This window comes from Sturnira hondurensis, unplaced genomic scaffold (genome assembly GCF_014824575.4).
Source record: "Sturnira hondurensis isolate 20B ecotype Veracruz unplaced genomic scaffold, ASM1482457v3 Scaffold0020184, whole genome shotgun sequence".
Taxonomy (NCBI): Eukaryota; Metazoa; Chordata; class Mammalia; order Chiroptera; family Phyllostomidae; genus Sturnira; species Sturnira hondurensis.
The window spans coordinates 3,144,909-3,721,624 of record NW_028092815.1 but is presented as its reverse complement, the minus strand read 5'-3'; the positions used below and the strand labels follow the sequence as shown (position 1 = coordinate 3,721,624).

The following is a 576,716-nucleotide window of genomic DNA, read 5'->3' as shown; positions in this document are numbered from 1 at the left end:
ATAATACAGATATGCAGCAACTTGTGGCTTCTCTGCTATAGTAAAGTGAAATTTGTCTCTCTGTCTCTATTGTTGAGATGCCCCCTCTTTGAGACCCACTCTGGTCTTTTTGCAGTTCCCAGTTGTTTGTGTCTCTTGTAGGTAAAAGAAAATAAATGAAGAAACAAACAAACAATAAAGAAAAAGGCAGGAGAAGGGAGGAAAAAGCAATAAGTTTGGGAAGAAAGGAAGAAGGACTAAAATAGGAAAAAAGAAAGGAGAGGAACAAAATATCGAAAGATAAAGCAATAATAAAATTAAAAAATATATAACATTAGTAAAAAACTCAAAAAAAAAAAACCAAACAAAAAACCCCCCACCTTCCCTTGTTGGTTTCGTACTGTCCAAACTGGTTTTTCTGGTTGTAGCAGGACCTCTCTGTGGGCTTGGGTGCAGCTGCCTGTGCCCACGCTCGCACTCCAACCAGGGTACCAGACTTGGGTGTGGGTGCCTGTGTACCCGCAAGGCTGCCTGGGTCCCATGGGATCTGGCTCGGTTCTTCACCGTCCTGTGGCAGGACTTAAATGCTTCTGCCCCTCCTCTGGATTGCTGCCAGGCTGGGTGGGAAGCTAGCCAAGCTGCAGAAGAACACCTCAGTCCACTTTCCAAAAAAAATTTCTCCAGAAAGCCTGCCTCTCAGCCTAGCCCAATCCCCAGCCAGACCAGTGATGACAATGTGCCTCTCAATTCTCCTGTCCTGGTGACCACAGAGTCCACAGTTGAATACGGCCCTTTGTCCTTGTTACCCTCTCTGTAAACTCAAGCAGACAGGTCTCTGCCTGGTGTTGCCCAGCCTTGCTTAGACGGGGAGGGAGGGAGCTGATGACCTGTGTTGGTCACCTACCAATGCCGCTGGGTGCCCAAGCTCCTGTGGCAGACACCTCTGGCTCTGGTCCAAGACCGATGCCTCTGGACCCCAACCACGGCAGCAGAACCAGGGCCACCTGGCTCTGCCGCCACCGCTCCTGTCTCCACTCAAGTTTCTGAGAAACTGACCTGCCCCTGTCCGATCCCTCAGCATCTGTCACGATCTCTGGTCTCCCAATTTCATAAATGCTGGGGGACTTTTAGTTGATTGCGTTGTTCCTCAGTAGATCTGCCAGGATTTTCTCTCATGTGCACAGGAGCTGGAATCCACTCCATCCTATTCCGTCTCCATATTCCCGGCCTCTCCTCTGAGTCATTCTTAATAATTCAAGAAGACCTAATGCTACCCTTAGAGAAAAAATTCTACCCTTAGAGAAAACTGTCCCCTCTATCAGTTTCAAATCCCAAACAGCTGGGGTAGTATAAAGAGTGTCATCTTAATGTTATATCCTGGGTTTTTTTAAATGAGAAGACAGACCCTTTTGTATGTACCATCCATTGCTAAAATGATTATGCATTGCTTCCATATAGAATATGATACCCTCTCCATCATCTTCCTACCTTTTCATCCTGTTCAGTTTTATTGCTTCTTCAGTTTTTCTTGTTATTTGAGATTGAGAAGGAAAACAGTGAAAGGGTGAAAAAAGAGGCAGCTTCTTTAGTCCTTGCTTAACATTTTACCCAATTTGACTTAATCGAGTTTAACCCCTTCTTGGTGATCTTTGACCAGTGTCCTTCATGCAGCATTTCTCTCTTTTAGGCAGAAGCCCTGAGTTTTAAATCCAGCTTTGCTATTTTCTTACTGAGTGGTTTACCTCTATGATATGGTACGATGGATCCTGCCCAGACTAACTGTGAGATCAAATAAGGAACAGTGGATGTGGAAGTATAATGCTCATAGAAAAGAAAATGCTGCTTTTAGAAATGAGCAAAGTTCTTCTGTACTTTGGTACTGTTTACAGGCCTTTACTTGTGTGGGTGAATGCCAATACCCTCTTTCTTACATGGGTGTACCCAACATGGCAGGCCTCCACTACACCACAGGTTTGCAGAAGAAAAATGTTGAAAACTCTAGCTACCTACCCAAACCAGTGTGTGCTAAAGGCCCTTGGTCTCTACACTGGAATTTCAATCAATCACATGCCTCTGCAGCTTGCCATCCACCCCACCCAGTCTTCCAGCCTAGAGGATAACCATTACTAAGTTAATTGTATGTGAAGTATATAGAAAATACCTGATGCCATCATGGACCAAAATTGTTTGAAGGAGAATATCCTACCTTCATGATAAAGTTTACTTGACTCTGAACTCCAAAAGGCCAAGCCTGAATTTGCTTTCTATTTTGTCTCCAGTGCCTGACACATAATGGTCACCAAATGCTTCTTGAAGAACTAATTGCCATGGAGTAAATGAAAACTATGAAGTAAATGGAAATTGAGACATGTGGTAGGAATGGATAAGGTTTTCACATTAGAAATGAGAGCAGGGGGTGCTGTGGCACGGTGTATGCAAGGGAACTTCACCCAAACCACCCAGCTGGCCCTGGGCAGGTCCTGGGGGAAAAAAGATGGACCTCCTCTTCAAGTGCTAATGTCATTTCCTAAAATATTGGCTCTGCTTGGGCCATTTTCACACATGGACCAGTGCTGGATAAATGGAAATAAAGATTAAGAGACTTCCAGCCAAGGTGGAGGCATAGGTGAACACACTTTACCTCCATGAACAACTATAGCAAAAGTTACAACTAAACTACAAAATAAAAATTACCCGGATTCATCAGAAAATTGAGCTGTATGGAAGTCCAACAACCAAGGATTTAAAGAAGCTACATTCATGTAGACAGGTACCTTTTCTACAATAGGCCACACTACCACAACAGGGAGTCAAAGCAGGTCTACCCAATACACAGAAACACAGGGAGGCTGTCAAATTGAGGGGACAAAGAAATATGGCCCAAATGAAAGAATAGAACAAAACCCAGCAAAAGAACTAAGCGAAATGGAGATAAGCAAACTATCAATGCAGAGTTCAAAACACTTAGTTATTAGGATGCTCAAAGAGATCATTGGGTACTGCAACAGCATAAAAAAGACTCAGGCAGAAATGAAGGTTGCATTAAAAGAAATGAAGAAAAATCCACAGGGAACCAACAGTGGAGGGGATGAAGCTGAGATTCAAATCAACAATTTGCAACATAGGGGAAAAAACGCATTCAATCAGAACAGAAAGATGAAAAAAGAATAAAAGAAAAATCAGAATAGAACAAGAGGCCTCCGGGGCATCTCCAAAAAACCAACATCTGAATCATAGGGATACCAAAGGGAGAAGAGGAAGAGCAGGAAATTGAAAACTTATTTTAAAAAATAATGACTTCCAGCCAAGATGGAGGCATAGGTGGAAATGCCGTGCTTCCTCACACAACCAAAATTAAGGACAACAAAGATTTACAAACAAAAACACAACCAGAACATACAGAAAACTAAACTATATGGAAGTCTGACAACCATTCAACCAGACCGGTAAGAGGGACGGAGTTGGCGGCCAGTGGAGAGGGATTGTGGCAGGAAAAGGTGGCAGCTACCAGACCTGGGAGTGCAGGCAGCATGGGACTAGCAGAACTCGGGTGTGGGAGGAAATGAGCAGAGTGCGCAAGGCAGTTGGCTGACCATGGTCACACATTTGTGTGCTAATAAACTAGGCAAAAACGGGCAATGAAACAGACCGCACAACCCAGGGCTCCAGAGATGAAAAATAAAGCCAAAAGTACAGATTGAAAAGGTGCTGGGAGAGACTCCCAGCCTCACAGGAGAGTTTGTTGGAGAGATCCAAAGGGTTCTAGAGTATACACAAGCCCACCTATCCAGGAACCAGCACCAGAAGGGCCCAATTTGCTTGTGGGAAGTGACAGAGGGGACTGGAATTTGAGAGAGAGCAGAAGGAGAGCTATTGTTCCCTCTCTGACCCCCACCCCCACATACAGTGTCACAACCAACAAACTGGGTTGACCCACCCTGGTGAACATCTAAGGCTCTGTCCCTCATACATAACAGGTGCGACAAGACAATAAAAATGGCCCAAATGGAAGAGCAGATCAAGGCTCCACAGCAAATACAACTAAGCAACAAAGAGATAGCCAACCTATCAGATGCACAGTTCAAAATACTGATGATCAGGATGCTCACAGAATTGGTTGATTTTGGTTACAAATTACATGAAAAAAATGAAAGCTATGCTAAGTGAAATGAAGGAAAATGCACAGGGAACCAACAGTGATGGAAGAAAGAAAACTGGGACTCAGATCAATGGAGTGGACCAGAAGGAAGTAAGAAACAACCAAACAGAAAAGATTAAAGAAACAAGAATTCAAAAAAATGAGGAGAGGCTTAGGAGCCTCCAGGCATCATTACATGTTCCCACATCTGAATTACAGGGGTACCAGAAGGGGAAGAGGAAGAGCGACAAGTGGAAAACTTATTTGAACAAATAATAAAGGAGAACTTCCCCAATCTGGCAAAGGAAATAGACCTCCAAGAAGTCCAGGAAGCTCAGAGAGTCCCAAAGAAGTTGGACCCAAGGAGGAATACACCAAGGCACATCATAATTACATTGCCCAAGATTAAAATGAAGGAGAGAATTCTAGAAGCAGCAAGAGATAAGGGGACAGTCACCTACAAACGAGTTCCCATCAAACTGTTAGCTGAATTTTCAAAAGATACCTTCCAGGCAAGAAGGGGCTGGAAGGAAGTATTCCAAGTCATGAAAGGCAAGGACTTACATCCAAGATTGCTCTATCCAGCAAAGCTTTCATTTAGAATGGAAGGGCAGTTAAAGTGCTTCTCAGATAAGGTCACGTTCAAGGAGTTCATCATCACCAAGCCTTTATTTTAGGAAATGTTAAAGGGACTTATCTAAGAAAAAGAAGATAAAAAATATGAACAGTGAAAGGACAGCAAACTCACAGTTATTAACAACCACACCTAAAACAAAAGCAAACTAGGCGGACACCTAAAAACAGGACTGGAGCCACAGAAATGGACATCACATGGAAGGTTAGCAACAGGGGAGTGGGAGGAGGGTGGGGAGAAGGTACAGAGAACAAGTAGCATAGACAGTGGGGAGAAAATAGACAGGGGGAAGGGCAAGAGTAGTGTGAGAAATGTAGAAGCTAAAGAACTTATGACACATGGACATGAACTAAAGGTGAGGAATGTGGGTGGGAGGAGCTGTGCAGGGTGGAGGGGAATGAATAGGGGTAAATGGGACAACTGTAATGGCATAATCAATAAAATATATTTAAAAAATAATGAAAGAAAACTTTCCTAATTTGGTTAAGGAAATAGACATACAAGTCCAGGAAACACCAAGAGTCCCAAACAAGTTGGACCCAAACAGAACCACACCAAGACACATCATAATTAAAATACCAAAGGTTAAAGATAAAGAGAGAATCTTAAAAGCAGAAGGAGAAAACCAGGGAGTTACCTACAAAGGAGTTCCCATAAAAATGTCAACTGATTTTCAAAAGACACTTCGTAGGCTAGAAGGGACTGGCAAGAAGTATTCAAAGTGATGAAAAGTAAGGATCTACAACCTAGATTAATCTATCTATCATTTAGAATTGAAGGTCAGATAAACTGCTTCCCAGACAAGGTAAAACTAAAGGAGTTCATCATCACCAAGCCATTATTATATGAAATGTTATAGGGAACTGTATAAGAAAAAGAAGATCAAAACTCTGAACATTAAAATGGCAACACAAGCACAACTATCAACAACCTAAAAAAAACCCAAACTAAGCATACAAGCAGAAAGGAAACAGAGTCATAGATAAGGAGATCATTTGGATGGTTATCAGCTGGGAAGGGGAAGAGGGAGAACAGGGGAAAAGGTGCAGGGAATAAGGTAGAACATAGACAGAGAGATGTTAAGAAGAGTATAAGAAATGGAGTAGCCAAAGAACTTACATGCATGACCCATGGACATAAACTAAGGGAGGGGATTGCTAGTGGGAATGGGGGTACTGGGAAGAAGGGGACAAAGGGAGAGAAATTGGGACAACTGTAGTAGCAAAATCAATAAAATATATTTTAAACAAAGGAAATGAGAGCAGTGCTGCACAATGAGAGGCACATTGCATTCTGATCAAGGATGATCCAAATTTTCATTTTAATTTCAGTGTAAGCAGTGTGCTGTATGCCTAGACTAATAAATAGAGGTAAGGGATGTTGGGGGAAGGAGATGTGTTATAATATAATCATCAAGTGGAGGTTGGGCTTTTCAACATTAGACATAATCTTTGCAGCCAGTTTGGCTTAGCAATATGCTTTTATGAGACTAGGAAGGTATGTACACTGAAACCCACATGAATGTACATTTGCTTTGGTCACATATTAGGCAAAACCACTGCTTACTTTACTGTTTAAGGCATGAGTAAAAATCAAAGTAAAATCAGAGAACAGTTCTCTTTCTAATTTCAGTTCTGCTTCTAAACAGGTTCTGTTAGACACTATTCTTCAAAAAAAGAACCATTTAACCCTGAAACAGTTGGTATGAAAGACACAGAAAATCATTTTTATTTAATATACAGTCCAAATATAGCATTCTGGTGGGACTGCTGCATTTTCATACTGTGTGGCAACAAGGATATTTAATCAGCCTGTTTCCTTCAACCTTAAATCCCTCAAATGTGAACTCCAACTTCAGCTTATGTTTATAAAGGCTTCAAGCTTGGGTGGGACAGTGGTTTTATAGTGCCAATTAGGTCATTTCATCTGGGTCTTTGGATCAACAGAAAAAGCAAATTTGATTTCCCAGTATTTCAGACTCCTGTAACCTTTCCTCCATGTTGGCTCATTCAACATTTATACTGAGCACCTATTATATCAAGCATTGTGCTGTGAATATGAGATTTTTTTAAGTTCATACTTTCAATATGAACTTGAGATGAACCTCCAAAGAAACCTTTGGAAAAGAGACAGTAGGTAAATTTAAGAGCAAGTATTCTGCTTCACGGATATACCTGAGACAGATACAAAAAAGGGAAAAGCTAAAAATAAATCCAAGAGAACAAGTTCATAGTCTGTTAGTAAAATCAGACATGAAACAAATAAGTAATCATAAGCTCTAACAAGCTAAAGAGAAGTCTAGAGAAGGATGTAATTAAGTCTGTTAGAAAGGGAACAGATAGTAGCAGATTAGGAGAAAGTTTTAGTAGAAGGGGATTCCTAAACTGAGCTTGTATATCTGTGTGTATATGCAGGATGTTGAGGGTTCCAGGCAGAATTTAATGTGTTAAAAGCACAAAAGCATAAAATTAGAAGACCAGAAAACCATAAGCAGTTAGATATTGATAAAATATGAGATGGGCAGTAGTGAAAAATGGGAGAATTAAGCAAGGAGTTTATATGTTGTGCTAAGGAGTTTGGACTTATTTTTACCTTATGGGCCACATGGACCACGAAAGCATTTTAAGCTAGGGTGTAAAGGTTTAAGCTAGGGTGTAAAGTAGTGAAGGTTGTTCTAGATCCATCACTCTGGCAGTCATTTGTGGATATGTTGGAGGAAGCCAGTCTAAATGCAGGGAGATGAGTTAGAAGACTGTGGCAGTAATGGTGACATGATGATGTCATGTGCCACTAAACAAAGTGAAGATAACCACACCTGGCTCGTGTGCCTCACTTGGCCCTAGTACATCCCTTATGAACATATGATGAACCTAAAAAGGGATATTTGGGAAAGACATGGTAGGCAAATTAGAGAGCAAGTATTCTTCAATGATACTGAGGTAAAACAAAGAGTGAAGAAGCTAAAAATAAATTCCTTCTGGTAGGCTACAACCACCAGAGCTCGGATCTACTACACTTAACAATATGGCACAAGCACACTGAACCCTGTCTAGCACAGTACATCAGCTGGCTGCAAGGGATGCTTCAGGTGAGAGGTTCTAGGGAAGGGAGCTCCATTTCCCAATCTTTCTGCTTTCTCATTCAAGGCAGCAGCTTCAGAAATAGTTCAATTGGGCCATCTTCATTCCCCTCTGATATATCCTTGCTGTGGAATGCAAAAGTAACCTGGACTGACTTCCCCATCTAATCCCCAACCCTAGGTAAGCTTGGAAAGTTAGTTTGCCTGGAATTAAATTTTGATTGGCAAGCCACACTGCTATTCAGGAATAGAGAAAGTGAAGAGCAAACAGTGAGTACTCAAAAAACTCAGCATCTAGCAATAGAAGGAAGAGACAGGAAAGTGGGTGGTGGGTAGCCAGGGTGAGCCAAAAGGTAGGATTCTCTGACTTGTAGACAGCTCCTTGCTTCTAGGGGTAAAGACCTTAAGAAAGGGAAAGTCAGGATTATCCTTGCAGGAAGAGGGGGATCCTCATTAGGCCACAGCCAAGGCTACCTCTAGACCCATCGGCAATTTCTCTGACCTTGCAAGAAGCTCCTTCCCATTTCCCTAGTTAAGAGGATGAGCTTACCAGGCAAAAGAACAAGATGAAGCATTTCACTTAGAATTTTTCTTTCCAAACACTTAAGCCTCTGTGGTCTTGCTGATCTTGCATCCTTCTAGTAAAAACGGCCTGGGACCCATGCTTGGCATTTCAGAGTTTGCAGTAACTTTAGAGATTGTCCAGTCTGCTTCCCTCAACTCTAGAGATATGAAAACTGAAGCTGAGGAGCATGAAGCAGCTTGCCCAGGACACAGGGTTGCCCCTCACTCCTCCAGGGTACTTTCTGCTTGGCACAGGGTGCCATGTGCCCATTTTGCAAATGAGGCCTCGTGTGTGGGTTTAGAGCTAGAATTAGAAATTAGTTCCCTATAGTTTATATATAGAACACACCCCCATAGGGTGGGGGTGTGTAGGCCTTGAAGATAGAAGGGCTCTGTGATCAGTTCCCTTGTCTCTCTAAGGCAGAGACCCTGTGGTTTGGAAAAGAGGAACTAATGTTTGAGGAGGTCAGATGTCCTTAGGCTTCTTTCATCAGGATCCCACATCCCCCCAGCCTCCTCCTGAGGGCAGCTGTGGAGCTATCCACGACGTGTCAGAAAGCCTGGTTGCCCTCCTGGTCCTGTCACTCACTACCTTGTTAACTCAGAGGCCTGGGCTCCAGGGCTAGTACCTTCACCTCTCCTAGACTTAGGATCCTTATTCTTAACATGAGGACTACAGCTCCTCCCAAGATGATTGTATTCATAAAATAGTGCTTTGGAACTACTAAATGCAAGACGCTTTTCTTTAGCTTCCTGGAACAATTTGCTCTTTTTTTCTTCGACCATGAATCCTCCTGGGTCTCCATTTTCACAAGTCTAACAGGGCACGCTAAGCCTCGGCGCCGTTCCCCAAGACCCCACCAGATGGCGCCCTTTACACATCGAAGCTGGCTGGGCTTTAACGCCTCGGGTTAAGGGCAGGGGGCTGCCTGCCCCTCTGTGCCGGGCTGTGCCAGGTGCAGGCTACGCCCAGCTCCGTCTGAGATCTATATACCGCAGCGCTCGCACCTCGTCCCTCGGCTCTCCGGTTGCGCGTGGTCTTCGCACCTCTGCCTAGCGCCGCGTCCCCAGCCCAGCGCCTGTCGCTCCGTTCAGCCCCTCTGGACAGCATCAAATGCGCCGTCAGCCGCTGGGACCCGCCGCTGGCCCACTCCTCTTGCTCTAGCGCAAGGCACGGAGTGGATGGTGACTGCCTGTGGGAAAGCGGCCGAGACCGGAAAGAATTACCCCTCCCCCATTGGCCAGTTTGCAGGGGCCGCCGCAGTTCCCACGCCGACCGCAGAGAGGCGCCTCTCGCCTGGGCTGCGCTCCTGCCGAGCTGCCCTCTCCAGGCTCTCGGGGCCCTACACAGGCTCTACCATCAGCTGCGGGCAGATCAGGCCAGAGCCGCCGCAGCTGCTGCGGAAGAAGAAAAAGCAAGCAGCACCTGGCCGCTGACTGGGCAGTCGGGCCCCAGACCAGCCAGAAGTGCGGAGCCACCCTGGTAAGTACAGGGCCGGCCGCGGCGCCCCCGGCCGCACTTCGGCGTACCCCGCGCCTTTGCGTCCCAAATGTGTTGGGCTTCCTGCATGTGTTCCCTCTTTCGTCCGTATCTCCTACTTTGAAGTCTCTGTCGCTCCCTACCCGTGGGCCACTACCCCGCAACCTGCCCCTGACGTTCGGCCCCGCTCTCCCGCCTCCTGCCAGCCTGTCCCTGCCCTCCGATCCCTGCTTCTTCCCACTGGGCTCATCTCTGTGGCCCTGCTCCCGTAGTTTCTCCAGCCCCCATCACCGGCTGCCCCTCTGCATCCTTTCCCTGGGCTCGAGATGCGGAGCCCAGGGAAAGGATGCAGAGGGGCAGAGGGTGATGGGCCTCCCGCTTCCCCTGTCCAACTCCCAGCCTGCTTCTGCCCTCTGCAGGGATGACGGCCACTTCTCACACCCGCGCGTCTCCCCCACACCTCTTCCATCACCCTCTGCTTCTCTGATCTCCTGCTTCTGAGGCTATGGCCTCCTATGCAGCTCAGCCCTGGGTTCCAGGAAGCCCGCTCCCCCTTTTCTCCCTGACATCTACCTCTACTGCCCCTTGCTCCTGCATTGGACTCTGGTCACCCCCCCCCCCCCCGCCATTACTAGCTTGCACACTGGTCTCTTGGGGGACCCAGAGCCCTATCCGAAATGACTTTCTTTCCCTGGACTGTTGGAGCTCCCATCCAGCCCACCCCAGTTCATCTGAGTGGGAAACGAGGAACAAACTCTAGAGACCTTCCTGTGGGCAAGCGATAGGGGAAGAGGCTGGGGAGGAGAGGGACAGGTGCACTGATGGACATGTTCTTCTGTGAGGACTGGCAGAGCAGTGAGCTGCCCAGACCTGGCAATGGGTGGAGGGCCAGCTTGCTACTCCTGGCACGGAAGTTTCATGGCCCTGAATGCACCTGTGTCTTTCCCTAGTTCCCTAGAGCTGAAGAAAGTGAGAAGGGAGGAGTTGGATCCCGCAGAGGGTTTCCCCAGGGCCTTTGGGATAGGGCAGGAGGTGCAGGACCCTGTGGCCTGCTGGTCAGTATGTAGGAGGGAATGTGTAGAACTTCACCCCCTTTGGACCATTTGCTGCCCAGCTCTTGGCATCTCTGTATTGCCATCTTCCTCCTGGTTCTGTTGTCTGGTGATGCCATGTGGTAGCATCTCCCTGCCTCCCTCCAGTGGCTCTTCTGGGCATGTCTCCCAAAGGCCTCCGTTGTCTGGAAAGAGAGGGAGAGCTCTGGGCTACTAACCCTTTGCCAAATGATGGGCATCTCAGGACTGGCCAAGAGCACTGATCCCTGTTAGGAACAAAGAGAACTACCTTCCCTTAAGTTCCCTGTGTCACCAGGGCAACTGTGATACTTCCAGGAGCACCTGCAAACCATTGCCATCTATTTGGGAGAGAGCCTGGCTGGGTTGGCAGTGGTCATTTGAGAGAGAAATCTGGTTCCACTTTACTTCCCTAGTGTCTGTGCTCATGGGATGGAAGCAAGGGGCCTGGAGAGGTCAGCTGTGTCCTGTGCCCCCCAGAAGGAATCCCCTGGAACACCACTGGGAATCATGAGGCTGGTTATATTTGCTGAAGCTGCAGCTCATGTCTCATTATTAATCAGGTTTATTATTTCCTCATTGATTGGATGTGTTCATCAAGGTTGTGACCCTTTTGGGAGTCAATTTAATAAGCATGCAGTGTCTGTGTTTGTTTAATTTTCCATATTTTGTTCATTTCTTGTGAAGTGAGCCTTCTGTGGGGGTTGTAGCTCAGGCTTGGTCACCGATTTCTTCCTGCCTCACCAGCTCTGTACCCCAGTCTTCCTCTGGACCTGCTACCTGAGACCAGAGGCAAAGCTGGCCCCAGAGCTCTGGGGAGTGCATGGTGGGGAAGAGGCAGTGGTTAGTGGAGAGGGGTTGAGAGGAGATTCTGGTTGTTTTTTGTGTTTTCCCTATTCACTCCTTCAAAGGCATCTTGATCATTGAATGACATTTTCCCCAGCACTCTTCCCGGAGACTGGGCCAACATTTTGGTCTACTTTCCAGTTAGTTTTTCACTGAGGATGGGGAGGGAATTTTCACACAATGGGAAAGAAGTAGAGACTCCAGGGAGAAGGTCCCAGCTTCTGGGACGCAGGGGCTCTTGGAGAGCAGGCCTCAGTTGCCCCTGATGTTGGTCTCAGCCCCCCACAATGGAAAGAAGAAGACAGGATGACCTGTCTTGGGTATGGTAGAAACTGCTGGGAAGACAAGAGGAACAGTAAGGAAGAAATGGAGGAAGCCCCTGTTGTGTGGCTGGTAGGATGGGTAGTGGTGGTGACCACGTGCGGAAACCAAGCATCTATTATTTCTAATCCCGCTGTGTCCTAATGACATAGTACTGATACCTGTTATATATATTGAGTTCCAGTTTTCCAAATGCTTTTTAGGAAAATTACTTTATTTGATCTCTACTAGGGCCTTACCAGTATTTGATCAGTACTACTACTCAGTAAGGAGGTGTTATAAATTCCCAAGAAACGGACTTGTCCGAGTCTCTGCAGCTACACCCAAGCTTCTGGATTCTCAGCCCAGTGCTGTTTTTGCTGCTACTTGTTGCTTTTAAAGCTTTTCAGGTTTTCCTCTCCCAATCCTGTGCTTCAGTTCCTTTCCATGCTTTCCAGTGTCAGCTCATCACTTCCTTCTCCTTATGGGGCCTCCCGGGCCTGGGGTCTAGCTAATTCTTGATTCTGCATTCTCTTAGCCCTTAGACTGGATGCCCCAGCACCCAGGATCTCTTGCCACCTCAACTCCAGGCCAGCTATTTCTCTTGACTCGCTCCTGCAAAAGAGTTCCAGGTTCTTCGAAGCATTAGGCCTGGCCCCTAGGAGCCTTGAGCATCTTCTTTCCTTGCCTCCCCCACTCCACTTTCCTATCCTTATCACTTCAGCCTTCTTAGCTCTTTTGAGAAGAAGAGCTTTCCCACGTTTCCTTTCCACTACCAGTAAGGACTTGAGCCGTCCACCCCTGGGTTATGGTAATACCATCTCTTCCCTGGGCAGCCTGAGGCTACATCTGCCTTCCTACAGAGGAAGGTGCTTATGACCTGTGACCCAATCTCAAGGGCCCTTAGCAATCCCCTGGGATATGGGATAAAATTTCCACTTAGAGCTTGAAGTTTAAAGCCATTTACAAGCTGGCCACAGCTTTATGCTTCTGGATCAGACCCTCTGCTCACCTTCACCTCACCACTTTACACCCTCTCCAAGACTCTTTTCTTTCCTCCCTCTGGGAACACCCTCGCCCCGACCCCTGTCTATCCTTAGGTTCCAGCAGGAAGTATTTGCTAAGTGTTGGGGAAACCTAGGTTTCTATCCCTGTGTCATTCCCTGAGTGACTTGCATCAAATTGCTTGACTTGCCTGCAAACGAAAAGACCATGGTTTGATTCCTTGTCAGGGCACATGCCTGGGTTGCAGGCCAATTCTCAGCAGGGGCCAGTTCCCAGCAGGGGATGCACCAGAAGCAACCATACATTGATATTTCTCTCCCTCTCTCCTTCCCTTTCCTTCTAAAGATAAATAAATAAAATTGAAAAAAATGGCTTAACCTCACTTGCCTCATCTGTAAAATGGGGATAATCTCACCTGTTTGAAAGGGTTGTTTCAGCAAGAATGTGAATGGAGAGGAATGTGATGTGTCAGTCTGAAGGGCGCCCAACAGGTGGCCACTTAGCACCCCTGGGCACTCCTCCCACACTGCCTCCTTATGGCACTGTTTTAGCTCCCTGCTTCTGCCTGCTATTGATAATTGTCTACCCCTGTTTGTCTCCTCACCCAGAAGGCAAATCCCTTGAGGAGCAAAGCCTTTGCCTGGTGCCTTTTCACTCCTGGACTCCTAACTGAGCAAGTGCTGTCCTTCCACATCCCATAAACTGGCCCCTGCTTATAGTGAAAACATAAGGAATAGTTGTTAATTGAGTATAACATTTGGTTACATAAAATAGGGTATGCCTTACATGCAAATCCAATGTAAAAAAAATCTTATACCACAGTGCCAGCTAAGGTAAATTACGGGAAGGAGGAAGGGAATCAATTTAATATTGCATTGTCTGAGCACTCTGCTTATTTCATTTAATCATCTCAGCGTCCTTATGAGTTAGATGTGAGCATCACCTTTTTTACAAATGAGGAAAGAGGGTTCATAGGGAGCCCTGCAGTACGACACCCAGTGCTACTTCACAGACCAGGGGGCACGCCAGAACCCAAGTTTCTTCCCCTATTCTTGGGTCCAAAAAGGTAAGGAGAGGCTTTTTAAAAAAGATTCTTCACAGGTTTTTTAAACTACAGAATCCAGTAAATGTAAATGTGTCATTTACTTACAGCCCAGTGGGGATTGCTTAGTTAAAAGTACCTTTGTAGGACAGGGCTTTTCCTTCTGCAGCTTTAGGATTTGAGTGGAGAGCACAGAAGGACACACCACAGAATCAGAACATGAGGCATGTGCGAATGTGCACTGGTCACCAGCAAAGGTGGGGCTGGAACTCAGTGACGGGAGGAAGGACTTTATGGGTGAGGAGGTGCTGCATAGGCAGAGTGGGGGCATGGAATGTCTGAGGACTGGGTGAGCCAAGGAAAGAAAGGGTCTAGTCTTCCATGGGCAGCAGAAATAACTCTATTCAGGAGGACCTTGAAAGCCAAAGAGAAGAGGTTCAAGCTGACACATCTGGTTTGGGGAGACATTGAGGATCCTTAGGCAGAGGTATGAAGTGCCAAGAGCAGTTGAGGACCTGGGGTAGGGGATAAAAGCAGAAGGGTACCGCACTGAGTAACATTTCCAAAGAAGAGCAGAACGCGCTGACAGATTGGGAACAGCAGATGAGGAAGCAGGAAGTGTCAGAGAGAACTTTGAGATTTCTAGCTCTGGAGACTAGAGAGAATGTGATGCTACTTTCAGAAATAGAGAAGCCAGAAGGAGAAGCATTTCTGAGGGAATGCTGTTAAGTCTCTCCCCAGACATGCTATGAGGAAGGCGACTGGAGCATTTGGGGATGGGGCAAAGTGGCTGGTGGAGTTCCTGGACAGCACCTAAGCAGTCTTGTGCAAGGGCATGCACCTCAGGCTAGGTGATGCAAAGGGGTCTAGTTCTAAGCATTTCTAATGACTGGATTTTACCTCTATAGCCACTGTGAGCCCTCTCTGCCCTCCCCTCATTGCACTGAGACCCCTGTGCCCAGCACTCACTGCTCTTGAAAGTACTCATATGTGTCTGTCACCTCTGGGGACCTAGAATGGAGCTTACTTCCAGGAGGGTCAGAAGTCCACATCTGTTTTGCTTTGCTTACAGTCAGTCATATCCCAAATGCCTTGCACAAAGTAGGTGTTAAATAAATATTTGTCTTAATTTAGGTGGCCTCAACTTGTGTTTTACAAAGGTTTGTAACTGATATAAACTCATAGAACTTGGATGTGAGGAGAGGAGAGGAAGGCTATTTGGGACTTCAGCCTCCAGAATTGGGGTGTCCCTGGGTGCTTCAGTCACTTTTTTGATTGCTATGACTCTTTTCTTTAAATATTTTATTTATTTATTTTTAGAGAGAGGGGAAGGGAGGGAGAAAGAGAGAGAGAGAAACATCCATGTGTGGTTGCCTCTCACACGCCCCCTAATAGGGACCTGGCCTGCAACCCAGGCATGTGCCCTGACTGGGAATCCAACCAGTGACCCTTTGATTCACAGGCAAGCACTCAGTCTACTGAGCCACACCAGGTTCTTCCCTCTTCTATGTCTACCCACTAGGTGCTAGCTTTTGTATCCAACTGTTCCTCATGGGTACTGGGGTGGAGGTCGGAGAATGAGTTCAGAAGCTGATCAGTTGGTCTCACTTTGTCCCTCAATCCTGTGTCTGAGGCTGGCCTGCCATTCACTGTGGGGGGCCTTGGGCAGGTCTCTGACCCCCTGTGAGCCCCTACCCCTCACCTAGAAGTCAGCCTTCATGGCCTTTTCTTCTCAGGCTTTTCTCAGGGAGAATTTGCTCAGAGGGAGCAGAGAAAATCAGATGGTGGTGATTGTTGCTCTTGGGGGTGTTCTGGGGTGTTTTGGTCACGGAGAGGCTGATATGGAAGCTGGGGTATGCAGAGAGTCTTGGGTGCTTCTCTGAGGGGAGGGATATGATATGGACCAGTGAAAAAGAGCTGGCTGGGATGCAGGAAGTCTGGCGTACTTATTGCTGTCTCACTTTCCTTTCAACATGGGCAAACAACAAACTGTACCTTTAAGAGTCCCCAGTTCAGTGAAGGGACAGGGGAGTCATAGTGGTGGCCTTGCACAATGGCTGTGGAGTAAACACGTGTTTAGAATTGGAGTTTAAGGGCCAGATTTAAAGAGGAGGATGTGATACAATGAGAAATCAATAGCCCAGAGGAGGTTAAGAAGTATGAGAGACTGGCTACAAGGCACACTTAATAAAACAGGAAAGCTTAAGAACTGTGGAGGATGGAGACACATCTGGGAATGCTGGGCCAGCTGGAGTGGTTTTTGCTCTCCAGCCTGGCAAGGGTTCCCAATAGAAAGACTGAGTTCAAGGAATAAAGTGCTGCTGTCACATTTTGGGGGCAGCTATTTGTTTCTTTCTACCTTTGTCAGTTGCCTGAGTAGGGCACTCCATCCTTCCCTAGAGGCTATGTGGTGCAGTTGTTGGCTGCTCCTGGGTCAGATTGCTCAGGGTTCCAATCTCAGGTCTTCCAGTGACTGTGGCTTTGGGTGAGGAGCTTGGTGAGCACATACCTGCCTCTGTAAATCTCAGCAGGTACCTTATTTTAGGACATCCTCAATAACACTGAGGTACTATTATCAAAACCATTTACAGCTTTAGAAGCTGAAATTCAGAGATAATTAATTACCCCAAAGCTTCATAGCTAGTAAGGAGCAGAGTTGGAATTTGTACCCAGAGGGTCTCTTTTAAAATACTGTTGGTAAAAATTTCTGTTGTGTGCATGTGCATGCACATGTGAGCACACAGGCACATACATATGAAATGTGCACTGATCCTCTCCTAATTCCTTGACTTCCCCACTGGCTATCTCACTGCTTCAATTCCTCATCTCCTAGGCAAGGAAGGGGGAGTGGACCCTTGATACACTCTGTTGCTTCCTTTTTCTTGGCCTGATTTCTTCGACCTCTAAGGGAGAGGTCACTGGCGATACTGGGGAATTGATTAAAGATCACTCCTAACAGAGCTACTGCAGTGGACCCTGAATCCTTTGCAAACTTTGCAATCCTTTGCAAACTTTTTCCAACATGGAGGCCATCTGGGGGAAAGTGAAATGAGGCATTGACGAAACCCCCCTATGAGCCCCAAAGATTGAACATTGGTGGAACTCAGGTGAGGTTACAGTAGTCCCACCCCCAGACAAGCCAGGATACATCTCATCACCATCACCCCTATGGCTCTGGAGCCTAGCTGGCTGGCATGACTGTCCAGGTTATCAGGAGGGTGGTCTAACTGGAGTTTGAGTTCTCTGTAGTATGATGGGGCATCTCTGGAAGAAAGCTGATGGAGCATTGCTGTTACAATCATGGTTATTATTGAGCTTTGCTGTGTTCCCTGTCATGATAAGATCATGACAGAAAAATGTCCCCAGCAAGGTTGATGACTGAATATGAGTTTCAGCATTTCTCTTTTTGGAGGCAGCAAGTCTTTTTGAAAAGTAGAGAAGACTCAAGTGAGTTTAGGGAGGACCAGAACTTTATGGTGTCCTTTTCTGGGGAGAAGTGGTATAGCTTCTCACTAGCCCTCATTCACCCCAGCCGCCATCAGTATTATCTGCCCTTATGCGGAGCTGCCAATGCCACTTCCTGGAGGGTATCACACATTCAAAGACTTAATAGTGTTCTTGGTGGTTTTTGCTCCTCCTCTGAGAATCTCACAAAGTTGACAGGTAGGGTAGGTAGGAATTGTTCCAGACTCTCAGGATTTTAGTAACTGTCTGAAAACAATAGAGTTATTTGATTAGGAGTTTAGATAAGGATCCAGAACTCGTGCTGCTTCCCAGAGTTCTGTCCATACACCCAGCACCCTCTGGAGGCCATCAGTGTCCTGCACAAATGGTGGAGACAGTGATCCTTGGTATACCTGCTCTTTCCAAGGTTGAGAATATTATACATATTAAAGCATTATTTGTCCAGCAATGGTAAGGCCTATTTAATTGCTAGGAAAATTGAAATCGTGGGAGGTTAAATGAATCATAGAATCTTATTCCTGGAAGGAACTTGAGATTAATTTATTCACCATCTCACCTGCTGCCCTCCTCTCAGCCACAGAAAGAATCTCCACTGGCTAGTAATCCAGCTCAGCTGCTGCCTCTTCTTCCTCCCCCAACCCCTACTCTTTCTACCCATTTTCTGAAGGCTAATATTATTGAGCACTTACTATGTTGTAAATTTTTTTTAATGTAAGTAAGGACCATTGTTGTCTCATTTTCCAAATGAGTAAACTGAGGCCCTGAGAGTTTCTGTAGCTTGCCCAAGGTAACTTACTAGTAAGTGATATAAATTTTGCCACCTGGACCATGCTCTTGACCACTCATAAGGCAGGCGACCAACCCACTCCAGGCAGCTGTAAACTAAGGAGTAAGTGGGAGTATTCAGCATACTGCCTGGCATTTGGAAGGCACTTAGGGAATGCTAGGAATTTTCTTCTAAAAAGTAGCAGAAGGCTTTACCTTACATCAAGTCAAATGTACTTCTCCTGGGTCCCTGCTTTATATCCCCCCTTGGAACCCCATAAGGCATTTATACCTTTCCTTACATTCTAGCCTTTGGGATATAAAGATACCTCATGAAGAAGAAGGAAATCCAGGATTGTCTCCTTCAAGATTCTTTTTCCCAAATGGAGTCCTCTAGTCCAGAAGATGATGGTCTGGGAGATTCAGAAGAATGTCCAAGGCTAGGGCTTGTGTTATGGGCATGTTGTTGCCTGATCCTTGGCCATATAGCTGTGTTGAGAATTTCATACATCCATTTAATAGATAACTCCCAGGGATCTAAGATGGCTACAGAGTAAGTGGAAGCTACACTCACTTCCTCCTGATGCTGAACCAGATTTACAATTATATTATAGAGCAATCAATGTAAATAACCACCTGAAGGCTAGCTGAATAGAAGTATTATAACCAAGCTTACAGAAGAATCCACAAAGATACTGGTAGGAAGGATGGAAATGTGGAAAGGGCTGGCCCCCACACCCATGTGTAGTGGTTGAGAATCTAGAGGGTTATCTTGGCTGCAAAAGTGTCCCCTCTAAGGAGCATGCGGTCTCAACCTTATGCTCATATCCCTACCCAGAGCAACAAAGCCAGGAAGAAAAGGCCATCTGACTGTGAAAATAAGCAGGGATACTGATTGCCTGGAAGAGAAGGGAGTCTTCTAGAGACCCAGGTGCTCTCTTAAAGGGTCAGTCCACAGGAACTTGCTTTCAGAGGGAAGGCAACTCAGGGCATATGATCTTTTCATAAAGAAAAGATCTGGGTGGTATGGCCTTGAGGAGAGATCTGTAAGGTCAGCCACTGAAGTCCCTATGCTGAGTCCCTATCCCACACTGACCTCAGATGCCATCTTTCCAGGGTGGAGCACTCCTGTTCTTACAGCACCCACCTGGGGAGTACACTCACCTGGACCTCCAACTAATGGCAATACCACCACCAAGCTCAAGTCTTGCAGAAAGGTCTGCTGGCTGCACCTAACAGGGACCTTTGGGGTGCTCTTTTTCTGGAGAAGCTCTTGATGGGAACTTAGACAGTCATTGGGCTGTGTAGCTTTGGAATGGGGAACAGAATTTCCCTACTTGTGTGCACAGCCAGTGCCTACTTTCTCCCCAACCTGATGATTCTCTTGGCCTGTTCTTCTGACTCCTGGTGGCCCTATCCTGTTGAGCTTAGTCCCCCAGGAAGATTGTAGTGCTGCTCAGAGCTGGGACCTTTGGAGCACATCTCCCTGGGAGCTCTTGTCTGGGACTCAGGTGGGTGTTGGGTTGAGCAGCTCTGGTATGGAGAGGGGCATTCTCACTCCCTTTGTAACTTCAGCTGGCACACTCCCCCATTCTCATGGGAGACTCATTTAACCTGTCTTCCTACTCCTGGGGGCTCTGCCCTGCTAATCTTGCTCATGTAGTGGAGCTGGTTGGCTGCATCTAACCTGAACCTGTGGTGCATTCCTCCTGGGGAAGCTAGGACTTGAAACCCTAGCAGAGACTGAGTATGGCTCTTGAGTAGGGTCCCTTTGCCCCCATTGGATGCCTGACTGCACTGGCCCCAAGCAGGAGACCCATTAGCCCTATCCCCTAGACCCTGGTTGCCCTGCCCTATCAAGCTCATACTCTGTGGAAGAGTCTATGGGGTGCAGCCAACCTGGGCCACTATATAGTCTTTCTTCAGAAGGCTCTGGAGGAAGACTAGGCCACCTCAAGGGGTGGCAGAGTAGCTGACAAGTGGAGGTGGACTTCAGGGTGCTTTGGACTTTTTGCTGAACTCCCTCCCAGCTCAAAGTTGGAGGAAGCTGACCCTTGTACACAGGTTGTTCCCTCCCCTGCACACCCAGGCCTGGTAGAGGCAGCTACAAACAGGAATTGTGTGGTAGCTCCAAATAGATAGCCCAAGGCTGGTTACAGACAGTGTCTTACATCAACCTGCATAGGAAACCTGCCCAAGGTGACCCAGAATCAACACAACCAGCAGTGGGGTACACACCATACCAGAACTCAACCCAAGTAGCCACACAAATAGCACATCCAAAGTGGGGAAATCTCAGCAGGCCACAGATGCTGCTGGAAACAACTCCACCTCAGGGGCAACCCCTGTATAGCAGCTCATACACTGTGATCAAGGGCTGTCCTTATAGTCAGCCAGCCTGAGGGTTAATACCACTTACAAATGACCCAACAGCACTAAAGACCCAACTATAGCAGGAGGCTGCACATAAACCACACAAGAGAAATTTCTGGAGCAGCCAGCTCAGATAATCTGGAAGACTGTGCAATTCAGCCCCACAAAACACCTGTATTATAACAAGCCCACCACCATAACAAGTTCAGGAGTCATAGCAGATCCACCTAATACACAGAGACAAACACAAAAAGACAGATAAAGTGGGGATACAAAGAAACATGCCCCAAGTGAAAGGGCAAGAGAAATCCCAAGAAGAGGAATTAAATGAAATAGAAGCAACCAAACTACCAGATAGAGTTCAAGACAATGGTTATAAGAATGCTCAAAGGACCTTAACAGAAGAGTGGATGAGCTCAGTGAGAACTTAAAGAGATGGTAAACATAATGAAGGACATAGAAACCATAAAAAAGAACCAGTAAGAAATGAAGAATGCAATATCTGAAATGAAGTAGATGCTAGAAGGAGTCAACAGCAGATTAGATGAAGGAGAGGACTGAATCAGCAACTTAGAGGACAAGATAACAGAAAACACCCAAGCAGAGCAACAGAAAGAAAAAAAAAGGAATTTAAAAAAATGAGGCCAATCTAAGGGATCTGTGGGACAACATTAAGCATAACAATATCTGCATCACAGGGGTACCAGAATGAAAAAAGAGAGAGAGCAAGAGATTGAGAAACTGTTTGAAGAAATAGTGACTGAAAAGTTTCCTAACCTGGAGAAATAAAATAAAAAAAACACAAAACACATAAGTACAGGAAGCACAGATAATCCCAAATAAGATGAATTCAAAGAGTCCCACACAAAGACACATCATAATTAAACTGCTAAATATTAAAGACAAAGAGAAAAAATTTTAAAGATTTTATTTATTTATTTTTAGAGAGAGGGGATTTATTTATTTATAGAGAGGGGGAGAGAAGGAGAGGGAGAGAAACATCAGTGTGTGGTTGCCTTCTGTGCACCCCCATTGGGGACCTGACCAGCAACCCAGGCATGCACCCTGACTGGGAATTGAACTGGTGACCCTTTGGTTCACAGACCAGCACTCAGTCCACTGAGCCACACCAGCCAGGGCAGAAAGAGAAAATTTTAAGAGCAGCAAGAGAGAGAGAGTTACTTAGAAGGCAGCTCCCATAAGGCTGTCCACTGGTTTCTCAACAGAAACATTTCAGGTCAGAAGGAATTGGCATGAAATATTCAAAGTGATGTAAAGCAATGACCTACAGTCAACAATACTTTACCCAGCAAGGCTATCATTTAAAAATGAAGGTTAAATAAAGAGCTTCCCAGACAAAAAACAACAAAAAGAATGTATTACAACCAAACCAGTACAAAATAATGTTAAAGAGTTGTCTTTAAGAAGCAGAAAAAGACTTCTGGCCAAGATGGAGGCATAGGTGGAAACACTGTGCCTCCTCACACAACCAAGTTTAAAAACAACAAAGTTTTAGAAAGAAAAACGGAAACAAACCCAGAAAATTGAACTATATGGAAGTCCAACAACAATGAACCCTTCAGCCTGACTGATAAACCAGGCAAAGGAGTGAGCAGTGAGATGGAGCAAGCAGTGAGGCAGAACATGCAGGCCCCAGCAGTGGGAAGCAGCAGAGGGGACCACCATTGCCTCTCTTTGCCCCACATACAGTGTCACAACCCAGCAACTGAGTTGCCCTGCCCTGGTGAACACCTAGGGCTCTGTCCCTCATACATAATAGGTACAAATAGACCAAAATATCATGGCTCAAGGAGAACTCAAAGCCCCAGAGCCAAAAACTCTAAGCGACCAAGAAATAGCCAACCTATCAGATGCACAGTTCAAAATACTGGTGATCAGGATGCTCACAGAACTGGTTGATTTTAGTCAAAAAATTAGAGGAACAAATGAAGGCTAAACTAATTGAAATGAAGAGAAATGCACAGGAAACCAATAGTGATGGAAAGGAAACTGGAACTCAGATCAAGGGAGTGGACCAGAAGGAAGAAAGAAACAACCAAACAGAAAAGAAGGAAGAAACAAGAATTCAAAAAAATGAGGAGAGGCTTAGGAACCTCCAGGACATCTTTAAACATTCCAACATCCGGATTATAGGGGTACCAGAAGGGGGAAAGAAACAGCCACGAGTGGAACACTTATTTGAACAAATAATAAAGGATAACTTCCCCAGTCTGGCAAAGGAAATAGACTTCCAGTAAATCCAGGAAGCTCAGAGAGTCCCAAAGAAGCTGGACCCAAGAAGGAACACTCCAAGGCACATCATAATTACATTTGCCAAGATTAAAATGAAGGAGAGAATCCTAGAAGCACCAAGAGATAAGGGGGCAGTCACCTACAAAGGAGTGCCCATCAGACTGTCAGCTGATTTCTCAAAAGAGACCTTACAGGCAAGGAGGGGCTGGAAAGAAGTATTCCAAGTTATGAAAGGCAAAGACCTACAACCAAGATTGTTCTATCCAGCAAAGCTTTCATTTAGAATGGAAAGGCAGATAAAGTGTTTCTCAGATAAGGTCAAATTCAAGGATTCATCATCACCAAGCCCTTATTATATGAAGGGACTTATCTAAGAAAAAGAAGATAAAAAATACAAACAGTGAAAGGACAGCAAACTCACAGTTATTAACAACCACACCTAAAATAAAAGCAAACTAAGAGGACAGCTAGATCAGAAGCAGAACCATAGAAATGAAGATCACATGGAGGGTTAGCAACAGGGGAGTGGGAGGAGGAGAAGGGGGGAGAAGGTACAGAGAATAAGTAGCATAGATGGTAGGTAGAAAATAAATAGGGGGGAGGGCAAGAATAGTAGGGGAAATATAGAATTTAAAGAACTTGAGACACGCGGACATAAACTAAAGGGGGGATGGTGGGGAAGGAGGTTTACAGGGTGGAGGGGAATGAAGGGGGGGGGAATAGGACAACTGTAATGGCATAATCAATAAAACATTTAAAAAAGAAGCAGGAAAAAATAGAGCAAGAGAGGAATGTAGTTATAAAGAATAAAGAATAAAATGGCAACAAATATGTACCTATCGATAATCAGTTTAAATGTAAATGGACTACATTTTTCAATTAAATGACAGAGTAGCTGCATGAAAAAGAAACCAAGACCCATGTATATGCTGAGACTCATCTCAGAACAAAAAGTATAGATAAAAAGTGAATGGATATAAAAAGATATTCTTTGTAAATGAAAATGAAAAAAAGCTGGGGTAGCAGTACTTAGACAAAATAAACTTGCAAACAAAGGCCATAGTAAGAGACAAAGAAGGACATGTAGGAGCACCTAAATATATGAAGCAAATCTTGATGGATATAAAGGGAGATGTTCACAGTAATACAGTCATAGGAGGGGATTTTAGCATTCCATTGACATAATACATAGATCTCTCAGAGAGGAAATCAACCAGGAAATAGCAGCCTTAAACAAAACACTTAATTGATATAAACAAAACAAATTAATTGATGTTTACAGATCATTTCACTCCAAAACAGCAGTATATACATTCTCTCCAGGTGCACATGGACCATTTTTCTAGAATAGATCACATGTTAGAACACAAACAAGTTTCAATAAATGTAAGAAGATTGAAATCATATGAAACATCTTTTCTGACCACAATAGTATGAAACTAGAAATGAATTACATGGAAAAAACCCTGAAAAACACACAATCACATGGAAGCCAAATAACATGTACTAAATAGTGAATTGGGTCAACAATAAGATCAAGGAAGAAATCAAAAGTTACCTTGAGACATGAAAATAAATGTGCAACAAACCAAAATCTCTGGGACACAGTGAAAGCAGTTTTAAGAGGGAAATTCATAGTGATACAGGCCTACCTCAAGGAGCAAGAAATATCTCAAATAAATAATGTAACTTTACACCTAAAAGAAGTAGAAAAAGAACAGCAAAGACCCTCATAAATAGAAGAAAGGAAATAAAGATCAGAGCAGAAACAAATGACATGGAAACAAACAAACAAAAAAGATTAATGAAACCAAGAGATGGTTCTTTGAAAAGATGAAGGGCCAGACTCATTAAGAAAGGAGGACCCAAATAAATCAGAAACTAAAGAGAAGTAACATCTGACACCACAGAAATGCAAAGGATTGTACACATTTCTTGGTACCTGTCATATGACAGGCACCTCCATCATGCGGCATGGGGTGGGCTCACCCCAGAACTGGGGCCTTATAAAATGTGCATGCAGCTCTGGCTTGTGTAGCTCTGGATTGAGTGTTGGCCTACGAACCAAAGGGTTGCAGGCCAGGTCCCCAATAGGGGTACATGAGAGGCAACCGCACATCGATGTTTCTCTCCCCTTTCTCCCTCCCTTCCCCTCTCTAAAAAAAAAATAAATAAAATCTTTTAAAAGTTGCATGCAGATATCTTTTGAATCTGTCAGATTCTAGATTAGGCCCTGGTGTCAGGACACTTAAGATGGGGACTGACTTGCTTTCTTGAGCTGTGTGAGGCTAGGTGATGTAGATACCCTGTCAGAGGACGACAAAGTTTGTGACTCAAATCTAAAAGTGAAGAGTGAGCAGGTGGAAAAATCTCATCAGTTTATCTGAGATAAAATAGCACTATTTTACTCTCCCTCAAAAAGTAAGAGTCCTTCCAGAATCCTAAGTAAATAGGCTGGAACATGAGATCTGCCAGATACTGGTACAACTTGGAAGTACAGGAGCAGTTGGACTATGTGAGAGTAGTGGCAAGTGGGTTCAGAAAGTACATTTCAGTGTGAGTCTGATCTAGCTGCTGCTGTTGGAGTCTCTGTCTTTTACTCGGCTCTTTAGGGAGGGCAGTTAGCAGAGGTGGACATAGCTTCACCTTGGGCTTCAGTAGCTGGAGTGGAGCCAATTATTGTCCTATATTACTGGGTCAATAATGCTATTGCTCCTGGTTTTTCTCAAGTGTCCATCCTTATATGTTGTCACAAATCCTCACAGCAAGCCTACATTGCAGGGGTTATTAGTTCAATTTGATCCAGGAGAGAAAGGATGCTCTGAGAGCCTGAGTAATTTGCACAAAATCTGACAACTGAATCGTTGAATTGCCCTCTCCTTGTATGCAATTGCCATTGCTTTTCCAAGGAGCCAGTTGTTATCTCTGGTCCAGCCTCCAGCACCCAGTTCAGAAGGAATTTAGGCAACTCACCTCAGGGGGAATGAAGGTGGATGGGAGTGAGGCAAAGCAGTCAGCCCACACTTGGATGCTTCAGAGATGTGAACAGAGGTCATTGTCTGTCTCTCCCACAAGGCAGGAGCTCCAGTGGCACAGGACCTGTGTCTCTTTCTCAGAGCTGTAGTCCCCAAACCAGGACAGCACTGGAAAACAGTGGGTGCTCAGTAAATATTTGTTGAATGAATGGTGTAATTTGTGATCCCCTTGTTTGCAGAGGCCTGGGTCCTGGAGCTGTAGGCTAGCAATGAGGCTTGGCTCTGGAAATGAACTCAAGGATATGTGCATTTAAAATGTCAGTTGTGTGGATTTGAAAACACATTTTGCTGATGGACTGTGGGGTTAGCATTATCCATGATAAAGCTGAACTAGTACACAGGTTAACTAGACCTTGGCTCTAAGCACTTCACCTACTCCCCTAACCCAGCTGAGGGTGCCATTGAGGTGGACTGGACAGGGATGTCTGGTGAGAGCAGAGGTGGTGTATGGGGAGGAGCCCTGACTTATAGATTGGGGTGGGGTCCCTGCCACTCTAGTGAATCAGGAGGAGGCTCTGGAAGCAGAGGCCTGGGCCCCAGGGGTGTTCCTGTGGACACCTAGTATGGTCTGGGGACTATGAAACCAAAAATGCATTTACTGCCACATAAAGTTAGTTATATGGGAGAACAGTAAGCAGGGTGGGGTATGGAGGCTATGGGGACAGAGGACCCAGGAGAAGGCTGCCTTTGTGTAAGAACTATGAAGATGGACCCAGGACCCAGGGATGAGCCCTTTATGACCTTTTACCTCTGGTTCTTGGGGCAGGGTCAGGAGCTATGAATGGATGCAGAGTCCCAGTGACTCCAGCCACTGGGTGCTGGCAGTGGTCAGCAGTATCAGCTAGGTTCCTCCTATGCCCATTCTTGCTGGTTGGCAATGGTGCCTGCAGCTGAATTGAGACAGGTCTGGGGCCAAGCGTGGGCTACCCGGGACACAGGTAGGCACAGGGCACAATAAATTTGTCAGGTCAGATTTAGTCCAAGTATCTTTTATAAATGAAAAAACTGATACTTAGAGAGGCCAGTAGCTTGCCCACGGTCACATGACATGCAGAGTCGGGATTCAAAAAGGGATCCCTGGCCCTGGACCATTCTTGTTTAAAGCCTCTTATTAGACTGACTCACAAGAAAAGGAGACTCTTCTTAAAACAGGAGAACTAGTGCCCTGCTCCACTGTTCCCACCTGGCTGCACCCTGATTCAGAGGTTCCCCTGCCTTCCCCAGGATTTAGCCAGCCCCAGCTGTGCTAGGCAGGAGGTGGAATGGGTTACAGAAGCATGTCCTGCTTTCTGGGGGTTGTGATTCTGAGGCTTGTGAAGAAGAGATGGGAAGACATGTTGTACAAACCTATCGCAGGCAGTAAGCCAGCACCTATCAGCCACATGCCCAGGTGAGCTGTGTGTTAAGACCCAGTGTCTAGGCTGAAATGACTGGGATCCTGGTGGAGAGGGGGCTGGGTGGAGGCCCCAGGGCAAATGATATTGTGCTTATTAAAAACCCTCCAAGGCAGATGATTTCCAGGTGAGAGAGATACAAGCATGGTACTCTTTGAGGGTGACTTCTCTATCGAGTCCCCCTGGGTGCCATGGACAAAAGTGAATAATGACCGAGACAGCTGCTGTGATCTGCTTATGGGAGGAGGAGTGGGCTGTGGCCAGTTTCTCAGGGGAGACAAAGGCCAGCAGCAGCCAGTTTCTCCAAGGAGAAAAAGGCCCCGTCTTCCTCCATAGCCTTTTATTGGGTTGTAATACACAGGGATACAGGGCGACAAGGATCAAACAGTAGATAACATTTCAAAGATATCTGAGGGCTTCAGAGACTGAGTCAGTGTCTTGTCAGGAAGAGAGTTGTAGAAACTTTGGGAGACATACTCACTTCCTCTTGGATCCTTATCATATGAATGAAAGCACTCTTAGCAGAGCAGATTTCACAGTCTATCAGGAAGTCTTTGTGATGCCAGATTTTTCCCCAGGACACACTCTAACAAGGCAAGGAGCTGCACCTCTGGGGATTAGATCCAGGAAGCACTTCTCTCAGAGAACATGGGGACTCGGGCTTTGATAAAGCTGGGGGCCAGAGTCCATTGCTCTTTGTTGTAGCCACCCCCCACCCAGTCCTTCCATGAAGGCCTCCCAAGTGATGGAGTCTGGCTTCAGTTGCCCCCCACTGTGAGGGGTCTTACCTGTCATTGACTTCCCACCAAGCTTTGGGGGCAGGGAGAGGAACTGAGGCAGTGTTTGCTACCAGAGACAGGCTTTGTCTCCTGTGGCTGGCACTCCAAAGGTCATCCCTTGCCCTTAGCCACAAGGGGTACAGATACAATTCCTAAAACCAGGCAGAGTGATCTACAACTGTACTCCTCCAAGCAGTGAGAGCAGGAGGGAGCTGATCTGCATGATAAGAGTTCCCTCACTATCCCTCATTTGCACCTTCAGAGAAAGCATGGTATTCACCAGGACAGCCCAGGAGCACAGATGACATCTTCCAGGGGTGAGCTGGGGGCTGGGAGGAAGTTGGGAAGCCAGGTGCTTTTGTTGCCTTTATTATTTGGCTCAGCAAGTTGGCCTAACTTAGACTAAACATCCCTGATGCATGGCCTAGTCTAGTGGAGAGGGATAGCATTGTGTTTGCATTTATATGCAACTGGCAAAGCAGACAAAGCCTTACCGTGTTCAAGGTTTCCAGTCAGATGGGGGAAATCAGCATTCAGGGTGCTAGAGGGCAAATAGGTTCTTTACCCTTAAGTGTGCTGACTCACTTCTTCTGGGAGGGTTGCCCTGATCAACCCCTTCAGCTCTTCAGCTCTCGATGGTTACATCCCAACCATCAGCAAGGACTTACGCACTTGCTTAGTTCTTAACTCAATAGACTGAGCACATTAACATGTCCTGGTTGCTTATGACTGCTTTTGTCTTAAGTCTGTCTCCATTATGTTGGTTCTGTCTCCCCTATTTGACTGGAGGCTGGCTGAGGGTAGGGTCTCTGAGGACCCCTCTTCTGAACCTCTTTTAAGGATTCTATCCATTTAGCAGGCACACATCTGCAGTGCTGATTCCAATTCCTTAGTGTAACTGGCATGTCTGCCTGAGGATCTTTGTACATGCTATTCACCCTTTTGGAATGCTGCCTCCACCTGCTTTCTTTCTCTTGCTTCACTCCTGCTTATCCATTCCCCTTTCAGGAAGCTCTTTCTTACTTCTTCCCCCAACCTTGATGAGTCCCCTCTTGTGTGCTCCTGCATCCTTTTGCACTTCTTCACTTGGAACACTGCCCACACTGCCTATGCACTGCTTATTAGTCTCCCTCGGTGGGCACTGAGCTCCTGGAGGCCAGGGACTAGATGGGGCTATCACATCCACTAGGGTGCCACAGAGTAACACAGAGTCCAGCACACAGGAGGGTCTTCTGAATGTTTGTTGAAAGCAGCGATGCCATTGAGCACCAAAGAGATTAACAAGGTTTAGGAGGTCCTTCCTTGAGAGCCCAGCTGTGCCCATCTATATTGTGGGAGGCTTTCCCATGGCCATGACTCCTTCTAGTTGAGTCTGAACCCCAAACAGCTCCTAGAGTCTGGGGTCTAGAGGCCATCCTAGGCCAGTGACCACCACTCTTTTGTTCGGCACTGAGTTCCCGACAGCTGTGTAGACAATATGCCTGGATGTTCAGATGTGTAAGCCCTTTGTAGGGTATGGGAGAAGCCAGGAAAAGTGCTGCCCAACATTCAGTCCTTTCATGAAACCAGGTGGAGGTGACTTTGGGTATCCTACAACTCTAGTACAGAGAAGTTTCCCTCCCACCCCTCCCCTAACATCTCCACTATGTGCAAATTTGCTTTTATACGCTTTCGCATCCAACCTCTCATTTAATTCCACCAGAAATCATGGGAAGTGGGTGTCATTGACCCATTTTTCATATGAGGAAATGGAAGGTCGGGGTGGTTACCTCAGTGTGCACCATGGGATCCAATTCTTGTTTTTCTAGCATTAAAGCCTCTTCCAGGTAGCTCAGTGTCCTGCTTAGGAATCTGGGAGCCCCAAGTGTGAGTCCTTAGAGTGCCCCCCCTATCCTGCTTGCTACCCAACAGTCTGTGACCTTGGAAGGGCCTGTGTCCAGACCACAAAGTGCAGACAAGGGGGAGTTTGGCTTTTACAATTGACCTTGTTGTCATAGGACATGCAGAGCTAATTCCAGTGCAAACAGTGTATTAGTATTTATTACTCATGTTCCATTGCTTATAATATTTGAGTTTTAAGAATAATGGTGAGCAAATGAGTTGGTCAATGGCCTGTGGAGAGAGGATGCAGAGAAGGATATTTCATGGAGAGGAGGGACATGGAGGCCAAGCTATTGAAGATTCCTCCTAGAGAAGCAGGGCTTCTTGTTGTGGACAGCTCTCCACTTCTAGTCCCGTTTGGGAGATTGTTAATACACATTAAAATTTGTTAGAAAGCACATTTACCAATAGTAGTCACATTTCCAGACTGAGGAGGTGGCTGTTGGCTGGGTGAGTAGTTCCCACATATCTATTTTAGGCATCTGTGTTTAAAATCGTAGTTTGGAAAGCTACTTCCTGCAGGGTCTCATTCTGTGATTCAGTTGATGCTTCCATCTCTGACATCTGAGTATGGAGAAGGCTGGGTTCTGTCGAGCAAAGCAGGGATGTGAGAAGGTTCTAAGAACAACCAAGGGACATACTAAGGCTCCATTGAGCTGGGGAATGTAGGAGATGAGGTAGGGTCCTAGGTGTTGAGGGCACTTGGATCGAGTTAGCATTTTAGGATGGGGAGAGCTTTGCTTCTTAGACCCTTCTCTTGTAGATAGCAGTGTTTAGCTATCTAATAGCAGACAGCTAAAACATGTTGGTCCTGCTTGTATCTCGGAAGCATCATGGGCTGGAAAAACATAATTTTAAAAAAATAATACCTGCTACTGTGTGACTTTGAGCAAATCATTTTATCTCTTTGTGAACTAGTTTTCTCATCTATAAAATAGGAGGGATGACAGCTGTCCTGGACAACTCTACACAGGGTCAAGAGGGAATATAGAGCTGTGGGAGCAGAAGGGCCTGGCAGCCCTGGAGACAGCACTTCTGCTTTCTACTTGGAGCACTTGGTTTGCTTGAAGCTGGGCATTTTTAGAGGGTGTTTGTGATTGGTGTGTGTAGGTAACAGCTGTAGCATCTTTAAGACTTTGAAGACCCATCAGAAATGGTGGAACGAGAGGAATGGCATTCCCTCCCTGCCCTCCCCCTGCCGGTGCCCTCCCTGCTGCCAGCATTCATCATGTGTTCTGCAGCATAGCCCAAGCCAGTGCTTTGCCCACATGCTCTGCAGCTCTCACCCAGCTCTGAGCTGGGCACCAGTATTATCCTGTCATACTGGGGCAGGAAATAGGCCTGAAGTGGAATGGGGCCTGTTCAGATGTGTAGCTAGAACTGAGCTCTGCTCGGCTCCTTTAGCACTCTGTTGCCTTGAGATTCTGGCCAAAGGATGTCACACCAAGACTTGGGTCAGTGACCTTGGGGTGTCCCCAAGGAATGGGTACTGTTCCTTTCTCTCCCTTTTACTCTGAAATGGAGATTACCTGCCCTATCCGTGGATGCTCCAGGCATGAAGAAGGACTTACTCACGTAAGGACCTTAGCAGGCAGTATTTTAAAGTGTCATGGGCAGTGGGGAGCAAGAAATCCAAAAGCAGAGCTAGAGCCGGTGGCCTCTGAGACCATGGACTGCCACGAGGCTGGTCTCCTGATTCTGATTGTGCCCTTGCTTGCTTCTGTTTCATTCCAGAATTGACTGGCCATCCAGTCAATGAACATCCTTTCCCCTCCCCAGGTCCAGGTCTGTGCCCCTGCCCAGGCCCACCCTTTACCCCAGTGTGTTTTGCTCTGGGGTCTCAGTCCCATGGGGTTAGCAGGAAATGTCTGAATACTGGGAGGCATTGAAGTGGGGTTCTCTCAGAGGGAGGAAGGGTATTTTTAGATGTTTTGTATAAGTTAGTAATGATGTAACTGTTAATTGAATGTCCATGGCTTGCCTGTCTGGGATTTGATTTAATCTGTCCTTCCCTTCTCAGTTTGCTTAAAGAGTTTGCTTGTTTCATCATCATTTTTATTTCTCTAATGTTGACTCCTTCCCTACACCCTTCCCCACAAACTTAGTTTCATTTCATTGGCTTTACAATGAACATCTTTTGTTTTCTGGCCTTCCAGTGGCCTCCCTGTAGCCACATCTCCCAAGTGGATTCCTATGACTCATTCCTCAGATGAAGTTTTTGGAAGTGTCTGGAGACCTAGCACAGAGCCAGCCTGGTGCATTTCTTCTGGGGATTTAAATGCTTTGAAATGTTCTTTGGAAGGGCACAGAAAGGGCAGGTGCTTTGAGACTTACTGGATGACCCTTAGTTTTCGTTTATTCATTCATTCAGTGAATATTTCTGGACACTGTATGCCAGGCCCTGTCTTCAGATGGAGAAGTGAACAGATGATACAGTGCACCATGATATGCCAAGATGGAGGCCAAGGCAGGGGCCCGGGGGACCCAGAGAGGACTTGAACTGGATGTGGGAAGCAGGACAAGATTCCTGGAGGAGGCATAATATGTGCAGTACAGCTTGAGCTTCATTTCAAAGGACAAGTTGGAGTTTGCCTGGCAGAGAAAAGAGCAAAGGCATCCTCCGCACAGGGAGCAGCGTGTGATGTCTGGCGGGGCTTGGAGGGAGAGGTAGCTTAGAATGAGGCTAAGGGCAAATCATGACAATAATGATGTTATACTGAGTGCTCACTAAGCTTCTGGTGTTAAGGGCTTTCCTTGGATTTTCTAGTTTAGTCCTTATAACAACCCTACACACGAGGCATCTCCTTTAATTGCTGAGGTGGCAGAGACCAAATCCCTCATGCCCTTGCTGGAGGACCAGAGACATGGCCTCCAGTGTCTGACTGAGAAGGACTGTGTCCTTTGGTGCCATGCTGTCTCACAGCTGTTGTCTGGCCCAAGGATGTTAGACCATAGGTTGAGTCTGGGACACCTTAGGGTGTCCCTGCAGAGCCAGATTATGGAAGGTCTTGTGTGTACAATAAAAAGTTTTAACTTTGTTCTGAAAGCTACAGAGAGTCACTGAGAAGTTTTAAATGGGGGAATAGCACGATCAGACTTGATGTTAGAAATACTCTAGCTGTAGTATAGAGGCTGGATAGGACTTGATCCAGACTGGAGTCAGGGAGAACAGCTACTGAGGGTGGCAGTGATCCTGAGAGGAGGGCAGGGGGTGCCCAGTGCAGAGTCACTGGGGCACAGACAGGAGCAGGGACACCAGAGGCACAGAGAGAGCACAGTCTGTAAGACACCTAGAGGTTGATTGGGTGTGGGGAAGTGGTGCTGGGCAAAAGGTTAGGTGCCTACATGAATCTTAGATTTTTTTTAACCACAAAGCTTACAAAATTTATTTTTGTAAAGTGCATGGATAAAGTCTGATTAAAGTCTCATTGAAAGTGAAATTATTATCTGATAATAGTTCTCAAATCAATAAAAATATCTTCATATATCATGTAGGGGCCTCACACTCACATCCCCTAAAATGAGAAGGGAATTTCTTCCAGTTGTAACATGTGATTCTGCTTCCTGACAAAAGACTCAGAATTGGCATGATCTTACATTGAAGATTATGAATTTATAGATGATTGACTAACTGGCATTATTTCTGAGCATGTTGTCCAAAACACAGAAAATGCATATGAAAACCAACCAGATGTGAATTGAAAAAAATCATTCCAATACTTCATATCCTCTAAATGTAACTGCAAGGTTTATGGCTACAGAATTGCTAATAGAAGTTACTCCATCTAAGAGAAAATCTTTTTGGTTTCCAGTTTTATTGAGATATAATTGATATATATCACTGTATGCATTTAAAGTGTACAGCACACTTTAAACTCCTGGTTTCACTTACATATAATTTTTTTATTTTAATTTTTATTTAATTCTTGTTCAAGTACAGTTCTCTGTCTTATATTCCCAGCCCTGCCCGCCCCCCACCCAGTGCTCCCCACCTACCTCCCATTTCCACCCCCCACCTTAGTTATTGTCCATGTGTCCTTTATACTTGTTCATGTGAGTCCCTCCCCTTTTCCCCTATGATTCTCTCCCCTCTCCCCTCTGGACCCTGTCAGCCTGTTCCGTATTTGAGTGTCATTGATCATATTTTGCTTGCTTGTTTGTTTTATTGTTTAAATTCCTCTTAATGGTGATATCATATGGTATTTGTCTTTCACTGCCTGGCTTATTTCGCTCAGCATAATGCTTTCCAGTTCCATCCATGATGTTGCAAAGGGTAGTAGTTCTTTCTTCCTTTCTGCAGCATAGAATTCTATTGTGTACCATAGCTTTTTGATCCAGTCATTTACTGATGGGCATGTAGGTTGCTTCCAACTCTTGGCTATCGTAAATTGTGCTGCTGTGAACATTGGGGTGCATAGGTTCTTTTGCATTGGTGTTTCAAGGTTCTTAGGATATACTCCTAATAGTGGAATTGCTGGGTCAAAATGCACGTTCATTTCTAGTTTTCTTAGAAAATTCCATACTGTTTTCCATAGTGGTTGTACCAGTCTGCAATCCCACCAACAGTGAACTAGGGTCCCCTTTTCCCCACAACCTCTCCAGCACTTGTTGTTTGTTTCTTTGTTTATGATAGCCATACTGACTGGTGTAAAGTGGTATCTCATTGTGGTTTTAATTTGCATCTCTGATAGCTAGTGATATTGAGCATCTTTTCATGTGTCTCTGGATCCTCTGTATGTCCTCCTTTGGAGAAGTGTCTGTTCAAGTCCTTTGCCCATTTTTTAATTGTGTTGCTCATCTTCTTTGAGTGGAGTTGAGTGAGTTCTTGGTATATTTTGGAGATTAAACCTTTGTCTGAGGTATCATTGGCAAATATGCTTTCCCAAACTGTTGCTTCTCTTTGTATCTTGATACTATTTTCCTCAGCCATGCAGAAGCTTTTAATTTTGATGAGATCCCATTTGTTTATTCTTTCCTTTATGTCCCTTACTCTAGGGGACATATCAGTAAAAATCTTGGTGCGTGGAATATCTGAGATTTTCCTGCCAATGCTCTCCTCTAGGGCTTTAATGGTTTCGTAGCTTATATTTAAGTCTTTTATCCACCTTGAATTTATTTTGGTGTATGGTGTAAGTTGGTGCTCGAGTTTCATTTTTTTGCATGTAGCTGTCCAGTTCTCCCAACACCATTTGTTGAAGAGGCTATCTTTACTCCATTTTATGTTACTGCTCCCTTTGTTGAATATTAATTGACTGTAGAGATTTGGGTTTATTTCTGGGTTCTCTATTCTGTTCCATTGGTCTATGTGCCTCTTTTTATGCCAGTACCAGGCTGTTTTGATTACAGTGTCCTTCTAATACAGTTTGTTATCAGGTATTGTGATCCCTCCTACTTTGTTCTTCTTTCTTAACATTGCAGCTGCTATTTGGGGTCTTTTATGGTTCCATATAAATTTTTGAAGTGTTTGTTCTATGTCTGTGAAATATGTCATTGGTACTTTAATAGGTATTGCATTAAATCTGTAAATTGCTTTGGGTAGTATGGACATTTTGATGATGTTAATTCTTCCAATCCATGCACACGGTATATGTTTCCATATGTTTGTGCCTTCCTTGATTTCTTTCTTCAGTGTTGTGTAGTTTTCTGCATACAGGTCTTTCACCTCCTTGGTTAGGTTTATTCCCAGATATTTTATTTTTGTTTTTGCTATATCGAATGGGATTTTTTTCTTGATTTCTGCTTCTGCTGTTTCATTGTTGCTATACAAAAATGCCTCTGATTTCTGGATATTGACTTTGTATCCCAGTGTTTTGCCAAATTCATTTATTAGTTTGAGCTGTTATTTGGTAGAGGCTATAGGATTTTCCATGTACACTATCATGTCATCTGCAAACAATGCCAATTTTGTTTTCTCCTTTCTGATTTGGATGCCTTTTATTTCCTTTTCTTGTCTGATCACTGTGGCTAGAACGTCTAATACTATATTGAATAGAAGTGGTGAAAGTGGGCAACCTTGTCTTGTTCCTGATCTTAGTGGAAAAGATTTTAGTTTTTGCCCATTGAGTATGATGTTGGCTGTAGGTCTTTCATATATGGCCTTTATTATATTGAGGAATGCTCCCTCTATTCCCACTTTGCTTAGTGTTTTTTATCGTAAATGGGTGTTGTACCTTATCAGAAGCTTTTTCTGCATATATTGATATGACCATGTGTTTTTTGTCTTTGCTTTTGTTTATGTGATATATTACATTTACTGATTTGCAAATATTGAACCATCCTTGCATCCCTGGCATGAATCCCACTTGGTCGTGGTTGTATGATCTTTTTGATCTATTGTTGGATGCGATTTGCCAATATTTTGTTGAGGATTTTAGCATCTATGTTCATCAGTGATATTGGCCTGAGGTTTTCATTCTTCATTATGTCTCTATCTGACTTTGGAATTAGGATGATGCTGGCTTCATAAAAAGAGTTGGGGAGTTTTCCCTCCTTTTGGATCTTTTGGAATACTCTGTGAAGACTAGGGGTTAGCTCTTCCTTAAAAGCTTTGTAGAATTCTCCTGTGAAATCATCTGGTCCAGGGCTTTAGTGTGATGGGAGTTTTTTTATTACTGCTTCAATTTCATCTGCTGTTATTTGCCTGTTCAGGTTTACTCCTTCTTTTTCATTTAGATTTGGAAGTTTATATTTTTCTAGAAATTCATCCATTTCACCTAGGTTTTCCAATTTCTTGGCATACAGTTCTGCATAGTAATTTCTTACAGTCCTTTCCATTTCTGTGGTATCAGTTGTAATCTCTCCTCTTTCATTTCTGATTGTGTTTATTTGGGTCCTCTCTCTTTTTTTCTTGATGAGCCTACTTAAAGGTTTGTCTATTTTGTTTATCTTTTCAAAAAACCAACTCCTGGATACATTGATCCTTAGAATTGTGCTTTTAGTCTCTATGTCATTTAATTCTGCCCTGATCTTGGTTATTTCCTTCCTTCCACTTGCCCTGGGCTGTCTTTGTTGTTGTTCTTCGAGTTCTTGCAGGCATCAGGTTAGGTTGTTTGTTTGAAATGTTTCTATGTTCTTTAGGTAAGCCTGTATTGCTATGAACTTCCCTCTCAGGACTGCCTTCACTGTGTCCCAAAGGTTTTGGGTTGTTGTAAGTTCATTTTCACTTATTTCCAGAAACTTTTTTATTTCTTCCCTACTTTCATTCTTGACTCATTCATTGTTTAAGAGCATACCATTCAGTCTCCATGCTATTGGATGTTTTGGGTTTTTTTTCCTATGGGGTTAGTTTCCAATTTCAGTCCCTTTGATCAGAGAAAATGCTTGGTATGATTTCTATTTTCCTGAATTTGTTGAGACTCGTTTTGTGTCCTGTCATGTGGTCTATCTTTGAAAATATTCCATGTGCATTTCAAAAGAATGTATATTTAGCTTCTTTTGGATGGAGGGCTCTATGTATATCAATTAGGTCCATTTCATCTAGGGTGTCGTTTAATGTTGCAATATCTTTGTTGATATTTTGTTTGGAAGATCTGTCCATTTTTGACAGTGGGGTGTTAAAATACCCTAGTATAATTGTGTTGCTGTCAATATATTTCTTGAAGTCTTCTCGGATTTTTCTTATATATTTGGGTGCTCCTATGTTGGGTGCGTATATATTTACAATGTTAATGTCTTCTTGGTGGATTCTTCCCTTGAGTATTATGAAATGACCTTCTGGGTCTCTGTTTATGGCCCTTTTTTTGAAGTCTATTTTGTGTGATATGAGAATTGCTACCCTGGCTTTTTTTTCTTGTCCATTTGCTTGGAAAATTTGTTTCCATTCTTTCACTTTTAGTCTGTGATGGTCTTTTGACCTGAGGTGGTTCTCTTGTAGGCAGCATATGTGTGGGTCATGCTTTCTTATCCATTCAACTATTCTATGTCTTTTAATTGGTGCATTTAATCCATTTACATTTAAGGTTATTATTGAAAGGTACTTATTCATTGCCATTTATGTACCTGTGTTCCTCTCCTTCTCTCTCTTTTCCTTCCTTTCCTTAAAGCAGCCCTTTTATTAATTCTTGTAGAGCTGGTTTGGTGGAGGCATATTCTTTTAGACTTCTTTTGTCTTGGAAGCTCTTTATTTGGCCTTCTATCTTGATTGAGAGCCTTGCTGGGTAAAGTTGCCTTGGTTGTAGGCCTCTGGTTCTCATTACTTGGAATATTTCTTGCCATACTCTTCTTCCTTGGAATATTTCCAGTGAGAAGTCAGTAGCCAACCTTATTGGGACCCCCTTGTATGTTACTTCTTTTTTCTCCCTTGCCGCCTTTAGGATTCTCTCTTTGTCTTTGAGTTTTGCCATTTTAATGATGATGTGTCTTGCAGTAGGCCTCTTTGGGTTCCACCTGATTGGGACTCTCTGTGATTCCTGGATTCGTGTGACTTTATCTCTCATCAAATTAGGAAAATTTTCCATCATTACTCTTTCAAGTAGGTTTTCTATCCTTTGTTCTTACTCTTCTCCTTCTGGTATTCCTATTATTCAGATATTATTACGTTTCATATTGTCTTGCATTTCTCCTAAACTCTCCTCATTTTTTCTGATTCTCTTTTCCATTACTTGGCTTGTCTGGGAGATTCTTTCTACCCTGTCTTTGATCTCGCTTATGTGGTCTTCCGCCTCATCGATCCTACTCTTTATACCTTCCACTGTGTTCTTCAGTTCAGAAATTGTTTTCTTCTTTTCCTCTTGGCCTTTGCTGATGGTTTCTATTTCCTTTTTCATGTTGGTATATTTTGCGGAGAGTTCATTGTAGCTCCCCTGTAGTTTCTGGTAGCTCGTTGTAAGCTCTTTGAATTTCCTGATAACCAGTACTTTGAATTCAATATCTGATAGTTGACTTGCCTCTATTTCATCTAACATTCTTTCTGAGACTTCCTCCTTTTCTTTCACTTGGGGATTGTTTCTTTGTCTTCCCATTGTTTGTGTTGCTCTTCTTTTTGGCTCCAGCGTCTTAAATTGATCTGTTCTGGTGTCCTGGGTTTATGGTGTGAACTTCTGTGGTAGGATGCCTGTGAAATTCAGTAGTGCAGTCTCCTGCAGGTATCTTGGTGTGCTCCACTCCCACCTACTCCTCTTGTTGGTTTCCAGTTGGTCAAACCTTTTCTTTTGGTCTCACTAGCTGCAGCAGCCTGAGGGGCTATTAGTGTGGCCTTTCTCTCGTCTCGATGAACTCAACTGGTCTGGCCAGTGCCCTCTCAAGATCCAGACTGGAGCTGCTCTCCCGCACCCCACTGAGAGCAGTTTTTCCCCCGGCTTTTCAGCCCTGGGCTGGGGTGAGGGCGCGCGCTCCCAGCGAGGCGTTCCTGTTCTCATAGGCTTGGGTGCGGACCTTTCCCAGTGCTGTGGCTGAACACACAGGACAACTCACAATTCTTCCAAGCCGGCAACCACAGCCTGACTCCAGGTGCTTCCCAGTCTGCGCCGGCTAGGTAGGGAGGGAGCTGATGACTGGCTCTCTTCCAGGGGCCTTGCCAGCAGTCCGAGACTCCAGGGTCTGTGGTAGACCTGCCTCTGACCCCTTGCTACAGGGAACCCTCGGGCGACTCTCAGTTCCCCAAGCCGGCAGCCACAGCCTGACTCTACGGGTTATCAGAGCTCTCTGGTTTACTTCCCAATGCTCACTCCTCTCTCTGCCACTACAGGCAAACTGATCTCTCCTGGTGTTTTCCAATCTGCACCCTGCTGGATAGGGAGGGTGCCGGTGACCAGTTCTCTCCCAGGGTGGTTGTTGCCCGCCCTCAGCTCTCAGAGACCGTGGCAGCCCGGTATAACATCATGTATGTTATATCCCTAAGTACGTATTCATCTTACAACTAGAAGTGTGTGCCTTTTGATCACCTTCCTTCGTTTCCTCCTTCTTCCTCCACATCTCATAACCACAAGTTTGAGTCTTCTTTTCTGTTGTTTAAAGTCCACATATAAGTGAGATTATGTACTATTTGTCTTTGTCTGTTTGCCTTATTTTAGTTAGCATAATGTCTTCCAAGCCCACCCAGGTCATTGCAAATGGCAGGATTTCCTTGTTTTTTACGTCTGAATAGTATTTGTATGTGCATGTGTATGCCACAACTTCTTTATCCATTCTCCATTGGTGGACACCTAGGTTGTTGCCATGATTGTTTTACTGTTGTAAATAATGCTGCTTTGAACATTCAGCTGTCTTTTCAGAATGGTATATTTGTTTCCATCAAATATAATCACAGAAGGGGACTTGCTGGATCATATGTTTGAGGATCCTGTATATTTTTTCATAGTGGTTGTACCAGTTCACAGTCCTACCAACAGAGTACAGGATTCCCTTTCTCCACATTCTTGCCAGAGAACAAGACTGATTGAATCTAGGCTGATGCAGACTCGTGACTTCTGTGGCTTGGGAGGTAGTCTAGTGGCTGCAGACTCAGACAGATGCATTTGGGATTCCAGCCCCATTATTTTAACTCCATGGATCCTTGTCAGGTTGCTTAACCTCTTCAAGCCTCAGTTTTCTCATTTATGCGAGTCAGGTAATAATAACACTCACCTTGTAGATCTGTAAAGATCAGATGAAACAATCTGTGTAAAGTGTTGGGCATGCGCCTCTGTGCATAAACATTGTTCAGTCAATGTCAGATGTGACTATATATGTGTGTCAGGCCCTGCTGTACCCTCGAGTAGTCTTTCACATCTGCTTTACCTCCTCAAATTAAAGGGATGGTCTTGACTCATCACCACCACTGCTAGAGGTAGGGGTGAGGCAGCTGAGGAGCCATGCATTTTCTCTGAAGCCCTGGCCAAGTTCAGTGGGTAGTTAAAGGAACACCGCCATGTCATTCTTGTCAGCACTTTCTAGTGGCAACTGAGAAGTTCTCAGGGTCCAATGGCAAAACATCCCCACCCCTTCCTCTACTGCTGTGCCCCCTCCCCTTTCTCTGCTCTGTTCTTCCCCCTAGCACTAACTATCTTTTTACATGCTGTATGTTTTACTTATTTTTTGTTTCTTGTCTGTATTCCCTTACTATAATGTGAACTCCATGACAACAGGGGTTTTTGTATTTTGTTCATTGCTGTATCCCCAGCATCTAGAACAGTGGCTGGTCTACAGCAGGCACTCAATAAATGGTTATTGAATGAAAAATATGTGAAAGCCCCAAATAACCTACAGACTGTTCTTGCTGGGTTTTTTTGTCAGCTGCCTGGGTCTTCACTATTTATGAAGCCTGACCCAGCAAGCTTTGATCTAGTGTATTACAAAAGAGATTGCTGTGGGACCCAAAGGGGAGGGGAAAAACCACTCTAACTGGGGTGGCCCTAGAACATGAGTCACTGAAAAGTCAGCATGGAACTGGGCTTTGAAGGATGAACAGGTGTTTTCTGCCTGGGCAAGGAGAGAAAGGGTATTTTACGCAGGGCCAATAGCATGTTTAGAGGCACTGTGATGTGGAAGTGCATGGACTGTGCAGGGAATACTGAGCAGTATCCAGATGTAAAGAACATTATGTGCACCAGTGGGTTGCAGGAAATGAAGTAGAAATCTTGCTGCTACCTAAGAGCAGTCAGCTGTGGCAGAGATCCTGAACTCTGGGGCCAGCCTGCTTTGCTCCATTTCTGGCTCTATTGCTTATAGTTGTGTGTTTCTGTTTGCTGTAAACTGGGGATGATAGTGACTACATCATAGGATTGTAGTGAGGATTAAATGAGTGTAATATATGAAGCACTTAGTATCTAAGCATAGTGAGTGATATAAACAACACATTTACTATTATTACAGCAGAAACTCAGTATATGTTGAATTTTTTGATACACATATCCATGCACATTTGCTCACATTTGAATCACCATGCATATTTATACCTTGTTCACACATAATGAACAGTTGTGAAGATACAGCAGTGATGCTATAACCTCCCTGCAATTAGTGGGCATAACTTTTAATTTTCAGTAGTGGACATGAATACACATGCAGTATTAGCAAGCTTAATTGGCTTTTCCTCATCTCGGGCCTACATTTATACCCCGGTATGCCAAAGCTAGTGATCATTTGGAGACTAGAAAAAACAAAGATGACCGTAAATTCATTCTTAGGGGTGAGAAATTGTGGAAAAGGTAAGAGGTGCCAGAAATCTGAAGACAGGCAGATGTTTTTACAAATAAGAGAAAAGGAGATTAAAAACATTATAAAGCAATGAGTGTTACAACATTTTCCTCCAACATTTTGAAAGAATGCATGAAGCAGATGGTTTTATAGCTCTGGGGAAACAGTTCATGAACAAGCTAAGAAACACTCACCTCCTTTACTTTTTTCCCCAAAAGCGTACCACATCTGAGTATCTTAGACATGGGTTTCTTCATTTCAGCTATCCTGATAAGAACAGATACTACACTTGATCTTAGCCAAAAGGCCGAGAAGTAATCAGCCATCCTTAAAGTAAGCCTTGAGAGATAAGATGAGAAGCTGTTACCAGCCTCAAGTGCAGACACAGAGCACTAATTAAGGGTCAGGTGGATCCAGAGAGCTGTCACACTTGACTATTTATTTATTCAGTTGCTTATTTGTGTGACAAATATTAACTGTCTTCCCTGAGGTCTCTAGAACCAAGACATCCTCCTCGGACCCATCCTGAGTGGCATTTATCAATGACTTAGATAAAGGGAGAGAACACAGATTTTCAAATTAAACACTTGATACCAGGCTGGGAAGGTTGGGAGCTACTGCACTGGATGACATAACTGGCATAGAGTGTAATCAGTAGAACAATAGGCCCAAACAACAAGATGGAATTAGCAATAAGTAAATGAAAAGTCTTTCATCTAGATTTTTAAAAAATCAATTCCATAAACACAGGATGCAGAGGCCTGACTTGTCCTCATTCAGGTCAGAGGACTGGAGGTGGGATGACTGCAGTCTCTGTGTGGCCTAGATGCAAACTGAGGAAGGGACAACATATGCAGTAGATTGGCATGTTCCCACACTGCACCCCAGCAGAGCGTGCTCAGGGAGCACACCAGGCCCAGTGCTGGATGCCTCATGCTGACAAATGTTGATAAAAACCAGTGCATCCAGGAGTGGGCTGACAAAATGGCAGGCAGCTGCAGGAAGATGGGAGGAAAGACTCAGAATGACTGCTTCCTACCTCTGAGGGTCTGCAGTGTAGCTGCAGGACAGAAAGACAAACTTGTTAGTGTCAATGTCTCTCCCTCTTTTCCCTGTGCCAGTGGATGTGCAGAACCCCTTCTTTTCTCTTCCATAGTCCCATCACCTTTCCCAGGTGACAGTTTCTTTAGAAAAGAGAAAATGAAAAGCAAAAGGAAATGTGGGTTGTGGTGTCAAGGGATGCTCCTGGCTGAAGATGTCTAAATTCTCTGCAGGGCCATAGCCACATAGCAAGCTTCCAGATAAAGAGTCACTGTCCTTAGTAGGGATGCCAAGTGCTCTTTGCTGGGCAGGAGGAGAAGGCAGATTAGTGTGCACAGATGAGATCTCTGGGATTTCAATAGAGCAGCTTCTATGCTGCCTGGGGGAGTCTGACCTGGAGCCCACAGTGCGGGGAGCGAAGGTGACATGCCTCCTGGAAGCTCTGCCAAAGCCCTAGTAGGAGCTAATGTTCCTTCTCTGGTCTCTAGACACTTCGTGCCCACCTTTATTAGTGTACTTCTCATAGCATACTTCTCACAGCATGCATTATGAGTGGATGTGTGCAAGCAATTTCCTCATCACACTGTGGGGCTGCCCTCTCCTATTTAGTCTCAGTTTTGGACCCATGCCATGCACAAAGTCGATGTTTAATAATGAATGAGTGAATCTGTTGCAGTATAAATGTGTGTTCTTCTGTTTACAGGTTGAAACACATACTCTGAATGCGTTTTCCTTGTTAAGAAGATGGACCGAGGGTGGAGGGCAGGGATACAGATTTATGTATGTCATATAGCAAGGAAAACCACAGAGCAACTTGATGATTTATGGCCAAGGCCAATATTTAAATAAAATCCTTGTGTTATTTATTTAGCCTTAATAAACAAAAGTATGTTTCAATGTTACACCTATAGACTTTCATATACCACAGGATTCTAATGGAGGCAAAAGTCTTTCTTCAGAGATATGAAGAAGCTTGGGTATCCAACATCACTCCCCATCTCTGAAATGCCTTCCATCCTCCCAGGCATGTGCCTGTCTCCAGGATGGGTCTGCTTTCCCAGACAGGTTGGGCACCAGGCCAGTGGAGAGGGGCCTGTCACTGGTGATGGCATTTCCTCCTGGGAAGAAAGAATGGAGCCCAGTAATTAATTACAGGCTTGTCAGGGAAGTAGAAAATGGCTGGTGAGAACACTCCACCTTAGGCCCCACCCCCACCCATATCTATTAGGCTGATGTCTGTCCGATTTCCTCCCCATGAGGTCTGTATCATAAAAAGCCCACTTTTGTGCACAAGCACATCCAGCATTCCTTGGGGCTTTATATTCCAAGATGTCTCTTTTCTTTCTTCCTAAATTAGAATCAATTGGCATGTTAGTAATGAAATTGTGTGTATTGAATTAGCTGTTGCTGTTGGCTTCCTCGCTGCTCAGGTGCCTCAGGCCCCTTCCCCTCCTGAGGGGCCCATTGTGCTGCTGGTCTGAGGTCTTTAAACTGACAGCCCTCCTGGTCCACCCCCTAGCTCACCCCATACAAGGAGAATATCAGCAAACAAAAAAGGGTTGAATTTCTTTATTGGCAAGTCAGTGCAGTCCATTGGCAAATTACAGTATAGGATGACTCTGCTGGTGCAAGGCCTGGGCCCAGGGCTCTGACTGTACCCCAGGGTGACCTGGGATCCTCCCAAAGTAGGTGTCAGAAAGGAGGCCAGCGTCGTCACTGTACCTGTGACCAGCTTAGAGGTTTCTACTCTCCTCACTCTTCGGGCTTGGGAATCCTGTGCAAGGGAAGGACAGCAGAGCTGACTGCCTGCTCCACAAGCTATTTGTATATCCTCCAGGCCAGAGCCTCTGCCAGAACAAGTGGGAAGCACTCAGCTCAGGCTCTAGCTTGGGTAGGGCTCCCTAGGGCGGGGCTCCCTAGGGTAGGAAGTAGCACAGGAAACGTTCTGCCTAGGGCAAGGTGCCCTCAAAGAGACCACCTTGCTTTGGGAGGAGAGTACAGACCCTTTGCTGGTGGCTTCTGGAAGTCTGTGTGGCTTCTGGAGGCTTGTGGGACAGTGCTGGGCCTGTGTCCCTGCTCTCTTAAAGGGGTTCTGGGTAAGCCGTCTAGCAAATCATAGGGCCAGACCCCTGTAGGTGAGCTGAGGACATTTTAACTGTCAATGGTAGTAATCCCTTACATTTGTATTTACTTAATAACAAGACACCAAAGGAAGTAGTTTTGCAAACACAATTTCATTTGCTTTTAATAGCACAATGGGCATTATTACTATTTGCCCCTCTGTGCCAGTGGACTCCAGGACTAGTACTCTTGCCAGGATATGCAGCCACCCCATGCAGCCATCTGCTCTGAGGAAAGCTGGCCAAGGACTTAATTGGAAGTATTTTAGGTTCAGGAAATCTCATTTGCTCTGGAGCTAAATTTAAGTTTCCATCAGCAAAGTTATTATCATCACCAACATGTTTAAAGTATTTAAATATTTAAAGCCATGTCAGCTTCCCCAGCTGAACAGAGTCACCAAACACATAACCAAACACCTCCATTGTGGGGCCAGATGGTGGGTTTTTGCACAAGGAGATTGGGCTGGGAGGTTGTACTACAGCTCTTTTAGGGAAAGGAGGCAGCCAGTTAGAGGGAATCAGCAGCTGGAACCTGCTTGACTCTGAAAGGCCTTCTCATGGTCGCCTTCTGAAGGCCATTCTGAAATGATTGAGCTACTGTGGGTCTGGGGCTGTGACTTTGCCACAGGTGAAAAAACTGTTTGGTGGCAGAAAGTGAGGGGTGGGATAGATGTGAACAGGAATGGCGTGTCTACTGGGCTGGGCTAGCCTGTTCACTTGTGTGAATGATAACTAGAAGGCGCTCACAAGGTGACACCAGGCTTATTGAAGGCTCTTCCCCACCTCCTGTAAGAGTTTGCCATAGGTCTCACCAGCCTGGGCAGGCAGGTGAGAGAGAGCAGGGAGAACAAGAGCAAATAAAATTGAGAAAGTGTGCCTCCGTGCATCAGGGCCAGACCGTCTGAACCACAGAGTGCAAGGTCTGAGCAAAGGGGTAATAAGATCATTTTACCAGCTTTCTTCTTGAGGACACTTACCTGGGGCTTCTGAGTTTCTAACCAGGGGTTCTTAAATACTTAGGGGCATTGATGGGGTTCAGGGGTGGAAGCCTGCAGAGTTGTATGCAAAATTGTGAATCTGTGTGTTTTGAGGTACAAGGTTGATAGCATTCCAGGGTGATAATTGTCAAAGGCTGTGGCCTCAAAAATACGAAGAACCTCTTACTATACTGCTATGTAAGGCCCTGTCCAACCTTCCCAGGCCCATCTGCCCGATGTATTTTATTGCCTTCCCCTTCAGCCTGGGGTTCAGGCCTAGGATGTAGGTGCAGCTTCCTCAATGTGCTGTGGTAGTTCAGGTTGCAGGACCTTTGTCTGTGCTGCTCTCTCTGCCTTTGCCTCCTTACCTACCTCCCTGACAGACTCCTATGCATCCTCTCAGACCCAGTTCAAGCCCTTGCTGATGACTCCCCTCTGGGCAGAGCCAGTTGCCCTTCTTGGAGCCGGTATCAAACCTTGAACAGGCTTCCTGGAGCATCTGTCACTCACTGTGTTGAAACAATTTATTTTTTTTGTCTATTTCATCCAGAAGAGCAGGTACATCTTGAGGACAGGAGCATCCTATTTACTTCTGGATAAGCCTTTTTGTAAACCTTCAGTAAAATGCGTTTAATTGACCTAAACAAGTCCTTTTACCCATAAAGAAAGCAAGAAAGTACTGCTTGTCTTAAATTTGGAAATTGGAAAAATTGTAGCACTGCTGTTATTACAAAGCCATGTCCCTCCCTCTGCTGGTGATGTTTCCTTGGTTTTGTAACAGAGTAAGTTTGGGTTTTCAGCGGATATTATATGGGTCAGTGGGTCATCAGAACTCTGGGCCTAAAGTAGGGGAGAGAAGTCAGGGCTGAAAATGAAGGGTTGGAAATTATCACCAGAGGTGTCATCATGGAAGAATATTTGTGCTGTTCACCAAGGGACTATAAAGAAAACTGAAGAACTGTGGGCAGGGAGGGGAGGGAATTCGAGGCTTGCTGAGTGCAGCCCAGGTTTGCAGCATGGTGCCAGGTATGTTCAATGTTCACAGTACCCCTGTGCCAGACGGTTCCTGTTTTCTCTAATTTGGGATGGGAAATCTGAGGCAGAGAGTTTGTACAGTTGGTTCCAGGGCACACAGCTTGTTGGTGGTCAGGTCAGAACTTGGGTCCTGTGGCCCAGTTGTGAGGTCAGAACTTGGTTGTGTTGGGGGAGGCATCTCAAAGACAGAGGTGTGAGCAACCCAGAGAAAGTCTGGGCCTGGTGTGGTAAGGTAGCAGGACTGGCACCTCTCGTTCACTGTGGGGTTCTAGGTCTTCATCCACAGTGGAGAGGGAACAGCCAGAGTCATTGCTGAAAAGGGACTGTGAGCATTTTTGTGTGTTCTGTACTCATATCAGAAATGGAACTCTGCTCACTCAAAACCACTCTGTCTAGTGTTTAGAATGTTCTTAGGCTGAAACAATATTAATTTAATTGAAGGTTATTTTTAGGATAACTTTTTACTATAAAATGGTTGTGTATGCTCATTGAAGGGCGTTTAAAATAGACGTATGTCAGATGGGAATCTTTCATAATATATAACTTGTATTTCTGTGAAGAAGCACTGTTCTAAGGGCTTTCAGACACTCCAATTATTAATCCTTTTTATATGTGAGGAAAGAAATTCAGAGAAGTTAACTCACTTGGAGAAGTTCACACAGCCAGGAAATGATGAAATTGTAATATGCAGTTTGACTTCAGGTCCCAGGCTCTTAACCTCCCTGCTTCTTGTCTGAAATAGCAATAGTGGTGAATTTTAAAAGAGAGGAGTTGAATCTGTTTACTGGGTTTTACCTACTCAGGACTCCAGAAATCTGGATTATAATTTTTAGGTAGAGAATACAAGTTTCAGGAATGTTTAGGTGACAACCCCTATAGTTTCTTACCTTGAGCTTTATGAACACAGGAAGAATTATTGAGGACCAGTGAGCCATACTCTGTGATGAGAATGTTATTCAGTGACATTTCCTGTATGTTTAAGGAGACAAGCAAAAGATGGGACAGCCTTCTTCCCTCCTCAGGCAGGGGAGTGGCTCTGGGCTGACTGCTACACTCTGCTGTGGGATCTGCTCTGTGGGCTGGTGTTCCATGGTGTATCTGGGTGCCCTTGGATTATCTCCTCAGGAGCCCTGTGGCCAGGGATCAAGAGTCCTTGGCCTTTGTAGTTTTATCAAAGTATTAACCTTGAGGCACAGCAGTTGTATGTTTCTAGTGGGGTTACTTGGGTTGCATGATCCCCAGGAGAACCAATATTTGGAGGAGACAGAGGTTTTAGCAGGGAAGAACCCTCACTGAAAACCACCACTCATAACATTAGCTCTGCCGCTGCTGTTTAATTGGTTCACCCCCAGTCAGTGTGGGTTTGCTTGTACATTTTCATGTCTGAACCTCAGGAAACATGCGCTGAAACTAAATCTGGTTGAGATAAATGATCAGGGGTATTTTCCAAGGAAAGAGTGGGGATAGGAAAAGAGTGATCCATATGAAAACAGACCAATTTGGAATGATTCTCTTTGAAAGTCAAAGGATTTCTTGATGTCCTGTGCCTGCCTGTTTCTTGTACCTACCATTTCAAAAATAGCCTGATTCCTGTCCCCTAGAGATGCACTCAGAGGAAGGGACTGCAGTGTGAATTGAAGCTCAGCACCTTGAGGGGGCTTGGCACAACATGTCCTCATGGGTGTCCTGCCACATGGGGTAGGTACAGAGGACAATTAGTGTCCATGGCACATACACGTATGGGGAGGGGCTTGGACTGGCTGCCTGCCTCAGCTTTACTATTAACCTTGAGTGCTTTACTGTGTCACTTAACCTTTCTGAATCCAAGATAAGCAACCACCTCCACCTCCCAAAGTCTTCTTAAATCAGGAGAGATATCTTGGCCATGGGGCTCTCCCCTGAAGAGCGAGGCCTCCTTGCTCCCCACCCCAGCCTGGAGCATCTGTGCTGCAAAGAGGAGTCCCAATGACACCTGGCTTTGCAAATAAATCAGCAGGGACGCTGTACAGGTGAGTTGGATGGCTGCTGTAGTACCAGTCATCCTCTTTTAAAGGCTTGAGACTGCTCACAAGATCTTAGGATCTTCTTGCCCTAAGATCCAGCAAAGGGGCAGGCAGCTTGAAAAGTACCTGAAGCTTACGGAGAGGAACTGAATTGTCTGGCTTTAGGACAAGGGCTGGAGGGGCAGCTTTCTCCAGTAGAAACATGCTAGCAAGTACCATTGTTCTTTTGCTGAGCCCTAATCCTACCCAGTCTGCAGGTGCAGGTGAGTACCAAATATGAGTCTCAGTCAACCTGGCTAACATAACTCACTACACCTTGGTGTTTCCCAGAGACCCACCCCACCTAACTTGCACATGTGCCAGAACCTCTTTCAGCAGCTGTTCCCGCTAAGCTGCTAGTTTTGGCCTAGGCTGCAAACATCTCTAAAATCTTTTAAAGACCCACAGACTACAAACAAACAGTGGCTGGATTCGCATTGCCTTGCACAACTCACTAATGGCAGCTGGCCTGGGTTCTCAGCATAACCTGTCCCAAGTACCATTAAGCTCAGCACAGGCAGCTAACAACCACACATAACTTTGTAGCTCCTACAAGGTGGTCCCTGGCTGGGCACAGGCTACAACTGACTTGGGCCTGAATTGGAGCCCCTCCCAAGAAGCCCCAGAATGAACGCACCTGGTGGCCAGCTCAGAGCCACACTAAAGCACCCAATTAGCTCCATAACTGTCACACCCACAGATTGAACTCTGTGACATTGCTCTTACTAATGTTTTTTTCAATGTGTTTCTTTGAGCAAGGAAAACAGACAAAAAGCTTCATCAAAGTTTGTGCACAGCGAGGAAAACCATTAACACAATATAAAGGAATAGTCTAGGGAATGGGAGGTGAAATTTTCAATGATACATCCTATAGAGGATTAAAATACAAAATATATAAAGATCTTGTACAACTTAACACCAAAAACAACGAAAAACAAACAATCCCATTAAAAATTGGGCAGAGGACCTGAACAGGCATTTCTCAAGAGAACAGTCACATGGCCAATAGACTTCAGAAAAGGTGCTCAGTCTCACTAATTATCAAAGAAATGCATATAAAACCACAATGAACTCTTACCTCACACCTGTCAGAATGGCTGTCCATAGTAAGTCAATGAATAACAGTTGTTGGCAAGAATGTGTAGAAATGGGAAACACGGTGCTCTGTGAGTGGGATTGTACATTGGTTCAGCAACTAAAAAAACAGTACGGAATTTGCTCAAAAAACTGAAAATAGAACTATTCAGTACCATATGACCCAATAATCCCACTTCTGGGTACTTACCTGAAGAAATTTAAAACACTAATTTGAAAAGACATATGCACCCCTATGTTCATTGCAGCATTATTTATAATAGCCAAAATATGGAAGAAACCTAAGTGTCCATCAATAGAGGATTAGATAAAGAATGTGTGGTAAATATATACAGTGGAATATTTTTTGGCTATAAAAAATGAAATCTTACCATTTGTGACATCATGGATGGACATAGATGGTATGCTAAGTAAAATAAGTCAAAGACAAATACTGTTATGAATTTCACTTAGATGGGAATCTAGAAAACAAGAGAAACAAGAAACAGCCTCATAGATAAAGAGAACAGGCTGATGGTTGCCAGCTGGGAGGGTGGTTGGTGTGGTGGGTGAAAAATGTGAAGGGATTAGAAAGTATAGTTTGGCAGTGACAAAATAGTCCTGGGATATAGATTACACAGGACATAGAATCTAGTTAACAATATTGTAATGACTATGTGTGGTGCCAGGTGGGTACTAGTCTTATCAGGGGGAGCACTTCATAAATTATGAAGTGTCCAACCACTATGCTGTACACCAGAAACTGATATGATTTTGAATGTCAGCAACAATTGAAAAGCAAACAAACTAGAGGTGCCCTGATATAGGACTAGTGAAAATAGTGGTAGATAGTGTGAGTTTTTGAGCCCAGAATATCATATTATTCATTATCAGAGACAATTTATGCTCTAAAAGAGCTGTGGATAGTCAGCAGTAGCAACATTATCAGGAATAGCAACAGTAGCAACATAGTCAGCAGTAGCAACAAAGAGCTGTGGATAGTCAGCAGTAGCTTTCCATTACCAGGAAAGCCTTGGTGATTCTCACAGCATGTGCTGCGATTTCTTTTGGTGTCAGGGTGGTGGGTCAGGTGCTGGTGTTGGATGACAGCCTCTCAACTTTGTGCTGCTGCATGAGCTCCTGTCCCTACTAGGTTTTGTTTGTCTCTAAGTTCCTCTTCCCACTCCTCAAAGTGGTGTGTAGCATAGTATCAAGGGGGAGGTCTTCACTATCAAGAGGACACTTACTTTTTCCTCTGTTGTGCTCCATAGGTTTATATGACAGTAACTCATTTCCTCTGCTTCATTAATTGTAAACAACAGTCACGTTCCACCCCATGTCAGTTTAGCTCAATGTTGCGGCCTCTGATTCTTCTTCATTAGCCACCCTCTTTTCCCCTCCATCTTGCCACCCTTCCCTAGGTCTCCGCCCTCCTGGGACATTCATTTCCTGGTATGAGCTGACATCCCCCTTGAGCTGACTCCATCCAGGCCACCTCCTGCCACAGAAGGAGCCAGCCTCCCACTGCTGCTGGAGTTGGTCTGATTGGGGCTTAAGTTATCCTGATTCTTCTGGAGCTGCTTGATGGCAGAATTCAGGGTCTTGGGCCAGACTGCTTTTCTCTGTGGCTCTATCAGTGGTTTCTGGGCCTTGTATTATGACCGCAGAGACTTTAGGGACTGGAAGGAGCCCTTAGAGGCCATTTCCATTCCTGGCCTCTCCCAGCGGCAAGCATCTTTTGAGCACCAGAGAGGGAACCCTCAGGGAGAGGAGCAGGGAGCCCAGTGCTCTCTCATTCAGCATGGTGTCCCTTCCATCTGCTCATAGTCTTCTGGCTGCAGCATCTAGTTCTGCCCATCGGGGGGAAAGAAAGCAATACATCTGTTGTTGGAATTGCCCACCTCTGGCACTGTGTTTCTGCCATTGCCAGCCTCTTCCCCGAACCGCCTGTTTGCAGTTCCTCAGACTCTTTGCTGGCGGGGTGACAGGGGTACCAAGTTAGGACATCCAAATTAATTTTGCAAGTAAAATTTCATCAGTCAATTTATCAAGGGCTTCACTAAATCAAGCATTACACCTCATGTGTGCCCTGAGTCATTTATCATGTAAGTCAGCTCCTAAAATGCCAGCCAGGCTTAGACCAAAAAAGAGAAGTATTCCTGGTCCCCAGATTTTCCTTGTGAGAGGATTCTCTCTGCTCGTTTGCTTATGATAATGTCAAGAAGTCATCATTGGTGGTACTCAAAGTCAGGGTGAGATGGATCTGCAACCAAATCTCTGCTTTGAGATACTTGCTCTGCAAGTCAGTTCCAGTTACTCAACTACTCTGAGCCTCAGTTTTTTATGTGTAAAATGGAAATGATATTTTTATTACAGGGCTGTTATGAGGTTAAATAAGAATAGTCTACATGAAGTATCTGTATTATAATAAATGCTCTATAAATGTTAGTTCCTTTCCCATGTGTGAAGTAAGTGAAAAACCTTATGTGTGTTTTTGATTTACAACAAAAATGAAAAAATTAACAAGATTGTATACAAGTAACAGTTAAATGTGTCTAGCTGATGGGGGGTGGGATGTGCTCAAGGGATGTTTCAGTGGGCTGTTTTCATCTTCCAGACGTGGTATGGGGTTCATAGGTTGGTCCCTCCTTTGTGTCTTACTTTCTTGCTCTGGCCCCTGTTTGTGAGTGTTTGGTTTGGTGTCCTCTTACTTTTCTGCTGGTTACTCTTGCTATTACCTTTCCAGGGAGCAGCTGACTGGAGCCATTTACGATGTGGCAAAGGGAGATGGAGGAACCTTCTCTGTTATCACCTGACAACTAGAGAAATCTGGGAGTGGTGACTCCAGGAGACAACAGAGGCCCTCTTAGGCTGGGTGGGTCTTGGGCCAGATGGATATGAAACCAATTCTGCTCTAAGCATAGCCTCCAGGGATCTGGAGAATTGAGGCTCTGGGTTCCCCAGGGCTGCCATGTGAAGGTGGTGCAGACTCTGGAGCTCGCCCTGCCTGCTGCTGTGTGTGGATGCGGCATGTGGGCACCAGCCCCAACCATGGTCACCTTCGACAGGAGACTTTTGTGCTGGGCAGAGAGGCCAGGCATAGTCTTCTTGTCTAACAGGAGCTCCCTGTCTGACCGACTGACTGTCATGCTTAATAGTGATTTTAGTTACAGAACTGGCTCCTTGGGCACCAAAACTTTAAAAATGCATACATATTTTGGCTATGTTCATTAAATATTTCCAAGCAAATGGACATAAGAAAAGTATGACTAATGTGCATGCTTGCCAAAACCGTATACTCGGAACACAATTTAATCATGTTTATTACTCAGGGTTATTGTTATAAATGCGCTGATGAATGGGTCCTCCAGAAGCTAGCAGGATGTCTGTTTCCCTTCCATACCAAGTGGTCTAAGACTGGTGAATCCCTGGGTTCTTTATTCATTTTTTATGATTTTCTTCTCTCTTCCACTTTATCTATTGCCTCTTCTTTGCCAGCCTACCTTCCTCCCTGTTATGCATTTAGTATGAATAAACTCAGCAGTAGGCTTAGAATAGGGCCTGAGAGGATCTCTCTTGTTCATCCTAAGGAATTTTATTTTCTTTATCTCAGTGGAGTTGAGCCACTAGCTAGGTGCTCTTACTGTTCTGCCTGGTGTTGGTACCACATTTTTTGCACATATGTGTAGGTTTCCGAATAGACTTTCAGATTGTAGTGGATAAGGGACCTGGCTTCACACCTGCTATGGTCTTCCCAGAGTAGGGCTCCATGTATAGCAAAGACCCTACACATATGTACACATTGAATTTGTTCATGGACCTACCTATGAGATGTGGAATTAAATTGAGTATAGCATTAGAAAGAAAGAGAATATTTCCATCATGCAAACAAGAGAGAGAGTTTGGTAGTGGGTAAAAGGTAGTGAAACTGTGTTTCTAATTTCAGTTCCTCCATTTAGAAGTAGGGTGATCTTACTCTGTGCCTCAGTTTCCTGGTCTCAAAAACAGAATGATTATAGTGGCTACCTCATAGGGTTGTGAGGAATAAATGAGATCCTGGATTTTAAAATTGCTTAGCACAGTGCCTGGCATATAATGTGTTCAGTGATGCTAATAACAATGAAATAGTAATATAAAAAACTTCAGATGTTTGATTTGGTGCAGAAACAATGGGGATGGTTTGAGCTTTGTTGGGGTTTTTCTGGGGTTGGCCCTGGTCCTTTCTGCCAAGCGTTTCAGCTCCCTCTACCCCCCTTCCCTGCTTCTGAAGGGTCTGTATTTGGCCTCAGCTCTAGAAGGATATTAATGTAGAAGTGTTAAGTTGGAGATTTCCATGCTTTTGATAACAGACATTTGGAAAATTAAATATTTCTGTCAAATGTGCCATAAATCTTAGCTATTTAGAAGATGAGAAATTAAAATTGCAAACAAGCTAGGTAGGAAGCAAGCTGTACGGCCCCTGGTGTGTGGTCTCAGGTGAGGGTGGGTGGACCAAAGGGCTCCCAGTGGCCACAGCTTTGGAGTGAGAGTAGGAGCAGGCCCTGGGCTAAAGGCTGACAGGAGAGGGTTAGTTTCTGCAGGCCATCGTCTCAGCAGACTTTGAAGTTCTGAAGGATTTGGTGGAGGCATCTCTCCTTGTGTTCTAGATCTGCATCAGGGCCACCCCTGCTGGGCTTCATGCCCTCTTCTCTCTTCTTTCCCTCCTGCCAGCCTACTAGCTAGGCCTTTCTTCTCTCCCTCTGCGTCAGAGGGAGCATGTGGTGCTGTTGACAACAGCAGTCCTGTTAGGTCCTTCTGCCACTGGAGAGCCACATGGGGGAGGCGGAGCCTATTCTGGGCCTCCCCAGAGTATCTTGTAGGTATCCCCTGCCCCAACAGAGGCAAAAACTGTGAGTCTCTGTAATGCAGGAGGTTAAGCCCAGGGATGGCAACTATTCGTTCGGAGAAGCTGAACAAATGACAAGGAGGACTGGATGGAGCAAACACAGTCATTATTACATGATAGGGAGCACCAACAGCGACAGATCAGCGAAGCAGGACCTCTCCTCCCTTAGTCTGAGACTTGTTTTAAGGGGTTATAGATGAAGGGGGCATGTGTTCTGCTTCAGTGTGTATGTGCAGAAAGAAAAAAAGTCAAGAGGCAGTCACAGGACAGGAAGTCACCCCCAGTAGGAGATAAGGAGGGGATTAGAATCCATTTCCAAAGCAATGCACATTTTTCTGGCCAGGGGCCCTGTGGCCAGCCTTCCTTTACGGGGTTTGAAAGAACCAGGGCTAGCACAACCCCACAGTCTCATATATAGAAAGTGTCTCCCAGACTACACAGAGGGCAGCACATGTGTCCCCAGCAAAGAGGAGATTTGGGTAAGGTCTTTTTATATACATACGATTCTGTCTTCCATCCCCACAATCCCTTGTCTTCTCCCCTAAGCACCAAGATGACCCAGAGTGACATAGTCACCCTCAGCTTCATCTGTGTTTCTGTTTCTTGCCTTCTCATCAATTCCTGAATCAGGATTTGACTCTTAGCTATTACACTATACACATTTGATGATGGCCTGGGTGAATCCGTCACTCGTTCTTTGTGACCTACTTGGAAACGGCTACCAACAAAACAAAGTTTATCTGTGGAGAACAGCCAGGGGTGGTGAAGAGACTCAGAAGTATGTCTTATTCATCCTTTCATGCATGTGTTTACTCAGCAATTATTAGTAAGTATTTAGAATGTGTCACATGTGCTGGAAACAGAAAATACAAATAATAAAGAGAAGAATTCATTTCAGATAGTGTTGGGCATTGTGCTAATCCTTTAAACATATTAATTAATTTGACCCTAACAGCCTTAAGATATAATTATTATCCATTTAAATAAGGTAACTATGATTCAGAGAAATTAAGTGATCTTGCCATATGGGAGAGCTGAGAATCAAACCCACGTCTGACTTTTAAATCACTTTTTTTTAAACATTTTATTTATTTATCTTTAGAGGGGAAGGGAAGGAGAGAGGGAGAGAAACATCAGTGCATGGTTGCCCCTCATGCGTCCCCCACGGGAACCGGGAACTGGCCTGCAACCCAAGCATGCGCCCTGACCGGGAATTGAACCGCGATTGCGTGGTTCGAAGGCCTGCACTCAATCCACCGAGCCACACCAGCCAGGGCTGAAATCACTTTTAATCACTAGCCAATAAAGCCTTATTGATAAATCAGCAGGCCTTGCCCCTAGAAGCTCACAGTCTGGTAAGAGAGCAGATGAGTGTATCTGAGGGGTGAACTCCCCTGAGGATGACTGGCAAGGAGCCACAGAATTCTTCTAGTTCACAGGTGGCAAACACAAGGTCCGCAAGCAGAATCCAGCCCTCTACCTTATTTAGTCTGGCCCAGCACCTTGTTTCTACCTGGGGGCAACGCTGAACTCTTGCTTAACTGTTAAGGAGTAGTTACATGTAAACAGTCCTAAAATTACATTTGGCCCTTTGAAGACGACTTCGAGGCTGATGTGGGCCCTGGTGAAAATAAGTTTGACACCCCTGTTCTAGGAGGTGATAACCTGGACTGCATCAAGAAGGATGACAGCCAGGGGTAGAAAGGGGTTTAGGGTATTGTGAAGCTGGGAAAGAGCTTCAAAGAAGCAAGAAGGACTTGTGTTTGGGTAACAGCACGTAGGCTGGAGCCAATGTGCAAGAGGAGAGGTAGCAGAGGTCAGATCATGAGGGACCTTGTCCATCTGGCTAAAGGCTGCATGGATCCACTGCAGAGATTTATACAAAAGGGAACAAGATGGATCTTCTGGGTGGCTAGATAGGATACAGAAAAACCACAAACCTGCTGGAGACATAAATGTGAAATGTGTGGCTTAAGCTAAGTTCTGGAAATGGACAAATTTGAGAAATTCTTTAATCAACAGAACTCAGTGATGATGAGACCTGGTGGTGTCATGTGTGGAGGAGGGGGGAGCAAGGCCTGGGGGATCAGAATAGTCAGTCAGTCCCCAAATATGTGTGGTCCATTTGTTTAGTGGCAGTGGGGCCCTCACCGTGGACACTGGCCCTGTTGTGGCCTTATGTGGATGAAGTAAATGCATTATGACTAATGGGCTGTAGGATGCATGAGACTATTGAGCTGTCAGTGAAACAGACAGGGACTCAGTTGGTCCAGGTTCCAGGAACTGGGCTGGGGAAGTGTGTTTCCCCACCTCATCCTTTCTTCATGCAGAACCCCTTTTTTTGTCAATTACAAGGAAGTAGACTCTCTGTCTTAGACATATGGACAGTCAGTAGCTAGTACTGGCCTCTCTTTTCCTGTATGCTCTAGGAATTGCTCCAGCAAGCACTGTCTTTGGACTTTGCTTCTAGGTTACTAGCATGTGGCCATTTGGAAGGCAACTGGCCTCAGCCTAGCTTCAGAAGAGCTGCAGAATGCTGGAGGTGGGAGGGTACTTCTAGGCTCCCCAGACCCCAGCTTCTCTGGAGAGCAGTTTCTGGGATCTGGATGAAATTTGTGGCCAAGTTGAGGCTTGTGAAAGGAGATGAGACAATTCCTGTATTTTTAGATTGTGAGGGGGAAAGTAGGGTGGTCAGGCAGCCTTACTTCCTGGAGTGAAATGTGAACTTTTGAAAACTGATGTTCACAGTGAGAACAGGCATCCTTCTCCCTGCCTGGCCCCCTAAAGATTCCCCAGCCAGATGATGAACAAGCGTGGGCCTTTTGGAATCAGGCTACTTTGGTCACATTGCAGGACTTCCTACAAGGGCAGGTCTTTGTTTATGGCTCTTTTGGATCTTTCCCCACTTCCTTCTCTCCCACCCCCTCCCCATTTCTGTCTTTCTGCTCAGGAGGGGCAGAGGGAAGGGCAGGGAAGGGCTGCTGGGTGGGCTGGGCAGAGGCCACTAGGGAGTCCTAACAGTTCACCTTGTAATCCCAGTTACTCTGTTGGGAAACCTTTGCAAGCGCATCTGTTACATACATTAGGGCACAGGCAGTGGTCCTGAGGCAGTTGTGGGAGGACAGACTGTGGAACCACGTCATCTGCCAGCAGGCATTGGCATTCAGGCTGTCATCAAGCAGGGCTTCACCGGCCAAGTTGCCACCAGCTGCTGACTTCATTAATGCTCATCTCATGGAGAGGGCAGTCAGGAACCCTAAGAAGCAGAGATATATCAACAACCTCCCTGGAAACTGGCTTTTCAATGAGCTACTGCATCCCCTCCCTCTTTATTTAGCAAGAGGGAGCTAGATAAGTTGTTACAAGTTCAGGGAAAGCCATAAAACATGGCTTTGTATTAGTGTGGCAAATTCTATTAAACCAGGAGAAAGGATAACTGAAACATGACAGCCATGTGAGTGGTGCCTCCTGAATTAACAATGACCCAATCTTGTTCTGAACCATCCCTGCACTGGCCAACAGAATATAAAGCATTTAACAGATCCCGTATTGTGAGAGGTACGACAGAGAACAGCTGAGTGAGGAGGGCCAGATAAGGGAAGAGGCCTCCAACTCAGGCCTCTGCTCACTTGCTAATGAAATCCAAACAGAAATACAGAGTTTGCCTTCAGGTTTTGTCTCATTAATTACTCCTGACCTCCTGGCTTTCTTCTTCATCTCTGTCTTTCTACTTATAATTCAGGGGCAGTATCTGGCCACAGGGGAAATTTTAACTTCTAGCCCATTAGTTAGTAGGGAATGGACAAAGTCATCTTTTCCTTAAGGGAGTAAAATACAGAAACAGAAATGGAGGAGAAAATGCTAAGTCTAGTAGCCCTTCTGAGCTAGGAGGATGACTTTGGTACTTAAGCCCAAAAGGGGTAATATCATGTTTACTAGGCATTAGTTATGTGCTACAGCTGTCCTTATTTTAATGCTAGAGATCTGAGTGAGGCTCAGAGAGGTTAAATCGTATATCCAAGCTGTAGAAAATGGCAGCCTGCATTTCTAATTTGGTCTTTCAGACTCGAAAGCCTTTGCTTTGACTCTTACCCTGGGCCTCATATATTTTTTTCAACAAATGAAAAGCAAAAAAAATCTTCATTTTGAGAGGCCATTTTTGTGAGAAATTGTAGCTCTTCAGCTGTAAGGGATTTCAAGAGATCTTCTAAGTGAAATATTATTTACTCTGCTTTTCAGAGGAAGTGACTGGGGCCCAGAGATATTAAGGGACATCATTCATCCAGGAAGTGACTGAGTAAGAACAGACCTCACATTCCTTCCTATGGGGTAAGGTCTCAGAAGTCAGATAAATCCACACTGTGTGAATATAGGGTCTATTTAAGATGTCTGTGGGTTTAGTTGGGCTAACCTGGGGTGTGGTCTGGGCCCTCCAGAGTTGGAATAAAGCAGGTGCTTAGTATATACATCACATACTATGCCAACAATATGCAAACCCTTTTTTGACTTTAGGTTTTGATTTTTAAAAAGACTTTAATTTTTAAGAGTAATTTTATTGAGAGGAAGGTACAGAGATTTTCCATATACCCCTTGCTCCCACACAGTATTAGCCTCCCCTATTATCAACATCACTCACCGAAACAGTGATACATTGTAAGTCTATACTTTACCTGAGGGATAACTCTTGATGTTGTGCATTCAGTGGGTTTGGGCAAATGTATAATGACATATCTTCATCACTGTAATATAATATAGATTATTCTCACTGCCTTAAAAATCCTATGTGCTCTGCCTACTCATCCACTCTCTCTCCCTGTGCCTGGAAACCAGCAATCTTTTTATTGTTTCCATAGTTTTTTTCTTTTTAGATGTCAGTGTCCTGTATGGGAAATAGTCTAGTTAATTGCGTTCATAACTAGTGGATCAGTCACTAGGTTGGGGTCAACCAGGAGGGAGTTTCTAGGGGTGTTACATAGGTTTTTGTCCTTGTTCTTACCCACGTCAGTATGTTTGATGTGTTGTGTATTGGAATTAAGGCTCAGAAAGCTCTCAGCAGAATGGGAGAGGGACTGAGACAGGAATTTTGTTAGAGTTAGCGGAGCTAAGGGTGTATAATGGACTCAGTGACACACGATTTACAGCCTTGAGTGCTAGGAAAGGCTGTAAGAAAGTTCTGTAAGAAAGGCTGCAGAAAACCCTGGCTGGTGTAGCTCAATGGATTGAGTGTGGGCCTTTGAACCACACGATCACCGTTCGATTCCCAGTCAGAGCACATGCCTGGGTTGCAGGCCAGTTCCCAGGAGGGGACTCACGAGAGGCAACTATACAATGATATTTCTCTCTTTCTCTCCTTCCCTTCCCCTCTAAAGATAAATAAAATTAATCTATTTTTAAAAACCACCTTTAAAAAAAAGAAAAAAAGAAATGCTACAGAGAGTGACCAGCACTTCTTGAACTGGGGAAGAGGATGATAAAATAATGGTCTCCATGACTCAGAGCTGTTCCTGCAGAGATGGGAAGCCCACATGCCTTTCCAAGACACCTGTGCCTGGCTCTAGCTAGCAAATGGAGATTTGATGACAATAGGAGGTTTGTCTTGCGTGATCAGCATGTGACACTGATGGGCTTTTCAAAATTCATCTGTCCAGTCACCTGACCCAAGGCAAGTATGGACCAAAAACATTCCATAAAGTCAGTGTAGGCACATAAAATCAACAAACGCTTTACAACCTTTTTAGGGCATGCAATCAAATTTTGCTCTCTTCCTTACCATAAAGTTATTCCTCCTGGTATCCAGCTTAACTTATTTATTTTTAAATTAATTTATACTTTTCATCCACAGTTTACATGAAATACCATTTTGTACCAGTTTTAGGTATACCACAAAATTCCTGGAAAACCTTGCACTTTACAGAGTGTTCCCCCTATTGCTCTAGGCATCCACCTGGCCCCCACACCCCATTATCTCTACATTCTTGACTATGGTCCCTGTGTTGCATTCTGCATCTCTATGGCTGTTCTGCAATGACTAGTATGTACTGCTCAATCCCTTCACCTTTTTCACCCAGTCCCCTGATTCCCTCCCTTATGACAGATGTCAGTCTGTTCTCTGTATCTATGAGTCTGTCTCTATTTTGCCTGTTAGTTCAGTTTGTTCATTAGATTCCACATATAAGTGAAATCATATAGCATTTGTCTTTCCCTAACTGGCTTATTTCACGTAGCATAATAATCTCCAAGTCCATCTGTGCTATCACTAAAAGTAGAATTTTTATTTATACATTTTTTTACAACTGAGCAGTATTGTATTGTGTAAATGTACCACAATGTTTTTATCCACTAATTTACTGATGGCCATTCGGGTTGCTTCCAAATCTTGGCTGTTGTAAATAACACTGCAATAAACATAGGGCTGTGCATGTGTGTGAATGTGTGTGTGTGTGTGTGTGTGTGTGTGTTTTGAATTAGTGTATTAGTGTTTTGGGTTTCTTCAGATATATTCCCAGAAGTGGAATCCCTAGGTCATAAGGTGGTTCCATTCTTAATTTTTTGAGCAACATCTATACTGTTTTCTACAGTGGCTGCACCAGTCTGCATTCCCACCAACAGTGCACTAAGGTTCCTCTTTCTCCACAACCTCTCCAACATTTGTTTGCTGGTTTATTGATAATAGACATTCTGAAAAGTGTGAGATAGTATCTCATTGTGGTTTAAGTTGCATTTCTCTGATATTAGTGATAGTGACCATCTTTTTTGTTTGTTTTCTTTTACTGTTTTTTTTTCACTTTCAAATTTTTGTTCAAGTACAGTTGTCTTCATTTTTCCCTGACCACTAGCCACTACACCACCCATCCCCACCTCCCACCCTCCATCCTGCCCTCCTTTGGATTTGTCCATATGTCCTTTATACATGTTCCTTGATGACCCTTCACCTTCCTTCTCCCATTATTCCTCTCATCCCTCCCCTGTGGTTACTGTCAGTTTGTTCTTTATTTCAATGTCTCTGGTTGTATTTTGCTTGCTTGCTTGTTTTGTTAAGTTCCACTTATACGTGAGATCATTTGGTATTTGTCTTTCACTGCCTGGCTTATTTCACTTAGCATAATGCTCTCCAGATCCACCTATGCTGTGACAAAGGGTAGGAGCTCCTTCCTTCTTTCTGTTGCATGGTATTCCATTGTGTAAATCACTGTTTTTGATCCACTCATTTCCTGATGGGCACTTAGGCTGCTTCCAACACTTGGTCATTGTAAATTGGGCTGCTATGAACATTGGGGTACATAAATGCTTTTTGATTGGTGTTTTAGGATTGTTAGGGTGTAATCCCAGCAGTGGAATTGCAGGGTCAAAAGGCAGTCCACTTTTAGTTTTTTTGAGGAAATTCCATGCTGTTTTCTGCAGTGGCTGCACTAGTTGCATTCCCACCAACAGTGCACTAGGGTTCCCTTTTCTCTGAATCCTCACAAGCACTTGTTTGTTGATTTATTAATGATGGCCATTCTGACTGGTGTGAGGTGGTATCTCATTGTGGTTTTAATTTGCATCTCTCTGATGGTTAGTGACACTGAGCATTTTTTCATATGTCTGTGGGATATTTGAAAAAATGTCCTCATATATCTGTGGGGGGCATCCTTCCTGTGAGGGGAAGGACCTTACAGAATCCAGGTCATTCAGCTGTCACCAGGAACTTGCAGGCTCGATGTCCAAAGACTGGCATTATTGGACAGTTGGCATCCTCATCATATTCTGGAGGTAAAGATATGGCAAGACAGTTGGAAGGCACAATTAAATCATGACCACTAAATGACAAAGGCAGGGACTTAGGCAAAGAACGGCTTATCTGGAGGAAGGTGTATAAGGCATGCTACACCTATTCAAAGCCCTTGTGGCCCACTATACTTAGCTTAGGCTGAGGGGAATATTTTAGGATTTCCCCCCTTTCAGATTTCTGGGCCCTTTCTGTCTAAGCCATTAGGACAGAAAAGGGAAAATCAGTTCAAAGTGAAGCCCACAGACTCCCCCAACCTTTCACCAAACCAACCACTTAGTTCAGCCAAACCCTTAAGTCTCAAGGGGCAATGATGAAGATGGGCTGCTTAAATGAGGTCTATATTGCAAGCAATCACTCAGGTAATGAGGTCATAGGTATATGCCCTATGAAAACAGAAGGAAGAACACACATGTCAATTCACACAATTCCCAAGCCAGTCTCTGTGCCTGTGAGACTATCTTTTGGGAAGACACCCAGTTATAAGGCCTTTGCTGTAATGACATCTAATAGTGGCAATTGGATAGGTCCTTCATGCCTGTAAATTGAACATCTTTGGTGATATTACAAACCCAGCTTCAACTTCCAAATGAAAACAAACTTTCAAGTCCGTTAGCCGCGCCATTCTGACATCCAGTACTGAGCATTGTGATTTTCCTTGAACCACAATTTTTTCTCCCTGATATCACCTTCATTGTCATCGAAGGGACTACATTGAGTCCAGCTTTTAATTTTGCCTATTTGTTTGCATAAACTCACCAAGAGCAGCCTGGATCATCTATGATCTTTAAGTCTGCTTTGCTGGAATTCACCTTTAGATTGACTTTTCAGTTCGCCCCTTGGGGCACAGAAGCAGAGCCACACATCTGCCATCTGGCTTCGCCTGTACCACTTGTTTCACTGAAATCCTTGAGCCTCCATTGTGCCTATAGTTTCCTTTTTAGCCATCTTCCAGGAAAGCAACCTTCGTTCCTTCCCTGGAAAGACTGCCACGAACTGAATAACCAACCAAAGTACCAGGTTTTTCTTGTGGGCTTCTGCTAGTTTCGCAAGTCAATCCCAGTTCCTCAGGGCTTTCTGGTAATGACCAGAACCCAGACACGCCTCCTTCAGGCATGACATTCCAATCAAAGTCTTGGTTAACAAAACCACTATTAACGATTGGATTTACACAAAGAAACCTCATGTCATCACTCATTCCTTCAGCATGCCAAATTCTAGAGGGATCAGGTAGGGAGAAAAACACAAAGCTTGAAGGAAAATCCTTTTTCCTTCTACTTAAACTCAGTATCTGACAGCTAAAAGTCCCTAGCACTATAGGCATCTTCCACTAAAAGTCCCTGGGTTTTCAGGGGCGTCCTGCAGCTTTCTGAGGCTTAGACCTTTCAAATACCCTATAAATCAGATGGTCACCCTTGGACCCCAGTTCATGATCTTCAGAACCAGAGCCATCCTATCAGAACCAGTTGCACAGAGAACCTGACTGGTGCAGCATTCACAGAACGGTAACACACAGCCCATAATCTGAAGAGAACACTCAGCCCACCACCTTGCCCAGTTCCAAGATGGTGGAACTCAGGTGACTCATCATCCAAGATGGCTATGCGCATGCATGACCCATCTTCCATGGCGGCGCACACACATGGCTTGGTGTCCAATCCCCAAAATACATGTAGGCTTGGCTTACAGAGACTAGAGGTTCTGGGTATGCAACTGATGTACACGTTTATGGCCTCTTCCCAGATCTGCTGTTTCTCATCTGGGGAACAGCAGGTGGTCAGAATTATGTAAAAATCCCTCTATGACATACTAAAGACTAAAGTAAGAATCTGGAAATTACTAGTGAAACAGGAAGGGTCCTCTGAAAAACTCCCTAGCCTGTCTTTACATTGTTGTAAATGAGTTACAGAGAAGGGCACTTGGACCCTTTTAGCACCTTTAGGGCCTGCTACCTCCCTCAAGGGTAGGAGTGTAGGAGTGGTAGGGAGATAAGAAGTGCCACTCCTAGTATGTCCTGCAGGAATGAGCTTTTCCTCAGCTTGTAGCTTTAGGTTGTCCATAGCATAAGGTGGTCGAGAGGTCACTTCCTCTAAGGTAGGGGCAGAGACTCCAGAACTCTGGGGTTCCCTTCATCTTTCTTGAGAGACAGGTAGGGAACTAAGGAGGGTATCTTCTAATTGATCAGGACTTGGGCCTGTAGGTTTTGTCAGGGTGAGGCTGGAGCAAAACAAGGGATCTTGGCACAGAGCCATAAATGCCCGCACATAAGGAATTTCAGACCATTTGCCTTCCCTCCGGCAGAATAGATCTAACTGTAGATATTATAGATCTAACTGCAGGTGTTATAATTCCTGCTCCCATTCTCAGGCCATATCTCTCTGTCCCCTAATTTATATTTGGACCAAACCGTGTTACAAAAGAAAAGTCATCTCTTCCTTTTTAAAACTTTTTGGGTCAAATTTATCTCAACTGCTAAGAATGCAATCCATTGGAAGGGATGGAAGGTGTGGTTCCCATCTCAACTGCGGTGATCCTAAAGAGAAGAAAAAAAAACAAACCCAGATACTCCTTTGCAATCTAGAGGCATCCCTCTTTGCTTGCCTCAGGAGGTTTCCTAGTGGACCACAGGGCATCCCCTCGGATCCCACTGACATCTCTGGTGAAAGAGATCCTAGTGAGAAAGATACTCTCTTGCAATCTAGAGGGGTCCCTCTTTTCTTACCTCAGGAGGTTTCCTAGTGGGATTCCTCTGGAATCCCACCAACCTACCAGACATCTCTGGTGAAAGAAATCCTAGTGAGCATCGGCTGACAGAAATCTAAGACTTGAGAGGATCACCACAGTCTAAGTCTGCTTCTTTCTCTGTTTAATTCAGAGGTTTTGAGTTCTCTGGACACCATTTTCAGGAATCAGGGTCCTATACTGAGTGTCTAGGCTGCAAAGAACTGTTGGGAAGGAACCAGTCAGCATTCTTGAGCAATTGCCTGTAATCCTGACAACCCCAAAGTCACTGCTCTACCCTTGTGTCCTGAGTACATTTCCATTTCTGTATTCTCCATCTATGGAGACCCTCATTTTCCTGTAAGTTTTCAGGTCTGGGGCATAGGAAGTGTCTTACTAGAAAAATAGTTTCTGGCCCTGTAAACCATCAAGAGGGGCTCCAAGATGATCTTACTATAAAACAACTCTTTTCCAAATCTCAAAGAAAGCCCTCCAGTATTCTATCTAATTTTCCATAGCTTTAAGAAATTATACCTGAGTCTGAAATTTCCCCAGAAAAAAAAAACTTCAAGAGGTGCTAAAGCACCACTCTTCGTACTGGAGGCAAATCTCATAGAGGAATGATGGACTGAGAAGGGAAATTAAAATACCCTTATAGGGGCAAGTAAACCACCTTAGAATTCCAAATTCAATTAATTAGGTAAGAGTGGCTCCACGTGGCCATTCTAGTAACAAATGACCACCTGGCGCCTGTTAAATGGTTTGGACGATGTTGCTGCTTACAATGATAGTACATACATCCTGAAGATGTGAGTGGCTCATTCCTACAATTGTACTTAGCGATGGGACCATTAATGACCTGAGGTAGATATTCTTTGTAAAAAGACAACAGTAACCCTTTGTACACAAAAGGCAAGTGGGGTATGAATGCAGGTATAAAGGCCAAAAGTCAGTCGGGGAGGACAAGCATAAAAGACTCTGTGAGCCTAATGAGGAGACTGCAAAATGAAGTCATATCGCAGGAGAGGTGTTGACTGATATCTGGTATGGAAGGTCCAACAGGTCCATAGCAGTTGACCTTCCATCAGGGAACATTAGACTCACTGAAATGGAATAGATAGCAACAGAAAGGGACATCTCAGGTGTCAGAGCAGCAAAGGGGGCTTACCACTCTGGCATCTTCTCCTGGCTGGCTCACCAAAACCATGGCCTTGTTATATAGTTTGATGTCAAATATTGGGATCCTTCCTACTTTGTTCTTCTTTCTCAAAATTGTAATGGCTATCCGGAGTCATTTCTGGTTCTATAGAAATTTTTGAAATGTTTGTTCTACATCTGTGAAATATGTCATTGGTATTTTAATAGAGATTTTGTTGAATCTATAAATTGCTTTGGGTAGTATGGACATTTTGATGTTGTTAATTCCTCCAATCCATGAATGAACATGGTGTTTGCTTCCATTTATTTGTGTCTTAGTTAATTTTTTTCTTTAGTATTGTGTAGTTTTGGGAGTATAGGCCTTTGACCTCATTGGTTAGGTTTATTCCTAGGTGATTTATTTTTGTTGTTGTATAGCAAATGGGATTTTTTCCTGATTTCTGTTTCTGATATTTTATTTCTGATATTTTACAAAAATGCATTTGATCTGTAAATATTGACTTTGTATCCCACTGTTTTGCCAAATTCACTATTCACTTGTGCAGTTTTCTGGTGGAATCTATAGGGTGTTTTATGTACGCTATCATGTCATCTGCAAATAGTGACAGTTTTACTTCCTCCTTTACAATTTGGATGCCTTTCATTTCTTTTTCTTGTCTGATTTCTGTGGCTAGGACTTCCAGTACTATGTTGAATAGGAGTAGTGACAGAGGGTATTCTTGTCTTGTTCTTTATCTTTGTGGGAAAGATAAAATGGTCGATTTTATTCTGGTCTATTGGCCATCTGTATGTCCTCTCTAAAGAATGGTCATATCTTCTGTCTGCTTTTTAATCAGGTTGTTTGCTTTTCTGGTATTAAGTTCTCTGAGTTATTTATAAATTTTAGATAGTAACCTCTTATCAGATGTATCATTGGTGAATATCTTCTCCCATTCAGTAAGTTGTCTTTTAATTCTGTTTATGATTTCCTTTGCTGTGCAAAAACTTTTTAGTTTGATATAGTCCCATTTGTTTATGCTTTTTTCCCCATACCCAAGGAGATATATCATAAAAATATTGCTACAAGTAATGTCTGAGATTTTACTGCCTATATTTTCTTCTAGGACTTTTCATGGTTTCCAATCTTACATTTAAGTCTTCAATCCATTTTTAATTTTTGCCTGTGTATGGTGTAAGAAGGTGATCTAGTTTTATTTTTTGCATGTATCTTTTCACTTTTCCCAGCACCATGTATTGAATAGATTGTCTTTACCCTATTGTATATTCTTTTCTCGTTTGCCAAAGGTTAGAGGTGTGAATTTATTTCTGGGCTCTCTATTTTGTTCCACTCATCTATATGTCTGTTTTTTTTAAAGATTTTATTTATTTATCTTCAGAGGAGAAGGAAAGGAGAGAGGGAGAGAAATATCAGTGTGTGGTTGCTTCTTGTGCATTCCCTGCTGGGAACTGGCCTGCAACCCAGGCATGTACCCTGACTGGGAATCAAACTGCAATCCTCTGGTTCTCAGGCCCGCGCTCAATCCACTGAGCTATACCATCCAGGGCTATATGTCTGTTTTTTATGCCAGAAGTGTTCTGTTTTGATTAATGTGGTCTGTTTGACATTAGGTAGCATGATTCTTCAACTTTGTTCTTTTTTCTTAAAGAAGATTACGTTTGCTTTTGGGGGTCTTTGTGGTTCCAGGTAAATTTTTAGATTTTTTACTTTAGCTCTGTGAAATACTCCCTTAGTATTTGATAGGAATTGCATTGAATCTAGATTGCCTTGGGTAGAGTATAGACATATTAATGATATTAATTCTTCCTATGCTTTCTATCCATGAACACAGTATATGCTTCCATTTATTTGTATTTCTTTCATTTTCTTTCTTCAGTATCATATAATTGTTCGAGTACAGGTCTTTTACCTCCTTGGTTAAATTTGTTCCTTGGATCTTTGTTTTTCTTGATACAACTGTAAATGGGGTTGTTTTCTTAGTTTCTCTTTCTGATAGTTCATTATTGGTATATAAAATGCCATTGATTTCTGAATATTAATTTTATATCTTGTTACTTTACTGAATTCATTGATCAATTCTAGTAGTTTTTTGTGGAGTCTTTCTGGTTTTCTATATACAGTAGTATGTCGTCTGTAAATAATGACAGTTTTACTTTTCCTTTCCAATTTAGATGCCTTTTATTTCTTGTCTGATGTCTATGCTTAGGACTTTCTTAAGGGAAATGCTTTTAGTTTTTCCTCATTGAATAAATGTATCCTATGGGTTTGTCATATATGGCCTTTATTATATTAAGGTGTGATCCTTCTATTCTCACGTTGCTGAGAGTTTTTATAATAAATGGGTGCTGGATTTTGTTAAATGCTTCTTCTGCATCTGTTAATATGATATATGATTTTTATCCCTCATTTTGATTATGTGACTTATCACATTGATTTGTGGATGTTGTACCAACCTTGCATAACAGGAATAAATCACACTTGGTCATGTTGTATGATCTTTTTAATGTATTGCTGGATTAAGTTTGCTAATATTTTGTTAAGGATTTTTTGCATTTACATTCATCAAGGAAATTGGCACACAATGTTTTTGGTATTGTCTTTATTTGGTTTGGAATTAGAATAATGCTGGCCTTGTAAAATAAGCTTGGGAGTCTTGCCTCCTCGAATTTCTTGAAGTAGTTTAAGAGGGACACGTGGTAATTCTTTTTTGAATTTTAGGTGAAATTCACTAGGAAAGCCATCTGGTCCAGCATTTTTGTTTACTGGGAATTTTTTGATTACTACTTTGATTTCATTACTTGTAATTATTCTGTTCAGATTTTCTGTTTCTTCTTGATAGATTGTATGTTTCTAAGAATTATCCAATTCTTCCAGATTGTTCAATTTGTTGGTATATAGTTGTTCTTAGTATTTTCTTATAATCCTTTGTATGTCTGTGGAATGAGTCGTTACTTTTCTTTCATTTATACTTTTATTTATCTGGGACCTCTGTTTTTTTTCATGAGTCTGCTTAATCTTATTTATCTTTTCGAAGAACCATTTCTTGATTTCATCAATCTTTTGTATTGGTTTTTAGATTCTTTTCCATTCATTTACTATCTGATTTTTATTATTTTCCTCCTATTTAGTTTGGGACTTGTTTATTATTCTTTTTCTTGTTTCTTTTTTTTTCAAAAATATATTATTTATTTTTTAGGGAGAGGGGAAGGGAGGGAAAAAGCAAAGGAGAGAAACCTGTGTGTGGTTGCCTCTTGCATGGCCCCTACTGAGGACATGGCTCACAACCCAGGCATGTACCCTGACTAGGAATCGAACTGGTGACCCTTTGGTTTGCAGGCTGGCACTCAATCCACTGAGCCCCTCCAGCCAGGGCTAGTTCCTTTAGATGTAAGGTTAGTGTGTTTATTTGAGATTTTTCTTGTTTCTTGACATAGGCTTAGGTTGCTATGAGTTTCCCTCTTAATGCTGCTTTTGCTGTGGCCCATAGATTTTGTGTTCTTGTATTTTAATTTTCATTTGTCTCAAGGTATGTTGATTTGGTTTTTTTTTTGGATATTGTTGTTGACTCATTTATTGTTTAGAAACATATTATTTAGTCTTCATGTGTTTTTCAGTTTTTTCTAGTATTTGATTTCTAGTTTCATACTATTGTGGTCAGAGGAGATGCTTGATATGATTTCAGTCTTCTTGAATTTATTGACTTGCTTTATGTTCTAACATGTGGTCCATCTTAGACAATGTCCCCTGTGCACTTGGGAAAAAAATGTACATTCTGCTGCTTTGGAGTAAAGTGCTCTGAAAATATCAATTAATTACATCTGGTCTAGAATGCCACTTAAGGCTATCCTTGTTGATTTACTATCTGGAAGTTCTATCCATTTGTGTTTCAGTGGGTTATTAAAATCTCCTACTATGACTGTATTCCTGTTGATCTCTCTCTTTATGTCAATTGAGATTTGCTTTACATATTTAGGTGCTTCTGTGCTGGGTGCATAAGTGTTTACAAGAGTTATAGCCTCTTGTTGGATCAATCCCTTTAGTGTTATATAGTATCCTTTTTGTCTCTTTTTACTGACTTTGTTTTGAAGTCTATTTTGTCTGATATAAGAATTGCTAACCCAGCTTTTCTTTTTCATTTGTATGAAATATCTCTTTCCATCCCTTTACTTTTAGTCTGTGTGTCTTTATTGTGAGGAGGGTCTTTTGTAGATAGCACATACAATAAATGTGTCTTATCCATTAAGCTACCCTGTGTCTTTTGATTGGAGTATTTAACCTCTTTACGTTTAAAGTAATTATTGGTATGTATGTATATATTACCATATTAGTCTTTGTGCTATGTTTTTCTTCTTTTTCTTCTTCTTTCTTCTTTTTTCTTTTTTCTTCTCCTTCTCCTTCAATAAGACCCTTTAACTCTGTTTTTTTGTTTATTTGTTTTTGGGTGTTTTATTTTTTTGTAATTCTGGTTTGATGGTAGTGAGCTCCTTTAGTTTTGTTTCTGTTTTTATTTGTTTTTGTGTCTGCAAAGCTCTTTGTTTATTCTTTAAGTTTAAATGATATGCTTGCTGAGTAGAGTATTTTTGGTTGTAGGTCCTTGCTGTTCATCACTTTGAATGTTTTGTGATAGTCCCTCTGGCCTGAAGTGTTTCTGTTGAGAAATCAGCTGACAGTTTTATGGGAGCTCCATTGCAGGTAACTAATTGTCTTTCTATTTTTGTTCTTGAGATTCCCTTTTTGTCTTTAACTTTTGCCAGTTTAATTATAATGTGTCTTGGTGTGGGCCTCTTTGGGTTCATCTAGATTTGGACTCTCTCTGTTTCCTGGACAAGCATGTCTTTCTTTCACTAGGTCAGGAAAGTTTGCAGCTATTATTTCTTCAAACAGGTTCTTGTCCCTTCCTCACTCTCTTCTCTTTCTGGTACCCCTATGATACGGATGTTTGTATGCTTGATTTCCCAGAGGTCCCTCAAACTTTTCTGCTTTTTAAAAAATTATTTTTCTTCTTTGTTGCTCTACTTAGGTGCTTTCGGTTATCCTGTACTCTAAATCACTGATTTGGTCCTTCACTTCATCAGCCTGTTGTTGACCTTTCAGTGTATTCTTCATTTCTCACATGTTCTTTTTTATGATGGCTATGTCTTTTTTAATGCTTACTATCTTTTTGTTTAGGTTCTCATGGAGATCATCCACTCTTCTATTAAGGTCCTTTGAGCATTCTTATAACCATTGTCTTAAACTCTGTATCTGGTAGTTTGGTTGCTTCTATTTAATTTAATTCCTCTTCTTGGAATTTCTCTTGTCCTTTCATTTGGGGCATGTTTCTTTGTATCCCCACTTTGTCTGTCTTTTTGTGTTTGTCTCTGTGTATTAGGTAGGTCTGCTATGACTCCTGAACTTGTTATGGTGGTAGTATATTACAGGTGTCTTGTGGGGCTCAATTGCACAGTCTTCCAGATTTTCTCAACTGGGTGCTCCAGAAATTTCTCTTGTGTGGTTTATGTGCAGCCTCCTGCTATAGTTGGGTCTTTAGTGCTGTTGGGTCATTTGTGAGTGGCATTAACCCCCAGGCTGGCTGACTATAAGGACAGCCCTTGATCACAGTGTATGAGCTGCTGTGCAGAGGCTGCCCCCATGCCCACCATGGCCGTGTTTTCCTCAGGAGGGTCTGGTGCCTGCTGGGATCCTTCCTTGGGTGTGCCATTTGTGTCAACCTAAACTCTTACTGCTGCTGTTGTCTCCTCTTCTCAGTGGAGACAGAAGTGTACACTACTTTTTTTCCAGCCACTCTCTTAGATTTGAAGGCTGGTATTTAAGTCTCCCCTCTCCTTTTGCTCTCTCTAGTTCTACCTACCAAAGGCCCAGCTAGACCCTCTAAGGGGTTTTACTCTCCCACTCAGGAGTAATTAACACATTCCTTTTTCTTGGATGGAGAGGGAATGAGCAACGCACTTCTGTTTTATACACATATAATCCAACCCTATGCTACAGCCTCAGTTTGCAAAGTGGAAAACAAAACAGAACTATTTCCCAGGTACTTTTATCTTATTGTCTCTATAATGTACTCGAAAGTATTTTCTAAGTGACTCATCTACATTTTACTAAGAACACAGCTTTTGTCTTTCAAATGAAAGGAGCCAAGGAGCATTGGTGATCAGTCTTATTTTATGAAGGGGAAGTTGCACAGGTGTGTGGGCCATTTATTACAGTCTATGCCTCGGGTGTCTGCAGCTCCAGGAGGGGCAGCTGGCACTGCTGCATGTTAAATAGTAGAGCCACCAGGTTGCACCCCAAGGCTAACATGGGAAAGGGCTACCTTTGTTGGAGGTTTTTTATTTCACTGCACTGGTTTCTTGCCACTCACAGATCTCTTTATAGTCAGCTAAGTTTTAAAACTATTATTACTAATAATAGTTCACATTTGTAAGGGACTTTCTGTCTCACAGTGCTACATCCTGTCCATTATCTGACTTGGTTCTGATGACCACCCTGGAATTGGAACAGATACTATCATTCCTATTTTACAGAGGAAAAAAATGCAGGCTTTGAGTTGTTTACTACTTTGTTCATGATGATGAAGTGGCTCCCATCTCTTGTCCTCCCATTTCTGTAGGTGGAGGTCCACTTGTGAATGTCAGGGATTTTCTGTTGAATTCTAATTGGAGGCAGAGGTACTACTCCTTCAGTGTTAGAACTGCAGTGTCAGACACTGGGGGAAGAGGAAAGTCATTAGCCAGCAAACAGGAGTTACCAGGACTCCATTGTGGTAACAGAGAAACTCTGGGTCCTACTCTTGTGAATACAGATTGGGAGGAAGCTGGTCATAGGCAATGGTGCTGTCTCTGAACAGGTAGGCAGAAGCTAGGAAGGATGAACTGGGAACCCTGGAGAGGGTCTAATTCTATCCACAAAGGTCAGGTTCCTTGTTCCTTTCCCCATTTGTATTTCTAGGCTGTTAGAAATGTATTATTTAATCATTCCAGTCTCATTAGTTGTGCTTCTGGGGATTAAAGCAAAGGATTCCTGTGTGGTTGCTCCTGAGACCACCCTGTTGGTGTCAGCAATAATGAGTGACAGCCCTCCCCCACCCCTACTTCCCCAGGTCAAGATGAAGCCTGGAAGACAGTGGTCAGGGAAGAAAGAGCCTACCAGCTTGGCCCACTAAGAAGCCTCCCTCCACTTCGAGCCCTGGAGGGTCAGGTTTGAGGATTTTTTAAGTATATAAGAATATCCTTGACACTATTGAACTGTACTTAAAAATGGTTAGGGTGGTAAATTTTGTGCTTTGTGTTTTTTAACACAAAAATAACTGATTGCAATAATTTCTTAGAGCTTATAACTCACATAGTACAGGGGTGGCCAACAGTAGGTTTACAATTGTGAGTATGTGAAATACAGAGTTTATTCTTATATTGGTATTTGTTAATTATTGTATTATTATTTATGTTACAACTGTAAACCTACTTTTGCCCACCTTTTAGTAAAAGACCTGACAATAGGCAGCATTTCTCTCACCGAACCCTCTTTAACCCTCCCCCAAGCCTCCCTGCTTAGAAGCAGTGACTTTCAACTTTTTGGTTATTTCTTCATACATCTACATATATTCATAGTTCTAAATAATGTATATATATTGTTATATTTTAATGCATAGATTATGTTACCTATTGGCCTGTTTATGGTAATGAGGATTTCTGTAACACTGACATCTGAATTTTACCACCTATATAGTATACTTGAATTTGCTTAAATCAGTATTCAGAATTCCAGTTATGTCTATTTGAATATTATTCATAACTGACTATTATGGTTATATTTGTTTATTTTTTAAAGTTAATAACTGCCTTGCTTAATTATTTTTTGCTTTAATTTTCTTTGTATTTACCAATAACTTCTTAGATTAATTTTTCTCGAAGTCAGTCTCATTAGCCAATTGAGTGGTGCTGACACATTTCCTGGATTCTTTCCCTCTTTATGCTGTCGTTCCAAGTGGAGGGCGTGCTCCTAGGTCTGTAGCGTGACTGTCATCCTGAACTTCATTCTCTGGTGTCCAGGATTCCTTCTGCCTTCCTTTGATTTACATTTCCTGTTTCTAGGATCTTACATCTTCTTCTTTTTGGTTTGGTCCATTGCTTCAATGGAGTACATTGTCCAGGAGTTTTTTTAGGTTCAAAAGAGGTGTGGTGGCCAAGGGTGTGGTCTGAGGTGTGGCCTGGCACAGCATGGGCTGAGACCTTCTGCACCTCTGCACAGCAGTTTCCACTCCCCTAGGTAGGATTTATTGTTTTCTGAAGGCCATGTGGTCTTTTTCTCATTCTTTCATCTTGCTGGAGGATTCAGATTTTTAGGAAGGCTGGTTGGTGGTAGGGCCCTTGCACATTCACGCTAATAAGTAGCAGAGATGTAACTTGAGCCCAGGTCCATGGCTCAAATTCAGTGGTTCACTTTTCCCTCTAAACTACCATCCCTACTCCTATTGTGATCAGGACCAGCATTCCCTAGTCCTAGCCATTGAATCTCTGTCTGGCCTCACTCACATAGCTCACCTCTTCTCCTCTTTTTCCCTAGCCAGCCCTATTGATGGTATCTGCCTCTCTAATACACTGCATCTTTGTCTGGCCATGTGCAAGGCATGGTCTCCCAGGAGGAAACCCCAGGGTCTGTGAGGTGACCAGGATATTTTACCCTTTTGCTTGGGGATGGGGAATGCGGTTTACCAGGATCAAGGGCATCACTGCCTCCTCCCTTTGCCTATCAGATAGCCCTGCTCATTTATGTCCCTGTGAATTGGCAGAAGTCATGGAAGAATGACCTCTATAGCAGGCCTGACAGCCTTTGCCTAGAAAAATTCAGACCTGAATAATGCAGGCAAGAAGTAGTCCATCAGGGAGAAAGTAAGGCTTCTCTGAGGTCCCTTGTAATTTGTGTTGAGATGGCCAACAGAAGGGGAGAGCCTGTCTCTTCTGGGAGGACTTGCCTGGCTTGCTTCAGGGAGGTTGCCTCCTTCTTACCAGTTTCTTTCTCTCCCTCCCCCTTTTCAATCCCTTTCTAAAGCATTGTCTTTCTTTGGAAGTTTTCCAGGCACAGTGGAAGCAAGATGCAATTCATGCCAGAAGTTATGCATAAATAAAATCTGTAGATAATTCCCAAGTCCTCCTTTAGCCATTAGTTTCCATCTTTCTTACCCATAAGACCTTTCCCCGAGTTGCTAAGGGGAAAAGCACTGATTGATTTGTGTCTTTTCCCTTTTTATTTCCTCTGCTCCCTTTCTCTGCTTATGATTGAGCTGTATGTTAGCAGTGAAATGACCAAGTAAGACTATTAAGTATTCTGCAAGAAGATGGAAAAACAAGAAGCCTAAGTAATCTATAAATTAGATAATCAAGCCCAATGTCATTTATGGTGACTATATACTATTTACTCATTCATTCATTCATTCATTCACTCAGTGGTATTTTATTAACCAAATAAAATTTTTGGTTCTGATGTTATAAAATTATATAACATCTCTCATTTGAAGTATTTGAGATATATTTAAAGCAAAGTTTGGGGGATGAAGAATAATTTTGCTCCCACATTCTTTTTTTTACATTTAAAAAAATTTATTGATGAGAGAGAGAGAAACATCAATTTGTTGTTCCACTCATTATGTATTCATTGGTTCATTCCTGTATGTGCCCTGACTAGGGATCAGACCCACAGCCTTGGTGTATCAGACACTCTAACCAACTGAGCTACCGGGCCAGGGCCTTCTCACCTTCTCAGAGCTTCTAGGTGGGGTAATCAAATTTAACAGAGACAAACAAGAGAAAATGTCCAAACTTCATTATATGAATGCACATTCTGGGGTGCTATAAGTGTAGAGAGCCAAAAAGGCATTGGGCAATTGAGGTGTGTATGCCATTCTGGAGCTAAGGAGAAGTCGGGGTTGTGGTTTGGTACTTTAAAGTACAGGAAGATGATTCACGTGGATCATATGTTTAGTAAATAAATGTCTGTTAGGCCATCTTTAACCATGGAACACAGAGAGGATTTTGATCAAATAGGCCTTGCTCACTTCCTCTCTACCACACTAGTGTATTAAACTATAATTATCAGTAATGACATTTCCCTTTATGTAGCAGCTTTTCTACCTAAATTTCTTGTAAGCAGTTGGAGAGAGGGGTCAAAAATTTTTTTATTAAGTGTGTTTCATTGATTATGTTATTACAGTTGTCCCATTTTTTCTCTCCTTTATCATCCTCTTCTCTAAACCCCCTTCTCCTCCAGCATTCCTTTCCCCATACTTAGTTTATGTCCATGGGCCATACATATAAGTTCTTTGTTTTCTACATGGGCCATACATATAAGTTCTTTGTTCCCATACTATTCTTAACATCCATCTGTCTATTTTGTACCTACCAATTATGCTTCTTATTTCCTGTACTTTTTCCCCATTCTCTCCCTTTCCACTGATAACCCTCCATGTATCTTCATATCTATGATTCTATTCTGTTTCTGTTCTAGTTGTTTGCTTAGTTCATTTTTGGTTTTGTTTTTTTATGATCAGTTGTTGGTAGCTGTGAGTTTGTTGTCATTTTACTGTTCATAGTTTTGGTCTTCTTTTTCTTAGATAAGTCCCTTTAACATTGCATATATTAAAGGGTTAGTGATGATGAACTCCTTTAACTTGACCTTATTTGGGAAGCACCTTATCTGCCCTTCCATTCTAAATGATGGCTTTGCTGGATAGAGCAATCTTGGATGTAGGTCCTTGCCTTTCATGACTTTGAATACTTCTTTCCAGCCCCTTCTTGCCCATATGGTTTGTTTTTGAGAAATCAGCCAATAATCTATGGGAACTCTTTTGTAGGTAACCATATCCTTTTTTTCTTGCTGTTTTTAAGATTCTCTCCTTATCTTTAATCTTGGGTAATGTAATTATGATGTGTTTTGGTGTGTTCCTCCTTGGGTCCAACTTCTTTGGGACTCTCTGAGCTTCCTGGACTTCCTGGAAGTGTATTTTCTTTGCCAGTTTTGGGAAGTTTTTCTTCATTATTTGTTCAAATAAGTTTTCAATGTCTTGCTCTTCCTCTTCTCCTTCTGGCACTTCTATGATTCAGATGTTGGAACATTTAAAGTTGTCCCAGAGGTTTCCAAGCCTCTCCTCATTTTTTTTGAATTCTTGTTTCTCCGTTCTGTTCCAGTTGAATGTTTATTTCTTTCTTCTGTTCCAAATCGTTGACTTCAGTCCCAGTTTCCTTCCCTTTGGAGAGGAAACTGTTGGTTTCCTGTATATTTTTCTTTATTTCACTTTGCATAGCCTTCACTTCTTTCTCCATTTCATGATCATACTCAATTATTTCTGTGAGCATCCTGATTATCATTGTTTCAAATTCTGCATATGATAGGTTGGCTATTTTCATTGCTTTGTTCTTTTTCTGGAGTTTTGATCTCTTTTTTCAGTTGAGCCGTATTTTTTTTGTCTCTGTGCACCTGTTACACTTTAAGGGGCGAAGCCTTAGGTGTTCACCAGGGTGGGACAACCCACTTAGATACATTGTAGTGCTGTGTGTGGGGGAGGGGTATGAGAGGGAACAGTGCTGTTTGCTTGACTCTCATCCCTTGAATGTGCTTCTCAGTCAGACTAATGGTTTCCAAGAGCTGAGATATGATAAAAAAAAAAAGGCCTTAGTGATTTGCTGCTGAAAAGTTGAGTAGAAAACAGGGAGTCACTGAATTATTTCAGGCCTGCTGCCCTGGCAACCTCCGCCCATACCACCCCACAGCTGCTGAGTACCCTGGTCCTTGGCTCAGCTTTCTTAGCATTAGCTTTCTTTGGGTTCTTTGAGATGAACTCAAATTGTGTCTCCCTGAGTGGGAGGAGGAGGTGCACTGGAGTGGCCAGAGGAGTTGGATGAAGCCAGACTTGGAGTCTGCAGTCTCTGCTCCTAACCACCACAAATAGTGTGTGCATGGGTCTGAGTCAGAAGTCAGAGAGCCACAGAGGTCCAGTGGTTGGGGCTCAGGACCCTCTACCAACCGTTCCTCTCTGGAGGTGGCCTAGACTAGCACATATGACTGTACTCTTCCTCTGACTTCTTCGCACCTTAGAGGACTAGACAGAAGGTGGCTGAGGTACAATGGATGGCAAGGCCTTGAGGCTCCTGCTGACTTGTCTCCACTCACTCATGGCTTGGATGCTGCTATCTTGGGAGGGGCCTACAGCCGTGAGAACACCTCTGACAATTCCTTTTACCTTAAAAACTAACACTGGTGCCTCCAGCATAAAATATGCAATATGAGATATAGTGCTTTATGTGTCTTCTGTCCAACCTTATCATAAGCTTCTTAAGAACAAGTCATGCACCCCTTCCCAATTCCAGTCATTCCTTAGCATGTGCCAGGTGTGTGGTAGGGCTCCATTAAAGGCAGGTTGAATTGAGCAATGATCTATGCTAAATGGGCATGGAACAGTGCTGAGAGCAGGCCTCCAGGAAGACCTCTATCATTATGGGCCTTCTCCCAAAGATGAAATGATGGAGGGATGATAGTATTAATAATAGTAGCAAAAGCAGACTTAAATAATACGTACTATGCACCAGGGCCTGTTGCAACAGCTTACATAGATTATCTTATTTAATTCTGACAACAACCCCATGAGGCAGGTGTTATTATTACTCCCATTTTACAGATGAGGAAACAGTTCCACCTGGCTTACTCTTATGCCTTCTCCAGGTCTCAATTTGAATGTCTCTTCCTTTGGGAAGGCTGTAACATCCTTACCTCCCTATCACTGCATTTCTCTCTCTTCCTGGCTGTTTGTTCACTTGTTTCTCTTCCTGAGGACTGTGAGCTCTGTTAGGACAAGGGCTGTGCCTCTGTTGCTCATGTATAACCCCTGATGCCTAGCATGCAAGTGTGATGGAATAGATGTTCAGTCCATGTTTTTGAATGAATGAATGAATTACGAGTATCACTTTTTCTTCACTGAAGCACTCCGTCAATCTGCAGGGATGGAAGCTTTTTGTTCTATGTCTCCCCACAGTGTCCGCTGAGCAGAGATTTGTGCCACAACCCCAAATCTCAGTTTAACACATGTTTTTTTGAGCACTTATTATGTGCCTGAGTCTATACTGAATGACTGGGAAGGGGTTTGTGACCCTAGGAGTTTCCAACATTTGCAAATAAATCCCTTCACTTGAATTTCTCTTCAGGCTTTGTAGCTTCTGCTTTGCCCTCTGTGAGTCCTAGGAATGTGTGCATGGCACCATATAAGCAGCCCTTTTAGTTTCAGAGGATCCTGCTGACCCCACCAACCCTAGGAAGATACTTCAGTTGAGATACTTCAATTATGAACCTTAATGCTAAGACCAGACCTTTGCGCCCTCCATTTCAGGACATGAGCATTTTTTAACCTTTTGCAACATCATGGATGGAACTGGAAAGCATTATGCTGAGTGAAATAAGCCAGGCTTTGAAGGACAAATACCATATGATCTCACCTTTAACAGGAAGCTAAACAACAAAACAAACAAGCAAGCAAAATATAACCAAAGACACTGAAATAGAGAACAGGCCGACGGTGACCAGAGGGGAGAGGGGAGGGAATTTCAGGGGAAATAGGGGAGGGATTTAGAGGAACATATATAAAGGATACATGGACAACAGCTGAGAAGGGTGGAAATGGTAGGGGGGCAGCACAGGAGTGGGATGGGATGGGAGTAATAGACAGAAAACTGTACTTGAAAAATAATTAAATAAAAAAATTGGGGAAAAAATAAAATTCTGAAGAGTACAAGTTTTCTGCCCAGATTGTGGTAGGCAGACGGCACTTCAGTGCTAATATCTTTCCATTTATCATCCTCTGCCTCTCTTTCTGTCTCCCTGACCAACCACTGCCTTTTACGTGGTTTTATTTTCTCAGTTTATTCAATGGATCCTTGAATCCATTTGAAACTTGTCTGCTCCATTTCCCTCTGGCATGTGGGTCCTTAAACCATCTTCCAAGTTCTCCTTCTCACATCACCTTGAAAATTTTTTGCCAAAAATGCGGTTTTTTCTCAATAGGGTGTGCTTCGGAGGGTGTGTGTGTGTTTTGGGGCATCTTCCGTACACATTGACCAACACACAAGCACATACAAGACTCCTGTTCTTGCCTCATTGTTTATCAGTATCCCTCCAGAAATCATAAGCCACTCTGACCTCCTGCTGGCACCCCTACAGATATTGGCAGAACCAGATGTGGGCACCCAGCACCCTCCTCTTCACCTGGTGCTTATGAACCAAGCAGCAGAAAGCTAATTAAGAGGGGCTCTGAGGAGTGCCTCAGACATGGTCCAGATGACATCCTCCTGTAGCTGAAATGTATAGCCCCTTTTATTTTCTTGGTGGCGACCATAGGAAAACATAGTATGAATGGCCATAATTTACTGGGCTCCTGGGTAAATTTGTATTTCATTTTGATTATTGAGTGTGTTGTCCAATTGTGGCAGTAAAAAAGAATAGTCCATCTTCCCAATTAGATCCTGGTGCTGGCTAATTGTTGATTCCAGTGGTGGTGGGGGGATGAGTTTGGGATTAACAATTAATAACTTCTATTATTTCAGGGAGTTTGTTGAATTAATTAGAGGAACAGGAGGATTCCTCACTATTGACACCCTAAGGATCACAATAATAGCCCTGACTGTTGTGGCTCAGTGGGTTGGCCATAGTCCCACAAACTGGAAGGTCACCAGTTCTATTCCCAGTCAGGGCACATGACTGGGTTACTAGCTAGGTCCCTGGTTGGGGGTGTGAGAGAAGCAATTGATTGGTGTCTCTCTCACATCAATGTTCCTCTGTATCTTTCTCCTTTCCTTCTCCTTTTTCTAAAAATAAATAATTTTTAAAAAGAATCACAATAATAACTTTAAAATACATTATAATAGTAAAGTTGGTAATACCTTTGTCTTCTTTGCAATAAAGGTGGACTTCAGGAGAACTGGAGACCCCCTTTGTGCTCCCCTCCTAAGGGAGGGTGGGAGTGTAGAGAGGCAGGTACTCTCGATCAGGTAAAAGTTTTGACTGACCAGGGGTACTAGAGAAAGTAGGGAGGGTTACAAACCCATGCCTAGCTTTCTCATGACCTGGGAAGGTGAAAACCAAGAGTTCCAAGAGATGAGAGAGAGTAAAGAAAGGAAGGAAAGGATTCAGCCAAGAATGTGCAGGGTTTAATTCAATGTCAGTGAAGAAGAACCTGCATAGGGCTCTGATGATCATGGACAGTCACACTGGCCAGGGATAAGTAGCAGTGCCTCTGAAGAGGCATACCCTAGTGGTGGCAAGGCCAAGGTCATGCAAGAAGCTCTTGGAGCTAGGTGGGTCCCTGTGATCCTTGATTCCCAAGCTTCCGCTGTGACCACCAGCCTGTGCTGGGCCAGAGACAAGGCTGGCTATTGTTTGGTTTCAGGTAACCTCTGGCCTTCTGCTCAAGATTTCAACTTAGTTCCTGTAGGACATCCAGACTGACTATCCTGGGTTATGAGCTGGGAGGAATCTGCTCCCTCTTTCCCAAAGCTTGCCCTCTCCACTTTGTCATCTTTCCTCTCTCCCCAAGAGTCACCAGAAGCATTTCCACTCTGAATATAAAGTAGAAGTATTATATTTTAGCTTCAGCAGGGGAGATGATAATGCCAGGATAGGAGATACTGTTTATCTAGGTAGGTAATATTTGAATAATCTTTAAGGCCTTTGGCATCTTTCTTTTAAAAGAAGACTCCTACCCTAGCCTCAACTACATGTATGGAAAAATTGGGTAGGGTACAGCTCTGTCCTGAATTCTGCATCTTGTGGAGTTTGAGCTAGGCGGTTTCTGTAGCCTAAAGACATAAGCAAACACTGGGGATAGAGAAGGGCTGGGTGGGTTTCTGGTGGGTAGGCTGTGGTCTGAGAGGAGAGTGGGAAGGAATGGGGTCCTCTGGGAAACACACAGCAGAATGATGGTGATTTCTCAGCTTGTAAGGAATTTTTTACTTCATGTTCTGAACACAGTTTCCCAATGAAAGGTGGATGGGAGCCCATTCTGGACACCATCTCTTGGGTGTTCATCTTTCCTTATGCCTCACCAATATTTTACCCTGCTTTTCCAGGGCTAGCTGTCCAATAGGGCACAAAGGTGTAGGGAGTTCCTTGGAAGGCAGATCATTAAGATTTAATGGGACATTTCCTAATAGACAGGGGGATTGTAAACTACAACTAATTTAGAACTGGCTATCACAGAGTCATTTTGCCTTTCAGCTAGGAAAGGCTAGACATGAAATTATGCCAGCTCCTGCCCTTCTCTCTCCAGCCCTCCCCAGCCACACCACTGGGGTGCAGCTGAGCTAGCCCAGAGTATCTGCTGGAGCCCCTTCCCACTGGAATCCAGCTAGGGCCAATGGGTTGGTATTTAGCAAGGCTGCAAGTGTCATGAGAAGTGGTGGTGTCTGTGCAGTCTCTAGGCAGCCACAAAACCCTATGCAGTGCACAGACTCCATGGCTCTGGCCCTGGGGACCACAGCTGTAGCCCAGACATGCTTTTGATGTCCTTAACCCCCTGCAGTGGGCCTTCCAGGGTCTTGATCTTGCAAGCTCATATCCTTTTGGCAGAGTGAGTTGAACAGTTGAAAGAAGTGAGTTGGAATGATATCAGTGTGTGAATAAGTATATCCCGGTGTATGCATGCATATACATGAGACAAAGAAATGGAGACAGAGACAGAAAAAGGGTAAGAGATGGCTCAGAGAGGGAGATAGGGACAGGGAGGAGAGAAACATGACTAGGGGGCAGAGAAATGGAAGGGCACCAGCTGGGACGTTTGGTTGAAGTTACATCAGCTGTATCTACATCCACAGGACACAGGACATGAGAGCATGGAGGGGCAGAGAAAGTACAGCTCAGGGGAGTCCAGATGTTACAACAGCAGCAAGATCCTTGGGGCTTTTTGATATGCTTCTTCACTCTTGGGATGAGAACAAGCTTAATTAATGCTCCCCAAGAATTTGGAGAGAGGGTTGGGTCTAGGCATTTGATGGAACCAGTTCCAGCTGTGGACTCCAGGAGGCTCTGCCACTTACACAGCAGGCATGATTTCTCTGAGGTCACATAAAAATGTGAGAATGCTGCCAGGGTGAGTGTTAATGAGACAACATGGCTAGAGCTTCTAGTGCATACTAGGCATCCAGCAAGCTGATGTTAGCCACCTTCCCTCCTTTCTGCAAAAGAGATGCCTAGTGCCTGCATGGCTGTCAGTAATCAGGCTGTTAATTCTGAGAACCACTCAGCAGTTGCCTTTCAGCCCTGGAAGCAGGCAGAGTCGAGGTTTGGACCAAGCCATCCAGTGGGTTCTGGTACTGCCCTGCAGTGTGTTCCTTACTTTCTTGTGTGGTTCCCCTCAGCTTGACCCATCTTCACAGATACTCAGAGTGGGAGGTGAAGAGGGTCGTTAATGCCAACAGCTCCTCGGGTGGCTGGGTTTGAGCTCTGGCTCTGCCACTGACTGTCTGTTGGAAGTTCCAGATTAAGTACCACATCTGGGCAGGGGTGAGGGTGGGAGATCCTGCAGGCGGTGCTGTGCTTTTCCCATGTCCGAGTGATCCCCCATCCCATTATGAGTGCATACCAAGGCTCAGAGGCAGGCTCTTTCATAAAGATAACAGTCCAAGCAGCATTTATTGAGCACCCACTATGTGCCATGACCTGCTCTGCCACTGAGGGTTCAGAAGGGAATATGGCCAGCATGATGTGGGGTGCAAATTAATGAGGTGGGATGAACTGAGGGAGCACCTTTCTGAAAAGGTGGCATTTATGCTTAGAACAAGAAGGTAAGTGAAGGATCCAGCCACACAGCGGTCAGGGCATAGCCTTCCAAGGGAAGGGAATGAGGTGGAATGAACTCCTCCAGGTTTGACATGTAGGGTGTCCTGAAGAGTCCAGACTATTTGGATTGGCCTTGTAGGCCTGGAAGGAATTTGGATTTTTTTCTAAAATGAGATGAGAAGACACTGGAAGAGTTTTAAGCAAGGACATGATGTAATCTGATTTATATTTGAAAAGAAAGTAATTCTGACTTCCCTTTAAGAATAAATTATGAAGAAATAAAAGTTAAGAAGTGACAAGTAGCAGTAATCTGATGAGAGCTGACAGAAGTTGGGACAAAAAGTGGCCCTGGCAACAACATGGGCCTGGTGGGAAAATTCCAGATCCGGGTGCTTTCATTTTTTTTACACTAAAGTACACTTTACATACAGTAAAGTACACCCTTTTTAGTGTAAAGTTCTATGTGTTTTAACAAGTGCATATGGTTGTGTGACTAACACTACAGTCAAGATATAGAACAAATTCATCACCCTCCAAAACCTCCTGTGTTTTACCTATAACCCCTGCCAAACAGTGATTTGTTTTGTCCAAATAAAGTCATATAAATGGAATGATACAGTATGTAACTTATGGGGTCTTCAGATAATGCATTTATTTTCACTTAGCTTAATGCTTTGTGAGTCATCCCTGTTGCTGCATATATCAGAAGATCACTTCTTTTTACTGATGGGTGAAATGCTCTGAAGATTTCAATTAAATCCATTTGATCTAGTGTGTCATTTAAGGCTTCTATCTCCTTGTTGATTTTCTGTCTGCAGGATCTATCCATTGAAGTCATAATAGGAAGAATTCAAACGATACCTTGAAACAAATGAAAATGAGGACACAACAGTCCAAAATCTTTGGGACAAGGGACAGCAGTCCTAGAGGGGAAATTCATAACATTACAGGCCTATCTCAAAAAAAAACAAACAAGAAAAAGCTCATATAAATAATCTAAATTTACACGTAGAGGAACTTAAAAAATAACAACAAACAAAGCATGAAGTGAGTAGAAAAAAGGAAATAATAAAGATCAGAATAGAAATAAATGAAATAAAGTAAAAAATATGCTGATTCTTTGAAAATATAAACAAGATTGATAAGATTCTTCATGAGTCTTTAACCAGACTCATCAAGAAAAAAAGAGAGAGGACTCAAATTAACAAAATCAGAAATGAGAGAGGAGAAATAACAACTGACACCGAAGCAATACAAAGGGTTGTAAAAAAATTTTGTGAACAACTCTATGCCAAAAAATTGGACAACCTAGACCTAGAAACATACAATCTTCCAAAACTAAATCAAGAAGAATCAGACAATCTGAATAAGGGAATTACACCTAGTCAAATTGAAGCAGTAATCAGAAACTCCTAATAAACAAAAGTGCTGCACCAGGTGGCTTCACAGGTGAATTTTACCAAACATTTTGGGGAACACTAACATCTCTCCTCAAACTACTTCAAAATATTCAAGAGGAGGGAAAACTCCCAAACTCATTTTACAAGGTCAGCATTATCCTAATTCCAAAAGCAGATAAAGACACTGCAAAAAAAAAAGAAAATTATAGGCCAATATCTCTAATGAACATAGATGTTAAAGTCCACAACAAAATGTTAGCAAACTGAATACAGCAGTACATCAAAGAGATCATACATCATGATCAAGTGGGATTCATTCTGGTAATGCAAGGTTGGTACATTTGCAAATCAATAAATGTGGTTCACCACATAAACAAAATAGAGGATAAAAACCATGTGATCATATCAATAGATGTAGAAAAAGCATTTGATAAAATCCAGCATTCGTTTATGATAAAAACTCTCAGCAAAGTGGGAATAGAGGTAACATATCTAGTAAAGGCCATATATGACAAACCCGCTGGCAGGCTCATACTGAATGGGCAAAAACTACCAGCATTCCCCTTAAGATTGGGAACAGACAAGGATGTCTACTTTCACCTTTCTTCTTCAAGTTAGTGCTGGACATCCTAACCATAGCAACCAGAGAAGAAGAAGAAATAAAATGAATCCAAATTGGAGAGGAAGGAGTAAAACCATCTTTATTTGAGATAAATGAAACTGCACATAGAGAACCCCAAAGATTCTACCAAGCAACTATTAGAACTGATAAATGAATTAGGTGAAGTAGCAGGATACAAAATTAATATAGAGAGGTAAGTTGCATTTTTAAATGTTAGTAATGAACTACCAGAAAGGGAAATTAAAACAGTGCCATTCACAGTTGTTTCAAAAAGAATAAAACACCTAGAAATAACTGTAACTAAAGATGTAAAAGATATGTACTTGGAAACTTGTAAGGCACAGAAGAAAGAAATTGAAGAAGGTGAAATCAAGTTGACCCACATACCATATTCATGGAGAGGAAGAATTAATATCATAAAAATGCCCATACTACCCAAAGCAATCTATAGATTTGACACAATTCTTATCAAGATTCCAATGTCATATTTCACAGAACTAGAACAAATATTTCAAAAATTTATATGAAACTACAAAAAGCCCTGCATAGCAACAGCAATCCCGAGAAAGAAGAACAAAGTTGGAGGAATCACACTACCTAATATCAAACTATACTATAAGGTCTTAGTAATCAAAACAGCGTGGTACTGGCATAAAAACAGACACATAGATCCATGGAACAGAATAGAGAGCCTAGAAATAAACCCTCACCTTTATAGTCAATTGATATTCAACAGAGGAGGCAAGCGCACACAATGGGCTAAAGATAATTTATTTGGTAGATGGTATTGAGAAAATTGGACAGATACATACAGAAAAATGAAACTAGACCACCTTCTACCACACACAAGAATACATTCAAAATAGATTAAAGACCTAAATATTAGTCCTGAAACCATAAAAATCCTGGAAGAAAATATAGACAGTAAGATCTCACACATTGCTCATAGTAATATTTTATCTGATTTATCTGCCCAGGCAAGGGAAACAAAAGAAAAACTAAATAAAAGGGATTTCATTCAACTAAAAAGTTTTTGCATAGCAAAGGAAATTGTCAACAAAATAAAAAGACAACACATATAATGGGGGAACATATTCATCTGAATATGTTCATATTCACCAATACATCTGAAAACGGGTTAATATCCAAAATTTATAAAGCACTTAACAAAACTCAACACCAAAAAAACAAACAATCCAATTAAAAAATGGGCAAAGGACCTGAATAGACACTTCTCCAAAGAGGACATACAGATGGCCAGTACACATATGAAAAGATGCTCAGTGTCACTAATCATCAGAGAAATGCAAATTAAAACTACAATGAGATACCATCTCAGACTTGTCAGAATGGCTATCATCAATAAATCAGCAGTCAAGAGCTGGAGAGGATGTGGGGAAAAGGGAACCCTAGTGCACTGTTGGTGGGAATGCAGACTGGTGCAACTACTAAGGAAAGCAGTCTGGAGATACCTGAGAAAAGTAAAAATGGGCCTGCCTTTTGACCCAGCCATCCCACTTCTGGGAATATATCCAAAGAAGCCCAAAACAGTGATTCAAAAGAACATAAGCACCTCTGACCTTTGCAAAGTTATTTACAATTGCCAAGATATAGAAGCAGCCTGAGTGTCCATCAGTAGATGAGTGGATAAAACAACTATGGTGGGTATACACAATGGAATACTACTCAGCCATAGAAAAGAATAAAATTTTGCCCTTTATGAAAAAATGGATGGACCTGCAGAACATTTAGTTAGTGAAATAAGCCAGTCAGAGTAAGGCAAATACCATGTGATTTCCCTTATACGTGGAATCTAATGAACAAACTGAACAAGCAAAATAGAGACAGACTCGTAGATAGAGAGCAGGATGCCACCTATTGCAGTGGGGAGGTTACATGGGAGAGGGATGGAATAGAAGAGAAAAGGTCTCATGGACATGGACAACAGGATGGTGATTTCAGGGAGGAGGTGGGTAATAATAGGGTTAAATGGCAGTGAAAAAATACAATAAAAAAGCCATGCATAAGTCCACTCTATTCTCATTTAGAGAATGATTCCAGAAGATATCTTCTTTGTGAATCCTATCATGATGGTTCACATTTTGTGGTTGTATTTTTTTATTGCAGAAAATATACATAATAAATTTTAGTATCTTAGCTATATTTAAGTGTATGGTATAGTTGCATTAATATATTCCTACTGTTGTTCAACCAATCTCTAAAACTTGTTTCACCTTTCAAATCTGAAAATCTGTACCTATTAAATAACAACTCCCCATCCCCTCCTTCCTCAGCCCCTGTTGGCCACCATTTTACTTTCCATTTCTATGAATTTGACTACTCATTGAGTGGAGTGAAATGGTATTTGCCATTTTTGTGACTGCTTTCTTTCACTTAGTATAATGTCCTCAAGTTCATCCACATGGCAGCGTGAATTGGAATTTCTTTCCTTTTTAAGGATGAATAATATTTCATTGTATGCATATGTGACATTTTACTTATCTAACCATCATCCATCAATAGATCTTTGGGTTGCTTCCATTTCTTGGTTGTTCTGAATAATGCTGCTATAAATAGGATGTAAATGCATCTCTTTGAGACCCTGATTTCAATTATTTTAGATTCTTTTCATTCTTTTGATAGTGCCTTTTATAGAGTAGAAGTTAATAATTTTGATAAAGTCTAATTTGTCAATTTTTTATTGATTATGCTTTTGATACTGCAGCTAAGTACTTGTTGCCTAATCCAAGGTCACAAATAGTTTATTTTACATTTTCCTCCAGAAGTTTTATAAATTTAGATATTATAGTTTGGTCTGTGATTCATTTTGAGTTATTTTTGTGGTGAGAGGTAAGAGTTAACATTCAGTTTTTGCTAAATGGATATCCAGTTGTTTCAGCACCAGTTGTTGAAAAGACAATCCTTCCTCCACTGAATTATTTTTGTATTGTTTATGTATTTGAGATAGGATTAACAAAAATGGTTTGAGGATATGGATCATGTGGAAGAAAGAGGAATTAAGGGTCACTGGGAATTTTGCTCAAGCAACTGGTTGGATTAGGGTGCCATTTTCTCCTTCCTTCCTTCCTTCCTTCCTTCCTTCCTTCCTTCCTTCCTTCTTTCCTTCCTTCCTTCCTTCCTTCCTTCCTTAAGGGAGAGAGAAAGGGGGACAGACAGACATCTCTATGAGAGGGTAACATTGATTGGTTGCCTTCTCTGTCATATGGTATGTACCCTAGAACCCACAACCTACTTATGTGTCCTGACCAGGAATTAAACCCATGACCTTTTGGTCTACAGGATACCACTCCAACCAAGTCACACTGGCCAGGGCTCAGAGTGCCATTTTCTAAGAGAGGAGAACTCTCTTAGGAGGACTTTTGAGGAGAACAATTTTGGAAGATGGGGGTTTAGAGTTATGTTTTAGAGAAACCCATGTGGCATAGGAGCATTTGGAAAGGATGCAGCTGGATATGAGTCTGGAGTTTAGGGCAGAAGTGAGGGCTGAAGATATACCCATTGCAAGGCATTGGCATACAGAGTCAGGCAAGTAAGCTGACACTTAGACTGCAGTGATAGAGGGCTCTGAGGCAGGAATGCAGGAGAAGCAGGGAAGGACTTATAAAAGGTCACATAAGTGGAGCTAAAAGGGTGAGTAGAAGTTTGTTAAGAGAGGATCTGGGGAATGGTGTTTAGGGAAAGGATCAGAATGCACAAAGGCTTAGTTAGGAGTGTGGTGTGTAGGGTATTCAGGGAACTGCAGAGAGTTTGGAGCAGTTTGAGAAAGGAGGATGGGAGGTGAGTTTGGAAGAACACAAGGTCAGTTCAGGAAGGGACTTTATTTAGAAAGAGGAATTTGGACTTTCTCATATAGACACTGAAAAATGTTCTGTAAGGCAGTGACTATTCCTTCTTCTCTCAGATGTTGTTTTAGGTAAATGATGTGGCCACAGTGAGAATTTGAGGCCATGAGATGGGAAGCGAGAAAGTCAGTAAGGAGGTGCTTGTTACTTGTGAGATGCTGAGTGCCTCAAAGTGGCACTGGTAGGAGGGACGGAAAATAAGGGGTGATAGTGAATCACTTAGGATGAGTACCCTCCTCTGTTAGTTACCCACTCTGACCCATTAGTAAGGCTGCCCTTTCTCTGACTTGTAGGGTGTGTTTGTCCCCAGGGATCCTCTGATTTCATCAAACCCCACAATTTAGATGAATTTCTGTGCACTCTGGCTTCCCCTAAACCTGATGTGCAATTGAGATCAAAACACCTGCTACTTCCTTATCTGCCTCAGGAAACACTGGAGGCAAGCATGGCAATGAGGGGCACCCAGATACCAGCTGTCCATGGACTGGTGTTGGGCTTGAACCTTCATCCATTGGCTTAATCAGACCCTGTCTGTCTGGTAAGGATACAGATGTGATTCTTCTTTTTCACTCTGTCTGAAACTGCTTTGTAATAACAGTAGGAGTTTAGAGAGGCATTCTTATTGATTAGACAATAAAAGCAATTTGTCTTTACAAAACTGAAAATGTAGAGGTGCCTATTTGTCCTGTATATATTACACATGCTTATTTATTAGAGGCAAGAGTCTCTGCTTGTAATTAAGCTGATATTTATGATGGGCTATTTTATCATGCCAGGTTGAGATGATATAATGGAAACTGGAGTAAAGAGAAGCCTAATGTAACAACACTGACAATCAGGGGTGGGAGGCCCCCTGGGAAGGCAGTGTGGGCTTGATATGAGTGATTGGAGGGAATCGTGGAGCCATTTTGATATGGAAAAAGGATTCCTATAACACTAGGTGAAGAAAAGAGCGTCACCTCCTATGTCACCTGGGAGGTTACTTAAAGTCATTAACACCTGAAATAGGGATAATGATATGTAATGAGATGACACATGTGAGTGAATGGCCTAGCACAGTATCAGGATATGTAGTTATTATTATCTTGATATCTCCAGAATGGGATTCCATATGGGAGTGGGTGTTGTTAAGGTGCTTGCACCAGTAACTTGCATAGTGAGCAAGTCAGAAACCTTCGGGATTGCTTTTCAGACCCAGCCCACTTATCCTAGAACCTGTTTGTGAGGCTATCCTGGCTGTGGCTCAGATGACACAGGTATGCCTGTGTTATAGCAATTTGGGCTTGCTGGATTCCCAGTTACTGCTCAGGTCTCCTGCTTCATAAACCTTAAGGGGCAGGAAGCAAGCTCCAGGAGGCTGGTGAGCTGCCTTTGAAATGCAGTAGGAGGAGCATGACCTTGTTAGACAAGGATGGCACCTCTGGAGCAACTAGCTGCATTTTAAAGGATTTTTATAATTCCAAACTGATACAGCGTAATTTTCCAGCACTGCAGGACTCAATGTGAAAACCACTGTCAGTCATTTGGCTTCTGGGATTTGCCAAACTGTATTCATGAATTCATTTTATTGCTATGGCTGGTGAGCTGAGTGAAGCACACAGACTATGGGTGTGCAGATGCAGAACAGCGAGCGGCTGTAGGTGAGCAAGGCAGAGATGTCCAGAGTATCCGTCTCTGCCAGTGAATGGCTGCTTTCAGGGACACCTGGAATCCAGAGGGAGGTGCAGTAACCTAGGTGGGCCTCTGCATGCTCTGGACCTCTGCTTTCTTAGTGCCCAGATTCAGGGTGTGTTGGGGCAGAAGCTTTTTTGAATATGGTGTTCTTAGTGTAGGTGTGTTAGGGTTGGGGGATGACACTGCCAGTCATCTCCCTTTTTACTACCTGGATAAATAAATACATATCATGTACAAGCAGAGAGGGGATTAGGGAATTAGGTCATCCAGGGTCTCACTGGGTAGGGGAGGCAACAGGTATAATACTTCTTTACTGGCTAATTCTTGAGCAGGTTTTCAGAGAGCAGGGAGTTACTGTGATCTAGAGTTGTCAGGGAAGCTTCATTGCAGGGGTGGGGTTTGCAGGAGGACTCTGTCTGGTGTGGCAGCCAGAGAAGAGTCCCAGTAGGTCAGCAGTGTAATCTAGGGCTAACTTTAGAATAGTGAATGGACAAGTTTGATGTCAGGCACAGGGTATCAGACAGAGTTCTCAACATTTTGGGCCAGATAATTCTTTGCTGTGGGGCTGTTCTGGCATTGTAGGATATTTAACAGCATTCTTGGTCTCTCCCCACTAGACATCAGTAGCAGTCGCCTCCAACCTTCATGGTGTGACCACCAAACATGTCTTTAGACTTATCAAGCACCTCCCAGGCAGCAAAGTCACCCCCAAATTAGAACTACTGGTATAGGGGATACTAAGAAATAAGTACAAAAAGGTTGGCTGGGCCAAGGTGGGAAGGACCTTGGGTTTAAGGTTAAAAAAATTCAGACTAAAACCCAACAACTAAAAAATCAAATAACCTGATTTAAAAAAAAATGGGCAAAAGACACTAATAGACATTTGTCCAAAGAATGGAGCCACCTTCTCTACCAAGGGTCATAAAAGTTGATGCAGTATGGGTCCCAGCTGCCAGGTAACATAAAGGCATCAAGCAGGCCAAGCTGAAGACAGTAGTTGTTTAAGAAGCTTGTGTGGAGCCCAAGAATGACCCCTACCTAGTTACCCCATTTCAGTGTGGCTCGAAAACTTTTCCAGATAACTTGTCACCTAGAGACCTTGTGAAAAGACCTGGGTCTCACCCCCAGAGTTTCTGATTCAGTCAAGGTTCAAGAATTTGCATTTTAACAAGTTCCTAGGTAATACTGATGTTACTGGTCTGGGACACTTTGAGAACCACTGCTATATGTAATTTTAACTCATTGGCAGGGCCAAAGAAAAAGTTTACAGGGTATAAGTGTGCAGGGCCTGGCCTCTTATCCTGCCTTGTCCCCAATCTAAGTAAAAGAGCTTTGTAGGGAGGGCTTCACAGATTAGAGACGCTTGCTTTTGGCCCAGAATGGTTTCAGGAATCCCTATTGGCTCTATCTCCAGAACCTCCCCAGTGCTGGTTGCCTGTGTCTCGTCCTCCTAGTCGAGCCTCTTGAATTAGATGCCACAGAAGGACAGGCTCAGAATGTTTAAAAAATGAACAAAGGCATCGAACCTATGAACTTAACTGTTTGCTTTAGGAGCATTCCCTGAAGTTTGCACTCCTTGCTCGTAAGGGCCATTCAGAACAAAACATGAATTACCTTGGGACTCTCACTGTCCTGTCCCTCTGTCCACAGTAACAGCCATTTTCAGCAGCATAAGCACATTTTGTTTCTTTGAATATATATTTCAAAGATATTATTAGCCAAAAAGGCTGGACAGATATGCACATAGCCTTTCTTGGGTGACTGGCATTTTCACATGTAAGGGCTTTTCTCCTTTACTCCTGGAAGTCCAGAGCAGAAAGGGGCCTCAAAAGTCATTTTACCCAAATTCCTGAGGCCAGAGGGGGAGGTAAGGGGCTCAGGATTACAAGGCCAAAGAGAAGAGTTAGCGCTGAGACTCTTGTCTTGCTAACTGATGTAGACTGTGGATGCAAGGACATACCTATTGTGAAGGTCAAGCTCTGGGTCTGGAGGTCTCAATGCCTTTTTCATCCACACAGAATTAATTCCTACTGTATTTTTCCTTTTTTCCTTTAGTATTTCACCCCCAGCCCAGTCTGATTCCTGTCAGTTGACCCCCACAGGGTCCTAACCCCAACCCAGTTTCTGAGTTCATCTTGCCTGGGCAGAACATTTCCCCATTGCCTCAGACTTTGTCTTTCCCAGAGAAATAGGATGAAATTGTGCAGGCTTACTCTGAAGGAGCTGTGTGTGTCAGTTTGCTGGACTGGGTCTGGGCCCCAAACAAACCCTTGTGGGGAATTCCCTGCACCTTGGTTTCCTGATTGGTCCCATGCTCTACTCAGCATTACCTCCCTTGAGGCTGGGTGGGAGATTGCCTTGCTGAAAATCAGTTCAAGTCAATGGACTTTAAGATTTTTATCCTGTTTCTCTAGTAGACTCCCTTTCTACTTCCCAAGGTTCCTATTTCTTATCTTCTCTCACTTCCTATCTCCCATCTCACCACCCACACCCTCACAAAGCTCAGCATTTCACCACAGACTTCACAAAGGAGACAAGGACTTGGAAGACATCAGGCTGGGACTTCCTCATATTTCTGCCCCCCAGTCCACAGGCTAATCTGCAGTGGCCCCCAGACGCCCCCTCCTGAGCCTCTAAGGGCCTGGATCCTAGCCTCTCACCTTCTCAAGAACCTCCCCCTGGGGTCATTCCCAGCAGTATACGGTCCCTCTTTTTTATCTGTTGTCCTTTAAAAACCAGCTTGAAATGACACCTCCTTTTTTAGCTCCTGCTCCATTTCTGCTCACTTTCCTGGCCAAATGACTTAGAAGAGCTGTCTGCATACATTGCCCCCACTTCTTCACCTTCCTGTCACTCTCCTGCCCTCTTCAATCACCCTCACCATGCCATCCCACAACTGTGTAGTTCACTAGTAGCTTCTCCAGTGTCTAGTCCTACGGGGTGTTCTCATCTTGGCTTCTTAGCAGCTTTGGAGGATAGGGTTATCCTCCTTAGTGACAGTTTCTCTGGCTTTGGAAACTGCACTCTTCTGGTTTCCCCCCTCAGATCAGTTATTCTTTGTGCCCCTTTCTGTTTATTCCTCCTATACTCTTGTCTACACATTGGATGTCCCAAGTCTTGGGGCTAGACCTTTTTCTGTGTATGCACTCTTGCTAGGTGAGCTTACCTGTTACCAAGCTTTAAAATCCATCATCTATATAATGATGACTTTCAAGTTGCTTCAGCTCTGGTGTTGCAATTCTGTGTACTTGAATTTTCATTTGAATGTCATACAACTACCTCCAAACCCTTGATCCTCTTTCCAAATCAGTTTCTCCTTAAAGCTCTCCACATCTCATGAAATGGCATCCTTGTCCACCACTTTGCAAGACTAATGCTGTGGGAGTTATCCCTGATTTCTCCTTTCGGTCACCTTCCACATCCCTTACTCCTCAAGTCTTGCCAGTTTATCTCCAACATGTGTCTCAAATGTATGCCCTCTTCATCTGCCCTGCCCTGCCTCCCCCCAATCCAGGCCACCATCCTCTTTCCTGACCTAGGACAATAGCCTCCTAGTTGGTCTTATATTTCCATGTTTGATCCCCATTCTTCACACAGCACAGCATTTTAATAAATAAATTGTTTCATGTTACCCCTTGTCTTAAAACCCTTCAGAAGTTCTTCATTATCTGTAGAATAAAACCCTCAATCCATAGTATGTCTTATAAACAAGGGTCTGTATGATCTGGCCCAGTTGTATAATTTTCTAGCCACATCTTGCACCTTCTTCTTGATCAGCTGCCCTCCTGGCAACCATTTCCTCTGATCTTCCACTCTAACAGAGCCCTGATTATGTTCAGATGGGGGGATTTTTTTAATGAAAGAGGTGATGACACTTTCAGGGAAGGTGAGTCCTTTGAGTCCACAGGAGGTAACTATGGTTAATCTGGACTAATCATGGCGATGCCAGGACACTGTTGCCAGTGCCTGGAATGAAGGTGATGTGTGATTGTTTCTGCCCCATGGGACTTAGGAGAAAATGTGTATTGGCAGCTCTAGGAAAGATGCATTGCCCTCCTGACAGAGTTATGCCTCGCACCACACTCCTGCTTTTCAAATGTTGGTGGGTGAGGACATGGTGCCTGGACACTGTGAGGGGATACAGTGCCACACACTGAGGGTGACAAATGGGAGGAGCAGGCCCTTGAAGACATTGGCTGAGGGGCAGAATCCACCCTATAAATGTGACAACCTCCTCTTCAGTGGGATAACAAGTATCTTTATGGTTCCCATCACTTTGAGGAAGGTTTGCTATTGCTTGGAGCCAAATCCACTCTGTGTGAGGCCTTTTCTCTCACACTCTGTGCATTCTGCTCTTGCTGGTCTTTCAGCCTTTGCATATGCCAAGCTCTTCCCTGCCCCAGGAGCTTACATATATTGTTCTCTCTAGAGCTTCTCTATTTCCCACACCAATGTTTGTTTATCCCTGAGTTTCAGATAGCACTTACATTTTCTTACATATTTCTAATTATTTTCAGTTTCATTCATGTCTTCTAGCACATTTTGAAATTATTTCTTGTGTTTGCCTTTTTCTTCCCCTCTGGACTGGAGGCTCTATCAGGGCAGAAACTGTATGTCTTGTTTACCACCTCAGCCCAATCACCTTCTATAGCACATCACAGAGAGAAGGTGTTCACATCCTGTTTGCTGACTCATCTGATCCCTGCTTATCTTCCCACCTTCATCCTCTGCTACTCAGTGACATCTCACACTTTATTATCTAGCCATACTGACCTATTGTATTGTAGTTTCTAGAATGTTCCTCAGTTTCTCTCTCTGGACCTTTGCATATGCAGCTCAGTCTGTCTAGAACATCTCTCTTCACCCAGACACACCCTACTCTTGCATAGGTGTAGCTGAGATGCTACACCTTCCTGGAGCTCCCTCCCCAGACTACATACTCTCTGGACCCTGTTTTCACCCACCAAAGCACTTACCAGACTGTACTGTAGGTCTGTAATTGTTTTACTTTCCTAGACTCTGAGCTTTTTCAGGATATGCCTTTTTTAACCACTATTTTATCACTGTATCCTTAACACCCAGCTCATAGTAGGTACTCAAAGAACTGTGGTTGAATCACTTCCTTTGACTACTGTTTTTGAGTGCCCATCTTATGTCAAACATTGTGCTAAATGGTCAGGATAAAAGATGAATAAGAAATTGTCTGGGACTTCTGGCCAAGATGGAGGCATAGGTAGACACACTGTGCCTCCTCCCACACCAAAATAAGGACAACAACAATTTAGAAACAAAATAACAATCAGAATTGACAGAAAATTGAACTGTATGGAAGTCGGACAACCAAGGAGTTGAAATAGAAACATTCATCCAGAATAGTAGGTGGGGTGGAGTCAGGCAGCTGAGCAGAGAGGGGTCTCAGCACAAGAAGTGGTGGTACTGGGCGCACAAGGCACCCCAGACGCACAAGACAACAGCAGGTGGACCCTGGGTGTGTAGGCGGTGGCTGGAAGACCCCAGGCTCGGGGTGGCAATGGGCAGACCCAGCAAGACGGCAATTGTGAAGTTAGGCACTGCATGAAAGGTAGCTAGCTGACCAGGCCGTCCCACATTTGTGAGCAGATAAACCAGGCGAAACTGGGGAGAGAGATAGACCACACAACCCAGGGTCTCAGTGCCGGGAAATAAAGCCTTAAAACACTGATTGAAAACACCTGTGGGAGTTGATGAGCAGGGAGAGTCTCCCAGCCTCACAGGACAGTTCACTGGAGAGACCCACAGGGTCCTAGAATGTACAGAAACCCACTTATCCAGGAACAAGAACCAGAAGGGACCAGATTGCTTAGGGGAAGTGGCAGAAGGGACTGAAATATGACAGAGAGTGGAGCAAGTAACATTGTTCCCTCTTGGACCCTGCCCCCACACAACAGCATCACAACTAAGCAACTGGGTTGCCCCATCCTGGTGAACACCTAAGGCTCTACCCCTCATACATAACACAAGTGATAAGACAAAAAAAAATGGCCCAAAGGAAATAACAGATCAAGGCCCCACAGCAAATACAACTAAGCTACAAAGAGATAGCCAAACTATCAGATGAACAGTTCGAAGCACTGGTGATCAGGATGCTCACAGAATTGGTTGAATATGGTCACAAATTAGATGAAAAAATGAAGCCTATGCTAAGTAAAATGAAGGAAAATGCACAGGGAACCAATAGTGATGGGAAAAAAAACTGGGAGTCAGATCAATGGAGTGAACCAGAGGAACAAAGAAACATTCAACCAGAACAGAATGAAGAAACAAGAATTCAAAAAAATGAGGAGGGGCTTAGGAACCTCCAGGACATCTTTAAACATTCCAACATCCGAACTATAGGGGTACCAGAAGGGGAAGAGGAAGAGCAAGAAGTGGAAAATTATTTGAACAAATAATAAAGGAAAACTTCCCCAATCTGGCAAAGGAAATAGACTTCCAAGAAGTCCAGGAAGCTCAGAGAGTCCCAAAGAAGTTGGGAACACACCAAGGAGGAACACCCAAGGAGGAACACACCAAGGCACATCATAATTACATTACCCAAGATTAAAATGAAGGAGAGAATCCTAGAAGCAGTAAGAGATAGGGAGACAGTTATCTACAAAGTATTTTCTATCAGACTGTCAGCTGATTTCTCAAAAGAGACCTAATAGGCAAGAAGGGACTGGAAAGAGGTATTTCAAGTCATGAAAGGTGAGGACCTACATCCAAGATTGCTTTATCCAGCAAAGCTTTCATTTAGAATGGAAGGGCAGATAAAGTGCTTCTCAGATAAGGTCAAGTTCAAGGAGTTCATCATCACTAAGCCCTTATTTTAGGAAATGTTAAAGGGACTTATCTAAGAAAAAGAAGATTAAAAAACACGTATAGCAAAATGACAGCAAACTCGTAATTATTAATAGCCACCCCTAAAACAAAAAAAAAACAGACAAACTAAGCAAACAATAGAACAGGAACATAACCACAGAAATGGGTATCACATGGAGGGATAGCAACAGGGGAGTTGGAAGAGGAGAGAGAGGGAAAAGGTACAGAGAATAAGTAGCATAGATGGTAGGTAGAAAATAGACAGGAGGAAGGCAAGAATTGTATGGGATATGTAGAAGCTAAAGAACTTATGACACGTGGACATGAACTAAAGGGGGGGAATGTGGGTGGGAGAGGATGTGCAGGGTGGAGGGGAATGAAGGTGGGGAATGGGACAATTGTAATAGCATAATCAATAAAATATATTTTAAAATATGGACAGTAAAATGATAACAAACTCACAACTATGAACAAATGAGCCTAAAGGAAAAGAAAAACAATGAAAACAAAAACTAAGCAAACAACTAGAACAGAAACAGAATCAGAAAAATGGACATCACATGGAGGGACATCACATGGTAGGGAGGGGGAAGGGAGGAATAGGAAAAAGTACAGGGAAGAAGAAGCATGATTAGTAGGCATAAAATAGACGGGGAGAGGTAAAAAATGGTATAGGAAACAGAGAAGTCAAAGAACTTATGTGTACAACCCATGGACATGAACTAAATGGGGGTGAATGCTGGAGGGTTGTGGGGTGCAGGGTGAAGAGGGGACAAAAGGGGAAATTGGGAAAACTAATAGCATAATCAATAAAAATATTTTAAAAAAATAAAATAAAATTGGCTGTCCATTAAGATTTTTTAAAAAAGAAAGAAAACATACACACACAAAAACAAAGCAACTGGGAATTCAGGGTAAAACTAACTCAAAAAGGGAGCAAATATGAAGCTGGGCCATATGGTAAAAGGGCCTGCTGCAGGAGTGATTGAAAAATCCAGGGCAAGTTTTCCTATTGTTTCCTGAACAATGGGGCTAAAGTGTTGCCATTCTTTAAGTGAGCAATCTCAGGTTTGGCATGCCCCCCATCTTATGGGCACCTGGAACATTGAAATGGACTCAGTTTCTAGGCCCCTTGATTCTGGCCTTTGATTTTGCCTGGGTTCCTCTCACCAGCTGAGTCATCAGCCAGGTCCCCTGGGTTGTCTTATGCCTGCTTTCATCCTCCTTGCTCCTTCAGCAGCTCCCTAATTTGTAGCTTACTCCACTTAAGGGAGCCCCTGGAGGCCAGCCTCATGCAGATAGGCCCCTCCTTTTTTTTTGTTTACCTTTGACAAGACTTGGATCCCCACTCTGGCTTCTCTTTAATGATGAGGATATGAAAACATCCTTTTGCCATTCTCAACTGATAAAAACAGTTTTTGCTGCCTGGGATGACTCAGTTGGATAAGTAGAACTTGGTTATCACCCTGCAGTCTCCTCCCAGGCCCTGCAGTACAATTCAGGTACTACTAGGCCCCTTCTGGGAGTGGGTAGGTACCTACAGAGGAAGGAGCTGGCTTTAGTATCTTATAGATATTTTTTTTCGGAAGCCAGCCTCATCATAGTCTTTAGGAGGTGAGCACTGATAGCCCATTTGCAGATGAGAAAGCAAAGGCCCAGAGAAGGAGCATGCTTCAGTCTTGCAGAAGGAGGCTCAAACATAGAACTGTCTGAACCCAAAGCCCATGATCGATGCCCTTGATTAGATGTGAAGGTGCCTGCCATACCTGACTTTTCTGACTTTTCATGTTATTAATACTAAAAATGTGTCCATTGCATTCAGTGTTAGCTATGGCAATAAAGGCCCAAAGCAGAAGAGATGGAGGAAGCCTGAGGAATGATTGTTCTGATGGGGTATCTTCAGAGCTGAGATCATAAATGGGTGGACAGCCTCCTGCTCGCAGATATGCTTTGTGTGTCCAGAAATGCTTTTCCTTTGAAATGACTTCGAATGCCTTTGGTCAGGGCATATGTTTTTCAGTAAGGGCACAGGCCTACCTCTCACCATTGCCACATGTCTGCCCAGGTCACATATTTTACTGGCTTGATTGGCTCAAGAGAGTTATTCTGCATATCTCTTCCCCATTCTGTGTTCACTAACACCAGGTTGGTAGCTTACCATTGGCATACTCACATCATAGATATCAGAAAACACTGCCAATCATAGCTTTGTATTTGTTTATTTAGTTAGTTGTTTACTGGCTTACTTGCATACCATTGCTCCTACAGATTTGCTTTTCACCCTTACTCTAAAAGTCTTTTCAATTTGTTCTAGGTATATTCACCCAAGTTGGTTAGTTTAATTTAATATATTTACTTTTCACAATAGTCCTGCACAGGGTATATCACTGACCCCATTTTGAGAACAAAGAAATGTTTATGAGAGGTAGGGCCAGAGCTGGGATTCAAAGACAGGTCCTTTGCCTTCAAGTTCAGTGCTCTTTGAAGGTTTCACTTCTTGGTTCTCAGTGGGGATAGTTTTGCCTCCCCTGGGACATTCATCAATGTCTGGTGACATTTTTGGTTGTCACAAGGTGAGGTACCAGGGATGCTGCTACACATCCCATAGTGTACAGAACAGCCCCACAACAAAAGATTATCCAGCCACAAATGTGAGTAGTGCCAAGGTGAGGACCCCTTGTTATCAAACAGCAGGCCTGGCCTGAGCAGGTCTGCCTGCAGCCAGCTGTGGTGTGTGGGTTCTTGACTTTGTGTAGGAAAGAACTGTCTGAACCCAACATGAGTCCAGGTGACTATGATACATTTATTAAAGCTGGGGATGGTAAAACAAGGAAGGGCTCAGCATAGAAGAAGCAACAGCAGGGGAGCCTAGGTGAGACTGCTTTGGCTCTCTGTAGAGTCAGAGGAAAGGGGGCTTTGGGGACAGGTTCAGGGTCCAGAACAAGTTGCTGCTGCCCATTGCTCTCCTGGTTGTGAATCTTATGGGGTCTCCTTAAAGTTTAAGGAAAAAAGAGAGGGAAGAAGGGGAAAGGAATGGATCGGCCTGCTTCCCAGAGGAAGAGTGCACACTGGATCCTCTTTCTTGAGGCTTTTATCTTTGCCTTGCAGAAGGGAATATTTGGAGCAGTCTCAGGGGAGGGTCTCAGCAGACTATGCATCAGTTCTCCAGGTACACCCTTTCAGGGTCATGGTCTCCACTGATTGGTTGGTGACAGGGCAGGGCATCATCAATCATTGCAGCTGCTCCTGGGGTCGCCCACCTGGTTTTGCCACTTTTTTGGGCCTGAAGTTGAAACACAACTGAGGCCTACATGTTGTCTCTAGGGAAGGATCTCTGCATCTGGGTGTAAATTGCTCAGCCAGTGTGTTGAGCTATCGGCCTCAGTTTCCCTATTCAACTTGCCAAGAAATTCTCCTAACTTCTCACTATCCCATCTCGTCCTGGCACTCCCTTGAATAATATCCTTCTTTCTCTTTCTCAGGAATAGATGAAGTAAATAAAGGTAACCTTTATTTTAGTCAGAAAGGAGTAGCATTATTTAGGAAGAGCTGACTGTCCTATCAGGGCAGGTTTCAGAATGGGGCTGGGTTAAGCCCTGGCTGGGCTGTGCCCAGACATGGGGGTCAAATCAGCCAGGAGAGGCTCATAGTTATTACCAAGCAGAGGGATCTATGACCTCAAGACAGATGAGGACATGGGAGGGTTTCACAAGAAAAAAAAGTGTGTGAGGGGTGTGGGGGTTGTGCTAATAAGCAGAATTAACTCTGATCTCAGGAAGGGGGCCAGCTAGAGTCTGACAGTTGTTAAGTCTGAGCTAAAGAAAATGTAATTAAAATGCAGATGAGAGGTTTAGCAGGCTGCATTGGTGTTTCCCAAATCTACCTCATCGTCAGAATGGTCAGGAAGCTTTAATGAAGAAAAAACTGTGTATGGTCAGAACCCAACCTAGACTTCATTAAAGTGGCCAGGAGTAGGACCTACAATTCTAAGTTAAAAAAAAACCTCCTTAAGTGATTTTGATGACAGGGCAAGTTTGGGCACTGCTGGAATAGATCAGCCTGTTATTTATTTGTCAATGAGGGCTGTTAAATATCCAAATGAGTATTTGAGGGAGGTTAGGAATAAGCATTCATTCATGCATCCAGTATTGAAGGCTTGCCACATTCAAGGCACTGCTCAGCCTTACTTCAGGAGAGTGGGTAGCCCTGTTGTCCACGTCCACGAGCACACAGAATAGAATTAGGTACTGGCAACAAAATCTCTCTGAGCCTCATTTCCCTCATCAGCTAAATAGGACGGATACTACTTAGGATACAAGGGCTTTGTGAAGGTTATGTAAAAGAGTAACGTGAGCCCTTGCTGGTGTGGCTCAGTGGACTGAGTGTGCACCTACAAACCAAAGGGTCTCCAGTTCAATTCCTGGTCAGGGCACATGCCTGGGTTGCTGGCCATGTCAGGTTCCCAGTAGGGGATACACGAGAGGCAACCACACACTGATGTTTCTCTTCCTCTCGTTCTCCCTCCCTTCCCCTCTGTCTAAAATAAATAAATAAAATCTTTAAAAACAAAAGAGCAACCTGAACCATCAGCAACTTCCTAGCTTAGCCCTTTGGACCACAGTGGGTTCTCCAGAGCTGTCTGCTCTCCATGTTTTGATATGAGAGTTTCTGTTTTTTCAATTCAAGTTCCATGTGTATTGAGGGTCTACTTTCTGTCAGGGATGAGCAAGACCTGGTCTTGACCCTTAGAAAGTTTCCACTGTGGTACAGATGCTGATGAGTAAAACCCCTGACCCTATAGTGCCACACTGCACAGAGAAGCACATGAACCATTTTCTCTGGGTCTGGAATGAGAGGCCACAAGAACCAGGGAAAGCTGCTGAGAGGGAATTCCAGTGGAAGTTGCTGTATTTTTTTTTACAATGGACACAGTCCTTTAGGAGGGCAACACAGAGAAGGCCTGTAGGGCAGAATGTGTGAGGGTAGGAGTCTTGAAAGAGGGTATGTCTGGGGGATCTCTGTAGTTTGCCTTCTGGATTCTCTAAGCTTCTGGTTATTAGACTCTTTTTCTCTCTTTCCTACTTTCCTCTTGGGGAATGGCACACATCAGGTGCAGACACTTGAAAAAGTTTATCTATTTTGTCACTTGGTTTATCAGTCAAACCTTCAGTGACCAGTTTCTAGTCTTATAAAATATTAAATACATCCATATATTGAATATTACATTTTCATATCTTTTCATGCCTCATTTGCCACTGAAGTCAATGATAGACTCACATTTTTCATGGCATGGGGCCCAGATTGGTCCACGTAAGTGTTTTATTATATGTCCTCTCTCCCAATCCCACCCTTCCAATACAGACATGTTGGGGTTTGACTGCCCACTGTCACTCATAGGCAAATTCCAGTGGCAAAGGTTTGGTGAGAAAAGGAAAGGTGACTTTTATTCAAAACTTGCACAATCTGAGAGGATGGCAGTCACCCGCTTCCGAGCCTATCCCCTCCAGGGCATCCAAAGGAAAACCCAACCACCCTCCTGCCAGAGAAGTTCAAGACTACATCCAGAGTTTTTTCTCCTCTATTCAAAATGTCATCCTTTAGGAATTACAGGTGGCCACTGCATGATCATCCAACTCATTTTTTCCCTACCACTGTCAAGCCTCAGGCTCCCTTCTTTTTAGTGCTGCTATGGACCACGTGGCTTCCAGGACTAGCCAATCTTGCATATCCTCCAGCCAGCACATCCATACAGTGGGTCCCAGAGGAAGAGAGCACATTTCTCCCTTCTCTCCATTTAAATCTCCTGACCCAAACTTCTACATGCTCTGGAAGGGTCCAGCTCTCCCAACTAATTCCATCCTTTTCCCAGGCTAGACTAACAAGTCAGCACCTTCTCTGCTGCCATGTTGGCCTGTGATACACAGAGGACTTGTGGAAGCATCCTCTGGTTTCATCCTCAGTCAGGGACTGGAAGCAGGTAGGAAGGCTTTTCCCTGTCAATCATTCTTACTAACTTTGTGAGCAAATGCTTAATATAATGACTTCCTTGGTTACACTAACTTGGATACTAGGGCAAAGTGATGTTCCTCCTGCCTGAGGAGGGGGGCTTCCTTCCCTCAGCCCCACCTCTGTGCTCCAGCTGGCCAAGCCACCGATATCAGACCCACATTCCTTAGTGTCTCACTTGAGTAGCCACAGTGATAGCCCATTAGGCATGAACTATCACAGGCCCAGGACAGGAAGGCCACATGCATAATCCCCAAGGAAGAGTTATTTACATAGCATTGTAACATTTGGGGAAGGGCCAGGGCTCTGCCAGACAGCTCCAGGTTCCACAGCAGAAAGTAGCCAAACCAGTGGCAGAACCTGAGGGAGAGGCTATGAGTGGCATTCATTCATTCCAACCATTCCAGCTCTCATGTTTTCAAATGATACTTACTGAGCACCTGAGTGTCAGTTACTGAGTGAGGCCCTATATGTATTTTAAGATGACAATCTATTGCCTCTTTCTTCAAAGAGAAAGTTATATATTCCATTTTGGGCACTAGAGTGCCACAGGTGTCAAAGAAAGCAGGTCATAGGAACTGTGAGTATTGAGAGAAAGGGCACAGTTTTCCCCAAGAGGGCACATGATCCTTGAATTCAGTGTTTGGATGAGAGTAAGTTGGATGCAGAAGGTTGAGGGAGGACAAGGACATCCCGGAGTGTGCTTTGGAAGGGTGAAGCAGGCTGTTCTGGAACTCGGAACTACTCAGTATGGCTGGGGTTTTAGGATTTAGAGTGGAGCATGGTGGGACTCAAGTGTGGACAGGAGATGAGTGGATATTACAGAGTGCCTTTGAAGCCATGAGGATAAAGAGTTGGTCTGCATCCTGTAGACAGATGGTGGGAGTGCACCAAAGGTTTTTAAGCAAAGTAATGTCATGATCAAATGTATAATTGGGGGTGGCTTGGAGAGGACAAGACCAGGGGGCTGGCTATATAGTCCAGGTAAGAAATGTTGAAGGCTGGACTCCAGGTGGAAGAGTACACAGCTTCAAGGAATCATTTGCGAAGTGGGCTTGACAGTGATTACTGATCCAGGATGGTGGGCATTTAGGTTGGGTTCCCTCAAAGGTAGAACCTGAGAACAGGATTTATGTAGAGGCTAATCACAAGAAGCACAAACTTTTACAAGATAGGGAAGGAGGATGATGCAGGGTGCTTGAAGAGCAGGTTCCTGGTTAGAAACATGCCACTCAATTCTGCTGGGGACTTGTGAAGAACACACATCTGAGGTGTCCCACCCAAAGGGCCAGGAAGCTAGGATACTCATCACCCAGTTCACACTCTCATTAGCTAACAGTTGTGTCCATGTTTAAGTCCCCAAGACTGTGGTTTGCAGGAGGAAGCCCTCAGGGCATCAAAGGTGCTTATGGTATGGGGGTAGTGCTTGCCAAGGGCATATAGGCAAGGCACTACTGGCATCTGCACTGTTGGTAAGGCAGAGGGGGAGTTGAGGATTATTCCCAGGACAACTGATCAAGTAGTGATACTATTCAGAAAGATAATTTTGGAGGAGTGGCCATCTGGGGACAGAGATGGAGGTGGCTAATTCAGTTTGTACATGTTGAGTTTGTGGTGCCTGAACAGTGGCCACATGGAAACATCTAGTAAGTGGTTGGCTGATGGGATCTGCAATTCCAGAGAAGGATTTAGGTTCAAGACACAGCTTTGGGCTTCATTTGGGTAGAGAATTAGCCAAAGTCACAGACTCAGATTAAGTCACTTAATAGTCACATATGGGGTAAGAAGAGATGATGATGGAGGAAAGAGCTGGGAAACACAAAAATTCGTGGGGCAAGCTGTGCAAGGAAGCGCACAAGTCAACTGAGGAGCAACCGGAGAGGTTGAAGGACAAACAAAAGCAAATGATACCACAGAAACCCAGGGAGGTGATTTAGAGGAAGGAAGTGGTTGAAAATGGCAGATGCTGGTGAGGAAAGGGTCCAGTAGGGTGAGAAAGGAAAAGTTGTCCTTTGAGTCATAGGGCTTTGGGCAGGGGACCATTTTCAGGTGAGTGGTAGGAACAGAAACCAGAAAGCAGAGACAGCTATAAGAGGTTTATGAGAAGGAAGTACTGAGGTCAAAGAGACATTTTAAGAGATTATTCTGGAACTGGTATGCAAGAAAGCAGAAAGGAGAGGCAGTGAGAAAGTTGCTGCAGGCATCCTGGATCCTGGGCTAGCATGTAGCGGGGGGCTTGCTTAGAAAAGGAGAGATATATGGGTGGCAGCATGCAAGCCTAGATCGTGCTCAAAGTCACTAGGCTAAAGGGGCACATTTGCAGTGGCTGCCAGGGCCAGCCATGCCTGTTGTACTCTGCCAGGAGTCTGCAGACTCTGCCTTACCATGAATGTATATGCATGCACATGTGTGGCTAAATGCTGTGTTGTCATTCACACACATGATCTTTGCCCTCCGCCTATTAAGATGGTAATGTTGGGCATGCTCCTAATACCTCTGATGCTTTTCCTCATTGTGGAGGAGTGATAATACCCACCTCACCCTCCTCCTACATTGTGTGCTCAAACAGCTGATCACTTAAAAGCACTGTGTAGGTTGTGATGACCTGTGTGGATTTTCTAACTATGGTCAGAACAACTGACAAGGCCTGTGTCTTTGGGGAGCCCAGACAGTGGGCCAGAAAACTGGCCCTGTTTTCTCTTGCCTCGCTTCTCTGTTAGTGGACTTTGAGACTCCCAGTCTCACCCTTGTGGAAGTGCCAACGTGTGCTGACCTTGGATGCTTCCGCCTCAAGGTGGACAGGTCTACTAGATGTCAGCCTTCGCAAAAAAGTGACCTGTCAGCAAGAACTTTTTTCTCTGTTCTCTTCAATTCAGGGCTGGTCTACAATCCATTGACAGAAAGATTATTGAATCTGATTTGCTAAAATACAATTATAAATTGATTCTGTAGCCATCAATGTCTATAACAAATTCCAAGTGAAGTTTGGATAGCATCCTTGAGGGGTAAGGACATCTTAATTATGTACCATATTTAGTTTGGCTAAACTCTGGGAGCCTGGAGCAGAGGTCCAGCTCCTGAGTGCTCCCCCACCCCTCACTCTCCCTATCAGAGATGTCATATTTCCTTGCCCAAACTCTCCACCTCAGGGACCTGGGTGCCAGGCAGGTGGGGCTGAAATTGAAGACAACTTTAGGCTTGCATCTCTTAAAGAAGTTCTCCTCCTTTCTAACAAATCCCTCGTCCCTCTCTGCTTCTTCCTTCTCCCCTTCTTTGTGTCTTTACTGACCTGCTTCTTCTACCTTTCCCTTCCATCACCTTTTCTTCTTCTGTATGCAGCCTTCATATCCCTTCTTTCTTCTGTTCTCTCCACTAACCTGCTGTGTGTGTGTGATCTTTGGCATGTCACACTTGCTGTCCCTGAGCCATGGTTATCTCATTTACAAAATGAGGCAGTTAGCCTTTTGACACAGAAATTCCCCTGCTGGCAATATATCCTAAGAATCCTGAAACACCCATTCAAAAGAATATATGCACCCTTATTCACAGCAGCTTTTACAATAGTCAAGATTTGGAACAGTCTAGGTGCCCATCAGTAGATGAGTAGATTAAAGAAAACTGGCACATTTATGCAATGAAATATAATGCATCAGTAAAAAATAAGGAACTCTTACCTTTTGCAACAGCATGGGTTGAACTGTAGACTAGTATACTAAGTGAAATAAGCCAGTTGGTAAATGACAAATAAAACATGGTCTCACTTACAAAAGTGGAATCTAATGAATAAAATAAACTAATGAGCAAAATAGAGTCAGAGGCATGGAAACATGGAAGGGACCAATAGCTGTAAAAGGGGTGGAGGAGGTGGGGACTAGCTGAAAGAATGTGAAGGGATTAGACAAAGAACATATGTGAAGGACCCATGGTCATAGTGATGTGGGAATGATGATGAGATTGGGGACAGGCAGGGTGGAGGTGGGCAAAGGGGGAAAAATTGGGACAACTCTAATAGCATAATTTGCAATTAAATATTTAATTTAAAAAGAAAAAAAAACAGACAAAATGAGGCAGTTAGGCTAACTGGTCTCTATAATCCATTGTTGCCAATATGACTCTCCCTGCTTGTCCTTCTCACTTCTCTACCACTTGCCTTCTCCTTCCTCTGTTTTTTTCATCCCTCTTACATCTTGGCCTCAACTACATGTTCTATGGCCAGCTTGCTTTTGGCCAGGCAGCAGCGCTGAAGGCTGGGAGCAGGCATTGCCTCTCTCCACAGTGCAGGTGGAGACCCAGAATACCTTTTATGAGCCCTGAGATGGTGTTAGTGAGAAGCTGACTCGCTCCCCTCTCCCAGAACAAGGCAAGTTGTTGAAGAAAACATGAATGTTAATGATGCATTTAGCATTTGGAAGTTAGGAGTGTGGTTAATATGTTCTAAATTGTATATTAACATCTTCACAGTGGCATAATGAAGGCAAAATATACACTCAGGGGTGAGATTGCTTATTCTTGTGTGCAGCACTCCTAGTTCCTGGCCCCTTAAGCCTTAGAAGACATGGTATTGTGCCCTGGCCAGGTAGCTCAGTTGGAGTATTGTCCTGTATACCTAAAGATTGAGAGTTTGATTCCCAGTCAGGGCACATAACTAGGTTGTTCATTTCATTCCCAGTTGGGGTGCATACAGGAGACACTGATCAATGTTTCTCTCTCTCCCTCCCTCTCTCTCTCTCTATCTCTCTCTTTGCCAACCCCCCCTCCAGCCCCATCAAATCAATAACTATATGCTTGGTAAAGATAACAAAAAAAAAAGAATGAAAACATGGTTGCTATGTATGTGGCAGAAGGGGATGGTTAGAAGGACAATTTTCTGGCCTCAGGATCTTGATAGTGAGCTCTTTCACCTGTCTCAGGGCTGGCCCAGGCAGTGGGGAGCAGAGGGCAGGGAGCAAGACAGGACAGGGACTTTGAGTCAGTAGGGGCCAGTTCATGGAGGATACTGTCCATCAGGAGCAGCATGCTCAGAAGACAACACAGCATATTCTTTATGGCTCGTGGAGCTCATGCTAAGCTTTCAAAGGAGCAACAGCATAGGCAAAAGTAAAGTGAAGAAAAGACCCTGGAGTAGGAAACCACTGTGGCTTTTGAGCTTTTGGAGCTCTAGGGAATGTCTCCTCTTCCCCACTCCCTGCTCTGGGGTACTCTCCTTTCCTGGACGGGGGATCCTTGCCAAGACACAGCCTGGCCTGAGAAAAACATGTAGGCAGGGGCGTCTAATTACATATTGATGGTCAGTCAGGACTTTTAGACTAGAACTAGACTCACACAATGTCAGAGCAAGAAAACTTGGAAAACTATCTAGTCTAAGTCTTGCAGTTTCTGCCTGAAAGTGAGGGGGAAAGGCTCTGCTTTAGGCTTACAGTTCAAAACATACCCAGGAGAGGGCTGAGGAACTGAGACTGCGGGAAGGTGTGCCCCTTGACTGGGTCACTTCTATGGCTCTGTGGATCTGGGAATAGCTCAGTGGTCCAAGGGGCTAAGAACTCACCACCGTAGTTCCAAAGTGTGGAATAGTGAGTAGAACTGGAAAAGGTTTAAATCTGAGCTCTGCCTCTTACTGGCTGTGTGAGCACAATTTAATCTTCTTCAGTCTTGGTGTCTCCATTTATCAAACAGGAATAATAAAATTTAATGAAAGACCTACAGCCAACATCATACTCAATGGGCAAAAACTAAAATCTTTTCCACTAAGATCAGGAACAAGACAAGGTTGTCCACTTTCACCACTTCTATTCAATATAGAAGTTTTAGCCACAGCAATCAGACAAGAAAAGGAAATAAGAGGTATCCAAATCGGAAAGGAGGAAACAAAACTCACATTGTTCACAGGTGACATGATAGTGTACATGGAAAAGCCTATAGCCCCTACAAAGAAACTGCTCAAACTAATAAATGAATTTGGCAAAACAGCGGGATACAAAGTCAATATACAGAAATCAAAGGCATTTTTGTATAGCAACAATGAAACAGCAGAAGCAGAAATCAAGAAAAAAATCCCATTCGATATAGCAAAAACAAAAATAAAATATCTGGGAATAAACCTAACCAAGGAGGTGAAAGACCTGTATGCAGAAAACTACACAACACTGAAGAAAGAAATCAAGGAAGGCACAAACATATGGAAACATATACCGTGTGCATGGATTGGAAGAAGTAACATCATCAAAATGTCCATACTACCCAAAGCAATTTACAGATTCAATGCAATACCTGTTAAAGTACCAATGGCATATTTCACAGACATAGAACAAACACTTCAAAAATTTATATGGAACCATAAAAGACCCCAAATAGCAGCCACAATTTTGAGAAAGAAGAACGAAGTAGGAGGGATCACAATACCTGATATCAAGCTGTATTACAAGGCCACTGTAATCAAAACAGCCTGGTACTGGCATAAAAACAGACACAAAAACCAATAGAATAGAACAGAGAGCCCAGAAATAAATGCAAATCTCTACAGTCAATTAGTATTCAACAAAAGGGGCAGTAACATAAAATGGAGTAAAGATAGCCTTTTCAACAAATGGTGTTGGGAGAACTGGACAGCTACATGGAAAAAAATGAAACTCGAGCACCAACTTACACCATACACCAAAATAAATTCAAGGTCGATAAAAGAGTTAAATGTAAGCCATGAAACCATTAAAGCCCTAGAGGAGAGCAGTGGCTGGAAAATCTCAGGTATTCCACACAGCAATATTTTTACTGATACGTCCCCTAGAGCAAGGGACATAAAGTAAAGAATAAACAAATGGGATCTCATCAAAATTAAAAGATTCTGCATGGCTAAGGAAAACAGTATCAAGATAAAAAGAGAAGCAACTGTTTGGGAAAACATATTTGCCAATGATACCTCAGACAAAGGTTTAATCTCCAAAATATACAAAGAACTCACATGACTCCACTCTAAGAAGACAAACAACCCAATTAAAAAATGGGCAAAGAACTTGAACAGACACTTCTCCATGGAGGACATACAGAGGATCCAGAGACACATGAAAAGATGCTCAATATCACTAGCTATCAGAGAGATGCAAATTAAAACCACAGTGAGATACCACTTTACACCAGTCAGAATGGCCATCATAAAGTAAGCAACAAACAACAATTGCTGGAGAGGTTTTGGAGAAAACGGGACCCTAGTTCACTCTTGGTGGGATTGCAGACTAGTACAACCACTATGGAAAACAGTATGGAATTTTCTCAGAAAACTAAAAATGAACATGCCTTTTGACCCAGCAATTTCACTGCTGGGATTATATCCTAAGAACCCTGAAACACCAATCCAAAAGAACCTATGCACCGCGATGTTCATAGCAGCACAATTTACAATAGCCAAGAGTTGGAAGCAACCTAGGTGCCTGTCAGTAAATGAATGGATCAAAAAGCTATGGTACATTTACACAATGGAATTCTATGCTACAGAAAGAGAGAAGGAGCTCCTACCCTTTGCAAGATCATGGATGGAACTGGAAAGCATTATGCTGAGCGACATAAGCCAGGTGGTGAAGGACAAATACCATATGATCTCACCTTTAACAGGAATCTAAACAAAAAAACAAACACGGACGCAAAATATGACCAAAGACACTGAAATGGAGAACAGGCTGACAGGGACCAGAGGGAAGAGGGAAGAGAATCACAGGTGAAAAGGGGAAGGACTCACATGAACAAGTATAAAGGACACATGGACAATAAGTAAGGTGGGGGGTAGAAATGGGAGAGAGGTGGGGAGCACCGGGGTGGTGCAGGGTTGGGAATATAAAACAGAAAAATGTACTTGAACAAGAATTAAATTAAATAAATAAATAAGTAAACAAACAAATAAATAAATAAAATTTAAAGAAATTGAAGTAATAAAAAAAAATCCAAACAAAAACCTCTCCCTACAAATAAAAGCCCTGGTCCAGATAGCTTCACAGGTGAAATTTACAAAACAGTCAAAGAAGAGGTAACACCTATCTTTCTTAAACTATTTTTTTAATTCAAGAAGGGGAAACTACCATGTCTATTTTGTGAGGCCAGCATTATGCTAATCCCAAAACCAGATAAAGACACTACAAAGAAAGAAAATTATAGGCCAGTATCTGTAATGAACATAGATGCTAAAATCCTCAACAAAATATTGGCAAACTAGATCCAGCAATACATTAAATTAAAGATCATACACCATGATCAAGTGGAATTTATTTTATAGATGCAAAGTTGTAGTATCTGCAAATCAATAAATATGATGCACCATGTAAACAATATGATAAAATCCACATTATCATGTTAATAGATGCATAAAAAGCACTTGATAAAATTCAACACCCATTTGTTGTAAAAATTCTCAGTAAAGTGAAAATAGAGTGAACATGTCTCAACGTAATAAAGGCCATGTAAGATAAACCCATTGCCAACATCATACTCGATGGGCCAAAACTAAAATCATTTTCTTCAAGATCAGGAACAAGACTGGCATGTCTCCTTTCACCACTGGTATTCAACATATTACTTGAAGTCCTGGCCATAGCAATCAGACAAGAGGAAGATAAAAAGGCATTAAAATTGGAAAGGAGGAAGTAAAACTCTTATTATTCACACATGCCATGATATGGTAAATAGAAAACCCTAAATTCTCCAACAGAAAGCTCGTAGAGCTAATAAATGTATTTGGCAAAGTAGCAGATTACAAACTTTACACTCAGAAATTGGTGGCATTCTATATGACAGTAATGAACTATGAGAAAGAGAAACTAAGAAAAAAATGTCATTTGCTATTGCAACAACAAAACAATAAGGCACATAGGAATAAATTTAAGCAAGGAGGACAAAACCTTTACTTGGAAAAGTATAGAAATTTAAATAAAGAAACTGAGAAACTGAGGGAGGTATAAGTCAGGGAATATGCTATGTTTGTGGTTTGGAAGAATTTATGTCATTAAAATGTCCATACTACCCAAAGCAATCTATAGATTCAACATAATTCTTATTATAATATCAATGGAATATTTCATAGATCTAGAACAAATATTCCAAAAATTTTTATGAAACGAAAAGACCCCTAATATCTTGAGAAAGAAGAACACAGTTGGAGGGATCTATATTATACTATACTATACTATACTGTACTGTACTGTACTGTACTATACTATACTATACTAAGGCCATTGTAATAAAAACATCCTGGTATTGGCATAAGAATAGGCATTAGATCAGTGAAACAGAACAGAGACCCCAGAAATAAACCCACACCTATAGTGTCAGTTAATATTTGACAGAGAGTCAAGAGCATACGATGGTGTAAAGGCAGTCTCTTCAGTCAGTGGTGTTAGGAAAATTGGACAAGTACATGCCAAAAAGATGAAACTAGACCATCAACTTAAACCATACACAAGAATAAACTCAAATAGAATAAATGTAAGGCTCAAAGCCATAAAAATCCTAAAAGAATACATAAGCAGTAACATCTCAGACATCTCTAATAGCAATATTTTTGCCAATATATCTTCCAGGGCAAGTGAAATAAAGGAAGAAAAAAACAAAACAAATGGGGTACATTAAACTGAAAAGCTTCTGCATAGCAAAAAAAAAAAAAAAACCCACAACAAAACCCATCAACAAAATGAAAAGTTAAACCACTGTATTGGAGAACATGTTCATCAGTGATACATCTATGTGATAAGGGGCTAATTTCCAAAATATATAAAGAACTTACAGAACTCAACACCAGGAAGACAAAAAATCCAATAAAAAATTAGCAAAGGCCCGGCTGGTGTAGCTCAATGGGTTAAGAGCAGGCCTGCAAACAAAAGGGTCAGTGGTTTGATTCCCAGTCAGGGCACAAAGGCTGGGTTGCAGGCCAGGTCTCCGGTGGGGGCCATGCAAGAGGCAACTACCCATTGATGTTTCTCTCCCCGTTTCTCCCTCCCTTCCCTTCTTTCTAAAAATAAAATAAATAAACTCCTTTAAAAAAGAGAATTAAAAAAATGGTCAAAGGTCTGGAATAGATACTTCCCCAAAGAGGACATACAGATGGCCAATAGACATATGAAAACATGCTTAATGTCACTAATTATCAGAGAAATGCAAATTAAAACCAGAATGATAGTAACAAGAGGGGAGGTGGTTGGGGATAATGGGAGGAAAAGGGAGAAGGGTTTTCAAGAACATGTATAAAGGACACATGGACAAAACCAAAGGGAGGTAGGATCAAGGGGGGAAAGTGGGGATGGCTGGGGTTGTGGGAAGTGGTGGGGGGAAATGGAGACAACTGTACTTGAACAACAATAAAAAATGTGAAAAGTTTAAATAACATCAAACATTAGAAACAACAATAAAACAGAATGAGATATTTCATACCCATTGGAATGGCTATCATCAATAAATCAACAAATAAGAAGTGTTGGTGAGCATATGGAGAAAAGGGAGCCCTAGTGCACTGATGGTGGGAATACAGACTGCTGCAGCCACTTTGGAAAACTATGGAGTTTCCTCAAAAATAGAAAATTGAAAATAGAACTGCCTTAAAAGAGCTGTGATCCCTTCCACTGAGAATGTACTATCTTCCAAGGAACCACAGTCATGTGGATGCAGGTAGATTTTTGACACTGGGACAAGTTATTCCACCATTTTTACCTGCATGTTCTGAGACAGTTGGATACATTAGTCCTTTCAGGAGAACCCACCTTATGTACTTAACCTTTTGTGGCTCAGGTGCACCAAGACAAAAAAAAAAATTGGCCCAAACGAAATAACAGATCAAAGCTCCAGAAAAAATACAACTAAGTGGTGAAGAGATATCCAACCTATCAGATGCACAGTTCAAGACACTGGTAATCAGGATGCTCACAGAATTGGTTGAATATGGTCACAAATTAGATGAAAAAATGAAGGCCATGCTGAGTGAAATAAAGAAAAAATGTACATGGAACCAACAGTGATGGGAAGGAAACCAGGACTCCAACCAATGGAGTGGACCAGAGGGAAGAAAAAAACATTCATCCAGAACAGAATGAAGAAACAAGAATGCAAAAAAATGAGGAGAGGCTTAGGAACCTCCAGGACATCTTTAAACGTTCCAACATCTGAGTCATGGGGTGTGAGAGGAGAACAACAGCAGGAAATTGAAAGCTTATTTGAAAAAATAATGAAAAAGAATTTTCCCAGTCTGGCAAAGGAAATAGACTTCCAGGAAGTCCAGGAAGCTCAGAGAGTCCCAAAGAAGTTGGACCCAAGGAGGAACACACCAAGGCACATCATAATTACATTACCCAAAATTAAAATAAAGATATGGAGAGTATCTTAAGAGTAGCAAGAGAAAAGGAGACAGTTACATACAAAGGAGTGCCATAAGACTGTCAGCTAATTTCTCAAAAGAGACCTTGCAGGCAAGAAGGGGCTGGAAAGAAGTATTCACATTCATGAAAGGCAAAGATCTACATCCAAGATGACTCTATCCAGCAAAGCTATCATTTAGAATGGAAGGACAGATAAAGTGCTTCCCAGATAAGGTCAACTTAAAATAGTTCATCAGCATCAAGCCCTTATTAAATGAAATGATAAAGGGATTTATCTAAGAAAAAGAAGGTAAAAACTATGAGCTTTAAAATGACAACAAACTCACAGTTATTAACAACCACACCTAAAACAAAAGCAAGAACAGACTAAGCAAACAACTGTTACAGGAAAAGAACCACAGAAATGGAGATCACATGGAGGGTTATCAGCATAGGAGTGGAAGCGACAGAGGGGGAAAAGGTACAGAGAATAAGTAGCATAAACGGTAGGCAGAAAATAGACAGGGGGAGGTTAAGAATAGTATAGGAAATGTAGAAGCCAAAAAACTTATATATATGACCCATGGACATAAACTAAAGGGGGTGGAGTAGGAATGTGAGTGGGAGAGGGTATACAGGGCAGAGGAGTACACACGGGGCGGGGGGGGGGGGAATGGGACAACTGTAATAGCATAAGCAATAAAATATATTATGAAAAAATATAACTGCCTTTTTCCCAGTGATCATACTACTTGGAATACATCTTAAGAATCCTGAAACATCAATCTGAAAGAATATATGCACCCCTATATTCATGGCAGCATTATTTACAATAGCTAAAGCCTGGAAACAGCCCAAATGTCCCTCAGTAGACAAGTGGATAAAAAAGCTGTGGTACATTTACAAAATGGAATATTACACAGCTATAAAAATAAGGAACTCTTACCTTTTCAACAGCATGGGTGGACCTGTGGAGTATTATTCTAAGTGAAATAATCTAGTCAGAAAATGACAAATACCATATAATCTCATTTATATGTGGAATCTAATGAACAAAATAAACTGTCAAACAAAAGAGAAACAGAGGCAGGGACACATGGAACAGACTGACGGCTATCAAAGGGGAGGGAGAAAGGGAGACCTGGATGAAAGACGGTGAAGTGATTAACCAAAGAACATATATGCATAACTCATAGGTGCAGATAGCAAGCAGTGTGGTGGTGGCCAGAGGGAAGGGAGGGAGCAAGGGATTGATAGGGGCCGGCAAAGGAAGAGGAGGAATTGGGACACCTGTAATAGTGTAAACAATAAAAATAAAAAACATAATATTGTATGTGTCCATGAGCCTGGGCATGTGTGTATAATACCAAGTATAGTTTCTGACACAAAGCAAGGTAGGCACTCAAAAAATGATGGTGTATTATAATTCCTGATGCTCCTATCATCACTTGCTTTCAAGGTCACAGCCTGCACACCTCCCTCCTACTTGTCTTTAAGGATTAACCTCCTCTGGGCTTACTGCATCACTCACTGCCCACCACCCCAGTTTGCATTCCATACTCTTCTGTGTACTGTGCAAGCACTTACCCGCACAAACACTTGCCTGTCTCTACTACTGGTGGAGTTTGCTCATTTCTCTCGGCTTCCCCTGACTGTAAGCTCAGTAAGGGCAGAGACTATGCTCTTTCTCTTTGGTATCCTTAGCACCAGACTTTGGTAAATTTTCATGGAATGAATGAGTGGTCTAGCTTTAGGCCTAGTAAGCTCAGCATAAGAGAAAGCCAATAAGTGTAAACACACCTGCTGCTCATTTTCCAATATTAAACATAAGTTCTTTTTTGTTGTGCAAGGAACACAGTGCTTTTGGAGTTACAGCATCCACTCCTAGTGATGGGGAGTCTGTGACCCCGCTTACTTCCTTAATTGGCCTTTATGGAGCTAATTGCAACTGAAGTCCTGCTGTTTTCGTGGAGCTTTTCTCCTGCTGATTTCAATCTTCTCTGAACTATTTCCAGAATTTTTGGCTCATTCTTCTGACATGTTTGTCACTTTACCTTGGTCTGTAGCCACTTGATTACTAATGCATTTTCTCCAGACCCTTTGGGGACACACCCCATGTCTATGCCTATTGTACACCGCATGACTGTGAACTGCCAGGATATCCACCTATGGCAGGCTTCACTACTAGTAGGGTGTAGATGGTATTTCATTGAATGAGTGAATGAACAAATTATTTCTTTGTTTCTATGTGCAGGAGTCTATTAATCTGTTGCCTCATTGTTTTGTCTGGTATTGATTTTTACTCATCCAGGGTTCTAAGCTCCTAGAAAGCATGGACATTATTACTTTTGTTTCCTCACTGTACTGAACAATAATGTTTAATGGGTAATTACACTGATTGTCTTAAATTCTCTATCCTATTAAGATTTTTGAAACAAAAAACAACCTCCAAAACCCCTTTCTTAGTTTTATTTAGGGGTGACAACATTTGAAAGAACTGACTGAGTCTGAGTCCCAAATGATGAACTAGGGCATGTGGCATTTGATAGGACTTGTGGAAATCCCAAGAGTTTATCTGATTATTTCTTGTCAGATACTGATTACTTTAATGAAGGCAAAAGATCTCAGGTAAAGGGAATTATTAGACTCAAAGTTGTAAATATAGCCCTCATTAACAACTTGGCTAATTGAGATGTCTGTGGTGGATGGAAACTGGCTATAGGTCTTACTCTGTGACATCTGTGAAGGAGGGAATCTCTGCTTGCTCTGAGCCATCTGAGGCCTTGCCAGTGCTGTGAACTCTGCCATATGTGGAGTCCTGAGCTAGGGACTCTTGTAGGCAGGTGGTGGGGAATACGTGGCTGTTGACAGTTTAGTGTTGGGGGAGGACCAAAGGGATTATGGGCAGGTAATATAAACCTGAGTGTTTGTGCAACATAAGGCATTCCAAACTCATGACCACCTAGTAATTAGACTTCTGTGTGTGAGTGGTGGGAAGCTGGGTAAAACAGTCATCCAGGGCTGCAAGGGTTGGTCTCTTCCTGTAATCTTGGAGTGTGAAAATAGTGAGGATAATAGGTACCATCTGTATATAGTTGTGATTAGCAGAGCTCAGGTTCTGGAGTTGGAGAGGCCCAAATTTATAGCCCAGCTCAGTCAGTTACTCACTGACTGGTGATGGGTAAGATACTTATAACCTTTGTTTCTTCATCTCTTGCATGGGGCATCATAATAACTATTTCTCTGTGTTTTGTACAAGGATACATGGCTCTCCAGCCCAAGACTAGAAATAGGGTCTTGTTAATTCTTGTTCTAAGCTTTCTACATATGAGGTCTCTCTGGAAAAAGTCCAGCCATTGTTAATATAATGAGAATGGTTTGTGCAACATTTATGTAACCTGGCAGCCAAGGAGAATGAACTGGAAATGTGCATACCTGAATGCTGACTTCACTGTACTAGTCAGTGGGGGTGGTGGATGCAGTTGAGTGGGCATGTGTACTGAGTGGCTGTCACATTCACTGTGGCTGAGAGATGAGAGCAACAAATCTGCATCATGCTTTGCGTTAGTCTTGAACATCCCTCTGTGGAAACTATTCAGATGATTGAGAAAGCCACAGCTATGGGCAACTGGTGATTGCCAGCTTCATCACCACAATGCACCTGCTCTTGCATAACATCTAGTGAAGAGTTATTTTGTCAAAACATCACATCACCCAGGTGACTCAGTCCCCCTACAACCCAGATTTGGTGCCCTGTGACTTGGGGCTTTTTTCAAAACTGAAATCACCTTTGAAGGGGAAGAGATTTCAGACCATCAATGAGATTCAGGAAAATATGATGGGACAGTTGATGACAACGGGGAGAACTGTGTGAAGTCCCAAGGTGCCTACTTTGAAGGGGACTAAGGCATTGTTGCCCTCTGTACAGTGTTTCTTGTATCTGGTATATTCTTCAATAAATGTCTCTTATTCATATTACATGGCTGGATACCTTCTGGACAATCCTCATACTACAGCTAAGGGAAAGGGGACTGTGTTTGCTTAATCAGCTCTTGTTGGTAAGAGCCTTGGAGGTACAAAGCTCTTGATAAGAGTTAATCCCCTTAATCTGTGTCCAGCTCTGTGTGAGTACAGTACACAAGGCAAACAGCATTGGGGAAATTGACCAGTAGCAGCCCAGAGAGATAGAGAGAATGTATGTGTGCATACCTTTGCATATGTATCTGTACACATACATTGTTTATGCTCCCTTCAAGGGTGTTGCAGAAACGATGGGCAGGGATTAATGTATCAGATGGGATTTGGAGAAGATTCCCTCCAAGTCTTTCCATCCCAGAAATTCTGCGATTCTATCTTTGTTTGAAAAGTGACCCCAGGTTCTGGGGCACAGAAGCTCCTGAGTTCTGTGTGTTTGTGTGGCCCAAGGGAAAGATTTAAGAGCCTGATTGATGCTGGGTGAGCTTGCTGCATGCTGCCCTGCTCATTGTGTCAGGATGCCTTTAGCATTTAAAATTGGTCAAATGAATCCTTCTGGCAAATTTGGCAGCTCCTTTGTAGCCTAGAATTGGGGAATCTCAGATACACTCTGTTCTTTTTTGGCTCAATGGCATACACTGTTTTCTTTCAGTTTTGGTCTTACACTGTCAGTTGGCTTACCCTCTCTTCCTCCACTTCCTTCTCTGTGTGAGTGGGCTCTGCCTACAGTCCTGCTGGCTTTCTCCCTTTCTTCCTTCTTTCCTCCCTCCCTCCCTCCCTCCCTCCCTCCCTCCCTCCCTCCCTCCCTCCTTCCTTCCTTCCTTCCTTCCTTCCTTCCTTCCTTCCTTCCTTCCTTCCTTCCTTCCTTCCTTCCTTCCTTTCTTCTCTCTTTGTGGTGCTGAGGACAGGCCCTTATTGCAGTGCCTCACCTACACCCTGTTAGGCTAGGCTTCCCTGGAAGCAGACCTGAGATGAAGATGCAATGGCAAGGAGTCACTTGGGAGATGATGTCAGGAAACAATTGCTTGCCTGAGAAGTGAAGCAGGGAAGGGGAAGAAGATTAAAGCAGATGGTCTTCATGGGAAACCAGGTCTAGGCCCAATGGGGGCCATAGGATAGAGTGCAGAGCATCTGAGGCCAAGGTATCCCTTTGACCTCTGACTGGAGATTGTGGCCCTGGGGCCTGCCCATGAATGTGGTCTACATGGGCTCCATGGAGCCTATGTAACACCAGAAAGTTCTAAAGTGAGCCACAGTGCTGAGGCTGGAAGCCCTTGTTGGAGAATGTGAGGGGAGGTGGGCAGGGCCCCTCAGCTCTTCCTGGTCACTCTGAATGGACCTAGACCCCAACTGTGCTTGACCACTAGGGTAAGGGTGTCTCACATGACCATGACCCGCCCACATGTAGATGCCAGCTACAGCTACCTGCGAAGTTTAGGAGCATTTCGCCAAAGTGACTAGCAGTGATCTGATTAATTAAAACTGTAAACAAGCAAACATTCCTTGAGGGTCTCCTGTGTTCCAGGCACCAGACTAAGTGCTCTTCCTATGTATCTCATCTTAATCTTCTTGGTAACCCACAGAATAGGTATTATTATTTTTAAAATTATATATATATTTAAAATTTAAGCAACTAATTATGCATTTATATGAGAAAAAAATATTTTCACTCCAAGCCTGGAAGTCCAGATGTTCAATATATTTAAGTCAACTGTGTTGAGGTTCTAATTAAGACATTAATCTTTAAAAGCAGTTGTTCTGTGTCTCCTTACAATAATCTAACTATAAATATTAAACCAGTCTTAAACCACGAGTTGAGTAGTTAAATTTTGTTAAATATCTTTAAAAGTTTGACTCATGGCAAAATATTGAGATAATATGTATGGAGAGCTCCTTTAAACAATCAAAACAGACCACTCTGTTAATAACATTGTAATCTTTGAATTAGCAGCTATGACTCAAAGGTTGTAAAGTTTTGAAGGGAATTACATACAAAAATTAAAGACTGCCTGTGGAGATGACCTGTATTAATGTCCCTGCTTCTCATGCCATGGCTTCTGTTGACATTAAAGTAGTTTAGGGGGAATTTGGAATGTAAGCACACTTATTACCACACTCTTACATAGGCAGGAAAATCAAGAGAATGATAGCAGGAAAAAAGTACAGCTTCTGATCCCAGTGCTGATCCAGGTCTGTATACTAGTTTCTAAAATAATGTAAGAGTAATACCCTAAGAACAGTCAGCAAGCATCTCTATGTAGACGAGGGAAATGGCCAGTGATACATAATATAAGGAGCCTGAACTGAAGCCATTCAGTGGAGAATTTAGCACAATGCATGTATAGGGCTCACATATCAGTGTTCCAGGTATGAAAAGGAGAGGGCAGGGGAGAGGGAGGGAGGGAAGAGGAGAGTTGAATTTCAATGTCATTGAGTTCACAGTGGTAGTTCTAATGAATTTACCAATCAAACTGATATTAAATTCTGGTATTAATAAATTCAATGTGGACTTTTTAACAGGTATTTTTCAGACCAGAGCACTTAACTTATAACCAATTCATAGATGAAAGGAAGCATGGGCTTAATATTTAGCATATTCTCCAACGTCCTATATATATCAGGAACAGACAAAGTTTGTGGCCAGTTTCTGGCCAAACATTTCATTGTATCAATCTTATCTAATTTCTTAGACTTTTGCATTCAAGACCTACTCTTTTTCTCACTTATTCTTTTTTAATTTTATATTTACCATTGATATACAATGTTACATTGTATTCATGTTATTGTATAGTGATTAGACATTTATATAACTTATAAAGTAATCACCTGGTAAGTCTATTACCCATCTGACACCACACATACTTACTACAATATTATTGACTATATTCCCCATGCTGTACTTTACCATCCCCATGACTGACTTTATTACTGGCAATTTATTCCTCTGAACCCCTTTCACCTTTTTTATCCTTCTCCCCAACCACCTTTCCATCTGGCAAGCATCAATTTGTTCTCTGTATCTATGAGTCTGTTTCTGTTTTGTTTGTTCATTTATTTTGGTCTTTAGATCCCAAATACAAGTGAAATCAGATGGTATTTTTTTCTTTGTCTGACTTATTTCTCTTAGCATAGTACCCTTTAGGTCCACCCATGTTGTCACATTGGTAAAATTTAATTCTTTTTTATGGCTGAGTAATATTCCATTGTTTATGTGTACCACATCTTATTTATCCATTCATCTATCAATGGACACTTAGGTTGCCTCCATATCTTGGATATTGTAAATAATATTGCAGTGAACACAGGTGTGCATATGTCTTTTCAAATTATGTTTTGGATTTCTTCAGATAAATGCTCAGAAGTGGAATTGCTGGTAATTTCTAGAGGAACTTCCATACTGTTTTACATAGTGGCTGCACCAATTTATAATTCCACTAACAGTGCAACAGGGTTTCCTTTTCTCCACATTTGCACTTAAAATTGTTGTTGGTGATTTACTGATGATGGCATTCTGACAGGTGTGAGGTGATATTGTGGTTTTAGTTTGCATTTCCCTGGTAATTAGTGACTTTGTGTATGTGCTCTTTGAAGAAATGCCTATTCAGGTCCTCTGCCCATTTTTTAATTATATTGTTTGTATTTTTAGTGTTAAGTTATATGAGTTTCTTATATATTTTGAATATTAACCTCTTATCAGATGTGTCATTGATGGATATCTTTTTTCATTCAGTTGATTGCCTTTTCATTTTCTTGATTGTTTCCTTTGCTATACAAAACTATTTAATTCAATATAGTCCCATTTGCTTATTTTTTCATTTCCCTTGCTCAAGGTAATATATTAGAAAAATATTCCTAAGAAAAATGTCAGAAATTTTACTGTCTGTTTTCAGGTCTTACATTTAAGTCTTTAATTCACTTTGAGTTTATTTTTGTATATGATATAAAAAAGTGATCCGCATTCATGTTTTTCAATGTGTCTTGTACAGTTATCCCAACACCATTTTATTGAATAGATGGTCTCTACCCCATTGTATAGTCTTTCTTTCTTTGTCATAAGGTAATTGGTTATATAGATGTAGGTTTATTTCTGGGTTTTCTATTCTGTTCTATTGATCTACATGTCTGTTTTAATGTCAGTGCCATGCTGTTTTTATCACTATGGCCTTGTAGTATAGTTTGATATCAGGTTAGCTGATGCCTCCAACTTTGTTCTTCTTTTTCAAGAAAGATTATTGGGGCTTTTTGAGGTGGTTTTTGGTTCCATATTAATTTTAGGATGATTTGTTCTAGTTCCTTGAAAAATGTCATTGATGTTTTTATAGGGTTGATTGCATTGGGTAGTATGGACATTTTAATGACGTTAATTCTTTCTATATATGAGCATAGTATATGCTTCAATTTACTTGTATATTGTTCAGTTTCTTTCTTCAATATCTTATAGTTTACTTGGTACAGTTTTTTTATCTTTTTGGTTAAATTTATTCCTAGGTTTTTTTTTATACGATTGTAAATGAGGTCATTTTCTAAATTTCTGTTTCTGATAGTTTGATATTGTATATAAAAATGCAGCTAATTTCTGAATGCTAATTTTTTAGCCTGCTACTTTACCGATTTATTTATAAGTACTAATAGTTTTTGGGTGGGTTCTTTAGGATTCTCTATATGTAACATGTCATCTGCAAATAATGATAGTTTTACTTCTTGCTTTCCACTTCAGTTGGCTTTTATTTCTTTTTCTCATCAAATTGCTATGACCAGGACTATGTAAAATAAGAGGGGTGAAATTGAACATCTTTGTCTTGTTCCCAATCTTAAGGAAAAAGCTTTTAGCTATTCACCATTTAGTATGATGTTAGCTGTGGGTTTGTCATACATGGTCTTTATAATGTTGAGTTATGTTCACTCTATCCCCACTTTGCTCAGAGTTTTTATCATAAATCTATGTTGTATTTTGTCAAACCCTATTTCTGCATTTGTTAGTTTGATCATGTGGTTTTTATTGCTTATTTTGTTTATTGATGTATCATACTAATTGGTATACATGTATTAAAAGAGCCTTGCATCTTTATACTAGCAAATCCCACTTCATCATGGTATATGATCTTTATAATGTATTGCTGAATTTCATTTGCTAATATTTTGTTGAGAATTTCTGCATGTATGTTCATCAAGGATATTGGTCAATAATTTTTTTTAAATAGTGTCTATGTTTGTTTTCAGTATCAGGGTAATGCCGATCCCATAAAGTGAGTTTGGTTGCATTTCCTCCTCTTTAATTTTTTGGAATAGTTTGAGAAGGATAGGTTTTAATTCTTCTGAATGTTAGGTAAAATTCACCAGTGAAACCTTGTGGCTCAAAGCTTTTGTTTGTTGGGAGTTTTTTGATTATTGATTATTGATTTTGATTAGCAAGTATTGGTTTGTTCAGATTTTCCATTTCTGACTGAGTAAAACTTGGAAGATTATTTTTTCAAAGAATTTATTCATTACATCTAGGTTTCCCATATTTTTGGTGTACAATTGTTCACAGTATGTTCTTATATTTCTTTGTATTTCTGCGGTATCAGTTATCACTTGTATTCTTTCATTTCTGATTTTATTTATATGCCATCTTTTCCTTTTTTCTTAATTAGTTTGGCTAAAGGTTTATCAATGTTGCTTATATTTACAAAGATCCAGCTTTTGGTTATGTGGATCTTTTCTATTGCTTTTTAACACTTTACTTAATGTATTGTGTCTCTGGATCTTTATTATTTCCTTCCTTCTGATCACTTTGGGCTTTGTTTTTGTTCTTTTTCTAGTTTTTTTAGGTATAAGTTTAGACTGTTCATTTGAGAGTTTGTTGGTTTTTGAGGTAGGCCTGTATTGCTATAAATTTTCTTTTTCAGAACTGCTTTGTCTGTGTCCCATAAATTTGGGATCATTGTCTTTACATTTTTATTTTACTCAAGGTATTTTTTTAATATTTTTTACTTATTATCTTTAGAGGGGAAGGGAAGGAGAGAAGGAGAGAAATGTCAATGTATGGTTGCCTCTCATGAGTCCCCTTGCTGGGAACTGGCCTGCAACTCGGGCCTGTGCCCTGACTGGGAATCAAACTGCGATTATGTGGTTCGCAGGCCCGCGCTCAATCCACTGAGCTACACCAGCCAGGGCTTCAAGGTATTTTTTAATTTCTTCCTTGATCTCATTGTTATTCCGGTCATTGCTTAGTAACATGTTACTTAGTCTACACGTTTGTGTGTTTTTCAGTTCTTGTAATAGATTTCTAGTTGTATATTGTTACGATTGGAGAAGATGCTTGATATGATTTTATTTTTCTTAAAGTTATTGAAACTGTCTTGGAAAATGTTCCATGAGCCCTTGAGGGAAAAAGATATATATATTCTGTTGCTTTGGAGAGATATTTCCTAAAAGAATCAATTAGGCCTATTAATTCTAATGTGTCATTTAAGTCTACTGTTGTCTTGTTGATTTCCTGGTGGATGATCTATCTATTGGTATCATTACTGTTGATCTCTCCTTTTATGTCCACCAATTTTTGCTTTGTATATTTAGTTGCTCTTACATTGGGTATGTAGATGTTTATAAGAGTTATGTCTTCTTGGGTTGATCCCTTTATCATTATGAACTGCCCTTCTTGGTCTTTTGTTACAGCCCTTGTTTTAAAGTCTATTTTGGCTGATACAAGTATTGCATCTCTAGCTTTTTGTTTGTTTCCATTTGCATGAAATATCTTTTTTCCATCCCTCTACTTTTAGGTTACTCTGTGGTTTTTTGTTGTTTTCTTTTTAATCTAGGGGGTCTCTTGTAGGCAGTATATGTATGGGTCTTTGTTTTCCTTTTTTAAGTCCACTCAGCCACCCTATGCATTTTGATTGGAGCATTTATTCCATTTTGTTATTGATATGTACCTTATATCAATATGTTATTGATCGTTGTTACCTTCTTATTCATTGCTTTCTAATTGTTTTTGTAGTTCTTTGTTTCTTAATATTCTGTCTTTATTTTTTATAAATCTCTTTTATAGTTATTGTATGTTTCCTATATACCACACTATGGTTAAGACAGTTTTAATATGCTGATCTCATAAGTCTAATAAATTCTAAAATAACTATAACTTTTATTCACCTCTTCTATGTTTATATTTTGTCATTGTTTTCTTCTTTTGGTGTGTGTTTATATATATCTATTAATTTACTGTGTAATTACACCTGATCTTTATACTTTTGCCTTTTATTGTTTGTACTAGCTTTATTGTTTATTGATTCAATGCTTTCATTATCTTTGCCTTTTTCAGTCAAATTTTTTTCTTTCCTATGATTTCTTTCTTATATTTCCAACTATTTTTTTTTTTTTGCTTTAAAAAGTCCATTTAATATTTTGCAGTATTGGTTTGGTGGTGATAAACTTCTTTTGCTGTTTCTTGTCTGGGAAGCTTTTTTGCCACTTTTTTGACTTTATTTGTAGCTTTGCTGGGTAGAGTAATCTTGGTTATAGATACTTGCTTTTCATCACTTTGAATATTTTGTTCCAGTTCCTTTTGGCCAGCAAAAATTTTGTTGTGAAATCAGCTGAACATCTTTTTTTTTAAATCCTCACCCAAGGACATGCTTACTGATTTTAGAGAAGGGGGAGGAGAAGGGAGTGGAGAGAGAGAGAGAAACATGGGTGAGAGAGAGAAACATGGCTGTGAGAGAGAAACATCGATCAGTTGCCTCTAGCACATGCCCCAACTGGGATCAAACCCACAACTCAGGTGTGTGCCCTGACTGGTAATCAAAGCTGTGAGCCTTCAGTTTACAGGACGATGTTCCAATCAACTGAATCACACCAGCCAGGGCTCAGCTGACCATTTTATGGGAACTTCCTTGTAAGTCATTAACTGCTTGTCTCTTGCTACTTTTATGATTCTCTCTTTGTCTTTAAACTTTAGCATTTTAATTATGATGTGTTGGTGTGGGCCTCTTTGGATTCATCTTATTTGGGACTTTCTGTGCTTCCTGGACTTGTATGCCCATTTTATTTGCCAGGTTAGGGAGGTTTCAGTCATTATTTCTTCAAATAGGTTTTCAGGGCCTAACTCCACTCCTTCTGGTAACCATATGATGCAAATGTTCTCATGCTTGTTGTTGTCCCAGAGGTCCCTTAAAGTATCCTCACTTTTTATTTTTATTTTTTTTTGCTATTCTGATTCAGAGTTTTTTTGCTATCGCTGATCATATCGCTGATTCAGTCTTCAGTGTCATCTAATTTGCTCTTGATTCCATCTAATGTAGTCTTTATTTCAGTTAATGTATTTTTCATTTGTTTTTTTTAATGGTTTCTGTCTCTTTACATACTTCTCACTGAGTGCATCTATTTTCCCCCTAAGTTCATTGAGCATTGTTCATTGAACCAGTATTTTTTAACTGTGTATCTGGTAGATTGCTTACCTCCATTTCATTTATTCTTTTCCTAGGGTTTTTTTCCTGTTCTTTCATTTGGACATATTTCTTAGTTTCCTCATTTTGGCTCTCTCCCCGTTTTTGTTTCTATGTATTAGGTAGATCTGCTGCATCTCCTGGTCTTGATGAATGGACTTAATATAGTACATGTCCTGTGTGGCCCAGTGGTGCATTTTCTTGGTCACCTGTGCAGCAGGCTTTAGGGATGTCCCTGCGTGTGTCCTCTTGTACTTGAGTCTAGGTTGCTGTTGGAATGTTAGTGGGTGGGATTGACCTTGAAGCTGCCTGCCTGTGAGAATGGCTATGACTACAGTGAATGAGCTATTATGTGGGATTGTACCTCCCCCCTCCCCCAGAGTGGGGTTTACTTTAGTGGAGCTCTGATGCTCTCTGAGCCCAACCTTTGGTTGTGTCATTTTGGAGCTGCTTGTGTTGTTGAGTAGTATTTTCAGAAGCCAGCCATTGGATGTGTTGTTTCTGGGGCCTTTTGGGAGGGGCTCTGGTACAGGCCACTATCAGCTTCTGTGCTCAGCCCAGGGCACATGGTAGGAACTACAAAGTGATCTATGATTGGTTGCTGCTGTGCTGGGTGTAGAGGCATCTGGGAGGGGCTGTGTTGAGAACCATAGCCAGCTTCTGCTAGCTCTAGATTTGGAACCTTTGGTGGTCACAACAGTATGAGCCAAGTACAGCCACTGCAAGTGCTGGGTTTGATGCCACTTAACAAGTGCTACAGGGCACATCAAAGTCAATCATTGCTTGTTTGGAGTTTCTGAACCTTGGTAGATTTTAGGAAAGTCCAGTGTGAACAAAGGTGGGCAATTTGTGTGGGAAAGCCACAGAAAGAGGTTTGAACTGGGCATGCATGTTGGGTGGGGAGGGGTTGCAGGCAATCACCAGAGCAGGGTGAAGGGTGTCAGCCAGGTTAGTTGAGGGTTCATAGTTGGCACCCACCAGTGCCTACACATTGGGTCAGGTGATGGCTTAACAAATGAACAATGGCACTTGCCAGCAGTTCCCTTCAGGAGAGCTGCCCTGACCTCTGTCCCTCCAGCCCTCTCCCTAAAATTAGACAATTCAAGTTCTCCCCTGTTCCTGGTGCTTTTTGAGCTTCCCCTGCTCTGGAACTCTGAGCAAGTTACTTTGTGAGTCAGTCCGTGTGTGGGCCCTTTAAGACCTATAAGATCTCATTCTCTAGCAAACCATTATGTTTCTCAGCCACAAACCCTGCCAGTTTTCACAACTAGATGTAATGAGAACTTCTCTTCCAGGCACTGGTGTTCCAGACTGGGAAATTTGGGGTGGGGCTGGGACACCTCGCTGCTCGGAGGGAATCACCACAGCTGAGATATTCCCTAATGATTCTTAACCACCACACCATGGGTGTGGGGCTAGCCCTTTCCATCTCTCTGACCTTCCTACCAGTCTGGACATGGCTTCTTTGTAGTCTTAATTATAAGAGTTCTGTTCAGCTATCTTCAGGTGGTTCTCAATGACAGTTGTATAATTTAATTGTACTTTTGATATGGTCATGAGAGGTGAGCACAGTATCTACCTACTCTGCCATCTTAACCAAGATTTGGTATTGTTATTCTTTTCACTTGAGGCAACTAAAGTGAAGAGTGCTTAACTGATTGCCCCAATTCACACAGCTCTTAAGAGATTGATTCGGAGGTCTAACATGGCCCTTCTTCACTCACTGTACCGGTTCTCCTCCCACATCTTATGATCTGGGAGCTTGGTTATGCCCACTGGTATTTCACAAAGTGCTGAACAGGTTGGGTGGGCTACTTCTGTAGGCCTTTTGTGTATAAAGACATCCCAGTGAGATTAGATCCACCTTAGTCTGGTGACTGCTTCCCTTGATTGTGGACTGGTCAGCACCTGGGACCAGATGGGTGGGAGCTGCCTTTAAATCAGGCTCTGAAGAAAGGCCCAGCCTCTGGCCCTTGGATGGATTCATCTCTGCCTGACAGGGCCTGGCCACCATCTGGACCTGGCTCTCTCCTCCATTTCAGGAAGCCCTACCATGTTTTCTTGTCACTCTCTTTGTCCCAGGGAGGCCCTGGAGACCACTCAGTAACACATCTGACCTTTTGGGCCTGGCTGGCACTCTCCCTGCCCTAAGTACTGATACAGTGACTTTGCCCTCAGGCTTTGTTATCATAGCTCATGGTCAGGGGACCCCTAAGTCATCTTTAGCTGGGGGCTCAGTTTTCACTTAAATCTTAACAGCAGAAGAACCCTAGAGTAAGAGTCAAGAGATCTTGATTTAAGTGCCACTAGTTTCTTATGTGTCTTTGTGCTTCACTTTTCTGGGCCTCAGTTTCCTCGTGTCCTATGTGATGTAATCTAGTATTCCTTCTCGTCCTGAAGTTCCAGGAGTCAGGGAAATTACGAGTGTGGTTGACTTACAGAGACAGCAGAAGATTAACAGCTGATTTCAGATTTTGGTCTTCCTTGGGTCCTGCTCTCAGGCATCTAACAGTTCAAGCACCCAGGATCCTTAGGACAGTCCTAGAAATCTTGTACCCTGCCTGCCCTGGGAGCTTGAAAAAAAATGCTGGCCTTTGATCTTCTTAGGGAGGTGAGGAACAAAGGGAAGAATGAAGAGTTCTATGCATTATGAGGTAGGGGAGAGGGCTGTGGACACAGCCAGGTTTGAGTGGTCAGCCCCAGGAGCAGAGGCATGGGTGGACTACACCAGGCCAGGATGGGCTGCAGCTACTAGGCTTTTGGTTTAATCATCTCCACACTAAAGGATCTCAGGGACAACTTAATTAGGACTTAGTCATAAAGGTAACAGTGGAGAACATGGTTTTCCTAACTGGCTGTAATAGACAAGATCCTTGAGGAACCACCATTAGCTTTCTCACCAGACAGAAGCTGGTTACTTGAATCCAGAGGATCTGACTCTAAGCTGTTCAGTTCCTGGCAGGGGGTTCGGGGGGAGGGTGACTGGAGGTTAGCTCTTCAGTGCCTTAGCCAAGGGCTCAGGGCTCAGCTAGTGTGTCTGAGCCTCTTCACTGGCCTCTCAGCATGCCCTCTTCCCAGCCCTCCTTGGCCAGAGTATTTATTTTCCTAAAGAAGAAGGCAATATGCACTGAGCACCTACTATGTGCCATGCACTGTGCTAGGCTCTAAGAAATCTGGAGGTAAGTCAGGAGCCTTTCATTCAGGGAGCTTTGTTCCTTTGGGCAGAGACTGGACAAATGCAGCAATGTTCCTGGCATCTGTGGGAGATGAATACAGAAAAGGAGAAAGTACCAAGGACTGGGATTCAGTTGCTAATTTCCCAGAGGAGGATTTAGATATCCCAGAGGAGGGAGAAGTGACGAGGAAGGTGGATTTTTCTCTTAGGAAACTGCACAGGCAAAGGTGTGATGGCAGGATTGTGTCTCTGCCCAGCATGGGTGAGCTGAGGGCAGTAAGGCTAGGTCTGTAAAAGATACCTGGGAACATAAAGCAGCTTCAGCCTGTGTGCTGGAAGGAAGGCAGGCCTTGGCAGGGCCATAGACAGAGTAGAGACAGACATCCATGGGGAATGTCTCCCAAGGGTGGCTGGAAAACTGAAGGCCAGCGTGGGAGGCCAAGTGGAGGCCTTGAGGGAGCAAGCAGACTGCAGACATGGGATTGGGCTGCTCAGATTTTACCAGATACCCCTCTATGTCAGGCAGTGAACAAGTCATCTTTTCAGGGAGCAGCTTACTATTTGATATGGTGACCCATGCACATGGTTCCAGTACTTGCACAGCCTCAGGCACCTTTCACTGGGTTTTGCCCTGGAATTTTTAAGGGCTGCTCTCAGCCACTGCTGCATTGCTGAGAAAGAGTTTCAGGAGTGATAGTGGATGAGGATGGCTGAATCATAAAGGACATTGGTTCTCAGTGAGCACCTCCTGTGAGCCCCCTGAGTGTTAGCAAAATGTTATATATCTGTAATGATATGTGTTTTTCTGTGGAATAGTTTAGAACTTCAGTCAGATTCTCAGAATGGTCTTTAACCCCCAAAAGGTTAAAGTTTAGAACCACCATAAGCTCTGTGAAAATTGGGCTCTGTGTGCCTTGCTGTGTTCCCAAGGCATGGCCCAGCTCCTGACACCCACTGGGTGCTTATCTAAGCCAATGCAAACTGCTGTAACAAAAGATCGCAAACTGAGTGATCATTATCAGAAATTTACACAGCCAGTAAGTGAAAAACTCTAATTCCAACCTGTGTCAGCCTGACTCCAAACCCTGTATATCCTTAGTCATTATTTCAGGAGTAGGGGGCTCAACACTCAGAACAAGGGCTCACCTCACCCTTCTCTGTTTCTGCAGTGGCTGAGGTCTCTTTAGCTGAGATGGCCAGAAGCAGTCTACACAGGTTGCCCAGCCCAAGCCCCTGTCAGCTGGGGAAGTCAGGGGAGATGCTGGGGTGTGTGCGGTGAGGCTGGAGGATTACCGGGTGGTCCTAAGAATAGGCTCCCCGGGTTAAGCCTTTCTCTCAGTATGTTTTCTTTCGTCTCATCAGTGGGCTGCTTGGAGGCCTACTATTCCTCCTGCTAGACAGAATCAGGTATTATACTTGGAGCTGTCAGGGAGAATTATTGAAATCATTTGAACAGGTAATCTTAGGATAGCGTGAGGTTGTTTAGAGCAAGGAGAGCTCACTGTGCAGAAACCCTGATCTGGGTAATCAATGATTGCTGCATCTAAGGGGTTTCCTGTGGGGTGGACACAAAGAAGACTTCCAAGGGCTCTGGTGGTGGGACAAAGGCCTGGGCTGGCAGGAAACCAGGAGGAGTGGTAGCCACAATGTCCCAGGGGCAAATGAGAGGTTATGGGGAGTTGGGTTAGCGTGACTTTGCCTCCAACTGGGTGTGGAAAGAGTGAGTTCTAGTTCCATCTAGGTCATTTACTAACTCTGACCTTGGCCAAGTCATTGTTCTTCTTCGGGCCTCAGCTTCCTCCTCTCTGTAGATGAGGGGCTTGACGGCATAACTTTGGTCAATTCTGACACACTGCACTTCTGCCGTCCCCACAGACTTGTCAGCTGGAGCAGCAGGACAAAGGGCCTCTGTAAGAGTGAACATAAAGATGGGGTAGAGCTTGGGCTTGTCTTTATCTGTATGAATATTATCATTGTTATTATTATTATTATTATTATTAACCATAACAGCAAATATACAACAACTAACATTCCTTGGGTATGTAGCACCTGTTAGGCTCTGTGGCAAGTGCATCATTTAATTTATTTCTTTCAACAAATCCATTTTACAGACAAGGACAAAAGTCTTAAAGAGGGTAAATGACTTGTCCTAAGCCACATAGCTTATGAGGGCAGAAGTGAATTTCTTGTCAGGGTGGTTTGATTTTAAAGTCTGTGCCCTCAAACACCAAACCACACATTCGGAGTTACCCACAGACAGATGAATATCAAACTGAAATCCTCTGTGATACGTGCTCTGACAGTTTCGTTATGTTTGGCTTGCTTGCTTTATGGGTTTAATACTGCATTAGTTTTCTGTGGCTGCCATAACAAATGACTACAAAGTGTGTACCCTAACAGCAGAAGTTTGTTCTCCCACAGTTCTGGAGGCCAGAGATCTGAGATCAAGGTGCTGATAGAGCTGCACTCCTTCTGAAGTCCTAGGATAGGAGAGAGTCTGTTCCATGCCTCTTTTAGCTGCTGGTGACTTCAGGTTGGCTTTTGGCCCCATTACTCTAGTCGCATCTGTGGCTGCATTGCACCCCATCCCCTGTGTGTGTTCTTTTCTGTGTGCCTGTTTCATAAGAATATGTGTGATTACATTCAGGGCCCAGCTGATAATCCTGGATAAATTCTCCTCTCAAGATCTTTAACTTATCCCTGCCATTTTCCATATAAGGAAATATTTGCAGGTTCTGAGTATTAGACATGAACCTGTGTTTTGGACCTCCTTTTAACCCACTATAATTATGGACTTACGGGTTTTTTACATTTCACTGTATTTTCATCAGTTATTCTCACTATTCTTTTTGAAGCAAAAATTGTCCCATTGTCTGCCAGTGGGAGTCTCTTCAAGTCATCCTCTTGCTCATTAGGCATGACTCCAGCAGTCTGCCAGCCACTCCTCACTCATGGGCACAAACTGTCAGAGGCTGACTTTGTGTGTTCCCTGCCTCCAGCCTAAAGTTTCTCAAAGTTGCCCCAATTTCTCTCATTAGTAAATAGTATTTCTCACTGATATTATCCATTCTGTTTTATTTCATTTAAAAATATGACTGAGCCCTGGTTGGGTGGCTCAGTCAGTTGAGCATTTCCCGTGCACTAAATAGTTGCTAGTTCAATTCCCAGTTGGGGTGCGGGCAGGAGGGAACTGATCGATGTTTCTCTCTCTTTCTGTTTCTCTAAAAATCAGTGACCATATCCTCCAGTGAAGAAAAATAAATAAATCAAGTTTAAAAAATGACTGATTGCTATCCACTTACTGGATTTCAGGGTCTTAACGATTTTGACCCACAGTTTGAAAACCACTATGCTGGGCTATTCTATTTCTTCTTACCTTGACCACAAATTTAGGAACTTCTCCCTCATCTGAATGTGAAGTACCCCAAAGGCCCCGGCCAAAACACCATGCAGCTCTCTTTTGGCTCCAGAACAGATTGTGCCTACAAAGGGCTACACTTCCCAGCCCCGACCCTACTCTGGCACCTTGTTTCCCTTTTAGATTTCAGCTCTCCCCTCTCCCTCCCTTGTTCTCCATTCCTCTTCCCTCCCCTCCTTACCCCTTCTGATCTGCCCCACTACATCACTGTAGGGCCTCTACTTTGCCATTCTAAGAGGCTAATGTGAAAATTGTCCACAGATGGCACAGACAATATGGAAAAGAGCCTCTCTCTTCATTAGAGAAACACAAGGCAGCGTTTTAAAATGATATATATTGTTACCACAATAATTATGCCAAAATTCAAATAAATAGCCTCTTGATATGCTCTTGCCAAGGGCTCCTGAGGCCCCCTTGGGGTTCTCCTGGGGTAACACCAAGGAGAGCCCAAGAACTGTCTGCCTGGTCCTTTCTGCAGCCTTCAATGGAACTCTGTGGTACAGAAATCTTTGGGCAGTGTGTTTGCCTCCAGTGTAGCCTCTCATCTGTAACCAGGTGCAAAGACTGGGCTATAGGCCAGGTCCCAGCAAACTTTGTATTTGGTGGCTGCCTTATCCCCATCAGCCTCTTTCTTATCCCACACCCAGGCTCTGAGCTCTAAATAGCCCACAGGGGTCCCTGGAGGGCTATCCTGCCCACCTGTCTGGGTTGAGCACCTAAACTTCCAGCATGCATGTTTTTTTTCAGCACTCTCTCTGGAGGCACACAGGAAGGAAAACAAATAGGCTGAAGTCCTTCACAAGACACCATTTAAGGCTGAGAGAAACTTGACCTCATACACTCCCCAGAGGGTTGTATTTTTATAATGGCTTGGGAATTGCTTTCAGCCCAGTCCTTTCTCCAATCTGTTAGCCTGGACCCTTGTTTCTTCCTTCACGGAGAGCTTCTACCTCACCTCCTACCCTCTGCACCTGTTCCCACATGTTGTCCTAGAAAGAAACCCCAAAAGCCACACCAGAATAAAGACTTCATGTATCTGGTTATCTGAGGGGGAGGATAGTGGTAGGGATTAGAAAAGATGAAATGCACCCACATTGAAATTAAAGACTAATTAAGCTGCATTTTAAACAAATATTTAAAAATAGATTATAATTTCATAGTATGGTCAGCCAAGGCAGCTGGGAGAAGGGGGACCCAGAGGGAGGGCAATAGAGAAGAGACTGGCGAAGGAGCAGCTGCCAGTGAAGGAGACACAGGAAGAGAGCAGAGGGAGGGAGGAAGAGAGGAACAGGGAAGCTGAGGGAAAAAGGGCACCAGTGGACAGAAGCAGTGGGTAAATTATCATCAACAAACTGCTTCATTTTAGATTAGTAGCTCCATGTTATTGCACATGATCCCTGACATTGGAAATGCTGACTTGTTAGCGCTTCAGCTGCTCTTTCTCTTGAGATGTTTCTGTCTCCCCTTTCAACAGGAGCAGCTTCATCTTTCAGTAAAAGAAGCATTTTGGTCTGGGTTTTGTGGGCTAAAAAGGTTCTATCTGGCTCTGTGTTCCTGTCTTCCTCCTAGCTCCAAATAGAGTGCCAGAGATAGGGTAGAAACAGTGATTTGGTGGGCGGGTGGGTGAGTGAATCAGCATCTTCAGATTGAAGCAACATGTTGGAAGACCACTTTGCCAGCAGGTGAAGACAGCAGCATATGGGTATGTGGGGAGGCCTTGGTGATGGCCACCCCCTTCCACCCCTGTCCCTGACAGACAGGGACTTCCCCCATCCCTTTTCTGCTTCAATTCTATCTCTGATTAAGGGCCCTGGCACAATATTTGAAGAAATGTACAAAGCCAAGTTTACCTGCTATGATATAATTGCATTAAGGAGGATAAAATTAAAGGCTTTTCATGGCCGGTATCCCCAGGATTATTTGATTATTTAATCATTTCAAAGTGCCCTTCCCCTCCCCCCCGAAAAAGGAAGCTGCTTTAGGAAGGAATTCATTTGGGGAAATTACATATGGGCATCTCCTTGAGTTGTTCCAGCTGCTAATGACCTAGAGAGCCACTGGCAGCCCAGGTAGGGGGCTTTGGCTTTCTGCCCCTCCCCTTTGTGCTGGTGACAGATGAGCAAGACTCTTCCACCAGGGCAACAGAGACCAAGGAGTGGAAAATGAGTTTAAGTTACTCCAATTAGATGCCGAAAACACCTGGGGTCATTTTACCTTCTTTAATTTACTTGGTACAGACACTTTTTTTGGAAGGTAGCTAATGAATTCCCTGCCTTTGGAAGAGAGAGTGGCACCTCTTCTGTGAGGGGGAAACAAGCTGTGCTCTCTCAAGGTCATGCAGGACGGTGGTTTTAGGACCCTGGGTCTTATGCCCTCACCATCCTCCCACTGCAAGACCAACACTGACTCCAGGTGGCACCACTTCTCAAGCTTGCCTTAGTCCAGGCTTTCCCTAGGGAGCAGTGGCAGTGGGCCCTAGAGACCTGCAGGGTTCACTCACCCCATCCCTCTGTCTGAACCCCCAATGGGATCAAATCTCAAGGACTTCGAGGCTGCTGTCTCTTTGTTGTTCTGGACTCACATAGTCTATAAACTCTCCTGCTGCACTTTCAGCTGATTCCTACTTGTTTAGGGCACATCAGAAGGATGGTAAAATCAGGACTCTGTAAGACAGAACAGACAAAAGTGTTTTTTTATGGTCTGTTCTGAAGAAGCACTGCCTGAAGTGATTGACAGCCAACCCCAGTGGTGGTAAATAGTGATGGTCAGCCACCAGTTCTTGATGTGCCAACTGACACTTGGACGTTTGTTCAAGGGTCTCTCCTACTGCACATTGGTTGGAGGCACCTGGGAGAAAGGCACTAACTAGAGGCCCAGTCTGGACCTGCCCTTGCTAATCCTGGAGATCCTGGGCTGGCCTTGGGGGTACATCTAGGGTTATGTGGTTCATTGCTCATCTATGTTTGCAGTTCATTTTATTTACTACTGAATCCCCAGGGGTAGAACATAGTAGGTATTTCACCAATATACACTAATATTGTTTGATGAATGAACATTATGGAGCTTAGGTTAGCCTAGTTTTTTATCCATAAGAAATTACAACACCCGGACTTCCGGCCAAGATGGAGGCATAGGTAGACACACTGTGCCTCCTCGAACAACCAAAAGGAGGACAACAACTATTTTAAAACAAAGAACAACCAGAACTAAAAGAAAATTGAACTGTATGAAAGTCTAACAACCAAGGAATTAAAGAAGAAACATTCATTCAGACCTGTAGGAGGGGTGGAGATGGGCAGCGGGCAGCTGTGTGAAGGAGGTGGCCCTGAGCGGGGCCTTGGAGGATAGGGGGAGTTTGGAGAGGTAAGGATAGTGAAGGAAAGCACGTGGTGAGAACAAAACTGGTGCAGAGCACTGTCTAATGATCAGAGTATATATCCTCTCTGTACCACTGAATAAATCACCTTCTTATCTGAGCTTCAGTTTCTTCATTTGAAAAATGGGAACAATATCAGTATCTACCTCATAGGGTTGTTTTGAGGATAAAATAAAATAAAAATGACATAGGGCCAAGTAGCTCCAGTCCATACACATTCAAACAATAGTTGCCATCATCATTCCTCCTCCTCCTCCTGCCAGGACTGCCCTCTGCTATCCTGGTATTCATTCTCTGTTCTTCCCACTTTCTCCCTGTCTCCCTGAATCTCCTTCTGGGCTGCTTACACACTTGGTTATATACTCAGGCCTCTGGGCAATGCCCTCATCAGAAGAAGGGGAGGCCAGAGGGCCTAAAGCAGGTTCGAATTAGACCCAACTCCCTTCCTGCTCAGTTCTGATTGTTCTCCAGGCAGGAGGTTTCCCTGCCAGGCTACTGTTGTATGTATTGACAGCTGCTGCCACCCTTTCATTCCAGTGTTGCCCCCATGCTGGGCAAGTGGGAAGCTGGTCTTTTGCTAAGAGAGGGGATGCCATGCCTCAGAGGCAGCCTCTCCCCACCCCTGCAGAGTCTGACATTTTGTTTGCACCAGGCCAGAGGCCCCTGTGCTAATGGGACCTGTCCTGACTATCCTAATGTAAACCTAGTATCACTGAGCCTACAGCTGGGACTGGCAAAATTTTGGTGCAGAGTGCACAGCCCAGAGATGAAAGGCACCTGGCATTTGTGCTGGTGGAAGGGCCACTATAGGTCCAGAGCAGGGAGGGCCCCTTCCCAGCTAGGGTCTAGGACGCCCGCTGAGCTCATTTTGTTAGTGAAGTGGCTGGAAGGGTTTCATCTTTCCCTGCCCAACTGCAGGCTGCAGAAACCTTTATCTTCACTGCCCTTCACAGGGGCCCTCGCCATCTCTTACCTGTCAGTCTCTGAGGTGAGCAGAGGCCCTGCAGCCCAGGTGCAGGAACCAAACTCCTTATGAGTGGAGAAGCCTGGCCTCCAGTGGTCTGCTCTTTAGCTTAGGCAAAAGACTATCTGAGCACTTCGTGGTATCATTCTGAGAGTGTTTCTAAAACAAATTGAAACATGCTTAAGGAACAGTGAATCAAAATCTCTTTGGGTTACACATGCTCCTGGCAGCCTTCTGGGAAGAGGTAGCAGCCCAGGTTTTGCAGCAGCACTTCTGCTGATGGTTCTGAGCAAGCAGCCCTCTCCAGCCTCCCTTGCTCTGCCAGGAAGAGTGACATCCAGGGAGAAGCCATCTCCTGATGCTCCTTCCGAGAGTGTGAGGCAGGGTTCTGAGGAGCTGGGACCTTGCCTTAGGAGCTTTAGGTAAGGGCAACACTCTTGGGAGAGAGGTCATGTTTTGATCAATGAGTCTATTTCATTTTGAGCAAAAGTAAGCTAATGATTTAGTTTTTCCTACTTTAAATTACTCCAGCTCCTTTTGGGCAACACCATTGGACACCGAGGAGGCAGTGTAGCATAGTGGGAAGTGCGCTGGCCAGGGTGCTGGACTGCTGCTTTGGGATCTCACTCAATGTCCTCCTCTTGAGGGGGTGGGGGGAGAACGCCTTCATCTGTAAAGTGGGAAAGTGTGCCCAGCTGACCTCCAGGTTCTTGGAGAAGCCCTCTGGCCAAGCAGGTAGGCACATGTGTATGCGCTGCAGCACCAGATAGTCCTGCATCTGAGTTCCAGCTTGGTCATTTATAACTGGGTAAGCTCTCCCAGCCTTGGTTCTTGTGTGTGCAATGGGAAGAATCCCAGCCTCCGACTCTGAGGGCTTTTGTGAGAATTAACAGAGATGCACATAAAGCACAGTATCCATCTTACTGACAGCACTCAGACATGTCAGCTATCAAGTTTGTTTTCATTGTTATTGTCACTACTATCATCATTCCTTCACATTTTGACATTGTTGGCTGTGCAGCTAGCTGGTTGGGGGTTCCAGAACACTGTTCAAACTTTAGTCTGCTCATGAGAACCTTTTCATAAGGCAGGTTCTTGGCCAGCCTGAGTTTCTGCATTTCTCACAAGTTTCCTGATGAGGCCCTGCCACTGTTTACTGTCCCTGGGCCACACTCTGAGCAGCCAGGCTGCCTGAAACAACACTTCAGGCATCAGTGCACTGCCTGGGTGGATGTGTCACCCAGGGCCACACCTCTAAGCCAGGTGACAGCCTCTCAAGGAGAGAGTGATGAGCCTAGTAAGTAGCAGCCCATCATCAGAGAAGGGGGCGCAGATGCCTCTGGGGAAGAGAGGTCTTCCTGGCTGATGTCATGAGAGTTTGAAGGTGATTCTTTCCCTGAACTTTTTATTTTCTAATAATTTATGGTTGACCCTTGTGATTGCCTCATGAGTCTTGGGCTTGTCTCTTCAATTATGCTGAAAGCTCTTTGAGGACAGGCATCTGGTCTCTTATTCCTCTTTACCCTAGATCTCCTGGGATTGAGCTGGGCTTGAGGGAGGCACATGGGACACATCTGCCTGGAGCTTTGACCTTGGAGCTTGGTGTGCTGTGAAGAGGAGGATGTGGCTTTGGGATCAGGTGGAACTGACTGCAGCCCTGCACAATCGTTTCCTGCTGTGCAGCCAGCTGAGTTGTGCTCCTCCACCTCTCCAATCTTCCTCATCTGGAGAAATAGGAATGGCAGAGTCCACCTCAGAGACTGATCAGGATCACCTGTGAACAAGTACACGAAGAACAACAGATCTCATAGTGCTGCATCAGCACCCCATTGCTCCCTTTTCCTCTTCCTCATCTTTGTCTTCATTCTTCATTCATATCTCTAACTACAGCACATCCTCTTGGAATCCTTGGGGCCACTTAGAAATCTGTACTCTCCACCCTGGGCCTCATTGCACCAGCCAGTTCTACCCCCAGGTTAGCTGCAGGCTGTGAAAAATAAAGGTTTAAGATGGGTCCCTCTTTTTCATAGTCCTCCCCTCTTTCTTCTCTCTACCTTATTTATCTTGCTGAAAACGTTCCATGTTCAGGAAGAGCACTCAAGCCACACTGCCCAGTGCATACTGGGGCTGGGGTAGAGGAGCACCAGCTGAATTCATTTTGTGGTTCCAAGAGCTGGGGGCACTGCCTCAGGCAGCCCCCAGAGGCTCTGCATGTTCATGGAACCTGGGCACATTCCTTCTGTGTGCTGATGATAGGGGGACTGGAATGCACTTATCTGCCAGGCATTGCCGCTGAGAAACACCTGAATCTGGGCCAGGGGGGTGTTGATGCTAATGCCCTATTAATTGCTCATGTCTGTGACCCTCTTGGAATTCATTCACTCTAACCCATAACCTGTGAGGTAGGCAGCCATACCAGCATCCTCATTTTACAGGTGAGGAGACTTAGAAGTAACCAGGCTCACCCAGAGACAGTCAGATGGTGGCAAGTGATCATCTGGTGCTAATTCAGTACCCTTGTCCCTGGGTGACAGTTGCCCACATAGCCACCAGCACAATGGCAAGGATTGGATTCAACCAAGGAATAAACTGTTCAGTGACAATAACTTCAGTCTTCTTGACCTGAAGCTTCCTTTAAGACGAAATGCCATCAGCAAAGTAATTACATTATCAACATATTTAAAATGCTTAAATATTCAAAGGTGGGCCAAGCTTTTACAGCTCTCTAAATTAGAGAGGCAGTTAGTCTGGGGCCAGCCCTTATAGGAACCCGTCTTTCTCCATATGGAGCAGAGATAACTGGGATAATGAGGATAATGAGGGCTAATGAGGGATAATGAGGGCTCCCTGCAGACAGCAGGTTCTTGTTCCAGAATGGCCCCAGGTCCTTTCTGTACACATGAGTGTGTGTGTGTGCTTGTGTGTCTATCTTAACATTCTTTGGTGTAGAAGTTTTCAGCACATTACTCTGTCTGAAGTTAGACTGCTGTACATTATCATTGATGATGTTCAATTGGAAACCTGAGAAGTTTTTTACTTTAATTATTTATTAAAGATAAATTCTAATCATTAAAACTGTGCTAATTTAACTTTTTCAAGGAAAGAAGGAAATGAAAATCATACTTTCCCTAGGTAGAAGTGTTAGAAGGCCCATGGGGTAGGGGTGCTCGGAGAGGACATGTGAGGCTCTCTCTCTTTTCACTGCTGGCATTGTGGCATTGGTGGGGTGGGGGCAAGCACAGGTAGGAAGAAAGCATGACTGGGTTCAGAGATTTCTTTTTGAGAGAAGAGCTCCATTTACAGAACTTCTCCCCATGGGATGTGCAAAAAGACCATTGCAAACCTCTTTGCTTCTGCAGCCTAGCATCTCTGTAGGTGTCAGTGAGGGACAGTATTGCAGTTAGCTGTGCAGATCTTGGAGGCCATCAAATGTAGGTTCAAATCCTGGTGCTTCCACTTGCAAGCTGTGCAATATCAGAATGGCAGCTGCATCTTTCTGAGCCCCATCGCTAAAAAGGGGCTCTTTAGAATTGCCTTTCCATATGTGTGCAGACTGAGAGGGATAATGTGTGTATAACGTTTGGCTTGATGTATTGTAAGATACCTAATAAATGGCAAGAGGCGGCAGACTCTGGTGCCCTGTGTTTAATGGTATTCTCACACTGAGTGGTTAGATTATTAGTCATCAAACATGACAGTACTGAAACCCTAACATGTGCCAGGACCATGCCTGAGCTGCCACAGCTCATAGAGGGTAGAGCTGAGATTCAAACCAAAGCCCCTGTCTTTTCACCATTTGCTGTTGCCTTCCAGGTTGAAGCAGAGGTAGCCTAGAGAAGCCTATACCTCTAACAGATTCCCCTACCCCCTATGGGGTTGTACTCTGGCCACTTGGGAAAGAGCCCTCCTGGACAGAAGACTCTCCTAGCCTGACAGCCTGCCCTCCCCCAGAGGCACTTCAGAAAGTCTGTTCTCCTGGGGACCCACTTAGGGCTGAATCTGCCAGACAGCAGTCCTGTTGCTATCTGGAAAACTCATTGATCTGAAGAGAGCTGGTTTAGAAGCTGAAGTGAGAGGGAGGCAGTAGAGGTAGGGTACAGTGGGAGGTTCACCTCTGGGAGCTCTCAAACCCTCAAAAGCAGGAGGGACGATTAAACCCTCCTTCTTGCTAGAATCCTGTCCAGCTCATGTTGCATCCACCACCCGCGAGAACAAATGTCGGAGACTTTCAGGGTTTATGATCTTACTTTATTGGCCAAGTTTAACCTGTGCAGGGGCAAACTCTCAAGATGTCCGAGGACCTAATACCCACAAGGGCTGCAAACGAGAGTCGCATCTAGCGCTTATAGCTGAGTCCTTATATAGGGGTGAGCAAGCAAGCGTTACATAGAAGCAGACGTGGCAGTTAGCTGTTTGCTTACAGAGCCTGCGTGGGGGAACAGGGTGGGGTCTGAATGGAAAATTATAAAATAAGTCCTTATATAGATTATAATCGACCTAGTTTGCCCAAGGGAGAACATTTGCACTATGCCGGATGGTTGCTCAACTCCATCCTGTTCTCAGTGTTCTTTTCTAGTTCCCCTTGGCCTCAGCACACTACTAGTTCTCAATTTCCTTGTTCCCAACACTCACAGACATGAAAAACGTGTGGCCTCCTCCTGCTGGAGCAGGAGGCTGCACTGAGCTCCATTCCACCTCTTACTGCCCAAGGAAGTGAGATGGGAATGTGCTTGTCCCCTGCCCCACCCTCCGCCCATGTGCAGTTGAGCTCAGCTTTGACAGCCAGGGAGTGCAGCCCAGGAGAAACTGGACTGGTGAAACTGTTACTGAACAAAGGTCCAAGGTGGGGGGGCCATACTTGGCCCACCCAGGGATGCCAAAAACTGCTTCAGAAAACAGGGCCCCCTCCCAAAGACGATATACTAATATCTATTGGGCTCTTCTGTCTGCCGCCAATTAGAAAGACATCTCTCAATGCCAGAGATTTGTGAAAAGGAGAACAAAATGTTTATTTAATGCTATTCAGGCCTAATGCCTTCCTTAAAATATCAAAGTCCTTTAGGGTATACACCACCCCCCCCCCACCCTCACACACACACACAGTGCTCCCTTCTCCCACTGTCCCAACTCCAGGTACCGTAAATCAGGAAAAGAGCACACGTCCGCTTTTCAGGTCACTGGCACTGTGAGCTGTGTCACCTGTCCAGGCAGGATCTCCAATTAATCCAAAGTCATGTGGCACCGTCCACTGGCAAGAGTTCTTTGTACCAAGTTCCAGTCAAAGTCTCTCCTGCTTTCCAGGCCACTTGGCCAAAGAGAGCACCCCGAAGCTGTGTGGGCCTCTTCTACCAAAGCTGCAGGGGTCCGCACTCCACCAAAAGCGCGTGTCTTTCTTCTTCACCTGGCTGCAGGGATCTCCATTCTGGCAAAGCTGTGTGGTCTTCCCTTTCACCTGGGCAGGAGGGGATCTTACCTCTGTTGAAACTGCGTGGCTCTCTCTAATGGCTACAGGGGTCTACAACTTTCCAAAACAACCTGGCTCTCCCCCTCACCTGGCCAAGAGGGGATCCTCACTCTGCTAAAGCCACATGGCTCTCTCTCCCTAAGGACTGCCGCGCGTCTGAGTTTAAATCCCCACACCCATCTTCCTTTGCAGCCCCATTTCTGACTCCTCCCACAATCAGTTACACCTGCCAGTATTTCTGTATTATTATAAGGTTACTGGGCTGCCATCATTAGTCTGGGCAGGTATGGCCCATGGCGTGGAGCCAATCAACTTCAAGCTCTCACGCAGGTGCTGTAACTTGGGGGACCTGCCCCAAGAGCATGGCCACAGCTATTTAACATATCTATGGAACCGGTTAAAGGTTATAGATATGTTAAATGACCATTCCAGAGGTTAGCTGTGAAACTGTCACTATGCAAAACAACTCTCAATGGCCCTGCTCCATTTGTCCCTCCCCCCTGGGAGGGTGGTGAGGACATCTTAATATTTCCTGGACACCCTGAGCTCTGGACCCCACTCCAAATTCTTTTCTGGGGCCCCCCTCCTGGCTGCGCCCTGTTACAAAATCAGAGTATCTCGAGCAGCCAAGGGCGTCGTTTCCTGTCCCATTGTCCTTTTTCAGCACTGAGGAGATGGGAAGGCAGCAGTGGTGGCCAGGTGTGTCCAGGAATTCCTGGGGAGGCCTCATGTCATGGTCTCTACAGTGTATCTGGTTCCTGCTCTGTCTGCTGTGACTTTCTCAGAGATAAGCTGTATGTGTGGTTACAGACCTTTCAATTCCCCACCTGCTCAGAAGGAGGAAATATTTGGATTATTATTAGAAATATCGTGGAACTAACTGAAGGACACTAGATCAGCAATACAAACTGAGGCCCAGATCAAATTTCTGCTTGTTCTTTGCTTGTATGAAGTTGCAGAGTCCCTGGTAAGCCTTGTACAGGTATGCCCACATCGTGGCCAGCTGCCCTCTACTGGAACATTGTTACCTTTCTATTGCTCACTATCTGCATCCCTGGGGGCTGACACTAAGACCCACCACTCTGCTCTGACACAGACCTGCCCTGAGAATCATGGTTCACAGGTTAGATGCCCAAATGGTGTGCTCCCTGCCATGGCCCAGGAGTCCAGCTGCACTGCCACCATTATGTATTTTTTTAGGAGGAAGCAAGGAGCTCCACATTGTCACATAGCCTCCAAATCAGGCAATGGTATGGGGTTTAAGGAAGAGTGTGAGGGTAGCACACCTGCCCCACCACTATCTTTCCTTGCTCCTGCTGGTAGTATGTACTCTTTTGAGTTACAGCAATTCTGCTTTACTGGGAAGGAAATCCCCCAGGGAGGGATAATACTGCTGAACTGTTCACAATCATGAACAGTTTAGTATGAATTAGAGAACCCAATGATGCTTTCCTGTGTGACTGCAGAGTGAGAGGGCTGTGAGGAAGACTGGAAAGGGTGTAAGACTGGTCACTGGGCAATAATGAAAAAAGAGGGAAGGCGGGGAGACAAGGGCATCGCAGAAAAGCGGGACAGCTGCTTTGCCAGGTTACCTCTTCTTTGTCTTAAAACCATTATTTAATTTAAACTTTTTCATGGGAGTCTATCAAATGTACAAAAAAATTGAAGAATTATATGTGTAGAGCTTTGAATTTTAACAAAGTGGGCACACTTTTATATCCAGCACCCATATTGAGAAGCTGTCCTACTCAGACTCCCAGCTGATCACTCTGATCCCCAGAGTGTCCCCTGCCCTGATTCCCAGTGCCATACAGAGTAAGCTTTGCCTCTCCTGTGCTTTAGGAGCATGCTACCATACAGTATGTCTCTCTTGTATCTGGCTGTCTTTTGTTCAGTATTCTCTTTGTGGGATTTATCCCTGTTACAATTTGTTTATTTTCATTGCTGTGTTCCATTGTATGAATACCACAATGTATTGATTCTATGATTGGTGGGCATTTCATTGTCTGATTTTGACTTTCACAAATATCAATGCCTTGAATAATCTTGGACATGCTTCTCTTACTTCTCTGTCATGTCTCCAGTTAGCTGGCATTCTCCTGGGAACCTCCCTCTGGGAGCTGGCCTTTGTAGCACTCCATAGTACTCCATGAGGGTAGGAATGTTTAAAAGTGATTTTTTTTGTTCCTGGGCCAGTGTCTGGCAATGCAGAGATGCTCAAAAGTATTGGTTGAGTGAATAGATGGACAGATTTTACCTACATCACAGTTTTGCCTGGAGCTGGTCTTGATATTTAAGAAGAGCAGTTTACAAAGACCATGTTGGGGAGTTCTGGAAACCAGCTAGGATTCTTCCCCAGGGAGAGTGTCTAATTCTCTAGGTTCTGGGCTCCCTCTGGGTCTTGGGTATCCCTGAGATTGGGATTGGGGACCAGAATTATGGGCAGAGGTGTCTGGCTAGGCAGGAGCAGCCTTTTCTGGGAGTTTCACAAAGTACCCCAGAGACCAAGCTGATGCAGAAGGAGCATCAGCTGCTTGTGTACCCTTGTGTCTCTGAGGACACTGATGCCCTGAACCTTCCTGGACATAGACATTTGGTGGCCAGCTGGGCAGGAGGAGCTGTGAAGACTAGAAGAGAAAGAACAGACACCTGAGCAGATAATGTTCTTCTTTCCAGAGGTGAGGTATGGAGGAGAGACAGACAGGCACAGAGCCCTTGCTATGAGGGTAAGCGAGTGTCTTCATATCTGGGCTGTATTGTTTTCACTGGTAAGTGACAAAGTAAAAGCAGGAAAATGAGCTTATTAAGATGCAGTGTGGGGGTGCCCTGGGTTTTCCCCCCTTGATGCTTGGCAGATCCTTCCCAGGAGAGGGATTAGGTTTCCAGCTCTAGCTGAGCAGTGTGGGGTGAGCAGATGATTCTTTATTCATACACTTTTTGCTGAGCTGCATGACAAATGTGTTGCAAATCACCATGCTTTAGAGAGAGCTTGATATATAACACAGGACTGCTTCAGCTATTATAATGTGGGTTGGTCAAATTTCACTTACATCAAAACCATTTGGGATGCAGTTGCTAAGTTTCCAAAATAAATGTTACTTCTTAAAGAAATGTCTCACCCAAAATAATTATTTCTTAGAGTTATCTGAGGCTAAGATAATTTAATGTAATCATATGGCTCAGCCCAGTTTTATTCCTCGTGAAGTGAGCCAAGTGCTTAAAGCCCACAGAGGAAAATGGTCCTTCTTTCTCCTGGGCCCCTTTAGCCCACAGAACTGTCCCTTCCCCACCCCCAATTATTTTATCCTCTCGATGGTACCTAAATCCCATTTTATGCCTGAATTTATGTTAATTAAACAATTTTACAACACTTACTAAGTGACAAGCACCCTTCTAAGCTCTTTGACAAATACCAACTCATTTAGAAGACACTTATTTTTAACCCCATTTTCCAAATAAGCTTGTTGGTAGTGGAGCTGGAATTTGTCAGGAAAATGCATGCTTTTTCTCACTACCTCAATTGTATCTTCTAAAGTGGCATGATAAGCAGGGATCCACCTTGTTCAGGAATTAGAAGCAACTTTCTCTGCTTGTCTTAACATCATCAATATGCAGTGAACAGAGGAAGGTCAGGCCTTGGGAAAGGAATTGCAGTCTGTGAAGAACACCTGTCCAAGGATGGGCTGAATCAGGAGCACCATGGACAGAGGTGAAAGGTAAACATGGAGCTCACCTTCCACAACCATCTGAGCTTTGGATGGAAGAATTACAAGGGTCTGCTCTTTATTCTCCTCATCTTGATAGACATATACGCCACAGGTGCCCTTTGCATCTCTGAGCGTACTCTCCCTTTCTCCTGCTTTTTCCTTTCTGTCTTTTCTTCCATGGCCTCCTTATCCTCATCTCCCCTCTGGTGGTCTTTGTGTCAGTCAAGGCACCAACGTCTATACTGTTCTTCAGTCTAGAACACTGGAAGTCATCCTTATTTTCTCTCTTGTCAACCCTATCTTCCAAGAAGGTCTCAAATGTGAGCATACTTCTCCCTTCACTTTGCCTGCATTACCTTTGGACTTGGATTAATTCATGTTTTCTCAAGGCTCCCAAAACCTCCTGAGATTCCTGTACCTGCCAAGAAGTGACCTTCTTCGTATACCTGGTAATATTGCTAGAAACCCTGTAAGCAAGGTACTGGGCTGATCTTTCCAAGGAGGCTTTTTATTAGCTTCCAAAGTCAATCTAGTTTCTTAAATCTGTCTGGTGATATTTGAGTCTATGTATGTTTTTCTCAAGCATGACATTCTAGTCAAAGCCTTGGAAATACAACCAGTTTCCAATAGTGTCCTGTTACAAGGAGAATTGATTTTTACTGAACTAATGTAAACATTGCTATGAAAAGTAATAGTACTCACTAAGGGTTTCCAAATTCTGAAAGGTTCATGTCGGGAGAAAAATACAAATGTTTCTTTCAGTACTGCTTAAAAAGCTGTAATTTGCCAAATTGCTCTAAGTCACAGGTAGTTTAAGAGAAACACATTTCCATATGTCTGGCAAACAAAAGATTTTTTTTAAATCAAGTATTTCAAACAAGAAGTCATAAAAGTTATAATCATCTTTTTTGAAGTATTTTTTATTGATTGTACTATTACAGTTTTTCCAATTTTCCCCCTTTTCCTCCTCTACCCTTCCCCCCGCAACCCTCCAGTATCACCAGCCTTAGTTCATGTCCACGGGTTGCACATATAAGTTCTTTGAGTTCTCTGTTTCCTATACCTTTTTTATCTGTACTCTTCTATTGTATGCCTACCAACTATGCTTCCTCTTCCCTGTACCTTCCCCCCCCCCGTTCTTCCCTCTCCCTCCCCACTGAAGACCTCTATGTAATGTCCATTTCTCTGATTCTGTTCCTGTTCTACTTGTTTGCTTACTGTTTGTTTTCATTGCTTTTCTTTATTTTTTAGGTTTATTTGCTGATAGTTGTCAGTTTGTTATCATTTTACTGTTCATATTTTTGATCTTCCTTTTCTTAGATAAGTTCCTTTAACATTTCATGTAATAATAGCTTGGTGATGGTGAACTCTTTTAACTGGACCTTATCTGGGAAGCACTTTATCTGCCCTTCCATTCTAAATGATAGCTTTGCTGGATAGAACAATCTTCCTCTGATATATATAGATGTAGGTCCTTGTCTTTCATGACTTGGAATACTTCTTTCCAGCCCCTTCTTGCCTGTAAGGTTTCTTTTGAGAAATCAGCTGATAGCCTTATGGGAACTCCTTTGTAGATAACTTTTTCCTTTCCTCTTGCTGCTTTTAGGATTCTCTCCTTATCTTTAATCTTGGGTAACTTAATGATGATGTGCTTTGGTGTGTTTCTTTGTGGGTCCAAATTCTTTGGGACTCTCTGAGCTTCCTGAACTTCCTAGAAGTCTATTTCCTTCACCAGATTGGGGAAGTTTTCCTTCATTACTTGTTCAAATAGGTTTTCAATTTCTTGCTGTTGTTCTTCTCCTTCTGTCACACCTATAAATTTGGTTATTGAAATGTTTCAGGTGGTCCCAGAGATTCATAAATCTCTCTTCACTTTTTAAAATTCTTGTTTCTTCATTCTGTTCTGGTTGTATGTTTATCTTCCCCTTTTGTTCCAAATTGTTGCTTTGAGTCCTGGTTTCCTTCCTGTCACTGTTGGTTTCCTGAATGTTTTGCTTTATTTCATTTTGGATATGTTTATTTTTCTTTTTCTTTCTTTTCTTTTCTTTTCTTTTTTTTTTTTTTTGACCAAGCTCAGTCAGTTCTGTGAGCATTTTGATTACCAGGGCTTTAAATTCCCCATCAGATAGCTTGGCTATCTTGTCATCGCTTAGGTCCCTTTCTGAAATTTTGCTCATTTGGGCCATATTGCTTTATCTCGGCACTTCTGTTAAGTTGTAAGGGGTGGGGCCTTAGGTATTCACCAGGGCAGGACAACCTTCCTTGCTGTGTTGAGGCACTGCCTGTAGGGGAGGGGCCAGAGAGGGAACAATGCAGCTTACCTGGTCCTCTCTAGAGTACTTTCCAATGAACTCTTGTGTGAGACTGGGAGTTTCTTCTACCTTGGCAACCACTGTAGTCCACAGTGAGCTCTGAGTTTCAGTTCCGTCTTCAGCTGGCCACACCCGTGCAGTTGGCCACCTCACCAGGAGTTCTTACCAGTCTGGTGGTTCTGGTTAACTTTTTCTTTCATTCCTTGGTTGGCAAAATTCCATTCAGTTTGATTTTCTGGCACTTCTGTTTGTTTATTGATTTTAGATTGGTTGTTATCCTTCTTTTTGGTTGTGCAAGGAAGTGAAGGGTTACTACCTATGCCTCCATCTTGGCCAAACCTCCCCTACAATCATCTTAATCAGTTCATTTAGTTTTAAATAATTAATTCTTATTGATCTTGATCTTTTGTTAGGAGTTTTATGAAGAGGTTAGCTCTTTTTAAAACTAATTTTACAAATTTTTACCCAGTTCAGTAGTATAATCTGAAAGTTTATCAGAAATGTATATTTCAGAGCACTGAATTTCAACCTTTTTCAGCTCATGGCACATATAAACTAATTACTAAAATTCTGCAGTATACCAAATATATTTTTTGCTGATCTGTAAAAAACATAGGTATAACTTTGATTCCTTCAAACTGGAAGGCTGATGATGTATGGGCTGTTGTCAGTTTTTTATTTGACAATGAAAGGGAAAAGAGGTCAGTGCCCTTAACTAAATAGTCAGGTATTACAAGTTTTAAAAATTCCTGTGGCGCCCCAGTGGAAAATTGCTGTTTTAGAACAAATGTCAGAGTTCTCTCCATGAATCTCTGTGAAGAAACATGCAAAGCATCAGAGGAAGACAATGACTCTTTTTTTGGAATACTTATACTAATGATATTCACTCATACAGAATACTCTAGAAGTTCATAATCACTTGTTTGACAATGCTTCTCATGCAATTCAACACACCAAGTAAGTCTGATTAGTTTAATATCTAACTTTTATGAAGAGAGAGCAACTTTTTCTGAGATGTTCTAGGGTCCCTCTGAAAAAAAACCCTCAATTTTATTTGCAGGCTAAGAAAAAGGCTATTTAAAATTTGAATCTTGGGGACTTCCGCCAAGATGGAGGCATAGGTGGAAACACTGTCCTTCTCCCACAACCAAGTTTGAATACAACAAAGGTTTGGAAAACAAAGACGCAGCCAAAAGACAGAAAATTGAATTATACAGAAGTCCGACAACCACTAACCGTTCAACGGGACAGTAAGAGGGGCGGAGCCAGCAGCGGAGCAGGGTTGGGCAGGAAAGATCCCCAGACCTAGGCGCGCAAATTCCCCGAACCCAGTCAGGGTGTGGGGCAGACTGACCGAGGTCGCACATTTGCGCACAGTGAGACGGACCACGTAGGCCCCAGGGGGCGAGGGCTGAGGGCGGTGTCACACTCACATGCAATGGGACGAAACGTGTGGGCCCGATGACGGTGGCAGCTGTGGCACGGGTGGGGGCCGCGGCAGCAGGCGGTAGATGGGACGCCATTGTTCCTCCTTGACCCCGCCCCCACATACAACATCACAACCCAGTGACTTAGTTGCCCTGCACTAGTGAACACCTTAGGGCTCTGATCCTGCTATGGAACAGGCACGAACAGCCCAAAAGATGGCACAAGAAGAACTCAAAGTCCCAGAGCCCATAACTCTCAGCGACTGAGAAATTGCCAGCCTCTCAGAAGCACAATTCAAGACACTGTTTATCAGGATGGTCACAGAACTGGTTGATTATAGTCACAAATTAGAGGAACATATGAAGGCTAAACTAATTGAAATGAGGGGAGATGTCCAGGAAACCAATAGTGATGGAAAGGAAACTGGGACTCAAATCAATGGAATGGACCAGAAGGAAGAACAAAACATTCCACCAGAAAGGAATGAAGAAATGAGAATTCAAAAAATGAGGAGAGGCTTAGGAACCTCCAGGACATCTTTAAATGTTCCAACATCCGGATTATAGGGGTACCAGAAGGGGGAAAGAAACAGCCACGAGTGGAACACTTATTTGAACAAATAACAAAGGAGAACTTCCCCAGTCTGGCAAAGGAAATAGACTTCCAGGAAATCCAGGAAGCTCAGAGAATCCCAAAGAAGTTGGACCGAAGAAGGAACACACCCAAGGCACATCATAACTACATTAGCCAAGACTAAAATGAAGGAGAGAATCCTAGAAGCAGCAAGAGATAAGGGGACAGTCACCTACAAAGGAGTGCCCATCAGACTGTCAGCAGATTTCTCAAAAGAGACCTTACAGGCAAGAAGGGGCTGGAAAGAAGTATTCCAAGTCATGAAATCCAAAGACCTACAGCCAAGATTGCTTTATCCAGCAAAACTTTCATTTAGAATGGAAGGACAGATAAAGTGCTTCTCAGATAAGGTCAAGTTCAAGGAGTTCATCATCACCAAGCCCTTATTATATGAAATGCTAAAGGGACTTATCTAAGAAAAAGAAGATGAAAAATATTAACAGTGAAAGGACAGCAAACTCACAGTTATGAACAACCACACCTAAAACAAAAGCAAACCAAGAGGACAGCTAGATGAGGAGTGGAACCATAGAAATGAAGAACACATGAAGGGTTAGCAACAGGGGAGTGGGAGGAGGAGAAGGGGGGAGAAGGCACAGAAAATAACATAGAGGGTAGGTAGAAAATAGATAGGGGGGAGGGTGAGAATAGTGGGGGAAATATAGAATCTAAAGAACTTGAGACACGTGGTTATAAACTAAGGTGGGGAGAATGGTGGGGGAGGGAGTGTGCAGATGGAGGGGAATGAAGGGGGGAATAGAACAACTGTAATGGTATAATCAATAAAATTAAAAAATAAATAAAAAATAAAAAATAAAATAAAATTTGAACCTTCGGTGCTTGCTTCAGCAGCACATATACTAAAATTGGAATGATACAGAGAAGATTAGCATGGCCCCCGCACAAGGATGACATGCAAATTTGTGAAGCGTTCCATATTTTTGCACCAACTTACACCATACACCAAAATAAATTCAAGGTGGATAAAAGACTTAAATATAAGCCGGGAAACCATTAAAGCCCTAAAGGAGAGCATTCACAGGAAAATCTCAGATATTCCACGCAGCAAGATTTTTACTGATATGTCCCCTAGAGCAAGGGACATAAAGGAAAGGATAAACAAATGGGATCTCATCAAACTTAAAGGCTTCTGCATGGCCAAGGAAAACAGTATCAAAATAAAAAGAGAAGCAACTGTTTTTGAAAACATATTTGCCAATGACACCTCAGACAAAGGTTTAATCTCCAAAATATACAAAGAACTCACACGACTCCACTCAAAGAAGACGAGCAACCCAATTAAAAAATGGAAAAAGGACTTGAACAGACACTTTGCCATGAAGGACATACAGAGGATACAGAGACACATGAAAAGATACTCGATATCACTAGCTATCAGAGAGATGCAAATTAAAACCACAATGAGATACCACTTAACACCAGTCAGAATGGCTACCATAAACAAAGAAACAAACAACAAGTGTTGGAGAGGTTGTGGAGAAAAGGGGACTCTAGTTCACTGTTGGTGGGATTGCAGACTGCTACAACCACTATGGAAAACAGTATGGAATTTTCTAAGAAAACTAAAAATGAATGTGCCTTTTGACCCAGCAATTCCACTGTTAGGAGTATATCCTAAGAACCCTGAAGCACCAAACCAAAAGAACCTATGCACCCCAATGTTCACAGCAGCACAATTTACAATAGCCAAGAGTTGGAAGCAACCTGGATGCCCATCGGTCAATGACTGGATCAAAAAGCTATGGTACATTTACAGAATGGAATTCTATGCTGCAGAAAGGAAGAAGGAGCTCCTACCTTTTGCAACATCATGGATCGAACTGGAAAGCATTATGCTGAGTGAAATAAGCCAGGTGGTGAAAGACATATACCATATATTATCACCTTTAACAGGAATCTAAACAACAAAACAAACAAGCAAGCAAAATATAACCAAAGACACTGAAATACAGAACGTGCTGACAGGGTCCAGAGGGGAGAGGGGAGAGAATCACAGGGGAAAAGGGGAAGGACCTACATGAACAAGTATAAAGGACACATGGACAATAAGTAAGGTGGGGGGCGGAGATGGGAGGGAGGTGGGGAGCACTGGGGGGCAGGGCTGGGACTACAAGACATAAAACTGTACTTGAACAAGAATTAAATAAAAATTTAAAAAATAAAATAAAAAAAAGAAATACAATTTGAATCTTGAGGGTGTGGAGAGGGGACAGCAAGTGCCGCCCAGCTGCTGCCCGCAACTCTGTGAAGAAGTCTGATGCATACCTGAGCCAGGGAGGGAAAGGAGGGCATGTGGAGGCCCCACTGAGGTCAGGCAGCAGCACCGGAAGGTCAGTCCTGGCATCAGTTTCAAATTTGAATCTCTTATGTACAGACTGTAACCTAATTTCTAAGATTTTGATATGAGGTAGATCAAAAGGACTGTACTTTCAGTGTAACAAAGAAGGGGATTCCAAGATGACTGCAGAGTCATGGAAGCTACATCTGCTTGCTCCAAGCCCCAGAATGGACATGCAGCTAAACTGCAGAGCAATCAACTTGAAAAGCCAGCTGAAGTGTAGCTTATCTAGGAATCTGTAAGCAGGAGCACAGAGGAAGACAGGAGGAGACACAGAGAGAGTGAGCCTCTTGCATAGATCTGTGACTGGGAAGCCAGAGCGGTATTGTGGCAGCAGAGCTCCTTCTCACTGAGAGTGTGGGGTGTGAGCCCCACTCAGGGGTCCCCAATCCAGAGCAACAAAAGATGGGAAGGGGAGCTTGTGTAGCATTGGTCAGTATGAAGCAGGGGGGAATTCCATCCTACCTGGGAGATTCCAAGCACATCATCTCAGGGAAGGAGCCAGCCCATTGTTCCAATACCAGCCTGGGAAGTTTACCCTGATCTGTGACTGCTGGAGGGGCCTAGGAGGGGCCTGCTCCATATACCCAGCAGTGAATATGAAGGGCCCTCTGTTCTCCAGCAGGCTGGAGTTGGGTGGTGAGGCTTGAGGAGAGGACTATTCTTGCCCACATCAAGAGCATGGGCACTGGCCCTTCCCCCACTACTGAGATGCTATGTCTGTCCCAAGGCAAAGGGATACAGAGGAGCTGGGCTGGAAATCTGGCCCTGCTCTGCTTGGTTAGACAGTGTAAGGGAGTGGGACCTTTTGCCCACTCTGAGACTGGATGGAGCTGGGAGTTTTGGTCCTGCCCTGCTATCTCTGTTTTTGCTTTTTTCTTGTTTTGTCCCATCTCCTCCTGTGTGGGTGGGTGGTGCAGTAAGACTTGCAGAGCTAGGTTTTTGCAACTGCGTCTCCCAGGCAGGCTTCTACTAGGGAGTCATGGGGGACACTGAGCTCTGTGGGTACAATACAGGGAAGCAGAACTGAGCTCCCCAGAGAGTTCAACCCACACAGCTACTGGAAAGACAAAAAGTGCCTTCCCCTGCCTCCTACAGAGAGGGTACCCCCTACTCACTTTGAGTCACCCCTGCCAGGTCCTGGTTACACCCCTTGAGTGCATTTCTGTGAGGGAAGAAACAACAACTCAGAGCAGCACATTCAAAGGGCAAAACCCAAGGGAGACCCAACTTCTGGGCTCCTGAGACCTTGTCTACTGGTCTGCTAGAAACTCCACCTTGAGAAACTTGCTGAGTGCTGGGTAGGAACAGCGTCTGACATTGGCTTGCAATAGAGAACCTCTTGGGAGGCTCTAGATCTGCATAACAACTGGTGAGCTTCAGACAACATTGGGGCAGGGTTCAAGGAACTCCACAGTCTGCATATCCAGAGACTGAAGGCACCAGGCACAACACACTGCTGAGCAAGCGACACATTTTTCTTTTTTATCTTTATTTTCTCTTTTCTACTTCATTTTGTTCTGTTTTCTCTCTCTTTTTTTTTTTTTGCTTTCATATCTCTTATTCTGGTTCCTATTCTTCTTCTGTTTTTCTCTTTTTTATTTTTTCTTCCCATTTTCTTTCCTATTTTAGTTCATTGTTAATTTTTCTCCTTTTAAAATATATTTTATTCTTACTATAATATTTTTCTCACTTTTCTCTTTCTTCTTTCCTTTTGTATTCTCTTTTCTGTCTTTTCTTTTTTAGTTCTGTTTTTCTTGTCTTTTAAAAAAATTTTAAATTATTTTTTTGTTTGACTGTGGTGGTTTTTTGCCTCTTTTTTTTCTATTTTTTTATTGATTTTTTTGAGTGTTTTTGTTGTTGTTGAATTCTTTTCAGTTTTTTCTTTTTCTTGGTTTGTCCTATTTTGTTCTGTCAGCATCTGTACAACAATTTACATAATGTAGTCATATTGAGCCTCATAGTGAACCACCCTGAGAGCCAAGCTAAACTATGAAAGGGACAACAGCAATCAACAACCATTTATAACAGGAGGGCCACATAACTCACACAAGGGTCATTTCCTGGAGTACCCAGCTCAGGTAGTCAGGGAGACTGCACCCCTGGGTTCCATTGGACACATATTACAGAAGGCCACCACATCAAATCTGGGAGTCATAATAGTTCTATTTAGTACATAGAAACAAACAAAGAGACAGCCAAAATGGAGAAACAACAAAACAGGACTCAAATGAAAGAGCATGAGGAATCTCGAGAAAAAGAGGTAAATGAAACAGAGGCAAGCAATTTATCAGACATAGATTTCAAAATAATGGTTATAGGGTACTCAACAATGTGAAAAATGACATAGAAATCATAAAAAAGAATCTTCCAGAAATAAAGAAAAACATGCCTGAGATAATAACTGGAAGAAATAATCAGTAGGTTGGATGAAGCAAAGGATCAAATCAGCAAATTAGAAGATATGGTAGAAAAAAATCAATCAGAGCACAAAAGGAAAAAACATTTTAAATCAAGAGGATACTTTAGGGATCTTTGGGACAACATGAAACATAACAATATCTGCATCATAGGGGTACCAGAAGAAGAGAGCAATAGATAGAGAACCTGTTTGAAAAAATAATGACAGAAAACTTTCCTACCCTGGTGAAGAAAAAAGTCACACAATTTTAGGAAGCACAGAGAGTCCTAATAAAGATGAACCCAAAGAAACCAACACCAAGACACATAGTAATTAAAACGGCAAAAGGGTAAAGACAAGGAGAATCTTAAAGGCAGCAAGAGACTGTTAGTGACCTAAAAGGGAGCCCTGATAAGGCTGTCAGCTGACTTCTCAACAGAAACACTTCAGGCCAGAAAGGAGTGGCAAGAAATAGTCAAGGTAAAAATAAATATGAAAATTAAATGAAAAATAAAGAAATGCAACCAAGAATATACTACCTAGCAAGGGCAGCATTTAAAATTGGAAATGAAATAGGTTTACAGAACAACAACAACAAAAAGGCTAAAGGACTTCATTACCACCAAACCAACATTGCAAGAGAGATGTTAAAGGACCTGCTTAAGGGAAAAGATGAAATAGAGAAAGAGGGGAACATAGGCATAAAGGAATGAAATAGCAATTAATAAGTACTTATCTATAATAACCTTAAATGTAAGTGGATTAAATGTTCCAATCAAAAGACATAGGGTAGCTGAAGAGATAAGAAAAATAACCTTTATATATGCTGTCTACAAGACACCACCTCAGAACAAAAGGTTTACATAGGCTAAAAGTGAAGGCATGGAGGAAAATATGCCATGCAAATGGAATTAAAAATTAAAAAAGCTAAGGTAGCAATACTTATATCTGATAAAATAGACTTCAAAACAAAGGCCATAAGAAGAGACAAAGAGGGTTACTACATACTACTAAAGACATAGCTCCAACAAGAGGCTGTAACCCTTATAAATGTATATGCACCCAATTAGGAGCAACTGCATATATAAAGAAAATATTGGTTCACTTTAAGGAAGAGGTCAACAGCAATATAGTCATAGTAGGGGATTTTAGAACCCCACTCTCATCAGTGGATGTATTTTCCAGACAAAAAGTCAACAAGGAAACAGCAACCTTAAATAACAAGCAACACTTGATCAAATGGATTTAATTGATATTTGCAGATCATTTCATCCCAAAGCAGAATATACATTCTTAAGTGCATATGGAACATTCTCAAAAGTAGATCACATGTTAGGATTCAAAATAAAGCTTAACAAATTCAAGAAGATTGGAACCATAACAAGCATTTTCTTTAATCACATGGCATGACACTAGAAATCAACTTCATTAAACACTCAAAATCATTCAAACACATGGAGGCTAAATAGCATGCTATTAAATAATGAATAGGTTATCAAATGAGATCAAAGAAGATATCAAAAATTAGCTGGAAATATGAAAATGAACATACAACAACCAAAAATCTATGGGACACAGCAAAAGCAATCCTGAGAGGAAGTTCATAGCATTACAGGCCTACTTCAACAAAATAGAAAAATCTCAGATAAACAATCTAACACTGCACCTTAAAGAGCTAGAAAAACCAATAACAAACAAAGTCCAGAGTAAGTAGAAGAAAAGAAATAATCAAGGTCAGAGTGGAAATAAATGACATACAGACTAAAAAAAAAAAAATTCAAAAGGGCAATGCAACCAGGAGCTCATTCTTTGAGAGATAAAGAAGATTGAGGAATCTTTAACTAGATTCATATGGGAAAGAAGTGATGACCCAAATTAAAATAAGAATCAGAAATTGAAGAGAAGTCACAACTGATATCACAAAAATACAAAGGCTTGTAAGAAAATATGACCAGTTATATGCCAAGATATTAAACAACCTGGGCAAAATAGATAAATTTCTAGGAACATAAAATCTTCTAAAATTGAATCAGAAAAATTCAGAAAACCTGAATAGACCGAAAACAACTTACGAAATTGAAGTAGTATTAAAAAAAAACCTCAGAAAACAGAAGTCCTATACTCATGGCTTCACAGGAGAATTTTACCAATCATTCAACAAAGAATTAACATCAATCCTTCCTCAAACTATTCCAAAAAATTCAAGAGGAGGGAAGACTTCTAAGGTCTTTTTATAAGGGCAGTATTATCCTAATTCCAAAACCAGATAAAGACACAACAAAAAAGAAAATTAGAGGTCAATATATTCCTGATGAACACAGATTCTAAAATCCTAAACAAAACAGTAGCAAACCAGATCCAGCAATAGAGTAAAATGATCATACACCATGATCAAGTGGAATTTATCCTAGGGATACATGTTTGGTGTAATACTTATACATCAATAAATGGGATACATCACATAAACAAAATAAAAGATTTAAAAAATCACATGATTATTATATAATAAATGCAGAAGAAGCATTCAATAAAATTTAGCACCCATTTATGATAAAAATTCTCAGCAAAGAGGGGAAAAAAGTGATTGTACCTCAACATAATAATGGCCAGGTATGAAAAACCTAGAGCTACCATTGCCCTCAATGAACAAAAACTAAAAGGGTTTCCCTTAGATCAGGAACAAGACAGGTATGGCTGCTTCTACCACTCTTATTCAACATAGTACTGAAGTCCTAGACACAGCAATCAGAAGAGAAGTGGAAATAAATGGCATCCAAAAAGAAATGAAGGCAGTAAAACTGTTATTATTGACGGAAGACACGATTTTATACATAGGAAATCCCAAAGAATCCACTAATAAAACCACCAGACCTAATAAATAACTTCAGCTAAGTAGCAGGATTCAAAATCAATATCCAGAAATTGATGGCATTTCTATATACCAGTTATGGACTATCATAAAGAGAAACTAGGAAAACAATTTCATTTACTGTTACAACAACAACAAAATAAAGTATCTAGGAATAAATTTAACCAAGGAAGTAAAAGACTTGTAGTCAGAAAACTATAGGCCACTGAAGAAAGAAACTGAGGAAGGTACAAATAAGTAGAAGCATATACTATGTTCACAGATTGGGAGAATTAACATCATGCAAATGTTCATACAAACCAGAGCAATCTATAGATTCAGTGCAATTCCTATAAAAATATCAATGTCATATTTCCAGATCTAGAACAAACACTTCAAAAATTTACATGGAATTACAAAGGACCCTAAATAGCCTCAGCAATCTTGAGAAAGAAAAACAAAGTTGGAGGTATCATAATAACTGAGATTAAAGTGTGCTGTAAGGCCATTGTAATTATGCCAGCTTGCTACTGGCATAACAGCAGGCATATAGGATCAATGGAACAGGGCAGAAAGCCCAGAAATAGACCCATGTTTTTATGGTCAATATTTGACAAAGAGGGAAGAACATACAATGGAGGAATGACAGTCTCTTCAATCAAATTTTTCAGGGAGCCCTGGCTGGTTTAGCTCAGCGGATTGAGCTAGTGCCTGCGAACCACACGATCTCGGTTCGATTCCCAGTCAGGGCACATGCCTGGGTTGCGGGCCAGTTCCCAGCGGGGGACTCATGAGAGGCAACCATACGTTGATATTTCTCTCCTTCCCTTCCTTTCTAAAGATAAATAAATAATATCTTTCTTAAAAGGTGCCAGCCATTAAAAAAATCAGGGAAACTCAACTGGTACATGCAAAAAAAAAAAGATGAAACTAGGTCACCAACTTGCACCGTTCACAAGAATAAACTCAAATCGGGTAAAAGACTTAAATGTAAGTTGCAAAACAATTAAAGTCCTAGAAGAAAACTTAGGCAGTAAAATCTCAGACATTTCATGTAACAATATTTTTGCTGATATATCTCCCAAGGCAAGGGAAGAAAATGAAAAAATAAACAAATGGGACATCAAATTTAAAAGCTTCTGCACAGCTAAAGAAACCATTATCAAAGTGAAAGCAAAGACACATTGGGAGAATGTATTTGCCAATGATATATATGACAGGGGTTTAATTTAGAACATATATGAAGAACTTACGCAGCTCAACACCAGGGACACAAACAATCCAATTTAAAAATAGGCAAAGGCCCTGAATAGACACCTCTCTAAAGAGAACATACAGGTGACCCATAGACATATGAAAAAAATGCTCAACATCACTAATCATTATAGAGATGGATATTGAAACCACAATGAGGTATCACCTCACACTGCCAGATTTGCCATCATTAATAAATCAACAAACAAGTGCTAAAGAGGTTGTGGATAAAAGGGAACCCTAGTACACTGCTGGTGGGAATGAAAACTGGTACAGCCATTGCTGAAAACAGTATGGAGTTTCCTCAAAAAATTGTAAGTGGAACTGCATTTTGACCCAGTGATTCCACTTTTGAGAATATACCCTAAGAATCCTGAAGCACTAATTCAAAAGAATATATGCACCCTCTATTTATTACAGTGTTATTTACAATAGCCAAGAGAGGGGAAAGGGGAGAGAATTTCAGGAGAAAAGGGGAAGGATTCACAAGAACAAGTATAAAGGACACATGGGCAAAAACTAAGGGGGGTGAAAATGGGAGGGAGGTGGGGAGCACTGGGGAGGGTGGGCTGGGATGGGAGTAAAAGACAGAAAACTGTACTTGAACAATAATTAAATAAAAAATAATAAAACAAAAGTTTCAGGATACCAAAAGATTTTGGGAAATGATTTTTCAGTGTATATATTATAACTGTTGGTGCAAAATCAGCACTGATGTTATTAGATCTGTGGGGTCAGACTTGACCTTCATTCAGCAACCTCCATACTTCAGTTCTTGCTGGGAAAGAATTTGGAGACAAGGTTCAAACCACAACAGAAAGTTTACAAAGTCACCAAGTAGAAGTGAGCAGTATGAGAAATGGTCTCTGAAGACAAGTTACAGAGGCAAAAGAAGGGTCCTTGGAACTTAGGGTTTCCTAAGTTCCAGCTGTCTGTCCAGCTGCCTACCACATAACTCATATAATTATTGTTAAAGTTTACCCCAAACCTTTTTACTTACTTACATCCTTTGATTAGTTCTTAATAATTAAGTTTGTGTTATCTCTGAAAACTCTGAGACACTGAAGTCAATTATAGTCTAACCTGCTTTTCCTGATGACAAATTTTGTAACAGAGATAACATGAACTTATTTTCATAAACCCAGGTAAAATGAAAATATTATATATGGATAACTTTAAAGACATGTCTGTTTTAATTAAATAAAAAACACTTAGTCTTAATACCAAACATTTTCTCAAAACCAAAAAAAATTTGACTTAGTTTGTTATATTTCTTAATTCATATAAGCACTTAATTCCTTTAAGCTGCTTAAATAAAGCTTCTTATAAATTATTTTTTTATTTAGTAATGCCATCTGTAGGTAGAAAATGCCATTTCGTACATATAAAATGCACAGATAAACACAAAGAGACTACAGAAATAAACTCAAACAGAATTACTAATATTTGTAGAGAAGACACAAGATTTTTTTGATTTCCAGGATTTGGTAAATGCATTTTAAGGAAAAATTTGCATTTTAAGGGATGATTCTTAGGTCTTAGAGAAAATGAAAGTAGAAAATCTACATCATAAAGACACAGAGAAAGTATCAAAGTTATGTTTTTTTTTATCTGTTCCTTTTATCTTCTGGGCGAAACCTCTAGTTTCTATTCTATACTCGGTGGGCTCAGGCAGTCTGACTGATTCCCATTTAGCAAGTCTAATTACTATTGTTTGAAGGGTGTTTTTGCAGGCCTTGTTTTACAACATGAGGTAGGGGTAATATTTCCCAACTAGAGAAAGTTTCTATTCCCTTAATATGATCAAGTAAAAGAAAGAATCACTTTATATGATACATGTTTAAATATACCAATTAGCTTATTAATCTTTACCTTAATTTCATCAACCTTTTGAATATACCTATTTCTAGCCTTCATTGGAATTTAATCAATAAGCTTTTGTATTACAGTACTGGTAGGAGAAATGTTTCACAGCCAAACATAATATCCATTCCCATTAAACATTCAGGTAGAGGCCCTGGCTGGCATGGCTCGGTAAGTCCATCATAGTCCCATAAACTGAAAGGTCACTGGTTCCATTCCTAGTCATGGTACATGCCTGGGTTGTGGGCCAGTTTGTGGACCAGGTTGTCCCCGATTGGGGTATGGGGGAGAGGTAACCAATACATGTTTCTCTCCCTCCCTTCCTTCCTTCTCCTCTCTCAAAAATAAATAAATCAGATCTTTTAATTACATTTAGGTAAAGGAGAGACAACTTTTTTTTACACAATACCTGCTTAAACATTCCATATTTTATGTTATTAACCATTACGTTTTTGCATTCTCTCAATCTAATTGTAGCCCCAGTCTAGGCTTCACTAGTTGATTTTTGTATCACAGTGTATTCCCAGGAGTGGGGGATATTTGTGTGTGGGCTGGGGGGTGTTGATCCTGTATCAAGGAGTAGTAACTTGATTAACCAGCCTAAGTGCTGCCTCAAACTATTGTTGGTTCAATTTCTCATTGTAATCTCTGTGTTCCAACTTTTTATTTTTCCAAACTCAGGTAAGTAGAACAGACTTGTCTGTAGCCCTTTAATGTTGGGGCACTAGCAGGGGGTCTCTGGTGGCCTGCCCATCCTTCGGTGGTGCTGTATTGAAACATGTGTTTTAACCCCATCAGTGCTTTTATCTTAGTTCTTAATAACCATGTAAAGATTTTGACCCTGTTCTGACAAGTCCTGTGACTCTTTGTTTCCTTATTCATTTTCTCCTATCAGTATTTTCTTTATTCACCTTATTTCTCAATAACCTTTAAAAAATTCCCACCTTGCTGGGAAGAGACCTGTGATGCTCTCTTCAGCCTCTCACTATTCTCTTCATTCTCTCATTAATTAATCTAATGTTTTCATTATCATCTGTAAGATCCATGAGGGGAAGCTGAGACAGCAAATTCAACAAAGCTTCCCAAATTGTTTGTTAGGTTAGTGGTTGTATTTCTTGGTATCCATATTTTTAAAAGCTTTCCTTATATAGGCACTAATAAAACAACTATTTACAATAAGAATTCTCTATTAATTTTCAAATTTAGCTTTTTTCAATTCAAAAGATTCTTTGGCTAGTGATATATAATATATAGTAGTATATATATAATATATATACTACATGTTTATATTATATACTGTATGTTTATATATATATATAAATATTTTTGATGCTAGTGATGGTAGGCTCTATTAATCTCAATAACAACTCAAACTAATAAACCTTTCTATAGTCTAGTTACAGACATAGGGGCACCCCTAAGAGAGTACAAAGGGTACAGCCCTCACAAGATCCAGAAGTTCATTTCCAGAGTTAACTTAAGAAACATGAGGGCTTTGTGTTTAAATAGCTTTTTCCAAACACAAGGAATGATATATTTTTTTCTCCTGTGACCAGAAAAAGGTTTTAGATTCTCTAAGCTTGGATCCACAGCCTTTTGGCTGCCCCTCAGATGCAAATCCAGCCTCCAGGTGGTGGACATAATTACCACCTCTGGGAGGGATGGGATCAACAGAACAGGAAAACTTAATCTGTACAGAGTCATGGTTGTCCAAGAAACTAGTTTCTACTGTTAATCTCAATTTAGAAAGAGAAAAATAAAGATTCTCACCACTTCTGTTCAATTGGATCCCTCAGACAGAGATCTGGGAGGTGCTGATATGGTAAGAACTCTTACCTTACTTACTAGCCTGGGCCAGCTACCCCAGGATCTGTATATTTTCAGCAATTCCAAAGCAAACAGCATCTAATCAGTCAAGCCTCCCATCTGGCTCACCAAAACTGAGGGGGGAAGGGGGGAATTTTCTTCCTGTTTTTCTAACTTCTTTTGGTTGGACTAATAATCAAATTAAAATGCAGCAGATTAATAGGAGAATATGACCGAATTTATGATGTGCATACATATACATTCTGTAAGAATATGGGACCTGAGAACATAATAGGCAGTTGAGGTTTTTGTGTCATTCTGGAGCTAAGAAGGGGAGATGTGGTTTGAGACTTCAAAAGGCAGGAAAGCACTTAACCTAGAGATGGAAAAGCTCGTGTTTGGCTGATAAATGCTTGCTGGATGGTTTTGAACAATGGGACTCAGAGCACCTTGCCCAAATTGGCCTTGCTAGGTTCCTCCTTGTGTATCACACCTGGTTCACATTAAACTACAGATATCTATGATAATGTTACAGAACAGACCCAAGGTGGGTGTTTGATATACTATTACTGAAAGGACCCCCCACTAGGTTCACTATGCCCTCTACCAGAGGAAAGACATCTCTCAATGCCAGATTTGTGGAAAAAGGAAATATTTAAAAGTTATATAGACTAAAAGTCCTTTAGAATACCCACAGACACACACAGTCCTTCCTTCTCTCTCTGCCTAGTCCAGGGTACTGTATCTCAGGAAAAGAAGCAGAAGTCTGTGATTCAGGCCCCCAGCACCATCAGCTGTGTTGCTGCCATGATCTCCTTAATCCAAAGCCATGTGGCACCTTCTCATGTCCCACCAGCAAGAGTCCTTCTACCCCTTTTCTTCCAGACAAAGTCTCTCCTGCTTCCTAAGCCACGTGGGTAAAGGGAGCACCCCACTGCCGCAGGGTCCCCACTCTGCCAAAGCCAAATGGTTCTCTCTTCTACTGCCACAGCCACGTAGCCCTCTCTTGAATGGCTGCCGTGCCTTGGTTTAGATCCGGGCACCAATCTTCCTCTGCAGCCCCATTTCCGACTCCTCCCACAATCGGTTACACCTGCCAGCATTCCAGTATTCTTTCAGCTTTTCTGGGCTGTCATAGTGAGTTTGGGTAGGTGTGGCCCCATGGCATGGAGCCAATCATCTCCAAGCTCTCAATGCAGGCACTGTTACCAGGGGAGTTGCCTCTCAGTTACATCATGGGTTGAAGTCACTCCCATCCCCCTGGCTCAAAGTATGGCTACAGCTATTTAACATATCTATGAAACCAGTTAAAGGTTATAGATATGTTAATTGACCATGCCAGAGGTTAGCTGCAAAGCTGTTGCACAACACAGCTCCCAATGGCCCTGTTCCATTTGTCCCATCCCCTAGCTTAGCCTTGTGGGGGTGGAGGGGTCAGGACATCCTGTATATTTTTCTAATATTTTCTGGACACCTTGAGTTCTGGACTCCATTACAAATCCCTATTTGGGCCACTCTTCTTGGCTGCACCCCGTTACAATAATAGTTCCCTTCTTAGTGCTGCTGGTGGAAATTGTTTTTCATGAGATTGCAAGGAAAGCATTCCAGGGACCCACGTGTGGGATTTTGTGGTGTATTAGGGTTTGTTTTGGGTGAAAATAGAAGGCTGCCCTAGGTTCCCAATGTCTCATCTTTGTCTGTCTAGTTTTGTCTTTATGCAGAACAAAGGCCAGTGCCCAGAGATCATGTGCTGTATTAAAGCTCAGTCCTTTGGAACAGTGGGGTCTGTTGCAGGCCCTGGGAAACTGCTATACTTGCATGGCTGCTGTGGAAAGAAAATGTTAGCAGATGGGGCAAGTACATGTTACCAGGTGAGAGAGACAGCTTTTTATTTAGGCTGATTATATTATCTCAGGGTTGGGAAGGACCAGGCACCTCTTCAAAATAACTAATAAGCTTCTAAAGCTCTTGCAGGCTTGTGCTAGACCTGCCCTTCAATGATCCATTTCCTCTATCTTCTGGTGTTCTGTGTCCCTTATCCAATTCAACCCTTTCCCAAGTCTAGACAGATAGACCTATTGTCTCCATATTAGTTTCTATTGTGCTTGTGCTTTCCTCCCTTTTTATCGTTCTATCTCTTTCTTCAGTGATCTGTGGGGACCAACTGGGGTGGTCCCCTGGAGAGTGTACGTGTTGCATTCACCAACCGCAAGAACAAATGTCGGAGACTTTCAGGGTTCCAAAGATGTTACTTTATTGGCCAAGTTTAACCTGCGCAGGGGCGAACTCTCCAAAGTGTCCGGAGACACGGTGCCCGCAAGGGCTGCAAATGAGAGTCGCGCCAAATGCTTACAGGCTTAGGGTTTTAAGGAGGTGCACAAGCAAGCTGGATACAGAAGCAGATGTGGCGGTTAGCGGTTGGCTCAGGGGCACAATAGGGTTACTGATTATTGGTGAGTTAACTCGTGCACTGGCTTGTGCTCCTTTACTTGATTGGTCAGTTGAGCTCGTGCACAGGGGTAAAATTTCCCTCCCTAGTAACTGTCCAGATGGCTATCTGCCTGACTAACCTTGTTGCTCTTACACCACATCCTGGAACACACCCCACTCTTCGGGTGTGTCCCAGAGCCTCTTTGCATTAGTTAGTACAACACCTTTTGCTTCCTTACAGCTATGTTCTGGCTAGTTCCCCTTTGCCCTCAACATACGAAGCTATAACTTCCTGGTAAAGCCGCAGGCTCAGTACCTGATTCAGTTCCCCAGCCAATTAGGCCCAACAGTGTTTGATTCCCTTTGCTTTCTTTATTAATATCTAGCTACCTGTGCTAACATTTCCCCCCTGAAGAACCTTGGGCCTTGTAATCTTTTAAGAGTCAGTGTATGAAGATACCACCTTCTGTAGCTCCTTCCTGTCAAGGGCTCTAGTCCTGCCTATTTCCAGGCCTAGGGATTCTCTCTATCTGCCAAAGGAAGAAGGGAGTCAAAAGGGAAGGGGAGGCTTCATGCAGGGAGAGGGGTTTTGCAAAGTCCAGGTAAGTCACGTACTATCTTTGGGAGGTGGCATGCATGAGGACTAGAAGGTTGCACTGTCCAGAGGGTGGCACTGCTGGACAAGGTGGCATTCTTGTTGTATTCTTCCGGTGACAAATTTGACAAGATGGTTAGAAAGACATAATCCAAAAAAGAGGAGAATTTGACAAGATGGTTAGAAAGGCATAATCCAAAAAAAAGGAGAATTTTAGCTACTGCAGGTCTGGTGAGAGGTGAGAATAAAATGGTAGAAGAAAGGATTCACTTCACAGTGTCCCAGATTAAGTTGGGTGAGGGGCTTCCCTCGAGGAAGGTGTGTGTCACAACGGTCTAAAGCCCTCTCGTTTATCATACTTAACCTAAATTAGGCTAAGGGGAGTGTTGTAAGATTTTCCCCTTGAAGAACTTAAGGCCTTTTCTGTCTGAACCATTTGGGCAGATAAGGGAAAGCAGTTTCAAGCAAAGCCAACAAACTACACCATACTTCACCAACTCAACCATCTAGTCTGGACAAGTAAATACATCCAAACTGTTGAGTCTCATTTCAGGAGGTGAAGATGCAGATGGGCTTCTAAAGTGAGGCCTATACTGTATAAACAAGAAACCAAGTAAATAAAGTCACAGGCATATACTCTATGACAACAGAAGAAAAAAAGCACAAAGTTTAATGAACACAGCAAATAATAAATCAGTCTCTGAGTCTTCAAGGCTGTCAGTTGAGACTTCGAAATGCAAGACTTCCGCTGCAGTGAAAGCAAGCAGTGATAATTTGACATATCCTTTGCAGTCTTAACATCTCTGATGGTTACTTAACTACTCTGAACATTAGGTGGTTAAGTCAATTCTGTATGGCAGACACAGACATAGCCTTAGAAAAGAGTTTTTGTTCTCAGTGATTTCAACTCAAAGGAAGGGAAAAATTAAACATTAATATGAAGGGTTGAAAAAAGAATAATTCAGGAACCAGTTAGTTTACATGTGAAAAACAAAACATTGAAGACAACTAATTGCACTAGAGTCGAATATTCATAATTGGGCACCATGATTTCTATTGAACACAATATTTTCCTCCCCAAAATCACCCTTGTTTTTTATTAAAGAGGCTGTATTAAGTCCAGTTGTTATTTGGCCTGATTATTTGCATAAACACAAGAATAGCAATTGATCATATAGCTTTTTAAAATCTGCTTTGCTAGAATTTAATAAGAAATCTTCAGATTGAGCTTTAATTAGCCCCCCAGGGCAAAGAAGTGAAGCCACACATTTGCCATCAAGCTTTGGATGCAATACCTATCTATAGGTTTGGGTAAATTCCTCAAGTTTTAAGGTCCCAAAAAATGTCTTAAGCTTCCCTTTTTGCCATTTCTTAAGAATGTAACACTCATTCCTTACCTGGAAAGACTGACATGAACCATATGATCAAACAAGGTACTAGGCTGTTTCTCCAATGGGCTTTTATCAGCTTTAAAAGTCAATCTTAGTTCCTTAAAGCTTTCTGGTGACATCCTGAGTGCAGGAATGTCTTCCTCAGACATGACATTCTAGTCAAAGTTTTGGCTAATAAAATCACAAGTTGAACAGCTACTTATTGGACTTATGCAAACTAACGTATTGCCATGACTCACCTATTAAGAATTGCCAAATTCTGGAGGAATTAGGTAAGGAGAAAAATATAAAGCAAAAGGAAAATTCTTGTCCCTTTTAACAGTGTGAAAAAGACCAAACTCTAACTCTATATTAGACAGCTAAAAGGTAGGCAATTAGCATTATTTACATTGTCAAACATCTCATAACTTCTAGAAACACAGGCCCTTCCATTGGCAAACACATGTACACTTTTATGAGTTATTATAAAGCAAAACTTACTGATCTAGAAAAGGAACAGCTGAAATAAGTTGATTTGTTGGGATGGCTAAGATTTTTCTCTTTTGATAAGATTTATTTCTCAGAAATTTGCATCTTAAAAGATGGCCCAGGAAAAGGTTTTTGGAGACCAGATATTTGCATTTCAAAGGTACTGAGTTTGGTTTCATAAAGACAATCATCTGTAAGCCTTTCTCCTTGAGCGATCCAGAGTTAAATGTCTGCCAGTTTGTGACTATGTACTCCAAATGGGTCTCTGGTGCACTGTGAATGGACACAGTGTTGCCTGTTGTCTTCAGGGAGACTTTCTTCCTTACAAAAGAGGGAGAAATTGAATAATTGAAGACAGCATGAGTGTCCTCAGTGCTCTTACCCCCACATCCCATAACCCAAATCCAGGATGGTGTGTGACCCATGGCCCATGACTCATGCCTCCCCTGATAAGAGTGGAGACTTTTGCAAAGATTTCCAGGTGTGGAGCATTACCAGCACTCACACTAGTGGTCAGTCATTGCTAGGTTTACTTAACTCCATATGGGCAATTTTGATGGCTGTTGGCCTTAACTAGCCTTATTAAAGGTTCCTATCTTTGTGTCTGTCTGTAGAAGGGATTGTCTAGTGCCCCCACTGTCTTGGGTGAAAACACTTGTCCTGTAACTCTGGCCCTTAACAGGTGACTAGTAACCTGTTGAAGATATAAATCCTTTCAGATTTCCAACAGCCCTAGTTCTTCAAGAGGCCTACTAAGTTTAGGGCAGCCTCTCTTGGGGAGGGAGAGAGCATCCCTGTTAAGCAGTCCTGAGAATTAGCTGGGCTGGCCAGAGAAGTCCTGTCCACCTTCTCTAGGGAGATCATGAATTGCTGGGTGTTAGAAAATCACGAGAAATAGAAACGGGAGGAACCCGTTTCTATTTGATCTGAGTGCCTTTATTTGGTGTTGTGCCTAGAGGCAGGCTGAGTCGGAGGGGAGCTTCAGCACTAGGGGAAGGAAGGAAGAAAAAGCATGGGATCTGTGGCAGGATAGGGGAGGGGTTGTTCTTCTGGATGGATACCTCAGGGACCCAGGATGTGAGCCAGGACAATGGGTTGGGTAAAAGGAGGGCTGTTCCCAGGTACAGGAGGGTCAGTCTGACCACTGGCTGTTGTGGCTGGCGCCAGGTGTTTGCGCGGTGGGAGAGTGTTCCAATTAAGCTGCGGACTACAAAGCTAGTTGGGACAACTGAGTCATGGGCAGTCCAGTGGGTTGGAAAACTGGTCTGACTGAGTCATGAGCAATATTGGGGTTGGGGATCTGGCCTGACCCTTTCCTCCCAGACTTTTAACTATTTTTGTAAGGCTGGGGGTAAATGGGTGAAGATCTGTCTTCTGGACCTGCTTCCAGCTGGGAAGTGTGGTAGAGCCATTGCTAAGCCGTCTCCACCAGCTGTGCTCATGCTTGCCCTTGCTCTGCTCAATAATATTGTAGGACGAGTACTGCCCTGATTTTTTTTTTTGTGTGTGTGAATTGCTCCAGCCTGGAAGATATAAACTTTTCAAACAGGTTAAAGATACATATTCCAAGCATAAGGAGTAGAAGTGTTGAGAAGAGGGGTCCCAGGAAGGGCAGTCGCCAGGTCATGGTGGGGAGCCAGGAACTAGGATTTATGAAGGGACTTGGATTTTTGATTTTAGATGCAGACTCCAATATACCCAGAATGTTTTGTTGGACCTGGCCTGATTTGTTAACATAGAAACTACACTCTTCTTTGAGATACAGACATGTCCCCACCTTTGATGCTGTGAGGAGGTCTAGGGCTCTTCAATTTTGAAAGGCTACTCCAGGTACAGGAGTCAGCTGCTCCTGGAGTGCAGCCAGGGTTTTCCCACCTTGGTCAGTGCCTACGCTGTTTCTAGAGATAATTGGTAATGCATATGTAGAGAGGTGCCACGCATCATGGCCCCAGCCATGGAGAGATCTCCTAGCAATGCTATTATGGGGATCACTGGGCCACCACTATAGAATAAGTATCCCTGTCTCTTAAGGGGAAAGGAGAGTGCGGCATTTTCCCATGCAATTTATATGGTGGGAAAATGTATGCCAGGGAGCAGATCCCTGTCCATTTTGGAGGTAGGGACCAATAGGCCCATGATCCACAAATCCAGTATACCCCTGAAGAGTGGTAGATTTCTGCAGAAACTTTGTACTCTGTAAGCAGGATGGGCTGGGTCGCTTTTGGTGTATCTTGCAACTGTCATGTGAGAAGCTTATAGAAGAGTAAGTAAAGTTTGCTGAAGTTGGGCAGGGTAAAGGAATTTTTCTGCCTGATTGGATATTAGATTAGAAATAGCATGAGGAGAATATACAGTTACTGGTTGAGAGTAGGTCAGCTTTTGTGCCTTGAGGGTGAGTGTGGCTGTTGTGGCTAATGCTCTGAGGCAAGTAGGCCACCCTTGGGCTGTGGGGTCTAGTTTGGATAAATAGGCTATGATCTTCAGGTTTGGGCCTGACTTCTGTCTGAAGAGACCCAGAGCAATGCCCTGTCTTTCATCTGTGTATAGGATGAAGGGTTTATTGAGGTTGGCGGGGGATGGACCATAGCAGGGGCTTTGGTGAAAGCCTCTTTTAGCTTCTGAAAGGTTCATTCAATGGACTTTCCAGGTGGTAGTGATTCCTGTAAGGGTCCTTTTTGCCCCATATAATAGCTTGGCCGGAATGCTGAAGCTTGGAACCTAGTTTCTAAGTATCTTGCCAGGTCCAGAAAGGAGAGGAGGTCTCATTTAGTAATAGGGATTGGCATTGAGGCTGTTAGTGTCTGGTTTCATTCCTTTCTCAGTGGGTGTTAAGGTGAAACTTAGGTGGGTGACTGAGGTTTCAGTATTCCATCTCCCTGAGTTAACAAAGGTGGGGCGGGGAGAAGTGGGCTAGGGGTGTATCTGTTAGAGAAGGAAAATACCCTGCAAGTTTTGAGGAGAAGGAATGAGTATTTGGGCCTTAAGCCTGGGGAGAATGCCTCTTCCAAGGATTGGTGTAGGGCAGTGAGGGAGGGCCAGGAATGAGTGGGTAAATAAGTAGTCCTCTAGTGAACAGGGAAGAAGATGTATAGCTAATGGTTGTGAGACTATTCCATTGACTCCTACTATTTAGGCTGAGGAATTGATTGTTAGCCCGGAGTATTCAGGGAGAGCAAAGTAAGTAGCCCCAGGTCGATGAGAAAAGAGATTGGCTTACCTGCTGCTGATAGAGTTACCTGAGGTTCTGTTCTACTGATTATGTAGGGGCCATGTGCTGCTCCCTGGCACTGTCAGTTTTCTCCCACTAATCCTAGGAGGTCTGGGAGTTCAAAACCAGGGGTCCATTCTGAGTGGGTAACCCATATGCCCTTACCTGGAGTGGCCTGGGGGCAGTCATACTTCCAGTGGCCCTCTAGTTTTCACAGAGGGCATGGCCCCAGAGGGGCTTGGGTGTTTGGGCATTGTTTGGCCCAATGCCCAGGTTTCCCACACTTAAAACAGGTCCCTGGAAGGGTCTTTTCCTTTTGTATGGGGAGATCTCAGGTCTCTTTTAATGCTGAGGCAGGTAGCTGCTTGGCCTGGTTATAGAACTTGGCCTTAGCTTCCTCCCTCTGCCTTTCCTGCTGGGTCTTCTCCTGGTCTCTGTTGTTGAAAACTTTAAAGGTTAGATTAACTGGCTCATTCTGGCTAGTCTGAGGACCTGCCTCTAATTTCTGGAGCTTTTGGCATATGTCTGGAACTGATTGGGAGATAAAATGCATATGAAGGAGTAGAATGCTCTCTGGGAAGTCTGGGTTCAGATTAGTAAAATGTTGGAGGGCTTTCTGCAGTCTAGCAAGAAAGGTGGCAGGATTCTTGCCTGCTCTTTGGGAGATTTCCTTTAGTTTATCAGAGTTGACTGCTGTATGTGCAGCAGCCTGCAGTCCCACCAGGAGGCAAGTTATCATGTGATTGCGGGACTACTGACACAATTTCCCATCCCAGTAGTCCTAGTTAGGGTCTGCACAGGGAACAGTGGTAGCTCCTACTGGGCCATATGCAGGGTCTTGCCTGTTTAAAGTGTCAGTGTGAGTCTGGGCCACCAACCAAACACATTCTTTCTCTTTGGGGAAAAGACAGGTAGAGAGTATGACATAGAGGTCTCACCAAGTGAGATCATAGGGGACAGTCAGGTACTGAAATTCTTTGAGGAAAAATGGGTAGAGTTAGAGGAAAAGTATCTTAGGCATTGTTCAATTTGGGAGAGATGGGAAAGGGAGAAGGGGACGTAGACTCGGATGGGCCCTTCTGGTTCTGCCACCTCCCAAAGGGGCAGAACAGGATGAGGCCTGCTGGACTGGTCCTGTGAAGGGAGGGAGGTGGAGTCAGGAGAGGTGTATGGTTCATAGTCTGTGCCCCTAGCTCTGGCCTGGCTGGATGGGGAAAGAGGGGATCCATAGGGAAGGAGGGAATAGAGTCCTCAGAGAGATCAAAAGATGTTTCTTTTGGGGCACTGGGAATAGGTAGGTGCTGCTGGGGAAGGGAAGAGGGAGGAGAAGGATTTGGTAGGTGGAACAGATCTGGCATAGGGAGGGGTGCCTGTGCAACTCAACAGAGGCATGGACACTTGGGACCTCACTCCACTTGCCAAGATGCTGACAGAAATTGTCAAGGTCTGTGGGGATCTGAGGGTTGAGTGTCCCATCCTCTGGCCAGATGGACCCACAATCCAGCTTATTTTGCAGCCAAGGCAGTGTTACAGAAGAAAATAAGTCTCTTGGGTTTTAAGTCCATTTCTAAGCCCATGTCTTTTAGACTTCTGAGCACACACTCCAAGGGGGTGTTGCAAGGAGTCAGCAATTGGCCCACACCTATTATGAGGAATAAGATTGAGAGGGGGAAAGGAGGAAGCCCAGTCTCTCTACCTTAGGACAAACAAGGACACATTCTACCCTTGCGTGTTTTAGGGTCATGACAGAAAAAGGGAGGAGAGGATAGATGGGTCCCACCTTCCCTCTCACTCCCAAGGGTCCAGGACCCAGCAGGCAGCTACTCTCACCCAGTGCTGGGATTATCAAGACGTTGTCCAGGACAACAGCAGAACAGAGAAGAAAAGTGCCAAGATGAGGGAGAGGGATAATACTCATTACCCTAGCTGAGTTCGCTGGTATGGATGCGTCCCCAGTCACCGTCCTCCCAGGTTTCAGCACCAGAATGTTAGAAATATGCGAGAAATAGAGGCGGGAGGAACTGGGTGATCTGATCCAAGTGCCTTTATTTGATGCTGCACTGAGAGGCAGGCAGAGTTGGGGTGACTTCAGCACTTGGCCAGCATCCATTTGTGGAGGGAATCTCCCATAGACTTGATGCTCCATTGAATGCAGAATATGAAATATTTGAGGAGATGTGGCCCAAAAGTGATAAAAAAAAAAGGCTACTATAGGTCCTAGGATGAAAGTTAGCCAGGAAAACCAAAACCAGATATTGGTCTTAAAGTTCCAAAAAGAGAGAGGCGGAGTAGTAGGTAAATTTTGTAGGACTGACACTGCATCATTAGCTCTCAATAATTCCAAGTCAAAAGATGAAAGAAAAGAATTGAAACATTAGCTTGGAAGGAAACTAGGAAAATTAGAATTCATTCAGTTTGTGGATGACAATTGGACATTGTGATTTTCACTGAAACACAGTTTCTCTCCCTAAAATCACCCTCATTTTATCAAAGAGACAACATTGAGTCCAGTTTCAATTTGATCTGATTATTTACATGAAAACAACAAAAACAATAATTCATCATATAGGCTCTTTCAAAGCTACTTTGTTGGAATTTCATAAGGAAACTTCAGATTGAGCTTCAGTCAGTCCTTCAGGGCACAGATGCCAAGCCACACAGTTGTAATGTGGCTTTGCTTGAAATACTTATAGGTTTGGGTGGATTCCTCAAGTTCTTGAAATACCCAATATGTCTTTAGGTTCCTTTCTTGCCATTTTTCAGGAAAGCAACCTTTGTTCCTTACCTGGAAAGACTACCATGAACCATATGACAAAGCAAGGCACCAGGCCATTTCTATAAAGCACTCTTATTGGCTTCAAAAGTCTGTCTTAATTTCTTAAGGCTTTCCAATGACATCTAGAATCCAGGCATGACTTTCTGATCATGACATTCCAGACAAAGACTCAGTTAATAAAACCACAATTGGAAACTGGTTCTATTATAAAGAGGACAGATTTATGCAAATAAACATTATCATGAAAATAGTACTCAGAGTTGCTGAATTCTAGAGGGGTTAGGTAGGGAGAAAAATATAAATGCTTCAATTTTGCTAATTAGGTTATAATTTATCAAACTGATTTAGGGGAAAAATAAGTTTCCTTACATCTAGAAAACAAAAATATTTAAAATAACAATAGTTTGAACAAAGTCACAAGAATAATAATTATTTTCAGTTCATTTAGTCCCATACAACCAGTTTTGTTTGTCTTGATGATTTGCCAGTATTTCCTGAATACAGTTATTCCTTAGGGTTCTGTAAATCTTCATTTACTTCAAAGATATGACCTACTTAGATAACAGCAATTCAGAGTAAGTCAGAATACTTTTCATGAACCTATCCAAAGATACATTTGCAAATGCATTAGAGTAAAACAGTAACTGTTTATAAATTACCAAGTTTAAAATGACATGGTTATAGATTTGATTATTATGTAATTAATAAAGAATTTTGCTTTTCTGTAAGATAACATTCTAAAATAACAATTTCTTGTTATGTAATTACTCTGAAAGGACATAAAAGAATAATATAAAGCCCATATTTTTAGATTTAACACACAATCTCAGTATAAAGACCAAGTAGTATGCAAGGTGTTAAAATGCTGCACAAGACTTAGGAGCATGCACTGAGCAGTGGAAACAATTCATAAATTCCCAGTGTGTGGGTACAAACACCTAGAGTACTACTGCTTAATGTCCCCACAGGAACTATTGTTACCCAACAGAGGTCCAAGGAGGGTGGGCAATACTTGGCCAACCAAGGGATGCCAAAAACTGCTATAGAACAACAGGAGTCCCTCCCAAGGACAGTATATAATACCTACTGGGCTCATCTGTCCACAGCCAATGGGAAAGACATTTCTCAATGCCAGAGATATGTGAAAAGGAAATGAAATGTTTATTTAATGCTATGCAGGTCTAATACCTCCATTAAACTATCAGAGTCCTTTAGGGTATACACCTACACACACACACACACACACAGCACTCGCTTCTCCCACTGTCCTGACTCCGGGTACCGTAAATCAGGAAAAGAACGCACATTTGTTTTTCCAGGCCACTGGTATCGTCAGTTGTGTTGACCGACCAGGCAGGATCTCCAGTTAATCCAAAGTCATGCAGCACCTTCCACTGGCAAGAGTTCTTTGTACCAAGTTTTCCAGTCAAAGTCTCTCCTGCTTTCCAGGCCATGTGGCCAAAGGAAGCACCCCAAAGCCGTGTGGGCCTCTTCTACCAAAGCTGCAGGTGTCCACACTCCACCAAAAGCGGGTGTCTTTCTTCTTCACCTGGCTGCAGGATCTCCATTCTGGCAAAGCTGCGTGGTTTTCCCTTTCACCTGGGAAAGAGGGGGTCTGCACTCTGCTAAAGCTGCATGGCTCTCTCCCAATGGCTGCCATGTCTGGGTTTAAATCCCCACGCCAATCTTCCTCTGTACCCCTATTTTCAATTCCTCCCATGATCAGTTATACCTGCCAGTATTTCTGTATTATTACAAATTTACTGGGCTGCCATTGTTAGTCTGGGCAGGTATGGCCCCATGTCCTTGAGCCAGTCTTCTCCAAGCTCCCACATAGGCACTGTAACTTGGGGGACCTGCCCCCAGTTACATCTTGGGGGGAAGTGACTTCATCCCCCTAGCTCCAAGCTTGGCCACAGCCATTTAACATATCCAAGTGACCTGCCAAAGGCTATAGGTATGTTAAATGACCATGGCATGGATTAGCTGCAAGGCTGTGGCTGTAAAAAACAGCCCTGCATGTTCCTGCTCCATGTGTCCCTTCCCCCAACTCACATCTATGGGAGGAAGGGGTGAGGACATCTTATATGTCTCTCCAATGTTCCTGTATACTTTGAGTTCTGGACACCATTCCAAATCTTTTTATGCCCGCCCCCCCACAGGCTGCACTCTGTATCACTATCACTTGTGGCTTTTCTGGTGTCTGAGAGAGGATACCTGCTACCTCTGAGAGTTTACTATTTGAATTTGGCTTTGAATTTTTGCATGTTTATTCCTAAGACAGTTTGAAATTTCTAGAATATTTATTTTGATAAATAAATATATATATATATATTTCTATGCCATATATACATAGATATACATACATGGGTACCTATGTATATATATGGCATAGTTATTATTATTCTATTTGGCAAACTTTCCCAGGTAATTTTGAGCATATTAAATAGGCCTAATTATTTCAAAAACTTTTCTTTTTTACGTTGACAGAATAAATCTTTGAGGTATTCCAGGCCCATTGGTACAACCCAAAGCCGTTTCTCAGTTAAAAGGTATCTTATAGTTTAAACTTTGAGGAGTTGTCAAACAAGCTTAACTAAAAGATTATAACATAACCTTGTTGTGAAATAAACATTTTTTTTGGTAATAAACATTACTCAAACTTAAAACCAGTTTTAATATCAAATATTTTGTCCAGAATATAGGATCCTGTTTCATTTTTATAAGTACTTAATATCTTTAGGCTACCCGGAGGCAGATGTGCCACACAAACACACATTACATAAAGACCATCCACATGAAGGCTGAACACATAAAGGTCATATATATAATTTGAAGTACTAATTTTTGTACAGAAAGCATGATTTTTCTCATTTGCTTTTAATAATTTTTAAGAAGACTGAAAAAGGTCCTAAAGATCAAGGAAAAAGATCTGTTGAGACTCTCAATCAAAGTTTCAAGGACAGTGAAGGAATGGTGGAAATAAAAAAATTCTTGGCTATAAGGAATCAAGCAGCCTGGTCAGGGCTGCTTTGGCCCTCGAAAGGTCAGAAACCTCGTGACAGAAAATAAATACTTCAGGTAGAGGAGCAAGAGTTATAGTCCACACCAGCAGAGAAATACGAAGAGATGGATATGTTTACACCGTGTCCAAGCGTGACCTCACCAATAGCAAGAGCACTAGCTAGATGCCCTGGAATGGATTTAACTCACCCAGACAGGAGACTTGATAGAAGGCCCAATTGAGGGAGCCACACTGGCAAAGATAGAGAAGTCATGTTTGAGAAAGAGAGAGAGAGAGTGGCGGTTTGAACCGTGGATGTGTTTACTCCATCCCCTGAGGGTGGTCTTCCTTAGTGATGACCAGAGCACCCAACAAACAACAAAGGGGGAAGGAATGGGTCCCTTTGAACATCAGAGGTGATCAGTTCTTGACTCAATGGGCACTATGTCCAAGGTGTCACCTGGGCAGAGTTGTGTAGGGTGACTCTATGTCCAGAGGGCAGCCTTACCTTCTATTACAAAAACTATACAATTTCTTTTCAACTTAAGTTGGACTTTTAACTCTTAGAAAACCCAGTTTCCAACAATGACCAAAAGGTAAGCAACTGGCATTCCTTAGAGTGGCTTTTATGAACATATTTCATGACCTTTAGAACATAGATTCCTCTATTGAAAAACATACTCTCACTTTCAAGGAAAACATCTCCAATAAAACACAAGACATTTACCCACAGCTTGAAGTCCACTCTATAGCCTCTTTGTAATAAAAAGCCAAAAGTAAGTCTAACAGTCAACGTTTCAGTATTTCATGTTATTTCAAAAATACCTAGACAGTCAATAACTTTATCAGAATTTACTAATTTAGAAAGGGATAGTTGAAATAAATTGATTTGCTCAGAGATAGCCAAGATTTTCTCTCTTTTGATAAGAATTATCTCCCCCAAATTTGTATTTTAAAAGATGGCCTAAACAAGAGTTCTTGAAGAAGACCAAGTATTTGGATTTCAAAAATGTAGGTAAAGAAAATCAAGCTTCTCATAGAAGGACTTTGGTTTTATAAGGCCAATTATTTATGTCTTTTAAGATAAATAGAGGGAGTTTTGGAAAGGCAAAAGGATTTGGTGAGATTTCATGTTCTGGAACCACAAGTAAAGATTTTATTCACAAAATAAAGACAGTTATTTTTAATATCTCAAAGTTGGGTAGCCGCTCAAATGTTTGTAAAGGACTAACAAATTCAGTTACCCATTTTTGAATTTTTTTTCCATCTGGGTACATTTTTCCAGTTTACCAACAGGATATAGCTTAGGGTCATCTGTGAGAGCCTTAACAGCCTAGAAATATGGAACCTCTGTCTACTTTCCATGGGAATTGTAAAATAGGTCCAGTTGCAAGAGAGCATCAAAATTAATGGTGTTGTTGGCTGGCCAAACCTCCCTATTGCCCATTTTATATTGGGACCAGGCCATGTTACAAAAGCTAGCCTTTTTCTTGAGGGACTCAGGGTCAAATTTCCTCCAATTAGCAAATATGTACCCCAAAAGGGGACTCTCGAGACACTACAGACTGTTTCTCCATCTACGAAGAGATGGCTATGTAGCAAGCTGAGAGTTAGATGCATCCCTGTAAGTCTGTGGGCTGTTTTGGGCCATCCTGAGTTGAGTGGGGACCCTGTTAAGCAGTTAAGCTGAGGATCTCATAGAAGTTAATAACGAAGAAAAGATGGTTAGCAAACATTCAGGCAGTGTCAAGATTAGTTTCCCCTTGGGAGTTTCATTTAAAATTAATATTTTACCATTTGGTCCAGTATCTGGTTTATTTAGTTTTAATCACATTCTGAAAAAAAGATATTTGGGCATGACTGGTTTCAAGAAATTCTCACCTTACTAGGTGAATTGGGGTAGATTTGATTGGTAAAAAATATATGTTGCCCCATAACATTTTCTAGTTGGAAAGAAACAGGATCTGCTTTCAAAGCAAACATTGGGTAATTATCTTTACTATTCCTATAGGGGCTTACTCTGAGGGAGGGTGACAGTTGCCAGAGGTAAAAGGGGGATTAAGTGAGTAAAGTGAAGGAATTAAGAATCACCTCCCCCCCCTACATTGGAGAGACACGCATCCTGCTGCTTGTTAATTACCAAAATAAATGACAGTTACTTGTAGCAGAACAGACTGTGGAGGAGATGCATGGCAGAGCTATAAATAAAGCTGTGAGAGAAAAGAGGGGGGGGGAAAAAGAGGGAAACCAATTTGAATGAAAGGGCATAGTTAAAAGAAAGAGGCCTGGAATCCCCACCGAAGGTTAAAATCTTGTCTCCTTTTAAGAACTAACCCTAAGTAGGGGATTGATATGGTGATGTTACCGAACAAAGGTCCGAGGGGGGGGGGGGCAATACTTGGCCCACCGAGGGATGTCAAAAACTGCTACAGAAAACAGGGGCCCCTCCCAAGGACGATACGCTAATATCTATAGGGCTTTTCTGTCCGCCGCCAATTGGAAACACATCTCTCAATGCCAGAGATTTGTGAAAAGGAAAACAAAATGTTTATTTAATGCTATTCAGGCCTAACGCCTTCCTTAAAATATTAAAGTCTTTAAGGGTATACACCTACACACACACACACAGCGCTCCCTTCTCCCACTGTCCCAACTCCAGGTACCGTAAATCAGGAAAAGAGCACACGTCCGTTTTCAGGTCGCTGGCACGTGAGCTGTGTCGCCTGTCCAGGCAGGATCTCCAATTAATCCAAAGTCATGTGGCACCTTCCACTGGCAAGAGTTCTTTGTACCAAGTTCCAGTCAAAGTCTCTCCTGGTTTCCAGGCCACTCAGCCAAAGGGAGCACGCCAAAGCTGCGTGGGCCTCTTCTACCAAAGCCGCACTCCACCAAAGGCGCATCTTTCTTCTTCACCTAGCCGCAGGGATCTCCATTCTGGCAAAGCTGTGTGGTTTTCCCTTTCACCTGGCCAAGAGGGGGTCTGCACTCTGCTGAAACCGCATGGCTCTCCCTCCTAATGGCTACAGGGGTCTACATCTTTCCAAAACAGCATGGCTCTCCCCCTCACCTGGCCAAGAGGGGGGTCCTCACTCTGCTAAAGCCACATACCTCTCTAGCAGGCACTCTGTCTCAGAGAAGCAGCCCCCAAGCCCATCCTGGGTAGCTACTCACTTCTCCCTCCCCCAAAACTTGGCCACAGCTCTTTAACATATCTATGAAACCAGTTAAAGGTTATAGATATGTTAAATGACCATTCCAGAGGTTAGCTGCAAAACTGTTGCTATGCAAAACAGCATAGCAATGGCCCAGCAATGGCCCTGCTCCATTCGTCCCTTCCCCCAACTGACACCTTGGGGGGGGGGGTGAGGATATCTTAATATTTCCTCCAATATTCCTGTACACTTTGAGTTCTGGACACCATTCCAAATCTTTTCTGGGCCCCCCTTGGCTGCACCCTGTATCAGTGACAGTAAAGGTTGAGTTGGAGGGTAGTATTACAATTAAGAGATTTATTTTTAGGCCAAACCTCCTGGTTACTCAGTTTGCACTTGGGCTTGAGGACATTAAGTCTCAGAGCCTTCAGTTTAAAAGTGAAGGCTATTTCAGGGACAAGAACAAATGGAGGGTTGAGAAGATTTGAGAAGGGTATCCCCATCTCAAATGATCTAGAAATCTGCCACCAGAGTCCAGCCTGAAGGCAGACCAATCACGAAGTTCTGCCTCAGAGCCAGGCATCCCTGAGCCCAAGAGCAGATTAAATCCAGCAGGGAAATGTTGGAATCGTCCCTCATGACCAAAACCCTGGGAAAACGCTAGACCTGGCACCGGGATTTACAACAATGAGACAGGTAGTTAGGCTATCACTTTTGACAAAGCAAACATCTTTACTGTGAGATTCAGGAACACTTATTGATCACCAGCCAGTCTTATTGATCACTGGCCATGTAGGGGGATGAGGAGGAGGCTGTTTGCAGAGTTCAAAGAGGTGGGAAAGGATTAGAATCCTCTCTCCAAACTTTTCAGAGAAAGCAGAGTTAAAGGGTAAGCCTGAATCCAGCTTCCACTGCCCACTGCTCCTATGGTCACAAGTCTCAGGAGGCAGAGGAGTGAGAAATATAGAATGTCCCCATACAGGCCACCAAAATGTTAGGGTGGTTGATGATGCAGGCTGTGAAAAATTCACAAAGAGAAGAAAGGCAGAGAGCAAAGTTTTATTCACTTTCCAAGAGGGGAAAGGGGCATGGTGTGGAGAGATACACCAGCAGCAAAATGTAGGGGTGTTGAGTTTTTATTGGATTATAAAAGAGGTGGGAGGTATAAAATTGTGTGGCCTCTGGGCTGTTAGGGGCATTGCAACACAGGAAGTTTTTCATTTGTTTTGCATAAGCTGCAATTTGCTCCAGTGTTATCTTTTGTCTGCAGCTCTGGGGGTCAGTTAGTCAGGTTTTGCTCTTGCTTCCCAGTAATTTACAATCCTGGAAACATAAGCTCAGAAGAGTAAAATGGTAGTCATGTTTAACAAGGTCATAGGCCTGCTCAGCAAGTGGTGCCATGGTAGCAAATGGTGGTGACTTTGCCTTTCAATCAGATTTATTTTAGGTGGAAATAGAAGGCTGCTCCCTGGTTCCCAATGTCCCATCTTTGTCCATCCAGCCATGGAAAAAGTCCAGTCTTGTCTTTATCAAACACAGAACAATTACACGTCCAGAGGTTCTGTGCCATATTAAAACTTAATCTTTTGGAGCCCAAACAGTCTGCCCCAGGCCCCAGGTGGCTGCTACATTTGCATGGATGCTATGGAAAGAATGCACTAGCTAAAGGGGAGAGCAGGTGTTGTGGGGGTGGAGAGAGAAAGAGAGAGCTTTTTTGTTAGGCTGATTATATTATCTTCAGGTTAAGAAGGGCCAGCACTTTTTCAAAATAACCAATCAGCTCCAAGCTTTCCTGGGCTTGTGCTAGATCCAATCTCTAACAATCCATTTCCTCTGTCTTCTGGGATTCTGTATCCCTTACCCAAAGCAATCCTTTTTTCTGGTTAGACGACTGGCTTTCATGGTCTCCATCTTAGTTTCTATTGTTCATGTGCTTACCTCCCCCTTTATTTTTCTATCCCTTCTTCAAGTGATCTTCAGGGAATGGACCTGTGGTTCCCTGAAGAGTGTGAAGCATCCTAATGAAGCAGCAGGCTCCGTGCCTAATTCAGCTCCCCAGCCAATTAGGCTCAATAATGTCCAAATCCCTTTGCTTCTTTCCTCTATTAATATTTAGCTACCTATGCTAACACTAGGAGATCTTCCATCTAGATTCTTTTATGTAGTTAAGGGGATGGTCAAAAGTTCTGAGTCTTTTATTTCTTAAAAATAACAATATTAGCCCTGGCTGGTGTAGCTCAGTGGACTGAGCACGGGCTTGTGAACCACGCAATTGCGGTTTGATTCCGAGTCAGGGCACGTGCCTGGGTTGCAGGCCAGTTCCCGGTTCCTGGCAGGGTACGCACAAGAGGCAACCATACATTGATGTTTCTCTCCCTCTCTCCTTCCCTTCCCCTCTAAAGATAAATAAATAAAATCTTTTAAAAAATAACAACATTAAAATAATTCATGTTCTAAAAGGCATCTTTTGGGTTGGCAAACTTGGCTTCCTCTCACTGGCTTTAGTAGACTTTCTTCTTGTTCCTATGGCCCCTGGCACCCAGGAAACACTTTTTCCATGTTTACATTGTATACTTCATATTTTAATTTGATGATTACCTGTGTGTTTTTATCTGTCTCACACAATATCTTGTGTCCCAAGTACCTGATATAGAGCTGGCTTGTGGGAGATAGTAAAAACTAACAGACACATATTAACAGTGAGGACCATCATGAAAAGGGCACTTACCTAGCAGTCAGGAAACTCAAGTTATAGAATCTGCTGGCACAAACTCTTGACCTAGATTAAGTCATTGTCCCTCTCTGAGCCTTATTTTCCTATTTGTGGGGTGAGGAGCATTGTCTAGGTGATTTCCAAGTTTCCTTATAGCTCTGATATTCTGGGATCCCTTTTGTGTACTAAGGGTTTCCTCTCCTGGCTCTCTTGGCTTTCTAGGCTGTGAGAACCCACCCTGGCCCAGTTTGTTCTCTGTGTTCCTGTCCCTCTGGGATGTGCTGATAAGTGGAGCCTGCTTCCTTCTTTTAGCTGAGCTTGGACACAGTCAGCAGAGGCTTTGGGTTCTCCTTGTATCCAGGATGAGAGTACCTTAAACTGGGCCTTAAAATTTCCCTTAAACTTCTTGGATATCTTCCTTCTCACTTCATCTTTTTTTTTCTATCAGAACATTGCAAATGGAAGCTTGTAATGCTGCCTGTCTCTGAATTGTCACAGTCATCAATAGGAAGCTGTGGAATCCACATGCTCTTCAAGGCACCCCTTGCCCAGCAGAAATTAGATACTCCTGCTAGCCACAGCCCCTTCTCTAGAATGCCCCAGCCTTAGGCAGCCCTGCAAGTGTTTAATCTGAATACCATTTACTTTTCTCATGTTTCTCATATTCAGTCAGCACATTTATTGAATATCTGCTACATGACAGATATTGTTCCAGATGCTTTGGACACATATCGAACAAAGACAAAAGGCCCACTCTTGGGGAGCTTACATTTTAACAAGAGTGTGTAGGGGCTACCCAAATAATAAATAAGTAAATTATATAGTGAGCCCATAAAACATACAATAAGCATAATAAATAAGTAAATTATATAATGAGCTAGGAGGTGGTACGTACTATGGGAAGAAAGGAGGTAGAACAGGGGAGATAAAGGCCTCCTGAGACCTCCAGATTTGAGTCAAGACCTAGAAGAAGGTGGGAATATGTGCCAGCTTTTTATAGAGGAAAATGTTCTAGGCAAAGGGCAGAGACCACACAAAGGTGCCAGGGTTGGACGATGCTGGGGGTGTGCAAGGAACTACCAGGACCCAAAGTTGTCTATCAGAGCATGATGCCCAGTGCATAGTAGGCCCAACATGAGTACTTGGAGGTTAGAGCTAAGGCTGCTGAGCCTGCAGCCAAAATGGCCTACATTTTTTTTTTAAATGAGAAACATTTTTTGATTAAGTTAGTACCTGGCTAGCCTTGTGTCTTATAAACAAAGATTTTTATTCTTTATCTTTATTTTTATTGTTTACACTATAGCAGATTACACTATAGATTACACTAATCTATAGTGTAATCTATTACACTATAGATTATAGTGTAATCTATATAGATTACACTATAGGGAAATGTTCCATTTCCCTCCCTCCCCTTTAATCCTATCCCTCTTCCCTCTGGCCATCACCACACTGCTGTGTCCCTGGGTTATACGTATGTTCTTTGGCTAATCCTTCACCTCCTTTCATTCAGTTCCTTCCTCCCTCTCCCCTCCAACAGCTGTGAGTCTGTTCCATGTGTCCATGCCTCTGGAGGAGTGCCCCTTGTTAAATCTACTCTGTCCCGTGGAAGAAATTGGTGGGTCTGAATCAGACAAAACTGTTTACATTCTGGCCTAGTGCTTCTTAGCTTTGTCATCCTTGGCAAATTGTTAGGCTGACCAAAATGTCCATTATGTTTTTTTCTATCAGAAAAATGTCATCTGGCCCGTTGCTTGCTAGCTCTGTCATCCTTGGCAAATTATTAGGTTTGCCAAAATGTCCACAGGATGGCTCTAGTAGTGCTTAGTTATCTTTAACTTCATTTTTGTTAGATTTTAGTGTGACAGTTGTCATATCAGCATGCATTAAAACAAAACAAAGCAAAAAATTAAGTCCTGGCTGGTGTGGCTCACTGATTTAAGTGCCAGCCTGCAAACCAAATGGTTGCAGTTTTGATTCCTAGTCAGGGCACATGCCTGGGTTTCGGGCCAGGTCCCCAGTAGGGGGTATGCAAGAGGCAACCATACATTGGTGTTTCTCTCCCTCTCTTTTTCCCTCCTTTCCCCTCTCTCTAAAAATAGATAAATAAAATCATTTTAAAAAGAATCTCCTTAAAAATAAAAAAAATATTAGAGTTGGTAAATTTTTGTACAGCCATTTTAATATTGAAGTTGGAAGAAGACACACAACATTTTTGGCATATTATGCTTTATTATTTCAAGAAAGGTAAAAACAGAACTGAAAAGCAAAAAAAAAAAAACTTTTTGTGCAGTGTATGGAGAAGGTTCTGTGACTGACTGAACATATCAAAAGTGGTTTGTATACAAGGTCACTGTAATCAAAACAGCCTGGTACTGGCATAAAAACAGGCACATAGACCAATGGAATAGAACAGAGAGCCCAGAAATAAACCCAAGTCTCTATGGGCAACTGATATTCGACAAAGGGGAAAGTAACATAAAATGGAGTACAAATACCCTCTTCAACAAATGGTGTTGGGAGAATTGGACAGCTACATGCAAAAAAAATGAAACTTGAGCACCAACTTACACCATACACCAACATAAATTGAAGGTGGATAAAAGACTTAAATATAAGCTGTGACACCATTAAAATCCTAGAGGAGATCATTGACAGGAAAATCTCAGATATTTCACGCAGAAACTTTTTTACTGATATGTCCCCTAGAGCAAGGGACATAAAGGAAAGAATAAACAAATGGGATCTCATCAAAATTAAAAGCTTCTGCATGGCTAAAGAAAACAGTATTAAGATAAAAAGAGAACCAACTGTATGGGAAAACATATTTGCCAGTGATACCTCAGACAAAGGTTTAATCTCCAAAATATACAAAGAACTCACACGACTCCACTCTTCTCCACTCTAAGAAGACAACTAACCCAATTTAAAAATGAGCAAAGGACTTGAACAGACACTTTTCCAAGGAGGACACACAGAGGATCCAGAGACACATGAAAAGATGCTCAATATCTCTAGCTATCAGAGAGATGCAAATTAAAACCACAATGAGATACCACTTTACACTGGTCAGAATGGCCATCATAAACAAATCAACAAACAACGAATGTTGGAGAGGTTGTGGGGAAAAGGGGACCCTAGTTCACTGTTGTTGGGATTGCAGACTGGTACAACCAATACAACTGGTACAACTTTCTTGCCTATGAAAAACAGTATGGAATTTTCTAAGAAAACTAAAAATGAATATGCCTTTTGACCCAGCAATTCCACTATTAGGAGTATATCCTAAGAATCCTGAAACACCAATCCAAAGGAACCTATGCACACCAATGTGTGCACAGCAGCACAATTTACAATAGCCAAGAGTTGGAAGCAACCTAGATGCCCATCGGTAAATGACTGGATCAAAAACTATGGTACATTTACACAATGGAATTCTATGCAGCAGAAAGAAAGAAGGAGCTCCCACCCTTTGCAACAGCATGGATGGAACTGGAAAGCATTATGTTGAGTGAAATAAGCCAGGTGGTGAAAGACAAATACCATATGATCTCACCTTTAACAGAAACCTAAACAATGAAACAAACAAGCAAGCAAAATATAACTAAGGAAACTAGAATGGAGAACAGGCTGACAGGAACTAGAGGGGAGAGGGGAGAGAATTTCAGGGGAAAAGTGGAAGGATTCACAGGAACAAGTATAAAGGACACATGGACAAAAACTAAGGGGGGCAGGAATGGAACGGAGGTGGGGAGCACTGAGAGAGTGGGCTTGGATGGGAATAAAAGACAGAAAACTGTACTTGAACAATAATCAAATAATTAAAAAAAACTGGTTTGTGAAGTTTCTTGATACTATTGACATTTTGGCCAAGTAATTCTTTGTGGTAGGGCTGTCTTATGCATTGGAAGATTTTAAGCAGAACCCCCTGGCCTCTACCCACTAGAAGCCAATCATGGGAGACAGCTGACCTACTCAAAATATCCAAATCAATAAAGTTACTGGTGAAAATGAAAAATGTGTTCTTTATTTTACAGAACAAAGTAAACAGACTTTTTGGCTAATCCAGTACTTATCTTCACCGAGTTTCTGTTTCTTCATCTCTGCAGAAGGGCTTCAACTTGGGTTTGTAGGGTAGTTGCAGGACTTGATGAAATAACCATATAGAAATGGGTAACTCACCTCACATTTGTGGTGTGGGTAAGTGCCCAATTTGCTAGTCCCTGGTATATCCTTTTTTTGGTCTCTGGGGAAGACATTTATTTTTCTCTTAGCCTCAGTTTCCTCTTCCAGAAAACAGAATATAGTTATCTCTATGCTGCCTACTGCCTAGATTTTAATAACCACCAAGTGAAACAATGTAGATAATTGTACTTTAAATATAGATGACAATTTTCCAGGGCTAGAGGCTCTTTGTATATGTGTATAAACACACATGTGTGTACTATTGTCTGGGTACAGTTATGTAGGCCACATATAAGTTTTTTTTATTCACAAATGCTTCAAAGAGAAGGATACTGTATTTTTGTACACAACTTTATGCTTTCCACACATTAGATGTTCAGTAAATTTTTGCTGAACAAATGAAATAGTGCTGATGAAAATATTCTTTTCTGGATTAAATGTGTAGATCAAAATTAGTAGAGCTACTTGCTCTCAGGTAGTAGGAATGTGGTACCATTGTGAATTATGTTTAGCATATATTTATGGAGGACTTTATATATTTATGTGCCAGGCACAGTACTAAACACTTTTTCATTTTAAACCACCAACAGCCCAATAAGGTAAGTACAATTATTATCATTATTTTATGGATGAGGTAACCAAAGCTCAGAGGTCAGTGTCTTGATTACAGCTAGTAAACGAGGGATCTGGGATGGGCCCTCCTTCCAGAGCTAACACACTTAGCTGCTACCCTGACTGTTTCCTGAAGTGTCAGTGCTGTTCTTTGTGGTCTCCTCCCTCAGGATGAGGAAGAGGAAGGCAGGCCAGGAGGAAATTCCCTTCTCTGGTCATTGGAAACTCTTTCTGGTAGAAGAGGAGAAGATAAAGGGGTTACTTTCTTGCCTGTGGTAGACAATGAAGATAAGGTCAAAGATAAGGATCACTTTCTGCTATCAATCTGAGTTTGTCCTTTTTTTTTTAGTCATAGAATGTGTTGAAAACTTGGTGAAGCTATAAGAATCCTGAGCCTCATGCTTCACTCTTAGGTGCCTAAGGTTGGAGGATATGTATATGTATATGTGTATATGTATGTGTATGTGTATGTATATGTGCATGTATGTGTGTGTGTTGTATATATGTATGTGTATATATATTTAGGCATGGGGTGTGTTTGTGGGGGGTATGCATGTGTGGGTGTATCTGTTTGTATGTGTATCTCCATCCTTCAAGCTCCATGCAAGGGTCTCTTTCTGGAAAGCCTCCTATGACCATACCTGGGCAGCACTGAGAGCTGTCTGCCTAGTGCCAGAACTACCCTGTGCCTTGGCTGTGTGACTGCACTTCCCAGCCCATGCCTGGTAACTGATGTCTGTACCTGTTTCGATTGGAAAGAGTGGCTTGTATATTAGCTTTCTTTACATTTGCAACTGATGCCTAGTGATTGCATACTGAATGTGTAGATGAACAAGTGAATGGTGTTCGTTCCACTACTGCTTGCACCAGCCTTAGGAAGGGGCCTGTTTCTTACCAGTGTACACTCTGCACGCTGGGAAGCATTGTGCTGGCAGAGACATTCTCCCCTTCCTTTCAGATCTATGGAGGTGTTGGGCTGGACACCCAGCTGCCATTGTCAGGAGAGACTTTCTTCCAAGGTCCTAGAATGTTTGTCATGGTGCCTGCATTCATGTTCCTCACCTTGTCTGCTGGCTTCTGCTTGGGTCTGTGTGGAGAAGAAAAGTGCTGAGAAGTTTTTCTTCCCTGTGTTTAATGTGTTCCACTACTGGTGTGTCCCCTGTGCTCAAGTTCAAGGTAATTACCCTCCTGCTGGGTTTTGTTGCTGAGCATAGCAGGTGGGTCTTGTTTCAAATTCACTTGCACCATTATCAGTTAGCACCACGAGGGCTACTGATCCACTCCATCTTTCTAGACCCATGTGCCACATGATAGGGGATGTTAGGTTGGCTTTGGTGGGGTCTGGACATTTCAAAGCTCATCCTCATCAGTTTTCTCCAATGAGAGGCTTACTCATGATTGACAGTCACAGAGCACTCATAATCCTTCACACTAATGGGAAATATGTATCAAATACCAACTCCAGCCTCCCACCCCCCCCCCGCAAAAAAAATCATGGTGATTTGGCTCTGGACAATAATAGCAATAATCACCAATAGCAGCTCTCAATAATCTTAATAAAAGTGCAAGCATTGAGCACTTACTATTTATAGGTATACCAAAAGTTGCAGCTGATCTTTAAAAGCAACCTTAAGAATATCTAACATTTTTTCCATTTTTTGGAAGGGGAAACTGAGGTTTGAAGAGGTTAATCACTTGCCCAACCAAGGTCATAACTAGTAAGTAACAGAGCCCAGACTCAAGCTCTGTCTAAAGCAGACACAAAGCTTATACTGCAAATCACTACCAACTGCCTCTGGGATGAATTATGTGAAGTTTTATGAGTGGAGGTGGAAAGCAAGGGAAAGATCTCCAACTTGCCATTATATATTTGTTATTGCTACTGTTAATATTAAGATGAATCACTGAGTGGGGGGATGATGATTTAGATTAAAACATTCTCTATAAGTTCACTTTTAATTGAGCTCTACTGGGGGGAAACATTGTACTAGTTGTTATATAGAAAAAAATAAATCATTTATCCATTCAATAAATCTGAGAGATAAGGAGTCAGATATAGATTCTAGAACAAAAGACAAGGAGTGAAATGTTGTGGGTGGGGGTAGAGGAGCTAAGAAATAAAGCACAGACCTGATTTAGAAAAAAAAACTAACCTATTTTCTTATTATTAAAATCTTTTTTCACAGATCATATCCCTTTGATCTTTGAAGAACCTTGAGAAGTACACAGGGCCAGTAGCATATCTACTATGTTATGGGAAATGAAGGCACAGAGATTTTAGGTCTTGACCTTGGCCACATAGGAAACAAGTGGCAAAGCCAGATTTGAAGAGTGGCTTCAAGCCCAACTCTTCCAGAGTCACTTGCATTAGAGCCCAAGGTATGGGCTGGATCTGATCCAGACTTGGGTGTACATTCAATGTCCCATGTTCCACTAAGGCTGGCTTTTGAGCTTCCCAGGCTCTCCTCTCCTTGGAGGCCCACTCCTACTCAATGCTTGGCTACTCCAGAACTTTCTTTTCCAGTTGGTAAGAAAATCCAGGACCCTAATTTCAGGAAGTATGGGGGCCATTCTCTTCAGGGTCAGCTTCCCTCTCATTCACAGTCACAGTCTCCTTACACGGGGCTAAGTTCCCATTAAGTAACCTCTCTGCTCTCTAGGCCATCTGGCATGACCTAGTCAAACCAACTTCCTTAAAGTTCAGCTCTGGTCCTGGTCTTCCCTTGCCACCCATTTTTTAAAATACACATATTTTATTGATTATATTATTACAGTTGTCCCAATTTTTTGTCCCCTTGATCCAGTACCCCCCATTTCTCTCAGCCATTGCCACCCTTACTTAGTTCATGTCCATGGGTCACGCACATAAGTTCTTTGGCTTCTCCATTTTCTATACTATTCTTAACATCCCCATCTATTTTGTACCTACCAATGTGTGCTTCTGAATTTATGCACTTTTCCCCCATTCTCCTTCTTCCCCCTCCCAGCTTATAACCCTCCAAATGATCTCCATATCTATGATTCTGTTGCTGTTCTGCTTGTTTGCTTAGCTTGCTTTTTAGATTCAGTAGTTGATAGTTGTGAATTTATTGCCATTTTAATGTTCATAGTCTGGATCTTCTTTTATTTTTAAATACATTTCTTTAACATTTCATATAATAATGGCTTGGTAAGGATGAACTCCTTTAGCTTTATCTTGTTTGGAAAGCCCTTTATCTGCCCTTCCATTCTAAATGATAGCTCTGCTGGATAGAGTCATCTAGGTTTAGGTCCTTGATTTTCATCACTTTGACTACTTCTTGCCAGTCCCTTCTAGCCTGAAAAGTTTTTTTTGAGAAATCAACTGACAGTCTTATGGTCACTCCTTTGTAGATAGCTATCTGCTTTTCTCTTGCTGCTTTTAGGATTCTCTTTTTATATTTAACCTTTGACATTTTATTACTTACTTATTTACTTATTTATTTATCTTTAGAGGGGAAGGGAAAGAGAGAGGGAGAGAAATATCAATGTATGGTTGCCTCTTATGCATCCCCTACTGGGAACTGGCCTGTAACCCAGGCATATGCCCTGACTGGGAATTGAACTGTGATCCTGTGGTTCGCAGGCCTGCACTCATTCCACTGAGCTACACGAGCCAGAGCTACCTTTGACATTTTAATTATGATGTGTCTTGGTGTGGTCCTCTTTGTGTCCATCTTGTTTGGGACTCTCTGTGCTTCTTGGACTTGTACATCTATTTCCTTCATCAAATTAGGGAAGTTTTGTTTCATTTTTTTCAAATAAGCTTTCAATTTCTTGCTCTTTCTCTTCTTTTTGTAGCACCCCTGTCATTTGAATGTTGGTGCGTTTGGAGTTGTCCCAGAAGCTCCTTAGTCTGTCCTCTTTTTCCTAGATTCTTTTTCCTTCTTGCTGGTATGATTGAATTTTTTTTCTTCCTCATGTTCCAAATCATTGATTTGATTCTGAGTTTCATCCAGTCCACTGTTATTTCACTTAGTGTAACCTTTATTTCTGCCTGGGTCTTTTTTATGCTGTTACAGTACCCAATGAGTTCTTTGAGCATCCTGATAAACAGTGTTTTGAACTCTGCATCTGATAGGGTGCTTATCTCCATTTCATTTAGTTCTTTTTTTCTAGAACTTTGTTCTATTCTTTGATTTGGGGCATATTTCCTTGTCTCCTCATTTTGGCAGCCTCCCCGTGTTTGTTTCTTTGTATCAGGTAGCCCTGTTCTGACGCCCTGTCTCAGCGGCATGGTGTGCTGTAGAAAAGCACACCAGGAAGTTGGATGGGGCAGAGCCTTAAGTAATTGCCTGGGCAGGGCATTCCATGTGAACCACGGTGATGGACTCTCAGGTGCGGTGTTGCTGTTTCTGCGGTTCTGTGTGGGGGACAGCTCGGAGAGGGGATGATGCCTCTGCCTGGACTCTGGAGTTTTGTTCAAAAGGAAGCTGTCCCTGGGCACTTGCCGTGGACCAGACACTTCAGATTCTCCCCATATGCCACTGGTGCCCTTCAAGCTGTTGCCCCACGGCTGGGCCCCAGAGGGAGTGATTCTGTGTAAGTCCTAAGACTGTTGCGGGCCCTTTCAGAGGAGCCTCCTGATAATCCTGCAGTTTCTTTTGCTGCCCCAACCCCTACTGATTTTTACAGGCAGAAGTTATGGGGACTTATCTTCCTGGTGCTGGAGCCCTGGGCTGGTTGGTCCGGTGTGAGCTGTGATCTCTCACTCCGAGGTATCACTACCCATTTCTACCCACTACATGTGGGTATAGGACCACCCATCCATGTCTCCACATCTCCATGCCTCTCTACATCTCCACCCTTCCTACCCATCTGGATGAGTGTGGCTTCTTAATTCTCTGGTTGTCAGACTTCCATACAGCTCAATTTTTCTGATGACTCTAGGTGATACATATTTTATAGTCTAATTGTAATTTTTGTTGTGGTTCTGCAAGGAGGCAAGCCTTGTTTATCTACACCTCCATCTTGTGTCCCAAAACTTTCAATGGCTCTTTATTACCTGGAAGATAAAGTCTAAGCTCCTTAACCTTGATATTCAAGGCTCTTCAGAATCTGACCCCAACACTTAATCTCTGGGCCCCTCAGACACAATGTGCTTCTTATAAGTTGATTCAGTCACTGTGCTTAGGACTCCACTTGCTTTTCCCAGCACACACCTATAAGGTCTGCTTCCTACCAAGCACATGCTACAGGGCCCATGATGTGGTCCACATCTCCCAGGAATCTTGCTCCCACTGCCTCAGCCCTCTGCCTTAATTTTCTCAACACTTTTTCTGCACTTGGCTACAAAGGCTGCCTTGCCTTGTTGAAGCTGCTTCATTACTATTGTGCACCAAGAGTTCTCCAGTGTGTTGCTTTACTTTTATTTTTCACACAAGGGTATTTTTACCTTTCCAGTTACCTTCTGGAGGGAAAATAGCATAGCTGAGTATACTGACAGCACACCACAGAGCTGAATGTGCCCTGGTGTGTGGGGTCTCTGGTACAGTGCTACAGAGTTGCTGGGACCTGGGAGGTCTGTCTGGGCCCCACCAGCATCGCAGCCCCTGGGCAGAGGCACAGCACTTTCAGCCTTTCCTCTTTTGGTAGCTGGAGCTTGGCTCTCATGGTTGTACACCCTCTTCACCAAGGTCCCCAGGGAACTGGGTGTTGAGTGCAGGTTCAGCCTGTTGCCTAGCTAAGGAAGCCATGGACTTCCCCAAAGTCTTCTTGAGATTGTACAAGGGCAGGATAAGGCCTTCATCCCCTGGACTTCCAACCTACAGCCTCACATGGCTTCTGTGCTTTCGGTGACATCTCCTGGCAATGGCAGAGGAAAGGTGGTGAGGCTTTGATAAGCTGAGAGTGAGCTCTGTTCTGTTCTGTTCTGTGGTCCTTGATGAACACAGAACCCCAGGATAGATGCTGGAGAGGGTGCCCTCTGCCTTCCTCAACCCCTCAGTGGCTTAAAATAGTGGTCCCTCCAGGGTTGCTCCTTCTGAGGGAGGGCCCTCCTCTAGCCCAGGGCCTGGGATCTGGCCAAGAGCCAGAGCACCTGGTGTGTGTGTGTGTTGGAAAGGAGCAAAAGCTCAGAGGTGAGTACTGTGGCAGAAGCTGTGGAGGCAGTGAGGGAGGAGGTGAGTGTTGGGGTTAGGTTGTGACTGGGAGAGGAGTGTGGGCACAGTCCTCAGTCAGCTTTGAGCAGCAGCCTAGCTCATGCTTCCTGGCAGCCAGAGCACCAAGGTCATTGATGAGAAGTCTGGAGAGGCTGCAAGGGACCTGGGGAGGCCTGGCAATCAGTGAGCACTGGAACCTGAGGTGTTAGTGGCCTCCCTAAGTAGGGGAGGGGACAGGCTCAGGGAGCTCAGTGAAATGCCAAGTTCTTGGAGCTATCATTGAGAAAGTGGGATTCTTTAATGTGTTTTAAAAATTATTAACTAGCTTTTTTAATTGAAAAAACAATTTAATGTCTGAGTTTAAAGTATGAATGGTAGAAAACACTTTAGAATGAGAAGCATGCTTTCCTCCTATCCCTGATTGCAGTTCCAAAAGACCCTCTCCAGGGGGCAGCCAATCGGAGGAGTTTCTATACTCTGCTCCTTACAGAACCTGGTGCCAGTCTGTCCCAAAGCTGTGGCCATCAGTGCTCATGGAGGTGGGTGGCAGGGAAGAGGTGGAAGTGGATCATGCTTGTGTTCTTAGACAATTCCCAGACCTTGCTCAGCTTGGCTGACACCAGTACAATAAGTCCATTGTTTTTCATTGTGAAAAGGACCACTTATTTTGTTATGGACCTTTATTTTACAGTATCTAGCTTTCCTGTTTGCCTTATCAGCCCATCCCCTCCCTCACCCCTTGAAGAACTGAGGGGCAAGTCCTGGGTTTCTCTGAGAGGAATTCACACACCTGACCTGCTCTGGCCAGGACTTAAAAACAAACAAAAAAAGATATATTCTTGCTTTGTGATAATGGTGGCTGAGACATTGAAAAGGCTGATATACTTGTATATGTGCAGTGATCATGAACAGGACAGACATAGTGAGGTCACATGTGGGTGGGATGGAGCCAGGCCAAGGGATGAGAAGGGGTGTGGGCTCCGTGTCTGGGACCCAGCAACTCTCTGGGTCAGGCTTCACTTATCTATTGATTGGTAACATCAGAGCATTTCCCATTTGGCTTTGACCTGGGTAGAGCTGGAGATTCTCTGTGCACGATGAATCATGAGTCTTTAGTAACCAATTGCTGTCTTCAAGTGGTTAAATTCTGAGTGTATCTCCCCTCCCCCATCACACAGGTCCACTCCCCATTTTGTTCTCCAGGCTGCATAGCTCAGCTTTTTTCAAATCTCTTAATGGTAGGTTGCAGTGCACACCTCCTTGCTCCAGGGCATGGACAGGCTGCTCATGGATAGCCCCTGTCCTCCAAGATCTGCCTGGGGACAGATCCCCAGCAGGGATGGAGGGTTGAGTTTATCTAGAGGTAGTTAAAATGTTGTCCTTAAAAGCAATTTCTCTCCACACCTTTCTCCTCTGCTCACTCTCTATTTTTTTCTGCAACACTCCTACATGATCTTTCTGCTGTAAATGTGTTACAAATGGCTCCAGCTGGCTCCAGAACTGGGCTATTTTATTTCAAAATGCTGCCTACCTCAACTCACATGGGTTGGCTCCCCCAGGGCCCAACCTGGTGGCATCCTGTAAATGCCAGGGACAGTTTCAGCACCCCAGACAAAGCCAGTCTTGCCCTTCACATCTCACCCTGTGGTCCTCTTTCTATTTCCACTGGCTCTCTGTAACTGATGATTAACTCCCTCTTCTCACCTCTGACCACCTCCTTTGCAGCAGGAAGGAGATGTGGATGCTGCAGTCTTCTTACCTTGTGTGCAAAAGATGCTGGGTCCAGTATGAGGTTCATGGAGGTAATCAGCTGTAGATGTAGAGCCTTATCCTGGGCTTGGGGGAAAAAAAGAGAGAGAGAAAAAAAAGAGAGGAGAGGGAAAGAGGGAGGAAGAGAGGATATAGATTGGACAAAAACACAATAGATACACAGAGAAGATGCTCTCAGCTTTCCAGCCATATGGGCTCCCTGTGACTTCTAGAACTCACCATACTGCACCCCACCAGAAGCCTCTGGGTCTTCTCCATGTCTTTCTCCATCTGGGATCTCATTCTCCCGCACACCATGTCCCCTTCGAAGAACTTGGCCAACTCACATCAAACACTTCATCCTCAGGGCCACCTTCCCTTCCTGTTTCTAGAGATGCCCCTGCCGCACACACTGCAGCATCCTGCATTTTCCTGTACTAGCAATCATTGTGGCATCAGCTATCTGTAAATGGGAGTAATATCTTCTTCCTTGATTGTAAGCTCCAAAGGAAAGGGGCTGTATTCCAGGGCCTGAATGCTACCTACCACACTGGAGACATTCAGTAAACAATATTTGTTGAATAAATAAAGTATAAATCATTGAGCGGCAGTAAGTCTACTTATGTGCTTTGGCCAGTCCAGGTTAAGGGAAAACTACTTCACTATCTGCAAAGTAATGCTCCACCCATTGTCTTGTTTGATCCCATTAGCACCCTGGAAGGTAGATAGTGGGAATGTCATGTACCCCATCACAGAAGAGGAAATGGAACCTACCAGAGGTTAAGAGATGGGCCCGGGGTCACTGTTTTCCACCTCCAATCTGACTCTTCTCCCATGCCAGGCTTAGTCTGAGGAAGAGAGGAGGAGTGACTTCTTCAGGGAAAGCTTATGGGATAGAGCTGACTTGAAGCAGTGTTGTGGAGGTGAAAAGGCTGTGGATTATTAGCGAGAAGTGTAGAGTCTGTCTTATTGGGAGGAGATGTGGATGCTGGCCAGGGTGCCTGTATGCACAGGCTGAGGGACCCTGAAGGCAAAAGGAGAGAGGAAAGCAAGGATGTTCGAATTTATTGAAGGCATTGTACCTAAATCCTCTTGCAACAGATTTTCAAGGCAGGCATTGTCACCCACAGTTGACAATTGTGGAAATGATGCTTTTGGAGGTTAAGTAAACAGCTTCAGGACTCATAGTGGCAACTGGGGTTGGAAACAGAGACCCCTGCTCTAGCCCCTGGTGAGGGAAGATTGTTTAGTGGTAGATTAAGGGCGTCAGTCTGAAATCTACGCAGGCGGTGGTTTAGAGGGTAGAAAAAAGACTGGGGATTCCTTCTGTCCTGCCCATTAGTGTCCAAGATTGGGGACAACTATTCCTAGTCACATGCCCTGCATGCCAGCAGATACTTGCAGCTGCTGTGCTCCTTGAACATCTTCCTCTAAAGTCAGGACTGGCTGGGCCCACTCCTGCTCTTTAGTTTATCCTGACCATCAGAGTCTGGACCACCATCTTGGTCCAGCTCCCAGGTTGATGCCAAGGCCCGCTAACCTGCCATGTTAACTCATCACAAACTCCTGGAGGCATCTCCTGGCACTAAATGCTAAAGGCTGAAGGACATCTAGACTGATTGTTTCACCAAAGGACACCCCAGACTCATATTTCTCTTAGTGCTTCCTGACCCCAATTTGGCAAAACGTGCAGATGGGCCTAAGACCTACTTACTTGCATTTCACTTGTCTTCTTTTTCAACATTGTGCTAATCATTATAATCACATTCCAACATTCCCTCAGGTGCCAGCTATGTGCCAGGTTCTGGAATATATAGAGAGAGCCAGTATAGAGTAGTGGGTGAGCATGGGCCCTGAAGCTGAGTTCCCCTGGCAAGTCTCCCTCAGCCTCCACCTTTGGGTCCCACACCTGCAGGTGAGGGGAAAGTGGGTCTCTGCCTCACAGGATTCATCTGAGGAGCAATGAGTCTGAAATAGTACTTTGCATGTAGTAAGTAAATATTTATCATAAAATACAGTTCCTAGAATTTCAAAGCTTAAGAGAATCTTAGAGATCATGTAGTCTAATTTCCCCATTTTACAGAATGAAGCTGAAGCTCAGGAAGGTGACTCCCAGAGCTAGTGAACACCTGGGTCTTTTTGCCGGGGATGGAGCCTGCATCCTGGTATTTAACTACATGTTGCTGGAGAGATAGGACCCTTACACATGCTCTGTAACTGCATCAGGCCACAAAGGTTGATTGTCCCTCAAGGAGGCCACAGGACCTGGGGCCCTGTCCAAACAGTGTCCTCAGTTGCACAGTGGCCCCACTCCACTGCCCTAGCCACCCCACTGCCCTGGATGCTCTGCCCAAACTGCTGGCTTCTGCTGGGAATTTCTCCCAGGCAGGAGTCAGAATGGCAGAGAAGCCCACACCCATTTGTCTTCAGGGCCTGGAGCATCATGAGGTGTAATCAAGACCCTGTTGCCCACAGTCAGGAGAGAAAATGCCTGGGGGGTTAATTACTCTTGCTGTAATTAATCTGGCTGCCCCTCTGATTTCCTCTGTCCACCGAACTCCATGTGGTGGCTATCAGCCTCCTCTCTGAGCCACCCTGGAAGGTTACGATTAATGGTAGTATAGCCCTAAGTAGATAGACCAGTAGGGGGACCTTTGACAAGGAGAGGAGAAGCCATTGAGCACAACTGGGCGAAGAAGTTCGGACAGTGTGTTCACTGCCTGAACACCATAAACTATTGGCAGGTAGTGCCTGTTTGTGTGTATCACGCAGGGCTAGTCAGAATCATCAGACATTAATCAAGCCTGTGCTCAGTATAGGCACCTTGTATAATCAGTATAGCAAGTATAGCAAGTATAGCAAGTATAGGTATAGCAAGTATAGGTAATCAGTATAGCAAGTATAGGTAATCAGTATAGCAAGTGTTTTAGGAAGATACGTGCTGAAAGAGGTGTTTCCCTGCCTCCCAGGAGCTTGCAGTCTGCCTCTAGAGAGCAGGCATAAATAAGTGCAGTTATTAAATAAGCATTTACTCATTCATTTATTCACTCATGTACACATTCAGCTGCTTATTGGTAGATGCATTGCACCAGGCACTACTATTCCAGGTGCTGGAAGTGTATCAGTGAATAATAAGAAGAAGGCTCTGCCCCTGTGGAGCTGGTACTAGAAATGCCAGCTCAGAACTGGGGTCAGAGACGCTTAGAGACATTAAAGAACCCAGCTTGTGGGAGCTGATCAAACTTCAAATTCTGAAAAAATTGAAATTAGGTTCCCCTTCTGAAGAAGCAGAGATGTCTGATTTTTGGTGTTTGGTTGAGACATCTGGGCAGGTAAATGGTAAAGCAGCCTAGTGTTCCATAGTGTGTGTCTCAAGCACTCACAGAGCAGTGTGCTGCCACCGCTGCAGACAATGAGGGCTGGGGACTCAGAGGAGAGTGCTTGTACTATGGGAGATTGGATCTGGATTGTAGCATCCTTTTTGCCAGGGACTTTGAATGTAAGTCATGAATAAACACACTGACAGAGCCTTTTCCACATACATTATCTGACTGGATTCTTTCATTGTTTCAACAGATATTTTTGAGTGCCTACTATGTGCCAGCCTGTGCTAGGAACTGGAAACACAGGTGGGAAGTTCCGACATGTTCCCTGCTCTCCTGGTGCTCACCACCCCATGAGGTAGGCATTGATATCCCCATGTTGCCAGTGAGGAAATGGGCCCGACGGGAGTATACCCTGAATAACATCCACAGCCATTTCCAACCTGCCTTCTATCCATGTTGGACACTCATTATGATGGGTATGGCTATCCTATGGTGTCAAAACAGTGTCCTCAGTTGCACAGAAATGTTGTTTTTAGACTCTCTACCTACGGATTTATCTACTGAGTGCAGGATTGAGGCCCAGCTGTGTTTAAGAGGCAACTTGGAAATTGGGAGCCATATTTGATTACCTGCTTTGGACTTAAATTCCGCCAGTAATTCCATATTTAATTCTAGTCAAAGAAGGAGCATGGAATTTGTGATTACAATATAATTAGACTCTCTTGAATTTGAGCCCAGCACCACACAACTTGCAGCAAGTGGATAAGTTACTGAACCTCTCTGAGCCTCAGCTTCCACATTTGTGGAATGTGGCATGCACCACTATCTTACAGGGTTGATATAATGTTCACACATAGTTAATATTTATCAAAGACTTAGTGCAAGCAGCACAGGACAAGCATCTTATCATTACTTCTCATAACAATTTTTGAGGTTAGTTTTATCACACTCATATTACAAATGAAGAAGTCAAGGTTTGGAGAAGCTGACTAACTTGCCCAAGGTATACAGCTAGTAAATGACTGTGGGACTCACACTCACATTTTTAACTGACTATCAGCCTAAGTTGCAAGCACAGAAAAAAAAAAGTCAGTAAATGTTTGCTTTCTTTCTCTTCTCAACATACTTCTGTGATCACCCTTTGCCCAGATTTATAGCATTATGACTGCTTAGGTTGTTTGTTTTAACCACAGAGAATATATAAAATGTATAAGCTAAACTGGGGATGTATTTTATATTTGCATAAACTCAGAAGATGCCATTTGACACCATTTCTTCATTTAATCATTCAGCCAATATTAATTGAGCACCTACCATGTGTCTGATAATGTGCTAGGTGCTTGCCACAGCTTAGCACCTTAACTGTCAGTTCTGTGGGCAGACAGGCAGCATCGTCATAAGCTGTACATGTGTCCTAATGAGGAACGTTTCAGGTGGAGTGACAGCAGTGTGGGGCAAGATCACAGACAGTTTAGAGAAAAAGTGTAGTCGAGCCAGGGAAAAATCATGTCCAGGCCAAGGTGGGATGAGACTGCATTCCATGCACAGGCCTAAGTGGCATTCTGAGGAAGTTGGGGGTTGAGCTCTCCTGGGGTGTCAGGTGCAAGGGGGTGGGTGTCAGTGACAGGAGATCAGGAGCCAGATTGTGGGAGGGAGGGACGAATTGTCCTTGATCTCTGATGCAATGGAATGTGTCATTATCAAGTTTATGCTTTGGTAAGAATCCTGCCTGCTGTGAGGAGAGCTACTGGAGAGGGAAAAGCTAGTGGGATGGAGACCAAGAAGGCTTCTATGGCAGAGGTCTCCATTATTGCTGACAAACATCTGGGTTGAAGAGGGTCAGTGGCAATGGAGAGAAGGTCATGGTATTGAAGTGGCAGAGCTGCCAGGACTTGGTGACTGACATGATGTAGGGAAAAAGAAATCTAGGGTGACTTTCTGGCTCGGGTGACTAGTGCACTGCAGTGCTGAGCAGGATGTAAGAGAAGCAGCTCATGGGAGAGGTGGAGAGGACACCTTTCTTTAGCATGAGGTTTGTTTGAAGGGCTGTGGGACATCCAGGTGGAGATTTAAGGAGGCAGCTAAGTGCAAGTGTTCTGGGCTTAAGGATCTAATTTAGAAGCCACACTGTACAAATGGTGATAAATCGTGGGTGGCAGTGAAACTCCCAGAGAGGGATAATGTGAGCAGGAAAAGGCATATCCCCAGGATGACTTTTTTTTATTAACATACTTTCAGTTAATAAAGGCTACACTGTTGGGTTCTAAGGCCAGACTCATCTAAACATTAAAGTGGAAATAGACTTCACATTTATTTATATTTTTGATAAAGAATCTGAGAGTTTTATCTTTTTCCTCTCATATGCCAAATTTTGCACTCTTGAGCATTACAAATGTGTGACATGATGGTTCTTTTTATTCCCAGATCATTGAGTGTGTGCAGGGCAGGAGGGATGTCATTAAACAAATGCTTGGGAGGAGATTATTTCTCATCATTATGCCCAAGCTCACACCGCTGAAGCCAACAGCAGCCCTGGACCTCAGCCAATGTTGTCCTTACGTGTGGTCTCCAAGATCAGCCAGGCTTCAGGGCCATGAGAGACAAAAGTCAGGCCTGCAGGAACTGCATAGCTCTGTAATCATATAAAATCTATAATACACAGGCTAATCTGACACCTTTTTAGCAGCCTGAAAAATTAGTATGCTCCTGCTGATTGGGCATCAATGGAAGATATCTACATAAATGATTATATTTAATACTACTTTTATATAGACTAATCAGATTTTTACAGTTCTTTCCTCTTTGACAGTTATTCATTTACCCACTCTACAAGTATTTATTGAGACTGTAATATATGCCATGTACTCTTTTGGGCCCTGAGGAGACAGATAAGATTTCTGCCCCCTTCTCCTCCTCAGTCAAGCTTGCACTGTAGTGTACAGTCACTGAACAATGGACTTTATCCATAATGAGTAAGGATGTAAAGCTTCCCTTGACACTGTTTGCTGTCATTATGTCCCTTCACCAACATCCATGAATTAAAGGACACAGATTCTAGGCCTCCAACAGCATTGTTGTCTTTGCCTTTTATTTTCCTCTCCCTGTAGGAGGCATTGCTTAAGGACTTCCATTCATCGAGCAGATATGGACTGTACACCTTTTTGTGTATGCAGGCTCTGAGGATACAATAGTAAACTAGAAACAGTTTTTGCCCTTAGAAACCCACATGCATCTCAGGTGTAGACACATAAATACAGCTGCCACAGAGGGAAAAGTGCTGGTATCTGAGCAGTTATAGGTTGATGTGATGGCCTGTAGAGAGGCACCTTGTTCTGGCAAGTGGCAGGGGTTGGAGAGAGGAGCCCCTTCAGGCAGAGGGAGTATGGTAAGCACAGGAAACCACAAGCTACTGGGCATGGCTGGAATATTGAGTATGTGGGGGGAGGTGGGAGGATGTGATTAAACATACAGAAGAGTGAACATTACCATAGGAATCCAGCCCAATGAGTATTCACACAGTGAACATGCTTATATAACTGGCATCCAGAGTAAGGGTGCTCCCAGCATCCACAGAGGACCCCACACATCCTCTTTTAGTTGCTACCCATCCCCAAGGGTAACTACTAACTAGACATCGAACAGCACAGATGGTTTTGTGTCTGTTTTGGTACTGTGTGTGGATAGAATCATACTTTGTACATTCTCTTGTGCCTGGTTTCTTTTGCTCAATGTAATGTTTAAGATGTTCATCATTATTCATTTTCATTTCCATACAACATTCCGTTGTATTTCTCCATTTTGCTGGTAGCTTCTGGTTTGGAGGAATTCTGAGTACTGCACTGGGCCTTCTAGTCTGTCTTTGGTGAGCATGTGCATCCTTTTCTGGTGCATATGTGCTGGCTGTGGAGTTGCGGAGTCAGGAGGGTGTGTGCAAAGCTCTAGTATACCAGTTTTCCAAGAACAGTTCTATCTGTGTGCACTCCCACTGACATTATGTGAGTTTCACTTCCTCCACAGCCTTGCCAATACTTGACCTGTTTTTTCTTAGAAGTCATTCTGGTGGATGTTTACTGATATCTTATTGTGGTTTAAAATTGCATTTTCCTGAAGCCCAGTGAAGCTGAGTGCCTTTTCAAATGTTCCCAGGCCTTTGGATATAGTTATAGGTAAAGTTTCAGTTCTGGTCTTTTGCCCATGTTTCTATTGGATTGTCTGTGAAAGGTAGGGAGGGGAATTGTTGATACTGCTTTCCTAACCAAGAGTGACCCAGCAATAGCATAGCCAGGTGCTCACCAGCCCCATCCTCACCCCCACAATGGGGCAGAGCTATCAGCCCACAGACTCTGATCCTGGGGTGTTGGAAAGGCCCCAATGAGGGGACAATGCCTAGGCTGCCTTTGGGAGAGGCAGCCCCTCCAAAGCTCTGGCTTTGATATCAGAGATCCATCCACCCAGGGGAGAAGAGAGGTTGATGCAGGAAGGATGAGGAAGGGATAGTTTTCAGCAGATGGCAGGAGCACCTGTGGGAACCAGATGATGACCTGGGAATGAACTTTTACCCATCTAGGTGAGGGAGGAACTGACATCTGAATCGTTCCTCCTTTGGGCCAGGCCCTGAGCATGGCAGCTTCTTCTGCATTGCCTTAGTCCTCAGTTCCTCTTTATGGAACAGGTAGTGTTGTGCCACTTTTACCTGTGAGGAAACTGGGTTGAGTGAACAAGAGAAGTCCTTGTGAAGGCCACCCGCTGGTTCATTGAGGAGCTGGGCTGGGATCCAGCCCTGCCCCACACCACTGCGCAGGGAGCAGTGTGTGCAGGGGTGTCTGGGCATTGGCATAGCCAACTGACTGTTCCCCTTGCTGCTCATCCACAGCTCCTGTTCCTTAGGATCAGATGAAGTTCTTCATCCCAAATTTGATATTTTAAAAAAGTGGAGCCCTGTGAATCATTTAACCACTGTATGCCACCTGCCCCCACTTTGACAAGGAGGAAGAATTTGAAACCTAAGCTTGGGAATAGAGAGGAAAGACAGAGGCCTGGAGCCTGAGTGGAGCTCTCCATTGGCACTGCCAGCCATTCTGTGGAGGGTTGTTGGCCCATAGAGACTCTAGGGGGTGGGGTGGAGCAGGTGCCTGGGGTCACTGGACTGAATGATGGTTTCCCACCAGGGGCATAGGACTCACGTGCTCCTACCTCGCTCTTGCAGAGTGATGTCATGCGCGGACCAGCAGAGGGCTCCATGAGAATTTATAGAAGATGCCCCGAGTTTCTGCACCCTTGGTGCTGCTTCCTGTGTGGCTTGTGATGGTCACCTGCGGTCCCCACGCCCTGAGGATTGGTAAGTGCTGTTCAAACAGCACCCCAGGGGCATCCTGGCCATGGGGATGCTCCCTCTTATTACCCCAGGTGTCCATAGGGAACATATGACCCTGTACTATGTCCCCTCCCATTTGGCTGGGCCTGGGCAGTGGGGCTGGTGTGGCTGACAGGTTAACACAGTTCTAATATGGTCAACCTGCCTAGCTCCCACTGTGATGAGAATAAAGATGCTGATAAGTCCCCATTATAGCCTGTGACCAACAGTCCAGCACATGAAAGAGACAGCTGTTAGGTGAGGAAGAGGGTGGGAATTGCCCAGGGGATTCCAAATACAGGGCTAGAGATCAGAGAATAGAGGGGATCTCTCCTCTGGTCAAGCCAAGAAGTCTTCCTAAAGAGTGTGCTTTGGATGAAGCCAGAGAATCCTTTGGGTGACTCTGGCCCACCGCTTGGCAGGGCCCTTGACTTGGTGGTATCTGCTTGCCCTGGCCTGGTTCCAGAGAGGGAGAGCTAGGTCACTGTAGTGATACATGTCCCTGTTGCTCTCTTCCTCGTCCTACTTGCTGTGGGACAGTGCTACTCCTTGCCTCATCAGCCCTCCCATCACTGGAGGGAGGGAAGGAGATCTAGCTCCATGTGGAATCCAGGAATGCCTAGGGAATCAATTGCTGCTTCCCCCCACCCCAACCCAATGAGAACTGAGCGAGGCTGGTAACTGCAGACCGAGGCACTACTGACCTGAGTCCTGATGACACGGTTTCAGCTGCAGGGGCAGGAGACATTTCAGTCCAGCAGACACCATGTTGGAGTCTGATGGCCTGGGACAGATGTGGGGTTTGTGGGGGTTGGGGGTATCTGCACACGTGCACGTGTGTGTGTGTTTGTGTGTGTGTGTCTGTGTGTATGGAAAGAGGGTCAATGTGGACACACAGCACACAGGTGGGACAGCAGTGAGTCATCCTGGCACATGGGTTGTATGTCACAGGCCTGCCTAACAGCAGGCCCCCCAGGGCAATGATAGGGAAGAGCCCCAGAGGGACCCAGACACCAGGCAGGCTATCCAGACAGGTTCCCACTGGAGGAAGGCAGGAAATAACACTATAAGCAAGGCAGGATCCTAGATTCTGAACTTATCCTGAGAGGGTTAGAGGCTGATTTAAAATGAAGATGTCATGACACTGTCATGATGCTGAGACTTCAGGGAATTGGCTTAAAGCCCCAAATCAGGAGGGCTGGTCTTGAGGTCTCAGAAACTAGAATAATGGTGGTAGGCAGAGGCAAGCCAAGACTGCAGTCTGGGAGCTGCTCCAGGGTGCCCTCCTGGCAGATGGTTCCACTTGTGGGCAGAGGCAGTGGGCAGGAATCAGAACTGTGGCCAGATGACTCAGTTCTCCTGCTCAGCCTGTCCTGGGCTCACCATGTTGCATGCTTAAAAAAAGAGGAACTGAAAACAAAACATTCCCTTCCTCTTCTCCATTCCTTTCTACAGAAACTTCAAAATCTAATGTAATTATGCTTAGCTGCAATGCAAAATGGTTTATACCCTTAAGATGCATAATTTGCACAACGCCTACAGTTATTCAGCAATTGCTGCAAGGTTTTCTCCCCTGTAAATGAGCAAGTAAAGTGATAACCCATCAATTTCCATTTGTTGCTAATGGGAAGTGAAAGTGGATGGAGCCAGAATTGGCAGTGCCTCAGAGCCTCAGCTCCCCTGGCACTTACTTGTTCTCCTGAAGGGAAGCAGAAAGTGGAGCTGACAAGTTCCTTTCTTGCCTGCTATACCGACAACAGAGGGCCTCAAAGGGACCCTCATACTCTCAAACCCACATGTGGAGCATTGTATGTCCATATCTGTCAAGACTGCCAGACCTCAGTTTTGGTTCATGCTAGGCCACATCTGACTGATTTCCAGCCAGGAGCCTTACTGGCTGGCAAGGTGAAACTGGGCCTAATCTTCTGCAGCGGCCACCTTCCAACCTCCAGCCTCAGAACAGATGTAGATGGCTCTGAGACCAAGGCTGCACAAAGGGACCAGGAATTTCAGAGAAGTTGCCCATTTGCTCCATTCTCAGTGCTGCTGCTCCCCTGGTGACATTATGGATGTTTGTAGCTGTACCTGTTACCCTGCTTTGGGATGGCTGTGTTTCACTGAAGTGAGGCAAAGGCCAGAGATACAGCCAAAGTGTCCATGATAGTGTCCAGTGTTTAATGAGTAAATGAGAGAAAGGGATTTTATTGATGACTGGGAGGCTGCCCTGTGGACTCCCCAGGGTCTCACACAGGTGTCAGCCTCTGCAGTCATCCATCTTCTGAAAACATTTTTTGATTTTGCTTTTGTCCCTCTGAGTCCTCTGAGAGATGAGTTTGGGAGCCACAAGTTAATAAATGCTCTGAGAAGACCCCACCCCTTCTCTACAGCCCTTTGTGATTTAAAGGGATCATTGTACCACCTTAGAGCAAAATGAATTCTAAGAATTCCATTTTCCAACCTGCTTCTTTCACAGATGAGGAAGGTAGCCCAAAGTGGATGGTGATTTGGCCCAGGTAACATAGCACATGGGTGGCAAACCTGGTGGCCAACCTGGCGGCCATCAGCACTAGACCCCATTGGTTTGCTCGACTCCTTGCTGCTCACCAGTGGGTTCCCTTAGCTGCTGAAAGAGCCCTTTCACCAGTATGTGAAGGTCGTTGTCTTTTGTAGTTTCCTCCCATCCTGTCTCTGACTTAAGTAAATGTTACCCTTGCCCCAAATACTTCATGTATTTAGTATTTGTCAGTCAAATGAATGCTAGGTTTTTCAGCTGCCTCCTGTCTCAGATACACCAGAGAAGTTTCCTCAGGGTTTATCCATCTGCCTTCTGTGTCTGGGGAGCTCTTCCTCCCATTCTATTTTCTCTGGCTGAAAAACTTCCCCTCTTCCTTCATCACCACCATCATTGGCTTCAGTAGCTCTTCCTCTGCAAAGATCTTGCCTCATATCACCGTGTCCTTTTTGGGGAGAAATCATCTTTTTCCTACCTTTCTCTCATGTCCCGTGTTTCAGCACTCACTGAGTTTTGCTGTAATTATGATGGTACTGAATTTTCCCAATAGACTCTGAATGGCGTAGGGGAGCAGCCACCTGACACAGTGCCCAGTGCATGCAAGAGCATTGCACAAACTCAGTGAATGTAATGGTGGAAGAACCCATGGGCTTTGAAAGACCTGGTTCCTCAAGAACATGTTTGATATTGTTGGTTTAAAGTACTTTCTCTGGTCTTACGTGTGCTAACAGAGGTACCGTATTTTCAGACTATAAGACACACTCCTGCCCCCCCCCCCCAATTTGGGAGGAATAATGGCTGTTAATGCTGTTGTTGGGTTCTTTTTACATTTACATTGGTGAAATATTATGTTATTTATGTTATTAAATATTTTACCACATTTTTTGCTTCAATTTTTTTTTTCTATTTTCCTCCTCTAAAACCTAGGTGCTTCTTATGGTTCAAAAATACAGTAGCTATACTGGAGAAAATAGCAGAGAAAGAAGAAACAATAAAAAGAAAAAATGTTCATCAATCTGTTTTAAAAGAGTGAATGGAAATGGGCTGAAGATACTTACTGGGTTCTAATGCAAATTTTGGCTATCATCTGAAGACAATGATTCCCTTTTTCATTCAGCACTTCACCCAATGAGTGTTTTTTGAGGTACAAACCCTGAGGGCACTGAGCAACAGTAATTGCTGTGATAACTGCCACTGGGAAAGGCCTTACACTCTCTCAGTTACTGTGCTAGGTGTTTTACTTAGGTGTTTCACATGTTTCAGGCAATCTTTTTTTTTATAATTTTTTTTATTTATTTACTTATCTTTAGAGGGGAAGGAGACAGGGAGAGAAACATCAATGTATGGTTGCCTTTTGTGCATCCCCTGCTGGGAGTTGGCCTGCAGGGAACCCACCTGCAACCCAGGCATGCGCCCTGACTGGGAATCAAACCACGATCCTCTGGTTCTCAGGCCTGTGCTCAATCCACTGAGCTACACCAGCCAGGGCTGTTTCAGGCAATCTTCATGCTACACATGAAGAAATGGAAGCTGGGAGATTTTCAATAACTCGTCCAAGGTCACCACACAAATACTGAAGTTTGAACCTGTCTCCAAAGCTGTCTCTGCTTTGCTCTGTGGCAGCTAGTATACCCCTGGAGACATTTAGTACAGTCCACTAATCATAGCAGTTGCATTAAATATACAGGGTTCTACCTGGTAAAGGGATTGGAAAATGCAGTCATTATTACTAGTCTTTTGCTCTTTGATTATTTTACCTACAAATAATTTCTTAAGGGCACAAAGTCCACCTGACGGATGAGGACACTGAGGCCTGGGGTTTCTGAGCCTCAGTCCTGGCAAAGCAGAGTCCTGCTCGCAAGGGTGGCATTACATACACCTATGGCTCCTGCAGCAGCTGCATCTCTTTTTTGTTCAAGTTTTCCCTGTAGGGTGAAGAGAAGCAGGAAGAACTTGGATTTACTTCACACTCTGCCTTGCTAGGACCCACAAGTAGTTTATAGCTACCATTTTTTACTTAGTTGCTTAGAGACAATGCTAAACAGAACATTTAACTGTTGTGAAGATAATAATAAGAGAATTGGGGGCAAGAGGAAAAACAATAACCACTGGTTTCTTATTCTATTCTGCTGTGCATAATGTATATCTGACATATTGAAATCCAAATATACCAGCTGAATCCTGTACTTTGCAGACAATTCACTGTGGGGTTTTTGAGTAGTGACCTCCTTTTAATAATGTTACCATGTGATGCAATTTATGAAATTTTGCTTGGCATGTGTGTTTTCATCTCTTTTCCAAATGAGACACCCACATGGGCAATCAATTGGTCTTCCATAGTAGTGACAAATGTACATTGATGACTTTCATCTGTCATCTAGAGAGGAATATAGAAAGATTCCTGGGACCCAAATTTCTCTCCCGGTAACCACCTTAGGGAGTCTGTGTCTTTCTCATTGTGTCTGTTCCTGGGTCCAGCATGGTGCTTGCCCGTAGCAGGTGCTTCATAAATTTTGCTAGATGAATTATCTAAAGGCAAGTTATGTGTCTTCAGCTGACCTTTCAGTTTTCAAATTTCTTTTCCCCCAGATATTGGTCAATGCTCAGAAATGCCAACCAATTTTATTTAACAGTAAGTGTACAGAATATACAATTAGAAGAGTAAATATTTTTCAGAAAAAAAAAGTTCTTGTGTATATCTGCATGATGTGTGCCTCACAAGGCTGTCTCTCCTCTCTTCCTTGACTCATCCTTGCCCCTCACCTGCATCCTCAGGGAGAAGGAGAGGTTTTGCTGCAGTTAGAAAGGCATCCAGGCAGTGTGCCGAATGGAGTCACTCAGCCCACAAAGTCACATCTGACTTCAACTTTGGCTTGGTCTTCCAAGAGCATCACACAGAATGATTTCAAGACTTTTATCTTCTCTCTCTCAACTTTTTCATTTATGAACTACGACTTTAGAGCATCATCTCTTTTGCTGAGAATTGAGAAATGAATTAGGCCTAGACATTCCATTTGATCTATAAGAAAAACTGGGGCCCCAGTAAGGAGAAGTGAATTGGTAAAAGCCCCCTTGGTAGTGCCAGGACTCCTGACTCCCAACTGCCTGGACATACTCATGCCATGGTTTGCACATGTTCTTACACACATGTTAATTTAATTTCCCCAACAACCTGTAAGGCACAGCATATGGAAGAGGAACCTGAGGTCCACAGAATCTGTAACTTGCCAGTGTTCATACAGAGGGCCATGGTAGCCTCAGATTGAAGAAAGGAGAAGGAATCTGTCAGAGAGAGGCACTGGGTGAATGAATAGAGTCAGAAGGCCGCCTTGACAGTGGCTTCCCTCAATAGCTTGTTGGTTGTACATCTTGGATGGATGAGGACTCAAAGCTACCAGGACCAGTGTGTCAGAACCCAAGACCTCACAAAACCAGGCCAAGCTAAAGAGAACAGGCAAGCAATGGTGACAGACATTATGTTTTCCTAAACATATCATGACTGACATGACTGATCTCTGGGGAGAACCTGGGAAAGGCCCCAGTGGCTGTGGTATTGGACATGAAGGGATGGGGCTGCTGTTTCCTAACTAAAAGTCCTAGATAATAACTAATTTTTTCAAATAATTTTGGTCTGTGGCTGCCTGTGTTCACTTGTGCTGCAGTGGTCTGGTTTTCCCGGGCTCTCATTTTGCCTGCCCTACATGAGATGGTCTGACAGGATCTGCTGCTGCTCAGTGAAGCCCTGCCTGGCAGAGGTGCTCATGGGGTTAGAACAGCCATGGTGACATTTCATCAGAATTTCAAAACCTGCCTTCAGGTCTGTGATTACAGAGTCTTGGGAAGGGAGTGAGCCATTAACAAGCTCTAGAGAAAGTTTGGTTTGATGAGAAAGAATGTTTACCAGACAAATGGAATGGTCTGCATTGGACACTGAGGTCCCCACAGCTGCGGAGACTGACAGATAAAATGGGCAGGGATTTCGTATCAAATGCAGTTGGACCTGTTACCTCTAAGACCCCTTGCAACCTGGGATTCTGTGACAGCGCATTTCTGTCTATGAGAAGAGCCTCTGGTCTGTTTTTATACTGTCATAGGAAGGCGTTTGTCATCATTGTGTCCTCATTAACAACCACTGCTAAGAGCCTAGAATGGAAGCAGCCATCTGCCTAATTTAAGCTGTGACCCCATTTGGCCCCAATTGCTTGGGGAGGCCAGATAAAGACATGAAGCCCTACTTATCTCTTTTGTTCCCCTGTCATAGACCTGCCTGGGTGCATCCTTTCTCCCTGTGGCCTCTGATGGGGAGCTGGGGGAGCACAGGTGGTGACGGAGGCCCCAGTGTGCATCAGCCTGAGTGGGGAGGGGCTCCCATGTGCAGCAGTAGAATCCATGTGCCCCACACAGCTCAGCTTCAGACAAGACTGTGGTCACACATAGCTCTCATTCCTCTAGGTGGGCAGGTGCATGTTCCAATTAGGAAGGCTGGGCCCTGACTGCTGGGGGTGCTGGGTGGCAGAAAACTGCAGACAGCTAGCTGTAACACTACCCAGTGGCTCCTCTGTGTCTGTCTTCACATTGAGCTGAGTGAGGGGACCCAGCCAGCTTGCAGGCCAGGTTCGCAAAGCACATGAATCCCACACTGATGGGTGTGTGCAGAGGGAACAGAGCCCAGACCAGTCAGGCTCAGCACATGCAGGCTGTGTGTACATGTCTGGAGAGGCAGGCAGAGCGTAGGGCTCTCTTCAGCACCACCCCCTCAGAGGAGAGGTCTGCTATTCTGAGACTCTACCCGAGGGTGAATATTAGCCACTGCTCTGTTAGCAACTCTCACTCCCTGGGCTCCTGCGGAGGAAACTGAGGTGACTGGAGGTAAGTGCCCATCTGGGGCAGCCCATGAGAAGGTCCCACATGCGTCTACCTCTCTCTTAATCTCTTCTGCACTGACTCACCTAGGTGTTTTACGTGGCTCTTCCAAGCTGATAGGGGTCTGGAGGGCAGGGGATAAAGAGAACCAGATGTGTCACAGGGAGCACTAGGGTTGGCTCTGGAAAGCTCCGGCATGGTAGAGTTTGCTGCCAGAGCATGGACTCTAACAATACTCCTGGGGCTTAAATCTGAGCTCCACCCTTTACTAGTTGTATGACCTTAGGCAAGACCTTATTCTTAGATTACCTATGATGTGGGGTAACAGTAGTACCTACCTCATGTTTTGGGGATACTTTAGTAAGTCACTACATAGAAAGCACTTAGACCAGTATTGGGAAAGTAACATCTGTTATTATGAAGAGCCCCACTGGGAAACCCTGTCTCAATCTCTTAGCCTTCTCTTGCCTGGAGCACACTTCTCTATTCCTCCACCAAATGATGTCTCTTTCCTTATTCTTTCTTTAGATTTTATTTATTTATTTATTTATTTATTTATTTTTAGACAGAGGGGAAGGGAGGGAGAAAGAGAGGGAGAGAAACAATAATGTTTGGTTGCCTCTCATGTGCCCCCTGTTGGGGACCTGGTCTGTAACCCAGGCATATGCCCTGACTGGGCATCGAACAGGCAGCCCTTTTGTTGGTGGGCCAACACTCAGTCCACTGAATTACACAAGCTAGGACTCTTTCCTTTTTCTAAGCCCTGCTTTAAGTTGATCTTTTTCTAGGAGCTAAGAATCCCTACCTGGATCAGAAAGCTCTTCCTTCCAGAATTCTCAGAGTTCATGAGGTATGCATACTCATACAGCCATGCATGTGTTGCACTGTCTGCATTGGTATATACCCATTTGTTTTTGCAAACTTTTTTTAAAGTTATTTGAACTCCATTTGCCCCACAGGACTAAAAGTGTACTGCAAGACTGAATTCTAACTTCTCTACTTCCCAGTGTCATGGGCTTTTCACACTGGGGTAATGGTCCCAGGTAATGGATCTGCATGATCTTCCACCTTAAAAACTCTCCTAAGCCCCATGTCTTTATCTAATCACCTATTTTTCTCTTCTTTTACAGTGAGACTGTGCAAAAGAATTGCCTATTCAATTGTCTCCATTTCCTTTCTTCTTTCACCTCCCACTAGAATTTTACTGCCACCAATCATGCCCTTGCTAAGTCTAGTAGTCATCTGTCCCCCAGACTCCTTTTATCAGTAGCAGTTGACAGTCTTTCACTGTCTCTTTCTTGAAGCACTTCTTTCTCTTGTCTTCTGGGCCACACTGCATCTTGGTTCTTGCACTGCCTCACTGGTCACTTCTCAGTCTCTTCTGCTGGGTCCTCCTCATTCTTGGAGCTCTGTGCCCCAGGGATTTCATTCCATCTCATGGCTTTCTATGCTTGTGACTAATCTCACCTTCATCCCTGACCTCTCCCTATAACTCCAGACTCATACACACCTACTAGTCATCCCCACTTGGAGGTCTAAGAGAAACTCGAACTTGACATGTCCTAACTCAAGCTGTTGATTTTCTCCTTGAAGCCTGCTCCTTCTGCGGCTCCCTTTTCATAAATGGTAATGTTTTTCTGCTTTTGGACTTAGGCCCCACCCCTGGGAATCATACTTGAATGTGTCTTTCTGGGAAATCCCATATCCTCTTCATCAGTAAGTCCTGTTTGCTCTACCTTCTAAATATAACCAGAATTCAATTACTTCTTGGCACCTTACTGTTGTTTCCTTGTTCTGAGGCAGCATCATCTCTCACTGGGATTTCTGCAAAACTTTCCCACTAATTTCTCTGCTTCTGTCTTGCCCTGTCATTTTGGACTCTCAAAATGTCAGCAAGAAGGATTCTTTTACAATGTAAGTTGGATTATGTCAGTTCTTTACTCAAGGCCTCCAATGCCTTCTCATCTCATCTCGTGTCAGAGTTAAAGACAAAGTCCTTAGAAGGTTCCACAGGGCCCTCAATGGCCTGTTCCATTATCTTGTTACTTTTCATTCTCATATTACCACTCTCCTCTTGCTCACTCCATAACAACCCCAGCCCCAATAGCTTCCTTTCTTCTTGTAGATACACCAAGTGTGCACCCACCTCAGAGCTTTTGCACTTGCTGTTCTCTCTGCCTAGATATCTGCAAAGTTAATGCTGTGGCTTCCTTCAGGCCCTTCCCTCTCCCCATCCTCTTCCTAGCTTTATTTTTTCTACAGCACTGCCACTGTCTGATAAACTGGTTCTATTTGTTTATTGTCTGAGTCTTCTCATCAGGAAAAGCCCTTGTTTCATTTAGTTCTTGGCTGTTTCCCCAGCATATATAAGACAGGGCCTGGTTAGGTGCTTATTAAAGACAGAGTAGGTGCTTATTAAATATCTACTAAATGGATGAATCATGGACAAGGGAAGTCTCAAAGGAGCTTCAAATTTGAAAGGTATTGAAAAGCAGAGATTATGATGGTTTCACTTGGCACAAAAGGTATTACTTTTTACTTAAAAAATTTATTTATCGGTATTTTTTTCTTTTTTTATTATATGTTATTGATTATGCTATTACAGTTGTCCCAATTTTTCCCCCTTGTCCCCCTCCACCTGGTACCCATTCTCTCTAGCAATCTCCCCCACCTAATTCATGTCCATGGGTCATGTGTATAAGTTCTTTGGCTTCTCCATTTCCTATACTATTCTTCACATCTCCCTATCTATTTTGTACCTACCATTTATGCTTCTTATTCCCTGTACCTTTCCCCCCATTCTTCCCTTTCCCAGCTGATAACCATCCAAAAGATCTCCATATCTATGATTCTGTTCCTGTTCTGCTTGTATACTTAGTTTGCTTTTTAGATTCAGTTGTTGATAGTTGTGAATTTGTTGCCAATTTAATGTTCACAGTTTCGATCTTTTTTTTTCTTATACAGTTCCTTTTGGCATTTCATATAATAATGGCTTGGTGATGATGAACCCCTTTAGTTTTACCTTGTCTTGGGAGCAGTTTATCTGCCCTTCCATTCTAAATGATAGCTTTGCTAGATAGAGTAATCTAAGTTGTAGGCCCTTGCTTTTCATCACTTTGAATACTTCTTACCAGTTCTTCTAACCTGCAAAGTTTCTTTTAAGAAATCAGCTGACAGTTTTATGGGCACTCCTTTGTGGGTAACTCTCTGCTTTTCTTTTGCTGCTTTTAAGATTCTTCTTTTATGTTTAACCTTTGGCATTTTAATTATGATGTGTCTTGATGTGATCCTCTTTGGGTCCAACTTGTTTGGGACTCTCTGTGCTTCCTGGACTTGTATATCTATTTCCTTTACCAAATTAGGGAAGTTTCTTTTCGTTATTTTTTCAAATGGGTTTTCAATTTCTTACTCTTCCTTTTCTCCTTCTGTCACCTCTGTGATTCAGATTTTGGGTTGTTTGGAGGTGTTCCAAAGGCTTCTTATTCTATCCTCATTTTTTTTAATTCTTTTTTCTTCTTGCTGTTCTGATTGAATGCTTTTTTTTCTTCCTTATATTCCAAATCATTGATCTGATTCTTGGCTCATTTCCTCCCCTGTTGGTTCCCTGTGAATTTTTCTTTATTTCACTTAATGCAACCTTCATTTCTTTCTGGGTATTTTTTGTGCTCTTGCAGTACCCAGTGATTTCTTTGAGCATCCTGATAACCAGTGTTTTTCATCTGATAGGTTGCAGAATTCTGCATCTGACAGGTTGCTTATCTCCATTTCATTTAGTTCTTTTCCTGGAGTTTTGTTCTGTTCTTTCATTTTGGCCATATTTATTTGTCTCCTCATTTTGGCAACCTCCCTATGTTTGTTTCTGTGTATTAGGTAGAGCTGCTTTGACTCCCTGTCGTAGTAGCATGACCTATTGTAGAAGAGACACCTGTAAATTGTGTGGTGTGGAGCTTTAGGTAATTGCCAGGGTGGGGCAACCCATTTCACTGCTTTGTGGTTCTGTGTGGGGGTGAGGCTGAGAAAGGGGACAATGCCACTGCCTGGCTTCTGGAGATTGCATGGGGGAAACTGTCTCCCAGCATTCCCTTCACTTTGTCCTTGTATGCCACTGGTGCCCGTCCATCTGTTGTCCTGGTTCTGAATCTCAGGGGGTGAGTATGCATGAGTCCTAAGTCAGTTGGGGGCTCTTTAAGAGGAGTCTCTTGAGAATCCCACAGTTTCTTCTGCCACCCCTAGCCCCTACTGTTTTTTACAGCCAGAAGTTATAAGGACCTATATTCTTGGCACTGGAACCCTGGTCTGGGTGGTCTGTTGTGGGGCTGGGATACCTTGGTCCCAATGTATCCTTCCCAAATTTTATGCACCACATGTGAATGTGGGACTGCCCATTCCATCACCTCTCCATGACACTCCATGCTTCTCTGTTCCTCTTTATGTCTCTGCCCCTCCTACCCATCTGGATGAATGGGTCTTCTTTAAATCCTTGGTCATTGGACTTCCATACAGTTTGATTTTCTGATGAATTTGGGTGATATTTTCTTTGTAGTCTAGTTGTAATTTTTGCTGTAGCTATGCATGAGATGAAGTGTGTTTTCCGATGTCTCCATCTTGACTGGAAGTGCAAAAGCTGTCCTTAATGAGAGCTCCTTGCTGAGGGTCTCACTGGCTCCCTGTCCCCATGGTTCCTCCCCCAGCAGAAAGCCCTGGGGCTAATCTTGATCACATTCTGAGGGCACCCAAACCAGCCATTTGGAGCAACCAAATGAGCCTTGGCTGTTGGTTCACTTTGTCTTCTGATGCGAACTCTAATCTATCACCCCTTCCGTATTGCCACTGCAGAGCTCAAGCATATTTTGAGCTCAGGTCTGCAACCTCACTGGTATTCTGACTCTGCCCAAGCTCCCCTGGGACTGTGGTCAGGCTTTGCTTATCTTTGTCTTCTGAGAGCCTGGGGACCTGAATGTGAACCAAGCCTCTCAGCTAGGACCCTGCCACCTGCTTCCAGGGTACCTGCCTATTTTCCCAGCACTGTTACCCTGCCTGTCTGCTGGGGCTTAGAGATACAATATCCTGATGGTGTTAGGATAACCATTTCACCCGTAAAGATTTCTGACCATTGTTTTTTTCTTTCTATTGAGCCAAAATCTGTCTCTCTGTGCCTTGCACCCTCTGTGCAGCTCTGCCTCTCCCTCCAGAGCACTGGAAGCAGGTCTGGGGCTCTTCCTGGCCACAGCATATCTGAGATCTGAAGCACCACCATTTCAAGGCCCCCCAGCATCTTTTTTCTTCCAGGCATTCATTAGTGCCTTCCACTATTCCTTCCTTCTCAGTATTGTATTCGACTCATACACTCTTCTCTAAACAGGTTTTCTTTTGTCCTTTTCTCATTAGGATGTGCCTCCCCACCCCCACCCACAAATCAGAGTCAGGCACTTTCCTCATCTGCTTCAGATCCAGCACAGGTACCTAGGTACCTTCCCCAGCCTGGTGGAGTCTGGTCTCTGGATTCAGAGCCTTTTGTCAGACCCATTCCCACCAAGCCCCAGCTGACTGATCTTTGGGTTAAAGAAAGTCATCTAGGTGTCTGCCTGTGCCTACAAAACCTGCCCCCCAGCTCTTCACTGGCTCCACTTTGCTCTCAATGCCCAGAGCTGATGCCACTTTTTGAAAGCCTATAGCAGGGCACTGCAGTGTGCAAAGGCACCTGTGATTGAGAGCTGGGTGCTGGGAGGGTCGCCACATGGTGTCACCCCTGTGGTTTCTTCTAAGCTGTGCTTTTCCCGTTTTTATAGCACATGGTCTTTTGAGCCAGGATGGACACAGGCCTGGGAGGAAATGCCACTTTGCTGGCAACATTCATAAATTTCTTCCAGTGGCAGGGATGTAACCACATGAAATTTTGAGCCTTCCCCTCGCAGATGAAAGAACTGAGATTTTCCTAGAGATGATAGAAAAGATAAGCATGCAGTCCCAGGGGCCTCAGCAGGAAGCTCTGCTAAGGAGTTGATACAGAGAGGTACCACCACCAGCCTGTGCTGGAGAATTGTAGTGAATGTCTCCAAACCTGGGAAGCCGCTTGGACATCTTAGGCCAGAGGCCAGGGAAGACAGAGAACTTTCCAAAGACTATCAGTAAGTAGTTCTCATTGCACTTCCTGGAGCTCCTGGGTCTCTGAAACTAAAGGGACTTTTACCTGGAAATGGTGCTTGAATACTAATTTCCCCTTTAGAGCCAATGTGGAAAATGTAGAGCACTAAAGGAATTAAGGATGTTAAGTGGAAATAAATGGAGTTGGAGATGAAATGGGCTGTAAATGAAGGAAAGTATCCGTGGATTGGCTCCATTGGATCTTTCCCCACGTGTAATCAATCTCTTCCTCATTGACCCCAGGAATGAGGAACTGATTGGCCCCAGAGAGCAATATCAGTTCCTGGGTGGGGGGGCCTGACAGGGGGGCAGGGCCCCCCTCTTGTGGAGCTCTGCTGCTGGTGGCTGTGGTTGCAGTCTGGTGGAGGTCTCTTTTAGGTCTTGAGCAAGTGCCCAGCTTACTAGGAAGCCATGAGGATGATCTCCTCAGGGAGCTTGGAGTTCACATTCAAGTCTTTATATCTTAGGCATTATGGAACAAGATGGCCTTGGATTCAGAATTTGTGGGTTTGAATCTCCTGTACTAGCCGTGTTCCTTTAGTCAAAATACTCAGCTTTTTTCACACTCAATTTCTCATCTATAAACTGGAGGTAACACTTTATCATAGGGGATTGTTTTATTAATTGAGTGGAAGAATACAAAGCACCGTGCAACAGTGTATCACATCTAGTAATATTTAATAAACATTAGTACTCATTCTTTTGTTTCTTTAAAAAAATAGTTTGCTCAACACTATGGCAAACCCAATTCCAGATGGAATTGTAGGGCAGTGGAGTAAGGATGGTCTCTTTGACATACAAACCCGGAATTGAGTTAGTTTCAACATGTGACCTTGGACAAGGTTGTTCTCTGTTTTCTACTGTAAAATGGAGTAATAATACTCATGTTATATGATTGTTGAGGTTTGTATGTGATTAATGTATGCAAAATGGCTAGCACAGTATCTGATGATTTGTAAGAGGTCAGTAAGTTGTTTTCAGTAATTCTACCATAATTATTATTACTCTAGTTTTTTACTACTATAATGAATTATCACAAACTCATCAGCTTATTAAACAAGTCAAATTAATCATCTTAGAGTTTGTGAAAAAGAAAAGTCCACTATTGGTTTCACTGGGCTAAAACTAAGGTGTCCATGGCAGGATTGTGAGCCTTTCTGGAGACTCTAGGGGAGAGTCTGTTTCTTGTTCATTTGGTTTGTTGGCAGAGTTAAGTTCCTTGAAGCTATAAAATCAAAGCTTCTATATTATTGCTGGCTGTCAGCTGAGGCCATTCCAAGCTTCTATAGTCTGCTGCTACCCTTGACTCATGTCCCTTTTCTTCTACCCTCAAAGGCCAGGGTCCATCATTCTCATATCACAGCTCCCTAACCTCAGACAGTAATGGTTCTCTGATTTTAAGAACTCATGGGACTAGATTGAGCCTACTGGGGATATTCATCCAGGATCTTCTCTTCACCTCAAGGTCTGGTGCCTTAATCACATCTGCAAAACCCCTTTCGCTGTAGTTGGTGACACATTCTCAGATTCTGGGGATGAGGATGGGGACATCTTTGAGGGTCATTATTCTGCCTCTCAGTTTGGGTGGACTCCAAGACAGTAGGCTGAGTCACTTGAAGGCCTTCTCATGAGCAATGCTTTATGCAGGGGACCCTGCACGCCCTTGAAACTGTCCGCAGTCCAATCCTTGGGCTGAGTTGCCTGGTTTCTGTTATGATCAAGCATTTTTCACAGGAAGCAGACAACCCAGAGCCCTGAAGCTGATCCATTTCCTCAGTGTGTAGAGGGAGATTGGCAGGGCAGCCACCCTAGTCCTGTGACTGAGGCTGTGTCATGGGGGGGAGGGGGAGCTGGGAAGGACTGTGTAACAGAAAGCACTTCATCACATTGAGTTATCATCTGGCCACACATCAGGGCTGTACAGGTGAATGCTGTCTGAGCCTATGAGCTGGATGCTATCGGAAGCCCCATCATATGGGCTCTGCTGGGCTTGGCTTGGAGTGATATGTTTATTTCCTGCCATGGGGCCTAGACAGAATGTGTTCTCCCCAGGATCCCAGCAGATCATCTCTTACTCTTTCTGTCATCCTTCTAGAAAAGGATAGATCCCGTTGTGCTTTAAGAAACATGATGTAGGAAGCTACTACTATGAGCAAGGAATTAGAAGACCTGGTCTCTACGGCTGGTCCAACATGTTCCTTTGTCTCTTGCTACTTACTGCGCCTAGAGTGTCTTGCCAGAGACTAGGCCCTGTGGGAAATACAGGAAATAGGATATTTTGTGGTCAGTGTTCTAAACATGAAAAGGTAAGACTCAGGCATAATGGTACTATAGGGCAACATGAAACAGGGAAGCAGGAAGTGCTAAAGGGAAAGCTTCAGACTCAAGCAGTGGTCAGTGTGATGGTCCAGGGACCCATGGGCACTTTGGAATTTGGCAGCTTATTTTTCCCTCCTTGATGTATCTCCTGCTTCCATGTAGAGTAGAGCTTATGAGAGGGTGGTGGACCATCACTTTAAAGGGCTATATCATGGGATATGGAATGACATATCCCCTTGGAGTGACAAAGCCTCTGTTCTTATTTTTAGTGTAAAGTTGCCTCAGCATTATGCCTATGGTTCAATTTTAAGTTTATTTCCCTCTCTCAGATATCTGGGAAAAAAACCTGCCAGGACAGGGACAATAAGGAGGACTCAGGAGCACTGTTTACCTTCTGCTTTTTTTATAGCAGCTGAGGTGTCTAGGGGAGTCTGGGGCAGACCTTGTTCATGACCACTTCCCCTCTACTCTTCCCAGATGCCCCACAGAGGGGAGCACAGAAGGGAGCAAAAATGGGAGGTGCCTAGTGTGAGGGGTAGAGCTCAGGGGCAGAGCCAAAAAAACTCTGGGTTTAAATCCAGGGTCTGCCATGTTCTGCGTGGGTAAGCTTAGGCTCTCCAAGCCTCAGCTTCCAAATCTAAACATCATTATCAAACCTGTCTCTGGAGATTGTTGTAAAAATTAAATTTTCTAACTATAGAAAGTGATGCACACATATTAGGTGCTCAATAAATATGTATTTATTATGTGCCAGGAACTGTGCAGTTCAAAAATTATTTGATATCATTTTATGAATGAGAAAGCTGAGTTGCAGAGATGTTAAATAATGTACCCAAGGTCACACAGCTGGTATGAGTCTAGAGGTGGCATTAAAATCCAAGCCTTGTTTGCTTCCCAAGACCATATGCTCATTATACTACCATGCCCTAGTTCAAAACCAGTGTCCTCTCCTCTTTTGCTTAAGCTTAATTTTTCGAGTAAACAGTCCAGGAAAAGTAGGAAGACTTGTTTTTCTTGGAACTCAGGAAAGACTATGGAGACTGAAATTCTTGGCTTCCTATGTTCTCCCAAGTACTTTACAACCTGCTCAGGAACTGTCAGCAGTCTGGAGAACGCTGTCCACCCAAGTTGCCAGGTACAGACCTGCAGCAGGGGTGGGGTGGGGCAGGACATGTGAGATTAGAGCTGTTGAGCAAATGTTTCTTGGACAATAGGACCTCCCTGCCTAAGCCCCAGAGCCTGGCAGCCAAGGCATCTGAGTGTGGAAGGTGATGGTGGAGGCCTGAGTACCTCTAGACCCTAGGGCAGGAGAATTGGAGGCCATTCGGTACCTACCCTCTTGACATCTGAGGAGAGTAGGATCCTCATTCTTTCCTAGTTTTGCCTTTCTAGGAGAAAGTTCAAACTCCTTTCCAGAGCATCTGAATCCTTCATGGGGAGGCTGCGTATCTAGATGGTGTCCTTTTTGAACATCACTCTCCACTTCCATCCTGCCCCATGAACACTCATGAGCATGCATCCTGCCCTCCAGGCAGGCTGGAGTCCCTAGAACATCCTTATCTCTCAGATTTCTGGGCCTTTGCTCCCTCTGCCTGGAATCTTCATCTCCTCACCTTGCCTTCCTAGAAGAATTTTATTCATCATTCAAGGCCTTTATAACACATGACTTTCTCCTCTAGGAAAATGTCCCTGACCATCCTCTCTATCTTCACTCCTGAGGACTCTCTGGTCAATGCTCTCAGGCCAGGGTGTGAGAGAGTGACTCTGCCTGAGCCCACATCTCACAGGACGTGGTCAGGTGAGCTCTGTAGGCCTTGGTGTTTCTGAGGGCACCCATTTATTTCCTGTCTATACTCCCCCTGGCTATGCTCATAGTAGGTGTTCAATAAACATCAGTTAAATGGATTCATGAATGATTCATTTGTGTATTGGGCTACCACAGAGAAGGGGTACCCACTGGCTTTGAAAATGGGAATATTGGGGCAGGGAACAGGGACTAAACGAGCTAAGTTACACATCTGAAATAGAATAGCAAAGAGCCTGGAACATTGTGGTTGGGAAAAGGAGAAATGCTGTTAACTGGCTGTTTGTCTCAGTTTGAAAGGGAGGAGAAAGAGACCTGGATGGGCTAAAAAGGTGAATTTCAGTCATGTCTCCCATTGCCCTCTCCTCGCTGGATCACTAACAAGCAGTCTCTGGTCTTTCTAGTTATAACAGAATATGCTGTGTAGAGCATTTGACCTTTAGAAGGATTGTATATGCTTGGTCCAGCATCAAAGAGGCCCCCTGCCCAACTGGACTTTGAGGCCTGCCTCCCACTCAGGGAGATGTGTCCCCACAGTGGGGAAGGCCAGGCTCAGGCCTTCTCACCTCTCTCCCCATTACTCAGTGCTTTACCTTCATCTCTGAGACACAGTAAATGGCTGCTTAGGGTTAGGCCACATGCCAGAGCCACAGAAAGGGGTACAGTTAGAGAAAGAATAGAGAGGAATTTGGGGAAAAGCTGGGCAAGGACAGGCCTGGTAACCTGAGAAGCTAAGGACTCAGGACAGAGGCCCAGGATAAGAACGAGGCCCAGACTGTGTGAATCACTGAATTCTCGGGTGTCATGTCACCTCTCTGGCCTCCATTTGTTATGCCATAGTCCTCTGGGGTCTTGTTCAGCCTGGTATTCTCTGTTTCTGTGCAGTTTCTCTCTCTCTCTCTAAGCTGTACTTTTCTGAAATAAAAAGTACACTGGAAGGAATAAACCATAGGGTTGATGAAGAACAGGATTGAATTAGTGATTTGGAAGACAAGGTAGGAAAAAATACCCAGACAGAGCAGCAAAAAGAAAAAAGGATTTTTAAAAAATGAGGGGAGCTTAAGGATTTAATCACCAACGCCAGAGGTAATGTTGGTTTAAGATTAGGAGGGCAACAGTAGAGATGATGAGAAGTAAACAGATCTGTTTGAGGTTGAATTGAAAGTCTTGGTAGTAGATTGACTGTGAAGGATGAAGTAAGGCTCAAAAATGACAAGGTTTCTTGCTTGACCAACTAGGTAGCCAGAGGTATCATTCGTTAAGAAGAAGAATGGAAGAGGAACAGCCTTGGGGTTGGGGTATGAGGTGAGGGGTGATCAAGAAATTTCATTTGGGATATGCTAAATTTGAGATGCTTATAAGATATCCAAGTAGAGGTGTCAGGCAGTCAATTGCATGTAAGATGGGAGACCTCAGAATAGCAGTCTTGAACAGATACATAAATAGAGGTGTCTCTGGCATGTAAGTAGTATTCAGAGGTATGGGATCAAGCAGTCTCCTAGGGAGAGAATGATGCTGAGAGACTAGGACTGAGCAATCTAATATATTTACTCAAAAAAATCCATTATGCAAAATAGACATAGTCTACTGAATCCACAATAAACTACAGGACTAAAGTATCAACAAGACTTAATAGCCAACATATTTTAACTGGCAAGAGATTGTGGAAAGCTGTGAATATTGTGTCTGAGGTACATACTGGCTTGTGATAGGCTACCACAGGAAAGTAGAGAATGGTTTTGAGAAAGTAGAATGTATTCGGTAGATGAGCTAGTGGCCTCACACTCTTCCCTAGATAAAGTAAACATTAGCCCTGGAGTGTCCATTTGTCAGGCCTGGAAAAATTTTCCCTAGTGATATGATGGAAGATTCCCAGGGAATAAATCATGAACTCAGACTTGCAAATAAGTACAGAACTTCTCTGGAGCATTAAAACTTTTTGGTAAGCCATTTTTTTTTCTGGGAAGAAAGTAGAGTGAAACATATGAAATATGCATTTAATTTAACTGATGGGTGATTGATTCTTTCACTCATTTGTACTCAATATTATTAGCAATCTGCTATAAGTTAGGTTAAGAAGGAAAATCAGGATAGTATTTGATACCTGGCCTCCAAGGGCTTGTGGACACAATACTAACACATACAAACAACTGAATGACAATGTAAAACAATTTATGAGCTATAGAAGAGAAAACATATTCGAGTGCCCAATGACTGGTATAAAAAGTGCATGGTATAAAATAAAAAAGCTCATTAGAGCTTTGGTATAAAAGCTGGTATAAAAGCTCATTAGAGAGAGAATTCACTCTTTATGTGTAAAAGTAGTCAAGGAAAGGTTTTCTGTACTCCTCTAATCCAACTATTTATCTTGGGGAAGGGAAAAAAGGGCATACAGAAAGTCAGAAGGAATGGCGTGGAATTCCCATTCCTGAAATTCTGTCAAAGTTGATGTTTAGATCTGCTACCATCTGTTGGTGAATGTGGAAAGGAGCCAGAAGCATTTCCACTGGTGATTTGAAAGGTACCAAGAGCCCAGTGTTTAGTTCATCATCATTAAATATACGATCCTCAAATATAGTTATAAAGAATACAATGGCAATAAATATGTACCTATCAATAATTGCTTTAAATGTAAATAGATTAAATACTCCAGTCAAAAGACATAGTGTAGGTGAATGTATAAGAATGCAAGATCCATATATATGCTGTCTAAAAGTGAAAACAAAAGATACACATAGGCCAAAAGTAGAGGGATGAAAAAGATATTTTCTGCAAATAGAAACCAAGAAAAAAGTAAGGGGTAGCAATGCTTAGACAAAATAGACTTTGAAGCAAAGAATATATTAAGAGACAAAGAAGGACATTAAACAATGATAAAGGGATCAATTCAACAAGAGGATATAACCCTTGTAACATTTATGCACCCAACACAGGATGATCTAAATATGTAAACCAAATCTTGATAAACCTAAACTGAGAGATTGACAACAATACAGTCATAGTTGGGAATTTTAACACCCATTGACATCTGGATAGATCTTCCAGACAGAAAATTAATGGGGAAACAGCAGCCTTAAATGACACAGAGCTGATGGAATTAACATATCTTTCAGAGTATTTCTTCCCAAACAAGCATAATATTCATTCTTTTCAAGGCACATGGGATATTTTCTGGGATAGACCACATGTTAGGACACAAAACAAGTGTCAACAAATTTAAGAAATTTGAAATCATATCAAGCATCTTATTTGGCCACAATGTTATAAAACTAGAAATCAATTACAAGAAAAAAAAGGGAAAACATACAAACACATGGAGGCTAAATAACATGTTACTAAACAATGAATGGGTTAACAGTGAGATCAAGGAAGAAATCAAAAGATACCTTGAGAAAAATTAAAATTAAAACAATCCAAAATCTAAGAGACATGGTGAAAGCAATCCTAAGAGTACAATTCATAGCAATACAGTAGTAACTTAAGAAAAATCTCAGATAACAATCTCAGCTTACACCTAAAGGAACTAGAAAAAGAATACCAAACAAAGCCCAAAGTGAGTAGAAAGAGGGAAATAACAAAGATTAGAGTAGGCATAAACAAAAACAGTCTAAAAACAATAAAAAGATGGCAGAAAACAAGAGCTGTTTCTTTGAAAAGATAGATAAGATTGATAACCTTTAACTAGACTCATCAAGGAGAAAATAGGCCACAAATTAAATCAGAAATTAAAGAAAAGTGACAACTGATACCACAGAAATATAAAGGATTATAACACAATATTATAAACAATCATATGCCATCAAATGGGACAATTTAGAGGAAATAAATTTCTAGAAAAATACAATCTTCTATAACTGAATCAAGAAGGATCAGAAAATCTAAACAGACCAATTACAACTAACAATAATAGAAGTAACAATAATAAAATAAAAACTCCCAACAAAGAAAAGTCCCAGACTGGATGGCTTCATAGGTGATTCTACCAAATATTCACAGGAGAACCAACACCTATTCTTCTCAAATTATTTCAAAAGTTTTAAGAGGAGGGAAGACTCTCACACTCATTTTATAAAGCCACCATTATCCTAATTCCAAAACCAGATAAAGTCACTACAAATAAAGAAAATTATAAGCCATTATCCTTGATGTACATATATGCAAAAATTCTCAACAAATATCAGTAAATCAAATTCAGCAATACACTAAAAAGATTATATAGCATGATCAAATGAAATTTGTTCCTGGAATGCAAGATTGGTACAATATTCATAAATCAAATAATGAGATAAAACACATAAACAAAATGAAGGATAAAAATTACAGGGTCACATCAGTAGATGCAGAAAAAGTATTTGGTAAAATCTGGCAACCATTTATGATAAAATAAACTCTCAGCAAACTGGGAATAGAGGGAATATCCTTTAACATAAATGCCATATATGAGAAATCCACTGCCAGCATAATACTTAACAAACAAAAATAAAGTTACTCTCTTAAGATCAGGAACAAGACAGGGAGGATGTCCACTTTCACCACTCTTTCTTTTTTCTTTCAAAATTATTTTATTCTTGTTCAATTACAGTTGTCTGCATTTTATCCCCACCACTCCCCCAACCCCATCCAAACCCACCTCCCTCCCTTGCTTCCACCCTACCCCTTGGTTTTGTCCATGTATCCTTTATAGTCATTCCTGAAAACCCTTCCCCCCATTATCCCCTCCCACCTCCCATCTGATTACTCTCAGATAATTCTTAATTTCAATGTCTTTTATTATATTTTGCTTGCCTTTTTCTTTTGTTGATTAGGTTCCAGTTACATGTGAGATAATATGGTATTTTTTTCTTACTGTCTGGCTTATTTTACTTAGCATAATGCTCTCCAGTTCCATCCATGCTGTTGCAAAGGGTAGGAGCTCCTTCTTTTTCTCCATTGCATAGTATTCCAATGTGCAAATGTACCGTAGTTTTTTGACCCACTCATTTACTGATGGGCACTTAGGTTGCTTCCAGCACTTGGCTATTGTGAATTGTGCTGCTGTGAGCATTGAGGTGCATACGGATTGGTGTTTCAGGGTTCAGAATGGTCATCATGAACAAATCAACAAACAAGTGTTGGAAAGGATGTGGAGAAAAGGGAACCCTAATGCAGTGTTGGTGGGAATGCAGACTGATGCAGCCACTGTGGAATCTAGTATGGAATTTCCTCAGAAAACTAAAAATGGAATTGCCTTTTGACCCAGCAGGTCAACTGCTGGGATTATACACTTTTGGCCCTCTTATTCAACATAGTACTGGAAGTTCTAGCCATAGCAATCAAAAGAATAAGAAATAAAAGGCATCCAAATAGGAAGGGAGGATGTAAAACTCATTATTTGCAGATGATGTATTATATATAAAGATCCCTAAAGATTTCACCAAAATGTACTGAAACTGATAACTGAATTTAGTAAAGTAGCAGGATACATTATAAATATTCAGAAATTGGCTACACTGTTATACACCAATAATGAACTGTCAGAAAGGGAAACTATGAAAACAATCTCATTTATAATCACAAAAAAATGTAAATTTAATTTTAGGAATATTTTAAACCAAGGAGGTAAATTACCTATACTTGAAAATTTATGATACTGAAGAAAGACATATAAGAAGTTATGAATAAATGAAGGCATATATGGTGCTCATGGATGGGAAAATGAACATTATTAAAATTTCCATACTACCCAAATAAATCTGTAGATTCAATGCAGACTTCTGGCCAAGATGGCGGTGTAGGTAGATACACTTTCCCTCATTGCACCATCAAAAGAAGGACAACCAATTTAAAAAAAATAAACAGAACTGCCAGAAAATCAAATTGTATGGAAGTCTGACAACCAAGGAGTTAAAGAAAAAACATTCATCCAGACAGGTAGGAGGAGCAGAGACAGGCATTTGGGGTGGAGAGGACTCAGGGCAAGGTCGCAGCTGGAGAAAAGGGGCAAGCAAGGCAGTGTCTGGTGGACCAGGCAAGGCAGTGCCTGGCAGAGCAGGTGGTCTCACATTTGCATGCGGATAAACTGGGAGCAACAACTGGGGAGCGAGACAGACTGTGCAACCCAAGGTTCCAGCACTGGAAATAAAGCCTCAAAACCTCTGATTGAAAAAACCTGTGAGGGTTGAGATAGCAGGAGAAACTCACAGCCTTGCAGGAGAGTTCATTGGAGAGACCACAGGGTCCTAGAACATACACAAAACCACAGCCCTGGGAGTCAGCACCACAAGGGCCCAATTTGCTTGTGGGTAGTGGAGGAAGTGAATGAAAGCTCAGGGAGAGCTGAGCAAGTGGCATTGTTTCCTCTTGGACCCCTCCTCCACATACAGCATCACAACTCAGTGATATGGGTTGACCTGCCCTGGTGAATACCTAAGGCTCCACCTCTTATTGAGTAACAGGTGTGCAAATACAAAAAAAAATTGCCCAGATGAAAGAACAGATCAAAGCTCCAGAAAAAATACAACTAAGCAATGAAGAGATAGCCAGCCTGTCAGATTCAGAGTTTCTCTGAACAATAGTTATCAAGATGCTCACAGAAATGGTTGAATATGGTTTCAAAATAGAGGAAAAAGTGAAGGCTGTGAAAAGTGACATAAAGAAAAATGCACAGGGAACCAACAATGAGAGGAAGGAAACTGGGACTCAAATCAATGGTTTGGAGCAAAAGGAAAAAATAAATATTCAACTGGAACAGAATGAAGAAACAAGAATTAAAAAAAATGAGGAGAGGCTTAGTAACTTCCAGAACAACTTTAAACATTCTAACATCTGAGTCATGGGGATGCCAGAAGGAGAAGAGGAAGAGCAAGAAATTGAAAACTTATTTGAAAACATAATGAAAGAGAACTTCTCTAATCTGTCAAGGGAAATAGACTTCCAGGAAGTCCAGGAAGCTCAGACAGTTTCCCCAAAATTGGACCCAAGGAGGAACACACCAAGGCACATCATAATTACATTAGTCAAGATTAAAGATAAGGAGACAATCTTAAAAGCAGCAAGAGAAAAGGAGATGGTTATCTACAAAGGAGTTTCCATAAGACTATCAGCTGACTTCTCAAAAGAATCTTGCAGGCAAGCAGGAATTGGAAAGAAGTATTCAATGTCATGAAAGGCAAGGATTTACATCCAAGATTACTCTATCCAACAAAGCTATAATTTAGAATTGAAGGACAGATAAAGTGCTTCTCAGATAAGGTTGAATTAAAGGAGTTCATCATCACCAAGCCCTTATTATATGAAACATGAAAGGGACTTATCTAAAAAAGAGAAGATAAAAATACAAACAGTAAAATGACAACTAACTCACAACTATCAACATGAACTATGATGGCAGAAGGCCATCCTAACTATCAACTATGAACCTAAAAAAGCAAAAACTAAACCTAAAATCAACTAAGCAAACAATTAGAGCAGGAACAGATTCACAGTAATAGAGATCACAGGGAGGGTTATCAGCAGGGAGGGCGAGGAGGGGAAAAGGGGGGAAAGTACAGGAAATAAGAAGCATAAATAAGTGGTAGAAACAAAATAGACAGGGGATGTTTAAAAAAAATATGGGAAATGGAGAAGCCAAAGAACTTATATGTATGACCCATGAACATGAACTAAGGTCGGGGAATGATGGTGGGAGGAGGAGTACAGGGCAGAGGGGAATAAGGGGGGATTGGGACAACTGTAAGAGCATAATCAATAAAATATATTTTTAAAAAATCTATAGATTCAATGCAATTTCTATCAAAATGCCAATGGTGTATTTTGCAGAAATAGAACAGGTATTACAGAAATGTATTGGACTTCCGCCAAGATGGAGGCATAGGTGGAAACACTGTGCCTTCTCCCACAACCAAGTTTGCACACAACAAAGGTTTGGAGAACTAGGACACATCCAAAGATCAGAAAACGGAATTATACAGAAGTCCGACAACTACGAACCGTTTAACAGGGACGGTAAGAGAGGCGGAGCCAGCAGTGGAGCTGGGTCGGGCAGGACAGATCCCCCGACCTAGACGCACAGGCAGCCCGGAACCAGTCGGGGTGTGGGGCAGACTGACTGCGGTCGCACATTCGCACACAGTGAGACAGACCACGCAGGCCCCAGGGGGCGAACCCAGTGGTGGAGGGCTGACGGCGGTGGCATACTCGCATGCAGTGGAACGAAACGCGTGGGCCTGGTGACAGTGGTGGCTGCAGCGCCGGGGCCATGGCAGCAGGCGGCAGACGGGAGGCCATTGTTCCCCCTTGACCCCGCCCCCACATACAACATCACAACCCAGCAACTTAGTTGCCCTGTTCTAGTGAACACTTTAGGGCTCTGATCCTGCTATGGAACAGGCACGAACAGCCCAAAAGATGGTGCAAGAAGAACTCAAAGTCCCAGAGCCAGTAACTCTAAGCAACCGAGAAATTGCCAGCCTCTCAGAAGCACAATTAAAGACACTATTTATCAGGATGCTCACAGAACTGGTAGATTATAGTCACAAATTAGAGGAACATAGTCACAAATTAGAAGAACATATAAAGGCTAAACTAATTGAAATGAAGGGAGATGCACAGGAAACCAATAGTGATGGAAAGGAAACTGAGACTCAAATCAAGGGAGTGGACCAGAAGGAAGAAAGAAACAACCAAACAGAAAAGAAGGAAGAAACAAAAATTCAAAAAATGAGGAGAGGCTTAGGAACCTCCAGGACATCTTTAAAAGTTCCAACATCTGAATTATAGGGGTACCAGAAGGGGAAGAGGAACAGCAAAAAGTGGAAAACTTATTTGAACAAATAATAAAGGAGAACTTCCCCAGTCTGGCAAAGGAAATAGAATTCCAGGAAATCCAGGAAGCTCAGAGAGTCCCAAAGAAGTTGGACCCAAGAAGGAACACACCAAGGCACATCATAATTACATTAGCCAAGACCAAAATGAAGGAGAGAATCCTAGAAGCATCAAGGGATAAGGGGACAGTCACCTACAAAGGAGTACCCATCAGACTGTCAGAGGATTTCTCAAAAGAGACCTTACAGGCAAGAAGGGGCTGGAAAGAAGTATTCCAAGTCATGAAATCCAAAGACCTACAGCCAAGATTGCTTTATCCAGCAAAACTTTCATTTAGAATGGAAGGACAGATAAAGTGCTTCTCAGATAAGGTCAAGTTCAAGGAGTTCATCATCACCAAGCCCTTATTATATGAAATGCTAAAGGGACTTATATAAGAAAAAGAAGATGAAAAATATGAACAGTGAAAGGACAGCAAACTCACAGTTATGAACAACCACACCTAAAACAAAAGCAAACCAAGAGGACAGCTAGATGAGGAGTGGAACCATAGAAATGAAGAACACATGGAAGGTTAGCAACAGGGGGGTGGGAGGGGGAGAAGGGGGAAGAAGGCACAGAAAATAGCATAGATGGTAGGTAGAAAATAGGGGGGAGGGCAAGAATAGTGGGGGAAATATAGAATCTAAAGAACTTGAGACACGTGGTTATAAACTAAGGTGGGGAGAATGGTGGGGGAGGGAGTGTGCAGATGGAGGGGAATGAAGGAGGGGAATAGAACAACTGTAATGGTGTAATCAATAAAATATATTTAAAAAAAGAAATGTATTTAGAACCACAAAATACCTCAAATAACCATGGCAGTTTTTTCTTTTTCTTTTTCTCCTCCTCTTTCTTCTTTTGCCACAGCAATTTTGAGAAGGAAAAACAAAGTTGTATTACTCTACCAGATATCAAACTATACTACAAGGCCATAGTAATCAAAACAGCCTGGTACTGGCATAAAAACAGACATATAAGATCAATGTTACAAAATAGAGAGCCCAGAAATAAACCCATGCCTACATGGTCAACTAATATTTGGGAAAGGAGATGAGAACATACAATGGGGTAAAAAAAATTGTATTTATTTGTATAGTTACTTAGTTAATCTTCACCTGAGGACATTTTTATTGCTTTTTAGTGGAGAGTAAAGGGGGGAAGGAGAGGGAGAAGGAAAAGGAGAGAGAGAGAGAAACATGAAAACTTCAATATGAGAGAGAAAGATGGATTGGTTGCCTTCTGTACATGCCCAGACAAGGGATCAAATCCACATCCTATGTATGTGCCCTGACTGGGAATTGAATCCATATTTTTGCAGTGTACAGGACAATGCTCCAATCAACTGAGCCACACCAGCCAGGACAAGAAGTCTATTCAGTAATTGGTGTTGGGGAAATTGGGCAAATACATGCAAAAAATGAAACTAGCTCACCTTCTTACTCCATTTATTGGAATAATCTCAAAATGGATCAAATACCTAAATTTTAGACTAAACATTATAAAACTTCCAGGAGACATAGCAATAAAATTTCTGATATTTCTGATTAGTATACTTTTTCTGATGTATTTCCTTGGGCAAGGGAAACAAAAGAAAAGATAAACAAATGGGACTACATAAAACTGAAGAGTTTTTGTGCAGTAAAGGAAACCATCAACAAAATGAAAAGGTAGACTACTGACTACTGCCCAATGATAACATCCAATAAGGGGTTAATATCCAATATCTATAAGAATTAATACAACTCAATAGCAAAAAAACACAAACTACTTTTAAAACAGGCAGAGAACCTGAATGGACTTCTCCAGAGAACCTACAGAGGGGCAATAGACATATGAAAAGATGCTCAACGTCACTGATCATCAGAGAAACACCAGCTCCGCTGCTGGCTTCGCTTCTCTTACCATCCCTGTTGAACGGTTCATAGTTGTTGGACTTCCGTATAATTCCGTTTTCTGGTCTTTGGGTGTGTCCTAGTTCTCCAAACCTTTGTTGTGTTCAAACTTGGTTGTGGGAGAAGGCACAGTGTTTCCACCTATGCAAAAATGCAAATTAAAATCACAGTGAGTTATCACCTCGCCTGTCAGATTGGCTATGATAAAAAAAATCAACAAACAATAAGTATTGATGAGGATTCGGAAAAAGGGAACCCTTGTGCACTGTTAGTGAGAATGAAGAGTGGTACAGCCACTGTGGAAAACAGTATGGAAGTTTCTCAAAAAAATAAAAATGGAACTGTCTTATGTTCCAGGAATTCCAGTTTTGGCTATATATCTGAAGAAACCCAAGACACTAATTTAAAAGAATATAGGCACTCATATGCTTATTGCAGCATTGTTTACAGTAGCCAAGTTATGGAGCAGCCCAAGTGCTCATCAATAGATGCGTGAATAGAGAAGAAGTGGTACATATGTACAATGAAATATTACTCAATGATAAAAATGTATAAAATCTTACAATTTGTGACAGCTTGGGTGGATGCAGAGGATATTATGCTAAATTAAATAAGCCAGTGGGAGAAAGTCAAATATCATGTTATTCAACCTATATGTGGAATTTAAAGAACAAAATAAACAAACAAATGAAATGGAAACACACTCATAGACATAGACAACAGACTGATGGCTGCCAGAGTGAAGGGTGGCGGGGGATTGGGTAAAAAAGGTGAAGGGCTTAAGAAGTACAGATTGGTAGTTACAGGAATGTAAAGTACAACACAGGGATGTAAAGTTACAAGTCACAGGGATGTAAAGTACAACACAAGGAATATAGCCAATATTTTAATAACTATTCTACCAGCTTGGTACTGGAAATATCCAAGGGAACACTCTGTAAAGCATATTATTGTCTAACCAGTATTCTGTACACTTGAAACTAACACAAAATAATATTAAATGTAATGGAAAAACAAAATTTAAAAAATATGGCCCTCAGATTAGCAGCACTGACATCTCCTAGGAATATGTTAAAATGCAGAATCTCAAGTCCTGCCTCAGATCCCTAGGTGATTCTCATGTTTGTTAAATTTTGAGAAACACTGATCTATCCTGGTGATTTTAAAATCTGTTGGGCTGCTTACCAGCTTGCCTTGTCCTTGGAGGTTGTAATAGGTAGGACTGGAATAATATCCAGAAATTCAAATTTTTAATAACCGCCTCCAGATGATGGCCTTCTGCCATCAGAATTCAAAAAGCTCTGGTTTATCTATTGCCCGTGATCCTGGTCAAGCCATTTTTCTCATCACACATGGTCCTGGCAGCAGGCACTCTTCTCTCTGTTGGATTCTTTCTTTTCAAGACCACCATCCAAATGGCATTTTCTCTTATTCCTCTTATCCTCAGTTACCTCTTTGCAGCAGTTGCAGTTTTGACTCTCTTCTTCTTTGAAGCTCTCTTTTGATCCTGGTTTCCATTAGGCTAGGACCTTCTTTCCCAGTTCTTCTACTCCTAACTACTTCATTTCTTCTGACTATTCTTTCTCCCCGATCCCTTTATTTTCCCTTCACCCTTGTTGGGCTATCTTGCTCACTTTGTGGTTGTAATTACTACCTCAATGTAAACAATTTTAGGTCATCTGCAACCCTGCCTCTCTTCAGCATCAGCTACCCTACACCTGTGGGAGCACCTTGTAGGCTGCAGTCAGCAATGCTGCCCTCAGAGGCAGCGTGAGCAACAAACCCCCTTGGATCTCAATCCTGCTCTGAACCTGTTGGTGGAAAGATCGTGAGTACATTAAGTTTTGAGTCTCAGTTTACCTCTAAAGTGAGGTTAATAATATCTGCTTCAGAGAACTATTTTTGAGACCAACTGAGATAGCATACATAAACTATGTGCCACATAAGGAATGCTTGATAAATGTTTTACATATATATATATATATATATATATATATATATGCAAAGTAGATAGAAATCAGCTCTCCAGGAATCTATATTCCATTGACTTTCCTGAGGAGCAAACACATTTACATTAAAGTCTCCACACCCCTCTTTTATCTTTGACAATCACTGTAGAACCACTTCATGCCAATTCTGTTGTAACACATACACAAACCTGTTATTTTCTTTTTAAAAAAATTCCTTTTCATGATACCTTTATTAAACTGAACTCAATTCCTTTTACGCTTCCTACTTTTTAACTCTGTGTCTTTGCTCATCATACTTTTTCCTTTGCTTGTATTATTTCCAATTTCACTGTCTCTTAAGGCCAGAGTCTGTTGACACCTTGGCTATGAAATCTATGATCAACTCAGTTCCAAATGATTTTTCACATAGATTCCTGAACTTTTTGAACTGTTGCTCTAACAGGACTTATATTTAGGCACATGACATCATCCCCGCAAGACTAAAAGCTCTAGTCAGACTGGGATTATGGACCTTATTATCATTGTGTTCTCCAACAGGGCTAGCTCACCTATCCTTTCAATGCCAGGAAGCTCAGATGTTCTGCTGGTAGTGGATGGACTGCATTACCTTTCCATGTGAAAGCCAGTGCATTACTCTCCATTATATATGCCAGGAGAGGAGAGCGCTGATGGGAATCAAAATAACAGATTGCCCCAACATTACTGTTACTGGTGTTGAAAGGCATTAGATTTTTCTGCTTCAGATTTACCTTGCTGGTTGTTTTATCAGGCAGACATTAATATGGATTTGCATTCCATGAGCACACACACTTGAAAAACTAAGGGAATGATCCAAAAGCATGTCGAGCAGAGAAGCTAGTTTAGGATTTTCAGTTGCCTAGAGATAATCTCTAAATTGAATAATCAACCCCAACATAACTTAGAACCTGTTTTGTTATTATTTTTCTCTTAGCTTTCTCTAGTCAAAACCCTTTATAGTAATATGAACATTAGTTAAGGGCGTGGTAATCACCCATCATTGACATAAAATACGTCTAATGATGGAGTAGAAGTACTGTGTTTTGAATTGATGCCAGACTGTTACAGTAATGATACCTTACATTTGTGTAGTTGTTGATAATTTATAAAGTAGTTTCACATGTTACTTAATTTTATTTGCTTGACACCCCAAAGTAGATAGAGTGGGTCTTATTATTCTGTTCGGCAGGTGAGGAAACCAAGACTCAGAGGAGTTAAGTAATGTCCTCAGGCTCCCGCTCTCTTTTTTATTTAATATTTTTTATTGATTATGCTACTACACTTTGCCCAATTTTCCCCCTCTCTCCCCCTCCCCCTTCCAGCATTCCCCTCCCCCCTTAGTCCATGTGCATGGGTTGTACCTGCAAGTTCTTTGAGTTCTCTGATTCCCATACCATTTTTTAATCTCTCCCTGTCTACCTTATGCCTACTAACCATGCTTCTTCTTCCCTGTACCTTTCACCCAGTATTCCTCCCTTCCCCCTCCCCACCAAAATCCATCTATGTGATGTCCGTTTCTCTGATTCTGTTCCTATTCTGGTTGTCTGCTTAGTTTTTGTTCCTGTTGTTTTTCTTTTCTTTTCTTTTCTAAAATAAATTTTATTTATGACGCCATTACAGTTGTCCCATTCACCCCCTTCACTCCCCTCCACCCCGCACACCCTTCCTCCACCATTCCCCCCCCTTTCATTCATGTCCATGTGTTACAAGTTCTTTGGATTCTGTATTTCCCATAGTATTCCTGCCCTCCCCCCTGTCTATTTTCCACCTACCATCTATGCTACTTATTCTTTGTACCTTCTCCCCCCTTCTCCTCCTCCCACTCCCCTGTTGCTAACCCTCCATGTGATCTCCACTTCTATGTTTCTGCTCCTGATCTAGCTGTCCTCTTAGTTTGCTTTTGTTTTAGTTGTGGTTGTTAGTAACTGTGAGTTTGCTGTCCTTTCACTGTTCATATTTTTCATCTTCTTTTTCTTAGATAAGTACCTTTAACATTTCATATAATTAGGGCTTGGTGATTGATGATGAACTCCTTGAGTTTGATCTTATCTGAGAAGCAGTTTATCTGTCCTTCCATTCTAAATGAAAGCTTTGCTGGATAAAGCAATCTTGGTTGTAGGTCTTTGGATTTCATGACTTGGAATACTTCTTTCCAGCCCCTTCTTGCCTGTAAGGTCTCTTTTGAGAAATCCGCTGACAGTCTGATGGGTACTCCTTTGTAGGTGACTGTCCCCTTATCCCTTGCTGCTTCTAGGATTCTCTCCTTCATTTTAGTCTTGGCTAATGTAATTATGATGTGCCTTGGTGTGTTCCTTCTTGGGTCCAACTTCTTTGGCACTCTCTGAGCTTCCTGGATTTCCTGGAAGTCTATTTCCTTTGCCAGACTGGGGAAGTTCTCCTTTATTATTTGTTCAAATAAGTTTTCCACTTTTTGCTGTTCCTCTTCCCCTTCTGGTACCCCTATAATTCGGATGTTGGAACTTTTAAAGATGTCCTGGAGGTTCCTAAGCCTCTCCTCATTTTTTTTTTTTTTTGAATTCTTGTTTCTTCATTCTTTTCTGTTTGGTCATTTTTTCCTTCCTTCTGGTCCACTCCCTTGATTTGAGTCCCAGTTTCCTTTCCATCACTATTGGTTTCCTGTGCATTTCTCTTCATTTCAATTAGTTTAGCCTTCATTTGTTCCTCTAATTTGTGACTAAAATCAACCAATTCTGTGAGCATCCTGATCATCAGTATTTTGAACTGTGCATCAGAAAGGTTGACTATTTCTTGGTTGCTTAGAATTATAGGCTCTGGGGCTTTGAGTTGTTCTTGAGTCATAATGTTTTAGTCTGTTCGCACCTATTATGTATGAGGGGTGGAGCCTTAGGTATTCACCAGGGTGGGGCGACCCAGTCACTGGGTTGTGACATGGTCTGGCTGAATGGTTTGTTGTTGTCGGACTTCTGTACAGTTCAATTTTCTGTGTTATGGCTGCGTTTTTGTTACTAAAACTTCATTGTCTTTAAACTTAGTTGTGGGAGGAGGCACAGTGTTTCCACCTATGCCTCCATCTTGGCCGGAAGTCCTTAGTTTTTCATTTCTTTTAGGTTCATTTGTTGATAGTCGAGAATTTGTTGTCATGTTACTGTTCATATTTTTTATCTTCTTTTTCTTAGATAAGTCCCTTCAACATTGAAGGGCAGATAAAGTGCTTCCCAGGTAAGGTCAAGTTAAAGGAGTTCATCATCACCAAGCTCTTATTAGATGAAATGTTAAAGGGACTCAGGCTCTCTTTGCTAGACCCAGGGACCACAGCCTTTGTTCTCTTACTCTCTGGTCCACATGTTTCCTCCTTTGCTGTGCTCCTTCAACGAGCCTCCAGTCTTTCAGTGAGCCTCCAAGCCTCCATCTTTCAGATGGTCAGCATTATTCATTTGTAAAATTTCTAGGTGATGGTTTATTAGTGTTTAAATTTTTCTAGCGAAATTTTTTAAATCCATATATTTTGTAATTTTCTTTCCATTTATTTGAACAAATTTTTCATATGTAAAGTGTTTTCTATAAACTTTGAATCTGTGTCACCTGTGGGTCTGTTTCTATTGTCAGTTTTTTTTCCCCTTTGGACTTTGGTCATGTGGTTTTATTTTAGGGTATGCCTGATAATTTTTTGATTGAATGCTAGGCATTGTATAGTCTTTACAGGGTGGGGCAAAAGTAGGTTTACAGTTGTTCATTTGGTAAATAATACCATACTAATAAAAAAGAGATAATTTCACATACTCACAACTGTAAACCTACTTTGCCCACTCCTGTAGCTGCTGTGAGCTTCAAGAGAAGATTTAGTGTTTACTAGGCAGAGTGAAATAGATTAACTTAATTCAATTAAAGACTGAAGTGAATCCAAGCTGGGTTGTGTTTTGACAAGGTTTAGTCTGACTCTGGCTCTCCCCTCTCCTAGGGAGCAGCCAGCATTAATTGAGAGCCTGGTGTGGTGTGTCTTTTCACTTAAGTATCTTAAAACTACAAAAAAAAAAAAACCCTCTCTGCTTTATAGAGACTTTCTGCTCAGGGTTCTCCCTGCCCCTAACCCTTCTGATCTACTTAAATTCAGAGTTCTGTAAATAGCTTCATGGGAAAACTAGCTTTGCCTTTGAGGCCCCTTAGTCTCTAGCTTTCTCTTTGTAGTCCTAAGACCGCCAGTAGCCCTGCTGGCTTCCATCAGGAGCCTCTGCCTGATTGGAGTGTGGGTCCCCAGTCTCCCAGCCCATGTCTGAAAATGGCAAATCCCTCCAGGTCAGAAGAAACTGCAGAACTCCGACTCACCCCTTCTTATGTTTCCCCTCTCTGGAATTATGTCTTCTCCTATCCTTGTTGTTCCAGCAGGTCAATGATATCTTAAAACAGATGAGCATTTTATCTGGCATTTCTAGTTGTTTCCAGTGGAAGTATTCATCTGCCACAAACTATGCCATCTTACCCCAAAGTGGAAATTAGATTTTTATTATTAATATATAAAAATGCAGATAGGCAAAGGTATTTTTAGGAGGGTGTCTAGCCAGCTGTGGGTGAACCCTCCTCAAGGCATTTACTGTAGTCTCTGGGCTGCCCAGCCAGGAAGAAGGCAGGGAAATGGATGGCTTGTAACTACTGCCTTTTATTAGAAGGCATTTATTAGGCTGAGGAAGGAGTGTTCAGCAAGCTCAAGAAGCCTCAATAGTCCATCAGTTTTCTAATGATTTTATCACAATGTTAATACCCTGGGTGAGCAGCAGGGCTTTGGTATCAGCAAACAGATTGTATTCCATCCCAGGTAACCCAGTACAGAGTCTTACATGAGAGCTGAGAATAATTTAGCATATTTTAATAGAGTTGAAAAAGGCTAATTAGGATAATTTACACTAGAAATAGGCTGATGCACTCAGAGTGAGAGTGGAATGGGGGAGAGGCATTGGACATGGGACTGGTATATTTACCAGTATATTTACTGGTATATTTGGTATATTTACCAAAATGGAGTGTGCTTATGTATGTGGGTATGAAAGAAATAAATTACATGCACAGAGAGTACTTCAGGGACATTCCCTTCTGTGCTGTGACCCTTCAAGGCCAAGCTGGTCTATGGTATTTGTGCAGATGGAAAAATATTCATGGAGCCATTGGGATGTCTGGCATGCCTTATTCATTGGTGGGGGAGCCACACATACTGCAGGCTGTGTGTCTGCATGTCTCTGCATAGCACATGCCATGGCTCCTGCTCCCCAGCGTGGCACCCATCATGGCACCTGTCCCATTGCATGTTTCTCATCATCATCATCATCCCCAGCAGGGAGTCCCTACCTGTGTAAGTACTAGAGGGGAACAAAGCTGGAAAACTGCCAAAACCTTACAGAACATAACATAGTCCTGCACATGCGAGCCCACTTCATGTTATGGGAACAATTTATCAGACCCAGTCTCAAGGCTGTGAGAACACTGGTTATCAGACCCTCCAAGGCTATGGGAACATTGCTTCCCTTAGCTACCCAGACACCTGGGCAAGGAAGCTAGACTGCTTCCACTTACCCTATACCTTCTATCACAGAAACCTTTCTGGATACCCTGTCTGGATTAGATCTTGAGAATAAAGAATTGAAGAGGACCAAAGGCCTACTCTTAAGAACTCTACAGTCTGATGGTGGAGGCTAAGTAACCAGATGAATAATAACAGTTGTGCTGGTACAGCATGGAAGAATGCCCCTGCTGTACTGGAAGCACAGAGCAGGAACAGGGGTTGGATGGGCCAGGAAATGCTTTTAGAGATCACTCTGAAGTGAACAAGTTGGATGGGGTGGAAGACTTTCCAAGTAGAAGGAACAGGGTAAGTAATTGTGCTGCTACAAGACAGGGTGGGGCAAAAGTAGGTTTACCATTGTTCATATGGAAAATAATACAATGGTTGATAAATAATAATATAAGAATAAACACTGTGTTTTGTGTACTCACAAGAGTAAACCTCCTTTTGCCACCCCATTTTGTGGTAAACACACACATGATTCTATAGAAATGGAGAGTTGCTGTCACTTCTACCATTGCCCTGGTTGGGTCTCCACAACCTCTCACCTGGCAAGAGCCTTTTGCCTGCCTTCCATCTCTCATTTCTTGAGTCTATCCTGCACGTTGAATCTGTGTTTTCTTCCTAACGTACTGACCTGGTCATTGTTGGTCACAACTCAAGAACTCCTTAGGGTTTATTTTGTTTATGAAGTACAAAATCCTTGATATACATTAAGCCTTCTGTGACCTGATTATAATAACCTTATTATTCCCCTTTCACCCTCTTCCTCTATGCCCTCCCCAGTGCTACCTTGACTCCTGTTTTCTAGCTTTATTGGATAACTCAGGGATCCTGCCAATGGACAACAGCATTGTTCCACCACTGTGGCTCTGTCTATGGCATTTCTCAGCCCTGAAATGCTCTTCCATGCTCTCTTTCCCTGGTGAAATTCCATGCTTTACTAAAGACCAGATCATACATCACCTCTGTCTGGAAACTTGCCTGATCCTCCCTGTCAGAATGATTTATTTCTCCTTTAAGTTACCAAATAGTTTGCCATTTTGTTAAAAAAACTCACGTTCCACCTATCTTAGACCTTTGTGTCTCTGTTGAAAGCAGCCCCAACCCCAACCAGGACACACTCCTTGGAGGCAGGGAAAATGCCTTATTCATCTTGTAGTCTCCATCACAACTCACAGTGCATTCTGGTTTATTGATTGAATGAATAAATGAATATTGAGTGGGCTTTCCATATATTTTGCTCTAGGTGTCTCTTATTGTAATTAAAAAATTTTTTTAGTCAATTTCAGGGAAAAAGCAAGATAAATTTTATGTGAAGTTTGAGGAGGATTGTAAAAATGATTTATGGTTGGTATCAGATCTGTGCAAATAAGGGAAAAGGCTCACAGTCAGTTGCTGCCTTCTCAATCACTCCAAACCCTAATGCAGAAGCACGGTTGCCTTCTCAGCCATGGCCAAAGCCTGGAGGTCTTCAGGCATTACCCCCTCCCTCACTCATTACCCCCAGCATGCGAGTGGCTTTATGAGTGCTATTCAAATAATAGATAAAAATGCTCACTGCTGAGTGTGTGTTAAGATGTTTATGGGTAATGCTCTGCACTTATAATGCTCTGCAGTTCCGTGTTTGGGAGTGGTCTTTTGCGTGAGTCTCTTAAGCACATTTGTTCTACCAGTGGATATAACTTACTTGCCCAGCCACATTCTATCACTATAAGCCTTGACAGAGGCCATATAGGCTCCAACTTGTGACCTTGGCCTGGCATCACACTCCAGCCATCTGAACTAATCACCCCACCAGGAGTTGGCTGTACCTGTCTCTTCTTATTTCAAGAGTGAATTTGAACATGGAAGCCAGGCAGCTGGGCAGCCAGAACCAACTCCCTGCCTGTTATGAATTGAATGCCCCAAAACAGCTTCTCAATGAGAAAAAGAACACCTCCTGAGCGGTCAAGGTGGGCTCCCCAAATGGGGACAAGACAATAGTGCTGGCACCTGTAGCTTTGCTTCCTGATGACTTTGCACCAACAGCCAGGTGTTTTTTCTCCCCACTCTTCACCAGCCAGTGTTCCCAAGACCCAGATTTAACTTTCTCTTATTTTAGTTTAAGGCTATCACTTCTTTTAATGGTGTCTTAAGCTGCCTGAAATAATTCTTGCCCTTCTTTTATGTGGCTCTGTCTCACATATTAATGGGAAAATTTCCTGTCCTCATAGGTCCTGGTTCTCTGGTTTCCACATATTAGTTTCTTTTAACCTTCATTTATAGGTCGAAACTTCTAATTCCTTATTCATTTTTATTACCTTCCTTTGTATTCAGTCTCCCTCCTTGGCTTCTTCTAAAAGCACAAAGGCTTATACTTCAGGATGTGTTCCAAGAATGACTTGAATGTGCGCCAGTCAGGGACTCCTGTTTGGAGGTCTCTTTGCTTCTTTCCCTGATGAAGCTGTCTTGTGTTCCTCATGTTTCCTTTGCCTCCATGGTCCCAAATCATTGACCTTAAATTTCACCTTCCCAAGGAATGGGCATATTCTCATCATAGCCCAATCCCCAGTCTTGGCTTGGGAGCTAGGAGTTCTGAACAGCATAGAAGCCAAGGTTGGGGAAATATAGGGTAGAAGGAGGAGGGAACCAACAGGTACTGAGCACCTGTGATGTGTCAGGCATTGTGTGAGACACTCACATATATTACCTCTATAAATTTTCCCATCTAAGAGCTACATACTATTGCCCCTTTCTACAGTTAATAAAATGGGCTCAAAATTGTAAAATAACATTTCCAAGAGTATATGGCTAATAAATGGCACATTTGGTATCTGAATGCAGGCTGCAAGACCTCCAAAAGTCTTTCTTTTCACATTCTGCACCTTATTTTAAAGAAAGTGGGAGAAGGAATTTTGCAAAGGGAGCAGCAATGGAAACTCAGAGCAACACTAAGGTTAGAGCTCTGTTTCTTGTGTCTTTATTTCTTGTGTCTTTATCCAGAGTCTGGGGCCAGTGGCTTTCTTCTTGCTTGTGTGTCCTGATAGCAAAACATACAACCACCCTCCCCAGAAAACCCCAAAACAAATAAGCAAAAACAACTCACTTGCTTAGTTCAAACCCTTGTCCCTTTTTCTTGAACTCAGCTTATATTCTGCCTCTTGTTCAGTTGGACCCATGTACCCCCAGATAACCCTGTTACTGGCTTAAGGGGCATGTTGGGCTTACTGTTGCACTGTTCTTGCTGCTGAACTGGGTAGAGAACATTCTGTACCCTAGAGCTTGGGAATTTCTCCCACTAGTTGATGCTGCACTCTGCTGTTTCCTGCTCTGCAATAGGGCTGCTGTGAGAGTGCCCTCTTGTGATGTGTGCATTGGACTAGGCTGAGCAGGTCCCCTCTGTGGGTGACCTCCTATTCCACCCCTCTCTGAGACCAACCAGGTACCAAACAGAAGATATGATGGCCCAACATGGGACAGCCAAGTTTCAGTAGTGACTGGCTGCTTCTGTCACTTAGCAGCAGGCAGGGAGGGGTCTACCACATGTTGTTGTGACCCCTGCCTGACCCTGTCAAAAAGGTAGACACACAAGGGCAGTGTCCCCATCTCAAACTGTCAATGGAGAAGCTCAGCTCTCCCAGAGTAGAGATCACCAGGGCCTGCAGTGGCCTGGGGGAGGCCCACAAAACCCTCCCTCCAGAGCACATTCAGCTCTGGGGACAATTTCTGAGAAGGTTTTGCTTCTTAGAATTAGCCCCATGGGGACACATTTGCTAATTTCTAGACCCACTCATGCTGTTGTGCTGGTCTTTGTGCTGGGAATGGGGAGACAGTGATGAGTAGGATCTGGGACTCGCATTCTAGGAGTGGGCAGTACCACAGTGAAGATGACACACAGATGGTGATAACTCAGGTGGCAACTGCAGGGATGAAGATTTGCACTGTGGAACCAGAGGCAAGGACCAGGCAGCCTAGAACAGGGTTTACAGAGGCAGGAAGGGTTTTTAAGGTAGATGTGCCCCAAACAGGGTTTAAAAGAAGAGTGAAAGTGGGCCAGATGAAGGAGAAGAATACTTCAGAGAAAACTTACAAGTGAGGCAGATGGGAATTGGAGGAGGTAGGACTGGAGAGGAAGGCAGGGTCCAGTCGTGGAGACCCTGAGTGCCAGGACAGAGAGCCTGGGCATGTCACTGGTTGAGCCTGAGCCTAAGAGGACTTTTAAGTAAGGAGAGTGACTTTCCAGTTTGCACTTTAGGTAAGTCATTGTGGTGGTAGGATGGAGGGCATATGGAGGAGGATCTAATTTTAAAAAGAGAGAGCAGTTAAGAGACTATTGCAGTAGTTTGTTCATCCATCCATCCATCCATCCACCCATCAATAAATTTGCTTATTCATCCTTTCATTAAATATTAACCAAGTTCTTAGTATATATCCAGTACTTGGAGAGTACTGGGTATACTGAGGCAGATAAGAAAGATGGGGTCACTGCTCTCCAAAGCTGGCATGGGAGAGATGAGGAGGCTTGGACTCTCTTGGGGAGTACACAGAGGAAGGAAGGTAGAGTAAAATGTCATTTTGGAGGAGAATTTGGTAGGATTTGGCCATTGATGGGATGGGGCAGCCAGTGAACATGAAGAAGGTGAGGCTATCTCCCATCTTCCACTTTGGATGCCTGCCATGGCTGGGTAAGGAGGAAGTCTACACCCTGGTCAATGAGGGAACCCAAGGAAAAGCAGTGTACTTGCCATGCAGACTCAGCTATGCGACAAGTTTGCTTGCTCCATTGACCCTGTCAGCCCAACTTTCATTCTCTCCCATAAAAATTCTGGAGCTGCCACTGGGTGACTGGGCACCAGGACAAGCTTTCCACTGAGGTGAATACCCAGCAAGAGCAGAGGGTGAGCAGTGGGTGTGACAGTCTGCAGGTGCCCACAGATACCCAGTGCACAGCTGGGTGTACAGGTCTGACAGGTGGGGAGGGTCTGGGTGGAAGGACAACTTCAGCATTGTTAGCAAAGTAAACCTAGATAGGAGATAAAATAATTGGGTGGGGATGTAGGGATAAGAAGAGTGGACTAAATGCCAAGATACCTTGGTTCAAGTCTTACATTTGTCATTCATCTGCAGTATGAAAGTTCTTTCTCTTGGGAGAATCTCATAGGTCCTCATCTTAAAGTGAGATGATCAGACTAGGCCAAGTGTCTCCAAGCTTACTTCTGGTGGATAAATCTTTCATTCAAATAAAATCCTCCCAGAGTCCAGTCTGTAGAAACTGAGATGCTGTAGTCGAAGTGGGACATCAGGGACTTGCAGGTTGGGCTTCCTTCTGCCCCTGACCATCCAACACCCAGCCACAGCCCCTGAGGGACATGTTCTGGGGAGTGCAGTTTGAGAACCAGAGATTTGTGCAGTTTTTGAGGTCCCTTCCATCCAATGACAGCTTTCTAGAGCCTGCTTCATGGCTTGTGTTGGTGCAAGGAGTAGAGACAGTGTCTTAGGCCTCCTGGGGGTGCAGTAGACTCATGGGAGACTGGGGAGAAAGGGCACCCTGGAGCCCACATCCAATCCCACAGACCTAGGGCCATTTTTATCTTTCAGTGGCCTAATTAAATCTAAGCCCTTTAATTTGTTTCCCTTAAAAAATAAAGTGGAAAAAGAAAGAATTGTAGCCCCCAGTGCTCTTTCTTTCCTCCTTTCACAGCTCCAGCTCTTCCTCCTTTGTCCTCAGATTTGATCAGTGATTTTATTTCCTTTCCCTCCCAAGAGTGTTGGGGTGGTAAAAAAGTCCTGAGCCTCAGCTGAAGTCAGTTCTGCTTCTCACCCTTTTCAAAGGCCCTACATTCTGAAGGGAGGAAACCCAGAGACTCTTGGCTAAGTGGCTCTCAGCCCAGCCCTCCATCTCCTCCAGGCCCAGCACTGGGGGTGGTGGTTCACTCCTTCAAGCTGAACTGTGCCCGCAGACAAAGGTAGGTACTGAGCTGAGGGCCTAGCTTCCAGTTGGCCAGTTGTGATACAACCCCAGAGGGGCTATGAACAGGCCAGGGGTCTTCCGCTCCCTGTGGCACTGGGCTAGTGAGTGGAGCTGTTTGGCCCCCTCCGTTGCAGCCTATCAGGGTATCAGCCTTCTCTCCCACTGAGACCCTGACCCTCCCTTGGGCAGTGTGGCTGCCAAGTCTTGCCATATACAATTTCATCAAAGCCCCCATGAGAAAAACGTATTCTAATCTAACTGCAAAGCAAAAGAGAGGTTTCTTTGGCCATATCAAGGCATGAGGTCTTTAGCACCAAATGCACTTAAGGCCTTGTTTGTCAGAAATTTCATTTATGCAGAAGAGGAAGAGAGGTCAGCATGTGGGGTCCAACCTTCCCACCGCCTCCCAGGCCTGGAGATAGCCACAGGTGGGAGGTGGAGACTGGCAGCACTGCCTCCTTCATGCACAGCTGAGGCCCTGTCTGGAGTTGAAGCAACAGTGGGCCAATGTCCCTGGTGACCAGGGTGAAATGCACTGTCCTTAGCAGGGCAGGCTAGCGAGATGGCAGACTGTGAAGACCCATGGACCCAGGTCTGTGCAGCCATAGAATGAGCACTTTGATGTGATGATACCCAAAGGGCCTGAGGGACCTCATACCTGTGTACAGAGCCCCGCTCACTGGGACCCGCAGAAGCAGAGCCCCTGGCTTTCACAGGCCTCCACCTAGCAGCTTGGAGATTCTCTCCCTGAGGGCCTCCCTGGGTTGTCTTCCTGGATCCCTCCTAATAGCAGGCCTCCAGCTGGCCATCACCAGCAGAAGGGGCAGGGCTGCCTATTTCTGTAAGATGGCACAGTGGCCCCAGGAGCCCCTCTGTGACTTTTCCTATAAATGACAATACAGCTAACAAGATCTAATGGCAATGGAGGAGAAAGAAGCCCTATGGATGCTGAAGGCATATTGGACACTGGCATAACTTATATTGGGGTGGTGACAGGGTTGGCCTGTTAGTCAGGGCTTGATATGGACCCCAGCTTGTAGGGTCCATGACATTGTGGATGAGACATGACAAATTTACATGGACTACCAAGTACTGTGAAGGAAAAGGGATGGCACAGACACTCTCTCAAGAGGGTAGCACCCTGATCCTTGCCTTGACAAGCTTTTATTACTTTTCTAGGCACATTACATTATGGTTCTCATTTACTGTGCACAGGTTCCCTTTAGGCGATCACCTTTTACAGAAAACAAAGGAGAGGATGCTGCTAATCAGATCACAAAAGAAGGATATTTGCAAATGCAAAGGGAGAAGTGGTTGAACTGGTTACACTGGTCCTTGGAAGGTTTAGCATAGATTTTAGGAAGTTACTTTAAAGATATGCAGTAAATGTTTTCTGCCTTAATTCAAGGTGAGGGAGTTTTAGCAAAAAGCAAGTCTCAAAGCAGTCTAGGTACAACACAGGCCTGATTCCCCATGGGAAAACCTATCCATGGGTGTGGGCCCTATCTTGGCCCACACCATGTAGAATGGTCTCCTATAAGGGCTGGTCTCCACAGAGAGTCTCAACTCTCACCCCATCCCATGCCCATCCTGCTCCAGGCCATTCTCTCTGCTTCTGGCATCCCAGAGGTAGGGCAGAGAGGTTTGGCTGGAGTTAATGTGACACCACCACTCCTGGTGTCTGGCCTTGTTTGGGGAGGTGTTTCTCAACTCAGTCCAATCTATTTTATAACAAGTATTCTCAAAAAGCCCACTTTGCTATCCTGTAATGAAGTTCAGAGATACTCTAACTCTTCTGCACACATGATTTAAAAGCATATAATGTCCTAAATATAACATAATGGGTAAATTAAAATAATATAATGAAATGTACATATTTCAATAATAAATGTCTGGGTATTACTATATGTGGAGGACAAAAATGTCCTCTAAATTTCCAGAAAGCCTCATAGGCTTCTGTGAAGAATCACTGGCTTTGGAGTTTTTCACCACAAATCCTCAACTAGGGCAGGGCCCCATGGGGAGGGGTCACCACCAATACCCACAGAACTCCTACCACAGAAGTCCTCCCCACAAAGATGCTGGCAAAGCAGGGCATTGGGAATCACAGAAACAAACAAAAAGAGTCACCTAAAATGAGGAGATGAAGAAAGAACACACAATAGGAAGGCATAGAAGACTCCCCAGTAAAAGAGCTAAATGCAATGGAGGCAAGCAAACTATCAGATAAAGAATTCAAAAGAATGGTTATAAGGGGAATTCACTGACAACTACAAGGAACTGAATGGGAATTATAACAGTATGAAAAAGGAAATAGAAACTATGAACAACAACCAGAAAGAAGTGAAAAATATAATATCTGAAATAAAAATACACTAGAAGGAATTACAGGCAGGCTGGATGAAGCAAAGGACTGCATTAGTGAGCTGGAAGACAAAGTAGAAGGAAATACCCAGGTAGAGGGGCTGCACGAAAAAAGATTTTAAAAGTATGAAGTTAGCTTAAGGGAACTGCAGGACAACACAAAATGCAACAATATTTGAATCATAGGAATACCGGAAGGAGAAAGGAGCAAGGAATACCAGAAGGAAGAGGAGCAAGAGATAGAAACCCTGTTTGAAAAAATAATGACAGAAAACTTCCTGAATCTGGAGAGGGGAAAAACCATGCAAGTTCAGGAAGCACAGAGGGTCCCTATCAAGATGAACACAAAGAGGCCTACTCCAAGACACATGGTAATTAAAATGCCAAGTTTTAAAGACAAAGAGAGGATCATAAAAGCAGCAAAGGAGAAACAGGAAGTAAGATACAAGGGAGCTCCCATAAGACTAACAGCTGATTTCTCAATAGAAACACTACAAGTGAGAAGGGAATGGCAAGAAATATTCCAAGTAATGAAAAGCAAAGGCCTGCAACCAAGACTACTCTACTCAGCAAGGTTCTCAGTTAAAATGGAAGGTGAAATAAGGAGTTTCCTAGACAAAAGAAGGCTGAAAGAATACACCTCCATCAAACCAGCACTGCAAGAGATACTAAAGGGACTGCTTTAAGAAGAGGAAGAAAAAGAATGAGAGAGAGAGAGAGAAAAACACAGGTACAAAGGGGGGAGAATGAATAAATACCTATCATTAATAACCTTAAATGTTAATGGATTAAATGCTCCAATCAAAAGATATAGGGTAGCTGAATGCATGAGAAAACAAGACCCACACATATGCTGCCTACAAGAGACCCACCTCAGAAAAAAACCTTACACAGACTGAAAGTGAAGGGTTGGAAAAAAATATTCCAAGCAAATGGAAAGGAAAAAAAAGCTGGGATAGCAATATTTATATCAGACAAAATAGACCTCAAAACAAAGGCCATAAAAAGAGACACTGAAGGACACTTTGTAATACTCCAGGGAAAAACCCATCAAGAAGACATAAACATTATAAACATGTATGCACCCAACATAGGAGCACCCAAATATATAAGGAAAATCCTGGAGGACTTCAGGAAAGATGTAGACAGAAACACACTTACACTAGGGGATTTTAACACCCCACTGCCAAAACTGGATAGATCTTCCAAACAAAATATCAACAAGGATATTGCAGCATTGAACAATACCTTAGATCAAATGTACTTAACTGATATATGTAGAACCATTCAACCCAAAGAAGCAAAATACACATTCTTCTCAAATGCACATAAAACATTTTCAAAGCTAGAGACCACATGATAGGACACAAAACCAGCCCCAGTAAATTCAAGAAAATTGAAACCACATCAAGCATTTTGTTGGATTACAAGGGTCTAAAACTAGAAATGAGCCTCATGGAAAAACTCAGGAACACTCAAAGTCATGGAGATTGAATAGCATGCTATTAAACAATGAATGGGGACTTCTGGCCAAGATGGAGGTGTAGGTAGACACATTGTGCCTCCTCACACAACCAAAATAAGGACAACAACAATTTTTTTTAAAAGCCAGTACTGACAGGAAATTGAACTGTACAGAAGCCCAACAACCAAGGAGTTAAAGTAGACACATTCATCCAGACCAGTAAGAGGGGTGGAGACAGGGAGCCTCTTCTACCATCTCTTGCTCCAGAGGATTTCTAAAGGAGGAGGAAAGACAAGTGGGATTGGAGCTCAGAGCTCAGAGCTCTGTAAGGTGGAGAGGTCACCACAGTGGCTTGATGAGTTGCAGTTGCTGGGGTTGCCCTGCGAGATATACATGCATGTCCATAGTTGTGTTCACTTAGGCAGTGCTTTTCTAGCCTTATTGCTTCACAGCAGCCTCAGCAGGTAGGGAAAGAGCTCTCCATCTCCCATTTTACAGAATGGGAATTGGATCAAGGATGGATTCACTGCCAGTTCAAGTCAGGAACAGAATTGGGGCTGGATTCTGGGTCTCAGGTTCTGATTTTGGCTCAGAGTGCACTGCTCTTCCAGCATTGTTCACGGGACTCTCTGCTGGTCATTCGTTCCTCGCCAGCTGTTGGTATTTATGAGAGAATGTGTATGGAAGTGTGTTGTAACTAAAGCCTAGGGTGTGAGCCACACTTCAGTTGTGTTCACTGAGGACTTGCTGTGTGCGAGACGTCATGCTGGGAACCAAGCAGGATGCAGTGTGATGTGCTATCCTGGCTCTTCAGGAGGAATGATGTTTAATAATGTTGGGAATTTACCCAGCCTAGAGGCTCATCCTGACTTACAGTCCATAACTCAGTATTTTTGGAGAAAGGGAAGTGCTAGTGTCATGTCTATTGCACTCAGAGTAAAGACAAAGGACTCTCAGAAGGAGTAGACTTCCTTCCTTCCTTCCTTCCTTCCTTCCTTCCTTCCTTCCTTCCTTCCTTCCTTCCTCCCTCCCTCCCTCCCTCCCTTCATTCTATTCTTCCTTGTCTCTCTTTCCTTCTCTCTCTGTCCTTCCTTCCTCCATTCATTCATTCTTCCATTTGTATTTTTCTGTCAGCAGTGACTGAGCATTCACCGTGTGCCAGGCGGTGATCTAAGTGCTGTGCATATAGGTGGGGAACAGGCAGTCACAGTTTCTGGCCTCTTTGGACTTAAAATCTAGTGGAAGACACAGAGGACTAAGTAAGCACTTATTGAAAGTATCAAATACATCCTAAGGAGGCTTCAAAAGGGGAAATATGAGGTGCTATAGTATCACTTAGCAAGGGCCTGTGCCCTGATGTAGGTGTTAGGGAAGCCTTCCCAGAAGAAATCATGACTTAAGCTGAGAACAGAAGTTCTCAGTTTAAAAAAAAAAAAGTTAGTCCAGGTAAAGAGAGTGTGGAAGGTTGGTGTAGTTAGAGGAAAATGTATGTTCAGAAGTTTGAAGCAGTTATGTTCAGTGTTTTTATGAGATGTGTGAGACAGAAAGGTGAGAAGAAATGATGAACCTGGGCAGGTAGGCAGGGGCCAGATGATAGAGGGCCTTAGGAACCCTTTTAAGGAGGGTTAGATGTTAGTCTGGTACAGGGAAAAGCTCCTTGTACCTCCTTGCAAGTCAGAGGCAGGGCAGACGATCAGATTTCTGTGTGAGAGAGAATCCTCCGGCTGCAATGAGAATGAATTGGAGGAGGCAGTTGTTCAGTGTGGGTCCTGCTAAAGTTGAGGTGTCTCTGGGCTTTCCACTGGAGATGCCCATATTGTAGGTCATAGCTGTGTGGATCTGGACCTCAGAAGAGAGGTGCCCGCTGGAAATGGGGATGCACCGTGTCCTTGCCAGCACTACACCCAATGCCAGTCCTGGCCAGGTATCGAGAGTGAGCTCATCATGCAGCAAGTAAAGTGGTGTCTACAGTGCTGCAGTGGGAGGAAGAAGAGGCCTAAGACAGAGTTCTGAGAAGCTAGCAGATAACTACGAGGACCAGCAGATAATCTGAGAATAAGAAGCCCTTTTTAGAGTCGCAGAGGAATCCAATGAAAGCTATGGGTCTTCTTTTTAAAAAATACCAAAGCAGAGATCATAAGCTTTTGAACAGGCCCACTTCCCCCAGTCCTCCTGGAGGCTGATGGGTGAACACGGGGAGGAAGCCCTGCGAAGGCGCCTCCCTAGAGAGGGTGAGGTCTCCACCCCACCCCATTCCTCTTCTCTCTCCTGATTTTCTGATTCCTACTCACTCTCTCTCCATCTCTGTCTTCCCCTTTACATTTCCTTCTACAGACATAAGTTTTCCCCACCCAGAGTTTTCTGGCCTGTTGTGCAGAATGACATTTGCCAAGGTGGGTGAGAATTCTCAGGTCCCCATGCCACAATCCATACTTCTACAGCATTATGCATACCAGGCTCCACAAATGCTGCACTGGCTCCTTTTCCTGGGGCCAGTGGACTTGGGTAGATATTCCTTCTTTGAGATGGAGCTGAGGGCCCTGAAGCAGAAAGCAAAATGCAGCCTCCTCCGGGTCCCAACTGTGATTTAATTCACATGAGTTAAACACGCTGCTCCCAAGCCTTTTTTGTGTGTGTGTTGAGTACATTGGCTTCCATGTGGGAGAAATAACCCAAGCAAAGGCACCCAGATAGAGCTGTCCTGAGCAAAGCTTCAGGTTATTCAGGCATTGGTTCATGGGAATTTGCCTGGAAGAGAAGTGGGGCTAAGGGCAGGCTGTTTCCAGGTCATGGTCCCAAATGCAAAAAGGGCAAGGAGTCTGGGCTGTTCTGCAGGTAGTTATGGAGCTGGCAGCAGTGTTGGAGATGGGGGTGACCATACCAGAGCTGAAGTAAAGGAACCAGAGCTGGATTTGCAGGAACACAAACCCAGATTTGTACAATTATAGAACCCATTAATTGATCCCAAATGTGAATCAAATACTTGGTATTTGCAGACTGAGAACTTGAACCCAAGAGCTTCAAAGAGAAGATTCAGTCCCTCTCTTTGGAGATGTGGCAGCCTGGCTAAGGAAAGAGATACTGTATGGCAGTCGGTAGAGAGGAAGCTCAGGCCCTTGGCATGCCCACCCCAGGCATTCACTCACCCAAGGCTTCCTGGAGAGAAAACCTTCCCAAGCAGCCTCCACTTGGACCTGGGAAATAAGGGATTCACAGGGGTGGTGGTTCTGTGCATGATAGTTATCTGAATTTCATTTAGCAGCTCAGGGTACTGGCACAAAAGCCCATTTGCACAGTCTGGGCTAAAATTTTAGCTTGGAGGGTTAAAGAGGGCAAGGGTTAGGACTCCAATCCTCCACATATTTGCTGTGGAGACCTCTTCATACCCAAGAGGGGACAGACTGAATGCCGAGGCTCCTTGGTGCTCAGATGGGCAGTTTTGGGTCCAGTCTGGAGATTTCTCCCAATGGCCAAATGACCTTTAAATGGAGGAAATGGCCTTGCACTCATTGCAGACCAGGTCCCCTTAATGCCAGCTGGGGGCTGGGATGGCCTAGCTGTGCTAATGCAAATATAACAGGGATGAGAAGAAGGAAGCAATGGCAACCCCCCCGGGTGGTAGGCAACACTGCAGGAATGGATGCTTCCAGAAAGGTGACCCCATGTGAAATGTTTACACTGTTACCAAGGCAGAGACCATGCCACCCTTGGCTTTCTTCCTGTCTGCTGAGCTAGCTCACAGATGTGGCAAACTGCCAAGGTTCTGGAAATACTAAGATCCTGAAGAAGACAGGGCCCACTTCTTTTTTGTCACCCCCACCACATCCCCTTGCCTTTTTAGGAAGACAGTGTAGGGCCAGGAAATCTAAACCCCAAAAGCCAAAACACTGGGTTCCAGAATTTGATCTGTGACCATGGCTATATAAGCTGACCTCTCTGCTCCCCATTTCTTTACTTGTAAGAAGGAAAATAAGAATCTTCTTTTTAAAGTTTTCATTTGTTTTTAGAGGAGAGGAAAGGAAGGAGAAAGAGATAAACATTAATATGCATTGAGACAAGGCCTACAACCCAGGCTTGGACCCTGTCCAGGAATCGAACTGGAAACCTTTCGGTTTGTGCAATGATGAACTACACCTATTGGGGTTCAGATCCTTTTGTTTCCTATCTTGCCAAGGTGGCTGAGGAGGCTGAATGAGATAGTGAAAGGGAGAGTGCATCAATGGGGAAAGTCCTCTGGGTATGTGGGCTTCTAATCAGGGAACCCTGCCGGGGTGTGACACCCTGGAGTGGGTATATGGTCAGAAACTGCTCTCTTAGAGCCAAGCCTCCATCCACCACTCAGGGCTGGGGCAGAAAGCCACCAAGGTGGGGGGGTGGCTTCCCAGTGCCAGCAGTCACCTGTTACAAGAGAGCTTGAGGGACTTCTGATCAGAACTAAATCAGCTCCACTTTTCCTCCTAAGTGCCTATCTAGACACATACCTGATTTGGGGGAAGGAAGGCCTTAACTCATCTGCTTGATGCTATGGGTGCTCTGAATTCTGATGTGTCCTTCCTGCCATCTCCCCTCTGTTCTGACTCCTTTCCTTGCCTCCTCTCCAAGAACAAAGCCCAGGCTCAGCCCTGGAGCCACAAGACTGCAGCCTCATGACTCTCTGGAGTTCCTAAGAAAGCCAGCTCTGGGAATCAGTGGGGGACCTATCAGCCCCTTATTCTACTTATTCCTCTCCCTGTCCTTACCTAGGAAACAGGTAAAACATAGAAAAACTTTTACTCTTGGTAGACTGAGGAGTGATTTGATTCACATGAGTTAAACCATCTGTAAGTTGTTAAAGTGCCCAAATTCAGGGGAGGCTGCTTGCCAGTCTCCATTTCCCAAGCACAAGGTGAGAAGAAATGGGCATCATAGCAGCAAACAGGTTTAGGCCAGGGTTAAGAAAGAGCTTGGTGCTGTTGAATAGAAGGATTTTCTCTGCTTCTTGTTCCTCTTCTCTCCAATGTTCTAAGCCAGGACACTTAACCTCCAGCTGCAAGTACAGCCTTGCTCCAGCATGAGGTTAATCGAGCCCCTGAGATTGAAGGAAGAGGGGATGGGGTCTATGCCGTCTCGAGCCCTGTCTGTGTACTGAAGACAAACCAGCTGCTTGCATGGGCAACCCTGTCCTCCCCTCAAGGGCACAGTGGAGGTAGTCGGGATGTGGTCTGCCACCTCAGGAGGGTCAGCCTGGCTGCTGTTGCCTTCCTTCTAGGACTCACCTTGGCCCTGCCTTTGTTACAGAACAGGAATGGGGCGGGGGGCACAATACACTATTACTCAAAGTACCCCCACTAGGTTCCCATTGCCCGCTGCCAGAGGAAGGATGTCCCTCACTGCCAGAGATTTGTGAAAAGAAAAGGAAATGTTTATTTAAAGCTATACAGACTTAAAGTAGTGACCTAATGACTTCATTAAAATATTAAAGTCTTTTAAGATACCTGCAGACACACACAGTCCTTCCTTCTCCCTCTGCCCTTATCTGGGGTACCATATCTCAGGAAAAGTTGCAGTCCGTGATTCAGGCTCCTGGCACCATCAGCTGTGTCAACCTCAGGATCTCCAATTAACCCAAAGCCATGTGGCACCTTCTCATGGCTCACCAACAAAAGTCCATGCATCCTTTTTCTTCCAGGCAAAGTCTCTCTTGCTTCCTAAGCCACGTAGCAAGAGGGAGCACCCTAAAGCCAGTGGTCCTCACTCTCACCAAAGCCGTGTGGTTCTCCTGCACTGCCACAACCACATAGTGATTCCTCTCAATGGTTGCCGTGTCCGGGGTTTAAATCCCCCTGCCAATCTTCATCTGCCACCCCATTTCTGACTCCTTGCGAAATTGGCTACAGTTGCAAGCACTCCCATATCTTCCCAGCTTTACTGTGCTCTCATAGTGAGTCTGGGCAGGCATGGCCCTGTGGTGTGGAGCCAATCATCTCCAAGCTCTCACACAGGCACTGTAAGCAGGGGGAGTTGCCTCCCAGTTACATCTTGGGTGGAAGTCATTTCCATCCTTCTGGCTCAAAGCATGGCAACAGCTATTTAACGTACCTGCAACCAGTTAAAGGTTATAGATATGTTAAATGACCATGCTTGAGGTTAGCTGCAAAGCTGTTGCTGTACAAAACAGTTCTGCATGTTCCTGCTCCATGTGTCCCTTCGCCCAACTCATACCTGTAGGGTGAAGGGCTGAGGACATCCTATATATCTTTCTAATATTCCCTGAACACCTTGAGTTCTGGACCCCATTCCAAATCCCTATTTGGGCCCCACCTTGGCTGCACCCTGTATCATCTTGACTTGACCTCTTTGCCTGTGCCCTTACCTCAAGTTGCTACAGGACTCTCCTCACGCTGTTTCCAGCTTGCTTCCCAAACCGAATGCTTGGGCCTTTCCCCCTTCTCCATTAACCTGCCTAGTTTCAGTTCTGCTCTCATTGAAATGGTTTCACACTGGTCTGATTCCTGCTTTTAACTAGAATTGTTATTCATGGGGATGATTTGCTAAGCAAGGAGGTGGCCTCTTCTAATCTTTTATACAATAAGCAGGTACTTAAGTAAAAGAGGTTTTTAAAATATAGAAAGACTACAGCAACTTCAATGGACACATCAAAAACCATATTTTATATAATCTATTTGGCTTAAGTAGACATAGGAGTAGGGATGGGGGTCAACCAGATGTTCTTCTCTCAGAACAACCTAGGATTATAAAGGTCTGTCACTCACTGCCTGTGTGACCTTAGGCCAGCTACCTGACCTTGAGTGCTGTCCCTTTTGATAAAGTCAGACTGATAATACCTACCTCCTAGTTGTGAAGACAAGCTGAAATGCAGCATATGAAGTCAGTCTCCCAGAAGCCTGGCACACTCCTCATACATATTATCATTCCCTTCTACTTGCCCTTCTGCTTCCCCTTCAGGCCTCAGGGGTCCTGAGTTATGTTTAGACACTCCTTTTCATACTAAAAAGGTATTTCATTTCAGACTCAGATTTATGTGAAATGAAGGTGTTAGATAAGCTTCCCTTCCACTTAACATTCAAAATTGGAATTTACAAAACAGAAAATTAAAGTACAATGGCTAGACTTCTTACAGAAGATTCCTTCTTTTTTGCATAACAATATTGATTGAGGTACTTCTACTACAGAGCATTTTTGTCCACATTAGAAGGAAGCTATTATGCATTTGACAGAGAAGTAAAGAGAGTCTGAAAGCTAAAGAATTAAGTATTAGGAAGCTTTGTTTAAAGATCAATTAAAGAAAGGAATAAAATAAATTAAAAAGTAAGATTTTCAGAAACTGGAATTTGATTTATAAAAATTTAAATTGCTTTAGGAAGCAACTTTTGCATAAAACAAAGTACACCTGAACTGAAGAGCAGTGAGCTACCTGGTACCTGAATGCAGAGCACACTGAGTGTCTGTGTTGGGGGGACAGAAGGGGAGGGGGAGAGAGGGCGAGATTTAGAAGCCAGAGCTTCTGTTGGCATGACCATTAAAACTACTTTTGCCTTCCCACCAACAGTGCACCAGGGTCCACTCTTCTCCATATCCTCACCAGCACTTTCTTGTTGACTTATTAATGATGGACATTCTGACAGGTGTGAGGTGATATCTCATTATGATTTTGATTTGCATCTCTCTGATGGTTAGTGACATTGAGCATTTTTTTCATATGTCTGTGGGCCCCCTGGATGTCCTCCTTGGAGAAGTGCCTGTTTGGGTTCTCTGCCCAAATGGTTTCTTCAGGGAGGGGCAGATGAGGCAGGGTCAGCTAGCTCAGGTTTGCCCAGCGTGAATATTCTCAGTAAGTTCTGGGGTACAGCGGCTGTTCCTGGTTGTCTGGTAGCTGGTCCTGGAAGTAAATGGGGCAGGTGGACAGTGGATGTCGGTTCTGGATTGGTTGGTTTGTATTTCCAAGCACCTTTGCAGGCAAACTGTTTAGTTTTTCTACGAATTGGCTAACTTGGAGCAAGGTAGTGCCTCTAGAGTCAACAATGTCCCAGATGTCAAAGCCACAGAAAACAGAAGACATGGATAATGCAGGCAGTTAAGGGAATAATCACAGATAACATTTATTGGACAGTTAACTATGTGTCAGGCACTTTTCTTAGGAATCTACATGTTTAATGCAATTCCCACATCATCTGCAGGCATTATATGCTACATTACAAATGGCAAAACTAAAGTGTAAAGGATTAGGTAACTCGAGCCAGGTTACGCAGCTAGTCAGTGGCTGGCTCCAGGGCTGGCAGTCTTAATCACTGTGCAATGCTACCTCTCCCACGGGCAGATGCTGAGCATGTCACAGCAATGGGTGTCAGTCCTTCACTCAGCAGAGACCATTTTAATTAAAGTTGAGAATTTCCTTACTAAAGGACTGCTTTAAGGAAAGGAAGGAAAAGAGAGAGACAGAGAGGAATTCAGGTAAAAAAATGGCAATGAATAAGTACTTTCAATAATAACCTTAAATGTAAATGGATTAAATGTTCCAATCAAAAGACTTAGAAGGATGGAATAGAGTAGCTGAATGGATAAGAAAGCATGACCCACACATATGCTGTCTACAGGAGACCCACCTCAGGACAACAGACCATCACAGACTAAAAGTGAAAAGATGGAAACAAATTTTCCAAGCAAATGGACAAGAAAAAAAGCCGGGGTAGCAATTCTAGTATCAGACAAAATAGACTTCAAAAAAAGGGCAATAAAGAGAGACCCAGAAGGTCACTACATAATACTCGCGGGGAGAATGGACTAAGAAGACATTAACATCGTAAATATATATGCACCCAACATAGGAGCTCCCAAATATATAAGGAAAATCTTAGAGGACTTCAACAAAGATATTGACAGAAACACAATTATAGTAGGGGATTTTAACACCCCACTGTCAAAAATGGACAGATCTTCCAAACAAAATATCAACAAAGATATAGCTGCACTAAACAACACCCTAGATGAAATGGACTTGACTGATATATACAGAGCCCTTCATCCCAAAGAAGCTAAATACACATTTTTTTTCGAATGCACATGGAAAATTTTAAAAGATAGACCACATGATAGGACACAAAACGAGCCTCAACAAATTCAAGAAAATTGAAATCATACCATGCATTTTCTCTGACCACAAGGGACTGAAATTAGAAACCCACCCCAAAGAAAAAAACCCAAAACACCCAAAAGCATGGAGACTGAATGGTCTATTTAAAAACGAATGGCTCAAGATTGAAATTAGGGAAGAAATCAAAAAGTTTCTGGAAACAAATGAAAATGAACTCACAACAAACCAAAACTCATGAGACACAGCAAAGGCAGTCCTGAGAGGGAAGTTCATAGCAATACAGGTTTACCTAAAGAAGATAGAAACATTTCAAACAAACAACCTAACCCGACGCCTGCAAGAACTTCAAGAAGAAAAACAAAGACAGCCCAGAGCAAGTAGAAGGAAGGAAATAACCAAGATCAGAGCAGAATTAAATGACAGAGAGACTAAAAGCACAATTCTAAGGATCAATGAATCCAAGAGTTGGTTTTTTTAAAAGGTAAACAAAATAGACAAACCTTTAAGTAGGCTCATCAAGAAAAAAAGAGAGAGGACCCAAATAAACACAATCAGAAATGAAAGAGGAGAGATTACAACTGATACCACGGAAATAGAAATTACTGTGAAGAACTGTATGCCAAGAAATTTGAAAACCTTGGTGAAATGAACAAATTTCTAGAAAAATATAATCTTCCAAAACACTATGAAGAAGAAGTAGAAAGCCTGGACAGACCAATAACAGCAGATGAAATTGAAGTAGTAATCAAAAAACTCCCATCACACCAAAGCCCTGGACCAGATGGTTTCACAGGAGAATTCTACAAAGCACTTAAGGAAGAGCTAACCCCTATTCTTCACAGACTGTTCCTCAAAATCCAAAATGATAGGAAACTCCCAAACTCTTTTTATGATGCCACCATCATCCTAATTCCAAAATCAGATAGAGACACAACAAAGAAAGAAAACTTCAGGCCAATATCATTGATGAACATAGACACTAAAATCCTCAACAAAATATTGGCAATCGCATCCAACAATACATCAAAAAGATCATACACCACTACCAAGTGGGATTCATCCCAGGGATGCAAGGATGGTTCAATATCTGCAAATCAGTAAATGTAATACATCACATAAACAAAAGCAAAGACAAAAAACACATGGTCATATTAATAGATGCGGAAAAAGCTTCTGATAAGGTACAACACCCATTTATGAGAAAGGTACTCAGCAAAGTGGGAATAGAGGGAGCATTCCTCAATATAATAAAGGCTATATATGAAAGACCTACAGTCTCAATGGGCAAAAACTGCAAGCTTCTCCACTAACATTAGGAACAAGACAAAGTTGTCCACTTTCACCACTTCTATTTAATATAGTATTGGAAGTTCTAGCCTCAGTGATCAGGCAAGAAAAGGAAATAAAAGGCATTCAAATTGGAAAGGAGGAAACAAAACTGGCATTGTTTGCAGATGACATGATAGTGTACATGGAAAATCCTATAGCCTCTACCAAAAAACTGCTCAAACTAATAAATGAATTTGGCAAAACAGCGGGATACAAAGTCAATATACAGAAATCAAAGGCATTTTTGTATACTAACAATGAAACAGCAGAAGCAGAAATCAAGAAAAAAAATCTCATTCAATATAGCAAAAACAAAAACAAAATATCTGGGAATAAACCTAACCAAGGAGGTAAAAGACCTGTATGCAGAAAACTACNAAATAGACAAGCCTTTAAGTAGGCTCATCAAGAAAAGAAGAGAGAGGGCCCAAATAAACCCAATCAGAAATGAAAGAGGAGAGATTACAACTGATACCACAGAAATAGAAGGGAGTTTAAGAAATTACTATGCAGAACTGTATGCCAAGAAATTGGAAAACCTAGGTGAAATGGACAAATTTCTAGAAAAATATAATCTTCCAAAACTCAATGAAGAAGAAATAGAAAGCCTGAACAGACCAATAACAGCAGATGAAATTGAAACAGTAATAAAAAAATTCCCATCACACAAAACCCTGGACCAGATGGTTTCACAGGAGAATTCTACAAAGCATTGAAGGAAGAGCTAACTCCTATTCTTCACAGACTATTCCAAAAAATCCAAAATGATGGGAAACTCCCAAACTCTTTTTATGAAGCCAGCATCATCCTAATTCCAAAACCAGATAGAGACACAACAAAGAAAGAAAACTTCAGGCCAGTATTGCTGATGAACATAGATGCTAAAATCCTCAACAAAATATTTGCAAATTGCATCCAACAATACCTCAAAAAGATCATACACCACAACCAAGTGGGATTCATCCCAGGGATGCAAGGATGGTTCAATATTGGTAAATCAGTAAATGTAATATATCACATAAACAAAAGCAAAGACAAAAACCACATGGTCATATCAATAGATGCGGAAAAAGCTTTTGATAAGGTACAACACCCATTTATGATAAAGGTACTCAGCAAAGTGGGAATAGAGGGAGCATTCCTCAATATAATAAAGGCCATATATGAAAGACCTACAACCAACATCACACTCAATGGGCAAAAACTAAAATCTTTTCCACTAAGATCAGGAACAAGGCAAGATTGCCCACTTTCACCACTTCTATTCAATATAGTATTGGAAGTTTTAGCCTCAGGGATTGGGCAAGAAAAGGAAATAAAAGGCATTCAAATTGGAAAGGAGGAAACAAAACTGGTATTGTTTGCAGATGACATGATAGTGTACCTGGAAAATCCTATAGCCTCTACCAAAAAACTGCTTGAACTAATAAATGAATTTGGCAAAACAGCGGGTTACAAAGTCAATATCCAGAAATCAAAGGCATTTTTGTATACCAACAATGAAACAGCAGAAACAGAAACCAAGAAAAGAATCCCATTCCATATAGCAAAAAGAAAAATAAAATATCTGGGAATAAATCTAACCAGGGAGGTAAAAAGACCTGTATGCAGAAAACTACACAACACTGAAGAAAGAAATCAAGGAAGACACAAACAAATGGAAACATATACCATGTTCATGGATTGGAAGAATTAACATCATCAAACTGTCTATACTACCCAAAGCAATTTACAGATTCAATGCAATACCTATTAAAGTACCAATGGCATATTTCACAGACATAGAACAAACACTTCAAAAATTTATATGGAACCATAAATGACCCCGAATAGCAGATGCAATGTTGAGAAAGAAAAACAAAGTAGAAGGGATCACAATACCTGATATTAAACTGTATTACAATGCCACTGTAATTAAAACAGCCTGGTACTGGCATAAAAACAGGCACATAGATCAATGGAACAGAACAGAGAACCCAGAAATAAACCCAACTCTCTATAGTCAATTAATATTCGACAAAATGGGCAGTAACATAAAATGGAGTAAAGATAGCCTCTTCAACAAATGGTGTTGGGAGAACTGGACAGCTACATGCAAAAAAAAAAAAAAAAAGAAACTGGAGCCCCAACTTACGCCATACACCAAAATAAATTCGAGATGGATAAAAGACTTGAATATAAGCCGTGACACCAATAAAGTCCTAGAGGAGAACATTGGCATGAAAATATCAGATATTTCACGCAGCAGCATTTTTACTGATAGAGCAAGAAATATAAAGGAAAGAATAAACAAATGTGATCTCATCAAAATAAAAAGCTTCTGTGCAGCTAAAGAAAACAGCATTAAAACAAAAAGACAACCAACTGGGAAAACATATTTGCCAATGATACCTCAGACAAAGGTTTAATCTCCAAAATATACAAAGAACTCACACGACTTCACTCTAAGAAGACAACTAACCCAATTAAAAAATGGGGAAAGGACTTGAACAGACATTTCTCCAAGGAGGACATACAGAGGATCAAGAAACACATGAAGAGATGCCTAGTATCGCTTGCTATCAGAGAGATGCAAATTAAAACCACAATGAGATACCACTTTACACTGGTCAGAATGGCCATCATAAACAAAGCAATAAACAACAAATGTTGGAGAGGGTGTGGGGAAAAGTGGACTCTGGTCCACTGTTGGCGGGATTGCAGACTGGTACAACCATTATGGAAAACAGTATGGAATTTTTCTCAGAAAACTAAAACTGGACCTGCCTTTTGACCCAGCAATTCCACCGCCAGGATTGTATCCTAAAAACCCTAAAACACCAATCCCAAAGAACATATGGACCCCAATGTTCACAGCAGCACAACTTACAATAGCCAAGAGTTGGAAGCAACCTAGGTGCCCATCAGTAAATGAATGGCTCAAAAAACTATGGTACACATACACCATGGAATTCTATGCAGCAGAAAGAAAGAAGGAGCTCCTACCTTTTGCAACAACATGGATGGAACTGGAAAGCATTATGCTGAGTGAAATAAGCCAGGCTTTGAAGGACAAATACCATATGATCTCACCTTTAACAGGAATCTAAACAACAAAACAAACAAGCAAGCAAAATATAACCAGAGACACTGAAATAGAGAACAGGCTGACAGGGACCAGAGGAAAGAGGGGGTGGAGTTTCAGGGGAAATAGGGGAGGGACTTAGAGGAACAAATATAAAGGATACATGGACAACAACTGAGAAGGGTGGAAATGGGAGGGGGGAGCAGAGTGGGTGGGATTGGATGGGAGTAATAGACAGAAAACTGTGCTTGAAAAATAATTAAATAAATTTTTAAAAACTGTAAAAAAAGTTGAGAATTTCTTGCATTTCTATGTCAGGTTTTTCTTTTCAAAGCTGTGTTTGCTTCCATGATGGAGATGGTACCATTTTGCTGTAGGATTAAATCTTTCTGACTGCCAGTCAGAAAGATTTTGAGGCTTTTTCAAAGAAACCTATTGATTCAACCCAGGAGCCAGACCCCAGCTCTGGCTCTTCTGAAAGGAACCATCCTTCCCCTCTCCAGGCAGCACAGTGGGCTTTCCTCTAACATGCACTTCCTTCACTAGCACTCACACAGTGTCTGGGTCTCACAGACTCTTGCAAACCCATGTGCTGTTCTGTCTATAAAAACCAGCAAAGAACAGTCTGACCCGAGTCCTCTGGAATGGTCCCAAATGAGGTTTACTTGATAATCATGTTTTCCTTAAGGATGTTTAAAGGAAGCAGTCACAGGGTGTTATTTAGACATCACCTGTTCCTTCTCAATGAATGGTGGTTCAGGAGCAGAAATATAAACAAAAGATTGTGAAGGGTTAAAATTCCTAAGGGTGCAGTGTGCTGGGAGGGAAAAAAGGAAATTCAGTCACTGCCCCCATCTATGGAACAAGTTCCAAGACCCCATTGGCTGCCTGAAAAGGCAGACAGCACAGAACCCTACACATACCATGTTTTTTCCTATGCATACTCAGTTATGATAAGATTTTCTTTATGAATAGGCACACTAAGAGATTAACAACAACAATAATAAAATAGAACAGCTATAACAATATATCATTATAAAAGTTATGTGAATAAGGTTTCCCTCTCAAACTATCTGAAATTTTCCTTTTTATATTTTCTGACTGGTTGATCATGGGTAGCTGAAAATGCACAAAGTGAAAAGGAGTGAGGAGGAATGAGGAGGGACTACAGTACTAAGGCTTGTAGCATGCGTCTTGACTTCTGGTAATCGGCCTTCTCTCCTCTGTTCAGGTGATCATGGCTCCCAAGTGGGTGACAGAATTCATTTAGTATTAACTCTTCTGAGCGGTCCTGCAGGGGCCCATCTTTTCAACTGATACTCATTTTTGTAAAATAAGATCTGTTAGAATGTCTGATGTTCTGTTAAACTCAGATATGTGATATATGTTGCAAATGTGTCCTCCATTTTAACTAAACTAAAACCTTTTAGTTTTCTTTACAATATATTTTGATATTTGTGTAGAGTCAAATTTATTGCATTCTCCCCTTACGGTTTTTGTGTTAGTTTTTCTGTCGTGGAGGTGGCGCACTTTTCTCAGAAGACTGTCTCATTCCAGTGTTGTCAGGTGGGCAGGCAAGGCTTTCCCTTCACATTACCACCCCTTCCTCATGTGCTCTTACACATGGTCACCAAAAACACAAAAAAATTTCTGTCCTTCCAAGTATTCAAAGAATGGGATAACATCAATGATGTCCATTTTTGACAGTTTAACGGGCATTCTATAAAGAAATAAGATTATCCCAAATGTGGGTTAAGGGTTGGAGACAATTTGCCTAGAAGGCAAAATTTTGTGTGCCTTCAGAAAGCCTCAAAGTGGGCACATCCTTTGATCCCTCACTTCTCATGTAGGAATTTATCTTAAGGAAACAGGTGACCTTAAGATTCATCTATGAGGATACAATAAGACATTGATCGATACATCAATGGGGAAGGGGGAGGAAAGGAAGAGGAGGAAGAGAAGAAATAATATAAATGTTCATTAGCCATGCCTCCAGCTGGGAAAAGCTCCCTGGGGAGGAGGGGTCGGTGGCACAAACCATCTTTCTTTACCCCTTTGTAATCACAAAGGTGGCCTTCAGGGAAGAGGGTGCCTCAAGTGCACTATGAGTGGGGCTACAGAGTAAGGAAGGGAAGGAAGAAAAATAGCCCCTAGGAACACCTGTGCTGTTGGGCATTAAAAAGAGGGCCTTGTCAAGGTCAGGGCAATTTGCAGGAAGAATGGTCCTGACTTCTGATTTGTCATAAACTTATTTGGCCCAGGATTACCACTTTCTGGACTTGCTGACCCACCTGCAGTAGGTACTTTCCTCCAGTCCCCATTCTCGATGTTGTGTGGGGCCTTGTTCTAGTCCACACCCTTTGCCTTGACCCAAGGTAGGAGGGTACACAGCTCAGGGGCCTCCCATGTGCCTCACCCATGAGAAGGGTATCCCAGTGGTGAGCGAGGTGAGGACAGCATCATGCCCAGGACCTGGACGCTCACCAGGAACCAGCTCCACAGCTTCTACAAACAGCAGAACCATGGAGGGTTGGGATCAACAATTAAGAAACTGAAGTTTAGAGGAGAAAAGTTGCCCCTGGTCACATAAATGCACCCAAGTGGTAAATGTCAGGCTTTGGAACCAGACATTCAACTTAAGTGCTGGTTTTTCTCCATAAAGCACCATGTATGGTTCCCTGCCCCCTCAGGGCTTGTTCTCAGAGCAGGGTCTACCCGTCTTGCCCTTCCCTCCTCATGGCAACAGGACAGCAGGGAGGGTGTGATGAATGGTGCAGCTCCAGAGCAGTGGCTCTCAGTGGAGGTGGGGCCTGTTTTTAACACTTTTGAGGTATAATTTATATATAGTAAAATCTACTATTTATAGTCTGCAATTCTATGAGTATGAGTTTTGACAAATAACACACATGCATGTAACCACAGCCACAGTCAATATAGAACAGCTGTGTCATCCGTGAAACTTCAGTTGTCATTCTGTGCTCAGCAACCCCACCCCAGCTCCTGGCAATCACTGGCCTATTTTCTGGCCTTGTAGTTTTGTCTTTTCCAAAAGATTGTAGAAGTGGCATCATATAGTGCTAGACTGAATGTTTATATTCCACCAAAATGTATATGTTGCACTCTAATCCCCAGTATGATACTTGGTGGTGGGGTCTTTGGGAGGTGGTCAGGCCCTAAAGGAGGAGCACTCATGAGTGGCATTAGTTCCCCTATAAATGGAACACCAGACGGCCCCCTTGGCCCCTCTACCCTGTGAGGATACAGTGAGAAGATGGCTGTCTGGAACTCCAGAAGCGGGCCCTCACCAGACAGCAAGTCTGCTGGTGCCTTGACCTTGGACTTCTCAGCCTCCAGAACTGTGAGATATAAATCTCAGTTGTTTATAAGCCACCTGGTCTGTGGTGTACCAACAGTATGTAGCCTTTTCAGTCTGGCTTCTTTCACTTAATGTAATGCATTTGAGAGTCATCTGTGTTGTTGCCTATATCAGAAATTTATTCCTTTTCATTGCTAAGTAGTACTTCATTGTATGGACGGGACATAATGTATCTAACCAGTCACCAGTTAAAGGACATTTGGGTTGCTTCCAGTTTTTGGCAACTATTGGCAAGATTATGTTACAATAATATAAACTGGGAGGCATTCTATGAATTTGTCAGATCAGGTTTGGTTCTCATGATGCTCAGGGAAGGAACCCTACTGGTATGCAGTGGGCCAGTGCCTTTTGGTGTTCACTTGAGTCCAATAATGCCCCTCTCCCTCCAAGATTTTTAGATATTCTACATGTAAGTAATATATATCTGAACCTATAATCTATATTTTATTTGTAAATGCAGAATATTTTAATAAATATTTAGTATACATTGAATTTTTTACTACTATAACTACTAAGTAACTTGGGAATACTGTACTTTGTTGTAAATTTTACCATAAATTGTTTAACATTTTAGAAAATCACATCACCCTTCATAACTCCTGTCAACTCAGCATGTGGTATTTGAGTTGCCAACACAACACTCCTGTATTAGTCTGAATTCATAGTTGTCATGTTCATGGTGATTCTACAGAAAGGTAGAAACATCTGACCACTTCTTTGTGTCTCCAGTTTAGTCATACTCAGACATTTGCATAATGAAATATTTATTATTTTAATAGAAGTTACTTTCTTTTAATATTCCTTTATAATTAGGGAGTTATGTAGATTTAAAAAAGAAATTAGGTTATGTATGAATTTTATTTCAAGTAGAAAAGAAGCATTATAAAATATATGTTATGGAAAAGGAGTGTTTATTCTAAAGAGTTGAGAACCACAACTCTTTACAAGAGTCAGGTGGTCAAGGCAGTGTATTTGGATGGGACCATGTTCTGAATGAAAGGTTTAGGCTAGCAGCTGGTGATTTCAGGAAAGTATTACAATATGTCTCAGAGCTTGCTGTGGCACAGGGCTCAGTTCCCTTAGCCATCCCCAGAGATAAATGGAAAAACAATTAGCTGATAAATATATATTGCACACCTATTATGTAGCAGCTAGTATCACTTTCCACAAGAAGAATTCTAGTGGAGGTATATGCATGCAGACAATACTTATACATATAAATAAATGAAACTGGTAATGGCAGGGACTGATGAGTGCTAAGAAGGTAAAATAGCTGACAGCTTTACCTAGGTGTAAAGAAAACTTCTTTAAGTTCAGACATGAATGATGACAAAGGCAGTGTTGCAAAGATCTAGTGGAAATGCATTCCAACCACAGAAGAGAGCAAGGATAAAGGTCCTGAGATGAGGGACACATAAGGATGTTTTAGGGACAGAAAGACCAGGTGTCTAGAACATAAGGACTATAAGGAAAATCAAGGGAGATGGAGTGAGAGAGGACACTATGGTCTAAATTATGCAGGGGCTTTTAGGTCATGGTTAGGTGTTAGAATTTTACTATTTGCAGTGGGGAGGCTTTGGGATGTGCTAAACATGGGAATGATGGGAATCTGAATTATCTTTAAAAGTCCACACTGGCTGCCCTGCAGGGAGAGTGGAGGCAGAGACCAGGAAGCTAGTACAGAACTCCGAAGGAGAGGTCGTGGAGGCCTGGACCTGGGAAAGTGTGGACATGGTGACAAAGTGAGTTAGGGATGTGTTTGTAGTTGAGATGGTCAGGGCCTGTGGATATGGCACTTTTGGAGTGTGAGGGAAAGAAAATAACTACCAGATTTTTAACCTGAGCAGTTGGGAGGGAAGTGGTGCCATTTACTGAGGTGGGGAAAATTAACAAAGAAGGCATATTTGAGAGGGAATGCATGTGGAGATATCAGTTAGTAATTGGGAAAAAAGGTCAAATGAGAGATATAGTCAGGAGATAAAATTTGAAATTTATCTGCAGGAGAGGCTTTGGTTAAGATAATGGCAGCATAGTTTTTGTATCTTCCCAAATCCCCACAGAAAACTGAACAATGAAATAGAAAAACCAAAACACCATGAGCAACATTTACAATAAACCTAAGTGAGGCAAGATGACAGTGGAGTAGGAGAATCTTTCTCACACCTCTTCCCAGACCCAAATTGGAAATAAAACTAATAAGGGGAACAGTCACCCAAAATAAATGACCAAAGACTATGTGAAGAAGAGACTTTTAACCAAGGACAGCGAGAAACCAAGAGCGACTGATAGGAAGGGTGGGGACATGAGAGTGGATGGCCCCACTGCCACAGGTGGCAGGCTGAGGTTACGGCTGGGCTGTGGGCAGTACCACCTGAGAGGAAAGAGGTCTGGACCCTAGACCTCTCATGGAGTAGTGCCAGTGCGGGAATCAGCCACCCACATAGCATCTTTTGGTGAAAGGCCACAGGGTTTTTTTCTGCTGGGGAGAGATGGGGCTTGCTGGAGACAAAGCTACTATTTTTTTTCTTAAAGGGGCCAAAGCACAGGTTTTGTGTTCGTAGCCACTCATCTTGGGCTCAGGTGAAGGGAAGATGGCACAAACTGGAGTCAAGCAAGAACAGTCTACAGTGAGAGGCCTTGGGGAAAGATTCGGGGGAGCAGCTGTGGAAATATCCATGCCTAGACATATCTCAGTACTGCATCAGACATCACAGACACACACTGTGGATCTCCTATAGCTTTGAACAGGCTGTGGAGGGCTAGAGGGGGATAGTACCTGACAGTGGCGTACACCAGCATCAGACAAATCAGAGCCATACCCAGAGAGAGAACCCTAGGAGGCAAGCACTAAACTCTACTGAGACAAATTCCACTTTGGGAGGGGGGTAGATTTTGACCACTTTTAAAATTATTTTATTTTATTGATTTTTAATAGTATTTTTCCATTACCATTTATTCCCCTTATAACCTCTCCCCCAGTGTGTAATCACCACACTGTTGTCCATATCCATGAGTCCTTTTTCTGTTTTTGCTCAATCCTTCTACCCCTTCACCCCTACCCCCAGAACTGTCAGCCTGCTCTCTATCTATGAATGTCTGTATTTTGCTTATTTTTATTTTTCCATAACCTTTATATTCCTTTTTCTTTTTCTTCTACTTTTGTTGCTCTATTTTTTTCTTACCTTTCATTTTAGTCTTACCTTTGCTTACTCTGTTTTCCTTTTTCTTTCTTATTTTTATCATTCTTTCTCTTTCTTTGTCCCCTTTCCCCATCTTCCTTCTTCTAGTCTTTACTCATATTAGTTCTCTTCCTTTATTCCTAAATAATCACTTTTCTTTCCTGTGGTCTTCTTTTGGTTTTTAGTCTTTCCTTTCCCTTTCTTAACTATTCTGCTTGTCTTTCCAATTTTATTATTCTTTGCTCTTTTGTTGGTGATTTTGCTGTTGTTGGAGGGTGGTTGCTTGTTCTGGTTTTGTTTTTTGTGTGTGTGTTAATGTACTTTGTTCTGTCAGCACCTACACAACAACGTAGAGCAGGGATCAAACTCATTTTCACTGGGGGCACATCAGCCTCGAGGTCACCTTCAAGGGGCCAAAATAATTTTAGGACTGTATATGAAACCACTCCTTAACTGTTGAGGAGTTGAAATTACATTTGGCCCTTTGGAGGCACCCATGAGGCTGATGTGGCCCGCAGTGAAAATGAGTTCGACACCCCTCTGTACTGTAGAGGATGTAATGGGGGTTGAGCAGCTCAGCCATCCAGAGGGGAGATGCCACCAATGAAAAGGCCAACAACAAGGAGGACCCAAGTACAACAGGATAGCCTATATATGCACACTAAGTACAGCCCTAGAAAAACTCAGCTCAGGAGATCAAGGAGACTGCACAACTGGGTCCCACAGGACTTTTGCCACGTAAGCACAGGTGGCAAACACAAGGCCTACAGACCGAATCCAGCCCTCCACCTTGTTTTATCCCACCTGGCACCTTGTTTCTACCCAGCAACAGTGCCAAGCTCTTGCTTAACTGTTAAAGAGTAGTTACATTTATACACTCCTAAAATTATATTTAGGCCTTTGAAGGCAACCACGAGGCCAATGTGGCCCTGGTGAAGATGAGTTTGACCCCTGACATAAGGCCATGCCATGATGAAAGGGAATCAAAGCAGATCTATCTAACACATAGAAACAAACAAAAAGAGACAGCTATAATGGAGGAATAAAGAAACAACCTCCATATGGAGGAAAAGGAGGAATCCCCCGCAAAAGAGCTAAATAAAATTGAGGCAAGCAAGTTATCAGCCATCAAGTTGGAAGTAATAGTTATAGGATGCTCAAAGAACGTAGTGAAAACTACATCAGCATTAAAAAGGACATAGAAACTATAAATGAGAACCAGTTGGGAATGAAGAATGCAATACCTGATATGAAGAATACACTACAAGGAATTTAAAAGGAGTCTAGACAAAGGAGGATCAAATGAGCAATTTAGAAGACAAGATAGAGAAAAACACCCAGTCAGAGCAACACAAAGAAAAAAGACTTAAAAATAGGATGATTTAAGGGAGCTTTGGGACAACATGAAATGTAACAGTGTTTACATCATAGAGCTACCAGAAGGGGAAGGAAAGGAGAAAGGAATACAAAAGGTTATTTGAGGAAATAATGACAGAAAAATTCCCTAACATGGTGAAGGGAAAATGTCACACAAGTTCAGGAAGCATAGAGTGCCCCAATCAAGAGGAACCCAAAGATAACCACACCAAGACACATCACAAGTAAAATGGCCAAGTTTAAAGACAAAGAATCTTAAAGACAGCAAGAGAGAAATAGTGTCCTACAAGGAAGCTCTGATAGGGCTGTCGGGGGATTTCTCAACAGAAACTTGGTAGGCTAGAAGGGATTGGCATGAACTGTCCCTAGAAATGTAAACCAAGGACCTACAACCAAGACTGCACTATCCAGCAAGGCTTTTACTTAAAGTAGAAGGTGAAATAAAGAGCTTCCAAGACCAAAAAAAAAAAAAAAATGGCTGGAGGATACATTTCCACCAAGCCAGCATTGCAAGGGATGCTAAAGGGACTGCTTTAAGAAGAAATACAAATAGGAACACAGGTTGAAAGAGAAAAAAATGGCAATGAAAAAGTAGCTATCGATAATAAACTTAAATGTAAATGGATTAAATGCTCCGAAGAAAGACATAATTAGCTGAGTAGATAAGACAACAAGATCCGTATATATGCTATCTACAAGAGACCCACCTCAGAACAAAAGATTTACATAGGCTGAAAGTGAAGGAATGGAAAGAAATAATCCATGTAAATGGAGACAGAAGAAAAGCTTTGGTGGCAATACTTATATCTGACAAAATAGACATCAAAACAAAGGCCATAAAAGAGACAAAAAAGATCATTACATAATACTAAGGGATCGATCCAACAAAATGATATAACACTTGTAAACATATATGCACCCGATACAGGAGCACCTAAAATTATAAAGAAAATCTTGAAGGACTTAAGGAAGACATAGACAGCAATACAGTCATTGTAGGGGATTTTAAATCATGGCTCTTCTTAGGTCACAGCGAGCTAAGGAGAGCAAGGTTTATTAACGGGGAATAAGAAGGAAAGTGGAGCCAACCGAGGGATGTTAAGAGGAAAGTGGGGCCAACTAAGGGAGGTTGGGGAGCCAACCAAGGGAGGTTGCGATGTTGTTCGATCAGGGTTTTTAAATGTAAAAACCTACAGTTGGGGTATTAGAGTCTGATTGGCTAGAGCTGGTTGCTGGGTGAGAGCTGCATCCTTTTATACCAGATAAGCCGACCCCAGACCCTAATCTTCCAGAGCAGGGTCTGCAGGCAGCTTCCTATGGTGCCGTTTTCTCACCTGGTGATTTTCATTCCTTCTAGGCCTGCCTAGATCTAACAGCACTGTCACCAATGGATAGATCTTTCAGACAAAAAATCAACAAGGAAACAGTAACCTTAAACAACATACTAGATTAGATGGATTTAATTGACATTTACACAATGTTTCATCTCAAAGCAGCAGGATACACATTCTTCTTAGGAGCACATGGATCATTCTCAAAGGCGACAAGATAAGACACTAAACAAGCCTTAACTAATGGAAGAAAATTGAAATCATATCAAGCTTCTTCTTGGATCACAATAAATCAACTCAATTTAAAAACCCTCAAAAACATTCAGGTACATGGAGAATAAATACCATGTTTTAAAATAATGAACAGGTCATCAATCAGATCAAGGAAGAAATCAAAAAGTACCTGGGAAAAAATGAACACACAACAACCCAAAACCTATGGGACACAGCTAAAGCAGTCCTGAAAGAGAAGTTCATAGAATCTTTAGGCCTATCTAAAGATTAAAAAATCTCAAATAAATAACCTAAGCTTACACCTAAAAAAACTAGAAAAACAAAGCCCAGATTAAGTACAAGGAAGGAAACAATCAAGATCAGAGCAGAATTAAATGACATGAAGACAAAAACAATTCAAAAGATCAATAAATATAGGAGCTGATTCTTTGAAAATATAAATATTAATCGATGAACTTTAACCAGACTCATCAAGAAAAAAGGAGCAAGGACCCATATAAATAAAATCAGGAATGAAAGAGGAGAAGTAACAACTGATACCAGAGAAATGCAAAGAATTGTAAGAAAATACTATGAAAAAATATATGCCAAGAAAGTGGACAACCTGGGTGAAATGGATAAATTTCTAGAAACATACAGTCTTCCAAAACTGAATCAGGAAGAAGCAGAAAAACCTGAATAAACTGATAACAACTAATGAAATTGAAGCAGGAATCAAAAAACTCCCAGCAAACAAAAGTCTTGGACCAGAGTGCTTAACAGGTAAATTTTACCAATCATTCAAAGAAGAACTAATACCTGTTTCTCTCAAACTCTACCAAAAAATTCAAGAAAAGGGAAGACTTCCAAACTCTTTTTGACAAGGCCAGGAATATCCTAATCACAAAACTAGGTAAAAACGCAACCAAGAAAGAAAATTACAGGACAGTTCCTCTGATAAACATAGATACTAAAATTCTCAACAAAATATTAGCCAATTAGATACAACAATACATAAAAAATATCATATACCATGATCAAGTGGAATTTATCCCAGGGAGGCAAGGCCGGTACAATATTACAAATCAATAAATGTTATACATCACAAAAGCAAAATGAAAGACAAAATCACATGATCATATCAATAGATGCAGAAAAAGCATTTGATAAAATCCAGCACTGATTTGTGATAAAAACACTCAGCAAAGTGAGAATAGAGAGAGCATACCTCAACATAATAAAGGTTATATACAAAAAATCGACTGCCAACATCATACTCTGGAGACAAAAACTAAAAACATTTTCCTTAAGATCAGGAACAAGGCAGGGGTGTTCACTTTTACCACTCTTATTCAGACAAGAAGAAGAAATAAAAGGCATCCAAATTGAAAACGAGCAAGTAAAACTGTCATTATTTGTAGATGACATGATATTGCACATTAGAAAACCCTATAGGCTCCACCAAAAATGACTTGACCTAATAAATGAATTTGGCACAGTAGCAAGATACAAAGTCAATATTCAGAAATTGATGGCATTTTTATACACCAGTAATAAACTATCAAAAAATAAAGTAAGAAAACAATCCCATTTACTATGGCAACAAAAAAAAATATCTAGGAATAAATTTAACCAAGGAGGTAAAAGATCTATACACAGAATACTATAAAACACTGAAGAAAGAAACTGAGTAAGGCACAAATAAGTGGAGCATAAAGTATGTGCATGGATTAGAAGAATTAACATCATTAAAATGTCTGTACTATACAATGCAATCTATAGATTCAATGCAATTCTATTAAAATACCAATGGCATATATCACAGATCTGGAAAAAATATTCCAAAAATTTATATGGAACCAAAAACAACCCCAGATAGCCTCAGCAATCTGAGAAAGAAGAACAAAGTTAGAGGGATAACAATATTTGATATCAAACTGTACTATAAGTCTGCTGTAATCAAAACAGTATGGTACTGACATAAGAACAAGCATATATATCAATGGAACAGAATAGAGAGCCCGGAAATAACTCCACAACCTTATGGACAATTAATATTTGACAAAGGAGGCAAGAGCATGCAATGAAGTAAAGACAGTTTCTTCAATAAATGGTGTTGGGAGGTCTGGACAGCTACATGCAAAAAAATGAAACTGGATCAACAACTTGTACCATATACCAGAATAAACTGAAAATGGATAAAAGACTTAAATGTAGGTCACAATACCTTAAAATGTCTAGAAGAAAACATAGGCAGTAAAATTTCAAAGTATCTTCTGCAGCAATATTTTTGCTGATATATCTCCTATGGCAAAGGAAGCAAAGGGAAAAATAAACAAATGGGACTACCTCAAATTAATAAGCTTTTGCACATCATCAAGATGAAAAGGGAACCTACTGAATGGGAGAACATATTTGCCAACAATGCATCAAAGAAGGGTTTAATCTCCAAAATATATAAAGAACTTTAATGACTCAACAGCAGAAAGACAAATAATCCAATCAAAAAATGAACAGAGGACTTGAATAGACACTTCTTCAAGGACATACATATGACCCATAGATATATGAAAGAAGGCTCTATATCACTAGCCATCAGAGAAATGCAAATGAAAAACCCCAATGATATATTACCTCACACCTGTCATAATGGTCATCATTAATAAGTCAGCAAAAAACAAGTACTGGTGAGTATGTGGAGAAAAGGGATACCTAGTGCACTGTTCATGGAAATGAAGGCTGGTGCAACCACTGTGGAAAACAGTATGGAACTTCCTCAAAAATTAAAAAATGAAACTGCTTTTTGACCAAGTGATTCTACTGCTGGGAATATATCCTAAAAACCCCAAATCAACAATCCAAAAGAATATGTGAACCCCTATGTTCATAGCAGCGCATTATTTACAATTAGCAAGATTTGAAATCAGCCTAAGTGTCCATTAGTAGATAAGTGCATTAAAAAAAAAAACTGGTACATTTACACAGTGGGATACTACACAGCTATAAAAAAGAAGGATTCTTATCTTTTGTGACAGCATGAATGCAACTGGAGACTGTTTTGCTAAGTAAAATAAGCCAGGCAGGGAAAAACAAATACCATGTAATCTCATTTATACATAGAATCTAATGAACAAAATAAACTAATGAGAAAAAGAGAACCAGAGGCATAGAAACATGGAGCATGCTGACAGCTGTAAGGGGTGTAGGAGTGAGGAATAGTTGAAAGAAGGTGAAAGGATTAGTCAAAGAACATGTATGAAGGACCCATGGACATGGACAACAGTGTGTGTTTGACTTTAGGGGAGGTACTTGGTGAAGAAGGGCAAAGGGGGAAAATTGAGACAGCTGTTATAGCATAAACAATAAAATATTTAAACTTGAAAAGTGAAAAAATAAAACTAAGTAACAAGGTGTCCTTATGAACTCTAAAATACAGTAGGATGGAAAGAAACCATTAACAAATCCATGGCTTGTCTGTTATTGGGATCCATACATGAAAAATAGAAACAGAGGAAAGAGGACCTGAGACAAGAGAACCATGAAGTAGCAACAGAAATTCAGTGGATAATATGGTGAGACAATGTGAAAGTAGCAGCTAAAACTGAAGGGTAGGATGGTGATTCCTACCCTTCAAGAGCAGGTAAATGAAGGGTCTAAACCAGTGTAGTTCCTGCATATTGTGAAAACTGACAAGTCAGGGCTTCTGTCTGGCCAAGGTCTCCATTAAAGACAAACTACTGGGAGTGGAGTCAGAATGGGACAGGATCAAGACAATAAAAAAAAAAGAACAGGAAGAGAAACAAGAGAAAGTCCAGATAAAATTTAGGAAGGGGAACAAATCTGAAATCTCTTAAAGACAGACACTGTACTTTTTATCACTATATAAAAAGTAGAAGGAGCTCTGTAGAGTTTGAAAGGGCATCTGAATGAAGCCTTTCCTCAAGTTCAGGAAAACTCATTTCACATAAAAATGACATGATTGTATCTATACCCCATATAAGTGGCTGTAAAAGAAGAGAATGAGGAGAGTAACATTCCTGCAGACAATGAAAGCACATGCTCAAAAAAAGAAAAAAAAACCAGAAAGAATGCAAACCTGTAACATGCTATTTCACAATAGGTTAAAAGAATTTTAAAATGATACAAGATATAAAGCATAACTCAGAATTATAAAAAATTAGAAATGAGATGACAGAATTCAAGAAAGTATTATAAATAAAAGAAAAACATTTTATAAATGAGGACTAAATGATAAGGAACTTGAATGCAAATAAACACTATAAATAATGCCTTATGAGAAATAAAAGGCATAAAGGAAGGAAAAAATTAAAACCAAAAAGAAATTAGGAAGGAGATAAACATGGTTTGAGAGAAAGTGACAAATCTTGAAGAAAGGCAAAGGCTCAACATATGGGTAGCAGATAACCCAAATCTAAAAATATAATTCCAAGAACCTACTGAAATTAAAATATAAAAATATTTAAATCAACATATGAAAGAGCACACTGTGTACCTGAAAATATTGACCCAGATTGACCAGAACATATTCTAGTAAAATTACTGAGCTTTAAAGAAAAAGAAAAAACATCCTTTGGGAATCTAATCAAGAAAAGAAAGTGACTTATATGAGAAAGAAAATGATACTGTCATTAGATTTTTCTACAGCCACATGTCATGGCAGAAGGCAATGGAGACAGTGACAAGGTGAGTTAGGGATGGGTTTTCAGGTAAGATAGCCAGGGCCCATGGGTAAGATACCTTTTGGAGTGTGGGGGAAAGAGGCTAACTCCCAGGTTAGTTCCCCTCTGCCGCCGCTTTTATTTGTTATCCACATGTTAAATGTTCCTTATCTTTCTTCAGTATTTGTCACTTTCTCTCCAATCACATTTATCTTTTTATTGATTTCTTTTTGGTTTTATATTTCTTCTTCTTTTATACTCTTTATTTCTCATAAGGCATTATTTATGAAGAGACTAACTCCTGAGTAATATATTAAAGGTACTTAAAAATATGGACATATGCCAAGGACTTTACATTCAGCAAAATGATTCTTCAAGTGTAAAGAGCACAAACTGTCACTAAAATAGCCTGTATGAACTCAGAGAATATTGTTCCTATGAGTCCTTTCTCAGGAATCTGCTAAAGAATGAGTTTCAGACAACCAATGACCAGAAAGACATTGACATAAGACCAGTGATGAGCATTAAATATATTTATGCCCTAGCAGGCTAGCTCAGTTGCTTGGAGTCCTGATGTGCCAGGGTTGCAGGTGGATCCCAGGTCAGGGCACATATAAGAGACAACCAATGAATACACAGATACCTGAAACAAAAAAAGTGATATTCTCTCTCTCTCCCTCTCCCTGTCTCTGTCACTCCTTTCCTCTGTCTTTCTCTAAAAACTCAATGTTAAGATGTTATATTTGAAAAAAAACCCACAGTTACTTGCAGACTAAGTCAAGGTTGCAATGACAATATGATCTGACAATGTGTGCATAGTATTAAGAATGAGGAGAATGGAGATGCCATATGCAAAAACATTTTAAACCTTTTTAAAATTACAATAGCTGATAATGACTTTAGTATTGCTACTGTTGTTCTGAAACTGTTATATGTCTGATGTAAGGTAAGGCAAATAATTGGTGGTGTCGTGCAATTTCTATCATTTCTGGGTTTTTGGAGAACCAGGATTCTCCGTAGAAAAGAATGGAAAGAGAGAGGCAGTACAGAAGAGGCAAAGTAAAAACCCTGTAGACTTGAACTTGAATATTTTATTTGTATATATTTTATATTTATATGTTGTATATTTTATTTTACATGTAATGTATAGGATCTATTACCTATGCATCTATATATCTATGTATCTATCTATCGATCTCATTTTGCCACCTAGCTCTATCTACTGAAAAAGGACTAGAAACTATGACCAAAGAATGCAGTAAGATTAATGTGCTATAACCATTCCCCACTGAAAAAAAAAAAAAACAGGGTTTTTTGGAGAAGTGGCTGATCCTAGTCCAGGCAGCAGATGTACAGAATGAGCCTGGAACAGGTCATAAGCCAACTTGAAGAGACTCTCATTGGCCAACGATGACAATTTGAGCTTTAATAAGGATAACGATTGCAGTAGATTGAAACCCCTGTTTAAACACAGGTTTAATATGTTTGTATCCATGAGTTCATGACAATATCTGAGAAATTAACTGGCTATCATCTGAAGATGACAGGTAACTACTTTATTATCTTAAGAAAACAGGAAAATAAAAGGAAATTAGCATTTATCTTTTCATTCCTCTATGAACTGTGTCCCTGGGTGCCCAAATAATAGATGAGGGGCAGTATCACTGCATAAAGTTATTTAGGGTGATATATAAAAGCTAAAATGGATCTATGGTCTAGATTTTAAACATTGGGCACCAGTAGTCACTACTACTGAAAAAAAAAGAGTAAAAGGCAGACTTCATACCTTCTGATGAAAGAGCACAATATCATTTACACTGAAAGTGATGCACAAGTGGCAAACACAAGGCCTGTGGCCGGATCCGGCCCTCCACCTTGTTTTATCCAGCATGGCACCTTGTTTCTACCCGGCGGCAGCGCCAAGCTCCTTGCCCCTAGTTAAGCAGTAGTAACATTTATACAGCCCTAAAATTACATTCAGCCCTTTGAAGTCAACCATAAGGCTGATGTGTTTGGCACCCCAGTGAAAATGAGTTTGACACCCCTGACCTGCAGTCTTGGCTGAAGGTCAGACTAGAGCTTGATCAAATTTATAAAGATACAGAGAGAGAGAAACAAGCTGAACTGCACCAGAAGAATCTAGAGTGTGCTAAACCCCACCAGGCAACTGAGCAGACAGATTTTTAAGGAAAAGGAAGAGATTTTTTCCTTAAAAGGAAGGACAAGTCTGTAATTTAAAAGAGAATTAAAAGGCAAAGTTTTTAAAAATTGGCAAGACTAAACTACAGTGTGTAGGGATGCAGTTGCGTAATAAAACCATGAAAGAAAAAAAATAGAGGACGTGATGACTATGCCATCAGGACAGCAATCGCTTTTGGAGGGAGGATGGGGCCATGGTTGGGGTGGGACAAGCAGACTTTTCGGGTGGCTGGCAAAGTTCCAAATCTTAACCTGCGTAGTTAATATGAGGTAGGTACTAAGTTGTTTACTTGTTTTGTATGGTTTTCTGTATCTGTGTTTTATTTAACAACAAACAGGTTAAAAACATTTAAGTCATTAATATATAAATAGAATTTATAGCCATGAGAATGATGAGGTTACTTGAGAGTGTGTAGATAGGGTAAACAGCCCAAAATGGAATCTTGGGGACACCCCAACATTTGAAAGTCTGGTAAAAAGGAGATATTGAGAAGGAGCAGCCATCGAGACAGGAAGACAAAATAACAGATGAGGAAAAATAGATGAGAGATATCAAGGAAGCTTACGGAAGACAGTATTGCAAGGTGGAGTCAGAGATATCACTAGCCAGTGCTTCCAAGAGACTAACCAGTGAGGGCGGGAGATTACTGTGGGCTTCCTGAGATGTGAAAGGGTGACTTCCATCAGTATTGTCTTGGGTGGTGAAAATGAAGGCCCAGTACCGTAGGTTGAGGTGAAATGGAAACAGTGAGTAAAGACAAAATTCCAAGGGTGCTCTGGGTGGAATTACAGGGAGGCAAGGGATGGGTCCAAAAAAAGCCCTTGAAGTACCTTAGTACTGAGGAGGAAGGGAACCCTCCTCGTCCTCATGACATGGGCACTTGACTCAGAAGATGAGCTCCACAGCCTGTTCTGCTGAAGTCTGTCACCATCCACCCCACACCCAGCCCTGCTCCTTGCCCTGCTCCAGTTACTGCAGGATGCTGAAGAGACAAGACCTGCAAAAAGGCAGCCAGTAGGTACCAGCTGCTGTTTTACATGTGGGGCAAACAGGGCCTGAAAGGCAGGAGACTCCACACCTGTGGGCAATAACAGCTACTTGTTGAGAGAGGATGCTGTCAGATCAAAGAGCCATCAACCTTTGGAGAAAAGGATGGAGAGCAGATGGAGAACAGGACTTCTGTTCTCCATCTCCTGCAGCTTTGGCAAAGCAGAGAGAAACAGTTCTCCTGGTCTTTGTCATGTCCTCCCTCCAGAGCTCAGCCACGGGTTGCTTCTCATCTCCTTGAGACAGGGAGGCCCAGTCCCTGACACAAAGTAGCTGGGGAGGAGTCAGCTCTGTCTTAGAGGAGCAGGGAGAGCCCTTTGTTCATTGTTAAGATCAAAGCCAAAAAGTTGGATTGATAAAAAAAGCACTATAACCCTTGATCCACACCTGCCTGGGTCCTCCATCCCACATTGGCTTACTGAGGCAACTGACCACCACGCTGCAGCATTCACTTTGCCCCTGGACAGAGGTGTGGAAGGATGGCACAGTGATGGAGAGCCTTACTATCTAGGTATATGCAGAGTGGCCACCTCACAGAACTACTGTAAGAGTGAAATGGGTTACTGGGCTTCAAGCAGAGCTTGCCCCACAGGTGAGGCTAATTTTGGCTCATCTGGCCTCTTAGCTCCCCATAAGCCCTGCTTCACTTGCTCTCTGTCAGGAATTGCTCTCTGTCATGACATTTCTGCAGGTCTGAGCCCAAGTGCAGAGTTCCAAAGTGGCACACTTGGACTGCTCACTGCCCAGGGGGCTGGGAGGTGCAAGGGCCCCAGAGAAGATTATGTAGATGGGAAAACTGAGACCCATAGGGGGAGAGCTCCTTTTCTCTTACTTCTAGAGTTTTCTTTCTCTTACCATTGTGCTCTGAGACAAAATGTTTATCTCATATGTATAGACACACACACAGGTATATATGAACCAAAATTGCACATTGCTATGTGGGGCATTCTGGAGAACTAAATGAACTAATGGATTATGGATCTCTCTCTATCCTTTCTATCCTCAAGTTGCAATACTCAGCATCAGTCATACATATACCATTGTTTTCTAGAATTTGACTGAATTTACACTGAACTGTCCAAATCACATGCTTGTCATATATCCAGAAGGCAGACCTAAACCAAAGGTGATTTTTGCAGCTATAGACAGAATCACTAGCAGGATCCCACACAGACAAAACCCACTACCTGTGTCATATAGGACTGCACTCCAGCCAACTGACCTCACATGTTCTACAACCTTGTCTGCCAGAAAAGCCCATGTGATAACCAAAGCCTGTGTACTTGATAAATGCAGATGGCTGGTTCGCATGACATTGAGAAATTGAGATCTGAAGTACATGGAAACTGGCTGAACTTGCACGGATCCAGCCACATGTCTGGCATCACAAAGGTGTAGCTTATCCTCTCCTCCCTTTTCTGTCAGCCCCAGGGAATTATATGAAAATGCCTGAGCCCGGCTGTCCTCTAGCCTCTATAACCTGTTACCCCTGAATGTGGCACTGAGTTGCAGTTAGGCCACTGTGAAAATCATGTGCCTTCCATACCTCTGCTTTTGGTTTGATGAACATGAGGATCCAGGACCATCACAGCCAGTCTCTCACATAGCAGTAGCTCTCAGCCTTTCCTGAGGGGCAGAACCCACAGCTGGAGTGAGGTAGGGACTCAGGCATTGCCCCAGGAATCTGCTGACCCCACATCATCTGCAGTGGCCAATGGCTCTGTCTCAACTGGAACTCGGAGCAGCATGGTTCAGCATGCACTCCACCCACACTGAGCCCCAGCAGGGAGAGTGAAGATGACCTGCCACAGAAGCAACCCAACAGTGCCTTGTGACCTGGGCAGATATTTTGGGGGTCTTCCTGGGATCTTGGCCTCCCTGTATTGTTCCAGCTGTGTGTCCCAAGTGTTCTCATGAACTGAGTGATGAGTAAGAGATGAGAAGTGTCCCCTTCTTTCACTAGTCAGTCCCCTTCCTTCGATGCCTCAGTTAGTGCATTTGTAAAGCACAGTGAACTCTCACCCTCACGTTGCCATGTGCTTTTCAAGAGGTTTGGATTTGGGGCCATTTTCTGTGTCCTCCTCAACTTACCACGGAGATGGCATCTCCCTTTGGTTTTATATGAACCCAAAGGTTGAGACTGAACTGACTTGAATACCTTTAAGATGCTTGGGGGAAAACTGATTCTCCCATGAAGTGACTATAGAAGAACTTTGCAGTTACAGAGTCTTGTAAATACTTCCTAGGAAAACCTACATGATTTCCAGAGGGAGGGGAGAGGTTCCTGCCATCCCCAGTTCCATATTTCTGTGTATTCCAGCTGAGCCCAGGATCCAGCTACCTGAGGGAGATGGATCCTCTGAGAGCAGAGGCTGTGTGTAAGGTGGGGGCCCAGGCACTGGGCTCCAGGCCCCACTGCTGCATTCTCCTCCTCACAGGAATAGCTAGCCTGAGATTTACCAGATGCCGGATCTGGGCAGGGGGGCGGGGTATCATTCTCTGCATCTGCATGTGCATACTATTCAGAGCATCCCCTGTTACAGCTGAGGAATTAGGAGACACAGAGAAGTTAAGAATCTGACCCCAGGCTTCACAGGTAAAAGGAGGCAGAATGTGTGGTATACTCTTAACCATTGTGAAATCTTGCCTCTCCACAAAAAAACAAACACAGACTTCCCTCCTCAGGCAGCTTTCTGTCCAGGTGAATGCTACAGAGGGGACCTTAACCATGCGGGTCAGATATCAAATGCCTCTTTCCTCATGGATATCAGTGTGCATGTGTGTGCCCATAACGTACGTGTATAGACACAGTAACTCCAGTAGGTGGTCATTGCCTCACTCTTCAGTCATTCATTCAAACCACCAGAACCCACGGAGCCTCCCAGAGCAGTGTGGTGGATGCTGGGCCTTGAGAGAGGAGTAAGATGCAGTCCCTGCTCTGGGGGGATCTCAGGCAAGAGGAAAACAGGTCTGTAAGTGTACCATGGCCCTAGAATTGGTGTAACCTCCGAAATGTGTGTGAACCTCCAGGGCACACAGAGGGGTGAGTCTGATCTGGGAACCTGGAGACAGGGACTTCATCTCAAGAACTGAGTCAAGTTAAGATAAAATGGGATCTTGAAGTTAGCATAAAAGAAAGTCTGGGCTCAAATCCTAGGTCTGCTGGTTACTGGCAGGGGTGCAGGGTAGGATGGGTGGGCAGGGCTTATCATGAAGATGATGAATCAAAGAACCCACTGCAAGGTTCAGCACAGACAAAGTCTCATAAACTTTTTTGATTTTTTCAATCAACTAGCTCTGTGACCTTGAACAAGTAAGTCAACCTCCTTGAGCCTCGTTGTCCCACTTCAAAAATGGGAGCAATTGTATCTATCTTGGCTACCTTTAAAGACTAGCAAGCACAAAGTGATTAACCTCAGATGAAGGGGCTTTTGAATATGTACTTGGCTCTTCACTGTACTGACTGGTACAGCAAGGCCAGCATAGGGGTTGAGCAGAGGGAAGCTGGTGAAACCAGAAAAGACACTGGCATTCAAGCTGCCTGTCACTAGCAAACCCAATAAGCAATGACAGCGATTGAATCTTTATGAGTGCTTTATTCAGGTGGCTGGCGATCCAAGAAGATAGCAGATTCATACCTAACAGACCATCTTCTCTTCTCTTTCCAGGCCAGACTTTTTATAATGGGGAATAAACAAGGTGCAGTGAGGGCTTTGAGATTCAGGGAGGATTAGGTGAAAGAAACTGCAACAATTCCTGTCCTGGGCAGTTATCTGTTCCCAGGGGCGGCTGGTTGTCTGTCTTTCCCGAGAACACAAAGGCCAGGATGCCTTCACTTGTCCCCAGGCAGTGATCTCTAGCAGTGCCCCAGGAGGTCAGCTGTTTTCCCGGGAGGTAGGATGGGCCTTATCTGTAGTTTCTTAAACAAAAGCTTTAATATATACATTACTTGCTTGTCTTATAACTTTTTACATTAAACTAAAATTTTCCAACTCTTGAGTCCCCTCCAGTTAGGGACATGAAATAACAGAATTGAGTGTCTTTAAGACACTTGGTGGAAAAACTAGTTCTCCTATGAAATGACTGTAAAAGCACTTTGCAGCGGCAGATTTTATAAACACTTCCTAGGAAAACCTATGTGATTTCCAGAGGGAGAGGGGCAGGAGTGTCAATGACACTGGCAATGGTAATGTTTAACATACATGCCGTTTTGGTGTATGTTAAAGCTCATCTTCACCAGACCCCATGGAGATGTGAGGATGGGTGTCCAGGCCTCCTGCATCATTTCCCTTTGGCCTGGACTCTGGGTGCAGCAGGACACAGGGCAGTGCTGTCCCCCCAGCTCACATCAATCTCTGCAGTTTTTTGTTGTTTATACATTTTACTCTGGGGTTTTAATTAGTACTAAATAGGAAAAGAAAATGTTGTGAGTCTTCTCTGGCTGGTGGCAGGGAGAATGGGCTGCAAACAAGGATGAGAATGGTGTCAGCAACCAGAGGAGAAGGGTGAAGAGCCCTTTCTCTGGTGAAGAGAAGATGGAGGGAAGCAGGGGCGGGATGGGTGGAGGCAGTGGGGCAGTGCATGGCAGAAGGGATGGATCTGTGTAAGATTCCTGAGGAGGTTTAGATGGAAGTTGGTGCTTGAAGAAGCACCAGTTCTAAGTGGAATATCAGTGGAATCTATTTTCTTGTCCTCTCCTGCAGGAACACTTTGGAGGTGTGGGGGAAATGTCACTTTGCAAAAATAACTGTTATTTATATAAAAGAGCAGCATTGGATAGCTCAAAATGTGAGGTTTCAAGGCAATAACTGGACCCTCAAGATCATCATTCTCTATGTAAAAGGCAATTTCTGGGCTAGGAGATTGATTGAAAAACTGGCTCAATCCTACCACAGTGGTACATACATTTGTGTTCTAGTTTTATCATTTGATTTCACTCTAAATCCGATGGGACTTGAGACTGAAGGGGATTGAGTAGGGGTGTAAGTGGGGATGATCTTCCTCAGAGCATCTGTGTTGATGGCCTTGGGGGAGAAGCCCTGGGTGTCCCTCCTTGGGGCAGCAGACACTGTCTTGATGTACTAACAACCCCTAAAGAGTACCATGATCATCAGTTACATAAACCGGCAATTACCAGGCAAGCCACGGGCTCTTCCTCAGCACATCCTGTTAATCTGCTCTTTGTTAGTTCATGTTAGTTCATGTTAGTTCATGTTGAAACTGCATGTCCTACCAGGCACTGGGCCTCTTCAGTTCTGAGCCAGACCTGTGTATCCCCAGCCTGTGTGGACTTATAGCAGCCTCCTTCCCTCCAAGGGTTTGTGAGAAACCAGGTCAATGTTAGGGATGAGGAGGATTTTAGGAAAGAAACCAGAAAGTTATGAGAAAATCCAGACTCCATAAACTATTATCCTAGATGTGAAGACAGGAGTGTTAAGGTGGTTCAAGACTCATAAGAATCTTAGACAAATGGCTAAGGCTTTAGAAATTGCTTTGGAGGACATATTTTGAACAACATTTGTAGGGGAGTGAGGGGACAGGAAGGGGAGTACAAGCTGCTGGGATTTCTGTCCTATGTGCTATTCCCATTTGCTGTTATTTTGGTCAGTGATTTATTTTAAGCACAGTCCAGTATTACTGTTTATATTTTTAGTATTGTGATTAATATTGTGAACATTACTATAAGGTAATTTAATCTGAATTTTGTCAGTTTCTAGAAGCGGCATAGGGCCTGGCATGAAATTTGTATACAAGCACACACACTCCAGTGTGCTTGCCAAACCAGGCACAGGGTGAGGGTCAGGTAGTGTGGAGGTGAATGCTTAACACGATGAGCGCACTTGACTGTAAATGAGCCCACAATTCAGTGTCTAAATGGTTTAATTAAACTTGTTACTATGACCTTGAGCCAGGTGCATCTGTATATTAATGTAGCTAATTCAATATCCTCTCTAAGAAGTACCATTGGGGAATGTGCTTCTGCTCTGCAGAGCAGCCTTCAGCCTCTCCATTTGCTGCCAAACTAAGGCGAGGGCCTTCATGTCTGTCTCCTGAGAAGCCATCTGGCAGTCCAGACCCTCCTCTCTTCATCACCCCCTGAAGCAAGTAACTGCTGTATCCATGGGAAACCTTCACCTGCCTCCCCTTCCCCTATCCTTCTTCTTCTAACCCCTGCTTAGCACTTTTAATTTGCATGGAATAACTGATTCTGTCTTCTGTTTGCACCTCATTTTCTCCTTGCTTTTATTTATCACTTTTAAACCTCTCCTTGATATAAGCAGGTCCTAGTGTCTGCAAGGAGAAGGGAGAGGTGGGTGACCACATTGGCCCCTGTTTGGCAGGCAGATGCAGGGCTCCCCTGGCACTGGAATCCAGTTCCCATGTCCCCCGTTAATGCCCACACACTGTGACCTCATTGCTGTGACCCCAGTGTCTAGAAAGTAGCCGGCACATGGGAGATTAATGATCAGTGGTAGAAGAGGTGACAAATGAATGAGATGCCCCGTCTTTCTCTGGCTCTGGGGTTTGCATCTGATGGCAAATGCCCTTCCCTGCACCTCATTCTTACTCATCATTTGCCATAGGACTGCACACCTATTTCCTTGGTAAAGCCCTCTCTTGGTCATCATTAGAAATGACCTGGTCCCAAAGTCTCATCTTATCAGAGAGGAAACTGACCCCTGGAGAGTCACCTTTCCAGATTTGCCCTGTAGTTCCTCTGGGCTAGAATGCAAGTCCCTCAAGGGCTAGAATGCAAGTGTCAGGATAACTCTGGAGGCCCCAGCTCCGCTCCTGAGCACTTTTCATTTGGTTTCTATTTTGCCATTTTCTTCCTACTATTTAATGAGCTGTTGGTGGATTGGTATCGTGGATTATTCTTCTTCAACATCCCCATAATGGATGGTAAGTGTCCACTTCTCAGTATCGACACTTCCATTAGTATTTGTCTATGCTCATGATGACAGTAATGTCTTGCATCTGAGAATTTCAGTATCTCACAGATATCCTCTACTCTAGCTCTTGGCATGTAAAAGATAAGCTTTTTATTGAAATCACTGGACAGTGAGGCACTCAGGGTTCTTTAGAAGCAGGAGAGTTAGGACAAGCTGCATCCTTTCATTTGCCTAGGATCATTATAGAAATCTGCCTTTCTTCCAAGTACTCCTGACAAAACATCCTTACCTTGGCCATGAAAATGTTAATTCCCTTTAACGAGATTCTGAGCAGTGCATATCATCGGCTGTGCATTGTGATGGGGAACTGAAACCAAAAGACCTTGTGAACCTCTTAGTCAAATGATCTTGCACATGGCATCCAGCACCTGGACTGGAAACACAGTGGTTTCTGCTTCTAATTCACCTGCCTTGGCTCTGTGGCTATTTTCCTGTTGTTTAACCCACCATCTTCTCCTTTATCTAGTGACCCCTAAGGAGTAGAAATTGGCCTGAGCATGAGGTGGGAATATTAAAGCAGAAAGGAGAGATCTTAATGGGTTGGGATTTTTCAGACAGAGTCAGATCTGTATTTGGCCCCCTAATACTTTTATGTCCCGAGGTAGTTCTGCCAACACTTCCCCCCTTCCCAGATATCATCATCACAGACTTCTGCTGGTCTGAGATACCTGGGGAGATGCAGGCTGCTCTGTGATTCCAGTGTCTTGCCTCTGGACACCAATAGCTGTGGTGCTAGGCTAGAAAGAAGCCCCTTCTTCTTTCTGGTGCTGTGGGCATGACTGGGAGGAGGGGAGGACTATGGGGCCAGCTGTTTGCCTAGCTCACATGGTGACAAGGAGCTACAGAGAAACAAATAGTCCTGCCATTGTCTCAGTGTCACCCACATTTGTGGAAACCACACTACTCCTTGTGTCAGAGCAACACCCAGGTCTTTCCGGTTGGCCTGGGAGGGTGCAAACAGAGCAGAGGAACTTCCCCAGAAGAGGCCAGACCCAAAAGGTGTGGATCCAGCCTACCTGAGAATCCAGGGCTTAGCCAAGCACAGACAGCACATGCCCAGAGAGGAGGGGAAGTTCCCCACCACTTGGCAGAAAAGTGCCCTCTCTAAGGCAGCCTTGGCATGACTTCATGGAAGGGCTGATGGGTTCCAGTGAGGTGGCAAAAATTTCAGATTCATTTTAAAATTGGCTTTTATTAATTTTTGGCTGACAGATCAAAAAGAAAAATTAATCTGGCAGTGGGTCCCAAGTTTAGGGTCTTGTACCATGTGTATGAGAGCCATTTGTTAATGTGCTTTCTGGGCAAAGCTTGGGGAGGGAAGAGAAGACAGAGCATCTGGCAGATCAGCAAACACCCCATGGAGCCTGGAGTCCTGGCATGATCTCATTTGACAGGTGTGGACACTGAGGCAGCAATGTGATGGGATTTGCTGGAGTTGACATAGCTACTTTGTGGTAGAGTTGAGACCAGGACTGATACCACTATGTGAAAGAAGGGAGGACAAGCTACTGAGCACAAGGACAGCACTTCTGTGTCACTGATGTGGTTTTTGCACCCTGTAGTCATGAAAAACATGTTTATTGACTTAAAATAAACAATTGTTTAGACATGTGGTCTTTCTAAAAAAGAACATATTGATTGATTTTAGAAAGAGAAGCATTGTTTGTTGTGCCACTCATTATCCATTCATTCGTTGATTCTTGTATGTACCCTGACTGGGGATTGAACCCACAAGTTTGGCGTATCCAGACGACATTCTAACCAACTGAGCTGCCTGGCTAGGGCCTGAGACATGTGGTCTTGGTACACCTTGACTTTTCCCTAGTTGTGAAAAAGGACCTTTGGATTGGAAATCTCTCTTTTTATTATTCTTATACTCTGCCTCTAGAGTACAAGCTCCTCAGAATGAGTAGTCTATATGCCCTTTTATTAAAATAAATAATAATATAATGATAATCTATTGGTTAGCTTCTGTACTGAGTGATTTAGATAAATTGTTCCATATAATTTCACCAAGGCAGGAAGTAGGCATTATGACCCTCATCATAGAGAGAGAATGGAAACTCAGAGAAATTAAGTGGCTTGTTCAGTCGTGCTGCTGGTTAGTGGTTGTTTCAGGTTTGAACCCAGATCTGTAGTGCTCAAAAGAAATACATGTGCAGTCAGGGTTTTAGCAATATAGGGGTTATGTGGAGAGGGATCCTTGCACTATACCTGCACCCTCTTTGACCTGTGTGCTGAGGAGGCAATGCAGGAAGAGCCCTGTGAGACGACAGAGAGCGAGCAGACCCTCACCACCCAGACTTGCTCATGGCCCAGCTCCCCCCTTGAGCACAGTTAACTGCCCTCCATGACAAGTTCAGGACTCATGCCTGGCAGGAGCTAGCAGAGCCCTACCATTGGCTGCCAGCAGGAAGCATGTGCTAAGGAGGCTACTGAGCAGAGGGCAAAGGACCAGGCAGAGGTGCTGCAATGCTCATGTTGCCAGTAGAAATGGTATTGTTTTATGGAGTCACAAGGAAAGCACTTTAGGAGACACATATGTGGGAGGATGAGATCTAGTTATAGGACATTTTGGGTAGAAATAGGTTTCCCCAGGTTCCTGAAGTCCCATCTCTGTTTGTCTTTCTATGAAAGAAGTCCAGTGTTTGTCCTTGTCCAGCTAGCTTAGCCTGTGTTCCCAGTTACACTCCAGCAGGCTGTGCCCTGGCACACGTGGTCTGCCACAGGGCCCAGGTGGCTGCTATCCCCCATGGCTGCTATGAAGGGAGAACATGGGAGTGAACAGAGAGTTCATGTAATGCAAAGCAAGAGAGAGAGAGCTTTTTTATTAAGCTTGGGTTATATTATCCTGGGCTTGGAAAGGGCCAGGCACCTTTTCAAACTAATGAATCAAATTCCCAGGCTTTTACAGGCTGTGCTGGATCCCCCAATAACCAATCTATTCCCTAGGTCTTCCAGGGTCATGTGTCCCTTACCCAATCCAATCCTTCTCCCAGGCTAGACTGACTGGCCTCTGTGAGCATCATCTTAGCTCCTATGCATGTGCACAACCCCCCGCCCCATGCCATCTTGGCTTCTACTGCACATGTGCCCAACCGAGGGGTTTCTCCTGTAGTTTTTATTCCTCCCTAGGTAAGGATCAGTTGATGAGTTAATGATCCTTCCTACCTTGCCCACTTTGGGGAGCTAGTCCCCTTGGGGACTGTGGAAGCTGTAAAGTCCTAGTGAAGCAGCTGGCTCAGGGTCCTATTCAGGTCCCCATCCCATTGGGCTCAACAATGTCCAATTTCCTTTGCTCCCTTCCTTTACTGATATCTAGCTACCTATGCTATCACGTTTACAATTTAAATAAAAGCCACAGTTGTTCCTGACTCCAAATCCCAATTTTCATTTCATCTGGGAGTGAGTTGCATAGGAAGTCTTATCATTAGCTTGTGAAAAAATACCACATTTTTTGGACTGTAAGACACCCCCCCCCCCAATTTTGGAGGAATAATGGTTTTTAATGCTGCTGTTGAGTTCTGTTTACATTTATACTGGTGAAATATTATGTTATTAAATTTTTGACTACATTTTTTGCTTCAATTTTTTTCCCTATTTTGTTCCTCTAAAACCTAGGTGCATCTTAGGGTCCAAAAAACATAGTAAATAAAATGAATTGGCTGGTGAAGGTGCCAGATGGACTCCCAAGGCCTCTGCTCTGAGGGAGTTATTATTGCTTTGTTGAGTTCTCCTTAAAGCCTCAAGAAGCTCCCATGGCAAGACTCCTTATAGGATGCAGTGGTTGGGGGGAGGGTGGGTTTCAGGGAACAGAGCCGGGGCACAAGAGGGCAGCCGTCTGGGTTCCATAAGAGCAACCCCTGACTTCTGCTACAACACAGTTCTGCAGGTTTCTCCGGAAGACCCCTTCCCAGCCTGCAATGAGCAGATAATCTTTGGTCTGAAATCTTGTCTCAATGAAGGTCTCTGAATCAAGTCCAGGGACTGATGTGGTATGTCAGGAGTAAGGCCCAGAATTTTGTACCTCCAGCACGCAGCTGGCTGGGGGAGATCACACTTGGACCCCTGCTCTAAGGTGTTGGTCTGAGAGCAGATGGGATACCAAGCACTCCCCAGGATGACATCATCCTCTCCCCAGGGCAACTGTGTGCCTGCCCTACCCCACCCCCAGAGCCTGGCCTCACACTGAGGTCTCCCCTCAGTCTGTGAGGAAGAAGTGGTGAAGTTTCTGAGACAATGAGAAAAAAGATCCTCAGACTGGCCAAGATCTGCCCAAGGTCACTCAGCAGGAAGCAGCAGCTGAGTTTGAAGTAGTAAAATCTAGCCAGACAGACTGGAAATCCTGCTGCATTTTATAGGAGGTCCTTGAAACGAAGTAACAACTCCACTGGTGGAGCTCTGTGGTAGTTAGTAGGGAGCTAAAACCTTGTAAGGAAGCTGGCCACAGCCTTGCCGCTCCCACACTATGCAGGACCAGTCCAGAGGGTGTGCCACACCCAGAGCCGCCTGGCCTTCTCTGGTGGGGCGGGTCCCAGAGGGCAAGATAAGCCCAGCTTGGGGGACAAGTAGGGAGATCTGCTCCTCTCCTGAGCCCAGAGCGTCTTCTCAGACTCAAGGATAGTTCAACAATGTTAAAGGTCATCCAGTTTAAATTGGGGTTTGTTGGGGGGTGTGGAGGGAGTTTCCTCTTCCTAACTATGATGCCCTCTGCCCTGTCTGGCAGTCGTCCCAGGGCAGCAAAACAGCGCTGCTGTGGGGACAGAGCTGCCGCCCAGGCTCCTGGCCCTGTCAGCCCAGGGCTCTCTTCTCAGGTCCCGAGTCTCCTTTGTTCTGCTCTCTGGTCCTGAGATGGGGTGGGGAGCTGTTTTCACTGTTCTGTGAGGTCAGAGGAGATCCCGCCCGGTGCCGATCCGAGGCGTCGGGGCGGAGGCTCTCTGCCTAAACTGGCCCTCCAGGTGCTGCCTCCGAGGTCTGCCTTCTGTGCCTCCACCTCACTCGACCGTGCGACTTCCGGAGAGTCCCCGAGGCTGGATGGCGAGGTGTCCCATTGTCCGCGATTCATCTCAGGGCCACTGTCCACCTCGCCCTGTCCTTGGCATGGGAGAGGCCGAGTGCAGGATGGGTGTTGGGGGAAAATCCAAGGCGCTCTGGGTTTGCCCAGCTGTCCCCAGAGCAGATCAAAAGTGCTCTGCCTGAGCCATGCTCTTCCTCTAGCTTGGGCAGACAGCAGCAGGGAGAGGAGGTTAGTGTGTCTTTTTTGCTTAGAAAGGACAAGTCAGGAACTGGAAGCTAACTATTGGACCATTGTGATTTACTGCACTGCAATCCCAGACAGGCCATTTAATTTTATTGGCCCTCAGTTTCCTCTTCTGTAGTATAGGGATCATATCTGTCCTAACCAGGGGTGGCTAGACAAAAACAACACAGGTAGGCAGGTCCTCTCCAGATATCAAGAGATTCTTATTATTATCAGGAGAGTGAATTGCAACTAGAGGCTACCTACCCTATTTCCATTTTTGGCTAAATAGTCATCATTTGCAACTCAACAAATATTTACTGAGTATTTACAAATATTTACTCAACCAAATATTCCACATTCAGCTCTGTTTTCAGTGTTGTAGGTAAGATAAGAATGTAACTCTTATTTCTAAAGTTAGAAGCTTGAGATCTAGATGTCAGAAAAATGTAGACATCTGAATCTGTTTTTTGGTTTGTTTTGTCTTAACTGTTTAAACAGTTTTGTTAAGATATGGTTTACATACCATACAGTTCACCTATTTAAAGTATATAGTTCAGTGTATTTTAGTACATTCAGAGTTATACAACTATCACCGCCATTACTTTAAAAACACTTCCATCACCTCCAAAAAGAAACCCAGGGACTTCCACCAAGATGGAGGTGTAGGTGGAAACACTGTGCCTTCTCCCACAACCAAGTTTGAATACAACAAAGGTTTGGAGAACAAAGACGCAGCCAAAGAACAGAAAACTGAACTATACGGAAGTCCAACAACAATGAACCGTTCAACCCGGACGGGTAAGAGGGGCAGAGCCAGCAGCGGAGCAGGGTTGGGCAGGAAAGATCCCCCAGCCCCAGGAGCCCAGGCATCCCGGGTAGCGTCGGGCGGACCCAGTGAGGGCTCCAGACGGCAGGAGTGAACAGTGAGACAGACCGCGCAGCCTCCAGCAAGGAACCCAGCAGCACATTCTCGAGCAGTGGGACGAATCACATGGCCCCCGGTGGCGGCGGGAGGAAGCAAAGGGTGCCCGCCATTGATTTCCTTTGGCCCCGTCCGCACATACAGCGTCACAACCCAGTGACTGGGTCGCCTGGCCCTGGTGAACACCTAGGGCTCTGCTCCTCATACATAACAGGCACGAACAGTCCAAAATATGGCTCAAGAAGAACTCAAAGCCCCTGAGCGGATAACTCTAAGTGACCAGGAAATAGCGAACCTCTCAGATGCACAATTCAAGACACTGGTAATCAGGATGCTCACAGAACTGGTTGATTTTAGCCACAAATTAGAGGAACATATGAAGGCTAAACTAATTGAAATGAAGGGAAATACACAGGAAACCAATAGTGATTGAAAGGAAACAGGGACTCAAATCAAGGGGGTGGACCAGAAGGAAGAAAGAAATGCCCAAACAGGAAAAAGTGAAGTTACAAGAATTCAGAAAAATGAGGAGAGGATTAGGGACCTCCAGGACATCTTTAAACATTCCAACATCCGAATTACAGGGGTACCAGAAGGGGAAAAGAAACAGCCACAAGTGGAAAATTTATTTGAACAAATAATACAGGAGAACTTCTCCAGTCTGGCAAAGGAAATAGACTTCCAGGAAATCCAGGAAGCTCAGAGAGTCCCAAAGAAGTTGGACCCAAGAAGGAACACACCAAGGCACATCATAATTACATTAGCCAAGACTAAAATGAAGGAGAGAATCCTAGAAGCAGCAAGAGATAAGGGGACAGTCACCTACAAAGGAGTTCCCATCAGACTGTCAGCAGATTTCTCAAAAGAGACCTTACAGGCAAGAAGGGGCTGGAAAGAAGTATTCCAAGTCATGAAATCCAAAGACCTACAGCCAAGATTGCTTTATCCAGCAAAACTTTCATTTAGAATGGAAGGACAGATAAAGTGCTTCTCAGATAAGGGCAAGTTCAAGGAGTTCATCATCACCAAGCCCTGATTACATGAAATGCTAAAGGGACTTATCTAAGAAAAAGAAGATGAAAAATATTAACAGTGAAAGGACAGCAAACTCACAGTTACTAACAACCACACCTAAAACAAAAGCAAACTAAGAGGACAGCTAGATCAGGAGTGGAACCATAGAAATGAAGAACACATGAAGGGTTAGCAACAGGGGAGTGGGAGGAGGAGAAGGGGGGAGAAGGCACAGAAAATAAGTAGCATAGACAGTGGGTAAAAAATAGATAGGGAGGAGGGCAAGAATAGTAGGGGAATATAGAATCTAAAGAACTTGAGACACGTGACATAAACTAAAGGGGGGGAAGGGTGGGAGAGGGGTGTGCAGGGTGGAGGGGAATGAAGGGGGAAATAGAACAACTGCAATGGTATAATCAATAAAATATATTAAAAAATAAATAAATTTAAAAAAAATTTTCGTTAGCATGGATGGACCTGGAAAACATTATGGTAAGTGAAATAAGCCATCAGAAAAAGACAAATATTGATACCATATGATTTCACTCGCATGGGGAATGTAATGAGCAAACTGAACTAACAAGCAAAATAGAGACAGACTCATAGATGGAGAGGAAGCTGACAGCTATAGGGTGGGGGCAGGGTGTTAGGGGGTGGAGGGATCCAGCAAAAAGAAAAAAGGGCTCATGGACATGAACAACAGGGTGGTGATTGTGGTGGGAAGGGGACTATAAGGGGAATAAATGGTAACAAAAAAAAGAAGAAACCCAGTACTTTTAGGCTATTGCTCCTGAATCTCCTCCTCCCTCCAGCCTCAGACGCCACTAACGTACTTTCCATTTCTGTGAACTCACCTACTCTGGATGGTTGATCTGAATGGGATGACACCATAAGTGCCCTTCTGTGAGTAGCTTTTCCACATATTGCATTTTGCTGTGTATAATGCACACTTCTTTCCCCAAATTGCTTAGGGGAAAATAAGGATACACATATACATGGGTATAATGATTACATACCATGAGTATAATGCTGCTGCGTATAATGCTCACAAAAGCATGGGTGCTCATTATACATGGCACAATACTGTAGAATATCACTCCTGTTGTAGTGGGTGTTGGCACTTAATGCCTTTTTATGGCTGAATAATGTGCCATTTATGGATCTGCCATGTTTTATTTGTTCATCCATCAGTTAATGGTCAGTCGAAGGCTTATCACACTTTTCAGCTATTGTATACAATGCTGTTCTGAATATTACTGTGCAAGTTTTTGTATGAGCATGTGGTTTTATTTCTCTTGGCTGTATTTCTCAGAGTGGAATTTTGTGGTTATATGGTAATTCTGTGTTTCATGTTTGAGGAATTACCAAATTGTTTTTCAATGGCACTGTACCATTTTACATTCCCACCAGGAGTGTATTTTTTCACATACTCTCTCATGATTTTGATTTGCGTTTCCCTATTAGCTAGTTATGTTGAACATCTTTTTATGTGCTGATTGGTCAGTTGTATATCTTCTTTGGAAAAGTATCTATTTAGATCTTTGGCTCATTTTAAATTGGGTTATTTGTCTTTATATTAGGTTGTAAGAGTTATTTAATTATTCTGGATGCAAGTCCATTATCATATATATAATTTGCAAGTACTTTCTCCTATTGTATGGATTGTCCTTTCACTTTCTTGATTGGTGTTCTTTCTTTTTTTTTAATGTAATTATTGTTCAAGTACAGTTTTCTGTCTTTTAATCTCATCCCAGCCCACCTCCCTCAGTGCTCCCCACCTCCCTCCCATTTCCACCCCCCTTAGTTTTTGCCCATGTGTCCCTTATACTTGTTCCTATAAATCCCTCCCCCTTTCCCCTCAAATTCTCTCCCCTCTCCCCTCTGGTCCCTGTCAGTCTGTTCTGTATTTCAGTGTCTTTGGTTATATTTTGCTTGCTTGTTTGTTTTGTTGTTTAGATTCCTGTTAAAGGTGAGATCATATGGTATTTGTCTTTCACTGCCTAGCTTATTTCACTCAGCATAATGCTTTCCTGTTCCATTCATGTTGTTGCAAAGGGTAGGAGCTCCTTCTTTCTCTCTGCTGCATAGAATTCCATTGTGTAAATGTCCCATAGTTTTTTGATCCATTCATTTACTGATGGGCACCTAGGTTACTTCCAAATCTTGGCTATTGTAAATTGTACTGCTATGAATATTGGGGTGCATAGGTACTTTTGGATTGATGCTTCAGGGTTCATTGGTGTTCTTTTGGAACAAGATATCTGAATCTGATTTTCAAAAACTGCCAGTGTTTAAACAACACCCTAGATGAAATGGACTTGACTGATATATATAGAGCCCTTCATCCCAAAGAAGCTAAATACACATTCTTTTCAAATGCACATGGAACATTTTCAAAGATAGACCACATGATAGGACACAAAATGAGCCTCAACAAATTCAAGAAAATTGAAATCATACTAAGCATTTTCTCTGACCACAAGGGACTGAAATTAGAAACCAACCCCACAGGAAAAAACCCAAAACACCCAAAAGCATGGAGACTGAATGGTATGCTAGTAAACAATGAATGGGTCAAAAATGAAATTAGGGAAGAAATCAAAAAGTTTCTGGAAACAAATGAAAATGAACTCACAACAACCCAAAACTTATGGGACACAGTGAAGGCAGTCCTGACAGGGAAGTTCATAGCAATACAGGCTTACCTAAAGAAGATAGAAACATTTCAAACAAACAACCTAACCCGACGCCTGCAAGAACTCGAAGAACAACAACAAAGACAGCCCAGAGCAAGTAGAAGGAAGGAAATAACCAAGATCAGAGCAAAATTAAATGACATAGAGACTAAAAGCACAATTCTAAGGATCAATGAATCCAAGAGTTGGTTTTTTGAAAAGATAAACAAAATAGACAAGCCTTTAAGTAGGCTCATCAAGAAAAGAAGAGAGAGGGCCCAAATAAACCCAATCAGAAATGAAAGAGGAGAGATTACAACTGATACCACAGAAATAGAAGGGAGTTTAAGAAATTACTATGCAGAACTGTATGCCAAGAAATTGGAAAACCTAGGTGAAATGGACACATTTCTAGAAAAATAAAATCTTCCAAAACTCAATGAAGAAGAAATAGAAAGCCTGAACAGACCAATAACAGCAGATGAAATTGAAACAGTAATAAAAAAATTCCCATCACACAAAACCCTGGACCAGATGGTTTCACAGGAGAATTCTACAAAGCATTGAAGGAAGAGCTAACTCCTATTCTTCACAGACTATTCCAAAAAATCCAAAATGATGGGAAACTCCCAAACTCTTTTTATGAAGCCAGCATCATCCTAATTCCAAAACCAGATAGAGACACAACAAAGAAAGAAAACTTCAGGCCAGTATTGCTGATGAACATAGATGCTAAAATCCTCAACAAAATATTTGCAAATTGCATCCAACAATACCTCAAAAAGATCATACACCACAACCAAGTGGGATTCATCCCAGGGATGCAAGGATGGTTCAATATTGGTAAATCAGTAAATGTAATATATCACATAAACAAAAGCAAAGACAAAAACCACATGGTCATATCAATAGATGCGGAAAAAGCTTTTGATAAGGTACAACACCCATTTATGATAAAGGTACTCAGCAAAGTGGGAATAGAGGGAGCATTCCTCAATATAATAAAGGCCATATATGAAAGACCTACAACCAACATCACACTCAATGGGCAAAAACTAAAATCTTTTCCACTAAGATCAGGAACAAGACAAGATTGCCCACTTTCACCACTTCTATTCAATATAGTATTGGAAGTTTTAGCCTCAGGGATTGGGCAAGAAAAGGAAATAAAAGGCATTCAAATTGGAAAGGAGGAAACAAAACTGGTATTGTTTGCAGATGACATGATAGTGTACCTGGAAAATCCTATAGCCTCTACCAAAAAACTGCTTGAACTAATAAATGAATTTTGCAAAACAGCGGGTTACAAAGTCAATATCCAGAAATCAAAGGCATTTTTGTATACCAACAATGAAACAGCAGAAACAGAAACCAAGAAAAGAATCCCATTCCATATAGCAAAAAGAAAAATAAAATATCTGGGAATAAATCTAACCAGGGAGGTAAAAAGACCTGTATGCAGAAAACTACACAACACTGAAGAAAGAAATCAAGGAAGACACAAACAAATGGAAACATATACCATGTTCATGGATTGGAAGAATTAACATCATCAAACTGTCTATACTACCCAAAGCAATTTACAGATTCAATGCAATACCTATTAAAGTACCAATGGCATATTTCACAGACATAGAACAAACACTTCAAAAATTTATATGGAACCATAAATGACCCCGAATAGCAGATGCAATGTTGAGAAAGAAAAACAAAGTAGAAGGGATCACAATACCTGATATTAAACTGTATTACAATGCCACTGTAATTAAAACAGCCTGGTACTGGCATAAAAACAGGCACATAGATCAATGGAACAGAACAGAGAACCCAGAAATAAACCCAACTCTCTATAGTCAATTAATATTCGACAAAATGGGCAGTAACATAAAATGGAGTAAAGATAGCCTCTTCAACAAATGGTGTTGGGAGAACTGGACAGCTACATGCAAAAAAAAAAAAAAAAAAAGAAACTGGAGCCCCAACTTACGCCATACACCAAAATAAATTCGAGATGGATAAAAGACTTAAATATAAGCTGTGACACCAATAAAGTCCTAGAGGAGAACATTGGCATGAAAATATCAGATATTTCACGCAGCAGCATTTTTACTGATAGAGCAAGAAATATAAAGGAAAGAATAAACAAATGTGATCTCATCAAAATAAAAAGCTTCTGTGCAGCTAAAGAAAACAGCATTAAAACAAAAAGACAACCAACTGGGAAAACATATTTGCCAATGATACCTCAGACAAAGGTTTAATCTCCAAAATATACAAAGAACTCACACGACTTCACTCTAAGAAGACAACTAACCCAATTAAAAAATGGGGAAAGGACTTGAACAGACATTTCTCCAAGGAGGACATACAGAGGATCAAGAAACACATGAAGAGATGCCTAGTATCGCTTGCTATCAGAGAGATGCAAATTAAAACCACAATGAGATACCACTTTACACTGGTCAGAATGGCCATCATAAACAAAGCAATAAACAACAAATGTTGGAGAGGGTGTGGGGAAAAGTGGACTCTGGTCCACTGTTGGTGGGATTGCAGACTGGTACAACCATTATGGAAAACAGTATGGAATTTTTCTCAGAAAACTAAAATTGGACCTGCCTTTTGACCCAGCAATTCCACCGCCAGGATTGTATCCTAAAAACCCTAAAACACCAATCCCAAAGAACATATGGACCCCAATGTTCACAGCAGCACAACTTACAATAGCCAAGAGTTGGAAGCAACCTAGGTGCCCATCAGTAAATGAATGGCTCAAAAAACTATGGTACACATACACCATGGAATTCTATGCAGCAGAAAGAAAGAAGGAGCTCCTACCTTTTGCAACAACATGGATGGAACTGGAAAGCATTATGCTGAGTGAAATAAGCCAGGCTTTGAAGGACAAATACCATATGATCTCACCTTTAACAGGAATCTAAACAACAAAACAAACAAGCAAGCAAAATATAACCAGAGATACTGAAATACAGAACAGGCTGACAGGGACCAGAGGGAAGAGGGGATGGAATTTCAGGGGAAATAGGGGAGGGACTTAGAGGAACAAATATAAAGGATACATGGACAACAACTGAGAAGGCTGTAAATGGATGTGGGGAGCAGGGATGGGGTGGGATTGGATGGGAGTAATAGACAGAAAACTGTACTTGAAAAATAATTAAGTAAAAAATTGGGGAAATAAATAAATAAATAAATTTTAAAAAACCTGCCAGTGTTAATTACACTGAAAGCTCATTAATTTGGACTGTGGTAAATTAGACTTGGTCAGGAAAAAGTTCAAAGTCCATTTACTTAACAGTATTGAGGTCATTTGTGGTCAGAGACAAAGCCACACCCTAGAGATGGAGGGGAACATGGAGGAGAATGCACCTCTGCAACCCACAGCCGAACCCCCAAAAATACAAACACTGAGACAAACTGAGCAAACAGCTACAACAGAAACAGAGTCACAGTAATGGAGATCACAGGGACGGTTATCAGTGGGGTAGGGACATGGGGGTATGAGGGAAAAGATACAGGAAATAAGAAGCATAAATGGTAGGTACAAGATACACAGGGAGGTGGTTAAGAATAGTATAGGAAATGGAGAAACCCAAGAACGTGCGTGTATGACCCGTGGACAAAAACTAAGCATGGATAGGGGGGTGTGGGGGGTTGCAGGGCAGAGGGGAATAAAGGGGGACATGGGACAACTGTAATAGCATAACCAGTAAAACATATTTTTAAAAAACATGCCTCCCAGCTTGAGGGCTGAGTAATTAGGGCCAGGACCCTGGGGAAGGAAGAGCCAACTCTGCTGTTTGACGAGAATTTCCAGGGCAAAAGGGCAGTTCAGACTATTAGGGAAATAGAGTGCTTTGAAGGCCCCTGAATCCCACAGGGGGCTTTCATTTCTGTGCTAACAGGAGGAGCCACAGGTCTTGTCTCACCACCTGGGGAGAACACTTGGCTTGGAAGCTTCTGCTGCTTCCCGCGGGGCCCAGGATATTCTATCATCTTTAATACCCAGGATGGCAAACCATTATTGTCGTGTTTTCAGATGAGGAAACTGTTACTTGGGGAAGTAAGTGATTTGTCCAAGGTTACAGTCATTAATTGTTGGTCCTGGAATTAGGAGAGAAGTGTCCTTCCTCCAGCACCCCACTAAGTGTAAACTTAGTGTTTGCCCTGAGACAGGACTGATGGCTCCTACGCCGAGAGTAAAGCACTTGTCCCCCAGCACTGTCTGAAAATGATGTATGGCATTGTTCTCACAATGCTTGGCTCTCCAGACCACACCAGTCTGAGGACTAATAGTTTGAAAGTATAATTTCATTCATCAAACATTTGCCTACTCTCTAGGTCAGGCATGTCTAACTCATTTTCACCATGGCCACACCAGCCTCACAATTGCCTGCAAAGGGCCAGATGTAATTTTAGGACTATATAAATGTAACTATGACTTAACAGTTAAGTGAGAGTCTCGGTGCTGCCGTTGGGTAGAAACAAGGTGCTGGGCTGGATAAAACATGGTGGAGGGCTGGATTCAGCCTGCAGGCCTTGTGTTTGCCACCTGTGTTGTAGGTTACCCCCATCATCCAGCAAAATGGCTGGGGCCACATGCCCTCACCTGGCTTCAGGCCCTGTGCTGGTCTAGTGGCTCCTGGTGTGTTTCTAACTCTTGACCCTCAAGTCCTCTGTGGTGCCTGATGTGGATGAAACATTCCCTGTGCCTTCCATGCCACCCTCCACTGCTCCAGGAAAGATAGAGGCTGTCATACATACTAAGGATACTAAAGAAAACATCTATTTTGCTTGGTCTTCATTGCATGCTTTCTAGGATCTGGCTCAAAGGGCAGTGTGAGGTCTATGTGTCATACTGACTCAAAATAATTTTTCTTCCAGCCAGTTCTTCTTAAACTCATACCAAGTTTACCATCACTTTGTTTTCTCTCAGGGTGAAATTTCTCTCTTGTGCCTCCTTAGTCCCTCATGCAAATGGACCCCAGCAGTTCCAGCCCGTAGGTCTTCCAGATTTCCCGTGGGTCTGCAGCAGGCACACAGCTCAGATTCAGACTCCCATGCTCCCAGCTATTTTCATTTTTTAGGGAGAAAGAAAGTTTAGTAGCTCAGGCCCATCGCACTCCGAGGCTGGGTCCAGGCGGGGTTGCTCCAGCAGCTTCTCTGCATCTGGAACAACTCAGCTCCTTTCCATCTTTGCCTCCCACTGCAGCCAGACATCCAGCAGTGCTCAGCTTGTTTCCTGCTTAAAGATCGCAGTCTGGTGGGTGGGGCTGATTTTTCTGCTTTTGAAGGAGGTGCAGGATTCCATTCTTGAGTGAACCCAGTGTGCTCACTCATCATTGCCAGGGCTCATGAGCACCTTGTTTCACTGGTGGCACAGTGACCAGGTGGGGCTGCCTCTTCTTCCATGGAAGACTTGCCTCTGGCCACCAGGAGCTACTGGTCCTACAGAGGTACAAACCCATTTCCTAAAAGCAGCCTCTGGGGAGACAGAATGTAGGGGACCGCCAGGCTAGACCACAACACTGCCTTCTGGCTTTCTGGAAGGTGGTGTGGCATTTTGGAAGGATAATGAGCTTCTCCCCGAATCCCAGCTTTCCTTCTCTCTGGCTGTGTCTTTGGGCAGGTCCTCTAACTTCTTCAAGCCTCAGGTACCTTATCTGTGATGTAGTAACCCTCCTTGTCTCCTAGGGTTTGGAAGAGACAGCTATTTGATGTATGGAAAATCCCAAGGGTGGGGTGTGGCCCAGGAAGGTCTCAGTAATGATCCTTCTCTACTTCTCCAGAATATGTCCACTCTTACTGCTATAAAAGGGAAAAGAGCTCCCAGGGTCAGGGGGAAGCAATGAACCTCAATCTCTCTTTTATTTTTTGGTTTCTGAAATAAGGGTGTCTCTAGAAAGGAGACATTTAAACACTGGTTTTCCCTCTGGGGCATGGAGTCACCAGTTCCTCCCAACTCTGCAGTCATCTGGGGGCTGCTACTAAGTCTCACCCGTCTATGGAGGGCAGTTTGAATGTGGACTCCCTGGCAGTCCCGTCCTCTGGACTTCTGTGGGCCTGGTTCCTCCATTCCCACCCACACCTGAATTCAGAAAACATGAAGGAAACCTGGAGCCTTGGGCTCTTCCACTGGAGATTTCTCCTAGGCAACACCTTAATAGAAAACTTTGCAAATTCCTTAGAGTGTATGAAGTTGACAGCACAGGGACTGATACCTCAGCCAGCAGAGGAGAACTGTGCAGAATAAGTGGCATCCCCAGCTCACCAGAGGGATTGTTTCCAGAGCCATCAGTCCAAGCTCTGGGATGTTTTTAGCTCCCAGCCTAGAAGTAAAGGTTGAGCTGAGGTGCCAGCTGGGGACTACTTTTGGCCTCAGGTGACTGCACTGGGTCCATTTGCCCAGGCACCCTCCAACCTCGATCAGCATGGTCCGTGCCCCTGAGACAGCACTGAGAGCAGGGCAACATCTTATTGAGTGTGACCAGACAGACAGTGGGCACAGGGTCCCCCTTCATATGGCCCCACCTTGGCTGTATGCCTTGCTGTCCCATCCTGCAGACCTCCGGGCCTTGACCTGACACCTGTGTTTCTAGAACGCTTTAGCAAACTAGTTGCTTTATGTTGGAGACTTCTGAGGATCTCAGAATGCTTTGCCTTTGCATTTGCCTTTTCCCAAAGTCTCTAAGCCAGCATTTCACAAACTTAAAAAAAAACCCACAAGGCTGCCTTGGCTGGCCTGCTCAGTTGGTTGGAGCATCATCTTGTGCACCAAAAGGCTGTGGTTTTGATCCCTGGCCAGGGTGCATACAGGAGACCACCAATTAATGTTTCTCTCATGTCAATGTGTGTGTGTCTCTCTCCCTCCTTCTCCCCACCTCTCTCTCTCTCTCTCTCTCTCTCTGTCTCCCTCTCTCTAAAATCTTTAATAAGTATATCCTCAGGTGAGGATAATAAAAAACAAGACCTATAGAGTCTAGTAAGATATTACTTGGTTTAGAGAAAAGGCTGCCATTGTCAAATAAGTTTGGGAAATGCTGCATGTTACAATTCCCTCTTAGCAACAGAAAGTCAGGGCCTCAGCCCTGTAACAAGGTCTCAGAAATCCTGCAGTAAAGACAACCGCTTACCTTTGGTTTGGGAATTATTTAAATACTGACCTGTAATTCTTAATAACAATTGAGTCTCCATCGAATATATAGTTAATACAAACACTAGAGTGAAATGCTGCCGAAGAAAAAGAGGGGCAGCTTTTAACGTAGTCATCGTGTGTTATTTTGGTCTGCAATAGGCATAAATGAGAGAGAATGTCTGAGGACACTGGTACTTGTGGTATTCAACAAAACACAGACTGGAAAATGATGGTGGGGGGGTTGTTTTTGTTTTTTGCAATTTAGTTAGCATCTAATTGCCAGGCTCTGTTTTAATCACTTAGAGTACAGGGGAGAAGAAGACAAACATGGTTTTGGCTGTAATGGAGAAGAAAGGAAGGCAGGGATAAACACAATAATAGATATGCAATTGTGTTATAAAAGGGCAAGTCCAGGGCACTCTGGGTGGGGATAGTGTCTACCCATACTAGTATCCATTTCATTACTTCATCTAGGAGGTCACACATGGCCTTTAGAGGACATTGCTTTTTATTATGAAACTTAAAAGATGAGTAGAGATAGCTGAACAAGGAACGGGAAAAGGAGAGCTTTTGAATAGAAGGAATGGTATGTGTTAATAGCCAAATTTAAGAGATGCTCTGGGCTGCAAGTAACAGAAAACCAAACCAAAGCAGCCTAATCAATAAGAACATTAATTTGTTTCTACAACAGGATATCTACAGGTGGGTAGAGATCATTGTTGGTAGGTTCTGGTGCCTCACTGATGGCAGCAGGGACCCAGGTTCCTTCCATCTCTTCACTCCTCTGTCCACAGTGTCAGCTTTATCATGAGATGTTTGCCCCTCAATTACGGACTGTCAGTAGCAAATATTTTTAAGCCTAGCAGGAGAGCAAGAACCAGATAGAGTCCTCTCTTTGCAAGTCTTACTTGGCCTATTTGGAGCACCTGCCCACGCTGAACTGGTTATTGTCACAGGGCATGACTGGCTCTGATCAGCTGAGTCTGAGTTTTCCTCATCTGGGAAAACACAGATGAGGAAAATGGGATTACTGTGATTAATTTAGAGTAGGAGTTGCCAAACTTTTTCAGTAAAGGGCCAAATAGTAAATATTTTAGAGTTTGGGGTCCATATGGTACTTATTGCAACTTTGTAGCACAAAAATTGCCACAGATAAGATATAATCAAATGAACATCACCATGTTTCAATAAAATTCTATATATAAATAATATTTTCATATAATTTGTATGTGTTACAAAATATCCTTTTTTGATATTTTCTCAACTATTCGAAAGTATCACTAACCACTGTTTGCAAGTAGTGAGCATATAAAACTGTAAAGAATGCACCTATCTGCCATCCTAACAATGATAGCAAGATGTGTCACCATTTCTCATGTGCTTGTTTTTCCTTGAAAATTTTTATATGATTTCATTTAATCCTCATAACAGTAGATGCTAATGTCATCACTATTTCTAGATGAGCAACCTGAAACATAAAGATTAGGCAACTTGCCCTGTGTTATGTAGCTAGTAAGGGGCAGGAGAGAGGCTCTGAACTCAGTCTGTGCTCGGAAGCACTTGTAACCACTGAGTACACTGTCTCAGGAAGTGGATAGGCCCAGAAGGGACAGACAGATCTTCAGATGAACAGTTAATACACCATTAACAGTTCATATACCAGATTTCTATTTCTGACAACAGGACTGGCAGGACAAACTGAAAACTCTTCTCTTAGAAAATACTAAGAGATATGGAAAGGAAGAAAAACTAGGGAGCATGAAGAGAAAGTTGAAAGCCAAAGTGGTAGCATGTAGATGGTAAGATGCTGCAACATAGCCTGGAGTGGCCAGTGGGTGCTGCTAATGTTGGATTTCATTAACCATGAAGAGACAGAAGACAATACCTTGGAGCTATGTAAGGTGGAGGCTTGCAATTGAGATCCCACTTAAAAACCATGACCTGTAAAATAACCCACTCAAAGGCATGGGATGATAACCTGGGCTTTGAGTAAGAAAAAGTAGTCTCCCCCAGGCTTTATAACTGTGGAGTACCCTTAATGGTTTTGAGATTTGAATTTATACTCCCTACTGGTCTAAGCACTACCAAATTGAAACATCAGTATAAAAAGTGGTAACAGAATGGTAACGCCCCCAAGATTTCCTACTGAAGCAAAATAAAACCCCTCTAATGTACAAATCCTCAGCCCTGGCTGCCAAGGATCACCACAGATAAAACCCCATGAATGAGAGCCATTGCAGCAGACATCAGTATTCCACCCTTGAAACACTGAACTGAAACAGCACATTATCTGACAGTCATTTACAGAACAATCCCTCCAACAACAGCAGAACTCACATTTTTCTCACATTTCTCTCAATACACATGGAACATTCTCCAGGATAGATCATATGTGAGACCACACAAAATAAGTCTTTAGAAATTTAAGAACTTTGAAATTACATCAAGCATTTTTTCTGGCCACAGTGGTATGAAACTATAAATCAATTGCAAGAATAAAACTGAAAAATTTACAAGTACATGGAGATTAAATAATATACTACTGAACAACCAGCGAGTCAAAGAAGAAACCAAAAAATATCTTCAGACAAATTAAAATGGAAATACAACTTCAAAGTTGCAGCAACACAGTTCGAAGAGATAAATTTATAGTGATAGACACCTATATTGATAAAAAAGAAAGATTTTAAATAAACAACCTATCTTTATACCTCAAGGAACTAGGAAAAGAAAAACAAATTAAGCCCACATTTAGTAGAAGGAAGGAAATAACAAAAATCATTACAAAATAAATGAAATAGAGATTGTTGAGACAATTGAAAAGCTGGTTCTTTGAAAAAATAAACAATATAGACAGACCTTTAGCTGTTCTTACCAAAGAAAAATAGGGGACTCAAATAAAATTAGAAGTAAAAAAGGAAACATTATAACTGATGCTACAGATATACAACAAATTATAAGAGACTACCATCAGCAATTATACAAATTGGACAACCTAGAAGACATGAATAAACTACTAGAAATGTACAGACTGAATCATGAAGAAATGGAAAATATGAACAGATCATTGCTTGAATCAATAATACAAAACACCCCACCAAACAAAAGTACCGGACCAGATGGTTTCACTCACTGGTTAATCCTCCCAAACATTTAAAGAAGACCAGCCCTTCACAGACTCTTCCCAAAAATAGGAGGGGACACTTCCAAATTTATGTGGTCAGCATTACCCTGATACCAAACCATACTAGGACACTATAAGAAAGGGGACTNGATCATTGCTTGAATCAATAATACAAAACACCCCACCAAACAAAAGTACCGGACCAGATGGTTTCACTCACTGGTTAATCCTCCCAAACATTTAAAGAAGACCAGCCCTTCACAGACTCTTCCCAAAAATAGGAGGGGACACTTCCAAATTTATGTGGTCAGCATTACCCTGATACCAAACCATACTAGGACACTATAAGAAAAGAAAATCATAGCCAATATTTTTAATGAATAAAGATACATACATTTTAACATAACATTAGCAAATCAAGTTTAACAGTACATTATAAGGATCATACACATGATCAAGTGGTATTTATTCTAGGAATGCAAGGATAGTTCAATGTCTTCAAGACAATCACATCACATTAACACAATGAAGGATAGATGTAGAAAAAGCACTAGCAAAATGTAGTATCCTTTTATAATAAAACCCCCCAACAAGCTGAGTATGGAAGGAATGTACCTCAAAATAATAAAGCCATATATGGATAAGACCAATGGTAAAACATAATACTCAATGGTGAAAAAATGAAAGTTCTTCTTTGAAGACCAGGAACAAGACAAGGATGCCCACTTTTATTTAATAGTGCTGGAAGCTCTAGCCAGAGAAATTAGGCAAGAAAAAGAAGGAAAAGGCATCCAAATAAGAAATGAAGAAGTAACATTTTCTCTATTTGCAGATATCATAATATTATATATTAAAAATCCTAAAGACTGCACCAAAAACTGTTAAGAAAATAGTCCAATTTATAACAGCATCAAAAAAGAATAAAATAAGTAGGAATAAATTTAACAAAGGAGCTGCAAAATCTGTATACTGAAAAATATAAGACATTGTTGAAAGAAATTCAAGAAGACAAATAAACAGAAAAAATATTCTATGATTGGGGGTTGGAAGAATTAATATTGTTAAACTGTTAACACTATTCAAAAGAATGAACAGACTTTATGTAATCCCTGTAAAATTCTATGGCATTTTTTCCAAGAAATAGAAAAAATTTCATCCTAAAATTCATGTGGAACCACAGAAGATCCCTAGTAGACAAAACAATCTTGACAAGAAGGAACAAAGCTGGAGGTATTATGTATCCTGGTTTTAGACTATATTACAAGGCTATAGGAATCAAAACAGTATAGTGTTGGCATAAAAACACATATGGGTCAATGGAACATAATGGAAAGCTGATAAACCCATGCATATATAGTCAATTAATTTATGATAAAGGAGCTAAGATATACAATGGAAAAAAGATAGCTTCTTCAATGAATGGTGTTGAAAACTACAGCCACATGCAAACCAATGAAACTGGATGCCTACCTTATACCATACAATCAATTCAAAATGAATTAAAGTCTTAAATTTAAGACTTCAAAACTGTAAAACTCCTGTAAAAAAAACCATAGGCAGTAAGTTCCTTCATATCAACCTTGATAATAATTAGCCAAGACATGTCTGTGAATAAATGCATAAAGAAAGTGTGGTATATATACATATATGTATATATATATATGTGTGTGTGTGTGTGTGTGTGTGTGTGTATATATATATATATATATATGGAGTGTTATTCACCTATAGAAAAAAAAGTTCTGCATTGTGGACAGCTTGGATGGACTTGGAGCACATTATGCTAAGTGAAATAAACCAGTCAGAAAAAGACAAGTACTGCATGGTATCAGTTATGAGGTGGGACCCAAAAAACCCCAGAGTTTATTTATGAAAATTGTGTATTTATTCTTACATGTTTAAACTTCAGTCACCTTCAAAGTACTCTACATTTGATGTAATACACCTATTGAAACATTTTTTTCCATTACTCAAAAAGGTTTTGAACTCACCAATTTTGATGCCTTTTAGTGCTTCTGCTGTTTTTTGTTTCACCTCTTCCACATCAGCAAAATGTTCCCCTTTGAGGACTTTTTTCATCTAAGGAAACAAAAAAAGTTACTTGGGGTGAGATTGGATGAATATGGTGGGTTGGGTATGGGAGTCATGAAATTTTTGGTAAAAAACTGATGAACACAGCATGATATAGGCAGGTACACTTATAAATCACCCATCAGGAAATGGGCAAATGTGTTGAAAGAGTCTTCAAAAAAATTAACACACAGCCTCTCATAAAACAATGCCAGCTGGCATAGTGATACAGATGGGTTCCTAGAACACTTACCTAGTGGGGGAAGCCTGCACTGCAAGGGTCCCACCTTCTAGAAGATGACTCCATTTTGGGGGTCTCCCCTCATATATTTGGAATCCAAAAAATAAGTAAATAAAGTCAAACTCATACAAACAGAGAGTAGAAAAGTGGTTGCCAGGGGCTGGGTTTGGGTGTAATAGTGAGAACTTTCACTTATAAGATGAATAAGGTTTGAGCATCTAATGTAGAACACAATAATTATACATTATTGTACAGTTGGGATTTCCTAAGAGAGTGGAACTTAAATGTTCACACACACAACACACATAGTAGATACACATATGTACACATATGCTCATATATATAATATGTGAGATGGAAATGTGAGTTAACTATGTGGAAGATTTATTTCAAAATGCATATGTACATCAAATAATCAAGATGTACACTTTAAATATTTTATCATTTTACTGTCAGTTATACTTTAATAAGCTGAAAAATCACCAGTAGCACCTATACAGCAAAAAGAAAATTGATAATAATTAAAAGACTGGGGGCAGAGGAAGCAGACGGAGGAACGCACAGACTGAGTCTAGCCCAGCACCATGCAGCCACTATCACATGGGAAGGGAGCTCAGGCTGAGGAGCTCTGCCTGCAGGGATTTGACAATGGCCTTGCCCTGGTCATTTGAGCATTGAATGAAGGATGGGTAGAAGTTTGCCAAGGAGAGATGTGTGTGTGTATACACATAAACACATGCATATGGAAAGAGATTGATTTTAAGAAACTGTCTCATGTGGTTGTGGGTGCTGGCCAGTCTGGATTCTGCAGAGCAGGGGAGCAGGCTAGTGATCCAGGGGAAAGACTGATTAGGCATCTTGAGCCTGAAGGTACTCTAAGGGCAGAATTCTCTCTCCTTCCTCAGCGACCTTGGTCTGTTCTTTGAAGGCCTTCAACTGTGATTGGATGGGCCCACCCATACTATGGAGAGTAATCTGCTTTATTTAAAAATCTACTGACTTGAATAATAATCACATCTTAAAAATAATTTCATAGCAACATGTAGACTGGTATCTGGGCATCATAACCAAGTGAACGCGTATAGTTCACTGTCACAGAATGGTTGTCTGTGTCCTCACTGAGCTGGGAGGCAGGGGGGCTCTGCTGAGAGTGAGGCAGGGAGTGTGGCTGGCAGCTGAGAGGAGCAGAGAGGCAAAGGTATGACTGTAGGACCATAGCAAGGGGTTGCTGAGTCATGTGGGGACCCAGCTGAGGGTGAGTTAATGTATAAATGAATGAATGAGTGAATGAATGAATGAAAATCTCAGTGACAACAGAGGGACTAGTTGATGCTAGCATGTGTGATACAGAATGAGAGAAAATATTTGCAAATCATATATCTGATAACAGGTTAATATCTGAGGCAGGAGAGGAGATGAAGACAGGAGTAGGAGCAGATAAGTGTGTGGGTGAGAAAGGAGGATGAGGGAGCCAAGCAGCTCTGCCTTCCCTTTCCCTTCTCTGCCCTGAGAAATTTGGGGGTGGCTCATGTTTTCAGTACTAACTACATTTGTGTTGGTATGGGTTTCCCCTGCTATCCAAAAATAGAGCATTCCTATGAAAATTTTTTTGTAAGCCAAAATGGCTTCAAGCAAAGAAGCAATTACCCTAGGGCACATCTTGCTAACAGATGCATGATGTAGCTCCTGAAGCTTAGTTCTGAGTCTAGTTCCCAGGGAAGGAGCTGGGAATGTCACTCTAGCTTCAGGAAGCTGCTGTGGAACAAACACTGAACACTGTTTTCACTTTTTTCTTAAATGTTATTTCTTTTGGTTAGCAAAAACAGCTACCAATGTAGTTCTTTTGCAAAAGTGAACTGGTGTAACATGAACTTTTGAAAAGCAGGGGACACCTATACTAGATGAGGACCTTATAGTGTCACCCTTCCTTATCTGATGTTCTGGACTGGCCCTGGGCCTCTAGTCTATCACCACTTGTTCCTCTGACAATCACAGGTCCCCAGCTTGCTAGAATTTGTTTCAGTTGGAGAATCTGGACTCTCACACATGAAACCACATGCAAGCCATACAAGAAGCCCCTCAGGGGAGAAATGTGTGAGGAGGGAAAGAGAACAAATGCCTGGAGATGTAGCACCTTGAGCCACAAGAAGACTGGAATTAAACAGCTAGGCTCTGTCCCAGCTTTTCCTTCACCACCTGTATGACTGGGCACAACAGGAGCTAAAAGCACCTGCCCCTCAGACCTGACCAGGTTGTCTAAGGATCTAAGATGTTCGTGAATGTGGGAGTGCTTTGTAAATTATAAAACAAGGCAGTAATGACAGGTACTGTCTGGGGATACTTAACACACACACAGCACAGAAGAGGGGACTCTCCAGGGTGCTGGCTGCAGTGAGATCGAGTGGGACAAGACTTCTCCTTATCATCACAGAAGAAGACTTTACCAAGTACCTGTAATGGTTCAGCTCCTGTGGTGGGCACTTGATGTACAGCTGCTTAGTTAAACCCCATAGCAAACCTTCTGAGAAACAAGTAAAAGGGACCCTTCTTTGTTTTACTTGGGTCAAAAAAACCAAGTAAATTGCTCAAGGGCGAAACTGAATGGTAGAGCCCAATTTAGAGTTTGGGAATGCCTGACTTCCAGGCCTACAGTCTCCCTACCTCTTGGGGTATTTAGGAGGTGTTTTTGTTATTGTCACGGTGGGGAGGTGCTGGACATCTAATTATGTCATAATGATTATAGTCAATTATACTATACTATAAACTTTAAAGTTAAGAAACTAAATCTTAAGTGTTGTTACCACAAAAACCAAATGATAGTTATGTGACATGATAGAAGTGTAGGCTAACGCTACAGTGGTAAGTATATATCAAACCAACATATTATATACCTTAGATGTACAATATGTACAATATGTTGGTTTGATATATGTATAAGATGTACAATGATGGACTGTCAATGATATCTTAATGACAAACTAACTAAATAAATAAATATTTTCACTGGGGTCAGGATGAACCTCTCTGGCCACATGGCTGTCACTACAACAAGAACAAACAAAGCCCAAAATGTACAGAAGGAATCAAATCATAAAAATCAGAAATAAATGAAAGAGTCTAAACTTTGTTTTTAAAAATGATCAGTGAGCCCTGGCTGGTGTAGCTCAGTGGATTGAGCATGGGCCTGTGAAGCAAAGGGTTGCTGGTTTGATTCCCAGTCAGGGCACATGCCTGGGTTGCAGGTCAGGTCCCCAGTAGGGGACACATGAGAGGCAACCACACATTGATGTTTCTCTTCCACTCTTTCTCCTTCCCTTCCCCTCTCTCTAAAAATAAATAAATAAAATAAAATAAATAATAAATTTAAAAGATCAGTGAAAGCAAAAGGTGGTTCTTTGATAAGATAAACAAAATGATAAAACTTTATCTAAACTTGTCAGTGATGAAGAGGGAGGGCTCAGATAGAATCGGACAGGAAAGAGGAGAAGCAACAACTGACACCACAGAAATACAAAGGATGATAGGAAACTACTATGGCCAATTATACGCCAACAAATTGGGCAATCTGAAAGAAATGGATAAATTTCTAGATACATTGTATCTTCCATGACTGAGTCCAGAAAAAGCAGAAAATTTTACCAGACTACTATTACAAAATTGAATCAGTAATCAGAAATATCCCAAATGTGAAAAGTTCTGGATCAGATGGCTTCTCAGGAAAATTCTATTGAACATTCAAAAGAGAATTAATACCTATCGTTTTCAAAGCATTCCAAAAAATTGAAGAAGACAGAAGGCTACCAAGCTCATTTTTACTAGGCCGGCATTACCCTAATTCCAAAATCAGACAAAGATAGACAGGGGGAGGGGAATAGAATAGAAGGAAGGAAGGAAGGAAGGAAGGAAGGGAGGGAAGAAGGGAAGGATATTAAAGGTCATTATTCCTGATGAACATAGATGCAAAGATCCTCAGTGAACTACTAGTAAATATTAGTAAACCAAATTCATCAATACATTAAATATTCGTAAATATTTACTAATACAATAGTAAACTAAATTCATCAATACATTAAAAACATCATACAACATAATCACGTAGGATTTATTCAGGGGATGCAATTTTAGTTCAATGTTTTCAAATTGGTTAATGTGATACACCAAACAAAATGAAAGATAAATATCATATGATATCAACAGGTGCATAAAAAAGCATGTGACAAAATCCAGCATCCATTTATGATAAAAACTCCCAGCAATGCAGGAATACATGGAACTGTCCCTCAACCCAACAAAGGCCAGATATCACAAACCCAGTGCCAGCATCATACTCAATGGCGAAATGATAAAAGCGGTTTCCTTAAGATAAAGAGAAAGACAAGGATGTTTACCTTCACCATATCCCACATAATTTTGGAAATTCTAGCCATAGCAATTAGACAAGAAAAGAAATAAAAGGTATCTAAAATGGAAAGGAAAACATCAAGCAATTATTATGTGATGATGACATGACACTATTATAGTGAGAACTCAACAGAATTCACCAAAAAATATTAGAACTGGTAAGTGAATTCAGTAAAGTAGCGGGGTACAATGTTGATGTTCAGAAATTGGTTGTGGTCCAGCCAGAGGAGGCAGAAGTCAGTGGCTCACTGGAAGGAGTGAAGCGCGGGTGGTGGCACCTGTGGGCCTGCAGCAGGGAGCCACAGGACGTGGCAGCGGAGTCTCCTCCCTGGGAGGCAGTGTTCCCTTGGAGGCCATTGCCACCCCCGGGCCGGAGGGGCCCTACAGGCGCCCACTGCCCTGGCAGGATCTGGCCCTTCCAGCCAGAGAGCGCTGCGCCAGCTGGCAGCACGGGCACCTCACAGCGTAGGACCCCTCCCCAAGGCCTGAAGCTTCGACGCCTGGAGACGGGCAGGCCACCTGTTTCGGGCGGGACTGAGCTGGGGTTAGGTGGCTGGAGGATCAGCACCTGATTAGCGTCCACTGGGAGGGCAGACCTCGGGCGCTGGAAGCATTGCCACAGCCTGGGCCTTGGGCCTCAGCCCAGCACGCTGAGCAAGAGCCCAGGAGGCGAGGATGCGTACCCTCAGCGACCAGAGCCACCGCACGCCCCTCTTCTGCCGCAGTGCCACACCCTACAGGTCTTTCTGCACCCTCCGCACCCCCACCCCCCTTGTCAGCAGGCTGGAAGCCTGGAGGGCAGCAAGCCCGGCCTCAGCAGCGAGAGAAGGCCGCCAACCTCAGTCTGTTCTCAGCGGGCTGGGCGACTTCGAGGCCACGTATGCCCAGCTGCACACCCCAGTGGATGAGGTTTGCCTGTTTGAGTGTGACCTCTGCAGCTACAACCCAACTTGGACTCAGACCCCTTGAGGGAGAGTGGCAGCCTCTGAGCCTTGAAATACTGCTTCAAAAAAGTGGCTTAAGTGAATTGTCTTCTTCAGCTGTTGCTCCATCGGTGGATCTACTGCATGCCCTCCGGGGTGGGGAGGGGCGGCTGGAGGAGGAGGAAGAAAAACTGGAGGTGGAAGCCGTGAGGGCAGACTGAGGAGACTCACTCCATGAAGAACCGGGCCCCAGTGATCTGTGAAGAGGAGGACCTCAGCTTCATCCAGCTTCAACCAGTGCCTAGACCTGCCCACCCGAGGGGCCCCAGGGCTTCCCCAGCTGCTGGCCAGACTCTGGTGCTGCCACAGCTCCAGCGCTAGCCCTTTGGCTCCAGTTTATGGATGGCCACTTACCCCCACAGGCTTTGCTGCCTACATTGTGCCTGGAATGGACAGACAGCACAGGGCTTGGTTGGAATAGCCACTGCCCCACCCCAGTGAACTGATACAGGCAGGGACAGCTGGACCATAGAGTTTATTTTTGTATTTTGTTCCAGGTCAGGTCTCAGCCTGCACACTCCAGCTCAAAGGGCTAGAGAACCAGCAAGCAGGCCACCCTCGTCATCCACCCTGGGCTTGCGCTACCTCTTGGAGCTCACCTGTACTCCCCACCTCCCTGGTTGGACAGCGTGCACTGAGTGTCACTTTGCTGCAGCTTTTTTTATTTCCAAAGAAAGTTTATGTGACTTAAAAAGAAGGAATTGGTTGCATTTTATACACCAATCATGAGCTATCAAAAAGAGAAATTAAAAAAGTAATTTATAATTGCCTCAAAAAGAATAAAATACCTACTAATAAATTTAACCAAAGAGACAAAAGACCTGTACTTGGGAAGACCTTCAGTATAAGACACTGAAGAAAAGACATTGAAGAAGATACATGTAAAGGGAAGAATATACCATGTTCATGGACTGGAAGAATTAACAGCATCAAAATGTCCATACTACCTAGAGCTAACTATAAGTTCAATGTGAGCCCTGTTAAAATGCCAATGGCATTTCTCACAGAACTAGAACAAATCCTACAATTTGTATGGCACCACAAAAGATTCAGAATACTCAAAATAATATTGAGAAATAACAAAGCCAGAGGTAATCTACCTAATATCAAACTATACTACATGATTGTAGTAATTGAAACAGCATGGTACTGGCATAAAAAAGACACATAGATCAATGGAACAGAATAAACAGCCCAGAAACAAACCCATGCTTATAAGGCTAATTAATCTATGACAAAAGAGGCAAGAATATAATTAGGTATATTAGGTATACCTAATTAGGTATAAATACCATATGGAATAAATGATGTTGGTAAAACTGGAACAATACATGTGAAAAAAAAGTGAAACTAGTCCACTTTATTACACCATATATAAGAATAAACTCAGAATGGATGAAAGACCTAAATGTAAGACCTGAAGCCATAAAAACCCTAGAAGAAAACATAAGCAGTAAACTTTCTGGCACTGATCTGAGCAATACTTTTTTCTGATATATTTCCTTCAGGAAGGGAAACAAAGGATAAACGTCATACTAGATCAGACTAAAATGGTTTTGCACAGCAAAGGAAACCATGAACAAAAGAAAAAGACAACCCACAAATGGGAGAAGATATTTACCAATATATCAGATAAGAGGTTAGTATATAAAATTTATAAAGAACTCAACACAACACCAAAAAACCAAACCATATAATTTAAAAAATGGACAGAAAACCTGAATAGACACTTCTCCAATGAGGATCTATAGATGGCTAGTTAGATGTATTAAAAGGTGCTCAATGTCACTAATTGTCAGGGAAATGCAAATTAAAATCACAATATCACCTCACACCTGTCAGAATAGCTATCATCAATAAATTAACAAACAAGTGCTGGTGAGGATGTGGAGAAAAGGGAATTTTTGTACTCGCTTGATGGGATTGCAAATTGGTGCAGCCCTTATAGAAAACAGCATGGGTTTCCTCAAAAAAACTGAACTATCTATTTTGGGGGGGCTGCACCAATTTGCAATCCCCCAAAGATGGAACTGTCTATGTATTGGGTCTAGCAATTTCACTTTTGGGTATTTATTTAAAGAAATCCAAAACACTAATTTGAAAAGATGCATGAATCTCTATGTTTATTGCAGCATTTACAATAATAGCCAAGATATGGAAGTAATTTAAGTGTCCATTGATAGATGAATGGATAAAGAAGATGTGGTACATATATATTACAATGGAATGTTACTCAGTCATTAAAAAGAATGGCATTTTATAATTTGGAACAACATGGATAGACCTAGTGGGTATTATGCTAAATAAGTCAAAGAAACACAAATGGCATATACTTTCATTTATTTGTGGAATTAAAAAAAACAAAATAAATGAACAAACAAAATGGAAAAAGTAATAAATAACAGAGACGAACTAATTTTTGTCACACGGAAAGTGGGTTGTGGGGCTGGGTTTAAAAGGTTAAGTGATTAGTAAATATTAATCAGCAGTTACAAAATAGGGATATAAAGTACAGTATGAGGGCATGTAGTCAACAATGTTGTAATAACTGTATGTGGTATCAGATGAGTACTAGACTTATTAGAGAATCACTTCTCAAGTTTTAAAAAGGACTAACCACTATGCTGTACAATTGAAATTAATACAATATTGAGTGTCAATGTAATGTAAAAATATTAAAAAATAACTTAGAGCAAAAATAATAAAGACAAGTTTAAGATTTTAAAAAATGTGTCTCCATTGCTTAATATCCTTTTTAAAAAATGAATGTCCTTTTGAGGTGTGGGAACTGAAAGTGTCAGAGGGATGGAATCAGACAAGCAGCAAGCTTTCACAGACACCAAGAGGACTGGTAATTGGGGAAGAAAAACATGAGATAAATTTGTTTAAATACTTGCTATGTGCCCTGGCTGGTGTAGCTCAGTGGGTTGAGTGCGACCATATGAACCAAAGAACCTCAGTTTGATTCCCAGTCAGGGCACATGCCTGGGTTGCAGGCCAGTTCCCAGTAGGGGATGCATGAGAAGCAACCATACATTGATATTTCTCTCCCTCTCTCCTTCCCTTCCCCTCTAAAGATAAATAAATTAAAAAGTCTTTAAAAATAAATAAACACTTGCTATATATTCGAGTACATTCTTGTATTTTTATAGACAGGAATAAGATGAATGTGAATTTAAATAAAGACTTTACTCTGTAATTAATTATGTAGTTATTAGGCTGTGTTTGGCAATGTGTACCCTGACAAAGTTTAAAAATTAGGCTTTAAAACACTAAATTACCTTTTGTGTCTGCCAGCTGTAATGATAAATAAAGCGGAAGTCAACCTCATTACTGTCAGATTCTCCGAGGGCATTAACATTTAGTATTTTAACCAGTCCTAGATGCTAAGGAATGAATGGCAGATTCTGATGGAGAATCAGGAACTGGAGGCATATTTTAACCTCACTCATTTCACAGGGGTCGATGACCCTGGCTTCAAATTGTTGGACACTCAGATCCCCCTACATTCTTACATCAGGGATGCCTTTGTCTCAGGCAGCTCCCAAGTACCGGACTCTTTGGTGGCAGGGTTGGGAGAAAGCCAGCTCAGAAGATGTGGTGTGATATAACTTTTTGAATTGGGAGAGTGGGTTTCCCAGGAAACTAAGCCAGCAGTACTTTGCTGGTGGAGGTGGGGTGGGGGGGTGCATGGTGCGGTTGCTGTCAGGCTAGGGAGAGGGAAGTGCTGTTTTGGGAGAAGAGGTGCATGAAGCCCTCAGTTGTGTCTCCTCTCTGAGTGATGGGACTCGCTTCGGGCAAGGAGCAAGTGACTGGGTACATGGCTCGTTCTTGCCTGCTGAGAAGTCCCTGGGTGGTGTGAGTTTTATGGAAGAGGAGGGACTGGCTGTTTTTGGAGTAGGTGGTGCATAGGTCTGTGTGAGCCAGGGGGAAGGAGAAGTAAAGGGGAAACTTCCAGGCCTCATCTCTCCTCACCTTGAAAGACCAGGCAGAGTGAGAGTGTCAGGACAGGTCACTGTGTAGCTGGGAGTGTGGGTCCGTTGAGAGGAAGAGCACTTTAGGAAAGCATTCTTTTTATTACAAACACCATGGTGAGGTGGTGGGTGGTGAAGGAGGATAGTGTGTCTAGTAAGCAATCAGTTGACTGCTAGCCAGTGTCAGGAAGATATGGATGCCACATGTTGGCAGCCAGACAATTCTAGCACATGGAGGTTGCTGTATTCCCAGAGCCGGGGTCCTGGGCCTCAAGACCCACAGATCTGAATCAGCGTGTTAGTGAAAGTGGTCAGGGGGTTTAAGGACTCTATTTTCTTTACCATCATCTGTGAAATGCTAATAGTGATGCCCACTGTGTAGGGTTGTGGTATGAAAAAAATTAAGAGAAAAAACACACAAACTGCCAGACACACAAACATGCAAGTACTGTAATCAGTTTTCCCTCTTTCCCTAAATCATGAGAGAGGAATCTTCCTTACATCACATAATTCCTTCTCTTCCTTGCTTCCTCCTATCCTTTCTTTTCTCCTTCCCAAGTAGCCAGCCAGTAATTACACACCATTTGCACACAAAGGGCAATTTACTACACAGAAAATCCTAGGAGAAACATTGTGGTGCTCTGAACAGAGTATTGGTAGTTTTAAACTCTCATTATATTAGCTATGTACACTTGACTTAATTTCAACTTTCTAGACTTGCGAGGGCTCATTTATAAAATGAGAGTGATATTTACTATCTTCTAGATTATAATATACAAATGAAATAGGATGTATGAAAGTGCTTTGTAAACTATAAAAGAAAGCAAATAAGCGTTGTCTACTCAGTGGCTTAGGGTCCCAAGATCTCTCACTCAGCCTTAGCCATGGGGGGGTTACAGCTTCTGAAACCAAGCAGGGCGGTTCCCAACACATCAGTTTTACCATCTTATTCTTAAGTGCACAGTTTAGTGATATTATGTACATTCACATTGTTGTGCGACTATCACCACCACCATCTCCAGAACTTCTCATCTTGCAAAACCGAAACTCTGTACCTATAGCCCCTGGCAACCACTTTTCTACTTTTTGTCTTTAGGAAGTTGACTACTCTAAGTATCTCATGTAAGTGGAATCATACAGTATTTGTCTTTTTGTATGTGGCTTCTTTCTCTTAGCATAAGGTCCTCAGGGTTCATTCATGTTGTTGGTTGTTGCATGTGTCAGAATTTCACTCCTTTTTAAGGCTGAATAACATTTTATCGTATGTGTATACTGTATTTTGTTTATCCATTCATCTGTCAGTGGATGCTTGTGTTGCTTCCATGCTGTTGTGAGTAATGCTGCTCTGAACATGAGTGTGCAATTATCTCTTTGAGACCCTGCTTTCAATTGTTTTGGAGATATACCCAGAAGTGGAATTGCTGGAAAACATGGTAATAATTCTACTTTTAATTATTTTGAAGAACCAACATACCATTTTTGATATTAGCTGCACCAATGTATGTTTCCTCCATCAATGAACAAGTGTTTCAATTTCTCTACATCCTTGCCAACACTTGTTTTTTGTTTCTTTTTTGGTTTGGGGTTTTGTTGTTGTTGTTTTTGCTTTTTGGTTTTGATAATAACCATCCTAATGGGTGTGAAGTGAAAAGAAGACAAAATATTAGTCATTTATACAAGCAATGGACTTAATTATAGCTCATCTTATTCAAAACAGAAAATAGAAGGGACATAAAACAGATTTACTAAGATGGTACCCATTTTAATAAACAGTTTAAAAGGGAACTGAGGCTCCCACCCAAGTCTGTGTATCACAGGGCACTAAAACGGTATCTGTATGATGGTTGCACAGGGACCACTGGTCCATTTGCCTGGGGTTAGAGTTAGTTTTTGAGGAAGACCTTGTAGAAAGACTAGAATTTCAATACACAGAGACGTCAGAGAAGGGGCAGAGTATGGATATTCTCCACATGGAAGTGGTTTGATCAAAGATGTATCTCAGAAGCAGTCAGGCTTGTTCAGAGAATGCCACTACAAGAGCTGTCCCTGAATTAGCAGTGCCAGCAGCTCCTGATGAGTTGTCAGAAGTGAAAATTCTTGGGTGCCTTGCTAAAGCATACTGAATCAGGACCTCCGGGATTGGGACCCATCAGCCTTTGTTTTAATACCACTCCGGGAAATTCTGATGCAAGCTGGTGTTTGCACAGAAACAGAAGCAGGTTAGGTGGGCATGATTTAGGGGCTAGATTATGAAGCCTGGAGTTAGATGAGGTAGTTTGGGCCCTGTTTATAATCCCCTAGTGACTGCCTATTGCAATTGGAATAAAGTCACATTCTCATGATGGCCTATGAAGCAATACAATCGCCTGTCTTCCTCTTCACCCAACCTCCTCCATTCTTGCCCTCTCTCACCACACTTCAGCCACTGAACTCTAACATCTGCCAGGCTCTTTCTTGTCTTGTTTCTTCAGCTTAGAATGTCTTCCCCTCTCCCAGTGGCTTCTTTCTTCTCCTTAGTTAGGTCTCAGCTCAGATGATGCCTTTTTACAGATTTAACTTCCCTGACCACCCTCCATCATTCTCTCAAACTATCTTATTTTTTACAGCATTTCTTGCTATCAGAAATTATTTCATATTTCTCTCTTTACATGTTTATTGCCTGCCTTCCCAAACTAGAGCATAAGAATCTTAAATTGGCTGTGTTCAGTCTATTTCTGGTGCTTAGAACAAAACCAGGCACAGAGCAGGTATCCAATATTATAATTTTTAAAACTTCATCAGACACAGGCGTGATTTTAAGTGGTTCTAAATAGTGAAGTGATACCTCAAAGTGGTGCCTTGGCCATGTATCCCTCCCATGGTTTTATGTCAGGTTGTGGTATATAAGGAAAGGAAGGAGAACAGAACTGAACTTCCTCATCTGACCCTAGACTGCATAATTAGTCCCTAACCCTGATGCCCAGCCTAATCTGCTTGTACTGTGTAACTATGAGCTTGCATCAGAATTTCTTGGAGGGGTATTAAGACAAACACTGCCAGGTCCCAACCCCAGAGCTGGTGATTCAGGATGTTCTCGATGTTGGCTCTCTGATGACTCGGACTTGCCTTTACTCTCCAGCACATAGAACAGTGAGTCATCACCAACCAAAAAGGGGATTGCAATGTGAGCTAGAAGTCTGACACAGTTTGTTGATAGGAATCTCCTCCCTTTCACTTTAGGAAAAGGACAAGCAAGAGAGTATGATAGATTACCTGAATATTTTTCAAATAAATGAGTGAGTAAAAATACTTATCTTCTCCCATTGTGGGGCCCAACTGGATAAATGTTCCCTTTCCTATTCCTGATTCTTGTCCAGGGTGATGATGATGATAATGAATAAGAATATCTGTTATTTGTGCTTTGATCTGTTGGGAAAGAGACATAACTTCAAGGAGGAGATAACCAAAGTAATAGCCCTCAGGACTTATTTCTTTTTACCTGTATTGTTGCAAAAAACTCAAAGTAGTTCTAATCTGCTATTATCCCTCATTTGCCCTTTTTTTGGGGGTGGAGGGGGATTAGCATCAACCAAACATGTCAAACTGCCATTATAATTGCCGTTTCTGGAGGTGACAAGGTCTTCCATTGTAAATTCTAGTAGGCATAACATTCACTTATTGACAACCTTGGGTAAAATGCAAAGATAAGGACCTCAGTACCCTTATTACCCTTGGGTATTTTGGCTTAGGGTCTCCCTCCTAGAATCATGGAGGCAACATGAGGCAATGGTCACATTACTTGGTAGAAACTGTCAGGTAGGTCTACAGGTACCGTGGAGCTATAGTGACTCAAGGGAGTGGATGCTAGAAGGGTACCTGCTGGCTGCCCAGCTGAGCTCACATTTCAGAGCCTTCTCTGCACACAGCTCTCTACTCTCATTCTTCACACCTGTCACCATCTCCCCAACTAGTCCATAAGTCTTTGAGAGGAGAGCCAGAGCTGATCCATGTCTCCATGTCTTGTGTTCTCAACAGCATCCACACCACTTGTGCCTGGTAGGTGCTCAGTAACTGCTTGTCAAAATGAACTCATGTAGACTGAGAACCTGACCTCGGCTCAAACTCTAAAGCACAACCTCCTTCGAATTCTTATACATGCTGGGCCTATAAAGGCTCCCAGCAGCCTTCATTCTGCTATGTCCCATAACTGGGCCAGAAGACTGTTGTCAGCAGCCAGTAGGCAAAACAAACAGGCCACTCCAGCCCACTCTTTCTCTTCCCCACATGGCTCTGGGCAGAATGAGTGTGAGCATGGATACCCTGGGCGCTGCCCTGCCACAGACTGATTCAGCCAGAGCTGGCCAGGGCAACTGCCACAGACACCTGGGGGCTCACTCTATGGCCATGGAGACACATGGGGACTATTCTTCCCCCCCAAAAACAAGAGGTAAGTGGCACAAGCAGAGAGAGAAAGGAACAGCTTCAGGTTAACTGAGAATGTCAGTCAGATACACAGACTTTAGAGAGTGACAATATAAGGCACTACCTGCAACCGTAATGGCTGGTTATAGAACTTTACTGATATCTGTTACCAGGATTGTGTACTTGTGTTCACTGTGAGGGTGTGAAGGATTAAAGAATGGACCAAAAGGGGGACCGTGTGGTGAAAACCCAGCAACTAATGTACATCTGGATCAAGTCTTCTGACAACTTTGGAAGGCATGTGTGTTCACATGTGCTTGGACCTCTGCTGAGTTACATGGAAGACTTCAGAAAAAATAACACAGGGTTTCTGGACTCAAGGTGTTTACAGTTCAGACAGCAGCTCCCTGGCCCTGGGAACAGTCATCTCCAACACTCTCATAGACAGGTCCCTGAGTCATCCTCTCTTGCTATTCTGTGTTCGTCCCAGCTGATACTCCCTCTCATGCCCTTTCTCCAAGCCCTTTTCAGCTTGACAGGGAGCTCCACTCAGCTGACAGGTCACACCTGTCACAGATGCCCCACCATTTGCCATAAGATCTCAAACTTCTCAGGTGGAGCGCTTCCCTTCATCCATCTTCAAAGGCACTGCTTGCTCTGAAGAATGGGGGCTGTTTCCTGACTCCCAGTGCAGCAGACATGGTTCCCCAGGACAAATCTTTGCTCACCTGTTGCCTGCCTGTCTCACACACAGCTCCCCATGGAATGTTTCATATCCTTATTTTATTCAACTTTCATCCTTCTTTCATCAGTGGGCCTACCGGTCATGTCTCAGTCTCTTGTTTTGGTTTCTCTTCTTCCACTTCCTCCAGAAGCTGAGTCCCCAGGGTCATGGCCTTGTTCCTCACATCTCCTTATTCTCCATTCTGTGTCAGATCCCAGTTTTCATCACCACCCTAACCCCGAAGTCCCTCAGGTCTGAGTCTCCAGCTGGGATGGTTCTCTGGAGGGCCAGTCTGCTGCTGAACAGTGAGCTCCAAACCCAACGACCACCCCATAATCATTGCCTCCACTCTTTTCCAAAACCAGAAAGAACAACCTCCATCTCCCCATGTTCTTTATCCCAATCAATGATATTACCGCCTAGATAGTAAGTGAAGCCGGGAGCCTGTCTCATCTCCTCCCACTCCTGCAGAGCCAGCTGCCTCCCTTGATCCTCCCTCAGGAATCTTTGAACCTGCCCCCTCTCTTTGATCCTTACTGCCCTTCTCTCAGTACTTGCCTCATCTCTTTCTTGTGCTGTTAAACTTAGCTCCAAGCTGGTTTACACAGCTCCTAGCTCAACTCTCTCCAGTCTATCTACAATACAGCAAGAGTAGTAGCCCTAAAATCTCCTGATGTCACTGTCTGTTGAATGTCCTCCTGTTGCTGCTCAGCCCCTTCACGGAACTGCCCAAATGCCCTACGTGACACAGGAGGCTGTTCATGCTCAGGCCCCTGTCCTCCCATCCAGCCACCCCAATCTTCCTCATGCCTTTGGTGGCTCCCCACACTGAAACATGCTTAGTTTCCCTGCCTCCATGGGAAATGTCACCTGCCAACTTCAGAGCTGCCTCTTCTTTGAAACCTGGTACAGCACCTGGTCTGTAGCAGTTGCTCACCACATGTGTGTGAGACAGATGCAGGAGGATGTCCTTAAAACTTCCCACTACCACCCAAACGATTTTGGTTTTCTTTTATCTATGCTTCCTTGGAAATTTGTGAACCACTTACTTCATTGTACAGTGGAGGTCTGTCTCCTCCCTCACCCATCTCCACAGGCCTCTCTCAAACCCAAGGACTCAGTCTCATTGTCTGTGATTTCCTACCACAGTGAGTACTGGGTAGTTTATGGCTGGAGCACAGTGAGGTTTTGTCCATCACTTACCTTATTGGGTTGTGGCTATTTGCTTTAGTGGCTGTAACTTCTTCTGGACACTTTGAAAGCAGAGATACATTATTCTTATCTATGTACATAGTATCTTGCTTAAGATAGACATTTAATAAGTATTTTATGAGTGAATAAAGGAATATTTGAATGAATCAGTGTTTTATTTATATCAATGCAAAGCATGCTGTTAAGTTCTAAACCCCTGGCACAGACAGTAAATGCCTTGGGGATTTGAAGAAGGCAAAATTAGCATAGGTTGGAATAGTCCAATGGTTGCCTGGAGTGGGTTGGGGGGAGCCTGAGAATGGAGCATAATGTACATATGGATAAAGAAAAGCTGAGCACTTTCCAGGAAGAAGAGACCGCCTGGAAAAATGACGCATGATGAAGTGACTTGCCTTTTCAGGGTTCCACAAGGAGTACCTAGGTGTAGCTAAGGGTCATAGAAATTAGTAGAATTTGAGCTTGGAAAGGCATGTGGAGGCCAGATTGTGGAGGGTGAGGAGCCAGGCAGGTGAGTCGGCAGTGGGGAATAACTGGATTAGTGCAGAAGAGACTGGAGGCAGGAGGCAGTTTAAGGGTAGTATAGGAGAGAGGTGAGGTGACAGCAGGGGAACAGGAGGAAGATTCCTGAGTGCTCCTCAGTGATGGGACAGGCAGAGGGGCTGAGGGATGGGGAAGGTGCAGGACAGCTCTCGTGTGGATTGTGTGGGAGTAACTGAAAGTGGAAGGTCATAAAGAGTCCCCCATTATATGAAAAGATGATGGGTTATATTTGGGACATGGAGTTTGGAAGGATTTCCAAGGGGACATTTCCCTTTAGCAGCCATAAAAGGGAGTCTGATGTGAGGATGGGGCATTTTTGGAGTTCCCTGTATAGATTTGATAGTTGAGTGTTCATTCTGCAGGGAGAATATACACCATGAAAAGAAAGTGGACTGAGGACTGAATCCAGGGGTGAGGTTTGGGGAACACTGACAGCTAGTGTCACAGAGAAGACACTAGGGAAGGGGTTAGGTGCTGCATCACGGATGTCAAAAGATGGTGCCATGAAAACAACTTCAGTCACAGGTGCCTCAGAGAGCTTTAAAAATCTGAAAACCAAGAAAAGACCTTTAGATTTGCAAGGAAGAAGTGTGGTGGTTTCTGAGAGTGAATCCAGAGATGGTGGGGGCTCAGGATAGAGAAGAAGCAGAGGAACTGGATGCAGTGGGTGTAAACCACAGACAGAGTTCAAGGTGTTTTATTTGCTGAGAGTGAGGGGAGAGGGAAGGAAGAAGGCAGGAAGGAGCCAGCTGAATAGTACTTCTTTTTCTCATTAAAGCACATTTAAAATATCAAAGTATAATTTACATGCAATGATTTTCATGAATTTTGAAGTGTACGGTTTGATAAGTTTTTCCATGTACACATCCATAATATCATCACCACAGTCAAGACAGTGAATTTTTTAATACCCCCAAAAGTTTCCTGTTGCTATTTTCTAATTCCTCACACCTGCCCTTCCTACCCTGCCCCCAAACCAGTAACCACTGATATGCTTCCTGTCACTGTGGGCTAGTTTGTATTTTCAAGAAATATATATAAATGAAATCATACTGTATGTACTCTTTTTTTGTATGGCTTAACTTCATTTTGTCACTGAGTAGTATTTCATTGCATAGATATACCACACTTTGTTTTTTCTTTCACCTATTAATGGTTGTTTCCAATCTTTAACTACTATAGATCAAGTTATTATGAGCATTTTTGTACCAGTGTTTGAGTAGACCTGTGCTTTCTTTTCCTTTTGAGAAATACCTAGGAGTAGAATGGCTGAATCACGTGGTTGGTGTATATTTAACTTGTTAAGAAATTGCCTGACTGTGTTCCGGGCTGTGTTAAGTTAAAGTGAGGCCATTAGGATGCATCCTAACCCTATGTGACTGGTGTCCTTATAAGAAGATATTAGGACACAGACAAACACAGAGGGATGGCCATGTGAGATCACAGGGAAAAGACGGCCATCCACACACCAAGGAGAGAGACTTGAGAATGAAACCCAACCTGCTGGCACCTTGATCTGGGATTTCCAGCCTCCAGAGCTGTGAGAAGATAAATTTCTGTTAAGCCACCTGGTCTATAGTATTTTGTTGTAGCAGACCCAGCAAATGAATACAGTCTGTAATGTGAGAGGGAGCTGGCCAAGCAAGGGCTGATGGTGGCCCTGTTTTGTGCCCAGGTGAGGAAGGAGGGTGTAAGTTTGTGGGGGAAGCAGCCTGCACAGTGATGTGATTCTCTCCCACAGGAGGGATGGTCAGGACCAGCAGAGGTCACAAGAGGAGCAGCGAGAGGACAGAGGAGAGTGGAGGGAGCTGGTGCCAGATGAGGAATGGCCCTGGAGCTGTAGCTGGGGACTGAGGAGGGGGCAGCCTGGGGCGTGGCCTAGAAGCAAAGCTGACTTGTTCCCTGGAGGCTGTCCTGTCAGAGGAGGGCTCTGACCCATTGAGCCCTGACCCACTGAGCCAATCAGCTGCAGGCAGTGTTTCAAATATTGCCTCTAGAGACTGTCCAGTAAAAACCTCTTTTTAAGAAAGATTTTGTTTATTGTATTTTTAAAGTGAGGGGACAGGAAACAGAAAGAGAGGGAGAGAAACACGGATGTAAGAGAGAAACATCATGGGTCACTTCTTGTACACTCCCCACCCAGACACTAAACCCACAAACCATGCAGGTGCCCCAGTGGGGAATTGAACCAGCAACCTCTCACTTTCTGGGACAAGGCCCAACCCACTGAGCCACACTGGTCAGGGCAGCCAGTAAAAACTTCTTTATTCCCTTATTTAAAGAGGCAACCGTTATCAAGGTACTTGCAAATCTTCAACAGGAAACTCTGGAAGAACCAAGGAATTAGGAAGCTGATTTTCCAAGCTGGGGGGACTCTGGGCTGCTGAGAATTCACGGAGGGAGGGCAAGCCCTGTTCCAGTTCCCATAGTGAGCAGAGAGCAGAAGCACCACCAGCCCTATGTCCCTGCTCCCACATATCATTTACTGCTGACCGAACCAGCACATCATCTTGTGCTCACTGCATCAGCAGCTACCACTTCTGCTACTTGATCAGGGCATGAAAAGGCATGTGGCCTCCCACTATTCATTCACTCAATAATCATTCATTAAATACCTACTGTGTGCCCGGAATGGGACAGGTACAAAGATGAATCAGGAATGGCCCTCACCCTCAAGATATGCCTGTCTAGGGGGAAATAGATGGATACACAATTAAGCCTAATAAAAATGTCAAACATGAATGGTGTCTAATAAAATGTACAGCGAAATTTCTGTGGGAGTTATTTCTAAGGAAGAGAGTATTAATTTGGGATGCAAAATCTGGAGAGTTTAAAAGGAAGGGAGCATCATTCTGGGCTTTTAAGGTACAAACTGGTTGAAGAAACTATACAGACAGAAAGATAAGTCCTCCTCCAAGGCAGACTCTCAATAATCCAGAGAGTATGGTGGTGGGTCATGGAAGGGTTCTTAGAAGAGGTGAGTCTGAAGGGAGGAAGAAGAGGTCTGGCAGGGAAAGGAGGAATAAGGGACAGGAAGTGTCAACAGTCTTGGAGAAGGGAACATGGGGGCAGTCCAGGTCCTGACAAAAAGGGGCTGCAACTGCCAGGTGGTAGAGGATGCTAACTAAGGCTGGAAGGGAGTGCAGAAAGAAGCCAGACTGTGGAGGCCCAAAGCCCTCCAAGAACCTGCACTGAGACAAGCCCTTTAGACAATGGGGAGGCCTGAGGATTTGGAGCTCATCAGTGATCACCTGCCATCCTCTGGATGGTTCTGGGCATACTCATAGGACTGCTCCAGAAAGTGCTGCAGTGGACAGAGCCAGCCCTGCCAGTCCCAAGGAGGCATCTCTCCAGAGTGGACATAGACTTAGGATAAGAACAAGGAAAGGAGCTTGGGTAGAGGTGGGCAAAATGCTTGGAGTCTGCTCTTCCCTTGGCATAAATCTTCAGTCTCAGAGAACTGGGCAGAGGGTTCTTGGCTTGTGGGGAGGAAGGCCCATTGTAAATGTAAGAGTCCACCAGCTCCCTGACAGTATATTGGAAACATGTGGTTAGAAGAGCTCCCGTGGCTGGAGAGGGGTGGACTCTGGTCTTTGGCTGTGTTTTCCCATCTCAGCACTCCCCTTGCTTCAGTGCCAGGCCTCACGGCCTCTCAGGGCTGCTGATCACTCCTCTGCAGCACAGTTTCCAAGGCTACAGGATGTGCCAGATGATCCTGTGCCTCATTAGGCAGTGGCTGGGAACTCGGAGCATCCTGGCCCAGCTTGACAGACAGGCCTGGTGACCCAGCACAGGCCAGGAGTGTCAGCTGTATATTCAGTCCCAAGCACACTGCTCTTCTTTTCTCCTTCACACATGAGACCCTCCCTGGGGCCTGCATGGTCACAAATGGGTAAGGCATGTCCCTTGGGTATCTTGAGAGGCCTGAACCTGCACCCAGTCCTTAGTCCATCGACACAAAACCCAGGTTCCTGTTGTTACCCTAATTTTTCTGATCCTGATATGTTTGGCGTTAACTAGCTACTTAGCAGAAGTTGTCCCTAGCGAGAAATTAAACATTATCTAAAATCTAATGAAAAGTGGCTCCCAGAATGGCACTGGGGTTGGGTGGAAGGGAAGGCAGGACTGTGGCATTTAATGAGTTGGCAAACACCTGCCAAACACTTGTGAGTACAGAGTTTTGCCTTGGACCCTGCAGGGATAGGAGGAAAGGGGTGGTAAGGGGACCTTATTCCCGAATTCCCTATTCCTCCCTGGCCACGGTCCCTCACTCTCCATGTGTCCAATGACACTCAGTGAGTTGAGTGTGTGGTTGGCTGGTGCCTTGCACGTCTGGGTTTGTATTAGCACATTGTCTTAGCTCAAGCTGCCGTAACAGAGCACTGCCAACTGCGTGGTGGCAAAAACACTTATTTGTCACAGTTCTGGGGGCTGGAAGTCCAAGAGGAAAGTGCCAGCGGCCTTGGTTTCTGCTGAGAACCCACCTTCTCACTGTGTCCCCATGCATCTCTTCTCATAAGGGCACTAATCCTGTCTGATCAGGGCCCCCTGGCATGATGTCATTTAACCTCAGCAACCTTTTAAAGGCCTCATCTCTGTGGGCTGGGGAACACAGTTCAGTCCACAGCAAACATCTCAAATGTGTCCTCTGTAGAAAGGAGGGAACAGCACTGAGAGGTTGTGGGTGCCCTGTGCTCCTTGTGTGTGGATGGGGCAGAGCCATGTCAAGGGTGGTGCTCCAGCAGGAGCAGCCTGACCCACATGTCACTGAAGTCAGCTGTCTCCCACCAGAGAAGCCCAGGTTCCCAGATTTACCAGGGACCTGGGGATTTTCTCAGAGATGATGTTATTAAGTTGTTTTATTATAAGTAATTCATTAATATTTAATAGATGGTAGATGGAAAATGTGGTAATAGTGAGGTGATGTGGCCCATAGAAATAGCTGCCTCTAGTCTTAAACTCTCATGGGAGTTGGGCCACTACCGAGGGAAGTGTCCAGAGACCCAGGGTCCAGCCAGTTGGGGTTTTGGATTTCATGTGCCCTACTGCTATGGACTGAAAGTTTGTGTCCCCAGAAGTCATATGTTGAAACTCAAATCCTTGATATGGTGGTATTAGGAAGGAGGGTCTTTGGGAGGTGATTAATTTCCAATGAAGTTATAAAGGTGAGGCCCCATGATGGGATCAGTCCCTTTTAAAAGTGACCAGAGAGTGTGTTCTCCCTCTCTCTCTGCTTTGTGAAGACAAGGTAAGAAGGCAGCTGTCCACAGACCCGGACGGAAGCCCTCATTGGAACTCAACCGTGCCAGCACCCTGATCTCAGACTCCACAACTATAAGAAATAAACGCAAGTTGTTTAAGGCACCCAGTCCATGATACCTTGTGGTAGCAGAGCTGACTAAGACACTCCTACCTAATACATGCCCTTCTCAGCAGCAGATGCCTGGGAAGGAAGATGAGCCATGCCTGAGAGGGCAGAATCTGTGGCCTGGGATCACTTCCCTCCTCCACTACTTACCAACCCTGTGAATGTGGGCAAGTAGCTTAACCTCTCTGATGTCCACTTTCTCAACTCTAAGTGAGGGTGGCACAGATGGCACATCTCAAAGAACTTTTGCAGAGACTATGTGGGGTCATGTTCATGAGGCACCTACACCAATGACATTGTGGCCACTGAATAAATGAGCACCTCTTACCCTAATGCTCATGGGCTGCGGGTCCCATGCCTTCTTCCTGGACTTGTGTGGGATGGCTCTGCCAATGCTTGACAGTGTATTTTACTGTTTAAATTTATTTTTCAATTGTAAATCGAATATATTTACACACACACATATATATATATACATTGTATATATTGTATATGCCATTGAGTGAGCATGTATACTGTGTGGCCAAGGCATTCAAAATGACTAAGCAAGTAGAACAATGAATCTGCATCAGACTTTGCATTAAGCTTAAGCATTCCTCTGCTGACACTATTCAGATGATTTAAAAGCCACAGCCATGGGCAACTGGTAATTGGCAGCTTCATCATGACAATACACCCATGCATGGCTCATGGCTCATGCAGTTTTTTTGTGAAACATCAAATCACCCAGGTGACTCAGTCCCACTATAGCTACAGCCCAGATTTGGTGCCCTGCAACTTCTGGCTTTTTCCAAAACTAAAATTACCTTTGAAAAGGAAGAGATTTCAGACTGTTGATGAGATTCAGGAAAATATGATGGGGTAGCTGCTGGCTAGAACTGTGAGAACTGTGTGAGGAGAGAGAAATTGGGAGAACTGTGTGAGATCCCAAGATACCTACTTTGAAGGGGACTGAGGCATCATTGTCCTATGAACAGTGTGTCTTATATCTTGTACTTTTTTTTCAATAAATGTCTCTGTTTTCCATCTTAGATGGCTGGATACCTCCTTTTGGACAGATTATATATATATATATATATGTGTATATATATACATATAAAGTTTCAGGTGTACAACACAGTGATTAGACACTTATATACCTTATGAAGTAAGTCTAGCACATTTCTGACATTCTATATGTTTATTACAGTATTATTGACTAAAACCACAGTGAAATATCACTTCACACCTGTCAGAATGGCCACTATCAATAAGGCAACAAATGAGTGTTATGGAAGAAAGGGAACCCTCATGCAATGTTGGTGGGATTGTAAATTGGTGCAGACACTATGGAAAAATGTATGGAGGTTCCTCAAAACATTAAAAATAGAACTACCATTTTCCACTTCAGAATATTTATCCAAAGAAATCCAAAACACTAATTTGCAAAAATGTATGCACCCCTATGTTCATTAAAGCATTATTTACAATAGTGAAAATATGGAAGCAACCTAAGTCTCCACTGATAGATGAGTGGATAAAGAAGTAGTACATATGCACAATGGAATATTAGTAGGCTATTAAAAAGAGTGAAAGTCTTACCATTGTGACAACATAGATGGACATAGACGGTCTTATGCTAAATGAAATAAGTTAGACAAAGACAAATACTGTATGATTTCACTTTTATGTGGAATCTAAAAATACAAAATAAAATAAACAAAAGCAAACAGAAACAGTTCTGGCTGGGTAGTTCAGTTAGTTGGACGGTTGTTCTGTACACCAAAAGGTTTTGGATTCCTTGCCCAGTCTGGCCACCAGTCAATGGGAGGCAACTAATCGATGTGTTTGTGTTCTCTCTCTCTCTCTCTCTCTCTCTCTCTCTCTCTCTCTCTCTCTCTCTCTCTCTGTCTCTCTCATCAGTAAACATATCCTCAGGAGAGAAGAAACTGATCATTGCCAGATGAGCAGGGACTGGAGGATCTGTGAAAACAGTGAGAGGGATTAAGGCATGCAAATTGACCTGTTATAAAAATAGTAATGAAGATGTAAAGTACAGCAAAGGGAACATAGGCAATTCCTGACATTTTAGGTGTCTTTTCTATGCTCTAGGACTTGGTTAATGGTTTACATTACATTTTTAACAGTGAAACATTCTCTTCACATAAGATCTAATGTGGAATACTGACACCTAAAACCGGTGGGTATGCAGCTGTGCTGGTTGAAGCTGGCATAGGGCTAGGGACCTGCATCCTCCCCCTTTGCTTCTTGAAGATGCCCATGAGAGAATCATTCCTCTAGGCTGCCCGCCCCCCAACCCTGGTTTCTGTTCTCAAAGTCTTCCTCCTAGGACAACACAGTATAATTGTTTAAATTTCTGCTACCTAAGTAACAATCTCAATGTGGTCTTGCTTTTCTAAGGTCAAGGGGTGGGAATTTTAGGTGTCTCTGGCCTCTTTAGTCTTATATACATTTATTGTCTGCAGGTGGCCACTTTGCAGTTGGCTAATCCCATTGGGTGGGCATGAACCTTACTATTTAACTCACAGAAGCCCACTTTGTTACTTAGGTCTTGGGATGTATCTCTGTTGTTCAATATATGGCCAATCTCTGTGAATGGAATCTAATCTGTATTGTTTGATAAGGCTATACACATAAAGAAATCTACAAATCAGAAAAAAATGCTTTGTAATATTTTCTGTCCTGGTTTTTGTTTTGGAAAATGGGTCACAATAGCTATAGGAGCAATATATAGAAATGACAGTGTGGAACCCAAGTCTTTCTGTCCTCACCAGCTGCAGAGATTCAAGGGTCAAGTGCTGGTGAAATCCATTTGCCGTGATTCCCCATATTGCTTTTCCGAGTCTTCAACTTCTGAGAGATAAGCTTGATATTTCTTTTATCTTCTGCAACAGCCTTACTGAGATATAGTTCTTATACCACATAATTGATTTATTTCAGTATATAATCTAGTGGTTTTTAATGTGTTCAGAGTTGTGCATCCCTCACTGCAATCAACTCTAAAACATTTTTATATCCCCAAAAGAAATATCACATGCACTAACAGCCACTCTCCATTTCTCCCCAGTTTCAATCCCCCAGCCAACCCCCACTGCCAGTAGGCAACCACTAATCTGCTTTCTGTGTCTGTGGATTCACTTATTCTGGACAGTTTGTGTAAGTGGAATGATGACATGTGGTCTTTTGTGGCTGACTTTTTCAGTTAGCATAATGTTTTCAAGGCTCGTCTGGGTTGTGACATGTATTAGTACTTCATTTCTTTTTATTGTCAACTAATACTCCCTTATGTGGCTATGCCACATTGTCTTTATCAGCTCTCCAGTTGAAGGGTGTTTGGGCTTCTCCACTTTTTTGCCTATTATGAATAATGCTGCTATGATCATTTGTGTAAAAGTTTTTGTGTAGAGATTTTCAAATTTTAACTTCTATCAAGAGAATAAATGGTATTAATAGATTTATTGCGTGCTTACCGTATACCATGTACTGTGCTGAGCACTTTACACAAACTATTTGTGTAATCTTCACAATAGCCCAAGATCCCAAGGAATTGGCTGTCTCCCCATTTTACAGATGAGGAAACTGAGGTCCTATAGACAATATAAGGTGGAGCTGAGACTTGAACTCAGTCCCTATGATACTATAACACTGGTCTTTAATACCGCTTATAGAAGTTTGGCAGCTATTGATACCACACTACTCCACTAAGTAAACACCATTCACACTGATTAAGTTACACAGATTAAATTTATACAATATGCCACTTCATTGTATTATCTTTGTGCATCTTCACACCAACTAATGTCCAGTGGGTACAAGTCCAGAGAGACAACATGGCTGCCTGGGTGAGTTGGCTCCTGAGGGTCAGCAGCATCCTGTAGCTGCTCCTTTACATCACAGGTCTCAACCTGGCCTCTTTTAATCGTCTTTTGCCTCAGGGAAAGTTTCTCATATGCCAAAAATAGCATTTCCGGAGAACAGTTACTGTCCCCCTTCCTTTGTACACGTGTACCTGTGTAGCACAGGGTATCACCATGATTGGGCCTATGGGCCTAATACAGACAGTCTCAGTGGCCTTCAGTGACATGAGAAGGCTCCTGAGGTGGACCCACCTTAGAATTCACTGCTGTACCTGGTTGCAAACCAAGACCCTTAGGACTTACTTCTTGGACAGTTCCGAAGGTGGCGGGGTCATGGGAAGGGTGATGCGGGAGCTTCCTGAAAAAAGATGGCAGTTGTGGGAGACTGGAAAAGAGGAAGAGTAATGGTAGGAGGTACCAACTGTCTCCATGTTGTTGCCTGCCCACAGCTGCTATCTTGGATGACCCCATGGAGTGCAGCAGAGGGGAGCGGCTCTCCATCACTCTGGCCAAGAACCGCATCAACCATGCTCCTGAGAGGCTGGGCAAGGCCAAGGTTGAAGTGGACATCTTTGAGCTTCTCAGAGACAGCGAATATGAGACTGCAGAAACCAGTACGTAGAACGGGCAGGGCTGCCCTCTGCTTTTCTTGCTGTCAGAGGAGGGGCTGGTATGTGCATGAGCTGCACCCATCACCGAGCCTGTGATGTAGGCATCCTGAAGGGAGGGAAACATGTACCAGGAAGCCCTGTACTTCATCTGGATCAGATTCCCAGGTCTCAATTGTGAGTCATGGATAGAGTAGAATTAAGACAGGCTACTCATTCATTCATTTATTTACCCATTCATTAATTTCTTTGTACATTGATTCATCCATCCTCCTGGACGTTTTGTACACAAATCCCTGAGTGAAACGTTGTATGTGATTAAGAGAGATGTGGCCAGCTCAAAGGTAGTTTACTCATTGCACATCTGACTGCCTGTCTTGCTTTCTTGAGCTGAGAGCAACATTGTGAAGAAACTGGGACTTAGGATGAAGCTCGGTTTTCTGTTCCATGGGTAACCTCAGTTTCTTCATCTGTAAAATGGGAAGGCTAGGATCCACTCTGAAATTTGTGAAATTTAAATGACTGAAAATATAGGAAAACTCTCTGTGAATTACAATGCTTTACAAACATAGATAGTAGGTCACTCAGGTCACATGTAATGAGCCCCAACTCTGTGCTGGACACTACTTTAAATCCACTCAACAACCCAAGAGTTCAGGGCTATTACCCCTCTTCACAAAAGAAACCGAAGTTGATAGATTAGAGCATTAAGGAAGCTGGCGTTCTGTGTGTGGATCCAGCAGTGCTCAGATTTGGGCTATTAGTACCACATGAGAAAAAACACTTTCACTGGCCCAAGCTTGAAAGGTAGGCTATCCAGAGAGTGTAGGAAGGGAGAGACAGCAGCCCTCTCTCCTTGTCTCACATATTCTTTAATGCTCTGAACTGCGGTGGGGCCAATTACTGGATAACTGGTCCGACCACGGAATTAGTCAATGGCTGAGTGAATTCTGGATCCTGAACTCTCTTCATTCACCTGCAAGTCCCATGCTCAATGCTCTATACTTCCCCTGGAATTCTCTGGCATGCTTCTGGTATTACCTGGTAACTTCATAAGATGAGATTCCAAGTGGACTGGCAGCTAGAAGCTAAGCTGGAAACAAACAGCTGCAGTTTAGAGGGAAGGGGAGGAGCTCCTCAGCCCAGAGAGATGATAACATCTATTCCTGAGACTTAGAATCCCATGTCCTCCCTTGCTAGCCTAATTCAACTTTTAACAACACTCAGTGGCCAAACAGGCAAAACAAACAAAACAAGGTCCTGCTCAAGTTTGTATATCAGACACCTGGTCTTCTGTGTGTGGATCCAGCAGTGTTCTGATCTGGACTATTAGTGTTGCCTGAGAAGAAACATTTGCCATGGCCCAAGCACAAAAAGCAGGGTATCCCAAGAGTGTAGGATGGGGAGGCAGTGGCCCTCTCTCTTTGTTCCAGAGTTTCTTTAATGCTCTTTCAGTATTGGATCCATGATCTTTCTCTGCTGCTTTGGCTTATTCATCATGTACCTGCCCCATGATGGCCACCCAGGTCTATTTACTCTTTGTTTATTTACTCAGGAAACTGTTACGGAGCATTTACTCAGTTCCAGGCATGACCCAGGATATCATGCTTTGGGAACAATGCAAAAAACAAGACAGACACAGTCTCTGCCCTCAGGTGGCTTGAGGTCTCTTTGGTGTGCACACCAGTGGTGGCTTTGATCAGTGTCTCTTGGTTTGGATTTCCAGAGTAGAGGGGCATATTGGTTCAGTTTATTTGCTGTGGCTGGTCTCACAAGTCACCAGTGTTGGCCAAATGGTCTAATAGCCACCCTGGCAGAGAATCTCTACCTTAGCGACTGGGCGTAGCTTCTTATCATATAGAATGGGGCTTTTGAGGCCAGCAGAATCTATGAACACAGATTCCTACAGAATAGGGATTGGGGGAGCAGGTACCTGAGATTATTATTCTTTTATTAACTTGGTCAGTCAATTTTTGTTTAGTGAGTGTCTCTTATTGTTAGGTAATGAGGATTCAGCAGGGAGCACAGAGAAATCCTAGTTGTCATGGAGGTTCCATTCTAGTACACTGAAAGGAAGGTTTATCCTGACTTTCTCAGGATCTTCCAGATGAAATCAGAAATGCCAGCAATGACTGTTAATGAATCTGCTAGCCAGTCTGTAGTGCTTCTTTGTCCAGGAAGGCAGGTCTCAGACTAGGGTCTAAATTTCTAAATAGCTCCTTAGTTTATACTTTAAAAGCCAGATCCTTCTTCCTTTTCTTTGTTTCTCCCAGGCTTCCCTGGCAGAACAGAGAGCATAGATTACCCATTGCTGATGGGGATCATTAGCAGATATAAATTTTCCCTTTCATGGCCCATGATCCTGGCTCAACAGAGTACATCTAAAATATTAAGCCAGATGAATCAGGAATAAAGGAAACTGATATTTTTATTCCACATTACAGAGCTCTGGGGCATCTTTCTGATTCCCTTCCTTTAGACACCAAATATTTTATTAGCAAGTGGCCGTTGGTTCAACTTTTACATCTCAATGCATTTGAGACATGATTAGCATTTGTTAGAAAGAAAAGGCTTTTAGATCATTTTACCTCAAAGGCCTTTCATCTGAAGCCAGAGCTGCTCCCCCACAGTGGATTTAAAACACTACCCCGATAGTTCTTAGAAAGGTTCCATCCCAGCTCTTTCCCTCCCAAAGTAGGGGGATAGGAGGTGGTGAGGCTGGTGGTTGGGCAGGATGGGACTTAAGTGGCAGTGTTGGGGGAGGAGGTGGGAGGGAGACAGGAAGCCTGGATGTGGGAGGAGCTATACTTCTGTGATCCCTACTTTGCTGAGACTGTGTGGTATAATGAGGGGGAGCATGGATTTTAGAATAAGAATAAACTGGTTTAAATTCTGGATCTACCACTAACTGGCTGTGTGACTGTGGGTGGTAAAATCACCTCCTAGGACCAGTAGGAGCATGACATGAGACAGGGCTGCTGAGGTGCTTAGGACCATGCATATAACACGTATTCATTCAGTAAGTGGCAGCTATAGATTTTGTTTCAGGCTTTATTCTCTCATCTTCACCTACAGCAGGCTTTCTTCTACCTCCTACCATCATTTCTTTCCTCTCTTTCAGAGTTCAGTCATCCCTACCTGGCAGCATCATTTGTTTCCCAAATGGCATATTTTGCAGAGGAAAGGTTCTTTCAGCATGCCTCCTGGAACATCCCATGTGATTGAATATCCCCCCTTCTCTTTCCAGTTTTCTGGGCTTGATACATTTGACAGTTTTGAGCCTTTGGAGGTTGTGGTGAGCCAACTACTGCCTGCCCAGTGTTATGGCTGTGTTTTCCTTAAATTGGTGGCCCAGGGCTAATTTTCATTGTTAGCTTAAAACTATTTTAGTGGCTCTGAGGCCCTGAACCACATCCCAGCCTCACACCTTTCACCTGTGACCAGGGACGCTGCTTCAAGAAGACAGAAGAGACCCTAGTGGTGCTGCTCTTGGTCATGGGAAGTCCAGGCTCTGCGCTGGGGCAGTAGCAGTCCTACAACAAACAGTTGTGTCTTTTAGCAACAGAGGAGCTTCAGAAAGCTCTGCACAAATCACACTTACTGAGCCACACTCAGAGAGGGTGCGTTGGTCAAGGGGAGTAACAGCAATCTCAGAATCAAAGAGTATGAAGTGTAGAGAAACTAAAGATTCTGGAGTCTAGGTTTTAACCTCATTCAATGGTTGAAAGCAAGGTTGGGACATGGGAAGTAACACACGGGGTGCTGATTAATAACAAACCTGGAAGAGACCATTGAAAATCACTCCTGCTTCTATGTGGTTCAAATAGATATTCATAGAGTGGGTTTATTTAAAGTGAGCATTCTTCATAAAGTTTCCTCAAGCCCACATCTGATCACTTCCACCACTGCCCTTTCACTATCATTGCCTTAAGCTTCTTGTTGTTTGACTTTCCAACTCCCTTTACATAGCCCACAGATCTGAAACAAGACGGACAAGACCTGTTAGGTCTTCTCCCCTCCATCCCAGTCCTTCTCTCCTTATCATCCTTATCTTTCATCCATCTCAGCCTTTTTTGTTCAGGGAGCTCCCGTGGGCCTTGCCCTCTCCTGTTCCTCTAGATCAGTGTGTATCCTAAGGCTAATGTGTCAATATTTAACTAGGCAGCCCATCCTCTTATCACCCTAACACCAGGAGGCTTGCTCTCTGCTGCTGCTAGAGCCAGTTTGAGGTTTCTTTACTGCAGAACTAGAAGCAGGGGCATCCCGGCCTCTGCCTAGGTTTGTCTCTGGGAAGCCAAGCATGCGGTCAGCCACCCACACTATTTCCCCTAGATAGGGGAGGCATGCGCTCTGGGCCCAGTGGGCTTAGAGGGGGCAGGGCATGTTTGGGTGCAGGGCTGCTCCCTCTGCACAAGCTCTCAGGCTTCCTGCAGACTCTGTGGGCATTACCCCAGTGATTCAGAGCCATGTCTAGTGAGGGGTAGTTTCCTTTCACCAGTTCAACAGAATGAATCCAGGTCAGCTTAGAGAATATAAGAGAGAAGACAAAAGAGAAGGCATAGTGATGAATGATTCAGCAAACATTCCTTGCTCCCCTTCTCTGAGTTACCAGCATCACCTGTGTATAATATGGACTCAGAAATGCATTGAATTACAGTGCTTAGAAATCGTGTTTCAACCTCCGCATTTTACAGATGGGGAAACTGAAAATGAGGCAGTTAAAACCACACACCTGACAGGTGGCATAAATCATAAATTGCAGTAGCTCTGCTGTGAGCTTCCCAGTGAGTGGCTCAGACAAGGACAGAGGGAGGCCAGAAGCAGGCCCAAGGGGTCACTGGGTGGTCAGGTAAGGTCTCCAGGCTGGGTCTTGGTGTGTGGGATAGGTGACAAGAGTGGACATTTGGGCAGAAGGCACAATAGTATGGGCAAAGGCTAAACTGGGAGAAGCACAGAGGACCTGGGGACACAGTGACAGTGGGCCTGGCTAAACCAGGTGTTTTCTCAGGGGCAGTGGTAAGGGCCAGGGTGGAACAGCAGTCTAGAAGAGCAGTCGGAGCTCAGTGCTGATTGATCCAGGATCCTCCTTCTGACTCCACCAGCACCATGAACTTACCTCCCATGCCTCAGAGTTTTCCTCATCTGTAACATAAAAATAGTAAGAGTTCTTATTTCATGAGGCTTAAAATGCTGAGGATTAAAAGACTGAGAGCAATGCACATCCTAAGGTGAACTCTTAATAAATGTGATCTATCATTAGTAGTAGTAGTGGTATAATTAGTATAACTCCTCCCTCATGGGGTGACTACAAATTTTGGTGGTAGCATGTCCCCTGGCCTGGTGAATACACATGGGGGACTCCCCCTCCCCAGGTAAATGGTGCTGCTGCTCAAAGGGTGCTGTGGGACCAGGATGAGGGCTTGGAATGGTCTACTGTGGGTCATGTTCTGGGCTGCCCCATGTGGCAACCTGGCACTACCCCTTCACACATGCCTCTTGGCTGAGAGGCCAGCAAGGCCAGGTGGGGAATGCATTGTCCACTGCTGGACAGCAGAGAGTAGAAGGCCCTGGAAGGCATGGGCACAGGGCTAGTGGTGACTCGACATTGACTCAGGCCTCTGTGCCTTGCTCTGATATAAGCAGGCTTCACTCTCTGCTCAGCACATAGCACAACCAGGCACAAGGAGAGACAGTGCCCCCCCCCCCCCACACACACACACACTCCTCTCTGGCTTCAGAGCCTGAAGAGTTTCGATGTGAAGGACTCTGAGTTCTCCCAGCCTTGATCTGGACAGGAGGGACTCATGGAAACTTGCTACTTTTTGGAGTCTTTCCAGGGCAGACAAGGGGCTCCATAGAGCTGTCAGCTCCTGGTGCAGAGTCTATTCACCACAGAGGGCTCAGAGAGAAGCAGAGCCCCTTGTTGGGGGCTCTCTGAGAGTGAGCCGGCCAGGTGTCCTGTGCAGGGAGCTGCCCTGTTCCTGGAAGGCAGACAGGCAGGGGGCCTATGGTGAACCTCTCTGGACCTTCTGCATAATGGGCAGACCCTTGTCTGCCCTGGAAAGACTCCAAAAAGCAGCAAGTTTCCATGAGTCCCTCCTGTCCAGCCCAAGTATCTGAGGGCACTTGGAACCCAGGCGAGGTGACAACTTGAGGGGAAGAGCTCCCCCTTGTCACAAAACCCCACTGGGGTCTTTTCCTTAGCAGCTGCTCTGACAGCCGCCCTCCCTTTACTCTGTCAGCTGGGAACTCTGTGGTCCTGCCCACATCGCCCACTTTTTCTGGTTTCTTCCCTGCTCCTAGAGGAGGGGTTGGGGGAGTGCACCTGCTGCCCAACCATCCCGCACACAGGCTGCTCAGAGCCCTGGCAGAGGTGAGGGCCAGGGCTCTGAGCAGCCTGTGTGCGGGATGGTAGACTCTGTCTGTAGAGTCTGTAGACTCTAGTCTGTAGAGTCTGTAGAGTCTGTAGAGTCTCAGCCTGTAGACTCTGTCCCAGAGGGCTTCAGTAAGCGGTTCTTACTTCTAGGGCATAAGGGCACCCTTCATGGGGAGTGAAAGAGCGACTCTCAGACCCCAGCACATTCCTAGGTGATGGCTGCTGGGAAGGTGGTACTTCAGTTCCAGTGGACTCATTCTGTATTATTGCAATTCAGCTGAGCAAGCATCTATTGCATAATTTCTGTTTGCCAGGACAGAACAGATGTGACCCCTGCCCTCAAGGGTATCCAATCCAGTGAGGGACATGGGAGATGGACACTGGGAATAGCAGGCCCAGCTCCATCAAATCCTTGAGTCCAGGTGTTTTTAGAATCCAGGAGTTTCTATATATTGGAAAGGGGCTTGGGGCAAAGTCCCATACTCAAACAAATGCATCCCTATACTCAAATACTTGCATATTAGAAAGAGCTTCACATCTGTCTTTCTAGATCAGATTTTGCCACTGGATGAGTTTGAAAATTATTCAGTTTCAGAACCTTTTGGATTTTGTCATTTGGAATAAGGGATTGTGTCTTCTATAAGAATTTATTTTTAGGAGAAAATTCTCTGTTGAGACCCAACATAATGAGCTAGCTTAGGGCAGAAACTGGCCAGAAATTCAGAGAACAGGAAGCTGATTTAGAGGGGCACTGTGACTTGAGGAGGGTGTGGAAAGGTGCCCCCTTGCCTGGGATGAGGTCTGAGCTAGGCACTGGGAAAACAGGAGGAGTTTGCCTGGCAGAGAGGCAAGGACAGGGCTAGGCCAGGGTGGTCTGGGTACTAAGGGACTCCTTCTCAGAGAAGTATTTTAAGTGAAGAAAATAAAATAGATAGGATAATCAACAAAATGAAGTATATGGAAAGAGTTAAAATATTTTAACAGTGATATATTAAAATATGTGCTTTTGTATTAATATTGAATATCCAAACTTAGTATCAGGTCTAACTACTAGTATAATTTTGAATTGCTTTTGAATATACATTATATTTCAAGATACCTACAACATTGTAATATGGTATGAAAACACTGTGCTGTCTGTCGGTGACAAAGACACAGGTGCTTTGCCTAAATTCAACATCGAAGGGAATGTTAAATTTCAGCCAGGAGTTAAAGAAAACAATGTTATTTTTTACCCCCACCAAATGTTCACCGTCTACTGTGTTTTACCCCCAGGTCTCAGGCAGCAGATTAAGAAGCCCTGACCTAGTCAGAAAGAAATAGTTGCCATCAGGCTCAGCCAGGAAAAGAGAGTGAGCTCTAAAGGGAACTCTATGAAGAGGGGAGGCGCTATGGGAGAAAGTGTTTGAAGGGCGGGATCTTGAGGAGGTCACATCCATTTAGATTTTACTTGCTCATCAAAAAAATGTTTTATGACATTTTATTTTTTATAATGACATATTATAAAAGGGACACATGTGCCGCCGCCCGCGGCAGCAAGGTGGTCGCGAAGTGAGGCGATGGACTTAACTTAATTAAAATAATGGAGAGGTCCAAGTGCTTCCGGCTGGCAAATGGCCAGTTTATTCAAGAGACTGCTGGCTTATATGCAGAACTACAGTGGCCCGAGAACAATGCTGTTTTACAAAGGTTTGTACATTACCGAAGGCTATCAAGAGGGCAAGATGTTCTCACATCCTGAGAACATTAGCCCACAGATAGCAGTGTCCTCAAGATTATCTCTTTCCTGGAACATGACGCACATGCCAAGACCTTGTTCCTGCCTTCAAGGCTGAGAAGGAGAAGGTCCGGAAGATGTCAAGATACCCGCCAGCTCCGGGGACCAGAAACCAAGTCCCGCCACCGTTTTCACAGTGGGGGCTCTGTCCGTGATCCCCTGCGGCCTGGCGGGCCCCCACATCTCCCCCTTCTTTATTTTATATATCGCATTGGCTCTCGTCATGTCCAGCTTATGTCTTTTGAGGTCTACGTACAAGCCACTGATTTGTTTGATAAAAAACCGAATGATGCAAGGTATACATAACAAAAGCAAAATAACGAAAATCAAATCATTAGTAGCCTTAATAATAGCATATCCTGGATCATTAAACCAGGGGATGGAAAGGTTAACAGGTAGAAAGGTGAAGGCAGGTTGCTTAATAACAGCAAATGATGTAACATTCATTGATGCATTTAAACAATTGGTTAGGAAGCAGTTATGACAGCTTAAGTTATACTTTTGATCATATATAAGTTGAACATTTCCAGCTACAAAAGCATATGGATCTGGAACGCAAGCAATAATTGAAACATTTTTCTGAGTCCCCGAAACATTCATAGCGTCCTGGTCTCCAAGGTGAACCCATTGAACATCTCTTTTAGCTACAGTGACATATTGAAGGGCAGCAACCGCTTTCCATAACATATTTTGAAATGTACGGTTATTTCTAGTCCATATACCATACAGCAAGTTCATTGGTCTGAATGTTGTGGGGCGGTAATCACTCCAGTCACAAAGCCCTTGATCACAGATGGTATAGTTGAGATGGCACATTCTCCAAGCAGGTCCCAATTGACTTGGGGATGGTGTTTTCTGCTTGCACAATGGGATATCAGGTGGGGGATCTCCTGGTCCTACAATGGTAGTTGAGACATTTCGTCGTAGGTATAGTAAGTCCACTCCCCAGTGAGTCCCGTTAGTGAAATTCCCATCCCAATCAGCATATCTAGAGATAAGAGTGCAGTTATTATTGTCTAATGAAAAACAGATGGGTAAAGTAGTAGATAATCCTGTGTAGTTATAAAGCGTAGATATTGGGATAACATGTCCTATAGAAGGAGGTCCTAAAACTTTAGTATTGTTAACATAAACAGGAACAAAGTCATTATCGTTCCAGGTCACAGGATGCATCATTGGAGGATTAGGGACAAAAGCCCAATATTCCTCAGTCTTCACTTGAATCCTCAGCATCCACAAAAGGCTCAGCAAAATCGCCAGACGTTGGCGTCTTCTCCGAGCTCGCTCCGGGTGGCTGAGGCGAGGCTGCATCGTCAAGCGTGCTAGCCGTCCCCGCAGCCGGTTCGTTTTGCTTCTGGGCATGTCGGACACAACGTTCAGGAAGCCAACGAGGGGCTTCTGCGTCTGTTGGAAAAACACAAACATGCCCCCTGCCCCAAACTAAAACTGGGTCAGGTCCATGACGAGACCCATCTATGGGGTCTCTCCAATAAACCAACGGGTAATGTCGCATACGCGGCCCCCAATGCCGATCAGCCGCGGAGCGTCCTTCTGCATCCAAAGTTAAAAAGTTAAGAACAAATAAGGAATGTGACACTAACAGTTTAGGAGAATGAGGATCATACCATCTCCCCCCTTTTAATTTAGAGAACTGATGTTTGAGGGAAAGATGAGTACGTTCAATGATACCTTGTCCTTGTGGGTTGTGAGGTATACCTGTTTTATGTAAAATCTGAAATGAAGCACAAAAAGAAGCGAAACTTTTACTAGTATACGCTGGGGCATTATCTGTCTTCAAGACCTTAGGAACTCCAAGGATTGAAAAACAAAAGAGAAGGTGAGTAATAACATTGCGTACATTTTCACCTGTGAGAGGAGAAGCGCAGATAAAATGAGAACAGGTATCAACGGTGACATGTAAGTAACGTAATCGTCCAAACGCTGGGCAATGGGTAACGTCCATCTGCCAAAGATCATTGGGTTTAAGACCACGAGGGTTGATACCATAATGAGGCACGGGGAGAAGCTGAGCGCACGTAGAACATGATTTAACAATTTGACGGGCAGCTTCTCGGGTGAGACGGAATTGATAACGAAGAGAGCGAGCAGATTGATGATGCAGGGCATGAGAAGATGTAGCCTTTTGCTCCTGTGAAAGGAAAATTTGCGTAAAAGTATCTGCAGTTTGATTACCATGGGCAAGGGGTCCAGGAAGGGAGGAATGTCCTCGAATGTGACCAATGAAACAGGGAAACTGTCGTTTCTGTAAAAGTTGTTGAATATCTGAGAAAAGCTGAGAAATCGTATGATTAGAGGTATGAATTAAAGGAACAGTTTCTAAAACAGCCATAGCTCGAACAACATATTGGCTATCTGTGTAAAGATTAAATGGTTGATTATATAGGGCAAGAGCTTGGCTGACAGCAAACAGTTCCACTTCTTGAGCTGAAACATAAGGGGTGGTCCAGATGAGAGGCTTGGTAGGAGTAAGTAGAACAGCACGTCCATTAGAAGATCCATCTGTGAATAGGGTAAAGGAAGTTGATAAAGGTTCAGAAGTGACAATGTTAGGAAAAATAAATCGTGCAGTATGGGCAAATTGTAAAATTTTATCAGCGGGCAGATGATGAGAGATGGTTCCAGCAAAACCTTCAAAGGCAAGAGCAAAAATGTCGTTAAAGTTAAGAAGCCAGTTAAGTTGTTCAGCGGTATAAGGTATAACAATAACAGTGGGATCATGTCCTAAAACTTGGAGAGAGATTTTGCGCCCTTGCTGGATGCGTTCTGCTACCAGAGAGGGATAGGGACTCAAAACTTTCTTTGGAGTAGACGATCCATGGATCCATTGCAATACACCTTCTTGATATAAAACTCCTGTTGGGGTTAAGGTAGTAGGAAGAATAATCAAGGACCACGGTCGTGAAATATCACAATATGTGAGTTGAGCTGTTAATAAAGCATTTTCTACAGACTGTAAAGCCTTCTTTGCTTCTGGAGTCATGGATCTAGGAGACGAGGGATTAGGGTCTCCTAAAAGAAGATTAAACAAGGGTTTTAAGTCACCAGTAGATAATTTAAGTGAAGGGCGGATCCAATTGAGTTCCCCTAGAAAGGTTTGAAAATCATGTAAAGTTTTTAATTGAGAAGTATCAATGGTTAGTTTCTGCGGAGAGAAGGAAGAGGGTTTTAATGAATACCCTAGGTAAGAAAATGGATAGGTATTTTGTACCTTATCAGTAGCGATCTGCAATCCTGATTGGGATAAGGCTTGTTGTATATGCTGGAAAGTTGAATACAAATAAGACTCGCTTTCATGAGCTAATAGAATGTCATCCATGTAATGGATGATTAATGCAAGAGGAAACTGATCTCGAGTTTGTTGAATAGCTTGTTGCACAAACTTTTGACATAGGGACTTGAACCCTGAACCCTCAGATTAAAAGTCTGATGCTCTACCGACTGAGCTATCCGGGCTCTGCTTGACCTGCTAGATCTCCCCAATCTGCTTTATCAGGGTTTGGCGGCCCCGATTGAACAGCCGCCACCTTAAAATCAGTTGCCACCTTAAGATCAGTCACCACCTTAAGATTAGGTTCTTCATACCGCGCCTCCCAAGTCGGAGGAGGCAGAGCAGTTGGCACTGGAGGCAGAGGGCAAGAAAAATCCTCTGCCGAATGAATGGCTGGCAAACTGCCACGAGTCCCTCGTTCCCATTTTTCAAGCTCAGAATCTCCTCTAAGACAATCTCTTACTAGTGTCCACAAAGAAAACGCATCAACAGGAGTTTTCTCTGGACCGTGAGCACGGTAGTGTTCACAAATACGTTGTCCTACCTTTTTCCAAGTTTCCATATTAATAGTACCTTCTTCCGGGAACCAAGGGCAAACTTGTTGAATAAAATCTACAAAACAATGTATTTGATTCTTAGAGGTAGTAATGCCTCGCCCCTTTAATAAGGAGCAGAGGACTTTTTTAAAAAATCCCTGATCTGATGAATGGGAACTTCCCACAATTATAAACTCTCCAATACTGCTTCCTGCTACCTTTTATTTTTTATTTTTTATTTATTTTTTAACTTACCCGGGCTTTCCTGTAGCAGCGGTCCTCTCGGGCTCCCCTATCTTCGCGATAAGGACTCTGCTGGTCCCCCCTGACCCCCTTTCTTCGGGTCCCTGTTCGGGCGCCACTCTGCCGTCGCCCGCGGCAGCAAGGTGGTCGCGAAGTGAGGCGATGGACTTAACTTAATTAAAATAATGGAGAGGTCCAAGTGCTTCCGGCTGGCAAATGGCCAGTTTATTCAAGAGACTGCTGGCTTATATGCAGAACTACAGTGGCCCGAGAACAATGCTGTTTTACAAAGGTTTGTACATTACCGAAGGCTATCAAGAGGGCAAGATGTTCTCACATCCTGAGAACATTAGCCCACAGATAGCAGTGTCCTCAAGATTATCTCTTTCCTGGAACATGACGCACATGCCAAGACCTTGTTCCTGCCTTAAAGGCTGAGAAGGAGAAGGTCCGGAAGATGTCAAGATACCCGCCAGCTCCGGGGACCAGAAACCAAGTCCCGCCACCGTTTTCACAGTGGGGGCTCTGTCCGTGATCCCCTGCGGTCTGGCAGGCCCCCACACACATGCTCATTATAGAAACTAAAGAAAAATATGAAAGAACATCATTGTGTTCCAGTGGCCAAGACAATCTCTGTTAACATCCCAGTTAATCACCATTAATCGACGAGGGCTAATTGGCACAGTGGTTTGGAACTAACCCTGAAGTCAGGGGTTCAGTGTTTGAATCCTGCCTGTTCTTCCACTTTTCTGTCCCATTGTCTCATTTGTGAAATGAGGGTGACAGTAATAGTACCTATCTCATCAGGTTGTTTTGAGAAATGTCAATTCACATGAAGCGCCTAGAATGGGTCATAATTAGCAGTTAACAAAGTGCTAATTATGGGGCTTTTATAACATCTTCTTTCAGTCATTTCTCAGTGCATAACTATTTTCTGTATTGGCTTAGCTGTAGCCTTCATAGAATTTTATACTTTGCTTCTTTCTCTTGATTTTATTACAGAAATATCTAAGTTCTATTATAAACTGTGTTTAAGTATGTGACCTAAGCTTTAGATAACTGTGGGGGTGACTTTCCTCGCAAGTCCCCTGTATGCCACACATGAGAGTAAACATGACTGAGACAGGATCTGATCTGCTTGGGGAGAAAAGATGGCTGCTCCCTCAAAGGGGAAGAGCCAAGAGCCTCCTGCTCAAGGGGCTTTTATTGGGTTCGTTTGCACAAGAATACAAGTAAGGATCAAATAATAGATATCATTCAAAGAACTATGAGGGCTTATTCTCAGTCAGGGTCAGATAGCTAATGAGCCATGAGACTGTAAGGAAGAAACTTTTTGCTTGGACCCTTATTATTTAAATGAGAGCATTCTAAACAAAGCAGGTTTCACAGGATTTTTACGTATTCTTTCTTATGCCTGATTTACCCCTGCCCCCATACCCGCCCTTTCCATCACAGGGCTGCACCACCTTCTCCATCTGAGGATTTTAGGCTTAAATGGATTAGAGCCAGGCAGCGCTTCTCTTAGACAGAAATGGGGACACAGGCTATGTCAAAGCCGGAGGTGAGAGTCCATTGCTCTTTGTTGCAGCTGCCCCTCGCCTCCCACCCCGCAGTCCTTCCATGATGGCCTCCCAAGTGATGGTGTCTGGCCTAGGTTGCCCCTCTCTGAGGGGTCGTACCCACCATGGACATCGACCATCAAGGGAAGAAGCAGAAGCAGCTGTTGCTGCCAAAGACAAGCTTTGTCTCCTGTGGCCTGCATTCTGGAGGTCGCACACTTAGCCATGGGGGGGCAGTTACAATTCCTGAAACCAGGCAGGGCAGTTCCCAACAGATAACTATTCCATATGGCTAGACAATTAGTTTATTTCCAGTTTCCCATGGAAGGTGTTGGACAGGCTTCTGTGTGGTTCAATGACCATTGACTGAGCACCTTACTCCGAGGAAGGCCCTGCTCTATGTGTAGAGTGTGCAGACAAACATGGCAAGCTTTTTGCCCATCAGGAGCACATTAATTGATGTTTTAGGATTATACTGTGCCTCACAGTTTGGAGAACAGATTGCAAATTAAGAATCCTGGAGACAGATACCTGTTAAGAGGCAGGTAGTAAATGGGGCTGACCTGTAACAGTGACAGTGGGAGTGGAAAGGAAGGAATGGTGAGGCATGGAGGTTGAATGGCCATGACCTTGTTACCAAACAAGGGGTGGGGGGGGGGACAATACTTGGCCCACCCAGGGATGCCAAAAACTGCTTCAGAAAACAGAGGCCCCTCCCAAGGACGATATACTAGTATCTATTGGGCTCTTCTGTCTGCCGCCAATTGGAAAGACATCTCTCAATGCCAGAGATTTGTGAAAAGGAAACAAAATGTTTATTTAATGCTATTCAGGCCTAATGCCTTCCTTAAAATATTAAAGTCTTTAAGGGAATACACCTACACACACACACACACACACACACACACACACACACAGTGCTCCCTTCTCCCACTGTCCCAACTCCGGGTACTGTAAATCAGGAAAAGAGCACACGTCCATTTTTCAGGTCGCTGGCACTGTGGGCTGTGTCGCCTGTCCAGGCAGGATCTCCAATTAATCCAAAGTCATGCGGCACCTTCCACTGGCAAGAGTTCTTTGTACCAAGTTCCAGTCAAAGTCTCTCCCACTTTCCAGGCTACTCGGCCAAAGGGAGCACCCCAAAGCCACATGGGCCTCTTCTACCAAAGCTGCAGGAGTCCACACTCCACCCAAAGCGTGTGTCTTCTTCTTCACCTGGCCGCAGGGATCTCCATTCTGGCAAAGCTGCGTGGTCTTCCCCCTCACCTGGCCAAGAGGGGGGTCTGCACTCTGCTGAAACTTCGTGGCTCTCTCTCCTAATGGCTACAGGGGTCTACATCTTTCCAAAACAGCGTGGCTCTCCCCCTCATCTGGCCAAGAGAGGATTCTCACTCTGCTAAAGCCACAAGGCTCTCAAGCAGGCACTGTCTCAGAGCATCAGCCTCCAGTTATATCCTTGGGTAGCAGCCACTCACTTCTCCCTGGCTCAAAATTTGGCCACAGCTATTTAACATATCTATGAAACCAGTTAAAGGTTATAGATATGTTAAATAACCATTCCAGAGGTTAGCTGCAAAACTGTTGCTATGCAAAACAACTCTAAATGGTACTGCTCCATTCGTCCCTTCCCTCAACTGACACCTGGGCGGGGGTGGGGAGGGTGAGGACATCTTATTTGTCTCTCCAATATTCCTATACACTTTGAGTTCTGGACACCATTCCAAATCTTTTTTTGGACCCCCCCCTTGGCTGCACCCTGTATCAACCTGGCCCCTGGCTGGTGTAGCAAGTTAATAGATTCAGTGAGCAAAGTCCAGGCAGTCAAGGGTGACTGCAGTTTTGATTTTGAGGAGCTAAGGGGAGGAAGTGCAATGGTTAAGCACTTATGATGCCAGATGGATCTCCAAGTTCAAGCCCAGCTCTACATATTACCTATGTGATGTTGACAAGTTATTGAAATTTTGTAAGCCTCAGTTTTCCCATCTGTGAAGTGAGGATAACAACAAATCTTCTTCCTAAAAGTGAAGGTCAAATCAGATAATGTATAGAAGGTACAGTAGGTAGCAAATACGATATAGTGGGCACAATATAAACAGGTGTGGGGCATATTGTTACCGAACAAAGGGTCCGAGAGGGGGGGCAATACTTGGCCCACCAAGGGATGCCAAAAACTGCTGCAGAAAATAGGGACCCCTCCCAAGGACGATACACTAAAATCTTAAGGTCCTTCTGTCCGCCGCCAATTGGAAACACATCTCTCAATGCCAGAGATTTGCGAAAAGGAAACAAAATGTTTATTTAATGCTATTCAGGCCTAATGCCTTCCTTGAAATATTAAAGTCTTTAAGGGTATACACCTACACACACACACACAGCGCTCCCTTCTCCCACTGTCCCAACTCCGGGTACCGTAAATCAGGAAAAGAGCACACGTCCGTTTTCAGGCCGCTGGCACGTGAGCTGCGTCGTCTGCCTGTCCAGGCAGGATCTCCAATTAATCCAAAGTCATGCGGCACCTTCCACTGGCAAGAGTTCTTTGTACCAAGTTCTAGTCAAAGTCTCTCCTGCTTTCCAGGCTACTCAGCCAAAGGGAGCACGCCAAAGCCGTGTGGGCCTCTTCTACCAAAGCCGCGTCTTTCTTCTTCACCTGGCCGCAGGGATCTCCATTCTGGCAAAGTTGCGTGGTTTTCTCTTCCACCTGGCCAAGAGGGGGTCTGCACTCTGCTGAAACTGCATGGCTCTCCCTCCTAATGGCTACAGGGGTCTACATCTTTCTAAATAGCGTGGCTCTCCCCCTCATCTGGCCAAGAGGGGGTCCTCACTCTGCTAAAGCCACATGGCTCTCTCGCAGGCACTCTCTCCGAGAAGCAGCCCCAGTTCCAGCCTGGTTAGCCCCCACTCTGCTAAAGCCACATGGCTCTCAAGCAGGCCCTCTCTCAGAGAAGCAGCTCCCAATCCCCCAATTCCAGCCTGGGTAACCGCCACTCACTTCTCCCTGGCCCAAAACTTGGCCACAGCTATTTAACATATCTATGAAACCAGTTAAAGGTTATAGATATGTTAAATACCATTCCAGAGGTTAGCTGCAAAACTGTTGCTATGCAAAACAGCTCTCAATGGCCCTGCTCCATTCATCCCTTCCCCCAACTGACACCTTGGGGGGGGGGGAGGGTGAGGACATCCTAATATTTCCTCCAATATTTCTGTACACTTTGAGTTCTGGACACCATTCCAAATCTTTTCTGGGCCCCCCTTGGCTGCACCCTGTATCAATATCAGTACCACTTTAGGCACTTTGTAAGTACTAACTCATTTAATTCTTACAACAAGCCTATGAGAGAGGAGCCACCAGTGCTTCAGTTTGAGAGATAAGGAAGCAGGCCCAGAGAGATTCAGTAACTTGCTCTCAGTCTCCCTGCTAATGAGGGACAAAGCCAAGACTCAAACCCAGACAGTCTTGCATCAGAGCACATGCCCTGAGTGACTGTGTTTCTGCCTCCCTGCTGTGGACATGAGTGAGTGACTTTCCTCTAGTGACATCAGCAGGAAGTTGGAACTTGATTATGTAACCCAGGACATAGGTCAGAGTGTAGGATCACCTGGGCAGAGATAAAGGTGGAAACTGCAGGCAAGGGTGAGATTGCTCAGGTAGAGTGAGACATGGATAAAATACTAATTCAGCAGGTGGCAGAAGGAACAGGAGCTGGCAGAGAAAATGAAAAAGTGATGAGAAGAGTGGGTAAAAATGAGGGTTGGAAAGAGTTATAAATGTGTAAAGCACAACTGCATCAAATGTGTCAAACCGCAGCAAAGAGAGCAGGATGAGAGCTGAGAAGAGGGCTTGGAAAAGCAGATGTAGTGAGACAAGGTAGAGTAGGGGCCTCAACTGTGCAGGGCTGTGAAGAGATGGACAGACACAGGAGGTGACTGTGAGAGAGTAGAATGAACACTGGGTGGGTTCCACAGACCTGAACTCCAATGCTGGCCCTGACCTTGCTGGCTGATGAGCTTAGGCATCCAGCAGGCATGAGGATGATGTTTGCTGCCATCACATGAGATAACGTAGCTTGAACTTTGAAGTGCATTCTTCAAAGTTACAGCCTGGTCATACCTGTGGGGATGGTTCTGACACTTAGCACTGACGGATCTCCCTCCCTCAGGTACCACTTTCCCCAGCCTCTTGGTCAGCTGACATCTGTGATATTGCAGGACTTCTGCTTGAGCTGCAGAATGAGAGCAGACCTTGCAAATCTATCCTTCAAGTGCGATTTGAACCCTGTGCTCCACCTCACCACCTGCACCCATTTAATGTCATCACTTGTTTATGTGGCCTTCAGTTAGGACTTTATCAGGGGTGGCTTTGTAGCTGACTCAACAAGGAACAACCCTGGACTGTCCCTTCAACTCAGTTTACTGGCTTAGGAAATGGCTCTGCCTGACTTTGATGTGAATCAGAGGAAAATGTGCCCAGGATCAAAATTTTTGAGTTTTAAGGAGAAGGACATTTTACAAGGAAACTCAGTGCATGTTCTGAGGGGTGGCTCCTTTGTTCTAATCTGATTGTGTGTGTCCTGAGCATTAGCTCATGTTTTCTCTCCATCTAATTCCTCCTTTGTCTCCCATCCTTCTCAGTATATAGTGTTTTATCCTCAATAGCCTTAGACTCTGCCTCTTCTGACTGCCTGTCCCATCGTCCATCTGTCCGTCCACTCACTCCATGAATATGAACTGGGCACTTACTAGGGCCAAAAAGTGTGATGGGCACCAGGAAAGGGAAAGGGGGAACTGGGAGAAAGTATGGCTCAGCTCCTGCCCTTGAGGGGTTTGAAGTCTAACGAGAGCAGAAAGAAAGCTAAATGACAACCTGCTGTAGGCAGGTGAGAAGGAATCTGCAGAGTTCACCATAAACCTGCCTTCGGTGGCAGCCCCGTGATTCATATACCTTGCTGGTTGTGGCCGTATGTTGTCACACTCTGTGTCATTACCTCACTTAATACCATCCATGAACTCCAATAAAACTGGCCTGGAGCCTCAGAGTCCAGGGGAAGGAGGGCATTGGATTTGGAAGTGTGTGTGTATGTGTGTGGGCGGGGGGGGGGGGCAATGGGCAGTGATGGGTGGAAAGGGAGAGGCAGTGGCATGAGGCTGGAGGCCTCAGAGGGTGGGGCCCAGGCAGGGCAGCTTGTCCACACCCCCCTGATGGGCACCTTGTTTCTTTTCTTCTTTTCCTGCTGCTGGCTGCAGTGTGTCAGATCCTCCCCAAGGGGGTGGTTGCTGTCCTGGGACCATCCTCCAGCCCTGCCTCCAGTTCCATCATTAGCAACATCTGTGGGGAGAAGGAGGTGAGTGCTGGGCCAGGTGGGGGACCGTTCTACAGGCTGACAGCCTGTGTACCAAGATGGTGCAGACTGTTCAGGGCTGGAAGTGCCTAGTGTGTGTCACAAACAATGTGAGCAGAACTACAAATCAAAGGAATGGCCCTTTGTTGGACATGCACCTTTATTTTCCAGGTTGTTTGGACGTAGGGGACTCAGAGGAGAGCTTTGACAATAGGATTTTGAAGCTGAGCTCTTTAGAGTCCCAGGGCTCTGTGGGGCTGGGGGGCATTGGTGGAGGTGGGCAGAGGGAGAAGTTGGGGATGGTGGTGGTCCCGGGGAGGCCAGAGGGCAGAAGCCTGAGCTCCTCATGACCAGATCAGTGGCTGTGTTTAGATGTTGGGATTTTGGGGAAGAAGGTATTGCTACACTGGATTGTTAAAATACAGTTTGAAAACCTTTGTTTGATAAGTTCTCCAGAAAGGAGATTTTATTTTGCTTTATTCCTCATTGACCAGTTCCAGGGTTGACTTATCAAATCAGTAAACTTCCTGAGGTGCCTCCTTTAACTGGAATCTCTCTCCTTTCAAAGTGTCACGTCCATTCCTCTAGATCTAGTTCTAGTTGCATGAGAGATGAAAATGGCAGGGTGGGTTTCTGAGGGACAGCCTGCTCCTGAGTTCATCAACTCTTTCCTTCCTTTGCTGCCAGAGAAAACAAATGAGAAAGTTCAGGGGTTCTGTTTTTTGAGGGGATCTTTCCCAGTCCTTTCTGGAATCAATCCCTTCTTCATGTTCAAGTGTATCCCTGGGAGGCAGTGGTAAGGTGATGGCTTATCCTCTCTCGGTCCCCAAGGTTCTTCAGGAAGAGATGGAGCTTGGTGGTTTGGGGCATGAGGACAGGGTCTGGGATGGGGAGGACAGAGGGCAGAGGGAGGGTCAGTCTGTCTTCTACCTGTCCCAGGGGCCTGGAGGTTCTGGTTCTTAGAAATACGGCAGAACACCTCTGCAGACAGGACCTCCTTAGCTAGCAGCCCCTGCAGAGGCGGTGGAGTAGCAGACAGGCCTCTGCTTACCCCAGGCCCTCTGGAACCTACTTCCTTTGATGCCACCTCTTTTCTTATGGCCAGAAGGCTGAGCAAGTCTTTGAGGCTTTGGGCAAAATATTTATCTTCCCTATTTCATGAGCCTTCCCTCAGAATTGTCACCCACCCATGACTGTGCCACGTGGCCAGATCTTCAGTCCTGGGGTTGGCCTTGCTCTCCCAGTGCCAGGAGCAGCCCTGTAGGCTGGGCCCTGAAGCCTTGCCAGAAGCCAAGTTCATGTGGACCTCGCCATCCCTCATCCCCTTAGCTGTCCTGAGAGATGACTCCTGAGCCAGCCCAGGCCAAACAACGAGCTTCTCTTTCACTGCAGCCCTTGCCAGCCTCTCCCAGTCCTTGGGCCCAGGAAGTTGAGTCTGAAGTTTAATCTGAATCTTCTTGTCAGCCTCCCAGTGATTGCACCAGCTTCTGGCAGGCTGAGTTCCAGTGATGGCTGCTGTGATCTTCACATGCGAGATTGCCAAGACTTCCCATTTTCTCCTTGCTGTTCTCGCTCTTCCTTTTTTTCTTTTCTCCTCTCTCCCTCCTCCCCATCATGTTGTCCTCATTGTCCCATACAGTCATCCCCCCAACTCCCACTCCAGAATGGCTTCTTCTTGGGATTCAGTGAGTATTTTATCTCAGTTAGCATGTCTCTGACCCTGTCTGGCATTTCAGACGGGAGGTGGAGACTCTTACTTGCCACCATGTTCCTTGCCCTGCCACCTGCTATGTCTCTGTGTTGTGGATTGGCCAGACAAGTACCCCTCCTTTGGCTGGCCATGTTTTTTCCAGCAACCTTTGCTCTGTGTTCAGATTATGCATTTCTTTTAATATTGTATGAGGCTGAACTGCCTTACACCAGTTTCCAGCTCCGAGGGAAAGAAATGGAGCTCTCACCAAGGACTTCATTTCCTTAAATGCTGCTAACATCTCCAGAGCCCTGTGACAGCCTCATTCTGCATTTCTGCCCTCCCCTCCATTATGCTCCCTCTCCTTCTCCTACACATCTCTGTAAGGGTTCCCTGGGCTTCATTTGCAATTGCAAATCAATAATGGATTGCTCCTGGTTCTGGGCCATGTCTGCCTGGCTCTGTAGAGGAGCTGGCTGCTTCCCCAGCAGCCCTCAGAATGGCAGGCTCTACTGAATTCTCCCACCCCTGTCCCCTCAAAGGGAGCCTCTCACCCTCCTCCACTCCTGCACAGACAGCCCCCAGAGCCTTTTTGGGAGTTCCTGCATTTTGGGAGAAAGGGGAAAGAGGAAGAGAGAAGGAACTGCCTTCTACATGTTAGGTACTGAGCTACTCTGCCCTTCGCACAGGATCTTGTTTTATCATCGGGATGCTCCAAGAAGCACCTGTTGTTATCTCTGTATTAGCAAGGCCAGACAGGTTAAGAAGTTTGTCCCAAATCACACAGCAGAACTGGATGCACACCCAAATTTTCAGACCTGAATCTTTTTCCTGATTCAGCTGTAAGATCAAGGATTGATGTGTTTTTCTAGGGACACATTCTGGTGGAGCCTGATTTAGGTGCTGGTGGGATCCTGTGGGCAGGACGCCCATGTAGGGAGGGCCTTGGTCAGAGATACTCAGACCCGTGAGTCACTGGTCTGGCCCCTGGCCCTGTCCACACTTAGCTTCCATCTTGCCCCTTTGTATCCTTTCAAAGTTCATTCATTTTAGACAGATCATATGGGATGCAAAATATAAGCTGTGAAGAAAGGTTCTTTATGACATGCCTCTTATGATACAACTTCATTCCTTAGAGTCTTATCTTATAACTTAGTAGATTCTCCCTAAGTCTATACTTTTCAGTCTCTGCTGGAAATATTGGTTGCCTTCTCTGTATGGTTCAAGGGCCAATCCTAGTTTCTGCATTAGCCCCTCATCCAGACCCACAGGAGATCTTGTCTCTGGCTGACTTCTCTCAGAAGCTTAAACAATAAAGTAGAAGACTCTTACAGGGACCATCTCAACATCATCTGAGACTTTGGGCCAGCCCAGGCAAAGAAGACTTCTGCAGTGGTTTCTGAATAACCCATTCTAGGAGCCAATCAACTCACCATCGGGAAGTTCTTCCTGCTGTTTGTCCCCAATCTTACTTGCTTTAACCTCAGTGCAAACCCATGCTTGCTGTAATTTAGCTCTCCCACAGGATGCTCGTCCAAAGGGGGAATGAAGGTTGAGGTTTCAGCCCCATCTCCCATGGAGGCACCACACAGCCTTCAATTCTCCCAGCTCTGGGTTCCAGGGATAAGGGAGACAGAATAAAATCAAGGTGGATGGCAGCTTATTACATTTTAACTGCCCTATTACCTACCCAATAGTGTAAGTTACCAATAAAGCCACCAGCAAAGCCTGTTAATATCCTTTCCCAGGAGAAGAGACAGAGGGCAGAAGCAGTGCCTCTTGCAAATGTCAGTAATAGGTGCAGAGGGAAGCTGACACCATCTTAACAAGGCCAAAGCAGGTCTTTATTTACCTGGCTTCATTGGAAGGATCTGCAGATCAGTTCTCAGCCTGAGAGGCTTCTTTCCCCATGGGCACATTTACAGAGGGACTCATCACAGGCTTTCACCCAGGAACCTGGTGGGAGCTGGTTGATAGCCCTATTGTCTCAAGTGGGCCGATGGCCTCTTTTCTTAGTCCCCAAGGTGGTGTTTTTCTCCTTCTGCCGTCTCTGCTCTGATATATTAACTACAGGTAAAATATTAGAAGTATTATGCCTTCAAGAGCCATTAGTCTAGCTGCTCAGCAGTGGACAGTTTCTCTGAGAATAAAGAGATAATTTTTTGCCTACCTCTCAGGGCCACACACCCCGCTCCAGGTCCACATTAGCACAGGCCTCCTTCTAAAGGGCTCCTGTCCTGGATCTTCCTGTCTTGTGCTGTCGGGGGGTCATACCAGCCTCTCCTGTGGCGGGGGTGTCCCAACTCCTGCAAGCTGTTTCCTACAGGTGGGCGGCAATGGTCTTACATAAAAGAATTCCCCCTCTACAGCCTTATCTAACTTTTCTCTCTCTCTCTCTCTCTCTTTCTTTTCTTTTCTTTTCTTTTCTTTCTTTCTTTCTTTCTTTCTTTCTTTCTTTCTTTCTTTCTTTCTTTCTTTCTTTCTTTCTTTCTTTCTCTTTCTGGGTCCTTTCTGCTGCTCATTTTTGCTCCTCCTCCCAGGTCCCCCATTTCAAAGTGGCCCCAGAGGAGTTTATCAAGCTCCAGTCCCAGAGATTTACAACCCTGAACCTCCACCCCAGCAACACCGACATCAGTGTGGCTGTAGCTGGGATCCTGAACTTCTTCAACTGCACTACCGCCTGCCTCATCTGTGCCAAAGCAGAATGTAAGTTTCCTCAGGCAGCCTCCAGCCCAGGCAGTCAGCGCTTGTTGGTTTTGACCTGATTGGACCCTGGCTGGAGACATTCCAGGGAGGGGAGGTCTCCCTCAGATCTGATAAACAGGGGGCTCTGGCATTCCCATATATCCTTGTTGTTGTCTGTGTGTGCACACATGTGTGCATGCATGTGTGTGAGAAAAAGAGAACAGTCCCTTTGACAGAATTCCCTAGACATGGGCAGAACAGAGAGAACTGGGTTACAAGAAGACTGGCCAACCTCCAAGCCTTTTTGCATCTGCAAACTCAATTCCCACATTTTCAGCCTCATTGTTAAGCAGCTACAGAGAAAGAGGGGAAATATAAATTGGATGCATTTGTACTTGATGGGTTGAAGAGCTTCCTCCCCAGGAGAGCAGATTTTGCTGATGAAACAAGGTCCAAAGTCAATTCCTGATAAAGCACTTTTTTGCAAATGCATGTTTTGGAAATGCGTTTCCCTGACTCTCATACAATTTCTGACATCAGTTTAGTGCTTATGAGATGTAGTTAATTTAAACCAGCACTTTCCAGAAAAATCTGTGCACCTATGTGCACCATGACAGCTGCACATTTACACACAGTTAGGCAGGAGCTGACCATTGGCTGTCAGTGAGCCCAGTGCCTGAATCCCAGCATCTGTGTCCTGTGCAGCTCACCTGTGCAGGGCTGGCCCAGGAGTTCCAGTGGGCTGCACTGGCAGAGCAATGCCATTGCCACCAGGGCTTCTTCAGTGACTGTGCAGAACTGCTCTGCACGCTTGAGTTCTTCGTCCCTCCTGGAATCCCAACAACATCTATAGACAAATGCCCCCCTGCCAAGGCTCAGAACCACCTCCTTCACCATGCCTTTGCAGCTGACGGCCTCCACACAGGCTGATGATTTTCTTGATGCTAAAAGAGAAGTAAAGTTAACTGAGTTTCATCTATGTGTACTTTTTATCCCCAATCCACAGACTTTGTTCAGATTTCACCCATTGTTTTCTGTAGTAAATAATTTTTCAGGGCTAGGTTCAACCCAAGATGTCCTATTACTTTTTATTTGTCATGTCTTATTAGTCTTCCTTCATCTGGGTAAGTCTTAGTCTTGCCCTCTCAAGTTTGACACTTGGAAGAGATGAGACCAGTTATTTTGTGCAATGTGCCTCAGTTTGGGTTTGTCTGATAATCCATTAAATTCAGGTTGTGTGTAGGTGGCAGGAATACCCCAGAAGTGATGCTGTATTTTCCTCACTGATCCTGTGAGGTAGCGAGCAATCGTGACTTGTTCCCATATTAGTGATGTTAACTTTGATCCCCAAGTCCTGGACATGTCCTCCAATTTTCTCTACTGTAAAGTTACTATTTTCCCCTTTGTAATAAATAACTAAGCTGTGGGGAGATTACTGAAGTTTCAGTACATTGATGGCTCTTTCCCAAATCCAATGACTCTAATGATCACCAGATAGTGATTTTTACACTCTATCATTCCTTCCACATTTATTCATTGACATTTTACTGTAAGGTTCTTTCCTGCTTGCTTATTTATTTACTTCTGTCAATATGGATCCATGAATTCTGATTTTACTTAGTAGGTTATAGTCCTTTACTATCATTACTAATTTTGATGCTCAGATGGTCCTAGTTTTGGCACTGGGAGCTCCTTCCAACTGGCTTCCATGCCTGCCATTCTTTGAGCACATTCTCACTTTTGGCACAAAATGGCCTAGGCCTGCACTCCCAGCCCCAGCCCTAGGCTCAGCCACTTTGCTAACCAGGACCCCTGGTTCTTTTTAGTGGGTCATGATATTGGAACTTGAGGTCTGGAAGCTAGGTGTGCTCATTGCCACTGTCCTTTTACTGGAAAGACTGGGGAAATATCTATTTCCTGATATTCTTGCCTTTCATCATTTTATGTTTATAGCTCCTTTATCTCATCATGAGAAGCCTGGCTCCCAAGACAATCCATATATTTGCTCCTTTGTTTAATTCTACAATACAGAAAAACTTGTTTCAGATCACTACACCCACACCATTGTTAACAATAAACCTACTAATCTATTAAGTCATTTAAGTTTTTCTGCAGTTCTTCTGATCATTTTATCTTCAGACTGAAAGAAGTGAAAGTATTATAGCTGAAAGTTACTCGAATTCTTCCTTTTTCATTTTCCTTTAATATTGTTGTTACCCATTTGCTATATAGTTAAGCTTATTTGTTTTTCTTGGTGTCTAACTTTGAAGTAAAAAAAATCCCCAATGACTTAACCTTTGGCATTGTAATTATGATGTGCTTTGCTGTGGACTTCTCTGGGTTCATCTTCTTTGTGGCTCTCTGTGCTTCCTGGATTTAAGCATTTGTTTCCTTCACCAGGTTGGGGAAGTTTTCAGCCATTGTTTTTTGAATAGGTTCTCTGTTCCTGTCTCTGTTCTTCTGGGATGCAAATATGGGTGTACTTGTTGGTATCTCAGAGGCTCCTTATGGAATCTTCATTTTTAAAAAAATTCCTTTTTCTTTTTCTTTTATTTTATTTTTTAAAATTTAATTCTTGTTCAAGTACAGTTTTCTGTCTTATGTGTCCAGCCCTGCCCACACCAACAGTGCTCCCCACCTCCCTCCCATTTCCACACCCCGCCTTAGTTATTTTCCATGTGTCCTTTATGCTTCTTCATGTGAATCCTTCCCCTTTTCCCCTGTGATTCTCTCCACTCTCCCCTCTGATCCCTGTCAGCCTGTTCTCTATTTCAGTGTGTTTGGTCATATTTTGCTTGCTTGTTTCTTTTATTGCTTAGATTCCTGTTAACAGTGATATTATATGGTATTTGTCTTTCACCGCCTGGCTAATTTCACTCAGCATAATGCTTTCCAGTTCAATCCATGATGTTGCAAAGGGTAGGAGTGCATTCTTTCTTTCTGCTGCATAGAATTCCATTGTGTAAATGTACCATAGATTTTGATCCATTCATTTGCCAATGGACATCTGGTTACTTCCAACTCTTGCCTATCATAAATTGTGCTGCTATGAACCTATCCATTGGGGTGGATAGGTTCTTTTGGATTGGTGTTTCAGGGTTCTTAGGATATACTCCTAACAGTGGAATTGCTGGGTCAAAAGGCATGTTCATTTTTAGTTTTCTTAGAAAATTCCATACTGTTTTCCATAGTGGTTATACCAGTCTGCAATCCTACCAATAGTGAACTAGGGTCCCCTTTTGCTCACAACCTCTCAAGCACTTGTTGTTTGTTGCTTTGTTTATGATGGCCATTCTGACTGGTGTAAAGTGGTATCTCATTGTGGTTTTAATTTGCATCTCTCTGATAGCTAGCAATATCAAGCATCTTTTCATGTGTCTCTGGATCCTCTGTATGTCCTCCTTGGAGAAGTGTTTGTTCAAGTCCTTTGCCCAATTTTTAATTGGGTTGCTCATCTTCTTTGAGAGGAGTCGTGTGAGTTCTTTGTATATTTTGGAGATTAAACCTTTGTCTGAGGTATCATTGGCAAATAATGTTTTCCCAAGCTGTTGCTTCTCTTTTTAACTTGGTACTGTTTTCCTCAGCCATGCAGAAGCTTTTATTTTGAAGAGACCCCATTTGGTTCTTCTTTCCTTTATGTCCCTTGCTCTAGGGGACATATCAGTAAAAATATTGCTGCGTGGAATATCTGAGATTTTCCTGCCAATGCTCTCCTCTAGGGCTTTAATGGTTTCACAGCTTATATTTAAGTCTTTTATCCACCTTGAATTTGTTTTGGTGTATGGTGTAAGTTGGTGCTGGAGTTTCATTTTTTTGCGCATAGCTGTCCAGTTCTCCCAACACCATTTGTTGAAGAGGCTATCTTTACTTTATTTTATGTTATTGCCACCTTTGTCAAATATTAATTAACTGCAGAGAGGTGGGTTTATTTCTGGGCTCGCTGTTCTGTTCCATTGGTCTATGTGCCTGTTTTTATGCCAGTACCATGCTATTTTAATTACAGTGGCCTTGTAATCCAGTTTGATATCAGGTATTGTGATCCCTCCTACTTTGTTCTTCTTTCTCAAAATTGTGGCGGCTATTAGGGGTCTTTTATGGTTCCATATAAATTTTTGAAGTGTTTGTTCTATGTCTGTGAAATATGCCATTGGTACTTTAATAGGTATTGCGTTGAATCTGTAAATTGCTTTGGGAAGTATGGACATTTTGATGATGTTAATTCTTCCAATCCATGAACATGTTACATGTTTCCATTTGTTTGTGTCTTCCTTGATTACTGTCTTCAGTGTTGTTTTGTTTTCTACATACAGGACTTTAACCTCCTTGGTTAGATTAATTCCTAGATATTTTATTTTTGTTTTTGCTATATCGAATGGGATTTTTTTTCTTGCTTTCTGCTTCTGCTGTTTCATTGTTGGTATACAAAAATGACTTTGATTTCTGGATATTGACTTTGTAACCCGCTGTTTTGCCAAATTCATTTATTAGTTCAAGCAGTTTTTTGGTAGAGACTATAAGACTTTCCAGGTACACTATCATTTCATCTACAAACAATGCCAGTTTTGTTTCCTCCTTTCCCATTTTGGATGCCTTTTATGTCCTTTTCTTGTCTGATTACTGTGGCTAGAACTTCTAATACTATATTGAATAGAAGTGGTGAAAGTGGGCAACCTTGTCTTGTTCCTGATTTTAGTGGAAAAGCTTGTAGTTTTTGCCCATTGAGTATGATGTTGGCTGTAGGTCTTTCATATATGGCCTTTATTATATTGAGGAATGCTCCCTCTATTCCCACTTTGCTGAGTACCTTTATCATAAATGGGTGTTGTACCTTATCAAAAGCTTTTTCCGCATCTATTGATATGACCATGTGTTTTTTGTCTTTGCTTTTGTTTATGTGATGTATTACATTTACTGATTTACCAATATTGAACCATCCTTGCATCCCTGGGATGAATCCCACTTGGTCGTGGTGTATGATCTTTTTGATGTATTGTTGGATGCAATTTGAAAATATTTTGTTGAGGATTTTAGCATCTATGTTCATCAGCGATATTAGCCTAAAGTTTTTTTTCTTTGTTGTGTCTCTATCTGGTTTTGGAATTAGGATGATGCTGGCTTCATAACAAAAGATGGGAAGGTTTCCCTCCTTTTCTATTTTTTGGAATAATCTGTGAAGAATAGGGGTTAGCTCCTCCTTAAAAGCTCTGTAGAATTCTCCTGTGAAACCATCTGGTCCAGGGCTTTTGTGTGATGGGAGTTTTTTGATTACTGCTTCAATTTCATCTGCTGTGATTGGTCTGTTCAGGTTTTCTGCTTCTGTTTCATTGAGATTTGGAAGTTTATATTTTTCTAGAAATTTGTCCATTTCACCTAGGTTTTCCAATTTCTTGGCATACAGTTCTGCATAGTAATTTCTTACAATCCCTTCCATTTCTGTGGTATCAGTTGTAATCTCTCCTCTTTCATTTCTGATTGTGTTTATTTGGGTCCTCTCTCTTCTTTTCTTGATGAGCCTACTTAAAGACTTGTCTATTTTGTTTATCTTTTCAAAAAACCAACTCTTGGATTCATTGATCCTTAGAATTGTGCTTTTAGTTTCTATGTCATTTAATTCTGCTCTGATCTTGGTTATTTCCTTCCTTCTACTTGCTCTGGGCTGTCTTTGTTGTTGTTCCTCAAGTTCTTGCAGGCATCGGGTTAGGTTGTTTGTTTGAAATGTTTCTATCTTCTTTAGGTAAGCCTGTATTGCTATGAACTTCCCTCTCAGGACTGCCTTGGCCGTGTCCCATAAGTTTTGGGTTGTTGTGAGTTCATTTTCATTAGTTTCCAGAAACTTTTTGATTTCTTCCCTAATTTCATTTTTGACCCATTTGTTGTTTACTAGCATACCATTCAGTCTCCAGGCTTTTGGGTGTTTTGGTTTTTTTCCTGTGGGGTTGGTTTCTAAATTCAGTCCCTTGTGGTCAGAGAAAATGCTTGGTATGATTTCAATTTTCTTGAATTTGTTGAGGCTCATTTTGTGTCCTATCATGTGGTCTATCTTTGAAAATGTTCCATGTGCATTTGAAAAGAATGTGTATTTAGCTTCTTTGGGATGAAGCGCTCTATATATATCAGTCAAGTCCATTTCTTCTAGAGTGTCGTTTAATGCTGCTATATCTTTGTTGATATTTTGTTTGGAAGATCTGTCCATTTTTGACAGTGGGGTGTTAAAATCCCCTACTATAATTGTGTTGCTGTCAATATCTTTCTTGAAGTCTTCTAGGATTTTTCTTATATATTTGGGTGCTCCTATGTTGGGTGCATATATATTTATGATGTTAATGTCTTCGTGCTGGATTCTTCCCTTGAGCAATATGAAGTGACCTTCTGGGTCTCTCTTTATGGCCCTTTTTTTGAAGTCTATTTTGTCTGATATTAGAATTGCTACCCCGGCTTTTTTTTCTTGTCCATTTGCTTGGAAAATTTGTTTCCAGCCTTTCACTTTTAGTCTGTGATGGTCTTTTGTCCTGAGGTGGGTCTCCTGTAGGCAGCATATGTGTGGGTCATGCTTTCTTATCCATTCAGCTATTCTATGTCTTTTGATTGGAGCATTTAATCCATTTACATTCAAGGTTATTATTGATAGGGACTTATTCATTGCCATTTTTGTACCACAGTTCCTCTCTGTCTCTCTCTTTTCCTTCCTTTCCTTAAAGCAGCCCTTTTAGTATTTCTTGTAGAGCTGGTTTGGTGGAGGCATATTCTTTTAGACTTCTTTTGTCTTGGAAGCTCTTTATTTGGCCTTCTATCTTGATTGAGAGCCTTGCTGGGTAAAGTAGCCTTGATTGTAGGCCTCTGGTTCTCATTACTTGGAATATTTCTTGCCATTCTCTTCTTGCTTGGAATGTTTCCCTTGAGAAGTCAGTAGCCAACGTTATTGGGGCTCCCTTGTATGTTACTTCCTTTTTCTCCCTTGCTGCCTTTAAGATTTTCTTTGGCTTGGAGTTTTACCATTTTAAATGATGATGTGTGTTGCAGTGGGCCTCTTTGGGTTCCACCTGATTGGGACTCTCTGTGCTTCCTGGATTTGTGTGACTTTTTCTCTCATCAAATTAGGAAACTTTTGTGTTATTACTCTTTCAAATTGGTTTTCTATCCCTTGTTCCTCTTCTCCTTCTGGTATTCCTATTATTTGGATATTATTATGTTTCATATTGTCTTGCATTTCTCTTAATCCCTCCTCATTCTTTCTTACCCTCTTTTCCTTCTCTTGCTCTGTCTGGGAGATTCTTTCTACTCTGTCCTCTTACTCACTGATGTGATCTTCTGCCTTATCGATCCTGCTTTTCATACCTTCTACTGTGTTCTTCAGTTCAGAAATTGTAGTCTTCATTTCCTCTTGGCCTTTGCTGATGGATTCTATTCCTTTTTCATGTGGATATAGTTTGCGGCAAGATCATTTTAGCTCCCCTCTAGTTTCTGGTAGCTCGTTGTAAGCTCTTTAAATTTCCTGATAACCAGTGCTTTGAATTCATTATCTGATAGTTGACTTGCCTCTATTTCATCTAACATTCTTTCTGAGACTTCCTCCTTTTCTTTCATTTGGGGATTATTTCTTTGTCTTCCCATTGTTTTTGATACTCTTCTTTTGGCCTCAGCTTCTTAAATTGATCTGTTCTGGTGTCCTGGGTTTATGGTGTGAACTTCTGTGGTAGGATGCCTGTGAAATTCAGTGGTTCAGTCTCCTGCAGGTATCTTGGCATTCTTCACTTCCACCTAGTCCTTTTTTTATGCATATGTCATCAGTTGGCTGGGGAGGCAAAATGGTTTATGACAGCTGAAGAGTGTTTCATATTATTTACAGTTACAGTCCGTAGAGAAGAAATAGACAATCTTAATGCTATGTATAGTGTTAACCGTACTCTTTGACCCAGCTTGCCACTTTCAAGAAAGGATGGACAGAAGATAAGTCTCTTGTTGGGAAAAGAAGGCTTGTGAGTTGGATCTAGAAAGCAATGAGGTTGCGGGAGGTCAGATTTTGAGGTAAGGTGAGAGTAAAGAATAGTAACCAGGTGTAGCATGTGAGCAAATAGAGTTAATCACTACAGTAATAGAATTCAGGAACCTGTAAGGTGTTCTAAGTTTTGAGAGATGTGTTGTGAAGTATTTACCATTGTATAGAACAGCTATTATTTACAATAATATTAGAGCAACATTCACATGACAGACTTTATGTGATCTGTCCAAATGGGGGTTATAGAGCTTGGGTAGTATGCCAAAGGAAAGCAAGTGGTGTGAAGTATAGAAAATTAGTAATACACTGTGGAGGAAAGAACAGGGCAACCTGTGAAATAATACAATAAAACCAGCCAAGACTAAGAAACCTATACAGAAGGAGGAGGAATACAAAGATACTATTAAAATAAAAAAGAAGTGACAATAATGAAAAAACAATAATAATACACGTATGCAGCAACTTGAGGCTTCTGTGCTATAGCAAAGTGAAATTTGTCTCTGTGTCACTCTTGTTGAGATGCCCCCTCTTTAGGTCCCACTATGGTCCTTTCATAGTTCCCAGTTATTTGTGTCTCTTGTGGGTAAAAGAAAACTAAGCAACAAACAAACAAACAAACAATTCAACACATACATAAAAAAGTCAGGGGAAAGGAGGAATAAGCAAAAAGTTTGCAAAGAAAGGAAGAAGCAATCTATCAGATAAAGAGTTCAAAACACTGGTTATAAAGATGCTCAAAGATCTCAACAAAGACATTGAAAACATAAAAAAGGAGACAGAAAACAAAAAAAAACAGTCCAAAATGAATATAATAATAAAAATGACAGATATATTACAGGCATGAACAGCAGAGCAGATTAGATGAAGCAGAGGATCTAATCAGCGACTGGGCAGACAAGGTAGTGAAAGGACAAAAAGAAAGGAGAGGAACAAAGTATTGAAGGATAGAGCAATAATACAATTAAAATATATAAGATTACTTAGAAAAGAAGTTGCTAAAAAAAATCTTCCCTTGTCAGTTTCAAACTGTCCAAACCGGTTTTTCTGGTTGTAGCAGGACCTCTCTGTGGGCTGGGATGCAGGCGAGCACACTCTCGCACCCGCACCAGCCAGGCTACCGGATTGGGATTTGGGCGCCTGCACCGCTGGCAGGCTACCTGGGCCCCGTGGGATCTGGCACTGTCCTTCCCAGTCCTGTGGCAGGACCCAAGTGCTCCCACCCCTCCCTTGGATGGCTGCTGGGCTGTTTGGGTCATGAGGCAAGTTGCTGTCAGAGAACGCCTCAGTTCACTTTCCAATAAAGACTTCTCCATAAAGCCTGTCTCTCAGCCCAGCCCAATCCCCCAAAGATGGGCAACAACAGTGCCCTTTGCAATTCCCCGGGGCTGGCGGGCTGGTGGGCTGGTAATCACAGAGTCTGCAGTTGAACACGGCCCTCTTACCTTGTTACACTTTACGTAAACTTAAGCCCACAGGTCTCTACCAGGTATTGCCCAGCCTTGCTTAGACAGGGAGGGAGGGAGTCAGTTCTCTCCCACAGACCCTGTAGCAGGCCCACAGCTCCCACAGAGTCTATTGTAGACCCGCTGGGTGTCGGGCTTCTGGAGTTCCTGCTGCAGCAGGTGCCCTGGCACTCATCCCAAACCGAGGCCTCTGTTTCCCCGCTGGCTGTGGCAGAAGCACCGAGGTCATTAGGCGCCACCACTTTTTGTCTGTACTCATGTACGAGGACACGGGCGCAGCCGCTTTTGTCCTCACTCACTAACCAGAGTCCTCACTGACCAGCAGCTGTCTGGTCCCTCCGTCACACTCTCTGGTCTCTTATTTTCATAAATGCTGGGAAGTTGTTGGTTGATTATTCTGTTCCTCAGTAGATCCTCCTGGATTTTCTACCAGGTATTCGGGAGCTGGATTCCCTCCATGCTACTCTGTCTCCATCTTGAAACCTCCTCTCAAAAATTCCTTTTCTTTTTGGTGTTTTTTTAAAAATATATATTTTATTGATTATGCCATTACAGTTGTTTTATTCCCCCCTTCATTCCTCTCCACCCACACACTCCCTCCCCCACCCTTTTCCCCACTTTAGTTTATAACCACGTGTCTCAAGTTCTTTAGATTCTATATTTCCCCTACTATTCTTGCCCTCCCCACTATCTGTTTTCTACCTACTGTCTATGCTATTTTCTGTGCCTTCTCCCCCCTTCTCCCACCCCCCTGTTGCTAACCCTCCATGTGTTCTTCATTTCTATGGTTCCACTCCTCATCTAGCTGTCCTCTTGGTTTGCTTTTGTTTTAGGTGTGGTTGTTAATAACTGTGTGTTTGCTGTCCTTTCACTGTTAATATTTTTATCTTCTTTTTCTTATATAAGTCCCTTTAGCATTTCATATAATAAGGGCTTGGTGATGATGAACTCCTTGAACTTGACCTTATCTGAGAAGCACTTTACCTGTCCTTCCATTCTAAATGAAAGTTTTGCTGGATAAAGCAATCTTGGCTGTAGGTCTTTGGATTTCATGACTTGGAATACTTCTTTCCAGCCCCTTCTTGCCTGTAAGGTCTCTTTTGAGAAATCTGCTGACAGTCTGATGGGTACTCCTTTGTAGGTGACTGTCCCTTATCTCTTGCTGCTTCTAGGATTCTCTCCTTCATTTTAGTCTTGGCTAATGTAATTATGATGTGCCTTGGGTGTGTTCCTTCTTGGGTGCAACTTCTTTGGGACTCTGTGAGCTTCCTGGATTTCCTGGAAGTCTATTTCCTTTGCCAGACTGGGGAAGTTCTCCTGTATTATTTGTTCAAATAACTGTTCCACTCGTGGCTATTTATTTCCCCCTTCTGGTACCCCTATAATCCGGATGTTGTAACGTTTAAAGATGTCCTGGAGGTTCCTAAGCCTCTCCTCATTTTTTTGAATTCTCCTTTCTGGTTGGATGTTTTGTTCTTCCTTCTGGTCCATTCCATTGATTTGAGTCCCAGTTTCCTTTCCATCGCTATTCGTTTCCTGGACATCTCCCTTCATTTCAATTAGTTTAGCCTTCATATGTTCCTCTAATTTGTGACTATAATCAACCAGTTCTGTGGGCATCCTGATAAAGTGTCTTGAATTGTGCTTCTGAGAGGCTGGCAATTTCTCAGTCGCTGAGAGTTATCGGCTCTGGGACTTTGAGTTCCTCTTGCGCCATCTTTTGGGTTGTTCGTGCCTGTTCCGTAGCAGGATCAGAGCCCTAAAGTGTTCACTAGAACAGGGCAACTAAGTTGCTGGGTTGTGACGTTGTATGTGGGGGCGGGGTCTAAGAGGAACAATGGCATCCCGTCTGCCGCCTCCCGCGCGGTAGCCACAGATGCCACAGCTGCCACCGTCACTGGGCCCACGTGTTTCATCCCACTGCACAGGAGTATGCCACCGCTGCCAGCCCTCGCCCCCTGGGGCCTGCGTGGTCCATCTCACTGTGCGCAAATGTGCGACCGCAGTCAGTCTGCCCCACACCCTGACTGGGTCCAGGCCACTTGTGCGCCTAGGTCGGGGGATCTGTCCTGCCCAACCCTGCTCCGCTGCTGGCTCCGTCCCTCTTACCATCCCCGTTGAACGGTTCGTAGTTGTCGGACTTTGTATAATTCAATTTTCTGGTCTTTGGCTGTGTCTTTGTTCTCCAAACGTTTGTTGTATTCAAACTTGGTTGTGGGAGAAGGCACAGTGTTTCCACCTATGCCTCCATCTTGGCGGAAGTCTCTCTTTTTGGTGTTTTGACTGGGTGTTTTCCATACCTTGTCTGCCCAATCACTGATTAGATCCTCTGCTTCATTTCATCTGCTCTGCTGTTCATGTCTGTAATATATCTGTCATTTTCATTATTATATTCATTTTGGACTGGTTCTTTTTTATGTTTTCTGTCTCCTTTTTTATGTTTTCAATGTCTTTGTTGAGATCTTTGAGCATCTTTATAACCAGTGTTTTGAACTCTTTATCTCATAGATTGCTTGTTTCTGTTTATTAGTTATTTTTCTGGGTTTTCGTTTTGGTCTTTTTGTTTGTGACAAAGTCTCTATCTCTTCATTTTATCTGTCTCTGTGTGTTTGTGTCTTTGAGTTAGGCAAAACAGCAACCTCTCCTGGTCTTTCAGGAGTGACCTTATATACAAGCTCTTTCTTTTTAGACTGCATGTGCTGGGTGTTCTTGGCAGGCCAGCTGGGGCTGAAGCATGCGTGGGCCTTAGGGAGTCCTTGGCGGACCAGTCTTACTAAGGCACGGGTAGCTAGAGTGGGAATGGTCCACGGGAAGTCCTGGGGGTAAGCTGCACTGAGACCACCTTGGAAGACTGGTTAGAGCTGGAGCTGGAGTGGGCCCATGCCTCTTGTAGTCCCAGTAGTTCCAGGGACCAGCCACACCAGGACCTGGAGGAGAAGCTAGAGGGGGTGAGAATGGTAAGGATTCCCTGAGGTGAGACTCTGATGTTGTAGCTGAAGCAGCTGTGGTTGCAGGAAGTCCTGGGACAAGCCACACCTGGGCAGGAGCAGGGACTAGGCTGAGTGCCAACTGAAGAGAGTTCAGAGTAAGTCATGAAGCTAGATACCGGAGCTAGAGCTAGGAAGTCCAGTTTCTGTGTTCGTTCTCATTCTCTCTCTCATTTGTTGCATCCCTCAGTTCTTCAAGGGCATTGCTCTGTCTGTAGGTATAAATTCCATGCATTCCTGGGAACAAGTGAGTTCAGGGTTTCCTCTGCTGCTATTTTGGACTGGAAGCCAATATGTGCTTTATATACAGCTTATTTGTTACAACAACCCAAGATATAGCGGTATTGGAATTCCCCACTTCAAAGTAAGTAAAATTGAAAATTCAGTTCCTCAGTCTCACCAGCCACATTTCAAGCACTCAGTGGCCACAGGTGGACAGTGCAGATATAGAACATCTCCACTGAAAATTCAGATGGACAATGCTACTTCAGATAATCAGTGTTTTATGAACACAGAATTTTATGGCCCTCCCTCCCAAACCCAGAAATGTTGGATAACACTCTGTGCTCCTTCCCCCGTGTAGAGACTCACAGCACATGTTAGCATGGACACTCTGAATTGTCCTGTACCAAAACAGCTATTTCACCACATCATCTTCCAAATAGGTTTGACCGTAAGCCCCAAAGGATGCTGAGCTGAGAGCCCATAGGATGCTACCATTTGATAGAATATGGTTGGGAAAGCTTGTGTTCCACCAGATGGTCCTCCTCTTGTGGGATCCTTGCACCACTGAATAGTGTAACAGAATCAGGAATTCTCCCTTGGAAATTTCTGCCACAAGCCCACTTAGGCAGCACCAAACTGGTGCACCCCATGCAGTGGGAATGCTGAGAGACAAGGAACAGGCTGTAAATATCTCCAGGCAAAGATTCTCCTGCAGTTTTCTTCAGTGCTGGGTGCAATGTCTCACCGACACGATAGGAAGTTCTTTCTGTGTCTAGCCACAGTCCCTCTTGCTATCAACCTGAACTCTGTTTCCTCTTCTTCAGCTCTTCCTGGGCTTTGGGAAGGGAGTTTTTCAATGTTTGTTAAGCATCTGCTACCCACTGGGCACTAGGCTAGATTCTGTTGCCTCCTGGCCCAGGGCCATTTCTATTAGAATAATGACATTCCTTTTATTTAAATGTTCCTTGCTGATTGCAAAGCACTTTCATTTATGTTTTACCTCCTCCCACTCCCAGTCATTCTAGAGACAAGAAAGAATTATTAAGGGATTTGCTTAAAATCACACAGCTGGTGTGTGACAAACTCAGGACCTCTGACTCTGATCCAGGCCTGCCTCCTCCACGACTCCTCCCACCCCTTGTCTGCACACAGCCTCAGAGCAGCACCTTGGGGCAGACTGCCTGGCAGGCAGTGTCCTTTGAAGGGCAGAGACTTCTCTAGAGCAGTGTGTCCCCTTGCTCCCTCAAGCAGGGTGCAGGATAGCGGAGCGCATTGCAGTGCTGGAGAGGATGAGCCTCCCCAGAAGTGGAGGTGCCCAGCCCACAGCCAAGGGGGCTCACCAACCACAGGGGGCCACCTCTACTTGGGGAGCTCATCTGTCTAAGCTGCTGCATCAATCTAGTCCCACCTACCAGGGCCCTGGGAAGGAAGGTGGGGCAGAGCAGAAGTTCAGGGCAAAGAGGATTTAAAAATCTAATCAAAAGATGAAGAAATGAGGGACTAAAGGGAAATGCAGCTCAGAACTTGGGAGGAGACACTCTTCCATCTTCCTTATTAATTCAGGGCCAAGAGACACTGGAAGTCAAATTAGGAACAGGAATTTAATTCTATTTTCCATCTATTAAAATTAGGCATAATGGAGATCATCCCACAAGGAATCAAACCACTTATTCTCTTTCTTCCCCAAAGTAGTTTTTTTTTTTAATAAGCAGGTTTTGGACCAACTAGAGTTCTGTTGTAGATTCCATTATTTTTTCTGATGGGAAAAAGAAATTATCTCCACAAACCTAGTTCTAGTTAGGCTAGGGGGAGCAGAAGGGGTGGGGAGCGGAGGTCATCCTGTATCTCCACAGAGCCGGAGGTGAGATTTGCTCTTTGGGGTCTTGCAAGGAGAGCTGAGCTTCCCCACTGTGGCCCCCAGGGCCCTAGGGTGTGATCACACCCTAGAGTTACCTTGGAAACTCTCCAGATGGACCCGGAGCTTTTGATGCCTTGTGGTCACAAGTGTAATATGCTGTGTATTATCCTGGTTTCTCTGTACATAGATAAAATCTTTTTTTACATACTTGTTTTGGTGTTTCTAAGTCTTTTCACATCTGTTTTGTGGCTAAGTTTCCTGTGTCCTGTGTTTCTGCCACTTATCCCACTGCCTGTGCGACCTTGGGGAAGGGACTCAGGCACTCTCTAGCCTCTTGCTGTCCTGTCTAAAAAGTGGGGTCAGTTTTCTAGAAGGGACAGTTTACCTCTCTCCCAGATGGCTGAGGGGATCACACAGGGCAACATACTCAGGATATAACAAGTGTCCACACCTAGTGTACATACGGTACACCAGAGAGTTCCTGTCCTCTCTTTTGTGTATCCCTTTGAACAAGGATGGGTCAGGCCCTAGACAGAGTGACCAGAGTTTGGCTCTGTCCTTATAACATCCTTGTCGTTACTAAGCTTGGTTGTAACCATGTTGTTGGAGAAGAGCAAACCCTGGTCTCCTTGGAAGTAAGTGCCGCTGAAGAGAATTCAGAGCTGCGCAGTAGAAAAGAGAACCATCTTTGCCATCACACCAGGCCGTTCCACTACTCATGAGCTGTGTGATGGTAAGCAGGTCACTCTACCTCTCTGAGCCTGAGTTCCTTCCTGTGTAAAGTAGGGATAATAATGCCTCCCAGGGTAATTGAGTGGAAGGTATTTGGGCCCAGAACATAATACACATTTGATTACTGTTACTTTATACTATGACTCTGGTCCTGGCAGGAGGGAGTGAAGGTTGGGGGTGGAGAGAATAACATCCAGGGCCTCTTGTGAGAGAGAGTAACTGGGGCAATAGTAGTTTTTGTCTATGCCACCCCCAGGAAGCGCCGTGGGAGGTCTTTTGCTCATAGTGACAAAAAATTAACCATTTATTGAGCACTTACTATGTGTCAAACACTACTAAGGATTTTAAATTACCTCATTTAAACCTCATGATAATAATTTATGAGGGTTCTAGCAGCATTATAATTATACGTGTGAAGAAAAGGGAGATTAAGTTCATTTTCATGGTCATATGGTTCTTGTTACCTCCTCTCTCTGCCTCTCTGGAGGAGAGGAGAAGAGACACAAGTGAGGGACCATCTTTCCTATTTCATGTGAGGACTGAGGCCTTCCCACACCAACTGAGGTGGTGAATCAGAGACCCAAATTCGGAGTCAGAAAACCTGGGCTTGGATCTTGCCCTGCTCCAGGTTCTGTAGCTCTAGGATCTCATTCACTGAATCTCCCCCACCTCAGTGACCCATGTATAATATAGGTATAATATAATATACATAATATAATGTGGGTATCATAATGACTATACCTGCTTCCCTGGTATTATCTCAGGGTCAGTGATGTGTGTGTGAAGTGACTCAGGACACACGAAGGCCATTCTCAGGCAGGGACACCTGCTGCGCCCTGTGGCTGAAGCCCAAGCTGGATGCAAACAGCCTGAAGTCAGGAGATTAATGGGAGCACAGAGGCCACGTTCTTCCCACACTCATCCTTTTGCTCAGATGAGGGGTCGATCTTGATGGCCAGACAGAGCCCAGATGTCTGCTCCCACCCCTCTCTCTCTCTTCTCCTCTAGCCTCTGTGTTCTGGCCCTTCCTGCCTGTTCTTGGGGCCGAACCTACTGTGGGATGAGACAAAACTGGGAAGCAAGTGCAATATCTTGTTCATGCATTTGATCTCATTCTGTGCCCCTTCCCCACTGGTAACACATTGGGCCCTCATCTCTCTCTCATCTGCTCTGTGGAGCAGGTCTGAAAACCACACACGCCAAGGCATGTGGGCCTGGCCAGCAGGAGGGGGGTCGAGGCTTTCCAGCATTAGGGCATAGTGCACAGTAATGAACTCATGTGACCTCATTGAGTCCTTACCACAGTCTGCTGAGGTCAGCATTGTATCAGTTGCCTCCCTAAAGATGTGAGAGTGCCGCCCTCCTGGGAACATTAGCCTTTTACAGAATGAAAGCCTGCAGCCAAGGAAGTCAGCCAGTAGAGAGGAAGTAATGGCAGGTGAAATGAGTGTTTATTCCTATTTTTTCATACAAGGGTCTTCTGGGTCCCCTGAAGACCCTTCACTTCGGTATTTGTGTCCTTGTCCTATGGCTGTCCAACCCTGGCTGTGCCTTTCACATTCCCTCCATTCTCCTTCTGTCCCTGCCTTCCATTTCCCAAAGCCAGCCTTCCACCTTCTTTCTACAGTGGCTGGCTTGCTGAGTCTCTCTTTGATCCATCCTGCTGCATCCTGAGCAATACTATAGGTTCCTCAGGTCCTTCGCAGCCTTGGACTTGGGAAGCAGACCTACTGGGCCAGGGGTCCTATTGGAGAGGAAGGTTGGGGTGCAGGTGAAAGGGAAGCCAAGGAGAGAGTAGCTTTTAACCCCTGTGGTAGTAGCTACCTTTGGTAAATCTCTTAGTTTCATTAGATAGAAGTGAGGAGAATGACCATTGGAAAATGTCAAACTCCACTGAAAATACTCCTAATATTTTAAACATAACTAACCACACTTTCTTTTCTGCAAATTTCTTCTAATGCTTAGAATGAAAAAAAAAGAGAAGGTATCCCTCTCTGATTTATAGAATTGGAGAATTTGTGGCCTGGAAATATGTCAACATTTTTCTAGTTCAACTTTTCATCCACTGGTTGAATTCCTTGTGCATTGGTCCTCAAGAGGGGCTCCAGCCTTTTCCTGGTTGCCTCCAGCGACTGGGAATCCATCACCTCATTATACAGCCCACCACATCCTTAAACAGCTCAAGTAGGTGGTCTTCTGTCTTCCTGTGACTTCCATCCACTCATCATTCCTGGAGCAGTTCCTGAGGCTGTCAAGAACATGACAACCCTTCTCACCCTTCCTCAAGCCAAGCACATCATCCCTTCAGCTGACCCTCAGGTGACACAGTGTTTGTTCCCCTGGCACTGCTACTGCTCTGGCCTGCTAAGGTCACTTTCTTTGCCCAACAGTCTGTAGGTCAGTGCATCAGCAAGCACCCTGCACCCTGCCTCATGCTGTGGGTATGCAGAGAAGTTTGAATGGGACTCCAACCCAACATGAGAAAATAATTAGTATATATGAGTATACATATGTGTATCCTACAAAATATTTTACATGGTCATAACTTTGAACATTGAAAGGAAAAAATGATACCTACGAGCTTCTGGTAACTAACTAGGCTCAAAAAAAGAAAAGAAAGGGCAGAGCCTAGCAGCTATTTCTGCACAGAGGCCTCTCATGCAAACTGTACTTCATGGAGAAGCCTCTGCCCTAGACTGCCTACATCTGCCTGCTAAAATGCCATCCTGCACAGTGTTGTTGCCAAACCTTATAGAGGAGTTCCTGGAATCCTATTTCAATCAACAAGACGAGGCTTTCCCCATCCAATCAGAGCTTCTCAGCTCTGACCAATCAGAGCAGCTCTATTCTGACCTCAAGAACAGTGCCTTTAGACCAATCAAATTGTGAGGATTTGGCATCTTCATTTGCATGAGGACAGACCAATCGAGGACCAGGGGTGGGGACTTCTATTCATATAAGCCAGCTCCCCTGTGGGTTTGAGAGTGTACTTTCCACTGAATGGAGACACAAATTCTGGGTTGGAGCAGAGCGGATAGGCGTTGGGCAAGGCAGAATAGACCAGACCAGACCAGACTGTTGAGGAGTAGAGCTGCCTAGTTGAAGAGGGTGCTGGCTCCAGGGAAGCCTCTTGCCACACTATTACTCTTATTGGGCTGTTGCACAGCAATGCTGTTTTACCATTGAGCTGTTTGCACTGAATTAAGTTTCCTTCTTCACAGCACCTGAAATTGGGAATTCCTGTTGGTGGTGAACTGGCACCAATGACCATTGGTTGACATAACCAAGGGCTATATTTTTTGGATTAGGTAATAAATTTTCTAAAACTTGGGAGATGGTGTGAAGGATGGTTGGGATATGAAAGTGGGGGAGGGAGATGAATGGAAACTAGATTCTGAAGTGCCTTCCAGGTGACAGACACTGTTCCAGTTATTTGATTGGAAAATAACTGTATCCTGTTTCCAGTATCCTTTTACTCACCCTGTAAGGCTGCTATTATTCTTACTTTCAGAAAAGAGCACTGAGATGTGGAGAGTAGAGGAAATTGCCCACACTAACCAGTTGGCAGCACTAGACCTGGGATTCACCACCAGACCCTGTGCCCCTTTTGTTGCCATGGTGGGGTGCAAGCTGGGGAGAGGAGTAACCAGTGGGAGATTGTGGGTGAGGGTGCAGACCTTACCAGACTCACTGCTCTTCTCCCCTAACCTGCCCCTATCCTGTGTCTCAGCCAGATGGGATGGGGGAATGATGCAGCTTCTTTCTTTAAAAGGTAGCAAGCACCCCAAGGGGCAGCAGGATGGGCGTGCTGGGGATAGGCAACAGTAGGGTCCTCAGTGCGTGTGGCATCTGGGAGACTGTCCCTGGGAACTCAGAACACTAGCTGATTGTAAAGCAGGGGTGCATCCCTGGCTGCCTTGAACAGGTGTCTCTCTGCTGTGCATAATCCTGCTGTCATCCCCTAGGATCTCCTGTCTCATCCTGCTGAAAAGTTCATTGTCCACAAGAAACCATCACAGGGGATTTGGCCTCTTTTCAGCCACACTCCAGAGATTCTTCATGCCACATTCCAGGACCCATGCATTCTACCACTGCCACACTTCCCTTCTCTCCAGCTGCATGCTCCCCCCCCATAGCATGCCCAGGCCAAGCTTTCCTTGAGCCAGGGAGATGGTTGTTCCTTCTCTGGGGCCTCCTCAGGAAGAATGGCTCCTGGTTAGAGTGATTTTTGTGCTTTTCACATCAATAGTGAGGAAGATGTGGTGAATATTCTCTCCATTTTACATATAGGACAAAGTGGGACTGCCCCTAGAAAACCAGATTATTAGGCCATCAAAGAAAATAGGGACATGAGTTGAACTTTTCTACAGCCTTAGCTACAAGTCCCTGGACTCTGTTCTCCTGGAGGGCAGGGTCTGCATCTGATCCATCTTCTCTGCTGGCATCTTGTTGTCCCAGTGCCTGGCACTCTTGTGGGGCTGAGTGAAAATGAGAGTTGCACTGATACTATATATATGTATATATGTTCCCGTGCTTCAGAGTGCTTTCATGCAGGCTGTTACAGAGACCTGGCCTGTTATATCCATCTGATAGATGAAGATGGAGTTATGAAGAAGTTAGATGGCTTGACAAGGTCCACAGCCAGTGAGGGCTGACCCTGAGCTCAAATCCACATCCTCTGCATTAGGGATTGGCAGGAAGTGCACTGGCAACATCATGGCCATTCTTCATGGAGGTGGATGGAGAGGGATGGGAGGGGCCCAGACAGTAGCAGACCTTTGCAAGTCTGGGTCAGGCCCTGTTGGGGAAGGAAGGAAAGGCCAGTCCCATTCTGTGGTTTGCACAGTTGGGTTGTTTCTGAAACTGCTTGGTGAATAACAATAACAGGCCTTCCCAAGGCTTGCCCCGGACCCCCTTCTCCACAGCCTCCAATTCCTTGAAATGCTTCTTAGGCCCAGTGACTGGAAGATAGAGGGCTGCCACCACCTTTCCAGAGCTCCTGTCTCCGGCAGGCCAGGCCCTTGGGCTCTACCCTGCTACTTTTTCTGAGAGAGAGAGAGAGAGAGGAAGAGAGAGAAAAAGAGAACCAACACATCAGTGCATGCTTTTCTGCCTAGGTGCAGAGAAAATGTCCTGGGGCCTCTCTCTGTGCTATGCCTGCTGCCTCCTCTGTGTTTGGCCATAAGAGGTAGCCTGGTCTCATGGGAAGAAGACTGGACAAAGATGAGAAAATGGGAATTCCGATCCCTACTGTGTCCCTGTGTAACCAGGCAAGGCCTGTCACCTCTCTAACAGAAAGAAAAAAGCAATGTGATCCTCTTCACAGCCCCTTTCTCTTACCTTTTGATCCTCAAGGGTCAAGAGGATTGGTTACTTGAGTGGAGTCTCTGGGCCATCTTTAAGACATTCCTACACTTAATGTCCCTTTACCCAGTACAGGAACTGAGGTGTGGGGGCCTTGGCCCAGTCAGAAAGCCAGCCGTCCCCTCTAGTCAGTGTGTGGAGCCTAGTGTGAGGGAGTTGTGAGTCACACCTCGTGCTCCCTGTGCTGTGGGACCATGGTGCCTGATCATGGGCTGTGAGTGCTTTGGCAAGATGAGCCATGTGAAACGTTTAGCCCATTACCTGGAGCAATAATAAGGATTTAATAAATGTTACTATCAAACTTGCTTTAAGAGCAAATGTCTGTGGGTCTGTGTCCACTAGACTTGAGACACTATATTCCCAGGAGACCCCCACCACACACACCCTCCTGCTGGCCTGCCTCTGTAGAGATGGAGCAGAATTAATGAGATCATTCCAGAACCCCTCCTAGCACCACTGCTTCTAGGCAGCAAATAGCAAGGGAGCGCCTTCAGCTCAGTCCCAGTTTTCCTGTTTTGTTCTTGGCCCACAGGACTGCCTGTAGGAGTGTGTTTCAGAGCCTGTTCTTTTAAAATTGCAATAATACTTTGTCCCGTGCAGCTTCTACCCTCTGAGAAAGGAGTTCAAAGTGTTTTTGCTAGACCCGATTTCTGGACCCTGTGATCTTAAGGTCACCGCTCCCTGCCCCTTCCTTTCCACAGGAAAGGAAGGCTGTGGTGCAGCTGCATGGAGCATTTGTGAGCATCTACCCTGTGTGAGGCTCAGGCCTAAGGGTTTCATGTATTACCTCATTTAATCCTCGCCACAGCCTTGTGAGCAGACCGCCATCGTTATTCTCATTTCTCAGATGAACAAACTGAGGTCAGGAGATCAGGCCATACAGAAAGGTCACACTGTGGGTGAGTGGCTAAGTTAGGGAGAAAACTCACAGCCTGGTGGTCTCTGAGCCCAGGTCTGCTCACTGCAGTGCTGCTCATGCAGCTATGAGAAAGTGGGAACCCTCCAGTCTGCCTCCAAAGACTGCATTCTCTCCCTTCAAGGAGCATCCTCAAGACAGTTGGGGGAAGCCGTGGAAGCTTAGGAACACTCTTTTTATTGAAGATGGGATGGCTTGCAGCAGCTTCCCCAGCCTCTTCAGGTACATTGGCCTCCTCTAATGCCATTTTAATTACACATCTAAAAGCAACCTTTATCTGAAGCCCAAACAGGTTAAGAAACTTGCTCGTTAAAGATGCACCTGCTAATCAGTAGGAGTGGGGCCAGGCCCATGAGCTTCCTCTGATGGCTCCTCAGGCAGCCTTCCTCCTCTCTTCCCTCCAGGCCTTTTAAACCTCGAGAAGCTGCTCCGGCAATTCCTCATCTCCAAGGACACACTGTCAGTGCGGATGCTGGATGACACCAGGGACCCCACCCCACTCCTCAAAGAGATCCGAGATGACAAGACAGCCACCATCATCATCCACGCCAATGCCTCCCTGTCTCACACCATCCTCCTCAAGGTGGGAGCCGGGCTGGGTATAGGCTGGTGGGCCTGAGCATCCTTCTCCCCCTCCCTCCCGCTGCACTGGCACTCTGTCCCCTTCTTGCTGTGGGTGTCTTCCTGGACTGAGGTGCAAGGAGCCCTGGACTGGGCCTCTAAACCCTGCAAGCCTTTGTGTGCTTTAGTTTCAGTGAACAGCTTCCAAAGGCTGAAGGGAGAAAGTAGGATGATGGAGATGTCATAAAAATACTCAACTGCTGTGCAGTAGGGCAGCCACCAGCTGAGACACTGGCCAAACCTAGACCCTGCCAGGAGCTCTGAGATAAAGTCCATGGGTTTCTAGGAGGGTCTAGGGTGGCGGGGGTAGGATACTTGGAGGATAGAGGCTATTTGCCAAGAGATATAGAAGTATTTTCATATTTGGACAACCAAGGGCAGTCATATGTGTGTGTTGCTGAATATTGGTCCTGCATATAATCCTTACATGTGTACCACTATTCACAAAGCACTACTGTGTAATTTCCCGATGTAACCCTGACTGACCACATGAGGTAGGCATAACATATTCACTTGGCAGATGAAGGCACTGAGACTCTGGAAGATGAACAGCATTTTTCCAGGCCTGGGAGGAGCAAAGCTAAGTCGGCACAGTTGTCTTTATCAGCCTATCAGGCAATTTTTGTGCCCACCCCTCCAGAACACAGAAAGGGGTCCCTGCATCAGAACATACACTCGTGGAAATTGGGTCTCTATGAGGTTGGGTCAAGAAGGGCCAGAACATAACAGAGAAAGAAGTCAGACACCTGGGCATCCGTGCTGAACAAACAGTGGGAAACAGCTGGGCAGCCTTGCAATCACCTGGCACCAGCTCCTGGGCTGGTGGCTGGGCTAAGCATGCAACCCCAAATAGAGTGGACAATGCTTCCAAGCTCCTCCATGACTTGCAGCAGCTTCCCCAGCCTCTTCAGGTACATTGGTCTCCTCTAATGCCATTTCAATTACACATCTAAAAGCAACCTGACATCTCTCACTGGGAAAGTGAGGCTCCCCCTAACCCTCTGCCAAGCTATGAGGGTCCCAGCAGACACTCGGAAGACTGTCTCTTCATCTCCCTCCCTCCCTCCTTCCTAACCTCCCCCCACCTAGCTAGTTTATGTCTGAGTTAGTAAGAGGGTTGAATGAGTTCTCTGAGTATTGAGGATTATCCCTTCAGCCCATTGCTATAGTAATTTTTCACAACTCCAAACCCATGTCTGTATGCATATATCCAATTCACACACATACATGCATACCCATATATATTTTTTTCTTCTATTCTTTTTTCTCTTTCTTCTCTTATGTCTGGGGCTAGGATCAACAAAGTCATAAGAATGGAAAGTCCTCTTAGTTTTAAGACACAAGAAATACATTCTGAGGAGTCCTCAGGAAAGGTGGGGAGTAGGGAGTAAGATAGATGTCCCCCCAGTCCCTTTGCAGAGGGCAGGTCAGAATGCACATTTCCCCTGCAGTAGCAGAGCCTGTGTGAACAGGGGTGGTGCTTGCCAAGGACTCTCATGGTTTCCAGCATAAACAGCTGGGCTTCCTCTTTCTCTCTCTTTCTCTCTCTCAAATACTATGTCTAGTTGTTGTTGAAATTTTGGACAGTTCAGAAAAGCACATAGAATAAAATAAAAATTATTCACAATTCCATTATCCAGAGATTACCACTATTAAATTTTGATGTCTATTCTGTCTGCCTTTATAGACACATTTCCCCTAAATTATCACCCTGCACATATTCTTCTGTAACCCCTTTTTGTGCTTAATTATATGCTATGTGTTTTCCCCATGTCATTACATATTTTCTATGAATATTTTAATGGATGCATCATTTTCTGTCATGATGTACCATAATTTATTTAGCTATTCCTTTATTATTGGAGTGATAGGTTATTTTTAATCTTTACTATAACAAACCAAATCTCTACAGTCAATTAATATTTGACAAAGGGGGCAGTAACATAAAATGGAGTAAAGATAGCCTCTTCAACAAATGGTGTTGGGAGAACTGGACAGCTATGCGCAAAAAAATGAAACTCCAGCACCAACTTACACCACACACCAAAACAAATTCAAGGTGGATAAAAGACTTAAATATAAGCCGTGAAACTATTAAAGCCCTAGAGGAGAGCATTGGCAGGAAAATCTCAGATATTCCACGCACCAAGATTTTTACTGATATGTCCCCTAGAGCAAGGGATATAAAGGAAAGAATAAACAAATGGGATCTCATCAAAATTCAAAGCTTCTGCATGGCTGAGGAAAACAGTATCAAGATACAAAGAGAAGCAACAGCTTGGGAAAACATATTTGCCAATGATACCTCAGACAAAGGTTTAATCTCCAAAATATACAAAGAACTCACACAACTCCACTCAAAGAAGACGAGCAACCCAATTAAAAATTGGGCAAAGGACTTGAACAAACACTTCTCCAAGGAGGACATACAGAGGATCCAGAGACACATGAAAAGATGCTTGATATTGCTAGCTATCAGAGAGATGCAAATTAAAACCACAATGAGATACCACTTTACACCAGTCAGAATGGCCATCATAAACAAAGCAACAAACAACAAGTGCTGGAGAGGTTGTGAGCAAAAGGGGACCCTAGTTCACTGTTGGTGGGATTGTTACAACCACTGCTACAACCACTGTGGAAAACAGTATGGAATTTTCTAAGAAAACTAAAAATGGACGTGCCTTTTGACCCAGCAATTCCACTATTAGGAGTGTATCCTAAGAACCCTGAAACACCAATCCAAAAGAACCTATCCACCCCGATGTTCATAGCAGCACAATTTACGATAGCCAAGAGTTGGAAGCAACCTGGATGCCCATCGGTCAATGACTGGATCAAAAAGCTATGGTACCTTTGCACAATGGAATTCTATGCTGCAGAAAGGAAGAAGGCACTCCTACCCTTTGCAACGTCATGGATGGAGCTGGAAAGCATTATGCTGAGTGAAATAAGCCAGGTGGTGAAAGACAAATACCATATGATATCACCATTAAGAGGAATCTAAACAACAAAACAAACAAGCAAGCAAAATATGACCAAAGATACTCAAATTCGTAACAGGCTGACAGGGACCACAGGGGAGAGTGGAGAGAATCACAGGGGAAAAGGGGAAGGACTCACATGAACAAGTGAAGTACAAAGGACACATGGACAATAACTAAGGTGGGGGCTGGAAATGGGAGGGAGGTGGGGAGCACTGGGGGGGCAAGGCTGGGAATATAAGATAGAAAACTCTACTTAAACAAGAATTAAATAAAAAATAAGTTTATTGTGAAAAAAACAAATGATGATAGGATGCACCTTTCTTTATACATAAATGTTGATGTACATTCATGAGTATTTCCTAGCATACATTTCTAGAAGTAGAATTACTGAGTGAAAGTTGAGCATGTTTGAAGGATTTTGATATGACTTGACAGATTGCCCTCTCAAAAGTGCATAAAAATTTACGCTCCTACCTGCATTGTATGGGTGTCCTGTAGGATCCTTTGCAATACCTGGTATTTTCATTACAGATACTTTTTAATTTTCTAATGGCTGTACTTTTGAAGGAAACTGAGCCTGTAATGACTGCTATTAGCAAGTGTTTCTGCTGGGTGGCCAGGGGAAGATTTACCTCAGCCCGTGTGACCTTGGAACCAAACTGATAAATAATGACCAGAAAGGTATCAAAAAACTCTCTTTTGTTCCCATTTGACTTCCTATTGGCCCCAGGCAGGTGGGCCCTACATCAGGCCTGGACTCAGTCCTCCTGCTTCCCTGGGGCTCCATGCTGCACCTTTGTGAGGACTACAGCCCACACTCGTGGACCTCAGGGAGGCAGGACTCAGTGTGGGCAGGAGGGTGAGCAGAGAGCACATGGGGCTTCCAGAAGCTCGGCGTGCCCATGTGAGCCTGGCCAGGAGCTTGGCTGCACTCTGCTGTCTCTTGATTTCAGCAGGGTTTGCAGAGCAAATCCCTACTTTTATCACGTGGCTTTTCTGGCAATGAAGTTTATGTTTATCCAGAATTCAAGTCTTAAAAAACCAAGAATCTCTTGTATTTTATCTTTAGTACAGCAGATTTCACAAAATAAGCATTAGCCATCTAATGTCCTCTCCCAGCCTCCTGCATCTGGCCCATCCCTATAACCAGGGACAGGAATAGAATTTTACAAGGACAGTGTGAGTGTGGGGGAGATGGGATGGTTGGGCTTCGTGCCATATTATCCTTTCAGGAGAGGAGAAAGAAATGCAGCTTTGCTTTGCCAGAGGAAAAAGGAGCCTCACACAGAGGCATCAAGCTCCACTGCGACCCTCACATAATCTTGCCACAGTCCCTAAGGCCCTCTGCACTTCAGTTTCCCATTTGAGTGTGATGATATAATTACCTCAGGCTGTTCTTGAAGGAGACTGAGAGGGCTCCTGTTAGGATGCTCACAAAGTTATCAGAGAAATAGAAAATAGGAAACTGTTAGCATCCCCAGTCTTGTTTCTCTCCCTGCAGCTCACTGGTCAGGACAAAGTGGTTTTGCAGTGACCTGGCACTGTAGGATACAGTATGAACCTACCTGTCTGTCAGGAGGGATGAGGGCCCCAGGGAGAACTGGGCTCATTATTTGCCTCATCTGCCTGCTGGTTTCTATAGCTTGTGTCCCACTCAAAGCTGGGCACACTGATGGGGAGGTTGGTTAGGAGCATTTATTATGGTGGCAAAGATAGGATAAAGGATATGTGTTCTGAAGCAGCAGCTCTTAACTGTGGGGTGATGACACACTGGTGTGCTGTGACCAAGGGTGAAGCAGGTCACATCCAGCTTGTTTCTTGCTAATAATAAAGAACCAAATTCTGCAAAGAATTCACTTGTTTCCCACACAACTGCAGATGTATACTTCTTGCTTTCTCACCTTCTGAGGGGCGGAGTTAATTTGCGAATTGTCTACAACTCACAGACTCTTGTCTATAACTTGGCTCCTAAGAGAGTTGTGTCAGTATTTCCATTAATATCACAGTCCTCCTGGGAGGTATAGGCTGTTGGCTTCAATATCAGCTTTTCCATTTATGAGACATGTGATCTGGGACAGGCTATAGAATCTTTTGGTGTTTCAGTTTTTTCAGCTGTCAAATGGGGGTAGAGGTAGTACCCACCTTGTCAAGTTAATTCAAGTGAAATGCTTTCTAGGGCTCCCCACACACCAAACAGTGGGTATTAGCCATGGTATTGTTAATGGTTGTGGAGATAATTGAGGTAGTGTGGTTTGTTATTTGTTTTGTTTCCCTTAAAGTCATTTAGGTTTCCATGATACCTGGTTGTATCTGTGGGAATGTTTTGTGCATGAGAATACCAACTGTGTATGTTACTGCTAAGACAGGGAGCAAGGTGGGGGTGGAGATACCCTGTTCTAGAGACTGTGTCTTTGTGCACCATCCTCCAAATTCAAGGGCAAAATAAGAACAAACCAAGGTGTTCTCTTCAGCCTAAAGCCAAGGGGTAGTGAGCTAAGGTATGGTGAGCCCTCACAGCTCACTCACTTTCCACAGGTATTTGCTTTCCTTGCTAATCTCCTTCTTTTCCCTTTGCAGGCAGCTGAGCTAGGGATGGTGTCAGCCTATTACACGTACATCTTCACTAACCTGGTAAGATGTTGCACAGCTCACTTCCTTGGCATGGAGAGTGTGTCCTTAATTAGGGTCAATGGGGTGTCACAGAAAGGAGCCAAGAAGATGGGATAGGGAAAATAATGAGCCACTAGACTTCTCTTCCCAACAATTCTTAGCCTTGGGAGAATGAGAATTTGTGGAGTCTAATCCTTCATTCAAATGGTGCCAGCCCGCCAGCACTGTTTTCTCTGTTGGTGCAGCTCCTAGGGCGCAGCCTCTGCTCTATCAGATCCATGTGCTGACTCAAGCAGGGCAGCTGGGGCGCAAACAGTGTGCAGGCCCTGTTCTGTTAGAGTGGGGTGCACCTCAGAGGCAGTGTCTGCTAAATCCCCTTATTTTGCAGATGAGAAAAGAGGCCTGTAGAAATGTTACTGTGTCAAGTTGGAATACTAGCTTTGCCACGTCACCTATCAACAAGTACTGAACCTTGGTTTCCCTGTCTGTAGAATAGGGATAAGAGTAGCTGCATCATGCAGGTCCTGCAACTTTGAAATGATGCAATTTATTTTATGTGGAAACGTTTTGACATTGTAAATCAGTAGGAAATGTGAAAGGTTGTTAGAGACACACTCAATTAGAGAGTAGAAAGGACCTTAGAGAATGAGTTTTTAGAAACATTTTATAACTTTGTATTTTGAAATAAAGTAAAAGATCCACAGGAAGTCATAAAGAAAATAGAGAGGTACCCTTCACCCAGTCTGCCCCAGGGGTTACATCTTACATAATTACAATAATATCAAAACCAGGATATCAAAATAGCGCATCTCTCAAAATGTGTACATTTCTCTAACTCCCACTGCATTCCAAACACAAAACCATTTCATTGCCACAAAGATTCCCTCATGCTGCTATTTTGTACTCTAACCCACCACCTTAATTCCCACCATTTCTAACTTCCAGCAACTGCTAATTGGTTCTCTATTTCTATAATTTTTAATTTCAAGGGTGTTGTATTAATGCAATCATATGGTTAACCTCTTGGGATTAACTTTTTTTCACTCCTGATGTAAGGCCCTTGAGATTCATCCAGTTGTCACATGAATGAATAGTTTTTCCTTATTAATGCTGAGGTGTGCTTTTTGATGTGGATGTACCACAGTTTGCTTAACTATCCATCTATTTGAGAGTCATTTTGGTTGTTTCCAGTTTCTGGCTATGACAAATAGAACTATAAACAGTCAGTCAGAGAAGTTTATTTTATTTTATAAATGCATGCGCTATTGAAATATCTTAAGTGGCTGCTTTATTCAGACATGCTTTTGATGTAACAGGCACTGGCTCAGGTACTAGGGACTAAAATGGGAATAAGAAACTAAGTTTGCCTTGGAAAAACTCCAAGTACCTATTGTGCAAAGTAGTAAATCCCAGTAGATGTGTATACGAGATTCCCTACACCCTAAAGAAGGGGCCACTTGCTCAACTTGAAGCAGGAAAGAAATGCTTCCCAGAAGGAAGAGGAGGAAGAGAAGGAGGAGGAGAAGGTGGAGAAAGAGAAGAAAAAGATGATGAGGACTTGAAACCACACCCTGAAATATAGGTAGGACTTTTCTAGATAAACAAAGAAAGGAAAAACATGCTTGGATGAGGTGATCTGAAAGTACATGGCATGTCCAAAAAACAGTGAGTCACTTCAAACTGCTCTAGGAATGGTTCTGACAATTAATTATTATTACTGAATTTATCCATGAAGACAACATATTTAGAAGATTTAAGGAAGATATAAGTATGTTAGTGAGCAGAATCCATCCCCACAGATTTGACTCTTAAATCTTACCAACAAAAATATTACCTAAAAGTTAAGATTTTCTTGGTCAATGTAGCTGATAGGATAACCTAGGAGATTTTTCAATGTTCCTCCCTGGATGCAGGGACCAGATCTCCTGAAATGCCCTCTGAGGTTAAGGAGATGCTGCTGGGAAGAGACCCCCTGGGACTCTGTGACCCTTGTTCCAGCTGTAGGTTTCTGTGAACAGCCCCTTCTTGGGGCTGCTATGCACTTGTTAGCGCTGAAGCATCCCACAGGCCTTTGCTGTCAGAGTGGAAAGCCCCTTGAAGAGTCAAGGGGGTTTCTTTGCTGGTATACCCCTTTTAAAAAATACTTACTGATTATGCTGTTACAGTTGTCTCATTTCCCCCCTTCACTCCCCTCCACCCTGCACATCCCCTCCCACCCACATTCCCGCCTTTAGTTCATGTCCATGTGTCACACTTATAAGTTCTTTAGCTTCTACATTTCCTACACTACTCTTGCCCTCCTCCTGTCTACTTTCTACTCACCATTTATGCTACTTATTCTCTGTACCTTTTCCCCCTCTCTGCTCCTGCCACTCCCCTGTTGCTAACCCTCCATGTGATCTCCTTTTCTGTGGTTCTGTTCCTGTCCCAGTTGTTTGCTTAACTTGTTTTTGTTTTAGGTGTGGTTGTTAATAATTGTGAGTTTGCTGTCATTTTATTGTACATGTTTTTTATCTTTTTTTTTCTTAGATAAGTTCCCTTAACATTTCATATAATAAAGGCTTGGCAACTATAAATTCCTTTATCTTTACCTTATCTGAGAAGCACTTTATCTGCCCTTCCATTCCAAATGAAAGCTTTGCTGGATAGAGCAACCTTGGATGTAGGTCCGTGCCTTTCATGACTTGGAATACTTCTTTCCAGCCCCTTCTTGCCTGTAAGGTCTCTTTTGAGAAATCAGCTGACAGTCTGATAGGAACTCCTTTGTAGGTAACTGTTTCTTTATCACTTGCTGTTTCTAGGATTCTCTCCTTCATTTTAATCTTGGCTAATGTAATTATGATGTGACTTGATGTGTTCCTCCTTGGGTCCAACTTCTTTGGGACTCTCTGAGCTTCCTGGACTTCCCGGAAGTCTATTTCCTTTGCCAGATTGGGGAAGTTCTCTTTTATTATTTGTTCAAATAAGTTTTCCACTTGTCGCTCTTCCTCTTCCCCTTCTGGTACCCCTATAATTCGGATGTTGGAACTTTTAAAGATGTCCTGGAGGTTCCTAAGCCTCTCCTCATTTTTTTGAATTCTTGTTTCTTCATTCTTTTCTGTTTGTTTCTTTCTTCCTTCTGGTCCACTCCATTGATTTGAGTTCCAGTTTCCTTCCTATCACTGTTGGTTCACTGTACATTTTGCCTCATTTCACTTAGCATGGCCTTCATTTTTTCATCTAATTTGTGACCAGATCCAACCAATTCTGTGAGCATCCTAATCACCAGTGTTTTGAACTGTGCATCTGATAGGTTGGCTATCTCTTCATCACTTAGTTGTATTTTTTGTGGAGCTTTGATGTGTTCTTTTGTTTGAGCCATTTTTTTTTCTTGATGTGCTTGTTAGTGGTGAGGGGCAGAGCCTTAAGTGTCCACCAAGGCGGGGCAACCCAGTTGATGGGTTGTGATCCTGTATGTGGGGGCGGGGTCTGAGAGGGAACAATGGCGCTTGCTCTACTCTCTACCGGATTTCAGTCATTTCCATCACTTCCCACAAGCAAAGTGGGGCCTTCTGGTGCTGATTCTCATGTGGGTGGGTTTGTGTACGTTCTAGGCCCCTGTGGGGTCTCTCCAGTGAACTCTCCTGTGAGGAGGGGAGTTTCTCCCAGCACCTCAACCCCCATAGGTGTTTTCAGTCAGTGTTTTGAGGCTTTATTTCCCTGCGCTGAGACCTTGGGTTGCTTGGTCTGTCTGTCTCCCCAGTTTCACCTGGTTTATCTGCAAGTGAATGTGGGACTGCCCAGTCTGCCAGTTGCCTTGTGTGCTGCGGCCCTCCACAATTTGCTGCCTCACTGGGTATGTCCGCTGCCACCTTGTGCGCCTGGGGTCTGCCAGCCACCACTTTGCTGGGAGCCCTCTCTGCCCAGCCGCCCGACTCCACCCCTCCTACTGGTCTGGATGAATGTGTCTTCTTTAACTCCTTGGTTGTCAGACTTCTGTGCAGTTCAATTTTCTTTCAGTACTGGTTGATTTTTGTTTCAAATTGTTTTTGTCCTTATTTTGTTTGTGGGAGGAGGCACAGTGTGTCTACCCATGCCTCCATCTTGGCCGGAAGTCCTGGGATTACCTCTTCAGCATGCTTGCTAGAAACTCATTGGCCTTTACCTCATTCTTTGTCACTAAAAAACTGCCTACTATATTGTTGGAATTTTTTTCATTGAGGTTTAGCCACATAGAGAAGACCACACAAGTCATATGCACACAGTTTAATGAGCATCTTCCAAGTGAGCAGCACACAGATCCAGCACCCCAGAAGTCCTTTGTGTGTCCCACCAGTCACCACCCCTCAAAATGTAAAACACAAGGCACTTCTTTGCATACATTTGTGTATTTCTATCTAGCACTGCTGCTGTAAATCAGATCATTATCACATGAAAGGGAGAAAATATTAGACTATTCACAGAGCAATACAAAAGCATTTATTTAAAGTAAGGAGGCTTAGGGGGAGCCTTGGCAGGTTGGCAGATGAGTAAAGAGATAGTAAAGGATGGTTGTGTTTTATTTTGGGATCCTGGGAAGGAGAGAGGAGAGGGGAAGTGCGGCTAGGGGCTGCTGCCTTGTCCAGTCTGCCAAGTGTGCTCCCACACAACATAGCCCCAGCAGCAGAAGAGCAAGAAGCTGGGAAGCAGGGATTCTTGGGGGTAGTTAGCAGATGGAAGGAGGTCAGTCATTTGAAATATGAGTTCCCAGCACAGTAACTAGAAAAAGGTGCAGTTGCTTGGCTTCAAGATTTTCAAGAAGACAGCATCATCCACACTGTTCACTGCCACTCCCTCTTCTCAGAAATGATAATGCTGATTGTGATAATTTTTCTGGTGGAAAAAAACTTGTGAAGTCAGGAGACCTGGGTCAAGCCCCTGTCCTGCCTCACCCTCCCTGTGTGACTCTGCGGGAGGCATGTTGACTATCTGAACTCCACTTCTCTCATTTGAAAAGGGAACAGTAATAAAATGTTATGGGGTTTCTGTGAATATAAATAAGAACGCATTATAAATTGCAAAGTACTATATGTTTCTAAGGCATTGTCTTTTTTTACACAACACTAGAGTATCTTCAGTTTTCTAAGAGCTTTTCTTGTTTCTGGGTGGCATAGACTGGATGAACTCTGGGAGTTCTCCTCAGGTGGCGAGTTCTTCGCACCTGGAAGTATCAAGAGTCACAATGCCTGTAAGTTTGCAAGGGGAAATTAGAAAAGTAGTTGCAGGAATGACGACTGCTGACTAATAGTCAAGAAAACAGAAGCAGTGCCATTGCAAAAATCAGCTCATCAGAGAGGAGTCCTGGAGCCTGTCAGTGCTTTGGGTTTCTGGAAAGGACAACCCTTTATGAGGAGGGAAACTATTTTGAAGTCCATTCTTTCTGCTCAGTTGCAGATGGAGTCTTGGGCCAGAGAGGGACAGGCTCCAAAAGGAGGGTAATGGATTATCATTGGCCCCTTCCCCCTCCAAATACAGATGTTACCTGGACTTTATTTCTTATTTATTCCTTGCAGGAATTTTTCAGGGACCCCCATTATGTCCCATCTACCTAAGTTCTTCCCCAAGATGCAGCAGGTACACATATTAGCTTTCTCGGAGCCACCATAGTGAGCCAAAAAGTCACAGGCCTTGGCATTCAGTAGATACAACTTCGCATTCCAGTTTGACTGGCTCCCAGCTGTAGGACCCTGTGCGAGTTACTTAACCTCTCTGAGCCTCAGCCATCTCATCCAGAAGCAGCCACTAATAATAGTACCTGCCTCATGAGATATGCTCCATATAGCAGCTGGCTTACACTATGAGTGTTATATTCTTAAGTAACACTTCATAATACCTTTAAAAGGTATTCTTAGAATAATCCCTTTCCTTTACTTAACTACTGTTGTGAACCAGCTCCTGTGTATCTCTTGGAGCAGGTATGATTAGTATCTGTTTATAGATGAAGTCACTGAGGCTCTAAAATGGGGATAAAACAGTGCCCTCTGCCAGAACTGTTGTGATGTTTAAATGAGAAAATAACTGAGGAACACTCATTGCAGAGCCTTACCAGTAGAAGGCGTTCAGAAATACCAGCTATTATTATTACTTGGTTGCTCGGCCACAGTACTACTTCTTTCTTTTGGCTATTGTGAACCGTGCTTCAGTGAACACAAGTGCACAAACACCTGGCTAAGCCCCTGCTTTCAATCCTTTTGTACATATACTGAGAAGTGGAATTGCTGGGTCAACTCTACTTCTAGGATGATTCTACGTTTAATGCTTGAGGAATGGCCACAGTGGTTTCCCTCTGTACCATTTTATTCTCACCAGTAACTTATGAGGCTTTGAGTTCTTCCACATCCTTGCCAATACTTGTTATTTTTTGTTTTTGTGATAATAGTGATCTTAATGGTTATGAAGGGATCAGTTGCATTTCTTATTTCTATTTGGACTTTGCAAATTGAAAAAAGCCAAGTGGCTAAAGTTAAGAGTCCTGGCTAAGAGACTTTATACTGAGAGAAAAAAGGTGGTGTGTAAAAACCCAGTCCTTCAGTCAGTCAGGCTTGGTGAGAACCCTAGTGCAGGAGCTTGCTAGCTGTATGTGCCTGAAGCTACCGAGGGTCTCAGTTTCCTCATCCATAAAACGTGAATAATAATATCCCTCTTTAAAATGTTGGCAAAATTAAAAATAGGTATCGATAGCACTTTGTATCTGGTAAGTAGTGTCAACTATTATAACAGATAAACCTCCAAATCTCATGGCTTTCACAGAATAGAGTATATTTCTGACTTAATTGAACTTGCAAAAGAGAATGATCAGTGGGCAGCCTTCAGTAAGGTCATTCAGGGGCCCAGGCTTCTTCCAACTTACAAACAAGTCCTCTGAGAAGCCAGGAATGGGGAACAGCACAGAGGCTCAGACACAGGAGGGTTTTATGGGCTAGGCTTGTTAGCGGCACATAGTATTTCTCCTCCCAGTTCCACTGGCTAGAACTCAGACATATGCCTGCCACTCCCTGTAAGGGAGATTCGGAAATGTCATCAACTGTCTTCCTGGGGAGGAGAGGAAGTGGATGTGGTGATCGCTAGTAATATCTGCCGCATCGTTAAATATTCATCATTGTCATGCATCTCTTTCACATATGCTAAAAAGCAATTAATGTCCTAAGCCCTGGCGTGTCTCTTTAGAAGATAACTAATCCTGCATGTGGAGATTAGTGGTTCCTTATAAAGGCATCAGCCCCCTTATGACTAAAGGGGTCTGCTCCTGAGGGCTTTGTCCAAGTGGGCTGCCAGCCTGGCATTTCCAGGTAGGGGAGTGCAGAATAGTTATGAATTTCCTACACGGATTCTGCTCTTTCACCTGGAAGGAGTCTCTGTCCTCCGGTCAGCCTCCAGGTTGGTTGTTCTTCATCTTCTTTGAGCAGAATGAATATAAGCAGCCAATTTTTGTCCTTTGGTGCATGTTATTGTGAAGCCGATGGAGTCAATGTTTATTTTTCTAAAGATTTATCAAAGAGATTAGCTATAAGTAATTGAACTTGCTAAAACTGTTACAGGAAGGGGCCTGGGAGCAGAGGGGGAGGGGTTCTTGAGGAGGTGAGTATGCTCACCACCCCACTCTCCCACTCTTTCCTTTGACAGCCCTGCTCATCTTTCAGGTCTCACTCTAATGTCACTTCAGGGAAGTGTCCCTTGACACCCCACGGAGCTGAGTGCATACTTATACTCTCTCACAGAGCCCTGTGTTCTGTTTTGTGCATTCATTTCAAGTGCGAATTCCTTCTTTATCCAACTGTCTGCCAGACTTTGAGCTTCATAAAGGCACTTCTGTCTTGTTTGTCACTGTCATCCCAGTGGCCTATTGGCACATAGCAAGTGTTCAATAAGTATATGTTGAGTGACTGAATGGAGCAGTTCCCAACATTATAGGAGGCTGGCCAGGTGAGAGAACTCACCTCTTTGCACCCAACAGGAATTCAGCTCATCCCACTAAGTACTTGAGCACAATGTCTGCATGCATGCAGCTCAGCCAGGAGGACCACCCAGGAACTCCTCAGTCTGGAACACCCTTCTTCCACTCTGGGCTGGACAGATTTAGAATTAAGGGCATCAGGACCATGAAGGTAGTTTAGTTCAGCATTCAGGAGACAGGGTTTCAGAGGGTTCTGATGAGTAAGAGCAATGTCATTACCTGAGCCCCCCAGGGTTGGCACCAAGAATGACCACTGAGGCTGGAAGGGGCAGTGGAATCCAAGGACAATCTCACTAATTGTGCTGAGAGGCCTGTCCACCACCTGGGGCTGCTTACTCCACTGGTCACAAAGTGCTCAGGTTGGCCTGGGTCAATTGGCCTCTTCAGGCCAGTAGCTGGCACCTAACTCATAAAGCCAGAACCCAAAGGTCTTTGAAATAAACCCTCTCCCTCAGGTTGTAAAGGTCATTATTAACTAATCTCCTCATGTCCACTGCCCTCGTGCCTTGGCACACGAGGCTGGGTGAGCCTCCTGACTGTGTTGACATGGAGGATAGAAATGTAGTTTAATGGAGGCAGCCAGTGCTGCAGGTTAGAGAAGACTTGTGTTTGAATCTGGGCCCCACTATATATTAAATGTATATGTGGGATATCACTTAGCCTATCAGAGTCTCAGTTTTCCCTTTGGTAAAGGGGGAACAATAATTCTTACAATGTCATTTTGTGAAGAACATGGAAAGTTTCTAAACCTTAGTGGGCTGCTAGTAAACATTATTTCTCTTCCATCTCTTCTTGCCCACTTCCATGTTGAATATATCCCTCCTTAGACCTCAGTTTTCTCATTTAATGCCTGCCTCTAGCTTTCTAAAACTCTGAAGCTATCAGGAACATATCAGAATTGGCTTCTCACCTCATTGTAACAACAGTTCCCAGGGTGCTTGAGCCTCTTCCATATCTTGTAGTCTTTTACTAGAAGCACACCACACACATAGCCATCCCTACACATGCATACATCTTTACACACACATACCATGACACTCATAGAGCTAGCCAACAGCCAAAATCCACCAGTTGGATGATTTGCGAGTGCCGAAGTAATCGATTCTAAAGTGTAGTGTATTGTAGAGTTATTAAGACTATTCATGTATTTCACCTGTATTAAGCCTTTTAGGAGAACCACCCAGCATAATGCAGTATACTTTGGTGGATAAATAAATATGGTTTTAGTGAAGCCAGGAGAGAGCAATAGAGTGAACACTCCCTATGTGTCTGTCTGATCTTATAAGGTACCACCCTCATGAAATGTAAGCCTGGAAAGGTGGCAGATCTGGCAATGACTTGTCTTCTGGGCATACATGGGTACATTTTGAAGAGAAGCTTACTCCAAAATTGTGCTCTCTGGCAGCTGAACCTCTTGTATCTGTTCTCTGAACATGGCCATTGTTAGAGGGGCATATTCAGAAGGAGTAATGGCAGGGAGAATTGGAAGGATATTCAGAAGGCATTGACCAAAGAATTAGTCTTTGTATTTGCAGTTCGCTGGCAGTGGGAAGCTCCTTTCCCAATTTACAGGATTGTACAATGATCAGTCAGACACGATTAATTGACTTACCTGTGGAAAATGCTAAAATAAAAATCTAAAACAAAAACAAAAACAAACTAAGCAAACAACTAGAACAGGAACAGAATCACAGACATGGAGATCACATAGAGGGTTATCAGCGGGGAGGGAGAGGGTGAAGAGAGAGAATAAGGAAAAAAGTACAGGTAATAAGAAGCATAAATGGTAGGTACAAAATAGACAGGGGGAGGTTAAGAATAGTACAGGAAATGGAGAAGTCAAAGAAGTTATATGTATGATCCATGGACATGAACTAAGTGTGGTGATGTGGGTGGGAGAGGGGCACAGGGAAGATGGGAATAAAAAGGGGGAAATGGGACAACTGCAACAGCATAATCAATAAAATATATTTAAAGAAAAAACACAAAATCAACCACACTTCTTCAGCTAACATTTATTAAATGCCTACTGTGTGCTAGGGAATACCTGCAGCATTATTATGTGGCTTAAAGAGCTCTCAGTCTGTAAATGGGAGGTGCAGAGCCCAGAGGAGGTAACATTTAGTGCTTTGGGGGGAACTTAGTGAAAGGTCTGTGGGTATGACTTCCAAATGAGAATGGGTGAATGACACATAGGCAAACCTGAGTGATTGCGGACCTGAGAAAGAGCACAGTACCTGCTGTGGCTGGAGCAGGGAGTGTGATGAAAAGAGAGGAGCCAGACCATCAAAAGAAGGTTCTGGGTTGATAAAACCCACTTTCCCGCAAAGTTGCTGGACATCTTCAGCACTGGAATTGACATTGTCAGGCCCAAGGTCTAGTGTTGGCTGTCCTAGTAACTGACCATGTGTAACATTGGACAAGTTCTTCCTCCTCTGAGGAAAAACTAGAGGCTCTCTGTAGACCTTTTAACTCTGAAATTCAGTTTGCTTCATGGATTGGATGACTAATAAATGAATCCAATTTGTGCCAAGATGGCAATGGCTGAAGATAGCATTGAATTTTGAGGAATCTTTTAGAGCATTTAACTAAATGTTGACATTCTACAGTTGAGGACAAATAACTGAAGCAGGAAAGTAACTTGCCTAAACTACCACAGTGAGTCAGGAGTGGAGGGAGGAAGGGTCCTGGCCCATGGACCACACTGGGAAAGCATCAGCTGAGAACTTCTATGCTGCCCATCCAGGATTCAACAATGAACGAAGTCTGTCCTTTGAGGAGGTCAGATTAGAGGGGAAGACGAGTGGGAACATCAAAGAAGTTGCCTTCAGCCTAGTCTGCTGGGCTCATAGAAAGCTTCCTGATGGAGGTCCACCCAGTGGACCTTAGAGGGTCAGCTGGAGACAGTGGAGAAGGGAGTGGGCAGTATATTTTAAATGGAGGATATGCATAGTTTGATGCCTTAGACCACCTTTGCCTTCTAACCAAAGGCTTAACCAAAGAAGCTGGTAATGTGGGATATTCTGTAGTTGGTGAGGAAGGTATTTTAGGTGGGGAGAACCTTTCAGAGCCTTCACATGACTCCATACAGGCAGCCAACTGCCAATTTCCCTGTTCTGTATAAGGCAGGTAAAGATGGAGGATGTGAGTCCCAAGTGGGCCTAAGTCTATACCCTGACATGGTGATAGCTTATCAAAAATGCCCAGGACACTTCAGACTCACCTGGATAGCTGTCAACAGTTATCCCCTTCAAGTGATGGGCACCACTGGCCTAAGAGGGAATCTGAGCTGGGGCTGCCCTAGGGGAGAGCAGGGGGATTTGGCCAGGGCTGTTTATGGGGTGGCTCTGATGTGCTCATGCTGCCAGCTATGAACCATGGAATTTGACATGCAAACTCCATTCTGCCAGCCCAGGACTCTGGCCTGCTTAGTGTGCAGCAGGCTCAGCCTGGAGTGGTGAACTGGCCCCTCCTTTGCTAAAGTCTTGTTGGTAGGGCCTTCCAACCCTGGGACCTGAGGAAGAAGCAGCTCCTTGCTGGAGAAGGAGTGTTGCAAGGGGCTGCTTTGGGGGCAGAGGACATCATAGGCATAGGTGTAGATCCCATGCTAAGGTGCCAGGTGGTGCAGATTAACTGCAGCAGGAACCATAGGCAGCCCTGGGCTGGCAGGGCTCAATTCTAATACTCTGTTCACCTGTCTTATTGTCAGCATCTACAGATGCTGGTACTACAGAGCTCTGACGAGGGGGGTATTTGCACCAAGCCACTGCCTGTCTAGGCTGGCAGATGTGTGGCTGCTTATCAAGACATGCTGGGCAAGGATGAGGAATGGCCTCAGAGATGGGACCTTTCCCCTTGGAAAGCCATGATGCCCAGCAGAATCATCCCAAGCTACACAGGCAGCTTCTCCAAGAACTACCATTTTGAGATCTTTCATGTGGGTTTCTTCATCTGCTTTCTGTCCACAGCAAGAGTTATTCTGGGCTGGGACTAACTAGTGTATATATCTGGGTGGGGAGGAAAGGGAAATGAGGTATTGCCATCAGCTAACCTGTAGGAAGAAACAAGCCCCAGCCTCAGGATTGCATGGTCCATGAAAAGTGAAATGACCCATTTAGGCATTTTGCCCTCCCAGGGCTTAGGCTGGGAAGGCGAAACCTAGCTCTGGGACCTCACAGTGAAGTAAGGTCTGGTTAGTAAAGGTGAGGTAGGAGGTTCCAAATACGCTTGATTTCTAGTTGTTTGAGGCAGGCGGTGTGAGAACAGGATGAGTATTGTCAGGAAAATCAATAGAAACTGAGGATGTATGTGGTAGGGGGTGCTGAGACCCTGGTGGAGGCAAAGGAACTCTGCTTCACCTGGTAAGGACCAGCTATCTGTGGGGCAACCCTTTTGCTGATGTTTGACAAATGACATGACAGTGAACATAGCTCCTACAGGCTCCCACAACCAAGCTTCAAATATTTATGCATCTTACATTTAATAGTTATTGAAACTCATTTTTATATATGCCCTGACACACACACACACTTTCTCACATCTATACCTGTGTGCTGCTGAGTGGATGCATATGAAATAAATCAAACTGAAATAAGAACTGGACTCTGGGGGTTATTTTGGTTCAGTGTTACTGGAAACATACCCTCTGACTGCCCAGGCCTTCTGTCTAATAATAGAGCTTTGGGAGAAAGGGAGACCTGCATTGATGTCTGTCACAAATTTGTTAGAGATTCACAAGTCCCATTAATTGAATGAGAGATGCCTTGGCCTCCCCTTGTGCCCAGTGACCCAGCAATCCTCAATAATCCACAATCAGGAAAGTCTAATTATAAAAATTCCCCACTTTTACAAGCTGGTCATATAATAATAGTTGCTCCCTGATTCTGAGTATCAGTTATGTTCCACACACCATGCTAAGTGCCTTCTGTTTGAGATCTTTAACCCCCCAGATATCACCGTAAGGCAGGTGCTCTGCTTCTGCAGAGGAGGAACGTAAGGCCCACAGAAGTTTGAGAGCCATGTTTAATGTTATTAAATGACCTCCCAGCTCATACCTTCTCCTTATGAAAATGATCTTGTTTGCTTCCCTTTGCTGTATTAGATTTTATTGCTGTGTAAGAAATCACCATGAAGTTAACAGGCTGAAACAACACCAGTTGCTACAGCACAGTTCTGCAGGCCAGAGTTTAACATGGCTTGGCTGGACTCTCTGCTCCGGCTGAGATCAGGGTGTCTCTGGGACTCTCCTTTGAAGAGTTGTTAGTCAAATTTGCCCCCTTGCAGTTGTAAGATTAAAATATCTGTTTTCTGCCTGCCATCACCATCAGCTAGGGACGGGTGTCTGCCTATAGAGGCCACTCACTCTCAGGTCCCTGCCCAGGACCCTCCTTCCCCTCTATCTCACCTGGTCCCTGCCCAGGACCCATCTGTGATACCTCCATCTCATCGACAGAGACCCTTCCTTTAGTTGAGCCCTCCTCACACTTCGGATCTCTTTGACTTCCACTTGTGCAACAAGCCAGAGAAAATTGCTTTTTTTCTTTAACATTTTATTTATTTATCTTTAGAGGGAAGGGAAGGAGACAGGGAGAGAAATATCAATGTATGGTTGCCTCTTGCGTGTCCCCTGCTGGGAACTGGCCTGCAACCCAGGCATGTGCCCTGACTGGGGACCGAACCATGATCCTTTAGTTCTCAGGCCCGTGCTCAATCCACTGAGCTACACCAGCCAGGGTGAGAAAATTGCTTTTTGAAGGCTCACATCCTGGGTTAGGAGTCAAGGTCGTATAGCATGATGTAATCTAATCACAGAAGTAAAACTCACCATAGTCACAGTCCTGGGGATGTGGGCTGGTGGGAGGGAAGGGGCTCTGCCTACCATGAGGGTGTGCCAACCACATACATTAGTTTGTTTCTTTTACTCCCCTACCCCCATTTCCTGAGGAAAAGATAGACCAAAAGAGACCTACCCAGGGAACCAGGAAAAAGACACTGGAGACCCCAAAGGCAGGCAGTCTTCCATGCCCTAACAAGGTAGATTTCAGTCCCATCTCTTCTCTCTGTTGACCCCTGGGAGGCCCTCGACCCCTGATGGTGGTGCATAAGCAAGCCCCTGAGAGAAGACTGAGAGCCAGAGCCAAGGGGGAGACTGAGGCTACTTGGGACTACTAGAGCCACTACAGAGACCCCTGGCCTGAGGAATTTGGAACGTGCTGGCAAGAGTGTTTGGTGTTGGATATTTGAAAAGTACAGAGAAATAGAATCAAAGACATAATGGTAAATCATATTATTATTATTCTTTTATTATACTGTAAATGCTATTTTATTATAAGCACCATCAGGAGTTGCAAGTGCTGTTATTATTAAACAATCCAGAATCTCTGTTCCCAGCATCAGGCTCCATTCAATGTCAAGGGCGTTACTAGCTCAATTCATCACCATATGAGGTGCCCCCAGCCTGTCTCTGTGGTGCTAATAACTCACATTCACAGCCCAGTGGTCAGCATGACACCTGCCCATTCGCTGAAGCTGCTAGCTATAACGCACACTCTGGATGCCTCTCCTGTGAGTTTCAAAGCTATATTTTAACCTTGGCCAGGAGTGAAGATCTTTGTAACACATTCCTGATCATATCTTTGTCTTGCTTCCTGTTATGCTCAGGATAAAGTCCTAAGCAGCCTCATATGAACTAAACTCTGGGCTTTACCCTGCACTGTCATACCGCTCCAGAGTGACTGAGTAACTTGTGAGTCCCTGAATTTGTCTCATGACCTTGCTCCTCTGGGGCTCTGCACATTTCATTATTTTGTTGTCTGAGTCTTCTTTTCTCTACCTCTTCCTCTGGCTAGCTGACTCCTGCTCATCTTTTAGACCTTAGCTTGCAGTCAGCTGTCAGCTTAGGAAAATCAGCAGAAATTCTGGTGGAAAGGACCATCTTTGTCTGTCTCCCTAGCCATTGTACTTATCACTGTTTGCAACTTGCCTCCTGCTTGCCTCCAAGAATAAGCACCTTGTGAGCAGGGGCAGGGCTTTGCTCATAATGTTTCTGAGGCCTGACACGTTGTGTGTCCCAGAGGAAATGCTTGTGGGTTTTGTGGGACAAATGAGGCAAAATGGTCAAGATCTGAAAAATCTCTCTTGTGTACATTTCCCTCCTGCTGTGGGAAGCATCTGTGAGTCCAGTGTCCTGGATCCTGGTCCTGCCCTACTCAGGTACCTCCTGAGTGACTATGAGCGTGTCGTGGGAGCCCACCCCTGTGGTCCTGATGCAGAGATTGGGGCAGGCCAAGGGCGAACTGCTGACTGACAGCATCACTCATCGTGCCCAGCAACCGGTGCTCCTCTGGTGAGAAGCTAATGCACTGGGACCTGAGGGGTAGAAAGGAGGCCTGATCAGTGGATGCTGAATGCAGGGAAACATAGACATGAGGACTCACAGATAAAGGAAGAGGCTTGTGGAGAAGCAGTCATGCTTTCCAGCCTAAGAGAAAGCACAAAACATCCACCATTTTTCATGTCAGTTTGACCCAGAGATTTCAGCCTCGCAGTTAATAACTACCCAGTCCGTCCCAGAGACACAGAATGGTCTTCTAAGTGCAAGATGAAGATCGTCACAGCTGTTGGGGCAGAGGTGGGAGGATTCTGCCTTCCTCTCCCTGGAAGCAAACGACTGAGGTCTTTATAAGGTGGTCCCACCCTAATGGGCATTAGCAAGTGAACACTGATTTATTTAATGAGTACACATGGAACCCTGCCTGAGCACAGGTGCAGGATAAGGTGCAGGGAGCAAAGCAATGAACAAGACAGAATATGGTCTCCTTTTAGAGTCCTGTTTGTGGATTCACATTGGGACAGAAAAACACAGAAAGACAGAGATCCTGCGAGGAATGGGTATGAATGTTTGTTCATGGTTATTCCCCATGAATAGGAGACAAGTAGGAAGAAGAATCTAGGGGAGCTTGGGGCCAGGAGGTTTGGGACCATCTTCTATGAAACAGGATTCACCAATTGTAATAAATTAGCTTCCAAGCTGCCACTTCCTTCAAAGACCTATTACACAAAAAGCAGTCACCTAGCCTACAGGGAGCATAGCTCTAATACAAATAAATAGACAAAGAGGCACCTGGAGGAAGGGAGAGGATGGAAGGGTCCCCACAAGATGCTGGATGTCTGGTGTCTCTAGCACTTTCACAAGAAAGCCTAAGAGGACACTTGTGAGACAATGGTCTGGGCACTGGCCCCCACCATGCCATTGGTCCCAAGGAAAAGTGAGTAGGCATACCCATGAAGAAGAGCCTTGGAAAGTTGAGAGGATCAGGATGTCCATGTGGTGAGATGAGGGACAGCCTGAAAGGTGCCATCTTCCTAAATGTATTCTGTCAATACTGTTGACTGTTTCCTATATGCTGTGCACCAGAGTAGATGCTGGTAACATACCCTGCCTTCAGTAGCACCCAGTCTTCAGGAGACAGCTTTGAACAAACTCAAATGATGAGAAGCTTTAAGTGCTGTAAGTGTTCCCGTGAAGCACAGCAGCAGCCCAGTTGAGACAGCAGTCAGTTCTGCCTGTCTTGGGTGATGGAAGAGGTCAAGGCAAAGAATGAGCAAAGGAGTAGACAGGAAAAATAGGATGGAAACACATGTCTGGTTTCTAAGGAGTTTGCTTTTGTCCTGTGTGTAGTAAGGAGCATTGGGAGGTAGGGAGGGATTCATATGTATAGTTTAGAAAAAATCCCTGTAGCAATAGCATGGAATAGGGGCCTGGAGATATGCAAGACTGGAGGATGGAAACCAGTTAGTTCATAGTCCAGGGACAAATGGGTGAAGAGCTGAATTGAAGTAGAGCATATGGGGATAGAGAGTAGGGAACAAACTCAAGAGATGTTAGGGAAGTAAAATGTTCTCCAGCAACAGTGAATGAGTACATGCGTGCATGAATGAGATAGTAGGGTATGAGAAGGGATGAAGTGAAGGGTGAGTTCTAATTCTATCTTGATTGACAGATGGATAATGGTCACATTCACTGATAGGTGACCAAGGGAGGGGATCAGAGTGGGGTGGAAAAATTAGGAGTTCCAGTTTGGGAGTGATATGGTCTTAAGGATATCTTTCATCATTCCAGCTTCATAGTGGCTGAAATTGAGATCTTTTGGTATTCTCAGTATTCCTGGGGTGAGAACATTAAGAGTGTTTAGCCATTAACAAGCTCAGGGAAAGGTGTATTCCTTGGGTTTATGCTGTGTTTACTGGCGATCTCACCCAATGCTGAGCACACAGTAGGAAGGAGTGCAATATAAGCACTGATCTTATATGTCAGGTACCCAGATCTTAATCCCACAGCTGTCTTTTGGGAAAGACACTTAACTCAAATGGGAATGTGAGTAACACCTGTCCTGTGTACCCAAATGTGCTTGCGAGGAACAAAAGCACTACATGACTGTGCCTTGTAAGTGGTGTTGTTTTTTTAAATATTTTATTTATTTATATTTAGAGAGGGGAGAGGGAGGGAGAAAGGGAGAGAAACATCAATGTGTGGTTGCCTCTTGCACACCCCGTATTAGGGACCTGGCCCACGACCTGGCCCACAACCTGGGCATGTGCCCTGACTGGGTATCAAACCTTTGGTTCACAGGTCAGCACTCAATCTACTGAGCCACACGAGCCAAGGCTGTAGTTAGTGTTGTTATATTCAATAATGAATTGAAGTTTAATGAGTGATTTGTGGTTGCAGTGATATAGAGCTGCTGTCCCCCAGTCCTGGGCAGTGAGGGTCTGGGGCTAAGAATAGAGCAAAGGAAGCCAAAGGCTGAGTCTTGGGTGAAAGTAGCTGAGAAGCAAGAGACTGAAACACTGCTGCTGAGAGTAAGACCCAGTCTGCAGTGAAGGATCTGCAAGGACAGACAGACAGAGTGGTCCAGGCGGCAGAATCCAGAGAGATTGCAGAGGCCACAAAGGCATTGGAATGATACATTTTACAGGTGCCCGAGACCCCCAGCAGGAAAGGAGTGGTTAAGGTTTGGGGGCCTGTTAGGGATGAGGGCATTCTTTACACAGGAGTGGAGAGGCCCCTCTTGTGGCAGAGTGTGGTAAGCTTCAGGAAGGCTCCCACCCTCAATCTCTGCACTGCCTGTCAGCAATGACCAAAAGTGTGTGCAAAGTGCATTCCTTGAGCTATTTTATTGTTACTACTAATAATACTGATAACTCAAGAACTTTATATCATTTTTCTAGTTTTGATAGCTCTTTTAAATCTCACAGAATCATGTAAAGTATTATTTCCCCTATTTTGTAATCAGAAAATTTGTCAAATTAAAAGAGAGAAAAATAAAGAGATTTTAAAAAGGTTTTTTAAAGCAAAGATTTTTTTTTGGAAATATGGGATTTCAGTGAGGAAAATCTAGGACAAAGTGTGCATTGAAAATATATGATTTAAAATGTTATAAATATATACACATTTTCTCCAGCAAAATTATTATCCCAATTATTTAATTAAAATCAGAGAACCAACTTTTTGTTTCATTGATTTTTTCTAGGCAGTGGGGATACAGCAATGAGGGAGAAAGTCCACAGGCCAGGCCAACAGGGAAGCAGTTGTGGCTCAAATGATAGTGAAAGTAGAGAGATTTTACTAAGGATGACTAAGGCTACTGAACAGCAGAAATTGGCCAAGTTCATGAAGCTGCATTTGACTGCCTACTCCCCCATGCATGTTAACAACACTTCAATTGTGCTGCATTTATTTCAGTTCCTTCCCCACCTGCTGCACTCTGGTGTTTCTTAGATTCCATCTCTGGGTTTATGCTGAACAGACCTGGTATCGGGCAAACCTCAGTACTGCCATGTTCTCAAGATCATTGTTTAGTTGCTCAGTTTAGAGCCCACATCAACCCCAGCCTCCTTGTAATTAAAATCCTTTTCATGCTGAGACTTAGTTGATGTTTGGTAATCCCTTTACTCAGTTAGACCACCACCAGTATTCATTTTGTAGCTGCAAATCTTCACACCAGGCTTAAAGTCAAGTTGTGCATTCTGAATTCAACTTTAAGTCAATTCTGCCAGTCACTCTCCACCACAGGCACAATTAACTTGTGGTGCCCTGAGCACTGGGGCTGCAGAGTGTGGAGTCAGTGCAAGAACACAAAGCACTGGTTGTGACGCACCTGGGACTGGAGTGGAAATTGGACCACTTTGTCTTCTGTGTGTGGCCTTGGGAAGCCCTTTCATGCTTGGGTCTTGGTTCCTTCAGCTGTGAATTGGCCACATGACTCCTATGCCACAGGGTGGCTGTAGGATGTTTGGAATCATGCATGTGAAGTGTTTAGTTCTGCCAGGCACATAATGGGTTGTCAATCCATTATATAGCACTTATTATTATTATAATTATTGCTTTGTTGTAATTTCTTATGGTCGGAATATCTGGAACTTCAATTGAAGTCTCTGTCAAGGCACACCTAGGAAGTAACAGTGGACAGGGACTTATTTAGGACAAACCTTTCTCGCTTGACAAGTAGCTAAGAACCCAGTGATAAGAAAACAGGCTGTCAGATTTTTTTTTCCAAATACAATAATGCAGCTTCCAGAGGGCACTCCAGGGTTGGTACAAATTCTACTCATGTCCCTATGTCTTCTGTAGGAGCGAGACTGTGATTAGTGACTGGAGTTGGGCAAAGAGAGGACCCCTGGGCATGGAAACATCTTCAATCAGTGGTCCTCGACAAACATTCCCCGAACAGTTTCCAGGTGTCAGGCACTGTGCCAGGTGCAGTATGGGGTTCCAGTATAAGGCAGACATATCTCTGTTTTCCAGGAACATACAGGCCTTTGGAGAGAAAGACCACATGCATGAACATGTAATGGGCACACACGTGTACTTGGAATGACTTGGCCTTGGTCTCTGCTCTGCCACTCAGCCTCTCAGAGGCCATCCGCTCTGTTCTTCACCCTCTCTTCTCTGGCATTGCCACAATAGAAGCCACTGCTACCGGGAGTGGGGACACTCAGGATTTCCCTTCCAGCATTTTCATAGCAAGAGAATCAAGGTTGCTGTGGGAACGTGCTTTGCCCAAGAGCTCCCAGCTCCTCCTGTCATTTTGGGTGAGGTCGCATCATCTGGGCAGCATAGTGGGACATATCGGGGGCCTAAGTGAGCCAGGAGTGTGTGCTGAGGTAGAGCTTGCACTGGGCAGTGATCCCCTTCAGTACTGAAATTTGTTGATTTTATGAAAAATCTTCTGTCAGCAAAATGTCTCCATCATTTGAATTTGTATTTATAATGCATGTCTCACTATGTTCAGAGTAGCAGGTCCCAAAGCATGTTCTATAGAGCTGTGGTGAGACAGTCATCTGTCTTGGGGGAGAGTTTCCCACTGTGGATGTGTTTGGAAAGTTCTGTGTTACACAGAGTTAGACAGGCTGCCCCGCCTCAGCACCCCTGTGAAGCTTGCATGCATGGGTGTGCGTTGTGAATCTTAAAAAGGCAGATGTCACATGCAATATTTTATAACCTTATTTGGACATGAAACTTAATTTTTGTGAAATTTTGTTAACATATTCTGAAAAAGCTACTGTCCTGAGGAACACTCTTTGGGAAATATTGGCTTAAAAGACTTTTATTGTGCCCTGGCTGGTGTAGCTCAGTGGATTGAGCATGGGCCTGCGAACCAGACGATCGCGGTTCGATTCCCAGTCAGGGCACATGCCTAGGTTGCAGGCCGGTTCCCTGCAGGCCAACTCCCAGCAGGGGACACACGAAAGGCAACCATACATTGATGTTTCTCTCCCTCTCTCCTTCCCCTCTAAAGATAAATAAATAAATAAAATCTTAAAAAATATATTAAAAAATAAAAAAATAAAAGACTTTTATTGTTCAGAAACTGGCAGTACTCAGCAGTTTCCCATGTTTGTTTAGAGACCAGCCTTCAGCTTCCCCAGAGAGTCTAAGTTTGGAAATGAAGAAGCATTTTCTAATGGTGAGGATGCTTAGGGAAATTATGATAACAAAACACACCACCTCTTTGTTGTTCTCTTACAATCTCAGGAGCTACTGTAAATACAGGATCCAGCAGAAATAAGGCTTGCTTGAGTATGGTTGGTAGGGTACGTGAATGTCTTGCATGAGATATGTCCCATTTGAACATTTCATCTAAAATATTACATGGTATGTTTGAGTGTGATACTGTTGTTACAGAATTACATGGTTATGATTTTGTGATAAAAAATTTTGTAACATAAAGGGAGGCATTATTTGTGCCAGACTCTGTAGAATGAATCACTAAGGAAGATTTTGGATCTTTTAATTTTAAGGGGGGCTTTGAAAATAGAATATATGGGCTGAGGGGCACGCTTTCTGGAGAACTTTTTACTGGAAAGTGGACTGAGGTGTTCTCCTGTGAAGGCAGCTTGACTTGCTTCTCACCCAGCCACAGGGCTGGGAAGGACCAGTACGAGATCCCGTGGGACCCAGGAAGCCTGTCGGGTGGGCGGGCGCCCACACCCCAATCTGGTAGCCTGGCTGGCGGGCAGGTGTGCGCCTGGGCCTACAACCCAGCCCACAGAGGGGTCCTGCCGAAACCAGAAAAACCAGATTGGACAGTTTGAAACCCACAAGGAAGGAGGTGTTGTTTTTTTTAACTTTTTTAAAAAACTTTTTTCAGTAATCATATTATTTTTTAAATTTTATTGTTGCTGTATCTTTCAGTACTCTATTCCTCTCCTTTCTTTTTTCCTGTTTTAGTCCTTCTTCCTTTCACCCCAAACTTATTGCTTTTTCCTCACTTCTCTTGCCTTTTTTGTGTGTGTTTGTTTGTTTGTTGCTTTCTATACCACTGTAAATACTTCACAACACATCTCTCGGGTCTTAGCCCACTTTATAGGTTCCTGAATTCTATTACTGTAGTGATTAACTCTACTTGCTCACACGCTACGTCTATTTATTATTCTTTCCTCTCACCTTACCTCAAAATCTGACCACCCGCAACCTCACTGCTTTCTAGATACAACTCACAAGCCTTCCCTCCCCAACAAGAGACTTAACTTTGGTCTATCCTTTCTTAAAAGTGGCAAATTGGGTTGAAGATTACAGTTAACACTGTATAGGCCTAAAGATATTCTATCTCTTCTCTATTGGCTGTGACTGTAAATATCATAAAGTACTCTCCTGCGGTCATAAACCATTTTGCCCACCCCCCACAGCTGATCACACACACACAAAGAAAGTAGTAGGTGGAAGCAGAGAACATCAAGATACCTGCAGGAGACTGTACCACTGAATTTTACAGGTATTCTACCACAGAAGTTCACACCATAAACCTAGGGAGTCAGAAGAGATCAATTTAAGAAGCTGAAGCTAACAAGAAGAGTCTCATAAGCAATGGGAAGACAAAGAAACAATGCCCAGATGAAAGAAAAGGTGGAAGTCTCAGAAATAATGTCAGATGAAAGAGAGGCAAGTCAGCTATCAGATATTGAATTGAGAGCACTGGTTATCAGGAAATTCAAAGATCTCACAATGAGCTACCAGAAATTAGAGGGGAGATACCAGAAACTAGAGGGGAGCTACAATGAGCTCTCTACAAACTATATCAACATGAAAAAGGAAATAGAAACTATCAGCAAAGGCCAAGAGGAAATGAAGAATACAATTTTGGAACTGTAGAACACAATAGGAGGTATGAAAAGCAGGATCAATGAGGCAGAAGATTAGATCAGTGAGTTGGAGGACACAGTAGAAAGAATCTCCCAGAAACAGCAGAGAAGGGAAAAGAGGCTCAAAAAGAATGAAGAGGGACTAAGAGAAATGCAAGATAATATGAAACGTAATAATATCCAAATAATAGGAATACCAGAAGGAGAAGAAGAAGAACAAGGGATAGAAAACCTATTTGAAAGAGTAATGATAGAAAATTTTCCTAATTTGATGAGAGAAAAAGTTACAAGAATCCAGGAATCACAGAGAGTCCCATTCAAGAGGAACCCAAAGAGGCCCACTTCAAGACACATCATCATTAAAATGGCAAAATTCCAAGACAAAGAGAGAATCTTAAAGGCAGCAAGGGAGAAAAAGGAAGTAACATACAGGGGAGCCCCAATAAGGTTAGCTACTGACTTCTCAATGGAAAAACTCCAAGCAAGAAGAGAATGGCAAAAAATATTCCAAGTAATGAGAACCAGAGGCCTACAACCAAGGCTACTTTACCCAGCAAGGCTCTCAATCAAGATAGAAGGCCAAATAAAGAGCTTCCAAGACAAAAGAAGTCTAAAAGAATATGCCTCCACCAAACCAGCTCTACAAGAAATACTAAAAGGGCTGCTTTAAGGAAAGGAAGGAAAAGAGAGAGACAGAGAGGAACTGTGGTACAAAAATGGCAATGAATAAGTCCCTATCAATAATAACCTTGAATGTAAATGGATTAAATGCTCCAATCAAAAGACATAGAATAGCTGAATGGATAAGAAAGCATGACCCACACATATGCTGCCTACAGGAGACCCACCTCAGGACAAAAGACCATCACAGACTAAAAGTGAAAGGCTGGAAACAAATTTTCCAAGCAAATGGACAAGAAAAAAAAGCCGGGGTAGCAATTCTAATATCAGACAAAATAGACTTCAAAAAAAGGGCCATAAAGAGAGACCCAGAAGGTCACTTCATATTGCTCAAAGGAAGAATCCAGCACGAAGACATTAACATCATAAATATATATGCACCCAACATAGGAGCACCCAAATATATAAGAAAAATCCTAGAAGACTTCAAGAAAGATATTGACAGCAACACAATTATAGTAGGGGATTTTAACACCCCACTGTCAAAAATGGACAGATCTTCCAAACAAAATATCAACAAAGATATAGCAGCATTAAATGAAACTCTAGAAGAAATGGACTTGACTGATATATATAGAGCGCTTCATCCCAAAGAAGCTAAATACACATTCTTTTCAAATGCACATGGAACATTTTCAAAGATAGACCACATGGTAGGACACAAAATGAACCTCAACAAATTCAAGAAAATTGAAATCATACCAAGCATTTTCTCTGACCACAAGGGACTGAAATTAGAAACCAACCCCACAGGAAAAAACCCCAAACATCCAAAATCATGGAGACTGAATGGTATGCTATTAAACAACGAATGGGTCAAGATTGAAATTAGGGAAGAAATCAAAAAGTTTCTGGAAACAAATGAAAATGAACTCACAACAACCCAAAACTTATGGGACACGGCCAAGGCAGTCCTGAGAGGGAAGTTCATAGCAATACAGGCTTACCTAAAGAAAATAGAAACATTTCAAACAAACAACCTAACCCGACGCCTGCAAGAACTCGAAGAACAACAACAAAGACAGCCCAGAGCAAGTACAAGGAAGGAAATAACCAAGATCAGAGCAGAATTAAATGACATAGAGACCAAAAGCACAATTATAAGGATCAATGAATCCAAGAGTTGGTTTTTTGAAAAGATAAACAAAATAGACAAGCCTTTAAGTAGGCTCATTAAGAAAAGAAGAGAGAGGACACAAATAAACACAATCAGAAATGAAAGAGGAGAGATTACAACTGATACCACAGAAATAGAAGGGATTGTAAGGAATTACTATGAAGAACTGTATGCCAAGAAATTTGAAAACCTAGGTGAAATGGACAAATTTCTAGAAAAATATAATCTTCCAAAACTCAATGAAGAAGAAGTAGAAAGCCTGAACAGACCAATAACAGCAAATGAAATTGAAGCAGTAATCAAAAAACTCCCATCACACAAAAGCCCCGGACCAGATGGTTTCACAGGAGAATTCTACAAAGCGTTTAAGGAAGAGCTAACCCCTATTCTTCACAGACTATTCCAAAAAATCCAAAATGATGGGAAACTCCCAAACTCTTTTTATGAAGCGAGCATTATCCTAATTCCAAAACCAGATAGAGACACAACAAAGAAAGAAAACTTTAGGCCAATATCACTGATGAACATAGATGCTAAAATCCTCAACAAAATATTGGCAAATCGCATCCAACAATACATCAAAAAGATCATACACCATGACCAAGTGGGATTCATCCCAGGGATGCAAGGATGGTTCAATATTGGTAAATCAGTAAATGTAATACATCACATAAACAAAAGCAAAGACAAAAACCACATGGTCATATCAATAGATGCGGAAAAAGCTTTTGATAAGGTACAACACCCATTTATGATAAAGGTACTCAGCAAAGTGGGAATAGAGGGAGCATTCCTCAATATAATAAAGGCCATATATGAAAGACCTACAACCAACATCATACTCAATGGGCAAAAACTAAAATCTTTTCCACTAAGATCAGGAACAAGACAAGATTGTCCACTTTCATCACTTCTATTTATATAGTATTGGAAGTTTTAGCCTCAGCAATTAGGCAAGAAAAGGAAATAAAAGGCATCCAAAATGGGAAAGGAGGAAACAAAACTGGCATTGTTTGCAGATGACATGATAGTGCACATGGAAAATCCTATAGCCTCTACCAAAAAACTGCTTGAACTAATAAATGAATTTGGCAAAACAGCGGGTTACAAAGTCAATATCCAGAAATCAAAGGCATTTTTTGTATACTGACAATGAATCAGCAAAAGCAGAAAGCAAGAAAAAAATCCCATCTGATATAGCAAAAAGAAAAATAAAATATCTGGGAATAAATCTAACCAGGGAGGTAAAAAGACCTGTATGCAGAAAACTACACAACACTGAAGAAAGAAATCAAGGAAGACACAAACAAATGGAAATATATACTGTGTTCATGGATTGGAAGAATTAACATCATCAAAATGCCCACATTACCCAAAGCAATTTACAGATTCAATGCAATACCTATTAAAGTACCAATGGCATATTTCACTGACATAGAACAAACACTTCAAAAATTTATATGGAACCATAAAAGACCCCAAATAGCACCTGCAATGTTAAGAAAGGAGAACAAAGTAGGAGCGATCACAATACCTGATATCAAACTGTATTACAAGGCCAGTGTAATCAAAACAGCCTGGTACTGGCATAAAAACAGGCACATAGACCAATGGAACAGAAAGAGAACCCAGAAATAAACCCAACTCTCTACAGTCAATTAATATTTGACAAAGGGGGCAGTAACATAAAAATGGGGTAAAAATAGCCTCTTCAACAAATGGTGTTGGGAGAACTGGACAGCTACATGCAAAAAAATGAAACTTGAGCACCAACTTTCACCATACACCAAAATAAATTCAAGATGGATAAAAGACTTGAATATAAGCCGTGACACCATTAAAGTCCTAGAGGAGAACATTGGCATGAAAATATCAGATATTTCACGCAGCAATATTTTTACTGATATGTCCCCTAGAGCAAGGAATATAAAGGAAAGAATAAACAAATGGGACCTCATCAAAATAAAAAGCTTCTGGGCAGCTAAAGGAAACAGCATTAAAATAAAAGGACAACCAACTGTATGGGAAAACATATTTGTCAATGATACCTCAGACAAAGGTTTAATCTCCAAAATATACAAAGAACTCACACGACTTCACTCTAAGAAGACAACTAACCCAATTAAAAAATGAGGAAAGGACTTGAACAGATACTTCTGCAAGGAGGACATACAGAGGATCCAGAGACACATGAAGAGATGAAGAGATGCTCAATATCGCTTGCTATCAGAGAGATGCAAATTAAAACCACAATGAGATACCACTTTACACCCATGAGAATGGCTATCATAAACAAAGCAATAAACAACAAGTGTTGAAGAGGGTGTGGGGAAAAGGGGACTCTGGTCCACTGTTGGTGGGATTGCAGACTGGTACAACCATTATGGAAAACAGTATGGAAGTATGGAATTTTTCTCAGAAAACTAAAATTGGACCTGCCTTTTGACCCAGCAATTCCACTGCTAGGATTGTATCCTAAGAACTCTAAAACACCAATCCCAAGGAACCTATGCACCCCAATGTTCATAGCAGCACAATTTACAATAGCCAAGAGTTGGAAGCAACCTAGGTGCCCATCAGTAAATGAATGGCTCAAAAAACTATGGTACACATACACAATGGAATTCTATGCAGCAGAAAGAAAGAAGGAGCTTCTACCTTTTGCAACAACATGGATGGAACTGGAAAGCATTATGTTGAGTGAAATAAGCCAGGCATTGAAGGACAAATATCATATGATCTCATCTTTAACAGGAAGTTAAACAACAAAACATACAAGCAAGCAAAATATAACCAAACACACTGAAATAGAGAACAGGCTGACCGTGACCGGGGGGGGAGAGGGAAGGGATTTAAAGGAACATATATAAAGGATACATGGACAACAACCTAGAAGGGTGTAAATGGGTGCGAGGGGGGGAGCACGGGAGTGGGATGGGATGGGAGTAATAGACAGAAAACTGTCCTTGAAAAATAATTAAATAAAAAAATTGGAAAAAAAGAAAATAGAATATAATTGATGGATGAGAAGGTAGGAATTAAAAGACAAGAAGACAGACTGGCTGACCTCTGGAAGGGCTGCCTCTGAGTGTCTTCAATTAACATATATTTTTACTGTGCCTGGGACACACATTTAAAGGAAACACCTTCCCCAGATTTCTAAGACGAGTGGAACTAATGATACAGAGGGCCAAAGCTCTTCTGGTTATAGTTCTGTAACTGTCATGTGTTGAGCACTTCCCATAGGCCAGATAGGATGCTAAGCCTTGTGTGTGCATCTTGCATGTTCCTTAAAACTGCCTCTGAGGTAGCTGTCATCACTGTTTCCACTGAAGCCTGGAGAGGTTAAAGACCTTCCTCAAGGTCATACACTCAGTATGGTGTGCAACCTGGATTTGAACACTAAAGCCCTTATCTACTACATGCCCCCAGCTGCTGCTGTGAGTCTGCAGACATCCAAGACATCAAAGTATACTTGAAACACAGCCTTCTACCAGGCTGTGCATGTGGGGAAAGGACAGAGGAAGGTGGTGGGCTGCCCACAGTGACAGGAAGGCAAGGGAGAGGGGACATCCTCCAGCTCCCCCCATACCAGCTAAAGCCAGTGAGGCCTGTTGGTTGCCAGAAAGCAGCCTGGCTTGTGCATCCCTTCTAGTTAACCATCTGCCTCCTCGTGCCTATTGATAACATGTAGCACATGGTCAGCTGCCTGTGAGAGAGATGGGATAGATATCAGCTTATGAATCAGATGTTCTCTGGTATGTTCTTGTTCTCTCAGTAGAAATGTGGCAGGATTCAAAATAGAATTAATCATCATCTGACTTCACAGTGTCAGGGGTTGGTGTCTTCAAAGGAAACATCATAACTTCAGTCTGCAAGCTGTAGCTAATGAGGCTGGACTCTGAATAGGGGGCCTTAGGCCTTGAGCCTACAGCCTCAGCAGTGGCTGGCTGCAGGTAAGAGTGAGAAAGCAGAGGGTGTGCCTGAGGCCTGCAGGGGTTACGTCTTCAGAAAGGAGACCACCTGAAGGAAGGCAATGTTTCTGGCCAGCCAGGAAGTAAGCCCAGGCACCTGCCATCTGTCACGTCAGCTGAGTGGTGGGTGGGCTAGTTCCAGAGTTGGGACTACCCTGTGCCCACAGGTTCCAGAGCTGTGTGGGGGGCACTCAAAGTGAATGTGTGATGAATGTGATTTCAGTGTACAAAGATGACCTGACCTACATTTTTTAATTTTAATTGAATTTATTGGGGTGACATTGGCTCACAAAAGCATAGAGGTTTCAAGTACACAACTCAGTAAAACACCATCTGCACACTGCATCCTGTGTCCATCACCCCAAGCAAAGTTCTTTCTGTCCCCATCACCACCTTTGCCCACCTCCCCCTATCCTCACCCCCTTTCCCTCTGGCTATCACCACACTGGTCTGACCCACTTGTGAAGGCATTATTCTAGGAGTGGGGGTTGATGAGCTGAATAATCCACACCCTCCTGCCTGGTTTCCCTGTAGAGGGCCAAGAGGGACCTTGGGGGTCCAGGGCTCCAAGTTCAGGCCCATCTGAGGACAGCTAGTCTTCTCCCCATGACACTGACTGGCTTCAGTGGGACTCATGCCTGTAGGACTCAGCTTGCTGAGGTAAAACTTGGCTCAGGCCAGGTGATTGGATGAGGACCCTGGGTTCTGGGAGAATTCTCCTGAGCTTCTAACTGTCACTGTCCCAGGTGGGATTTCTCCAACTGCCTCATCAAAAGCAGCAATCCCCACTCTTACTCACCATAGATATCTGAAATTTTGTGGATTTGTCTGTATCTTTACAATCTGTCTCCTTAGTACCCTGTAAGCTCCTCAGGAACAGAAATTGTGCTTCCTGTTCCTACCTTTTGTACCTGTGGCTGAATAAGTACTCAAGAATTTGTTGCATGAATGAAAAAATACTACTAAATGGCCCTGGCTGGCGTAGCTCAATGGATTGAGTGCGGGCCTGTGAACCAAAGGATTTCAGTTTAATTCCCAGTCAGGGCACATGCCTGGGTGGCGGGCCAGTTCCCAGCGGGGGATGCGCGAGAAGCAACCGTACATTGATATTTCTCTCCCTCTCTCTCCTTCCCTTCCCCTCTAAAGATAAATAGATAAAAATCTTTAGAAAATAATACTAAATGAACCCTATCTTCAGAGCTTCAGATTGAGAGTCTTCTCTGCTTAGAATCCCCTCAAGTCCCATCACACACAGAACCAAGTGCCAGCTCCCTAGCCCAGTGCTCTGCCCCTGCCAGCCTGTCCAGTTTCATTTCTTGCCATGCCCACCTGTATGCCTCCTATGTGTTAACCCAGTAAATCCCAGATTTTGGTATGTATGCATAAGGCCTTGGGATCTGCTGGAAATGCAGAGTCCTGGCTTCAGCCCCGGAGCCTCCGATTCAGCTGGAGTTAGGCAGGGTACAGCACCCATCACCGTTTCAAAAGGTCCCCAGGAGAGTCCCATGGCAGGTGTCCTGTGGACCACACTTTGAGAAGTGATGCTTCTGTCAAAAAGTACACTGTGGGCAATTAGCTGAAAAAGCCACACAGTTTCTCCCCTCTGCACCTTTATACCCATGGTGACTTCTGTCTGGAATATAGCCTTTGCCCCATTCACAGATTTTGCCCAGAAAATGCCTATGCATCCCTCGAGACAGCTTGATGTTTACACCTCAGTCAGGTACACTACTGTTTTCTTTCTCTCTTCATTTAGTGAGTCTTACACATACCTTTCTTGGAGATCATTCTGCTTATTTCTCTTGCTCTCCCCCTCTTCTCCCAATACTGTGTGCTCTCAGAAGAACAACTCGTAGTTGTTTTGGGACCCTCCGTGCCTAGCAGAACACCTGACAACTAGCATTGATTTGACTGGAATGAGATCCCAAGCCAGGTGCTACCGAAGCCCAGGCCCCATCGTCCCTTCCTAACTGCTCTGTTTCTGACTGCCCGGCCTTTCCAGGAGTTCTCGCTCCAGAGGATGGACAGCCTTGTGGATGATCGTGTCAATATCCTGGGATTTTCCATTTTCAATCAATCTCATGCTTTCTTCCAAGAGTTTGCTCAGAGCCTCAACCAGTCCTGGCAGGAGAACTGTGACCATGCACCCTTCCCTGGGCCTGCGGTGAGTATTGCCAGAGCCCTCCCTGACGTCCCCTCACCTCCACACACCCTCTCTGTGGGCCGGCCTCCAGCACATGCAGCCTCCTGGAGCCTGGCTTCCTCAGGCGCAGCTCAGAAAGAGGTGTGTCCAAGTGCAGGTGCTGGGAAGTAGCCACAAGGGAAAAGCATCTCCACTCTGGTGAGCTGGCAACAGCACAGCTGCTGGAGGGGACAGTGGGGTGGGTGGCTGTGTGTAGGCACCAAGCTGCCAGTCAGTGATATCTGTGGCCTTCTGTGGCCAGACTCCTGGCGATTTTACTGTTAGGAACTGCCCAAGTGTAGAACCCAAGGCTGTTACTGTTGGAAAGGCCATAAGCTGATCCTTTGCCTCCTTTTTCAGTGAGGAGCCCAGACACTGAAGCCCAGGCTGGGGAGGGGAGGTGCGGGCATCTTGTCCCAGGGCAAGCACAAGGCCTTTTGCAGGGTAAAGCTAGGCTCTGAGATGCCCAACCCCCAGTCCAGTGCTCTCCCTGCCACTCTGGACCACTGCCCTGAGGAGCAGCTCGACCAGACATGCCTCTGTGTCCTCGCCCATATTCTTCTTTCTTGTGCCTCCTTTCCCCATGGGGTGTGTGATGGAAGCAAATGTTTCCTTGCCATTCTCCTCAGGTTTGATGTCCTTACTTTGTGGGGCAGGTCTAATGCATTTGTTACATCCATCAGTTAAAAGATAGGTTCTTGGAGACGGGAATTTCGTGGCTTTCTGGGTCCTCCCCTAGCTTAAGACAGCATTTGTGATGCTTGTAACAACCTTGTGAGGTAGCATCTCTACTTTAGAGATGATGGAACTGAGGTCAGAAAGGTTAAATAAGCAGCTCAAGGTCACACAACCAATGAACAGAGGAAGTAGGATCAGAACCTAAGCCCTTTGAGTTTACAGTTCATAGTTTTAACCACTGTGCTATTTTGTCATTCTCTAGGACTATTATTCCTTTGCCACGCTGTACTGTACATTGGCCTAGCAAAATGAAAGCAGTTAGTAGGTATTTGTCAGAGGAATGAATGAATGAGTGAGTGAGGCAGGTGGAATAATGAGATAAAGTTATAAAGAAATGGAAAAGAATTAGGTTTAGGGGATGGCAGTGGAATCGGGTACCTTCCTGGAGTGGGACATTCTCTGGTGGGCTTTTACAATAGAAGTGAGCCTTGGCCAATCACTTCAGTTGGTTGTAGCATTGTCCCATTAGTGAAAGATTGTGGGTTTGTTTCTCAATCAGGGTGCATATGTAAGTTATGGGTTTGATCCTCGATCCTCAATTCCTGGTCCAGGAGCATATGATTCCCAGTCCAGGCATGTACAGGAGGCAACCAATGGATGTTTCTCTCTCTCCCTTCCTCTCTCTCTAAAAACAATGAAAAAGAAATATCCTTGGGTAAGGATAAAAAATAGAAGTGATATCTGTCTTCAGTAAGATAGTCTCAGAAGTGAGGACAGTTCTGGACATTGGGGCACGTGGGCACCTGATTAGTCATCAGCCAAAGTGGTGACCTAGCAGCAGGCCTACTGAAAGACAAAGTGACCTTCTACCAAAATCTTTGTCTTTTTGCATTGTTTAGCCTTTGGGAAATCTTAGGAAGGGAGAGGTAGCTAAGGGGTCAGAGCTCATGTAAAGCTCAAGGAGTTTTGATCAGAAGAAACAGATAGAAGAAAGGGGCTTGAGAACTGAGGTCATAGAGTTTACAGAGTACATCCTAACAGGAGGTTTTTGACCAGAGTGAGGTGAGACTCCATAGGAAGAATTTGGAAGGGGATCCTCACCCCCATTAGGGCTTGAGGGACAGGGACAGATGTCCTCAGGTACAGTGTCATGGATAGAACCAGGCTCATCTCTCCTGGCAAGAGTACAAGCCCTGTACCCTGTCCTTTTCTGCCATTCTCAGTCATCACTCCAGATTCTAATGAGGTGCTGGTGCACAGCACAATATTAGGAAAGGAAACCAAATATTCCGCCTTCTCTCCAATTCAACCCACTCCACATTTCTGTTCTCAGTTCTGCCAATAGAGAGTGGGGACGGCTTTCCAGAGGAGGGGAGGTGAATCCTTGAGGATGCTTACTTACTGTGTAGGGGACACTGTGTGGGGGACACTGCACAGGGTGTCCAGGCTGCAAATGCTGACTTGCTCCTGGGTAGGGTACCTGTCCTGAGAACTCAGTGCCAGGCAGTTTAAAAGAGAAAACTCTGACTTCCTTCTTCCCCTTCCCAACACAGCCTCAGGCTTCCTAAGACCTTAGAGTCTTATGCTCCCCAAGAATGTTTGGGGGGGCCATATGGGAAGTGGCTGGGTCCTCTGGAGTCACCCTCTGTGCTGGGGGTAGAGAACAAGAGTACAAGCAGGCTGTGTCCTACCCACTCTGCAACTTCAGTAGACGGTGGAAGGAGAGCAAGTACAAGCCTTAGGCCACAAGGAGCTGCTAGTCCTGGGTCACCGTGGCCTGTGGTCCCATGTCCATCAGCATTGTCTTGGCCAAGATCCTGTGGTTTTCTTGCCAGTAAAATGGGCCCTGTGTTCTTCTGGCTGAGGAGATAAGGGTGCTCATCCATTTGCTTTCACCTCAGCTCAGAGCTAAAGAATACTGTAGCACTTGCCATGAAATCATCCCACCCTGACCTTGGTTTCCTCCTCTTGACCGCCTAGTAACAGATACGAGTGCCTGTGCGCTCTTTTTTCACAGGTGAGGAAAATGAGGCACAGAGGCAATGGCTGGCAAGGAGACTGGGGCTCTGAGGCGGCCTCTCAGTGACAGAAGGGCATCCAGCCCTGGCCTCTGCAGCCTTGCAGAGGGAAGGGCGTGCTGTAAGAATTCCTCCTGTCAAAGAATGTGGAAGAGAAGCTCAGGTCTTCAGACAGCAGCCAATCTTTCTCAAATCTGTCTCTACCAGGCTGAAACTCCCCTCGCCAGCCAGCAGCCCCACTCTTCTGTTGTCTGGGGAGCCGGGAGGCCACGAACAGTCAGTGCAGAGAGCGCACCTGGCTTTTGTCTCCTGTAAACAGGCTGCCACCAGCTCCCACATTGTCAGTCAGTCCGTGGGGGCTGACTTCCCTTCCCTCTCTCCTCGCCTCCTTGCTCTTATCTGTCTCCTTTTCTCCTCTCCCTTTCTCTCGCCTCTCAGTTCCAACTGCTCTCTTTTTTTCCTCTCACCTTTCCTCGTGCTCTCCTGTCTATCTTCCTCTGTCCCATAACCTCCTTTCTTTCTCTTTTTGTTCCTTTTCTCTCCCACACTTTAGAGGTCCCTCTTCACTCCTGGCATTTTCTTCTCTCGTGGTTCCATTCTCCCAACTTGCGTGCCCCCTTCACAGTTGGGCTGACAGAGTTCCAGGTGAAGCTCGCTGGGGGTCGGGGGTCAGGCTGTGGGCACGGAGAGGGAGGAGTAGCTGAACTGAGGAGTAGCAGGGAAGGAAGCTGAGTGCTGCCCACCAGCCTGAAGCCTGGGTGGTGGACCGCATGCTGCAGGTGTGCTTCCCACCTGAGATGTCCCAAGGAAGGGGTGTCCTGCTGGAGGCACACACCCACCAGCCTCCCCTGCCATTCCTGTTCCTCACACTGTAAACGTGAAAATCATCAAGATAACAGATCATTAGATTAAGTAATTAGAGTTTATGCTAAAACAGATGTGTGTAAGTATTTACTTCACGGAGTAAAATCCAGATTGTAGGAGCTTATTCCATGAGCTTGTGACGGTTCCTATCCTGGCATTGCACTGGCGTTAGAGTTTAAGCTGCAAAGGTTCAGAGGCATATGGGCACCAAGAGGACCCTAGGAGTCCAGTGCTGTGGACTATGTTAGGTAGAGGAGGATGTGTGTTTAGAAGGTATTTTTATTTTCATTTCAGAGAAAGGGAAGGAAACTCGGCCACCATCTCCTGAGTCAGATCAACTCATCTTAATTCATAGTGTCTTTCATTACCCTAAATAATTTACAAACAGCTCAAAAGAACATAGCAATGAAGAACCAAATGAAAATATAAGAACAAGAAAATTGAGGATTCCTTGCCAAGCAACATTTTTGCCGAGAAAGAGGAGAGTGCTTTAAATGAGGACTGAGACGTTTGGGGGCTCGGATGTCTGGAAGAGGTAGGGACACGAGAAGCAGAGACAGGACTGAGGAGTGGTGCACAGAGATAGGCATTCGTGGCTGCAGCATGCATGGGGGCCATGAAAAGGAGGGGGAATGGGGTGAGAGACTGGTGGGAGACAGAAGGGGACAGTCCAGAAATGGAGACATAGAGGGAGCCCGGTTTTGTTCCAGAACTGGTTTTCCCCAACTGCTTCCCAGAGCTCACTTAGTAAATAGTATCAGAGGGAGGGGGCAGTAGGAACTTCTAGATGGAGCTCTGATGTGATGTGGGAAAGTTGATGAGAAAGATTATAGGCTTTCCCGCCACCGGAGGTGGAACTGGGTGAGGGGAGGAAACTGGCAACTTCAGGAGAGGCTGGAGGAGCATGAGGTGGGAGCTGAGGTGTCAGGGAGCAGACAGAAGACCGAGGTGTGAGTCCCGGGCAGACTGGTGGATCCTGCATGAGAGGCTATCTGGTTGTCTGTGGAGGCCCTGAGGAGACAGCCAGAGGGAGGAGATGTCTGAGGCTTGGGAATGTTCAGTTCAGATCAGCCCAGGCCAAATCACAGACAGGATCTGTGAGGCCCAGAGCATGCTAGGGACATAGATGTCACTTGTGTCACCACGTCACCTCTCTGAAGGCAGTACACAGATGGAGAGGTGCTGGGCTCTTGAGGTTGCTCCTTCCACCTGTTCCTGCTCCCCATGCCCCTTGCTACAATTGTAATTGCTAGAAGCACTCAAAAAAATCCTGAAGGCTCTAAAGTTTGAGACACCAAAGAACACTGGAAAGAGTCACGTGCTGATTTCCCAGCATTGAGATCATTTTCTAATAAGAGAGCATCAGCCAAGAAAACCTCATCCAAATGGAGTGGGGATAGCAACAACCATGTGGCAGGAAGGAACTAGGGGCCTGGGAGGAGGATGTAAGAGGCGGGTGGCATACTATGGCTGTAAGTCTGCAGTGATGAGGGTCTCCACACACAGCCTGTCAGAAGGGGCCTTCAGAGGGGATGAGGCCCAGGCCTCTTTGGGGGCTTGGGTCAACCATGCTCCCAAGAAGACGGGGATCCCCAGAGCCTCAGGACTAGTTAGGGAGCTCTTGGTTTTCAGTAACAAAGTTCCTGACTTAAAATGCCTCATGCAAAAAAAGGAAATGTGTTATTTCAAATCACAGCAAGTCGATAGGCAGGGCAGAGGCCAGAACAATGTCATTGGAAACCTACATTCCTTGAGTCTCTGCTGTCATCCTTGGTGTCAACGTCATGGTCAGCCTGGAACTGAAATGACTGCTGCTGGTTCAGGCACCAAGTCCAGACACAAGAATGTCCACAGGAGGAGGGAGTGTCTCCCTTAGAGACAGGAAATGCTTCTGAGGACCCATCCCTCCCTCCAAGCCTTTGTTCATGTCTCATCAGCCAGAATGGGGTCACATACTGAGTCCTTCATCACATATTGTCATGGGGATGGGAGATTCTTGGACCACCCAGGCTCACCCAGGAGCTAGGGCTGAATCAGCTGCCCTGAAGCACATGCTTACTTGGGGGAAGGGGAGGACCCCTAAATGAAATAAGGCTGATATTAGGAAGAAGGGAACAATGGGTGCTGGGTACCCTTTCACTGCCCTATCTGTCCTGCCCTTACAAGTCCTATTCCAAAAAAAGTTCCAAATAGTTCTTAACTGAGGGGTTAACATGAAGACAGTCAGATTAGGAGGTGAACTGAGCGATGACCAAACCCATGGTAGCAGGGAAGCCTCTAGCCACCAGCTTTCATTGTGCCCAGCTCTGGCCCAACAGTCTCCTGCTCCTGTCTGTTGTTGAGAAGGTAACCACATCTGGAAAGATTGCTCATGTTGTCCTGGAGGCTTGACATAAGCATCAGTGTGATGGAGCAATGACATACCCGGGCTTCTGAGAGGTAGATGGGAAGTGAGGTGGAAAGACAAAGCTGCAAAGAAGGGTGGAAACCAGACTTGGGGAAGGGATGCTAGGTGTTTGTCCCCATCCTGGCTCTACCAGGGTCCTGCTTGGTGCTGTGGGTGAAGGGCAAAACTCCTTCAACCTCGGTTTCTTCATGTGTAAAATAAGAGAGTTGCACTATTTGATTTCTAGGATCCCTTCCAGTTCTTATACTTGGTGATTTTGAGGGTTTCAGAATGGAGAAATTAACTGGAAGAAGGTGGGCTAAATGTGAGTTTAAAATATCATTTAAGTAGCCAGACTATAGGGGGGCTGAAGCCAGTATAATTAAAGGTGATGTCCTTACGAAGACATTTGTCTCTGTGGGATGGAAGAGTCTGTAGCACTCGTCATTTCCATACATCCTATTGGCAAGGTAACATGAGGGGCCCTTTAATAAAGGAGCCCATGTGCTCAGGGAAAGGACCAGCTCAGTTATAACCTGGCCAAGAAGCATCAGGTACCACACAGGTGAGCCTTGAAATCAGATGAAGGAGCTAAGCTGCAAAGGGGAAGGGCCGTGGCAGGGAGAAGGCAGATTATGATGACTAGTAGGAGGGACTGGGAGGAGCCTGGCCAGTTAGTGCAGCACAGCAGGACTGCTCAGGTCTCCACGGAGCCTGACCACACACTGCAGCTGCCCTGACCGGCTTGTTCTGCAGGCCACTGGTGGTTTCAGGACCAGGCTTCGGGAAAGCAGGGGTGTTGGGCCTGGAGTGGGGTGGTGATGCAGAAAACCTGATGTAGGCAAAGGGGACACAATGGCTCATGCATGGCAGTAGGGCCTTGGTAAAAGATAAAGGGTCTCTGCCAGATCATAGGAGCTAAATAAATGTGGGGAAGGAGAAAAAAGAGCTATAGAGGAAGAGGAAAACGGGTGAGTGTGTGAAAGAAAGAACACACTCGCCAGGCAATTTTGCAATGCAACTGAGCTTGAATTGGGATACAGATTTTATTTGGCTGGACTTTCCTGTAATTGCCTTTTGGAAGATGATTCCGTCGGCCCAGCTAGTTGCTATTATGAACATCCTTGCCCCGTATGTACCAAAACTGTGAATGAAATGAGTCATTCTTTCCAGCCCTTTAGCTCTCTGTTCTTACTACTCCCCAGCACCTGAGTTCAGCCAACACCTGCTTGCCAGACACCTGCTGACACTTGTCTGCACCTGGGGTTCATAGTCCTGTCCCTCAGGAATGGTGACCTCTGACACTCACAGTTCACAGAGCACTTTGACAGACATGTCAGGCAGGGCCTTGCTTTCACAGGAAACTGCTGCTCACTCCCAAGTTCAGCAGCCGGCCTGGTTTACTCAGTGCATGAGGAAGGGGGGGGGGGGTCTAGACTCTGGTTTCATTGCTCCTGGTTTCAAGCCCCTTTTCCTTCACCTCACTGTCCCAGATGCTAGCATTCTGTATACAAAGCTTGAAAACATCCAAGAGGGCACAAAATGGCCTCCCTGCCTCCAACCTTGGGGATCCCAGTGCCTGAGGGCCCAGCCAGTGTCCGAAGTCACATGGGGAGTGCTCTCGACCATTTCTCATATTGGAAGAAGAGGCTTAGAAGGGATAGTCTGCCGTTGCCTATGATAGAATGTCACAGTTCAGTGGAGGAATCTGCTTTATAATGGGATGGAGCACAGGTTTCCTGTGTCTGACGTTGCTGGTCCCAGAAGGCCTCTCCTGCCTCCCTGGGCCTCCCCTCAGGACCGTGCAGTATTGACCCTACGGTTGTTCACACTCAGTGGACTTCCATGGTCAGAGACGTCACCTCTGTGGATGGCACATCCCAAGGACAAGTATCTTCTGTTTCTCTGCTTCTACCACCTTCATCCCCACCCTCAGCCTTCCGTTCCCCAAGGGTCCCTAACATCTACTTAAGTCGATAGAGTTCAGCCTAAGCCTTTTGGGTAGATTTCACCCCAGATTTAATTTGTCTCCATAAATATGTCACGGAGGCCCACCACCTGCCAGGTTCTGGTGCAATGTACTGTGCAGGGCCCAGAGACTACGGCCTCGTGTGTCCCAGCCCTAAGAGTCTGCACTGTAAAGGGAGATAAAAATGCGGACAAAAAAGAACTGCCTCTTCCTCTTGCTTGTAAGCCTCCCAAAGCATGACCCTGCATCTTTTCTGATTTCTTACATTTTCCTCTTCCATTCTCACTTCTTTGGCACGTCCCTGGAGTAAAGAAAGAAAAGGATATCCTTGGAATCATTGGGCCCAAAAGGCTAGCCTATTGGTCCAAGCCCAGAGAATCTTTCAACACCATTATCTGTCTGGCCCAAGCACCTGGGCTACTGGGGAAAGTGGAGCTAGCCCAGAGACAGAAGGTAGGCCAAAGGCAACAAAGATGCACCCTTATTTCTTTCTGTTTTGTGTTTCTCTTTCCCTTCCTTTCCTTTACACCTGTCACTTCCTCTCTCTGCTCTTCCTCCCCCTATCCCACTCACATGACCCCTCTCTGGTGGACTGCCTGCTGCTCCCTGCCCACTTCCCAGCTCTCCTCAGCCCTGCTATTCGATGCCCTCTACGCTGTGGTGACTGCGGTGCAGGAGCTGAACCGGAGCCAGGAGATTGGTGTGAAGCCCCTGTCCTGTGGCTCAGCCCAGATCTGGCAACATGGCACCAGCCTCATGAACTACTTGCGCATGGTGAGGGGGCTGGGGCTCTGTGGGACCACACCCAACCTGCCAGCAGAGAACCCTTTCAGTCACTCCTTTCCAGGCCTCCTCAGTTTGTCACAGCCTCAGATGACACAGTGATCTGTGGCAACTCCATTCAGTGGATCGTGTGTCCCCTTTGTTCCCTAATCCCTAAGATCACCCAGAATCCAAGGCAAGATTGTTTACAAGACAGTGGCCCTTGAGAGCCTTTGACTGTCAGGGCTTCCTAGATTCCAAGCTTGGAAACTGACCCCTTGGCTCACAGGTGGTCCCAGCGAAGCTTGTATAAAATGGGGATGGATGATTCTGCTATAGGCCATGATCCTTCGGGCTCAGTGCTTCTAACTTGGTGCTGGGCTCCTCTATTCTCTGTCACATGTCCTCCGGTGGGATGGATTTGCCTCAGCCCACTAAGAAGACATCACCTGTTAGAGAAGCCTGAAGCAGGGTGGCTTGGATTTTGCATTTAAGTCAGGTCATCCTGATTTCTTGCAGTCTTGGGATGGGTGAGCAGCTGCCCAAATAAGATGAAAGCTATTAACAACCTAGGGCATGGAAGAGGGGCTCAGGGGAGTCTGAGCTTAAGTTAGCACCTTGTTGAGTTGTTTTATGCAGCAACTGTGAGGACATGAGGTGCAGGGCATCCTTCTTCTCCTTCAGCCCTAGCCAATTTGGAGTCGGTTGAGGAGACATCACAGTAGTCTCAAGAGCCTGTGGCTGAGAGATGGATGGAAGTATGGACCTTGATGGTGTCCCCTGTCTTGGTCATACTACTTAGGCATCCTCACACAGCACGTGTAGAATGCTTGCTTGGGCCAAATGGAACACTGGCCTGTTTGGTGCTGTAACTCACTCTCTCTTGGACAGGTAGAATTGGAAGGTCTCACTGGCCACATTGAATTCAACAGCAAAGGCCAGAGGTCCAACTATGCCTTGAAAATCTTGCAGTTCACGAGGAGTGGTTTTCGACAGGTAAGCCCGGCTCTGATGCCCTGGTAGCAGACCTCCTCTCTGCCCATCTCTATGCCCCTGTCCATTTCTCGTCTTTTTTTTTTTATTTAACTTTGTTCAAGTACAGTTTTCTTTCTTGTATTCCCAGCCCTGCACCCCCCCAGTGCTCCCCACCCCCCTCCCATCTCCGCCCCCCGTCTTAGTTATTGTCCATGTGTCCTTCATACTTATTCATGTGAGTCCATCCCCTTTTACTCTGTGGTTCTCTCCCCTCTACCCTCTGGACCCTGTCAGCACGTTCTGTATTTCAGTGTCTTTGGTTATATTTTGCTTGCCTGTTTGTTTTGTTGTTTAGATTCCTGTTAAAGGTGATATCATATGGTATTTGTCTTTCACCGCCTGGCTTATTTCGCTCAGCATAATGCTTTCCAGCTCCATCCATGATGTTGCAAAGGGTAGGAGCTCCTTCTTCCTTTCTGCAGCATAGAATTCCATTGTGTAAATGCACCATAGTTTTTTGATCCAGTCATTTACCGATGGGCTCTCTTCTAGGCACAGGTTGAAAAATGGGCCACATGTCTGCTTTTGTGAAAATTAAACAAGTGCAAATGTCTATTGTTTGTCCCTGTTCTAGGGACAGACGACAAAGTACAAGTGTAATATAATGTCATTAGTGATTAGTGTTACAGCAAAACATTACAACAGGGTAAGGAAATGAGTTTGTGGAGAGAGTCATGATGGAGAAGCAATAGTTAGGAAAACATAAAACTCACACCAAACCCCAGACCCACTCTGTGGGAAGCCAGATTGAAGGCTTTGAAAAGCTCCTTTTGGCCCTCAGCCAGCTTCCTATTACATGTGTGATGGTGGAGGTGGCCAGTGGCCCTGATCCTGCCCTCCACTTGAACCACAGCTGATTAAGCTCACAGTGCCACTTCATCATAACCCCTGCCCCAGCAGCTGCCCTTGGGGCTGACTTCTCTCAGCTTCCCAACCAAGGATTACATCATCAAGAAACACCAGCAGCAGCCACCAGCCACTGCTCCTCCTTCTTCAGCCCCACACATTGTTGGCATAGGGCTGGGCTGCTCAAACCTAGGTGTGTACAGGAGTGACTGGTGGTGTTTGTCTTAAGTGCATATTCCCCACAATTCTGAGTTAATAAAACTGGGTGCGTTCCAAGTATCTGCATATTCTTAACTTCCACCCAGACAGAGGATTCTAGTTCAGGTGGCCCTTAGATCCTACTTTGATGGTCACTGCCCTGGTAGAAGATGTGAGTGAACTGCAGCCTCTCTACAGAGAATTCCTTCTTGACCTCACTATATCCCACCCACCCCTCTGAGCTAACGCTGGATGGGATCTGATGCTAAGTGGCCTTTAGAGATGATAGTGCTTTTGACCTCCAGTGCATGAAGGGTCACACTCCTGATCGGACATATAAATTGGTTCATAATAATCCTCTTTATGACCAAGTTTTCTTCAACAAATCTGGTGACTGCCTTGCTGCTTTCCTGCCTGGTTCAGCAGCTGTAAGTGCTGATGGGAACTCTGTATGATGTGCATGAACCCAGCTGGAGCTTCACAGCATGGTTCCCCGCACCCACCCTGGCAACTAGTCCCTGCCTCCTGACACGTGTCCTTCTCCTGTCAATCATGGAATGAAGAAATGGGTCAAGGAGTGATGATTATTTGTGCTTCTCTTCCGGGGTGGGCAGAATGCCACTGTCTCTGCTCTGATATTCCATCTCCATGTCCAAGGTGATCCTGGCAGAGGAAGAAAGAGTTACCAGGAGCAGGGGAATGTCATTTCTTGAGTACCTCTTGTGTACCAGTCACCACATGGTCACTTTGCACAGATCACACCTGATCTGGAGAACATCCTCTCTGGGGTGTCCAAAGCCTTACTTCACACATGAAGAGACTGGGGCTCAGGGAAGGGAAGGAGCCTGGCTAAAGGAAACTGCTAGCAAGGGCTTTAGGGAAAAGCTGGAATTCTTGCTCAGCTTTGTCCAACTCCAAAACCCATGTTCTGTGTCTCCCACTCACCCTTCCTCATTTTCCTGGAATCCCTAAGATCTCACATCCAAACCTTTTACCCAGTTCTCTTGCTTGCTGCTACCTGCTGCAGGCCAGGGGAGCTCCAGATGGGCAACAGCCTGCTGGGCTGGGCTTTCTCTAGTAATGGTGTCTTCCCATTTGGATCTGGTTTTGCATTTTTTTCTTCCTGTCTGGACTACTGACTATTAAGAGGTAATTTTGATTATTTAGAAAGCACCATGCAGGGACACAGTGGGTTATAATTGGTAAAATGTCTGAACCAAATACCATATTCCCTGCTGGTGGCTGATTAAGGGATTATTACAATTTTAAAAATAGTCTTTCAGAATTCAGAGTTATTTTATACCATTTTAAAAATTACTATTTTGATTCTGTGTGGAGAGAATTTTCCAGTCGGGACTCTGCGGAGCTTCCACTGAAGCCTGTTTGGGGAAAGATGTTCCCTGCACTGTCCTGGAAGTGACAGTTCTGAGCCTGAATCGTCTCCTGGTTTATTTCTCTCATGGGTTAGAGGTCAGTAGTATTGCTTCCAGTTTCTCTAGCTCCATCCTCTGGTTTTTGCCTGTGTGAGATTTCCCATCTCCACCCCATTTTCTCCCTCCTCATCCCCCAGAAGACATCCTGGGTGGTATTGAAACAGTATAATTTTCCTTCCTGAATTCGGAGAAATCATAGTTGAAAGAAGCAAGAAAAAGAGAAGCACGGTATTAGAGGGCCCATTATTTCCTTCATTTAACTTGCTCTAAAGATCAGAGGTTTTGAGCAGCCCCAAGTGACTTTGTTAGGGCTGTAATAAGATGAGCACATCTTTCATCTGAGCATCTGAAATGGTTTAACAGGCTATAATTAATCCTTAGGGAGAGGGAAGGCTCAATGAGGGGCGCCTGGCTTCCCTAGCTAAAGATGTAGTTGTCAACTTTTCCACTGGCTCACTGTATATCACAATGGGGATAACTCAACAGTCTTTAACCACACAGTGAAGATGGTAGCCTTTCAACATTTGGCCTGGCTAACCCGAAGAATTATTGAAACTAGAATTGCATGGCACTCTCTTCTGCTTACCAATGATTGGGTAGAAAATAGGCTCTACTCACATACTGATAATAGCTAACATTTATTGAGTATCTGCTACATGTTGCACTGTGCAGAGTGATGGCCATATGTATTAAAATGTTTCATCTTTTTATCAACCATACCTAAAAGCCATTCTCTCCATCTTGTAGGTAAAAAAAAAAGGAAAGAAAGAAAGAAAGGAAAAAAACTGAAACAGAAAGAAAGTAATGTGTACACATCGATGTACCTAGTTAGTTACAGACTTGAGAACCGAGTCTGGATCTGGCTGTCTCTAAAGCCCGAGGTCTCCTCACTCTGAAGCATGGCCCTAGCACATACTGTTGCAGACCTTCAAGGCTTAGTCTTCCAACACAATGCTCTCCACAGTGTCCCTGAGAGAAACAGCCACTGGCCCCTCCCAGAGCATGCCCTGGGCTGGGGAATGCACCACCTCCCAAGAGACACATTCCAAAGTCTCCCAGGCACTGGGTCAAATCTGCCTTCTAATACTACCTGATGAAGCAACCAAGAATACCCTGCTTTGGGGTTTTTTAAAATTAGCTCTTTAAATATTTGAAAATAGTTTGATTTCACTTCATTTCTTTCTTCATTCATTTCTAAAATTTAGCATAAAAAATTTGAGTCTCTGTTCCTGTCAAAGGCCAGGGAAGCAACAGAAATGAGCCGCAGGATCTTCAAGAGCTCCTAAACTTGTGGGAAAGCAACACTTGCAGCCAACAGTGCTCAGCTTGTTCGGACCTTAGATGTTTTCCTCCCATAGTGATTCCCAATGCAACACGGACTCCAAATCTCTTACCATGAAAGCTTTTTCATTTGTCTAGGTCTGTATTAAAACTTGAAGCCTTCATTGGGGACCACACTCTGGAAGGAGCTAAATGGCACAGAGCTGAGGGCACTGGGGGACTGTCACCTTCCTCACCCCAAACACTACATTTCTATCAACCACATCAGCTTGCTTCCTGGAATTAGTCTCCAAACTTTTTAGTCATTCTAAACTCTGGGCCTTGGAGTCCATTAATTTCTCCACTTGCTTCCCTTCTCAAATACCCAGGATTATTTTCACATGAACTTTTCATAGAAACCAGCCCTGAATCACCTATACCTTGGAACTATGATCCATTTAACTCTGTTCCTATGGAGATAGAGAGATTGGCAGAGCTAGCCAAGTGGCAAGTACAAAGCATTATGAATATAGCCATATCTCGTTTTCCAAAGCTGGTAACTCCACTTTCCAAGGAGCTGGTTTTCTGGATTGACTTGAGTGTCATTCTAAGCAGAGGCAGAGGGTGGAAGGGATGGTGTTTGTGAGTCACCCTTGCAAACCAAGAACTCAGGCATCCGGTGTCCTCTAGAGGTTTCAGGGAACTGGCTCTGACATCCTGAGGTTCCTGCTCGCATTGCCAGTGGCTGGGTGGACAGGCTGCCTGTCTCTCTCCTACATCATCCCCCCCAGAGCCTTCCTGCAGGCATGCTGGCCCCTTGCCAAGGAGGCCTGGGCTGTGTTGTGGCAGCAGGGTGTGCTCTGGCAGCACTTTTGGGCTGCACAAAGGCAGCTGCCTTTCTTAGCACGTCCTCTGCAGCTGCAAGCTCCAGAAAGCATCTTCTGTGACTTTGATAGCAATTTTAGCAGACCTCCTGATAGGATGCCCTTCAGTTCCCCCTCCACACATCTTCCCCCACTTCAAAAGAAAACAATGACAGAAAAGCCTAAAAACACTTTGTCAGTTAGAGATTGTGCTGCTACAGCCTGACTGCGATGTGGGAGAGCAGCGAAGAGGTGTCATTTGTTTGTGGAGAGGTTCTCTCCCCAGCCCTCTTGTTCTGAGCCTCTGTGATGACAGCTCAGATCCCATCTGCACTCATGGGAGCAGCTGCAAGGCTCAGACAAGTTGGTGTGCAGGATGCTGCTCCACAAGTGCCATGGTTGCAACTGTCAGACACATGTTTTTCTTTTTAGATTTTATTCTCAATTACAGTTGACATTCAATATTATTTTGTATTAGTTTGAGGAGCATAGCATAGTGGTTAAACAGTCATATACTTTACAATGTGGTCCCCTCAGTATTTAAAGTACCCACCTGGCACCATACATAATTATGACAATATTATTGACTATATTCCCTATGCTATATTTTGTGACCACCAATCTGTACTTCTTAATTTCTTCACCTGTTTCACTCAGCCCTCAGCTGGCCTCCTCTCTGGCAATCATCACTGTGTTCTCTGTGTCTATGAGTCTGTTTGTATTTTGTTTATCTATTTTGCTCTTTAGATTCCACATGTAATTGAAAACATATGGTGTTTGTCTTTCTCTGACTGACTTATGTCATTCACCATACTAACTCTCTAGGTCCATCCATGATGTCCCAAATGTAAGATTTTATTTTTTTTAATGGCTGAGTAATATTTCATTACATATATATATATATATATATATATATATATATATATACACACACACACACAGTTGCACCTACATCTTGGCTACTGTGAATAATCCTGCAGTGAACATAGGGATGCATATTTTATTTCCAGTTAGCGTTTCAGGTTTCTCTGGTATATACCCAGAAGTGGAATTGCTGGGTCATAAAGTAGTTCCATTTTTAACTTTTTGAAGACACTCCAATACTTTTTCCTATAGCAATTGCACCAATTTATAATCTCACCAGCAGTGCACAAGGGTTCCCTTTCTTCCACAGCCTCACCAACACTTGTTGTTTGTTGCTTTATTAGTGACAGCCATTCTGACAGGTGTGAGGTGATAACATTGTGGTTTTAATCTATATTTTTCTGATTATCAGTGACATTGAACATCTTTTCATAGGTTTTCTAGCCATCTGTGGGTCCTCTTTGGAGGTTTGTCTATCCAGGTCCTTTACTGATTTCTTAAAATTGGATTGTTTGGTATTTGGTTAATGAGTTGTATGAATTCTTTATAAATGTTGGATATTAACCCTTTATTGTGTGTCTCATTGATGAATATCTTTTTCCATCCAGTAGGTTTTCTTTTAATTTTGTTGATAGTTTCCTTTGCTGTGCATAAATGTTTTAGTTTGATGTTAGTCCCATTTGGTTATTTTTTCTTTTGTTTCCCTTGTCCAAGGAGATATATCAGAAAAAATATTGCTAACAGAAATGTCAGAGGCTTTATTGCTTGTGTTTTTTTCCAAGATCTTAATGGTTTTAAGTCTTACATTAAGTCTTTAATTCATTTTGAGTTTATTCTTCTGTATGGTCTAAGAAGGTAGGTAGTCTGGTTTCAATTTTTGCATGAATCTTCAATTTTCCCAACACCATTTATTAAATAGACTTTGTATGTTCTTGCTTCCTTTGTCATATATTAATTGACCATATAGGTTTAGGTTGATTTCCTGGGTCTCTGTTCTGTTCCATTGATTTATATGTCTGTTCTTATGCCAGTACAAGGCTGTTTTGATTACTGTGGAATTGTATTAGAGTTTGATATTAGGTAGCATAATACCTCTAAGTTTGTTCTTCTTCCTCCAGATTGCTGTGGCTATTCAGGCTAATTTTTGTTTCCATATAAATTTTTGGATCATTTAGTTTTGTGAAAAATATCATTGGTTTTTGATAGGAATTGCATTGAATCTATAGATTGCTTTTAATTGTTTTAATTCACCCTATTCACAAGTTGATATATACTTACATTTATTTGTATTTCTAATTTTTTGAAAGGGTTGTAATTTTTCAAGTACAGGTCTTTTACCTCCTTGGTTACATTTATCCTTAGGGTTTTTTTTTTAAATGTATTTGGAATTCTTTTCTTAGTTTGCACAATACGTTTTCAATTTGAGCAATTTGAGGGAGGAGTTTTCTGTAGATATGCAGATCCTTTGAAGCTGCTTTTCCAAGGCCTGACTCAGAGCACCAGGGAGGGGGGTGACTGCTAGAAATCAGGAGCTTCAAATGCCATCTCCTAGATGCAGGGGTGGGGGGTGGGTACAGACCTGACAAGACTGGGCAGGCTGGGCAGGCTGCTTGGTGGCTATTTCCCTTGAGAACCATTGGAGCGACTTTGCCTTTAATGAGGAAATTCAGAGGCAGCAGATTCTTGGGTGGAAGGAGGGGAGAAAGAGATGGGTTATTTGGGAGCTGCTTTGAAGGTTACTGAGAAGTCACTTATTTTTTTAATTGAGGAGCTGTGTGAAAGGGAATCATCGTGAAATTTTAAATAGTTGACAACATTTTATAGAATATTGTAAATTCTTAGAGGTGAAGGAGACCTGAAAGGTTATCTAGTCCAACTTTCCCACCAGAGAAGGGCGTGGGAGTGCACTCCTCCTGGGCTTACGACTCCACAGTGACTCCTCTTTGTATGCAGGGTAAAACAGCAGCTCCGCAGCAAGCCTTCCACTTGTGCCAGGGCCAGACCTGCCTGTGAATCCCCTTCCATGCCATGCCCCAGCAACGGGAAACAGTGTGTCAACCTGGGACACACCAGGTGTTCTCACAGCCCAGGCCTGCACCCCAGTGAGCAGGTCTCCATGAGCACCCCTGTTTCTCATCTGGCTTCTCCTGTTCCCATCTCTGGAACTTGGCTCAGAGAGCCCTCTCTCAGCAAGACTTCAGATGCTCCATTTACATGCCCCTTGTTCCTGCCTCTACTGGAGCATTCTCCTAGACATCACTTCCAAGGCTGGGGGTTCCTTGAGCACAGACCCAGCACCCTCTGCTGCAGGGGATGCTCCACACAAGCCTGGAGAAAGGGTGCGCAGTGACTGTGGGGCTGGGGTCTGGAGCATGCAGGGTGTGCACTGGGCCAGCTTTTCTGGCTCGAACAAACTCACATCCAGCAGGACACTGGAGCCCTGGGAACCTAGGACTTGTCATGAGAGTTCTCTAAAGCTACAGCTCCCCAGTTTGTCCAAAGGAGATTTCCCACAACAAGCTCCCCACTGACAAGTGGAATTTGAAAGTTCAAGTGGGAGGCCCCTCACATCACCAGTTCATTTCTTCCTTAACACTTTCCTTCTTTTCTCTGAGAGTAGTGCCCCTCTGGTTGATTAAAAGTCTGTGACGTAGCTCCTCCTGTGAGAGCGTCTGCACACCTGGCCACCCCAGGGTGACAGCCAAGAGCCAGATGAGCTGACTATGGAAGAGTGTCATCTGAGGGCTTTCTCTCCTCCTGTCTCCCTGGACCACATATGTCTGGTTCATCCAAAGCACCAGGTCTTCCTGCTCATCAGCTTCTACGGACAATTCGCTGACTATAGAAGCTTATTCTCACACTAGCCTGCAAACAAATGATAGCTACTTGTATTTTCAATGGAGGGCTGATTTGTGCAGAGGAGCAGGGTTTCTAAGTGCTGTTTTTTAAACATATTTCTTGTAATATGCCCAACGCAACCTGCCTGAGCTTAGCCTGGAGAAGTTTGCCAGTTCTTAGTGACTCCTTTTTGTGCCTCTTCAGCCAGCTCATGCCTGGGAGAGCTGGAACAGGCTGAGCTACTAATTTAGTCTCCTGTAGCAGTCTTCACCAGGCAGTTCTGATAAGACATGGAGAAGGCCACAGGCCAGAGGTGTGGGGAGAGGAAAATCCAGGGAGGTGAGAGGGGCTGTGCACAGAGGCAGGCACTTGGGGATGTGGAAAGACTTGGGGCCAAGGACCAGCTCTCACAGCTCTTAACATTCTGTCCCTCAATTGCTTCCTCAGTAAAAATGGGATGGTTGTCAGAATATTTGCTTATGTGCACCATAAAATTATTGTGAGAAGACAATGAAATTCTGTTTGTAGATGTACTTGAGGATTGTGCTCTGTTATACAACTTGCAGTGGTGTCATGCCTCGTGGACATGTCTGCTTATATATTTCTGTCTTTATATGTAGTATGCCTGGAGTCTGTGGATTCAGGGCAGAGAGAAACAAATAGTGGGGCTGAGCCATCTGCTCTCAGTGCTCCTGCTGCAGGCCTACAAAGACTGGCCTATGCCAGCCATGCCTGCTGGACATCACCTCTGCCAGCCAGTCCCTCTGTGCTTCCAGATGGTGGGCTTCCAGGGCCCTCCCTGACCTCTGTTGTCCTCCAGTCCTAACCTCTGCCCCTCCTCCACTCCAGAGCATGGCAGTCACCAGTTTTACTCCGCAACAGTTCTGGGTGGGTATGAAGTTGAGAACCAGTAGGCATGGCTGCTCCTGGGACAGTCTATAGCCCACGTAGGGCCTTCCTGACATGGCATTGCTCAGACAAGGGTGCTGATACCCTGAAACTAAAAACTCCCTGGTTTGCTAGAGCACAGTGAGGCTTGCCACACCCTGACTCCTACCTGCAAGCCTGCAGGCACCTAGGAACAGTGGAGGGCCATTCTCAGCTCTTCCTGAAAGCACAGCCATGCATGTTGTCCGACCCTCCAGCATTCCACTGACCTGAGGGACAGGTGTCCAACCCCATGAAGCCCAGAGGCTTCATTAGGACCTTCAGTTACATTGGCATCTGCTGCTCAGAGCCTGCCAACATCATTAGTACAACTGCTTTCCCAAGATACTCCTCTACCTGGTGAGTGTAACAAATGAAGCCAGGCGCTTTCTGCACCCCAGCCACGTCCTCCTCATCGACTGTAGTTATCCAGTAAGCGGAGGATTGCTGAGCAGGCCTGAGGTCTCTGGTAAAGTGTCCACAGCAGCCCGTGGGCAACAGCATCTAACCTCTGGGAGGTAAGGGAGTGATGTGCGGCTGAGTCTTCTATACTTAGACCTGCCATGCACCCACCCACCAGCTCAATTACTCCCACAAAATGTTCAGAAGAGAGTCCGTGAGATTTTTGACCAAATAGGAAAAAAAAAAGAGGGAGTTGAGATAGGTAAAAGAAACTATTAAAATCAGTAATTCTGTCCAAAAAGAAAGGTGATTTGAGCATCATCTTACTCAGGGAACTTGAACTTCTGAAAGCCTGAGCTCACTGGAAGGCCTCTGACTGAAGTCCCCGAGGGCATTGTCTGGGGGCTGAATGGTTGGTCAGAGCTGCCTGGGGAGAACAGAGCTCTGGGGCTGCTGCTGGATGTCCTGGAGACAGCCACTGCAGATGTGTTCTCCTCGGCAAGGGGTGTGGTGAAGGTTAGACCCAATTCCACTTCCTACCCTGGAGGCTGGCCATTCAGGATGGAAGTCCGGACACATCTTTACAAAAGCCAAACATTCCTGCACACCCTGCAGTTGATCCTCCTTATGTGTGGATTCCATATTTGAAAATTCATCTACTCACTAATATCTCTGTGTAACTCCAAATCAGTACTGTGGCACTTTCTTAGACTTTCATAGAGGAGGGAGAAATTTGAGTTGGCAGAAGGCATTTTCCAGCCAAGGTGGAACAAAGGAATGTTCTGCTTTCTCGTCTCATCTTTTGTTCTGTCAACAAGTTTCTTTTTCATGGTGTATTTAGTGTCATGTCTTTTGCATTATTTTTTATTTTTTGCTTTCTCTTGATGATTTTGCTATTTGAAATGACCCCCAAACTTATAGCTGAAGTTCTGGGTAGTGCTTTTAAGTGTGAGAGAGCTGTGATATGCCTTACAGAGAAAATATAGCTGTTAGGAAAGCAGCATTCAGGCATGAGCTATAGTGCTTGTGTTCAATATTAATGAATCATCAACATTGTGCGCTGAATAAAGTGTCTGTAGACAGAAGCACATTAAACGAGGTTATATCTTGATGAAAGTGTTATGGCCAGAACTCCATAGGAATCGACCCCTGTTTTCCCCCTAGGAGCAATGGCTCAATGTTTCCTAATTCAGTGTTTGTGGCGATGTTCTAGAATAGAACTACTGTGAGTAATGACAATCAGCCATAGTGAGTCTCAGTCAGGAGAGCCAAGACCAAAAATCAGCAAATGCAGGAGTAGCTGAAGTTTTCCCCTAGTGACCTTTTCTCTCTGCATTCACTACCCTATATCCTACTCTTATTTTCTCACAAGGCCCAAGGACCTCATCTGCCCTCAATGCCCTAGCCTTTCTTTTGGTTCCCCTGAGGTCAGAGTAGAATCTAAATTCTACACTCCCAGGATTGAAAGGAATAATAAAGATCCTTTAGACAAGTTTTCTGCTTGAATGCTTGCATGTTTATCAATGTTTGTTCATGAGGTTCTTGAATGTCTCCAGTGTCAGGGAGCTCATTGCCTATACGAATACTATATTCCATCTTGGGAGCCTCTCATTGTTGGAAGTTTTTCTATCTATTGGGCAGAATTCTTTCCTTCTTAAGCTTCTTGCTTTTGGTCCTCAGTCCTGTTTCTCAGGTCCATGTATCTATTCCATTCTTCCCATGACTGCCTTTACCTTTTTCTTCTATGATGCAATTTCAATCTCTTTATCTTCCTGGTCAATGTCCTTGGAACACACTCCAGTTTGTTGATACTCCACTTAAAGAGTGGTGCCTGGAGCAATGTGCAGAATTTCAGATGTGGTTTGAGTAGAAGAGCACCCTCTTCCTTTGCATGGAGCTATCATACCTTTATAAATGAGTGTGTGAAGTTGAGAAGACTGTGAAGTGTTAATTAATACTTTTAGATTTACTTCTGCATTAACCAAACACATTGTCAGCTCCAAGAGGAGGCACTAGTGGAAGAAAGGCAGGCACTGGCCACAGGACTCAGAGACAGCTGTTTCTTGGCAGGTGCATCTCTCCAGTGGATAGCCACTGGCTTCAACTCCACGTGTACATAGCCATGCTTTCAGTGCTCCCTTACCTGCCCCTACAGGCACCTGTCTGAGGTCCCTTTATGTTGCTCCTCTCAGGCCCATTTCTCCCAGCCTTAGCCCTAAAATACTTTAAAAACTATGCCATATTATACATATACCCAGCATTTTCAGGAATTTATGTTTGAGCTGGAAGGGGATAGACTGTATCTTTTTTTATAGGTAATGTAACCAAAGATTAAAATGACATGACTTTCCAAAAGCAATTTCATAATCAATTCAGCAGGTATCTGTGGAGCACCCATTATAGGCCTGGCACTGTCCTGAGAGCCTGAGGCCCACAGGGGATTTGTAAATGCCATCACTAAATAAGCACGACACCTTTCTTGGCACTGGGGCTGTGACGGGGAGCAAGGCAGTCTCCTCTCTATTGCAATGTATTGTCTGGTGGGGGAATGGGCTTGAAACAATTACCTGAGGAGTTATTTGACTACAGATCTGATTAATGCTGTAGCTGGGAAGTTCCAGGGACTGTACATGAGTCCATGTGATAGGGGACTTCACTGAAGCAGAGAGGTTGGAAAGGTGACATTCTGGGTGATGCTTGATGGACGACTGAGCTTCCTTAGTTGAAGGGAAGCCTGAGGAGTCTGCTCTGGGACTCAGAGACCAGACCTGGTTGATGGCGGAGCCAGGCCCAGAAGCTGGCACTCCTGATATTTCCGTTTTTCTGCTGTAACCCACTGTCCCTCTCCTCAAGATTTAATTGAATATCCTCTTCAGAATACTAAGTCAATAAATGGCAAGGAAAAGCAAAGGCTGACTTTAGGAATAGGGACTCTAAAGCAGGGTTACAACAGCAAATGCCCATGGGTAAACAATCACAATTTGAATGTTTACTAAGTGTTTAACTACATGCCCATAGTCCAGTAAAATTAGTATCTTGGGGGCAGTATACAGAGTGGACCTGCCTGTGTTTGAAGCTGCATTAACTATGAAACTTTGGGCAAGAAAACTAATCTTTCCAAGCCTCAGTTTTCTAATCTATAAACAAGGGATAAGAGCAATGCCTCCTTGTAGTGTGGTTGGGAAGATTAAATGAGATAACAAATATAAGGCATTTAGTCCAGTATCTGACACACATATATACATGTTCAAAAGTATTAGCCTGTATAATTTTCTTATAGTTATTCCTTCGGTTACAACACTAAAGGTATGGAACTAGGTGTTGTCGATGCCAAAATGTATTTATTGAACATCAGTGTGTTCAAGGTGCTCTGCTAGGGACTCATTATAGAGTAGTAGACAGGTAAGGTATTCACACCTTTATGTCAGGCACTTTCACACTTTTTGAGCATTACTTGCATTTAGGTTACAATCCAAGATGCACATAAATACCAACCTATGCCTAACTGAACCCAAACCTTATGAAACAGTAGTTGCCCTGCTATGTATACTGCACTCTGATCTATTTTTAGCATATATTTTAATTTTAAAATGCAGGTCTTGACCCACTAAACGGATTTCATAACCCACTGATGGGTTGCAATCACAGTTGAACAAAGTACTGTCTTAGACCAACTGAACTGAAAGCTTAACAAGTCCAGGTAGAATTCATTTGAGGAAGAGCCTTCCCAGCTGTTCCTGGGCTTGCTTCTGATCTTTCACCTTTGGCATTTGCCAAAGTCTTTGTCCTTTGATCCATAATTTTCTGCATGTAAGCACAAATTTTGACTAAGAGAATAAGGTCTTTAACCAACATCAGCAAATCCCTTTGTTCCTCAAATCACCCCCTCAGGCATTGAGTTGGGCCATTATTCATGACCCAATCTCCCATGTAAACTGAACTTTGTGACTGGAGATCCTGGATTTGAATTCAATAAACATTTTATTCCTTCCTGCCAGGAGTGATCATCATGGAGGCTTATATTACAAGCACTTTTTGCTAGTCTTGTATCAAGGTTTAACACTGACACTGTACAGAAGGGATGTCAAACTCATTTTCACATCAGCCTCGCAGTTGCCTTCAAAGGGCCGAGTGTAACTTTAGGACTGTGTAAATGTAACTACTCCTAACAGTTAATCGAGAGCTCTGCACTGCTGCTGGGTAGAAACAAGGTGCCGGGCCAGATAAAACAAGGAGGAGGCCTGGATTCAGCCCCCAGGCCTTGCCACCTGTGCTGTAGAGACTCTGAAACCGTAACCCAGTTTCAGTTCATTCCTGCAGCCTCTAACCATAGTGTTTTACTGCATAATTGTCGAAATCAGTTCTGTGTACTCAAGGAGACACTAACGTTTTATATGCATCTTTCCTAATAAGAACTTGAACTTCGAACTTGAATCTGAGGTTAAAAAAATGTGTCATTGGTTATTGTTTGTCCAACTTGAGATGGTCTTAGAGAACAAGTGTCTGGAGTGAAAAGAACTTACCTTCACACATTGTCACATCTATGAGTGTCTTAGATCATCCCACTAAGGGGAAGGAGGCCTACCCTTGCCTCATAGGCAGCAAAATTGACTGTTCAAGGCCACACAAGTGGCAGGGTGGAATTGAAGCCAAATCTCCTGACCTCTGGCCAGCTGCAGTCCCACCAGACAACAGTACTGTTGTCTTACGGTCTCGTGGTTGATGGTGGCTCATCAAAAGTCATCATGCACATTGTGTCCTGTTCAGGCTGTGTATGCAAAATGGCCCCAAATGCTGAAGAAGCCAGAGGCCAGAGAAAGTGGTAGACAAGTCCAGCTTATCAGCCTAAAGAATTTAACAGGAAAAGTACTTACAGAAAGCAGTCTGGATCGCCACACTTTCGACAACCCCCCTCCCTAGACTCTATTTTGCAGTTAGAAGTAGTGAGAACATGTGGGTAATCAAAGATATCAGGTATTAGGGGACTCTGGAGCCAAAGCGAAGTAAGAGAAACATGGTGGGAGCTTTCCCTGAGAGAAATTTAATAGGAGCCTTGTGATCAGCCCAGAGCTCTGTGTACAACTTCCTGAGCTCCCCTAGGGGAAGGGGAGGGGTCAGGGTTCTGGTTTCACTCAAATGTCATGTTTTTGGATTAGCTTTAAGATGGAGTCACTTAATGTTTTTCACACACATTATTTCAGTTGACTATCAACAGCAAGATAGTCTCCTTTATCTCCATGTTGCAGATGAGAAAGATTCAAAGAGGTTAAGTGACTCACCCAAGGTCACACAGCCTATGCTTGGTAGAGGAGGAAAGGAAACCTGGGACTTCTGGTGTCCCTGTGGCATCCCTTTTCCTGAGCTCCTAAGCTACCACTCTGAGCCTTGGCGAGGATCGCTCTTGTAGGAACTTGTAGCTGACTCCCTTCAGGGCTATTTTCTCCAATAGATGAGTCCACTGTGATCAGAGAGGTGTGTGGGAAGGTCTGGATGGGGACAAGTCTGAACCTGCCCTAAACTCAGCTAGATGGTATAACAGTAACTAGAACTTGAGTTCAAATCCAGCTTCAACCCCCTATTAACCATGATCCTCAGCAGGTTGTTTAACACCTCTGAGTCTGAATTTCATTCATTTGTTCATTTGTTCAAACAGCAAAAACTTGTCTGAAGTGCCTACATATCTCAGGTGAGAAAAATAACAGGGTTTCTAGGAGCAGAATCAGGGAAACTTATGCAAGCAAGCCAGTATGAGTCAACAGTATGCAAAGGTGAACAGAAAGTGTTTGCAGCCCTGGCTGGTGTGGCTCAGTAGTTTGAGCACAGGTTCAATTCCCAATCAGGGCACATGATTGGGTTACAGGCCAGGTCCCCAGCATGGGGCATGCAAGAGGCAACCACACATTGATATTTCTCTTCATCTCTTTCTCCTTCCCTTCCCCTCTCTGTAAAAATAAATAAATACAACATATTTTTTAAAGTTTTAAAAAGTGTTTGCAAGCTTTGCTCTGGAGAAAGACTTAGCTGGCCTTGGAGTTATGCAACTTCTGTAGAATAAGGTGGATCTTGGCATTGCCAAGTGCAAAGAACAATCATCTAACTACAAAAATATGAAGTGTCACTGAACTGTGTGCACAGCCATAGATACAGGCAAGGATGTGAGAAAATCCTCAGGGTTTAAAAATGAATTCCTTTTTATCTACTTGGGAGAGTACAAGGTGGCCAAATGACAACCACAGGAGATTGTATGAGGTATGAGACTGCTGTGAAAGAGAGGCATGTGGGGCTGTTCTGGGCAGGACTCCAGTTTTGGGCTGCAGCCGAGGACCTTTCCTCAGCAGAAAAGTAAGACCTGGAGTGAGTCATGGTATCATCAATAAATGTGAGCTTGAGATAAGTGTTCTGAAGGCAAGAATGTGTTTCTGGAAGAAGTTTGGCTTTGGGAGATAAAGGAAAGCCTTCCCTGAGGGAGTCATTTTTAAACTAAGGCCTGAAGGATTAACAGATAAAAACTAGATTAGGGTTTGGAAAACTTCCATAAAGGTCCAGAGAGTAAATACTTAGACTTTTCAGCTCTATTGTTGCAGATGAACACAGTCACAATGTGTGAGTGAATGGGCGTGGCTGGCTTCCAAGAAAATATTATTTCCTAATTTAGTCCAATGGTGAATTAGCTGAAGAGGGCTGGATGTGGTGGGTGAGGGTGTGCAGCAAGGAGTGCTCTGGACAGTGAATGGCACAAACCCAAAGACCTTGCCTGGTAGTGCAGATAAAGCTGGAGAAAATAGCGTGAGATGAACATGGAGAGTAGGCAGAGAGTGGGCCTCTCACTCAGGATCTAGTATGTTGTTTTAGGGATTTTGGTCTCTATCCTTAAACCAAAATGGGAAAGAATTGAAAGGTTCTAAGCAGGGGCTAATGTGAACATAGTTGAGATTTTAGAGAGGACTACCTACTGTTGCATGGGGAACAGAACAGAGATGCCCAGCGTGGGTTCTAGTTCAGCAGAAGTTAACTCGAAACTTGGGCTAAGGTGGTGGCTGGCCAGGGGAAATGTGAGACTCAGGGACCTGGACTGACTTTCTCAGGGCCACATAGTCCTATGGCCACAGTGCCATATGCTAATATGGTCTCCAGACTCCAGGGTGCTCACTACCAGCTTTTTCAGGAAGCAGCAAAGTACCCCTGAGGACATGGCCCCCGGATGGACATTTCCCCAGGTGTGTTGCTTATGCTGATTCAGGGCCACATGGCAGACCCAGTGCAGGTCTCTGCCACCCATTCAGTTGTGCAGTAGTCACCTTTCCAAAGGCCTGTGGGAAGTCCATGTCCACATCACGCATTCATTCCTTAGAGCCCCTCAGCCCCAAGTCTCACCTGTCCTCTCCTTGCAGCAGTCCTTTCCAGCTGGGTGCCTAAGTTGCTGACCCAGAGCCTTACACACAACTACTGGAAGGGCAGGGGCCACTAGAGACAGCTACTCGGACAGCAGTAAGTAACAACAGCTCACAAAGAGAAAGGTACTATGAAAAGTAGGCAAATTAACTTGTAAAAGCACAGAAATGATGGCAAGAACCCCTGATTCACATTATATGTGTCACAGCTCAGTATAATAGTGACTTCCTAATGATGCACTGTATATTAAGGTAAAGAGGACTGCAGAAATTACAATTTCCATACAAAGAATTCTTTGAAATAATGCTCTCAAATAAATAATTAAAACTCCAAAATTTTAGGGCTTAAAGGAACAAGATTATTATTGATTTATGTGGAGTTTCTATCCTTTGAGTGTGTTGGATAAGTGATACTTTCTGTGCATGTGCAAATACATTTCATATCAGTTATATTTATCTAAATTTTGACTAAGCACCCCTATCATCAGAGGTTTCTTCTAAGAGCATTAGAATCAGTAGTAAGGAGGAGTACACATTTGCTTTAAATATTGTGATCTCAGTTAAGCAGCACATTGGCCTTATTTGAGTTCTTTATTTTCCTTTTACCAGCTCTTTTACTAGGATAAATTATTAACTTATGTGGGCCTCACTGTCCTCACAAATAACATGGAGAGGCAAAGAGGTTTGTGTGTTTATAACTTCCAGTCTGAGCTCAGAGCCTGTGTGGACATGGTGAGTACAGTGGTGTGCTGGAGCCTGCTCACTGAGGAGCAGAGCCCACTCACTATGCAGGGAGGGCAAAATAGGTTGACAGTTGTTCATATGGAAAATAATACAATTCATAAATAATAATACAAGAAAAAAATGGGGTTCGTGTACTTGTGACTGCAAACCTACTTTTTCCCCACCCTGTACACTTCTCTTCCCAACTCTGTTCAGTGACATCAGGTTGGGAACTTGAAATCAGTTTCCATGGAAATGTTTACACCACAGAAATTAACAAATGCTGCAGATCAGGGCTTTTTATCTGGAGAACCACCTTGTATATTTTTAACGTTTTAAAATGATCTTTTCTTGATTATGCTATTACAGTGGTCATGATTTTCTCCCTTTGCCCTCCTCCACCCAGAACCCCCCACTCCCTCAGGCAATCCCCCCACCATTGTTCATGTCCTTGGGTCATGTGTATAAGTTCTTTGGCTGCTCCATTTCCTACACTGTACTTTACATCCCCATGGCTATTCTGTAACCACCTATTTGTACTTCTTAATCCCCTCACCTCTTCGCCCATTCTCTCACACCCCGCTCCCATCCTACAACCATGAAAATGCTCTCATATCCATGATTCTGTCTCTGTTTTTCTTCTTTGCTTAGATTCAATTGTTAACGATTGTGAGTTTGTTGTAATTTTAATGTTCATAGTTTTGCTCTTTAATATTTCATATAATAATAGTTTGGTGTTGATGAACTCCTTTAGTTTTTTCTTGTCTGGGAAGCTCTTTATCTGCTCTTTAACTCTAAATGATAGCTTTGCTGGGTAGAACAATCTTGGCTGTGGGTCCCTGCTTTTCAAGACTTTGAATATGTCTTGCCAATCCCTTCTAACCTGCAAAGTTTCTTTCGAGAAATCAGCTAGAGGTCTTATAGAAACTCCTCTGTAGGTAAGTAACTTCTTTTCTCTTGCTGACTTTAAGATTTTCTCTTTATCTTAATCTTTGGCATTTTTAAAAATATGTTTTATTGATCATACTATTACAGTTGTCCCATTTTCCGCCTTTATTCCCCTCTACCCTACGCACCCCCTCCCACCCACATTCCCCCTACCTTTAGTTCATGTCCATGAGTCATGCATGTAAGTTCTCTGGCTTCTCCATTTCCTATACTATTCTCAACCCCACCCTGTCTATCTTCTACCTACCATTTATGCTACTTATGCTCTGTACCTTTTCCCCCTCTCTCCCCCTCACACTCCCCCTCTAATAACCCTCCATGTGATCTCCATTTTTGTGATTCTGTTCCTGTTCTAGTCATTTGCTTAGTTTGGTTTTGTTTTTGTTTTAGGTTCAGTTGTTAATAACTGTGAGTTTGTTGTCATCTTACTGTTCATATTTTTTATCTTCTTTTTCTTAGATAAATCTCTTTAACATTTCATATAATAAGGGTTTGGTGATGATGAACTCTTCTAACTTGACCTCATCTGGGAAGCACTTTATCTGCCCTTCTATTCTAAATGGAAAATTTGCTGGATAGAGTAATCTTGGATGCAACTATCCAACTTGAAAGGCAAGTCATGAAAGTCCTTGCCTTTCATGACTTGGAATAATTCTTTTCAGCCCCTTCTGCCTGTAAGGTTTCTTTTGAGAAATAAGCTGATAGTCTAATGAGAATTTCTTTGTAGGTGACCATCTCCTTTTCTCTTTCGGCTTTTAAGATTCTCTCCTTATCTTTAATGTTGGGTAATGTAATTATGATGTGCCCTGGTGTGTTCCTCCTTGGGTCCAACTTCTTTGGGAGTCTCTGAGCTTCCTGGACTTCCTGGACTTCCTGGAAGTCTATTTCCTTTGCCAGATTGGGAAAGTTCCCATTACTGTTGGTTCCCTGTATGTTTTCCTTTATTTCACTTAGCATAGCCTTCATATTTCATATAATTTTCAACCATATTCAACCAATTCTGTGAGTATCCTGATTACCAGTGTTTTGAGCTATGCCTCTGATAGGTTGGCTATCTCTTCATTACTTAGTTGTATTTTTTCTGGAGCTTTGATCTGTTCTTTCAGTTGGGCCATTTTTCTTCTGTCTGGGCGAACCTGTTGTGTATAAGGGGTGGGGCCTTAGGTGTTCACCAGGGCAGGCCAATCCACGTTGCAGCATTGTGATGCTGTTTGTGGGGGAGGGGTTCAAGAGGAAACAATGCCGCTTGCTCAGCTCTCCCTGGTTTTCAGTCATTTCCTTCAGTACCTACAAGCAAATTGGGCCCTTCTGGTGCTGATTCCTGGGTGGGTGGGCTTGTATGCATTCTAAGACCCTGTGGGTCTCTCCAGTGAACTCTCCTGTGAAGCTAGGAGTTCCTCCTGCTCAACCCTCTCAGGCCTCAACCCCCACAAGGTGTTTTCAATCAGAGGTCTGACGCTTTGTTTCTGTGCTGGAACTCTGGGTTGTGTGGTCTGTCTCCCGCCCTAGTTGTTCCTCCCAGTTCATCTGCACATGAATGTGGGACCACCCAGTCTGCAGTCTGCCATCTTGCCAGGTCTGCCAGCCGTTGCCTTGCCCGCCCCTGTCTACCAGCCACTGCCTTTTGGCAAGTCCTTTCTGCCCAGCTGACCATCTCTGCCCCTTCTACCAGTCTGGATAAATATTTCTTCTTTAACTCCTTGGTTGTTGGACTTCCATAGAATTCGATTTTCTGTCAGTTCTGGTTGTTTTTGTTTCTAAACTTGTTGTTGTCCTTTTTTTGGTTATGCGAGGAGGCACAGCATGTCTACCTACACCTCCATCTTGGGTGGAAGTCCTTTGGCATTTTAATTATGATGTCTCTTAGAGTGGGCCTCTTTGAATCCATCATAATTGGGACTCTCTGTGCTTCCTGGACTTACACGTCTATTTCTTTAATCAGATTAGGGGTTTTCTTTCATTATTTTTTAAAATAGATTTCCAATTTCTTGCTCTTTCTCTTCTCCTTCTGGCACCCCTATGATGTAAGTGTTGGACCTCTTAAAGTTGTCCCAGAGGCTGCTTACACCATCCTCATTTGGGGGGATTCTTTTTTTCTTCTTGTTGTTCTGATTGGTTGTTTTTTGCTTCCTTATGTTCCCAAACATTGATTTGATTCTCTGTTTCATCCACTGTTCTGTTGTTTCCCTGTTAATTGTTCTGTATTTCAATCAGTGTTTCCTTTATTTCTGAGTAGATCTGTTTTATGATGTTGAGGTCCCCATTAAGTTCCTTGAGCATCCTTATAACCATTGTTCTGAACTCTGCATCTGATAGATTGCTTATCTCCATTTTCTTTAACTTTTTCTGGAGTTTTGATCTGTTCTTTCATTTGGGCCATGTTTCTTTGCTCCTTGTTTGACAGCCTGTCTGTTTTTCTTTCTATGTATTAGATAAAACTACTTTAACTCTGTATCTTGGTAGCATGGTCAATGTAGTAGGTGTCCTGTGGCTCAGCCTCCCCTATCACCTAAGCTGGGTACTTGAGGTATACCTCTGTGTGGGCTTAATATACACAACTCTTGTAGTTGAGGCTTGGTTGCTGTTGGCAGATCAATGGGAGGGATTTACCCAGGTCAGTCAGCTGCAAGAATTGGCTGTGACCACTTACCACCAGCCTCTGCCCTCCGTGGAGGATCAGCTGCACAGGGGCAAGGTGGTGGTGGAGAGTGACCTTTTAAACATTTTCTAGTTCACCACAGGCAGTCACCCAGTCACTGTTCATCTCTAAGCCCTTGACTTTCTGTTTCGGCATGTTTTATTGTCTGAGTTTTTCTTCTTGCTCTGCTCTAGTTTGTCCTGCATCAGGATCATCTAAAGTACTTGCTGTAACACCCTTAGCTGGGCCCTACTCCTAGAGTTTGTGATCCAGTCAGTCTGAAAAGAGACCCGAGAATTTTCATTTCTAATGTTGATCTGCTAGTCCAGCAACTGGCCTAATCTGTCTAATAAATCACATTCTGCAATGCAAAGCCCTCTGTCGGGCACAGAAGAAATCCCACCTTCTGTCTCAGACAATGGTATTAAAAATTAAATTAATGAATGTATACCAAGTTACTAGTGTGCACACACCCCATCTCATTTAATCTTCTTAAGAACGCTAAGGTAACAATTACTATAGATGAGGGAAAGTAGAGTTCAGAGGGATGAAGTAATTTACCCAAGGTCAAATAGCTCATGGGAGAGAAGACAGGTTTAACCCAAGTCCTCCAAGTCTGGGGCCACTGCATTCATGATGCAAATTGTACAGTGTTCAAAGGTAAGTAGAGGTTGAAATCCAGCCTGTATTCTGCATTCTCAGATGTACACCGTTATGGCCACATCAGCCTTTTTCTTATGTGCATTAAAGTGCTGTATAGTCTAGCAGTGATAGTAATCCAAATCCATACTCTCACCTCCCTTCTCTTCAACTTCTGGAGTCACCCAGATAATGGAGAGAAAAGCAGAGACGTTAAGAAAGACAGGAAGTTCAGAGAAGACATTACTTGGTGCATAATCAAGACCACACACGTGGACATGTGAAAGAGACTTATAGTTTTTCTGCAAGAGGTTTTGGGGCCAGGTATCAGTGGGGTGAAGCAAAGGAATCTGACTGGAGGCAGAGCTGCATATGTCAGTGATGACAGCTGTGTCTCCTGCCCACCCCTGGTATGTGCCTGGCATGATAGGTGCCCAGTGAGTGGGGCAATTAGCTTGTGCCCCAAGGCTCCTGGCTTTGTTTCTTACTTTCCCTCCCACTGCCTTTCAGCAATTAATTCACATGGATAATAGCCACCAAGTAGCTTTGTTGAATCTGATGAGTTTGTTACTTTCTTGGGGGCTAATGGAAGGATGGGTGGGAGGTTCATTTTCTGGTGGACCTTAGGGGCTAATTAGTCTCTTCCCTATATTCTGAAATGGGGGGGGGGGGCGGGTAAATTGCTCAGGCTGTCAGATCTAGTTCTCAGTAAATTATTTTATCCCTGGCTTCTGTGGGTACCTTTCTTGTGGCTCAGGTAGGACCAGGTAGTTCAGGGCTGGGGCAGACAATTGGTGAGGACTGGGTCCCCTGGACACAGTGAAGTGGAAAGTGGGCTAGGATGGGGCTGAGGTATTGCTGGCCCTGTCAGTGTGAAATGCACATTTAGGATGATAAATAGGGCCCTAAGAAGTTCAGTTCTATCCCAAACGTCCAAATGCTGACATCCAGATCAATGGTTCTTCATGTCCTTCTATCCAGATCCAGCCCTTCTCACCCTAGGAGACTATCAGGAGCCAAATTCTGACCATTTAGAAGACAGGGCATCTGAGCCTCTGTGAGAATAATTATTTCACCTTCATGGAATGTCAAAACCCAGGAGAAAAAAACCTCTGTGTCCAGGTTTTTTGCTGGATAGCTGTTTTATGCTTTCTCTGCTTATCCAGGTCTGTTCGCAAGGGCGAGTATGTCCATGTCCCCACCCAAGAGAAAGCAACAGAGACAGGAAAACATTGGATTTAGGAGTCAGCTCTAGGTGCAAACCTGGGCCACACCTACTAATTAGGTGAACTTAGACAAGCCATTAAACCTCTGTGAAATCAGTTTCCTCATAAATAAAATAAAATATGCTACAGGGTGGGTGGGAGAATTCAGAGATGACTGAACATCTAGCACGAGAGGTGCCCAGTAACTACTGTTAATTTTTCTCTTTCACTTGAAAATCTAGCGGCTCATCCTGTTGCTAGTGGAAATGAGATCCCTGCAGTGTCACGAAAAAAGCATTTTTGGGGACTTACAAAGGATGATGAAGTCTGGAAATAAGATTTATTTGTGGCTCCAGATGCAAAATTGAAAGAGTGCCCCTGGGCTGCCAATGTCCCATTTCCAGCTGTTCCACCATGGAAGAAATCCAATTTTGCCTTCATCAATCCCAGTGCAAAGTCTAGGATCCAAAAGTTCTGTGTCTTCTGTGCTGTGCCAAAGCTCAGTCCATGTCCCTGTCTGGATCCGGCTAGCTCAGTCTGTTCTCAGGCTCGAGTAGTCTGCTCAGGCCACGTGGCTGCTATGGTGAAAACGTGCAAACGAACAGAGTGTGTGTTACCGGACAAAAGAGGAAAGGGGCTTTGTCTTTGTTAGGCTCAAGTTATATTATCTTGGGCTTAGGATGGACCAGGCACTCCCTCAAACTAATCGGTCAGCTTCCCTAGTTTTTCTGGGCTTTGCTGGGCCTTCCCCCTAACCATTCTGTTCCCTAGCTCTTCTGGGGTTGTGTCTCTTATCCAATCTGATCCTTTCCACAGGCTAGACTGGCAGGCCTCTATGGTTGCCATTGTGACTTCTATTGCACATGTGCTTCACTCCCCTCATGGTCTCACGGGATGGACCAGTTGCACCCTTGGGAAATTGAAAAGCTGTTTTTTTTCTCCCTACACAGCGGAGGGAGGAGCACTGATCCTCTTGGCAGGACAATGCTGCGGTCCCCTGGGGTGCCTATGAAGGCTGCAACTTCCTAGAGAAGCAGACTTACACTCCATACTTTATTTTGCTTAATAATGTCTGATTTCCTATCTAGCTGCCTATACTAACAACCCTTCATCGTGCCCACTCCTTTGCCCTGCAGAAAGAGGAGATGGAGTAGCTTGGCAATAACCTGAGTTGACTGGTCCCTGTTAGGTATAGTAGGCAATTCAGAGAGCCAGAGGAGGGCTTGTCTGCATTTGTCCCTGCCCCACTGACAGCAACATGTTGCCTATATGAAATGGTGGCTTCCCCCTGCTTTCAAGTACCAATCCTTGAGCAAGGTGCTGGGTGCTAGCATAAATAGGCCAGCCCAGGCTGGCTAGTGAAAGATAGACATATAAACAAAAACATGCAGTAGAACATTGACAGAGCCAGACGAGGTGGCCATGAAGGCTTGCTTGGGAAGAGTCACCTGGGATCAATAGGACAGGAGTTCAAGCCTAAGCCTCCCACCTGGTGGGACAAGGTGGCCTCAGAAAAGTTAGGTGGTTCTTTTATTTGGTGTCAGCTTCTTTATCTATAAAATGAGGCTTCCTGTGCATGTGTGCATAAGACACTGTAAAGTGGAAGTGCCCATGAGCATGTACAAGACCAATCAGGCCTTGCAGAGGTGGGGAAAGCTACTCACCTTTCTCCAGGTGGCATGCTCACAGAGGCTTGAAAAGGAGTTTTTGGCCATCTCCCCTTTGTCAGGTATGGCCACCATCTGGCTCCTGCCTAAAACCGGAGGCCTACAACATAGGCCCTTTATGGTCTATGTTGATCTAAAACCCAGTAAGGGTCCAGGGTGGCTCTAGCCTGCCCCTCCCCTCTTTGAGCTCCAAGCTGTGACATCAGGGAGATGGTTCCCACTCACTAACCACTGACCCCTTGGGGTGGAGGTGGGGGCCAAGGGTGAGACATGTCTTTACTGATGTGGTAGCTTCCACAAGAGGAACCCAGAGCCCAGCTCTGGAGACTAGAGCCACATGGCACCCATGGAACTTATGAGAGTTTCCAGGAAAGCTGCTGTTAGTGCCTGGGAATTCCTGGCAAGGCAGATGTGTGCATTTCATTGGGTTTCCACCCAGCTGCCAGCTGTCTCTCCTGGCTGCCTAGGTCAAACACTCAGCATCAGAAATTTGCCAGAGGCTCAAGCTAGTAGAAATACTTTGGTCACACACACACACATTTATAAAGAGGGTTCCACTGGGGGCAAAAAAAAAAAAAAACATCTAAAATCCCAGGGCTGTTGAGTTTAGGTCTTGGTGACTTTTGAGATTAGAAAACTAAGTTATGGATTTTTTTTCTATGGGAGTTAAGACAATGGGTAAAGGAAACGTATTCAGAGAGGTTCAATAACTTTTCTTGAGGTCACACAGTCAAGATCCATGATTCTGGGTCTAGCCTGAATAACATAGTATCAAAGTGACACATCTATGCTCTCTCATGCACTTGAGAAGAAGACAGGGTAGACATCACCATCTTTATTATAGGCAGAGAAACTGAGACTCAGAAAGAGTTAAGTAACTGGCCTACATTCTCACAGCTAGCAAGTGAATCAACAGGACTAGAACCTGGGCTGTCCTTCTTCTGGTTCATTCATTCATTGACCCATTCAGCAAACATTTATTAAATGCCTAATATATGCTGGTTCTCTCCAGTATACCTTTCTGATTCTTATTTAGATAATCATAATTGTTAAAGGCAGGATGAAGCAAAAGAGCTTTGAGGCTCATTCCTGCCTCAAGATACTGTGAATCCACATGTTCCATTCCCTTTTGTGCCAGAGAACTTCCCTGAACTCTATATCATTCCTGATTTATTTTTCCATTTTTACTTCCACTCATCCTAAGTCTTTACCCCTTTCTTCCCTTGCTCTCACAGTTCTCCTCACCCTGCTCTGACCCCCCAGTCCCATGTAACAGTACCTCTGCCCCAGGTTATCCCCTTTGCTTCATAGGCCATATTTCTCTCTGCTTCTGTGGCTTACATGCAGCCCAGGGGACTGGCCTCTCAGCTCCTTCCAACCCTGAAGACCTGCAGGACCTCAGCAACCCAGTTCCACAGCTTCCCCCTTCCCCACTTTCTTCCCAATCCTTTTTCCTTGGTCTCCTCAGATTGGCCAGTGGCATGTGGCAGATGGACTCACCATGGACCGCCACCTCTATGCCTCCAACATGTCCAACAACCTCTTCAACACCACCCTGGTCGTCACCACCATTCTGGTAAGCAGGGTGCCTGTCAAGACTCCCAGCTGCAACTCCCAGGCTGCCTCTTCCAACTCTAGGTTACTCATGGGCTTCCCAGCAAACAGAGGATGAGAGCTCTAATCACAGCACCAAGACCAACTTATGGAAGTGTAGTTAAACTCAAGTTGCTATTTCATATGGAAATGACATTTGATGAGTTACAGAGCAGCTGGGGGAGAAGGATGGGGTGGGGAGATGGCAGTTTGTGAATGCCTCTTCCAGACAGTTGGGGAAGCTGTGCCTGGTCAAGGGAAGGGGGCCTATGACACAAGGTGAGAGAAGTCCACAGGACAGCCCCCTTCTCTCTTGTCACAGCCTACCTTGCTGGGTGCATATAGTGTACAAAATGCCCCCTTGTGGTGCACCTGAGGTCCAGTAAGTTTTCATGGCCTGTTTCTTTATTTTCAGCTAGTGAAGAAAACATTCTCAATTTATAGGGCCAGGAACCATCTTCATTTTATACTCAGTTTTCTTCAACAATTACCAGGCCCTTCTCCCCAGGTACCAGGCACTATGCTCATTCCTGAAGGCACAAAGATGAGTAAGACTCAGTCTCTAGCCTCAAAGAAGTTATAATTTAGTAGATGGCATCAGTCAGGTTCATTCATGGCCAAGGTATTCTTTATTGCCAAAAGCCTCATGTCTTAAAAGATTTGTCAGTTAAATCAAATGCATGTATTATGCAATAATTAGTTTGTTCCTCTTCCCAACCCTACTCCTTTAACTAATCAAAAGTATATTTCCCTGCCTGACACAGCATTTTATCAGCAGCAAATAACCACCGTTGCCAGTATTGATATAATTCTGGCCCAAAGCAGAGACTTGATGTCTTAGTTAGCCTGCTCAGCCTTATCATTGCTAAATGTGCAAGGTCTGCAAATATGTTGGTTTCTTTTAGGCTTTTTGAACTTATAAGAAGAGCTCAGGAACCTGCATCACTAACTTTGTGAACTCTTGGGGCCCAGGCCCTGGACTAGAATTATTGATGTTCTGTAAGTAGAGTGGGATAGGAGCCAGGAAGGAGGTATGCACCTGGCCCCTAGGGATTGAAGGGGAGAGGGCTCCCATCCCATTGGAGATGTCAGCAAACCCTTCAGAAAAGGGACATGGAAGATGGGCTTCAAAGGTAGGGAGACCTGACTCAAGGAGAGTATTGTCAGCAGTCAGGAGATGCTGAGAAGTGCAGGTTTTCCTAGGAAATGAGCATCAGCAGAGAGAGGTGAGCTATAAGGCCAATATAATTGTGTGATACTTGTTGGGGAGTTGCCATCCCAGGGATGAACACCTGCAGCCAAGCCCTTCCCTGAGTCCACATCTGTGCTTTTCACTGAGTGCTTAATTTCTGGAAGAGTCAGTCTGAGCTCAACTTATGTTCTACCTGGGATCAGGTACACCAAGTAAGACAGGAGGATGGTTGTGTGGAACCCTGGCTGTAGGAACAGGAGTTCTTAGAAATGAATTGGCATCAGAGGAGGAGATGGGATCCCAAGGACAGAAGAAGGGGTGGGAAAGCAGAGGGAGCACAGAAGAGCTCTTGAGCTGAGGGCAGCATGAGTGAAAGGCAGGGAGACTTGCCTCATGTCATTGACATGACAGTGGACTTGATCATGAATCATAACCTTTAACTTGGAGCTTCCTCTCTCTGATACATAACCTTCTACCTTCCCCTCTCCTACTGTAGCACATTCATAAAATTGCTCTTCCCTTACTCCCCTCATAACCTCTAAGCTGCCTGGGTCTCTATATTTCCTCACCCAGGAGTCCCTTCCGGCTGGAGCTCAGCAAACCAGAACTTAGCACTTCCCTCTCTTAGCTTCTGAAATTGTTTGCACCCGATGCCCAGAACCTCGTCTCATGCCTGTCCTCAAGTCCAGTTGTCCTCGCAATCCCTGCTCTCAATAGCTGATTTGTGTTCTGCTTCCTGACTTCCCTTGAGCCTCAGCAGTGCCTGTCTCTCACTCACTTCTTATCACCCCCTAAGCAGTTTTATCAAACAGTTTCATACATCCAGACTTCAAGCCCACCTGCTCCTACACAGCTCTGAGGGCTGGCATGCTCTCATATTTGGGCTCCTCCCCTCTTCTCTGTATCCACATCCATGCTCCTCACCTTACTCCAGGCTCACTTCCCAGCCTAATGCTCACCTTGACCCTGTCTCCTTCCACCAGATCCTGCAACCCTGTTGCACTAACCAGCACATATCTTTCTTCTTCAGTCTCTCCTTTTTGAAGGATTCCTCCCTTTCTACCTACAAATATACTCTGGTCCCTCCCATCCCAAGATGCTATCACCACCACCTTATCCACATCCTATTGCCCTTTCAGCTACCCACCAATTTAGGGAATCATGAATCATGGGTTTGGTGGGCCCTTGGGCATCCTCCAACCCTGTTCTTTGCTAGCTGCAAACTGAATCTCAGAGAGTGAAGTGGCTTGTAGCAGTTGGTGGAAAGATGGTCTGCCCACCTTCTTCTACTTCCTAACTTCTTAAAACACTGCTCCAATCTCACCCATACACATCTCATTCACTCCCAAATCCTTGCAGAGTTTGGCCACCCCCACTGACTTTTCCATGAAGGGTTGCCAGTGACAGAGGACCCAGATGCCCTGTCTGCCTTCTTGAAAGTTCTTCCTTCTTGACTTCCGAGACCTCATTTTTCTGATTTCCAGCTTCTCTGGTTGCTCTGCTTTGTCTTCTTCTATGGCTACTCTTTATTTTTCCTAAGATTGGGGTTTCCTAAGAGACCCCAATCAGGGTCTCTTCTTATCCTTCTAATCCTTCCTCAGTTCTTTCCCTCAATGGCTTCAGTATTCTGGACCTGCAATAATTACCTCCATACAGAAGCCTCCAGCCTCTGCCCCCAGTCCTTCCCTCACTCAGACATTTCTTCCTGGATAACCTACCAGCACTCAAATTCAACATGACCCAAAGCTTTTTCCCTTCCAAACCACCCATGGCAGTAGACACCATCCTCAGTTCTGTCTCTGGTTCCAGTACTCTGAGGACCCCTACCCTCTGTGTCCCACACCCAAGCTGTCATCAAGCTAGACCCTTTCTGTGTCCTTCCAGCACTCTGTAATCCAACCTGAGTCAAACTGTGGCGCAGGACCCAATATCTCAAATCAGGGGAGGTCTGTTCTCACTCCCAGTTGTTCTCTCCCTTGTACTTAATATTTTTTACATTCTTAAGTCTTTAAAAGTGTTGTTGCTTGTCTACTATATATGTGCAATGTACACTCACCTCATCCTGGCAGCCAAGGCCCATACTGACTCTAATTCATCTTTCTGAGTTTATTCTCCTGTCCCCACCCCTCTCCACCACTCACACTCCACTAAATGGGAAGACCCATTGTCCCCTGAGTAGCCCAAGCTTGATCTAACTCAGATTATGCCCTCCATCATGCCTTTCCCTTGCCCATGATGCCCTCCATCTGCATGATGTCCATCTGTCAGTGTTCTGTCATCTTCCAGAGTCCAGCTCCATTCCCATCTCCCCCGTGGAAACTCCTCTGGACACTCCACCCGAGAGACCTTCCCCACTTCCCAACACTCCTGGCTGGGCGAACTCTACCTTGTGTTGCAGTTGTTCATTACATGTTCTTACCTAGCCTGTTATATTCTCAGCATCCTTGTATCTCATAATGCTCAGTGACAGTTCTGTGTGCAATAAACAAAAGAAAGGGATGGGGTGGTGGTGGGATCAGGTGATAACCTTAAACAAGGTAGAGGGGCTTTGGTTTGATAGTCTGTACAATGGAACCCTTGTGCATTCCTGGTAAGAGAAGTGCCTAGAAGCTAGAGGAGGGGAGCTAATCACCACCTCCAAAGTAGCTCATTATCCAAGCCACTTCCTTTATTCTACCCCATGGTCTCCCTAACCTCCTGTGCCCTGGGTCCCCCATCACATGTGGCTGAGACACCAGGGCTAAGAGGAGAATGACAGCTGTCCAGTTTTGCTGCAGGAAAACCCATATTTAATGCTGAAGGGGAACCACCAGGAAATGGAAGGCAATGACCGCTACGAGGGTTTTTGTGTGGACATGCTCAAAGAGCTGGCAGAGATCCTCCGGTTCAACTACAAGATCCGTCTGGTTGGAGATGGTGTGTACGGCGTTCCCGAGGCCAATGGCACCTGGACAGGAATGGTTGGGGAGCTGATCACTAGGGTAAGGAAAGAGCAGGTGGTTTGGACTAAGGGGTGGGTTGGGGCGGGAGATGGAAGGGCATAAAGTTGTGCTGTATGCTTATGAATGCTCCATTTACTTAGGCCATTATTCATGCATTTTTCATTTATTTGTCTGTTCATTGTGCAATTCTTTACTGAGCTGGCACTGAGCTAGGCAGCAGTGAAAATTGTTGGTAAATATTTGACATCATGGTGTTTTCCCAGTCCAGTACCTGGAACAGGTAAGGGAGGCTTTGACCAATTCATGTGAATTAGAGAGTTTGGGTTCCATTTTTGGATAATCCAGGTGCTCTTTGTTTGTTCTGATTACTTTACTGCCATTAGCATGACTGGCAGGGCTTGGACAGGCCCTGAGAAAGTGTTGACCTTTGAGAGGGGCTGTCAGAGGATACACAGTTAAATAACAGGAGAAAAGGATCAACTGTCAGAGGAGTCAGTCAGAGTTACAGTTATTGTTACTTATATTATTTTCTGCTGCCATTCATGTGCTTCCACAGACCCTGGGCCAAGATGCTCAGGCTGTAGATTTTTACAGTGAATATGGATTAAAATACAGGTGAGCTTCTCAGAATATCAGTTATCTGTTAGGTTAGAGCAAAGATATAGAAAGTTCTTTCAGCGGGAAGTCTCTGTTTTTTCTGGATATACACTGTTTATAAAAATTAAATAGGTTATTGTTAATTCACAGCCCATATTTTCATAACTGAGTGTTTCTGGTCAGGATAGGTGATGGACACTCCACTGCAGAGATCCCAGACCTGAGTTCTGAGGGTGTGTACCTTGAGCCCACCCCTTGCCCTCTCTGTGGGTCCTGAGAGCAGGAGGAGTCCTGCTGCTCTCCAGCAACTAGCTTCCCAGATACTGTCAGCGGGCAGTGTGCTTTATGGAGGTGGTCACTGATTCTGTTTCAACTTATCTTTTAACTACTTCTTATTCCCGCTTTAAAAATGAGCCATCTAGAGCTTGGACAATTGACTCAAACCCACAAAGTTGTATGAGACTGGGCTGGGATTTGAACCCAGGTCTGTCTCACTCCAGAGCCCACATTCTTTCTGTCACAGTACACACCTCAGCTGGACTTTGATGTCACTAAGAAAGGTGCACATAAATCCAGGCCAGTCTGTCATTCCTTCCTCTTCCTCCTCCCTCCCTCCCTCACATCTCTTTCCCTTCCACCTCTGCTTTCTTTTTTTCTTTTCTTTTTTCTTTACTCACTTCCTTTTAACCCTTTACCTATACCAAAGTTGGACTATAAGATAACATCCTAGTATTGGTTGGGATATTGACTCAGCTGCCCGTGGCAGAGCCATGTGCAAGCTCTGCAGACCAGAACCCATGCCCTCAGAGCTGAGGAGGAGGGCACTCAGGAGCAGGAGCATGCCTGATGGCACAGCTTCTGCAGTGACCCAGCAGGTTGAACAGCAAGACTTTTTCGAGGACAGGGACTCGTTCACATGCTAGAGTGTGGAGGGAGCTGGGTCAGAAGTGGGGCCTTGCTTCAGGGAAAGGCTTGCCAGCAGAGGGCTGACCCAGACGCAGCCTTCTCTGTCTCCCAGGGCGGGAGGGAGGAAACCCGCCTTCATACTGCATGTGCTCTGGTGTGAGGCTCTATCCACATAGAGGGTTTCTTCCTGCAAGGACACCTTTAATTTGCCAAGCCACGTGCCCACTAGGTCTGCTTGGAGGATCCATTCTTAAAATTTATATAATGGCCCAACTGCACTTTAAATAAGGCCTGTTGTATAAAAATAATTAGACTATAGTCTGTGCTATATGCCAAATGGAATCCCTGACACAAGTTTATGGGAATACAGAGAAAGAAAGAAATAGTTCAGCTCCAGAGGGACAGGCATGGCTTTGGAGCAGAGTTACTGACACTCATAACTACTGTTTATTTAGTGCCTACTACTTGCCAGGTATTTATATGCATCATTTCTTCTCCAGCAACAATCCTATGAGATAAACACTGTTATTCACATTTTATAATAATGAAGCTGAGATTAACTTCAGCTTAACAGAAAAGCTAAGTAGGGGTCACACAACTGTCAAGTGATTGATCTGGAATTCAAAGCCAAACCTGTCTGATGACAAAGTCCATGGTCACTCTCATACACTGTGGTGCCTCTAGGAAAAGAAACAGTCAGGTTGGCCTTTGATGGACAAGCAGGCATTATTTGATAAGCACCAAGGGGTGAAGGGTACAGGCAGAGAGCTGTGTGGACAGACATGGAGCCTGCAGGATGTAACAGGTTTAAGGCATGTGCATTGTGCGATGTGGCCACATCAGAGGTGTTAGGAAAGTCAGGAGCTTGAGGCAATGCTGCAAAGGCAATTTATAGCCCAGCTTGTAAAAATCATTGTAAGGAGTTTGGACTGTACTTTGAAGATAGGAGGGAGTTACTGGAGTTGTTAAGCAGGAGAATGATATGATTAGATCTTTGGTGTGGAAGTAAACACTCGAGCAGAAGTTCTCAAAGTGTGGTCCTTGGACCAGCAGCAGCATTGTCCCCAGTACTCGCCAGAAACTCTGGGAGTGGGGGGAAGTGATCTGCATTCTAACAGGCTGGTTCTGATACCAGTTTACGAAGGACTGGTGAGTAGTTCAAATGAAGATTTGAATGACAGTAATAGCATTAGGACTTGAGTGGCAGTAATAGGTTAACAGGCAATTCATGGATGGGCTTGGTTAATAAACAGGGAGTGACAAGACAAGGAGGGAGAGGGAAGGCTCCTGGCCTAGTTTTGGTGACAGTTTGCCAGTCAGCTTATGCCCAGAGAAACAGTGCATGGAAAAGAGGAGCTATAGATGGCCAGTGTGAGGAGCGCAGGATGTGGACGTGAAGCTCCTGCAGGACTCAGAGGTGCGTAAGAGTACAGTAAGTCATGGGTAAGCAAAGCCAGCAAGAAGAAGGAGCTGGGCCCAAGCCCTATTTGGGACTCATCAGGAGATAGGAGCTGATGCCCTGGGAGGACTGGCTGTGCCCCGACGACCCACCCCATCCTCATACCTGGCTCTCCCTGCTCTGCTGGATATCCACCATGTGGGCTTGGACAAGTCACCCAGCATTTCTGACCCCCATGTCTTCATCCTCATAGTGGAAACTAGAGCACCCTCCCCAGGTCCTCGTGAGCCATCAATGACCTCTAGTAAATTTGTGAAATGTGCCAGGTATGCAGTGACTCTCAAGGGTGTTGCCCTCTCCTCTCCATCTCCCATTTCTACACCTGCCTCTCCACGGCAGGCTCTGCTTGCACCTCCTCTCCAGGCCTGAAGCTCAGATCCTCAGCCTTCCCAACCTCTGTTTTCAAACATGCACCATGTACATGCCTGCTGACTCCTGTGAGATGAGTTCATCCAGGGCCAGGTCCTCCCCACTCCCAGGCTGCCTGGGTGAGCTCCTCCTTGCCCCATCATGTCTGGAGAATGCAAAAGTGTGCCTGACCCATGTGTCCAGGGATGCATGTGCAGTGGGAAGGTCCAGCAGCATTCTAAATGTTCTGTGTGGTGGTGGTGAGCTGAAATGCTGTTCTCATTCTCCCTTCTTGCCCTCTGCAGGAAAGGGACAAAGGAGCAGACATTCACTCTGGACAAAGGGTCTCTGGGCCACCTCTTGGGGAAGAAGGCACTTTTGCCTTCTGTTAGGTTGGTAGCAGTGGTAGCCAATCCATTTGTCCTCTTGGGATTAAAGAAAAATACCCTGAATTGAAAGTGAGGGTCTGTTCCTAAACCTTAAGGTAGTAGCGGAATCTTCCTGGGATACCATTTGTTCACTCGTTAAGTGTGCAAAAGCATTTCCCACATATTCTGCCTTGCATCAGCCACGAGTTCACCAATATCCTTATAATCCAGCAACTAATCAAGAGCCCACAAGGCCCTGCCTCTCCTGTCAGTCAACTCTCACACTCTCTGCTGTGTCCCCACTGGTCTTCTCTTGGTTTCTTGAACATAGCATGCTCCGTTCCAATGTAGGACCATTACATTTGCCCTTCCTCCTGTCAGAAACCAATTTCCCCAAGTCTCCAATCTACTATTTCCAACTCATCACCTAGATCTAAGCCAGATGTCACCTCTTTTGAGAAGAATTCTTTCTCTGCTACCCCAAAGGACCTTCATCTCTCCTGGTCACTCTCTAACACATTGCTTTGTTGTATTCTCTTCAAAGAAATGATCACCGTCTATAATCATTTTCTTATTATGGCACTATTTGTTTATTGCCCATCTCCCTTCTCTGGAATGTAAATTCACTGAGATCAGGAACTACATTTGTCCTGTTTATCCCTATACTGGTAGCAGGTGAAATAGTCCCCAGCATACAAAAGCACTCAGTAATTATGGGATGGATAGATGGATGGATGGATGGATGGATAGATGGATGGATGGAAGTCATGCTATGAAAGCACATGTAAAAAAATTACTAACCTTTACAGTCCTTGACCTCAAGAAATGTAGAGCCTGGACAGACAAACTCAATGCAGAGACTTGGTTGTTGGTTTTCAGATGATCCCTTTGACTGGTAAGAAGGAAAGCCCACCAGTGGCCCAGAGGTCCGGGTGCATTTAGCAGGTTGAGCCTTCCAGAAAGGATGTTTTCTCTGGGGCTGCCCTTCTGCTGCAGCCATGGGGACTGAGCATGCTTCCTGAAAATCCCTGCCTCCCCTTCCTAGGCTCTGCCTTCCCCAGCAACCCACAGCTGGGCCTTGGCTCAACTCCACCCACTTCCCACACCAATTTGTCTTGAGGGGAAAAGAATGTAAGCCACTTCATCCCTCTTTCCTCTCCCTATTGGTTAGAAATGTCCAGGATTAGCTGGCTGACTCTAAAATTAACCCCCATTCTTCTAATTTGTTCCCAAGCCCCAGATGCACCTCTCTTCACTCTTTAAGCTAGTTGACCTAACAGGGTATCTGCTTAGCCCCCGCCACACATGCATTCTCCAACTGCCATGGAGTAAACCTTCCCCCATTGTGCTTGCTGGCTGTATTTTCTTGAGTGTGTCTGTTGGTGGGGAAGAGTGAAAACAGCCTGAACATATGCAGCAAGCACCCATGTCACCTGTCCGGATTTCTGCGTCACCTCACCTGAGACTCCCATGCACTGTGCTCAACCCCTTCTGGCTCTGCCTGCTGACCTTTGCCACTCTTGGCTACAAATTGCTCTAAAGATAGCAATGGGCACTATTTTTTAAGCACTTACTCCATGCCAGATACAACACTAATAGTGGCTTTGCAAATATTTTCTAATCTTTAAAGAATCTTACAAGGAAAAGCATCATTACCCCCATTTTATAGATTGGCAAACTGAGGCTCTGAGGTTAACTTTCCAAGATCACGTGGCTGAGAAGTGTGGGTTTCAAGCTCCAAACTCAGATGGGTTCACAGGGTATCCTCCTAACTACTGTGCACAGGTGTTTTGAGCGCACACTGTGCTTTGCTTTCCTGGCAGCACCTCAGTCATCAAACCCTGTTGCTGTGCACCTGCCCCCCTACCCCAGCAGGTGGATCCTGCTCACCCTGTGCCTTCTTGTGAAGAACTAGCCCTCCTTAAAAGAATCTGAATGGAACAGTTCTCTGTGTTCTGGCTATCCCTCACTCACGAAAATGAATTTGCACCAAAAGGTCTTACAGTGTTCAATTTGCTTATTGTCATGCCTTGGCCTCTGTCTCTCAGTTCCTGGCCAGAATCATTATATACTTCTGGAGGCTTATTCACAGACTGTTATTCTTGCCTTCCTACAGCTTGTCAGGAGCAATGACATCCCACCACTTCTCAGCACCAGAGCCAGGCTGGCTCAGTCTTGCCAGCGGCCACATTGGCAGCTACGGAGGCAGCCCTCTGGGAGCCCTGCTCTGCTCCACCCTTCCCAGAACCTGTGGGATCATTTCTTATCTTCTGCAACTCTCAGATAGGCTCCCTTGCTTGATGACAGACTCTTGCTCCAGCTGTGTCTACACGTGCAATTTAGGCAACAAAACAAAAGCTTAGATCTTTTTAAATGTCAGTATTTGGTTCATTCAATTAATTTGGGCTGCTTGGACACTACCAACTCCTGCCAAATGGATCTCTTATCCAAACCCAGGAGACACCCTGAGCAGAACTTCTATGTCCTGAATGGCAGAAGGATGGTCCACTGGGGGCCTGTCTGGCTGCCAGGAGGTGGTGAACAACAGGAAGTAGGCAAGAAATCAAAACAAAGGTGGGTGTGGTCAGGAATCACAGCCAATGGGGAATCTGGTGTCACTCTGGCCAACAGCAAATGGGAATCAGAAGGAACGAGTCAGGTAGAAGGGCTTGGCCTTCGAAAACCCACCAGCAGGATGGTGCAGCCCAAAACAGAGGCTGGGCCTCTGGGGTTTTGAGGGAAGGGACAGAGGACAGAAGCAGGATCCAAGAATCAGGAACAGCACAATCATAGAGATGTCAGTAAACCCTAACTGAGCAGTAAGCATTGACTTGGTGTTAGGCCTTCACATTAACTCACTTAATCCTTATAACAGCCCATGAAGCTGTTACTGCTCATACTTTACTCATAAGAAAATGGGTTCAGAGATCCTAAGTGACCTGCACAAGGTCGCTCAGTGAGCAAGAGACACTTAAACACAAGGCCTGTGACAGCTGTCTGACACAACACACTGTGAGGACATCTCTGTTGAACCTGGGATAGACTCATTTCCCTCTGCCCTGGATGGATTTAAGGTGGGGGCTAGCAAGTGCTGGAGGTCAGCTCTTTGAAAATATGCCTGGAAAGGAGAATGACACCTGCCGCAAGAGCCTACTTCACCCTGGCCCAGTTTGATGAGAGAGTGGCTAGATGAAACAAACATTTCTTTTGTATAACTTTTTCAAAATAGAAACTTAATGTTTGCTTCTAGACTTTATTGATATGAAATTTAAAAAAAAACATTTTTGATTATGCTATTGTAGTTGACTTTCCCCATTGGCACCCCTGCACCCAGCACCCCCCACTCCCTTAAGCAATCCCCCCACCACTGTTCATGTCCATGGGTCATGCATATAAGTTCTTTGGTTACTCCATGTCCTTCACTGTACTCTACATCCCCATCACTATTCTGTGACTACCTATTTGATCTTCTTAATCCCCTCACCTCTTCAGCCATTCCCCCACACTCCCCTCTCATCTGGCAACTTTCAGGTAATTAACTGCTTTTCTCTTGCTGCTTTTAATAGTCTCTCTTTATCTTTAACCTTTGGCATTTTAATTATGATGTATATCTCCTTTGGCAATGGAGAGGGGCAGGTTTATACATGGGAAGATGAGAAGGAAGTTTGTCAGAGGAGGTAAACTGTGACTAGACCTTCAAGAGTAGGTGGAATAGCTGGTTGGACAGTGGAGGAAATGGCACACTGGAGTTATGGCTATAAGAAAGTACAAAGTGTGCTTGACAGATAGATGACTAGAATGTCAGAGGGCCCTCCAGGGGGAATGCTGGGAAGTGAGGCTGAACCCACAGGACCGGACACACTATCAGAGCTTGACCCCCAGGCTGAGTTCTGGACAGGTGGGGAGCCTGGATAATTTTTTAAGAGGGAAGTCAGGTATAAGTGTCATTGTATAGAAATGAATTTTATTAGAAAAAGAATATTAATAGACACCATCAACTTAGCACTTATGTATTACCAGGTGTTGTGCTTAGTCTGTTACCTCATTTATCTTCCTAACAACCCAAGTTGATGACTGTCTTGCCCATTTTACAGATGGCAAAACTGAGCTTGGAGAGGATGTGGAGCCTACCCTCAAGTCTGGCAGGGCTAGACTTGAGCTCACTTTGGTTTGGTGCCAGTGAGGCAGAGCAATGTCATCACAAGACAGAACAGTGGAGGAAGGGAGAGCTGTGTCCTTGACATTGGCCTCATTCAGGAGGGCCAGGCAGGGGCTGAGGGAATGGTCAGCTAGATGTTCAGCAAGATAAGGGCTAGATAGCATCCCTGAGACACTGTATCCCAGAGATCACTGCCAACCAGCTGGGTGACATGGTGGAGTGGTAGCATAGGTACCAGACTGTCCTGAGTGCAGTGGCATCGACAGCGAGGCTGTGAGAGTAAAATGAAGATGCTTCTTTCTCGCCTCCCTTCAGTCTTTTTCTTCAGAGAGCCCACTGAATTCATTGCAGGTTGAGAATGTAGCCTCTCTCCCAAACTGCCCAGATTTGAATTCTACTGTGCCACTTATTTTATGTGAAACCTTCGGCAAGTTCCTTAGCATCTTTGTGCCTCATTTTCCTGATCTGTAAAATGGGGATTGTAATGGCAACTTAGCTCATAGAGGTACTGTGAGCACTGAGTGAGGTAAAGTGCTTACTTACTTCAGTGCCAGACACATAGAAGGGCTACAGGTGTGAGTTGTGTGAGTATCACAGCCTTGATCCTGCATAGCATCCATTACTTAGATACTTCAGGGTCTTCTAATTGCTCTTCAAGGTGTGCATGCACCTTCCCCCAAGCTCACCTATCACACACTTTTGGGCCCTGTCTGTCCTGCCTTCTAGACTTCTTCCAGCCCCCAAGATGCACTATGCTACTTCATGCCTTGGGGCTCATCCCAGGCCTCATCACAGGTAAATCATGTTCTGGTGAGGGAGTATCATCCTGGGAAAGCCCTGTGGAACTCTTAGGCTCTGTCAGCACCCTGGTCTGCCTTCTTGGAGTGCTATGAATGACTCCCTTATAACATTCATTATAGCTGTCATTTTACAAAGATTTTCTTGACCATCAGATGACTGTGTGCCTCCCCAGTGGACTGTAAGCTCTTTGCTCACAGGGCTCATGACTGCTCAGTCCTGGACCCTTATGCACCCCCCAGAGTGGGCCAGAGAATCAGTAAAGAGTGGTGAGGAGGAGAGAATTGGGGAGGGGCAGGGGGTTCTGCCCCTGGTCAGACAGTCCCAGAACCCAGGGCATAGTGCTTTTAGGGACCCCTGGTGAGCTCAGTGACCCCATGTCACTCTCAGCTAGATACAGTGATCCCTCACCTATCTTGGGAGTTACATTCCAGAGACCCCCACGATAGGTGAAAATCTGAGAAGCAGCAGAGTTATATTTATTTTATTATTTATATATATTCTAAGGCTTTATAAACCCTTCCCACACTCTTATAAACCTTTCCCACTCTCTTATTAACCTTTCCCACACTCTTATAAACACTTCATATGCTCTTAAACACTTTTTACACTCTTAAACCTACATAATTTTAACAACACATAAAATTCTATATGGGCACTCACCAGTGAAGTGTACTACAACCTGAATGATGAAGACCATGAATTATGTAGCTGTGCAGTACTGATGGCAATGAAGGTGATGACGATGAGATGAATGTACTGCACAGACAAGAAGAGCATCACAGCTCTTCTGAAGGCACCACTGCATCAGGTGCTTCATCCAGTGGTGCAGTGTCTTTGCCCTGGGTGGTAACTTCTATTTCCGCTAAAGGCATAGGCGTAACTGATTTCTTCATCAGAGCGATGAACGTAGTTATGGGGAGTTGCTGGGCTGCTTTTTATCCGCAGAGGCAGCTGCTCCTTGCAGAGAAACACTCCTGTGTTTAAAGTGTCTCCAAAATTTGTCATACCAGCCTTTGCTGGCACTGAATGGGGTTGGTCTGGTGGGAGAAGCACTCAACGGTACTGCTTCTGTGTCGTTGTCCTCATCTTCATCCTCGTCACTGTCGTGAACGTCCCTGCTTTCTACAAAACTATCATAAAGTTTCTTGGCTTTCATCTGGATGGTGTTGGTATCCAATGAGATATTCTTCTTCCTGCAGTCATTTATCCACAGGGCCAATGCAGACTCCATCCTCACAGTGGCCTTATTGTGGGAAGTGACCACCCTCTTTGCAGTCTCGTTAAAAGTCATTGTTGCCATAGACATAATATTCTTCTCGTCTTTGTTTATGTAGCAAACAGTAGATTCGTTGATCCTGTGATGGCGGCCTGCAGCCGCGTAGCTTTTGCCTTCCTTTAACATGTTGAGAAGTTCCACCTTTTCTTTGATGGTACGCATATTCCTCGGGTGCTAGGGTTCACTGCCAGAAGCCTTAGAAGGTGCAGAACGTTTGGGTGGCATCGTAGGGCTTGAAATAAATTCAAACTTTTATGAAAATTTCACAAAAACACAGCACAGCAGAACAACACTGTGCGCAGTATGGATGTAAGTGGATGTAAAGTGGACAAGGAGAGATGCTGAATGTATGGGTGAAGCGCAGGAGAGCAAACAGACGATAACTCAAGAGTTTGCTGCTAATACCCTGGGGTGCATTAAAGCCAAGGTAGTTAATGACTGTTCTATACCAAGTCAATTAAACATGAAAAACATCCACAAAACCTCCCCAGTTTCTTTTAGCTTGTCACTGCCCTTTTCCATCTCACCCCTGCCTCCCTTGTCCCAAATTCACTGTTGGCTAGAGACAAAGGAAAGCAAGACAGGCTGGGGGCAGTGACCCTGCAGTGTCCACATGGGACAGCTTTGCTGTTTGTCCTGGTTTGGGGAGTTATCTATTTGTGAATAGACAGAAGTGCCTTGTCGGAGCTTGGGGCAAATTCTCTCTGGGTGCGTGGTCATTCTGTGTGTACCCAGGGAAGGGTCCTTCTTGGATTCTGCTCATTCTCAGCTTTCTTTCCATTTGGAATTGCTTTACCACAATGTCATTGTAGGCAAACTTTTTTAAACTTGTGGAAATATTTTCAAATTTCAATCAAAGTTCGCCTTTGTGGAGGAAAGCTGAGTGTAGGGAAACAAACTTGAGGCTAGAGTTGTTACTTTGGTTAATTGATTTGGAGAAAGGACTGGATGCCATGTTTACCTCCTACTCATATTATCAGTTTTGGTTTTCCTAATATCTTCAATTCCTTCATTCCAACCAATTTTATTTTTGTCTCTTTCACCTCTCAAGGTTTGAGCAAGGTTGGGCTATCAATTTGCCATCAACCACACGCAGGACTGACATGGCACCTGCTGGGCCTTTGTGGTTGACTGAACTCCAGTCAATGTCATTGAAGGGAGGAGGTTCTGAAAGGCCCGGACTGCCCTCCAGAGAGGCCCTAGATGCAGTTGTGAACAATCTTCTAGTCAAACCTACTTTCTGACCCAAGGGTTGATTCACTTGATAGCAGTGATCAATGCTGTCTTGCAGAAACACTGAATGAGCACATTTAAAATTATTTATATTAAAAATCTCATATCTGCACTCTAGTTTCTTTTCAGCCAATCTCACTCTATAAAGCTCCAAGTTTGTTAATCTATGCTAATGACCTGGCTACTTTAGCCAATGGAACATGAATTGGGAGTGGAGGACTGGGGGGGAGATGTAAAAAGAGATGACCTTTGACTTATTATACGTCATAAACTCCCTTGTGTTTAAAATGAGGGCCAACATGCCTATCTCCCTGCTTTTCTTCAGTGATTTGGGCAGAATTATGTGTGTATATTCTTTCAGAACTGATTGCCTATTTATAGATTTTGGACACTTCACTTTTCCATATTTCTTTCTTCATATTTTGCATTAACTGATCATCCACCATAATTAGAAGGAATTAAAGAAGCTTAAATGTGAACCTATGACAGCTAATCCATGATACATACCTAGCTTATAAAACATGGTCTCTAAGCACTAGTGAAGTCAAACTACCTGCACAAGTTGTTGCAAATACAGATTCCTGGGTCCTACCACCAGAGTCTACAGGAGCCTGGAATGAGGCTCAGGAATTCTCATCTTAATTAAGCCCTTCAGGTGATTTTGATGCAGGTGGTCATAGACTATATTTTGAGAATCATGGTGAGAGTTGCTGGGAAGAATCCTAACACTCTGTGAATCCTACATCCTTGGGCAAGGGCCTAGGCTAAGGAAGCCTAGGAAAGTAAAGTGACCAGACCACATCAGTCAATCAGTGCAGAGTGTGGACTAGAACTGAAAGTCAGCTCTAGGCTTTTCCCACCACTCCATTTATGGTGGAGCAGACCAATTAGAAGTGAGCTTGCTTTGCAATTAGATGGAGTTAAGTTAGATGTAAGAACCTCCTGACAGAGGGAATCATTGAAGAAGCCTGTACCATCCTTTCCTAGAGGGCCTTCATTCAAGACAGATTCCTCAGATGTGGGTACTTGTAGTGCAATGTGGAGGCAGGAGAAAGGAAAGAAACATCTTCAGAACAAATTCTGGTGATTTTGCATGAACAGGACCACAGACTCTTCTTTTGGTTCTGTCGTGGCACCTACTTTTAATGTCAACAGCAACATAAGTGGCCAGTTGTCCAGGAGCCCCAAGGTTCAGTCTCAGCTCTGACAAGGACAAGCTTTGTGACATTGGGCCACTTGCTCAAGTTCTTGGTCTCCATTTCCTCAACAAGAAACAAATGGGTTGTTTTAGATTGTTTCAATTTCTGTGGCTCCATCATTTTTATCTTTTATGTTAACCACACCCCCCCCCATTAAAGTGTCTTATACAGCATAAGATCTCAGTGAAGTTTTACTAACTAAACAAGTTGATAAGTTGAATGAAAAGCTACTCAATGTTGAGAATCCAGGAAACCTACCCACCAGTTTTCCCCTTTGAGCCCTTTGCTCTAGGACATTTGAGTCTACCCCTGAATAGTCTGTAGTGATCCTTCCTGCCTTTTATACTTATTTAGCATTTAGAGAGGTCTAACCTCAAATGAATATTAGTGACCATTCAGACCTTGCTATAACTACTTAGAGTCATCCCTGTTGCAGAGAAGTCAGACCTGAGTAACATCTCCCCAGCAGTGAGGTGCCCCATCCCATGTGGCCATTGCACTGATGGGCTCTCTCTACCTCTTTCAGAAAGCAGACCTGGCTGTGGCAGGACTCACCATCACTGCTGAACGGGAGAAGGTGATTGATTTCTCGAAGCCATTCATGACTCTGGGAATTAGCATTCTTTACCGAGTTCACATGGTAAGCCTTTATGTCATTAATCCTATTTGCATGCAGACACCAAGTTATGTGGTAATAAAGAATGGCTTGTGGAAATACTTAGATTTAGGCACTTAAATGCAAATGTGCTGGGCTATCATTTGTCCCCTCAGCTGCACTTTTGCAAACACGTGAATGGAAAAGTCTCACCCATGAGCTTTCCCCTAAAAATTGCTTCTGCCCCACTGAACAGTGATTGTTCAATCCTTGGCACATAGTGTGTCAGTGGGTGATTGGCCCTGTTGGTCACTCTGTCTCCTCTTAGGGGACAGGGCCCACAGCACGGATAAGTGCCCCAGCCCTGTTCCAGACTTCCCTGATCCTCAATTCCACTTCTGCTTGCTCTGAGTTTTGCTTCTGGTGAGAGAATAGAGACTCACTTCTGATTATGTGTACAAGTGATTAAAGAGCAAACAATTTAATGTTACTTATCTCTGGCACATCCCGTCTTCTGCATATTTCAAAAAAAAAAGATGTCTCTGGTTAGGTTGTTTGTGAAACCACACCAATGGACAGCAGAGGATGGACATGAGACCATGGTAGACCAGTTGGTGGAGGTTGTGGAATGGAAGAGTACCTTGGAGGTGCCTCAGACACAAAGTGAACAATATTACATTGCCAGCACCTAGTTTACTTTGTCCCATTTTTGTAGTGAGCTAGAAGAACCTTTTTCTAATCTTTTTTTCCAAATTGGCTCTAGTGCGTAGCTATTGTATGGATTTTCTAATACTGAAGTCATTATACATGTCTGAGGTCATGTGGCATATTCCAATATATAAGCTGGAAGGGCAAGGCTGCCCAGCAGAGAGTTCTCCCAAATTCCAACTCTAGAAAAGGGGAGACCAATATTCTCAGCCCCAGCCCAAACCCACATAGCAGACAGCTGCTAAGGCATTAGAAACTGGCACATTTCTCCAAGAGGAGGGTTTTCCATCACAGCCACTAGGCAGCTCAGAAGAGCACTGGTTTGCATAAGGCTTTTGTCTGATTATGGCCCAGCTTGGGAGAGGAGGCCAAATCATCTGGAAGAACAGAACATCCAAATCCCAAGCCTCCCAGACAGAGACAGAAAGAAATATGAGATGTGGTCATAGTCCTTGTTGACAATGTTGTGGGTGTGTCTCTTTGGATCAGGGGGATTTCTTCATTTCTCCTCTTTCCATGATGATGATAGCACCCATCCACTGAGCACCTCCTCTGTGCCAGACACTCTTTCAGGCACCTGTGATGTCAGCTGTTGTTATGGGTTGAATTGTGTCCCCTCAAAAGATATGTTCAAGTTCTAACCCCCAGGACCCATGAGCATGATCTTATTGGGAAATAGAATCTTTGCATATGTAATTAAGCTAAAATGAGGTTATATTGATTAGAGTGGGTCCTAATACAATGACTGGTGGCTTCATAAAAAGGGAAATTTGGACACTGACATACACGGGGAAGGACTATGTGAATTTGGAGACAGAGATTGGAGTGATGCAGCTATAAGGCAAAAAATGCCAAGGTTTGCCAGCAACCACCATAAACTGGAAGAGACAAGGAAGGATTCTCCCCTAAAGACTTCAGAGAACGCATGGCCCTACTGACACCTTGATTTTGACTTTCTAGTCTCCAGAAATGTGAGACAATACATTTCTGTTACTTTGGGCCACCCAGCATCCCTAGGAAACTGCAACAATAAAGTTGTTGCTCTATTTTAGAAATGAGGAAACAGGTACAATCAGTTTTAAAAATCTGAACAAGACCCCTTACCAATAAGTGAAAGAGAAGCATTAAAACCCGGAATGATGTGATCTGAGCCCGTGTTCTCCAAATAACTCCAGGCCTCCACCTCCATTCATGTGATTTTTGAAGAATTGTCCTGTAGACCCTTTTTCATTTGGTCCTCAGGACTGTTCTCTGAGGAGGAAGGGGCAAGGATTATAATTCCTATCATAGAGATAAGAAGCCAAAGTCATACATGGAGCTAACACAGGATGGGGCCTAGAATCCAGGTGGTGCAGCTCTCAGGACATCTCTCTCACCATAGTTACACCTGGCAGTGCTCCTAGGTGGTATTCCAGGTAGCACTGTTTCCTAAGCCCACCCACCATCCTCCAGCAACTGAGCCCTGAGGGAGAACCCACAAGGAAGTGGAGACACGTGGCCTTTGAGGCCAGGCCATACAACTAGGCTACCGCCTTAATTTCTTGATTAATACCAAGGAAACTAGAGCCCCACTCATGACCCAGTGAACCATGAGGAACCATGTGGGTGAAGGCACCTGCTACCGCATGTTTCCATTTCCTGTGGCCATCTGCTGCGAGGCTACACACACCACCCAGGGTACCACTGTATCAATTCTGACCAGAGCTGAATTTCAATTGACCAGCCCTCTGGACAGCCCACATTGTACTTACCAAATATTTTCTACCACCTGCACACCTATCACTATAATAGTTCCCTTACATTAGCTCCTGTGGTATGAAGTGTTGTGTCAGCATGGAGAGGCAATGGTGCCCAGATATTTGGTCAACAGCTAATGTAGCTGTTGCTGTGATTTTTATAGATGTGATTAGCATTAATGATCAGTAGACTTTAAGTAAAGGAGATTACCTTGGTAACATGAATGGGCCTCATTCAATCATTTGAAGGCCTTCAGAGCAAAAGTAGGTTACCCAAAGGAGAAGCTAATTCTACTTCAAAACTGTCACATAGAAAATCTGTCTGAGTTTCTAGCCTGCTAGCCTGCCATTACAGATTTTCGATCTACCATCAAACACAATCACATGAGACAATTCCTTAAAATAAATCTCTTTACAAATCCATACACATATGCACACACCCCACTGGTTCTTTCTTTCTGAAGAACCCTAATACATTTTCTCCATCTGGTCAGGATTCCTCCCCCTCTTCTACCCCCCATACTGGGCATCAGTGTGTCACACAGCCACTCTGATCTGATTGACAACGGGGCCACCCTGAGCAAAGACTGAGTGCTGCCATGAGCAGTGTACACTGAGCAGAACTGACAGTTTACGCATTTATTCAACAAATATTTACTCAGTGCATCTTTCTGTGTGTGAGTCAGTGTGCTCAGAAAGTACCCAAAGGTCAGCTAGTGAGAGAACAATTCCATACCAGGTAGGAAACCTGGTGAGAACAAATTTGAGATGAAACCAAAGAGGCAAAGAGGAAGAGCTAATGGTGAAGGATAGCCTGGCAGAGTCCACCATAAGAGCCTAAATATAATGTTACATAGAGAAGTCGTCTCTAATACACTAGTGTTACATTAATGATATTAAAAGTTGAATTCTGTGTGTTTGTGAATTCTCTCTAGCTAATAGTTATCTGTAAACAAAAATATACTTAATTTTATTTATAATCATTAAGGACCCAGAATGTCTATCTTAGTTCTGTGTCTATGACGTCAACTCTATCATGAGTGATTGGTACCAAAAAGTAATCAAATCTATGTGCAAAAGGCAAAACAATCAACCTCAAGTGTAAATGACCAGTGAAGATTTACTACAGAGCCCTCCGAAATAACAAGTGGTAGCAGATATGTCTCTGAAGTTTAAAGATAACCAGAAATCATTTGTGAATTATCAGAACTCTATGATTTTCTAGGCTTTTTCATGAATGTGGATCATCATGAGTTTATTATGGGGTACTTTTACTCTTCCCTACCTTGGGTATAGACTCTGTTTCTGCTTATGCAGAAATCAGGACCACAATCAGAAGAATGTTTTCCTCTTTTTATCACTTACTCCCTGCCACTCTGAGGCTGGCTAGGGATTCTGGCGTTGGCATTTGTTACAGCTGATCCCTCCCACTTGTTAAAACTCTCCCCATTCCTAGCATTTAAATAATTTTCTTCTGCTGACTCACCATCTGGTTAATCTGACCCACTCCCAAATCTGTGAATCTAACCTTGGCTGTCCCCCAGTAGCATATTTCTAACACATTACTAGACATGTCCATCTGAATGTCTTATAGGAGCCTCAAATACAGTGCCTCAACTGCATTAAAAGTATTTCTCCCCATCTCAGATAGTGGTATCTCCATCCAGTTATCTGAGCCATCCTTCACTTCCCTTACTATGCATGTTCAACTGGTCACTTCCTTCCTAAATTGTTTTCAAATATATGGGGGTAGCAAAAGTAGGTTTACAGTTGTTCATGTGGAAAAGACATTCAGGTTGTGATTATTACAAAAAAGAATAAATCCTGTGTTTCATGTACTCACAACTGAAAAGCTACTTTTGTGCACCTCTGTACTGTCCCCACCCAATCTATCTTTGTTCAGACTCTCTTCATCTCTAACCTGTACAGCTGCTATGCCAGTGGCCTGTATCCTCTCTGAGGTCAGGGCATTTCTTTTTGTTGCCATGTCCCCATCAGTGGGCCACAGTCATAAGCATGCACATAGAAGCAATAGAGTGAAAATCATGGATTCTGGAGCTAGATTGCATGGGTTTGTGCCCAAATCTGACACTAATTGCATGTAACATGTTTCTCAGTTTCTAAATCTATAAAAATAGTTTGTCATACAAGTTTAATGTAGATATATATGTAATGCATATATAGAGCTGTCATATACAATAAAGCTATTGTATTTAATAAATGTCAATTGTTCCCACCTGTAATCCATTCTCAATTCATACTGCAGCTTGGGAGTTGTTTTCAATTTATTTTAATTTTTTTTTACAAATGTAATCACACTAATCTCTTATTTAAAATCACTCACTGGCTGCCCATCAAGTACAGCTTCCTGGCATGGACAATGAAGACAACCACTCCTGTCCCCTTTCCAGTTCTTCCCTTGCAGGCACCTTCACCCTATCGTGCTGCTTGCCCATCATGTCAATCACTCCTGCCTCCTTATGCAGGTTCGTGCTCATCTTCTTGCCTCTCAACCATCTAACAAACTCTTCCTTAGTTTTTAATACCAGCTCAAATGTCACTGGCCTTTGATGTGACTCAGCTAGATGGAGTGATTGCTTCATTCTCTGAGCTTCTTTCCTCAACTTACCTCTACAACAGTATTTATCTATTGCATTATATTACCCTTTGGTTCTCTCTCTTGCAGTAAATCCTAGTAGGAGATACATTGTGAAAAATGTACCATTTTTTCAGGCCATACATTTTTATGCTATGACTGTTGGTATGGCAAATGTGGTCATTTTAATATGCAGTGTTTGCTTAATAAATATGGAAGAAAGAAAGAAAGAGAGGGAAGGCAGTAGCCCATGATGCTGTGGGCAATGAGCACCACTTTCATTTGTGGCTTGCAGTTGGGCAGCACTGAGCCCCATAAGCCTGGCTTCTATCAGAATGAATGACCTAAGACTTCCACCAAGATGGAGGCATAGGTGGAAACACTGTGCCTTCTCCCACAACCAAGTTTGAATACAACAAAGGTTTGGAGAAACAAAGACACAACCAAAGGACAGAAGATTGAATTATACGGAAGTCCGACTACATCTAACCGTTCAACGGGACGGTAAGAGGGGCGGAGCCAGCAGCGAGCAGGGTCGGGCAGGACAGGACCCCTGACCCAGGCGAGAAGGCAGACGGGAACCAGTTGGGGTGCGGGGCAGACCGCGGGCGCATATTCGCACACAGTGAGACAGACCACGCAGGCCCCAGGGGGCGAGGGCTGACGGCGGTGGCACACTCTCGTGCAGTGGGACGAAACGCGTGGGCCCGGTGATGGCAGTAACTGCGGCACCGGTGAGGGCCGTGGCTGCAGGCAGCGGACAGGATGCCAGAGTCCCTCTTTGACCCCGCCCCCACATACAGCGTCACAACCCAGCGACTTAGTTGCCCTGTTCTAGTGAACACTTTAGGGCTCTGATCCTGCTATGGAACAGGCACGAACAACCCAAAAGATGGCGCAAGAAGAACTCAAAGTCCCAGAGCCAATAACTCTAAGCGACCGAGAAATTGCCAGCCTCTCAGAAGCACAATTCAGGACACTATTTATCAGGATGCTCACAGAACTCATAGATTATAGTCACAAATTAGAGGAACATATGAAGGCTAAACTAATTGAAATGAAGGGAGATGCACAGGAAACCAATAATGATGGAAAGGAAACAGGGACACAAATCAATGGAATGGACCAGAAGGAAGAACAAAACATCCCACCAGAAAGGAATGAAGAAATGAGAATTCAACAAAATGAGGAGAGGCTTAGGAACCTCCAGGACATCTTTAAACGTTCCAACATCCGAATTATAGGGGTACCAGAAGGGGGAAAGAAACAGCCACGAGTGGAACACTTATTTGAACAAATAATAAAGGAGAACTTCCCCAGTCTGGCAAAGGAAATAGACTTCCAGGAAATCCAGGAAGCTCAGAGAGTCCCAAAGAAGTTGGACCCAAGAACACATCATAATTACACCAAGGCACATCATAATTACATTAGCCAAGACCAAAATGAAGGAGAGAATCCTAGAAGCAGCAAGGGATAAGGGGACAGTCACCTACAAAGGAGTACCCATCAGACTGTCAGCAGATTTCTCAAAAGAGACCTTACAGGCAAGAAGGGGCTGGAAAGAAGTATTCCAAGTCATGAAATCCAAAGACCTACAGCCAAGATTGCTTTATCCAGCAAAACTTTCATTTAGAATGGAAGGACAGATAAAGTGCTTCTCAGATAAGGTCAAGTTAAAGGAGTTCATCATCCCCAAGCCCTTATTATATGAAATGCTAAAGGGACTTATATAAGAAAAAGAAGATGAAAAATATTAACAGTGAGAGGACAGCAAACTCACAGTTATTAACAACCACACCTAAAACAAAAGCAAACCAAGAGGACAGCTAGATCAGGAGTGGAACCATAGAAATGAAGAACACATGGAGGGTTAGAAACAGGGGGGTGGGAGGGGGAGAAGGGGGGAGAAGGCACAGAAAATAGCATAGATGGTAGGTAGAAAATAGATAGGGGGGAGGGCGAGAATAGTGGGGGAAATATAGAATCCAAAGAACTTGAGACACATGGTTATAAACTAAGGGGGGGGGAGAATGGTGGGGGAGGAAGGTTGCGGGTGGAGGGGATTGAAGGGGGGGGAATAGAACAACTGTAATGGTATAATCAATAAAATATATTTAAAAAACGAATGAATGACCTAAATAACTTTTTTCTAGACTTTATCACATTAGTCTTGAGAACAAAAAGAGATGGGAGGCAAATGTCAAGCAACTCACATACATCTGCTCAGACCTGGCTATGGCTGCCACCTGAACTCACCATCTCTCCCTGTCTGATGCTTGCATATGCCACACAACGTAACTCCCACATGAGAAGGCTTCAGAATCCCTAGCTGGGGCAGGTGAGCTTACAAGCTAGACACAAAGAGCCCCATCTTTAGAATCTGGGTCATCCCCTGGTACTCCAAGTATGGAAGGTGTCAAATGACAGGACACTTGAATTTCAAAACATTTTTTATTTCTTTGGCATATAAGCTCCTTTATTCTTATTGAGAAGTTCAGCATATTTAATATGACAGGATGACCCCAAGGACATTTTGCATTCCAGAGTTTTTTTATATTGGTGAATCATATAAGCTCTCCAGTAGCTGTGTGAATTGGGAGGAAAAGAGCATTGAGAAACACAAAACACACTTGTATTTGACATTGGAATATATAATTTAGTTTTCTCTCTTTTTTCTGTAACAGAAATTTGCCTAATGTTGTCTTGCTCAAACTAATAGTGAAGTAAGGTTGTATTCCTGAAGCACACACTGACTGTTGTAGCAGGGCACCATCAGAGTGTGCTGCAAACCAGCCTGGAGCCAACATTGGGCATACATAATCCCCAAATGGGTAATCATGTTTTAAAAGTTCATCATTGGCACATTTGAAGAGGTTGGGTTCGTGTCCAGAACAGTTGTATGCTGACTAACATTTGTTAGGTATCTCTTCATTTATAAAGCGCCTTTGCACACAATCTCTGGTTTAAAGCATGCAATCCCCCGAGGCAGGTAGTATGACCCCCATTTTACATGGAAGGATTCTGAGGCTGGTGGTGGCTACTGTAGGGAGAGTAGTGCAATGGTGGAGGTCACGCTGAACCCAGATTTTCTGTCTCCAAGTCCAAATGTTCTCAACTACCTATCTTTATGGTATAGTAGTATATTTCTCTGTACCAAGGCCATGTTTTAGGTGGTCTATCAAGATTTTTTCCAATCTAAGGAAAAAATTCCCTAGGAAAAAATTCCCTATATTCCATATAGGGTCTCAAGTCCATGAGACCATCTCCTTTAAAGTGTGAATTTACTATTTTTCCCTTATAGTGTTCTGTTCCATGTTTGATTAACAAATGGAAAAGATTCATATTCTCTTCTTAGCTCTTGGCTAGAGTTATCAAGCTCAAGAAAAGTAAAAAAAAACAGTAATTAAAAGGTGAGAAAGAAATAAATGTCAACATTAAATTAATGCTCAGCATTATTGCTGTACCTATTATCCTTTTTTCAAGAAGGTCTGTTTCATTTCAGAGAGATTGTCTAGGGGAGTGGAGAACAATGTTAAGTAGACCAGTGAATCATTTCTAATACTGTGTACTATTCTATTATAAGAAAACAGAAAATGAATAGAGTTATATTTCTTAAAAGTAAGTAACACAATGGCCCCTATAGTGGAAACATGGCTTCTCAAATTATTGTAATATTGATTCTTTATTGAGTACTTCTCTCTCAAGAAACTGAAGGTGTTTTATCAACATTACTTTAATAATTCTCACATTTCCCCTTCATATTGATTGCAGTGTTTCATATTATGGAAAAAGAAAATGGCACCCAGAAAAGGTGGTGGAGTGATTTGCCTAGGGTCACTCAGCAAGGCAAGGCCAATTCCAGGGTTAGAACTTGGGCCTACTCCTACCAGATTTCCAACAAGCAAAGTGAGACTGTGTCATATATGTAGCACCTGTGTCATATACAGGCAACATATCCATTTGGGTGTTTTATGTAAAAGGAATTAATTGCTTACGTTTTTCCCCTCTTGGAGTCACAGGTGTGAAGTGCATGCTAAACAAAATATCAACATTCATTGCAGACACACTGGGAGAAGCTATCCACAGGTTAGTGGGTTAGGACAAGAAGAAATCATGTTCTTCTACCTCTTCCAGAAGGAGTAATGGAGACTGTTGTCCTATCTGCTCATTCTAAGAGTTGAAGGAAACTTCTCTATAAACTGCCCTTTAGTTCCAAAGACTGGCAAAACCACATAGAGGACATGCAGAGCCTTTGCTATTGGCTCCACTGGGAGGGAATGGAGTGTAGAGAACTGGTAGACAACTGGTATCACTTGTTTGTGCATAGGGAAATGGTGCTAGGGTACACAACCCTTACACAAACACAAGAGCACCCACCACACATCTGACTCACTGGTCTGTCTGAAAAGGCTGAAATTGTGCTGAGTTCAAAGGTTGGAATCACTGACTTCCAAGAGCCATCCTTCCAGAAGAGAACCTGGTATTGCCCTGGGGAACCCTTATACTTCATACTGAATATCTCATAACCCACAGAAACTCCAGGACTTATGGAAAGTGACCGTAACCAGATGGCAATATTCCCCAAGCATCTATAGCATGTATCCCTGTCGGATAGAAAATAGTATTTCTTGTCCATCAAGAGAACACCACAAAAGAAAGTTCCCTTCTTTGTCACACACTAGCTCCCTTCCTCCCATTTATCCCTGATCACCATCAGGTAGCAGGGAGCAAACACAGATACAGCCCTCACTGCATGTCACTGAGCTCTCAGAACAACCAAGGAGATAGGCTCTGTTAGTGCCACCAGGCTACAAAAGGAAACAGAGGCCCAGGGAACTTAAGTAACTTGTCTAATGTCACACAATTTGTAAGTGGTAAAGCCAGGATTCAGCCCTGGGAAGCCCAGCTCCAGAATCTGTTTAAATTCACTACCTGTCCTGCATTACCTGGCTCTCAGGTATATGACTCCAGATTCTGAGGAAACAGTTATGTTCTTATTATAATGTCATTTCTTCCAGTACACACAAAACAAAGTGTCAGTGAATTAATAGATTTTTTTAAGGATAAGAGGAATTTTCTACATGCAAGGGTAGTTTGATGCCACTTCACAGTGCATGGGCAGCTCCACTGCTAGCATTCAAACTATCTCACCATGCCGGGATTTGTCAGTTGGTGAGCAGCCCTTTGGGTCCCTCCCACCAACAGACAGCATCAAGGATGATGGCTCTGGTGTGGTCAGTCTGAAGCACAGTACGAAAGTCAAGGGATCCACTCCTAATTCTGGTGCCATCTAGTTTTCATCTCATCTGCAGGGCTTGACCTGTCCTAGACAATTGGGGCATAGACTATATAGAATCAGTCATCTACCTTCGAAATAATGTATTCACCAGAAGGAACGGGCCCAACCTACTGTCAACAGACAGGTGTAAATTGATATAAATGCCTATAGATACAAAAGACCTACAATAACTAATGATGGTTACAAGTAATGTTTAAGTATACTTTAAGGGGGTGAGATGGAGTAGGTTGGGGTTGGCTTTGGGGAGAACGTGTGGCATTAATAAGGGACGTTGTTAGGAGCAAGTTGCAAAGATTAATAGGAGAAGATGCAGCACAGCTGCTGCGTGAAGGAAGGAGAGAATGACATGTGGGGGTGCAGTGCAACAAAGGAGCACCGGAGGAATGAAGCCTCCACCAATGATTTCAGCAAGGCACTTGCCCTCCCTGGGTCAAGACCCTCCCCAGTGCTTCCATCAGTCTATATGGAGAACTGGGTATTGACATCCACAGAACATGGTGAAGAACTTTGAGTTCTTTAGAAGAAAGGTGTCATCATCAAGTATCTTTTGGGTTAAGGGAAATTTATTATTTAGAAGAAATGTTTATGGCATATGGCATCTAATTTGCTCCAAGCACCAGTAACTCAGATGTCTTGGGAAGGAAATAATCTAAAGTATCACCATTAAAAAATGGCAGGTATTCCAAGCCTTGCAAGTAACATACTTCTCTCTGGCATTGTATAAACCGCTTGGGCTCTGCCCAAGCCTAGGCTGCATAAGCCCAGACCCAGATCTCAAATAACTGCCCGTGCTTTGCTCTTGGGCTGGTGTCAGTCAGTCACAAGTGGAATCAGATGTTGTCTTGACAGTGTGACTGATGTTTTTAGCAGAGCTATGTTTATATCTCAATCTTTCTTATTTGTGTGATGTTCTGTTTTATGACTTGAGTCTCTAGAAATCTTTCCCATGGCTCTGCATCATTCCTTATCACCCATAACCTAATATGGCAGCTTTAAATAGTGCTGTCATTTTCCTCAGTTGCACTCATTGTGATATAATCAGGCATAAATTTCTGACATCATGAACTTAATGAGGTTTCGGATTCAGAAAGTAACAATGAAAAAAAATTTGAAGATATTTTTCAATTGAGAGACACAGAGTAAAATAATAATGACTGAAAGGGCACATAGAATTCACTTGTGTTTGCCCAAGAAGTGGCCCAAACCAGTACTTTCTGCCACAGCAGGTATGCGGGCATGACCAGCTCCCTCGTCCCCGCCAGTTTCCCTGCAGAGGTTCCATGCAGTCTGTCTCCCAGTGTCTGCTGCTGGCTCTCAGGGTGGTGCTGGAGCCATGGTCAGCCTTGCGCAGAAATGAGCCCAGTGCAAACATTATGTATCTTTATTTGTATATCAGGACATTTGTTTACCAGTGTTCTGTGGTTTTTTCAATCAACAGTTTACATTCGATATTATTTTCTATTAGTTTCAGGTGCACAGCACAGTGATTAGTCAACCATTTACTTTACAAAGTGTTCCCTCTGATATTTCAGGTACCCACCTGGCACCATGCACAATTATTACAATATCATTGCCTATATTCCCTATGCTGTACTTTACATCCCTGTGACTAATTTGTAAGTGCCAATCTGTACTTCTCAATCCCTTCACCTTTTTCAGACAACCCTTCCCCAATGGCAACCATCAGTCTGTTCTGTGTATCTATGAGTCTCTTTTTATTTGTTTGTTTATTTGTTTTGTTATTTAGATTCCACACAGTACAATCATATGGTATCTATCTTACTCAGTCTGACTCAAAAAAAGCCATATCTTAATATTGACAGTAGGTTGTGCTATGACTGATATGGTATGGAACTTGAAAACTTACTTGTTGATAGAACCCCTGAGCTTAATCCTGATTTTTCTGTCTCACCTAAAGAGTTCCTAGTTTTCTGGAATCAGAAGGGAGCACTTATGACCATGGTTTCATAGCAATGAGAGCCTCAGGCCATGTGCACAATGGAGGTGGGGATGGGAGCAGAGGAGAGAGGGCCCTGTCTGTAGTACGCAGCACCGCTCAGCTCTAGCCAGTGAGAATATAGACCAAGGGCTAGATCGCCCATTTAAAAATATAAAAGCGGAAGTCTGGATTTTAAAATGAAATCTGCCAATAGCTTCATACAGGCAATGAATCAAAATGAGTGAACAGTGCAGAGTAAACAAGTGGTCTGTGGGCTATGTGGGGCCTGCAGGCCTGGGCAAACTGGAGAGGGCTAAGGCCCTGCCCGGTGCACCACAGCCCAAGACTGGGGGCAGCTTCCTGGACCCTGCCCTTCTCACCTCGTTCCACTCTCCTGCACTCTCTGTTTCTGGCTCCATGCTCTGACTCGCCTGACTCTGGGCTGGGGACAGACCGTGTTTTCCCACAGCATCCTGGTCCCAGCCCTGGGCTTGGGGCCAACCTTTCACTTCTCAGCTGGGTAAACTGGATGCATCTCTTGACTGCCCTGGCCTTCTTCACTAGAAGACAAAAATAATAACCTGTGCCTCACAGCACCAGTGTGAGCTTCATTTGAGAAGGTCACACTGCGTGTGAGGTCACCCTGCCAAGCAAAACCAAGGGTGTGTGTGGTATTAATATCCTCCCGAGAAAGGTAGGAGTGTCCAGGAGGGCTGCTGGTCCTGCTCCAGCACCACAGATATCATAGCTCAAAGCAACTTCAGGCCCATTTCTGCTGCTGCTGGGAACAGGAAGTGGTACCCAAGGGCTGTCCTGTGTGGCCAAAGCCAACCAACCTCACCTGGGAAGGGACGTGACCTGGGCTGTTCTTTTGTTTTATCTGCTGAGATTGGGGCAGGGTAAGTGTTCCAAAGCAGCCTCCTTTATACCTTCATCTCAAGTGTCACTTAAACCAATCATTCAGGACCCCAGACAATGCAATCTGGGGCCAGACCAACACTCGCCACATCCTCTGTCCCCTGCTGCCTGGCCCAGGAGCCATTCTGACTGAATGTGTATAGTGAATCTTGTTTTTATCTCCATTTCCAGGGACGCAAACCTGGCTATTTCTCCTTCCTGGACCCATTTTCTCCAGGCGTCTGGCTCTTCATGCTGCTAGCCTATCTGGCCGTCAGTTGCATCCTCTTCCTAGTGGCTCGGTACACTGTCCTCCCCATCCCCTTCCTCAGGCTGCCACCTTGTGTCCACCTCTGGGAATTACCTAGGAGGGGTGGGGAGTAGGAGAAGACCTTGGTGCCAAGCTGGAGGGATGGGAGGGGAGTCAGAACCAAGCCACTCTCCCCCCCAGCCATGGACCTGGTGCTATCCACCCACCCATGTACGCACGCATTCCCTAATGTTTACCATGCCAACAGGTGAGCTTTTCCCGATTTCCTTTACACCCCTGCCTCTTCCCCTCCCACACTACAGTCTCTAGCCCCCTGCTTGTGTAGGAGCCTTGGGAGAAAGGAGGAGAGGAGAGGGAGGGCAAGATTACTAAGGTTAAACAGGATGCATTTCATTGCTCTAGCATCAGCCTTTGCTAGAAACTGCCACAAAGTGCTGAATGATAAGAAACAGGAATGGAGAGAGGCACCAGAGGCCTAGTGGGCAAGGCCTCTCGTGCAGGGGGCCTGGCCCTTCCCCAGCCCAGATCTGTCTGTGAAAACACAGCTACCTTGTCAAATGGGAACCAACATGAGGGTGACAGGATGCAGGAAGGCAGGATGGAGAGAGGCATTTGCAAGTAGTGTTGAATTAAGGCAAATGGTCCAGATCAGGGATTGGGAAGAATTCACCCTTCCCTGTCCAAAGGAACCCAAGGCCTCCCTGGGGCCTGTAGAGGAGCCCTAGGAGTGTCCCACAGCTGCCACCTACCCAGGCTGTGAACAGAGAGGACTGTTTCTCTCTGGGCCGAGGGCATCACAGTGGCCTGGCTTCAGAGAGCTGCTCACTATCTGGAAGCAGAACAAGTGCTAGTGGCTCATCAGTCACTCCCTCATAATCCCTGCTCCCTGCTCAGAGCTCATCCCACCCTCCTGCAGGACCAGTGAGGGCTGTTCCACAGAGCAGTGGGCCTCTCAGAATGGACTTCTACAGGCCTGGTGGCTCTACTCCAGCTGTGTCCTCAGCAGCCTCCTTGGTCTCAGGCCTCAGGGCCACATGGGCAGGGCTAGGTGATTCTGAAGTGCATTTGCCACCTCTGGGGGCGTTGGAGCACGGTTTCCCTGACAGCATGTCTCTTCAGTGGCCCCACAAGAGTGGACGCTTTCCCAATTTGTGAGACAGGACCCCAAGGAACCATAGGATACCTGGGTCCCTAACCCTGGGGCAATTCCCAGGCCATCCAGAGGATGCTGTGTTTCCCAGTCTCTGCTCCTTTCAGTGGAGATCAAAGCACACACACACATACATGACATCTGAGCCGAGGCTAACCTGACCTAAGACAGTGGTCTGCAGACAGGGCTCCCTGAAGCATTAGGCATGGTACAGGTAGCGGAGACTTGTAGGGAGGGAGAGAAGAGCCTTGGCAGCCAGAGCTCTGAGGCCCCCTCCTACCTACATTCAGACCTGCCCCACTTCTGTTTCTTATAGATTGTTCTTCTGGGTAAGAAGGAAAAATGTTTGAAAGCCGCCAACCTAAGGCAGCCATTCCCAAGTCAGCTGATACCTGAGCCACTCAGGGGTCTTTAAAAAATCTGAATATCCAGGTCTAATCTCAGAATCTCTAGGGATGGGGCCTGGGAATGTGTATGTTTGAAGCCCATTTCCAATGGCCCGTAGGTTTGGGATCCACCAGGTGAGGGTGAGCCAGCTTCATAGGCCACAGGGGGAGGGAGCACATGCAGGTCAACGGCAGCCTGCTGATGTTGAATTCAGGACCCTTGGCAGTAATGGGAAGGGTGCCAGTGACTGGGTTACACTGAATGAAGGAATGGGAAGGGCAAGGATGGTAACACCCTGTGAGCAGGCAGCGGCCTCCCTGATGGGCACACACCCATCTACAGCTCTCTCATCAAAACCTGAGGGCGTTTTTTCACCACTCCACCCCCAAAGCTGGAGGGCTGTGCATAGGAGACAGGCTTGGGCTGCTGAATGGAGGGAATGTGTCTGTCTGCAGGTGGGAAGAAAGGGTGCTGCAGGCATTAGGGTATCACAGAGAGAGTCTAGCAGAAGGTTAGGAGTGAGGGTGGCGTGGAGAGTGCTCTGCTCCACAGGAGGCAGGGGCCCCAAGGAGGGCAGGAGCACCCTCTACCCTGTGTACTCAGTATAGTCACCTGAGCCACTGTACCTGGGATCAGGATGTAGTCACTGGCATTTTTTTAAGTTCCCAGGTGAGTCTGAAACACAAGACAGGATTGAGAACCATGGCCTAAGGAACTCCCTAGGCCAGGGTTTCTCCAAATGTGGCCCTTGGGTCAGTGGCATCAACATCACCTAGGAACTCACAGATTCACAGGCCTTCCCCAGACTTACTGAATCAGGAGCTTGGCACAGGTGCTGGGTGGAGGGGAGGACAACAACCTGTGTCTTCACAAGTCTTCTTGGAGATTATGATGCAGGCTGAAGTTTGCAAAGCATGCTGTGGGCTGAGGGTTTCCAAACTGTGGCTCTGTGGGGCCCCAGGGCCCCTCTGTGATGACTGCAAGGGCCTGTGCCATCAGGACAGTCACATTCCCAGCCTCCCATCAGGGGGCTTTATCTCATCTATTTCATATGTCAGAAATTATTTTTGAGAAAGTAAAAATGTCTCTATGATTAAAGGAAAACAGTTTGAAAATTGCCAATAGAACTCAACCTCCTTGTTGTTTGATTGGAAAAATCCAAGTGCAGCAAAAGGGAAGTGGCTGATCCAAGCCACAAGGCCTGTGACAAAGTACAGACCTGAGCCAGAAAGAACACCCCCATCCTGCAGCTCTTCCCAGCACACTAACCTTTGCACCTGCCCTCCATGAAACTGGTAGATGTTCTTTTTTTCCCACAGGTTGACCCCTTACGAGTGGTACAGCCCCCATTCATGTGCCCAGAGCCCGTGCAACCTCCTGGTGAATCAGTACTCCCTTGGCAACAGCCTCTGGTTTCCGGTTGGGGGCTTCATGCAACAGGGCTCAACCATCGCCCCTCGAGCCTTGTCCACACGTTGTGTCAGTGGTGTCTGGTAAGATCTGGGGCAGAGAAGGAACAGGACTGAAAGGACAGGGACACACAGGGTGTCCTCAGATAAGCCCTACTCTGGCTGTACACCACAGCTTCTGGCAGGCAGAAATCTCAACTCCCCTGTCGGGGAGACAGTAGCCTCTGCCTTTCAAAGCAGGCTGGTTGGGAGCTGGGCTGCATTCTGCCATCTCAGAAGGTTGGGGGCAGTGGGTATGTGTGCTTTGTGCCATCTTATCCCCTTCTCCTTTCTTCGCCTTTGAGGTCTGGATACAGAGGGGAGCCAAGGTAGAAAAGGAGATGGAATGAGGAAATAGACTTAAAGGCCCACAGGAAAGCAGTTATAATGTTTAGACCTGAAAATGACCTGAGGTTGAGTGGCTGGGCAGGCAAAGGCATAGGCAAACATGAGCCTGTGGCAGGAAGTGCCTGCAGGAGGAACTCAAGCCCAGCTGCCCCATCACATCCCTACACCAGCTTTGTTTCCTTCTGCATCTGGCTGGGTGGAGGCGGGGGGGGGGTGCGAGTGGTGGCTCCCCAGGCCCCTCTACATCACCAGGATGGGAAAATGCAAATTCTTAGTCACTCAGAGTTAGACAAAACCTCGGTGAGAGAGTTGACAGCACACAGTTCAACCTCCAGTCTACATGGACCATCAGCCAGCCTCTACCTGAATGGAACTCCCTTCTCCTGGCTTACCCAGGACAAAAAGAACATGGCCAAATGACTTCATGTGTGGCAAAGCTCTTGGAAAACTTGAAAGTGCTGCATAAGTGTGTGGACTAAATAATTGCTATTAGACCATTATAGGAGGAAATGAAACATAGATATAGATATATATGGATATAGATATATAGATGTAGATATATAGATAGGCAAGTTTGCAGAGTACGGTTTTCTTACCCTCACTTGGGTTTGGCTGTGCCAGATTATAGGACTTATAACCTTGGTTCTCTTTCCCTTTCCAGTCTGTGTAAGACTAAGGAAAAGGAAAAATGGTGTGTCCACTATTGGACAACTGTGCTAGGGACAGCAGGTCACCTGGACAGTTATCAGAAGGGCTGATGAGGAGGTGAAAATGCAGCTAGGACAGTGTCCCCTTCCCAGCTGGGCTTTTTGTTTACCCTGTTAAATGATAAATACACTAGGGATTAAAACATTTGGACAAGGTGCTTACCCATCATCACATGTAGCCAGAAATCACATAGGTCAACATAGAGATCTGGTTTTCCATTGTGGGAAGACGGAATGATCCCAGCAGGGAGAGTCACAGTGTGCCCTGAAAGTTCAGGCAGTCTGGGCGGGAGCCGTGGGGACAAGGGGAAGTCAGCTGCAGATTTTGATGTCTCTCTGGGGCTTCTCCCTGCAGAGGGTGCTTGTTCCAATGCGCTGCACACAGGGCTCCATTGCCTGCACCACCCACCTGTCAGCAGTGCCTGTGCCCTGAGCTTCTCTGCGGTGCCTTCCATAGCTGGCCCCAGCCACTCCGGCTCCCCAGCCCCAGCTCCCTATAGTTCGCCCCCTCAGCCTCTTGGAGTTCTTGGTTTTTAAATCAGGACTCCAGGTTTGGTCAGCTCCCTGGGGGAGTGGGAGTTCCAAAGACAGGTCCATCAAGCCTCTCTTAACTTCCTCCCCCTGAGCAAGTGACAGAAAATGCCATGTTGCTGACAAGAATGCCAACTTTACAATGGATAATGCCCCTTTCAGACAGGGCCAAGTTTCCACTGGCCACTCTGGAGGGGCACGGCAAGACTGGCCCCCTCAGCAGAGACCATTGGCTCGCACTGAGCTGCTCCTATGTCTGACTCCTTCTGTGTGCGCAGAGGCATAAACTCCACCTGGTGGCCAGGCTGGAGCAGCATGGCCACAACGGCTGAGGGAGCCTCCCTGGCCTACACCGAGGGGATGTTCACACCCAGAGCTCCTTGAACCACAGCACTAGCCAACGTTACCGAGAAGCTTCAGAATGTTCACCTTTACCTGGGGACTCTGTCACTGCCCCTAGCCTCTTCTGAGGCATGGTCACAAGAAACAACTCCCAACAGAGTGCAAGAGCTTAGACAGGGACAGGGAAAGCAGGTTTTGAGTAGAGAGGGATACCTGGCACTTACAGATCATAAGTAGGGGCGGCAGCCAAAGGTTTTTCATCCCATAGTCAATGTGGGGGTCTGTCTCTATGTTTCTTTATATCTCGCATTCATCTAATGGTTTACAGAGCTCATTTGATCTCAAAAATCTGAAGAGCAGGCATCATCATCTCCATTCGTTAGATGTGCAAACAAGTTGAGAGGCTGTCTGTAGCTGTCCCCCACACACATCTGGTTGTCTGGCATATGAGCACACCCATCAAGTTGTTGGGTGCCCCTGTGTGCTTCAGGGAGGCAGCCCACAGGAAGCCTGGACATCATGCAAAGGAGACAGCAGGACTTCCTGCTCTTGCAAAGCCACCTGGAACCTGCCAGCTCCTGGATCTTGGGGCTGACCCTATGCCTTAGCTGGCAATGTCTTCATAATGCATAAAGCCTCATTAATTCAGACTCCACTATTTTGGAATGTGTGATCATCCAAGCTCAGTTTCACTTAGATACATTTCTGAACCCCCATAAACAAATGGATCAGGTACAGATCCATACCGCTTGTTTAAACAACTTAAGTGAACAAATCAGTTTTAAGAGCTTTAGTGCGTATATTGCCTGAGTTGCAAAATTACTCTAATTTTAAATGAGTTTGATGTACCCAATAAAACAACATTCTATTTTAAAATAGCACATCTAATTCCAACTTCTGAAAGGTTCAAAGGTGCTTTTCAAGTCTTAAAGAATTTCTGCTGTTACAATTTATAGAACTGGTTTTAAAATATCAATTTATTAGTGTGTTACTTGGCAGGTTACTTTGCTTCTCTGAGCCTCAGCTTCCTCATCTATAAAAGTGTGATAAGAATTGCACTTCTGAGTTGTAAGGAATGTGTGAGACAGTGTCTGTGGCTCAGGGCAGGTGCTCAGGACATGGCAATGCTCATCTGAAGGCCAACTACATCATGAAGACACAGCCCTAGCTTTGGACAGGGCCCCCAGATCTTCCACCCTCAGCTCATTCCCTACAGTCTCCCAAACTGTCTCATGTGCACAGACATGCCTCCATTGAGGAACAACCCCCAACTCACCTCCTTTAGGAAATAAGGAAAAAACTTGTCCTAGGCAGTCCTCTAAAACACTGTTTGTTGGCAGTGCATCATTTCTCTTCCCCCTCTGAGCTGAGAGTTGCTTTCAAAGGGACATGCCTGGTCTCTCCTTCATTGCAGCAGGACTCCGGGGAGTGAGGGTGATGGGGGTGAGGACTCCGGGGAGTGCCCCTGGACATGAGAACTTCCTAGTCTTCTCCCACACAGGTGGGCATTCACGCTGATCATCATCTCCTCCTACACGGCCAACCTGGCCGCCTTCCTGACAGTGCAGCGTATGGATGTGCCCATCGAGTCAGTGGACGACCTGGCTGACCAGACCACCATCGAGTATGGCACGATTCACGGAGGCTCCAGCATGACCTTCTTTCAAGTAACCAATTTGCTTGCTCACCAACCTAGGAATTGGGCAGGACAAAGTTGAGATATCTGCCCACTGCAGATAAAAACATCTCTCCTCATCCCATGATCTCTTTTGAACATCTAGTGCGGAGATTCACATGAGTTTATTTTTCTCCTGCTCCACAAAATACCCATGAAATGATGGAATGAGGACCCAAAAGCACTTTGGGTTAATGTCAGCCTGTCCAAAGGTGTTGAGCATAAACAATTAGTGGTAGTTGACATGATTTTAGGTACAATTTAGCAGAACTATTTTTAATTGCAATACTTTCATATTTATTTTAATGAATATTAGAAAAATAATGCAGTGAATCTAATATGTACCTTTATTTTTATGGCTGTATAGGATGAGACTAATGTATATGTTTAGGTTTTTTCTAAGTTAGTTAAATTTTATAGGTAGACACATCCAGATTAGAATAATAAGCAAATGACTGAAGTTCAGGAACACTAGATTAAAATTAACTAGTTTTACTGATCACAGACTAGATAGGCTCAGATCAGGACCCTAGTGGCTTCTTTGAGGTACCCTTGCACAGCTCAGGAGCAGGCCCTGCTGCAGCAGTATGCTGACTCACAGGTGCAGTCTGATCGCTGTGGCTGGCAGAGCTGGGCCGGACAGCGGAGTAGTTTTCACATGCTTCAGGATCTCTAGGGAAGCAGACTTCCCTTACAGTTAATAGGTGTCTAACCAACCAAGTTCATTTCTATATGAAGCAAGATCAAGGCCTTCAGATTTCTGTTTTCCATGCCAGTCTCAATGCCTGATGACAGACACAAGGAATAGTGATGGCATCATGCAAACACAGGATTTGGATAGGCCCCCACAATTCTCTCAGTCTTGTTATTGTTTGTGATTAGTTGTCTGACCATTAGTTTAGAGTTGATAGATAAATGCTGGCACAGCTCCTGAAGATGGTGTCTCTTTAGAAGTCCTGCATGAACCTGAGTTCACTGCCCCCAGCCTGAAAGACAATGAAAGACACAACCAAAATGTCCATTTTCACTTGTGTCAGAACTCGGGACCTGGCAATGGAAGCCCTCTCTAGGGCAAATAAGGCCAAATCAGACACTAACCTATCAGGCAGAGGGCTGGTTCCTTCCTTATCCTTCTGTGAGAGGTTAAGGGCACAACTCCCTCTTCCCACCATTGTGCAGTAAAGAGATGAGAGATGATGGAAAAGGAAAAGGCTGTTGAATATAAGGTGATTGAGTAGCAGAAGGGCCAGAATTTTAAGGTTCACTTAGATTCCCTCCCTTTCTAAAGTAGCATTTCCTTTCTCTTTTCCAAATCCTGCTTCCTTGTGTTTTTTTCCTAGAATTCCCGCTATCAGACCTACCAGCGCATGTGGAATTACATGTATTCCAAGCAGCCAAGTGTGTTTGTGAAAAGCACGGAGGAAGGAATCGCCAGGGTGTTGAATTCCAACTATGCTTTCCTCCTGGAGTCCACCATGAATGAGTACTATCGGCAGCGAAACTGCAACCTCACTCAGATTGGGGGCCTGCTGGACACCAAGGGCTATGGGATTGGCATGCCAGTCGGTATGCAGCAGAGGAACAGCCTCCTTGGGTAGCTTCACCAGGCAGAGTCAGAGTAGCTAGAACCACTGAATGCAGCACTGAACTCCACAACCCCTGTTTCTAAGAACCAGTGTAACAATAGGTGGGCATTAGGTGGACATTAGGTGGGCATTGTTGAGATTATTTTAAGAAGAGCAAACCCACACACTTCCACTAATCAGTGATGAGTTCTCAATCCTTGATTACTAAAGGGCTAATTGATGAGTTATCAATTAATTAACTATTAATTAGGGCATGTTGTTGCCCTGGTAGATTTTTTTAGGCCTTTTGTTCCCCATCTCCTGCTTTCTGCCTGTTGGCCATTTCTCTGTAGAGACTAACACCTCTACTGGCCATGGGTAAGAGAAGGGAAAGGTGGTAAGACTCAAATGAATTCATTTTGCTCTTAGTGTCACTGATGAGAGTTTTACTATAAAAGAAGACTGACGAGATTGGATGGGAGGGCTTTCAGATCATCTGTGACCCTCACTGATGTGCCTGCTCCGAGTTGGCAGATGTGGGAATGGTGGAGAGTCATGGTATTCAGCTTGCTGACTGTGCCATCTGGTTGTTATCAGGGATAGGGATGTTTGGCTTCCAGAATGTTGTCCCAGCTCTGCTATCTAAAGGATATTTGTGCTTTAGGCCTTCCTCTGCTGATAGTACCTCTCCTGTAGGTAAGGGGAAATTTTGCAGCTGCTTGTTGTGATTTTGGAAAGGATCTGAATTGTTCTCCAGGTGATTTGAACCTGGACCCTTCTCCACACTCCACCGAGAGCCACACTGCAGAGAGCTGACACCATCCAAGGCTGTCCTCATATAGGCAGCAGGGGCACAAGCAGGGATTCAGGCAACCAGGTCATGTGGGAAATTGACATAGAGTGTATGCCCCTCACACATCCCTTCTTCTGACCTTCATCCCACTCAGGACTCTATACAATATAGGCTTCACATTGACAATCCAGTATGAGAGAGTGAGTTTGAAGTCAGGCGGACCTGGGAATGTACTCTTGCTGCCGGCTGTGGGACCATGTTGAGGTTATTGAACTTCTTTGAGCCTCAGTTATCCCATGTGTAAAATTAGGCTTCTAATACCAACTGTATAGGATTAATATGAGGGTTAAATCTAATAATCTAGCCAGGTGCCTTACCACAGTGTCTGACAGCCAATTTGGGGGAGTATTGGTGCCTTCCCCATTTTTTCTATAGTTCCCTATGTTGTTTGATATAAGCAGATAACTTCTTAAAGGCTGATCAGAAACCAAGCCAATTAACAGAGGTAATAATATGACTCACCCTTGAACTCTGTTAACTCTGACACCAGCAGTCTTGTAAACTGGAGGCCTCACTTGGGTCACTCACAAACCTGCATATCCTCTACTTTCCATCATGTTTTATTGATGTCCATTAATATCACAGAGTACAGACCCCTTGCAGGAATTTATTGGCTAATATTTTGTTTCAAGGATGTGGAATGAACCACGAAATGACTTAAGGTACACCTTGATAATATTCTAGCAATAAACAAATTTAACACAAATGTCAAAAGTTTCAAAAGTCTTCACAAAACAAACTAATCAAGAATTAACATAATTCAGATTGATTCTAGAAATGTCCATCAATAATAACCAGGGAAATGGAGAGAAATGCATTTGTTCAGTATCTAACATGACTTTATTTTTGCATGTACTGTCCTATTTAATCTCCCCACTTGCAAAGTAGATATGGTCCTTCCCATTCTTGAGGATGGAATTGAGATTCAGAGCTGAAGAGTCACTTGTCCAAGGTCCCAGGACAAGTAGAGAAATAAGCTTAAGCCTAGGATGCCTATCTCCAAATTCAGTACTGCACTTACCAGGCAAGGAGAGGATGGGCAGGCAGGGCAGCTGTGGACGTGTCTGAGTTCTCAGGCCAGGCTGGGACAAGCAGTGCACATTCCACTGATAAAATGGAGTTTAGCTCCAGCTGAGGTTCTGTCCAGGAAAGACAAGCATGTGTGTCATGCTTAAGCTGGAGGTAAGGGTATAACTATAGAGAAAGCAATGTGATTGGGCCCAGGAAAATTAGGAGAAACAGAACAAAGAGTGCAATGGGAAATTAGCCAGGTGATTCAGGAGATAAGTAGGCAAACAGTAAGTGGAATAATCCTTTCATGGGACCCAGGACATGCTGGTGAGGTTTGGTTGAAAATGCCTAGAAAACTGTTTGAAATGCCTTGCTGGCCTGGACAGTTGTCTTCAAACCTGGAATGTTCATTAGCCTACCACCTAACACCATCTGTTAGTTTAAGAAGCTGTTCCCTGCAGATGTGTATTAAGTGTCTACTATTCCCGAGGCACCATTGATGTGCACACAGACCAGCTTTGTAGATACACTTGGTGCTGCGGGCCTAGAATTCGCTTACACTGGTGAAGTTTTATGTATTAGAAGGAGAGGTTCTACTTGCAGAGTCCTGGTTGTCAGAGCCTGGAGCGGTCTGGGAGCTGCACTAGTTCCCTGCCTGTCAAAATGCTGTCCACGGCCCCATGGCAAGCAGCGCCTTGGCAGTTAGTAGAAGTCCAGACCCACTGACTCAGAGAGTATGGGTCATTAAGGTCTCCAGGTGATTTGTGTGTACATCAGAGCTTGAGAGTTTGAGAATTTTCAACACAACCTTTCCCTGGGAGTGTCTGTCCACATCTGGCCATCACCGAGCTTGGGCAAGAAAAAATGGGTGTCTTATCTGGTCTCCAGCCCTTTGGGATTTTTTCTAATGATGCAGACCTCAGTCTGTGCTGGGGCATCAAGCCTTCCACTGTTTCATTCAAGCCTGTTTTTGTGATTAAACCTACATTCTAGGCCATATTCCAGGAATATGGTCAATTCTTGACCAATTCTAGACTAAATTCCTTGACCATATTCCAGGAAAATTAAAAAAGAATTGCACCGAACAGAAGCCTTCTGTGTGTTGGGGTGGAAGGTGGGGGTGTCTGTGAACAGAGTGTGGATGAGCCAGTGGGTTCTGGGTGCTCAGTAGGTAGCTGCAAGGGTTTGGGTGCCTGGTCCCTGGGTTCTCCACACAGATGGGGAAGAGGAGCTTTTGCCACACTCACAGGTGGCTCTGTCTCACTGGGGGCTGCTCTGGACAAAGAGTTGTCAGGGGTAATGTAGAAGAGGTATAAATGCCAGAAAAATTAATTTAAATAAAGTAGAAAATAGATGACTGCTCAACTGAGGGTTTATGTCACAAATTCCCCTCCTTTGTTCCCCTGGAGGCAGATGGGGAGCTTTGCAACCAGCTTCTCGCCTGGCGCAGGTTAAACCATGGTGGAAAGTGGTGGCCCAAAGGTAGAGAAGCAGGGTGCCTGGAGAGCTGTCACTGGACCCACACTGGTATCTCAGCCAGGGGACCGGCCAGTCAGCATGGAGACAAGGGAAGTACAGTGCCCTGACTGAGGGCACTGAGCTGTGTGCCCCGGGCTGTGAAAAGCCAGAACCCTCTTCCCCACGAAAGCCCTCCGACTAGCAGAGAGGAGGGCAGTGCCCTGGGGACTGCCCCATCTGTCACTTCATGCCTCCCCCTTGGCTCCCTGGCAGGTTGGCCAGGAGGTTTCCTGGAAGAGGGGCACAGTGTGTGTAACATGACACTCACAGCCTGCATTCTGGGCGTTTTTGCCTCCACAGGCTCAGTGTTTCGGGATGAGTTTGATCTGGCCATTCTCCAGCTGCAGGAAACCAACCGCCTAGAAATTCTGAAGCGTAAATGGTGGGAAGGGGGTAAGTGCCCCAAGGAGGAGGATCACAGAGCCAAAGGTAAGCGTGTCTAGGGCCTCCCCTCGTACTCTAGAGACCCACAGGGTCTATTTCTGTGTACACATTCCAGCTAATGACTTCAAAGGCATATGGGGAACACCCTTGGATGGAACCCAGGGCTAAACTGCAACTGGCTGGCGGTCCATCCTATCTCAGGGTCCTGGCATATTGCAGGTGTCCAGTGTCTACCTGGCTCACAGGTGCTGGAGACTACACTTCCCTGATGTCTCCTGAATCTGGCCACCTCTTGACCCTAGTACCACCACTTCCCCCTGGCTCTTGCCCTCCTCACCTCAGAACCACACGACTGAAACAGCCTGTTCTCCTTCCCAATCTTGCCCCTCTACAGTGCATTCTCCACCAGCAGCTGGAGAGATTCTTTCTACTATGTGAGTACAAGTGCAGCATCAGTCTGCACAGGCCTTCCAGTGGTGTCCCACATCATTCAGAGTTAAGATCGAGCTTTCTGTAGCCCCAAGCCCCTACCTGATCTGCTTCTCCCTTTTCCTTCTCTTCCCCAAGCCTCCCAGGTTGCAGCCCCCTGCAGAGTTTGTGCCCTTGTCCCCTCCTCCCAGTCTCCCAAAGGACACTCCCTCAGCAAGAGCATCCCTCCCCACATAGCTCTCCCCATCACCCGAACCCTGTTTTATGTTTCTTCTCAGACTTCATCACTATCTGATAGTACATTGTCCACTCATTTATTTGTCTATTCCCATGTCCTCTACCAGAATTTCACTTTTCATGGAGGCAGAGTTTGTCTTTTTCACAGGGCTGTCCATAGGGTCTGGCATATGGACAGTTTATGGAATGAATGAGTGAGTGAATGAATGGATATTAAGTCAGGCTGAATATAAAGCAGACAGTGACTGATATATGTAGTTAAGAGTCCCTGAGCACCCAGGGGAACACATATCCTGATTTGCCCAGAATAGTCCCAGATTATACCTGTTGTAAATCAGTTAACTAGTATTACTTATTTTTAGAATCCCCTTCATTCTCAAAATGTCCTGGTGTAGACAATAAATCATATAGCTCACCCTAGTAATCTACTACAGCCTTGCCAAAATATACAACAAATTTACTTATACGTTCTCTCCCTTAGGAAGGCAGCATAGCAGTAAAATGGATAATAATACCATGTGCTTCCCTCTCTGCTCAGCATGACAAGACAGTGAATGAGTGACTTTGTGTTTCCAAGTACCTATGTGGCTCTCTATCCTGCAAGGAGAGATCTCAGGAATATGGACCTATGTGGGCAAGCCCTTTGTAAGTTAGAGGAAATGCTACCCCTCCCATCAGAGTAAACTAGTGAGGCCACACACTTCCCGGCTGCCCACTCCCCAAAGATCAAGTGTGGGGGACACTACTCTGTTCATTCAGAGAAAAAATGGGAAGGTACAGAAAAAAGTATCAGGAAACTTTTGTGGGTTGGATAGAATGAAATGGATATTGAAGATGCCCAGGACCTGAGTAGGCAAGGAGGGTATTGCAGGCAATAAGCACCTTGAGGAAAGGTGAGGAGGCAGAAACTAGTGCAGTGAAAGTGGGCAGGGCTGTGAGCAGACACTGTAGGTGTTGCAGGTGGAGCCAAGAAGGATCCCCATGGAAAGAGGTCGGCTGCCTGCAGAATTTATGCTATGGAAGGTATGGGTAGCAAAATGCTCCTCTACCACCTCTTCTCCCCCCAAAAGACACATGGACTGAAAGAAAGCATTCTAAATTTGACTGGACCTGGAATAATCAAAATGAAATGAGATTATTTGTAAGTTGACATATGTTAATGTTTTTCTGTGATAACAGTGAACTTGAGAGTGGTAGGAAACAGCCATTCTACCAAGAAAATGAAGAAGGAAACAGTGTTAGCTATTGATCTGGAGAAATCTAAAAACAGGAATGGAGGGGTGGACATGGGACCTGGGCCAAAGAGCCCAGATCCTTCCTCTGGCTAATCAGTGGCAGCCTGTGATCCCTATGTACACCATGTCCCCAAAGGGTACTGGGCACCTTCTGTGGCTTTGGACAGGGCCTTCAGAGTAGTGTACTGCATTTCTTGGTCTCTTTGCCTGGGTGATGGCACCTTGGCCAGGGTCCCAGTCACATTGGCTTCTATGTCCCTAGCCTCCACCATAGAGCCTAGCGCATGGTAGGTATTCAGTAAGTGTTTGTGGGGTATGTGGGGTTTGTGTTTGTTAGCATGTCAGTTTGTCATGCTAACTGACAGCTAGCAAAAACAACCAATCACTGTGTTCTCCCAGACCACACTAAAGAGACAAATGAAACTGTGCTTGTAATCACCTTCCTCAGCAGCCTTTATACCCAGAGTTTTCTATACCAGTAGAGTTGTTCCTGCCTCTGAATAGCCCACTGAACATGTGCAGATGAGGGAGTCTAGAGCAACACTGCCATGTCTCAGAGCCTCAGCATGTGCAGGAGTTCCACTGGCCCCTGCTGGTACCCTACAAAGTCACCAGCTTTTCTTTTTTTCACAAACCTGTTACTATCTGATCCCTGGAAGCTGGTTGCCCCTTGAGGGTCACCACTGCATTAATGCCACCTCCCAGGTTACTCCCATCTCCAACCCCTAAACTTCACCCCAGGTCCTTCCTTTTTTTGCATTTCTTTACTGCGTACACTTCTAGTCCTACGGAGAAACAGTGGTGAACTGGCAAACACATGGGTACGATGACGTAGGACCTGGGTACCTTAAAGGTTTCACTCAGGGCCTTGATTTAGATCATCTCACTCCCATTTCAGATGTCACTCAAAATGCAATGGACTCTTTGTTTTTCCCACCCCACCCCGCAAGAATGGAACTCTTCAAACATTTACCTTCCTGTATCCTGTTGCTTCTGTTGATAACCACTAAGATGGTTCTCTTCCCCGAGGCAGTTTTTTAAAAATACTTTATTTGTAGAGAGAAGGGAATGGAGGGAGAAAGAAAGAGAGAGAAACATCAATGTGTGAGAGAAACATCAATTGGTCACCTCTCACATGCCTCCAGTAGGGACCTGGCCCACAACCCAGGCCTATGCCCCAACTGGGAATCAAACCAGCAATGTCCTGGTTTGCAGGATGGCATGCAACCCACTGAGCCACCCCAGTCAGGGCTTCCTTGAGGTAGTTTTGATAGGATTGAGTCAAATGGACTCCACTTCATAGATGTCCTTGTTGTATACACTACAAAAGGTTATTGAACCTCATTTTCCTTTTGTGGAAAATAGAAGCAATAATAATAATTCCACCTTCAGGCCTGCTATAAAGATTGAAGAAGTGACATCATGTTAAATACTCAGCACAGCACCTGGCACAAAGGAAATGCACACTTAGTTTATTCTGAAATCTCAGTGTAAAGAGCATTAAAGCACAATGAGAGGTCTAAATAGTATTTGCAAGCCGCAGGTGTCCCTGACTGTTCTGTACTTCTTAAGGCTAGATGGCTCTTCCAAAACCAGCACTTAGGATGTTCCTTTTGTGTCTGTTGATCTCTGTCTCTCATTGACTATGAGAAACCCAGGGACAGGGACTGTGTCTTATTTATTTTTGTATCCCAGTGACCAGCATATCGTCTGTCATCAGTATCTGAGGAAAGAATTAACAACAAATAAATGAAAGAATGAATGAGCAAACTCATCAAGGACCCCAGCCTGGCACTATTCCCACACTCATCCTGTGTCTGTTTCCTCCCAAATAGGAACACCAACACCTAAGGTGTTGGCATTGAAAGCATTCACATAGTCCCCACTGCATCTAACAAACATTGTAAACTGCTGCATATCAGGCACTGTGCTAGGCTCTGAGATGATGAAAGGAATCAGATATGGCCCTACTCTCAAGAGGTTCAGAACATAGAAAGAGGTACAGATAGTCTTTTAACAGTTCCACTGTGGGTCTGCTTAAATGAAGAAAGCTCTCTGAAGCCTAGAGGAAGAATTAATTAATTCTGAGCTATGGTCATGGAATGCTCCACAGACAATTGGCCTGGACCTCAAAGCATTCATTAAGAGTCACTGTTTTAGGAATGTTACGGAGCACAGTCATTACACTCGGAACTTGCTCTGGATAAGTTGGATGAGGTTGGAGCTACTCGGGCATTCAAACCCTGGTGAAGGCATTTGGGCTTCAAACCAACATGTCCCAGACTTTCCCAGAGAAGGAATTAATAGCAGAGGAAACAGCGTGCACTCTTGGGATCCAGGAACATAGTCTAAAGCAGCCCTCCAAGTTTGGAATTTCCTTAAAGTGTTCTGCTTTGTCCTAAAGATACATGTGAATTTTGCATCTCACGGTGTAATACAAGCATGTTAATTTAATGTAAAAACATTTTTCCGACTTAAACTTGAAGTAAAATCAGCACTCCAGGTAGAGGCCCCACAACCATCCCAGAGCTGTGCTTGTGCCTCAGCACAGTAACACCACACTGGACTAGGTGTGAGTTCCTGGCAGCAGAGGTACAAGTTCTGGGTGAGATGAAGCATGATGGAAGCAGCTACTGTGGGTGGAGTTCTGAGCTCTTATGGCATTCATGGTCCTAGGGGACAGTTATCACCCTGGGAAGAATACAGTCAAATGGGCTTCCAGTTCAGTTCCCAAAGAAGCTCTTAAAATCCACAGCAGAACAAATGTTCTTAGAGCTTAAAGTATTCAAATTGCTTGAAAAATACAAGCTTGGCATAAAGTTGACAATAGAAGTTAAACAATGGAAAAAGAATAGAAGAACCAGGCCACCGCATCTGCACACCAAGCACTAAACAGATGCACTGGTCACCATAGACAACTGCAGAGCAGGAAAGAATATGCTCGAATGTGGCAGGTCCCTGAGAAGGAGCCTTGTGTCCTGCTGGGACAGGAGAGTGGTACATAAAAACTCCTAGATTAGGTGAGGATTCCAAGAGAGAAAGAGATTTTTGCTGGAGTTTGGCAAGCCCCAGGAATAGGTGTTGTGCTATGGTGCACTGAGAGCTTGCGGGATGGCACACAGGCCCAGGGTAGAGAGGGCCCAGGGACCGGTCTGTGTTTTCCTGGGCTCCAGATGACTACATGGGAAATCGAAGTGGAATCTAGCATTGGGACCAGGTCCCTAACCCCATTCCCAAACTGTTACACATAATCTCCTTTCCAGTCTTAGACCTGAAAAACACTCGGGAATAGAGAGAACAGAGAAAAGACTGCATTTAACTGAATTTAAAACCAAAGTGACTGAGATCTGTTTTGGGCAATTAAGTGGAAATGAAAATTTGAGGTAGGTATTCAATACATTTGTAGGAAGATTGTTATCAGTTTTGTCGAGTGGCTCACTTTGGAGATTCTTCTCCATTCCACAGAGGTTAAGAAGGACTGAGTTCAGGATGGGCGGAGAAGAACGGGGAGTGGAGATCAGACTTCCAGGGAAGATGGAAAAGCAAGCAGGGACTTCTCTTCTCTCCTTCCTCAGGGACCAAGTGGTCTGACTGGCAGAGAAAAGGGAAAGGAGCCAATGGGAAGGGGAAGTAAATAGTGGGAACCATCCTGTCCAGGACCCAACACTTCAGAAGATGCTTGTGTTCTGTCAATTGGCCAACAGTCTCTTGCCTCTCTGCGGGTGTTCTTTGGTGCCAGAGGGTGAGCTCCATGAACAAGCAGCAAGGCCCAAGTGGGCGCTGTCTGGGAGACACACAAGTCCCCATCAGAGCCAGGACTTCCACTCCCATCCCAGCCACAGCAGCTAGTGCCAGTTTAAAGCAATGGCCCCATTTCTGCCAAGGCCGAACCCAGACAAACATTTTTGAGAGGTTAAAAGCTTCCTGGCCCAGCCAAGGAGAAACATGACTAGCCTGAAACGAGAGGTGCCATTGCTTAGTCATATTAGCTGTCAGACTTGGGGAACAGAATTCACTGTGCAAGGGACCTCCTGCTGTGCCAGAAGTTCAGGCCCAGCATGACCCCAGAGACCTGTCCCATAAGGTCTTTGAATGGTCTCCAGGAAGGCAGCCAGCCACATGGGATATTTTTCACATTGAACAAAAAGGTCGTGTTAGTTAAAATGCTGTCTAAAGCAGATCTCTTTGTGATGTAAAATTGCTTTCACCTGTGCCCAAAGCAATGAGAAAAACATGGAACAGGCAGAGAGCTAGAGGCAAGGCAGCTATGAGAGGGTCCTTTACTCAGAGATCTGAAACTGAGCATGTCTTGCTATAGGAGCTTGGTTTTAATTAGAAAGTACCAGACAATCTGTGGTGCCTAATACAATCCTTTTCTACCTTGTTATCCTATTAAAATGTGAGAAATTTTAAAGAAACATTCTAGTACTGTCCCACTTCTAACCAATATTACAGCTCCAACATCATTGCCAAACTCTGGTGGAGCATCCTAACATCGGCTATGATGCCACCAGTCCCGAGTCTGTGCTAGGTCTTATCTGGCTCAGGTGAGAACCACAACAATACCCCCTTGCTTCAACTGTTCCTATTTCTCTGTCTGTAGCTCAGTGACCTTCATGTACAACTAAAAAACGAAATGGCAGATTATGTGGAAAAATGGAGAATTACAAAAAAAAGCAGGCTTAATTCTAAGCTGTTCTATTTTTCTTCTGCCTTTTCTCATCCAAAACACTTATTTTATTTATTTTCTCACTCAACTCCTATGAAAATAAATATTGCTGGCCACTCATAGATACCAGCATCCCAGTGCAGGGGGATCGGGTTGCCGAAGGCTTGCAGAACAATTGCTAGACAAAAAGATAGTAGGCGAATTTCAAGGAAATTAAATACCTTTATCTTGAAAAATGCAAGCTCACAATCAAGCTTCAAAGGAACACAAATACACCACCAGGCTGTGAAAATTGGGATCCCCTCTCAAGAGTGGAAAAGATGCAGGTGACGCTCACTCGCAAAATCCTTAAAGAGCAGGAATTGGGTGACTGGCACAGCTGGTGAGACATCTCAGCAGGAGTGTGGACAAGTGACTGGGGGTGGGAGGGGAATTCTGGGGATGTTTTCCTCTTTCTTCTCAAGTGGTCCAGCCTGGTTATCCTGGCTTTCTGCTTTCTGTGGACACAGCCAAGACTGGAAACTCAATATGGGAGTTCAGATAGTGTCTTAGGCGCTCACAGAGGAAGCTTCTCCCATTGACAAGAGATGGAGAAATTCAAGGGGGTGCCAGAAAATGTGATTAGGGATAGAGGTAAAGGAGATCCCCGTGTGTGGGCATCAGAGGAGGCCAGCAATTGTAAAGACTGCAGCCCGACTCTGGAAACTGAGCCAAGATTAAGTCAACAAATCATTGAGTCAAACATTTGATGTAATGTTCTCAAGGAGAGAAGGAGATTTTATCAGAGGAACTAACAGCTTCCCCTGTCACTCTGGGTTACATTGGGGGTGGAGGTGTCCCAGGAATGAATTCAGTCATCAGGGTGCCAGAGGGAGTTCTGTAATCATGCCCCTGTAACATGAGGGACCCAGGCTTCTGGGAGAGTCAGTGTGGGGTAGGGATCAGGACTCCAGCTTTGGTTTGAATCTGGCATTTCCCCCGCTTAGACATGATCTCTGTGCCAGGTGCCTGACTCCAGGACCTGGGTTTTCTTGTCAGGAAAGTGGGGGTAAGGATAGTGCTGATATCATAGCGCAACTGTTAAGATTGAATTTTACTGTGTATCAGGGTAGTTTTGTTCATAGGAGACACTTAAAAACACAGAACATTAGCCAAATAGTAAGATTTATCTAGATTTATCTCAGGTGTGAAAACTTGGGCAGCTTACCCAAGTGCTCTGAATTTCCATTTCTTTAACCGTAAAATTTGAACACTCAGCCTTGTTTACAGTGTTTTTAATGGTAACTGAATGAGATAAGAAATGCTTTAAAAAATGAAGTGGTCATAGTTTGATAAATTACAAAGTGCCTCTCCCATACTTTGTGTGTGATAAACTACAAAAGTTTCTGAATTTCTCTCCCATCCCTTTTGCATTTCATGTACCTTTCCCTATTCTCTCCGTCACTGTCTCCAGAAACTGCTAGGCCTAGTCAACAGGTGTCACAGTGAGTGAAAGAAGAGGTGGCCAGCCTTCCCTCTCTTGGTCCTTGGCAAGGCAAACAGGATGAGTCACTCTGCATTTTCTGGGAAGGTCTTGCAGGTCATCTCACATGTGGGCATGTGAAGTTGCCATTTCCAACAAACAATTCTGTGGAGATGGGACCATTTAGTATATTTACATGGACATAGGTGAATGTGATTCTGAAATAGAAAGTACTTAAAAGTCATGTTGCTCAAAAATGCATGTTCCTGTCAAATGTTTTCAATGAGAAACACTGCACAGAGCTTCAGCCCCTAGTATAGTGCTCCGTTCATGGGAGCTCCTCAAAAAAGAGTGGTTGAGCGTCATCAAAGAATGGAAGTGCTGCTCCTTAATGAGACTGGGGCACTAGTCCCTCCCAAAGCTACCTCAGTGGTCCCTGTGGCCTCTCCCTGCCTCTTTGCCTCCCAGGCTATGTCTAACCTTTCCTTGTTCAGAAATAACTTCCCTGCATCTCAGTTGCAGATTTCTACTGTACTACTTGAAGATGTGCAAGGACTTTAAGGCCTGAGACATACATGCACCCAAATCTAAGAAGTGATCATTCACAGTCAGAACTGAAGGCAGAGCAGGAGGGTGGGTGGGTAGAGAATCAAATCTACTCAAAGGCATTCCCTTCCAGGCAGCCATTCCACTCTGCAGCTTTAGAAACAAATTTGTTTGTTTGGATTTGTCAACTGTCATTTGTATTTGTAGGCAATCTGTATGTGATACCAGGATTAGTATTTAACCAACTATGAGTTTCCAGGGTGAGTTCAATTTTGTTTCACTTAATATGATCATACCACTGTGGCATAGCTGAGGCTCAGAGGCTCTAATGTCATCAAAAGAATCCCAGTTTGAGAATCCTCTGATTCAGTGGCTCTCATCTAAATAAGTGAAGGGAGGGGAATTAGCCAGCTTTCCCTCGCAGGTCCCAAGACATTTGTGAGTGCAGCAAAGGTCATGGTCAGGCTCGAGGGAATCCACCCAAAGGCTCCTCTGAGTGGCGGCTGTGGCTAGGGAAGGCATTGACTTCCAGGGGAATGACTGATGACAGTGTGGAATAAAAATGCACTCTCTTAACACCTGCTTCCCACTCTCCGCTCCACATTCCATCTGTTTCTCAACTCTGACTCTGCCAGCAGTCTGTTCTTGCTCCCACTTTCCAATACATTCCTAAAGGCAGGAGTGGTGTACAAGGCTCACTCCTAAGGGGAGGAGACCATGCAGCCAGGAATCAGCACTCTGGAGCTGACTCCCAGGGTTAACATTCTGGCCCTGACACGTGAGAAGCTGGGAAAGAAAGACTGTGGGGTGTTGCAGTGACTAATGGTTTCTACCAGCATTCCGTTAAAACCTCGGGTCCTCTAAGAAGCTTTCCCTGATGAAACAAACCAATGCTGGGCAAGCAGACAACCTGTCTACTGAGGCCCCATCCCTGCCCTCACAGCTGCCTGGGACCCGGTGCCAACAGGCCACGGTGTGTGATACACAGCGATGTGCAGTCCCACCCTGGCCACGCTTGGTGCAGTCTGGGCCATCTGCTCCATGACCAGGCTGGGAGCACTCAACAAGTGTGGTCAAACTTTACTATTATTCAAACAAAAGTTAATTGGGAATGAATACATATCACAGTATGAATCCAAAGCTTTCAGTAATGCAAGCTTCTAAATCTGGAATGCCTTTATTCTCTTTTTTCCTGCTCGTTCTTTTCACAAACACTCTCAGGCTCTTATTGGGTTTCAGTCACCACCATTATGGAGTTACAGAGGGAACAAGACATGGATCTTCCCCTCATGGAACTCACAGGCTAATGGAAAGTCTGGAAATACATAATTAAACTTGTGTACGAGGTCTGTCCAGAAAAGGTCCAGCTGTTATTAGTATAATGAGAATGGTTTGCGTGACATCAATGTAACCTGGCAGCCAAGGAGAGTGGAGTGAAATGCACATGCATGAACAATGATGACTTCACTATACTTGTCAGTGGGGGTGGTAGATGCTGTTGAGTGAGCATGTGTACTGTGTGGCCATTGTATTCAAAATGACTAAGTAGAGGCAAAACGACTAAACAAGTAGAACTACAAATCTGAATCAAATTTTGTGTTAAGCTTGAACGTTCCTCCAAGGAAACTGTTCAGATGATTCAGAAAGCCATAGCTATGGGTAACTGGTGACTGGAAACTTCACCATGACCACGCACTTGCTCATGCATCACTTCTCATGTTTTTTGATGAAATATCAAATCACCTGGGTGACTCAGCTCCCCAACAGCCCAGATTTAGTGCCTTGTTACTTCTGGCTTTTCCCAAAACTAAAATCACCTTTGAAAGGGAAGAAATTTCAGACCATTGATGAGATTCAGGAAAATATGATGGGGCATCTAATGGTGATTGGGAAAACTGTGTGAGATCCCAAGGTACCTACTTCAAAGGGGGCTGAATTGCCATTGTCCTGTGTACAGTGTTTTTTTTTTTAAATCTTCTTCAATAAATGTCTCTATTTTTCCTGTTACATGGCTGGATACCTTCTGGACAGACCTCATATTGTTTTATGCAATATTAGAGTGGCACATATTGGTTTATTAGCAAAATACAAAAGCAGTGTGACTAAGAGAGTCAAGTAGCAACAGAAAAAGTGGCCCAGAGAAAATGTCTCTGAAGTCTTAAAGGAGTGGTTGAGGTTTGCCAGGTGTGTGTTTGGGAAGTGGGGATAGGTTCCAGGTAGAGTCCAGGTGCTAATAGGAGTAAAAGTGGGTAAAGTAGGAGCAATAATGATGTGTGGTAGGAGCTCTAAACTGTTCTGTGTCACTAAAGGATGTGTCACAGTTAGATTCTGCATTTCAGAAAGACCACAGAGGCAACTCTGTGTAGGGAAGAGTTAAGGAGGACACAGCTACAAACAGGAAAATATTTTTGGAGGATGCTGCAATAATCCAAGCAAGAGACAGAGAGGGCCTGAACTAGGGAAGTGGTAGGAGAGATAGAGATAAAATCAGCAGGACTTGGTAATAGCCTAGTGCATGAAAGAGAGGCAAGAGACTAAATGCAGAATTTTAAGGAGAGACTGTGCCTCCAAGCCAGCAAAGGTGACTGAGAAGATTGAAAGACAATGGAGAGCAATGGTTTTATTAAAAGCTGTAAAGGGGTAGGATTGATAATGTCGAGTACTACAAGCAGTCACTTAAGATCAGGACCAGAAATTTCCCCAGTAAGTTAGAAATAAAATGCTCACTGGTAAACTTGGTGAGGGTGGTTTTAGTGGTACAGGACAAAACTGCATGGGATGAGGAGCGAGTAGGAAAAACAGAAGTGAATTCGGACCTGTTTCAGGTACCACAGACAAGATTACTCAGGACCTAAAAGTCTTTCCAGCACCCAAAATTATGTTTGAGGTCTGAAGAAAATTAGTAGTTTCCAAATGCAAAAAGAAAACTGCAAAATTAAATTAAGACAGACATGTTGAATTAAATATCTTCAAAGTGTGACATTGTTTTGACTATTACTTTTTAAATTTAATATTTATAAAAACTTCATTATTTAGAAATAATTTGTATTAGATTTGTCTCATTTAACCAAAGATTGCTGAGACTGAGAAATCACAGACAATTATAAATTAACCCTTTCTTTTCATTCAATCATTTCAGAAGCAAATTTTTAAAAATGCCTTTAACATAAGACATGGATGCATTTTCTTCTACTTGCTTTTATGTGAGTCGGGGTCTGCAAATGTAAGCATTTTAAGGGCTTTAAAACATCTTAAAATAGTTCTGATATAAATAACTGTTTCAAAAAAGCTTGTTCAGGAAAGGAAAGACAGTAAGGGCGTGTTCACTAGACAGAGTTGAAGGGAAAGAAGGACTTTTTCACTTTTTTTTTTTGAGAAGGGAGGAATGTGAGTGTGCATGTGTATGACTGGAAAGAGTAAGTGGGGAGGAAAGACTGAAGAGGGCTGGGGTGACTCAAAGAGGTGGGAATGGGACCCAGTGGCGAGCAGGACGCCAGTTCTGCAGAAAGAGGGGAGGGGAGGTGGGAGGCCTTCAAGGGAATCCTGGTCTTTTGTTCTATATAAGGTAGTACTATCCCAAAGTGGCTGGAGAGGCATATACTAAGTATCTCAACAGTCACTCAGGAACTGTTTACCTGAATAGGTGGTCATCCTTGGCCACTAAACCTTCCCTGGAGCTGTCCTTCCAGCCTTTCTCCACAGGGGCAGCTGGAGAAGCTAGGCCATCCATGATGCTCAGATGACATCCCAGTACCTCAGTTCTCACCTCCCCTACCCATGCAAGTGGAGCATCTGCCTGCTCATTCCAGCCAGATCCTTGTGTATTCTCTCTTAAATGTTCCTATTGCCCACCCCACCCTACCCCACCCAAAGATCCTGAAGTTCCTAGGGTCAAAATCCTTCTGCCCAAATGGTCCCAGGTTAGAGGCATGTGTTCAAATAAACCCCAAGCACCTTTCTCCTCAAAGGTAGGAATCTATTCCAAACCCATATGCCTTCCTTGAAATTGAGTTTTAAAATAACCCCGTTTTTTATTATTCAAAAGAGGGTCTCATCCAGATAGGTGCTCCAGAGTCAACTGTGTGCAGCTGCAGACCAGAGCACATAGTCCATTTGACACAGTCATTGTGTGAGTCCCTGGAGCCATGGTAGCAGATTAGCGGGGCAGGCAGGCACTGCACTGTGCTCTGTCACTTTAAAACCAGAGTAAAACCAACAGACACCCACTTGAGGCTTTGTGAGAGGGAACCCAAGGCACCCTGATATAGCTGTTAAGGGCTCTTTTTCCAGAGTTCTCAGGTGCATAAAGTAGTGTCAGATCTCTGCTCCTGAATCATGGCTGAGCTCTCAGTGCTGTGGGAAGCGGGTTTTCCCTGACGCTGCTGCGGTGCTGCGGCCCGCAACGGCACCGCTGATTGAACAGTCAAGACGTGTGAGCATTTTAGAATACCACAGAACATAAATGGACTTCCTGGCATTTTCCTGGATGAAAGATGCTTTTGGATGGGTTTCTTTAATACCAAAAGTAGCATCCAGTTACTCAGCTAAACTTAATGTTTGACACTGTAGAAATGAAACAACCATATAATTTCACAGATGTTAATTGAGTATATTACATGTCAGGTGTCATGCTGGACAATGAGGGCCCAGCCAGAAACTATGCCTGACTAAAAGGAACCTGCAGGCACATACAATACTTCTAAAAAACACCAAGGCTGGAAAAGAGTTACCTGTGAAATGTGCTTTAAGATACAGATTCTTGGGCCCCATCTCCAGAGATATGGGTTTGCTAGGTCTGGGGGAATGACTAAGAATCTATATTTTAACGAACTTCCCAGGCAGTTCTAATGGCAGGTAGCATTGGTTCCCAATGCTACTGGTCTGGTAGGATAAAAAGTAAGATGAAAAGTTTTATTTTCCAAATTTGTATTTTAGTAAACGTATTTTTTCTAACTATTATAGTGTGGTTAAAACAATTGCTCTATATCAAGCAAACACATGAGTAATATTGATTAACATTTTTATGCAAACACTAGAATGTACAGGTATTTTGGTATCACAAGCTAACACAAATTTCCCTGAGCTCTTTTCTTAAAACGATCCCCACCACCCACTCCCAGAGTCCCTGTCAGAAACTTTTCACCAGTCTCCAGCCTCTGCAACTAGGTTTCCCCCTCCGTTCTTTTACTCCAGCTATGCTCCATTTTTTTCAAGAGAATCATACCTCTTCAAGGAATATGCACATAAACCATCTATGAGTCTCAAGTTCTTGTCATTTAATTGACTTTGAAAATTTTTGGTAGAATGATTATGTCTTCCACCTCTTTTACACTGTTTTTTTTTGTTGTTGTTTGTTTGTTTGTTATCACTTTCTTACAGGACTGGGAATGGAAAATATTGGTGGAATTTTTGTGGTTCTTATTTGTGGCTTAATTGTAGCCATTTTTATGGCTATGTTGGAGTTTTTGTGGACTCTCCGACACTCAGAAGTGACTGAGGTAAACCTCCAAAGGGGTGTGACCTGTAGCGTTGGCATAAGGGACAAGTTTACAGGCTTGTGCACAGACAAGAGTCATTTCAGTCAGATCCTGTGAGATCCCACAGTAAGATGGATAACCCATGGGACAGACCCAAGGGCTGGAGACCTGGTCAGTGCTTCAGCACCTGCTAGTCATGCAGCCACAGAAAGAGCATTGAACACCTGGGGTTTTCAGATTCTTCCAGGACAAGGGTCCCCAACCCCTCGGGCCACACACCTGTTAGGAACTGGGTGTGATAGAAGCTCAAGCTCTTCTGAGCCCTGACTCTACCCTGCCCCTTCCATGGAAATACTGGTCCCTGGTGCCAAAAAGGTTGGGGACTGTTATTCTAGGAAACAGCCCAGCAAATGGATATGTGAAAAAATAATTAAGAACAACAAAGTCTTATACAAGTATAATTGAAGATGTATCATTTTGAAGGAAAACAGCCAAAAGTACCAGCTTTCTAATGGAAACCATAACTTTAGTTCTTCCATCTTAAGTATGCTTTCCACTACAAGTAAAGATTGCTTAGTTTCTCTACAGTTTTGCTGGCTTTTCACTGTTGTCCACTCCTTACATGAATTCTACTTATTTATTACTTATAGAAAGAAGGCCAATTTGGTGTTCCTTTCCCTGTGAAGCCTTCTTCAACTCTCCTGCCTCCTTCACTGGGCCAGGAGAGTTCATTACTCCACCACCTTTCCAACACGAGTATGACCTGTGCACCAGGCACTTACACACTGTGCTGTAATTAGGACTGTGTCTTTTATCTCTCTATTTCTATGAAAGGCACAGTCAAAAGATGCAAGTTGTTGCATTCTTGTCACATGTAACAGATTAGGCCAGTGGTGGTGTTTTACCTGTTATAGTTATTATTAAAAGCACAGAGAAGTTGAATTCCTTGCATAGAGGCTCTGCTATTTAGTACCAATAGTTTGTTTAGAATTCAGGTCTCAATTTTTACTCAGGCCATATTCTTTTAGATGATACTACTTCTCTGTAGCTGCTTCAAGTAAAGAATCTACACATATTTGGTTACTCTCCCAAGAGTAACCCCACAGCCTCTCACCCCATAGCCTAGACGTACCTTGAAGAATCCAGTGAGGACTCCAAATAGCTAAGATGAAGAAGAGTAAGAGCTACCTTAGCTGTTTGGCTATGGTCAAACAACAGTGCTATTGACAGAACCGGAAGACTAGAAGAAAGAACATGAAACAACGGAAGGCTTCTTCTCTCATCAGGGTCTTGGAAGGCGTCCTTTCTAACACAGGGTAGTCAACTAAATTGAGTATGCATGCTCTTTGGAGTGGATGAGTTTAGGTTCAAATTCTGGTTCAGTTATTTACCAGTCAAGTAATCTTTAGCAAGGTATATAACCTTTGAGACTCCATTTCCACATCTGTGAAGTGGGAATAATAGTAGTAATAGTAGCAGCAGTCCAGATTCATGATTCTCTGTCCATAATTCTGAAATCTAAGAGGTTCAGAAAGTTCCAAGTTTTTTATACGTGCGTCAAGCAAATACATTTGGTAACAAAACTTGATTGATATGAAACTATTGTGTATGGTCTTTGACCCATTCAGTGTGAAGGCACATGCATTTTGCCACAGAAATGTCAGTGCGTTTCAGTGTGGAGTCTGCCCCAGACCACACTGGGTGTGACACATAACAGTTGCAAGTGTGTTGTATTACCTTCCTAAAGTCCAGAATATTCTGGATTTTATGTCATGGGATGGGACCTGTGGGAGTACTATTCCAGTGGGTTTTGTGGTTCCAGTGATCAGAGTGCATCTTCTCCAGCTCTAACCAATCAGTCGAAAGAAATGAGAATCATCAGCCTGAGAACAGAATGTTTATGCAGACATGTAGCTTTTTCAAATACCCGATAGACTCACATAGAGTAAAAGGGCTATTAATTTAGTGGGCTTCTGGGTCCAAATTTAACTGGTGTTAATGGAAAATTTCCGAGAGCATAATTTTTAACTCAGTAGACCCAAGGAACATTTAATAGAAATGCAAAAACAAGCAAACACACAACAACAACAACAACAACAGATAAACAGGGGCTCTATCCTATCCCCAAAAGGCCTTGGTCTTTGAAGGTGTTCTAACAAAGACTGGGCAACCAGCTGGCAGGGCTGCTGAACATTATACTGGGGCGTTTGAGTATTAACTGGGAGCTGGGAGTGAGGAGATGGATTGAAAGGCCTTCACATAATCTTCTTGTCCAAGATTATACATACCTACGGGTGATTCTGTGACGCAGGCCCTAAACTCATCCAAGCAGACGTGCAGGGGACCCCAGGGGCTGGCTCTTAGAGGCTGGGCTGTGACCCCTTCGTGTTTTCCAGGTGTCTGTCTGCCAGGAGATGGTGATGGAGCTGCGCAGCATCATCCTGTGTCAGGACGGAGTCCACCCCCGCCAGCGGCGCGCGGGGGGGCCACGGCCTCGACCCCCAGCCCCCGAGGAGCGCCAGCCGCAGGGCACGGCGACTCTCAGCAACGGCAAGCTCTGCGGCGCTGGGGCAGGGGAGCCCGACCAGCTGGCGCAGAGACTGGCCCAGGAGGCCGCACTGGTGGCGCGCGGCTGCACACACATCCGCGTCTGCCCCGAGTGCCGCAGGTTCCAGGGCCTGCGGGCCCGGCCGTCACCCGCCCGCAGCGAGGACAGTCTGGAGTGGGACAAGGCCACCAACAGCAGCGAGCCAGAGTAACCCTAGCGGCGCAGGACTCTCGGAGGCCAGGCAGGGAGGCTCCAGAGCCTGGCGGCACTACAGGCTGTCCAGAGCCCGGACTAGAAAGTGTCCACACTTTTCTCCGGGTTTTGGATCCAGTAATTTTACAAAAGGATCAAGAGGCCAACGCCCCGGCCAGAGGCAGCGCCCTGGTCCGGAAGCCGGGTGCACCCAGAGGCGTTGCCCCCCCCGCCCCCCGAGTGGGGATGGGACACCCTCCCAGCAGACCACCAGGGCCCCTCTTTTCCCAGCGAGCCTTTCGTTGCCGCCAAAATGACAATCTGGGACGGGGGTCCGTCCCAGGCCAGGCCAGGCCAGTGAATTGGTGGAATTTCCCATTAGGAAGGGGCCATTGTACTCTGGGTCTAGTTCTTACAAGAAAAAAAATAAACTCAACAGGGAAATTTTTCTTTGCTGGATTTGCATACTTCTGTTGACGTTTTGTTAGTGATTTCCCCCTTTTTCTCCCCTCTTCCCCTTTTCTTCTTTGTTGTCTTCTCAATTCTATTCATTGTTTTTGTTTTCTTGTTTATCTGGAGGGGTAGACTGGGTTAGGGAACAGAAGTATAAATAATCCCTGATCCTTTTTCCTAAATTTTAGGAAACTGAGCGGCCAGCGTGTCAGGTTTCAGGTGCTGAACTGCCCTTTCTGTCTGTGTGTGTGTGGGGGGTGGGGGGGTGGGGGGGGCAGCGGCAGCATAAATGTAGGAGAAGGGTCTCAGGGAGGAGGAAGAATAAGGGGGAGAGCTCAAACAAAAGTCCATTAAAGTAATGTTTAAACATTACTTTAAAGACTACTTTTAAAAAGTAATGTTTAAACGTTTAAACATTACTTTAACCAGTTAACTCATAGTTTACTCAGAGAAACAGAACCCCAAACCAGTTAACTCCTAGTTTTCTCAGAGAAACCTTCGAATGGCTGGGGTTCTGCCCTCTTCATCCCCCCACCATTTTGGCTCTTTGTTCGGATCCCAGAAGAATCTATTCTGACTTCTTTCAATTTGGGTTTAAAAAAACCTGGGGTTAATGTGTCCTTTTCTTCTCTTTCCAATTTTCACTATCATGGGATTTGGTTCGGTCTTTTGTGCTCTCTGAGGAAGAGAGGCAAGAAGAGCAGAGCTCACAGACTACCTGGAGCCTTGTCTAAGGAGCAGAGAGGGAAGAGAATTTCCCACTGTGGAGTCCCATTCACAGGGGACGGCATTCACAGAGGACAAAGAAGGGCCCCCTGGCTGTGATGCACTGTTTGTCAACTGTATCTCTTTTGACCAAAGTCAGTAGCTTCCTGTGAAGACAGGCCCCAAGGCTACTATGGATCGGGTGATTTCTTGTTATTAGACATGAGACCTGGGTGCAAATGTGTGTGCGCAAGTGTGTGTTTATGAAGATCATAAATAATCAAGAGTTTGCTGTAGTCCTAGGAGACAGGTGGGTCTCATAGCCAATACACAGATCTGTGAACTGGAAATTCTTGAGTTCTAACCTCAGCCCGGATGGGAGCCCCCCTGTGTGACCTTAGCAAAGCACCAAACTTCTCTTCCATCTGCAAAATTAGTTCTGGATGCTTTCCAGGCTTTCAGAGAGCTGCTTGTTAGGTGTTTACAGGAGCTGGAGTGCTCATCTGCTGGCAGGGGCAAGGCTTCTAACAGCTGCTTGACCTTTGCTTGTTTTCACCATTTGGGGGTTTCATGCAGAGAGTTTTCATTTTCTGATAGAAAACTTAAATCTATGCAACTTATGATTGTAAACTTAAAAGGTTTAGAGGAAGCGGGAAATAAATTGCCACTACCACCACTTCTACCACCACCACCACCTTCAATCAAATTGTCCTCATGTTGTTTCTGTTCTGAATGTACTAAAATAAAGACATCTTTGGAAGATGATGAGCTTAATCCATGATTTTGCTATTTGGGTAGGTCAACATTGTCTTTGTGGCAGGACAATTAGAGCTGCCACTCAGGGGGGACCAAGTGGTACCTCTGATTGGGATAATCAGTCCTATAAGAGATGCCAGTTTTGTCCTAGGCTGACCTTCTCTCTTGTGAATTTGAATTCTTTTTTATTTTTTCCTCTTTAAACACTAAATGATAGCAAGCTGTGCAGGACATGAGTATTTTTTTTAAACCTTGCCTCAAGCCTTATGGGGAAAGGTGGATTTGGTGGGAAGGGCGCCCAGAAGCAGACCGCCGCAGACCCTGGTGGTGCCGCACTGCTCCCACCCACTGTTCCTTCCCTCGCTTCTGACAACGTGGCACCACATTTGGGACCACATTTGGGCTGGGAGGGGGTGTTTTTTTTCTAAGCACTCACTTTTATAAGTAATATATACCTTGATCAATAGCAAACCTTTTTTAATGGGTTAGTGAAATAAATGTTCCATGATTCATTTATAAAGTCTGTTCCTTTAGCCGCCATGTGGAACAAAGGTAAGAGTGATAGCACTGGGCAATTTCTGTTTGCTGTGGAGACCATCTCTCCACCTCACTCAAGCTGGTGAGTGGATCTGCAACCAGCTAGTTCTCATCCTTGGTCTCTATTTTTTATCTTGTTGGTTGTTGACTTTCTTTTCCATTCTGTATTTTCTATCTGACTCTCTATACTGTATAAAACACTTTTTCCTGTCTGTTTATCTTTCTTTGACTGAAATATTTATAATAAAACAGAAACAAACCCTGAAATGTTAGTGATGGATGAAAGCTGTTTTGGTTTGGAAAAAATATGGTCTGGCATGTCTACTATCCAGGCACTCCAAAAGCAAATAAAAATATAAACCTACTTTGTGTCTTCCCCTCCACCTGCCCTTCTCTCTTTATCCCTCTCTCCCCTGCCCTCTTTGTTCCCCACCCACTTTGGCTCTTTGTTCGGATCCCAGAAAAGTCTAGGTGGCTTCTTTCAATTTGTAGTCCTGGGACTCTGAGCCAATCTCTCCCAAACAGAAACACATGTTAATGAAGTTCAGGATTTGTAGGGTTTTGTCTTCTTAAAGGCACTTTCACAGAATAGTCATCTATTGATACCCAGGGTAACTCTAGTCAGATATCGCCCAAGATTCCACTGGGAGCTTGAAGATTACATCAATTAAAATATAATACTTTGCTTTATTTCTTTTAATTGCTTTGCAAGGCCCCAACCGTCACAAGATCTCTACCTCAGAACTCAGGTGGGGTGTAAGTTGAGCAGGTAGATGGCCAAAAATCTTTTGGCTTTCTCTAATTCAATGCTCATATGAGAATATTCATCCTGGGAACTTGCCAGCCAGTCCTCTTATTGGTTAGGTGAGACTGAAACAGCACGATAACCAATCCACTTGGGGCCACTCTGTGAAAGTTTATTAGTTTTGGATTCCAAGGAGTTTAGTTTTCTTTCGGAATCCAAGGGGATTTCCCCATGGTGTAGGAGTCAAATACACAAGGCCAGAAAGGGCAGGGGCATTTCAGACACAGCAGATTGGTTTGAGTGAAGTTGGAGAGAACTATTTGCAGGCCCCCCCAACCCCCCACCAGTGAGGTGTGCACAGTGAGGTAAAATGGTCTAGAAATGATAAGGGAGATTTGATTCCCTGACTAGTTGTCAGCTCCCCTGGGGTCATAACAAAGAGGCCTGTTTGGAAAATTCAGAGAAGGAATCCTTTCATAAAGATTTTGCTTAAAGCTAGTGCTTCCTATGGCACCTGCTCAAAGAGAGAAATTAAGCCTTTAGTTGCCTGAGCTGTGAGCTATTCCCATGCCTTTCTGTGAAAGGCAGCTTTCTCCCCACAGGTAAGTCCCCACTTATCCAAACAAGAGTGTCCTTGGGGGCTGACGACTTAGTCATCCTACAGTGAGCTCCTCAAAGACTGGTGATATTGCACCTTCAGAACATCCTTCTCAGAGGGAAAAAATACATCTGTGTAGAAATGAACTGAGTGAGACTTCCAGGGGGAAAAATCTCTAAGTTTTAGAACTGAAGGTGTCAAAAATCCCATTTTACTTTAAGGGCAACCAGGCAAGAGAAATTCTGTCTCTATTGATAGAACATTATTATTCAAATTTCATTACTTTCATACTAAATTCAAAATGTGGAGAAAAAAGAAAAACTAATTACACAAATAGCAGAGCTAGTGCTGAGATCAAGAAAGAAAGAAGACAATCAAGGAGAAAACAACCTCGTTAATCACAAATGGCAGAAGAGTTGAGGCCCTAAGAAGGGGCATGAAAAAACTGAACAGCTAACCTGTCCATAAATTAACTAAGAGCATGTATACAAATGTCTCAGTGGCTGGGATTTACTGATGCATGTCAGGGAATTGGCACGTTATGATTGATGTTATGTGTAGACACTTAACTCTGTTAAGAAGTTAGACCTAAAGGGTTTGTACTGTAGAGGGTGGAGGTGAGACAGGTAAGCGCAATGATCCTCCTATTGCCAGTGGAAATGGGGCTTTTCCACCGAATCCCAAGGAAAGCATTCCAGGGGCCCATGCATGGGAGGCTGTGGCCTGGTCAGGTTTATTGAAGTAAACACAAAGGGCTGTCCTGGGTTCAGCCCTGTCCCTCTGTGGAAAAGTGCGGCCTTGTCCTCCTCAGGCTCAGAAACAGGGCCAGGGCCCAGCATTGTGCACCACTGTTTCAGCCACATCTATCTGCATCCAGCAGGCTTAGTCTGCTCCCAGCTGCACTGCGGAGGCTGGTGCTGCGCTGTGCTGCGCTTGGAGTCTGCATGGCTGCTAGATGCACAGGGCTAACTCTGAAAGAGCGTCTGAACAAATGGGGCCAGCATGTGTTACCAGGGCGAGGGTGAGCGTAAGGGAAAAGGAGAAAGCTGCTTTATTCAGTTGGGATTATATTATCTTGGGCTTGGGAAGAACCAAGAACCCTTTAAACTAACCAATTAGTTTTCAAAGTTTTTGCCAGTCCACTCTGGGTCCCCCTGTAACCAATCCGTTTCCTAGATCTTCTGGGTCCTGGGTCCCGGGTCCCTTACTCAATCAGATCCTTCTCCCAGGCTAGACTGACCAGCCTCCATGGTGGTTGTCTTAGCTCCTACTGCACGTGCCTCAGGGTAGAAGCACCTCCCCACCCCCACCCCGTGCCATCTTGGCTTCCACTGAACATGAGCCCAGCGGAGGGGTCTCGCCTGCTGTTTTTATTCCCACCCACCCTCATAACGATCCTTCCTGCCCACTTTGGGAGAGTTTGGTCACAAGGGTGGAGGATGCCCCGGGGAGTGTTTGAAACTGTAACTTCTTAGTGAAGCAACAGGCTCAGTGCCCCAGTTTATTATGCCTAATAATGTTTGATTTCTTTCCCTTCCTTCCTTTATGAATATTTGGCTACCTGTGCTGACAACCCTGCCAGAAAATTAGCTGAAGAATTCTGTCCACGTCAGTATTCCTTGCACTCAATCTAATGTTTTCTCTTGGCTCTGTCGAAAAAAAAAAAAAAAAAGCCAGAGGGAAATGGGGCCCAAAGGCTGCTCCTCCTGTTGGCACTTGTTCCCGCATTGCTGAGTGGTCTTGAGAGGCTGTTTCTTTAGCACACGCCCCACTTTAGACCCTATGGAAAATGATGAAGAAAGAGAATAAACTGGACTCTGGGAAGATAAAACTTACCTGTAAGTAGCAGTGTAAAGCACAAAATATCAAAGTGCTGGAGTGTATGATTTGGAATATAAACCATGTAGAAATTCGGAGGGGCTGAGGATTCTGGGTAATGGAGACTGGCTTCTGTGGAGGAAGCAGGGGTGTGTCTTGGGGGTTGTTAAAGACATTATTGGAGTTAGTGAACAATGATGTATTACATAAGTGGACACACAACATTTTTTGATGTGTAGAAAAACAAGAGCTGCTTAGTCTACCTTGGATTGAAATATGGTTACGTGTCCACAAATTCAGTGTTCTGCTGATAAGAGCTAGCGTGTTTGCTGTTGTTTGTTTTCACCCACAGCAGGGCTGGGGCTACAGGGGTGGTGGTCAGGGCTCTGACTCTCCCCTTATGCTTCTTCCTGTTTGCTGTCAACAATGATTAGAGATTTTCACCACTATCTAATTCCCAGGCTTCTTTAAATTGTGTTTGTGAGATTAGCTACAGAGACAAACAGTCTCAGCCAAACAGAAAACAGAAAGACTAAATGAAATAGCAAGGAAATGGCCCAAAGTGGACTATGAGCTCTTTTAAAAAAAAAATCACACAATTTTTAAAAGGGAGTTTGGATTTTATTCTAAATACCATGGAAATCTACTTCCATTTTTTTATTTTACTTGTTTTTTTTAATTTTTTTCAATTACAGTTTACATTTAGCATTATTTTGTATTAGTTTCATGTATACAGCACAATGGTTAGACAATCATATATTTTACAAAGTGCTACCCTCCAAATTTCCTGTATTCACCATGGCCCTAAACAATATTATTACAGTATCATTGACAATATTTTCTATGCTGTACTTTACATCTCTGTGACTGTTTTGTAACTGCTAGTCTGTACTTCTCAATCCCTCTACCTTTTTTATCAAGACCCCCTTGTGCCCTCCAATCTGGCAACCATCAGTCTGTTTTCTGTGTCTATGAGTCTGTTCCTGTTTTATTTGTTTGTTTATATTGTTCTTTAGATTCCACATGTAAATGAAATCATATGGTATTTGTCTTTCTCTGACTGGTGTATTTCACTTAGCATAATACCCTCTAGGTCCACCCATGATGTTACTAATAGTAAGATTTCATTCTTTTTATGACTGAGTAGTATATATGTACCACAGCTTTTTTATCCACTTGTCTATTGATGGGCACTTGGTTTGCATCCATAGTTTGGCAATTGTACATAACATGGCAATGAACATAAGGTTGCATATATTCTTTTGAATTAGTGTTTTGTGTTTCTTCAGATATATACTCAGCACTGGAATCTCTGGGTCCTAAGGCAGTTCCATGTTAAATTTTTTGAGAAACCTCCACACTGCTTTCCACAGTGACTGCATCAATCTGCATTCCCACTAACACTGCACTAGGGTTCCCTTTTCTCTACATTCTCACCAACACTTGTTTGTTGTTTTACTGATCATAGCTCTTCTGACGGGTGTGAACTGATATCTCATGTGGTTTTCATTTGCATTTCCCAGATGATTAGTGACTCTGAATTTGATCATTGGTAGGTCCTCTTTGGAGAAGTGTCTGTCTATTCAGGTCCTTTGCCTATTTTTTTTTACATAACTTTTAAACTGGGGGAAAGGAGTATGAATGCAGAATGAAGGTTTGAAAACAATGTGAAAAATTAATACAGAACCAAGATCACAAATTTCTGATGTAAGGGAACATTTAGAACAATTTTCCTTACAATCCCTTTAAACGACACTTTTCTCTGTAACACACGGAATTGTCCTGGAAAGTTATTCTACTTGGATTGTTCTGATTAGATTTTAGTAACTTTTCTATTAAAAATAATAGTATGTCATTTCCATTTCTACATCATCTGTACTTCTGTAGCACTAAGTGAGCATAGAAAAGCATTTTAAATCATCAAAACTTGGTCAAAGGAGGGAAGTCACAAGAGGTAAGCCCAACAGAGCAGCATTCCCAGGAGTCTGTGTATGCATGCCCGCATGCTCAGATGCAGTGGCAAGACTTTAAAAACTAGTTTAAAGAGGATCAGATGAAAAATAATTCTCTACACAGAGGATTCAAAGTTGTTTTCTCTGTAGCTCCCCCACTTTTATCTCAGCTAAACTGGCATGTGTTTGGGGAGACAGTTTACACAGACCTGCAGGTTCCCGTCGTTTCAAAAGAGGAAAGACACTTTCCATTACCCTTCTGCAATTCTCCCTGCTTCTGGATACAGTTGCTGGGTTTAATCTTCTGGCTTTTAGTAGCTTAATTCTCACTGAGTGGTCTCTGATGTAATTTATTTCTGAGCCAAACATTTATGTGGATGCATGAAATAAAGCCAATTTCCCCCCATTCCTAGTTCAGTGATAAGATGCCTGAGCTGACTTCTTAATACCTCTCTCCCCACCCCCAACAGCTGTAAAACAAAGTCCCTCTAGCTTCATAGTGTTATTAAACACACTCTGTAACAACAAGAGCAATGCAATCAACTTCCATTTACTCCATAATTATCAAAGGCCTTGTTTATTTTAGGCAGAAATTAATTTTCAGAAAGATCAGACAATAAAATTGTTAAAATTTGAATGGTGAAGTTGGCCAATCAAGTGCAGAATTCAGAAACAACAGTTTTATTCAGCTACCATGTGTTTCCTTTCAAGTAAAACAGCAGATTTGCTGAGGCTACCATTATTTCCCAAGGATGTAAAGGTCTCCCTGACCCAGACCCTGCTGATCCTTCAGCCTCTGGGGCACTTTTCGTACCTGCATGCCATCTCACCCTGCAGCCAAACCACACTATTCATGCTCTGCATTCACCCTACTTGTCTCATGCTTTTATTTTTCTCTGCCTTTGCTTTGATACTTCCCACTCCCTGTAATGCCCTTCCCATTCATGTCTACATGGCCAAAGACTGTCCATTTTTTGGATCCAGCTTAAATATAATCACCCCTCTGAAGTCTTGAATGATCCCCAACCCCAAAGGTGTAGGAAAATCACCTCTCCCTTTCCTGAACAGTCCCACTCTCTCCTTATGGTGCTTATCACTTTCTGCATTGAATCACATGTACTTGGCACATATGCTATTCCTCTTATCCCTGCCTGCCAGGGGAAGGCCCTTAAGGTACAGACAGAATGGCTTTTTCCCTTTTTATTATTTCATGGTGTGTAAAATTCCTTGCACATTCTTGGTTCCCAAAACTGAGTGAGAAAAATTCAACTGAAGGCAAATGTACATAAAAAAGTCGCAAGTGTGAAAGTGAGAGGCAGAATTATGCTCATACACCCTTGTTATAAAAGCAACTGTGCATAGAACAACTCAGTGCTCTATACTAGGTGAAACATGCCTTCATTTATTTTACTGGGCCTGAACTTAGATGATTATATTGTAGGTTTCTGGCTCCATTCTGCACGCTCTTCCAGCCCTCAACATGCCTTTTATACACATTGTAGGAATTCAGCCTTCTGACTCCCAGCCAATTTTGAAAAAAAATCAATCAGTCTTGCCCTTCTGTCCTCATTATCATAAAAAATTCTGTTCCAAAATAAAATTAACAGAACACAAATTATGGGCTATTCATTTCAATATATGTTCATTAGGGCAGTACTTGCTCAGAGTAAATGTGATTGTTTCTTTACCAAAATAATAAAAATCAAGTTCAGTTTCTTCCTTACTCTCCAAGAAAACTGAAAAAAAATTTTCCCTTGGTAAGGCTTGTTTTTTAAATGTGAGAAGATCATAACTATTTAAAGGTCAAGAAACTATAGTTCTTAATATGTAGATTGATTACCATATAGTTCTAATATGTATTCTGGTCCATTTTGATGATATTAAGAAAAAGCTACTATTTTCCTAAGTATTTAGATACAGGTAAAGGAAGGGAGCAGAATGAAGGAGCCAGAACTTCTTCAGTATTAGCTACATGCCTAACACAGCATAAACATTTGTTTGTTTAAATCTCATGATAGTCTTTTCAGTAAAATATCAGTATTTTCAGGAGAGAAAGCAAAGCCTTCTGGGAGTTAAATGACATGTTTAAAAGTCTACAGCAAGTAAAAACCAAGCTTCAGAAGTGAAAGGCAAAGGTTCAAACTCACTTCTCTTTATCTCTGGTGCCAAGATACCTTCCACTGTGATAACCCCCTCTGGGGGAGGGGGTGGTTTGCTCTACAAAGGATAAATTCAGACAGGGTTCCACATACATTGGATTTTTCATTAGGTAAGACTCTTGCTTTTTATTGTTGAAGCAGACAAATCATTTTGATTCTGTGACTAATAAGCGTTGATAGTTTTAATGTAGCACACCTTGATGGAAGCATCCAGCTGCTCTGCGTTTTCTTCCAGAGAAAGATCTCTATTCAGTGATCAGAGATAACGATCTAAAATGAGGAAAATTATACAAGTTCTGGCACAAATAATGCCCCTTTTATTACAAAATCTTTTATTATAAAATCATATGCATTCTATAACATAACAATATTGCACTCAAGCACACGATATGACATTTTAGGTGAAATGTTCGAATTAAAACTATAAATTATTACCCCCATATTATCTTACCAACCATACTCAAGCAGGTGTTACTTTTGCCAGACCCTGTATATAAAGCCCTTGTAGATCCAGAAGTTTGCCACCTAGACCTGTTACTCTGGAAGGACCCTCCAGTAGTCAGTTCTCCATTTCAGTTCATTTCCCTACCATTAGGATTATACCAAAGATATTGAGACCAAAGAGGTAACTCTATCATTTCAAACAAGTAAATTTTATTAAATGCTTTGCACTGGTGAGAGGGAGAAAGATTTGTAGGTACAGCTGAGGGTACGAATACATTCTGAGATACAAAATACAGATCAATAACAGGAAGGACTTTCAAAGCAATGAGTTCCCCATCACTCTAAATTTGCAAGTTAATGACAGATCAGAGACATCTTAGCAACGTGAGGATATCAAAGAGGATACTTCATGTGGTGGGAAGTCAGACTAGATGACCTATTATGATGATTATCATAAAAGAGTAATTAATAATAATAGCTATCTTTTATTAAATACTTAAGAATCGCCAGATAATGTGCTCTGTGTCTTATGTATGCTGTTTTTATGTTCACAACAGGTAGATTTCATTTTTGTGTTATAGAAAAGGAAACTGTTTTACTCAGCCAGCATTAGTTTAGAAGCCTGTGGTGGAACTAGAATTTGAACACAGCTGCCTGACTCCAAAGTCTTTACTATTAAGGACAGAAGTGTACAGAACTATAATGTAAGGGGGGAACAATATGGAACACAACATGTAATTATCTTGTTGAAGAGATAAAGAACATGTACTTACAAGATAATAGAAGAAATGTATTTAATAATGAAAGACATGATTACAAAAGATGTTAAAAGGAATTATGTGATCAACTAGTAGAATTTATATTAAAAAAAACCTTTACTATTTTATGGTCCAAAAAAAGTTCCTTCAACATCATTTATGTGCACATCTCCATCCTAGATGCTGAAGGAACCTATGTTCTGGATCATTCATTTAACCCTGACTCTTAATTTGTTTTTGTGTCATTTCTGTTATCGTATTGCCACTTAACCCCATACTTTAAGGTCTATTAATTAATAAAATGATGAGCATACATCATAGAAAATTTTGCAAATCCAAAGCATGGAAGAAGAATAAAACACTCCAAATGTCAGTACCTAAAGACATCCATTATTAAAATTTTGTCTCATAGTCATTTTTTAAAATATTTTATTTATTTATTTTAGACAGGGGAAGGGAGGGAGAAAGAGAGGGAGAAAAACATCAATGTGTGGTTTCCTCTCATGCACCCCCTATGGGGGACCTGGCCCACAACACAGGTATGTGCTCTGACTGGGAATCGAACAGGTGACCCTTTGATTCACAGACCAGCACTCAATCCACTGAGCCACACTAGCTAAGGCTTATAGTAATTTTTATGTGGTCTTGAATCATTGTGATCTTACTCCATGCTACTGTATTATTTTCTTACTTTCTCTCCATGCATACTGAGCTTATCTAATAAGATTTTGATCTACTGGAAGAGAGTAATTAGGTAGTATACTCCTCTGGAGTCTCTAGAGTACCTATACAGTGCTCTCAGCATAGTAGGTGCTGGAATAATTAGTGGATTAATTGCCAATTTAATTCATGAATGAATGAATAAAACATATAAAACAAGGTTAGTCCTAGAGGTATTTACAATCTGTGTTCAAAGTCAAGTCTAATTGCATAAAGTCAAGTCAATAAATGATTAATGCTACATGAGTAAAATTGTAGGATTCTTCTTAGAAAGTAGTGATATGTGGTGAGGAAAGTTGGCCTGGATCATACCTGAAGGACAGCCATTGGGGTGGAAGAATCTGAGATTACTTTTTCTCATATAGAAATGGGTTAGTCTACCTCTAGCCAGTTGCTATCACTACCAAGCAGCCTCCCCATCACTGTGTGAGAAGATGCACTCTATTCTACACAAGCAAAAGAAACCAGAGCTCCTCCCTCTGCACAAGAGGAGTTACTTAGCTAGAGTTTCTTCCCAGCTCTGGGACAAGGTGGGATTCCAGGCTCCACAGCCATGCCCTGGGTATCTTTCCCCAGTGGCAAACTGGAGCAAGAGTTTATAGCTTCTTATAGTTAAGTGTGTCTGTTCAGGTGGACGTGCTGAAACAGTACCCTCTATTGCCTAGCTATCTGATAACTGTGGTCTCAGGGTCCCCATTGTACAACTTGTGTTGAAGTATATTGGAAATGGGTAATGTGCCTTGGCTCCAACAGACAGCAGCATGTAAGGGGTACTCCAGGGATCTGGGGTCAATTTCAGATGGCCCAAATTCATTTAACAGTTCACAGCTAATCAATAGGGGCATAGCCATCAGGTGGGAGTAAAAAGAATTTGAAGGATTTTCAAGTAACCACACTGGAGAATACCCTGAGTATAAAGATGTGTGTCTCCAGCTGCTCTTGGACTGCTTCGGCTGAAGCTGTGGCAGCTTCCCTGACTGGATGGCCCCCTCCCTACCCACCCTGTAAGAACTCTTATAATTCCAGATGAAATAAAAATTCCCTCCTTAGTAGTCATTAAGGTTCCAATTTTATTTCTCATTATTAAACCATGAAGTTGGCCAAAACATTGAAATTAAGTAAAATGAGATTTATGCACAAATTGGAATCTAGGTGAAACACTGACACTTACTCTCCAAAGATTAAGAAAGACAAAATAACCACACTATTGAAAAATGCAAATCTCAGAGTAAACAGAGGAAATGTTCTTTCTTCCTTTTTTCCAAAGAACCAAATTGTTAAAATTGAGTTTTTAGATGATTTCATGCCTGGTAATACCCCTGTGACTTAAGAATGTTGGAAGAAGACTCAACTGGCACTCGCCTCCACGTGAAACTAGAGGAGCATGTGGGAGGAACAGCCCTCAGCATCCCCAGAGCCCCCTGCAGAGAAAGGATACTGTGATGAGAGCAACACGAATCATTTCAGATTTCTACCCCTAAAGACAAAACCTGGCTAGGTGGCCAGTGCTGGAGTCAGTCAAACAATTATACTTGTTTGATTTTTCAGTTTTTTCACGGAGCCTGTCAGTAAGGGGTCACTGTGCCCAAGAGAAGGATGTTTTCAGCTCTGGCGAGTATCCATAGGTGAGCATCAGGCTCAGACTCTGATCCAATTCCCTATCAGGTTGACTTCCCAGAGGAGGATGCTGTCTCAGGGGCAGATCAGACATGGTAACTGAGAGTTGAAAGGTTGAAAAGGCCAGCCACATGCCACTGAAAGCATTTTACTTCAAGACTAAAGGGTGTCACAAAGAAGCGTAATTCCAGCTATTGGTTCTCAATTTCTTCCTGCAGTGAAGAGAAGCAGTTACTTGAGGGCAGTAAAAATAAGATTGTTCCCTGCAGGCTTTCAAAGAAAAACCCAATCTCTTCAAAACTGAACACCAAACCTTACCCTGAAGGTAAGTGGTATGACTTGGGGGTTAGTGTAAATTGCTGCAAGATCCCAACTGTCCCAAATTACTGCACCTTCCCATCAACCTGCTGTGGTGCCTGAAATTGTCAATAGAGTGATTTCTTTGGGTTAAACCGACTTGATCATTACAAGTCAATTATTACTCAATAGCAGAGAGAAGGTCTAGAAAAGGTCAACCTTTGTGAAGGCCATGGAGATTCTTATAAGGTCTGGGCCAGCAGACCCATCTCCAAGCACCCTGGGGGGCTGGGAGTGGCCAGGGTACTGGCTCTATCAGAAAGCTGGTCTTAGAGACATAGGGGTGAGAGTGGGGGCAGGGAAGGAAGGGAACTAATGTTTCTTTCACGTCTACTGTATTCCAGGTATTATATTAATGCTATTGTAGGAGGGTGCAGCTGGAGGGGGACCCAAAGAAAGATTTGTAATGGGGTCCAGAACTCAGGGTGTCCAGGAAATATTAAAAATATGGGATGTCCTCATCCCCACAAGTCTGAGCTGAGGCATGGGATACATGAAGCAGGGCCATTGAGTTGATCTGCATAGCAACAGTTTTGCAGATAACCTCTAGAAAGGTCATTTAACATATCGACAACCTTTCACTGATTTCATAGATATGTTAAATAGCTGTGACCATGCTTTGAGCCAGGGAGATGTAACTGAGAGGCAACTCTCCCAGGTGACAGTGCCTGTGTGAGAACTTGGAGATAATTGGCTCCACGCCAAGGGGCCATGCCTGCCCAGACTTAGCATGGCAGCCCAGAAAAGCTGGAAAATACAGAAGGGCTGGCAAGTGTAGCAAATTGTGGGAGGAGTTGGAAATGGGGCTGCAGAGGAAGATTGGCGCAGGGATTTAAACCCAGGTGCACAGCCAATGGGAGGAGAATCACTTGGCTTTTGGTAGAGTGGGTACTCCCGCAGCCATGTGAGGGAGAATCACCACGTGGCAGAGAGAATCATGCAGCTTTAGCAGAGAACTGCCACATGGCTTTGCCTGAGTGGGGACCTTCACAGCTTTGATGGGGGGACCCCTGAAGCTTTGGTGAGAGTGAGGACCCCGTGGCTTTAGGGTGCTCCCTTGGCCACGTGGGTTAGGAAGCAGAACAGACTTTGCCTGGAAGAAAAATGAAAAAGGACTTTTACCAATGGGCCATGGGAAGGTGCGGCATGGCTTTGGATTAATTGGAGATCCTGAAAGCGACACAGCTGATGGTGCTGGGAACTGAGGGAGGCCTACCAGCTGAGCACAGATTACTAGGAAGAACGGAGCTGCCTGAGCCACAGACTTCTATTTCTTTTCCTGAGATATGGTACTTTGGACTGGGCAAAGCGGGGAAGGAAGGACTGTGTGTGTGTGGAGGTGTTTTAAGGGACTTTGAGATTTTGATGAAGACATTAAGTCATTACTCTTAAGTCTGTATAGCTTGAATAAATAATTCCTTTCCTTTTCACCAATCTCTGACATGGAGAGATATAATTCTCTGGTGATGGAAAAGGCAAACCTAGTAGAGGGAGATTCCAGGAGAAGGAGGGGTCCATTCATTAACATTGTGGGACTCCCTTCCCTGGCAGCCAATCAGGGAAAATCATGGGAGACCACATGTGCAGTAGCTTTAAAGTAATACAACTACTTGCACATGCATAGTAAAAACCTGCCAAAACTAGCCAGGAAGGATCCACACTAAAAGAATAGAGTCCCTCCAGTCCCTGAGGTCAATCTCTGCCTGTAGTTGGCTTGCTCCCATGTTCTCTGCTATAAACTCTGGGTGTTCAGTTCATTTCTTTGTCCCGATTACCAAGAACCTGGTTACTGTGTCCACCTGTGACACTATTACATAAAATATATTTAATCCTCACAGTAACTCTCTAAGGTAGTCATTCTTACCCTCATTTTAGAGTTAACAAATTAGAAGTTCAGGGATTGAAGTGATTTGTTCGTTTACAAACTCCTCCCAGGATGTCTGAACTCAAGTTTTTCGGCTTTGAAGATCATGCTTTTTCTGAGACTTCCGCCATGATGGAGGCTTAGGTGGAAACACTGTGCCTTCTCCCACAACCAAGTTTGACCACAACAAAGGTTTGGAGAACAAAGACACAGCCAAAGAACAGAAAATTGAATTATATGGAAGCGTGACAACAACGAACTCCTTCAACCGGGACGGTAAGAGGGGCGGAGCCAGCAGCGGAGCAGGGTCGGGCAGGAAAGATCCCCAGACCTAGGCGTGCAAGTAGCCTGGACCCAGCCAGGGTGTGGGGCAGACTGACCACGGTCGCACATTCACCCACAGTGAGATGGACCGCGCAGGCCCCTGCAGGCCAACCCAATGGTGGAGGGCTGACGGCAGTGGCACACTCGGGTGCAGTGGGATGAAACGCATAGGCCCCTGTGATTGTGGCAGCTGCGGCACCTGTGGGGGCTGCAGCGGCCCGAGGAGGCAGATTGGACCGCCATTGCTCCTCTTTGACCCCGCCCCCACATACAGCATCATAATCCAGTGACTTAGTTGCCCTGCTCTGGTGAACACCTAGGGCTCCAATCCTGATACCTAACAGGCACGAACAGCCCAAAAGATGGCGCAAGAAGAACTCAAAGTCCCAGAGCCCATAACTCTCAGTGACCAAGAGATTGCCAGCCTCTCAGAAGCACAGTTCAAGACACTGTTTATCAGGATGCTCACAGAACTGGTTGATTATAGTCACAAATTAGAGGAACATATGAAGGCTAAACTAATTGAAATGAAGGGAGATGCACAGGAAATCAATAGTGATGGAAAGGGAACTGGGACTCAAATCAATGCAATGGACCAGAAGGAAGAACGAAACATCCAACCAGAAAGGAATGAAGAAATGAGAATTCAAAAAAATGAGGAGAAGCTTAGGAACCTCCAGGACATCTTTAAATGTTCCAACATCTGGATTATAGGGGTACCAGAAGGGGGAAAGAAACAGCCACAAGTGGAACACTTATTTGAACAAATAATAAAGGAGAACTTCCCCAGTCTGGCAAAGGAAATAGACTTCCAGGAAATCCAGGAAGCTCAGAGAGTCCCAAAGAAGTTGGACCCAAGAAGGAACACACCCAAGGCACATCATAATTACATTAGCCAAGACTAAAATGAAGGAGAGAATCCTAGAAGCAGCAAGAGATAAGGGGACAGTCACCTACAAAGGAGTGCCCATCAGACTTTCAGTGGATTTCTCAGAAGAGACCTTCCAGGCAAGAAGGGGCTGGAAAGAAGTATTCCAAGTCATGAAATCCAAAGACCTACAGCCAAGATTGCTTTATCCAGCAAAGCTTTCATTTAGAATGGAAGGACAGATAAAGTGCTTCTCAGATAAGGTCAAGTTCAAGGAGTTCATCATCACCAAGCCCTTATTATATGAAATGCTAAAGGGACTTATCTAAGAAAAAGAAGATGAAAAATATTAACAGTGAAAGGACAGCAAACTCACAGTTATGAACAACCACACCTAAAACAAAAGCAAACCAAGAGGACAGCTAGATCAGGTGTGGAACCGTAGAAATGAAGAATGCGTGGAGGGTTAGCAACAGGGGAATGGGAGGAGGAGAAGTGGGGAGAAGGTACAGAAAATAGCATAGAGAGTAGGTAGAAAATAGATAGGGGGGAGGGCAAGAATAGTGGGTGAAATATAGAATCTAAAGAACTTGAGACACATAGTTATAAACTAAGGGGGGGAGAATGGTGGGGGAGGGAGCGTGTGGGTGGATGGGAATGAAGGGGGGGATAGAACAACTGTAATGGTATAATCAATAAAATATATTTTTTTAAAAAAAGATCATGCTTTTTCTGCAACAGCATACCAAGTCCCTGGAAACAAGGAATGGTGGTTTATTTCACAACCGGGGAAAGGATTCACCTGCTCCAGCAGCATATGTGGGAAATTGTAATAACAGCTTTCAAGGTTAGAATGAAAGTTGAATCTGCATGTGGGAACAGGAGACTAGATTGATTAGTCAGATTTCTTTCCCCTCAAGACTCACCTTCGCTTTGGAGTGTAGTCACAAATCACTGTTGCTGCCACCCTGTCTCCAGACCTACTGTGCTTTCACAAATAAGACTCAAGTGGACTTAGTACTCTTTCCTTAATTTCCTGTAGCAGAACAGCAACACATCTAAAATGATGAAACAACTTCACTAAGGCTTGGAGAAAACAAAGCAAAAATAGACACAGATTAAGAGTGTCAACTGGTGGTTGTTGGTGGCAATTCAATGGCAGCTGGGGTGCAGTGAAGAAAGAAACATTATTCAGTGCAAACAGCTCAACTTGGATACAGCACAGAGGTGAGAACAGCATGGCTATGAGGTGGCCCTGGAGCCCCGATCCTCTTGGCTAGACAGCTCTGTTCCCCCATGGTCTGCTCTGCTCTGCTCTGGAGAGAGAGCTTTGGTGCTTTAGTTCAGCTGGGAAAACACCATCTTTAGTGTTTGGTGGAGATAGAAAGTGTGCTCCCCAAGCCAGGGGGAGTTGGCTTATTGGATGACAGTTCAAGCCCTGGTCCCTGATTGGTCTGTCCTCACGCAAATGAGGACTCCAAATCCTCACAGTTTGTTTGGTCCAATAGGCACTGTTCCAGATTGGTCAGAATAAAGTCACTCTGGTTGTTCAGAGCTGAGCAGCTCTGACTACTTGGGGAAAGGCTCAGTCTTATTGGTTGAAATGGGATTCTAGGAACTTCCTCATAAGGGCTGACTCAGATGGCACAAACACAGAGCAGGCAGGCAGTTCAGCACGGAGACAGGTAATTCAGCACCAGCTTCACTGAAATGCAGTGTGTGTGAGAGTCCCCTGTGCAACATGGCTGTGAAGCTCTCTTTTTTAAAAAATTTGAGTCTAGTTAGCCACCAGAAGCCCTTGTTTCTTGGGGTTCACAAGATGCAAGCAATTAATCCAGCTCAGGAGTTGTGGCTGCTCCCCAGAGCATGATCCACCCTCGCAGTATGCCAAGATTCCAGTCTACTTCTGTGTGGCAGAATCCCGATCCTCCATCCCACCCCCAAGTAACTGAGAATATCTCAAAGTATGTGTAAGGAAGTTCAACTCACTGTCAGCTTTCAAATTTCTAAGCAACCACTTTCCTGATGCAGACAGGTGCCAATCAGTCTTCACTTATTTATTAGTATATGGGTTGGCCAAAAAGTTTGTTTAGTTTTTTCTGTAAGATTGCTTCTGGTAGCGCTTAGTTGTCTTTAACTTCATTTGAAACAATTTTGTTAGATTGTAGTGTGACAGCTGTCATATCAGCATGTATTAAAAAAGATACATCAAAATTAGTGAATTTTTGTGTAGCCATTTTAATATTGAAGATGAAAGAAAATAAGGAACATTTTTGGTATATTATACTTTATTATTTGAAGAAAGGTATAAGTGTATCTGAAACACACAAAAAGAAAAGATTTGTGCAGTGTGTAGAGAAGGTGCTGTGACTCACCAAATGTGTCAAAAGTGGTTGTGCAGTTTCATGCTGGAGATTTCTTGGTGGATGATGTCCACAGTTGGGTAGACCAGTTGAAGTTGGTGGCGATCCAATTAAGACATTAATTGAGAACAATCAATGTTATGCCACACAGGAAATAGCCAACACACTAAAAAAATCCACATCAAGTGCTGAATATCATTTGCAACAGTTTGGTTATGCTAATTGCTTTGATGTTTGGGTTGCACATAAATTAAGTAAAAAAACCCTTCTCGACAGTATTTCCACATGCAATTTTCTGCTTAAACATAAGGAAAATATTCTCTTTTTAAAACGAATTGTGATAGGCAATGAAACATGGATACTTTACAATAATGTGGAATGGGAAAGATCACAGGGCAAGTGAAATGAACCATCACCAACCACACCAAAGACTGGTCTTTATCCTCAGACAGTGATGTCATATATATGGAGGGGAGTCCCTTGTTATAACCTCCTCCTGGAAAACCAGACAATTATTTCCAACAAGTACCACTGCCAGTTAGATCAAATGAAAGCAGCACTCACCAAAAGCAACCAGAATTAGTCAACAGAAAATATAATCTTTCATCAGGATAATGCAAGCCAGGCAAAAACTGTTACAGCTTGTCTGAAAAGTTCTGATTCATCCATTGTATTCACCAGACATTGAGCCTCTAGATTTCCATTTATTTCAATCTTTTAAAAATAAAATGTATCAAATTAAAATTTTTAAATTTTGAAATACATTTTTTTGAAATAAAAAAAAAAATTTTAATTTTATTTTAAAACTTATTTCAATCTTTCCATTCTCTTAATGGAAAAAAATTCACTTCCTTGAAAGACTGAAAAAGGTACCTGGAACAGTTCTTTGCTCAAAAAGAGGGAGGTTTTGGGAAGATGGAATTATGAAGTTGCCTGAAAGATAGCAGAAGGGAGTGAAACAAAATGGTGAATACATTGCTCAATAATGCTATTGGTAAAAATGAAAAATATGTCTTAGTTTTACTAAAGGTTGAGCTTTTTGGCCACCCAATATCACCAAATTCATAACCCAATCTGAATAGAAAAAAAGCAGCACAAGAAATAAAAGAATAGTTTATAATTTGTAAAAATGTGAGTACCAATGACATTTTTATTTTACATGCAACCACTCTTCATACCAGCAGCTGCTGATTTCCTTGACTATCATTGGGGCCCCATGCATCACCTACTTCATTTATGATAAGGCTGTGTTTTCACCGAGTTGCCAAGTCATCTGTTCTTCAAACACCAGAAGACTTTTTAAAACAACAAGGAAGTAACATTTCATGCCCATTAGGTAGGAAAAATAAATAAATAAATATGTGATAATGCCAAGATCTGGTGAAGATGCAGGGAAAAAGAAAGTATCATACATTCACTGCTGGTGGGAGTGTAAACTGGAAAACAATTTGATAATATCTGGTAAAGGTAGAAATGAAGAATAATCTATGATTCATTAATTCCATTCTTGGCATACACTTTAGAAAATTTTTTGTAAATTTTTACAAGACACAAGCAAGAATATTTACTGAAGTGGTTTATAATGGCTTAAACTTGGGAAAATTTTAAATTTCCAACAATAAAAGACCAGATATTTTAAAGATATTATTTAATCAATACAATGGAACAATTCACTGTTATAAACTTGAATGAATCAGTTCTACACATTTCCATATGGATAAAACTTTACAATATAGAAAATCAGGGAAAACCCCATATCTTGGGTGAATGATGCTTTCCCTCAAGTTTAATAAATGTCCATGAAAATCACCTGCTCAACTATTCTTTCTTTCTTTTTTTTTTAGTCTAAGGCCATGAACGAGCCCGATCTCATCAGAAAAGATAAACAAGATTGATAACCTTTAACCAGATTCACCAAGAAAAGTGAGGACAAATATAAAGAAAATCAGAAATAAATCAGGCCCTAGCTCGTATACCTCAGTAGATTGAGTGCAGGTCTACAAACCGAAGGGTTGCCAATTCAACTCCCAGTCAGGGCGCATGCCTGGGTTGCGGGCCTGGTCCCCAGTAGGGCAAGAGGCAATAACGCATTGATGCTTCTCTTCCTCCTTCCCTTCCCCTCTCTCTAAAAGTAAAAGAAATATTTTTTAAAAAGAAATGAATCAGGAGACAACACAGAAATACAAAAGGTTATAAGAAAATATGAACAACTAGATGTCAACAAAAATTTGGACAATATGAAAGAAATGGATAAATTACAAAAAGGAGTCAATATTTTTTTGTAAAAGAAAATTTTGTTTTTGTAAAATGGGACTTCTGGTGTTGCTGGGAGAACTGCAGAGATAATGCAAGTAAAGCACTATGCACAGGGCTCCGTAAATAAGCAGGTCCCAAGAGGTGGTAGAGCTTGTAATGATGATGATGATGGCCCTTCTCCAAGCTGCTGTTACTCACTGCTCTCAACTATGTCTTCTTAAAGTTTATGATGTTCATGGGAAAAACAGGAAACTTTTCAATCTGATAAAGATTTAAGTCAGTGAAGCACTTAGTAGCAAAATATAGCTTTTTACGCACAGATCCTAACCAGCCAGTATATTTTATTAATGTAGTATTTTTTGGTTTCAGTTTTCTTTATTGTTTGTACATCAGTAATTAGCACAGAGCTATTTATATAGACTATATTAGGCCCCTTCAAAATTACTCTTATGGACTTACTCTTTGGTGAGATGCTATTGTATTAGCTGAAATGGGGGGTCTTTATGAGAAACAGCTCTGTGAACCCTACTAATTATACATAAAGAATGATTCTGAGTATGGTGTCCACTTTGTCATGCCTGCAGGGAAAATCCCTAACTGATTTTGGTGCCAAAAACAGCTAAAAATCCCATCATTAGCTGGTGTTATCCTGTAGATACTGTGAATGAAGAAAGTTCCTTTACTTTTTTCTCTTTTAAAAAATTACTTTATTGTTGTTCAATTACAGTTGTCTGCATTTATCCCCCACCACTCCCCCCAACCCCAGCCAAACCCACCTCCCTGGCTTCCTTCCTCGCCCCATCTTGGTTTTGTCCATGTGTCCTTTGTAGTTGTTCCTGAAAACCCTTCCCCCATTATTCCCTCCCACCTCCCCCCTGGTTACTGTCAGATTGTTCTTAATTTCAATGTCTCTGGTTATATTCTGTTTGCTTATTTGTTTTGTTGATTAGGTTCTAGTTACAGGGGAGATTATATGGTGTTTGTCCCTCACTGCCTGGCTGATTTCACTTAGTACAATGCTCTCCATTCCATCCACACTGTCCTTTTTCAAATCAATATATGGGAAGCTCAGTTTGAGACCCTCCTGTTAACTGTATGTTCTCACTGTGCACATTTTAAGCTTCATCTGGCAGTCATCTTTGTTCCAGCCCTTGTTTTTCTCTTTTCTTCTCACATTGCTTTAAACTTGAAAAAATATACATACTTATATCTTTATAATAATAGTGCTCCGTACTAATCTATAAAAGAAATGATACACTATTGTTACTCTGGGTGGTCTAAGGATAGTTTGGTATAAAGTAGACTAAAGTTTTGTTTCTTTCAAAGAACACTTCATATACACATGTTGAAGTGCAGCTCTTAAAAATGGAGTTAAACTGTTAGCTCCTATCTAGATGCTAAATAAGTGTTTTTCCAAACACATCCTTTATAATATACTGTTGCACCTCAGGAGTTGAGGTATTGAAGTGCTGCTTGAGACATGCTGGGAAAACTCTGAAAAATAACTTGCTGAAAGAAAATCAGTCTATGAAAGCAATTTAGTATTCCATTTTCCTGGTGTGATACTATCTGAGATCAGGTGGCACTGTTTATATGTAAGCAAAAATCAATTTTGCATGTGAAACAAAGACAAAAACATGGCCCATCTAAGATATTAAACAGTAGTATTCAGTGGGTAATTTATGAGGCAGAAAGCCAAATATTGCAATCATTGTTTTCTTTATTCATGAAGGACAACCATTACATTTTTTGCCTTCCTTTTGCTTTCTCGTGTATTGCTTTTAAACACACACACACAGCCTTGCCTTGGGTTCAAAGCTCTGTCTCAGCTCCTTCTTAGCACATGCCTTGTCCCTTTTCCCTTCATAGCACATGGCTTGTCCCTGTATGAGAAGAGCAGCACACAGTTCAACGTTATTGCCAAATGTGATGAGCCTCAGTTCAGACCTGCATACTCCCCACTTTTAGGGAAGGCACATGGATGCTTCCCTCCCCCAGCACTGTGCTGCTTCATAAATTCCTCAGTAACTTTTTTCAAATTTCATTTTGGGCCAAATGCTGGTGAGGTGCTATGAAACAGAAGTGGTTCCATGGGGGAAGGCAGTTAATTTTTTAGCCTGAAATAAAGGTGAAGGATTTTAGGTCAAGATGGCAGAGTAGGAAAATGTTGTGTTTACCTCCTTCCACACCAAAATTACAACTACACTACAGAACAACTGCCTGAAGACTAGCTGAACAGAAATCTTAAAAATAAAGATGTAAAGCAAAAGCCAATGTTGAGACTGAGAAGCTTGGTGAAGATGTGAAATGGGCTGTCTTCACACACTCAGTCTGGTGGTTAGGAATCGGGAGGGATATCTTGGCTGCAGAGGTCCCTCTTTAAGGAATGAGGGGGTCCTAGCTCCACACAGAACCCCCAAGCCGGGGTCACCAGGGCCAGGAAGAGAAGTCTCCATAACATCTGCCTGTGAAAATCATAAGGGATTATTTCCAGGTGAGACACCGGGCTGCTATAGACCCAGGAATCTGCTTAAAGGTCCCAAACGCAGACTCACTTGTCTGCAAACACTTTTCCTGAGCTCCAGCAAAGTGGTAGCCAGTTCAAAAAGAGTCAGGGGGAGGAACAGGGTTGTCTGGATTCAGGGCAAAGACTGGAGGGGCAGGACTAAAGTGCTGGCAGGCACCACTGTTCCTTCCTTGAGCCCTCCTCCCACATGCCGGGTCGGCAGGTTCAGGTAGGTGCCATATCTGAGTCTCTATCGAATTGGCAGATACCTGCTCACCCCATCCTCATTACCTCAGACCCCACACCACCAATCCATGCACCAGCCCAAAACTCATTCAGTTTCTGTTTCTCATAAGCTGCCCATTTTGGCCTATGCTGCAGACATCCTTAAAATCTCTCAAAAGTCCTCAAACCCAAACCAGCAGTGGCTGGCCTCAGTGTATCCTGTACCCCTCGCTAAGCAGCTTCTCACCCAGTACTAGCAGCAAAAGCCTTCAGTTGCAGCATAACCTTTCTCAGTTCCCTTGAAGTCACCACTGCCAGCTACAAACTGCAGATTACTTTGGAGCTCCTACCAGCTCCCCGCAGGCTGGACACAGGCAGTAGTTGACCTGGGTCTGAACCAAAGCCCTTCCAAGAGGCTGCAGATCCAACATATTTGATGACCAGATTAGACCAGAGAAGAGCACCACCCAATTAGCTCCACAGGTGACACACCCTAAGGGTGGACTCTGCAGGCTAAAGCCCTGCTGAAGTGAATCTCACTCTATGAAGTTAGCCCATGAACAATAGCTCATCAGCTGTCAACACGGCCTTTTCTGACAGCAAGTCTGAGAGTTAATCCCACTTCTGCTGTGCCAACAGTAGCTGAGGCCCAACTACAACAGGAGAGCACACAAAACCTATACAAGGGTCACCAGTGTAGCATCCAGCTCAGGTGACCATAGAGACTGTGATACTGGACTCACAGGGTGCCTACTACAAAAGTCCATCCTGCTAAGACATGGAGGTGTGGTGGCTCCACCTGATACATGGAAACAAACACAAGGAGGCAGCAAAAAGAGGAGACAAAGAAACATGGTCCAAATGAAAGAGAAGATCAGAGCTCCAGAAAAAGTGGTAAACAAGAGAAAGATGAGCAACCAACTAGAGGCAAAGTTAAAAACACTGGCTATAAAAATGTTCAATGAACCCAGGGGAAGAACAGATGAACTTGGTAAACACATAAATAGATAACAACCATAAAAAGGAACTAGTCAGAAATGAAGAATAGATTAACTGAAATAAAGAATACAATAGTAGATTAGATGTAACAACAACAACAACAAAAATCCTGTCAGCAATTTGGAAAACAATGTAGTGAAAAATACCCAATTATAACAGCAAAAAGAAAGGTGAGTTTTGAGAGATGAGGATGGTTCAAGGGACCTTTGAGACAACATCAGGCATAACAATATTCACATCATAGGAGTACCAGGAGAAAAAAGGGAGCAAGCATTTGAGACATATTTGAAAAAATAATGACAAAAACTTCCCTAATCTGATAAAAAAAGAGATATACAAGTCCAGGAAGCAAAGAGAGTACCAAACAACATGAACCCACATCAACACATATCACAATTAAAATGCCAAATGTTAAAGACAAAGAGAAAATGTTAAAAGCAACAAGAGAAAAGCAGTTATTTGCCTTCAAGGGAGCTCCTATGGGACTCAGCTGATTTCTCAACAGAAACTTTGTAGGCCAGAAGGGAGTGATGTGAAACAGTCACAGTTATGAAAAGCAGGGGCCTGCAACAAAGACTACTCTACCCAGCAAGCTATGATTTAGAATCAAAGAAGAGATAAAGAGCTTTTCTTCCAGGACAAGACAAAGCTAGAGAAGTCTTTCACCACTAAACCAATATCAAAAGAAATGTTAAAGAGACTTCTTACAGAAAAAGAAAAAAGTAAATATGAATAAAAAATGGCCATAACTATATACGTATAAAAATTACTTTAAATTCAAATGGCTTAAACGCTGCAATCAAAAGTTATACAGTGGCTGAATGGAGGAGAAAACAAGACCCATACATATGCTGCTATGAGAGATCCACCTCAGATTTAAAGACACACACTGAAAGCAATGAAAAAAAGATATTTTCTGCAAGTAAAAACTTTAAAAATCTGGCCCTAGCTGGTGTGGCTCAGTGAATTGAGCACCGGCCTGTGAACCAAAGGGTCGCTGGTTTGATTCCCAGTCAGAGCACATGCCTGGGTTGCAGGTCAGGTCCCCAGCAGGGGGCCCACAAGTGGCAACCACACATTGATGTTTCTCTCCCTCTATTTCTCCCTTCCTCCCCCAGTAAAAATAAATAAATCTTTAAAAAAACTTATAAAACCTGTTTTAGCAATATTTATATCAGACAAAATATACTTTAAAACAAAGACTATAACAAGAGGCAAACAATGACATTTCATATGTAATAGCTAAGATATGGAAGTAACTTAGTGTCCATTGATAGACAAGTGGATAAAGAAGATGTGTATAAAGAAGGGATAAAGAAGATGTGGATAAAGAAGATGTGGTGGGACTTCGGCCAAGATGGAGGCGTAGGTAGATACCCTGTACCTCCTTTCACAACCAAAAGGATGACAACCACAAATTTAAAAATGAAAACCAACCAGAACTGCCAGAAAATCGAACTGTGTGAAATTCTGACAACTAAGGAGTTAAAGAACAAACATTCATCTGGACTGGTATGAGAAGTGGAGACGGGCAGCTGGGACAGAAAGGACTGGAGGCAAGGCAGTGGCTGGAAAACCTGGGTGGGTGAGGCACTGGCTGGCAGACGGGGTGACCCCACATTTGCATGCAGATAAACCAGGAGGAACAAATGGGGAGTGAGACAGACCATGCACCAGGATTCCAGCGAGGAGAGATAAAGCCGCAAAACCTCTGACTGAAAAAACCTGTGGGGGTTGAGGCAGCAGGAGAAACTCCCAGACTCACAGGAGAGTTCATTGGAGAGACCCACAGGGTCCTACAGTGTATGCAAACCCACCCACCTGGGAATCAGCACCAGAAGGGCCCAATTTGCTTGTGGGTAGGAGGGGAAGTGACTGAAAGCCAGCCAAGGGACAAGCAAGCAGCACTGTTCCCTCTCGAACCCCTCCCCCATATGCAGCACCACAATGCAGCACATCAGTTGCCCTGCCCTAGCAAATACCCAGACAAAAAAAAATATATATATGGTCCAAATGAAAGAACAGATCAAAGCTCCAGAAGAAATACAACTAAGTGATGAAGAGATAGCCAACCTATCAGATGCAGAGTTCAAAACACTGGTAATCAGGATGCTCACAGGAATGGTTGAGTACAGTTGCAAAATAGAAGAAAAAGTGAAGGCTATGAAAAGTAAAATAAAAGAAAATATACAGGGAACCAGCAGTGAAAAGACGGAAACTGAAACGCAAATCAACGGTTTCGAGCAGAAGGAAGAAATAAACCTGGAACCAGAACAGAAAGAAGAAACAAGAATGCAAAAAAAAAAAAAATGAGGAGAGGCTTAGGAACCTCCAGGACACATTTAAACATTCCAACACCAGAATCATAGGAATGCCAGAGGAGAACAGGAAGAGCAAAAAGTTGAAAACTTATTTGAAAAAATAATGAAGAACTTCCCTGAACTGGCAAAGGAAATAGATTTCCAGGAAGTCCAGGAAGCTCAGAGAGTGCCCAAAAAATCGGAGCCAAGGAAGCACACACCAAGGCACATCATCATTACATTAGCCAAGATTAGCCAAGATAAGGAGAGAATCTTTTTTTTCCTGTTCATGTAAGGTTTTATCTTGTTTTACTTTGATTTCTTTTTTATTCTCTAGAACATTTCATAGAAACAAATTAGACTTAAATAAAAAACATTTAATTTGATGAGATAAATTTGGCTGTGGATATTGAAACTGTGTGCTGAGATAAACCATGTTTTTCTTTTAAAGGAGCTAACCTTGTATTAACATCTTACTTTTTAAAAAATTTTTTATTTAATTATTTTTTTAATTTTAATTTTTATTTAATTCTTGTTCAAGCACAGTTTTCTATTTCATATTCCCAGCCCAGCTCCCCCCCCCCAGTGCTCCCGACCTCCCTCCCATTTCCACCCCCCACCTTAGTTATTGTTCATGTGTCCTTTACACTTGTTCATGTGAGTCCTTCCCCTTTTCCCCTGTGATTCTCTCCCCTCTCCCCTCTGGTCCCTGTCAGCCTGTTTCATATTTCAGTGCCTTTGGTCATATTTTGCTTGCTTGTTTGTTTTGTTGTTTAGATTCCTGTTAACGGTGATATCATATGGTATTTGTCTTTCCATGCCTGGCTTATTTCGCTCAGCATAATGCTTTCCAGTTCCATCCATGATGCTGCAAAGGGTAGGAGCTCCTTCTTTCTTTCGGCTGCATAGAATTGCATTGTGTAAATGTAAAATAGTTTTTTGATCCATTCATTTAACAATGGCATCTAGGTTGCTTCCAACTCTTGGTTATCATAAATTGTGCTGCAATGAACATCGGGGTGCATAAGTTCTTTTGGATTGGTGCTTCAGAGTTCTTAGGATATACTCCTAACAGTGAAATTGCTGGGTCAAAAGGCACATTCATTTCTAGTTTTCTTAGAAAATTCCATACTGTTTTTCGTTATGGTTGTACCAGTCTGCAATCCCACCAACAGTGAACTAGGGTCCCCCTCTCCACACAACCTCTCCAGCACTTGTTGTTTGTTTCTTTGTTTATGATAGCCATTCTGACTGGTGTAAAGTGGTATCTCATTGTGGTTTTAATTTGCATCTCTCTGATAGCTAGCAATATCAAGCATCTTTTCATGTGTCTCTGGATCCACTGCATGTCCTCCTTGGAGAAGTGTCTGTTCAAGTGCTTTGCCCAATTTTTAATTGGGTTGCTCATCTTCTTTGAGTGGAGTCATGTGAGTTCTTTGTATATTTTGGAGATTAAACCTTTGTCTGAGGTATCATTGGCAAATAATGTTTTCCCAAACAGTTACTTCTCTTTTTATCTGGATACTGTTTTCCTCAGCCATGCAGAAGCTTTGAATTTTGATGAGATCCCATTTGTTTATTCTTTCCTTTCTATCCCTTGCTCTAGGGGACGTATCAGTAAAAATCTTGGTGCGTGGAATATCTGAGGTTTTTCCTGCCAATGCTCTCCTCTAGGGCTTTAATGGTTTCACGGCTTATATTTATGTCTTTTATCCACCTTGAATTTATTTTAGTGTATGGTGAAAGTTGGTGCTAAAGTTTCATTTTTTTCCATGTAACTGTCCAGTTCTCCCAACACCATTTCTTGAAGAGGCTATCTTTACTCCATTTTATGTTACTGCCCCCTTTCTTCAATATTAATTGAGCGTAGAGATTTGGCTTTATTTCTGGGCTCTCTGTTCTATTCCATTGGTCTATGTGCCTGTTTTTATGCCAGTACCAGGCTGTTTTGATTACACTGGCCTTGTAATACAGCTTGATATCAGGTACTGTGATCCCTCCTACTTTGTTCTTCTTTCTCAAAATTGGGGCTGCTATTTGGGGTCTTTTATGGTTCCATATAAATTTTTGAAGTGTTTGTTCTATGTCTGTCAAATATGCCATTGGTACTTTAATAGGTATTGCATTAAATCTGTAAATTGCTTTGGGAAGTATGGACATTTTGATGATGTTAATTCTTCCAATCCATGAACATGTTACATGTTTCCATTTGTTTGTGTCTTCCTTGATTTCTTTCTTCAGTGTTGTATAGTTTTCTGTATACAGGTATTTTACCTCCTTGGTTAGATTTATTCCCAGATATTTTATTTTTGTTTTTGCTATATCAAATGGGATTTTTTTCTTGATTTATGCTTCTGCTGTTTCCTTGTCAGTATACAAAAATGCCTTTGATTTCTGGGTATTGACTTTGTATCCCGCTGTTTTTCCAAATTCATTTATTAGTTCGAGCAGTTTTTTGGTAGAGGCTATAGGATTTTCCATGTACACTATCATGTCATCTTCAAACAATGCCAGTTTTGTTTCCTCCTTTCCAATTTGGATGCCTTTTATTTCCTTTCCTTGTCTGATCGCTGTGGCTAGAACTTCCATACTATATTGAATAGAAGTGGTGAAAGTTGACAACCTTGTCCTGTTCCTGATCTTAGTGGAAGAGATTTTCGTTTTTGCCCATTGAGTATGATGTTGGCTGTAGGTCTTTCATATATGGCCTTTATTATATAGAGGAATGCTCCCTCTATTCCCCTGTTTCTGAGTGCCTTTATCATAAATGGGTGTTGTACCTTATCAAAAGCTTTTTCCGCATCTAGTGATATGACCATGTGGTTTTTGCCTTTGCTTTTGTTTATGTGATGTATTACATTTACTGATTTGTGGATATTGAACCATCCTTGCATCCCTGGGATGAATCCCACTTGGTCGTGGTGTATGATGTTTTTTGATGTATTGTTGAATGCGATTTGCCAATATTTTATTGAGGATTTTAGCATCTATGTTCATCAGCAAGATTGACCTGTAGTTTTCTTTCTTTGTTGTGTCTCTATCTGGCTTTGGAATTAGGATGATGGTGCCTTCATAAAAAGAGATGGGGAGTTTTCCCTCCTTTTTGATTTTTTTGAATAGTCTCTAAAGAATAGGGGTTAGCCCTTCCTTAAAAGCTTTGTAGAATTCTCCTGTGAAACCATCGGTCCAGGGCTTTTGTGTGATGGGAGTTTTTTGATTACTGCTTCAATTTCATCTGCTGTTATTAGCTTGTTGAGGTTTTCTGCTTCTTTTTCATTGTGTTTTGGAAGATTATATTTTTCTAGAAATTTGTCCATTTCACCTAGGTTTTCCAATTTCTTGGCATACAGTTCTGCATAATAATTTCTTACAATCCTTTCCATTTCTGTGGTATCAGTTGTAATCTCTCCTCTTTCATTTCTGATTATGTTTATTTGGGTCCTCTCTCTTCTTTTCTTGATGAGCCTACTAAAAGGTTTGTCTATTTTGTTTTTCTTTTCAAAAAACCAACTCTTGGATTCATTGATCCTTAGAATTGTGCTTTTAGTCTCTATGTCATTTAATTCTGCTCTGATCTTGGTTATTTCCTTCCTTCTACTTGCTCTGGGCTGTCTTTGTTGTTGTTCTTTGAGTTCTTGCAGGCGTCGGGTTAGGTTGTTTGTTTGAAATGTTTCTATTTTCTTTAGGTAAGCCTGTATTGCTATGAACTTCCCTCTCAGGACTGCCTTTGCCATGTCCCATAAGTTTTGGGTTGCTGTGAGTTCATTTTCATTTGTTTCCAGAAAATTTTTGATTTCTTCCCTAATTTCAATCTTGACTCATTTGTTGTTTAATAGCATACCATTCAGTCTCCATGGTTTTGGGTGTTTTGGGTTTTTGCGGGGGAGGCTGGTTTCCAATTTCATTCCCTTGTGATCAGAAAAAATGCTTGGTATGATTTCTATCTTCCTGAATTTTTTGAGACTCGTTTTGTGTCCTATCATGTGGTCTGTCTTTGAAAATGTTCCATGTGCATTTGAAAAGAATGTATATTTAGTTTCTTTGGGATGAAGGTTTCTATATTTATCAGTTAGGTCCATTTCATCTAGGGTGTTGTTTAATGCTGCAATATCTTTGTTGATATTTTGTTTGGAAGATTTGTCCATTTTTGACAGTGGGGTGTTAAAATCCCCTACTATAATTGTGTTGCTGTCAATCTCTTTCCTGAGGTCCTCTAGGATTTGCTTTATATATTTGGGTGCTCCTATATTAGGTGCTTATATATTTACGATGTTAATGTCTTCTTGGTGGATTCTTCCCTTGAGTATTATGAAGTGACCTCTGGGTCTCGCTTTATGGCCCTGTTTTTGAAGTCTATTTTGTCTGATATGAGAATTGCTACCCCGGCGTTTCTTTCTTATCCGTTTGCTTGGAAAATTTGTTTCCATCCTTTCACGTTTAGTCTGTGGTGGTCTTTTGACCTTAGGTGGGTCTCTTGTAGGCAGCATATGTGTGGGTCATGCTTTCTTATCCATTCGGCTATTCTATGTCTTTTAATTGGTGCATTTAATCCATTTATGTTTCAGGTTATTATTGATCGGTACTAATTCATCGCCATTTATGTACCTGTGTTCCTCTCCGTCCTTCTCTTTTCCTTCCTTTCCTTAAAGCAGCCCTTTTAGTAATTCTTGTAGAGCTGGTTTGGTGGAGGCATATTCTTTTAGACTTCTTTTGTCTTGGAAGCTCTTTATTTGGCCTTCTATCTTGATTGAGAGCCTTGCTGGGTAAAGTAGCCTTGGTTGTAGGCCTCTGGTTCTCATTACTTGGAATATTTCTTGCCATTCTCTTCTTGCTTGCAGTGTTTCCATTGAGAAGTCAGTAGCCAACTTTATTGGGACTCCCTTGTATGTTACTTCCTTTTTCTCCCTTGCTGCCTTTAGGATTCTCTCTTTGTCTTGGATGTTTGCCATTTTAATGATGATGTGTCTTGCAGTAGGCCTCTTTGGGTTCCACCTGATTGGGACTCTCTGTGATTTCTGGATTCGTGTGACTTTATCTCTCATCAAATTAGGAAAATTTTCCATTATTACTCTTACAAGTGGGTTTTCTATCCCTTGTTCTTCTTCTCCTTCTGGTAGTCCTATTATTCAGATATTATTACATTTTATATTGTCTTGCATTTCTCTTAATTCCTCCTCATGCATTCTGATTCTCTTTTCGATTACTCGGTCCGTGTGGGAGATTCTTTCTACCCTGTCCTCTAGCTCGCTTATGCGGCCTTCCACCTCATCAATCCTACTTTTCGTACCTTCTTCTTTGTTCTTCAGTTCAGAAATTATATTCTTCATTTCCTCTTGGCCTTTGCTGATGGTTTCTATATCCTTTTTCATGTTGATATAGTTTGCAGAGAGTTCAGTGTAGCTCCCCTGTAGTTTCTGGTAGCTCGTTGTAAGCTCTTTGAATTTTCTGATAACCAGTGCTTGGAATTCAATATCTGATAGTTGACTTGCCTCTATTTCATCTAACATTCTTTCTGAGACTCCCTCCTTTTCTTTCATTTGGGGATTGTTTCTTTGTCTTCCCATTGTTTGTGATGCTCTTCTTGTTGGCCTCAGCTTCTTAAATTGATCTGTTCTGGTGTCCTGGGTTTATGGTGTGAACTTCTGTGGTAGGATGCCTGTGAAATTCAGTGGTGCAGTCTCCTGCAGGTATCTTGGTGTTCTCTGCTTCTACCTACTTGTCTTGTTGGTTTACAGCTGGTCAAACCTTTTCTTCTGGTCTCACTACCTGCAGCAGCCTGAGGGGCTATTAGTTTGGCCTTCCTCGCTTCTCAGTGAACTCAATCTGTCTCGCCAGTGCCCTCCCAAGATCCAGACTGGCACCGCTCTGCAGCGCCCCACTGAGAGCAGATTTTTCCCCACGATTCCCAGTCCTGGCCTGGCGTGAGGGCGCGTCCTCCAAGCCAGGATTTCCTGGTCTCGCAGGCTTGGGCGCAGACCCTTCCCAGTGCTATGGCAGAATGCACGGGGCAACTCGCAATTCTCGCCAGTCGGCAACCATGACCTGACTCCCGGCGTTTTTCAGTCTGCGCCGGCTGGGTATGGAGGGAGCTGATGACTGGCTCTCTTCCAGGGGCCTTGCTAGCAGCATGAGGCTCCCCGAGACTGTGACAGACCTGGCTCAGACCCCGTGCTTTAAGGAACACACGGGCCACTCTCAATTCTCCCAAGCCAGCAACCGCAGCCTGACTCCTCGGGTTGTCAGAGCTCTCTGGTTTGCTTCCTAATGCCCACTCCTCTCTTGCTACTACAGGCAAACTGATCTCTCCTGGTGTTTTTCAATCTGCACCCTGTCGGATAGGGAGGGTGCTGATGACTGGCTCTCTCCCAGGGTTGTTGTTGCCCACCCTCGGCTCCCAGACACCAAGGCAGCCCAGCCAGGGCCCTGGCACATGCCAGCGGAGGGCCTGCAGCCTCTGTGCTGTTCCCTCATACTTTGTTGACCTGTGGTTGTCTCCTCTCCTCAACCTCTGGTCATTCAGTGTCCGCTACTTTCTGGAGTCCTACCTTCCTATATGCTGGGTCCCTGTTGGCTATCCACTATGCTCCTCCGCAGATCAGCCTGGTTTTTCTCTAGCACCTGGTTTTTCTCTCATGGGTGCTCAATGGCTCTTAAAATTTCCTTGCAGCTTTGCTGCTGCCACTAGCACTGTTGTTTACTTCCATGCCACCAGCTTCAGAGCTTCCCCTCTTCTTACATGCTGCAGTCCTCCAAATAGGATCTCCAAAGTGTTGCCTCACTCTCTGAGTTTACAAACTTTATGGTGAAGAAAGTTGAGGAAAGTTCCAAAGGGCAGCCTTCAGGGCTTTAATATGTAGATTTCCCCAGCTTCTGGGATCAGAAGGAAACTTGCCTGGGGTGGATAAGGGTCAAAGGTCAGATCATTTTGAGTAGCGATATTAAGGTATTAAGGTACATATATAGCTACTCAAAATGATCTGACCCTTGACCCTTATCCACCCCAGGCAAGTATCCTTCTGATCCCAGAAGCTGGGGAAATCTTTCCCCCACTTCTTCTGAGCTTTAATTTCAGTGGTCTCTTACTCTATTGGCAAGAAGAACACCATTTTCTCATACCGTAAGTCTCCCAGCAACCTGTTCTGGAGTTTTTCAAGGGGAGGGAAACATAAACCTTTTTCTGGTTTGTTTGTTCATTAATCAGAATTTTTTTAGAGTGCATGTTTGAGCCAGGTATCTGTAGAGGTGGAGATCAGTGTATGCTGGAGGTAGAGAGCATTCATACAGACGTGAATGAATTTCATGTTACTGGCTTTAACAACTGGTCTAGAGAGTGGGTGGTGTTTACTAAGAAGGAGGACACTACATTCAGAGGGAACAGAGTTTTCTTTGGAATCTGAGATTTCTAAGGACTATCTACATGCACATATGTAAAAGGCAGCTGGATATAAATCTGGTGGCTCAGAGATGTCTGTGGTGGTGATGTAGAATTCAACAGCATGAAGATGTTATTTAAATCCAGGGCAATAGGTGATGTGACCAAAGAAGAGATAAAAAAGGAAAAGTAAAAACGAGACCTTAGAGCTAAACTCTAATAAACTCTAACATTTGAAGGTGTGGTAGAGGAGGAATAAAGCAGGCAAGGAGACTAAGGAGCAGCCAGTGCAAAAGAGGAAAACTAGTAAATGATGTCCCAGTGACCAAAAAATAAGGGAGAAGTAAAGTGAACAAATGATATTGTGAGTTTAAAATGAAAATGAAAGTATCCACTGCTGACACTTGCAAGAATGGTTTCAGTGGATGGTGATGGAAATGGAATTCAGTAGGTTGTGGTAGAATAAGCAGAGGCAACATGTGTAGCCATGACTTTAAAGAAATTTTGTTGAGAAGAGAGCAGAAAATAAAGCCATAGGAAAGGATATAGAATCAAGGAGATGAGAAATACCAAAGCTTGGGTATCTTGTGATAAGAAAGATCCAGAAGAGACTTCCGCCAAGATGGAGGCATAGGTGGAAACACTGTGCCTTCTCCCACAACCAAGTTTGAATACAACAAAGGTTTGGAGAAACAAAGACACAACCAAAGGACAGAAAATTGAATTATATGGAAGTCCAACTACATCTAACCGTTCAACGGGGACGGTAAGAGGGGTGGAGCCAGCAGCGGAGCAGGCTCAGGCAGGACAGGTCCCCCGACCCAGGCGTGCAGGCAGCCGGAACCAGTTGGGGTGCGGGGCAGACTGACTACGGTCGCACATTCGCGCACAGTGAGACGGACCATGCAGGCCCCAGGGGGCAAGGGCTGACGGCGGTGGCACACTCTCGTGCAGTGGGACGAAACGCGTGGGCCCGGTGACGGCAGCAGCTGCAGCACAGGTGAGGGCCGAGGCGGCAGGCGGCAGACAGGACGCCATAGTCCCTCTTTGACCCTGCCCCCACATACAGCGTCAAAACCCAGCAACCTAGTTGCCCTGCGCTAGTGAACACCTTAGGGCTCCAATCCTGCTACGGAATAGGCATGAACAGCCCAAAAGATGGTGCAAGAAGAACTCAAAGTCCCAGAGCCAATAACTCTAAGCGACCGAGAAATTGCCAGCCTCTAAGAAGCACAATTCAAGACACTATTTATCAGGATGCTCACAGAACTGGTAGATTATAGTCACAAATTAGAGGAACATAGTCACAAATTAGAGGAACATATGAAGGCTAAACTAATTGAAATGAAGGGAGATGTCCAGGAAACCAATAGCGATGGAAAGGGAACTGGGACTCAAATCAATGCAATGGACCAGAAGGAAGAACGAAACATCCAACCAGAAAGGAATGAAGAAATGAGAATTCAAACAAATGAGGAGAGGCTTAGGAACCTCCAAGACATCTTTAAACGTTCCAACATCCGGATTATAGGGGTACCAGAAGGGGGAAAGAAACAGCCACAAGTGGAACACTTATTTGAACAAATAATAAAGGAGAACTTCCCCAGTCTGGCAAAGCAAATAGACTTCCAGGAAATCCAGGAAGCTCAGAGAGTGCCAAAGAAGTTGGACCCAAGAAGGAACACACCAAGGCACATCATAATTACATTAGCCAAGACTAAAATGAAGGAGAGAATCCTAGAAGCAGCAAGGGATAAGGGGACAGTCACCTACAAAGGAGTACCCATCAGACTGTCAGCGGATTTCTCAAAAGAGACCTTACAGGCAAGAAGGGGCTGGAAAGAAGTATTCCAAGTCATGAAATCCAAAGACCTACAGCCAAGATTGCTTTATCCAGCAAAACTTTCATTTAGAATGGAAGGACAGATAAAGTGCTTCTCAGATAAGGTCAAGTTCAAGGAGTTCATCATCACCAAGCCCTTATTATATGAAATGCTAAAGGGACTTATCTAAGAAAAAGAAGATAAAAATATGAACAGTGAAAGGACAGCAAACTCACAGTTATTAGCAACCACACCTAAAACAAAAGCAAACCAAGAGGACAGCTAGATCAGGAGTGGAACCATAGAAATGAAGAACACATGGAGGGTTAGCAACAGGGGAGTGGGAGGAGGAGAAGGGGGGAGAAGGTACAGAAAATAGCATAGAGAGTAGGTAGAAAATAGATAGGGGGGAGGGCAAGAATAGTGGGGGAAATATAGAATCTAAAGAACTTGAGACACGTGGTTATAAACTAAGCAGGGAGAATGGTGGGGGAGGGAGTGTGGGGGGGAAGGGAATGAAGAGGGGAATAGAACAACTGTAATGGTATAATCAATAAAATATATTTTTAAAAAAAGAATGATCCAGAAGAGAGGAAGAGATTAGTGAAGCCAAGGAAGGAAAAAAAAGAGGAAAATCTACAGTGTGGAAGATATTAAGTGGCTGAGAGCAGAGGAAATCCAGAACACAAAGAGAGGTGTTTACCTCTGATAGGTGGATGGTCACATCCCTCATTTTAGCAGGAAAAGAAACAGAAGAAAGTGAAAGTTGACTTTAGGGAAAGTATAGGAAGATCAATAACTGCACCCTGATGGTATTTATTTTTCCTGAAGAAGTCTGAAGTGAGATTATCCTCTCAGCATGAAGGAAGATAAGGGAAGAGTTTTAGGAGAGTGAAAGTCATCCTAAGAAGTGGGAAACTAGAAAGACTCAGATGAGGGTGAGAAGTACCTAGTGCCCACTTGTAGTTAGAGATACAGTTGGAGTGCATTTAGTCAGCTCAGTTCTGTGATTTTTCTCTAGCAGCTTCCACCTCCTCCAGGATGGGCAGTTAGGTTCATTCTTGGGTTTGCCACGCAATAAGGCGTGAATGTGTCAATAGACCACAGAGTCTAAATTGTATAGCACCTACTACAATTGACTGGTATACAGTGGAAAATAATGAACTCATGAAAAACATCAATCCCCCCTTACAAGACTCCCACAATTAATTTATATGTCTTTAACAAAGTTGAAAAATATATGTCTTATGAGTGGAGAGGGTATATAGGCAAGGACCTGAGTTCTGTAGATCCTTGAGTCTTGTCTTGCCATAGTCATCTAACCAGTTCTTCACTTTCCTTTCCCCATTATAGTGTTTGGTTTACACATATATCTCAAATATATATAGAATATATTTCTATATGTAAACACATATATACACATATATGCACACTAAAAACATGAACATTCTTTACCTCTGTGAGGCCTTTGCCTTAAATCTAGCTCTTGTGGAGTGTGCGGTCTAGTGGGGATCATGTATATAAGAAGTTACTCGTCAAAAGCATGTGAAAAGAATGTGAAAAGTACCTGGAAGCTTAATGAGAGGAGCAACTTAATCCTGCCTGGTAGGTGGATGTGTCTTCACAGAAGTATCAACACATGAGCCGACTGAAAACACAAAATGTTTCATTTGAGCCTTGACTGCTCCATAAGAACCCACTTAATAGAACAAAATGAACTTATAATAATAACTAACATTTATTGAGAAGGACTGGGGTTGTTTTCAAACCACAGACCCTAGGAGCATCTGCTGATTCAGGAAAACTGGGCAGAACTTTTGTAGACCTAACAAGTAAGGACTGGAGGGCCCAGCATGCTTTGTGTAGGTCTCTACAGGGCTATTTCTTAGAAGAAAGAATGAACAGGAAGTAGATTAGCCCAGAAAACTTTTGAAGTACAATTTCAAATAATGTCTGAAATTGGTTTAAAGTATCCAGAGAGCATTGGTGCTCTAGTTTCCTACCCAAAGCTAATATAAATTATTTATGAAGAAATATAGCCATTTTCTTAGGCCTTAAATTATTTCTGCAATGTTTAACTTACATTCAATGTAAGAAAAATTAGCCAGGCATGTGAAGAGATAAGAAAATATAAAATATAACCAAGAGAAGCGATGTATGATTAAATCAGACTTACAAGAACTCCAAATAATAAGTTATGAGACATAGACTTTAAAATTACTGTTATTAAAATATTGAAAGAAGATAAAGGATTGAAAATGTGGTCAGAGAATTTAAACTTAAAAATTAAGAACTCAATGGATAAATGCCATGGCAGATTACAGAAAGCTGAAGAGAAAATTAGTGAACTGGAAGAAAAGTTATAAGAAAATATCTGTGTCAGATCATGAAGAGATATATAAATAAAAAATTCCTGAGTACAAAAGACATAGGAAACATATCAAGAAAGTAAAACATACATGAAACCAGAATCTCAGAAAAAAAAGAACAGATATATAAAAAGGAATATTTGAAAATACAATTGATAAAATTTTTGAAATTGATGACTTTTCAAAAGGAAACAATGGAAACTAGATAATAATGGAATGGTATTTTCAAGATGCTGATAGAAAATATCTGCCAATCTATAATTCTAAACTAACAGAAATATCATTTTGGAATACAAATATTTTTTAATACTTTTTATTGATTATGCTATTACAGCTTTACCAATTTTTCCCCCTCTGCCCTCCTCCACCCTGCCAACCTCAACCCTCCAGCATTATATATAAGTTCTTTGAGTCCTCTGTTTCCCACACCATTTTTAATCTTTCCCCATCTACCTTATGCCTACTAACCATGCTTCTTCTTCCCTGTACCTTTCCCCCACTATTCCTCCCTTCCTCCTTCCCATTGAAATCCTCTGTGTAATGTCCATTTCTCTGATTCTGTTCCTGTTCTGGTTGTTTGCTTAGTTTTTGTTTTCATTGTTTTTCTTTTCTTTTAGGTTCATTTGTTGATAGTTGTGAGTTTTTTGTCATTTTACTGTCCATATATTTTAATCTTCTTTTTCTTAGATAATCCCTTCAATGTTTCATATAATAATGGCTTGGTGATGATGAACTACTTTAACTTGACCTTATCTGGGAAGAGCTTCATCTGCCATTTTAACTGAAAGCTTTGCTAGATAGAGTCATCTTGGGTGTAGGTCCTTGCCTTTCATGACTTCAAATACTTCTCTCTAGCACCTTCTTGCCTACAAGGTTTCTTTTGAGAAATCAGCTGGCAGTGTAATGGGCACTCCTTTGTAGGTAAGTGTCTCCTTTCCCCTTGCTTCTTTCAGGATTTTCTTTGTCTTTACTCTTGGATAACTTAATGATATTGTGTCTTGGTGTGTTTCTCTTTGAGTCCAACTTCTCTGGGACTCCCTGGACTTCCTGGACTCCCTGGAAGTCTATTTCCTTTGTCAGATTGAAGAAGTTTTTCTTCATTACTTGCTCAAATCAGTTTTCAATTTCTCGGTCTTCCTCTTCTCCTTCTAGAACCCCTATAATTCAGATATTGGAACATTTTAGGTTGTCCCAGAGATTTGTAAGAGTCTCTTCACTTTTTAAAATTCTTCTTTCTTCATTTTGATCTAGATGGATGTTTATTTTTTCCTTTTGTTCCAAATTGTTGCTTTGAGCCCTGATTTCCTTTCTGTCACTGTTGGTTCCCTGAATATTTTGCTTTGTTTCACTTTGGGTATCCTTCATTTGTTTTTTATTTTTTGACCAAGCTCAATCAGATCTGTGAGCATTTTGGTTACCAGGGCTTTATTTGTTTTTTTTTGGGGGGGGGGGATGAAGCAAGGAGGGCCTCACATTTTTTTTATTCATATTTGTATGTACAACAAAAGCAATAAGGTAAGACAAGTATTCTTTTAAAGGCCAGATATTGAAAAGACAACATAAACTCTAGTTGAAGAAAAAATAATTTTTAAAGAGAATCCCAGAGATTCTGAATAACAGAACTAGAATAGATAACTTTAGCAAATTCTGAGGAATAGGCTTGAAATACAGAAATAATTTTTATAATGCCAATAAAAAACAGGAATTAAAAATTATTGATAGCCTCAAAACTATGGAATATGTAGAAAAAAACTGAAATAAATGTGTAAAATTTCTCTGCTGAAAACTCTAACATGTTCAGAAAAATTAAACTATAAATGAAATTTATCAAGAAGTAATGTATACCATGTTTGTAAATATAAAAACTCAATAATAAAAAATAGTCAATTCTCCCAAAATTGATCAATATATTCAACACAATAAAAATTGCAACTGCTTATTTGTGTTAAAATTTACAAGCTTTCTAAAATGTATATGGAAAACAAATGACATAAGATGGTGAAAACAATTTTGAAAAAGACCACTACCAGATTTCAACACCTTCTATAGGGATAGAGTAATAGAGAAAATGTATATCAGCATAATGATTATATATAAATCACTAGAAACCCTCATTGATTTCTGACTATTGTGCTAAGGCAACTCAATCAAAAAGGGTGATTATCAGGGCTTTAAATTCTCCATCAGATAGGTTGGCTCTCTCTTCCTCACTCAGCTCTCTTTCTGAGGCTTTACTTTGTTCTTTCATTTGGGCCATATTTCTTTGTCTTGGTGCAGCTGATAGGTTTTCAGAATACAAATATTTTAAAAAGATCTTTATTTATGACAAAAGTGAAAATTAATCACCTCTAGCCCATTGCTACAAGAAATACTAAAGGGTGTTTGACACACAGGGGAAAAAATGATTGTAGAAAGAAAGTTGGAGCTAAGAAGTAATAAAAAGCAATAAAATTAAAGTTACATAAGAAAACCAGATGATTAGGAAGTTCCAAGTTCTTGTTTCCCAACAACCTATAGAAGGAACAAAGGAAGAAAAAAGGGGGAAAAGGGAAAGAAAAGAAAAGAAATTCAAAAAGAGAAATGTTAGTGTAGGCTTTTGGTCAAAGATGGCAGAATAGGTAAATGTTATTGACACTTAGGTAATCACTTCCTTTCTTGACTACATCAACATTACAACTAAAGTACAGAACAGCTATCATTAAGAACCACTTTAAATGTAGCTAAAGAGAAGTCCTATAACTAAGGATATGCAGAAGAAGCCAATGACAATAGGTAGGAGGGGCATGAAAAGGAACAGGCTGAAACATGGAAATTAAAAATTGAGAAAGGCTATGGCCAGAATATCTCAGTGGGTTGGAGTGTGGTGCCATACCAAAAGGCTGTGAGTTTGATTTTCAATCAGGGCACATACCTAAGTTGTGGGTTTTATAACCAGTCTGGGCCCATATGATCCCTAGTACAGGTGCATACAATCCCCAGTCTGGATGTAACTGATTGATGTTTCTCTCTCATGTCAGTGTTTCTCTTTCTCTGAAAGCAATGAAAAAATGTATTCAAGTTAGGATTTTTAAAAATGGAGAAGGATATCTGAGCTCTGGAGGTCCCCCTTAAAGAGCAAGGGGTCCAAACCACATGCCAGTCTTCCCAGCCCAGGGCACCAGTGCTGGAGAGAGAGGTCCTCATAGCTGCTGACTGTGAAAACCAGCTGAGACTGGCTGAGTGAGACAATGGGCTAAGTTACTCTTAAAGGGCCCACTCACAAACTTATTGATTAATGGATTCACTCTCCAGAGTTGGGGCAACAACTCAAAAATTGCCAGGGACATAAGAGGAAGAACTGAATTGCCTGTCTTTAGGGCAACAGCACCATACATGATTCTCCATCAACTTGACCTTCTGATTTCTCTTCACCTTGCCCTGTTAATTCCCCAAGACTCTGCTCCACCCAACTTGCAGGCCCACCCAAGCCAATTACAGTGGATTTTGCATATAAATAGCTTGTATTGGCTCATGCTGAAAACTCTCCTAAAAGTCTCTCAGAAGTTCACAAACCCTAAACCAACATCTGGCCTCAGCAGGTCCCATGCCTCTTATTAAGCAACTCAAAGCCTGTCACTAGTGGCAACCAAACTCAGTTCACAGATTACCTCTTACAGGCACCTCCAAGGCTGGCACAAGTGGTGAAACTCTGCTAGCTTATATAAAGAAAACCCAGGCAAGATACAGGCAGCAGCTGACTTTGTCATTCACCTCCCAAGAAGCCCCATAACCAACACGCCCAGTTGCCAAATTCAGAACAAACCATTGTACCACTGAACCACCTCTACACATGACACACTCAAAGGTCAGACTGAGCCAGCAGCAGAGCCCAGTTAAAGTGAATCTTGCCCTTAGGGTGAGCCCCTGCACAACAGCACCTCTGCTATAGTCATGCATCGTTAAGATTAAAAAATATGGACAGTAAAATGACAAAAAACTCACAACTATCAACAAATGAACCTAAAAGAAAAGAAAAAACAATGAAAACAAAAACTAAGCAAACAACCAGAACAGGAACAGAATCAGAGAAATGGGCATCACACAGAGGGATTTCAGTGGGGAGGGGGAGGGAGGAATAGTGGGGGAAGGTACAGGGAAGAAGAAACATAGTTAGTAGGCATAAAATAGATGGGGAGAGATAAAAATACTGTGGGAAACAAAGGACTCAAAGAACTTATATGTACAACCCATGAACGTGGACTAAGGGGGGAATGCTGGAGGGTTCGAGAGACAGGGTGGAGGGGAGGTAAGAGGGGGGCAAATTGAGAAAACTGAAATAGCATAATCAATAAAAATACTTTAAAACAAAATTAAATCAAGAAATAGCTAAACTTCAAAACTGTAGATAAGCTTTGAGTTACTTTTACTCATCCTCCCTGATGCAGGGGTAATAATCTAGGTCTTCAACATCAGTAGTTCAGTTCCCACTTCCCAATTGAACCAAAGTGAGCAAAACCAAAGACCTTCCTTGCAAATCATTGTGTCCCCAGTTTTGACCTGGGTCACTCACTTGTCTCTGTTTTGTATAACTTGGAATATAGACATGGAAAATGGTAATTATTGCTATTAAAAAGTATAAGGGGACTAGAAATCTACAGACCCCCTAGACTAGAGATTATAGGTGGAGACATAGAACAGATCATATAAAGCACATTGGAGAAGCTGAAGTGACACTTTCTTTGGGAAATCATGACATTCAAAAGCAACTGTGTATATGGGAAAAGTTAAAAGTCACACATATGCCCAGACAAAACCGTTCTCTGAAATGTCTTAAAGGACCTTAAGTTTCACTTCAGGCTCATCCCTAGCTCAGAGCAAGTGTAGCTAATCTGTGAAGGATTCTCTCAGCACAGACTCAGTCTGCAAAGACTGAAAATGTGGTTGTGTGTTGTGTCCTCTCTCTCTCTCTCTCTGTCTACCCTTTCACTTCCTTCCAAATTTTGTGTATAGTTTTTGTTTATTTATTTGCTCTTAGAATTCAAGAAACACTTGCCAAAACATTAGCTAAATATGAGTTAAAAGAACAGAGACTTAAATGAGCACAGACAAGAAATTGTGTTTCCAAACAAAATAAAATAGCAAATCCTGGGGTAGGGAGAGAGAACCAATTTCCTGAATTATCACTTTATAACAACCAAATATTTGATTTTCAACAACAAAAAAAATCACAAGTCATACTTGAAAAATGCAGTAAAATATGGCTCATTCAAAGGAATAAAATAAATTGAAAGAATCATCCCCAAGGATTACTAAAGACTTTAAAACAATTATATTAAATATGCTGAAAGACCTAAGGGAAAACATGTACAGAGAAATAAAAGAAATAAAGAAAATAATACATGAACAAAATAAGTATGTTAACAAAGAGGTATAAAATATTAAAAAAGTAACTAAGCAGAAATTCTGGAGCTGAAAAGTATAATAACTGAAATTAAAAATTTACTCCAAAGTTTCAACATCAAACTGAGCAGAAGGAAAAAAATCAGTGAACTTAAATAAAGGACAATTGACATTCTTGACTATGAGGAGCAGATAAAAAACAATAGTGAGCAGAGTCCTGGGACAACATAAGTGGACCAGCATATGCATAGGAGTCCCACAAAGACAGAGAATGAAGTAGAAAGAATTTATAAAGAAAACCTTGGCCTGTAAGCCCAAGACCCCAACAAACTCCAAGTAAAATAAACACAAAAACATCCAAAGCAAGAAATATTATAATCAAGCTGCAAAGGCCAAAGACAAAAGTAGAATCTTGAAAGCAGAAGAAATGAATCTTCACATACAAATGAATATCAACATGCTGATCAGTCTATTTCTCATCAGAAATCTTGAAGGGCAAAAGGCTGTGGGAATAATATATTCAACAAATGTTCAAAAGAAAAGAAACTGTCAATAAAAACTATATATTGGCAAAACTGTCCTTCAAAAATCAGGATGAAATTAAGATATAAATAAAAGCTGAAGAGTTCATTACCACTAGATCTTCCATAATAGAATGGTAAGGAGAGTTCATCAGGTTGAAATGAAAGAAGACTGCACAGCAACGTGAAGTGAAATGAAGATGTAAAGACCTTTGGTGAAGGTAAATACAGAGACAAATATCAAGTCATTGCTATTGTTTTCTTGGTTTGTAACTCTACTTTTTATCTTTTATAATACTTAATAGACAATTGCATAAAAATAATTGTAAGTGAATGTTAATGAGTACATAATATATAAAATATTATTTGTGACAACAAGGCCCTGGCTGGTGTAGCTCAGTGGATTGAGTGCGAGCCTGCGAACCACACAATTTCAGTTCGATTCCCAGTCAGGGCACATGCCTGGGTTGCAGGCCAGTTCCCGGCAGGGGACACACCAGAGGCAAGCATACATTGATGTTTCTTCCTCTCTCCTTCCTTTCCTCTCTAAAAATAAATAAATAAAATCTTTTTTAAAAATTAAAAAAATATTATTTGTGACAACAATAACATCAAGTGGAGGGGAGAGAGAGCTCTAAAGGAGTAGCATTTTTGTTTGTAATTGAAGTTAAATTGGTACTAATTCCAAAGAGGTTGCCATAACTTCAGGATGTTATATGTAATCCCATCTTAACCACATAAGAAAATCTATGGAATATACATATAAATGACATGGGGAGAGTATCAAAACATGTCACTACCAAATATCATCTAAACACGAAAGAAGGCAATAAAGTTAGAAATGGCAGGGGCACAGTGGTGAAAAATCTGTAAGACATATGGAACATGAATAAAATGGCAAATGTAAATCTTTTCTTATCAGTAAGTACTTTAATGTAAATGAATTAAACTCCCTAATAAAAAGACATAGATTGCCAGAATGAGTTAAAACAACAGTAAAAACAGAGTCCGACTATATTCTCTTGAAGAGATCTGAGGGCATGCATAGAGTCAAAGAAATAGCATGGGAAAAGATCTTTGCAAAGAGTAAACAAATGAGAGCAAGTGGTAGTAGCAAACAAAATAGAATCAAGTTCAAAACTGTTACAAGAGCTAAATAAAGATATATTTTGATAAAGGGGTTGATTCACCAAAAGATATAATAATTATACATATATGTGCATGAAATATCTGAGCTCTAACATATATGAAGGAAATATTTATAGAATTAAAGGGAGAAGTAAATAGACAGTAATCGTAGGAGACTTCAACACCCCACTTTCAATAATGGATAAACAGAAGATCAAAAAGAAAACTATGTTTGTCCATTCGGGCTGCTATAAAAGAATTCAATAGACTGGGCAGCTTATAAACAATGGAAATTTATTTGTCACCATTTTAGAAAGAGAAAGTCCAAGACCAAGATACTGGCAGATTTGGTGTCTGGTGCGGTTCTGGTTCCTGATTCACAGACTGCCATTTTCTTCCTGTGTCTTCACACAGAGGAAAGAAAAAGGGACCACCCAAGGTCTCTGTGAGAAGAAAATTAATCCTACTAAGGAGGGCTTCAGCCTGATGGTGTGATCACTTTCCATGGCCCCTAACTCCTATTACCATCACATGAGGGATTCGGATTAAAACACATACATTTTGTGGAAACATTCAGTCCATTGCAGAATCAAAAGTCACACCATAGATAAACTTAACCTAACAGGTGTGGAAAGAACATACCAGCCAACATCAGCAGAACATGCATTTTCCTCAAGGACATGTGTAATGTTCCCCAGAATAGATTATATGTTATGTCACAAACAAGTCTCAATAGACTTAAAAAGATGAAAATTTCTTATCACTGTGGACTAAAACTAGAAACCAATAGCAGAAAGAAAATTGGGAAAATTACAAACATGAAGAAATTAAACAACATATTCCAATAATCAAGGGGTTGAAAAAGATCACAAGGGAAATTAGAAAATATGTTGAGGCAAGGGAAAACAAAAATCACAGAATACAAAACTTGTGAGATGTAGTGAATGTAGTGCTAAAGGAGAAACTTTTATCTGTAAATGCTTTTATTAAAAAATCTCAAATCAACAACCTATAACTTTATACCATAAATAACTAGAAAAAATAGAATTAACCCAAATCTACTAAAAGGAAGTAAATAATAAAGATTAGAGCAAAATAAATAAAATAGAAAATATGAAAACAATAGAAAAAATAGTGAGATCAAGAGGTGTTTCTTCAAAAAGAGTAACAAAATTTACAATCTTTTAGCTACTTTAAGGAAAAAGTGAGTGAAGAATCACATAACTAAAATTTAAAAATGAAAAAGTAGACATTACAACTAATATCACTGAAATATGTAGTATCATGTGAAACTACTAGGAACAACTGTATGTCCACACATTGGACAACCCACATAAAATCGAGAAATTCATAGAAATTTACCACCTACTAAGAGTAAGCAGAGGAAATAAAAAAATCTGAGGAGGCTAACAACTAGTTAGAAGGCTAAATTAATAAAAAACCTTCCAAGAAAGAAAAACCCAGACAAAATAATCTTTAAAGCAATAAGAATTACTAGAGAAATGGAGTATTTTATAAGTGAAAGTTAAACTTACCAGAAGAATAATACAATTTTAAGTGAAATGTATTTAACAATATAGTACAAAATACAAAAATTAAAAAAATGAAACTATAAGAAAAAACAGATTCATTCATACTGACAGTCAGAAATTTTAACATATCTTTCTAAGTAACTAATAAAACAAGCAATGAATCTGTTTGTTACAATTGTTACACATATAATCTGTAACAGAAAATCAATAAGGATATAGGAAGATTGAGCAAAAACAATCGTCTTGGTCTAATTGCTTGTATAGAACTTTGAATTCAACAACATTAGTAAACATATTCTTTTCAAACATTAACAAAAACTTTATTCCAAATTCACCATATCCTAAGACATAAAGAAAGCAAAGTTTTGTCATTGCAGAAGTATTGATATCCTATGGAGTGTGTTCTCAATCCGTAGCTTAAATAAACCAGAAATTGATTTTAAAATTCCTTTAAAATCTCCATATATTTGAATTTTTGCATCAATGTTCACCAGGAATATTGGCCTATAATTTTTTCTTTGCTCCTTTTTTTGTTCCCATGTTTTTTCTTTTTAAAATATTCTCTTGTTTACACTATTACTGTTTTCCCACTTTTCCCCATGCACCCCCTTTACCCAGCTTGCCCCCCACTTCCATAATCAGTCCCCTTACTGTTGTCCATGTCCATGGGTCCTTCATATGTATTCTTTGACTAATCCCTTCATCTCCTTTCAGTCAGTCCCCACCCCTTCACTCCCCTCTTACAACTGCTAGTCTATTCCCTGATTGCATGCCTCTGGTTCTATTTTGCTCACTAGTTAATTTTGTTCATTCGATTCCTCTCATAAGTGAGATCATATGGTGTCTGTCTTTCACCACCTGACTAATTTCACTTAGCATGATATTCTCCAGTTTGATCTATGCTGTCAAAAAAGGTAGAGATTGCTTCTTTCTGCTGCCTAGTATTCCACTGTTTAGATGTACCACCATTTTATTTGTATCGTCTCATCTACTGATGGGGACATAGGCTGTTTCCAAATCTTGGCTACTGTAAATACTGCTGCTATGAACATGGGGGTAGATAAATTTCTTTAATGGATGTTTTGGGATTCTTCAGGTATAGTCCCAGCAGATGAATTGCTGGGTCAAAACAGTTCCACTTTTAGTTTTTTGAGGAAATTCCATGTTTTCTATATTGGCTGCACCAGTCTGCATTCCCACCAACAGTGCAAGAGGATTCCCTTTTCTCCACATCCTCACCAGCACTTGCTGTTTACTGATTTATTAATGATGGCCATTCTGACTAGTGTAAGGTGTATCTCATTGTGGCTTAATTTGTACCTCTCTGATGGATAGTGATGCTGAGTATCCTTTCATATGTCTGTGGGCCATCTGTATGCCTTCCTTGGAGAAGTATGTATTCAGTTCCTCTGCCCATTTTTAATTGGACTGTTTGTCTTCCTGGTGTTGAGTTGTATAAGTTCTTTGTATATTTCAGACATAGACCCTTGCCTGATGTATGGTTGGCAAATATGTTCTCCCAAATTTTGGTTCCCTTTTCATTTTGATGATGGTTTGTTTAGTTGTGAAGTATTTTTTAATTTGATGTGGTCCCATTGTTCATTTTTTCCTTTATGTCCTTGCCCCAGGAGATTATTGGCAAAAATATTGCTACTTGAGATATCCAAAATTTTACTGCATGTGTTTTTTTCCTCTAGCATTTTTATAGCATCACAACTTACATTTAAGTCTTTTATCCACTTGAGGTTTTTCTGGTGTATATTGTAAGATGGTGGTCTGGTTTCATTTTTATGTGTGAACTAGTCCAGTTCTCCCAACACCATTTATTGAAGAGACTGTCTTCACTCCATTGTATGTTCTTTTCTCCTTTATCAAATGTTGATTGATGAAGACCTGGTTTATTTCTTGGTTCTCTACTCTGTTCCATTAATTTATATATCTATTCTTATGCCAGTACCAGACAATTTTAATTACAATGGCCTTGTAATATAGTTTATCAGGTACTGTGATCCCTCCAAATTTGTTCTTCTTTTGCAAGATTGTTAAGGCTATTAAGGCCATTTTCAGTTCCATATAAATTTTTGGAATATTTGTTCTAAAGCTGTGAAATATGCCATTAGTATCTTAATAGGAAATGCATTGAATCTATAGATTGCTTTAGCTAGTATGAACACTTTAATGATGATAATTCTCCCAATCCATGAACACAATATATGCTTCCACTATTGTACCTTCCCCGATTTCTTTCTTCAGTGTCCTGTAGTTTTCTGAGTACAGTTCTTTTACCACCCTGATTAAATTTATTCCTAGGTACCTTATTATTTTTTTGCAATAGTAAATGGGATTGTTTTCTTAGTTTCTCTTTCTAATAGTTTATTTCTGCATAAAAATGCCATTTATTTCTGAATATTAATTTTGTATCTTGCTATTTGCTGAATTCATTTATTAGGTTGAGTAGTTTTTTAGTAGGGCTTATAGGGTTTTCTATGTACACTATCATGTTGTCTGTGAATAATGACAGTTTTACTTCCTCCTTTTTTTATTTGAATGTGTTTTATTTCTTTTTCTTGTCTAATCACTATGGCGAGGACTTCCAGTACTATGATGAACAAGAGTGAGAATAGTGAACAGCCTGTTTTTGTTCCTGATCTTAAGGAAAATGCTTTTAGTTTTTCTGCATTGAGTATGATATTGTTAGTAGGGTTGTCATATATGGCCTTTGCTGTGTTGAAGTATGCTCCCTCTATTCCCACTTTGCTCAGTGGTTTTTATCATAAATTGGTGATGGATGCTACCAAATGCTTTTTCCATTTTTATTGATATGATCAAGTGATTTTTGTCTTTCATTTTGTTTATGTACTGTATCACATTGCCTGCTTGAATGTGGTTGATAGGGTAATAATATGGGTGCAATAATTTATAGTTTTAATTTGAACATTTCACCTCAAATGTCATATGGTAGGCTTGAGTGTGATATTGTTATGTTACAGAGTTACATGCTTATGATTTTGTAATAAAAGATTTTGTAAAAAAGGAGGGGGGGTGATGTTATTTGTGCCTACCCTGTGTTTTGTTGAGGATTTTAGCATATATGTACATCAGAGATATTGGCCTGTAATTTTCTTTCTTTGTTGTGTCACTACCTGGTTTTAATTTAGGATAATACTGGCCTTGTAAAAAGAGTTTGGAAGTCTTCCCTCTTCCTGAATTTTTAGGAGTAGTTTAAGAAGGATGGGTGTTATTTTTTCTTTGAATGATTGGCAAAATTCACCTATGAAGCCATCTGGTCCATGGCTTTTGTGTACTAAGAGTTTTACGGCCTCATTTTCACTAGTTATCAGTCTGTTCATGTATTTTCCTTCTTCCTAATTTAGTTTTGGAAGACTGTATGTTCCCAGAAATGTACCCATTTCACCAAGGTTGTCCAATTACTTGGCAAATTTTTGTTAACAGTAATTTTTTACAATCCTTTGTATTTCTGTGGTATCAGTTATTACTTCTCATCTTGCATTTCTGATTTTATTTATTTGGGTCTTCTCTTTTTTTCCAAAAAATTTATTTTTATTTCTTAAGATATATTTTATTGATAACACTATTACAGTTGTCCTAGTATTTTCCTGTTTTCCCCACTCTGTCCAGTGCCCCCATCTCCTCCAGCAATCTCCCTCTTAGTTCATGTCCATGAGTTGTGCATATAAGTTCTTTCACTTCTCCATGTCCTATACTATTCTTTTGTTCCTACCAATTGTGCTTCTTATTCTCTGTACCTTTCCCCCATTCTTTCCCCTCCCCTCCCAGCTGATAATCCTCCAAGTAATCTCCATATTTATGATTTTGTTCCTATTCTGGTTGTTTGCTTAGTTTGTTTTTTCAGATTTAGTTGTTGATAGTTGTGAATTTGTTGCCATTTTAATGTTCATAGTTTTGATCTTCTCCTTTTTCTTAAATAAGTGCCTTTAACTTTTCATATAACAATGACTTGGTGATGATGAACTCTTTTAGCTTTACCTTGTCTGGGAAACACTTTATCTGCCCTTCCACTCTAAAGGATAGTTTTGCTGTATAAAACAATCTAGGTTGTAGGACCTTGCTTTTCACCACTTTAAATACTTTTTTTGCCAGTTCATTCTAACCTGCAAAGTTTCTTTTGAGAAATGAGCTTACTGTTGTGGGAAGTAGGTCACTCTCTGGTCTTTTTTTATTACTGCTTTAAAGATTCTCTATTTATATTTGGCATTTTAATTATGATGTGTCATGGTGTGGTCCTCTTTGAATCCAAGTTGTTTGGGACTCTCTGTGCTTCCTGGACTTGCATGTCTATTTCCGTCACCAAGTTAAGGAAGTTTTCTGTCATTATTTTTTTCAAATAGGTTTTCAATTTCTTGCCCTTCCTCTTCTTTTACTGGCATCCCTATGTGTGGGAGCCTGCCAGGCCACGGGGGATCAAGGACAGAGTTCTCCACTGTGAAAATGGTGGATGAACTTGGTTTCTGGTCCCTGGAGCCGGCGGGTACCTTGACATTTCCCTAACCTTCTCGTTCCCAGCCTTGAAGGATATAACAAGATTTTGGCATATGTGACATGTTCCAAGAAAATGGCGGTTATGAGAACATCTTGCCCTTTTGATAGCTTAAGGGAGTGCACGAACTTTGAAAAACAACATTGTTTCTAGTTCCTTGCGGTCTTGCTTCAGGCGTTAGCAGTTTGTATATAAGACAGCTGTTCCTTGAATAAAGTTGCCATTTGCCAGCAGAGCATTTGGTCCTCTCCATTCTTTCAGTCCCTCGCCTCACCTCGCGACCACCCTTGCTGCGGCGGGCCGCGGCACCTATGATTCAGATGTTAGTATGTTTGGAGATGTCCCAGAGGTTTCTTAGATTACCCTCACTTTTTTAAAAAAAATTTTTCCCTTCTTGCTGTTCTGATTGCTTTATTCTTCCTCATGTTCCAAATCATTGATTTGATTCTCAGTTTCATCTCCTCCACTATTGGTTCCCTGTAGATTTTTCTTTATTTCACTTAATGTAACCTTTAGTTCTACCTGGGTCTCTTTTATTATGTTCCCATACTCAATGAGTACTTTGAGCATCCTGATAACCAGTGTTTTGAACTCTGCATCTGATGATGTTTGTTAGCTCTGTTTTGTTTAATTATTTTTCTGGAGTTTTGTCCTGTTCTTTCTTTTGGGCCATATTTCCTTATCTCCTTAATTTGGTAGCCTACCTGTGTTTGTTTCTGTGTAATGGGAATAGCTGCTTTGACTCCCTGTATTAGTCGTGTGCCCTATTGTAGAAGAGTGTACTTGCAAATCATGTGAGTGGAGCCTTAGGTGATTTCCAGGATGGGTTGACCAATTTCACCACTTTGTGGCTCTCTGTGGGGAGAGGGTTTGGAGAGTGGTCAAAGCAGCTGCCTAGCTTCTGAAGGTTTGCTTGGGAGGAAGCTGTTTCCCAGCATTTGCCCTGTTTCTAGTCACTTCACTTGCTCCCTGTGTGCCACTTATGCCCTTCCAGCTGTTGCCCTTGTACTGAATACCAGAGTGGGTGGATCTGTGTATGTCCTAAGCCTATATGGGCCTTTTAAGAGAACTCTCCTGAGAACCTGGTTTTCTGCCACCCCAATCCCCACTGGTTTATACAGCTATGAGTTATGGGGATTTATCTTCCTGGCATTGGAACCCTGGGATCCCTCATCCTTGAGGGATCCCTCACAGTTTTTATCCACCACACATGAGTGTGCAACCACATGTTCCGCTGCCTCTCTGTGCCACTCTGTTGATTCACGCCTCTCTGCCTCTCTCCGCTTTGTTACTCCTACACGTCTGGATGAATGTGGCTTTTTAAAGTCATTGGTTGTAAAACTTCCATACAGCTCAATTTTCTGATGGTTCTGGGTGATGTTTGTTTTGTAGTCCAGTTACAATTTTTTTCTGTATTTGTGTGAAGAGATGAAGCATATCTAACTGTGCTTCTGTCTTGACCAGGAGTCTCAGAAAATTGATCCTCTCTCTCTCTCATTTGTTTTTATGAGTCTGGTTAAAAGTTTACCAATTTTGTTTGTCTTTTAAAAGAAATAGCTCCTGGATTTGTTGATTTTTTTTACCATGTAGGCCACAAAATAGTAGTGAACTATTGATTTTTTTGAAAATGTTTTTCATATCTGTCACTTATTTCTGCTCTATTCTTGCTTATTTCCTTCCTTCTATGCACTCTGATTTTTGTTTGTTGTTGTTTTTCTAGTTCTTCTAGGTGTAGAGATAGCTTGTTTATTTGACATTTTTTTATATTCTTTATGGAAGCCTGTAAAGCTCTGAACTTCCCTCTCAGGACTGTTTTTACTGTAGGGTTGCTGTAGGCTCATTTTCATTTGTTTCCAGATACTTCTTGATTTCTTCCTTGATCTCGTTGTTAGTGCAGACATTTAGTTCTAGTTTCAGGCCATTGTGATCTGAGAAAATGTTTGATATGATTTCAATTTTCTTGAATTGGTTAAGGCTTATTTTGTGTCCTACTATGTTGATTATCTATGAGAATGATCCATGCGCACTTGAGAAGACTGTATATTTTGCTTCTTTGGGGTGAAATTTTCTGAGATATTAATTAAATCCTTTTGACTTAGTGTGTCACTTAATGCTGCTATATCCTTGTTGATTTTTTTTTTGTCTGGAAGATCTATGCATTGTTGACAAAATTGTTGATCTATTATGACTGCATTGGTGTCAATCTCTTTCTTAAATTCTTCCAAGATTTTCTTTATTTATTTAGGTGCTCCTACACTGGGTACATATATCTTTACAAGAATTATATTATCCTGTTGGACTGAACCCTCAAGTACTATGTAGTGTCCTTATTTGTCTCTTATCATGGCTTTGTTTTGAAGTTTATTTTATCAGATGGAGTATTGCTACCCCAGCTTTTTTTATCTCTATTTTGATGAACTGTTTTTTTCCATAACTTCACTTTCAGCCTGTGTAAATCTTTGTTCTAAGTTGGTTCTCTTGTAGGTAACATATATGTGAGTCTTATTTTCTTACCCATTCAACTACATTATGTTTTTTGATTGGAGCTTTTAATCCACTTACATTTAAGGTTATTACTGCTATGTACTTATTCATTACCACTTTTCCTTTTGCACCTGTGTTCCTCTCTCTCTCTCTATTTCTTCTTCTTTTTAAAGTAGTCCCTTTAGCATCTCCTGCAATGTTGGTTTAGTAGAAATGTACTCCTTCAGTCTTTTTTGGTTTTTTTTTTGGTGTGAGAAACTCTTTTTTTTTTTGCTTCCATTTTAAATGAGCACCTTTCTGGAGAGTGTTGGTTGCAGGTCCTTGCTTTTCATTACTTGGGCATTTTCATGCCAATCCCTTCTGGCCTGCATTGTTTCTGTTGAGAAGTCAGATGATCACCTCATCAGAGGTTGCTTATAGTTAACTAATTTTTTCTCTCTTGCTGACTTTAAGATTCTCATTTTGTCCTTAAACTTTTCTGTTTTAATTGTGATGTGTCCCGGTGTAGGCCTCTTTGGGTTCCTCTTGATTAGGACTCTCTGTGATTCCTTAACTTGCATAACATTTTCTTTCACCAAGTTAGGGAAGTTTTCTGTCACTATTTTTTCATACATGTTTCCTATCCCTTGCTCCCTTTCTTCTCCTTCTGGTATCCCTATGATATGAATATTATTAAGTTTCATGTTGTCCCAAAGCTCCGTTAAACTCCTCATTCCTTTACAGTCCTTTTTCATTTTGTTGCTCTGACTGGGTGTTTTTTCTACCTTGTCTTCCAAATAGCTGATTCAGTCCCTTGCTTCATCTAGGCTGCTTTTAATTCCTTCTAGTGTATTCTTCATTTCAGACATTGCATTCTTCATTTCCAACTGGTTCTCATTCATAGTTTTTATGTCCTTTTTCATGCAGGTGTAGTTCTCTTTAAATTCCTTGAGCATCCTTATAGCCATTACTTTGATTCAATGTCTGATAATTTCCTTGCTTCAATTTCATTTAGCTCTTTTTCTGGGGATTGCTCCTTTTCTTTCATTTGAAGGTGAATTCTTTGTCTCCAAATGTTAGCTCTCTCTTTTTGTTTCTTTCTATGTTTTAGGCAGATCTAGTTTAACTCTCTGTCTTGTGGGGTTGCCTTATGTGGTGGGAGTTGTTGTACCCAGTGCTGCAGACTTCTTGATCTCCTGATCTGGATGCTCTAGGAATGCCCTTTTTGTGGATTAAATGAACTTTTCTGTTGTATTAGGGTCTAGATTATTGTTGGCCTGTTTGATGATGGGTCTCCACTCTGGCTGGCTGACTGAGAGGCTCAAACCCCATCATGTCTTATGCTGTTATGCAGGTGCTGGCAGAACAAAGAAACACACACACACACACACACAAACACTCCCAACCACAACAGCAATTTCAATGACACAAACATGAGAGTATAATAAAATTGGAATGATAAATGGGACTTTAGGGAGAGTGAAAGATATAAGAAAAAGAATAGGGAAGACCAAAGGACAGAAAAGTGATTAAGGGAGGTGAAAAGAAGGGAGAACTACTATGAAAATGAATTGAAAGAGCAAGACAGGAAAAAAGGACAAAAAATAGTAAGAATAACAAAAATTAAAAAAGGAATGAAGAATGGAACAATGATATAATCAATAGTAAGGTAAATGATAAAAATAGATCACTAAAAATAAAATAAAAATAAAAATAAAAAAAGCCATAAAAAAGGAAAATAATGAGAGATAACAAAGTGGGATATGTATCAGCAGAGTTTAGTGCTTGCCTGCTAGGTTCTGCCTTTGGTTATAGCTCTGATGGAGTTTGAGGCTGGTATACATCAGTGCCTGTTGCTATCCATGTTTACCCTCTGCAGTCTTCAGAGCTACCAGCAATCCACAGATGTGGCTGATTCCTCTGAGCTTTGGTGCTCCCAGGATGGGACAAGTTACTCTGCACAGCTGGGTTTTAACAGCACTGCGTCCAGGTGTCTGTCAGCAAATAACCCAGGTCACTGCTGGATTCACCTCTGTCTGTCTCTGCTTGCCAACCTGCTGCCATCCTCAAACTAATTTTAAATCTGACTGATTCTGAGAGCGCTTCTGGTGGGATCAGAGGAATGGGATTCCTGGGTCTCCTGTGACAGCTCCTTTTGGACTTCAGGGAAGACGGTGGGTGTTTTCCCCTGCCCCCAAGCCACTAGTCTGAGCATGTTCTGGATTATTTCCCTGTGCTCAGCAGGGTGGGACCCCTAGTAGGGTATTGGGTGGGGCCTCCAGAGTCCAGGTTTTGGATCTCTGGGATACCAGGAGAGTGTTTCAATTGCTCTACCATGAAAGGGATGTTCCAGTGTCTTTCCCAGGATAGCATATGGTATGGCTGTGCCGTACAGCCAGTCTCTGGCACCCTCCGAATCTGTGCAGGCTGCTGTCTCCTCAGGAGGGAGAAGAAAAAGAGTAAGAGGGAAAAAATGTAAAAAATAAAACAAATAACCAAACCAACCACAGAAAAGAAAAGAAAAATCAATGCAAGATGGAGAGAGCAGGATTCCATAGGGTGGAGCAAGTGATATTCCACTGGATAAGGTAATTGATTAGCCCTTGGAGGGGCTTGCTTTTCTTGAAGAAGATGGCTATGGTAGAAATCAGGTGTATCCTGACTTGGAAAGTCCCATAGCCCCCATGTTGTTCCCCAGTGCTGCCCACACTAGACTTCCCCACAAGACTGCAGTCTGTGCCTTATTCCCTTTGCTAGGGCCCAAGGTGAGTGACTGTGAATACAAACTTGTGCTTTGGCCCTTTAAGAATTAAGAAAGAAAAAAATAGTGGCTTTGTCTCCAGCAAGTCTCATTTCACCCCAGCAGAGACTCTGAGTGCTATGTGGTCTGCTGATCCAGGCACTGATGCTCTGTGTTTGGGAGCCCAGTTTGTGTTCCCCACTTCTCTCCTTTCAAGGGGGAAGCTCCCACAGCTGTGTGGCTGTCTTGGCCCAAGCCCTTGTGAAGAAGCTGGCCCCTTTAGTAACCTCACCCTTCCACCTGGTTGTGGTGTTTTTCCCCACCCTTGGTTAAAAGCTTCTTTTTTGGGTAGTCTTTGGTTTATTTCATGTGTCTAGTCCTTCCTTTAATTTATTTCCAATTTGAATGTGTAATATATTCTCCTCCACTGCCATCTTTTTCCCAATATTTTTCTTTTGACTGTCTTTACCTAGTTTTGGAATTAGGATAATGAAGTCCTCCTAAAATGAGCTTGAAAATTTTTCCTCTGTTTGAATTTGCTGGACTAATTTGGAAAGGAGAGGTGCTACTTATTTGAATATTTAGTAAAATTTACCTGTGAAGACATTCAATCCAGGACTTTTGTTGTAAGTTTTTATTTTTAAAAAGTATATTTTATTGATTAATCTGTTACAGTTGTCACAACTTTTTCTCCCCTTTATCTTCCTCTGTTCCACACCCCCCAACCCTCCAGCATTCCTTCCCCCTTAGTTCATGTGTATGAATTGTACATATAAGGTCTTTGGCTTCTCCATTTCTCATAGTATTCTTAACTTCCCCTTGTCTATTTTATGCCTACCAATTATGCTTCTTATTCCCTGTACTTGCCCCCTCCATTCTCCCCCTTCCCACTGATAACCCTCCATGTGATCTCCATGTTTGTGTTTCTCTTCCTAGTCTACTTGTTTGCTTAGTTTTTGTGTTTTAGGTTCAGTTGTTGATAGTTGTGAGTTTGTTGTCATTTTACATATTTTTATCTTCTTTTTTTTCTGAGATAAGTGCCTTTAACATTTCATATAATAAGGGCTTGGTGATGATGAACTACTTTAACTTGACCTTATCTGGGAAGCACTTTATCTGTCCTTCCATTCTAAATGAAAGCTTTGCTGGATAGAGTAATCTTGGATGCATGTTCTTGCCTTTCATGACTTCAAATACTTCTTTCCAGCCCCTTCTTTCCTGCAGGGTTTCTTTTGAGAAATCAGCCAATAGTCTTATGGGAACTCCTTTGTAGGCAAATCTCTCTTTTTCTCTTGTTGCTTTTAAGATTTTCTCCTTATTTGTAATCTTGGCTAATGTAATGATGATGTGCCTTGGTGTGTGCTTCCTTGGATCCAACTTCTTTGGGACTCTCTGAGCTTCCTGGACTTCCTGAAAGTCTATTTCCTTTGTCAGATTAGGGAAGTTCTCCTTCATTACTTTTTCAAATAAGTTTTCAATTTCTCACTCTTCCTCTTCTCCTTCTTGCATCCCTATGTTGCAATGATGTTGGAATGTTTAAAGTTGTCCTGGAGGTTCTTAAGCCTCTCCTCATTTTTTCACATCCTTGTTTCCTCATTCTGTTCTGATTGAATGTTATTTCTTCCTTTTGTTCCAAATCATTGATTTGTGTCCCAGTTTCCTTCCCTTCACTGTTGATTCCTTGTATATTTTCTTTTATTTCACTTTGTATAGCCTTCATTTCTTCCTTTATTTACCAACTGAATTCAGTCATTTCTGTGAGCATCCTAATTACCATTATTTTGAACTTTGCATCTGATAGGTTGTCTATCTCCTCATCACTTAGTTCTTTTTCTGAAGTTTTGATCTGTTCTTTCATTTGTGTCATATTTCTTTGTCTCATCAATGCAACTGTTATGTTCTGAGTGGCAGAGCCTTAGGTATTCACCAGGGAGGGGTAACACACATCGCTGCATTGTTGCACTGTCTGTGGGGGAGGGCTCAAAGAGAGAACAATGCCTCTAGCTCACTTGCTCAGTTCTCACCCCTCTCTCCATCACTTTGTTAGCTTCCCACAAGTGAATTGTGCCCTTTCAGGAGGTGATTCCAAGTTGGGTGGATTTATGTACAATCTAGGGCCTCTCCAACAGACTGTTCCATGAGACTGGGAGTGTCTCTCGCCATTGCAACCTGCACAGTTTTTTACAGCCAGAGGTTTTGAGTCTTTAGTTTCCCACTGAAACCCTGGGTTTGTTGGTCTGTCTCACTCTCCAGTTGTTCCTCTCAGCTTATCTGAATGCAAATATGGGACCACCCAATCTGCCAGCCCTCGCCTCATCTGCACATCCTCTCTGCCCCAGCTGCCCATCTCCACCCTTCCTACCAGTCTGGATGAATGTTTCTTTAACTCCTTGGTTGTCACACTTCCATGCAGTTCAATTTTCTGGCAGTTCTGGTTGTATTTTTTTTTAATTTGTTGTTACCCTTCTTTTGGTTGTGTGAGGAAGTGAAGTGTTTCTACCTATGCCTCCATCTTGCTGGAACTTCCTATATTCTTCTTTTGTTTTAAGTTTTAAATTACTGCTTATTTTTAACTAGTTGTAATTGGTCTGTTCACATTTTCTGTTTCTTCATTATTGAGTTTTGGAAGTGTGTATATTTCTAGGAATTCATCCATGTCTTCCAGATTGTACATCTGTTGGCATACAGTCATTGTAATATTTTCTCATAATCCTTTATGAGGTGTCTGCAGTTACATCTCCTTTTTAATTTTTATGGTATTGGTCTCTCAATAAGTCTTCTTAAAGGTTTATAAATCTTGTTTACCTATTCAAGAAACCAACCCTTGTTGCCACTAATCTATTGTATTAATTTTTTAAGACTCTTATTTCATTTATTTCAGCTCTGAATTTTATTTTAGTACTTTAACTCACTTTGGCTTTGTTTGTTGTTCTTTGTCTAGGTGCTTTATGTGTAAGGTTACATTGTTTATTTGAATTTTTTTTTATTCTTGAGGTTGACCTGTAGTGCTGTGAATTTCCCTCTTAGGACAGCTTTAACTCTATCCTGCAGATTTTTTTTTGATTGTTGTGTTTCCATTTTCATTCATCTCAAAGTAAATTTTGATTTACTCTTGATCTAATTGTTAACCCATTCATTGTTTAGTTATGTGTGATTTAGCCTCAATGTCTTTGTGTGGTTTTTGGTTTTTGTCTTGTAATTGATTTCTAGTTTCATACCATTATGGTCAAAGAAGATGCTTGGTATGATTTCAAGCTCCCTAAATTTACTG

The 576,716-nt window shown here is 43.3% G+C and overlaps 1 protein-coding gene, 1 non-coding gene and 1 pseudogene across 2 annotated transcripts; 2 read left to right on the top strand and 1 right to left on the bottom strand.

Annotated features, from left to right (window-relative positions):
- Positions 1–42,410: 42,410 nt before the first annotated feature.
- Positions 42,411–42,515, bottom strand: LOC118975241 (uncharacterized; annotated as a pseudogene).
- A 111,748-nt stretch (positions 42,516–154,263) lies between these two features.
- On the top strand, positions 154,264–154,370 carry LOC118975243 (U6 spliceosomal RNA). The gene has a single exon (XR_005064029.1). It is a non-coding gene; the product is annotated as a U6 spliceosomal RNA (small nuclear RNA).
- Positions 154,371–201,941: 47,571 nt separating this feature from the next.
- Positions 201,942–516,961, top strand: GRIK4 (glutamate ionotropic receptor kainate type subunit 4). The gene is made up of 20 exons (XM_037029059.1): positions 201,942–202,041; positions 206,893–207,024; positions 338,913–339,077; positions 358,096–358,193; positions 362,421–362,586; positions 384,511–384,689; positions 390,292–390,345; positions 420,714–420,875; positions 429,430–429,582; positions 430,462–430,566; positions 456,916–457,023; positions 461,010–461,213; positions 474,047–474,160; positions 487,483–487,592; positions 490,418–490,591; positions 493,976–494,141; positions 495,490–495,715; positions 499,397–499,525; positions 513,438–513,556; positions 515,932–516,961. Exons 2-20 carry the CDS (start codon positions 206,943–206,945, stop codon positions 516,292–516,294), a joined length of 2,877 nt encoding a protein of 958 aa, XP_036884954.1. The 5' UTR covers positions 201,942–202,041; positions 206,893–206,942; the 3' UTR covers positions 516,295–516,961.
- The last annotated feature ends 59,755 nt before the right edge of the window (positions 516,962–576,716 follow it).

Coding starts and splice junctions, on each gene's coding strand:
- GRIK4 (XM_037029059.1), top strand. CDS start 206,943: ATGCCCCGAGTTTCTGCACCCTTGGTGCTGCTTCCTGTGTGGCTTGTG. Junction 207,025..338,912: donor TCCCCACGCCCTGAGGATTG/GTAAGTGCTGTT, acceptor GCCTGCCCACAG/CTGCTATCTTGGATGACCCC. Junction 358,194..362,420: donor ACATCTGTGGGGAGAAGGAG/GTGAGTGCTGGG, acceptor TCCTCCTCCCAG/GTCCCCCATTTCAAAGTGGC.